General features: G+C 40.8%; 9 protein-coding genes across 27 annotated transcripts; 4 read left to right on the forward strand and 5 right to left on the reverse strand.

Moving 5' to 3' along the window:
* Positions 1-91,663: 91,663 nt before the first annotated feature.
* C1AH12orf75 (chromosome 1A C12orf75 homolog) lies at positions 91,664-108,873 on the reverse strand. The gene is made up of 6 exons (XM_030238544.1): positions 108,726-108,873; positions 101,656-101,680; positions 96,078-96,113; positions 95,061-95,140; positions 94,239-94,274; positions 91,664-92,756 (listed from the first exon to the last, which is right to left on the reverse strand). Exons 1-6 carry the CDS (start codon positions 108,766-108,768, stop codon positions 92,749-92,751), a joined length of 228 nt encoding a protein of 75 aa, XP_030094404.1. The 5' UTR covers positions 108,769-108,873; the 3' UTR covers positions 91,664-92,748.
* A 13,733-nt stretch (positions 108,874-122,606) lies between these two features.
* APPL2 (adaptor protein, phosphotyrosine interacting with PH domain and leucine zipper 2) lies at positions 122,607-157,898 on the forward strand. 4 transcript variants are annotated; one of them, XM_030237860.2, is made up of 21 exons: positions 122,607-122,887; positions 127,630-127,728; positions 138,366-138,425; positions 138,919-138,990; positions 140,819-140,906; positions 143,015-143,056; positions 143,176-143,234; positions 144,187-144,381; positions 146,479-146,561; positions 149,706-149,864; positions 150,905-151,093; positions 151,412-151,454; positions 151,538-151,594; positions 151,709-151,797; positions 152,238-152,390; positions 152,514-152,566; positions 153,365-153,539; positions 154,206-154,242; positions 154,346-154,486; positions 155,175-155,222; positions 156,397-157,898. In XM_030237860.2, the coding sequence occupies exons 1-21, from the start codon at positions 122,834-122,836 to the stop codon at positions 156,523-156,525; spliced, it is 2,025 nt and encodes a 674-aa protein (XP_030093720.1). In that variant the 5' UTR covers positions 122,607-122,833; the 3' UTR covers positions 156,526-157,898. The 4 variants fall into 4 exon arrangements, with proteins under 4 accessions (XP_030093720.1, XP_030093721.1, XP_050842052.1 ...); XM_030237861.2 differs by having other exon boundaries at positions 122,615-122,887; positions 144,187-144,333; XM_050986095.1 differs by lacking the exon at positions 122,607-122,887 and adding an exon at positions 123,570-123,865.
* Positions 157,899-157,934: 36 nt separating this feature from the next.
* WASHC4 (WASH complex subunit 4) lies at positions 157,935-197,163 on the reverse strand. 4 transcript variants are annotated; one of them, XM_050986066.1, is made up of 34 exons: positions 197,018-197,163; positions 192,977-193,116; positions 191,846-191,899; positions 191,666-191,731; positions 191,452-191,497; positions 189,118-189,179; positions 186,745-186,827; positions 185,725-185,767; positions 185,111-185,214; positions 184,193-184,313; positions 182,611-182,734; positions 182,383-182,510; positions 181,582-181,742; positions 179,251-179,377; positions 177,826-177,951; positions 176,431-176,538; positions 174,918-175,064; positions 174,732-174,811; positions 173,734-173,839; positions 172,892-173,008; positions 171,694-171,862; positions 171,413-171,567; positions 169,948-170,022; positions 169,000-169,104; positions 167,460-167,594; positions 166,628-166,736; positions 165,869-165,935; positions 165,070-165,156; positions 164,427-164,574; positions 164,171-164,267; positions 163,502-163,698; positions 162,427-162,526; positions 160,942-161,017; positions 157,935-159,339 (listed from the first exon to the last, which is right to left on the reverse strand). In XM_050986066.1, the coding sequence occupies exons 1-33, from the start codon at positions 197,076-197,078 to the stop codon at positions 160,950-160,952; spliced, it is 3,516 nt and encodes a 1,171-aa protein (XP_050842023.1). In that variant the 5' UTR covers positions 197,079-197,163; the 3' UTR covers positions 157,935-159,339; positions 160,942-160,949. The 4 variants fall into 4 exon arrangements, with proteins under 4 accessions (XP_050842023.1, XP_018765344.1, XP_050842029.1 ...); XM_018909799.3 differs by having other exon boundaries at positions 189,118-189,185; XM_050986072.1 differs by lacking the exon at positions 197,018-197,163 and adding an exon at positions 196,743-196,764 and having other exon boundaries at positions 189,118-189,185.
* Positions 197,164-205,618: 8,455 nt separating this feature from the next.
* ALDH1L2 (aldehyde dehydrogenase 1 family member L2) lies at positions 205,619-237,374 on the forward strand. Its single transcript, XM_009086406.4, has 23 exons — positions 205,619-205,763; positions 211,416-211,557; positions 213,370-213,604; positions 216,584-216,749; positions 217,569-217,670; positions 219,464-219,553; positions 220,314-220,448; positions 220,848-220,973; positions 222,341-222,432; positions 223,247-223,394; positions 223,694-223,813; positions 225,810-225,937; positions 228,323-228,473; positions 229,178-229,248; positions 229,353-229,458; positions 229,823-229,910; positions 230,339-230,432; positions 230,699-230,795; positions 231,331-231,429; positions 232,151-232,316; positions 232,867-232,972; positions 233,945-234,144; positions 235,055-237,374. Exons 1-23 carry the CDS (start codon positions 205,635-205,637, stop codon positions 235,108-235,110), a joined length of 2,847 nt encoding a protein of 948 aa, XP_009084654.3. The 5' UTR covers positions 205,619-205,634; the 3' UTR covers positions 235,111-237,374.
* Positions 236,287-240,802, reverse strand: NOPCHAP1 (NOP protein chaperone 1). Its single transcript, XM_009086405.4, has 4 exons — positions 240,520-240,802; positions 239,783-239,869; positions 238,677-238,813; positions 236,287-237,553 (listed from the first exon to the last, which is right to left on the reverse strand). Exons 1-4 carry the CDS (start codon positions 240,785-240,787, stop codon positions 237,368-237,370), a joined length of 678 nt encoding a protein of 225 aa, XP_009084653.4. The 5' UTR covers positions 240,788-240,802; the 3' UTR covers positions 236,287-237,367.
* Positions 240,803-240,942: 140 nt separating this feature from the next.
* Positions 240,943-284,538, forward strand: SLC41A2 (solute carrier family 41 member 2). 5 transcript variants are annotated; one of them, XM_050986116.1, is made up of 11 exons: positions 240,943-243,754; positions 249,917-250,648; positions 251,864-251,971; positions 256,712-256,783; positions 257,580-257,724; positions 259,969-260,115; positions 264,215-264,362; positions 264,697-264,776; positions 274,621-274,752; positions 275,675-275,823; positions 282,755-284,538. In XM_050986116.1, the coding sequence occupies exons 2-11, from the start codon at positions 250,094-250,096 to the stop codon at positions 282,938-282,940; spliced, it is 1,722 nt and encodes a 573-aa protein (XP_050842073.1). In that variant the 5' UTR covers positions 240,943-243,754; positions 249,917-250,093; the 3' UTR covers positions 282,941-284,538. The 5 variants fall into 5 exon arrangements, 4 of the variants coding, with proteins under 4 accessions (XP_050842073.1, XP_050842092.1, XP_050842079.1 ...); XM_050986135.1 differs by having other exon boundaries at positions 249,917-250,003; XR_007780300.1 differs by lacking the exons at positions 275,675-275,823; positions 282,755-284,538 and adding an exon at positions 265,991-268,414 and having other exon boundaries at positions 274,621-274,753.
* A 9,167-nt stretch (positions 284,539-293,705) lies between these two features.
* Positions 293,706-461,911, reverse strand: CHST11 (carbohydrate sulfotransferase 11). 4 transcript variants are annotated; one of them, XM_050969785.1, is made up of 5 exons: positions 461,673-461,783; positions 453,253-453,450; positions 386,408-386,493; positions 297,729-298,507; positions 293,706-297,320 (listed from the first exon to the last, which is right to left on the reverse strand). In XM_050969785.1, exons 2-5 carry the CDS (start codon positions 453,431-453,433, stop codon positions 297,134-297,136), a joined length of 1,233 nt encoding a protein of 410 aa, XP_050825742.1. In that variant the 5' UTR covers positions 453,434-453,450; positions 461,673-461,783; the 3' UTR covers positions 293,706-297,133. The 4 variants fall into 4 exon arrangements, with proteins under 4 accessions (XP_050825742.1, XP_050825743.1, XP_050825744.1 ...); XM_050969786.1 differs by having other exon boundaries at positions 461,658-461,759; XM_050969787.1 differs by lacking the exon at positions 293,706-297,320 and having other exon boundaries at positions 297,331-298,507.
* A 39,332-nt stretch (positions 461,912-501,243) lies between these two features.
* TXNRD1 (thioredoxin reductase 1) lies at positions 501,244-548,393 on the reverse strand. 4 transcript variants are annotated; one of them, XM_050986410.1, is made up of 15 exons: positions 548,375-548,393; positions 527,199-527,308; positions 524,928-525,053; positions 521,602-521,674; positions 521,366-521,485; positions 520,434-520,576; positions 520,189-520,304; positions 518,618-518,843; positions 516,481-516,573; positions 514,684-514,760; positions 512,901-513,057; positions 510,689-510,796; positions 509,186-509,281; positions 506,989-507,123; positions 501,244-503,151 (listed from the first exon to the last, which is right to left on the reverse strand). In XM_050986410.1, exons 3-15 carry the CDS (start codon positions 525,018-525,020, stop codon positions 503,089-503,091), a joined length of 1,500 nt encoding a protein of 499 aa, XP_050842367.1. In that variant the 5' UTR covers positions 525,021-525,053; positions 527,199-527,308; positions 548,375-548,393; the 3' UTR covers positions 501,244-503,088. The 4 variants fall into 4 exon arrangements, with proteins under 4 accessions (XP_050842367.1, XP_030093819.1, XP_030093820.1 ...); XM_030237959.2 differs by lacking the exon at positions 548,375-548,393 and adding an exon at positions 540,628-540,790; XM_030237960.2 differs by lacking the exon at positions 548,375-548,393 and adding an exon at positions 540,632-540,789.
* A 2,862-nt stretch (positions 548,394-551,255) lies between these two features.
* Positions 551,256-567,566, forward strand: NFYB (nuclear transcription factor Y subunit beta). 3 transcript variants are annotated; one of them, XM_009086401.4, is made up of 7 exons: positions 551,256-551,420; positions 559,465-559,558; positions 560,041-560,171; positions 561,833-562,030; positions 563,791-563,872; positions 566,149-566,228; positions 566,449-567,566. In XM_009086401.4, exons 2-7 carry the CDS (start codon positions 559,465-559,467, stop codon positions 566,479-566,481), a joined length of 618 nt encoding a protein of 205 aa, XP_009084649.3. In that variant the 5' UTR covers positions 551,256-551,420; the 3' UTR covers positions 566,482-567,566. The 3 variants fall into 3 exon arrangements, with proteins under 3 accessions (XP_009084649.3, XP_050841940.1, XP_018765338.1); XM_050985983.1 differs by lacking the exon at positions 551,256-551,420 and adding an exon at positions 552,263-552,402; XM_018909793.3 differs by lacking the exon at positions 551,256-551,420 and adding an exon at positions 552,424-559,086.
* Positions 567,567-573,683: the final 6,117 nt, after the last annotated feature.

Here is a 573,683-nt window from a genome sequence, read left to right on the forward strand (position 1 = left end):
AATTTTCCTGCCCTTATTAAATCAATATCTCAGACAACTTAATGGCTCCCCAAAGTCTAGGTCAAACAGAGAGGCAAGAAGAGGTGGAATGAAAGGCTGTGCCTAATTTTGTGCCATGATCTAACTGTGGGTGAGGAGAGAAGGAATAATTCAGCCTGATTAAATAACGAAATATGCAGTGCCTTGAAAGGAAAATTGGCCTTCACTCACAGAACTATGGAGATAATCCCTGACCAAAAACCATTACCACTGCTGGTTGCAAAGTTGAGACAAATTCTTTTCAGAGAGAGGCCTTTCATTTTTTTCTGCCCTGTACAAAGTGCCTTTTAGGTCCTCTCTGACAGCACCCTGTGAAGGAGAACATCAGGACCATGTTTTAGCCCTAACTGCACCTAAAGAACCCCCCACCTTCATGGGCCAAACAAGACTCTGCTGCCTTTGAGTTTGGCTCAGCCCTTTACAGCAGGTGAGTGAAATTTGGTTGTGGCACATGGAGGAGAGCAGTCACTATAGACTTTTGTTAGGTTCAGGGACACTTGGGAATTTGGAATATCATAGTGTGGAATACCATACATGAGAGGGAAAATTGCTTTGGTAGAGCAAAATCACTATGACTGAGGAGAGTAAAAATGAGGAGGACCAATTTTATCCATAGCAAAGTTTGCAAGGACAGAGCCTGAGTTGCAATTCCACCAACCTTGAGAGAGGTACGCGCCATTTGCATCAGCTGGAGACCTGGCTAAGGAGGTGTATTCCAAGCTACTACTTTTTGAAATGATGGTGTTGAGTCAAGGTAAGAAGTGAACTTATCTGTTGAATATTGTTTTCATCCCTCTTGATTTGATAGGACTTTAGAGCAACAAGTTGCTTAAATTAAACACTTTAGCTTGGTACCTAAAGAGGGGGTGAGATTATTACAACCTAATCCTACTAAATCCTCTCTTCCCATCCCCTCAAGATGGCTTACATTCTTGCTAAGAAAGCACGCCTTCCCCAACTCAAAGATTGGACTCATATGAAAGATTATTTCATAAAAATAAAGTGTAAATATGCAAAATTAACCCCATGCATTTCTGGGAACCCAGATAAGATTTAAATGCTTCTCAGTAACATCTGTATGATATTAAAATGTTTAGAGGTTCCAGGGAGAACAAGAAGTGGGAGTATGCTAAATAATGAACTTTTATCTCAACACTTGCTATTGACTAAAAGCATAGAGGGAAAGCAGAGGCTTTCACTGCTGTAAAATGGCAGAGAACAACACGGAGAGGGGGCAAAAATGTTACCCTTGATTTTGGAGATTAGTCAATAGCTGAGACAGTGCATAGATCAGGGTAGGGCAGGAGGAGAATTAGGACTGCACATGTCTTTGCCTGGATAACATAAGGGATGCTACCACTAGAGACAAGAGAGAACGTTATTTTCATAATGCTCCTCTGCTACAAACAAGTAAAGTCATCTTCAGCTTGAAAATTAATAAAATAAGATGCAAAGTGATCCCTGCAGGGCTTTGAAAGGCTAATTAAATTATTTAGAGTGAAATCCACAAAAAAACAGCATCAGGTTTTCAAAGAAGCCCAGGTATAGAGCTTTTGCTCTTTTGGTGTCTTCACCTACTGGTAACAGAAATTGTAAGAAGTATTAAAAAAGAATACTTTAATTTCAAATTGATCCAAAACAGTACTTCCTTCTCCCTAGCTGCTTCACTTTCACAATGAAAATGGATGTTGAGAAGAGGAATTATGTTATTAGGTTGTCTACAATTGTTTGTTCAGCAGTGGTTTGGACACATAACTTCTTAAATAATTTAAGTGAAAAATTAGCACTGGGAATCAAACTGAAAACCCCAAATACTTCCCTTAGAAAATTGTAACAATACAGTTGTTTGAATGACTAGAAATTGCTTTCATGGATCTATACAGTTATCCATGCAGAGTACTCTGTAATGCAAATCCCAGTTTCTCATTAAGAACATTAAAAAATAGGGAATTTCTTCCATGTTTGAATGAGCAATCACGTTTTTTTCAAAAGGGATTACCAAAATAATTCTTGCTGCTGTTTTCATCTCTGTGCCTCAAGTCTGACTTGCTTGTTCTCTGAAAAGCAGTGTAGCAAATGAATTCGATCATTTTTCAATGCATGGATGAATGTAGTTTGTTCATATTTAATATAACTCTCTGACCTGTAGCACTAGACTTGGTCTGTACACCTCTTGATACTTCACATGTTGATGACATGGACCAAAGCAAGGTAACACAGATTTTAATGAGAAACCATTAAAAGTGTTTGTATTCCACATTTAGCCAAATCAATTAATATTTAAGATCTCATGAGAGAAACTTATTTTCTAATATTTTTGCCTATCACAACTTTAATGCATATGGCATGATGAAAATGATAGTTATGTCAGTGCTTAGGGAGTTTCAGCTGCCAAAATAAAAACCCACACTTGCATAATACTGAGAAAGGGAGGCTACACACCTTGGGGGGATTCATGTCCATGGCAGAGTTTCCTGAATTAGGGCCATTGTTTATTTTATACCCATGGACTGAAAATTCCTGGATTCTTCAGCTTTGCCTTCTGTAAATTGCAGGAGTGGATGAGTCATTTAACCTCATACCTAACATGGCATTTCCCATCATCTATTGAGTACGCAACCACAAGAAGATGAAACAAAACCACAGCTATTTCTTATCTAACAACTGTGTTTATTTTGAGTTAATCAGTCATACTGACATCTGTTTGGCCCTAATCCTGATTTTGTTAATAAGCCATTTGTGTAAATCTGTTCTGTGCAAGACCATGCCTTAGTGCACCCTAAGACCGATGAATGCATTTTGGAAGCCGGTAATACTTTAGGATAAGTCCACATAGAAACTCCACTAATCTTCCAATAAATGTTGTCTGTGAATGAGCTCATGAACCTCCAGAAGACCAACTTTATTTCTGGCGTCAAAATCATAAAATGGGCAAGTTTCCAAATAGGAAAAAAAGCAACCTCCTTACTCCACAAGATCTTCCCCCAGTCTCTGCTGTTGCTAAAAAAAATGGTCCACTCTTTTATAAAATGTGCCCTTGAAAATACTGTGATTATTTAATTATTCTGTTTCTTGTCTCATGGTATTTCTCCTAGATCCTTTCTACAACAATGGTTCATATTTCTGAAGGCCAGAGCCAGCCAGACCAATCATCTGGTCTGGCCTCTTGCACCACAGCATTTCACTCTCTGATCTCCGAATCAAGCCTCGTACCTTGCGTGAATTCCAGGGGATCTTTTTTTTGACTCCAGGCTCTGGAGAATTTGCCACATCTTTGGTTATCCATTCCAGCCATATGTTGCCTTCATGGTTAGGACATTTACAATTTGAATTTTTCTGATTTTCCATCTTTTAAGTCTTCTGTCCCACTGTGGTCAAGGCACAGTGAGGTCTCTTTAGTATCCTTCATGCCATGCAAAGCTTCAGGCTGGGACACAGAAGGCCTCTCCATCTCCTACTCAGATAAACACACTACCTGCAGCTGCTCACATCCTCAGCGGTCAAAGTGGATTTAACACCAAATTCTTTCTGATAACTCTTCTCTGAAATCTTTTCATGTTCTCAGCCTTTGGTCTGAGGGTATTAACCAGTGTAGCAGGCAGTAGAACTGGGCAGGGTGGGACACTTTTACTCTGAGCAGTTCTTCTTGGACACAGCCCAGCCCTGTCCCACTGCACAGGCCCCACTGCCACATCTGGTCACTCTGATCACTCACCTGCCTGGCTGTACCTTGTCACTGCTTCCCAGAACACACTGCTTCCTCACCCAGTCTGCAGTGTTTATTTCTCATCTGCCTAATCTCTCATTCCTACTCTTTCTTAAAAAACATGTTTTTTTCACCACTGGGCTTCCTGGGTAGCACTAGTTATGCCACTCTGACTTTGGCTATGCATTTCCCAGGAAATTACACTTCACCTGGAAACTTAGTATATTCTTGTTAAAAAAGAAAGCTTATAGTAATAAATTCTTATTTCTGTCTACTTCCTTATGTCCTAATTTCTGGTAATTCCTTATCTCCCTTGAGACGCTCTAGCTGGAAAGAGGAGTCCCAAGACAGACTTCTCAAAAAGTTTATATTTATTGGCTCCATAGGCTCCCACTGTCATTGGGAGACAATGTCATTGGGATGTGAGCTTCACAGGCATGTTTCACAGGGGAGGCACAGGGATGGCTGTGCCAAAGCTATAGCACTTCAGCAGGGACTGTATTCACATCCAGACATTTATTTTCTTTTATCCTGCAGTGTCATATAACTGGTATTTGTAGCAGGCTCCTGTGAATGCACAAATAAGCATATCTGTGAAAACTGGGAGCATTAAAGTCTGTTGTTCTGCCATCATGCCTGCCTGTGGACCCACAGTAATTCCACAAAATGTCACAGGGATCCAGCTTGTCTTGCACCCTCTCCTCCAGATGAGGAGCACTGGCAGAGTCTCTTGCTCCACAGTAGATGTCTGCTTTCAGATAATCCCCAGGACCTTAGCAATGCTGAGATCTTCATCCTTCAGCTACTTTGGCTGAAATAAAACAACCACTTCAAAAGTTTCTGAGGGGAGGAGGAATGACACACAGGCAGGCAGACACTCATACAGATGGACAGTCACAGGCTAAAAAGGGAAGGAGATAAATAATTTATCATGTGGGAGTTTGCCATCAGTCACCTTACTAATATTTTGTCCTCTACTTTAAAATGTCTGCTGTGAAGTTTCTGGCTGCTCACCCTTGATGCACCCTGAAAAAAAATGCTACTAGCTTTTTTAACCTTCTGGTAGCCACTTTTCTAGAAAGATTTATTTTCCTTGTAAATTCATATAACAGGAAACACCAAGAAAAGCTACAAAAAGATGACTACTTTGTGTACCCAGGCTCCATCTGTTGTTCTTAACAATTCCCAGGAAAGTACTTAATTTTGACCACTTATAAAAGACCACTGAAATCTGTGAGGGTCCTCTGAAGCAGCTCACACCCTGTGAGTCTGCAAACCCAGAAAGCATTCTGTGGTCTTGTCCACATGGGTCCCAGGATGAGGGAAGAGACGAGAAAGTTGACTCCATGTATCAGAAGCTTGATTTATTATTATATGATAGATAATATATTAAAACTATACTAAAAGAATAGAGGAAAGGATCTCACTACAAGGCTAAGCTAAGAATAGAAAAGGAATGAATAACAAAGGTCTTCTCCCAGACCGAGACCGGCCGGACAGGCGAACTGTGATTGGCTCTTAATTGGAAACAGCCTGATGAGGCCAATCACAGATTCCCCCTGTTGCATTCCACAGCAGCAGATAAGAATTGTTAACAGTTTGTTCCTGAGGCCTCTCAGTTTCTCAGGAGGGGAAAAATCCTAAGGAAAGGATTTTTCATAAAACATGTTGGTGACATCTCACCCTTTTTATTTTAAAGAAATTAAAAAGAAAAATGTTTGCAATTTCATCTGCTGGACCAAGCAGAGGAAAGAACAAGCACCTGAGAGGCTACGTCTTGCCAATCAAAATATCAATCAAATGCTGGTGTGGAACCATCAGGGAAATTCTTCACCTGCAAAACACCAAATTCCCATCACATCACCAAAACAATCTTAAAATAGAAGAAAATGCAAAAACAGTACAAGGGAAGTTCATTGCTTCAAGTCCAAGCAGCTGAGTTTCAGGAAAAAGTCCAAACTGAAGATGTTCCTCTTTGATATTGCTGAAAGTCCCTTTTTGTCCTGAAACAGGCTTGCAAAAATTTTTGAGCTGCTAGCTCTTTCAACTCTTTTTATTTAATTTTTTTTTTTTTTTTTTTTTTGAAAGAGCAGCAGCAGAGAGGGGCCACTGAGGCCCTTGCAGGGGGCCCTGCACCCCGTGGAAGGAACAGGGACCCCAGACCTGGCTCCCAGAACGAAGGCCCCGGTCCTGACGGGGGAAGCAAAGCCCCCAAACCCAGCTGGGGAAGAAAAGCTTTCCCAGGGATCAACACCCCAGATCTGGGGGTGCTTTGTCCCCAGAGCAAGTGAGCGATGCTCACTTTCCACTGTTTCTCCTGCCTCTGCCACGCAAATGCAAAAGGTGTTCCCACTTTTTGCCCCTCGGTACCACCCCCTGTGGGCTGGGGACTGGAGGCAGAAGGCTCAGGAGCCACCTCCCACACGCCGCTGGGGCGCGCAGGGGTAGTCAGGCATTCCAACCCCCAGCGGAAACCCCCAAACCAAACCCGGGTCGGCCCGCGAAAAACACTGAGTTTGAAGGCAAGCAGACGGGCTGAGCCCGCAATCAGCTGTCGAGCCACACCCCCCCACACGGAGGGGCAGGCCGGAATCCCCTTCCCCTGTCCCAGCTCCCCCCACAGGGGCAGCCTCGGGACAGCCCGAAAAGCTCGGGGGGGAATCCAGGCTGATCGCAGGCGCCGCGGTGGCCGCCGCGGGCGGCTCCGATGATGGTTCCGCTTGGTGACTCTCAACCTCAGCCCCCTCCACCGGTGTGGCAGCCGAAGGCGAGACCGCCGCGGGGGTCGGTGGGGGCTGCAAAGCCGGAGGGAGCGCATTCCCCACCGGGCTGAGGACAGCAGCCACGTCTTCTCCGGGTACCGGAAGCTGCAGCGCAGGCGCAGACAGAAAAGCCGGCGGAGCGGACACGGAAGGCGGCGGGACAGCCGCGGGGGGCGGCAGGGGCGCGGTCGCGAGCTCTTGGTGATCGCTGTTGAGTGTGTCGCCTAGCAACTCGGGCGAAGCCGAGGGAGGTGGTGCTTTTGCCACGGGAACGCCGACAAACTCTGCTGGAGGCGATGGGTCCAGTCCGGGCTGAGGCAGGCCCGTGGGAGGGGCTGCGGGGACTGGCACCTCCTGCAGGGCGGGCTGGGGCGGGGCCCGTGGCTCCGGTTCAGGTGACAGAGCCAACTCACCTCGCCCCTGAGAGCAGCTAGGGGGGGGAAGCGGTTCCGTCGGAGCATGCTTCAAAGGCACAGAAAAAAACTTTTCTTCTGCCGCGGGCAGAGCTTCGCCCCCTCGCCCCCATTCGGGGGGGCTGGGAACCTGCAGGCCGCGTATTTGCACAGGTTCCCCTTTTTCCAGCTCCAGCCAGAAGGGAGACATCCCCCGCACATTCGCAATCCACTGATATGCAGATGCTTTCCGTCTCAAAACTGGGAAGAGAGTTCTGAACGACGGATAAATCCGAGGAAATCCAAGTCCCCGGTAAAAAAGATCTCGGATAATTAATTCCATGCATTCCCAAACATATGAATCAAAGGCATACAGCACATCAAAGAAAAAGCCATGGTGCTTTGTCCACCGGAAAAACTCATAGAAATTTGTCGTTAGCATAGGAATTCTGTCCTCATGACCCCATTTTTGCCAGAGACCGATAAGTTTCTCCTCTGAGGGAGAGAATGGAACCTCCGCCTCCGTAGGCACCCTTGTCCACATCCGAATCTGCCTTACATGAAGGGCAGCATTTTCAGGAAGGGAACTGTAAACAGTACCTTGTGACAGTGTCCTCTGGGCTTCAGCAGGCTGCTCTGCGCCGCGAAGACTCCCGGACATCTTGTCTCGGAGACTTTTCAGAAGGTTCTCTCTGTGGCCAGCCTTGGCTGTGAACTCTGTCCAATTTCAGGATCTTCAGTTCTTCAGCTCCTGGCTAGAAGCCACTTCTGTGGTCACTTGTGTAGGTGACCATCAATGCCAAACACTCGGGGTTTACCCAAATGTAGCAATGCTCCTCTGGGCTTACCAAATGAAGAATTCTTCTTCACTCCGGGTCCAATTGTGGTGATTTCTTCACTCGAGGCACCATCTGTCAATTCTGTCCTCAGTGTTCACCTTCTGTGGTGATGTCCCGTTTTTCACTCAGGGTCACCATATGTGGTCTTGTCCACATGGGTCCCAGGATGAGGGAAGAGACGAGAAAGTTGACTCCATGTATCAGAAGCTTGATTTATTATTATTTGATGGATAATATATTAAAACTATACTAAAAGAATAGAGGAAAGGATCTCACTACAAGGCTAAGCTAAGAATAGAAAAGGAATGAATAACAAAGGTCTTCTCCCAGACCGAGACCGGCCGGACAGGCGAACTGTGATTGGCTCTTAATTGGAAACAGCCTGATGAGGCCAATCACAGATTCCCCCTGTTGCATTCCACAGCAGCAGATAAGAATTGTTTACAGTTTGTTCCTGAGGCCTCTCAGTTTCTCAGGAGGGGAAAAATCCTAAGGAAAGGATTTTTCATAAAACATGTCGGTGACAGCATCCCAAGGGCTTTATTTGGGACCATGCTACATTAAGCACAGCGTAATGAGTTGCCGCATCTGAAAGTCAGTACAGAAATCCCCTGGGTGCCACTGAGGGGACTCCACTCAGTGAGAAGGGGACAGCTATGTCAGTTTGGGAAGAAATTAACTTTTACTTGCCTACTCCCAGATGGCTATCTTGACAATGGGTTTTCCAGAGTGTGGATCTGGCCAAACATCTCACAGTCATACCAGTCTGGGCTGGGATCACCCCATCTCTCTTTCTCTCTGAGGCAGAAATGCTCTGGCAACACCAGGGTAGCAAGACCCTGTAGCAGGAGGCAGAGAAACAGCCCCCATCAGGTGCCAGGTTTGCTTTACAGGGACTGTTAGTGCAGTTAAAACACACCAGCAAAAAATAGGCTGCACACCCAGAGTATCACACAAGCCCTCTTCTATCAGCCCAGTGCAAATTTGCTGCTCTCTTTGCAAAAATCAAAGGGCCCAGGGCAGCAGACAGTCTGTTAGCAAGCTACAGAAATAGTGAGTGGCTGATGTCTAGACTCAGGAAAGGAAATTCCTGTCCTTTGCGTGTGTATGTGTGTGTTCAGAAGAGCCACACACATACACACACAAATAAAAAACGGGAAGGCATGTGCTGCCGAAGTCTTTGATAGGGGCCTGAGGGAAACGTTGTTTGGCAGAAGCAGCAAACCAGGCACCTACTTAGACATAACCTGTCAGCCTACTGAGGATGGTGCCCTGACAGACAAATCTTAGAGAAACCTGATCCAGTACAGTAGCACAGAACTGCCTCCACAGCAAATGTAAGGGGCAAGGCCTGGGGAGAAACTCCAGACACATTAAACAGCCCAAGATCTCCTACAGGAGAAGCAGAAGGTTGCAGGTTGTCCCAACAGCTGAGAGAGATAAAAATTTGGAGCTGTTACAGCTTCTATCTTTTGGCCTGGTAGCCCATCTGTGTTCAAATGCATTCATCTCTATCTGAGAAGGGAACTGGGTGATATGTGCACACCCATAAGACTCTAGAAAATTCCTGGCCCAGACATATTTATCGCCTTATAATGACCTGTAGAAGTTCCCAGGTTTTGGTGAGAATTATGTCATGTGGTTCCAACCACAGACTTTCTTTTTTCTGCCATCATGACCACAATCTCTTACACAAATAAAAATAATAATAAAAAAATTAAAAAAAAAAAAAGAAAAAAAAGAAAAAGAGAGAGAGAAGGGTCAATGGTCTGCGAATCCTACTGACCTGGTTCTCTAATTAACAGCAATACAAAGTGGAGTTTTCTTTGCCTTTTTCTTTTCCCTCTAAGATATTTGCTACTAGACAGGAGGGCATCCTGCTCCATTTAGCAAAGATCAGAACAGGTTCACAAAGACTTGCCAGGCCTCACACATTAGGTGATCTGAATGCAATTTCTCCTCCAAGTCAACACACACCCTATTTTTATTACTTTCATAAGAGGCTAGTGGGGATGCAGGGAGGGAGGAAGGAAAGGAAGGAAGAAGGAGGGAGAGGAGGAAATGCTCTTTGACCATGCAGAATGCCAGAGTTCAGAGAATTGTTACTAGCACAATATGCTGAAACTAGAGCTGGGCAGTCTCTTTACTTCACAGCAAAACTTGCCTAAGGACTGGAAAACAAGATTTCTGTTCCACTGGGCTGGCACACAGCATACAAAAGAGGCAGGAAGTGGAGAAGAATTTATCAATGAGAGGTCAGGGGAATGTAAACGAAAGTGGGTTTTTTTTACAAAATAAGAGAGCTGGGACTATAACTTTGCTCTTTCACATCACTTGGTTATTCTGCTGGCCCACACAAGCCCAGTAAACCTTTCTGGTTGCCTGGACCACTATGGCAGGCCCCTCCAACAGACAAGCTCCTTGTAGGAGAGGACAGCTCTGAGCAAAGCGGGTGTCCATTGGGACCCTGGACACACAAAGTATGGCCAGCACTCTCAGAATGCTATCTCAGCAGTGCCCACAGCTCTTGGACAAATTAGGGAGTGTCTGAGTGGATCCCAGAGAAAAATAAATGGCAGGAGATAAAGACTGCAACTCTCATAGCAATTCATAGTCTCCACATCCTTTTTCTCCACTGGCCTCAAATAAAAGAGTATTTGTGAGCAGACCAGAGGCTACTTAGCTTGAATCAGTGAGTTCTGTGCATCAAGCAGCCTTGCTGTAGGAACTTCTCTCGTACCTGGTGTCTCATCCTCTTCCAAGATCCACAGCTAAGCCTCATTGCAAACTTTTGACAGAAGCTGTGAATCAATGTTTGCTCCTTAAATCTTCTTCCTTGACCAAAGCATTACTTATCACAGCTCTCCTTCCTTACCTTGCATGCTGATTACTGCCTTTTTGATCCACATTTGAAAATTCACTAAGGAGCCAGCAGTCTTCCCATCTACACAGAAGAGACTCTGAAGATGTGGATGCACTTCATCTACCTATACACGTTAATGCAAGTTGTACTTAGTTCAGTCTATCCCACCATTTGCTCCCATATAAAAGAGCTTTTTGCTTTTGTTTGAGACAAGTATTTGGTTCAGAGTGTGAATTACTGAGTGAAAACATATAGCCTACACTATACAGGAGAAGAGGCCAATAGATCTATCTAATTCTCTCTTTTCACCTTACATTTGCTAGATCCTGCATATCTGGTTACATCTATGTGGGATAAAGGAGAGAGATTTCATGTAGCTCAGCTAGCAAAAAATCCTCAGTATCTTTTGTCCTGATAAAAACACCATCACATTATATGTTGTCTTCGTTTCGAAAGACAGGTGTCTGCTAAGGAAGGCAGGAGCCTCTCCTGAAATGGAAAAATGTAAACCCTCCTCCCTCCAAATTGCTATGAATTTTAAATTAAGGGGCTCTCAGGCAAAACATATGGGAGCAGGAATAACAGTTCTTTATTAGGGAAGAAAAGAAAAAGATAAAATAAACAATGCAGTAAACCAAAACAACACTGACAGAATCAGAACTCAACCTGACACCCTGTTGGTCGGGGTGTTGGTAGGAGTCCAATTGGAATTGTGGCTGCAGTGCTCCTGGAGTGTCAGGTGTGGTTCTCTTGGAGCAGGGATCCTGTAAAAAGAATGTACTCTTCCTCTGAAGATGCAGTAGAAGAGGCAGCTGTTCCTCTGGGAAATCCAGTTGAGAAGCTGTGCTGGTGTTCCAGAATCTCAAGATTATATCTGGGTAGGAATGCCTGGCTCTTCCCTCTGGGCAGAGCATCTCACAAGGGGATGCTATAGTCCTAATCAGTCATGTAGTGACATTCAGTAGCCTATTATCAGCAGATGTCTCCGCTGAGAGGGGATTGGTTGTGGAAGAGATAAGGAAAACTGCCCACTTAACAGAAGACAACTGCCATACAGATGGCAAATAGAATACATCTTGCCTTGCAATCTGGGACATATGTGCATTACCCTAAAAGGTAATCAGTTGTCTGTAAATGATAGTTGATACAGGACAGTGTTCCCCTCCAGACTTTTTTTCAGTGAGATTCCAATTGAAAAGCTAATGCCATGGTTGCACTCTTCATTGATGAAGAGTTACACAAAAGGGACTTCAAATACCATGAACCATAAACCACCTCCTTGGAACCTATTCCTAGGAGCAGATGGCTTACACTGTTTGCCAAAACTTTTGTCCATTATGGAGAGCATTCAGTGGATGCTATAAATTAATATGTGACCTTTTTTTTTTTCCTGCACTCAAGGAGTTTGCTGTGAATTTCTACACTGAACAGCTTTTCTCTCAGTTGTAAGACAGACGAGGTCACCAGAATTACAGTAAATACTGAGCCCAGGAAAACTGGATTTTGCATTGGTCCATCATGTTTTTTTGCTTGTCAATTCTGCTCATGTAGGTGACAGTGACTATCAAACAATTTCAAGATTGTGCAGTCACAGAATAATTGAAAGCTTATAGAAATCTGGCAGAAGCCTCTTCCTGATGCCTTGGGCCCCTAGCACACCCTATTTATATGCACACTCTTTGGAAGATTCGAAGTCAGCTAGAAAGGATAAAGAGAAAATGCACCTGGATAAAGAACCACATAATCTGTTTATTTTCTTCCTTCTGTCTTTCCATCATATTAATTTTTTAATAGATAAAATTTTTTGCAGTCCTTTAAATTGCACACTCTGTTTCTTAACTTTTTTTAACTAATGTTGCAGCCAGGTGATGAACCAATAACATGTTTCACCTCTGTTGACACAATTAAACACTATGATTTTCAACCACCACGAAAAGTTGGCTGGTTGAGTAAGGGCAGTTTGACATATTTATGAGATATTATTTGGCTGAGATATTTATGTACAGCCAAAATGAGATAGTGCCCTATATTTTAAACAGTTCAAGTCAGAGGAGAAAAATGTAAAATTGGTTCCTAGATAATAACGCCTAATCTTTGTTTTTATGGCACATTGCTGTGCAGTTAAGGTTGGCTCATGAAAGGTGTGCAGTTATTCAGTGATTTGAGCACTCAAATCACTGAATAACCTCATAGATGGCAGGGAGGAAAATAAATACTCTACTGTTTATACTTTCTGAAGTAAAGTCTTCAAGATAAACAATGTGTCAGGCTGACAGGTGTGACTTCTTTAGCCTTTGCCTGATGAATTTTTCATTCACAGCTGAGACTGATAGCCTGAAACTGTTGATGGAAAAACCCCACTGTTCAGATTTTGATGGGAATATGAATATCTGGGTTTTAGAAGGGTCTGACTTCTGTGCAAAGATTTACAGACACTCTGTTGTGCAGGCATGGGGGAGGACAGTGCTGCAGCTATGCAGGACTGGTGTCTCACTCAAGGTATGCAATATAAGAGCATGGAATTGTCTAGTAAGATGATCAGAAGCTTCTTCACTATAATACCTAGAAAGCAGAAAGGTTCTTCAGAGGCTTCTTCTTAATTCTTTATATAAATCCCAAAGAGTCCTACTACCACACCCTTCTTGATTTTGGCAGGGTCTTTACTTGCCAGCATCCAGTTCTTTGTGGACCTGCTGCTAGTAAGCAAATAACAGAAGTGTTAATAGCATCTTCCTGTGGATGGTTGTGCTTGTCCAGGATTTTAGCTTGGGTCAGCCTGGGTCCAAGGAGGACTGAAGCATGGATAGAGAGACATGTAATTGTATTGAACACAATTAGGAGAAAGAGATGAGTAGGGATCATCTGTACAAGCAATTTCATATTGTCAAAGAAAGACTGCAATCTCCAGGCTAACCAAATATGAAAAAAAGATTTGCTGAGCCCATGCCAGTACATGGAAATTCCAAGAACAACAAGCTAATCCAATAAGACATTGAGACTGAGAAGCAGAGAGACAAATTGTGTTCATACTCCATGAAAATACAGAGCAATTGTAAGTCCTATAAACTCTCCAAGATTATTTTTCCTGTCCAAGAAAATCACTTCTGTCTCATATGGCTTGAATTTAAACCAACTAGCTCAAATCCTCGCCCTTAACTCAATCACTGAGAAAATAAAGAGAAAGTAGGATCGAAGTTCAAAGTGAAGTGGAGGGGCAGCACATGGAGCTGGGCACAGGGATGGCATGCCAGGCAGACCCAGACACTGCCCCACTGCCCCCACATGGGGCTGGGGCCAGATGGGGTTTGTTACCTTGAAAAGCTCTAACAGCAGGAACCAAAGGGGCACCCCCTTCCCTGCCTGGGATTTCTGAAGAGCTGTCATCCCTCAGAGGACTTCTAAGTGGCCAGTGGCCCCATGCAGATTCATGACAGCTCCAAGATGTCACTTCTCGATTGACAAGCATCTGCAAATATTTCAGAAGAGGAGGAAGGATATGTGCAACCCTTTGCTGCTTCTCTTACATAAAATATTCTACTGCATCAGCAGTCCTTCCAGCTGCTTCAGGCATAGATAATTTCAAGTTTTTCAGAGTAATTATCTCCACAGTCCCTTTTCCCCCCTTTCAAACAGCTGATTTATAAGGTGATGGCAAGACTGTACTCCATCAGGTCACCTAGAAGTGAAGGAGAGATGAAAACTGACTCTAAAATTTTTATCATGTTTTAGGTAGTAAGTCACAGATATTGCTGAGGAAAGGCAAAAAGATTGGAAAGCTCTGAGCATGCCATAAATGTAAAACAATGGGAAAATCAGGGCTAGGCTATGACTAAATTGCACCGAAGTCTAGACCACACACACACTCAAACGCGTAAGTCAGTTCAGAGCTCAAGACCAAGCATGGGTTTTTTCATCTCCACAGATGATAACTGGGACAATCAATTCTCCCCAAGAAGTTCATTTTCACTTATAAGAGTGACTTGGTAAAAAATCTTCTTTCCCTGAGTATTCAGTACCTACCATGCTTGCTCCAGCAACCATATATGCATTAATTTTTGCTGTTGTTAGCACTGAAAAGCCAATGGAGTCATGACAGTCAATTCCAAAATACAAAAAAAAAAGGGGTTTGCAAACAAGAAAAGACTGTGACTAGTAGATTCCTTGCTGTCTGTGGCGACACTCTGCCAACATGACTGGCAGTGACAGCAGTGAGCATAGGGAATGAAACAGAAATCCTCCACCCTTCTCCATTTACCACATTTAATCCAGGCTTGGCAATGCCCTGTAAACAGAGAACTCCACATTGCTTTTTTTTTTCCAAAAGACCTGCTCTTCTGTTCACAACACAGCGCAGCTGACATATAGCACTTCTAGAAGGGTAAACATTTTCTTTTTTTTATTAAGACTGAGCTCTCTGTTCTTCTTGCTACCTGAACTTTTCCTAAGACTTAAACTGCAGAGTATCTCCTTTGATGTGTTTGCTTATTTTCGTTTTTAAAAAATCAATTAAAAATAACCAGGAGCAAAGAGATGGTGTGAGTATACAAGGCTATTTGTATCAGATAAACTGTATTATAAATGTACACCAGTGGAATAGTCAAATGAAGAGGCTGAAGTTCAGCTTAGAGGCCTGTGCCAAAAGGAAGTGGAATCACGGTGATAGTGTGAGAAAACATTAAGTATAAAGAGATGCAGAGGCAGGAGGAGCAGAGTGACATCCTTGTTTCGCTTTGCAGAGCCAGGGAACACCCAGATGAGCAGGGTGAGGGGAGATGAGCTCCCAGCTGGGCACAAGGCAGAGCAGAGCATGGCTGGTGGCCCTGCAGTTTCCTGCAGCCGGGAGGATGTTCTTAGAACATCTGAAAGGAAAACTTGGCAAATAATATGGGAGCTGGATGAAAAGGGAGAAAGACTGGGGATTAAAAATGATCACTTTCCAAGAATAAAAACAAAACACAGCCACTAATTTCTCCCCTACATAACAGAAGACATGGGGATACCAATATATACCAGAAGTATGATAAACTCACTCACTCACTTCCCCATTCATGTCAGCTTCCACTGGCTTTTTCACTATACATCAGAAGGAAAAGGCAGGAGTTTTGTTTACAGAGTGATATAAATAACAAAGCCTGAACCGAGGAGAATGATACACCCCAGCTCTGCCCCAATGACAAAAGCAACCAGCTGTGAGGCACACTTCCCTATCTGCTGGCAGCACAGCAATCCAACACTGTGCTACCCAAGGCTGCAGCCACCCACTGCTGGTGTAGGCAAAGAACATGACCTTTTCCTCCATAAATAACAGTACTCCATCCAAGTGTCACTATTACATTCTTTCATGTGTGATGCAAGCCATTCCCAGGAATAAACAGTCTGGTGCATGACTATGCAGGGTGGCTTTATTGGGAGACAGTTAAAGAAAACACTGCCCACACCAGATTAGCTGTGGACAAATCAGAGAAAACTATGAAATAACATACACATTTTTTAAATGTTGCATTAAACACACTTCAAAATCCCAACATCTGACTATTTGTATTCTTTTATCTGTTGCTGCATAATCCCCAGCCTTAGGTTCCATCAACTGAAAACACGTAAGACTCAGACAAAATGGTGTCAGCCTCCCCAGAATCCCACCAAGTGCCCAGCTGGAGCTTACGGGATGAACATGTCCAGTCAATACTGACACTAATCTCATTAGGTACAGCCAAGGACTGCTGCCTCATAACACACAAAAGCAGGAGTTTGCCAAAGAAGTGGTTTGCAGTCCAAATCAATACTCAGACAAAAACAATCTCAAAATAGAAACAACGTCCGAATTATATCTCCCCTGAACATTAATAGAATATGACAGTCATTAAAAATAGAATTTTCAAAAAATGAAGGTCTTTCCAAGGGCTTCAGCCACCAGCCTCTCCCTCCCACACATTTGTAGCACTCATTGCCTTTACTCATCTGTTGTCATCCTCAAGCTGTGAGAGATCACACATTGACCCTGCCAAACCAGAAGAGGTACAGGGAGGTCTCCACTCACACACAGGAGGAATGTCAGATTAAATCTCTTATTTGAAGGGGTGGAGGCAGTCTGAGAACTTCCTCAGAAAGAGTCTCAAATCACATTGGGATGGCCACCTACATTTTTCTGCTACATTCCTGTGCTTTAGGGGAATTTAGGCAGCATTGAGCAACTCTGCTGTTCACCATGTAATGCATGGTCCGTATGTCACTCTCTGTTGTCCATACTGGCTTTAGCTGTCTGGGCAGGGAAGGGAGTTCTTTGTTTAAATCAAAAATATTTCAGGGTCCCCTGCATGTTATCCAAATAGTAAAAACAAGTATAAAAATATTTCTGGTTTACCTTCATGAGATGACACTAAGGTAATTCAGTTCTCCTTGCTGCCTGTAATAGCACAAAAGGGAAAGAAGAGTAGTATGAAAGAGTTGCCCCATTATAGGGGATAGTTTTCCTTTTACTTTGAGTCCTCTCACTTCCTTTGACACCTTCATTGAACCCACAAGTCTCTTATGTGAGTGAAGGAAAGAGAAGAACACTGAATAACTGCTACTGCCACCACGACAGTGCATTACTGGAAAGTGTTTGGATACAGTCACCTATAAAGTGTTCACAGGAGAGAACAGCAAATGGGGGAATCCTCCTCACGATCCTCACTATAGAGGAATTATCCAAATGATATCTGAAGTAGTGTCAGTATCTTGACTGAGAAGGAAGCCTGATAAAAGAAGGAGTAATGTTATACCTGAAGGGACAGCTGGGGGTAAGAGCATACGGAATTCAGAGGCTTCAGACAGACATTCAGAAATCTGCTGCATGGTCTCTCTAGCTCATTGGTTCATGAACTATAATGGCCCAGGGGATATTTTACAGCACTCCTGCCCTCTCCCTGATGTGGCTCGAAAGCAGTACAATATTTTGATCTCTAAGTTGTGCCAGCACAAACATCTGCTGAAGAAAAATTAAGGAAAGACCAGCTGTGTGAAGGATAAACAACACAAACTTTATCATGTCTGTTTTTTCTTCCACTAATATTTTGTTTATTCACAGAACTATTTTATTTTTTTGGAAGTTCTGGTGTTCAGCTGGTCTCAGTCTATACAGAGAGGCTTCTCCCAATGGCATGATGCCAATCTGTGTAAGCTATGGATTGAGCCCTACATGTAGGAGACATACTGTATTTCCTGTTTTCTGGCCCTTGATCTCTGGGTTATTGTCCATCCTAGGTTTGCCAGAGGAGTCTGCTTGCTGCATAACAGCTTCAAAGGCAGGCTGGACAACTGCCTGATGGAGGATGCTCAACATATATGTTCCTGGCCCTTGTATTGGCTTTTGTGTGTGCCTTTTACCCTCTCAGCCCATCATCACTGTGACCATAAATCTTACCTGGGACATGCCATGAAAAGTCCACAGAGGCATCTGAACTCATTCATGCAGCAGCACAGTCCTGAGAGGGCACTGGCTGACAAACAAGAAGCACTTCTCCCCTCAGGTGGCCTGCTCTTCCTTGTCAGTCACACTGGGGGGAGAAGTAGCTGAAAACCAGCTGTCCTGCCAAAAAGGACAGAGGAGTTTCTTGTGGGTAATGTGACTGCTTTATTTATTTATTTTACTTATTTAACACACTCTAATCACAAGCTTGATTTCCCTTAATCTTACATATCGCCTGCCAACGACACAGAGCATCTGGGCTTCTTCAGCAAATTGTTTGCCATGTGTCTGCTGTCTAAAAAGACATGCTGCCCCCAAGTTACAGTCCTGAAAAGGATTCTGTCAACACGTTTTATCAACTAATAATAATAAAAAACTCCTGTGTTTCTTGCAGCTATTTATAAAATGTCTCCAGAAGCCAGACTTTGAATCAGCCTCCTTATCCAACTTTTGTTTCTACCCATGAAAATGCTCTTGGGTTTGTTATTAGAGGGCTGTTCAAAAACAGCTGGGCTGCTGGCATTCAAGCTATTCCTTTATTTAAAGGGTTTTGTTCTGAGTACAAAGGCCCAGATTCAGAGATCATTCATGGACTTAAAGTCAAGCATATTTATTACTTCACTGCACTGAGGCCTAAAGCATTTGCATTGAAGCAAAACTACACACAAGCAGCTTTCCAAACAAGCACACACAAGCATCTGTGACAGGCCGGATGCTGGCAGGCCTGGTGCTGTGGTAGCTGAAAAGGGGCTGTAAATTCCCCTCACCCTGGTAAGCTGGTAAGTGAGTCAAAGTAGCCAAATAAATTGGGACAAAGACTGTGTATGCACAGCTTTCACTTGGAAAGTGGCTGTGGCAGAATGTGGAGGGAAACCCGTGCTCAGAGATTTTCCACAGGAGCTGGCTGCACAGCTCACATTCAGGCAGAGAGCATGGGGAAGGAATTTTAGCCTGTGGTTTTCCACCGTGCATGCTGCTCCTGGTGCTAAAAAGCCAGGAGCAAACCACCACAATCACCACAGTCATCACCACCTGTCCTCTCACCCAGCAGGGCTGCATTGGCCTGGGATGATAGGAACTCACTCACAAGTGAAGGTCCCCATTGCATTTATCAGGACCATTGCAGAGAACTGCTCATGGGTTTGCTATGAGCTAACTGGGTGTACTGGAGTGTAACAAGAACTGTTGCTAATTCTCCTTAAATGCTGTACGAGGATCTGACTCAACCCACACTGAAATCAAGGCAAAGACTCCCACAGGTTTAAGTAGGTACTAGGTCTCAGACTTGTAAAATCTTCAGGGCAGGGACCACAGCTTTGTTATAATCTCTGGTGCACACTTAATGTGCTCTTTAAATAGTAAGAATTTGGAGGTAATTTGATGGGCACTTGGGAAGAAGTTTCCAAAACCTTCCAAAGAGCCTTGTTATCCCAGCATACTAATGTATCCTACCAGAGCTGTGTTAATATTTTAAAATATGTTTGTACAAAGACTGCAAAATCCTAGTTGGTTATGTGGGTTGCAACTGTTCTGCAAAAGCTATTCGTATCAGATCAATAGCTCAACTTGGAAAAAAAAAGTAAAAGTAAAAGCCTATCCATCTGTTTTTAATTCCTTTGCATGTAATTAATGGTTTGCTGTTTATCTCCCCTGCACAATATCTTTGAAATCTTTTCTGCTCCTCTTTGCATGCTTTTCTTTCAACATGAGATGCAACTCAAAAAGTTACTTTCAAGTTCAGAAGTCAACAAGCTATCCATCTCTTCCAGGGTTTTGCAGAGAAAAGCAAACAAATGCAGGAATGAAGGTCAATGGAATCTCAAAAATATACCATTTCCTTTGACTAACCAATGGATAGTACGGTTCACACTCGAGCAGGATTGTAAAAGCTTTTGACAGTTAAATGATGTGATAGATGAGTAATGTGAAGATTGACTCTCACAATTAATAGACAAATATCATATATTTGGGTTAAGAAAAGTTTTATAGGTTTATGGTTATGTTTTACCCCCTCGCATAGCTATCAAGAGATAGCCAGGGTTGGGACATTTGGGAGGGCCAGCTTGTCACTATAGTGACGTCTGACCTCCAATCAGGATTTGAGGAAGAGATCGCCACCACTGGACAGCAAAGAAGGGGTCGATGGACAGAACTTTGGGAGGGGTTAAAGGGTTAAAAAGGGGGAAAGCCTCCATTGTGAATGGACTGAGCACATGGTGGGGAAAATCTTTTCCTCTTGGTGTTGTAACTTTTTTTATTCAGTCTTTTGTTGTATTTTTTAAAAGGTTTAATAAACCTTCCTAAGCTATGAAAAGTGACTAGCAATTTCTCACAATGAGGTGGGGTGGGGATTTTTTACATAAAGATACTAATTTAGGACTGTTTCTTCCCAGTGAGTGAGGTGTTAGCTCTGCCAGCTTTGAGTGAGATAGACTGGTGCCTTCAGTCTCACCTGGGAAATGCACAGGTCTGACTGCTTTGTGTTAATGGCAGACTTCTCCTTTCCATCTCTGCAAGACCCTCAAATCGCAATTTACTAGCTAAATCACCCACAAGCACAAAACCTAGAATTCACCCTGAACTCTTATGTGGCAGTTGGGGAAACTAATGGGCAAACCCTCGGCCTGCCATACATCCATGGCTTGACATCAAGGTGGGGATACGTTTTACTGGAACTGCTTATCCCAAGACCTCTGCCGGGATACCACATCTCATAAGTGCTTCCTCTGAGATACACTACAGCTTGCCAAGAAGGCTCTCTGAGCGCTCTCATCAGTTGTTGGTACAGATAACTGAAAATTACAAGTAAGGCATAGCACAACAGTTTATCAGTTGAGTGGGAGATGCTGGTCTCACTGATGGTCAAAAGAAGTCTGCAGTAACTCAGCTGGTCTCTACCTATTTGCCCTCCACAAACATCTGTTGGATTTGCAAGGTGCTCCCAACGTCTGGGAAGAATGATGCACAGAACTCCATGATATCAGAAGGCTAATTATTTTATTTTACTATATTATACTTACTACAAAGAATCCTGAAGAATACTAAAAGATACTAAAGAAAACTCGTGACTGTCTGCCAACAGTCCCGACACCGTTTGGACCTGATTGGCTAATTAACATAAACAATTCCACCGGAATCCAATCAAGCGATCACCTTGGGTAAACAATCTCCAGAACACATTCCACATGAGCACAACAGGAGTAGCAAATGAGGTAAGAATTATTTTGATCTTTATTTTCTCTGCTTCTCTTACAGCTTCTCTCTGTTCAGAGGCCATGTGAATACCACATCTCCCCCGTTTACTATAACAAGAAAAGGAGTTGCAGTTGCAATTCTTCTGCTGGGCCCTTGCAGAAGAGAGAACAAACACATCTCGAAAGGTTTATCTGTTGCCAATAAAAACCTCAATAAAGTGCTAATGTAGAATGATCAAGGAGATTCTTTACTGTAGAACATCTATCAAATCACTAAAACGAGGTTTACAATATCAGAAACCCAAACAACAATGCAAAGAATGCTCATTGTTTCAAGACCAAACAGCTGAGTTTCAGGAGAAGGTCCACTGGTTGGAGATGTTGATCTTTGACATCCCTGAAGGTCCTTCTTGATCCTGGAACAGAGAACGTGCTAAAGAAAGTCACTAATAACTATCAGAAATCCATCAAATGTGCCATCATATGTTATCAAGCACTACTGAGAAAATTCCTGGAATGCCCTGGCCACAGCCTTTAATTCAACCACTTGGGCCGAGGTTGGCTCGTAGCTCTCCTGTGCTTTGAGTTGGTTTTGCAGTGAAAACTCAACCTTTTCCACCTTTTTTTTTTTTTTTTTTAAATTTTGTAAAATAGGCCAGAAGCAACACCGAGACCCTGGGGAGGTAAGTGGGGCGGATGCCCTCGCCCCCGGTGGGCGGGCCAAAGCACCCAGACCTAACTGCGGGACGGGGGCCAGGCCCCAATTGGCAGGCCAGGAGGCCCAGACCCGGCCCGCGGGGCAGGGTCGTTTTTCTCACAGCCCGCCCCCACCATGCTGCCAACGTCCCAGCAACTCCTCCGGCATCATCCCCTCCCCTGCCAGAATGAGAGGAGAGGTCTTCCTGAGAATATGAATTTTCACCCTGAATTTGGGGGTTCGTGACACCACTCATGCTTGCCCAAGACAAGCAGGTGATCCTTGCTGTCTCATTTGCCTCCCTCCCGCACGATACAAGCGATTGTCGCCCAGCTCTCCGATTCGCGGCGCCACCCCCTTTCCCCCCCAGGCATGAGACCAGCGGCAGCATTCTCGGAAACCGCCTCTCCCGCCCCGCAGATGGGAGCGGGGGGGGGGGGGGGGGGGGCGAAGCACCCCAAGCCCCAGCGGACACCCCACCGAGCGAGGGAATGCCCCAGCCAAGCAAGAGTCGGCCTAAGAATAATGCTGCTCCCCAGAGAACCACTGAGTTTCAGAATTCTCAGCCTGGAGACGCCGGCTATGAGCAATCGAGCTGCGCCTCCTCCGCTGGGGGACAGGCTGACGTCTCCTGTCGCCGTCCCAGCCGCCGCCTCAGGAGAGCACGACTCGGGACAGTCTGACGAACTCAGAAGGGGTGCTGAGTTGGTCACTGGCTCCGACACGGACGCTGATGCGGAGGACAGACCCTCTGAAGGCGACATTACTGCCTCCGAGGGTGCGGGGGTAGCAGCGGGGGCATCCTCCGCCGGCGCTGCAGGCACCGATGTTGTGAATTCAATTGCTGGCTGCGCGGGACTGGATGCACTCTCCAGCGTGGGGCCTGCCAGCAACCGCCGCGGTGATGATGGGTGGCGCAGGAGGCGGGGCCGCCGCTGCTGGAGCGGTGGGCGCTTCTCCTGGTTCCGGGAAGGACGGAGGAGGCGGTGGTCCCTCCTTTTCTGGTTCACACGCCTCATGGGGGGAAGGATGGGGGGAAGGATGGGGGGAAAGATGGGGGGGGGGGTGGCCCCTTCTGCGCATGCCCCAGAAAAAAAAAAGAAAGGGAAAAAAATATACAAGAGCAGCTTCTGAGCCGTGGGCAAAACCATTCCCCGCGGTGGTTTTTGGTGCGGAGCGGGAGGGAGCCAGCAGTTTTCTGTTCTCGGACGGAATTTTCGCCTGCCGGCTGTGGGGGGCGGTTGATGGGCGCCTACGCGGGGGGAGACTCCCCTCCACGTCCAAGCCGGAGGTGCCGACCGAGTAGAAAACAATTTTTAAAGGGACATCCTTCACCCTCACAAATCTGAAAAGCACCACCCAGGTCGGTAGTTGCCGATGGTTTTTCCCAGTTTGTTCGAACTCCCCTAAAAGAATAACACCCAGGGCGTCCCAGGCCCCTGCGTCCCACGAAGAACCCACGCCCATGGGAAAGCCGTGACCTCTTGCCCTTGTCGTTCTCCCCAAGAAAATCGAGTGCTCAAATCGACAGACATCTCTTCCCAAAGTCAAGCCCACCCCAAGCTGGGGCAGTGCTACTGTCAGAAGAGCTTTCCCCACCCCAGCGTATAAGGCTACGGGGCCAAAACGCGGCCAGAAAAGACCGGCTCTCCTCTCTACGGAGACATGGGAAAGGCCAGCTGTACCTTTCTGGGGAAAGCAGGCGGCAGCGTCCAATGCAAGCGGGCTGCTCGGGGCTCCGTGAAGTCCTAGAGAGGGTCCTAGCGGCATCTCCTATCCCATGACTCCACGAAGGGTCTCCGGATGTGCCTTCTGAGAGGATTCAGCAGATCCTCTCGTATTTAGCCTTGGCTGCGAACTCTGCAGGATCCTGGTTCTTCAGCATAGGGTACAGCGTAGGGTAAGCGGGGGTCACCGCTTACCGGATTTGCAAGGTGCTCCTGTTTTGCGGAGAAAATTAAAAACTCCACAACTTTGTAAAAGTTGTAAAGCCGGTGTGTTTATTGCAGCGCTGGACGCATGCGGGGATTACTCCCCTTAAAAGGCATGCGTACTTCGGGGATCTTCAGGTCTTTTTTTTATCTTTCTCCCCAAATACATATGTATACAATTTCACAATAGGTTCATACATATTCATTTTACAGACTTCGAGTGACATTTAGCACTAGTTCTTTGTTATCAGAAAGAATTCTTAGGCCAAGTTGACTTGTCTCTCCCCGCTTTATTTCCGCCTTTTACTGGAGCAATTTTTTTCTATGAGCTCAGACAAAACAGCTAAGATTTTAAAGCTTAAAAGATGTCAAAATGGATTTCTACTCTGGAACTTGGAAAATTTCTACTTTGTCTCATTCCTCCCTTTCCTAGAAAATAAGTAAATTCTTTTACTTAATGCAGACCCCTACGACAATAGGTGTTTCTTAATGCTTTGCCATGTACATTTGATAGGGATGTTAACATAGCTACTATTTGATAGGGATGTTAACATAGCTACTCACTGTAGTATTCTCTAATTCTAAATTAGCAAGATCAGTTATAAATATATACAAAACAATTCTGCAAGTGAAAGTATGAACTACTCTCAACTGCAATATACTCATTTTTGCCCGTGTAAGCTTTAGTCTCAGTTCATTGCCTCCTGATGTCACTCTCTAAGGGGGGGCTTCTGGGGCCTTCTTCACTCGAGAGTGATGGATTTAGGCATTCTGCTCTTTGATCTTGATTGCAGTGAAGGTGGTGAGAAGCACCTGGCACGGTCGGTCTCTCCCACAGTGGTTCTAAAGTTTTCTCTGTAAGAGACTTACCATATACATAATTTCTAGGCTGTATGTTATGTATTGGCCTATCTAGCTCTCTGCTCTGAGCTCCAGCCACATGTTTGCACTATTTTGGAAATGAAATGTGATTCTCTATCTGAGGATATTGTGGCTGGAACTCAGAAGCGTGGTATTATTTCTTGTAATAACACTCAGGTCACCTCTCGAGTTTTGATAGTTCTGGTGGGGAATGCTTCTGGCCACCTTGAAAATGTATCTGTCAATACTAATAAATACCAAAACCCCCCTTTCCTTGGGAGTTCTGAAAAGTCAATTTGCCACTGCTGTCCAGGCCCATGGCCTCTCCCAATCTGACCGAGTTTCGGCTTGGGAGCATTTTTGGGGGTAGTTTGGAGGCAAAGATCACACTGTCAGGTCACCTGAGTAATAGTGGCGTATAAATTCTTAGCAACTACTGTTTTAATCAAGTAAGTGTATAGAGCATCTATTCTCCAGTGTGCTTTCTGGTTCTCTTCCCTTACTAGTGACCACAATAAATGGGAAGGGATTACCAGCTTCTTTTAAATGGTAGCTCACCCTTCTTGGTTATATGTCTCTTTTTGATCTTCAATTAATTTTCTATCTCTCTTATTATATTCTGGCTTACCTTCAAGGGAAATTTCTCTATCTGGAATTAGGGGTCCGTCAATAGTTACCTCATCTTTTGCTGCTTCCTTTGCCTCTCTATCCTCCAGCTAATTTCTTTCTTTCAGTTCTGAGCTCACTCTTTGGTGTGCCTTGATATGCATAACTACCACCTTTTCAGGCAGCTGAACTGTTTTCAACAGCTGGATTATCTCTTGTGCATGTTTGATGTTCTTTCCCTGTGAGGTCAGAAGTCCCCTCTCTTTCCAGATGGCTCCATGTGCATGCACGACTCTAAATGCACATCTCGAGTCTGTGTAGATGTTCATCTTCTTTCCTTTTGCCATTTCTAAGGCACGGGTCAGGGCAATTATCTCGGCCTTCTGGGCAGAGGTGCCTGTTGGTAAGGGTCCGGATTCTATTACCTCTCTGCAGGTGGTCACTGCATACTCAGCATGTCGCTTTCTATTGGCAATGTAGCTACTTCCGTCAGTGAACCAGGTCTCTGCATCGTCTAAAGGAGTGTCCTTTAAGTCTGGGCGGCTGAAGTAGGTAGCTTCAATGGTCTCCAGGCAATCGTGGTGCACTGCTTCTTCTTGATTTCCACTGTGAAAGGAAGCTGGGTTGACAATATTAGTCACCACTATTTCTACATCGTCTTGCTCTACCATGATGGCCTGGTATTTCAGGAACCTCTGTGGTGAAAGCTAATGGCCACTCTTTACTTCTAGTACTGGGTACACTGTATGGGACACTAGCACAGTCATTTTTTGTCCAAGGGTAAACTTGCACACTTCTTGAATATTCAGCACAACTGCTGCTACAGCTTTGAGGCAACCTGGCCATCTTTTGGCTGTTGCATCTAGTTGCTTGGAGAAGTAAGCAACTGCCCTCCGGTATGGACTCAAGTCTTGGGCCAGTATTCTTAAGGCAATTCTTTGTTTTTCATGGGAAAAGAGAGCTGGTGAAAGGCCTGTGTGGCTTCTTTCGTCCACTGGAGATCTCTGTTTCTATTGTCAATAAGAGCATAGAAAGGTTTGATGAGCAGTCCATAATTATAAACCCACAGCCAGCACTACCCTGCCATGCCCAAGAAGGTTTGGAGTTCTTTTATTGTCTGGGGTTTTGGGGTTTGGCATATGGCTTCTTTGCGAGCTTGCCCTAGAGTCCGTTGCCCAGCACTCACCCCATACCCCAGGTAGATTACTTTCTGTTTCACTACCTGTGCCTTTTTCTTTGATCTTCTGTATCCTTGGAGTCTTAGGAAATTCAAAAGGCTTACTGCGCTTCCTTCGTCTGAGTGGCTACTAGAGGGTCATCCACGTACTGCAACAGCCTTCCTTCTTCCTGTGGAGCTTCTCAGGACTCCAGATCTTTTGCAAGTTGCTCCCAAACAGAGTGGGGGAATTTTGAAGTCTTGAGGCACATGGACTATGTGAGCTGGGTTTTGCACTGTTTTCAGGGCTTTCTCATTTGAATGCAAAAATTTTCTGGCTGGCTTTGTGGATAGGGAGGCAAAAGAAGGAATCTTTCAGGTCTAAAACAGTAAACCAGGTTAGCTCAGGTATTAAACAAGTTAGTAAAGTATATGGATTTGCTAATACAGGGTATAAATTCCTTGTTATCTTATTGACAGCCCTCAATCCAGTACCATTGATTATTGGGCTGATTTCTTCCCTGTCTTCTTTTCAGGGGATACTGCTTAATTCTCACTGGTTGTGTTCCTTTCTTAAACCTTTTTACTATGAAGGGGTGCATTCTTCACCCTCCCTGGTACAGCAGAAGCCTATACTTCTGAAAATACTTGTTCTAATATCTCTTTACTAATTTCTTTCTTAATTTCAATGGCTCTTAATGTTAAGCCTAACATCTTTATATCGTTTGTCTCCAGAGTAACCCCCCCCCCCCATTTGAGAATGTTTAGAGAATTGGGCATATACAAAAGCTTCTAAGTACACATACTTTAAAGATTTGCAAAAGTATGCCTTCTCAGACTGGTCAGTTGTTCCCCACACTATAACACAATGGTTTTCCACAGGTACTAAAGCTTTATTTAAAACTGAATATACAGCTCCTGTATCAACTAAAATTTCACCCTTTTCTTTTTTTCTGGTCTCATTGCCTCTCGAAGAGGGATTTGTTACTTCCTAGTTCTGGATGAACTGCCAGGAGGGGGATGGGTGCCAATGGGTTTACCTTTGGAGCTTGAGTCCTCTTCCCTTTTGGGGAAGTCCTCTTTATCCTCTTTTACTCTAGGAGGAGTCTTTAATAAATTATAAGTACTTATTTTGCGAGCTGTAATCACTTTGCATTTCAGCATGATAAACTTTCCCTGACTTCATACATTGCTATCTTATGCTGCATGCTGAACAACATGTTTCATTTGCTTTCTCTTTGCTTTGTTTTCTTTTTCAAGGGCTAACACCAATAGGTCAGAGGGAGCTCTGAACCCACAGTGGGTGAAGTCTTAAAATAAAATTACATCAACATATGGGACTTCATTTCATTTCTTTTCTTATTTTAAAACATCATTAACTATAATAAGGTATTATAAATCCTTTTTTCTTGAGCCGCCTCTACTGGCAGCTTTCTCTCAGTGAGCCCCTCCCAAAGGGGCTAGTTCAGGAACCTCTTTGATCTGGTTAGTTCTCATTTTCTCTTTCTCTTTATACTATCTTTTTTCTACCCAAGCCTCACAGTGTCGTCTTTTCTCAGTTTTTCCCACTCACAGATCTTCAGGTGGCAGGCATTAGATGTGATCCTCCACACATAAGCTTTAAGATCTCAAGTTCTGAATTGGCTTGATCAGGAACCTTAAATTTACAGTTAAGGCACAGAAACTCTGCATTGCACACAAGGTGCCAGCTTCTCAATGCTCCAAAAGCTCTCAGGAATTGCTTGCAGGCTATTCCATTTATCACTTCGGCGTTTATCACATAACCTCTACATCAGGCTGTTTTCAGTTCAAACTTACTATATTACCAATTGAAGTCTCATAAACTCATTCATCTCTTCCATCTAAACTCTGTTTTACAAAATCTCAGTTTTTTCTAGTTCTCTTCTCTCACAATCTAATTCAAGCTTTTTCACTGACACTTTACTGCCTTGCAATAGGCTGCGCTTGTTACAGCAAAAACTTTGATATGCCCACACACAGACACACACCGCTCTCCCCCCTTATCTCAAATTCACAAGTCAGGGCTGGAATTGCTGTGGGGGGTGGAATTCTTGGAATTCCTTTAATTTGTTTTACCACAGTTAAACATAAATCACTATACCCTAGTTCTTCTGTGTAAAATGCTACATTTGTTGCAAACAAAATCCTAAAATCTCTACAAACACTACTATACAAGTCGAGCATCAAATTACCATAATGTGGGGGGGAAGAACCACACAAACTCACCGGGATAGGGCATATCTCTCAAAGTGCCCACTTTTCTCAACACAACACAGCATACAATACAGTTCAGCATTTACCCACTCGAGATTCCTCTGGTCTTCACACACTCTGGACACAATCAAAATAACAGCACACAGCAAAATTCCAGAGATAAAGTAGCGGAACTACTGTAGTGGAAGTACCAGGGTAGCGGAACTCCCTGAGCTCATGCTCACAGTTAAAATGTGCCCGATCTACGCAAATCACTACCTTTAAACACAATACACATCTTGACCAATGTTTCTCCACTAGTTCCACTTCACCGCAGGGCACTCCCTGTCCCACAGCCTGCCCCGGCTGGTGCCTCAGGCCTCACTCGGCCCCTTCAGTCGCGGGTAGAAACTCTCCCGCACTGTAGATATGCTCTTTTTGTAAAACATGCACTCACACAATTACAAACACACACAATGCATGAACTACACAGCAATACAGTGTCCGGACACCATACACACGTAGGAGTTCACTCAAACTCACCCCCAGGGTTGCTAGCGGCCACTCTATCAGACAGTGAACTCTCGCCTCTCAGTCACTCTATCGACTGGTCTGCCTGCAGGCACAGGCTGAGCACTCAGACGTCTCTGAGTGACTTATTCAGCTTTCCTACCCCTCGGGGGCCCTCTTAATACATACCGAATCCTCTGCATGCCAGCAGGTCCTTGTCTGTCTCCACAGAAGGCAAAACGGACCGCGGAGCTCTTCTGGGAAGATCCCGGGGCGCGCCTAGGAGGTCCCTCTATCCCTTCTGCCCTGCGGGGACAGAGACGGAATCTCCTGGCTGGCTCGCCAAAATGTTTTGCAGAGAAAATTAAAAACTCCACAACTTTGTAAAAGTTGTAAAGCCGGTGTGTTTATTGCAGCGCTGGACGCATGCGGGGATTACTCCCCTTAAAAGGCATGCGTACTTCGGGGATCTTCAGGTCTTTTTTTTATCTTTCTCCCCAAATACATATGTATACAATTTCACAATAGGTTCATACATATTCATTTTACAGACTTCGAGTGACATTTAGCACTAGTTCTTTGTTATCAGAAAGAATTCTTAGGCCAAGTTGACTTGTCTCTCCCCGCTTTATTTCCGCCTTTTACTGGAGCAATTTTTTTCTGAGCTCAGACTAAACAGCTAAGATTTTAAAGCTTAACTAAAAGATGTCAAAATGGATTTCTACTCTGGAACTTGGAAAATTTCTACTTTGTCTCACTCCCAGTATCTGGGAAGAATGATGCGCAGAACTCCATGATACCAGAAAGCTAACTAATTACTTTATTATACTATATCATACTTCCTACAAAGAATCCTGAAGAATACTAAAAGATACTAAAGAAAACTCGTGACTGTCTGCCAGCAGTCCTGACACTGCTTGGACCTGATTGGCTAATTAACATAAACAATTCCACCAGAATCCAATCAAGCGATCACCTTAGGTAAACAATCTCCAGAACACATTCCACATGGGCACAAACACAGGAGTAGCAAATGAGATAAGAATTATTTTGATCTTTATTTTCTCTGCTTCTCTTACAGCTTCTCTCTGTTCAGAGGGCATGTGAATACCACAGACATCAGCGAGTTCAGGCACTATCCCGGGAATGGGCAGGGTGCTCATTTTTGCAGCTTTGTAAGCCCATCTGTGCACTGGTAGTTTTGAGCAAAAGTAGTCACAAGTCATTTTCTCTCTCAGCAGGCCTCTGAGAACCTTGCAGGATTAGAGGACAGGCTGCTATTTATAAGCTGTTCTGCTGGAGGAGGCACACAGCCATGCTCAGAGGGATGAGAGCAGTGCAAATCGGCTTAAAACATCAAAAATTAGGAAGACAGAATAATCTTTACTGAGGTCTCATATATGAGAGGTCCCTATCATAAGATTCGAGTGAGTATAATCCTGTCAAGGTTTCAGTGCTTTTCAGATGCTTTGTCACAAGGAAAATTTTGCTCAATTGCCTAGTTGTTTTTCACTGGAGCAGTTGCTGTCATAAACTCATCTGAAGCTGAAACAAGGAGGTGTGTGCCCTCCAAATGCCCTCATTGAAGTTCTGCACTTGTCACTTCACCAGAGGCAACGAAAACTTGTTGTTTTCAGTCCCTATTTCTCCATTTAGTTATTCTGAAAATAAAGACCTTTTGCTGAAATGGAAGGTTTTTAAGAATGTACTGAAAAGCTGCAATCTGACCTCCACTGTAAAACTTAAGAAATTCCACAGGTCACTTCTGCAGCCATCCCACCTCTAGAGCAGCCTCCCAGCCAGCAAAGCTGCACTGAGGATGAAGCCCTGTCTGAGGGAGTGTTAGAAGTGTTCCACACACTAATTGCAAGGCTCGCTTATGTTGCCAGAAATTCCATAAATTCAGAGTTTAAAGATATCTTAATAAACACCAGAACGTGGAACAAAATTGGACAACTCAGTCATGAAAGATCCACCTGAATCTCTCACAAGAATGAAGCACAGTCAACCTCCAGTATCACATGAGATGTTCTGCTGGAATTAATTTTAAATAATTCCTCTCCTCATTTTTCATTATGGGCATTATTCTTGATCCAGTCTAATTCTTCCTTGATTCATTAGTATTTTCCAATATTTTTACCAAGTTTTTACTAGTAAGCCAGTGACTTTGACCATCAAAGTCTCTAAGGGTAGAAGAGATTTTCATTATGGGCATTATTCTTGATCCAGTCTAATTCTTCCTTGATTCATTAGTATTTTCCAATATTTTTACCAAGTTTTTACTAGTAAGCCAGTGACTTTGACCATCAAAGTCTCTAAGGGTAGAAGAGATTTTTGTATGAGAAGAGATATCATCACACAGATGATTTCTCCTATCTCCATTCTTGCTCAAGACAGCACATTACATCCTCACTGTCTCAGCAGTTCCTTACCCTGAACCATGCCAGATGTACTGATAGAGCTGTCCTGATCACTGTACCAGAATAAGTTTCAGCTGATGGCTGCATCACCTCATTTTAAATTGTAACATTCTCCTAACCCTAATGAGAATTCTCTTAAATCACTGCTCCATTGACTAACCTTCTGCCTCTCTGTCACCTGTTCAGACTGCTGTCTGCTTCTATCAGTGTCTCAGTTAGAGTTATCGTTTCATGTTTTAATCCCTGTAACATCCCTATTAAGGTCGTCCCTGAGTAGCAGACTGTAGCAACAATAGCAGAATCTTCCACCCTCCTCTCTAAGCAGGGCTGCATAATTGTCCTCAGTGCAACAGAAGACTGTTCTCCTTAAGGAATTCCATGATTCGAGGTTAGTTTGAAGGAGGCCTGTGTGAAGTTAGCTGCAAATATCCCCCTTGTGATACTTTCAAGTAGGGTAGGAATCAAAACTTCTTCTCCATAAAATTAAGGACATACAAATGAGAATAGAACATGTTCTTTCTTCTGTCACACTGAGACCTTGAGTGGATGAGGCACTGGAGGTATTTGTGTAGATGTGGTGCTTAGGTTTAGCAGTGGACTTGGCCATCTTAAATTTATCATTGGATTCAATGATCTTAAAGGCCTTTTCCAACTTCAGTGATTCTAGGACGCTGTGAGTGTCTGCAGTCACCAGATGAGGAGGTGGAAGGAGCTTGCAGCACAACCACCTGCCTGTGCCTCCAGTCACATCCTCCTCTTTACCTAAAAACTGTTTTTAGAAGGATGAATGGTGTCAGTTTTATTCTCACAAGAGGTACAGGGGCCATTTGTGTTAAACAGGAGACAGAGCCCAGGAAAGTCCAAGCCAAGAGGGAGGTGGATTGAGAAGGGTTGTGCTGAGGTGAAGTGACTTGTTTATTGCCCCATAGCAAGTTTGTGCCAGGATGCAGCACAGAATCTCCTCACCTGAACCCCAGTCCTCACCCTCAATTTCAGTCTATTGCTAGTCACTCTGATATCTGGGGTATTTTCACAATGTGTGTAGTTAGACTGAGCTGATTTTCCAGAGAAAAAAACTTGCACTAGCAGATCTGAGCTTGACTTTTTTCCACATCTAGAGAAGTTTTTTGCTGTTCATCATTCAGCTGGTTGTGAGCATGTTTCCTTAAAAAAAATAAATACAAATAGTAACTGTCAGAGAGGGAAAGATTTGCCCACTTTGGACAGCTATAAATAACCCTTCCCAAAATGTAAAAGCAGTGTGATGCTGAAGCGTTTGGACATGCTAAACAAAAGGTTAAGTGCATGACTTTGGAATAAAGAACCTGTCTTTCCAAAGGTATAATGATGGGCCTGGGGGGACAATGGTAAGAGCTGACTCTCAAGTACAATACAGCACTCAGTGATTTATGAGCTTCCCAAAAGACTTCAAATATCCAGTGTTTGTCATGAGGTCCAGTGAGACACAGAAATCACTTAATATACTGTCACGAGCATACGTTCACGAAAGCGAGTATTGTAATTACCATGTGCATCTCTTAATGGCACCTTAGTGAATGCGGTGTTTCCTGGTCACCAGTTTGTCTGCGTCTCTCTGGTTTTGGTCCATTTAATATCTGTGTTTAAGAGTGAACTAAAAAGATAATTTGCAATCAGTCTTCCAGAACCAAGGACAGTTATTACATCTTGAAATACCCTGCAGTTTCAATCACATAGTCTGTTGTGTGTGCACAAGTTTGACAGAATAATTGCAATTTTTTTTCCCCATACATCGCTGGAACATTTTTCTTCTTAGAGGTTGCAACACAAGTACCTGCCCGTGACAAAGCTGTCTAAGCTTGCTAGCAACTGTTGTTGGCAGTCCTTGTTCAGAAAGAGCACTACAAGTACAGTCTTGCAGAGCTCGGTGGGAAATCCCCTATTGAAAAAGGAGCCTGTGTGTAGTAATGCAGGGTGACCCCAACATCTGGGAGTGATTGGCATCTGACTTCAAGGCTTCAGAATGCTGAAGACTTGCTTTATAAAAACTATATTATATTACATTATAACTATACTACAAAGAATACTAAAGAATACTCACTACTAACTAACTATAAACCTGTGACTCTCTCCCCAAGAGTTCCAACACACACATGTGGATCCAATTGGTCAATGAATCCAAACAACCATCACTAGAATCCAATCAAGCAATCACCTTGGGTAAACAATCTCCAGAACGCATTCCACATAGGCACAAACACTGGAGTAGCCAATGAGATAAGAATTGTTTTGATCATTCTTTTCTCTACTTCTTGTGGGAATTCAGCACATCACTCCGGATGTCCAGAGTTACCGAGAGAACGCTTGGGGGGCTCGGAGGTCTTGGAATGTTGCCAAAAGTGCCCAGTGGCTTGACTTTGATCCTTCTAGGGATGTGCCACCTGTGTATGAAGACATGGGAGTCGCTCGGGTTTGAATGGTGCAGGAATGATAAATTGACAAGGTGAAATATAACTTTTAGGGTTTTGGTACAGGGGGGTTATGGAGACAAGATGGAGGATTTAGGGCCTGTCTCGTGGTTCTTCTTTCTTCTTCTTGTCATTCATCTTCTGTGGTGATGTTGGCACTTGTGGACTGGTTCATGGTGAAGGTGCACTTGCTAACACGGGTAAAAGGTATTGGGAATGAAAGGTAAATATGTTATACGTAGTTTTTACTATAAAAAGATGCGGCCGCCCCGTGGGCAGTCAGAGTGCCTTTGGCTGCCTTGCTGGTCAGATCCCAGCTGGGCAGAGAGAAAACTCTGTAGATAAGAAATAATAAACAATTCTGAGGACTGAAAAACTAAAGAGTCCAGATTCGTCCTTTGAAGCACGGGCTGCAAAGAACCATCCTACGTGTGTGTGGGCAGAGACAGACAGCCAACCCAACACTTCTCTCACAGCTTCTCTCTGTTTTCAGAGGGCATATGAATGCCACACCCCTGTTTCCATGTGGGACTGTTTACGCCCTGATATAAGAGACATGATACACACAAACAGCCTGGTAGATGGAAGTGCACTTCTTTATTCTGTTTATTAATATATTTTTGTGTACCCTTTTGTACCATGTAAATGGAGCAGATTTTAAAGCATTTGTGTTTTGGAAGATGGCTTGAGTTTCTGCCCATGGCCCTGGATTTGCAATCAAGAATTTTTTAACAATACACAAAAACCAAAGAAAAAACCAACCAACACCCCTATGATCTGGTAGGTACACACCGCATCAGAATGGCTCGCCAAGGTCTCCACTCAGGATGCTGATTGGTAATAACTGACTCTTGAAAGAGCACAGCTCAGCAAATACAGCATTCCTCAAGTGGATATTTAGTGTGCATATAACAGAGCTTTTAAAACATTATCTGAGAAAACAGGCATACTAATGAATTCCAGCCAGAACATGAGAGGGATGGTTCAGATAATCTCTCAGGCCTATTACATTTGGAGGTGGAATCACTGTGACCTTTAAGTGAGTCATCAGCAGGGGAGTAGCCAGGCTCCTTGTGCTGCCCCTTGCAGTGAAGAGCAGAGATCTGCAGGGGTACTTTTCCTTAGGTGAATAATCTTGCAACAGAGAACAAGGCCCCACAGATGCTGACTTTCCTGCTTCTGGTCCATCTAAGTTTGATCTCTAATCTGTTCTTTCTCCGTCTCACCTCCTGTCCCCATATTGCCTCCACCTCCCTCCTTGCAATATCCCAGTCCCTAACACCAGTCACACCTTCCCTTCTCTCCCTTTACCTGTCTAACTGATTTGCCTTTGCCTTCTCTTCCTACTCCTACTTCCTCTCCAAAGGTGAGTCCTTTACCCTCTCTGCAACTGTGTAAATTACTTCCTTCCTTGATTTAGGCTCCATGAGGCTTTGACAGGGGTGAGACATTGCTGTTGTATCACACCTGTGTAGCCAGCAGCAACTGAGAAGGATGGCCACTGATCCCAAACTGTGCACTTCTCACCAGCTCCCAAAACCACAGGACAGACTTCTGCATATTCATCCCTGCCCCATGCCTCTCACCTTCCCTCTTCAAGCATAAAAATCAATCTCGGTATGCAACTGACAGTAGGGACTGCAGGAGAATGACTACTTGGTCTCTTCTATCATAAGATTCATCTGAATATGATCCTTGCAAGGTTTTAGTGGTTTTCAGACATTTTGTCACACAGGCACAACAGTGTAAGGCAGCCACTAGCATTATTAAGCACTCTCCTTTCTCTCACCAGAGGGAACAGAGGCTTCAGACTGGGTCAAACACTGTTGCAGATGCAAAGATAGAGCCCTGCAAGCTCTCATCTTCATTTTTAAAGTCTAATGTAAACAGCCTATGGCACCTGGAGGCTGGTGGGATGACCCAGGAGTCAAGAGGAATTTAGGTCAGTTTACAGCTCTTATTTTCTGTTTGTCTTCAAGCTACTGCTTTCAACTTAAATGACCACTGTTTTGGGTCAAACAATAACATGTAAAAGATGCAGCAAACCCAACATTTGATTATGCCTGGAGAGTTGAATGTAAGCAAGTTGCTAAGACTCTCCCCTCCAATCATCACTTCTGTCAGACTGAAGGATCCCAAACTTGACTAATTCAGATAATTAGAAGTGGTGAGGAAAGAGGAGCAAAACCACCAGTTATTGCAAATTTCAGTCTTCCTTAAACTTTCAGTCTTCTTCAACTTCACAAAGAGACAGCACAAGAGTGCAAACCCAACTTTAAAATATCCTCTGAAGATTCTGCCACATGTGTGCAGGCTAAAGAAAATTATGAAGGAGATGGCAAAGGAAACTACAAATCTGAGGAAATGATAGCATGCCTTTTGCAGATAGCACTCTTGCCTCCATGTCATCATTAATTTAACATCTTGGTAGGAGCTGCCTGGACTGTGTGTTAATGACGTCTGTCCCTGTCAAGACTACATGAAAAAATGACCATGGTCTGACCTCTGGAGGTCACCAATAATCCTGCAGTTCTTCCCAAAATGATACCTTGTTAAACCCTGTGTCATGGGCAAATTGGCTTTATCTACCAAAATTTAAAATATCAAACAGCAGCCAGTCTTTTAACAAGTTTGTCTCTCCCAGACCTTGATGGGCAGGGCCACTGTTAACAAGAGATCAATTAGCCTGCTTAAAAGCACTGATAATATTTTTGTGTTAGGGTGAGGGCTGACTGCTAGTATCTAATCTCCCTCTTTCTCACACAGTAATTTCTGAAAACTAAACAGCTCGAAGGCTGTATGAAACAGTGTTAAGACCTCTTGCTGGGTTTCTGTTCAAGCTGCCCTTGGAGAAATTAAATTGAATTTTAAGACAAGTAAGACTGAGGAGTGGGATCAGACCCCCTTGGTGCTGCTGGCCTTGTTCAGGAACCAAGTCCTTCCCACCTGTGACACACATTCCCCTCAGGACTCTGCTGACCACCAACCTTAGTGAGGTTTGGGTTCAGAAAACACAAATGGAAATTAACATTTGATGCAAAAGACTGAATGAATGGCTAATACTGCTCTGGCAGCTGGGTGTGGTTTGCAGATCCCAGCCTTGCTGTGATTAGATTATTTAATCTTCCCATTGCTGATCTTCCTGCTCCTATCAGACACTTCCTTTGCTATAAGTCCCAGGGCTTCAGTCAACACAGCTTGTGGGTTCACTTTCCTTTATGTCATCTTCATCTTGGCCCTCATTTCAGTCTTCTTAAGGCAGAGAACTGAAGCCAAATTTTGTCCTGAGGCAGGTATCCACTCCCTGCCCAGAGCCTGGTCTGGAGCCATTGGGACACTTGTGAGCTCACAGAAACCCCACTTTTAACAGAAGTTCTTCACTGAAATCAACAAAACAGAATGATGAGTTTGTTTTACTTTCTACTTTATGCCTCCCTTATGCCCTGGAGAAGGGCTGTATGAAACTCAATACATATAGTCTCCCTCTCAGGATGTCAGCCACAGAAACATAATATTTTCTAATAAAATACAGTTAACCAGGCTAGTTCAGGTAGATACTTACCTGGGGGGGGAGAGGCCTGAATCCATGATGTTGTTGCCAGCTAGAGTACTGGATGGTGCCTTAATGCATCAAAAAATCATTTTTAAGAGTGTTTTTTTGCAGTTCAGCTGCATCTGGTCTCCACATTTCCACTAATTTCTGCCATTTCTGAGTAATTTAAAATAGCTCCTGTTACCTCACTTTCTCCCCTCCTGCCCATTGCATTTTTTTAGTCACTGATGTCACCACAACTCTTTTCTTCAGTCACAGCAGAAACAGTCTCTCACTCCCACTTTGGCTTCTCAGTTTCCAGTCTTGTCACCTCATTCTTTCTCTGTTTCTGAAAATTTACACTAGTTTGGGCTAAGCAAGTTTCTTTTGCTCCTACAAAACCACTTCTGGTTTTGTAGGTCTGGACTCTTGTCATTGTTTGAGCCTGGCGCAATGCCAGTGCCCCTATGAGAATATTTTTTTCTCTGGTATCTACTTTGAAATGTGATCAGAGACAGAGCAAAGCAGGCTCTAACTTAAGATTGAAAGAAAAAAAGAACTTTATTAACTTAAAACTACAAGGAAACACACACAGAACACAGGATGAAAACGTTCCAAATTTCCTCCTCCTCCCCCCACTAAATTTCTAATTCCGTTACCAACCTTTAGATAATCAATTCTCAGTTCTTTGAGAAGAGAGGAGTCCGTCTTGCACTACAGACTTCTCCAGGAAACAGTCGAAACTTCTCATGTTTCCGTGTCACGTGTGGCACCGCCTGGAGAACATTTTGCTATCGTGACTTCTTCTTTCTATGTCCAGTGCTCTCACTACTGCACATGGACCAGGGCTGCTTCTAGGGTTTTTTTTCTTTAAGGATGCTTTGTCTAATTCCAAAAAAAAAGAGCACAGCCCCTCTCCTTTTAGGACACCTGTTTCCCCCAGATTTCACCCCCTGGGGCTGAAGGGTCTCTTGAACAGAGATAATTTTCTTTTTCTTCTTCGAAGACGGAGGGCACTACTACTACTCTCCTCACCCGTCGTCTCTTTTCACACACTTTCACATCACCGCACTCTCCTGGCTTTGAGCCATTGCCTCCCCCTAGAAGGCAGTCTCTGTGTCACAGGAACTCAAGAGTTCTGTCATGGCTATTTAAGAAAAATCCAGCCAAAGGCCACTCCATCATCTCCTCCTACCTAAGATTTTTTTCAACTTCGCTCAATCTCATCAACTTCAAGAAGAATCTGTATTTGCAAAGTTTCCATCATCCCAAGAAGGGTTAAAAGTCCCAAGCTCTGCCGGTTTGGTTCATGAACTCTCACGGCTGGCTGCCCTGCTGGGCACACCCCCCCTTCTCTTTCACGCCCGCCAGCCGAACTATCACAGGTACAGGCTGCTTTCTCTCTCTCTCTCTCTCCCTCCGGGGGGAGAAATAGAAGATGGCTGCCGAAGCCCTTGCAATGCTCTCTTCCACCCTTCGGCCCAAGCCTGGCCTAATGTCGTGGTTTGAGAGGAAATGAAGTTTTTTGTGATGGTGTGGTCAAGCCAATTGGTGTTCAGATTGGCTCAAACGATGACACCTACCTCCCTCTGGCCACATGGCTGCCCTCCCCTCACCTAGCTCAGAGCCGGGCAAGAGAAGGTCCGAGAAGGTCCGCTCCCTTCCAAGACCAGAACCCAAAAGAAATTTCCCTAGGAATTCACAGCTTTTAACCCCCTGTGTTCTCAAAAGCATATCCATGCCTTCAGTAGACAAACCAAATGCCAATATTAAAATCTGAACACCAATTGGCGTGACCACACCATCACAAAAAACTTCATTTCTTCTCAAACCAGGACAACTCTACACTGTCCACCTCTCCTTGTCCTTCTCGGTGTGCCTCTGAGGAGGTGCTGTTGTCTTTCTCAAGGCATGGTTATTTATTCTTCAATTTTTATACAAGATGATATAATGATTCATTCTCAAATATTACCTATTTTGTACTTCAGGAATGTTATTGTGTTATTGAATGCAAAATCCGCTCCTGAACTGTTGGCAAGATTATTTAAGTAATGTTCAGAAATACATCTAATAGACATTTCCTACCCTGTGTAAATGCTGCCTTTGCCCTTACCTTGAAAGAAAATAAGTGTAAAGTTACAGATGTGTAAGAGACAATCAGGCCTTGAACCACACAGCTCCAACTTCTGTCTTTTGTCAACTAAAGCTATACCAGTGGGTGTTCATGGTCCCACTTTCCAGCCACCAAACAAAGGGCTGATGCTGGAGGCCATTTCCTTTCCAGCCAGCTCTGACTTGGGGGTGGAATTCACACCAGCCTGTGCCCAGGGAGAAGTCAGAGACTCCTCTTCCATGAGATGGGATGAGTCCAGCTTCCGACTGAAGGCCATGGTTTGCCATAGAGCTAATCAGCAGGAGCATCACTTCTCTGAGGCCTCAGCAAGACAGCTTGAAGGTGGACATAAGAGCCATCAGGTTGGAATTAGGGTACTGTGAAAGCAGGCCTTTCCCATGGACAGCACATATAACTGCCAAACACAACATGAGTTCTGCCTTGATGATCTCATTGCTGAATTATTCAGGGAATCCTTTCAGTTAACATCAGAAGGCTTGAGGAATCTTCAAGGAGGGCACTGTCTCACCACAACCCTGTAATAGTTATCACAGGTGTGAGGGCTCAGGGAGCATGGGGAAGACTAAGCTGACAATTCTTTCATGTGGAAACATTAGAAATTGATCTGCAGGTCCAAGGTCACCCAGTCATCTCTTTTGAGACCTTCCTCAGAATTGCTCTCCACACTCCATCAGAAAGCACTACAGACAGTTAAGCTGCAGTCCCTCTGATAAATCATACAAGAAGTTAGAAAACAAATGTTGGCTTCTCCTTTTGAAATTATTTTTCTCCATTTTGTTTAAATCTTACAAGTTACTTGTTTGTTTCTTTTAGTTTCCTTTTTGGCAGCCCTTGACAGTCATACAAACAGCTGCACAGAAATTGCAAAATAAAACCTTCCCCTTCTCTTTTATTTTCTGGTAAGTTATGCTGGGAAAATAAATATGAATGGCACAGATGTTCCATTTTTCTCTCTTTATAAAATAGTTTATGACATCTTGCAAATGCTGGAAAAATATTTCTTTTAAGAAAGAGATTTCTCTTTCTCAAGCACACTGTGTTTCAGAGAAGTTTTAAGGACAGTTACAGAGCAAAGTCTGTTTTTTGGATGTCTTTTCCATGTTTATTAATAACATCAGAAAAATAAACTGAATGTCTTCAAAATAATTTTACTGGTACTTGTTTGGATTAGAAAAACTATTAAAGTTTTCAATGTCATTGATCAGCTGCTACAAATTTGGACATTTCTCTAGCCCCCAACTAATGGCCTCAAGGAACAGAGTTTAAAAGTGAATGATACATCAGCTGCATTGGAAGATGTTTAGCATGGGAAGTAAAACATCACCCCCAAACTTACAGAAAAAATAAATTAGATGAATTTTTGTTTCAAATTATGTAAATCAAAGAGAACTATGGTGACTGAATAAAGCACTACAATAAAACGTATAATCACACTGTACCAAAATGCCTCGGAGCAGAGAAAGCAGTAAGGGAATACGCTAAGGTGCCATTCATCCTGCATTTCCTCTGCTGTCAACTCACTGTTGCTCTCATCATAAGTAATTGGATCTTTCTCTCAATCACAACCACATGGGCTGGAAAGGACCTTGAGAGGTCAACTAGCCCATCCCTCTGCCCCAAGGCAGCATCAGCTACACTTACTGTCACCCCTGACAGAGGCTTATCTAATAGCTCACAAATCCTCCAGACAGGATTCCACAACACCCCCAAGCAACCTATTCCCCTGTCATGGTCTCTTGGCCTTTGGAGAGTTTTGTCTGGTGTCTAATCTGAGTCATGCCTGTTGTGATTAAAATTCTTGGCTGCAAGGGCACAGAGGAGAGATGATTCCTGCTCTCTTTCCATCACTCACCAAAAAGTGCTCTTCCATATAAACTGTGTCCCCAACCCACAAGTTTGCTTGGAAATTCTCTTTCCCCAGAATATTTCCCATCTTCTGCAATCAGAAGCAGAATTTTGGCACAGTGAAAGTCAAATCCTGATGTCCACTGTTCTTTCCATAAGGTTATAAATTAAAAAAAGAAAATGAGAAAGCAAATGGATGATCAATTTATCTCAGGGAAGTTCCTCATTAACAGTAATTTCAGAGTGGCCCCATTCCTTTTAAACCCTCCTTTGCCCCACAGCTGTGGTGCAGCCAATATGCTCATTTTGCTTTTCAGACACCCAGTAAACAAGAACTTACCCTCAGGTCACAGAAAGACTGTAAGGATTCCCGTAGACTAACTCCATGTTGTAACCAGCTTACAGTTTTCCATAAAAAAACATTTTGTGGAGGAAAAGACTCACTCCAGCTAAGTTGTTGAGAAATGTTCCACACTGACCATTTTTTTTCTCTTTGAATAAGTTCATAGGTTTTATAAAGTAAATAGACAGCCCCCCTTTTACCAAAGAAAACCACAGGATTTTGACAGGAAGAATATGAAGTAGCCTGTACTGCTCATAGGAAGCATTTGTAGTGTGAGTTTGTGCCCGTGTACTTCCATTTTGGTAGTGAGCATTGTTTCTTGTTTAGATCCAATCTGAATCAACTCTGATGCCATCCTGGTACCCACAGGTTATGAAAAAAATATTTCTCACCTGGTAATTATAAATCAGAGTAGTTGTCATCAGTACTGCTGAATCCATCAGACTGGAAGTTAAAATAGAGTTCACTGTTGCTACACCAATAGCTGAGGAAAAAAGAGACAAATCCTTAAAGGTGATTGTTAAGTGAATTATGATTTTAAGGTGAATTGGGCAATTCAGTATTAGAATGATCATGGGGGGGGGAATCCAAACAACCATCAAACAAAACTTTTTTAAAAAAACAACCCACTCCCAACTTCTAAAACCAGCTTTTACTTTTAGCCAAGCTCAAATTGTAAAACTAGTAGATCCTGATACTCTACACAGAAGTTCCTTATTTTTCAGTTCAAACTCTGTAAAAAGATATCATGAGGTTGAAAAGAAAGGTTCACTAGATCAAGACTTCCATGAGATTTAAATGTTACCATCTGCATTATGAATTGGGGTCACCCACTATCATGATTCACTGGCAAGGAAAGAAGAAAAGGAAAATGTAATCAAGCTACCATAGCACAGGCCATGAATCAGGTCTCATTATTTGGCTCTGTCAAAGGCTTCCTGTGGGAGCATATTCCTACCCCCAGCTTCTTCCATCTTCACAACAGGAGCAATACCTTGTGCTATGAGTCTTAGACATTTGTGAAGCAGTAAGGCTCCCCAGTGCAGCACTGTAAATGACCATTTACTAATTGTCAGTCCTATTCTAAAATAGAAATAATTCAACTTCTGCTGACATTTGTTCCACCTCCAGATAGATCTTGCTCAATCACAAGCTATATATCCAGAATAATTCTTGCGTTTTGAAAAATAAGCTTCTTTGTGACCTCTGGTATGTAGTACTGTAATCTGTAAGGAACCAAAGGCCTCTGATGGAGCCCCATAAAATGAGCACAATAGGAGCAGCTAACCCGAATTCTGAGTCATCCACAAGATGATTCTGTTTCTCAGCCTGATTGCACAACTCACAAACTCACTTATGACTCTTGCAGAACCATTGCTTTTCAAAATACTTGTATCAGAAGACGAGATCAGATGAAATTAAACAAGTGAGTTGTTTTGTTCAAGTCTAGTGCTCAAACTGAAACCTAGATCAAAACAGATGAAAAGAAAAGGTTTTCATCAACTCTGAGCAAATAAACCACCAAAGCAATCAGAGCATGAAGTAATTACAAACCTGTGTGAAAAAATCACCAACTTTTAGGTACACTGAAAAGAATTTTTATTCCATTTATTTACTTTGACATAAATTTTTTATTACAACTCAATTGGCATTTACACATAGCAACAAAGGAGGACTTAGGCATGTAAAATGCATCCCTAATACCACAGATCAATCACTGCCTACCAGGAAGGTGGCTAAACTTTAACAGACCCACAGACTCTGAGCTAAGACTTTCCCAGGAGTTCATACATGCACTTTAGCATCACAACCTTGACAAGACTGAGTTCTACTCCATCTGCTGCACACCTAAAGATCCTGTTGTGTTCTTCTGTTTATTGAAAAGATAAGCTTGAGCTGTTTTGAAATTCCTAACATAAGCAAGATGTCTGAACTCCTCACAAAATGCAATAACAATTTTTTTTTTAAACAACCAGTGCAGTATTCCATCTCATGTGTAAAATTCAATAAAAGCTACAATGTTCCTGAATAGAGGGTTACTTCATCAACATATCCTGCGAACATTATGATGATATATGTTCCTGCCATCCTTCTTTCCCAAATTACCTGCACTAATCACCATCTGTGAAAGTATGGGCATTCAATTAAGAGACAGAAGAGAAGGGGAAAAGTAAAGAGAAGAGACAAAGATGTGAATCACACATTGCCATGAACAGAAGAATAGTATATACCACAAATTCCAACCCCCAATACAAATTTTCCGTAGGGCAATGGTTCTGCTCTTGAGGCTAAAATGGTCTAATGTAGAAATAACTGAACTTCGTATCAAACATTTTTATTGAAAATTCCACTTATGGTTTAACTTTCTAAGCGATATTACACAGGAAATGCCGGTAGCTGCATGGATCTTTGAAAGAGGGGGTAGATGAAACAGGTGAGAGCATACATTTCAACAGACCAGACTTAAAAAAACATGTATTATGACTTTTATGAAAAGCATGATAATACGTACTTATTCTGCACTGATTTTTTTCCCCTTTCATACCTGGGGCATGTAGCTTTGTCCTACTCTCTTTTTTCCCATCCCTCACTTGATGTTCCCAGGCTGGGTCCCATACTACTCATTACAAGGAGTGAACAGAATGTCCTTTACCTTTTGGGGTGAATTAAACAACATTTATGAAATTATTTCTTATTTGTGTGAGGTTTAGTTTAAAATTCATTGGCTCCCATGTCTCCAAAATCACTGAGTAATTTGAAATTATAAAACTTCAAGTTATTTTTCATGAGTTAGAACTGACAGGGTACTGGCAACAGGCAATTTGCAGCATGAGTTGCCAATGCCTGTGTGCATATTTCTAAGAATAACTCAGTATCCAAGAATTTGGCCTGTTATATCACAAGCCAGGACTAGCTGACAGCTGTTTTAAATTACAGTGGACTGAATGATATTAGCTTTATTGTAGTTGGCCTGATGCTTTGCTTTCTCTTAATCATCCTAATGCTCTGATTTGTCCTTTAGCCAGCAGTTGCACAGCATTTATTTATAACACTCAAGGTTTAAGTCACAAATGACAGATTGGTTGGATTGTCTTGTACACATGGAGCATGATCAAAGTAAAGGACTACACAGTCAGGGAAATTTAAGCTTCTTTGCAAGGGACAGCCTATAGATCCAAGGCTAGGATTTTCCTTGCAAAGCAGAAAAGACTGGCTCTCAAACAGATCTATTCTAATTTTCCTAGAAGGAAGGCATTTATTCCAAGTCCTGCATGCTTTTGAGAGCTATATATTCACATCCCACTTCAATTTCTTCTTGGGAAATAAGACAAAAGGTTAGACATGAGCCTGAAAACTGCTTTGCACTTCAATTAATTACAGAGTTTGGAACTTATTTTATCAAGTACTAATGTCTACTCGGGGCCAAACCTGGTTCACATCATAGACAATAGTTAATTTTCAAAAGACTTCTCTGGGAACAGAGTATGGCTATTAAATTTTCTTGCATGTGAACCCTTAACAGTTCATTAGAAGTTTCCTACTCTTTCAGGATAAAATAAATGGACACAGATTTTGTTTTGTTCAGTTGAAAAAATAACAAAAGAAATCATTTACAACAACAAAGCAACACCAAAAAGCTGAATATTTTGATTCAAGATGCAGGATAGAAATTGTCTACTGTGCTTGGCACTGGGAAGCCTGAGAAGGGTTCCTATGTCCAGTTTTAGGCACCACACTTGAAAATGCAGATAAATTTTGGAGTCCACAGGAAGGCCACAAAAGTCATTAGTCCAAATATAATTCATTAAAAAAAATAAGAACTGTGGGAAGGGAACAGCAGAATAGAATACTTCATAGAAGCCTTCAAGAATGTGAAAGGCTATGGTATGACAGGAAGGATAAGCCCATTCTCTATTTCCAACAATACTAAACCAAGATGCAGCAGGCTTAAACTGCAGCAACAAAATCAGATCAGACTCTTGGCATCTCTCATAGAAAGGTAGCAGAGCATTGAACTGCCTGCCAGAAAAAGTGGGGAGTATTTTTCTGCACAGGTTTTTGAGAAGGGCATGGTCATGCCACAGGTGGAGAGATGAGTAAAGAGACCCCCCAAGGGCACTCTGCTGAAGCAATGCCATATCAATGGCAAGACCTCACTGACATGCAAAAAAAATTTATAAGTAGAAAAAACAAAATACTACACTTACAAACTGATCCCAGAGAACTCCAGTAACAGGAAGTCATGTCAGAACTTTCTACGTTTGAAGGCTAAGACCTTTGTTTTGTTTTACTTTGTGTTTCAGCCCACAAAAGAAAAATTAAAGGAAGCAAAAGACAGAAACCAATGTCTTAAAATGACAATATCTGTCCCTTTATTTTAAGGATATTGCATTGGTCAAGCATTGGTACAGTGAAGGTAGACTTGAGTCTTGCATCTAGACTAGGGTCTACCCATCTTGTTATATATAGAGAAGCCCATGTGAAGACACTACTTAATTATACATTCTCAATTTCATTTAGGAAGGTGAACTCTCAGCTAATGGTGGAACAGCTAATCTTTTCTCCTATCCAGTAAACTTGTGAAAGAAGAAGAGAAACGCTTTTTAAAAAAGAATCTGTGTCTGTTTAAGACTTTCTGGATCCTTCATGGTCTTTGTGATAAATGTGCATGAGAGAAATAAAATTTCCATGTTCATACGGTAAAGTTTCCCGAGCATTGGTGGCTCTGTGGTCTCTTGCATTACAAACCTAACACTGCACAGAACATAACTTATTTTGTAAAGGGTCAAGACATAGTTAGTAGAGCCTGCTAATTTTGTAAAACTAGTAATAAATAATGAAAATAAGCAAAGCTGTCATATGCTCCAGTGATAAATGGTAGTGATAGCATCAGTGCTGCAGCTGTGGCCTCCTTCAAAACCACTCTATCCACAGGTAAAACAGAACAGAAACTCTTTCACCAGTGTTCCTTCTTTCACACCCACCACACACACACACACAGACACACACACACACACACACAACCTTTTTTAAAATTTACTTTTGTAAAAATAATTCTCACTATCTGCTTTATTCTTTTGGCTGAACTCCCATGTCCACACACTTAAGTCATTAATGTATTTATTTCTTTGTTCCACTGTCTCATGGGGATCCCCTCTAATTCAGTATGTAGGGATTGCAAGGAATTAACAGAACAGAGTAAAACATCCAAATCTCTCATTATTCCAGAAGTGGATAATTTCTCTTTATCTTCCCAGCTATTCCTCACAGAGTTATTCATTAAAATAACCACACTAAACCATTCTTCCTTCTGAAGGTTGGTAAGCTTTTGGAATGGGATTCATTTTTAATCAGTGCTAAACAATCTCTTATGGTCTATGGAACATGCTCAGTATGAAAGGGATAAATCTTCAGACTAAAGCATAAAAATCTGCTGACCATTACATGGATTATGAGGGTGTACCTCCAGCTTGCTACTTTGAACACTTGCCTCTTTGCCTGTCTTGAACTGGCTAAAGAATTTCCAGATCTGACGTACCATTAGAAAGAAAGTACTGGATTGCACACTAATGGTACTGTTTGAAATTTAAACGTACTGGGCTTTCTCAACATGAAAAAGGAAATATTTCCAAGGAATGCTTGTAATGTATTCAGCCAGAAAATATATTTAATTATATTGAAACTGAATCCTAACCTTATTATAGATGACTACCCTTGCTGATAGCTAAGGACAAACAAGGATTTAAGGAAGGAATTGCAAAAATATGGTCTAGTGTCATAAGCACTAAACAAGGTTAAGGGACAAAGGTGCTAAACTTAACATACTTAAGCCACATTAATCTTTCCATTAGTACATTAAAAAAAATCACAACTTTCCATCTCAAGTCATTATGTTGATGGGGTATCTTTGATCTGAAAAAGCAGGAATGATCCCAGTGGGAACCAAGAAGTGTTTTTGATTTTTATCTGTAAAGTCTAAAATTCCTTAGGTGAAATTCAGTATGAAATGCATCCATGCAATGATGAAGGTGAGTGAATATGTCAACATCTGTGCTTTATTAAAGCTGGACTATTTTTACTAAGCACTGAACCAGAGAGACCAAATACCCTGATAAAACCAGAAACTCCAAGAAGGGTTCTTTGAAGGTATTTCTTGCTGTCATGTAGCTGAAAAATACATCTTAATGTTGTTTTCCTACATGTTTAATATAACCAGTTTGGCCCACTACACATGGTGATCCAAAACTGTCATCTTCTAAAAATGTACAGGGAATGAGACAGATTTCTCTTGCTCACCCATGGGTATCAAATGCATCATGAAAATGTGTTTTCTGGTTCCCTGAGTAATGGCAGTTCTAATAAAATACAGCTAAGTGTGGCTAGGTCCGGAAACCTAAAATAAATAATCAGAAGCATATGTCATTAGGACTAATTACTAGGATCTTGGGCTTCCAGAGATGCAATTTTTCTGATGAATGAATACTGTAAAGTGAATATTTTTAAGTTCAAAATGCAAAGGAACTGTACTGATCCTGTTACTTGAGTTTCTGTTTAGCTCAATTGTCTGCCTAGTTAACCAGTGCTGGAGTTAAGCTGACCCAGCAGAAAGGCATTCAGTGCTGCTCTGGAGACACCAACGATGGTGATTTTGAAAAGAGAAACTCCAGCATAAGAGTAGGAGGGAAATGGAAAGTAGAGGGTGTGGAGATTGCTGGTTTAAACTCTGTGTTAGTGATGGAATCGTTCCTTAATGTAGCTGAGCTTCAAATTAGGTCATACTCTCACTGCAGATGCTCCATTTCAAGAAAGAATGATTCTAAATGCATCTCTGTGCACAGACAGTAACCAGAGCTTTTCTTCATGGCTGGGGAACCATGAATAAATGTTAATTTGTGTATTTTTACCTCAGTTCAATTTCTATATCTTCATGTATGGAAAAATTCAACTTCCATTAAGTTGGCAAGAGGCCAAAAAATGAGGTGCCATATGAAATATAAAACATGATAAAACCTGCTGGAGACATCCTCTCTAAGCTACGCAAAGGAGTTCCATTGCAAAAAAAAAAAATCATCTGTCTGGCTGATGTTAATACAATTACTCTTCAGGGTCTGTGTATTTACACAGAATTTCTCATGTCTCTTTGAAACTTGCTTATTAGCTATGCCTAGAGAACTATGGCAGACTTGCAAATTCTGTGAGACAGAAAATAAATTAAAACAAAGGCATTAGAAACCCAAAAGTACATTAAAAACGAATTACAGAAGAACTTTAACACTACCCCAGTGTGGCGGCCGAGCCCTCAGGAGCTGTCAAGGGATGGAGCACTTGGCTCAGTTCAGGACAGCAGAGTATTCAGCACTCATGAGGATTTACTCACATGCTTAAAGCCAAGCACGTTTAAGTGTCCTGTTGGCCTAGGGCCCACTTGTTTAGCACCTTGCAGAACCAACTCAAAAATGGTGGAGTGGGCAGAGCATCATTAGCTCATGTTATTACTCCCAGTGCCTGGAAATAACCGCAGTGCTGTAGCCTTAAACCATCTCCTCTTGTTGTTGCTGCTGTTCTTCTTTTTCTTTTCCTTCTTCTTTTCTTTTTCTTCTTCTTTTCTTCCCCTGGTAGCTCTCCAAACTGATTTGGGAAAAGTCCTTTTAGGACCAAACCCTGTATCTTGCAGGCTTGTGCAAAGATCTTGTTGACTTCCTTAGTGCTGAGTTTGGTCGTTGGTCTTGAGGATCCATCCAGCAAGGAATATCTATCCTGTGACAAAGGAAAGGCTTTGGTGGCTCCAACTCTCTGTCAGCAGCTCATCAAACATCCCTTCAATGCAGTGGCAGATTGTCAGCTGCCCTGTGTCCTCTGAAATGCTGTGCTCTGCCACAGCTGGCTCCTGCAGGCTGCAGGGAGCAGCTGAACACAGAGCACTGCCCATGCATCTGCACCCAGGTGCTGCAGCCAGGCAGAGCCCTGGGCCATCGTCCTCATCCCTCCCTGCCTCCCCCAGGCAGTGCCACCCCACCCCACCCTCTCCTCCCGAGGGCTTAGACTCGGGTGTGCTGCAGCAGATACCCTTGCTTGTTCAGCTTAGCAAGGAAAGGGGATTCTTCTGCACTGTTCCCTGCAGAATTTAGAAAGACTGGAGAAAGAAGAGTTTATCTATTTTGAATTGTACAAATCTAATGGCAAAAAATGTATAGAATAATAAAGTTTTACTCTAGTTTAGCAGCAGGAAGCAATTTCCCCTTCTCAGCTGTTTCTTCTCTAAATGATTCTAATCCTCCAACATCCATAGGAGGTGTGTGCACAGATCTGCAGAGAAGGGGAAATCCTTCCACAAAGAAAGGGATTGACTTGCTCAACCAGAAATGCCCTTGGTGTGAGGGGAGGAACTGGAGCTCAAGAAATCTTGGCTGCCAACCTCTGCATTGTGAGTGCTAGGCAAAACGTCTTATTATTCCTTCACTTGCACAACAGGATTGAAAACCCCACAAGAGACCAATAAAATGAGCTGATGAATAGTGGAACTCAGACATCCCCTCCCTGGGCGACCAGTGTTGAGCTGAGGATGGCAGCAGCAGGCACCCCTTTCTGACAGCTCTCTTACTGCTGTTCAGCATAAAGATTTAGGGGGATCACAGACCACTTTGAACTCACAACACTGAAGGGATGTCAGATAGAATAAGATGCTTATTAATCCAGGACTATCAAGTAATGCCACACTATCACTTGATGCAGTACTCTGAGAGTACTTCTATCCAATCTCATCAATCACAGCAGCTTTCCAAATCAAGGAGATGTAGCAGGACTATCTTGTTTCCAGAAGCTGGAACACCAGAACTAGGAGCAATACTACAAATCCGATTTCACCAAAGCTCTTAATGAATGAAACCATATCTGTAAGTAGATTGAACGGACTGAAAGTATGCAAAGCTCAAACAAACAGCATTTCAGTGGAAGTAAATGAGGTGGCTACTCTGCTGGAAAGATTTCTCTCAGCAAAAGAAGAGTTTTCAAAGTCTAATTGATTTTTTGCACACTGCTATTTCAGGTACCCAAAACTGGAGGAGTGAAGACTTGGAGAGGGTGGCATCTTTTGTACAATGAGAAGCTGCCCGTTTCTTATCTTCACTGATCCCCTTGACTGTTCAAGGCATTGTATTTTCTAAACACCTGGAGCATAAGGTAACCCATTATTTTTACCCAGGCAGAAGAGAGAGCTTTCCAAAACCCACAGGGATTGCAGCTTCAGCTCAGTGTGTACTGGGTAAAGCAGGGCACGGCTCACACCAGGAGTGCTGCCCAGGACCCAGCCACGGTAACTTTCCCTCTTCCAAGGGATGCCTGGCCCCTGCTGTTCCCTATGCCCAGCAGACCCTGCCCAGGAAAGAGCAAACAAAGGGCAGCCACGAATCTTCCCTGCAAAGCATGGGACTTGCTCCATGCACACAACCCATTTACAGCCCATCTCCCCTAAATTCTCAAGTGGGCCGGAATTCTACATCCCTTCACTGCACAGGCAGCCTGGGCACCAGGAGGCTGTGAGAAAACTGCTGGGGGAATCACAGGAGCATCCCCTCGGCTCCAGTTGCCCTGGGCTACTCTGGTCAGTGCTAATGTGCATTGCAGCAGCCTCTCCTGGCCCTGGAGATGACTTTATCCTCCTTTCCTTCAGGATGGAGCCTTACATAAACATGGGCAAGAGAAGAGGACCTCAAAGAGTGAGGGAGGTAAAAACCACCTCAGCATGCCTTGTTTCCTCCTCAACATTCTGATTTTGCTTCAAACACTGTGCAATGAGTCCCAGGCTCATTGCCTGGGACTTGAGTGCTGGCAAGGGGACAGAGTGACAGCCCTGATACTGTGGCAAGAGACACTGCCTGTTTCTGGGAAAGGAAGAGGGGATATCCCTAGAATTTGAACACATGTGAATTTTTACTACACACTAGTGCATGTCCATGGAATGTCCATGGAATCAACTTCCCTCATTTCTGCTGTAACTTCTTGAGCTGCTCCCAGTTTCCCAGTCCCCACTGGCAAGATAAAGGAGAGTGTTCTCTAAAGACCTGCTATATCAACTTTCTGAGGCCCCTCATTATTACTGTTGTATAAACAGCTGAAAATAGCAATTAATCTCTTTATAGCTACTCACAGTCACTCAGATTTTGACAGAAATGGGAAATCACAGCTAGAAAATTGAAATCCTGCCTTTCTTCCCTAAACTTGGAACTACAGATTAATTTGACAGATGTTTGAGCCTCATTATTATTGCTATTGTCTTTCTCTAAATAATGAGCCTGATGATCACTGTGCTCCTTTGGGACAGGCAGGCTTTAATAGTACCCTCATTACTATGAAAATATGAAGACCACAGTAAATGTGGGCTTTTTCACACAATCATGAAAAATGCATTTGAAAGGGAATTTTGCAGTTTTTCCAAATCTGTTAAAATACTGTAGAAAAAAAGGGGAAATACTTAAAATCTGTTGCAAAGAGATTGACATAACTGGGAATGTTTTCAGCTTATTTTACAGGCTCTGTTCATGGCAAAACTCGTTCAACTAGCCAAGGACCCAGTGGCACTGTGCCTATGTCAGCGTGGCTGTAGCAGGAGGAATTCCTGGGTGAATGGGGCCACAGCCAGTGCTCTTCCATCTTCTGGTGGTTTTCAGGTTCCTACAATGGCTTTGCAAAATCAAAACCATCAGAACCGTCAGAACCTGGATCCAGTAGCTCTTTAATCTCCTTTGCACTACTGACACCAGACTATTTCTGCTTTAAAATCTCACAACTGGGGGAGCTCAGAAAATAATTACAAAGTGGAAGTCTATCTTGAAGATCAGTTCAGGAATTTACTGAGGGAAATGAGACATGGCTGGGAGAGAAATAGGAGAATTAATGCAAGATCTGTTCAGGGAGTCTGTTTTGGTTTGGGAATAAGGCCAGTTCAATTAGCCCACTTGAAGTTCCCAGAAGATCTCAGGAGGACAAAGAAAAGATGGCTGATGTAAGATTTTCAGGGGTTTCTGATGTCAAGACCACAAGGCACAGCTCCTGCTTTCCCTGCACTCCCTTCTCTACTTTTGAGTAAGGGGACGACAATCATTTCAGGAACTGAATGAGCAAATCAGGGGGGGAAAAAAACCCCATCTCACAGACCCAGTTAAATAGATTTGTCTAATTTTTCATTCCAATCTAATCCCATGGGAATTACTAGGCTAAGATTGCCACTTTTACCACCCAAGTTACTGATTCCTGTTCCCTTTCCCAGATTTGCCAGAATTCTTCCTCTGATGAAGTTTTCTCCATTTCTGTCCTGAAGAGGATTCCATTAATATCTCCTGTCTTTTTGCTGGCAGCCTGTTCCAAAATTCACAATCCTGATTTCCTCAGCAGGGGTAGAATATCTTCTCTTATTAAAAATACCAAAACACAAGCCTAGCCAGAGGTGTGTTTTATTTGATGTGAAGAGATGCAGTAAAAATGCTTCCCTGGGACAGCTTGTGTTTCAGCCATTCTGCAAGGATTTGGCAAAGGTTTCCAATGTTCTGCTGGACTGTCGGCCTGAGACTTTGTTAACCCCTTTCAAAAATGGCAGTTTCCACTCTTTCCAAGTGCAGATGGATGGAAATTTCCAAGTCTTTTGTCTGGAGCTGTGGCAAGGAAAAAGAAAGCCTGAGTTTCCTCTGATTAATCACAGGGGAATGGAGTGGAGTGGAGAAGGATGATTAAAAGCTTTGTTTCTAAAATTGGCTCCATCTGTGTTTTACAAACATGAAGTGAATTTTGCCTCCGAAGGCAATGACCACCAAAGTGTTTCTTCCCATCATCAGCCTGTAATGCTGCAGAGTCTCATTGTGAAGGGGCAGGAAAGACCTGGATCCCCACCTGTGTAAGGTCAAGGGAATAAGACAGGAGCAGGGAAGGCACAAATGTTCGGTGGAGTGTTGTGGGCTTCCCTGACCCTCTGGGCTCATCAAGCACAACGTCATGTGCATGAGGGAGAGAGGAGAAAGCAGATCTCCCACACAGTGTGTGTGATAGATTAGATCTCTGCACCATGGTATGGCTATCCCAAAGAAGACATGTTAGTGACATACCTGAGAAGTCTGTCCAAAAGCCAAGGTTTTTTGCTGAGATCCCCTAGCCATATTTAAGTACTTCAGCCTCCTCCTGTTTCTCAGTGACAACCTTGTCAGTCTTTCCACTGACTTGAATGGAAACTGGGATGAACTGCTAGGCTCTTTCTCTCACTGCTAATTTAGATGTCTCTTTGATGTAGTTCAGCTGGTGTTGAACTTTCTTCTGAGCAATTTTCCAAGCTAAGAATTTCTGCAAGTGTTGGTCAAAGTGGAGAAATCTTGCTATGATTGCCTATAGTTTGTACAACACAATCTCTGTTTTGCCACACAGAATCCCCCATCAGAATGGGGGTTTAACCTCCTACCCAAAGGCATAACCCCCCCCAACCCTCAACCATGGCACCTGACTCCTGACCCCAAGCCTGAGTTTTGATTCTGACCAGTGACCCATGACCCCTGGTACCAACACCTGAGGTCAGGACCTCTGATGCTGACCCCTGGCCCCTGACGCTGATTGGTGACTGCTGGCCCCAAGCCCTGACCCTTAAATCCCAGTCTGACACCTGACCCCAAACTGTTACCACTGTCCCCAACCAGCTAGCTTTGCACCTGCCCCCACCTTTGCCACTGACCTATGACCTTAGGCACCAAACCACAATTACTGCCACAGATCCATAATCCTTGGTCCCTGACCTTTAACTCCTGACCAGTGAGCAGTGACCCCTCACCCTAACACCAGACCTTTGACCTGACATGTGATTTTGACCTCAATGCAGAGAATTTGTCCCCATAGCACCTGAACCCTGATTTAACCCTGGCCCTGACCTGAGACCAATCCTGAGATCTCACCCTGACCTCTGCCAGCCCTCAGAAGAGAACACACTCTTGCTATTGATCAGATAGAAGACAGAAATGGTCTGGGAAGACAGAAATGGTACTTAAGTGAGAACACCATGAACAGGTCTTTTTTCACACCACTGCACCCGCCTGAGCTGTTTGCACATGGCTTTCTTGAATTATTTTGTTAGTAAACCCACATTTATGCATTGAAGACACAAGTTATTTAAAAAGCTTTATAATCAAACCAACTATTTGTCATAACACATCTCACCTAGGATTCTGCTTTTAGGTGATCAGAGACTTGATCCTGCTTGTGCTGGAAGCCAATAGGAGACAAAGGCTCCGAGGAGGAGTGAACAAAGCCCTCGAGGCAGGCAAGGAGGGTTGCAGCGGTTTTTCTCCTGTGTGTGTAGACGTAAGAGAGGCAAACCAGGAGCACAGTGGAGCTTGTGAAAGGGTGGTGACTCGTTCTACATGGTGAAATCTGATTTTGTTCTCTTCCTGCAGAGGCTGGAAGAGGATTGTCCGTGTCCGTGCGTTTGTATGAGTGCTGTGCCCGGTGCCGCTCAGACACAAGCGTTCCTTTCCATGGTAAGGACACCGAGGGCTCATCGCAGCCCAGGCATGCCGTTCTTTCCCCGAAAGCGCAGCAGGCGCAGCGCCGCTGCCCAGCCCCGGCTCCCCAGCAGAGAGCAGCGTTGCTCCACAGCGAGCGGTGCCGGCGCCATCCCGGCTGCTGGAAGCGGCTCCCGCAGCGACGCGCAGGGCTTGGACCCAGGGCCGGCTGCTTGGCAATGGCCACACGGAGGGCGCAGCGATTTTCCCCTTGAGGCCCGGGAGGACAAGGGGCTGCAAAATCACTGTATTGAGAGTATTTAATGGGGAAAAAACCAAACTTGAATGAAAAGCTTTTGGTCTGTGGAGGTCAGAGCTTCTTTTATTCTAGGGTGCTCCTAAGCATGAGAAAATTCGAGTTCTTTTAGATCAGATGCTTTCCATGAGAAGTTTTAAAACTTCTGGTCCTGCAAGCTGTGAGAGGTGCCAGGGTCAGTGCCATCAGAGGTGAAGGTCACCTACAAATGGAACTGAGCCCACCTTGGGTCTGGCCCACAGACGCTGGCATCGTCTGCTGTCTCCAGCTTGGTCTCTGCCAGCCTTTGGAAGCTTCTGAGACCATGTGGTTTGTCAGGAATGAGTCTGAGCTGGACCTGCTTGAAGCTAGCTGCTGATCCCACAGGCTGAGAGCTGGCAAAATTCCTTTTCCCAAGGGCTGAGTGAGGTATGTCCAGTGTACACTCAGTGTTTCCTCAGAGCCCATGATTCCCTCTCCTGCAGGGACTGAACTGTCTGGCAGAGTTTTGGTTTTGCTGTGAAGAGCAAAGCAAGAGCTGTGTGCTGCGGCAGGGCTGGTCCTTTGGAGCAGCCCCCCAGCATCAGGGGGGGTCAGCCCCAAGGCCATGTGTGTACTTCGTTCTGGTGGGGCCTCTCTACCCTTAGCTACCTTGCAGTGCCAGTTCGTTTACCATGGACAATCACTTCAGGCTTATTCTTCATTTGGGCTGGGTTTGAAATGGCATCTGGAAGCAAAGAAACCAAATGTCCTTGTCCCTCTGCCCCACTGAGCTCTCCTTGGTGGGCCCAGAAATGTTCCTCCTTCTGACGCTTCCCATCTCCTCTGACTTCTGACTTCTTTAAGAAGCTGTACTGTTTCAGTCAGTTTTTCATACATATTTAGTTATGTTAGGAAAAATACCTTTGCCAGCAGGAGGATTCAACTGTCCAACACAGAAAAGACATGAATGTAATTACTTGGGCTGATATTTTCATAGTAATAAAAAAAGAATTCCAGAGAAGGATTATTTCCACATCAGCACAGACTAAATGCAGAGTATGTCATTTGTCTTGGTGTATTTTACAGCTGTGGAGGGCTGTGGATGATCAGGCTTACAGAGATTCTCTGGGCCTGTTTCAGTGCAGGGAGAGCTGCGTCACAGCAAAGCCTTCCCCAGCACTTCAGAGTCTTTTCTGGATCCTGTGCTGGCAGTCCTAGGCTCTATTCCAGTTTCTCTTTGGACTGATTTGTGCATAGTGAATACAAGACATCCCAGGCACTTTAGGCACTTGTCATTACTTACTCACATTACTCCATCTGTCCTCATGTTGTGCCGGGCTTGACTTTAAGGGCTTTTTCAATGCACCAAGAAACCCAGAAGTACAACACAAACAGCCCTGCTAGAGGAAAATGCCATGGCCTCGGTTCTCCTGCAGGGCTGAGACAGAGAGAGAAGAACAGGCTTTAGCTGTGCTGCCCAGTGGTGCATTACAGGATGTGTAGATACCTTTGATTTTTTTGTATCTGTGTAGGATGAATAAAATCAGGGAGATGAATAAACATGCCCTTGTTCTGAAGAAGAGTGTTTGAAATGTGGTAACCCATGTCCAAGGCCAAGCCTGAGAGGAAAATGAAATTTTCCCATGTGTGGAAATGTGGACACTGCAGAACTTGTTCCACACTCATGCAGAGCTACTGAGCAGGCTGGGAACACAGTGAGAGGTGAATTGGTCCTGCATTTGCTGTGCACACAAGTGGCTGATTTCTCTGGGGACAGAGCACTGCAGGGAATGCCCAGTGTGCTCTGAGCTTCTGCCATTGTTTCCTGTCTAACCAGATGTAAAACCTGCTTGGATGTTTTCCCAGTCATTGGTAATGGCTGTATCTCATGGAGAAGTCTACATTCTAATGGAGGAAGGGCTTCTGCTATATCTTAATAGGGACAACAGGGAAGGAGGATTAAGAAGATCTTTCCCTCTCAGCTGACATAGGCATGATATGATCCCCAATGACTCTTAGCCTTAAAAGCCACTTTCAGGGTTTTTTTCCTCAGTTGTCATGTGTAAATGTAATTTGTTTTTTTCTACAGTAGCCTTGAGGGAAACAACAAAGACTGTGTGTGTAGCAACTGAGCCTGTACCATGTAAGCTACTGCACTCTTTAAAATCTCATTAGATTTTAGAGCTAATAGCTCTAGTGCCATGTCAGTGATACTTTCTCTGTTGACAAGCTGAACAATCCAGCACTAGCTCAGCTGTAATTCCTGGAATTAGGAATTCCTGCTGAGATCCAATGGCTGTACCCCAGGCTGTGTCCCTACATCTTCCTGCCATTTGGATGATGTGCTGTCCTCCTCCTGCCAATGCTCTGACTGTAAGAATGGAGCACTGTTACTCCTGAAATAGCTGAGGCCTGTTGCACAGCCCAGTAAAGTTGCTGAAGCATTTATTTTGGATTTCAATAGGCTTGGCTCTAGGCATCAGCAGCATTGCTCTTGCTCAACATGAAACTGGAAGAACCCTTTGGTAAATCAGCCAAACTAGGTAATCATAGGTGCTCAGAAACAAGATTAGGTGTGAAACAGAAAGTGTGTAAAAGATTACCTACCATTATTTTTAAAAGCTTTATCTAAAATTATCCAAGCTACCTCAGCCTTGTTTTAACTTGGTAAAATAGATGTCTTTCTATGTGTATATGGGCTTTACACTAAAATTCAGGAACCATCAAATTTCAGCTTTCATCTTGTGGCATCTTAGCTTGACGCACAGGCAAGGTAGCTGACAAGAGCAGAAGTTGCCTTAGGCCTTCCTTTGCTAATTTCAAACTCCTGGAGAGCTGAGCCTGGTGCTCAGGAGGAGATGGAAGTGACTGTAGGGTAGCACTGCTTACCTAAGACACAAAGATCTTACATAGCAGCAGATCCTGCCCTTGCTCCTTCTTTCCATGCTGCTGTTCCTTTGCTCCTTGCTGTGTTCCTTGTTCCCTGTGTGCCACCTGCCTGGCCCCATCCTTGAGCTGCTGGATTCTGTTGCTTCCTACTCTTCTGAAAGGTCCAGAGCTGCTGCACCTGGGCCTAGGCTCAGCTTTGATGGCTTCATAGTTCTGCCTGGCTGTGCTCTTCTCAGAGGTCACTGACACACAGACATCTAAATTAGCTTGAAACTTGGGCTGAATGTCCTTAAAATAAAGCAAAGCCACTAGAAGCTGTATGGCATTACCTGAAAGCAGCTGGTCCTTGTTTCCTTCAGAGAAAGGCTGCTGAAGCAGAACTGAGACTTTGCATGGTCATTCATGCATTGGTGTTGTTCTGAAAAATAATGTGAGCACATTAGAGTGGAGCTAACCTGCCAAAATCCTTGTAAAGAGGGACCACCCTGCATTTTAGTCATAACTTGGAATAAAATCTTGGCTTTCTAAAGGTTTCTTGACTGCTGTCTAATGTTGTGCTGTTCTTTCAGTAAAAAAAGTGCTCCTACTGTCTTTCACTATCACCTTTATGTGATATTTTGTGCCAAGAGTTCTTTAAAAACCTGCAGTATGCTAAATAGAAGAGTTTGACAATCAGGAAAGGGTATGTAGCATAAAACCTCGGGAAAATAATTAATTAGTATGCAAGTGAATGATGTAATTTTGCTGCTATTAAATTAATTATCATAAGGCCCAGAAGTTTTCTGAATCATTGCAATGTGATTTAGTTTAGGGATTTTTTTTTGGAGGGTAGTGATGGAATAATTCTTGTGTTTGTGGAGGTCAGTCATGTTTGTAGCAGTTACTGCCTGTTTTCCAAATTGGATTGGCTGTCTCCACGACTTTTGTAAATTAAACTACTGCAGTATTGTACAGCCTCAGATCCAGTCCTCATCAAATAAACTGATCCTTTGCAGAAGGCAGCAAAGTTGTGCTGAGTGTGATGTCGCTTCTCTGTCCATAGAGCAAATTGTATTGGAGCCTGCTGTGCTGCTGGGCCAGAGAAATGTAGGAGAAACACATGTACTAGATCTGGATTAGTGGATCAGTAGGAGGTCTGCCACAGGAGACAGAGCTCTTGCATTTAACTTTTAAAGGGTAAAACATTCTGAAATGTAATAAAGAAAAATCTGATCATGCTCCCTCTCCTTGTGCTTGCAAGAAATTGAACTCAGGGAAGCAGCTTTAAGAGAGGTGGGAGAAGGAGGGAGAGACGGATGAGATATGAAAGACTGGCACCAATGTGGTCTAACTGGATGTAGCTTAAGGGGGAAATGTCTTTATTAGAAATTACTTTCTTTCTCCAGGACTTGATAAGACATCGGTATGTATTCTGTGTGTAAAAGAGCACTTGCTTGTCAGAACCATTCCACTTCTTGGGACCAAGATGTTCCATGAAGCAAGGGGTGGAGAATCTCTCTCTATGTCCATTAAATTAGAGTGCACATGAAGTCGCTGAGCAAACTCTCTAAAAGGCTGAACCTGGAGTAAAAATTTGTTCTTAAGGAACCTGCTCCATAGTGCATGGAAGACAATCGTAATGGTGTCACTGACTTCTCTGACCTTTGGCTCTTACTGCAAGTTCTGTGCTAAAGCTGGTGTACTTTTTCTTTTATTTGCTTGTGGTTTTGTTGTATTGGTTCTGTTGAAAGCAACAGTTAGATTTCTGAAAAAGACCACCTGAGCAATTAGAACGGGTGAACCTTTGCTGGGAATAAATTGCCAGTAGAAACAGTGCTTAAGGCACCCAGGAAATGTGGATTAGTAGGCAGCAATTAGTGGGCCTAATTTGGTGCCACAAAGGGAACATCACAGCTCTTTGTGCTCTGACACAAGCTGAATGTTAATGAGTCCCCAGAGCTGTTAACATTTGGGTTCCAATTACTGTAACCACATGCATGGCTCAGCCATGTGCATTTACCCAAGCAATGCCCAGGGTCTGTGAATCCTCCTGCCTTTCCCTGTCTTTGCAATGGTCTGTTGGCAATTCTTCAGTCCTGTTGGCAGGACCGTCTAAACTCCCTGAACGTCTCTCCATTCAAGCAGTGTGTTCCCCAAACTGATATGATAGAGTGACTCCCACAATCTGGCTCAACTTGAAGGAACCCAGCTGTGCAGTGAAAACAAAGCACCCAAAATCTGGTACGTGGCATGGGTCTGTCCAAGCCATGAGAAATGGACACCTCCTTGGTTCCTCTGTGGACATCAGGTATGTGAGATCTCAGACAAGAGCATGTGGTGTGAAGTTTGGCATTGCAGATAGTCCAGTGGCAGCCAGATTTTTCTGCTGTAGTGTGATGTTTCCAGAGGTGGAGCTAAGGGGAAGGAAGAGAGAGCTGGAATAAAAACAAACCTTAAAACCTTCTCTAAACTTTTGTTTGCAGGCACATAACTCAGCAATTGCCTCTTTCCTCCTTATAGATCCTCTTTACTTTGAGAGTGGCTGATCTGCTAATTCTTATTGGTACCTCTGCTGATCCTCTCTTGGTTTTGGAAAGGCAAATTTGAGCCAAGGGGTACCTCAAAATGAAGGGAAGGAGCACTGATGAGGCTCTGTTTTTCATCTGTGTTGTTCAGTGTTCACAGGTTTGGGAATAGGCATAAACCTGAGTGATAGGCCCCAACTTCAGTGGGGGCCAAGATTAGGAAGGCTTAAATATTTTTATATTTCCTTGAGATGTAGCTCAGTTAATCAGCCACAGTCATATTTGACTCTTTCCCTGTCTGAGTATTAGAAATAACATAGCCACAATAAAGTCATACCTTTTCTTTCAAATTCTCTTCACATTTTCCAGGCAAGCATGTAAGGGTTTTCAAGCAGTAGTTTTTTGCTGCACCTAGAATGTAACTACTGTAGAACTTGTTTCTTCACCCCATTTTTGGATTCATGTACGTTCCCTTACTGGCAAGGCTTGCGAGGTAAAACAGCTCACAAAAAAAAAAAAAAAAAAAAAAAAAAAAAAAAAAAAAGAGCGCTTTCAAAATAATTGACCTGTTGGTTGCACCAGGGGCTCTGTTTCAAAGCCCTTAATTCCCATCTATGTCTTCCCTTTGTTTTTTTGTTTTGAAATGGAGCCCCTCAAGTTGCCAGACTAGAAGGCTGCCCAAAAGGCTGTTGACATATATGGAATTGATCTTTTAACTTTCAGTGCATGTAGCTTTGGAGTCTTGTGCATGATGACTGTATCTTTCCTGAAGCTGGACATTGGACAAGAAAATAGGGTACAGTACTGTTTTGGTGTGTGTTCAGTTCCCAATTGAGTTATCTTCCCTGTTTTGTATTGTTTTGTGATGCTTCCCCCCAGTTACACCCCTATACCCAGTTCGATGGTTCAGTCCTGGTTCCCCCTTTCCCTCGAATGGTATCCTCCCTGTCTGGGCTCGCTGCCAAGCCCTTGTCTCCACCCCCGTTCCCCTGGCGACTGCCCCTTTCCCCTCCTCCAGAGCCCCGTTCATCTCCTGAAACCCCCCCATCCTTCCAGAAACTTCTCCCTTCCACAGGGGGTGATTGGGCAGGTGCCCTGAACCCCTCCTTCGTTCGTGTACCACTTGTTGCCACCCCTGTCAGTCATGTTGAATTCCCCTCCTCAGTTTCTCCCAATTGGTTCTTGTACACCCCTTTATATACTGCTTCTCCCCCTTTTGTCTCGTCTTTTCCCGCCTGGACGCAGTGGCGTCTTTTCCTGCCTGGACGCAGTGGCATCTTTTCCCGCTTGGACACGGTGGAGAAATGATACATTAAAACCACTGAGCTACACCGGGCGTGTCAAGACCCTCTTTTCTCTCGGCTTCTCCGCCTTGCCGCATCTTTTCGATACTGTTGCTGCTGTCCTGCCGAGGAAGGCGCAGCCCGGACGTCCCTGACGGATCTGGGTAGTTCCCCCTTAGCTGCTAGCTGCTGCTGTGCTCCGAGCTAGCCCCGGCCGCCTTCCCCCCCCTGCTCGGACGGGAGGGAAATGCTTTCGACACAGCAGCCGCGGCAGTTTGTCGCCCACCGTGCGGCGAGAGAAGACCCCCTCGCCCCGCGGCAGGAGTCAGCAGCCTCGAGAGGAGTTTCGCCTCTTCTTCGTCGTCTGCCGCTTGCTCCGTGGTCGTTAAACTCCCCTGCCTCGGGAGCAGACCCCGTTTTAGGGGTAGGGCTCCGGACAGGGATCGGATCGACACCTCCCCGCACCCAGGAGCCGATCCGGGATCGAAGCCGCGGACTTCGGAGTTTTTCCCCGCTTTCCCGCTAGTAAGGGGTGAGTAACTCCAGCTTCCCAACTTCGAGAGTTGCCCCCCGCCTTATCTCCGGTTTTATCCGGTCGAGTCGAGGTTTTGCCCTGGGCTCGGTGAGGTTGGGGCTAGCGGTTGGGGTTTTTTGTTAGCGTTTTTTTTTTCGTTTCACTCCGAAGTTTCGTTTTTGCGGGTCAGAGATGGGTTGCAAACTCTCTGTCCCCCAGAAAAGAGTTTATTACCAAGTTGTGGGTACCCTTGTAGAGAGAAATGTTAAAATTGTTAAGCGGGAGTTAAAAGATTTAATCATATGGTTGTTCAATCAATTTCCAGAGATCTCCCCAGATTTAGTTAATGAAATAAAATTCTGGAATTCAGTTGGAGACAAATTAGCACAATTGGAATCTAAAGGGAGATCAAAAAACAAAAATTTAGTTTATTGGACCTTCCAAATCATTACAGCTCTTAGAGAAAAACAGAAACTGAAGGAACAACCACCCCCCCATTCATGTTCTCCCTACCCCCGTGTTCCAGACCCTTGTCCCACCCCTTCTCTCCCTGAGAATAGCAGAACCCTTAGGAGAGCAGCCCGCGAGAGTACCGCGCCGGCTTCCTACCACCCGCCGGGCTCTCCTCAGGGTTCCCTGACCCCCCGCCTCCAAAGTCCTGGCCAGACTTGGGAGAGCTCTCTCCAATCCCCCGATTCCTTTTCCCCCGAGTCCCCAGTTGTGCATCCCAAAGTTAGATTTGCAGTTTCAGAGGGCAGCAGCCCCCAGACCACTTCACAAAATGGCTCCCATGGAGCCCAAAATGGCGGCGACCGCATGGCTTTTCCCGCCATCAGTTTTTCTTCTCCCCATAATCCTTTCCTTTCTCCCGCCAACCCTTTCTCCGCCCCTTCCCATTCCTATAACCCCGCCCCTAATTATGTTACTTCTTCTCCCAATCCCCTGCCTTCCTACACACCCCTTTCCCCTCCTCCTTCCCAAGCCCCGCCTTTTGAACAAGCCCCTCAGGCGGAGCCAACTCCATCAGCTCCACCTCCTAGCTCCGCCCTGGTTCCCACACCTGGCCCCTCCCCTTGGCTTCCGGGTTCCCACGCCCCGCCTCCCAGTGCCAAAATTCATCAGGGGCCAGGGGAACCTTTCATTGTTTTTGCTGAGCATCTCCGCAGGGCAATCAACCATCAAGTCCAAGCGGAGAGCGCTCGACTCAGGATTCTAACAGAATTGGCTAATGCCAATACTAACGCTGTCTGCAAAGCAGTCATCCTCAGCCTTCCCGTCGATCCTCCTCCAACCATCCAATCAATTATCGAAGCTTGCCAGAAAAAGGCACCATCCCTCGCCAAGGAGGATCCAAAAACTCCACCTCCAAGCCGTCGCGTGTCATTTGCAGAATCAACAAATTTCGACAGCGATGTGATGGCCGCCCAGCAGCAGCCGACGTCACCCAAAAGCAAGAAGCCAAGCCAAGGACACTGCCACCTGTGTGGCGACCCAGAACACTGGATGCCTGACTGCCCCTTGCGGAAACAGTTTTTCCAGTTCCGCAAGGAGCAGGCAGCATCCAAAGACAACCAACAAAAAAACTGAATTCCGAGCGCAGTTCCCCCATGCGCAAGGATAAAAATGAGGCGGGAAGTTTTAACATCAGCCCCAAAAATCCAGGGAGGGGGCCCCATTCCCACACCCTTACCCATTCCAACCCACCCAATAAGTTATCATCACCGGACACGACAACTTCACCAAATGAGACTTTGCCAATGATAACATCTGCTTTGTGTGCCTTCCCTTTCAAGTTGCACCTCACAGACACCCTCACCATCTCCGACCCTGAAACCTGGAAACTTGAGGGGCCATTTGACCTGGTAACATGGGGTCGTGGATACGCACGCGTGTCCACCCCCGCCGGGCTCAAATGGGTCCCCTCAAAGTGGGTAAAACCCTTTCTCCCAGGGAAGGCACACAAACGGAGGGTCACCCCTCAGGTGACCCAGTCCGCCCTGAGGAGAAAACGCAAAGTCCATGTCGTGTCCAGTGTCCCCCAGGCTGAACCATCCACCCCAGAGCACTCAGTTTTAACTTATTTTCTTCATTTGTTTCAGTTAGAACCCGATTCGCCAGTTTAAGTTTTGTTGCTCTGTTATTCTTATCATTTTTAACTTTTTGTGTGTCATTTTGAGTTTCTCAATGTATGAACTGCTCCTCCGTCTTCTGTCCACCGCCGCACCACAAGTGAACCACGTCTCCCTCCTTCCTGCTACGAGCTCTAACCAAGAGACTTTCTATTATGAGGAGATGCAACCTCTTTCAATCTCACCCATTCCTCAATGGTTTGCAGTCTCCAGACCTACCAACGATGCCGGCGAACAAGCATCGACGAGCTCCGAAATCAGCTTTTAAAGACTCAATTTTAATTTTGTTTTTTCTAAAACAAAAAGAGTGAGATGTTGTGGTGTGTGTTCAGTTCCCAATTGAGTTATCTTCCCTGTTTTGTATTGTTTTGTGATGCTTCCCCCAGTTACACCCCTATACCCAGTTCGATGGTTCAGTCCTGGTTCCCCCTTTCCCTCGAATGGTGTTCTCCCTGTCTGGGCTCGCTGCCAAGCCCTTGTCTCCACCCCCGTTCCCCTGGCAACTGCCCCTTTCCCCTCCTCCAGAGCCCCGTTCATCTCCTGAAACCCCCCCATCCTTCCAGAAACTTCTCCCTTCCACAGGGGGTGATTGGGCAGGTGCCCTGAGCCCCTCCTTTGTTCGTGTACCACTTGTTGCCACCCCTGTCAGTCATGTTGAATTTCCCTCCTCAGTTTCTCCCAATTGGTTCTTGTACACCCCTTTATATACTGCTTCTCCCCCTTTTGTCTCGTCTTTTCCCGCCTGGACGCAGTGGCGTCTTTTCCTGCCTGGACGCAGTGGCATCTTTTCCCGCTTGGACACGGTGGAGAAATGATACATTAAAACCACTGAGCTACACCGGGCGTGTCAAGACCCTCTTTTCTCTCGGCTTCTCCGCCTTGCCGCATCTTTTCGATACTGTTGCTGCTGTCCTGCCGAGGAAGGCGCAGCCCGGACCCTGACGGATCTGGGTAGTGCCCCCTTAGCTGCTAGCTGCTGCTGTGCTCCGAGCTAGCCCCGGCCGCCTTCCCCCCCCCGCTCGGACGGGAGGGAAGTGCTTTCGACACAGCAGCCGCGGCACAGTACACTCAATTTGTTCAGATCTCTAGACTGGTCTTTTTGCAGAGAGGAGTTACTGTAGGCAGGAGTTACTGTGATGTTGGTCATCTGCAAGCACAACTGGAATGAAAGAAGATCTGAAGCTCTTTCAAAGGCACCATTGACATAGGAAGTGTTTGTTATTCATATGATTTTAATATACACCTTCAGCATTAAAATAAAGCTTACTAGCATACAGATTTTTGAAAATACCAACCTGCAGAACCTTTAATTTAAGAACTGCTTGCATTTATTTTTACTTTTCAGTTAGATGTAGTGAAAACTGTGCCCTGGTTGGAGCAGGAGAAAGGTAATTTGTGCACATCAGTGTGTATACATGTTTCTGAGATTGCATAACTTAAAACCCAAACCCAACATGGGACACAAGCAGAGTCTTTTGAGTAAGGTGGTGACATTGTCATCACTGGAGATACTCATCTGTTGGGTCTGGTCTGAGTTTGACATGGATAAACTTGCTTGTCCTGCAAGGAGCACCTGGGCACAGAGCACTGCCCGTGCATCTGCGCCCTGGTGCTGCAGCCAGGCAGAGCCCTGGGCCATCTTCCTCATCCCTCCCTGCTTCCCCCAGGCAGTGCCACCCCACCCCTCCTCAGGCAGATGTGGCAGGTCTTGGATTCGGGTGTGCTGCGGCAGATCTCTTATGTGGAAGCTAAGAACATTAAAACCCTCTCCAAAGACAGCCACTTACGTCTTTGGTCCTGTGACCTTGTGAATCTGAAGCCAAAACTTCACCCTTCCTCTTCAGGTGGAGCAGGTGAGCTGCAGTGGGATTGTTGTTCTTGTTCTTTCAGTCTAGTGGGAGTTTACTTGCTTTGGTATGATACAAGTGCTCTCTGCCCTGCAGTGTGTTCTCCCTGGCAGGAATGCAAATGATGGAACTGAGGCTTTGACACCTTCTTTCTTCACTGTGGGCACACTGAATTACTGCTAAAAGGACAGCCTTTGTTCATATATTAGTGAGTTTTTGTCAGCTGTAGCCAACCACAACCTGTTTTCTGAGACATTTCCCTTTGGAAATACTCTATCTTCTGGACACACTTTCACATAGCATTTGTGTAACCCTGCAAAGAGCTGATAATCCAAGGAGGAACTGACTCCTACTTGCCAGAGGTGTCTTTAGAATGCCATTTGCTGATGTCAGTTTTAATGTTATTTTCCCATTTTCCCAGAATTTTAAATAGAAAAAATTGTGTTCTAGCACTGACAAGCCCAAATTTGCTATTTATGATCACTGGGATTTGAGAGACAGAACCTGTTTCAGCTGGTTTCTCCTCTGAGTTAAGAGAACTCTCTGGCTTCTCATTCTCTGGGTGTTTGCACTGCACATAAGCACTTGGTAAATGTTTTGATCCCACAGCATTTGAGAACAATTTTTATCCTTGAGTTGATTTGCATGGGAAAGAAAACTGTGCTCTTGCTACAGAAGCCAAAAATAACCTATCTTTAATCATATTATCTAATTATTAAATCTGCTGACTCAAAGTCCTCTGATGTGCTCTGAAGGTTGCATGTAAACATCAGTGCGGTGTTATGTAGCTCATGGCTAGCCCAACCACTCAGAAATGAGCAGCAAAGGGACCAGTGTGGTGATGGATGAGTCCTGGGATCATTGTTCCTCACCCTTAGTGAAGACATCCCATTACCTCTACCAGCTGCTGTTTGTGTTTGTTTTATAACCCTCATGGTAAAAAACTTCTTCCCTGTTTCTAAACCTACCTTCATTTAGTTCAAAACCATTCTGCCTTGTTCGTGCCAGGACCTGCAAAAAAGTCCATGCCCATCTTTTTTATTGGCTCTCTTCAAGGACTGAAATGCCAAAAAATGCTACAAAAAATGCCCAAATCCTATATGGGCTGACCAATCCCAAATACCTCAGCCCCTCCTCATTGGAAAGGGGCTCCAGACATTGGATCATCTTTATGGCCTTCTCCTGAACAGCTCCAGCAGGTCAATTTCCTTCCAATGCATGGCAATGGGAAGGAAAGTATTCATTGGTGGCCACTGTCTTAGGTCACTTCATGTTTGTAAAACACAGATGGAGCCAATTTTAGAAACAAAGCTTTTAATCATCCTTCTCCACTCCACTCCATTCCCCTGTGATTAATCAGAGGAAACTCAGGCTTTCTTTTTCCTTGCCACAGCTCCAGACAAAAGACTTGGAAATTTCCATCCATCTGCACTCGGAAAGAGTGGAAACTGCCATTTTTGAAAGGGGTTAACAAAGTCTCAAGCCGACAGTCCAGCAGAACATTGGAAACCTTTGCCAAATCCTTGCAGAATGGCTGAAACACAAGCTGTCCCAGGGAAGCATTTTTACTGCATCTCTTCACATCAAATAAAACACACCTCTGGCTAGGCTTGTGTTTTGGTATTTTTAATAAGAGAAGATATTCTACCCCTGCTGAGGAAATCAGGATTGTGAATTTTGGAACAGGCTGCCAGCAAAAAGACAGGAGATATTAATGGAATCCTCTTCAGGACAGAAATGGAGAAAACTTCATCAGAGGAAGAATTCTGGCAAATCTGGGAAAGGGAACAGGAATCAGTAACTTGGGTGGTAAAAGTGGCAATCTTAGCCTAGTAATTCCCATGGGATTAGATTGGAATGAAAAATTAGACAAATCTATTTAACTGGGTCTGTGAGATGGGGTTTTTTTCCCCCCCTGATTTGCTCATTCAGTTCCTGAAATGATTGTCGTCCCCTTACTCAAAAGTAGAGAAGGGAGTGCAGGGAAAGCAGGAGCTGTGCCTTGTGGTCTTGACATCAGAAACCCCTGAAAATCTTACATCAGCCATCTTTTCTTTGTCCTCCTGAGATCTTCTGGGAACTTCAAGTGGGCTAATTGAACTGGCCTTATTCCCAAACCAAAACAGACTCCCTGAACAGATCTTGCATTAATTCTCCTATTTCTCTCCCAGCCATGTCTCATTTCCCTCAGTAAATTCCTGAACTGATCTTCAAGATAGACTTCCACTTTGTAATTATTTTCTGAGCTCCCCCAGTTGTGAGATTTTAAAGCAGAAATAGTCTGGTGTCAGTAGTGCAAAGGAGATTAAAGAGCTACTGGATCCAGGTTCTGACGGTTCTGATGGTTTTGATTTTGCAAAGCCATTGTAGGAACCTGAAAACCACCAGAAGATGGAAGAGCACTGGCTGTGGCCCCATTCCCCCAGGAATTCCTCCTGCTACAGCCACGCTGACATAGGCACAGTGCCACTGGGTCCTTGGCTAGTTGAACGAGTTTTGCCATGAACAGAGCCTGTAAAATAAGCTGAAAACATTCCCAGTTATGTCAATCTCTTTGCAACAGATTTTAAGTATTTCCCCTTTTTTTCTACAGTATTTTAACAGATTTGGAAAAACTGCAAAATTCCCTTTCAAATGCATTTTTCATGATTGTGTGAAAAAGCCCACATTTACTGTGGTCTTCATATTTTCATAGTAATGAGGGTACTATTAAAGCCTGCCTGTCCCAAAGGAGCACAGTGATCATCAGGCTCATTATTTAGAGAAAGACAATAGCAATAATAATGAGGCTCAAACATCTGTCAAATTAATCTGTAGTTCCAAGTTTAGGGAAGAAAGGCAGGATTTCAATTTTCTAGCTGTGATTTCCCATTTCTGTCAAAATCTGAGTGACTGTGAGTAGCTATAAAGAGATTAATTGCTATTTTCAGCTGTTTATACAACAGTAATAATGAGGGGCCTCAGAAAGTTGATATAGCAGGTCTTTAGAGAACACTCTCCTTTATCTTGCCAGTGGGGACTGGGAAACTGGGAGCAGCTCAAGAAGTTACAGCAGAAATGAGGGAAGTTGATTCCATGGACATTCCATGGACATGCACTAGTGTGTAGTAAAAATTCACATGTGTTCAAATTCTAGGGATATCCCCTCTTCCTTTCCCAGAAACAGGCAGTGTCTCTTGCCACAGTATCAGGGCTGTCACTCTGTCCCCTTGCCAGCACTCAAGTCCCAGGCAATGAGCCTGGGACTCATTGCACAGTGTTTGAAGCAAAATCAGAATGTTGAGGAGGAAACAAGGCATGCTGAGGTGGTTTTTACCTCCCTCACTCTTTGAGGTCCTCTTCTCTTGCCCATGTTTATGTAAGGCTCCATCCTGAAGGAAAGGAGGATAAAGTCATCTCCAGGGCCAGGAGAGGCTGCTGCAATGCACATTAGCACTGACCAGAGTAGCCCAGGGCAACTGGAGCCGAGGGGATGCTCCTGTGATCCCCCAGCAGTTTTCTCACAGCCTCCTGGTGCCCAGGCTGCCTGTGCAGTGAAGGGATGTAGAATCCCGGCCCACTTGAGAATTTAGGGGAGATGGGCTGTAAATGGGTTGTGTGCATGGAGCAAGTCCCATGCTTTGCAGGGAAGATTCGTGGCTGCCCTTTGTTTGCTCTTTCCTGGGCAGGGTCTGCTGGGCATAGGGAACAGCAGGGGCCAGGCATCCCTTGGAAGAGGGAAAGTTACTGTGGCTGGGTCCTGGGCAGCACTCCTGGTGTGAGCCGTGCCCTGCTTTACCCAGTACACACTGAGCTGAAGCTGCAATCCCTGTGGGTTTTGGAAAGCTCTCTCTTCTGCCTGGGTAAAAATAATGGGTTACCTTATGCTCCAGGTGTTTAGAAAATACAATGCCTTGAACAGTCAAGGGGATCAGTGAAGATAAGAAACGGGCAGCTTCTCATTGTACAAAAGATGCCACCCTCTCCAAGTCTTCACTTCTCCAGTTTTGGGTACCTGAAATAGCAGTGTGCAAAAAATCAATTAGACTTTGAAAACTCTTCTTTTGCTGAGAGAAATCTTTCCAGCAGAGTAGCCACCTCATTTACTTCCACTGAAATGCTGTTTGTTTGAGCTTTGCATACTTTCAGTCCGTTCAATCTACTTACAGATATGGTTTCATTCATTAAGAGCTTTGGTGAAATCGGATCTGTAGTATTGCTCCTAGTTCTGGTGTTCCAGCTTCTGGAAACAAGATAGTCCTGCTACATCTCCTTGATTTGGAAAGCTGCTGTGATTGATGAGATTGGATAGAAGTACTCTCAGAGTACTGCATCAAGTGATAGTGTGGCATTACTTGATAGTCCTGGATTAATAAGCATCTTATTCTATCTGACATCCCTTCAGTGTTGTGAGTTCAAAGTGGTCTGTGATCCCCCTAAATCTTTATGCTGAACAGCAGTAAGAGAGCTGTCAGAAAGGGGTGCCTGCTGCTGCCATCCTCAGCTCAACACTGGTCGCCCAGGGAGGGGATGTCTGAGTTCCACTATTCATCAGCTCATTTTATTGGTCTCTTGTGGGGTTTTCAATCCTGTTGTGCAAGTGAAGGAATAATAAGACGTTTTGCCTAGCACTCACAATGCAGAGGTTGGCAGCCAAGATTTCTTGAGCTCCAGTTCCTCCCCTCACACCAAGGGCATTTCTGGTTGAGCAAGTCAATCCCTTTCTTTGTGGAAGGATTTCCCCTTCTCTGCAGATCTGTGCACACGCCTCCTATGGATGTTGGAGGATTAGAATCATTTAGAGAAGAAACAGCTGAGAAGGGGAAATTGCTTCCTGCTGCTAAACTAGAGTAAAACTTTATTATTCTATACATTTTTTGCCATTAGATTTGTACAATTAAAAATAGATAAACTCTTCTTTCTCCAGTCTTTCTAAATTCTGCAGGGAACAGTGCAGAAGAATCCCCTTTCCTTGCTAAGCTGAACAAGCAAGGGTATCTGCTGCAGCACACCCGAGTCTAAGCCCTCGGGAGGAGAGGGTGGGGTGGGGTGGCACTGCCTGGGGGAGGCAGGGAGGGATGAGGAGGATGGCCCAGGGCTCTGCCTGGCTGCAGCACCTGGGTGCAGATGCATGGGCAGTGCTCTGTGTTCAGCTGCTCCCTGCAGCCTGCAGGAGCCAGCTGTGGCAGAGCACAGCATTTCAGAGGACACAGGGCAGCTGACAATCTGCCACTGCATTGAAGGGATGTTTGATGAGCTGCTGACAGAGAGTTGGAGCCACCAAAGCCTTTCCTTTGTCACAGGATAGATACTCCTTGCTGGATGGATCCTCAAGACCAACGACCAAACTCAGCACTAAGGAAGTCAACAAGATCTTTGCACAAGCCTGCAAGATACAGGGTTTGGTCCTAAAAGGACTTTTCCCAAATCAGTTTGGAGAGCTACCAGGGGAAGAAAAGAAGAAGAAAAAGAAAAGAAGAAGGAAAAGAAAAAGAAGAACAGCAGCAACAACAAGAGGAGATGGTTTAAGGCTACAGCACTGCGGTTATTTCCAGGCACTGGGAGTAATAACATGAGCTAATGATGCTCTGCCCACTCCACCATTTTTGAGTTGGTTCTGCAAGGTGCTAAACAAGTGGGCCCTAGGCCAACAGGACACTTAAACGTGCTTGGCTTTAAGCATGTGAGTAAATCCTCATGAGTGCTGAATACTCTGCTGTCCTGAACTGAGCCAAGTGCTCCATCCCTTGACAGCTCCTGAGGTTAGGTCTAACAGGCCTCCCCTGGAAACACTGAATACAGCCGTACATGCAAGTATGCAAATACTTGCACCAAGTAAATATATATTATCTTGTTTGCCGACATTGACATGAATTGATTAGTTGAGGAGTTTGTGTTTCAAGCTCCCTCTCCTTTATGCCTAAATGTCATGACTTGGATCCAAGCCCTTTGTTTCACAGAGAAGAAAGGCATTAAAAATGAGCAGCCTGGAGGATTCTTACCCCTGGTAATAGCATTAACCCCTGTAGCTGTAGCATATTAGCTTTTCCATGATCCCCACTGTGTTCCCTAACTGGCATTTTCTCTGGAATGTTTTATTTTTCAGCCCTCCACGAAGTTTCTCATCCAGCTGGAATAGCTTCTCTCATCCAACTGGAAGAGATGCCAAAGTGACTTAGAAAACACATTTCAGATCCCATGAAACAAAGCAAACCACAGGAATGGTCTACTAGCATTCAAATTACAGAATCCTTAAGACACAGAAAGATAAACATGCCACCCATATGAGTGGAGCCAGCCTAGCACTGTTCCATCCTTGGGAGAGCCCAGGTTCATTCCCTACACAGAAACCTTGGGGTATGCACACCACCCAGTCTATCACACGGTTATTTATTCAGTGCAGTTCCCCTCTCTCAATTCACTTCTCTTGTAGCTTCAAGGATGCACAGCACATTTCAAGGAGAAAAAGCCATCGAAACCTCTAGTCCCAGGCTACAAGAGAAGACCCAATATGTCTCTGCTGCCATCTACCAGAACAGGAGAGCATTTCATTCATCATCCAGGCTGGCACCACTGTGATTTCACCAATTTACCAGCCCTGTATTTTCTTTTAGAGGATGTTCATTTCTAAGTAGAGCAACTTTTATAAAGACATTTCATTCCTTGAGACCAAAACCATAATTCCATCTTTTTGTTGGTTTCAAAGAGTGTCCAAAGGGAATTGACAACAGTCCAGCTGCTGATACTTTCAAGTGCCTTTTATACATCCCAGTGCCATGTTCATGTGCTGAAGATCTGATGAACCCTACCCATTCCCTTTGTGTCCTCAAACTGGTGATGTGCCCATAGGTATAAAACCAGCTTGAGGGATCTATCTCAACAGTATTTCTGTTCACAGGAATAAGATGTACTGCCCTAATGCAACCTTTTTTTCTTCATCTCAGTGCATACCTAATGACTGAGGAAAACATGGCACACAAGATTGAAGGGAAATACCTGTTTTTTCTCAAAGTGGATAGCTTTTCAAACCAAGAAGTTACATCTTACTCTTTTTAATAATAACATTTGAAAATCTGAATAATAATAATTCCATTTTAATAACTCTCTTCATTTTAAGGATGATTATTCAGAACATCTTCCTAGATGTTTAAGTCCTTTTTCTGCACACAGCATTAGTCCAAGTTTTACCAGAGCCAAAGGATTTGCACTTTATTTGACATCTGAGGAGACTGATGTGGGTCAGGCACCACAGAGTGCTACCTTCTTTTATTGGTGAATGTTTATGAGTACAGAGTTTGATCTCCTGACAGGAGAGACAGCCAGTTAGTCGATGTCAAATCAACTATGGTTTAAGGAACTTCTTTTTCAGAAGACCAGATCTTACAGATGAGTATCTCCAATGATGGCAATGTCACCACCTTACTCAACAGAATCTACTCATGTCCAGTGTGGGGTTATGCAATCACAGAAATGTGTGCACAAAAGACAAAATTACTTCTCTCCTGCTACAGCAGGGCACAACTTTCACATCTTACTAAAATGTAAAAATAAATGCAGGCAATTCTTAAATTCAAGCTCCTTAAGGACAGTGTTTTCAAAAATCTGTATGCGAGTAAGATTTATTTTAATGCTGGAGGTGTATATTAAAATCATATGAGTAACAAACACTCTACCTATGTCACTGGCTCCTCTGAAAGGGCAGCAGGCGTTCAGACAGGGCCACATAACTTCCAGGTTCCCCAGTCCTAGAAGATGAATTCAGTGAAGAGGAAAACACTGCTTAGAAGACCACCTACATTCACAATATTTGCACTAGGCATAATAGAAGAAAGCTGAGTATGCAAAGGCATCAGTGGCAATGGAGCCACTTTTTAGCACCTGTCAAATTCCAAAAGCAAATCCAGCCTTCTCCTTTGGAAGCTGGATCCTTTGAAAGTTTGCAAAGCCCCCATGAAGAGCAACCTTCAATGCTGGCTGGCCAAGCTACTCCACACCTCTGCGCTCCTGAAGTGACACATGCAGGACCTGTGTGTGTAGGGAGCTACCAGAAAAGAGAGGGAAGCTTTTTTCATCACTTTTTTTCAGTGTACATTGCCTCACTTTCAGCCCTCAGCTCTGTGCTTAGCAAACTGGTGGCCACGTACCCTTAAGTAAGACAGGTTGCTCTGAGAGACTGACCCAGCAAAAGAACTGGTCAGGAGCTTAAGTTCTCCCTATCTAGGGACCCCTTTGCCCCCAGCATTTTAAGTTCACAGAGGGATTAGCTTACTTCCTTTATACTTATAAATAGGCATTTTTTGTTTTTTTCTTATTGTCGCAACACAATGCCTCTGGATGCCTCTGTTGCTGTACATGTTGTTCACAATCAACAAGGCATTTTCAGAGGGATGATGGAACTCTTAGTCCTCTGCTGCACTGGCCTCTAACACTAAAATGCTTGCACTGACACTTCAGAGCACCAACACCTTGTCACAACACACAGGCAGGAGGGAAAGGCAAGAGGATTCACAGACCCTGGGCATTGCTTGGGTAGATGCACATGGCTGAGCCATGCATGTGGTTACAGTAATTGGAACCCAAATGTTAACAGCTCTGGGGACTCATTAACATTCAGCTTGTGTCAGAGCACAAAGAGCTGTGATGTTCCCTTTGTGGCACCAAATTAGGCCCACTAATTGCTGCCTACTAATCCACATTTCCTGGGTGCCTTAAGCACTGTTTCTACTGGCAATTTATTCCCAGCAAAGGTTCACCCGTTCTAATTGCTCAGGTGGTCTTTTTCAGAAATCTAACTGTTGCTTTCAACAGAACCAATACAACAAAACCACAAGCAAATAAAAGAAAAAATACACCAGCTTTAGCACAGAACTTGCAGTAAGAGCCAAAGGTCAGAGAAGTCAGTGACACCATTACGATTGTCTTCCATGCACTATGGAGCAGGTTCCTTAAGAACAAATTTTTACTCCAGGTTCAGCCTTTTAGAGAGTTTGCTCAGCGACTTCATGTGCACTCTAATTTAATGGACAGAAAGGCAGATCCATCCAGTTGCAAGAGACTTTCTCAGAGATTAAATTTGGCACTTATATTGAGTTTTACTGTAAAGCACACATACAGAAGATAGCTTGGATAATTTCAGATAAAGCTTTTAAAAATAATGGTTGTTGATTTTTTACACATTTAGTGATGTATAGTTATGTAATTGTAGTTTGTAGATGTCCTCTGTTTTCCCCATAGTTCCCTTCCCCCTTCCGTATTGCTCCCATCAGACAGCTGGGGTTGTCTAGGACAGGTAAAATGAAGGTGTGCACATGTGCCCCTTGTATGGGGCAGCTGGGAATGGAAAAGCTTGCTCCTCTGGGGATGCAGTATGGCAACACCTGATCTCCAATCAAGTTATAAGAAAGCAGTCTCCACCGATAAATGGCAAAGAAGAGCTGACTGACAGACTTTGGGAGGGGCCAGGGCTAGCTGGTGCAACCCCCCAGTGGTATAAAAAACTGAGCATCCATCTTGAAGAAAACCTGGCCACGTGGTATCCATGAGGGCATTCCCTAGTGCTGCAAATTTTTCCTTATATAGTCATTTTGTTGTATTTTTATCAAGGTTTAATAAACCTTTTTAAATTTTCAAAGTGAGCAGTTGTTTCTCACACACACTTGCCATCTCCCATCTTATCCTGTTCTTTAGGCAGTTATGATTAGCTGCAGAATACAAGCTTGGCTTGTTTACTCAAGATTTCTTCCAAATTTCATGTAGAGCCAAGCCTATTGAAATCCATGAAAATAGCTACAACAATTTTACTGGGCTGTACAACATGTCTCAGCTATTTCAGGAGTAATAGTGCTCCATTCTTACAGTCAGAGTGTTGGCTGGAGGAGGGCAACACATCATCCAAATGGCAGGAAGATGTAGGGACACAGCCTGGGGTATAGCCACTGGATCTCAGCAGGAATTCCTAATTCTAGGAGTTACAGCTGAGCTACTGCTGGATTGTTCAGCTTGTCAGCAGAGAAATTATCACTGTCATGGCACTAGAGCTATTATTTCAATGAGAGTTTAAGGAGTGCAGTAGCTTACATGGTACGGGCTCAGTTACTACGTACGCAGTCTTTGTTATTTCTTTCAAGGCTGCTGTGCAAAAAAATTCATTTGATTTCCCCACTGTTTTACTGCAGTGAAAATAAAAAGTGGCTTTTAAGACTAAGAGTCATAGGCAATCATACGTATCTATGTCAGTTGAGAGGGAAAGGTTTTCTTAACCCTCCTTCCCTGCTGTCCCTCTGAAGATGTAAAAAATGAAAGGCCTCTGAAAAGAATTCATCACAACGTTGCAGCCAGCAGTGGTAATGGTTTTTGGTCAGGGCAAGAGGGTCTTTTGTTGGGGCTTCTTCTTCTGCAGAAGGGGTTCTGCTGTGCTGCAAGGGCAGACAGTGCCAGTGTCCAGGCAGAAGCAGACAGGACTGGAGACAGGCCCATCAGTACCCCATGGAGAAACAAGCAGGGGTCTTGGGCTGGCCTGAAATGAGCTCCCAGGCCAAGGTGTGGGTGGGGTGCCCAGGTGATGTCAGGCAGGGCCACTGAGACCCCTCAGTGCCCTCAGGTGTTTCCCATTGCTGTTCCTGTGGAAGTTGTTCCTGGTGCTGTCCCACCACTGGCTATGCTGTGCTGTGCCCCACCAGAACGAAGTACACACATGGCCTTGGGGCTGACCCCCCCTGATGCTGGGGGGCTGCTCCAAAGGACCAGCCCTGCTGCAGCACACAGCTCTTGCTTTGCTCTTCACAGCAAAACCAAAACTCTGCCAGACAGTTCAGTCCCCGCAGGAGAGGGAATCATGGGCTCTGAGGAAACACTGAGTGTACACTGGACATACCTCACTCAGCCCTTGGGAAAAGGAATTTTGCCAGCTCTCAGCCTGTGGGATCAGCAGCTAGCTTCAAGCAGGTCCAGCTCAGACTCATTCCTGACAAACCACATGGTCTCAGAAGCTTCCAAAGGCTGGGAGAGACCAAGCTGGAGACAGCAGACGATGCCAGCGTCTGTGGGCCAGACCCAAGGTGGGCTCAGTTCCATTTGTAGGTGACCTTCACCTCTGATGGCACTGACCCTGGCACCTCTCACAGCTTGCAGGACCAGAAGTTTTAAAACTTCTCATGGAAAGCATCTGATCTAAAAGAACTCGAATTTTTCTCATGCTTAGGAGCACCCTAGAATAAAAGAAGCTCTGACCTCCACAGACCAAAAGCTTTTCATTCAAGTTTGGTTTTTTCCCCATTAAATACTCTCAATACAGTGATTTTGCAGCCCCTTGTCCTCCCGGGCCTCAAGGGGAAAATCGCTGCGCCCTCCGTGTGGCCATTGCCAAGCAGCCGGCCCTGGGTCCAAGCCCTGCGCGTCGCTGCGGGAGCCGCTTCCAGCAGCCGGGATGGCGCCGGCACCGCTCGCTGTGGAGCAACGCTGCTCTCTGCTGGGGAGCCGGGGCTGGGCAGCGGCGCTGCGCCTGCTGCGCTTTCGGGGAAAGAACGGCATGCCTGGGCTGCGATGAGCCCTCGGTGTCCTTACCATGGAAAGGAACGCTTGTGTCTGAGCGGCACCGGGCACAGCACTCATACAAACGCACGGACACGGACAATCCTCTTCCAGCCTCTGCAGGAAGAGAACAAAATCAGATTTCACCATGTAGAACGAGTCACCACCCTTTCACAAGCTCCACTGTGCTCCTGGTTTGCCTCTCTTACGTCTACACACACAGGAGAAAAACGCTGCAACCCTCTGTCGCTACTGAGTAAGAAAGAGGCATCGACTCCAAGAAGGCTGGTTTTCACAACAGTGCTTTAATGCGAGAAACTTTTTATAGATAGGTCTGAAGCATTCCACTTCATTGGCTAATTAACAAAAACACTTCTCTCACAAACAGTTCTTGAGAGGAACAGAAAAACAGAGTAGGAAAACACCACCTGCAGGTTATTTGTAATAACAAGTTATCATCGTTTCTCTACAGCTCCCTAATAAGTCTCACAAGTCCATTCTGAGAAAACTAATCTCATTTTCTTGCTCTCTGACCAGGCTGTCACATCCTCAACCCTCCTTGCCTGCCTTGTGGGCTTTGTTCACTCGTCCTCAGAGTATTTGTCTCCTCTTAGCTCCCAGCACGAGCAGGACCAAGTCTCTGACTTCGTCCCAGCTGGATTTCTCCTCCATTGAGCCCACCTCCTCCAACAGCCCCCACTACCTATTAGGGATTCAATGTTTTAGTAGTTCAGAAGTCCTGAGGCACAGCAGTAGCCCCCAGACCTTTCTCACTGTGCTGATCATCAGCCCTGAGCCTCAGGAGTGCTTTCAGGGGTTCAACCTCACAGGTACAGCTGGGTCTGGTTACTGAACCACATCTTGTTGCCTTTTCAGGCACCTCAGGCCTTTCATAATTTCTATACATAATGGAAAAACTCATTAGTTCCCCCCTAATTGCTGAGTTAAGGAGATACCCCTGGGATTTCAGTGTTTCTCATTGTTCCCAAGCATTCCTTGGATGAGATACCACACAAGCAAAGTCCAGGAGAAGATAAGATTTCCATGTTGTCATGGAAAGAGTCTTGTGAGTCTTGCTCCTACCCTCACCTCTACTGTTGCTGCACAGGCAGCCAGTCCCTGTGCACTGAGGTGCTTTGCAAGCACCAGGCCCCCACTTCCCTGTGTCTGGTTCCCTTTCCCTAGCCAAAAACTTAATTTGCCACTCTATTCTCAGTCAAGATGTCATTCCTTAAATTCCCTGTTCAGTGCACCTGAAATATCTATCCTGCAGAGAAATAGTTCAAGATTTTTCTGGAAGGGCGAGGAAGGGCAGTGAGGAGTTTAACACTTGTGCCTGGAGTCAGAAGAGACTTGTGCTAAGGCACATGAATCACTGGGAAGAGCATCTAATTTGGGGGAAATTACAGCTTCAAGTGAGACAAAACCCAGATGTTTTATTCAGTCAGCTCTTCAGTGGATGAAAAGCTCACTTGGAGTCCTTGTAATGTTTGGATTTTTGCTAAAATTCATACAAATAAACATGCAAGCTGCTTCCAGGGCTTTCTGTACAGGTGCACTGGCAGTTGTTCAGCCCTGAGAGAGCGTACTGTTAGAATTAATGATGTCAAATGAAAAGAAGCACAGACACAGGCATCCCCCTAAGCCAAAAAAGCATTGACTTGCCACCTCAGCATCTCTGCATGTGCAGAGCTTGGCTCACGTGGTTTGCTGTGTCTGCTGCTCCATCTCCAATGGAGCTGCAAACATGATTGAAAATTCACAAAAGGACCCATACTGCTTCCTTTTGACAGGGAATGAAATCAGGGATTATTTGCTTTTCCTACTTAAATTTTTTTGGTTTTTAAATTCTCATTTCCAAGCTGTTCCTGGAATCAGTAGCAGGTTCTGAGATTTTAAAGAGAAAAAAAATGTCAGAACAAAAAACTGTTTTGCTAACATGAGTAATGTTTTTTGGCATTTGTAATGAAGTGAAACTACTGGTTGCTTTTCCATCTAGAAAACAGTAATTTCCACTGAAGAAATGCAGGGACCAGTATTTCAACAATAAGCAACTTACCTATATCATTTACACTCTTTTGCTTTTCTGCTCATCTCCAAACCCCCCTCCTTCACCTTTCTTTAGCACACACATAAGAGATGCTGAACTCTTATTCTCCAGCTGATGTAAAACATACTGAGACTGTGTTTTTCTGGCAGAGAAACTTGTTTGGGGCAGCAGAAAGGAGGGAGAAGCACTGCGAAAATCCACAAACTCTAGAGGTTTACATCCAAAAAGGAGACAGGGGAGTCCTGCAACTTTATTTGAATAAAGGGAGAGAGTCTACCGGGCCACACACCCATGGGTTTCTTTGCTCTCTTGAGGTTTCAGGGGAAGCAGCCTCCTTTTATCCTAAACTCCCGGCCGTGTGTTGCCCTCTTTCTTTCTTCTGGCTGAGGTACAAGGAAGGTACATCCTTCCAGAACCACCTACCGTGGCCTACCCCCTTGAACCTACTATTTTACCCAAAGTTCAGAAACTCAGGCTTGTGCAGACCCTTGTCTCTTCCAGGAGCCAAGCTGTCTGGGCTCTGACACAAACCTGCCCTAAGTCAGTAGGGACATTAAGCCCCATTTCAAAGATGTGAACACCCATCCCTTCACCCATCAAATTTTTTGGAAGACTCTCCCAAGGCTGCCTGCTGGCCCTGTGTGGACTCCTAGCCTCGATGGTGGTCCCAAGAGCCTCACAGAGATCAAGGGTACAAACTCTGCTCAGCTTTCCTTGGAGGAGTGTTGGGAAAGATGAAAGTTTGACAAGAAAGTCTCACAGATATGTATGCTTGGCAGAAAGATTTTTGAATGTGGAGTCTGATGAAGGAATAGAGTTGGAAGCAAGTTTTGATCTTTTGATCTAGAAGAAAAGAATTGCTGAGCCAGTCTTCCTGGATAACCAAGGAGGCAAAGAGTGCGTTAGTTAGAAGGGGGTTTTATGACTTAGAGCAAAGGATATACCCACCCCAAACAAGAAGATGTTTTTACCAAGCAGGAAGATAGCACAGGCAAACAAGCCAGCAAATGTGGCAAAAAAAGGTCTCAGAATTTTTCACTGCCAAGAAAACTGAATAACAAATTCTAGCTTAAACTGTAATGTACTGACTTTTAGTGATTGGAGAATAGTAACGTGAATATGGTAATTAGAGTAGTTATGATAGGCTATAGATAAGAGTTAAGGGATAGATTGGTTCTACTGTATTAAGATACTCAGCAAAGAAAAGTATATAATGCAATGTAACCAAAACCAAAGGGTCTCCAGGCCTGCCTGCAGCTAGAGCTGACAGCTGTAGGCACAGGCTCTGTCACCCACCACCCTGGGCTGCTGCAACATCTTGGATGGAATAAACGGCATTTTGGAGAGCCGCCTGGAGTCCCACATCCCTCATTTAGGCTCTTACAGAGGAGTATTGAGACATTATTCAAACAAAAGTCCTTTGCTTGAGCATTCAAGTTTAAAAACTGGTTTTGAAGAATTTCACCTAAGTGGTTCAGCCAAGACTAACAAGCCTGTGGCATAAGGAAGGCTGGAGTTTCTGATTCCTGGCCCCTCATGTCTATTTTTAGCTCTAAAATCAGATAAACAATAAAAACCAAAACCAACGAGGCAACCAATGCAGAACCTGCTGGGAGATAGGAGTTGTGCACTTTGGGCTTTCTTCTACAGGTAGCTAGCTACTTTTAAGTAATAATAGCAAGAACAGGAAAAATAAAATTCAAGAAATTGAGAAAATAAATGAGTGATTAACTTTTTTTACAGGCTTATCATCTGGGTAGTTAGGACTTTACACTTTCACATCACACTCCCAAAGAGTGACTGTCAACCCAAAGGCAAGTGCTGGACTCTGTTTTCAAATCTCTGTCTTACGTTGCTGTACCTACACTAGTTTTCGTGAAGCAGAAAGCGTACCACCCTTCTTTTTCTCTTGAAGTTTATTTTAACCCATTCAGCAGCATGATGGAAGGTTTTGAGTTCCCAGTAAATTATAGTAATGGCAAAACAAAATAATTTGAGTCACAGCAATCTTAAGATTTGACATTTTCATTCTGCATTCTGACAGTTATTGGGAGATGTTGCCCGCATTAATTACCTATCTTTGGTTAATAAAGAACCAGCTTTCAGTAGTCCAAAAATAAGAAAGGACATAAACAATTGCATTTTTATTATCAAACTTGCACACAGGCAAGGACAGCATAATCCCGGGCAATAAATTGGCCCAAAGCAACGATAAAACAATTATAAAATGAATAAACAAGCATTTGCAAAATTTCAAGAGAAAATATACTTTTCCATAGGTATCTAATTAGGTTAATCTATTGTAGCATGAAAATAATATTGATATTGTCAAAAAAATGTGTCCTAATAGAAATATATCAGGAAGTTTAATTTTGGTATTCTTCAGATTTTCTGAGCATAAGAGTGAATCTTTTGATCTTATTTATATCTTATTTATAGTTTAGTAGTGCCCAAAATGCATTGGGGGGTCAAAAGAACACAGCAGGATACAAACATTTATTTTAAGCTATATTGCTTTCAAGACTTTACAGAGTGCCCAGAAATGGCTGGTTGCCTTTTTTCATTGCAGAATAATAGTAACATCTGTGGAGAGGCTAGAGCAGAGCTCTAATGAATCACCGGACAACAGCAAGAAGTTCTCTATAGAATAAAACCTCAGAGACATATTTTTATAGCTTAGAGGACAATCTGAAGTAGCCCAGATGCATCATTTTTATACACTCTAATCTTTGGGACATAACTTAAAAATCAAATTATTTTAAATAACTTTGCCTCTAAAGGAGCTTTTAGGTTATGTCCACAAACTATAACTTTGTCACAGGTAGTGCCAAAGTGAAAAGTAGTACTGTTAGCATTCTCATTGCTAAATATTTTGTAAAATTTCATAACCCCTCATTTTAAAAACCAGCACTTGAGTCTATCTATTAAAATGAAACCATAAAGTGAAAAATAAATTAAAATAAGCTTTGAAGTGATTGTTTAATTAATTTGGGAAATTTGGGAATTTGGATACATTTGGGAATCAGGATAGTAGACATAAAGCCACTTTTTTCAAAATTTGAAATAAGTGTTTTGAAAAAGGGTAAATTTTTAGCTGCTAAAATTACATGTATAGATATTATGGAAACAAAACTTCAGATATTGTCTGCTTTTAAGGAATGAGTAATTCGATCTCCTGCTGGGTGCAGATTAGCCCCCGAGAAGGCTGCCCGGGCCTGATAGCTCAGTCCTTTATGGGGACAGACTGCCCAAGAACTCAAGCAGTTCTCAGCTGCTGGCAACCTTAGCAAGCTTAAGGGATATCAGCTCTTTAGTGATTTAGTGATTCAGCTCTTTGTGATTCCAGCTCTTATCTTGCAAGGTGCCGCAGGCAGGCCAGCAGACACAAGGTGAGAGAGGAGAAGGCCCTTCTGGTGTTCCGCAGCGATGGCTTTATTGGGTGGTCTGCAAAGTTCCAGCGATGGCTCTTCTACAGAACCAGGCTCAAACAGCCCATTATATAGGGTATAGGGGGATCAGAAATTGTCCAACAGCAGGGGTTAAGGAGAAGTGACCTATGGAGTTACAGAGAGATAAGCTGGGGTCCGAAAGGCAGAAGAGAGGGGCTTCTAGCTATTCACCATGACTTGGCATTTTCCTGTCTTAGGCCTCTGCTCTCCACAGGGCCCTAGCAGGCCCATGGCCTGCTACAAATGAGCAATTGAATGTTACAGAAATGAGAATGCCAGAGGTATATCAAGGTTCATTACAAAGGATTCCTTACACATTTTTAGTTTGGTGGGGGGTTTTTTGGGTTTTTTTTGTTTGTTTGTTTGTTTTTGTTGTTTGTTTGTTTGTTTGTTTGTTTTTAAATCGTAAATCCTCTGCTTTTGGATTCTCTCTCATCAGAACACCTTTTCTATAAAGTACTGGCAGAGGATCCAAGCTTCAGGGAGCTGTCATTGCCATTCACATCTGTAAAGCTCTTTCCCATTTGAAAGAAAAGTATCACTTTTGAAGAAGATTCTTAAGAAAAATAGTGAGCAATTTGCTGTACTTGATCAAAGCTGTTTCTCAAGGCCAGGCATGGTTTGCTGACCTACTTTGGTCAAGGATTTATTCAGCCTACAGCCTGGGATGAGACTCTGAGACTGCTGGGAGAGCCTGGCAATGTGCAACTGAAGATGAGATGATGATTAATTTGATTGTCACCAGCACAGCTCTGAACATGAGGCTTGTTCAGGAGGCACATAAAAGGAAACTTAGTGCAGTTTCTTGGATTCTCTGCTAAGAGAGCAAGGGGTGCAGAAAAACAAACACCAGCATTGCTTAAGACTTTGGTCAGCCAAAGACCAGCCCAGCCTCTTCAGCACAGCAGTGTTTGTGCTGGCCTGCTGTCCTGGGTGGGGACAGCAGCCAGCCTGGGGACAATCACCAGCACGTGGTTGCTCCCTTTGTTGATGTGAAGCTGCCATACCTCTCTGAGAGCAACTAAGAGACAGTGGGGTCAACAGACTGAGGATGTCAAGGATGTGTCCTTCTGTCTCAGCAGTCAACCAGCTCTTTCTCCAGGCCACTGTGACTATTCACATGGGCAGACAGCATGGAGGTGCACTACAGAGCTGCATGACAAAACTGGCAGGCAGCAGAGTGGGGGTTCCAGATTATGAAGAGCTGCACCCTGTGTACCTCAGTCAGATCCCATGACCTAGCAAGAAAACTGATCAGCCACTCTGAGGAATTAATTTTTTAGGGTAAAACTCTACAGGGAGTAATTTACTTTACAATCTAGAGGGGCATGCAGGTGAAATTTTCACAGAACAGAACACCAGATACTGCTGATTAAACATTTGTAATGCTTAATACAGGTATTTGTGATACTGATTCCTTATGTTGCTCCTTTTGTCATCATTTCAAGCCACTCCAAAGAGAGTGAAGTGTGGCCACTCCAAAGAGAGTGAAGAGTAAGCATTACTCTATCCAACCAATTTACCAGTAATGCTTACTCTTGTTCTGCATATCACTGCACAAACTGAAATGTGATGGAGACACTTTCCCACCATTTTGTGCCATCCAACTTTGTAATACAAAATTTGAAGGAGCTTGCTGCTGTTGGCTGGGTTGAGAGTTTATTTTCTTCAGAGTAGCTCAAATGTGGCTGTGTTTCTGTGGATTTTTTGCTGGAAACAGTGTTAGTAGTTCAGGGATATTTTCATTATTGCTGAGTGGGACTTACGCAGAATCAAGGCCATCTCTGCCTCTCACTACCCCACCAGCAAGTGGACTGAGGGCTCACAAGAAGCTGGGTGGGGACGCAGCCAGGACAGCTGACCCTGAGTGATCCAAGGGACATTCCATACCAGCATATAAAGCTGGGGGAAGAAGAATGAAGGGGAGGACTTTCAGTGATGGTGTTTGTGGGAATCCACAAAATTAGAGGGTTTTGGGAAAGCTGCAAAAGGCAGGCCTCAGAGACAGCAGAACTGTGATTAGAGCTAAGCAATAGCCATGAGATAAGTCAGCAGAAAAATTACTTAAAAAGTAGAAAAGGACGAATAGAACAATGGTCCGTGTATTAACGCTTGTCTAGGATAACTTCCTAAGCTGCAGAAAAGTTTATATAGCAAGATATTAGGAAGTTTGAAGCTTAATAATGGAGCTCTGTGCATTGTGTCGTAAGGCTTACAAGCAGGCATTGTATTCGAAATAAGCAAGCATTGTTTTAACTAAAGGTACGTGTGCTTATAGTGGTTGGATGGAACTACTGTCAATATGCTTTTGCTTTGTGTGATTGGTCAAAAAAGTTATAAAGTAAGTTGTAACATTAAGTCCTTTGTCTGCTGGTTGGGATGTGAGCTGCTCGCATCTTCCCATTGTCATAGCCATGTAATGAGACTGATGCTGAAAAATAAAAAGCTCAAGGCAAGTTCCACAGCAGTTCCGTCCCCTTCGTGATTTGTACATAGCCCCCGGCTGGCGGCAGTGTTTGTCTTCCCAAGTTAGTGTAAGGTGTGCCAGAGCCCTGCTTTCCTCAAGATTGCTGAACACCTGCCTGCCCATGGGAAGTGGCAAATTAATTCCTTATTTGCTTTGGTTGTGTGTGAAGCTTTTGCTTTATCTCAACCCATGAGTTATCTCACTTTTCCAATTTTCTCTCCTATCCCACCTGGGAGGAGTGAAAGAGTGGCTGTGTGGGTCTTAGTTGCTGACTGGGGCTAAACCATGTCAAGTAGGTGTCATGCAGGAGCCAAGATGAGGTTTCAATACCCTCATGGATGATGAAGACTCCTCAAAGTGTGCCAGTACAAATCTCAAGATGACACGGTCATACATGCAGTAAATGCTCTTCCTGCAGAACAATCAGGCAACATTGTCCCTGTTTCAAATGAAGTTGAGAAAGACAGCCGAATAGTGAAGCATTCAGGATAAAATCTCCAGCACCTACTTGGAATGCTCAGCTGAGCACAGGCGTTAGCATAGCCCTTTGGGAAAACGTGGTCTGCGGCAGAGGTTTTTTATGCCAGAAGTTGAACTCTAGATAAAATGATAAATAGTGCAAGGAGTGCTGCAAATTATAAAGAATTACACATTCTTGCAACAAACATGGAAGAAATAATTTTGCTGGGGATTATTTCAACCAACAAGAAAAAAAAAAGTATCATGTTTTAATAATAATACTTGAAAGGAAGAGCATGAAATCTAGTCTAATCTACACCAATTTGTTAAAAATTTGGATTAATTTCAAGTGCATGAACACATATGTTACTACTATCAGTTATGTTTTTTCTTGTACCTCTGAATGAGAATTATCTGTGATTGTTTGCAGGCAAGGAGAGGAAGGCTGTTTACTCAGTGTCTCTAATTAGAATTTAAATTCTTCTTGAAATTCAAGGAGAAAAATATAATGCTGCTCTTGAGAAAGTAGTGGAAGTCCTTCCAAGGCTTTGTCACAGCAATATCCTTTAGGGAATGCAAACCTAGCTGTAGGTAAGGTAAATATTCACAGCTCAAGGTTACAGTTAGACTCCAGTAATACATACCCATAAACATGATATTAGGTATAAGCTTGAAAGTGTGTGTTACCTCCATGATTTTGTTTATTTATGTGTGTGGTTTTATATTTGCATACTGCCAAGTCAAGTTTGATAGTGACATGGTGTGGACACTCCAAAGTTTGAGTACCTCCCTAACTGCAATGAAGTCTTGCATTTTCTAGCAGTCTGGTATCCCCTACAATACTGCTATCAAATATGTCTTGCTTCTAGTTAACTGTCATTCTGAATCACAACTTCAGCTTTTATGGAGATGAAGCTATCCTGCAGACAACACTGAGGTTCAGACAACACAAGAATTGGACAACAAAGGTGAAGTGTGGAATTTAGTATTTCACATTACTGCCATCTCCTGTGACATAGGAATCAAAGAACAGAAACAAAATTCTGTGAGTGGACAGATAATTCTAGTGTACCAATAAGGTGCTGTGACCCAAATGAATCACTTGCACAGTGATTCATTAGTTATATCAGAAATCTAAAATACATGGCATAACTAAACCAAAGCTTAGGTTCTATCTCTACACTGTTTTTCAGATTAAACATTGGCTTCCTTTTTGCATGTTCTGTAATCTATTCTTATATTAATCCTGTTAATTGTTTTTACCTCTTGGGTATTTTTACAATCTGCATAGAGACATAACTAAGCAAACACCAAAAGAAATTTTGAAAGAGACAGCAGGATATTTATATATCCTGGTAACACCCAAAAGGACCTTTAAGGTGCATGGGCTCATTACACTGGACTTTAGGCAACTAAAAATGAGACAAGTTATTTCCTTAAAGGTTTGCAGTCTCAGATATGAGGGTTGGAATGACCTGATAAGCCAACTCACATTTCTCTTCAGTCTTAAAACAATTTGCCAGCTTTCTACTTCTTGCTCTGTTTTCTAGAGATTAGAATCACAGAGAAATGCAGCGAATACTTAATTAAGGTCTTTCCTTTTTTACATAATTTTCTGTTCCTAACCTCTTTCTACATCTGTCTTCACTGAATAATAATAACCATTCTCCTGTCCTCCTATGTGTTTTCTCCTTTCTGGCACACAAAGCCCACTTTTACCCAGGCTTCATCCTGTGGTACTTTTCTCAGTACAGTTATGCTAATGAGAGTTTCACTACACTTCACAGAATGTTCTGCTTCATGAGCAGAGTCCTATCTTCAGCTGTGAGTATTTTGATAATGACTAGATAGTGACCAGTACACAGAAGATCCCACAGCAGGGGTGACAGCTTTCTGCTGTCTGGAAAATTCTTCTGTGTTTGAAAACCCCCTGAGTTTCAGCAAACATTGTCAGATCAGGTAAAATGAAATAGCTCCTATTATGATAAACCTAAGTTCTGTGCTTGATTGTGTTTAAACAAGGGTTGAATCATTTAGCCCAGCCTCAAAAGATTTCCTGCAATACTGGAACACCATTGCTCTATGGAAAGTTTACAGAGTTGTTATTTTCTTCGTCTTGTTCTAAATACATTGCAAAACAAAAATACTCCCCAAATCCCCCTCCTTCAACCTGTTCTCCACAAAGCCAATTCACCTGAAGCATTTAAATTGCTGTCAGTAGGAAGCAATGATGATGCACTGCAAAACACCCAGGGACTATAATCCGGTTAAGAGCTTCTTTTAGTGGGCACACACAACTGAGAAACTGTAGTAGCAGCCCGTAATAACTGTCGCTTCTGATCACCATGGGAACCAAAGAGAGGTCTATTTTGCAGAAAACAGATCAGCAGTGACTCACCAGCTGCTTGGGAAGCATGATTATTGAGAATTGCTAGACTTGTATGGGTGACAGGGAATAGTGATGCCATTTCAACCATAGTCCCATACAGCAGAGTCTCCTCTTCCAGACATGCATGATGAAAACAAGTAAATTAGTACTTTGTGTTCATTAGAGACAAATTTCACCTCTATGATTTTCTGCAGCTTCAGCTTTGTGTGGACTCTTTCCTAGGAAAACATTTCATTTCTAGTGAATTAAGTTCTAACTGAGCTTACGCTGGCTTTTACCAGGTCTTCTGCAACTCTCGTAGTGACAAGATTTAACCCTTGAGCAACACAGAGGCTTAGAGTTGTCATGTCATCTGAACTACACTAGGATGTGTATGGCACATAAAAGACAGGCAGTATTTCTGTCTGGACTACCCAGAAACTGAGAAACAAAGCTCCTGCATTAAGTAGAAAGCAAAATAAATGCACTGTCTCATTAGCATAATTCAAAAGAGAAGCTTTGAGGTGATATGGTTTATACAAGACCAAAATTTGCAATATAAGATATTTTGTGTTGTTTCAATCTTATGTTTTCCTACTCCAGAATTTTTCAAGATTCATGAATTCAAGCATAATATTTCTGGCCTTCCAAAGAATTTCAGATCAGAGATTCTGAGATTATAAAGCCCAAATTAATTCTTTGCTGAATTACTTCCACTGGCTCCTCAGTTCTGGCTGGAGAAACAGTAACCACTGTAAGGAAAAGGGTATTACAGCCCCAATATTTAAATGTTTATTTTTCACAAATGATAATTTAGGATGATATGACAAAACCAAAGTATATTCCTTAATAATAACTCTGTTATTCAATGGCTCCTTGTGCTCTGTTCTCAGTTCTCCCATTGAACCATCTTTTGAGTGCCTAAATATTCTCCAAGGATGCTGTCACATGCACAGCTGGCAGCTGGCATATAGGGTTTATTTTCTGTTCCTCCTCCTAACAGAAATATCCATAGATTGTACATTTTGAAAGAGCAGATACACTCATTTCTCCATGAAATGACATGTGCTTTTATTAACAAAGGCTGCTCACCCTAGAGGACTTTTCATGAGCAGAAAATCAGTTCCCTAAGTGGAATTTGGCCAGGACAGAATACAGCGTCCCGTAACACAGTTTCTAGATTCATGGATCTTTGGGAAAACAAAATTCAAGAATCTGTAAATTGAAGACAAGGGCATGGCCCTAGCTCTTTAGTTTGATGCCACAGGCCTGCATAGCACAAATGAATGTATATCTATTTTAGAGGTTCCAGTCTGTGATGTGACATTTGTCAGTTGGTCAGTAAACTTTTGAGATTAAATGATGCAGAGGAACAAAAATATTAAGAAACCACTGTACCTCCCACACATTCAGAAGATGAAACATTAAAAGACCAATTCTGCAAAGTGCTCCAAGCTTCTCTGTAGCTCTGCACATGAAAAACAAGCAATGACATGAACCAAGGAAAGTACCCCTTGCAACTATCCCACCACCAGCTGCGAGGAGCTGTTCATCAGCAATCACCTCTTTCCTCCCTCTGCCCACACATGAGGCTTCAGATGTCAGTAGCAGAACAAGTGATGTTCGAGTTTAGCCCTGTCCACCTCTTTGATGATCCTTCACAACAACTGAAGGATAGAAGTGAATAAACAACTGGGTTGATTACTGGCATCTGCTGTTGGCTTTTTGGGCACAGGCTGAATACTGATGTATCCTAGGATGACAGGTGCTTTTTCTGCTTTGGGAAAGATAATTGTGATCAGGTCAGGCATTGCTCTGTACTAAATAAACTTATGCAAACCATTTTGGCCATTTGTGGAACATGTGAAGTGGAAACTATACCCTCATATTATGGTAAGCAGGTAGGAGAAAAGCCTGCATGTTTATCACCCAGGGCTGCTTGAATCCTCACCAATCTGGCTTGCAAGAACAAGACACTGCAGATATAATCTACAAACTATCATTCATACTGAGAGATATTTTTAAGCCACATCTTAATCTTTAAGTTTATTTCATCTCAGTTTGAGGTCAATGGTCAAGAATGAGATACATGTTTTTTGTCAGGAACTGGAAGCCTGAAATCATTGATAACACAAGCAGCAGATTTCTGGAGAATAGCAATAAATAATGTCACAAATAATTAAAAGAGGACAAGCAAGGAATACTTTTAAATATCTCTTTTTGCATGCCTCACATCAAACTACCACTAAAAAAAAGTGAAAGCTGCAAGTTACTGGAAATCATAGTCAATGGTAGTTCATTGGTAGTAATGGGTATGAGTGAAAAGGGCAGTAATTTCATGGTTCACAGCAGCTTCATGTCCAAATTTTATGGTTTGCTGTTTTCTTTTAATTTTAAAAATGGCCATGAATGTACAGTAATATATTAACATGGTGCAGATTGGATGGGGTTTTTTTGTTTGATTATTTAAAGTGTATGGTGTATCAAGTCCCATTAAAAAGAGTTTGACTAAAGAATAATGCAAAAGGCTTTAATAGTTTAAATACTTATTCAGCCATCTGTAAATGTACAATCTGTTTTATGTTCTATGTGAAACTTACAATTGCTATTAACTTAAAGAATTTTAAAACCTGAACAATTTGCTAAAGTAGTAATAATTCTCATTCTGTTTCAATTTGCCATACTGGAGATGCTTTCCAATGAGACAGGGATACAAAACTCTAATAGTGATCAAAAGTCCTCTACAGGTCAGGAAGGATGCAGCACTGGAGTTCAGTCCCACTATCTCTGAAAATACTATCACTTCATCCTTAGGAAAGGACATGTTATTATTATTATTACGTGGAAGGGAATATAGAATAGTTTATTTTGTTAGTATTTTTTTTACATGTAATGCTTTATAAAAGAGATATAGCATATAAACAGACATGTAAATAATACAATGAAGTATATCGTTCTTATTTGAATCAATTTCCTTGAGCAACATCTTTTTACAAGGTGAAAATTAAACACTAAGAATTTGTCTCATGGTATAAAAGGAACAGTAATAATTATAAAGAACCTTAAGGTCTTTAACTTGTTTCATTCTATTCTTAATATTTCACAGCAAAAATATTAAAATTTGCAATATTCTCAAAAAGATGCAAACTTGTCAAATATATTAATCTGAAGTAAAATAGCAATTAATATAAGGAACCTATCATAGAAACTATTGAGTGGACAGTAGTGATGGTTTTCTATATAAAATCTATCAAACTTGTTTGAGGAAATATATGAAGCGTAGCTGATAGCTGATGGAATCTGCAATATGGCCACAGAGAAATAAGTTGCAGATCATCAAAGTTAGCTCTTGTGCATAAACATCCACCATGAGTTCACTAATTTCATCTTTCACTGGAAAACAGCAGGAGGTTTCCATAATGCAACTATCATTGGAAACGGATTCAACACTGTACTCTAAGCTTTATCCGTAGTTGGAACTTGCAACAGTTTGGATTTTTTGGTGCTCTGATCTCTCTTGCTCTCCGGAAGGCTGTGTAAATATCAAAATCTTCAGCACAAACACAGCTCTCTCCAAAGCACCGGCAACTGTTCTTAAAAGACTGTTAAAAAAAAAAAAAAAAAAAAAGGGGAGAACAGATTTAAGTAGAATGGTAAAGCAATAGTGGAAAAGCAATACAGGAATGTTCTATACATAAACCAGAGAACTAGGTCATCACTAGAAGCTGAGAGATTTGTAGTCTGTGAACTGCAGACACAAACACACATAAACTTGTGGAGCTCAGAGGAACCTTTGCAGATTTGAAGCTGCTCTTCTGTGTAAGACTTGAGTCAGCAGCTAAGCCCTGATCTTGCATGAATGAAGGCAAAGCACATTTTCAGCTATTTTAAATAGCAAATTTTCAGCTATTTTAAATAGCAAAAAAATGTCAAGTGATTGATTCTATCCAGCCTGAGGCATTCAACTAAAGCACCTAGACAAGGACCTAAGCAACTCAGACTCTGTTCATAAACCACAGATGGAAAGCTGCAATCTCAAGATGGTGCTTGAGCTTTGACCTGGTCATGGTTCTAGCTTAGACATCTTAGCCAGGTTACCGAAATTAGCTGTGAAGACCACCTCAAGTTCTTCCTGTTTAGGACTGCTCCTACAAAAGTTCTGGGGCTTTAACCACTCATATAATAAAGGCACTTATTAGATGTGTTCTGCTCTACAAGGCCTGCATCCAGTACCTGTATCCAGCACAGTCAAAACTGTTTCTGGCTCTTCACCTAAATTAGGAAACAGCTCTGCTTCTTATGGAAGTTGTTGGCAGCTTAATAATTTTCAGCTCCCCACTGTCTAGACATAAAAACAGTTCCCTATCAAAATTTGTCAATGTTTATTTAGTTCAAATACTGAATGGAAACTTGTTTTTTTTTGTTTTGTTTTTTGTTGGGTTTTTTTTGTTGTTTGTTTTGTTTTGTTTTGTTTTTGTTTTTGTTTTTTTTTTTGTTTGTTTGTTTGTTTTTTCTGCAGACATGAACTTATAAAGCATTTTTTATTAAGCTTAGTTAGTCAAAACTCTTCACTCAGGAATAGAGCCTATAAATCTTTAATGTCCTAGTATAGCTGGTGGAAAATGAAGCCCCCACAGATACTCTCATAGCAAAGGAAAAGCTCCAATACATAACTTAGTGGGTGACACACTATGGTCTTCAAGATCCTTCCAAAAAAGGAGATGTTTTTTAACTGCAAAATCCTCATTCCTGGAAAAATCTTTGTCTCTGCAGATGTTGATCTGATGTACCTCACCTCTCATGGGAGGTCTGAGTACCACTAAGGACATTTCATTTTTATTTGCTCCCAAATTAAGTTTCCTTGCTTCTCAATTTTCACCAAGAAGATGACTTTACTACTGTCTAGTTTATATCTGCACCCACTGAGAACTGGTCCCTCGTCCAGCCTTTAGAAGTTATTATGCAGCTGGAAATGTAACTTCATGGTTCCCAGACCAACTTAGAGCATCACAGGGAGCATTGCTGCCTTGTTCTGTTCAACAAATGCATGCCAAGCATATAATGTCAATCAAAACATACTGTACCTCGGGCTGTTTGCATCTTGATGTCTTTATTTCCTTCTAATCTTAATTAGAAAATGAAAGACAAAGATGGTTAAAATCTTAATTAAAAAAAACAACACGTGTTTTGTTTAGTTAGTACTGTTCCAAAACTGGCTACTTTTATTTTGGTTAAAAGTGTTACTGCTTTTCATTTTCTTGTTTTGCAGCAAATTGTGAAAGCACCAGTCAGTGACTAGACTCTGTGCTGTACATATGCGACAACAGCATTTTTTTTTTGTGTTAAATCAAAACAATATTACATTATTTAATAATTACATGTTTATGACTTGTCAAATAGCTATAAATCTAATGCTTTTTCCCACTGCTCAAAAATATAACATGGAAAAGAAACAGTTTCTGCTGGGTTTCATTTAAGAACAGAAATAAACCTGAAAGCAAGCACTTACTAACTGTTATTACTGGAATTCACCACAATGCAAGTAAATACCTTCGAAACTAAAAATAGTGCTGGGGCTCTTCAAGTGCATCTATCACAGCCTGTTAGTCCTAATGGGGTTTTGTTTTCTTTCAGTTTACAGAGCAGTCAGAAAGTGGAGAAGATGTTCAGAAGACCATGTACCTGCACTGTCAGCATCTGCTCTAGGATCCTTCTGCAAAAGTGTGTTAAATTTTAAATAAAAGGGAACAATCCCTTTGACAAGTATAAATAGCCCTACAGCCTTAAGAGGCTTTAAGGCTAGTCAGTCTGTCTGAAATAATAATTGATTTTTAAAGGACATACATCCTTCTAGATAAAATGATCCCCGGAAAGCAAGAGAAAATAAATCCACAACCTGCCAGTACCTTTGGGTGCAGCTTTTGTCTGACTGGGAGCCATGGCAGCTGCATCTGACGGCAGGCCCACGTACACCCCGCCATAGTTCCTGGTGGAGAAACAATTACAGGCACATCAGAGCTCAGCTGGGATGCTTCTTCCTTTGAAAGGAGCTACTTTTTTACTCAAATTCCTGGTGTTTATCATGAGATCCCAGCTGTCTTGTGACAATAATAAACCCCACCTGCCCAGATTCTTCTGAGTATATCCAGATGAGGACAGAGCTGATGTTTGACACTGGGGCCACCAAAGTGCCACACTTCAAACAATGCACACTAGTTAAATAGCACTTTGACCTCATTAATAAATCCAACCTGCCTACCCCTGCTTAGGGTCACACTTGGAGAAAACAATTAGTATAAAGGATCACAAGTGTCTTAGGTACTTTCATGGCCCAACCCTCTCCCTTTCACGGACTTGCAGAGGATACTTTCTGGCTCCAAAAAGCCTGTATGAATAGGAGGGACAGATGAATGGGGGTAAAAATCTGGGTCTTTAAAGCCTCTACTGTGCCTGGAGTTACCTGCAGAGACTCCTTTTACACTGTTCTGCCCTGTTAGGTGCTGAATTAATCACACCTCCTCCAGCTCCCTGGGGGTCTGAGCCAATTTCTAATTTGCTTGATGACAGACTCATACTTCCTTCAATTTCCAGCCCAGCAGAGATCTCCCACAAGCGCTAATGTCACCTTCTGTGGTGGTGCTGATGTGAAGGCAGAGGCCACCCTTATTGAGCACACCACCTACAGCTGCTAGATAATGTGCTCTTTTTGCCACCAAGTTCCCACCTCCCCAGCTCAATAACAGGCTGGGTGGACTCATCAATAGCCAACTCTGTGTGAGATTTCCTCTTCTCTTTTTGTTTCTCCTCTGCTTTGTTGGTGTTGCTGGGAGTTAGGAGGGGGGAAGGAAGGATGCAGAACCAGTGGCAGAACTTGCTGCAGCCTATTGCAAATAAAGCTAACCCTGGTTGAGCAGAGCACCTACCTCCTTTTGTCATCATCTGATATGGATTCTTCTGCTCTGCAACATCAAAAGATACAAAGCATGTTAGCAGATTGTATCTTTCAGGTGCTCCATGTCCATCTAGGTAAATTCAGAAGCAAGGGAAGAACTATTACTGACTCCCGTTTAAGTTAGGGCATCCACCATTCAACAAAGTACTCACACAGGTATTAAAAAGGGACAATTTTCCAATATAAGGCACAGAAGAAATAAAGGATTAAGAAAAGATACAGCTTACTTTTTATGACCCCCACCAGTGAGATCTGAAAACAGATTTGGGAGCAGAAACATGTGAATTAACACTATTCCTGAGTGAGTCCCCACACTACTCCCCACATAAAAGGAACATTAGGGCTCTGCATGGACTGGACTGCTATTCCCCTAAAGGAGGAAAGAAAGGGACTGGGTGTCTGTGCTGGCATGTGAGTGAGGATGAGGAGAGAGAACCTTTCACAGCAGTTATTACCGAATCCAGAAGCTGTTAACAGAGACTCTCTATAAAATGAGGCACTGCAATTCCTATTGTTTGCAGACCAAATGCTGTTATTAATCCCATATAAATGGGCAATTACTTTAACTTTAAGGCAAAATCACAGGTCAATCTGTAGATCAATAGAGTCACTGAGGTTTGAGTCCTCCCAGTTATGTACTGTTCAATGTAGCTGAATGGGAGCAGGGGTTAAAGTAACCAGCACTGATGTGAAGGCAAAGGTAATACAAAAAATATAAAGAATTTATTCTTATTCCTTCAGTGTGCAATGCCTGTGCTGCAGTCCCAGTCTGTGTCCCAACATCAGTCATCACACAAATCACTCATCCACCTTTGATTAAATATTTGGATTCTGAGCTCTACTTCCATGACTGGGTATGGATGGGGCAGCAGCCGCATTTTAGCTGGGTCTCTGACCAATTTATTTACTCTAAAAGGTTGATGGGCCTGCTGTTTAATTGCTGGGGCTCTATGCCCTTACAGGGCCCTGAAGTCAATGGGATTTTGGCCTGAAGAGCAGAGGGCTCATAGCAAGATGCAGTCTTAAGTGCAAGAAAATGCCATTAAACCTGCTGGGAGGGGAGCAAGTGCCTTAAAATACTGCTACAGCTTGGAAATTTTCTGACATCTACCTTCTTCCTAAGGGCCAGAACATTACCAACTATCCTTTCTTACAGTGAGTAAGGCTACACAGGTCCTTTTAATAGTTGAGGCTTGGAGAAAATCTTATTATTTTGGTAAATTATATTTATGCAGGACATAGCACTCCTCGTCTGCCGTCTTTGTCTATGTCTTACCACTCAAGAAAGACTGGTCAATAAACTCCTCATTCCCTGGTCCTCCTGCCATCCCTTCCTGGAGGAGCCAGAGACATTTCAGAAGGCATTTCCCATCTCCTGTGACCCCGTGTAGTCACATAAGTCATCTTTAGTCTTCACACACACTGACAGAGAATGCGGAGACATTTTTTCTTGAGGACTGTGAAGCTGGTCTGTAGGAGTGTGGGCCAGTTTTTCCTGAAGAAAATGGAAAGCCTGTGTATATCGGTGGGTGGAAATGAGGATGTATTTTTAGGGGGAAAAAAATTTGACTTAAGGAAAGGGATTCTGGGTCCCAAAAGATCACAAACAGTTTTTTCTGTTGAACCAACCGAATGTGTCACAGGATTGATTTTCTCATACAATTTGGAACATTTTCTATAATCCAGATTAACCATTGTCTAGAGAAAAGAGTTCTTTAAAAGCACCAACAACTTCAGGCACAGCTTGAAGCCTCTGGAATGGAGTTGTAAGAATAATCATCAATATTGTTCAACAGGAAATTAATGTCAATTTAAAAAAAAAAAATCCTGGTAGGAAACAGGGCCATTTTCTTCTGTTCCAGAAATATTTTGTAATATGGCATCACAGACCATTCCTGTAATTCTCTCACCAAAACAAATTATCCACGTCTATGATTAGGCAGGCAAGAGGGTTTTTAAACATTTTGCTTTCTTCCTTTCCTCTTACTAGCTATAAATCAAAGTAGCAATTTAGCAATACCTTTTTCTTCAAATGCATGACAGCAAAAATAATCTGGGATTGTACAGACAACAGCTCTTGGGCTGGGCGATGACTGGGGGCAAACTGTTGTAGCCCTGCCAGAAAAGAAGGAATGAGCAGAGATAGGAGTAACATGGGAGTGTGAGAGGGAAAAGAAAGAAAAATTTGGACCATGGCACTTAAGGAATGAGCCATTTAACACACCTTTCTGGGGGCTCAGGAAGGAATGGTGCCCCAGTTTATTTACTACACATATTCACACACCTCTTGCCTTCACACACGATGCAAGGTGCCCACTAATTTTGCATGTTTAGTGTCTGCTGAGCCACTGAGACAGGTGCTGCTTCTGTGCCCAGGCTGAGTGAAGATGGGTGGCTCTACAAAGTAAAGCCACAACAGCAGGGCTCAACCACGTGGGAGCAAGTCTGGAGAGAAGCTCCTTTGGTTTCGGCAGTGTTCCCATTGCCACATCTCCTGGGCTCACATGGACACAGGAGTCTAGCAGTCCTCCAGGGACAGCAAGCTAGGATAAGCTTTTCTGCACCAGGAATAGACAGCAAAAAGAACTTAACAGTTCAAGGAGCTTCGTGTTGACTGGCTGCTGTGGCTGCCTCAGATGCTGTTGACATCAGCAGAGGAACTGGGACCATGGTTGTCAGCAGGTAGCATGGGCAGAGTCCTGGAGCCAATGGGCAGATTTAAGAGCAAATCCACAAAATGGCATTCTATTTACAGCTGAATAAGTGTTTCTTTTCGTAAGGTTTTGTCTGTCCCAAGAGTCTTCCTGTCACCCAAAGTCTGAAAAACACACTTAGTTCATCTGTCAGCTTTTACATCCATCATTCCTATGTCCATTTGATGGTAAAAGAAGCTACAATTTGTCACATATTTTAAATGTCAGATGACAGGCATTCACACAAATTCTTTTCATCCACATTTTTCTTACCTTAGTTTTTATGGCTCTGTTTCTGCTGAGCATTATAGAGACTCTTTCTAGCTATGTTCAGTAGTCCCACCAGAAATAATTCACTGAATTTTGAACAAGTGACAGACAACTACTCCTCAGATTCTTGGTGTTTCTTGGGAACAAGGGCCTTTCATTTGTATTTGATGCATTTCCTCTCAATATTTTGAAACAGGATTGAACTGCTGTATCCTTTCCTTCCTACTGTAACTAATCCCCAGACTAGGCTACACACTGAGTACCACAGGCATTGCATTACTTTCTAGCATATCCTTTACTTCTCTTACAGCTAGGCTTTCCCAATTAGCATTGATGAATGTTTCTTTATTAGTGGGGCAGGAGTATGGACTGAAGCTGGTTGGCAGATTCTGGGGGGGCACACAGAGGTAAGACATGTTCTCAGAGCATGTGTCCTTGTCACCACACAGCCCTCAGAGAGGAAGACCCCTTTCAGAGGAAGATCACATCATCACCCCTATCTAATTGGTGGAGAAACTCCAGGTCCAGAGGGCAAACCAGCTTCTCCACAGTCATCCAGGAGGGCTCTGAGCAGGATCCAGCCCTCTCCACTTCCATCTGGCTGTGCACTCCAGGAGACATGGTGCTATGGCAATGAGTCACCATCAAGAAATGAGAAACCTCATGTTAGAATAACCAGATTTGGTATCAAAAAGCATGTAAGGATGGACACACCTTTTTCTGGATCAAAACTGATATGACTGAAATTTGACAGCAAAAGAAAAAGAAAAGGGTTATTTAAAGAGAAGCTTTAGCTTATGAAAGTGAAAAGGTGTAAAAAAGGTTATGTGGAACTGTAATATTAGTTAATATAAGTCTGATTTTTTTTCATTTCTATGAAATGAAAATAATTTTTCTGATAGTTTACTTCCTTCATAAAAAAATCTTCTGTTAAGTATTAGAATGCCTGATTAGGGTTTTTGGGTCATCACTGCCATTCCTCTTTAGTAGGTGTGTGTTTCTAACATCTGATGAGAAGGTTCAACCATGCTATTACTCTTATGGGTTGTTTGGTTGGCTCCACTAATCTTTATCTGAATGAGTAATAGCTCCAGGATCGACCCTTTCACTTTGTTGAAGACTGCATTAGTAATTGATTTTTTCCTAAGTTATCTTGATACTATTTTGAAACATGACAGATGAACTCACACTAATAAGTAGGATGTTCCCATTTTAACTCCTGCAGCCAGGCTCTAAAAATGTTTACACACAGTTAAACACAGTTCTGTTTATACACACAGTTCTACACATTCCCATAGCTTTAAACACAGGAACATGCCTACAACATTCATAATTCAGCAGTGCATGAGATTTTGAAATTTAAAACTACTGATGAGCAAAAAGAAGGATGCAGTTCTAAGTCAGTCCTTAAATCATCTAAATTGAGCAATAAATAAGGCCCTTCTGTAAATTAAACCAGTGGGTTTGTAAATACAGGAGTACTGACGGCAGTGATGCTGCAGCCTGCATCAAAAAGAGGTTCCTTATAAGATTGCCTTCTATAATTTATTGTCTGGCACTGCAAGTCCAGAAAACAGACTACAGAGGTAAGACAGATCTCAAGAGTATCTGTGGCAACAGTGTTGATCAGGCAAGTGATACCTGTTGTTAGTTCTCGACCTCGCTCTGTAATAGCAAGGACAAGCCTGTTGTTAAGCTCTTCCCTCCACTTGTTTAGCTAACTTGACTGCCCTCATTTCTACTCCAGGATTCCTCCATCTAATTAGAGGAGTTATTCTAAGCGAAGTAAATAAAAACAAAGGATATTCCTATTGTATAATATAACAATCTTTCCCAGGTCCCTCAGTAACAAACTCTAGTGGCAAATACCAGTTCCATGAAATAGGAGAAGGCAAGACCTCGGGAGGAGTTCTTTATGGTTTTCTTTGGTAGAAAAATACACTTATGGCTGAATAAAGCTGTTCCTATGCATTCCTGTATCAGCAAGTAAGTATAGCTGTAAAAAAGACCTTGCACATTTAGAGAAAAACAGGATGGGTAGGGCTGCCCTCTGCTACCCTGTGTCAAACAAATAGATACTATCTTTAATGCAGAGAATACCTAGAGAAGGTGGGTACTTTGAATAGGAAGTTGGACGGGGTAGCGGGTCTCATGCAAAGAAGGGGAATTTGTCTTAGTGGCTTTCTAAATCGCTCATTAGGCCTGGTGGAAATTTACGTGCTGGCTTCATACAGTTACATGGCCTTTGGAAAAAGGTGCACTGGCACATGATGGGGAAAAGCAGTTTGAAGTAACATAACCAGCTCTGCTATAAAACTGTCTCAACAGAAGCAGAGAAAAGAAATTTCTGTTAGAGAAATAACAAGCAAAGAAATCTGTAGAAAAGTAAACAAGACAAGGAGTTGTTTTGTGGCTATGAAAGCTGTCACTAAAGACAGTAAACATCTGATTGTGTTGATTATATGTTAGAAGTCAGATGAATCATATATGACTAAATCTAATATAAGGCTAATATGACTGAATGGTTATATGGCTAATATGTCCAGGGTTATATATTTAAAAGAGTAGAGAAGAGTAAGTACTTACACATCTTTAGTAGTCCCTGTAGCACCTAGGACAAAAAAAAAACCAAAAAAACAAAATATGTTTACCAGGTAATGGCATAATCCTCTAAACCAACCAACACTGCAGTAACTGTTTTTCTGTCTTTCTGTCCTAAACAACACAGAAATAGCAACAAAAATTTGCTACTGTAAGAGAACACATTTCTCGCAATTGTTCAGTTTATCCTTAATGACCATCCACACAATCCCTCAAATCTATCACATCTGGGCCAGACTCAGTGTGTGAAAATGATGCTGCTGTGGACCAGTGCCCAGGTGCAGTCACTCAAGATGGAAGCAACATAAGAAAAAAACAATCTTTCTGAATTTTTTATGCTTCCATTTGCTCAGAACTCTGGTGGTTTTGTCTGCCACAAAGATGGCACAACTAACCAGACAATTACCGCCAAACACCCGATTATTCTGCCATTTGATGCAGTTGTAGAGCTGGCACCATGTGTGTAAAATGCTGCCTCTTTCTTCCTGCCAGATAAACAAAGTTTTATAAAATGACTAGCAAAACTAATATAAACACTGGGACGCAACCCATCCAAAGCCCCAGACACCTAACGAGATCAACAACCCCTTAATTCATCTTGCTATTTAACAAAAAAACAAAGAGACAAAAGCTGCCACCTGGCTGCCTGGTGTAAGTGATTGACTTTTTTGTTTTGGTGACTCAGATATTTCTTGCTGGGAGATAAAAATTTACATAAGTACAAACTCTTTCTTGCTCCTCCCAAGTTACTAATGTTATGTTGTTCTTGCTAGTATATAATTCAGCTGAGTAACCAGTAAATTACCCCTTCTATTAATTACAGAAGTTAGGCCAGACATTAGAAAAACCTTTCACTTCTGCTTTCCTCTTAGTACGTAGCTGGAAAAGGTGATCTGAGCTCACTTTGAAATAATGGAAGTAGCCAATCCCAGAGATTTTTTGAGTTTGGAGGTAGTTTGTGGTTTTTTCCCCCATGGTACCTCATTTTTTGGAAAACTTTTATTTCTTCTGCTGGGGAAAAATATATATAAATAGCAAATACCTTTCATCTCTGATGTGTAAGGATATGCCTTATGCATTCTTATTTTAAACAAGAGGAAGTAATAGACCTGCAAGGTTTTCTGGCTCTGTCTGCCTGAATAGATTGCCTGAAAGGCAGAAAACACCCTTTACAGCTAATTCCTGAACACAATGTCATTCCCATTTCCTATGATGTGACTATCCCTCCTTTTCCCAGCAACAACACAGACTAGACTCGTAGGAGACTGTACACATTTTTTCTGTTAGTCTTGCTTCCAGAGTCAGCAAAATCTCAAAATCAGTATGGCTACATGTATCAGCAGAAAGCAAAGTTGGAGGGAGTAGCTCTAGTCACAATAAGCTCAGGCTCTTGCTTTAAAACTTTACTTCACCAGACAGCCCTCTGAGACTTTTTGGCTTTGCACATCTATGAAGCACTACATGTAAACCTCTCAAATTAATTATGTCCAGGTGGAAGGCTGGCATTGCTGTGCGAGCTCAATCTCTGTCAATGTAGGGAGACATTTTCTGCTACCAAGGCTAGTTCATCTAGTCAGCTCAGCAATGAGCCTTCAGGGCACCGCCTTGTACCCCTAGACAGAGCCCAGGCATCGGCAACACTTCAGACAACATGTGTTTTGAAAAGCCTAGCTGGAGCTAGCAAGATTTTTAATTTTTTCCAGAAGAAACTATTCCTTTGCTGTGCCTGTTCTGGACGAGGCCTGTAATTTTCTTATTTTTTAGTCTAAACTAAAAAATCAAACTAAACTCTGTGATCCAAATCAGTTTCTCTAAAAAAGTTCATGGTCCTTTCAGAGGCCTTTCCCAAGACTCTTCTGAGTCTCAGCACCTTGGATGCCCATCTGAAAAATGTGTCTTTCCTACAGGAAGTACAAAAAGTACAGTGTTTAATACACAAACTGATACCTCAAGCCAGGGGAGAAGAATTGTGTGCTAAAAGCATTGCTACACTCCCCAGAGGCGATAATCAAGTTCCAGTCAATCACTGGGTGCACTTCAGTGCCATGTCCATGTTCAGTGCCATGCCTGTCTTCAATGCATTACGGTACAAATACATCCTCACTCTGGAGATGGGAGATGTCACTCAAACCCACCAGCCTGGGCTTTGTGTAGAGCTATAAAAATCCATGTTTGGAAATATGCCACTAATGTTCACACATGGCAGCACTTGTTTTCTTGGAATATTAGCAAGGGTACACTGCTGAAAAATCACTTCAGTGTTTTGAAATTCATTTCGCACAAAAAATTTGAGAACTGAGTATGATAAAAACAAATTCACTTTTTAAGAGATCAGTTTTACTTTTACAGTAAATTTAAAAATACATATAAAAGGAAATACATTGTTTTCTATTTTTTATAAGCACAGCAAACCAGTTTATCCTCACTTTCATTGATGGGATTCCATTAATTTCAGTGGGGTTATTTCTCATTTTCACTAGCAAAAGTGAAAGAAGTGTTTGGTTCAAATTCACTAATTTGGTTCAAGAATCACTAAGGTACCTGACAATAGATCTGGGAGTGTTTCCAGTTAACAAAGGAGTTTTCTTCCTGCAAGAGTTCTGAGCTAGCAAATGAACATAATTTTAGCTAGGTATACTATAAAAAAATCTCTGTGTAAAAACTTCTACGTTTTTGTTCATTAGGGAGCCTGAACATTCCTTACACATAGATATTATTTCTCAAGGAACCAAAAACATCTCAGTTCATACAGACATGTTTATTTATTATAATCATTCACCCTTACCCTGTTACTTCACTGACATATTTGTCTAACTCCAGCATGTTTAGTGAGCAACACAATTTTATTGCTGCTCAAGCTCCTTCTGCCGGAAGTTCAGCCAAAGAATCTTGTTTACTACCAATCCACAAACACTCTAAAGCTTGCTCCTTAGCAGCAAGGCCTACTGCTCTCACAGATATGATGGTTTCCATAAATTACTTGAGAAAAGGCTCACATATATAAAACTTGTCCTTTTTTTTCCACTGTAAGAGCCTGGACTAAAAAAAGGCAGCACTTGACCCTACAAAGCCTTGTCTTGATAGGCTCTTGCTTGCTTGGTTTTTCTAACTGAAATTCAGCTAGACATTGAAGAGTAACTACAAAGCCACATCCATAAAAAATAGGCAATACTGAATTGTCCTGAATGATCTCTCTGCTCACACCATTCACACAGTAGGATCATGGCTGCATTTTGGTATTTTAGAGCTGCAGAAGGAGAAGAAAGAGTACAGTCTGCAAATAAATGGGCTCATTGCTCTGAGCCCCAGTGACTACAGAAGAAAAATATTCTGTCTAGAAGAGTGGAGCTGTGATCCCTCAGAAAAACCCCACAGCATTGAAACAGTGACAAGTCAAAAAGAAGACGAATTTATCCCAAAGCATCTTCCAGTAGGTGAGAGGGAGTTTTGCTCTTTCACAACAACAGCAGCTTCTCTTGGTGACACTGCAAGCTTTCAGTAAATGCAGGCCTAATACAAAAGATGGTTGAGAGACATGTACAGCCACTGAGGATACTCTTCTGTGCTGAGAAATGCATCATGAGTGAAGGTGAGAGGCAAAAGCTTCAGAAAAATATAAAAAGCACTCACACGAATAAAAATGGATATAAAAAATGCCAGGACCTGACTTTTGAGCAGATTATGAAACATTTTCCTAATATCTTTTAATGAATGATGCCCTATGACATTTTCTTGCACATCAGATTGCTACAAAAAGCAAATAAAACCCCTCCAAATTACACACACATACATGCAATTGTTAAGAATGAGTTTTCTACTGCAGGCTCCTTTCTGATGTGTTCCAACAGTCAGCAGTAAGGAAGCGCATTCTAACATCCATTAATTTATTCTATTTATACCCCCCTTGTAACTGAGGACAGAATATCATGAATTTGTTTCACATTGATTATTTCTTCAGTTCATCAGGTGGGAGTTTGGTACACAGATTAGACCAAATCAATAGAATGGCACAATGACTTCCTGGGCATTGCACCAAACTTGAAGTTAATAAATCTATTAAAACTTGGTGTGAAAGTTCTCCTTCATCATAACTTGACTGTACTTGAAGCTTTCCACAAGCTAAGAGCTTCTCTATATATTTAAATTAAGGCTAGACTGACAGCCTCCAAAGAGTACTATAATTTAAGGTGCTGTCAATGCTACCATAATAGATATGGAAAGGAGGAGGCAGTTAAAAAGTTTTACTGAAGAATCATTAGAATGAAGGGAAATGCCTTAACTCAGAAAAAAAAAAAGGAAATTGTATGTATAAGAGCATATTTTTAAAAGACACACACACACAAAAAAGAAGAGCTATTATTGAGCTTCTAAAACTCTAGAAAATAACATGAAAGAAGGATATGTAAAATGAGACAACAAAACAGAAGGAAAACAGCAAGTTAAGAAATAAATAACTATAATCCAGAGTTAATACATAAAATAGCTAGGTAATTTAAGAAGGATGTAAATACATCAGTTTACTTGGATAACTGAAGTTGCCATAACTCAACTGAAGAGCTTTTTGCCACTGTCTGATACTCTGGAAAGAACATTTGAATGCTGTGAGTTATATTGGTGTTCTGAAGTACTGCACCACAGACTGAATATTATTCTACATCATGTCTATTAGTTTAGATCTAACAGACCATTGAGCTGAAAGCTCTGATGTCATTCTAGCCATGCAACAGAAGATAATATCATTAGCTAAACTATCACCATATATACATCTGCTTAGGAAAAATCAAATTAGGCTACAATTGGAATTTTACCAGAGTAAGAAAATGGGGATTGGTGTAACACATTTAACGTGTTCTGTGAAGTATGCTACAATATTATACTTAGTCATATGATATGACAGAGAGTGTTACGGGTTAATTACATGTTATGTACCTCTAGTTTTGACATTACTGACTACAGAATAGTCATAACTTTAGTATTAAAAATGTAGTCATGCTGTGCATGCCACAAAATTTATTTCTATTAACACAGTATTCATATCTTTTGGTGAAATTATATGAGTTGCATTTTCCTGAAAAGCTTGGGGATTCCAAACAAAAATGGTAAGTCTTCTCCTTCCCCTTTATAAAATAATTTTATTTTTATTAGACACACTTTGTAAGGAATGTTAAATGAAGTAAATAAATAGTAGACATCCGACATCTTGCTTTTATTACCAGCAGTTTGTTATTTTGAGACCATAGACTGCACAGAGTAATTCCTGACTGACAGTGGTGAAAGTGAGAAGTGAACTGGACCTTTCAGAGCTGCATTGGATTAGGACAGGTCTGTCAGTAAAACAGTAATAATTCCATTTTACTAATGATGGGGTTTATGTGGCATTGTTGGTTTTTACCTGCACTAAGCCCTTACAGATCTGTGGAATATTTCTAAAGAGCATGCAAAAGTTTAGCAAAAAATGCAAGTTCAAATATTTTATGTATAACATATAAGTAAGTTTAACTATCAAAGGGGTCAGACCATCATGAAAATACTTAATATATCTACAAGCCAAAACCTGTTCAAGACAACTACCTCTGGTGCAAAGGGACACATTTAAACAAACTTTGAGTTCAAAAAAATATTGCTGTCAGAGTTAGTCTATTTGACATTTACCCATTTGTACCCTGGTACAAGTTCCACAGGGCAGTCAAATCAACATCAACTTAGAAACTACCACAAATGGACTAATAATTGGTTCAACATTCTTGTCTGAACTTCTCTGGTGCTTTTATTCAGGAAACAGAAATGGGATGTGAACAAGCATCACCTCAGTGATATGAAGCTAGACTGGTCATATACAGAAGGAACTTCCAGTCACAGCAGTGTGGGAATAACTGAAAGGAGAGAATTAATGTGTGCAAATGAGACAGCTCTAACAACAGCACTGAATGTTCAAGCTAATTCATACAGTGTGTTCTTTATGGGTGAGAAAGGCCTCTGATGCATAGACATACCACCTAAAACCTAAGTTAAAATCATTTACCAGAAAAAAAGTAAGGAATGGCAGAATCTAATTCTCCTCCGAGTGTGGAGTTTAGAGTTGAGCAGCATTGCACCCCACAAGCATACACACATATGTACACCCTAGAGAAAGCAGCATCACTCACACTCACAGGCAGGACCAAGTCATGACTAGCACCAACCAAAGCACCACTGAAACTCTGGTTAAATCAAATCAAAACAGTAAGAGACGGGGGCCCAGTAATTCTAAGTTGTCCAACCATTATTTTGCATATTTTCAAGAGCTGAAAGCTCACAAATGCACCTGAAAGACTTGATAAAGTTACTGGAACAGGTGGCAATGCTTGCCAAGTGCAGCTAGGATGAAAAATTATTGAGAAATGCTCATATTATAATTACAGGGTGAAGGTCCACTTATCAGTTTCCATGTACTTTCCTATTCTGCGGGGGCAGGGGGGAGGAAGAGCACAACAGCACCATCTTCCCAGATCTTATCTCTTTTGAAAATAGCAATGAACAAATAAGGGAGCCAGCTGGACTCACCAGCCAGCAGTACACATTAACATGCATGAAACCTCAGTCATGGAATATCCTCCAACTTCTCCAACAAGCAAAAGGCGAAGATGTGGCACAAATTCATTTCAGAAGTGGCATTCGTGGCCTTATAGGGAAGAGAAGAGGATGGAGCTGACACCCCCGGCAGGATCGTTACGTCCAGCTCCCGGCCTGGGCTCGCCGCGCCTTGGGCAGCATCTGTCGGAGGTGGTGATTCTAGCGACAAGCGGGCACCGGGAAGCCGCCTGTGCCCGCGGCAGGGGCCACATCACCCTCTCTGCCCTGAGCAAGAGGATCAGCCTCGGGAAGGAAAGATGCTCTTGCAAGAGGGCGGGCAGCGATTCCCGCGGCTTGGACGGGCATCCCCCGCGCCGGGGGCTGTATCCCCGCCGACTGAGGGTGCGTGCCCGCCGCCGCCCCCCGCAGTCCCGCAGGGCTGCCCAGTACGGTGTGGGTCCCGCCGTTCGCCCAGCCCAGTCCGGCCCGCCCCGCCGCCCTACCTCGCCTGCCCGCGCCACCGGCCGTGGAGTTGCCGCAGCCCATGGACGCTGCCCTGGCCGGCGCTGCGCCCGCCGGTGCGGTGCGGTCACGGGAGACAGCCGGCGGCGGGTGGAGCCGGGTGGGAGATAAAGCCGCGGGGACCCCTCCTCCTCCTCCTCTTCCTCCTCCTCCTCCTTTTTTCCCCACCCATCGCCCGGGAAAACGTCGGCCCCGAGCGCCGCCGCCCAGCCCCAGCCCCGGCCCCTCACGGCACCCCCTCTTCGTCCCCAAGGAGAGCCACACCCCCGGCTGCCCCCTCGCCCGGGCGGGCTGGAGCTGCTGAGCCGGGGATGTGGCTCAGTCCAGGCTCAAGCCTGCGAGACTACGAACGACCCCCATTAGCAGGCGACAAGCCCAGAGCCTCCCCGGGCAGTGGAGATGCTCCTTGGCTCACGCGTTTCACGGGAGCTTTGGGACAGCCCTCATCCGCCAAGGGGAGCATCGGCGTAACCACAGGACCAGGCTGCAAACTCTGCATCTGCTATCAATAACATCCTGTTCACTATTTTAAGCAAATCTCTATGATTTATTTGGTATTTCTCTACTTACAAGAAACATAATGGTGAAACTTAAGACCCATTCAGTTGAGTAGAGCTACAGATTCACTTTTCCCAAGTAATATCAGCAGCACTGAGAAATATTAAAGATAAGTTTACAAATTCTTCAAGCAATCATTTTCATTCAACATTTGTGTCATTTACCAAAAAGAAATTGACTTTCTGTTAACCCAAACCTGTCTTCCACACAAAGGAGTAAAATACTCTTAAAATCTTGATGGCTTGGTTTCTCCCCCTCCATCCTCAAATAAGCAGAAAGCTGAAATCCAATGGATACATCTAGATACAACTGCAAATACTCTAGATAGATAGATAGCTACTACTCCTACAAGAAATTTGTTTAAGGGCTCAGAAAGATGTTATAGGGGTGTCACAGAAACACCAGTATGAGCATCACATATGCATCTGACTGATAATTAAGATTATCTACAAAAGGACCAGATATAAAGTGCTGCTGCCTGATCTTGCAGTGTGTTCTAAAAAGGGGGCAGGAGGGAAGAAATCACAATTCTCTTAATGTGTACTTCTTTCCCAAGAAGTACACATTAAAACAAAGCAGCTCCATAAGCAGCAGAGGCAATAACATACAGTCTCCTATCAATTCTTGCCCTAGAGAGGAACACCTGCATGGGCTCACTGATGTCCACCTCAGGACAGGGTGTAAGATCTCTCTCCTCTGACTGGCCACTTATTTTCATGTCAATTGCAGAAAGTCACTATTTTCAGGTATTGTCTATACTTTCCCAACAAATTGCCTGAACTGAACAATCAGCTTAAAATATAATAGGACAGGGCTGATGGGCACATAGGTTTGACCGCACAATTCCTTCACCCTCGCTGGCCCTACAGCAGACAGACAGTGCAAATGTGTGCGTTTTTCTTCAGAAAAAAAAAAAAAACCACCAAAAAAAACCTCACAAAGGTTCAAAACCACCTTTTTTTGATGCCCAGTTTTCTGAAATTCACACATTGAAAAATGAACCCTCAGGCCAAGCTTTCAGCACCAAGCATCAATCCAAAGCAAATTTTTTGTGGCAGAGTTAAGAAGGAAGAAAGGGTGCTCTGAAACAGTGCTGAAAGACATGCTCTGTAAGGCCCCATGGTTTTCTAATGTAAAAACAAACAAATGAATAAAAATACTCCCAGCAACCCATAGGCTTGGCACATTTTGAAGTATCTATGATAGTATTTTTAATATGCAGTTTACCTTGGAGGAAGCAGTAGTGATGAGCACAGAAACTGAGTCATGTCATCACATATTAGAAAAGGCAGCTGGGAGGCAAAATTCCCCTGGAGATGCCTTGACACCAAGCCACTGCCCTGGCCACAAAGAGAAGACATGAGGCTGGTTCAGAAACCAGCAGTGGTATTTAGGATAAGAGAAAGGTGATGTAACTTCTAAATGCTCTCACTCCTCCTACAAGTTCAGTGTATCACACACAAGCCTAGCACCCTGTGTGCACAATCTAAGGGCTGTACTAATATCAATATTAGTGCAAACCCATCCAAAGCTGGAGTTAGTAGCACTTTCAGGGGACTTATGACAGGAAATGTGATGTATTCCTCTATACAGTGTCTGGGATTGTAATGAGTCAGCCCCTCTCTTGGCAGCTCTATTGTACTTGCCTCCTACTACAAATGAGAAGACTCACTTTACTTTCAACTTTACTTGTGTTTTACACTAACAGAGCATTTCACTTTATTACTGAAAATAAATGGTAGCAAAATACAGTCACCTAAGCAAGTTAATTAAATGAACACTTGACATTAAAGGAAAGGAGCGATGTGTTACCTGCATCAGCAAACTCCTGCCATCACACACCCTGTGTACATCATCTCCTCTGAGAAAGACTGAGAGATGTATGGATGTAAACTTCTATAAGTATTTCAGAAGATGTAGTGAAAAAGGATTTTGTTATTCTTTCCCTAAATTAACAGAAAATTTGCCCAGATGAGAAAACAGGTTGATCAATGGGATTTATCTAAATCTGAAATTCCAGTGATTTTCCCCTTTTGGACATTTTTGCTGGATGGTTTTGCTGGAGTGCTTAAAATCCAAACAATCTGTCTGTCAAGCTGGTATGCAAGTCAATGGAAAGGATCTGTAAAACCCATTACTTCTGGGTCTTAGGGAACATCCCTTATGTGCACAATAATATATATACTTCTCAAAATCCTTTTTTTATGTAAGTATACACACAGAAACATTATGAATCCATTATTTCTTTCTAAAAAAAACATTTGCTTACACAAGGTTAGATCTCAGTTTTTGCAAGTATAAGAGCTAGACTTTGGTGATCCTTGTGGGTTCCTTCCAACTTAGGATATTCTATGATTTTTTTAGAAAGATATATATTGCTAATTAGCATCTTCTGAGAATTTTCTTTTGAACAGCGTCTCTTAAACATGGATGTTCTCAAAATTGCAAATGTCCTGAAAAAATTGTCAGTTCTTCATCAGTAGTTAGCACCATGGGATAAATTTTTTCCTAATCAAATCTACAACAGGAATTCAATTCAGACCAAACTTGCCCTGTTTAAGAGGGACAAGTTGCACTGCAAATATGCAGTCAGAGTTTGCCAATGCAACCACCTTGTTTATGGTTGATTCTCAATTCCATTGTTTTCAAGTTCTACTTCCCATGTTTTCAGGCTACCTTGTATTATGTTTCTCCCTGTCCAGCTTTACAGTCTTGCTAGAGCACTATTGTTTTAAAGTTGGCAACCTGGGCTTGTAGGTTTCACTGACTTCCTAAGATATTATGATACAGCATAGATGGTGCTTGTGAACACTTAGCCAGTAAATGACAGAAAGTTACGACCCCATTTCCCAGTAAGCTTGCAAGGATGATTCATCTTGAAAAATTCAGTAGTCCAAGCCTCAGTCTAACCAAAAAAAAAAAAGAAAAAAAGCACTCCTTTCCTGTGTTGTGTCCTTGTGTCAGCTGGGGATTGACAATTGGTTTGTTTTACACATGAATAAAGAAAAATCAATACATCAAGATATTAAATTATTTACATTTAGAAAGAGGGGGGGAAATCAAGAACTTCTTAGTAAAAGGTATCATGATTCCACAGCCCTTGAAGTTGCTCACTACGTGGCAAAGGGAGACATTGAGAAGATTTCTACATTGCTAGGAACATTTCATTCTTAACAAAAAGGGTTAATTTAATTTAAGGGTTAACTAATTTGATTTGGGTTACAGAAGCCAAATGACAGTCATAACAAAACCCAGAGGGCAACAAAAAGAAAAAACTACTATGTTTCTATACTATTTCTTAATAATGGTTATATTGTGAAAGCACTTGGTCACACCAAGTGACCCCAACAGTGCAATGTACTGTTTGGACACAACAAGATTGTTCATCTTTGCTGGCAGTCAGAAAGACGAGAAACAGCTGATGGATAAGATAGTCGGGGAGCCAAAGTAGGAAGCAGTGAGATAGCATTACTATTTATAAAATGGATGTGCCTAACACACACACAAAAAAAAAAAAAAAAAACAAAAACCAAACCAAAACAAAACAAACTATATCAGGTCAAAGGAAAGATCCACCTTATTCAGGATTCTGTCTCTAACAGCACTGAAAAGAACATAGGATACTCATATGGTAAAAGCCCCTCAAAGTCTCCCATCATCCAGCATTTGCAGGTCACAGTCTGCCTGAGACACATGTATTCAGCAACCCTTAACATATTCTCTTCTGTAAGCTTGTTCCACCAACTCTTGAACACATGTAAGACCCTGGCACTCACAGCATCCTCTGTTTCACCTCCCAGCCACATTAAATTGAATTGAAGAACCTACTTTTGTGTGCTTTGAGCCTGGTCCCTGCCCACTTCGGCTGTTGGTGGTTTGTTCCTCGTATTAGGATAAGCATTGAAGAATCAATTCCCCACCTCACACATTTCTGATTTTTTGTTCTTCATAATAGAATAAACACCAAAGAATCAATATGCCATGTCCCCTACCCTCGCCTTTAGTTAGCAGCAGTGATAGCAAGTTGTCATTTTCTGGCAGTTGATCCATAGGTAGTTAAAACATTTTGAAAGAGATTTTCTGTGAAAGGGTTTAGAAACCCCATTCTAGAGACTAGGTTCTCCTACTAATACCAGGTTTATATGACTTGTGCAGGGACCCTGCATGGAAGGAGTAACCACATTTCTTTGCCCCTCACAGATTTACTGTAATCCACACAGTGTGTCCCCCCTTGCATTCCTTGTCTTCAACGAGAAGATATGGTAGATGGCTTTCTACCTGCCCCTCTGTCCCTATTCTGGCTGCCTGGCAGCCCCACACTCACCATGGGAGTTTTTCAGCATGAGCCCTACACTCCTCTGAGTTCTGAGCTGGTCTTGCCTCACCTTGAGCTCACACCACAGTGAGTAGCTCACAGATGGGCCAGCTACCATATAACCTTAAATGATTCACATGGCATTATTTATCATGGCAGCACAGTGAGGAACAGAATCAAACTGCAAGAATGTAACAGGAAAAGCAATTCGTCTTTCTCCTTGCAGTGACTGTGGAAGATTTTACTTGAATATTTCTTTTAAATTAAAATGATGACTCCTTCTATTAAAAAACCCCCATAAAATGGTAGAACATGTAGGTTTATAAGGGTCTGTGGAAGCAGAATTAAAAAATATTATTTAAATACCTAAATTTAAAGCAAAAAAAAAAAAAAAAAAGAGTATTTGCCAAGACCAAGAATTTTCTTCCATCCTAAGTCAAGATTTTAATTTATCTATCTGTTCCTGCTCTCATGAAAGTCACTAATAAAATTCTCACAATTGGGCCAAATCAGATATGAATTGAGACAGAATCAATGATTTCTCCTAAAACATCTAGTAAGCAATGAACAAGGAACTCATCGGCCAGTCACTAAGCGACAAAGAAATGTGAAAATTCTGTTAGTGGATATGCCAGCTTCACAGAAATTTCTGCACCCCCCTCCTCCTCAGCCTCTGGAAGAATAAATAGCAATTAATTTTGCAATAATTCTTTCTGAATGTGATTATTGTCCATAGTCATGAAACCTTCTTTGTTTTTAAAAGATTATGGGCATATGATTCTTAGCTGATTCACAAGGTAGAAATGGAGTTCAAGACTAAAACATTCAAAGGTAAGTTCATGGGGAAGAAATAAGTTGTAATTCAATGCTACTCTGTTCACATCAGTGTTATATCTGTTCCTAAAAAGTCTGGATTTTAGCACACAGACCTGAAGAACTGAGCTCAGCTATAACCCCCTCTCTGCAAATATTTCTCTTTCAGAGTTATTGTCAGGTGCCCTTGAAAATAAAAAATGGCCAAATGCTTAAATCGGACACTAAGAAACAGTTTGGAATCCTTTCTGTGCCCAAAAGGTTGATATATATGATGAATCAGACTCTTCTATTAGAGGTTTCAGAAAAATACAGGAGATAAGTAAAGGTGCTTCTTACCTCTGAGATCCCTCAAGCTTCATTTTACTATCTCTACAAAAAGCCTCCCAAAACTCTATTCCAGAGGAGAAAAGCATCTTACTCTCTTATTTTAATAAGAGACAGATTAATCTCTTTCCCTGTCCCTCACTTCATAAATTAATTTTCAAGATGCAGCTAAATCAGCTTTTCCAACAACAGCATCACAAAATGAAAAGATGAAAAACTGGCAAAATGCTAGTTTATACTGCACTGTCTTGAAGATGATCCATTTGAAAAGCCTAAATTAGTATTCAAGTACTGCAAGACAACTGCATTTAGATCCATGAGAGGAAACTAACTCTGCCTCAGAACTGTGTATGAGAAAGGCACATCTCTTGTTTGGAGTCCTACATTTTTATTTCAAGAGGCCCCTCTGCACATACAGCTCTTATTTGTGCAGTTCTGTGGGAAGATGATATCCCTGCTTTATTATGTTTTATTTTTATGCACTTTTTCAGATGCCAATTCTTCCTCTGTTGTTGATATAAATTTCCACTGCAGTTTCCCACACATAATAATTGCTTTTGCCCTATATTGGTAATGATGCCAACCAGCCCAGTCACTGCCTTGTTTTTGTATGCAGTGTGCCTGAAGACCATAGAAGCAGCAGACACATCCTCACGACAAAAAATGTCTTCATCAAAGCTGTATATTTATCCGTCTCTGCTTAATTAATACCTTAGCTTTTGAAAACCAAGGGAAGCTAAAATTTGCCAGTCTTTTTACAGTAGCTATATATAATTCACATAGACTGTGACTTTCATAACTTGTATGTGCCTGCCCTAGAAGGCTGAGACACGGTGAAACCACAGGTGCTGACAGCACCAGTCCAGATGTACAACAGCAAAACCAAGAAGAGATCTGGACTCAAGCCTAACAATGACCAGAGCACTTATTTGAAACAAAGCCACTCTTTTTTGATTTAGTTTTCAAAGTACTGAACATTTCAAAGTACATTGCTCCATTTGGCAATGCCACAGCGCAATGTAAATCAAATCTAACAAAACCTCTGCAATTCTGTATGCACAAGCAGTTCTGTTCAGGGGAGGGATGAAAAACTTTGGCAACTTCTCTTCTGTCACAGCTTTTAAGTTAGTTTAAACACTGATAAGAACATTTTCCATTGCATTATTATTCATATTCTCCCAGTAACAGATATGATACTGCTCTTTTTTGGGGGGCTTTTTTCTGAACACAAGTTTCTAAGTTTGTATGACTGGAGCTGGGCTGTCAAGTACACAGGTAACATATGGCATTGCTGCAGGGTTACAAACCACTTGCCTACATGGCAGAAGGGTGGGGCAGCTTCTCAGCTGTAAGGCAAATTCTGCACAAGTTCAGGTGCTTGTGCAATCACAAATGGGTGGGCAGTTTAAAGCTCAAAAATGCCGCCCAAAGCCTGGTAAGATTCACCTTGCTTGTACCTTGCTCACAGTGACCTTTATCCTAGGAAAATACTGAGAGAGCTTTGCCAACTGGAAAAATTATTTTGCTAACAGCAGCAGTCGGGCTCTGCTGAAAGCCTGCTAGGGGCTGTGCTCTGTCACCCATGCTGTAAGGGCAGCACACCTCTGAAAAGACACTCCAAGAGCTACAAAGCTATGAAAGGCAATGACAGTGTGTGGCTTGCAACCTCTCCTGTAATGATTCAACTCTTCTTCCCTCACACTCCTCATTGGCCCCTACTAAAGCAAGTCACCACCTCGCCACCACCCTGCCTCTAGCAGCAATGCTGGATTGGAGTGCTCAGTGCACATGCTGCAGAATTCCAGCCGTCTGGCAAGCCCCTCATTTGCAGCAGTATGTCCAGTCATATGACAGGAAAGGGTTCCCAGTATTTGGCTTTCTCCAGATAGCAGAAGAACTTCTAAGCAGCCACCACAGGAAGAAAAATTGGAAACATCTGATCTTGTGACAGTGGAAGCATCTGAGCACTATGGAGGAACACAGAGCTCTGGGGTAAGAGGGTTCCTGCTGAGCTGCACTGGGGGTGCACAGACCTTCTGCCTGGGCAGCAATGCAGCGCTGCATGTTGCTTGTACGACTGCACTTGCTTGTGTACTTGTGCTCCTGACATTGTCTCAGCAGCCTGCTGGGAGGAGTCACTGCACAGCAGCTAACAAACAGATTGTGGTATCTGTGCTATTTGGGTGCTGCCTAGAGTTTCCTTAATGCTTTCTGTATCATCCTCTGGGCTTTTTTGCTGTTTCTCTAAAAATACAAAATGACATCCTATTGCATCACCACATCCTGCTCTGCCATTGCCCTGGGCAGTGCAGACAGGCTCTGCTTGAGGGGGAGGGGGAAGCAGGCAGGAGAGCTATTTGGGGCTTCTGTGGTCTGCAGCAGCCTCAGTTATGTACCAGACCCCTTTGTGCTACATGCTGTATGGAGAACAAAAAGAGTCCAAACAGAAAACAAGAAGACCAAAAAGCTTTTATAATCAAACTTTTGTGGACTTCTAATAGGCCTTAAGGTGTATTCTGCTATATATAAATGTTAAGACATTATCATTCAGCTTTTTTTAGCCTAACCAGCCATAGAAAGATGAACAAAAGTGAATCAAAGGGAGTGATCAGAATTAAGACCACATGAATTTTTTAGTTGTGTTCAGAAAGAAACACAAAAATACAGGGCCTGATTGGTTTATGTGATTTCATGATAAAAAAATTAGACCAATAGCTGGCTTTAGACTCAGTAACATTAAGTGCATTTGCTTCTCATAATTGTATTGATGTTGCAAAGACCAAAAAAAGCAGGTTCCCTCTGACACTAAACTGACGGTCTTTTCTGCAGATCCAGCCTGCACTTGAATATGGTTTTCTGACTTTTGGTAACCTTTATGTCTAACACATTATTTATTGGCACTTCATAATCATATGTCAGGCATTAGAGGTCTCTTATGTACAGCATCATACCAGATATGCATTTCTTTGATGAAGTACCTGTATTATTCTTTCTGTCACTTCTTGTATTTTACCCAAAGATTTTTCACCATTCCTCAGACCATGCTGAACTCTATTGGACCATCACCTGAAGCAGGTTAGGGAGTAACATAAATCCCAAAAAGCACAGCTAGAAGGAGGAAGGAGCCTGTGTATTGGCATATGCACTGCAAAAACTTAAAATTTTAGCTTAAAATATTCCAGTATTCTCCATGAGACACCTGCTGTCTCATGCTCCTGTTTCTTGCAAAGCAAATGCAAACTATTAAATCAGATGCCCTCCCTCAGACAGGCCCCCAAACAAAAAGGCATGGCAACACTATCCGAGCTCACACAGTGCAGGGCAGAGGCAGGTGTGGAGGAAGAGGTGGCAACACCTCTGGCTTGTATTGCCATCAATGACTCCAGCATTTGAAACCATATTTTTATTCTGGATCTGGGTGGAGACTGCTGCTGTGCTTGGTTACAGGAGGGGGCTTAATTGTCCTTAAATTACATGAAATTAAAGATGGCAGTTATACCCTTCACCTTCAATGAGGTTTTAATTAGATTAATCCCACCAGCCAGTCCATCTGTACATGTCCGTTTTGCCATATTACTAACGTGTTTAATGGAAATAAACAAAGCCATGTATTTATGTTAAAACAAAGAACACAACAACTTGGTCACATAGCAATTCATAATTTTACTTCAGCCTGGTACTATGTTATGGGTCATGCACAAAATCACAAGATACTCGGTTTTTTTGTGTCCAAGACATGTCCAGTTCATCAGATGTCCCAGTATTATTTTAACTAGTAATTTATTCAGATACTATTAAAAAAATTGTTTTGGGATGCTTCTGGTAGTGAAAGTACTAAGAGTCCTTTTCACATCTTTTACTTGTATTCATTTGAAGCAATTTATTGCTACTATCATATAACATATCCTCTATATTTATATATGTATTTATGCAAAGCTGCACAACTTATGGTAAATTATTACATGTCTAAAAGTCATCTGTAGTTCAAAGATTTGTTACTGGACACAAAGAAGAATATGAGACACTTTGTTAAAAGCATAAATATACTCAGCTGACTTAGCAAATATGTGACACCACTGCTCAGAAATTTCTTGTAAAGTATAAGGTATGAAGCCAAAAAGGAAGCATTTAAAGTTATAATGGAACATATGAGAAAGAGAGCACAATGCAGTATGACTTACTCTGTGACTAGTCTAACCGGAAAAAAATAATTACAGTCAGCTGTTCATTAATACTGGGTGGATTATCAAATTTGGAAATAAATTAGGCTAGGGATGCACAACAGCTGCCTTGCTTCCAAACAGTCCAATTAAAGCTGGCAGGGGTTATTAACTCGGGCACAGCACCATCCAGGCTCGGCATTGCTGCCTCCAGCCCTGAGCTGGTGCTGGGCAGTTAGGGGGGAAAGCACTGGGTCAAATCTGGAAGCATAGCACTGACACCTTCAGTCCTGCAGAAGACACAGTCTCAGCTGCCACCTCACACTGTGGTCATTCCTGTCCTGTCATATGGCCAGACTTGACTGGCTGATTACCAAGGGATGTTCCTGGCCATCCTCAAACAGGAACAAGACTGTCCTGTGCAAAACCCCAGTTTCAGGTTTGAAGATGCACCAGTTTCTGTGGACCTACAGTAATACTGGAAGATTTTATTTCATTTTGTGAAGAGATTTGTTTAGAAGACAATCTTGAAATTCCAGATGAATTCAAACTTTCTTCCTCTTTCCTTTAAAATTGATCATTCTCCCAACTATGAGATTTTTTGGCTACTGTCAGGCTTTTTCTGGAAGGAAGCATCATCTTTTCTTTGAAGCAGGACAATTAGTTTATGTAATAAATTACTTCATAATCAACACTCAATTATTTATTGATTTTACTTGATACTATGATCTCTTGCTAGTTTTATAAGCAGTATGGATCAGTTTAATTGTAGTCTTTCTGAGTTTTTTTCCCTAAAGTTTTCACACTCTAGGAGCCATTTTCCTTAACACAATTGAGTCATCTGTAGGTTATGGAATACACACATACAAATTAATTGGGCTGCTTCCTGGAAGTGATCTCCAGCTCATTTCACATTTCCATGGCAGGTCTTTTGAGCAGTCAGGTGACTGATTCTCAGTACTGTGCCTACTGTTTCCCTGTTCTCTTTCCTTATGTTCAGTGTTCCTAGAATGGATGTAAGAGTGCTTTTCAGTCAGCATGACTTTTTGAGTAGGTGAGTATATTGCATTTAGTACCTGGATATGGAACATGGAAACTCAGAAAACCCAGAAAGTGTGTTTTCTTGTGTCAAAGAATGAGACAACTCTACCCAAAGGACTGCCCATGGACAAGGTACCTAACTTTTTATAATACTGCTAATGCTGCCTAAATAAATTGTTGAAATGTTTGGTGGTAGTACTGTGGGTTATTTTAATTCTTTTAGAAACATTATTTGTAGTTACCAAAACTGAAGAATAATTCCTGAGACCAAATAAAACCAAGTGACTGGGAAATTAATTTCAATTACTAATAGGCAACTTTTTGAAATTCAAAACCACCTGGACTGAATTGGTGAAGTTCAACACAAACATTTTGTTCACTATAAATAAGCAATCTGCCAATTTTTTTTTGAAATTCAAAACCACCTGGACTGAATTGGTAAAGTTCAATACAAACATTTTGTTCACTATAAATAAGCAATCTGCCAAGTTTATAGCTGTGTAGGAAATGATACAACAAAGAATGACTAGTAAAAAGCATCACCCTTCAGTAAGTTAATGAAGCGCTTTTTGTTTTATTTAAATAAAACCAGTAGAACCTGTTCCTCAATGCTTTCTTGGTGAAGGAAATACTTCAACTCAATGGGTAAGAGCTGTTGCTGAACTATTTCAAGACAAGAGGGGGAAAGAAAGAGGCAAGAGTTGTAATTAGAACTAAGAATTTGGGAAATATTTAAAAAATGCCCTGAAGCTACTTTAACAGATACAGAAAATCTGATGCAGCATAGTTTTCTTATTCTCCATTAGAGTAAACTAATGCTTTCAAAATCTCTGATGAAAGAAAAATGAGACTTAACACAGACTGACAAAAATGGTTCAAATGTGATCATGGATTCTTAAGCATAATGCCTAACTGGTGCCCTATTTCATATTCTGTAGAAAAAAAAAATTTCTGGCCTCTTTTCACCATTCTAAAATTCTCTGAAACATTATTATGAAAAATCTATATCTATTTTTATTTTCTCTTTGTGTAAATACATACCATCAAGCATGGTATTTTTGGTATTTGCTAGAGATTTTTATTATGGTTCAGTGTCTTTATTCAGGCAGGAAAAAGAACTGAATGCAAGACCTCTGTTCTTACTCAAAGGCCTGGAACAGGGAGTCCAGCTTCAGGACTGGCGGAGCAGTACCACTCTTATGGCTTGGCACATTGGGTTAAAGGTCCCATCACAAGCTTCAGAAGCAATACCAATCAACGTCAGACACACAAAAATACCTTAGCCAAAATTACAGGGTTCAGTGGTCTTTCTCATACATAATTAGGCAAACAATCATCCAGCCAATCTGCAAAATGTGTTTTAATTAGAAAAAAAAACCCTCAATCTTTATTAGCAATTACTTTGTCATATAAAATGTTTGCTATTGCTTAAGAATGACAGAAATGGAAAAATTCACTGGGACTTAGATGCAAAAAGCTGGCCAATATTAATGTTTGGAGTTCTTCTACAACACAAGCTGCATTTTTTAGAATTATTTTTCTTCTTTTAGATGAGGCCAGCAATATGAGTTATCTGTAGATTGTGAAAGTTCTCAAAGATGGTGTCATCTTACAGCCAGTATGGTTGTTTGCATATTCTATTTAATTGGCAGGATTCTTCTTAAAGTCTTCAGAAGTGGGTTTTGGTTGTTTGGGTTTTGTTTTGATGTTGTTGTTATTATTTTGGGGTTTTTGTAGTTTGTTTGTTTGGTGGTTTTGGGGTTTGGGTTTTGGTTTTTTTTTGTTTTGGTTTTGTGGTTTTGTTGTTTTGTTTTGTTTTTCTTCTTAAATGAGATTCTAGACTTGAATATCTCCATTTTTATCTAAAGGCATAAAAGGCATACTGGAGCAACAAAAGCTACAGCTGACAAGAATGGAGCAACTTCTCTGAGAAATCCGTAACCCTGGACCTTTGGAGAAGCTAAGGCACCTAAAAGCAATAGACACCCTTCAAAGGCATGTACATAACCAAACATGTATCAAGCTGTGCTTACTTTGCAAATATTTTGTTCAACTAAGCATCCAAATTAATGTCCGTATGCTGAAGTTATCCAACACAATTAAGACAGCATCAAGACTCATAAAAACACAGCTCGGTACATGAAGGACTAGTAACTCAAAAAGCATCCCCTGTAACCCCCCAAGTGTTATGGGGTTTGGTGTCTGGGCTATGGCTGGGATTTGCCTGTCTCGAGCACAAGGGGCCAGAGTTTCACTTGCAGAGCTGTCCATGGACAAGAATAAACGCGGACGCCACAAAGGAGGGTCACTGAGAAGCAAGCGGCTGTGCTGATGCCAGAAGTGGCCGGGCCGCGCAACTGAGGAGAGCACAGCAAAGCGCTTGCCCACAGCTGGAGGTCCCCAAGCCCCGCGAGCTCAGGCTGGAGGTGCTGGGTTTTTATCGCACCCACGCACCCTCACAGCCTCTCTCAGCTGAGGGGACATCCAGAGTCGCTGCTGCATCCTCCTCTCACCACCCTCCTCTCCAGAAGCGGAGCTGTGGGAGGCCGGCACGAGCCGTCCTACACCACGCGGCTCGTCCAGCTTATGGCGGCAGGAACCTCCCCCCACCGGCCCTCCCCGTGACTCGTTTCCTCCGCCGGACGGGAACTAGGCGGAGTGAGCGAGGCTGGCCCCGCCAGCGGAGTCGTGCAGCCGTGCCCCGGGCTTGCAGAGTGCTGTCGCCACCCCCGCGAGGACGGACGAAGAGAGAGAGGGAGGGAGGGAGGGAGGGAGAGAGGGAGGGACGCACGCACGCAGTCGAGCCCCACCGCCGGGGCGTCCCTCCGCTACGCACTCGGCTCCTGCCAGGGCTCCGCCGCGCCGCAGCACCAACATGCCCGCCGTCGACAAGCTCCTCCTGGAAGAGGCTCTGCAGGACAGCCCGCAGGTAGCGGCCGCTGCCGGGACAGCCCGTCCGTCCGTCCGTCCGTCGGTGTGACGCACCTGAGTGCTCGGTGCTGGCGGGCGGCCCGCGGGTCTGGCCAGGCCGGGGCGGGCTGAGAGAGGGCGAGGGCCAGGGAGCAGCGTCCCGTGGCGGGGAGAGGGGTGCCGGGGGCGGTGCGGGGGGACCGCAGGGCGGGCGAGGAAGTGGTCGGGGCGAGCTGAAGTGGTCGGGGCGAGGTCGGCGGTCTTAGCCGTCGGGGAGCGGGGATGCGCTTGAGGCGGGCGGACGGCAGCCGAGCGGCCGCGGGGTAGGTCTGGTGTCCCGCGGGGCGTTCGTCGGGGGAAAAGCAGGCAGAGTCTGCTCCTCCAGCGCGGGGACACTGCGCCCGTTCTCCTCACCGCCCTTAGTGAAACTGCTGTGGGTTTTTCCTCTTACCGTCCCGCCTGGGTGTGCGCTCGGTGGCTATAGGGGTTGCCTTGAACAGCCGAGGTGTGTCGGGGAAGGACGGTGGGCAGGGCTCGGTGCGCTGGCGTCCCCCGAAGGGAAAGGGGTACCTGTGCGCGGTGAGTCACCTGGCCACGGTGACAAAATAGGCTGGAAGAGTGTCACCGCCAGCGTGCTTGCTCTCAAGGGCCGCAGTTCCCATACAGCAGCTTCCATGAGAGTAAGTGAGGTGGATACCACCGAAGATGACCTCCTTTAAGGGGTGTGAGGAACGAGGAGAGGCGGTTGCTGCCCTTCGCTTCTTGAGTGCGGGCATGGGGGGGATGTTCCTCCTTTCGCCCCAGTGCAGCGTCCCGTTCCCCGCCGCCGGGACCCGATTTGCCGCAGCTGCTCTGCGGGGCTCTGGGGGGCCCCGGCACTGTGGAAGCCCCACAGAGAAGAACATGCCATGTCTTGATGTGTTCAGGGGCTGGTTGAGTGGAAGAGAGAAGTAACAGGAAGGAGAAAGAATGGAAATTCCACTGAGGGATGCGGAAGGTGCGTTTGCGGACAAAGCATGGTGCTGAGCGAGGTACAAAAGTAGTTGGTGAAGCAGGGAAAAAACAAATGAGGGCAGTGTGCATCAGACTGGGTGCAGCTCCCAGGTAACCCTGTGTTGTAATCCTAACGCGTGTGCTGATGGATAAGGAGGAGGAATGAATAGGTAAGCTGTAGAGCAGATTGCTGCAAGGTGTTACAGAGTCTGTAATGAGACATTTTGAAGGTAAGATTGGAAATGCACTTGTCAGGAGTTAATGAGCTATGGGTCTTATCTTAATTGCCTCATTTTATCCTGTTTTTTTGTAATTCCATGAAATCTCATTCTAGTAAGAAGGATTTCCATCATCTGTTTGATGTGGCATATTTGTAATCATCCCTATGAATTTTAAACTCTGGGCTGGAAGAAGTGTTGAGTAATGTGATGTTGCACCAAAGTCAGCCCTGCTTGCAGCAGAGGTTTGGACAAGGTGACCTGCAGAGTTCCTTACCAGCCTGAGCTTTTCCATGTTCCACAGTTTACCAGAATGTACCAGATTCATTATAGGTAGTTAGTAACATTTTTAGTGTTAAACTACCCACTGCATTTTAAGGCTGAAGAAATTGACACGTAGGAGAAGTGAACTAATTTACCTATTCGGTCAACACTTCCCACAATGATTAAAAATGTGACACTGACCGAAAGCAGCTGAACAATGCACTGAACTGAATTTTTAGGTCATCGTCTTTCCTGTGTCCTGAAATGAAGGCTGTCAATGTCTCCTTTGCAATCACTGGAATACCAGGCAATGCATAAGCCTGAGTATTGCCAGGATGTTTTACCCTGATTTGGTCATTGGTTTTTCTTCAAGCTCTACAGCTTTCAGAAGGAGTGATGTTGTTTAATTTTTATAATGGCCCAGTGTTGCTAAAATATGTTATTTTTATGCAAGGAAGCAGGAGTGAGTTTTTTCAGTCTTTTATATTTTTATTACTTTTTTCACTGGGGAGAGCTTTAGATTCACAAAATCAAGGCAAATGTTCGTCTCTGTTCCACAGAAATAAGCACCATAGCATCTTATAGGATCAGTTACTTCTGCAAGAAAGAGCCTGATTCTCTCCTGCTCTGTGCAGTCACAGGAGTGCAAAGGGATGGTGAAATGAGGATATAACCTCACTTAGCGTAATCTGTGGGAAGAATGTGATTTACTTGCAAAACCAAGGAGAATTAGCCAAAGTTATTTCTTCATCAGGTTTCAGGAACTTGATTTATCTCTCCCCATCAGTACAGTACTTTTGTCTTGATTCATCTCCAGACACAGGCTGAAAGAGGCTATAAGACGTCTTAATTTTGACGTGTTTGGCTACAACATAGAGAAAAATTTATGTCAGCAGTCCTGCTAAAATCAAGGGAAGTACTTACATGAAACTAGAAAATTTTTTCCTATCCTTCCAGAAGTTGAGCCAATGTTGTGAATAATGGGGCCTCCTAAATGTTAGCTTAATATATGGAATACTGGTTTATTTCAGCAGAATTAGCTGCTATTCCAAAATTTTTCAAAACAGCAAGAAAGAAAATACATACATGCTGGTATTTTGTTACAGTGATTTCATAACGTATTCTTAAATGGAAAAGTTTCCAATAATAACTTCCATACTGTCTGAATAATTTTTTGTTTTTATTATTTTTGAACAATGTGCTAATAACAGAGGCCAAGACTTTCAGAAGTTGGTTCCCAGAGCTGTTCTACCTCAAACCATATTTAGACAAATGAAAAATTTGAGTCTGCAAAAATTCAGTAAAATTTACAAATGGAGCTGACATTGCTGTATTTGGGAACCTTTTCCAGCTGGCAGAAGTGTGTGGTTTGTAGCCTACTTCAGGCAATCTCTGTATAATCTTTGAATTTTGGCTTGAGATTTGGCTTGATAAACATTGTGTCAAGTTTTATAATTTTTGCTTTTCCCAGATTTATTTTTTAACCATCTTTGTACCCTGTACTTTTCATGTGCCACTGTAACACAAACCAGGTGCCAGCCATTGTAACACAAATTGAGCACTGCATAGATAATAAATAGTTTGTTGACATTATTTTGCTTTACATTGAAGATAAAACATTTGAAACCAGATATTTTTGAAAATCAATATGGTTGCAGTTACTGAAATAATATGTTAATGGGGAAAACTCAAAATCATGCCACCGTTCTTATGGGAAAGTTTTGTACAAAGGTGCTTTAAACATTTGGGTACCTGATATCAATTTCATTGACTTGGACTTCTCTCCATTCTATGGTTTTTATGTTCACTTTATTTGAGAAAAGTACTTCGTAATGCATATTCCCTTGCATGCTAGGATCTCAAACTAGCTTCCCAAACTGCCAGCTTCTCTCAGGTAGGAGATGTTGTAGCAGCTCAGCACATTAGCCAAGTGTTGAGAGCTTTTAAAGCTACTCAGAGGAAGAAGGTTCTGAAAAAAACCCGAAGACTGACCCAAAGATGGTCATGTATTTTAACCACTGAACAGCACTAGTTTCTGGCTTGGATACTTCTCAGGAGAGATTAAATGAGAGTTAATAATAGGCCAGGATTATTGAAGGATGCTGGTGTTGAGTTTTCCAGGATGAAGAAAGTCTGGGCAAAGAGTTTTGCAGAGAAGAAAAAATGCCTTGGAAAATGCATGTGCCTTCTGTTAAAATAGTGGAGTATCTTAAAACTTTGAAAATAAATTTCTCAAATTCAAACCTGGATACTTCAGGTACATTAGAGATTCCTGTAAGAGGGGGATAAATAAAGGCCTTGCTCTTTTACAGGACTAATATGTCTATGAAAGTACTGGAGTTTGTGTATGCCCCTCATGTAAGCAGATGAAGCTCATTAATGTCATAAGGGTTAGCTGTACAGATGGAGAGACATTACCAGTTAGCCTCAAATAGATTGGATTTATCAAAGCTAAAACTAATTATGGATCATGAGTTTGTTAAAGGGACAATCTTTCCTCTTTAATTATTGTAAAAATCTAGCAAATTCTGGAGCCCAGCATTATTCTGAAATATCTTTTTTATCCCATCTCGGGAGCTGTGTCAACAACATAATTCTTTATTCCTGACAATTCCGCCTGAACAAACCAAGGGAATTTGTATATTTTAAGATAACACAAGTTCTTCCTTCCCCTTCCTGCTTGCTGGCTAGGATGAGCTAGCAGAGTGAAGAAAGTACAGGGTATCTCTGAGTGGGCGTTATCCTTGTGTGCCTCTTGGACATGAACACTCAGTTGTTTAGTCCAGTGACATCAGCTTGCTTTGGCCAGGGCCCCTTAAGAGCTGCTCAAGACAGTGGGGAGTGAATAACAGAAGGTAAATTATCTCAGTGGAAAGGGGTGCTTTCAATGCAGTCTGACACTGGAGAAGTGAGCAAGCTGTGGTGTTTGACCCCCAGTCCTTAACATGGTGTGAATTACTGTCCTGAGCAGGAATATATTCAGGATTTTTTACATTCCTAATTATGTTGGAAGGACTGTCTATTAGTAGGAGCAAGAGCCTGGGAGTTGGGATGTGGCTGTAGCATTTTATTAGTTTGCATCCTTGTGCCTCAGTTTACCATCCATAATAAAAGAATCTATTTCCACATGTTTATAGAGATTCTGAATAAACAGAATCATGCAAGTCAAGGGCATATTATTTCTGATTGCTTTTTACTTTTTACTACCATCTCTTTGTAGTTGTTTGATTCTTTTTAATATTTCCACTTAGGACTGAAAACTTTGCTTTTTTCTCTTTTATTGAAGATTCGTTCTTTGCTCAGTGTCTTTGAAGAAGATGCAGGAACCCTTACAGAATACACAAACCAGTTGCTTCAGGCAATGCAACGAGTCTATGGTGCCCAGGTAATTTTTCATTTGTATTTCTTTTGTTCAATCTGGAGTAGAAGATAAATTGCTATTATGATACTGTTATTTACATTAGAGTTGCTAAGTACATGTTCCTTCTGTGGTTTAAGAGGAGTTGTGGTTGTTTTTCATCTGATAGCTCAACCTCTTCCTGCCTTGATGCTCAGAAAAGGAGTATTCATTTAAAAAAAAAGTTCTTTACTTTGTCTGCAAACAATTAATCAGAGTAAAACTGTGCTGTGTCCTTACCTTATGGTATATTAGGGGGCCAGCCTTGACAAAATTGCTTGCCAAAATGCAGACGTGATTCCCAGGTCTGCACACTGACTTTAGGCACCTAACTTTAATGCTGTGACTCACCTCATGGAGAGAACTGTCCATGTCTGTTGATTACAGAGCAGATGTGCACTTTGGGTCATACAAAAGTCAAGTGCTTTGAGTAGTTGTGGAAAAAACGAGCAGGAGCAGAAAAATAACATTTTCTAGAGTGTTAACATGACCTAGATGACTAAATCCTTTTGAAAGTAAAACCTGTAAGAGAAATTATATCCAGTGCTTTGGAAAATGTAAATCTGAGTGATTTTCAGGGAAGCTGATTCCCATGTGCATAAAATTAGGTGTTTCAAAATTCCATATCTGGGTCTTTAAAGACATACATGGTGTCTCATGGAAGTTTTGCAAGTTTTTATATAGGTTAAATTCCTGAGTTCACTAGAAACAACTTTTCTATTCTTAAACCAGTAAATCGGAGCCCACAGAGAGATTAAGAGCTCAGGGGTATTTTGAATTTCCCTGAAGAGTGCCTGATCCCTACATTATTAGTAATCAGCTCAGCTGTAAGTCTTTCTATAAGCAAGTGTATGTCCATTTGGTGGGATTACTCTTTCAATGACTGATAGTTTGACATGGAAGAACCATTTGCCCAGGATCTGGCTGCCTACACCTGGAAGATCCAGCTTTGGAGAGCTCCAAAGTCTCCACATTTTGGATGTTGTACAAATGCAGAGTAGCCAGGGATTTGCAGCATAGCTTAGGTACATAGGAAATTATGCAGGGCATGGCCAAGGGCTCGAGAGGTGTCATGAAATCAGCACTGAAAGTCAGGGATAGGCATTTTGGTAGAGTCACTATGCCTTAAGAGTAACAAAGAGTGTGGGCACATTGTGTGATAGGAATCTGACAGCAAAGACTGGGTACGATTGAAATGGATGAAGAAGGGAATCGGGAGATAAATGTGATTTTTAATGCCCAGCTTGAAGGCTGCATGTCCCTTTCCACTGCTGATGACATTTTTAGGATGGCATTTTAGGAAGTGGTTGCGCTATGTGATTCAAGAAAAAAAAAGGGACTTCTGCTTTTCTTTGCCTCTTCATCTTGGTTTTTAGCCTTCTCCATTTCTGTTTCACCCCAATTACATTTCCTTTTTCTTCTCATTGTCTTAGTACATTTATCCATCACTATTTTGCAGTACTACTGAGTCTACTTCATTTTTCCAGCACTTTTTCACCACTTTTTTCCCAAGCTCTACTTTAGTTTGATGTAAGTATTCAGTCGCTTGTGAATATTTGATATAAAATTTGATTCTTTAAAATAGGTCTTTGGAGTTTGATGAAGTTTTGAGATGTAGAAATAGAAGGATAATGCTGAATTGCGTACTAAACATAAAGTTAGTTATGGACTGTTAAGAAAAATGTATGTGGTATTTCTTGGCTGCCTAATCACAACTTGAGAGAAAAAGCACTTTTGTTGATATGTTATCTGGTCCTCAATAGCAGCATATTAGGAGGTGTTACCAACCCTGTAAAAGCTGAGAGTATTGAGAAGCCATTTTCTGAATTTGCCTTTTTATTTTCAGGACTTAAATTTTGACTCTGCAAAGTCAATTTTTCTCTTTGCAAAGTCATTGTCATCTCCTGCTCTGATTTCTGTGTCTGTTAGATAGGAATTACAGTTACTGACTTACTTGAAAGCAATGGCCCTAAAATGACTGGGATCACAGTCAAGGCAGTCAGACAAAGCATCAGTGGGTTGTACTAGTCTCCACTACTGAAAATTCAGGGTTTATGCCCCCTCAAAACACTTATGACAGTTTAAAAAAATGTTAATTTTGTTTTCTTTCATAGTTTTTTCTGAACTTTAACATTTCCCAGATGTCTTAAGCATGTTTTCATTATTTTTTGGAGCTAGCTTGTCCTGGTTCAGGGCAAATTTGGGAGAGAACCCCCAAAGGGCTCCTCTAGGAAATCGGAATCTACTGCCTCTCCCCCAACCGGTCCGTGAGAAAATACCTCCTTGGAGGAAAGTGGAAAAAACCTGTTTATTAAACAAGAAAACCTAAGCAATATTAAACAATAAAAACCCTTGCTGCTCCAAAAGAGATGACAAACCCTGAAAGTCCCCTCCTCCCCAGATTCCAGTTCAGCTCACTCAGTCCGTTACCAGTCCCTCCGGCGCTGGAAATGCCGTGGCCCAAGCCCGGCCTGGTGGCCACCGTGCGATCTGCTGGTGCTCTTATGGTTGTTCAGTCCAGAGCAGGTGTGAACAGGTCTAAAGAAAGGGGAAAAAAAGAAAAAAAAGCACAGTCCAGGGAACTTCTTTGCCTCAGCTAGCTAAACTAACTAAAAGCAAAAAAAAAAAAAAAGAGAACCCTGTCCTGCTGTCTGTTCATCCGCAGACAACGCAGTCCAGGAGCAGGAATGTGTAGGAGAGAGTTCAGTGTCTGAAAACAAACTGCGCGCCTCCTCTCCCCCCCTCAATCCTTGGAGCAAGTCTTAAAGGTGCAAAACTTACTATTCAGCATAAACGGAACAAGAAGATTGGGGATAAAAGCATCATATAGTCAACCTAGGACAAGCTTACTAGAAATTCGGTGTTTCTTGTGATGAAAATTCAGATTTTTATGTAATTCAAATCACTGTAGCTTGTGATCAAGTAACAATGGTTAATGGTTTTGAAGAGATTCAGTGCAGAGTCTCAGGGGAGTAGCAATTAGTACCAACTGCATGCTGTTAATTAACTATGTGGATATATGCATATAGCTGTCTATAGCTGTGTCAAAATACTGCTCAAATTCAGTGTGGAGAGCCATACTGAATTTGTAAAGTGACAGCGCAAACTGCTTTAAGGACTTGGATCCATTTGAAAGGAGTGTGAAAAAGAAATACTTGCCCACCTTTAAATAAAAAAAAACATTTAGGAAATAGGAATCCTTTTAAACATCTTTTCAGACTTACATGTGTTTGAGCAGGACTTTAAAAAGCGTGTAAGGAAGGATGTGCAGCATCCTGTGCAGCAGTAGCTCTTCTGCCTGGGCTGCATCTGGGTGATGCATGGGTAGCAGATTGCCTTGGCTGCAAGGCCCTCAGTGCTTTACAAGCCTCTGGTTGCCCTGCAGGATGAGGACAGTGCTCTCACCTCCCTGGGCACCCATACTACATGGGATCCGGTGGTAACTCTTTAGTGCAAAAGAGGCTGTGGTGCTACAAGGTAGATGCAGTGTGTGATGTCCTGATTAATGAGAAGTCACAGGATCCAAAATTGACATTAGAGGAGTGAGGTTTCCCTGATGCCCTGATTAAGGAGAAGTCACAGAATCCTAAGGCAGCACTGGAGGAGTGAGGCTTCGTTGATCTGGCAAACCAATGTGATTAAATACAGTGAAGCCTTTTTATATTCATCAAATAAACCACACCCATGTGAGTACATACTTCCTGCTGGAGATCTCCCAGCTGTGCTGTAGTACCCTGGAATAGTTACCACAGCAGTGGTCTTATGCAGGGTATCTTCCTTATAGGGTTTATTCTTGTAGTGCTTACTTTTTGTGTGCAAGCCCTGATGTTGCATCTGACATTACTTCTGATTTCTGTGAATGTTGTGTTTGTCAGTGTGGATGTTTTATTACTTAAGCAATATTACAATGCAGCAGCAAGCAAGGACTGTTAGAAGATTTAATTTGCTTAATTTAATATGCTGAGGTTCTTGCAATAGTGTATGAAAAAAGTGTGCCCAGGTTACCTTCCTGACCACCATCATAGTAAATTGTTTTCAGAGCTTTGCTATCATTTCCAGTTCTCCATCATTCTCTAGAAATGGCTGAGCCAGGAATCTTCACTTGAAGCAAAATGCCTTTAGGAAGGAGACTTTGGAGACTCTTGTGTCTCTGCTGACTGTTAGAAGAGATAAACAGTTGAGCAGGTGAGAGGAGAGTAAGATGCTGTATTTTGTCATTGTAAAGATATTTCATCTCATGAGTTCTGACAAACCTGTCTAGATACAGGGGCAGTGATGTCAGAAGAGGAGTAGAAAGAAACATGTTTTCTTTATCAATAAATCTGGAGAGGGAACAGCATGGGAATTGTGAAGCATGATCTTGTTCAGCATCTCTGTCTCTGTGATTCCAGAGGCACACAGGCAAAGCAGCAGCAACTGCTGTGGCTCACTGCCTTTTTACATCCAGACTCTTAAAGAAACTTTTGACAGTTATGGAATAGTCTTGGTTTATAGGTACCGCATTACATGGGTGTCAGGACAGCTTGAATCTGTCAAGCTATTTTTTAAGTAGTGCTTTATAAGTGTTACTTCTCTGTGCAAATTCATTATTCCTCATGTCTGCATTTTTCAACAGTGCTGCTTGTTTGATTTTCCTGTGTATTGCCTTCAGGAGGATGTAATTCAGTAGCTGGGTGTTAGGCTCTTTAGGCTATGCATGGACTTTCATACTGATTATGTTGCATAGCTAACCCCAAGTGATGAGAGTTCTTGCTAATTTAGCAAGTAAGCACTGATACAGCTTTTCTTTTAATTGTTTTCTTTTCATGTCTAAGGGAACAATTGTGTTCGCTTTTGAAATTATAAGACCTTTTTTTTCCTGAAACGTTTTGATGGAATAAATATTGTTAGCATTTTATAAACTTCTAATTTAACATAAAGAAGCTTCAGCAGTGTTAGAATGGGACAAACATTTGCAATAAACTACAGTTGTCATCACTGACTTCTGTGAAATATTGTATGATTATTCCATACTTGTAAGTTTGCATCATAGCTCTTAACTTCCTGAGGCTTATTCACCATATATTGCTGACAGAGATAAGCAGAAGATTACTACATGAGAACTAATGTATTTACAAAGGCATGGGAGTTGGGTTTAGTGCTGCCTATAAAGTCAGAGTTGTCATCTTGCCTGGAAGCAGGTTAACATTGTGCTAAGGAGAATCTGAGGATCTGAGGCAGCATGAATGTATAGATACCCTGCTGATAGTAATTGTTTTGACAGAAGAGGTTCTTTCTGTACTGAGCTAACCATCCTGTAGCTGCTTTTGGTGTTTTTCAGCAAAGCTTTAACTGGTGGCTTCTATTCCTTGGAGCTATTGGATGATCCTTTGCTGAACTGTTCCCATTTGTTAGGATGGGATGCAATGCTGTGAATCAGCACCAGGGCAAGCCTGATCTTGTTAAGTGCTGTGCAGCCTGAGCACCCTGGTGAGGCTTAGATTCTGCAGCCCTGGGTTCATGTTTCCAAGCCATTTAATATGCAATCCTAAGCCTGTAGGACTGTGCCATTGCTAGATTGCTGGATAATTCTGTTTTGTATGAAGATAAGCATACGTAAAGGGAGTTGCATAAAGCTGTTGTATCAAGACCCAGTTCTTTCTGTGCTGTGCCTGATTTTGAAGGTAAATGTGTTGCCTGGTTCTCAAAGGGTGGACAGGCTGGAACTACCTCCTGGGTCTTCCACTTCAACCACATACCGGGGTCTTTTTTCTCTTTGATGAGGCATTAAGTTTTCCCAGATGTAAGCCAAAATTTATTATGTGTCATCCTGGGCATACAGAGTGCATGGATAAATACCTTTATCAGTGTCTTGATCCTTTATATAAAGCAGCCTTTGGGAGTTCTGTGTTACAGTTACTTGTGGTTTTAGAAATGCCGACTGTAGCTGGAGTAGGAAAGTTGCTTTGCAGAAAGCTTCATTATACTGGGATTGGAACTGGGTGTGCTGGAATAGTTCTGTGTCTTTAGAAGTTAATTTATAGCTCGACTTAATCCTTTACATGCCCTCAAATCTGTAGTCTGTTAGACAACTGTCTACAGAAATATCTTTGGATTTCAGCATAGTCCTCAGAGTTTATTTTGGAAAAATACAGAGATCCTAAAAATGGATGGACTGCCTCACTGGGAAATTGTAAATGGCATGGGTATTTTATTACAGAGGTTAGAGAAAAATCAGTCTCTTCTGATTATATGAACAGCTTAGTGAATACAAGTGATAATGAAGAAGGTGGAATCAACCACGTCTTTACTCTGGGCCCTAGCTTAGAAAGTAAGACGGACCTTTTTTTTTTCCACTGACTTATTTGAAGGCTGGGTCAGGTGTTGAAGTAACTTGAAAATTAAAGAATATTTTTTAAACTAGCTGTTTTTTGTTTCTGGTAGATTAATGCTAGAATCAAGACTTGCTTCCATTGCCTTATCTATTTGAACTGGACTTACAGAAATTTATTCCTAGGCTATCATGCAAGCCAGGGTTAGAGAAAAGGGGGGGGAAATGTCAGCACGTCTGTAATCACTACTGATTTAATTATAATTATTTACATATGTTTTCTTCTTCCTTCTGCTACACTTTTTTTACATTAATGCTGCAGAGATGTCTTAAGCAAGACCATCTAGTGTAAATGAATTTATTTGCAAGGCCCAGTACTGGTTAAGTTTTCCTTCATTTAGAAGGCTTCAATTTCTGTTCAAGATTTTATTTTGAGTTTTTGTGTGAGATATCATCTCATTGATAGCTGTCCTACTCCATAAATGAGGAATGAATTCTGAAATGTCAAGATAATATGGAAGAGATGTGGAATCATGAATGTATTGTAGTTTTTCTTTTGCAGTGGTGGTACTGCATTGCAGTCACTTCAGGACAACGAAATCAGTGTTGCTGAATCCATGGGAAAATGCCTTGGAAAGAGATTAAAACCTGTTAAAATAATTTGCCTGGATATAGTGGATCTGTCAGCTGAAGCCATGCAAATAACTTCGAAGTCTTGGAACTGAATGGAGCAGGATAGGGGGAGGGGAAAAGGCTGATTAGGAAGAAATGGGAGGAGGATTAAACCAAACTTTTCTAGATTAGTGTGCATAGCAATGCAATATTACCACTAGGTCAGCAGAGCATTTTGCTTACTTCCTGTTCCTTATGCAATGGAGTGTGTTTCAGCTTGCTAGCTTAATTTGATTTGTTCACAGTTTTTGGATGTGTGCCTGTTTTGTTTTGATTTTTTTTGGGTGGGGGGGGGTTCCCCCCAAATGGTACAATGAATGATTTGGAACCTCTAATGGGAACTAAGTCTGGCAGGTGTTAGGAGGGAGGATGAAGAACCCAGGAATAATTTTTCCACATGTGTAGGGATTGAGTAGCGAGTTTGTGGTGTTCTGACACAAAGAACTGAGCCAATAAATTAAAAATGTGACCAGTTGGCAGCAGTGGGTTGTGAGTAATACATGAAACTGCTGTCCTCAAATCAGTTTAAAATCCCAAAGTAAGTTTTTTGTCAGGCACACCTCTCAATTTGTTCTGTATCTGGAGTAGTAGGCTACGAATGTCTGCTTGGGGTCTGTAAATAACTGTTGTCACCCTGTTGCATACTTGGTAAGGTGTTGTTCATTTACACCCCTTTGAAGTCCTCAGGGTTTCTGTGTACTGCCATTATCCTGTCACATACTGGAGACCACTCCTGGGGAGTGGTGATCCCTGGAAGATGCTTATTCCACACACCTCCTTACACTGCCCATCTTCAAACTGCCCCGCACAGATGAGTAGTGATGCCCTTTGAATATTAAGTGAGGGAATTGAGGATTGAGTCTAAAAACCAAGCTGGTAGAAGCGTTCTGGATCTTGAACACGAAGGAACAGGGTGTCTTTGGCCAGGGTTTTTTGGGGTTCGGGATTTTGTTTGTTTGTTTGTATCGGGCCATTATTCTGAAGCTTCTTTAAGTGTTAGCAAATGTAGGCCAGAAGCATGTCTTTTCCAGATTTGGAGCAGATCGCGAAACTGCAGACTTTGCAGGAATAAGTAAATTGAAACAAATGGTGAAAAGAGGTGTGTTTCTGATACTTGATTTATTTCAAAATATTTCTCTCACCCTGATCCAGATGTACAACTTATAGGCATCACAGTTTGCTGTGTGAGGACTTAGAGCTGGGTAGGAACTGCAAGAAGACTGTCTTTGAGATTGTGTTTATGAAAAAGATGCCATGTGTGCATTCTGCTTTTTTTTGTAATCTGAATTTCCTCCCACATGCACACAAACAAACCCTTTTGATGTCTTCTGTATACTTGCAGGGAATCCTCTCCTCCCTGTCATACATTCATTGCTTGCTAGCTCCCACTTTGAAGGTGGCAAAGTCTCTCTGGTATTACTGCTGTGGACAGATAGTTAAGGCTCATTCCTATCCATGTCTGAGCCTTTAAGTGGGTTTGTTTTTTGTCATAAGGCAGAACATCCTTTTCCATCCTCTAGCTTGGGAAATACTTAAATACTAAATGTTTGTGTAAAGCTTTTTCATTGTAAAAACTATGTAATCTGTAAAAACTCCTGCAAATCTTACAGGAACCATTGGCATTATTGTTATGTTAAAATGTGCTTATTACTAATTGGGCTGAGACAAGAAATAAGACTAATCCATCACTGTGAAGTGAGAATAGTCATGGGGTGTGCATGATCTGAGCATGGGCCCACATTATCTCAGCTTCAAATTCCTGTTGGTACCTTGGAAGTCTCTGCTGTGCCTTCTCCTCCTGCCTGGGAGTGTTATCACCGTGCTGTTTTAAGATGGTCAAAATTACCTCATTCAGCTTTTCCTGTCCTGTGTTCACATGCAGCTGCTGGTACCTAGGCTGTGGCTGGTTTGGCTTTGCTTTTTTCAATTTACCCCTGAGCACTTGAGCATGCATTAATACAGACTGAATGTTGGGCCCTGCTGCTCTATGAACTCCCGTTCCTGGTGTGCCAAAGTGGAGCAGAAGCACCAGGCTTTAATGCAGTCTGTCACAGTTGGCAGCAGGCAAAGCAAAGGGTGTTTCAGGGTCTCTAGCCTAGATAGTTCAGTGTGCTGGGTTCTGCTTGCTCAGCATGCCAAGGGACAAGAAGAGAGCACATAAGCTCTGTACCAGTTTTAATGGTTTCCTGTATCAGCCCTAGTAAAAAGGGCTCTATTAAAGCAGTCAGAGATCTTCTCCTAGTTTTACAGACACTCTATGGCCTTTAATATTTGGAGACAGAAATAGTTTGTTAAGGTTTAAAATTAAATTTAAAGTTACTAGTTCTCTGCTTTACTGAGGACGAGAAGGATCTGATAGGGGTTAAGACAGATGTCAGTTACCCCCTTCCCTTTTTTTTTTATTCTTGTTGTCAGTCCTTGTTAATAAATCAGGGACAGAGCAGTTGATATGCTAGTGTTAGGAGTTCATTGATTAATGATTGACATATCCAAGTGCTTGTCTGGTTTTTCCAGCTGTCCAGTAAAATTATACAACTTCCCTACAAATCTTACTTGGTGTAAGCACATCTTAAGTGTGTGTATATTTTCAGGAAAAGAGAGATATGCTGGTTTGTGCTCTTGTAGCCACTTAAAGTGCTGTAATTACATTGGTACGTTCCCTGAGCGTGAATGCAGCTTGAGGCACATCTTCAGTTTCACTTTATTGATGTAGGTTTTGGGGAGAGATGATTAACCAGTATGAAACATTCTTATGCTGGTATGGCAGCCTATGTCTTTGAGGTTGTTCTAGTTTTGTTACATTCTTGTGATGGGGGGAAACCTAAGACTGCAACCAAACCCCCAAATCTTAGCTCTGTTCAAAGTAGTTAAACTGTAGAGCTGAAGTATGTACCTCTAACTGCTGCTTCTCTGTTGTCATGGTTTAAGCCCAGCTGGAAATTCTTCCAGCCCCATTTGTGGGGCTTGCTCAACCCCATTTCTGTTCCCCTCACCCCAGTGGAATGGAGAGGAGAAAGAATCAAAGTAAAACTTGTATTTTGAGATAAAGGAAGTTTAATAATTGAAAATAAAGTAAAATACAATAATAATGGTAAATTATAATAATAATAATAAAAAGGAAAAAAAAAGTGATGCACATTGCAGCTGTTCACCACCCACTAACTGATGCCAGAGATCCCTTCCTGAACTCAGACTGGCCTCCCTTTAGGGTACTTGCCCCAGATCATTTACTGGGCATGACATTCCATGGTGTGGAATATCCCTTTGGTCCTTTTGGGTTGTCTGTCCCAGCTGTGCTTCCTCCCAGTTTCTTTTGCATGCCCTCTCACTGGCTGAGTGTGGGACAAGGAAAAAAAAGTTCTTTACTTAGGATAAACACGACTTCACAAAAATCCAAAACATAAGTGTGTTTTCAGCATTATTCTTACTCTGAATCCAGAACACAGCAATGTAACAGCTGCTGAGAAGAAATTAACTCCATCCTAACTAAAAGCAGGACATCTGTGCAGGTATATTTGGGACTACAGCTGAATGTTTGTGTAAGTAGTTTCAGATTCAGTCAAGAAGCTGCTAACAAAGTAGTGGTAACAGCAGCACTGGGAACCTTTCATTATTTCTATTAACATGTCATTTTTGTTTGTAGAATGAAATGTGTCTTGCCACACAACAGCTTTCAAAGCAGCTCCTTGCCTATGAAAAGCAGGTATGTTCAGCACATGACTTTGATTTCTTTTCTGCCTCAGCGCTTGTGAAGAAGTCTGTAAACTGTGTTTTCTGGAAGTGCTCAGGGCATTTGTTTTACGTGGTGTTATGTGAAGGCAGTTGTGAATTTCCCCAGGATGTTCAAGAAAGTTGGATCATTTCCAAGAATCTTAAAAAAAGAAAAGAACCAGATTAGAAAAAACCCAAAAAGGTACAAAATCTGAGTTAATAAATTTATGAAGATACAAGTCAGTTTGTTCCACTTCTATGACTTTAAAATTAGTATAATAAGAATTAAGCGTTGTCCAAAATCCATTCATTTAACACAGGAAGAGCAGGGTAAAATAATGTCTATTAATGAGCTTCTCTTTTTACATTTATTTTTAGCATTTGTTGCATTTTGTAGAAATATTCATTAGATTTGTAGTAAATTGTGTTGTATTTTATATTCATCTTTATTAATTTATGGACCAAATGTGTGTTTCTATTTCCAGCATTTTGCCTTAGGTAGAGGAGATGAAGAAGTGATATCCACCCTCCATTATTTTTCAAAAGTTGTGGATGAGGTAATTTGAATTGCTAATACTCTCTTTTTACAATACAGAATATTAGTGTTTTTTCTTTGGGTCTCTCCTTTTGATTCAGAGCCTTCCCACTGAAGGCTAGATTGTGCCTGAGTTTTAGAGTAGTTTAATTTTGAATAAAGACATTTGATACCACCCTTCCATAATGGTTAGAGCTGTTTCTGTGGCTTCATCCCATATTCTATCCTCAGAGCAAGGCTGAATTTCCTAGGGGAACTAAAAGAGAGACTAAAACAGGATGTGCCATCTAGGCTAGGGCAATCTTTTATATAATTCCATATCAAAATGACACATTTCTAAGCTTTAAACACTGCAGTTTGAGACAAAACTTGCTAAGTATGGATGCAGGGCAGCTGTGAATTCGTAAAGTTGCAGTTTAGTTGCTGTGAGATCATGCAGAATCTAGAGATGTCTGGGGAAGGCTGCAGTACTGTGAGGTGAAGACAGTGAATCTGTGTGCAGTGAATACCCCCATGCCCTTGAGGTTTCTGCAAAGTACTGGAAGCGTTTATAAATGCTTCTCTTAGACCTTGCCATATAACATTTCAATATGGCCTTGGTATCTAGGTCCTTCTTGCTTAGTTTTTGTCAAATCACTCTTTCTGCTGTGAACAGTGCTGTGCCATCAGAAAAGTCTGTTCTTGTTGGTCTACTTCCAACTTTGATTAAGAAGGCAAAAGGCTGTACGGAGGTCTGCTGTTTGGGAGAGGAGAGAGGGTTGTGGGGAAAAACTAAGTTAAAAATTTTAGAGCCAATGGATAACTCTGAGGATGTAGTGATAGGAATCCCAAATGTTTACTTTTTTTTAGGCTTTTCCTGTTGCATGTGTGTTCTCAGGATGCTTGAAAAGAGCATTTGTTCCACAAGTCTTGCAATTGCTTATGTGCCTCTAAATAGATCAAAACAAGCTTCCCAGCTTCAAGAGTATGGTGCCATTTGGGGGCAGAAAGCTGAAAGTTGCTGCTCAGTTCTGTCAGTCACATTTTCCCTCATGAGAACTTGCTCCATTCCTTGGCCTCCTTTTCTGTATGTTAGCTTCCCCTTGTGCCTGTTTTAGTTGTCTGTTCTATCAGCATTGAATTGTATTGTCTCATGGGAGATCCTCAGTTCATCCTTACCTGCCTCAGGCTGCCTGGAGGTATCCAGGTCCCTGAGCAAACAGGCAGGATGTCACCTCAACGTGCGCCACCTTCCTGGTCCTTCAGCAGTGTGATTGATAGCTGTCCTACCTACACCCATCTCGTATTCTTAGCAGGCCACTGTTGACATGAGAGCCTTGCCTGCCTTCATCCTAAATGGTGCCACATGGGTGCTTTAAAACAGCTGTGTGCTGAAGTTTAGAAACATAAAAAACAGCAATGGGGAACTGCTGTGAAGGTAAAATATTTGAATGGGACCTTTCATTGCAGTTGCCCCATTGTGATTGTGTCCTGGTTAGTCCTTGTTCATGGAAAGACACTGTAGTTGTGGTGGGACTGTAACTCCATGGCATTGAGACTTAACTAAAACACATTAATAAAAGATAATTACAGTTTAAATCCTGTTGGGTTAAGCATTAGAATTAATGGTCAAGTGAATTGCCCTAATCCATTATGTGGGAACTGAGAAGTTCTTGGATCCTTGGGAAATACCAGATAGGAATGAAGCATTTAGGGAGACATGCCCATCTGTCTCAGATACCATGAGAAGTGTATTTCAAGTATTGAAGTACATTATATCCACTGGACACAAATGGCTGGTGTGTTTTGATGTTCTCTGTGGTTTCGGTTTTTTAATGTACATTGTGCCTTAGAACAATTCTCTGTTTCAGCTCAATAATCTTCATTCTGACCTGGCAAAACAGCTTGCAGATACAATGGTTCTCCCAATAATACAATTTCGAGAAAAAGATCTCACAGGTAAATTTTATTCTAAGTTTCAGTTTTCCTTATATGCTCCTTCTTGTTTATTTTGTCACAAACTGAGTCATAATGCCATGTATTCATTTGTTCTTTGATGATTCACAGAAGAGTTTGTGGAGTTTTTTTTCCTGCTACAGAATTTCATTGACAGGTGCATGCTTTTACTCAGACAAAACCAGTTCAAGTTCACCACTTAACATTTTATGCACCATATGGTGCAAGTTTAAAAAGACACAGCTTTGTTTTTTGTTGGGTCACTGTGTTTTTATACTAGTGTAATTTCACTGAAGTCATTGATGTTGTAATTGCCAGAAGGGAAATTTATCAGTGAATTGGGCTTGCACACAGTATTTATTCCACTTCAGAAGTTTGGGGCTGTTTGACAAGCACAAGCAAGAATGTTGTTTTAACTTCAGAGAATAGTATATTCCCTCCTTTTTAAGGAATCAGTCCTCTTTAAATCCTTGCCATGCAAGGGTAGTTCCATGCAAGTTACCTGTATTCACAAATTTGGGATTCCATTACTTAAACAGCAAGGCAGTAACACAAACATTTTATGTAATTACAAAAGAAAAAAGTTCATATTCAAGGTCAAGGACAGCCTTACTTACTTATGCAACAGAAATGTGAGTTTTTGCAGCAGCATTTCTTTCTTTCTTTTTTTTTTTTTTTTTTTTAAAGCCCACTGCTCATTTCACTTTTTGCAGTCCTGCTTCTGTTCTTCTTGTAGACATAATTTTGGAGTGAGACAAAATGACTACAGCAAAACAGTGACTGGTTTAAGTTCCTTATAGGACCTGATTGGAAATTGTGAGGACATCCAGGTGTCTATGTTAACAATATGTTGTTCATCACATACTGTCAAATATAAAGCAGAATTTGGATGGTAAGATGTTGATGGGATAAACACTTCCTCACCTCTTTCATGTGGCCTCAGAGATAGTAATTATTTTTCCATATTTATGGATTCTTCCCTCTTGTTCATTAAAAAGATATTAAAACGCATATGAAGCCTGCAACCACAGCTTCAGCTGCTGCATGACAAAAACTAAAAGTTTCTTCAACTTCCTTGGATGTCAATTTTTTTTTTTAATTCTATCCACTTTTTCTGATGCAGTCTGTAGAACAACATTTTTAGTAGAGACCTGGCCACACTGGAATTTCATAGAGGGATTGAACAAGAAAGCAAGGAAGAATAACTGTGTTACTGTTTTTACTTTTTATCCTGTTACATCTATACATTGAATATTGTAGAAACCTCTAAGTACAAGTTAGTTACAAGTGGAAAAATCTTCTGTCTTTTCTTAATCTGAGTCATAATGAAGCATTCTGGGGGAAAAAAAAGGTGGAGTGAAACTGATTAATGAGTAGGATGTTAAAAATAATCAGAGACCAAGATGACATCCTACAATTTCCCCTTAGTATTTTCACAGTTGCATAATGTCTGTTCTTGTAAATGTGCTTTCTTTGTAGCTTTTTGAGAGAGTTTTTGCCATATGTTGGTGGGGATACTAAGAGTAGCTTGTGCCCAACACTTGTAAAGGTACTTTGCCTGTTCAGTCTGTCTTCTCTCTACCTGTATCAGAATCTCATGGCCAGTGTTTATAATGCAAGCATCGTACCCAGCAGTCAGGTGTGTTGGATACAGATTTATTTTCACAGAGCAGCTTAGCAGAAATGTTCCACACTGAGGGAGATTCTTGTACTGGAAAAAGGCTTTAGTTCTTACATCCGTGGGTCTTAAATTTCTCAGTATCACATAAGCATTGTCAGGTTGTTCAGAACTGCTGATCTTGCATGATAGTGGTGGGCCTTTTGTCAGAATAAAGATACTGAAATGGTGCTTCTTTGGAGAAATGACACTGGCAGATAAGGCATCTTTCTTGGAGTGACAACTTGCTCAATAAAATAAACTCACTCCACCCTTAATTATTAATTTCTCTAGCAGCTGATCTGGTTTAGCATTTTCAAGACAGGCACAATGTATACATCTCTGCTGGGGAAGGGCTGGACTGACTTGGGCAGTTAATATGCCATAAATGGTCTCAGTTGAACAAAGTGTTCACAGCTGGTTTTACTTTGAATATTTGATTTCTCTTTTCCAGAAGTAAGCACATTGAAGGATCTCTTTGGCCTTGCTAGCAATGGTATGTGTCCCTGTTTTGTTTCTATTCATATGCAGCTGCTAGAGCAAAGAAGACGTGTTGAATCTGTGCACATACATATCGCATTTCTAAAAAAAAAAAATAATATTCCTTGTCTACAGAACATGACGTGTCCATGGCAAAATATAGCAGGTTACCGAAAAGGAAAGAAAATGAAAAGGTAACAAATGTGAAAGGGAAAAAGAATGTTTTTTTCAGCCATTTGTCTGCATCCTTTTTCATTGTGAACTTTGGAGACTTCATTGCTTAAATTCACAGTAGTTCAAGAATACTTGTGATTTTGTTTCCAAGCAGACACAAAGCTTTTAATCATCAACTCAGCACTTTTACCTGTTTTCTCCAAGTTAGGCAAGTGATGAACTATTGTGCTCAACTAGAGCCCTTCAGATCCGTGGGAGCTTTTCAGATGAGGCAATCCAAGTGACTATAAATAGCTTTGTATAGGCCTAGAGTTGTACAGCTGAGGTGGTGATGCAGTATCACTGAGCACAGTTCATTGTGAACTGCCATGAAGCCTTGTGTCTGCTGTTCCTAAAGCAGTGCATTTCTTTGCACGTTCCTTCCTGTTCAATTACTCTGTATGGCCTGTCATTCCATTTAACAGTGCACATAACTCTCTTGGTGGGATTGTTCTACATTCCTCCTTCTTTGCCTACTGGACTTCTATTCTAAAATACATCCCTTTGTCAAAAGCGTATGGCTGGCCCTGTCCTGAGAGTGAATGTGTTCTACAGGATGGTTCTTGAAAGGAATGCCTTACAGAGCTCAATGATGTAGCATACTGTGAATTACTCACCTCTGAATTCTGCACTTGCAGACTTGTGTTGTGATCTCAGCTGCAAATAAATTTCTTGCACCTCTATTGAGGTCTGATCCAGATTTTTAGTGGTGGTAGTTACATAGTTTGTAGTCACAGAGGCTCCCCAAATACTTTAGTTTCAAGACAGATAAGGGCTTGAAGTACTTGCTTTGGGTTTTTTATTTGCTTTCCTTCATTTTAACCTGGAGAAGTTCTGTAAAGACAGTAACTTAAAAATAACTTGAAGATGATCAGTAAATACATTCGTGTACACGGTAACACTTTGTCAACCTCTTTATCCTTTTTTGTTCAGCTTAAGGCAGAAGTGGCAAAAGAAGTGGCAAATGCCAGAAGAAAGCAGCACCTTTCATCCTTGCAATATTACTGTGCCCTGAATGCTCTGCAGTACAGGAAGAGAGTGGCTATGATTGAACCTATGCTAGGATATACACGGGGACAGGTATTGACAGTAAAGTGTCTGCATCACTTAGACATGTTCCTGGGAAAGGTAAAACATTGTACTTCTCGATTTATTTTGAGACCTGACAAATTACAGTGAGGGTGGTGGGGAAACAATTTGCATTCAGCTTGCCTAGATTCTAACAACAGATTCTGTTTGTGGCAGATAGTTGAATGTTTAGATATTCAGGAAAGACACTAAAGAAAAGAAAATCCAATACACTTCTATGCAAAATCAGCCTAGGGTTAGTTTTTTCACAGCTAAGTGCAGTAGCATTTACTTCCACTGTTTACTCAGTCTGCACAAACTCTCCTATGTAGCAGTTCCCTTCCCAACACATAATGTTCAGCATACTAATGAGGAGTGTTCATGATGAGGAACAAATCATGCTCTGGAGAGCTGGAAGGACAGAACAGTAGAGAGGATTGAGCATAAGGCTGGAAAATCCTTTTTCTAATTTTTATTCTAACAGGAATTTGATAGAGCATTTCTCAAGTCTGACAGTCTGACTCTCCAGAATATCAGGGAGATCAACAAACCAGTATTATCACAGCACTTGATTCTCAATGTCACCTATATTAAGGGTCTTTGATTCTGATGAAAGAAAGTGTTTGGAAAATGAGAACTGGGCTATGAAAAGAGGAAAAATTCATGTGGTGCTCTGAGATTGTAGTGTGGCTCATCATCATCTACGTCATCCTGTCTTTTGCAGCCCATGTGCCTCATTTAAAATAGGTAATAAATGAGGATTCAGTTACTTTCCCCACCATGGGAGTTCACACTGCTTCTCTGCTGTTATTATCCTAAGTGAAAGAACTGCACTGATTTCCTTTACTGGAAACCAAACAGAACTTTCTTTCCCCTGGCAAACTTCATCTGGCAAAACTGCTTTATCTCAGTGCTTCATACAGGGAAGTCTCAGGTTGTCATGGGAATGACTGAATAACCAGAAGCCAGTTGATGCTTAAATATTGTGAACTGCCTATCAGTACAAATATGTATTTTCTTAATTAATTACTCTAACATGTGTCTCCAGTTATACATTTCCAACAAATGAGTAAGTAATATGGAAATTTTGGGAGAAGCAGTGGCTAATAGAGGGTTCATTTGACTGAAAACTGGCCTCAGCATTTATCATCAGTGGAATTTAGAGCTCTTTCCTCTTGAAGCAGGCTTCAGAAATAGAATAGGTGAATCATTCTTTAGGAGCCCATTTTTTCTCTCCTTCGTAAAGGGAGGCTGTGGTCTATAACGTGGTTGCAGAAATCTGAATCTTGGGAATCCTAGGTCCCAAGGTTAGAGAAAGAGAGTGAAATCACAAGTAAAAGTGGATGAAATAGCTAATAAATTGCTTAACATCCAAGAATCTGCTTTTACATATCTTCCCAGAGTAGATCACTGATTTTTATGTGTTTATCCTAATTAATTGCACAAACATTCTATCTGTATTCATGTTTCATGCAGTTGCCAGTAGGTTCTAATGATGACTGTGCCCTGCAGCAGATAATACAAGGTCAAGTCTACACCAAGTGCTTTGCTTTATTGTGTGCCTGCTGAACCATACCAGCTAAGAGAATTAATCTTCTGCCACATAATGTGCACTTTGGCCCTAGTAGCAGTTTTTTTAGCTCCTTCAGTAGAACAAAACCCATGGTAAAACAGTAGTTGATACAACCAATTGCCCTGGAGATCTCTGCAAGCACAGCTACACTTTCCTGACTGACTTTGCTACAGCACTTTGAAAATATTCATCATGGAGTTGATAGTACAGGTTGGACTGCTAAATCTAATGGATGATTTGTGTCCCATTCCCTTTGTTAGGGTGGCGTTGCACACAGCAGTTCCTAACACCACAAGCCCCGGCCCTGCCCAGTGCTAGTGTGGGAGAAGCTACCTGTCCCTTATTTGAGTCATTTAGCAAGTTCTTTGGAAATATACCTGTCAGCAGCCATCAGCTTATCTGTGTGTGAAAGGGTTGCAAAGAAGGGAAGTTGCAAGAAAGGCAACGCAGCTGTCTTGCCGGTGTGTTTGATCTCCTGCCAAAAGTTCAGTCATAATGGAAGCACTGTTAACACTCCCACAATCTGCTACTTGTCTGCCAAAGCCAAGAGAACCTTCAGTGCCCTTTTTCTTGGTATTTTTCAGATCAACTTCTTTAAGAAAGGAGCAGAGATGTTTTCCAAAAGGATGGACAGCTTTTTGTCATCTGTTTCAGACATGGTTCAGAGGTAACCTAGTGCTTTTGTTTGCTTTTGTCATTCTATTGGAGTCCGAGCTGTAGTGCTCTAACCTTCAATACATAGGAGAGAGTGCCTCTTTTTCTTTCTAATGGGATTCCTTTCATGCTTACATGGCATTGTTGGGCATATTTTGTTGAAGTAACAGGTAGAAAGGAAATGTTTGTACATGGAAAAGAGAATGTTGTCTGTACACTGAAGAGATTATTTTTACAGTATAGTCAGAAACTATACTATATTACTATAGTATATAGTATATACTATTACTATTATGCTATATACTATATCCTGTAAAGGGTTCACATGCTTTCTTACAACCCTGTGTCTCTTCATGAACAGAAAAGCATGGAATTTGGGCTAGAAACAGGTTAACAGTATTAACATCATAGACTTCAGGTGCTCTCTGAATTATAAGTATTTATATTTACTGGGTGTTCTTTAATAATGCAGCAAAAACAAACCATTAACCTCTCAAATTCAGGGCCTAAAGTGTTTGATGGTGTAGCTACACAAGGCAAACAAAACTTCTCAACCTAGGGAACATATTCATTGCATCCAGTGTAAGCTGTATTAGTCCAGTGAGTTCAACCTACTTTGACTAAGTTTTAAATTTCAGTAAACTGCTTTTGTACTCCTAATTTTGTGATTATTTTTCTTACACTTCTCTCCACATCTTCTACTTGTAGTGAAGAGTTTGTTTATAATTAAGTTCCTGTAAATGTAAACTTTACACTTGAAATGTAATCATAATAGAGAGAATATTATTCATAGAATGGAAGTTGCAAGAAAGGCAACTTGTTTATAATTAAGTTCCTGTAAATGTAAACTTTACACTTGAAATGTAATCATAATAGAGAGAATATTATTCATAGAATGATAAAGTGTTAAGGGGTTGGAATGGACCATAAAGATAATATAGTCCCAACTTAGTCCTTGACTTTAATCCTTCATTCCTTTCATACCAAACTGTAGCCAAATCATGACTTATTCTCACTCTGGTGGCACTTTAAATAATGCATACTTGTTAATTTGAGAACCATGCTACAAACAAGTGCTCTGTACAGTAGATTATTTCACTAAATGATTCTTTACTTTTTGTACTTTTATAATTATATATCTTTGCACACTCACTTGTGAAATAAATCTGTCTACACAGCATTTGTTCAGAGTGGAGGACAGATTTTAAATACCACTGAAATTGTGACTTTTGTTTAAAAAATCTAGAGCATCTTGTGTCTTACAGGCACAGGGAGGATCCTGCCTTTGGATCCTCACCATAGAATATGCCCTTGTTTTCCACAGTCAGATGAATTTGAGTTCCGGACAGTAGTAAATGGAAACAAAAATAGGCTGCTCAGGTAATTTCGCCAAGTCTGGTTTTTGTGTTTAAAGTCCATCACACAGTACAGCTTGAAAGTACAACTCAAATGTAACTAGTAAAGGAGTGTGATGTCTGTGGAAAAACCAAAAGAGAAGCTTGTAAAATTCTGAATGGCACTGTGCAGCACAGAATTACTGACACAGGACAGGGTTTCATGACTTCAGTTTGCACAGCCACGGAAAACTCTGCTGCCCACTCCTCTCCTTCCTTAGTGCAGGGGAATCACAAGGCCTCAGTGAGTCAGATCTGCTTGCTAGTCAAGCTAAAAGCTTTTCACTTGTCATATTTGTTCTTTTGGGACAACAAACTGATGTGACCCATTGTGCAGCTACAGAATTTCAGTGGTACTTAAAAGGATTTTCATTTATCCAGTGAATATTGCTAATGGTGTAAAAACACAGGACATATCTACACTAACACTTAACACATTCTCAGTGACCACTTGGCCTAATTGCCACAAATGCATATAACTTCAGAATTGTCAGCACTTTTCTTCCTGCCTTGGAGATGGGAGAAGCACATCTTTGAAAGAAGAATATAGCCTCAGAAACCATGAGGGTGGCAGGGACATTTTGTCCAAAGCATTTTGTGGTGCAACAAAAATGACAGATCAAAAGATTGATTGAAATAACACTGAGGTAAAAACTGACAGCATAGTTCCATTGTATTTAAAAATGGAATTTAAATCTTATTCTGACATACAGTGATGGAGTGAAAAGGCATTAGCTTGCAAAATATGGTTTAATTTAATACAGATCTGATGTTTTCTTCATCACACCAAAGCAGAACACAGTATTATAAATAAAGAATTAAAGCGAAAGTGAGACTTGAACTATAGGTTTTGTTACTGTATTGTTCTGAATTCATGAAAATCCATGACCAGTTAATAGGTAGTGTCAAGGCAGGAATTCCTGTGTGTTACAACCTTGGAGGCATTAGACAGAGTAATAGTAGCCTCTTTGAGCCAGGTCTCATAAGTTCTTGGAGATCTGTTACTCACTTAAGATAGCTCAGCTACTTTTGGACGCATAAAATTAGCAGGATGGCTTCTGTTGCAGTATTGGAAACAAAAAGGTTTATTAAAAGGCAAAATAACAAACAGGGAAAAACCGAGCCAAGTGCAAGAGGTTCTTGCTCTTGGTAAAACACCTTACAAAAGCAATTGGTTTCTTTGCTCTCTTCTTTTTCTAGTAAATTGCCCAAGCAGGACTTTTTGGCTTCTGTCCAGTTAGCTACCCTTAGGTTTGAGGTGAAGTCCCCTAAGCCTATGAGATGCCTTTTCACCTAATCAAAGAGAGAAACTTCTGGGTTCTTTCCTTTTTTAGGAGACAAAGGATAGTTTTGTCACTCCATCAACAGAGGGCACATTCCTATAAGACGGTTCTGAGAAGGCCAAGAGATCCTCTAGTACAGCCTGCTTCGAACTATGCCATTAAAGTAGGGCAGTGTCTATATGTGTTCAGCAGTGTAATTTCATACAAGCATTACTTTTAGAAGCTGTCTCTCAAAAAATAAACCTAACTCTTTTTTCTCAATACATCTCAACATTTTTCATGTGATCATTTCAGTATCACAATACAGTATTTCCTATAAAGTCTATTTGAAAAATAAATTTCATCTTTGCACTACCCTCCAAGGTAATCTCAAATGGTATTTGTGCTCATTTTGGCTTACAGATGTTACCTGTTTCCTGGTATAAATGGCTAATGATGACTTGGGTTTCTTTTTGTGTTGTGTGGGTTGTTTTTTTCCAGCATACAAGGAGAGCTGGATGCCGAAGCTGAAAAAATGAGAATATCCCAGCAGGACTTAATTGCAGTTAATGAATCTGTTTACACCCCAGATTCTGATGTAATTTCACCTGCCATCAATAGAAATCTCATCCAGAAGGCTGGCTACCTTAATCTTAGAAAGTAAGAAGATTGTTATCTGCTGATTTGTTTAGTGGCTACATTTTTTGCGGGAGGGTCATAAGGACTCCTCAGGTATTGATGTTTGAGGGTCCTAAATCAGTTTGGTAGCTCTACTTTTCATCTTTTGAGTACCTCTGTACTCAAAATGTATTGGAAATGTATTTTTGAAGCTTTAACCAAATTAGAGGCATTTGAGACTATTTTTCTGAAAACAGAGTTTTGCTTCTGATTGAATGTACCTACAGGAAGAAATACCTGCATTCAAGTGGCTAAAAATTAGAAATTTATGAGACTGGGTTCAGATTGTTCCCAGATCTTAGAGACATGGTGTTTACAAAAGCAGCTATATTTTAGTTAACATGTAGTTTCACAAATGACCTCTTTACTTAGTAGTTAACATGTGTTTTCACAAATGACCTCTTTACTTTATAAATAAAAGCTGTGTGGACAATGCAAGTTTGTAACTTTGAATGTGTATCATATGTAGAATTACCTCTGCAGATTTTACATATAAAATTTTCCATAAACTTCAACAGAAATTAGGTATACTGGTGGCATATAATAACCCTATTTATGTGATTGATTAAATATCAGTTTATTATTTTGTTTATCTAGTAATTTTTTTCTTTGTGAGTGTACATCTAGTAATTTCTCTTAGTATTCCAGAAGATGGATTACACTATAATAGGACTATGCAAGAGATGGACTCTGAGATAGTACTGCAGTAGATACTTTTTTATATTATGATTCTTTGTGCTGAAACTGCTCATAGTATTTCATGTCAGTTACTCAGTACTCTTTAATTCCTTAGCTAGAAGATAAAATTTTTAACTTGGATGTTTGGAATTTATTTAATTTTTCAGCTTTCATTATGGATTAGTTTCTGCTAGGAACAGGTGCTGCTTTTTCTTCTTAAAAGAGACCATTTAAAAAAATGCCAGGGTGAAATGAAGTTCTGATTAGCATCAGGATATGTTTGCAGTTTCATACCTGTTACTGCTAAACAGTAATGAGTCTTTATCACTGCATCTTCTCATCAGTAAAACAGGTCTGGTGACTACAACTTGGGAAAGACTCTATTTCTTCACTCAAGGTGGCAACTTGATGTGTCAGCCAAGGGGAGCAGTAGCTGGAGGATTGATTCAGGACCTGGATAATTGCTCTGTTATGGCTGTGGACTGTGAAGACAGAAGATACTGCTTTCAGATCACTACTCCTACAGGCAAAGCGTATGAGACAGGTTTTGTTTGAGGACAGCCAGTCACACCTACCCCTTCAGATGCTCTTTCGTGTAAAACTTGCTTGGTGTAGTAGTAAGCTTTTCTGGGTTTCCAGAAGGGTGTTTCCAAATTAAAAGCATATTCCTTCCAATCCTCCCCCACAAGTGCCTGAATGGAACATGTGGTGTCTTTTAGCTGTAGCTTATTCATGATTCTTGTTCCTTGGGTAGTTAATAGATGTAAAGCTTGGTGATATTACTATAAGCACTGCAGTCAAACAGTTCTGGTGTCCACTGTTAGTACTTATACACTGTGTTTATATTTTAGGGGTATAACCCTTCAAGCAGAAAGCAAGAAAGAATACGAGGAGGTAAAAATATTTTCTTAATGTTATTATTCTTGCATACAAGTGAGCTTGAAGACTTCAATTTCATTTTTTCCTTCCTTCCCCAGTGGATATGTGCCATCAACAACATCTCCAGACAGATCTATCTCACTGACAATCCAGAGGTGGGAGCTTGTTTTGATCTTTCAGTCCGTTCCTTCAGCTTGCTCTCCCGTTATTATTCAACATGGTGAGGTAAGCTGCATGTCTAAAAGAGCTTTTCTGTCTTGTTTTCATAGGCAGCTGCAATCAAATTAAATCAGACAGCCCTGCAAGCAGTCACTCCCATTACCAGCTTGGGGAAAAAACATGAAGTTCAGCTCCCCAGGTAATGTTCTGCCTTGCGTGGAGAAGGGACCATGTGCAGTTGTATTGAGCCTGGGGCTGAGGAGTCTTAATAAGATGTTGGGGTTGTCACTGAGAAGTGTAGACACAAGTGCAGGTCTCCACTGGTGATGCAGCTGTGAATATGGACAGGGCAGGGAGACAAATGGCCACCTATGGCCGAATGCCAGCCCATGCTCAGAGTTGATCTGTATTCTGGTTTAATATACCAATGTTTATTTTTGTCCTAAGTAATGCTAGATTAAAAAAAGGTTAATAATTTATGAGAGTCCTCAGTAACAGGTAAATAGAAGAATACCTTACGTGTCTGCATAGTGGTTCAGTCCTGCTTTGGATTTTTGAATAATCTTGTCTGTCTTCCAGAGCAAAGGTAGGATGTCACTGATGGATAGAAACATGATTTTTTTTACATTTGCACTTCAGCCAGACTGTAAAGAATATGGAAAATGCCAAAATAGTTCCCAGTGGATCAGCTGGCATTCAAGACTCCACACAACTCATTGCTCCTGGAACACCGATTCAATTTGATATCGTACTGCCTGCTATGGAATTTCTGGACCAGAACAGAGGTGGCAGGTATGGCCAGAGACAGTGATCCATCACTGTAACAGTGTGATTTCAGGCAAGATGAAGTATTGCAGCATCTGTTAGTGGTGATGACCAGAATCTGTAATTCAAGTTTTAATTCTTATTTCACAGGCGTGCAAACCCATTTGGGGAATCTGAAGACAGAAGCAAAGATGAGGAGGAAGGTCAGTGCTTCTTTCATCCAGATAAAATCAGTCATTATTTTAGCTACCCAGTCTCTTAAAAAAAGCACCTGACACTGTGTTACAGAAGTAACAGATCCACAGTAAAGTGACCTTCCTGTACTAGCTCATGTAGGATTTGGCCCTGGCTGTTCTCCTCTTCCCCTGTGCCTGGAACCCACGGCCCTGTCAGAAAACTGCTCTCAGAACCAAAGTATTACCTACTGCTCTGAACATTCACCTTGCTTTCCCTTGCTCACCACTAGCCATAAAGGGAGCCTGATCAAGTGATGGCTTTGCTGCATAATGGCTGCTTAGTTGTCATTAAATCTTCTAGTGACAGTCAAGGAGCAAGGAAGGATTTGGTGAAAACCTCACTGAGCCCAGCTGCATGGAAGATGAGAAAGACATTGAAGAAAGGGAAGAATGTACAAGGCGTAATGGAAGCCAAGGCTTATGCCCAGTCATAAATTCATTACAGTTTATGTGCACCCAATAGCAGTATAGGCAAGGGAATTTTACTAGCTGATCAAATGAAGCAAAAGGACCAGTCACACTTTTAAAACTTTCAGGCAACTGCAGTAACTTCCTTCCCCATCTCCACACTGCTGCCTGTTCACACAGTTTGAAACTGGGTTAGGGCACTGTGTGACTCATGGCAGAAAGCCACCACTCATGACAGCCACCAACCACAGGCTTACTGCTGAATTTCCAAAGTGAATAAAGTAATTCTATTGATACTTTGAACTACTGGAAGATTGAAACAGCACAGTGAAGGAAGTCGTGGCTTTTCTCTTGCAGATTCTCTGCTACAGCAGATGTTCGTGGTTCGGTTTTTAGGGTCCATGGCTGTTCAGTCCGATGAGACATGTGAGGTGATTTATGAAGCCATGAGACAAGTTCTGGCTGCTCGGGCCATTCACAACATCTTCCGTATGACTGAATCCCACCTCATGGTCACCAGCAAGAACCTGAGGTACTGTAAAAGCCTTAACTTGTCAATGTTTTGTTCTCTTCATACAATTTGTGATTTATTATGTATTGTTGGTTTCGTTTTTCTAAGACACACAACCTTTGAGGAAGCAAGATCCCAAGAGTAACTTTACCTAGAAAGAAATGCCTCTTTTCTTATTCTGTGGTATCTAGAAATGATCCTCCAGAACAAGTTGTAAGAATGTCCTATCAAAATCTAAGGGACAATCTTATAGTGGGGCTGTAAGATGCAAAATGATACAAAAAAATACAAAAGATACAAAAAAAAAATGCAAAACTATGATTGTTCTGATGCAAAATCTCTTTCCTAACAATGTCCTTTGACAGTAGTGTCACTGTAGAATATGCTGATGTCAGACATTCCCTTTAGGTGGGGTATGTTTATGTTCCTCTGCATTTTGTGTTAGTTCAGGCACTCAGGATCCTTTCCCAGTGACTCAGAAAGGTGCTCTGACCTGTACTTGTCAGGCAGCTGAGAGTCAAGATTCGAACCTTGCCAGTCAAAGCTAAAAAGGATCTGATTCTGTGCATATGTTTCCTCATCTGTAAAACTGCTGGAGTTACTGCTTTTCTATTATAAAGGCCCTTGAAATTACCAGGAATCACTCTAAAATAATTTTCTTCTTTTTTTCCCTACATGTAATTGCAGGTTAATAGATCCTCAAACCCAAGTTACACGAGCAAGCGTAAGTAACTTGCTATCACAGCAGTGACTAGTTAGCTACATGAACCTGGGCTAACCTGCTAACTTGAGCTGGTTAAAACAAATAAATTATTTTACTGTTCCAGTTTGAACTCACCACTGTGACACAGTTTGCTGCCCATCAGGAGAACAGGAGACTGATTGGCTTTGTGATCCACCTCAGTGAGAGTCTGGGAGAAGAATCCATGAGTGCATATGTTTTTGAGAGCAACACAGAAGGGGAAAAGGTTTGTGTAACATTTAATAAAATTCTTTATTTAGAAAATAGGTCTGTGGCTTCTTGACTTACACATCGGGGAAACAATGCTATAGAAACAAGAGCAGCTCAATTTCTGGCCAAGAAAACATGCGTTAACATGCAAGCCTTTACTGGCTTATGTCTAAAAGGGACCAGATGGACAGATAATGCAGCAGCATGTATAAGGAGGAAAGGATGGGATTGCTAATCCCAGCATTAAGAGAGATGGGAAAATGCTGTCCAGCAGCAGCACTAACAAAAGGAATGTCAGCTGTGTTGAGACATGTACAGCTGTGAAGCTTTCACAGACAAGGCAGCTGTATGTGCTTACACTATTGACTGTTTGCTGCTTGCTGTAACAGAAATAAGGAGTGGGATGGAGAACTTTTGTCCCTACAAACGCTTACGTGCACTCCCCCAAGTGTGGAAATAAAGTCTGGTAACTAAAACTAACCAAGCTGAGTACAAAGATTTACCAGCCCCTGCGAGCTTTGAAGCTGAACCCGACAGTTTTCTTTACCAGCAGTTGTTAGCATAGCAAATTGGTATTCCACCTCTGCTTTTAGGCCTGGTTCTCAGACTAGGTCTGCACTGACAGTTGTGTGGTTTACCTTAATCAAGGAACAAAAAGCCAAACCAGAACTGAATGGAACTTTACATGTATTTCTTTTTTGTAGATTTGCTATGCCATTAGCTTGGGAAAAGAAATTATTGATGCACAGAAGGTAAGTTTGTTTCATTCCCCACATCTCTGATACATCATGTACATCATGTTCTGGTTTGCATCTGCATTGTCCAGGTACCTCTGGTGTGCATAAGAAAAATTAACTGCTACTCCTCCTAAGGACAAACTTCTGCAGGCATTATTTAACACAGCAAAAATAAATTGATTTCTCAGTAATGTAATTTGAGAGAAAATGTGCCACCCCAATCCAAATTCAAAATTACACAAATCCAAATCTTCATGTCTGAAAGAAAGCTGTGAGCAAAGTTTTCAAAAAACCAAACACACTCTTTGGGATGATGTGTAAATCACACACACTGCTGTTTCACTTTTAAAAACTCAGATTCTTTCCTCACCTAGGCATGAAAATCAGTGTTTTTTCACTTAAAATGAATGGCAGAATTACCCTGTCCCTTGTAGATATATTTTATCTATATAGATGTGACATTATTATTTGCTGTATATTTTTGCTGCTAATGTTTCAGAACCAGTTGGGCAATGAGCTTTTAGTCACAACCACTAAGCACGTTTATAATAAATTCTTAAGATCTACTTTTCTCCTTGCTTTTCAGTAACTAAAGAACAGCAAAATAAAGGCTCAAAATTAATTACTTTTTTTTCTTATTAAATACTCAAGCTGTGCTTGAGTCTTTACTTACCCAAAATGTATTATTTATGTTTCAAATCATTATTCTAAAGCTTGTTAAAAAAAGCCAAAGTTGCAAAAGCTTAGCAAGAAGTACTGGGAAATGTGTGTTCCTCAAAGGCTGCTGCAGCTTGCGGACCTGTTACTGCCAGGTAGAGGGGAGCACACACCGACAGGATGTAGAATTCCTAAAAGCTCCGTTTATTGTTTACAAAGCTCGTATTCTTATAATGTTTTCCTCTTCCGTACACGCGATCACGCAAAATATAATTGGAGGGTTTGCTTTGTGCACGAGGCATGCACGCGTCCTTATCAATTTCTAATTGCCTAGTTACATCTGCACAGCTTAAGCATTTTGTTTTTGCCTTGCGGTTTTCAGCATCCTGTTTTACATCTCTTGCTTGCCAGCTTCTTGCTTATCACCTCCTCATACTTAGGTTCAAGGAGAGGATGTTCCTACAGCTTACTGTAAACCTGTCCCACTGCCCAAGATTGTCCCCCAACACTGACCTCTATTCTTTTTCTTCAGGATCCAGAAGCATTAGCTCAGCTAATGAAGTCTGTGCCATTAACAAATGATGGGAAGTTCATGCTTCTGAATGACTTGTCAGAAGAGGATGGAACCATGCTTGAAGGAGGGGAGGAATCAGAAGCATAAGCAGCTCCTGTCACTTCCTGCAGCCTCTGTGGGAGTAGAAAAGCAGGGAGTCTTTTTGCAAGACTCTCTGGTTTTCAGTCACCTGCGCACACCTGAGGCCAGCTGCCCTTTCCTGCTGGAGAGCAGTGGTTTCTCTGCAGCGGAGTCCCTCTGGATTTACAGCAGGACTCAGGGCATTTAGCATTTGTGAATGTGTAGGGTGGAACTGTGTCTGGGGAGCTGACAGTCCTGAGTAGGAGGACAGTGCTGCTGGTGGACAGGAGAGCACAGCTGTCAGCAACTGAGGGGTAATAGCCTTTCTTACATTTACAGGGCCAGCAGTATCTCATTCCACTGAAATTTGTGTGAGCTGCCAGCTCCTCTGACAAATATCAGGCCTCAAATTTCCTACCATAGTCAATTTTCATAGTTTGCATGATTATGTGCATCTGAATGAAGGTTAAAAATGCACTATCTACTTTATTTCAGATGAAGTTATTTTTAGTATAGTTTATGTGTAACAAGACTTACCTTTTGTGTTAGCCTATTTACAAAACAATTTGTTAAACACTAAATTTTTCCTATTAATATAATCTATTTTTATAATGCATCTAGAAAAAAGCTTACAAAACAAATTTAAGTGCCTACTCTTACCTTCTAGGGGACTGCACTGTCATTAATGGACAAATTGTTCCTCCTTGATTTATTATTCTAAATACCACTGACATGCAAACCTCAGAAGTAGGCAACAAATGTGGAATGTTAGCTGTGTGCAGCTTTTCTATGGTCAGATTTCTTGCCAGAGATGGTAATAGTAGGACAAATAAGTACTTTCATAGTAAGAATTCTTTGTATTTTTAACACTGTGGTGACATGCAACAGCTGAGTCTATCAGCAACCTTTGGTTTTAAGAAACTGAGCAATAAAATGTTAGATTACAAGTCTACAAGGTATTGACAAGTCTTATAGTACATTTCGGAGATTAGACACTAGAGAGATTTGGCTAATAAGTTTACATTTTTTCCATCCTGAAAACATCAGCAACATCACTTTTGAAGAACAAACAAAATAGACAAAATAAAGAGCTCTTAGTGGGGGGAGGGGTGTAATCTGTAGTATAGTTTATATTAATCAAGATAAGGTACCTAGAAAAAATGGCTGAAATTCCTCAAACTTAATTTAACTTTTCTCAGTCACCAAGAAACTAGATTTTCCATAAGCAGAATCTGCGCATCAGTATCTGAAAGATCCCAGATTGGAAGTGTTTGAAATGGAATAACTCTAACTTAACTGGTTATTGAATGTTTAAAAGTACTGTGAAAGAAAACTGTTAGTAACTGACACAAAAACTTCTTCCAAAATAAAAACTGAAGCTGTCTTGTTAAAAAAATTAACACCTACTGAACTGGTGTTACTGAAAACACTGGGAATGAGGTTTTCAAAATTGCATTTATTAACAGAGTTTTATATACATAATGTTCTCTACTCACAAACCGAAGAGACTGGAGTAACAAAATACCCTTTTGTACAATGAGTTAGGAAACATTAAGTATTACATTTGGTCCTTTGTACCTGAGAAGCTGAAAACAGCTGTTGATGGACTTCTGATGCAACTCAAATGTTTTTCTGGTTCCAGGCTGCATTAGGACCTGCAGAATGTGCCCTTCAGCACCAGGAGTTTGCAGCTGCTGGGGCCATGCAAACCCTTGGTGGCACGGCTGACAGGGACCTAGGTGTCCACAACCCCTCAGAGAGCAGCTGCTGCACTTCTATCAGCCTTGGCACAAGGCTGAACACCTGAGGGCAGTGGTGACAGCTGCCATCTGCTGGGGTGAGAGTCTGGCCTTTAGCCTGTTCCAACCCTGCCCTAAAGGAAAAAACCCTAGACATGTTTTATGTCCCTGCAAAAAAGACATCATCATTTCTATCACCCCTGGGAATTTCTGAGTGAGCATGTTTGGTTTAGTTTAGGGGATTTTTTTTTTTTTTTTTTTTTTTGTAGCTCCATTGTCTCCTCTCCAGACAACCAGTTAGGGTCCATTTGGTTCCTGTAATTGGAACAGGAGGCCAAAAGCAAAAGAAAGAGTAGCACCACAGCATGAATTTCACCCCTCTTCCATATCCTTGTGGGGAGAAAAAAAGGACTTAATGCAACTCAGTCACGTGACATCCAAACCCAGGACCCACCTTGGATTTCAGATGGGAAAAAAATCTTTCTGCATGTCTATGCTGCTACATGACAAAGAGAAAGAAGGATATACAAACTGCAGTCCTGTATTAGCTCTATTATCGCTGTACAAGTTGGTGTATGTGTACATTTTTGCCATATAGAGTATACATTCAGTTCTCCCAGATTAAACAGGTATCTATAAAAATAGGCTATGTCTTTCCTCTAGAATTTCCATCACCAGAACCACATGAATTTGTTAACCACTATACATGAAGGCAGTGCTCAGTTCACATTATGTTCAACTGCAAAGTCTTACCTTAGCAAGATAATGTCTTTCCAAAAGAAAATGGAGAAAGGAAAATACAAGAACAGACTAGAGTGTGGGCTATGTCTTGACTTCACACAGCTCCCTAGCAAGGCCATCCTGGGGAAAGGGACACTATCTGTGGGTGATTCTGCCATTGCTGTGGAAGAAGGAAATGCAGCACTTGACCACTCCACGAACTTAGGTGACTTCAGCAGAGATGGGATTGTGGAAGGATGTACACAGCAACTGCAGCAGGATGGGAAGCAGCAGCAAGAATGCTGATCTCAGCAATGCTACTGAGCGTTCAGTGCAGGCGCAGTTTGGTCAAAAAAAGTGCACACAAATTTAAAAAAAAAACCTGTATCAAAGTAAAAAAGCAAAAATATAAATCAAGTAATGTAGCATTCCTTAGGGCAGTTATAATGATCTAAGAGTAAAAACTTTAATGAGCCCAGCTGATTTTAACAGTCCATAAAGCTTGTGTGTCATGTTCTCAGAACCAACAAATGGAACGTTCGTATCAGTCTGGTCTTTCCAGTTGCGACAAAACATTCATCCTTGCTGTCTGAATGTTGGAATGACTGGCAGGAAAGGGTGAATCAGAAGAACGTCAGGAGTTGTTTGAACCAATGACCCAAAAGTGGGTGGAACAATTTGAACCATTAAAACAAACATTAAAGAAAGTTTGGTCTAAAAATACAGTTTAAGAGTGCCAAAAAAACCGCCATCAAGGGTAGTTGTCTCAGCTGGACTGACTGGAGTAGTTTATTCTGGTTGGTAAGAACTAGAAGGGTGTTAATGTTCTGGGAGATTAAAGCACACTGTATATTTTAATAAAGGTAGTGTTTTAAGTTAAGTGTAGTGTAGCTACTTAAGTTAGCAATCCGAGTAATTGTACAATCTAGAACCTCTATTTGCAGGCATGGACAGATACTAAATAAAAGTTCTCACAGTGTTCAGCAGCTTTTGAGCCTGCAGTGCAATTATTGGTAATAATCAGGCACATAAAACTATATGAACAACACATGGTTCAACAGATCTACAAAGCCTAGGAAATACAGAATTGAGGCTGAAACTTGCAATTAGGCACAACATGTTCATGAACTGTAAGATCACGTAATAGTTACAGACACTCATCACAGTGTCTGGTCATGAAAGAGCTGATTGTGGTTCTGTCTTGGCTCTGGATTTCCTTACTTCTGTGGATGCAAATCAGACCTTCAGTATGAAATGAGAAGTAATTTGTTACGTCCACTTTTCTTGTTTTCCCATTCTTTGACAAGGGGGCAAAAACAGGGGGAAATAAATGTTTGATGGGATCCCAAGTTCCCACAGTACAAATACTGTTTATAGTAACAACAAGGGGGTTTGTAATCAAACAGAAATAAGCACTTCCATTTTGTGTAACAGATTAAACATACATTCACAACATACACTGTTACACCCACAGTGTAATCTGTGACTGCATAAAATGCAACAGGGCTGCACAATTACATGTCTCAATTATTTTTTGGACAACAGTACAGCCAATATCTGGATTAATTTTTTTTTTTTTTCTGGTTAAAGAGATGCCAGTTCAAACCTTGGACCAACAGCCTATGAGTTTGGGTTTTTTAAAATGCTATGATAGAGATGCAAGAATGCATCTAGAAATTAATATGGATTTTTTTTATTTGCACATCTGTACTTTAAAATAACTACCTCCAAGGTCAGCATTTTATTAAATTATTTTCAAGCTAAAGAAAGTGCTGTAAATAATGCAAACTCCTGAAAAATAGGAGTTTCTACAGGAAATACAGACAAACACAGACCTAGCCCCAGTGGATACTAGTATGCTACTGTACATTTTCTCTTGGATTTAACAGAGCAAGTAAGTAAAATCTAGAACTTTAACCCCTACACAGTGTTACTGATGAAGACAAGGACATGAGTTATTTGAGTAAGTAATCATCACCCGTACCAGCCATGTCATTTCACAACAGGCTCTGCAGGCACAGAGTTGGAAAGATCTCCATTGCTTGCTTTACCAGATTCTTCTACAAAGACAAAAAAAAAAAAAAAAAAGCATGGATCATGTTTAACACTCTATTTGAAACAAAACCCCTCAAATTCTAGCATATATATTATATACATGATGCTGTCACAGGAACACCTCATGCAGTATTTCATGGTCAGCATATGCAACCTGACCTTGCAGCACAAGGCCCTGTGAAGAAATTTATACTTGGGGTGAAAGGTTCTTCAATCAGCAGTACTTGTCTAAAAATTACATATACAATGCTCACACATTTTTCAGAGTCCAAGTCCAAAGATCATGGTAGAGGACATAGATATTACCGTGTACAAAACTTTCCACTCTGGTATGCATTTCCAGCTTTTCTCCCTGCAAAACACATTGCCTGGGGAACCGAACAGGTACCACAACAGAGAATATTTAACCTAAAATATAATTAGCTGATGTTCTCCAGAATGGTCTTCTACAAACTCCAGAGCAGCATGTCTATTCTTCCCACAATGCTTGGAGTTCTTTGAATTTGTTTGGGTTTTTTTCTTGCACTGAATATTTATCTGAGCAACTTCACTGAATATGATCAAATATAAATTAATGCTAGAAGAATTTTTCTTTACAAATTGTTTTTCTAGTGCAGAAGAAAACTAATCTTTTTCTCCAGTGACTGTAATCTCACAGGGCACTTGTGCCTTTGTCAGAAGTACAGTGGAGAATTATTTACCAATTCAGTTTTTAATATACTTCTGTTTCCTGAGTTTCTAAGTAACTTGTGACCGAACTGCATTTCTGTATCTTAATCCTTAGGAGCATTCTCATTTCTTTGGAAAGAATTTTCCCAAGAGAATCTTTCAGAATTCATGAGGGAGAATAAACAACCAGGAATAGAAATGCAAAATACCAGTGTTACCTAGTCAAGAGACTACACCACAAATTAAGACCTTACCCTTTGAATATAGAATTCAATGGGAGAACAAGCATATCAAACATTTGAGTATCTACAGTAACTGCATCATCTGCTATGTAAGTTGAAAGCCACTTCAACTTACAACAGGTGAAAACCACTTTATTTAACACCACCTAAGGCTGTCATTGTCAACACTGGTAACCAAAGAGGTAAGTATGAGGCTGAAGTTACTGAATTTAATATTTCTGCAAGTATGCAATTCTCCCTGTCCCAGGCTTTTTTTGTCGGTTGGGTCTTCTGTGGTGTTGCTTTTTTTTCCTCCACACCTCAGAAGCTCAGCTTGAAATTCACCTATTCCAAAGAAGGACTTCTTAAGCTGTTCTTGCTGAGTCTAAATCACCCATGACCACATAAACCTCTCTCTGGAATACTCAATCAACCTATGAGCAAGAAAGCAGCTATAAAAAAACCCCTTTATTAAGGCACACAATCTCATTAGCCAAAATATTCTACATATAGGATTCACTCACCTTCTTTTTCTTTCTTTTCCTGGCTTTCTTCTGCTGCAGTTTTATCTGCTCTGAAAAAAATTCTTGCACTACTCAGCGAGAAATATAGGAGTTCAAATTCCTAAGGGAAAAGAAAGAGTAGCATCAGTGTGTCACAAATATGTAGACAAATATCAATGAGATTTTTCATAAGCATCTTAGACTCCTAGATTTCAGTATCTAAATCACTTAAATGCTCTTGAAAATCTTTCTTTTTTCATTCCTTATTCACACACATTTTACAAAGCAAATGTCGCATTACAGGGCAACCTAAGCAAAGCAGCATCACTGCAATAAATCTGCCTTGATCTGAGGCTGAAAATGAGGATTGTAGCAGCAGTGAGATCAGAGCAATTTGCCCATGGAAAGTCATGCAGCCAATAGTTTAAACAACCACAAGCCTGATCAGTGTCTGAACAAGGTTCAGCGATGTGTCTTTTTAACAGAGGACCAAACAGTGCACACTCCTTGGAACCATGAGGGCATACAGGGCCTTATCTATTCCAACAAGACTTTACAGAATGTAATCACGGGCTGCAAAAATAGCCATTGACACATTTGTCTCACAGGCTTCTCCAATCAAGAGAGAGAAAGCACCACACCACAGATGAAACTTGAGCTGTCGTGCTCCAAAATTCAAATGCGCCTTTCCTCTATTTGATAGCTAATGCATCAATCAATTTAGCAGCTCAGAATTAACACACAGGCAACTCTGAGAGTTCACAGTGTTAAGTGCAATACTTGTTATAAGAAGTTTAACCAAAAGATATTCTCTCCTATTTAGGCACTTATGGTTTAGTTGCATTAGATTTCAAATTCCATGGGACAAAGAATTCCAATGAAACAGGTCTTCAAATATCACAAAAACCAATTATGTTCCCTTCAGGTCATACACCAAGTCTTTATGCTCCTTTTGCGCTGTTGCTGTAGTCAGTGCTCAGGATTTTGCTCTCAATGTGCTCCATCAGAACAGTTACATGACTTGTGATAAGTAAGTGCTGAACCCAATACAGAACAGAAATTGTTACCAGAACACATAACCAGGCCTGTGCTGTACCTGTAAACAAACTTCCAGTCGCTTGTGGGTAAGGTTCATAGTCTGTAGTAGTTTTTCATCTTGATTAGTGGACTGCACATTCTGTTGCTTAGCTACTGCTCTTATTTCCTTCACGTACTTCTCTCTAACAGACTGGAACCAGTGCAGAGAATCAAACTCCTGGTACTGATCCAAAAGCTTCAGAATGTAAGCCACACCTAGTCATTAACAAACCATGAACTGAAGTCAACATGCAATTAGCAAAACATTTTGTGAGTGTCTTCAATGGATGAGCCTAAGTTAATAAGTCAAAACAAATATAATTTAAATTGTTATCAACTTACAATTAATCTGTTAGGAAAAACCACAATAAAGAACAAGCTTAAATTTTTTAAAACATCACTTCTCTAAATACTTGCATTCCTTCTCATCTGGATGAGAACAACAAGCTTGGAAAGAAATTTGAAAGCACCAATATATGTTAAAACTGTCTGCTCCCGTACACACCTATTCCATGTTTAGGAAATTCTGAACACAACCATAACCCTCAAATCCATTGTGCTGAAGCACAGATAAATCCAAAGAAATGATGGGATTTTTAATTATGAGAACAAAGTATAAACAAAACTTTTCTTGAAAATGTCCATTATGTTGGCTTACCCAAAGGTTAGTGAGAGTGCTGAAACTTACCCATGGCAAACCCATCATCAGTGAAAGCTGCTCCACTTTTGTTCTTCTTATTCAACTTCTCCTTGCAACTGATTGAATGCTCCACAAAATTGAGGGTCTGAAAGAATGAAAGGCGGTCTTGGAATCACAAAGAAACTCACAAATGTCACAAAGCACTGTCATACATGCTACTACAGTCTAATACAAAACACTTATACACAGCCCTGATCTGACAAGACCTTTTTGAAGCAAGCCCCAGTGCAATGCAGACACTCACCAGGGGTGGAACAATGATGTAGAAGTTCCGCAAGTGCATGTTTTTCATGCTGCGGAACTCGGGGGCAAACACATCCACCAGCATTTTGAAGTACTCTGTTCCCTCTGCAAAGTTCCGGGTCAGGTCACTGAGGACAGAGTCCAGCTGCCTGCAAGGGATGAGCAATGAGTTACCTGGTTCTGCTGAAAATCCCTTTGCTTACCCTCTTGGGATAACAACCTTCTTTGGCCCTTTGCCAACGTCCACAATCCAAGATCTGGGAGAGCACCCTCCCTCTAGAGCCCATTTGAATAGTGGGTTTTGATTTCATTGTCTCAAAAAAAGGCCTATGAATAGAACACTTGCATCTAAGACCCTGAAAATTTTAAAAGCAGAGCTCAGGCACACAGAGAGGAAAGCTTGTTAGCTTTTGAACAAGGATTTCTTCATGAAATCAGATTCTAGGTCTATTACTATCAATGCTGCTTCATATTTTCAAAACAACTGCTTCTATTTGCTTTGCTTTGAAACAAGTATTTTTGCATAAAGGCAGCAGAACTTTTAATATATACACACATAAATAACTAATAGCTGCATTTAGAAACATAAAATAACAATTTTCTCATCCCACCCCTGCTCCAGACTCCAAATGGAGTTAGTGTACCTTGCTGCTTTTTGTGTTTCTTCAGAGAGTCCTTCTTCTTTCACCAGCTCTTCAAAGTTAACAATATCTTCCAGATCAGGAACAAACCTGAAAATTTACTGTTTGTTAGGATTATGCTCAACTGTCTGCATTTATTGAAGTACTTACCCTAATTTATTTAATTTAATCTTCTGGGCTTGAACTACTTAGTTCAAGTTATGTCATATCTGTCACACATTCTCATCCAAGCATTATAAACCTCATTTCTAAATACAGACATATCATTAGTTGTACTTCTGTTTTTACTGGGCTATCATCTTCTCTCTCTAGCACTGGATACACTTGGTAACTCCATATTTGCTACTATTTGCAAGAAAATCAACTATTCCTTATTATGTAAAAGTTACTATGTTTTAATGTTGCATAAACATAAACAAAATCTGTACAGAAAAAGGTATAAAGTGAATGTGTTTTCCAAGTTCCTCAAGGTCTGTATTATTTTTCCTTAATGGATCCTTGAAATTATTTAACATCAAAAATTGCTGGCTTATGGACTAATGTCTTACTAATCTTTACATTCTATTAACTCTTCTGCCATGTTTTTGCATAGAAATTGTTTTATTTTTTAGTGATTTATGTCCATGACTGTGCAGTGCTGAATCCCAGCACTGTCTTCAATAATTACACTTAAATCAAGGCATATAAATGGAGCTTTTCAAAATTGATGGGGAATAGGTAGGGGCATAGGGAATATCAGAAAGAACAGAGAGCAAGGGGGAGAGAAGGAGCTAAGAGTAAAATTAAAAACTTGTAGATATACCTAATGGCACTACTGCAGCAGTGAAGTCCACCAGATCTTATCATTCGTACATAACCCAAAGCGTTGCCTTAAGAACAAGAAAATACAAGGAAGCAATTTATAATTACTTAAACACACACAAACTCTGCATAGCTCCTATAGGCTCTGAAATGTAAATTAAAGTTGCCATGTAGTTCTGGCACAGAACTTGGCTTTCAAAGCTAAGTTATAGAAGTTAAACTGCACCCTGCTATCAAAAGTCTATGTAGAGAAATAAAACAAAAATGCACCACCAAGCAAGGTTTTGTTCACTTTGGTACAAACTCTTTCCACTGGGCACATTAAACACTTGTAAATTCAGATCAGTTCTGCGCATTTACAGCATCAGTGGCTGAAAATTTTATTGTCACATTGTGAATTACTCAAGGATACTTCAGCTGGATATATGGCCCATTTTAAAAATACATGAACTAAGCACTTACAGGTTTTTACTAGGAAATACACTCAATATGGATAGAAGTCAGTTCCATAACAAAGAAAAGAACTGAAAAGGGAACAGGAATCTATGCAAGCTATAACTGTATTTTAGATTAAAGGCCATTAAAGGCCATTTCTGTGTAATTAGGTGAGAGCATGTACTTAGCATGGGCTACAAGTGAACTACTTTCCATCTGACTGGAAATAAATCTAGCTTTAGCCTCAGCTAAAAGGTCAGTTACTAGGTGATGAAGATGTCTTCCATTTGATAACATTTATAACACGTTAGATAGCATTTCATACCAATTTGACTTATGAGTTGTCTGAATTGGTCTAGATAGCTCTGGCCATCTGGAGTTATTCCAAGTTTTCTGATGCCACGGTTGAATTTATCTGCTCTTTCAAAGGGATACTAGAAAAAAAAATTAAATTATTTGTTATAACTATCTACCCTTAGGAAAAAAAAAACTTTTCATTACATCAACAAAATTCTATTTGAAATGTAGCTCTATGTCACATTTACAGCTTTGTTTTTTATAAATTATAGACCTGCTTGTCTGTATTAGTTCCCAAGAGTCATTTTACTAAGCCACTTCTGCAAGTTGAGAAGTTAAATAGTTTTACTGTGAAAAAGAAAGTATTCCTAAAACAAATAAGCACTTGACATGTAAAGAAGCTAGCAGTCTATTTTACTAAATACATTGTCTCTCCTATTTTAAAGACAATTTTCTAGGATGGAAAACCAGACCCTTATTCCCAAATCCTGACATACTGGAATGAGTGCTACATGACCACATAATTTTGGATTCCATTCAAGTAAGCTTATTATTCAAAACTGAAAACTGTTATGCATGAGTTGAACAAGTAGTTTAGAACCTCCAACAGACTACAACTCCATCAAATCATCCTTAAGTCACTGAGAGAATGATTTTAGCCAAATCTGTATTTGCATAGCAGACAGAACGAAACAAAGCCCTCCTGAATACAGACATTGGTAACACTGCATTTTGCCAGGAGAAAAGCTGTCCCTTTGTCTGGGAAAACACATTTACATAATAGCAGTGCTACGATTTGGTCACATAAAAGTAGCGTTTCTTTTGGAAAATTACTCTCGAGCCTTCAAAAATTACTATACCTTGTGATCATTTTGATCCTTGACTTCCCTGAAGAATCTGATGTCTTTGATAAGTCTGGATTTGATATGTTCATCATACATGAACTGGCTAAAAATGTAAAACTTTTTCCTCAAGAACTGGTAAGTGAAATTTACCTAGAAGGCAAAAAGGAAAAAAACCAGTCAAATGGAGAAAGTTAACAAAGTAACAAAGACATCTAACACCCTGTTTTCACCACATGCCTGAGTAACTTCTAACGAAAGCTCTCAACTCACTTTAATTTCACTGTTTTAAAAGAATAAGGAAAAATGAATAAACATTCTCCTGGAAGGCCTACTCTCTTTCAGGAAAGGACCAAGGAACAAGATCAGTATTTCAATTGATCACCTGCCCTACACAGCCATTAGTTTATCTGGAATATCCCATAACTGTCCTTTTGAAACAATACAAAGATCAAGTGGAAATAGGCAGACATTATCAACTTCCTCAGTCTGTAGAATCTGCATAACCTCCTGACACAACTTTTTTACTTCCTCAAAAAGTTTTCTAAAGTATTTTCTCATCTCAATACTTCTCATGTCTGCAGAAACAACTCAACTCACCATCAAAAGTGAGTAAATCACTAAAAAATAATGTGTGTAGCAGCATTTTTTGAGACAGTCCCCACTGTCCCACTCTCAGAAGAAAAGTGAAAGAAATCATCAAAACTTTTAGTAATTTCCACTTCTGAAATAATGACTTGAGAGTGGGTTCAATATTTCAGCAAATTCCTTTTCTTTCTTTTTTTTTTTTTTTCCTTTTCTGATAGAGCCAGAAGAATAGAAAAAAGGAAACAGCAACAAGGAAGGTAGAACTTAAGCAGCAGACTGGAAAGCACTGACCTGAAAACACCTTTGTCACTGTATCCAAACTTGAGAATCCCAATGATAAATTCCTGCTGTAGCAGACACAATGCACCTCTTTGCACTAACCTTGCAAAGATGCAAATACCATTGGCTGGTTAAAATGGCCACCTACACCTCAGACATCATTACAAGCTTTGTAATAGGAACTCATTTTTCCAACAAGTGATCAGAGGTCTGTAGCTTTATTTTGCAAATTGAAAAGCTGGTATTTCTTAAGCATAACAATTACAAGAAGAACTTAAAAAAAATCAACATTGCATTTTTTCAAGATTTGCTTTAACTGCAGCAAAGCAGTTAAAGCAAATCTTTAACTGCTTTGCTGCAGTTAAAGTATCTCTCTATTAAGTGTCAATAAGAAGAAAACCAGGGCATACTGTCCAGAACAGTCCAACCAGAACATTTATTTCTCCTTTGATGTGGTTTTAGATCTCTTTCTGAACATTTAGGTAACTGGAAGTGATAACACTCTCAAAAAATTGTGATATTGATTTGTGCCACATCCAAGAACTCATTTTTTTTATTAATTCATGCAGAACATTATCACTGCATTAATAAAACTGCATAACCAAATAAACTATTAGGAGATGCAAGGAGGAGGTTTTTTGTACAAATCACAAACAAATAACCCAACAGCAGCAGTGCAAAAGATACTCACTGTTGTGTTCATGATTCCCGTTCCATGAGTTCGAATTGAGTTAGCAATGTGTCGGATATTGATGGTGTTCAAGTGTTTGTTATTACTTGTTCTTTCAATGAAGATCTGGGAGGCAGGGAGGGAAAATGAAGTTAAGTACCCAAAATTGGTACTGTGATAAATTATTGACCTAAATAGCCCATATCCTGCGAGCAGCTGATAACTGGTGATTAGGGAAAGAACCAAGAAAAGCCAGCACGGATACAATGAACTTCATCTAGTGAATTCTTCAAATTTCTGCACAGCAGTGATTCAACAATTCTAAGGCAGATGTTGCACTAAAGACACCCATATTTGAGACTATATCCCATATTAAGTAGTCTAAACTCTTTTGGAACCTGTTTGCACTTTTAACCCCACATATACCACAGGAATGAGTTCTACTACTGAATTATAAGCTATGAAAAAAAGTACTTCTTTTCTTTCAGGAAACCGCTCATTTTTGTAATGGGCACCTCATTCTCACATTGTGAGAAACCCCAAAGGTTTGTTCCCTGTTGATGTTCTCCATGTCATTCAAAGGTTTGTTCCCTGTTGATGTTCTCCATGTCATTCACCACTTCATCTCTCCAATAACCCATTTTCAGATACACATTTTTCAAGCTCAAAAATCACAACATACTAAGTATGTTCTTATAGAGCAGCCAATTATCCTTGCTGCCTTCTAGCTTCCCTGGAAAATTGACATGCAGTGATCCTACTGGCAAAACATTTCTAAAATATGCTACAACATTCTCCAAGGCCAAGCCACAGCATCCCCCAAGAAGTTTTTCTAGAGCACCAATACTATTTTATAGCCTCTCACTATGCATGTTCAGCCTGGGCTTTCCTTACATGTACTCCACTCTGCATTTCTCAGTCCCTTCAAATTGGAGCCAAAGGGCAGGAAAAGTGTGGGATATACCTTACCTGATTATTCAGATTGTAGAGGTAGCGGGATACAAAAACATGAATATTTCTCATGATTTCCAAAACATCCAGACCCTGAAACAATATTATTTATTGAGAGTTACTATGATAAGACTTCTCAAGAACTCCTGACACACCTAACCACTAAAGGTGCAGAAATACTAATTATGCAGTTATTTGAAAGTATTAAAAAAAAACAGGCAGGACATTTTCAGTCCTGCCTGGTTTTTTCCAGCTTTCCCTGAAAGTAAGGAATTCTCCAGCCTATTCCACAAGGCATAATTAAACAATAAAAAAATAGAAAATCGAGATCCATCTGTTTTCACATTCTAAAATATGGAATCTTGCCTTAGAGATTCCTACAGACATATAGATGAAATGCAGAGAAATAAGCAACCAGCTAATTTTCAATACTGTTGACCCAACCTGTATAAAAGACTAGGTTTGCTATTTACAGTATAAATTTTAAAACTGTCAACACTATTTCCCCTAAGGAGTCCCTTAATTATCATTGTGCCTAGAGATGATACTATTTAATTTATATACCCTATTTCCAGTTGTGCCAGGCATTTCATGAGGCTTTTGAGGCTGGGGAGTTATGAAGTGTCAGGTGTCTTTGTGAAATTGTTTAATTCTTTGTAACAATGTGCTGATCAAATATGGGCAAGAGAAAAACAAAGCTGGAAACAGAAACTGATCTACAGCACTTCTGTGCCAAAAAACCAGCTGAAGTTCTTAGTTCTATGCACTCTTTCAACTTAGGAAGACACAGCCATCATGAATATTAGAAAAAAAGGGGCTGTATTTCTAAGAGCCTTCACCAATGTGTTAACCCAAATGAGGAAACACAGCAAACTGCCAATAATACCCAAGATATTAAAACTCCTGAAGAAAAGTCTACAGAACTAGGCAATCTGTAGACCTGTAACAGTGAATATCTTCACCATTAACTTGATGACTCTACAACTTTATTTCGAATGTCACCATGTTTAGCAGCTTTTAGGAGGCTCTAAGTCACTCTCCTAAAATCCAATTCACAGGTGTCCCAAAGTCCTCCATCTCCAGCCTGTGAAATAGTTTATCTTGATGATCACTAAGCAGAATCCGCTGAAAAGCTAGCAATAAACCAGGGAGAAAGACCCACCACTCAAAGGACATTCCAGACTTGTAACAGTTGTCTTAACAGCTTGCCAAACTGCTGTCACTGAATTTTCAAGAAAACAGTCTCTGGCTTTGTATACTCAATTCATTTCATTACGTTAACAAAATGAACAATTCAAGCACAACACAACATAAACGAATATCAATGTGATCTCCAAAGGCAGATAAAGATCCTGCCACACAATTCAACCAGAAATTAAACTTTCCCAAACAGTTCTCTGCTCTTGGATCCTTTCATTTCAGTGACTCAGTCCTATGACAGGGGAATGGTTTAAATTCTATTCCTGCTCTGTGGGCACTGTACCTGCTCCAGAGTCTGGCTGGGAAGGTGAGCCTCAGTCATACGTAAACCATAGCGCTGGGTTGCCAAGTTTCTCATCTCGCTGTAGGTGGCCCAGTCATGAAGGGCTACGGTTGTTAAGTTGTAGAAGGTCTTGTCCAAATAATGAGTTACATAAGCTGCGAACACAGAAGATGAACTAAAATAATGCTACCTATTTAGTTAGGAAAGTGTGGAAAAAAAAATACAAAGCCAAAGTATAAGAGATAAAAATAACAGAACCAAGCAAATGTATAACTCCTCACCTTTTATGTCAATGAACCGATTGAAAAAACGTATTGGGTTCAGAAAGAAGAAGTGAGCCAGGTCCTTCAGGCCAACTCTGAAGGGGTTTCTGTCATCTAGCTTCAGGTGAGTGTGAACTGATAAGCGCAGGTCCTTTTCTATCTCTTTACACAATTTGTCCAGCAAGTGCTACTCAAAAAAGTAAAAAAAAAAAAAAAAAAACAAAACAACCAAAACCCACCAAAACACCAAACAAACACACAAACAAACCACATACACAAAAAAGTCATGTTCGGTGTCCACTTACAATGCTCTGTTAGAAGATTCAACATTTCTCTCCACAGATAAGTGTAAGACTGATTAAACTAGTGAAGAAAGCTTTGCTTTGGTATGGCCACACAAGCCAAAGCAAATAAATACTTGGGAACCAGAAAGATATTGATTTCCTGTGTTCTTGTTCTAGTACAAATAGCAAGAAAAAGCTACATGGCTCAGAAAACATAAAGGTTTACCTACCGAAAGCCATTTTTTACATGATTAAAACTTCCACATGCGAGTTTAACACAACTTAAGATGAGAAGTGAGAATACTTAAGGGGAACTAAGGTTAGGACTCTCTATTTAAATAGTAAGAACAAATTCAGTGAGAAAGAGTCTCGCAATAAGAAATTTGGTCTGATTTTCTATAATAATAATATGTAATGTTTTGTCTTGATCTAGTCAAATATAAGTCTATTTCAAAGGTTAAAAACTAAGACTTGGGAAATCCAAATTTGCATTTTCTTTGTCAAACCTCCTTCATAATTCTAGATAATAATTCTAGATAATAATTTGCAGACCCTTCAATACTAAAAGCCATGCATGGAAACTAAGAACAGTAGCATTTATTTTAGGCATTCATCCAAACAGAAACTAATCTGCCAAAAAGCATTCCTCTGTCTGCGCAGTCAAATCTATAAGTGAGGTTTTTGTTAATTTACATAATTTGGAGTGAAGTATTTTCATGTTCCCAGCCAACACAGATACTATTAAACATGATTCTTAAATAACCAAAATCATCAGTCAAACCAAACACTATTCTATTTATTAAAACACTTCACACCGAAGTTCTCTGTGCTATTTTTACAGATCATATCAGATTTGCTACAATAGATGCTAATCTGAGCTAAAGATATTTCAAGCACAGTGGTGTGTTTAATTCCCAGCCATAACAAATTACCTCACTGAGCACTTCCATGATTTCTTTGTCATAGCATTCCAGAAGCACCTCATAAGATTCCAAGTGTCTTGCATGCATCATAGCAGGTACACAGTCCCGTAGTGCACTAAACATATACTTATTAAAAAACACATATTAACAGACAGATATGTCACCAGCACCTCAAACAGTGTTCAAAGCTACCAAAAGTCAGAATCACTAGTCTTCCCGTTTTCATTAAAAACTGACATTGTAAACCCTACCGAAATGTCCTGTACTTAATTTGAGGTATTATTTGCTACTGACTGGAATTTCCTAATTATTAGCCATTTTATCAGAAATTATTTGCACTTTATTCATTTCAGTACTGTACAAACCCTAGAACAGACACTTGATTTTTATCAGGATTATCATGCCAAAGCCTGACTCGCATCTGCAGCAAGCACACATTACTTCAACAAGGGAAGAAGAGATGAGGGGTGGAAAAAACTAAAGGACAACTATCTAACACATAACCACTGAACACAGTGATATCTGCTTTAGAAATATGTAACCACAAAGAGGAACAAAGACTTTTAATGTTCAGGTCTAGCAGGTGCTCATTTCAAATTAGAATGAAGAGAGAAACAAAGAGACAGACACAGAGTTAACAATAGCAACTCAAGATTTTTTAAAGAAATCTAATAGATAGATTTAGAACAAATATTGCTTTTATATCCTCCAGAATGAGAAGAAATGTCTCACTCTGTAGTAGTCAGGGATTTGCTTTCTGAGCTTTTCCTTTAAGAGCTTCAGTCTGAGGTTTATCATCTCTTCATCTGAATCTGTCACAACAGTCATTAAGTTGTAACATTATAACTTACATGTAGTCTAGCAGAATCCACTGCATTTTCATAGACATCATCTAAATAGATTGGAAAGACAGCTCGATGCCAGTATAAGAAACAACAGTCGCATTGTGCTCGAACTCTGGAATAAAAGTTTAATTGTTAGACACAGATTTGGAAGAACCCATTCTTCTAACACAGTGAGTGTGTTTAAACTAAAGACAAGTGCACTTCAAGCCTAAGTTTTACACCATTACTTTAATGTTCCAGATGCACTGACCATCAAAAGAAAATTCTTTATTAAAGAACTCTTTTTTCGCCCCTAAGCCATTTATAAATAAAAGGTACTTGCTTTTGAGAAAAAGCTAACTCAGTCTCTGAAAGACTTAAATCTTACATTACAGCAAATTCCTAAATAACTTTATTTAGGAATTATTTTCTTATTACATGCAATTAATAGCGTAGAGATCAAACATATATTCCAAATTTCTCCTGTAAGTCAAAGGAGAAACAGGCCTCTCCTGATAAATTCCTGGGATAAATGCAGACAGGTTGTATCTCAGGAGTCAACCACTAAAGGTGTTTGTCTCTCTCCTGAAAACTGCATGGAATCCAGATATTCACCTGGCTTACAAATGGCAGACATGATGTGACTTGAGTGTGCACAAAAACTACAGCACCAGTAAAACATAGTTCACATGTAAACTAGCAGCCTAATCTCCCAAACAGACTGGTACTAACTCAGAAATTTTAGGGTTGAGTTAGGGGGAACACTTCAGATTATCATAAAACCAAGTCATCCAAGAAAGTCACAGAATTTCTAAACAATCAACAGTCAGGTGAAATACGACTTATGCAAAGACAAATGAGATTCTGGCTTAACTCTGGAATTCTTTCTGTCCATTCCTGGTCTAAAAAACATGCAAAAATAATCACCACCAGCATGCAGAGACCAGATTTTGCCATTCACACAGTGAGGATCCAGCTCCTCCAAGACACTATGTTACCTTCTACATACTGCTGTAACAGCTTACCTCTCTGTAAGTTCACTGATCAAGTCCAGTTTTTTCAGAACTAACTGAAGGGGAATAAGTTCTTCATCTTTAAATGTTTTCTGTAGAAATGAAGAAAAAAAAAAAAAATATGAGATCACAAGCTGATACTTTTTCATAAGACATTCCACCAAACAAATGAAGGGCTGGAACAATGATGGCACTTACCATCTGCGTTCCCACACTCAGTGCAAGGGAAACAATCAGTCGCCTCTGTTTTGTGCTTGGCCCATTGAGGGTGTTCTCAGCCAACACCAAAGCAGAGAGGACATCCAGGCACTGCTCACTGTACTTTTTATCAGAAATCACCCTTTTCTTAATGACAAAAAGACATAGAAATTCAGAGAAAAGTTCCTAAGCCCAAAGGCAATAGCTTACTACTTCTTCCCAAAGCTTGTGGACTTGTCATAAATTGAGTATTTCTGCAAATACGTTTTGTGAACAGAGTTAACTGAATCCAAATTCACTTATGCTGCCAATTCAGTGATATTACCAGTCTATACTCTTGGAATATGTGCAGCGTTAAGTTATACTAATGGATCCTTCTATTTACCAACATTTGCCTTTTAACATATTTTCTGATAAGTAGTCAAAATATCAAGAACTGTTCATACCAGTGTTCCTTTCAATATCCTTCAAAGCAAAAGTTTTAACATATTCTTATTCTTCTATTAATTTAAAAATAATTGTAATGTAATTACAGATATAATTTGAAAAGTTTACAAAATATATATATATATATATATATAGATAGATAGATAGATAGATAGATAGATAGATAGATAGATATAAAATATATAAAGTGTTTGAAGATACACAATTTTGCTTAGTGACTTTGAAGTTTGGAAACTCTTCAATTCATGTTGCTCCTGATACATACATATATATATATATATATATATATATATATTTAAATTTTTATAGATACAACTATTTTTTTGCTTACCCTAGAAAATATAGAGATGCCAGATACATAAATTAGAGATTACAGTTATAAACTGTAAATTCATAAATTCATTACATAAATTGAGATTACAGTCAAATAAAAAGGAAATTTCATAGCAGCACCAGTAACAATAGCATACATCCTTTGTAACTCTGCTACTGAATGTGATGAAAGAATAAAACCAATCAATAATACATCAGAACAGGCATACTAAAGTCTCATTTTTCCCTTTGACCTGAATTCTGAAATTCAAGGTTTGACAAGCAAAAGAAACTATTTTATCCCACAGTGAAACAGAGAATTTATGCCCACAGTAGGCTCCAGTAAGCCATCATGTACTGGCTATTTTGCCAAAAAGACAAAGATTTAAATAACAGCCTGTTTGCTTAGACCTCCAACAGATTGCTTTATCAATGTGCACCAAAAAAGATGTAAACAAAGGTCAGTTTGTGAAAATTCACTAGAAATAAAATCTAAAAAGAACACAAGAAGAAGATAACAAGAGATGCAGCAGCTTAGAGGAAGAGCGGATGCATTCTTAGTCAAAAACCAGGTAACCATCTATGCTGTACAGTTTTCTAAGAAAAAGCTTGGAATGACTGGAAAGCTTATATATCTCTGGATTATGATTACACTACACATGTAGAAAAAATACAAAAACCACTTCAATTTAAACTTAATATTCTTAAAAATACTTAGACAGGGAGATTAATTATTAGAACTTTGATTACATACCTTGGCCACAGAGATAGAGTGAAGAGCCTGATACTGCAGATGCTGAGTGATGTGTGTCACAGAGTCTGCCACAACCATGCTTCTTCGGTAAAACATATGTTCTATTGCCTGAAGTCAATCCCAAAACACATTAGCTCATGTAGTTACCAAAACTGCTGCCTTAGGAATCTGGCTTTATGCTGTGTGACTCATCCACACTGCAAATACAGACTCTTTTAATTTTCTAATGTGCTGTTACTAGCAGTTACAATTAACCCTTATAAACCAAGAAAATAAAACTATTCAGGAGCATAAATATTCAGGACTGATTTGAGCTTTGTTTTTTGGTTTGGGATTTTTTTTCAGTTCTGTTCACCACTGCTTTCTGAAGTTATCCTGAAAAAGAGTATCTTCCTTTTGGAAAAACTACCAGGAGAAATGTGAAGTGCCATATCTGGGGAGGAACAATCTCCCAGACACAAGTATATACCAGGAATCACCCAACTGGAAAGCAGCTTGGAAGGAAAGGACCTGGGAGTCCTGGTGAACAGCAGGATGAGTGCAGGGCAGCAATGTGCCCTTGTCTCAAAGAAGGCCAATGGTAGCTTTGTCTCCACTGAATAACACTTTGCTGGCAGCTCGAGGGAGGTGACCCTTTCCCCTGTTCAGAACCGGTCAGGCCATCTGGAATCCTGGGTCCAGTTCTGGGCTCCTCAATACAAAAGAGACATGGACACACTGAAGAGAGTCGAGCCAAGAGCCATGACGGTAATTCATAGACTGGGGGACCTCAAATGTGAGGAAAGGCTGGGAGAGCTGGGACTGTTCAGCCAGAGAAGAAAAGACTTGGAGGGGGATCTTGTCATTGTACATAAATACCTGGAGGGAGCATGCAAAGAAGATGGAGCCAGGCTCTTGTCAGATGTGCCCAGTGACAGAACAAGGGGCAAGGAGCACAAACTGGAACACAGGAGTTTCCCTCTGAATATCAGGAAACACTTTCTTATTATGAGGGTAACAAAGCACTGTAGCAGCCTGTTTGCCCAGAAAGGTTGTGGAGTCTCCACCTTTGCAGATATTCAAAAGTCATCTGGACACAGTTCTGGACAACTGGCTCTAGGTGTCTCTGCTTGAGCAGGGATAGGCTGGACCAGTGATCTCCAGCAATCCCCTCCAACCTCAAATATTCTGTGACATCAACTAAGGAAGCCAGTTAGAAGCTATGAAAAAAAACCCCAAACAAATCAACCCAGTCCTAGCCTCCCTAATCTATTCTCTAAGCAAACCACTCTCAAACAAGAGGCCATGCATGCAAAAACACTTCCCATCACAGCTCCTTTTTTTTAATATGGGATGCTTGGTCAATGTTCTCTGTAATTCCTACATGAAATAAATAATTTTCATGCAGTAACCTACCTTCAGAAGCTCCATAAGTCTGCACAAGGCTTTTACTGAGGTTTTGGTCATAGGTTTTTGCATTGACATGTAAAGATTCATTGTTGTTTTAACAGTGGTGCTAAGACTGTATGCATAAAGAAAACCCTAAAAATAAAATGAATACAAGGCGAAGAAAAATTAAAAATCAGTATTTCCACATGTCAATAAAGTAAGCGCTCTCTGTTCTGTTCCATTGTTCCATACATGACAGACAGCTAATCTTTGCCCTTGCACAGTAGAGAGCCTACCACTCCACTAATCAAGCCTGGGATCCCAAAGCTGAATGAGACCCTTTTATTGGCAAACACCATGAAACTGCCTATGACTCATCAGATCATCTGATTAACCTCTTCTAAAGCCATGCCAAATAAACATCGTTTAGTGAGTCAAATAATCACAGAGCCTCAAAGGTCTAATAAGTCTATTGTAAACCAACCTATCAAACAATTTCCATCTCCCTAAGAAATATCCCATCACAAAAACAATCTAAACCTTCCAGATTCTCTGGAACAAATACACTGGAAGAATTTAGACAGTTTTACACTTCCCAAATAGAGATGTCCATTCCACAATAAAGATACCAATTTCTACATCAGTATATGCTAAGGTTTAAAACACAATGTTGATTATAAACAACATAACAAACAATTATTAAACTTACTTCAAAGAAAAAGTAGTAAAAATAAAAAAAGACTAGGAAAATACAGTGGTGTAGAAAACTCAATTCAGTATGGAGCAAATTTTTAAGTCCACTGTAACTAGTTCAAATGTAAAAAACACAGATCCTGGTACATGCCTGTCTTTAGCTAAAGGAGACTCAGAAACATGCTTCTTTCACACACCTATTGTCATCAAATTTCTGTCAGATAGATAGATACTTATAAAACCTAGCAAAATAAGATGCATCTTATATTAAGATTACATGCTATTTGTAGGCAAAAAAACCCCAGTTGTCTCTGAAGGTAATAAGATTCTTAACAAAGTATCATCACTAGGCAAAGCACAATGAAATAACACAAAACCTTTACGAGGAGTACATACTGTCCTAGAGAAAAGAAAATAGACACTGGTTCAGTCCACTCTAAGTACCTCATGACTCAAAAGGAAAGAAACCCAAAACTTTTACTGGAGAGAAGATTAAGCTTTCTTGATTTCCTGTGTCAAGAGAAAAATCCAAAATTCTAGCCACTGAATATTTAGTCAGATTCCCTCTCCCCACATTCTTTATCAAAAGCCTTCTACAGATTTTCTTGGAAGAGTACTGGGCATTAAAAGCTTTATAAGAACTCCAAAACTGTGAAGTTACACACCAATGATCACAGAACTCCAGTGATTGCTTTTTATGTTCAATAACTTGCACTAAAACATCAGTTTGCTGCATTACCACATTAAAAGATTGCCCACCTGGATGAAGACATTGCAGCGGTTAGAAAGTTCTTCAGAAAACTTTGTTGTGCGCTGCTCCTTGGACAAGACAGATTCCATTTTTGTCATCCACGAGCTCACAAAAACATAATATGACTGCATATCTCTGGGGAAGGAAACAGAGAATGTTGCTCGCTTCAAGTAAGAAGATTATGAAGATTTTCTTATTTCTTTCCAAATCTTTCCCTTGCAAGGGAAATATTTTAAACCTTCAGTCCCCAAAATAACTCACCTTCCCAAAAGTATCAGAACCCTATACTCATTCACATTTAAATTCTCTACAGGTAAGGATTAGTTAGTCTGCCAATTATATCTATACAATGAGTCAAAAATCATCTACTTTTCAAGAGAACATATGGCCCTCTTAGCAGTGCATATACCACACTTCCTTAAATTAAAAGGTTACATATAACTGTTAGAAAATGCTATTAAACACTGGACAGAAAAGCCCAACACTGGTGCTACTTTTTTTCACCCCAGTTCAAATTTTTGTTGCTTACAAACACACAAACACACACAAATATAACTTGTCATTACATCAAAGCCAGACTAGACTGTTCTTAAGTAATATAATTCTACAGAAGTTCATCAGAATGAATTACACTAGTTTTAATAAATGGTTAAGTAGAATTAAATGGAGAATTGTGACACTGTAATACAACTTCTTCCAGCAGTTGTAGCAGGAAAGTATTTAGGTCATTGATGCTGTTACCAAAAATTACACTTTTAAAAAGAGTACTCATATTTAGGGAACACTCCAATTATCAAAGGCAGTGCAAAGATTTGTAAACAAGCAAGAAAAACTTATTTGCACAATTCAAATCAGCAGATGCAAAACCTGGACTTTATTAAAATATCCTCAAAATTGTGTGTACAAAATAGGGCAACAAAACCGGGGAAGGAGCATAAGGCCTGCAAGGGAGCTGAGGGTGTTCAGCCTGGAGAAAAGGAGACCCAGGGAGATCTCACTGCTCTCTACAACTCCCTGAAAGCAGATTTTTGTGAGGTGGGGTCTGGTCTCTTCTCCCAGGTAACAAGTGACACGCCAAAAGAAAACTGCACAAGAGGAGGTTTAGATTGAAGATTAGGAAAATTTCTTCAGCAAACGGGCTATCAAGCACTGGAACAGGCTGTCCAGGGAAGGGGTTGGGTCACCATTCCTCGAGGTATTTAAAAGATATGCGGATGTGGGCCCTGGGGACATGGTTTAGTGGTGAACTTGGCACTGCTGAGTTATAAGCGGTGCTCCTTCAGGCCTTCTCCAAGTTAAATGATTCTATGTCTCTATGAAATGTATATGAATACCAAGATGTTTTTCGGAACTTTTTCTTAATCTTGAGACTTGTACCACTGCCCAAGATGAGAAGCAAAGCAGCAGTACAATTATGCCCTACCTAGGAATTAAAGCCCAGGAAAGAATCAGGGCTAGGAAAAAGTGGATTGAAAAAGAAAACAGGCCAGAATTGAAAATAATCTATCAGAGAATCAGGCACAGACCTGCTTTTTCCCCCTTCCCTCCTCCCCTCCAACTCAGTTCTACCAGCTTGCTTATCAGGTTGGAAGACGACAGCAAGCAAAACCTAAGTTTTTATTGCCATTCCACAGACCGCAATTTCCACTTTCTTGTTTTGTTCTGAAACATACAAACCTTAGCCCTGTTATCTTCCTATGCAGGACACTTGTTCTTAAGACTAACAGCTAAAAATATTCCATCTCATCTTTAAGCATATTTTAGAAGACAAAGAAGTGAGCTGCACACTACAGGCAGAACCAAAAACAAGGAAGGCTTTCTTCAAAAACAGGTTATTTCAAAGACCATTAAAGCAAGCAATAAAAAAGTCACAAAGAAAACCGTTCAAAGAAAGTATCATCACCAAGTAGAAGAAAGCTCCAGTATCAGCCTACCAGCAACTTACCTCCATACACACATAGAAAGCAGAGAGTACTATTAGAAAACAAAGCAGCCTAGGTTACTAGACACTACTTTAAAAAACAAAAGGGAATTTGAAAATATGGAAACAGAAGTAACTGACACAATGTTCCCTGCAGTTCACATTTAGAACTGCCAGGAACATTGCTATTTTGGTGTAATTATACATATTTTTTCTGAAAGCATGACATGAAAAACAGCTTAGTTTTGACCAAAATTTTTGCAGCAACACTAACACACACACTGCTGCAGTGAAGTGGAACAAGTGACTAACAACACTCAGAGACACCACAGAACATGCTACTACACTAAAAGAAAAAAGCCATGTGCTTAAAAACTATTTGCCAAATAGCATCATGACGCAGTATTAGGATGCATACTTGGTAAGTGACTGTGCCCTCTGCTGTAGAAAGTTCTCCCTTTGCGTTTTAACTGTATGAATACTTTTTTTGTCCAGTAGTTTGGCAGCAGCTGGAATCTTCTGAATCAGAAAATTGTCAGCAAACCAGATAATGTTAGCTGTTAATGTAATGGCTGGTACCTGGGAAGATAAAAAAAAAAAAAAAAAAAAAAAAAAAGGAGGGAGAAATTCTACCAAGTAGCAATAAGCACAATTAACACAGTTCAGTTTATTTCTGTGTAACTGTTTTCTACAGATATTGCATTGATGTTAAAAAAGTTACCCTAGATGTTCACTAAGGACACCATGGGCAAAATTCTCAGTGATTCTAAACAATATTAGAGAATTTAATAATTTCTTCATGCCATCCAATATGAAAACATCCGACTCAACTTTGCATTTGTTCTAAAACAAATGTTTCTAGTCACAGTCAAAACCCACAGCATTTATTCAGCACCAGAGTTTTCATAACTCAAAGAGATTTTTGTCTTCAGCATCATATTAATCTTGAGAAGAAAGATTTTAATAGAAGTGGTAAGTTTATTTTACCATGCTGCTATGTGAGTGCACCAATTTTAGACCATCTTTAAAAGATAATTGCAGGGGGGAGTCATAAAAAGTAGAAAATCTGAAGTATTAAGATGCATACTTGGTAAGCGACTGTGCCCTCTGCTGTTTTCAGACTTTTTTGCGTTCTTTCTTTTCCCAAGTCTGTGCTATACTATGTAACTCAGGAAATTATCTACTTCATTACTGAAAGACAAAAGAATAAAGCACTTACCTTCTTACAGACATCCAACAATGACTTATAAAATTTCTTGTCTACAGTCCGAAAAATCTGAAAATGCAGTACAAATAGCCCACAAATGCCCACATATTTATCTCTCTGGTCAATTTCTGAAGGTTCACCTGAAAAAATACACTCTTGTGAATTTTACTCCCACACAAACACAATATAAACAATTTGAGAAACAGTGAAGCTGGCAGGAAAAGCATGAGCTTGCCTTACCAAGTTTGGCTTCGACGTTTGCGAAATATGCGCGAAGAGTATGAGCAAATTCTTCAGCAAATGTGCTGTTCTTTGACACAGACACTCCACCATTTAAACAATCAAATTGTTGTTCTATACAGGCCTGAAAAAAAGGGGGGAGAAAATATCAATAAATCAAGATAATGCCATGAGTTTTAGACCGCAAAAGAGTACTGGTTTTCAAGAGAATACTGGAAGAGCACACTGATTTAAGACTAATCTAAAGTAGGCCTTAACCTTTTATGACATACATATTCTAAACTTTGCTTACATTGTTAAGTATAAAACCAGAAAATATTAAAACACTCTTACACTTGACATTCCAACTCCCATTTTATTTATTTTCCCATTTCCTTTAAGGAGCATTTTTAAAGAAGCCATTTGATGAGCTTGTGCTAAGAAACTAGATGCACATTTGTACTATCACATTACAATGTGTTACTAACTGTCCTTTAATCAATATTATCACAAAAGTCGCTTGTGGGATGTGTCTCATGACCTTGCAGCATAAAACCATACACTACTGCTGGCAGTTTAAAAAAGCTCCCAAAATCCCATGACAGCTAAAAAATATAAACACATCACATAATTTACAAAGGGATTAGAAAAATCTTTATTAGAACTGCATCTAATATTTTTAATGAATGTTTGTTAGGAAGAGGCATTTGCAGGACAAGAGGGGAAACTTCCTGAATAAATCCCAGTCCAATCCTATTGATGTCTCAAACCTATTATGAAGTCTTTGTACTTAAACAGCATTAGGGAAATACAACATGAAAAATGGATAGCTGGTAGCAATGTCATTTGAAATAATAAGCCAAACTGTGATTAATTATTTACCTACAGTTTCCTTCTGAAGGCTTTTACAGAACAAGCCCTTTTTCCCTAATGCCATTTAAGATGTAATGGCATGACCTGAGCAACTGACTCTCCTTTGAACAGGTTCAACATTATCATCTGCCCACTATGCCACAACATTCCATTTCAATGTCTGTAATATACACTTTTCTAAAGAAATGGCTTCTTGTTAATTAAATTTAATTAAACTGTATAGAAAATGTAACGAAATCTTTCTCATCCACCTGTGTCCCTGAATGATTCAGGGCTCTGTCCCACCACAGTGGTCTCTAATGACAGTAACCTATCTTGTACACAAGGAATGACAAATCACACTCAACATATTTAAAAGATTATTGAGGAAACTAATTAATTTGCAGCTAAAATAAAGACATATGCTATGTAAACCTGCTTACTATTATGTGGACAAAAGCAGAATTCTGATAATACACAGTCCTAATGCCAAACTGTCTGTGTTTCTCTAGTTCAGCAAGTCAGCATTTACTGCTACTATTCAAAGCTTGGCACAGTTGAAGCACATGAGAAGAGCAAGAAAGGATCTTACAACAGAGCCTTTTTTCTCCCAGGCACAGATGCTAGAGCCAAATTCACACATCACTGTAACAGGAACAAAGACAAAATACAAACAAACCAACCATTCTGAAAAGAGTCTTGGTTTCTTGTAAGCTTCCTCTATCATACTGGGGAATATTAAGTTCTTTACCTGAAATATCATTCCATCAAATAACTGGCATTCCAGTTTTAACAGCAGTTTTTCAAATGGCTTTAGTTTATCTTCTTGAATCCCGAACTTGGAAGGGTTGTGATGGACAGATTTTAGTAGCCTGTAAGGGGCAGGTGTGGAACACACACATACACCACACTTAAAACATAGTCACAGTTTTATCATATCTTGCACTATTTTGATAAGATGTTTTGACTCCCCACTCCTGCCCTTAGCAGCAATGCCAAAATTAAAAAAGAAAACCAAAGAACAACCCCCAAAAAAACCCCACACAAAAACCAAACCAAGAAACAAAAAACCCAATTAATCAACCAACCAACCCACAAAAACAAACAAACAAACAAAAAAAAAACTACAGAAAAAAAAAAAACAACCCCAAAAATACACTCAGTCTGTATAAACAATTTGCATTTGAGTAACTTCTATCTATTTGGGTTTTCAAGGACCCAAATAGATAGAAGTTAGCATCTCAAATAGAGTTAATATTCCACTAATTCAGCTGCCTTTATAACTGTTGACTCTTCAGCTTTTACTTAAGGTACCATCCCTTCTTAAAGCTGTATGCCCATTCCCATGATCAATATGGACAGGGATAGTCTTAGCTCAGTTTTTTACACAACTAAATTTCTTACTGAATATTCTTTAAATCCCACAATGTAATCATTGTTTGCCAAGACGCTCACCCTCCACTGAAAATGCAACATTCATACTCAAACACACAAAATATTTACTGGTGCCCTTAGAAGGACATTGTGGGAGCTTAGCCCTGCTCTTCACCGAAATTTTTGGAGAGACTACAAAAATCCATGCTCCCACACTGACTTTCTTGGAACACAGACAGATGCATATGCTTTTATGCCTTAGTTCGTGGGAGTATTTTTCACATTAGAGACACACCTCTTGTACATGGTCCAGTGATCTTTCAGTGTGGCATGATTGTCAATTATTTCATCCAGAGTGATCAAGATTGTGAGCAACTCTCCTAGATGCTCATACATTGCCTGTTTGTGAAGGGGAAAAAAAAAAGAAAGAAAAGGACTGTAACTATTAGAAAGTTTACTGCAGTCTTTTAAGGCACATAAAATTTCAGTTTCTTTCAATACATTTTCAGCCAACAAGATATCAACTAGAGAGTTAAAGAGGAGAATTTGTGGTTTAGCAGCTTAAAGATTTGACTTGTAGTGACACAAGAAATATTAAAGGGATTCCCACACACAAACTAAATTCCTTGATCTACCTTGACACTGAAGACACAATTTTTCAAATAGTCTATATGCCGAGGCACACATTGCAATAAGGGAGCATGCAAACACTTTGTTGCTAAGAAATCTAGAATATGACAGACATGGAGACACCAGGTCTACCCATATAAAGGTCAGAAAAAGCTGATCAATAAAATAAAACCTTTAAATTGAAAGCTGTTCTCTAAAGTCACTCTCATGCTGTCTTTCTCAGGATCAATCATCATAATATATATTCACATAAGCAAAGGAGCTCCAAATCATTCCCACCTGAAAATGAACTCCAGATGTCTCTATAATTTTAGGTGCATTCCTGTAAATAAAATCAATATTTTAATGCCTTTTTAATCCTTAGAACAGATCATATTTATCAGTTCTGTATCATGGTGTGTTCTCTGTTTTCTGGGTACATTTTTCTTCATTGACATAGTAACTTCAGGAAACAAAAGGAAATCAAAGCCCTGATGAAAAGTATATACTGTTTGAAATTTGTATGCTCTGATCAAAACTAAAACTGTATTTTTAAAGATACAGCATGTGACTGGTTGAAACCACCAAGTGTATTCAGTGCACAGGTGTGTCAGCAATTCCCACTTTAGCTATGCAAATGGCCTTGAAACACACCCAGAGAATAAAACCACTTTGTATTTACTCAAGCCAGGTCCAAGTTACACATCCAGCACCACACAGGAAGTGTGCCTTGTGCTGTGGTAAAAAATAAAAGCAAAAACAAAACTGAGAAGAATGATGCTATCCTATTGGGGGATGGGGAAGCAATTGAGAGTACTGCAGAGGTACTCAAAGCTAGCTCCAACAATCCTGTTCAGAACTAAACCTTCATCACAGTTTTCAAAGGATCTAAACCAAACAGCCCTTACCAAGCCAAACTTCAGATGTTAAAACCATGGCTGTTCTGTGAAGAATATATGCCAAGATTTACATTTTTAAATTAGACAGTAGAAGTGATTTGATTTTTAAGCTATGTATCAAGAAACAGGAGGAGCATCTCAAATAGAGCAAGGATGAAAAAATCAGCAATATTTCTCAAACATAAAGACTAAAACTGACAAACACTAACATCCTTGCATCTCACTATATACAAGCACTGTTTTTTCTGAAAACAAAATAAAACCATTTCTATAACCGTTTATGAAGCCCAAACTTGCACAGGAAAGCACTCTATCTCTAGACAACATTATTCTAAAAATGACTATGCCTTAAATAGAACATTCATGTTTTACACATTTTAACTTTACATAGTAACAATACAGCATTTTAGGGAATAATTACTTGTTGCTGGTATACAGAACAGCCAGCTGATGCACTACATTCACCACCACTTCATAACATCGGGTAACAAAGCAAGACAGCTCCTGAAATACAAGAAAACAAAATGCATATAAATGTGTAGATCTTCTTCATATACAAGTTGTCATTACACAAAAAAAAACTGAACATAAACTACAGAATATGCAGCCAAAGCTCCAACTACATCCCTAACCCAAGTCAGAGGACAGATTTATAGCAGGATGGAAAATATCCTACTAACAGCTCTGAAAAAGGATCTGGGACTAAGCTAAGAAACTACCAAACACAAGCTTCCAGTACAACTCTGACCATTTATAGTATTGGTCAAGTTATCAAAGACAGCAAGAAGTGACTTGACAACAGAGCCAAAGTACTTTCAGGGACAAAATCCAGCAGAGGCGGTGCTTTTTTCCCCACTAGATTCAAGAGTCACACTCTGGATGCTGGTAATAGCCAAATTCAAATTAGAAATTACCACAGGAGCTCTTACACCCCTAAGCTTCTGTGGCTTATCACTCCTGTAAGAGTGATAAGCCACAGAATACTGCCTCAAAATTAAAAAAGTCAATGTCTTTGAAATGTTTGCCTGACAAAGGCAGAACTTAGGCTTGGTTATTTAACAAAATGAGTAAGAACATGTCAACTCTGACATGTCAACTCTATGTAAAGAAGTATCTTAATTTCTATAATGGATTCTAACACAGCATTCCTTGAACAACAGGATAAAATAATCTGAGTTTCCCTTAACTGAAGTAGTATCTGCTCATTAATTTACCTTACAAATCTCATCAGGGAAATGTCAGTGTGTGATGCATCTAGCTAGTCTGCACAGAGATGGCTTTATAGCAGACAGCCCACACTGGCTGAACAGTCAGTCAGCCAGGAGACTGGCTAACAGCTGAATTCTGTCTTCCTCTCCATCAAAAATAGATCTTATTTCGGCTTCTGCCTTCTATTAGTCACCAGTTTTCACAAAACATTACTTCTTAAAATTCTACTGCTCTAACAAATGCAGCTGAAATAAGCCAACAGAATACAGAAGAATGGATTAATAGACAGATGAGATCATGTTTCCTGGGGAGGCAGCACCAGCTGCCATTTTAAAATTTCTGGAAAGAAGTCCAATACAGCACATGCATATTAGCAGCTACATAATACAGACAAGATTGTAATTTTAAACTAATATTTCAGAGCATTCTTTTGATAATGCTTTAAAAAAAACTTTTTGACCTAGCAAATTTGAGGATACTGCATCTAGCTAATCCAGAAAGCCCAGAAGAGCCAAGAAAACAATACATGAATACATGGTCATTAGCTCTATGAAAGCAACTTTTCACCTTTTTATCAACTTCATATTTTCACACGACCCCTGGGGATATGCTTATAACACTGACCAGAACAGCATTTCCTAATCTAGGCATGTAGAACACTGAATGGATTTAGGACAATCCAACTGCTGAAAAAGAACAAACTTCATAAGCAAAACAGAGAATGAAGGATGAAACTTAGAAAGCTGATAAGACAAAGATGTTGAAAAATGAGAAAGAAAACACGAGTGATCCTAACAATTCACTGTACTTCAGCATGGTAAAGGAAGTTAAGTAATTACTTCCTACACAGCATTTGTCTTGTCATGACAATGATTAGTGTCATGCTGCAGAATCAGAACATAAATTTTAACCCCTGTTCAACCAGAATATGTTTAAACATCCTGGAAGCTTCCTCTATATTCTCTACTTCACCACAGCTACTCCTTACTAGCAATATTGCATAAAAATAGAAACATTTTTGGGAATAGGACAGTTGCTTAAGTTATATTAAGGACAAAAAACTCCACAATAGACTGAAACCCAAGAGCACAGGAAATCCTCAGAATAAAAACATATCTTGTTTTCCTTGAAAGGAGTGCTCTTACAAAAATGTTTGAAGGAAACATAAGCAATTTTGTTCAGGTACATACTTTGATTCTGTTTTCTTCTACCAGCCAAAAATACCCCAAACATATAAAACAATTAACCCATTTCCAATGTTCAATGAACAGCAGAACTTGTTAATCAAACTCATAAAACAGCTATCTTTAACTACAGATGAAAGAAACCTCAATTTATTTTCTCCTACTGAAATATTTTAAAATAATTTCTAATTCCTTCTCTCATTAGACTTCTAGAGAGAAGTATAAAAAATCCCCAAACAACGTGTGATACATCAGCTGGTCTGCAGGCAAAATGTAGTAACATATCAGATGACTGCTATGCCTTTCAGCAAAAAGCAAACAGGATATGGCAGACTATTAAATCCATTTTGCAAGGAAAATTAAGATTATAATTGCTGTCAAATAATTACAACATACTCTACCTGCAAGAAAGAAACAAATCTTCCCATCTGTATTTGGCAATCTCCCTCCACCGTGCTGGAATCTGTGGCTTAAAAGAGAAACATTTTTCAACAGTTTCTAAAGCCTGTGTTGTACCTGTTAAACTAACAATGAAACTTGCTCCAAGCCATTTATTTGTCATACTAGTAGAGTACACTGTTATAAGCGTATTGCTGGAGCCTCAAAACCTGCTAATTTTGCTTTCCTAAAGTGGACTTATTTTTGGAGTTTCTTTTTCATTAGAAATTACAGAGTTTATAAATTAGATACAAAGCTGGGAAAAGTCTCCTTCATCAGAAAGAAAAAGAATAAACCCCATAATTCTTTAAGGGCATATGTATTATGTAACTTCATATAAATGTTTCTATTTTTAAGAAATTTGCATGAAAATACTAGGTATCTATCTTGCAAGCAACATCCAGATATTTTTTTTTATGGAGAGAATATGCTACATGATTAACCAGAAAGAATCAATTTTCTTTTTCCTACATATCCTTCTGCACAAAACCACAGGCTTACCACCATAGCTTCACAGCATTATCTGTATGACATAGAACACAGAAATACAATAATTACATCAGCCATGCCAAAGTGTTTCAGTCATCTGGAGTGGTTTCAACATCACCTGACAAAATACTGTCTTTTTAATGTGACAACAGATAGATGCTCTAGACTTCAGATTTTTCTTCTGGGTCACTCTGAGCAAGAAAATCTCACTTAAAATTACAAGTTTACCTGCCTAAGAAATGCAGGTCTTCTTGCTATATAAAATACATTCTTTTTACAGCTGTCAGAGTTTAAAGGAGTCTCCATTTTTCTCTAACATGGAGCTCTGGGACAGGATACTAAACTTCGCTTTGCTTCCCATTTCCACACTTTATGCAACCTTTAATCTCTTCAGTCTATGTCCCAAAAAACCCTACCCAACTACCTGAAGTTCCTAGACTAGTCCTAGCCACTGCAAAGACAAGATGGGGAAAAAAGTTTTCTTTACATAGATGGAAAAAGCCAGCATAGTATTTGTTTAAATTTCAATCATCCTTGAGCCAGTAACTTTGCCAGTTGTTTAAAGTAAGCAAGCTTGCTGTTATCAAAGAAAATGCTCCAAGGAGAGATATGGAAATAAAGAACATAATTTCTGCATTCCTCCCTAACCCTCAGAAGGCTGACCTCTCGGTTCCTGCCATTTCCAAGCATTCTCTGCACAACACCCATCAGGAACAAATTGCTGCTGTAATACAATAATCTGCTATACTCTGGCTTTTTTCACACTAGAGACATGGAAAATTCTGAAGGATCTCCTAGTATGATTTTGGCAGCATATGACTTCAAAATATTTAAAACCATTTCTGATAAGACAAGTAAGTCTGCTAAGAAAAAAAGGAAAAAAACCCAAACACACACACATCCCAAAAAACCTCCCACATAACAAGCTAACAAATCCCCGATTTTTCCATGCTCCTTAAGCACAACAGTTATCTTATATAGCACTTAAAAGAATGATAAACAGTCCTGAGCTCAAAGATTTCACATTCCCTGATATTTCTGTCACACTTGTCGATGTCTCTTATGACAAAGATCTGTACTTATTCCCACACCGGTATCCTTTAAGGTAAAAGCTTAAGGCCAGTCATTCAGGAGTTTAACTCCAAGGCAAAAAGCTGTTATCTAAAGCAGTGTCTCACCATTTGTGAACTGACTTACGATGACTTAGACCCTTCTTATGCCATGGTCTAAATATATAGTGTGAGTTACCTGCACTGAAAGGGGAAGTGACATCAACACACTCCAACTTGTCTTGGAATACCAGCTGCATACCTGAAGAGGCCAGTACTTGGGCCAAGTTATTTATTAATGGTTTCATTGTCTTACTACAGTTAAATCACAGATTTACTGTTAAACTACAACCGATGTCAAATGTAGTTCCAAAAGGAAATAAGTTGGTTTAGGATGTGTTTACATGTGAAAAATATGTTTTCAGTGCCATACCTTGCAAAATAGCTACTACAATAGACAAGCTGTATGTAGGGACCTCACACTCCCTACTTCCCATGTAAAAAAGGCTGCAACAAAATTTCCTGTTCATGTAACAATACTTACTGCAGGGCTTTACAGATAAACCTTATTATCTTAAGCTAACTCAAGACAGCTACAAGACACTAACATATAAACCTATAAGCTCTAAGTTCTCTACTTGGGTGCTTCACAGAGAAAGCATGTATCCATATAATAAAATTACAGTTATTGTAGCATTTACTGTAACCTGAAGCAATAATATAAAACTACATACTTTTACAGTAAAATAAATTACTTACCTCCTTCTCCATAAAACAACAGGCCGTTATAAAATTTAGTTTCTGCCTAACAAAGAAAATAGAAATTTGTTTTTTAATAAATAGGATATATGTAATCAAGCTACAAAATTATTTAGACATGTCTTGTTTCTTTATTGATGAAAATAAATGTACATATCCGCATGCCAAACTGCAAACCTTTTCATCTAAAATAATAAAAGCCAGCTGAATTTACCTCATATTTTAACTTCTTGATTTCACAGCAAAGAGCAGCATACACTGTTATAACTTTGTTTAGAACCTAGACCCAAAGTGAGGAAAAAAATCACACAGATTACAAAATAAGTTCACATTTAGAGGGCTTGGATTGAGGTATAATAACTTTTTTTTTTTCCTTTAAGCATAATGTGCTTACCTTGTTTTCTGTCTTTATGAGCTCCAGTAGGGAGGACTGTTCATATGGCAAAAGCTAAAATTAAAATAAAAAGCAAACAAAAACCCACAAAACAACCAAACAGAAACAACAAATCAGCAACATTAGAAAACATTAGTCAAAATACATTCATCCAACTAGGCAAATATTCCCCCCAGTTTAATCTCAAATAGGGTCAGTAATAAGAGAGCCACAATTGCACATCACTGGCAGCCTGCACTGCAGGAACCCTTCACTCTTCACGTTCACATGGAAATACCTTTCCTTTCACTTTAGGCAGACAGGCAAATAACCAGGTATAATACATACCACTAACAACAATTTACTTACAAAACTTGTAAAGCAAAAGTAGGATCATTATGGCACATGTAGGAGAAACACAGCTCAGGAAAAATAAATTATTTAATAATTCCAAATGCTGGAAACAGGAAGCAGAAAATACATCTGTATGCAGGCATTGACAATTTGTACTTAAGTCAGCCTGATTTTGACTAGTCCATAGATATGCAGTACTGTGGTAGCCCTACACATAATTTATTCAAATTATTTAGACAGATGATTGCTTGAGAGTGCATCTTCAGCACAGACAAGTTTCATATGGCAACAAAAGTGCTTTAAAATTATGTCTGCAAATTCAGTGAAGAGGAAAAGCTAATGCTCCACAAAGGACAGAGAATTTGTGACCAAGATAACAGCCAATACTGTACCAAGACCATTAGGTCAAAATACAAACTATAAATACACACACAGGTCACTGTGCAGTTTTAAAACTATTAGTGAGCTCTACCGTAACCCCAACCCCCAGATAAAAACACTAACAGTCACAAGGAAGAAGTCTGCTGCAACCAGCCTTCTCAACACATGAAATTAGAAATTCATTTAACTTCAGCTAGTAACTGTAAGACTAGAAGATAATAATGTGAACACTTCTTCTCATATGATATGCACCAATTTATTAATTACTTGATAATTAAAATAGTATTGGATAGTTTTCTCAAAGACATAAGTCAAAATTTTAAGAGCACAAATGCATCAAGCTTTTACTTTGGCGGTTCTGAAGGAAGGACAAACTAGGAAAGTAACAGATGCATTGTATATTAAATATATGAAGACCTTTAAAGCAATGGGATCAAGACTGAAGTCCCAAACATCTCCAACAGAGTCATCCAAAGCATCTTCAATTCTCTTCAGCTGAGATGTGTATTCCTCAAGAAATTTTCCATAGTTCTTCAACTGCACTTCAGCATGAATTTCTGAGAATTGATAACATTCATACAGTTTTACAGACAATTCAATAAACTACAATATCAAAAAATGTTATTGAAAACACTTCATATCTTGTTATTTAGCTTCAGTCCTGTATTCCTCATTTTGCTGTGGCTTTTTTTTTTAATAAAATGCAGATTTAAAACAAAGTTCTTTAATGTTAAAAAACAATCCTATAACTTAGTGTTTGTTTAAAAGAAATTTAAAAACTACTTGAAGAGTATCAAACATCTAAGGAGTATGCAGAAAAATTTTTTTTTCAAGGTACGTGTATTGTTAAAAACCTTAACAATCACATAAGGTGCTGAGCAAATAAATTATTGTGGAAATTGTAGCATAGCAGGAGACCCTACCCATCAGCTGAACCAGTACAAATGCATTTATATAAAAACTTTGAGGCAATGGGTCTAATAATTTCAGCCTGAGTGGCAGTTGAACTTCCAGCAATCCACTTTCCACTTCTCCCTGGTATCTCTCAGTGAGTTATTTGAGCATTACATGGAAAGCTTATGGCTTTTAGTCATTTCCTCCCACTTTCAAATTCACCCTTTTCAGGCAGAATTTTTCTTCTTCTGGGCATTGAAATGTACAGCTGTCCTGTTAGTGTCAGGGGCAAGAAGGTTCAAAGGGACAAGCAGGGTCAAAGGCTAACATTCAGCTGGTCAAACACAAGCAACAGTGGTCTTAAGTAGCAAAGTAATTCTAAAGTCAATTGGTGCAAAACAGTTTCATGCTCTCTATCCCGATCTTTTTTACTTCCCATTTTAAGATGCTCCCCACTCCTCCCCAATTTGTACACAACTACTGACTTAGCTGCACAATCTGAACCACAGAGTAAATGATTACAGTTCAAGGCTCCTACACTCAGGAAGTACAATCCTTTTTCACGTGAAGACTAAAGTGTCTTTCCCATAATTAGATAACAAATCTAACAGCTTGTGATCTTCTGCTATTTGTTGAAAAGAGGATTATCTAAAATAAGTTAGAGAATGAAGGTCAGCTGGACAACTGAACTTTTCTTACACAAGAATTCAGCTGTCACATAGCTTTATATATGCCCTTTTCACATTTCAGCAAGTAGACTGGTCTAGAAAGTTAAAAATAATATATTCTTTTATTCTGCATATAGTCATTGTCATTGCAAACTGAGCCAAATGGTGGACGGCTACTTCAGTGGGAGAGCACTGCTGAATCAATCACTGAAACATTTTTTTGCAGAAAGAAAATATCTGACTGAGAAACTGCACCAGGCAGAAAAGGTAGAATGAATAAAGACAAATTGATAAGGAAAGATGAAAAGGACAATGTGCAGGGAGGTTGAGACTGAGAAGGAGAAATGACTGCAGTGAAGACCTGAATTAATTTTAAGATAGTACTTTGAAAGTAGCAGCAATGCCAACCATAAAGGCATGCAGACTGCAAAGCCTACCCAAGGAGCACAGCACACTCTCCCACAATAATGGCATTAGTGCCACTGAGTTCTAACAATACCTGCAGCCTAGAGAGTTCACAGGCATTGTCAAGATCAGGAGATTGAATTTCACATAGGAGAAGTGAGTAAAACATTCTCCATCAGCAGCACTCCAAGCACTGATGTGTAGCCCTTAAGTTGTATCATTGCACTATTCTATTCCACCAAGTCCATCTCATCCTTCAGGTTCCTTCCAGTGCATCTTCTGCAAGCTCTGCTGCAGCAAACCAGTAAAACACTGGTAGATGTACAGCCCTGCTGAACGGACTTTAACCAGCCTCCATGTCAGCTTTAGTGCCTTACTGCTACAAAATCCAGAGTAGGGGCGACATTAAAGAGGTATGCTCTGGTACTTCCCCAAGTACATCTCCTTCCTTCAAACAAAAGACAAACTAAGAACAGAAAACCTGACAGACACTGGGGCTTTACCGGAAGAACAGAAAAAACTTCAATGTCATACAAGAGTAGAAAATTGACATTGCTGTTCAAATCAGTTTGTATGAAACAAAAACACTGAGCATTTCTCAAACAAAACCTCACAACAGCACTCTGCTAGAGATTCACAGACTGTCACCAGAAAGGTGACAGTAGACAAATGATGCATTTGAGCAACACTACAGCTCATTAAATACTTCCAAATACTTAATTATTGACAGCCATCAATTTGCTACCTTGTAGTGATCATCCATAAAATAAGAGACAGGAATAATTTCTCACTTTCTTAGTGAGACAAGAGAATGGAAGCTCTTGGCTAGCCAGAGACAGGCAGAGTTGCACAGATAAAAAATTACTTGGGAGATGAGAGAAGCTTTCTAAGATGCAGAATCTTTTTCTTAAAAAAATTGACTCAGAGAAAGAAAATGAAATCATAGAAAGCAAATATCATCCTTTTCTTCAGAGCAGCATACATACTTGATAAGGTATTATGTGTTTACAAGAAAGTTTGATTTATTTTCTCCTCAGGTGATAAAACTAAAGCATTATAGTTGGAACAGTGCAAGAGATCAACTCAGCAGCACAGATCCCTCAACTTAATCTTAACTTCCATAAAATCAGCAATATCAATATTGAATGAAGTCACTGGCAGTAAGATTTGCAAAGCCCCATAGCCATACATATCTAGGACAGAGATGTACTAGACTTACAAACTAGACTTATGTCCTCAGTTGAGAAAGTTGTAATTGCTAAATGTTAGCGATACAAAGTGAAAGTAGACAACAAGAACAAAAAATGCCTTTCAAGTCACACGACTATTCTTTGGTTTTTCTCTAGAATACTGTGTGCTGTTGTGGATTGAAGATCAGCCTGTTTCTTCACCCTTGAGATGGTGATAACAGGGCATATTAAGGCACGCAAATTTTTTGGAGTTTCATTTCATATCCTGGTCAAACTAGCAGAGAGTTGGCATTTTGAGCAAAAGCTATATTTTCCTTTCCACAGCTAGAGAATTGATAAAAAGATGTGCTCAGGACAGCCTCAGTTTCCACTGAAACCCAGACTAAAGGAACATGACATAAACAGTATCATTCCCTGGGATAACATTATATGTGAAACAGTTGGTCCATGAGTGACATATTTCCACAGCAACACCTGGGATAATTAATTTGGCACAGTTCAATTTACAGCGTGTATTACAGCGTGACAACCATATAAGTTCCCTGTTTAGAAACTAGGTCACCTCCACAGGCTGAGTAAAACGTGTATTTTGACGGGCATACGAACCCACCGTGAAAGACTTCAGCATCGCTGAAGATCTTATTCTATTTTAAAGGTGAAACCGCAAGTGACCGCCTGCCTACCGTGACAGAGAGCCTTTACCAATGAAGGGGGAACTGCTCGCAACATACCTTGATGTGACTTCTCTGGATAACCAAGGAAGCCACTGCAAAAATTTGTGAGCCACGAGAAATGACCGGGAAGGAAAGAAACACCGTTCCCACAAAAAGCCCGGTTAGTGCGAGAAAAGACAGGGTGGAACAAGCAGCCTAGCCCTCCCCGCCGCACGGGGGGCACCGCAGGCGACGCCTCCGAGGGAGCAAAAGATGAAGGGCGGGAAAAGCCACTCCCCCAACCCCAAAACAACCTCGACAGCTACGGAGAGGGTGGGGAGAGCAAAGAAGGTCACGGCAGCCGCCCACCCACCCCCCATCCCGCAGGCCTGGCCGCAGGGGGACCAGCGCTGGGCTGGCGGCGGGGGCGCGGTCAGGGTCCGCGGGGAGGGCGACCCCGCTCAGTTCCCGAGACTGCTTCCTCTTCCCTTCCTCCCTTTCGTTCCCGGCGGGGATGCAGCGGGGCGGTCCGAAGGGAGCAGGGTCTGCTCAGCCCGCGCCTCCCCCCGCTCCGAGGTGGCTCCGAGGCGGCTCCCGCCGCACCCCGCTGGCTCGGCCCCGCCCGGCCCGCCCTCCGCGGGCGCTCACTCTGCGAGCCGTCGTCGAGGCGGTCGAATTCCCGGTCCGGGGACAGGGTCTCCAACGCCATCGCCGCCGATCCCGGCAGCGGCCGCCCGACCGCCCCTGACTCAGGCGCACGGGACTTCCTGCCCCGCGCCCGCGCCGCACGCCGGGAAATGGAGGCGGAGGGGAGCCTATGCTCCGCGGAAGGAGGCGGGACAGCGCTGGCGCCGCTCCGCCGCCGCTCCCTGCTTCCCTCCGTTCGCCCGCCGCGCCCCTCGGGCAACGCTGCCGCGGCTGAGAAAGAGAGCGCTACCCCGATGCCCGCGGTGGGCCGGGGAGTTCGCTCCCCCCTTTCTTCCGACCCCCGGCAGCTTGAGCCGGTCGTGCTGGGTGAGGCAGGGCTGGCCTCGGAGGCAGCGGGGCTTTGGGAGCTTTCCTGCTTTTCGGCTGAGGCTCGGCCCCCTAGCCCAGTCCCTGTGACACCGACTTCGCAGCGCTGCCAGGCTGCTGGCACGAGGGAAAGCTCTGCAGCCTAAAGCGTGACAGACCCGCAGCCGCCCCAGCGCTTCCCCTTTCTGGTGCTGGAGGAAGGAATCGGTGCGAGGAATTTTCCCTGCTCTGGGACGGTCTGGAGCTCAGGGAGAGTTGCAAAGTTCCCGCTAATCATCCCCCTGTCGTTTGTGTCACACGGCCTCACAAGGGCCGTGAGGTACTTATCCACGTGCCACGTTTTTTCTTTTTTCCCAGTACTCTAGGGGGTGTAAAATCCGAATAAAAATATAAATACTTGGGAAAGGAAGAGAAGTAACTGTTCAGGGCCATTAGCAGCGACCACAGCAATTTCATTAGCTCAGCGGAATCTGTAGCATCAGCAGAAAAGGAAATGGCTTTCAAAAGCAATATCACCAGTGTCAGTGGGGAAGGAGCAACAAAAATAGCCACCCGGATGAGAGATGTATCAGTAAGTGCAGGACCATCCATAAAAGCTAACTTTTTAGTGCAACAATTCTGAAAATAGCGCCTACTTTCTGGTTGCTCCAAAGGAAGCCATCCTTTGGAATCTATTGATTTTTAGAGTTTCTAGGGATTAAAGATCTGGTAGGTTGACTGATCATGTTTATTGATGAGTGTTTCTTACTTAAAGTGCATTCTAAAAGGCCACCCTGGGAAAGAAGAAGTCAAATTCAGCTTTGTGTGAAATGAAATAAACAATGTTTGGAATACGTTGTTTTGTTGGGTTCTTTTTACTGGAGAGAACTCTGATTTGGAGCATGTTGTCAAATAATCATGATGTAATATGTCAATACATCTTCTCCACTCATTGGCTCTTATGCAAAATGAAGATGTTGTGAAATACAAAGCTGTGTTTCGTGTCAGGTGCATACAGGCAACGTGTGTATTTGTGATTGTGATATGTGTGGAAACAAGCAATGGGACAGTTATAAAGACATCTTCTAATAATAATTGAGGAAAGTAAAGCATGGAAGAAGGCCTTTGAACCTATCCTGTGTTCGCAATTAACCTTTATAAGTCTTAAGTTGATTTAGGAGCATTTGAATTAAATCTTTAAGGATGTTGCTGTTTGACAGGAACTTTCTTCTTGCAGTTAAGCCTTAAAGAGTTTTGCAATAATAACCTTTTGAAGTATAATTTTAGAATATTGCTTGTAGTAAGGATCTTTGAAACTATAGCAGTAGAATATATAAAAAGGAAACATGCTTATCTCACGCCTTAACAAAACAGTGAAAAGCAGCTTGAGAAAGAAAGATGAACATCAACTCAATGATTAATAGTTTTGACCAATGGAAGCTGGACATCACTGTTATGAGATTTATAGTCCTTGCAATTAAAAATTGGACCCACATCTGGAGATTGGACCTCACCATCTGGGAGACTTCTTCCTTCTTTCAGAAACCGAACCACCACCACCTGGGATACTCCTTTTCTGGGATACATCCTGAGAAAAACTAAATCACAATAGTGTATAGAATTGTGACATAAAAATTGGGAATAGAAACTGCTGAGAAAGCTTAGGGGTTCCCCTATAAATACCTGTAAGCCCCAACTATTGGCGTGCAGTTGGAGGGAAACTTCCCCCACTGTACCCAGCGCTGTATTGCTCATACTTTACCATATTAATTAATAAATTGATTGTTGCTTGAATATTGGCCTCATCAAGCTTCTCATTTATAACACCTTTTTCTGGGACAGAGAGCAAAAGGCCTGATAAAGGTGTGCTTCAATTCTGCAGGATGGTACAAGGGAAAAACCTGCAGAACTGGCACTTGGTAGGGCCCTCACTTCCCACACCTAAACTGAATTTTTGAAGTAAATATTGCAGGGTTGCTTATTGCAAAGTTGTGAGATCGTCAAAACTGGATGCAAGCTAATCCAGCTGGGTGGTCTGTGCAGTGGCCATGGACCACCCAGAACCAAAGGGCACACTGTGATCCTCACAGCCTAAGTGGTGTAGCCCTTATTTTAAATATGGAAAAAGAAAACTATTTCAAAAGAAAATGCAATTAAATAAAATGGATTTTTAAAAAAAACTGAGCAGGAGTCTCTGTAACTGAAAAAAAAAATCACAATTATACTCAGTTAAGTACACCAGTTAAATTTATGCTGCCATTCATGGTTGGTTTATTTAAATGACCGATAATTGTCTTTTCCTTTGGCTCCCTAGGTGACAGTGTTTTGTTGCTCACACTGAAATTATTTAGGTAATTTGGAAATTCTGCTAGAATTTCTGTTTTATCTGAAAATCTGATTTAGACTTTGTCTTGAAGCTCACTGGCAGTGAGACTGGCTTGGATTTGATTGATAAGTTTTCTGGGCTGTCTTATCAGTGAATGGCTTTATGCTGTTCACTCACGTGAAATTACTGACATTTTATAAACAGAATTCTGAAAGCTGAGTGACACAGCTTCCATTGTACCAGGAGGCTATGATGTGGTACAAACTCAAAGGAATTCCTAAGATTGCTCTAATATCTGTTAGAATCTTTAGGAAATAGAGTAGTAAGAAAATTTTTTAGACTTTGTTTGATAGACAGTAGTTTCTAAGCTGACCATTACTGAACACAGTCATAATCAATAAAACAATCATTTCTTTTGGTCAGGCCAAAATGGTCATGAAATGAAATTTTATAATGAACTTTCACAGGGACTGAGAAAAATGTGACCACAAATATCTTCCAGCTGAAATTACTTGTTACACTTGAGTACCAGAAAAAGTGGATGAGAGAATAAAGTCCAAAATATAGTAGAATTAATATGGTACTATGACTGTTTCATTTATGAAGTGGTTAGGTTACTATGGATTCATATATCAACAGAAGCCTGATTCCATGAGGTATTAAAAACCCTTTTTCCTTTAAATAATCCCAGTTGGAAATATCATATTAAAATGGACAATTCAGTTGCCTGGTATTTTAAACATCATTTTTCTGATATTTGAAACCATCCATCAGATATTTTAACCATCCAAACAGAAACCTTTTTTTTAAAAAAAAAAAAAAAAAAAAAAAAAAGTGGGGGCGGCAGGAAAGCACCCAGAGCAGATATTGCTTCTCATGTATACAGGCAAAGCGCCACCAAGACTGACAGTCATTAACAGTCACTAATTACTAGAATTGTAATTACTTACAGGAGAAAGAATTTGACTTGCTGTATCTCCAGAAACCAAACTATTCTCTATGTTCTTTGTCTGTGGAATATTTGATGTTTAGCTCTGAACATTTTATATAAAAGAAAGATCTTGCTCTAAGTTTTTGTGGCAGAATTCCCAGAATGGATTCGCTGTCTGAGACCTCTCTTTGCAGCTCCACTCCAGTAAGATAGCAAAAACTTTTGCAGCTGTAGTTCCTAATCTATTGTATGCAATCTGAGAGACTTACATTTATCCATGTGAGTAAGGCATCTGCACATGATAGTTCTTGCCACTTGTTGCATTGTTGAAATAATCTCCTTGTCTCATCAAATATATACCTCCTTTTGGTTAGTCTGGAACAATCAGATGTCAAGTGTAAGGTTTTAAATGGTTAATGTCTAATTAGGACCCTCTGGGGAAAAAAAATACAAGTTTTAAATATAAATGTTGCAGAGATAACAGACAAGGTAATTTTCCCATAAAATTTTGCTTCAGCAAGTGGAAAACCATGAAATGTTTTTTATTGTGTAAAATTTTGTTTGAAACTTGTAATGCAATTAACATACTTAGCCATTAATCAACAATCAACAACCATACAAAGCCTTATTTTATTTTTTTTTTAATCACTCAGTCTTTAAAACTGGGTAAACTCTAAAGTGCTCCTGAGGAATTTGAGTCTGAACTATGACCAAATCTTTAATCATCATGAAAATCTCCATCAGGGCAGATTTCCAACAACAAAAAGCGTATACAGAACTAATTTATTTGATTACTGAGTCCCAGGGCATGATTTTCAAAACAAAGCAAATCCTGGAAGATTCCAAGCAGTTTCCCAAGCACTTCAGTATGTGCACGCTGTGTGCAACAGTCTTTCCTAATGATCTTGCCAAGTCTTGATGATGTCTTCAAAGACACTGAGTAGCTTCTGCTTCACAGAAATCAACAAGGATTTAAAATATTCAGCTACATTAGGTCTTATATTTGTTCTGTACATTTCTGCACATGCAAACATATTTTGCACATTTTTGGTATTGTACAAGCACGTTTAACTCCTGAGTAGCCTTGATGAACATACCCGCCCTATCAGTTTTTGCTGTTTGCTGACATACACCTCCTGAAAATTTGCTGACACAAAGGAAAAATCCCATGCTGAAAAGCTTACTATGGGTAATTGCAGGTTTTTTTCCCAAAGCTAAACATTGGCTTTATGAAAAGAGATCAGAACTGAAAGGCAAAAAAATCAGAAAATGAAGCTTAATGTATAAAATGTGCTCCAAACAAAGTAAGCACTGGTGCTAGGATACTTTTCCCCAAATGAACAAGAAATTAATAATTTGCAAGGTACTTCTCTGACTGGGGTACAAAAATTAATGGGTAATGCTTTGTGTCACTGTTTCCAACAACATAAAGCCCAGAGGAACGCACCGTGTTGCAAAATTTAACACTGATGTTGGCATTTCCTAGATCATACTAGACCTATCTCAAAGAGGTCAGCCTAATAATTTTATGGATACCAAAAATCTTGATTGTAAGTATTTGCACTTGAAATTCTACACCGGCAATTAATTAAGTGGTTATTAAAACTCATTTTTATGAATTCATGGTAATAATGTGAAGCTGATTTATGAAGATACCATCTTTGTCTGTGTTATAGCACACCTTCACGACCATTCATGTCCCTGCCTTTCTTATTGCTATGAAATCTAAACTAAATCCCACCTCTTCCCTCCCAGCTCTTCTTTATACAGCTCTTCTTATATGGTGACAACAGTCACCTCCTCTTGTGATTTTTCCCTTTCATTACATAACATTTCAGTTGTCTGTGAAGTAAATGGAGGTCTATTATTTTGTCACTAGGTTAAGAATTGTGTTTGGAGATGAAGGTGTGCCAGCTAAGTAAACTTTGGTGCTTTGCACTTGCATTGTTGAACTGTCTATGTTGTGTGTGTACAGGGAATAGAGCTACAGGTTATTACAAATTGCTTACCCAGGAAAACCAGACATTTTGCCATAAGCTTGTATGTCAGTGGTTAAATACCAAGTGTACTGTTCAAGTTGGAGAGGATTTTGGATCATGAACCAAGATGTGAAGTTCCATGAACTCCAACAATGCTTTAATCTAGTTCCAAATTTTGCATTATAGGACCATTTTGATGCCAGCTGTTACAATAGGAGTTGATAGCACCCTATTTATTGTATGGAATTTGTGCAGCTTCCATCAAGTCATGGGAATACTACCCACACATTCATTTCTCCTACTGTGAGAGGTAGTGTTATCATTCCTTTAGCGAGGACTGTCAATACTTCTTGTTTGTGGGTTTGCTCAGCTGAAACTGAGCTGCACATAAACCTGTAAAATCCTTGTGTTGCTACATGACCTATCAAACTGGGCAGTTAATCTTTCTGAAAGAAACTGCCAATTCAAAAAAGAAAACAAGATATTAACAACAGACATTTCAGAACAACAGCTCCTGCAGTAGTTAAATGATGCATTTTAGTCCAACAAAATTATGAGGTTTAATTGTTTTATTGTACAATTCAAAGAAGGAATATTTTAAAGAAATGTAGCAATGAAATTTTGTAGATTTTCTGTGAGATCATTGGAAGATATGTAGCTGCATACCCATGAAAGTAGGCAATAACAATATTTTAAGAATAAGCCGCAAAGCAAAATCTTTTAGCTTTCTTAATGAAATCTGGAATTACTGTACATCATTCTTTTTAAACCCACAGTACCACAGATACTAGAGAAGGAACTTCTTGTATAAACATATTGTCCCACTTTGTTAATAGAACTTTTTGATGAATTTTACTTGTTTAGCTTTTAATACTTCAGAGCAAAAAAAGTCACTAACTCCCTTGGCTGATTATTCCATGATCTAATAAATCAACACACACTCCACATGATACCATCATGAGAAGAATTTTTACTGAAGCAGACAAGTACTCCTGTAGCTTTTTCACCCCACAGAAAAGAAATTATAGGAACTGACTAGTGATTTTTCTTTGTGGAACTTTCTTTGCAAAACAGAAGTGTGGTGGTTTATATTAATGTAAAGGTTTTTATTTTCATTTCAGTTTATTCCACTCAGTGCCACCTACACTTATGGGACCACCAAGAGCCTTGAATAAAGGACAGGATATAATTGTGCTACACAGGACTAAATCAGGGAATGAATAATGGTATGAGGGTCATAATGCAAGCCCTTGTGTAACTTTACTCTGTGGGGGGATTGTGTTGTGCCAATCCAAATTCCTTGGGGACTGGCACTATTTACCTCTTGCAGCACCTCTCCTTCCTGTGCCCCCTGAACAGGGATGGAACAGCAGGACTGCAGCAGTTCTTGTCCTTAAAGTACTTTGCAGCTTTTGAAATATCCTGAGGAAGATGTTGGGAGCCTGGGAGTAAAAGCCTACTGATAGCTGCTGCAGTTCTTTTGTAGGAAAGCGTAAAAAAGAGATATGATATCTCACTGAGATGTGGACATTTGCATGTCTACTCTATTTTTAACTGTCTGCAAGGTGACTGCAGGCCATTACTTTTCTTAATCATTGCCTATGACCTCTCTGACATAGTCATAACTTGGCTATAAGAAATATTTTTCCATTTTTTTCTTCCTTGTTCTCCTGACAGGAACATCATGTATTATTACACACCAATGTTCTTTGTGTTGCTGGGGTTTAAACCTGACCTAATTTGCAATGATGAATTATTGCCATGCTGTCTTCTCTTGCTTTTGCTATTCCTGTCGTTTTTGTGGTAATTTTCACTTCCTTTCTGGTCTTTTTAGCACCTTGAATTTTTGTTTTCAAGGTCTTCTCCATACCTCTGACCAGCAGATTTGTTGTAGCTTCCAAATAATATTGAAATTGAAACATTTTTAGTAATAGAAGAGCAAGATTTTTAAGAAATGGCTAAGTAGAGTGAGCTGCTTTAATAATACTTGGCAAAGGGGGTGAAATGGATTTCCAATAAGTCATTAATGTTTTTTAACCCCATTACTAGCATGAAATAAACTAAAACTTAATGCTAGTTATCCACATGATCTTTTACTGCCACAGCAGAGTCAAAGGGAATGCCTTGCCAACAGCCTTGGTAGAGAGGGCAAAGGTGAAGGTGAGGGGTTCTGTCCCCTCAAGCTGTAAATGGCTGGAGCACTGCTGAGGACACTGCAAGCATCTCAGATCCAAAAATGGCTCCTGGGTGGCCTTGGTGGCCATGACTACACGAAAGACAAGGAGTGACTGGAGAGGGTGCACTGGAGAGCCACAAAGATGATGAAGGGTCTGGAGCAAGAGCTGTGGGAGCTGGGTCTGTTTCAATCTAGAGAAGAGTGAGAGGGGATCTCATTAAAGCCTACGAATACCTCAAAGAGGGCGCTTATAGGGTGGTGCCGGACTCTTTTCAGTGGTGCCTAGCAACGAGGAGCCATGGCCATAAACTAAAACACGAGAAGTTTCACCTCAACGTGAGGAAGAACTGTACATTGAGGGTGGCAGAGCACTCGAACAGGCTGCCCAGAGAGTCTCTCCCCATTGACATATTCAAAGCTCATCTGGACGCGTTCCTGTGTGACCTGCTCTAGGTGACCCTGCCTTGGCAGGGGGGCTGGACTGGATGATCTCCAGAGGACCCTTCCAAACCTAACGATTCTGTGACGCCACCCCACAGGTCCCTGCCCTGCTGCCCGAAGGCATCAGGGGGAGGGCTCGGCCGCCACACTGGGATCGGGGAGCAGCGGCGCTCCCCTCCCCTCCCCTCCCCTCCCCTCCCCTCCCCTCCCCTCCCCTCCCCCCTCCCCTCCCCTCCCCTCCCCTCCCCTCCCCCTCCCCTCCCCTCCCCTCCCCCTCCCCTCCCCTCCCCTCCCCTCTGAGGTCCCATCTCTCTACCCCCGCCCCTCCCCGGCGCCGAGGGGGCGGCGGGCGCGGCAGGTGCGGGGCGGCTCCGCTCCCCCCGGTGGCCGCGGGCCCGGGCGGGGTTGCGCCGCCGCGGATGCAGGCGCTGGCCCGGCGCCAGCGGCATCGGCGCGGGTTGCATCAGACGGCTCCGTGTTGGCCGAACGGACGCAAGATGCTGCGGACAGCACCCCGGCTGCTGCGGACCATCTGCACCACGGCTGCGGTGAGTAGCGCGGGGCAGGCCGCCGCAAACCTGGATCCTGCCATGCTGTGCCGTGCCGAACCCGCGAGCGAACCGGCTGGGGGGCAACCGCAAGGAGGGGGATAGCAGGAGCGGGTGTTTTCCAGGATGTGATGCCTATCGTCTCTGCCGAGGATTTAGCAAAGCGCGTAGAGGCACGTAGGGTAAGGTCTCGGTGTGGGTGCAAAGGCTGCATCTTGCCCTGTTCGGCGAGCGGGATCGCAGCCATCATCTGGGCGCTGCATCTTGCAGGAATGTGCCTGGAAGCTGCGGGGAACAGGCACCAGCGATGCTGTGATAGTGCCCCGTAATCGTCTGTCAAGAACAATGTGATCCTCCCTCAGGCTGGATTTGCCCTGCGAGAATCTGAGGCTGTCTTCTCATTTAAAAGGGACAATGCTCGTTCCCAGCGGCAAAGTGAAGCCCGCGGCTCTGGCCTGTTTCGTTTGCCTGTTCATAACTCTGGCATAGTGGGCTGCTCAGGGTTGCAGTTGGTGGCCTAAATTCCTCTGCATCTGGTTTAGTCTTTTACAGCTCTGAGCATTTGTTTCAAGCCGTTTTCTTTATGTCTGGTTACACATATAGACTGCAGGACTCCTGCAAGGAACATCTGCCTGAAAGCCATGTCCAGTCCAAATTGTCCAGATGTGTATGTCTGGCAAGTTGAATGAGGCTTGGGGGAGTTCTTTCTTCCCTAGAGATTGTTCATTGTTTTGTGTTTGGTTGCTCAGTTTTGTTTGAGGATAGCAATCCTCCAAAGGTATCTGCATGGAAGGCGTTAGAATTAGGAGATTTAACACAAGCCTTTTAGAAATGCAACCGGCAGTGCCAAAAAAAAGAGAATGAATAAACGGTGGGAACACATTGCCCTGGATGTGTATGTAGATGGGGTGGGGTTCTACTATAGGCTTCTATTTGCAGGCACTGGAATTCAGCACATGTAGGGGGATCTCAGTAGAAATAAAGTTGCAGTACTGCTTTTCAAAAGAAGCATCTCTCTGTAATAATTTTTAAAAGATGTAACATTCAGGGTTTTTTTAGCTTTACTGAATTCTTATAATTCTTATGCAAACTAAGTAAAATATTGTAATCTTTTTGATTATAAGGTTTGTACCCAGAGTAGCAGTTAGTAAATCTTAATTTTCAGGAAATTTAATTAGAAGGGATAACCAATTGAAGTTTAGATGCACATACAAAAGAGGCAATAACAGAAAATTATTTTTATTTAAAAAAAAATTCTCCTCTGAAGAGATTTTGTAAGTTTAGACTCTTCTTAGAGAAGAAAATGTAGATGTTGGATTTATCTCCTATTTCTAGGAACTAGAACTTGGCAAGATAGTTACCAGTATTTGTCAGGCTGTCATCTATGCAGTACTTAATTCTATTTGTTAGTTTTATTTCTGTTTAAGTGTTTTGGAAGAAAAAGAGAACCAGGATGGAATCAAATATTAAAATACTGTATAACTTTTAATGAACTATTTTAAAATATATTCCAGTATGGTATCAAGAGATCATATGGACAGAATTTTTAAATACAGATGTCAAATTTAAATCTGTGCTTTTGTATTGAGGTGGTGAAGCAGATGTGAACTTTGAGACACGTTGAGCATTCAAGATAAGACTGCTTGTAGAAACACTTCTCCGATTTTATGCTTCTACCTTCATGTTACTGTCTTCATTCAAATCATGAGTACTTGAGTCAAGGAAACATAATCACTTTTAATCTGTGTTATGCTATAAACAAAAAATAAAGTTAAAGAAGAAATTGAAAGTTCAGACAGTGAAAACAGCAGAATTACAGTAGAGTGAAAACCGATTTCCTAAAATCTTGTATTCTGGCAGCACTGTCATAATGACTATATTATTCCATGATTAGTCATAAAAGAAGGGCCAGATCTCCCTAAGCCACCTGAACTGCATTATTTACTATAACTAGGAATTGGGTAAACTTACAAAAGTGCAGCAAAAGATCCACTCTGATGCTACATGACCACTAACTTTCACAGGCATGGTTCATGCACACTACATGCTCATAGTCAGCCAGCCAACTGCAAAAGGAGTCTAGTATAATCTCTTAAGATCACTCTGAAATATAATAAAAAGTTCAATCTCTGTGTATGTTAGTGATAATGATGAAGTATCTATCTAGCACATTATTCAAAACCAAGATTGTTTTGGTGTTCTTCAACAGAATTTCTAAAGTTTCATGATGAATGCTAGCAATGGCACTCTGGCCAAAATGTGCCATTTCTGTAAGACAGAAAACACCAAACTCTTTTTCTTCTCTGTGTTGTCTTATAGAACTTTCTGTTTTAATTGAGTGTTATGTCCACATTAAATTCTTCTACAAAATTTTCCCACTTCCACATGTCTTACTCATCTTAGGTAAAAATGCTTAAGGAGAGTTTGCAAAGGAAGATATGAATGGCTATAACATCTCATGCAGTTGTTCCACTGTAATTTTTCAAATAAAACAAAAAACAAAGGACTGAACATGTGGTCTGAGCATGCAAGCCCTTCCACACAGATATTTTTCTTTTTTTTTTTTTTTAACTTGGTAGAAATCCTGTTCATGGCTGATTTGTGGATACCATTCAGTGGAGAGACAACTCAAGAATCACTGGGCACAGTTACCAGATCCATCTTGAAACCAGTCAATTTGAGTTACCTTCAGCAAGTGTGAGGCATCAAGGCTGATTTACTGCTAGAATAATGTTTTTGTGCACTACAGAATTTCCCACACTGCAATTTTCTCAGTCTTGTCAGTTTCAGTTTGCATTTGGTGGGTTTTTTTAATTTGTTATTCATTTGGGGACTACATTCTCTCTTTGCTTCTCACCATTTGTTGATTCAATTCCACATCTAACACAAATTAAATGTGTAGCTTTACTGAAAGTATGTTGATTTACAGCAACTCATGATTTGGTACCGGAACTGCTATGCCATTCCATGTAATATGAGAATCAGATTTATTCACAGGGCAACATGAAGAGAAAGTGTTGGAATAGAGGGTCCATATGTTATTAGCGCTTTGTGAATAAACTCTTTGTGAAAAAGTAACTCTTTAAGTGGTGATAAATTTGGACTAAAAATTACAAGAAGATTGTCAAAGTATCAGAAAAGCTGCAGAGTACAGAAGTGAATACTTTAAGAGTGCTTTGGAAAGGATTTAGGGTAGATTTACAGAAACAATTATATGACATGATTTTTTGTGATGGGAGAAGAGAAGATTCATTAGCTAAGAAGATCCCTTCCAGTCCTGTTCTTACTGAGAAATGTTGACAAAGGGGCAGAAGTAGAATTAGTAATTCTTATCTGACTATTTTTAACATTTATTCAATATACTAGTTGGGCACTAGTTAGCACAATACAGAAATCAAAGGATTTCATACCATGCTGAACATGTTCAGTGATCCAGCAGGTTAATCTTTCTCCAATTTGCCTGGCTATAGTTAAAATACTTGGAAAATCTAATTTTTTTTTTTTTTTTAGTGCGTGCAGCAACATTTCTGCTGTAAAGGCATCCATCATAAAGCATTGATAATGAGCACCACCTGCATCAGTTTGGCCTTGCTGGATAAGGATTGCAAGGATAAATTGTAATTCTGAAAAAGTTCTTATCTTCGTTAAGAATGAAATAGTGGACTATTTGAGGTATAGCTGCCAGCAGTGTTGGTTAGTAATATTATTATCAGCAATGTCACAGACATTTTTTTGCCAGCCAGTTATAACAGTCTGATTTTGCAAGGGCCTGAGTTATGTCCATCTCTGCATCTTACTGCTTGTTTCTGCTGCAGTGGCACAAGTGCTGAGTAATGCTGCAATACAGGACAGTTTTACTATGCAGTTTCATTCTCAGGGAAAATATTGTCTCCAGTACAAATAATTATTTCCTATTTTTTTATATTAAAAAAACCCCAAAATTCAATATTCCTGCAATGGAACCTACCAATTCATAACTCCCTTTTCTAAAGCCAGCTGCACAAGAGAAATACCTGAAACCAGTAAAATACATCCACGATGTGTCAGCTGTGAAATGAATTTCAGTGGATTGTGATTTTGAGTAACCTATTTTTCAGGACATTTCTCTTTGTCATATGATCTGATGGGCAGCAGACCGTTTGTTATCTAATCAATAACCCACTCAGTCAAAGTATCCTCATGTCCCAGCACCCTAAGAAAGGGAAGAAGAGGGAGGAGATAAACATACAGGTGCCAACTTACAAGGAAAACAAATGTCAGTGGTTAAGACATTCATAGAGTGCTTTGATTCCTCTGAATGGTCATAAGGAAGAAATGAAAGTCAAAGTCCAGTTGTGAAAAATGAAGTTAAGAACAAAGGTGGGGAGTGTGTGGATTTATTTCCTACCTTTCGTTCAGGCCTCCTAACAGGAGGGATCTGTATGGTTTGAGTCTAGGAACAGTTTGTTCCAGATTCAGCTTTGAGGAAGGTAAGTTTTCTGTTTATTCTGTATGGACCTTTCCGATTTAACCAGGTGTGATAGTTCATTTGTTTTTCAGAGGTTTCCAGTTTTCATTTTCCAAAAGCTGACTAAAAATGCAAAGACATGCATATAGAGACACTTCCACCCTTCTTCCATGTTTCCATGCTCATTCCTGCTCCCCTGCCCTATGTTAGGACTCATGGCCATGCTATAAATTAGACAAGTGAAGAGATCCAATTACAAATAAGCTGTGTTTTTCATGTTGGTGCCTGCTCACTTCAGTACCCTAATGCAGCTACAGCAGTACCAGTTCTGGGATAAAGGAGGTGTTGTTGGAGGTGAGGGACTGGAGGTAGGGTGGGAGAGGAGCACAACTGCCACATAAATCTAAAAGGACTCAGAAAGAAAAATCAGTTTTCTGAGGAAGCAATCACTTGAAAAACATAGACATATCTGATATTCTGATATCATCATAGTGTTGTGATTCTATCATAACTTCCATAAATTATCATAAATATAACTATCATAAATTAAAAAAAAAAAAAAGTGGAGGTGGTTACTTGCACCTTCTCTGTCTGAAGAAGCTTAAATCACATGTCCAGTGTACTGGGATCCAAATGCAGCAGGCAGTGGAAGTCCAGCCAGGGAACCTCACCTTTAGCACCTTTTTTTGCTTGTAGGAGTATCAAATGGATGATCATCACCTTTAACTTGGCAGGAACAGTGCAAGTTTGTCTTCTTTAGCCTATACATGTTAACCGCAAATAATATACCTCTAATTACAGGGATTTATAGAGCATGTTCCAGCCACATAAATTATGCCTACTAAAAGCGTTTTATGTATGTTTCAAAAAATGTATTTTCATTTCTTACTATGGATAAGGTCATGGAGCCTCTCATAAGAAGCAGTAGGTGGTCTGTCTAATGAAAATTGTAAAAAAGCCATATAAACGTCAGTGACAGTACCAGATGATACTTTCACATGAAGTATGCTCTTTCTAAATTGTATGCTACCTGTCATTAATCTCAAAAAATTAATTATTATTCTTTCAAAGGTGATTAGGTTAGAAAAACTATTCCATTTTAAATCAAACTGAAAATTGACAAAGAAAGAACAAGACAGAAATGTAAGCAACAATGTATTTTCTTTGCATCCTACAACATGTTTTGTTTTAATTCTTTTTACCAGGCTTATCAACATAAGCTAAAGCTAGCTCTCATAGGTCAAAGTGTTTTTGGACAAGAAGTTTACAACAAGTTGAGAAAAGAGGGACATAAGGTTGTGGGTGTATTCACTGTGCCTGACAAGAATGGACAAGCTGATCCTTTGGGTAAGTGTAACCTGAATCCAAATGTAAAAATTACAGGTGTACATAACAAATTTTCTTTCCTTTCTTTAGAAGGTTATATCTATATAGGAATGACTTGCATATATTGCCTTTGATCCACTAAATCCAGTACAAGACCTATCCTTTAACAAACACCAGTCCCAGAACCAGTTTAACCTTGTCCATTTGTCAGTACTTTAGACAAGCAACTTTCAAAGTAGTTTCTAAACATGGAGGGCTCTATATTAAAGTATTGGAAAACCGAAATTAATCTGGATATCTTATTTAAATGTACACCCTAGAGGTAATCATTCTGAATTAGATCTGTATCTTACAGCAAATAGCTGCTGAGCCTATATTCAAGAGCAAATGTCTGTCATCTGCTTCTCTGTGCTGGCTGGGACACTCAAGGCACTGAGCCAAGATTGTTTACTCCTGGCTTTCTGCCCTTTTTGACAAGCTTGTGTGTGGCAGTGTACCTGCAAAGCCTATTTCTCTTCCATCTGGACTATGGAAAACACATTCAAAAGGTTGGAGGAGGCTTTGCTCTCCCTTTTTCCATTGTCGAGGTGTATCAGGATTTTCTGGGCTTAATAAAGAAAGAAGTTTTGCTTACTCAGAATTGTACTTAGAACCAGCATGGCAAAGAAGCTAATTTGGAACCATCTGAATTGTTGCTTTTCTTTGGTTTTTGTTTCTGTGACACAAGTTCAAAGATAGCAAGTAAATATGATTAGCAGATAAAAGTGCCAGAATGGAATGTGCCTTTATCTGAAATCAAAACTGCATTCCATGAGCTGTTTTAATTCTCTCTTGGTTTTGGTTGGGGGCTTTTTTGGTAGTTTTGTTTTGTTTTGTGTTGTGCTGGTTTTTGTTTTGGGTGGGTTTTTTTAGTATGGTCCTGACATGTTTTTACAGAACTCTCATGAGGGAAGAATCAAACATAAATTTTGCTTACTGGTGCTGTGGTGTCCGCAAACTAGCATGTAATTCTCAACTCTACCTCATTAAAAAATTTAATCACACTTTGGAAGAATTAGAGAAGGCAACTATTAACTTAGAAAATGAAAAATTGACTATCTGTGTCTGGTTGGATTACATAATATAAAAAGTTTATGTACAATATAGCATAACTTGTTTACATTATATAAATTATTCTTGTACAGTTGATACACTAACAAATGCAACTAAGTAAATCTTCCAGTCTTTCAATCATGTCTTTATTTTTAACTAAAACCACAGTATAATTTAGTCCAATCTTTCCTGGCTGGGGGAAGAAAATCAAATTAAATTGCTAGATGACTTAACTTCTTTTTTTTTCCAGATGACTCAAAAGCTTAAGTCTCAAGTTCTCAAGTGTTTCCTGAAGCTTTCTGTGCCCTCAGACAGCTACAGTCTTTGTTTTCTAAAAGAATCTTCAGTACACACTAACTTGCATGGAATAATATTTAAATAAGAATTTACCTAAGATTTAAATCAACAGGCTAAAGATGCTTCAGGTCAAGCTCAAGATCCAATTTCACAAACAAAAAAGAGAAAGTAAAGTACAAATACCTGTCTTTTCTTGCTTTCATTGGTACTTCCCAGCCAAGTCATAAGAGTGAACAGAAAGTTGAGATTGACATAAGATGTAGGAAAGATAATCAAAGACAGAATTAATAAAATACATCCAAGAACAAAGGTTTTTAAACAACATACAGAAGAGCACTCTGTGGTCACATACTTGATGACTTGCTTCAGTTGTCATGTAATATGTCTCTGACTTGAATTTTTAAGACAAAATGAAAAAAAAATAAAACTCTTCTTGCCCCTCAGCACTGGCAGCGGAGAAGGATGGCACACCTGTTTTTAAGTTCCCCAAATGGAGAGCTAAAGGCAAGCCTATCCAGGAAGTAGTTGCGGCCTACAAATCAGTTGGAGCAGAGTTAAATGTCCTTCCATTCTGTACACAGTTTATCCCCATGGATGTTATTGACTGCCCAAAACATGGCTCTATTATTTACCATCCATCCATCCTACCACGCCACCGAGGAGCTTCTGCAATAAACTGGTGAGTTCTGTGCATCAAAACCACGTGTTTGTCACATTAGGGTGCTGGTCTACACCTGTTACTCTTGTAAATGCTGCAGTTCTCCTGACTTGCAAATGCTCTGAAGGACCTTCTTTGGAACAGCTGACTATTTGGTACATGACCTGCCCTTCATACCTGGGATTCATTATTATTTCCAATGTGAGCTCAGTTGCTACTCTGGGAGGATCAGTGGTGTGAGCTGTACATTCATATATTTTACTCACATGCATGAATCAACAATCTGGAGTTTCCATAAGTAGGACACTGCCCTAGTGGCTCATCCCCACAAACACTCAATAACTGTCACAGGAATGTCTGATACCAATCCTAAGATTTCACAGAGTGGAAGGGAGAAGAGAGAACCCACAAGAAAAAAACCTTATCTCACAAGGTAGGCTCAAATCATCACCCTAAAAGAGCTACACTGCAAAACTGGCCTCAATGGACTCAAATCTGGTACTCTTGTGACGACAGAAATGGCATTATCACAGTGTCTAAATTCAGTAAGAAATTATTTAAATATGGGGAAACAATTTTAAAATAATCTTACAGTCAGCATGGTGATTATCTGAATCCACAGTGTTGTGGATTCAAAGCAAAAGTATACTTAGTTTTGTTTAATTTTAATCCTTTCTGGAAAAAGTACAACGCTGAAATACTTAGAGGTGTTGAGGAGACTATTAGAGAGGTAAAGACTTCAAAAAATGTCAGTTGTGTCCAAGTGTGTAAAGTAAAATAGCATAAATTCAGCAGAAAATGAGAGTGAGACAATCCAAAAAAGAACTAAAGAGCCAGCTTTTTAAGGCACAAAATATAATACCAACAATTCCTCCAAATATGTTAAAGCTGGGAGGTATATAAGTGATAGAGGTGTGGTATTTAACAAAGGTATTTTATTAAAGAGAATACCACAGTAGGAAATCTGTATTGGTATTCAGGATGGAGCAGCTTAACCTACAGTCCTTCTTTGTGTGGAATAACACAAAGACAAATTATCAAAACAATTATCAAAACAATTATCTTGAGCTGAACTGAAAGCTGAAGACATTTTCATGAACTGATGAAGGAATAAGAAACTCTTTGTCAGTACCACAGGACTTCAGCAAACGCAGATTTGAGATGACCTGCAACATTTCTGTTTCTTAAGGCTATGTTGATGCAGGTGACTTGGAAATAGCAAAAGCTATTCCCTTTTTAAAACTAATACCAGTTTTAAAAAGGCTGAGAGTGAAAGCCAGGAAACTTTAGATCAATGACTCTGATTTAAATCTGTAATAAGGAATACTCTTTCTATGCAAATGAGTAAATGTGATAGCAAATGGGAGAGTAAGAAAATGAGAGCTCAAATTCAAGGTTAAGAAACATTACACAATGCACACAAGGGGGAAACCTACCTGACTATTTATAAGCAGTGTTAAAGTTAATTGTTGTTACTCAGAAAAGGATTGTTGTTACTCACCATGGAAGGATCCATTAATTCAAGAGTTGGACTCAGTGGTCCTTGTGGGCCCCTTCCAACTCAAAATATTCTGTGATTCTGTCATCTTAAACACTGCCTGCATCTCAGCTGGAACATGAACTAGCTAAATTCAGAAAAGGCTAAGAAAGACGTCAAGGGTATAGGACAGCTTTCACATGACTGGAGACAAATGATGGAGTCTTCAGACTGGAAAAGAGGTCATTGGGAAGGACATATACTAGCTGAGTCATGGAAGACTCTTCCAGCTTCTGCCACTCTGTTATGAGCAGCCCTTTGTGGCAGGAGCTGGTGGACAGACGGGGCACATGGTTGTTCTTACCTTGTCACCTATCCAGCATCAGAGACATTTACTTATAAAACCTTCTTTTCCATGCTGAGGACATAAATTTCTCACTAGTGCTCTTTTGGAATTTTTACATAATAAAAACCATAAGAAATGCAGCTAAATATGTGAAAGATCTGATAAGGACTGGCCAAACTTCCATAAGCTTTCACTTCTGTATACCTGCCAACTTCCCCCGTTGTCTTTGGAGTTCGTCCCTTGTTCATCCGATATTACTTCAGTGTACTTCACTCATTTTATTAATGCAGCTTTCAGTGCTTATAATTAATAATGAGTTTTCTTGTGTATAAGCCAGATCTCAGACAATCCTGTTACAACATGGGCTGCTGAGGGAATACTTACATGAGATATGTATTACTTAAAATAGCATTGAAGTTTGCATGCATACAAATGGCTGAAAACATGCAGGAAATATTTTTCTCACCATTTCTGACTGCTCCCTTACACACACTTTAGGGAGTTCCATCATTCTGAGGCACTTGCCAAAGGAGAGCTGCAAAATTTTAGGTGGCTGAAACGCCCTTTGTATGCAGATGTAGATTCTGAGCTGAGGTAAATCAGTACAAGTCTAATGTAGGCATTACTATGTTCATGCACAGCAGCTGAGAATCTGGCTGGAAAGCCTTAATTCCACTAATAACTTTTCCTTAAACAGTTGAATATTTATAATTTTCTACTCTGAGTTTAATTCCGTTTCAGCTGTGTGGTATGTACTTTCCTTGTTGACCTACAGATGAGCCATGAGGCTTAGCTAATTACAATCATAAATTATTAAGACAATATTTTGTTAGATGCTTCCATCTTTCAAATTCTGTCATAGCTGTTGCACACCTTTTGCTCTGAGTGTCTTACCATTAATAATACTTTAAAAATAATTATCACAGTGAACTATGTGGGACAGCCTGGGTTCACTTGCAGCATTTCCTATGTTACTTTGTGGAAATCACACGTCAACAGTGTCAAATCTTTGGGTTCCTGGCTCTGAAGTGAGCAGTGAAAATATAGCAAAGACTGTTAGGATTTTCTTTTCTATCTTCCTAAAGAAAATGAATGTAAACATGAATGTAACATGTGAGTTGATATTCCTAACTACTTTATTTTTCTGTATTTACTGTAAGTATTTTTTTATACCCAGGACTTTAATTCAAGGAGATAAGAAAGCAGGATTTACTATTTTTTGGGCTGATGATGGTTTGGACACTGGACCAATACTTCTACAGCGAGAATGTGATGTTGGCCAAAATGATACTGTGGATGACCTGTATAACCGTTTTCTCTTCCCAGAAGGAGTAAAGGCTATGGTATGTTTACCTGTACTAATACCAGCTTTTTAAGAGGAAAGGGGGTTGAAAGTAAAGGAAATACAGACAAGATGTATGCATTTGGAAAGACAGAGGTTGTGATTCTCAGCCAAATCCTAGACTTCACTGGAGCTGTGTGGCTGCCCAACAGCTGAGGATGTTACCTCAGAATATTTGTTGCTGACAGCAGGCAGAGCATATTCTGTTTCCACAGATGGCATGAAGTTGAATTTGTTTGGAATGTGGCTCTTCCCATACAAGACAAAATCTTTTAAAGGCTCAGCAGCAACAAAAAAATTAGGTGTGAGATTTTTAAGAAAAAAATGGCAGTATGGTGTTTGAGGCTCAGAGTTCTGCTGGATTGGCTTTGGGTTTTCTATGCTTGTCATTTTTTGTATTTTTTTTTTTAATGAAGAAAAGAAAAAGCACAAAAAATATTCAGCATTGCTCCTTAGAGATTGTTTTTTCTCCCTTCATTTAAATGCAGAAAAATAACTTTTTGCAGAGAGAAAAAGGAAAAAGTTTGATGCAGTCATACTGAGCCACATTTTTGTTCTGGAGAATTTAGACAGCTGCTCTAAGTTTGGTGACTGGATACTCCCATGAAATTCTGGAGGCTATTTCTTTTGTCAAAGAGACTCAAGGAAACACACGTGTTTGTTCAGGGCAGCACTGGTCCCTTAGAGTTTGGAAATACTAGGTTTAAAAAACCCAAACCAATTCACCTTGTGGCAGAAAGTCTTTTGCTGTCATTCTGAAGTATGACTGAAGAAGAAAGGTGAACCAAACTAACATTAAATCTTCTATTTTTTCATGTAGGTGGAAGCTGTACATCTAATTGCTGATGGTAAGGCCCCTCGTATACCTCAGCCTAAAGAAGGGGCAACATATGAAGGGATCCAGAAAAAGGAAAATGCAGAGGTAGTGTGAAGTAACACTGGTTTTTTTATGCATAGTGCTAGAAAAGTTATTAATTCAGATTACAGTAGCAGCAATATGAAGTTAATGTGAATTTTAACTGAGTTGTTTCCTCACCTCTTTTTCCTGGAATACCTCTTAGGATGCATGTAACGGAGCCCTAGGTTAAGTTCCATTTTCCTTTCAGCAGTTTCATGTATTTAGAAACTTGGTGTCCTATTCAGTATCATGTACAGGCAGCTAAGAGGCAGCTGCAATTTCAGTGGATTCTTAGTAAGCCACCATCCTTTTGAATACAACATAGAATCAAGATCACTCTCTGTCGTGGTTTGAGAGGAAATGAAGTTTTTGTGATGGTGTGGTCAAGCCAATCGGTGTTCAGATTTTAATATTGGTACCTCGTTTGTCCACTGAGGGCATGGATACGCCTCTGAGAACACAGGGGGTTAAAAGCTGTGAACTCCCAGGGGAGCTTTCTCTTTGAGTTCCGCTTTGGGACTGAGCAGACCCCCCTGCCCAGCAATGAGCTGGGCGGGGGGGAGGGGAGCCATGTGGCCGGAGAGAGGTAGGCCAGGCCTGGGCCCACGGGTGGAGGGGAACATTGCAAGGCTTCGGGCAGCTATTCCCCATTTCCCCCCCCCTGGAGAGTGGGAGAGAGAGAGAGCCGGCACCTGTGATAGCGTGGCCGGTGTGAAGGAGAAGGGGGGGGTGCCCGGCAGGGCAGCCAGGCATGGGAGTTCATGGAGCAAACTGGCAGAGCCTGAGACTTTTAACCCTTCTGAGGAAGATGGGAACCTTGCAAATGCTGATTCCTCGTGAAGTTGATCAGACTGAGAGATGTTGAGAAGAATCCTAGGTGGGAGGAGATGATGGAGTGGCCTTTGGCTGGACTTTTCTTGTGTAGCCACAGCAGAACCACTGGTGTTCCTGTGACACAGAGACTGCCTTCTAGGGGGAGGCGATGGCTCAGAGCCAGGAGAGTGCGGTGATGTGAAAGTGTGTGAACAGAGACGATGGGTGAGGAGGGTGGTGGTGGTGCCCTCCGTCTTCGAAGAAGAGGAAGAAGAAGATGATCTCTGTTCAAGAGACCCCTCGGCCCCAGGGGGTGAAATTTGGGGGGGACAAGTGTCCCAAAAGGAGAGGGACTGTGCTCTCTTTGGAACTGGACAAAGTATCCTTAAAGGGAAAAACCCTAGAAGCAGCTCTGATCCATGTGCAGTGGTGAGAGCACTGGACATGGAAGGAATGTGGTGCAAGAGGGACTCCTCTCTTCTTGAGGAACTGAGAATTGGTTATCTAAAGGGTGGTGATGGAATTGGAAATTTGGTGGGGGGAGGAGGAAGAATTTGGAAGGTTTTCATCTTGTGTTCTATGTGTTTTGTGTGTTTTCCCTTGTAGCTTTAGGTTAATAAAGTCTTTTTCCCTTTCAACCTCAAGTTGGAGCCTGCTTTGCTCTGTCTCTGATCGCATCTCGCAGTGGATGCCAGGGAAGGAGGTATTCTCGTGGGGGCGCTGGCATTGCGCCAAGCTCAAACGAACGATGACACTCTCTTTGTTTGCCAACAGGCCATATAAAATTCTCTGCCAGAAATACATTTGATTTTAGGAAAAAAATGTTTTGGCACCGTTACTTTTAGTGCCAAAAATATAACGTATACCATATAAACAACAGATAAAAATATTAATTGAATTCCCGTATGAGAATTATTATATCTAAGCACCCCTACTGCATTAGATGATCTTCTTTGTGGTTGGGAAGGTGTGGTGGGGTATCCTGGCATGTCTGCATTTCCTAGATCTCCTGGGACCAACCTGCAGCAGCTTTGCACAATTGGATTCGAGGGCATGATAAAGTGCCTGGAGCATGGACAACAATAAATGGACAGGTATGCTCTGAAAACCAGAAGAACATTCTTATCTATACTCTCTTTTAGACTCTTATTTATTATAAAATTAAAGATATCTGCATACAGGTGAATACAAATGACTGTTACATTGGAGTAGCTCTAGTCTGATGACTTTATGTTTTGTGTTTATCTAGAACAGGGGCCTAAAGAAATACACAGAACACAGTAGTTTAAAGTTTTTTAATAGCACAATTCATTTAATTTGAAGAAAGATAAGTACAATATCTGAAAAAAGAAAAGAGACATGGTACAAAGGTATGAAGAGTAGAACCAAACTGTGCCAGTCATTTTGGGAAGCAGGTATGCATTACAGTATAATACAGCCCATTTATAGTGGCCAACATCACAGTATGGACAGCAAAATGAATCACTGTGGGCTGCTGAAATAACAGAGGATTTAATATTAAGGGGATTTGGGCCTAGATAGTTTGTAGAAATAAATCTGTAAACTTTTATAGAGTGGTCCCTCATTCTGGGCATGCACTGTCAAAAGCTGCTCCCTTTCCTGCACTGGTTGCAGCATGCACATTTTTACAGCTCAGCTACTTTGCAGGTTTAGGCAATTTGAAAAGTTTTACATGTTCTGAGTAAAGATCTAGAATTGTTGTAACATGTTTTCCATGTGTAGGTAATTATATTTTATTTCTATTATATTAAAACTTCAAAACAGTATAATAAAATTGTTAAAACTTCACAGCACACTTAGAATCTGTGCACTTTTAATTACGCTTCTTTTTAGGTGGTTACTTTTTATGGCTCATCATTACTTGATGCTTCAGTGCCTGCTGGACAAGAGCTGACAATAAAAGGTGCTTCAAGACCAGGACTTGTGACAAAGAATGGTCTAGTAGTTTTTGGAAATGATGGGAAGATGGTAAGTGCTCAGTCTGGCAAGCATAAGCATGGATGGAATGGTTTTATCAAGAAGGGCAAGTAGTGTGGAACTGTAAAGCTAGATAAATCCAGGTGCTAACGACTGACAGCTGATTCACTTGGATTTTATCAATCCTCTACCATCCTATAGAGAAGATGTTCATGTTCTGCTTTTCACTCAATCTTTAGTCATTTCCTATATGGAGTAAAATCTGTTCTTACTAGAAGAGAATTTAAAAGACAGATAGGAGTGGCCTGTGCTAAATTGCCTGCATCATATCAGCTTTCCTGCAAGCAATTTATTTCACTATTTCAATCACCCTATTAATGCCTAAAAATTCTTCATCCAAGGATGTGCTACCTCCCAAACAATTTAAAATCATATCCTCTCATTTTTCAGGTACTAGTGAGAAATCTGCAGTTTGAGGATGGAAAAATGATTCTTGCATCTAAATACTTCTCTGCTGATGAAACAACTGCCCTGGAATTTACAGAAGAGGAGAAAAAGATTGCAGAAGATATCAGAGTAATTCAGTAACCGGCTTCAGTGGGATATTATTCAGACAAAAGCTTTACATATTTATTATTGGCAAGGCATATCTTTTGTTTAGTCATGCAAGTAATTTTTTGATAAAATGTACTCAAAATGTATTGGGGTGAAGGTTTAGTTATTGATATTAATTCAGGTGGGGATTCACTGGTGTATTTGTCTCACTTTACAAAGTTTTCTTTCAGAAACAGGTAATACAAAAACAGTGAGTGCAGGTAATGGTAAATATCTACAAGTGATGAAGGCGGGGTGAGGAAAAACAGACTGAGCTTCACCTTGTAGAAGTGAGGTTTTCAACATTGGCAGACTCGGACAGTTCTTGGAATCCTTTTTTCACTGTGGTGTTCATCACTAGGATGTGCTCAGAATGGGCCTGTTGGACATGCTCCAGGGAGTCTCAAAACAGCCTTCTAAAAGCAAAAGGCAGCAGTTTTCTCACTGTACATGTGTGCATTTCTTCTGCCACAACCACAGACAAGGGGCTGGCTGCCAGAGGGATTTGGAACAGCTAGAGCAGAAAACTCAGAGACGAAGTTTTCTCCCCTCTCCTGAGATCTATCCCTCTGTAGTGTCAGGTGCTTAGCTGAAAGCCGCATTTATCATTGAAGTTTTGTGCCAAATGAATCACAGATGTCTTCCGTTGTGCTGACTCTGCTGCAGGGTTATTAATTTTTGGCACAGGTCAGGAAGCTTAATGTACTAATATTTTAAGCTGCTGATTCAAGATTTCCTTGAACCTGCTTGCCAGTAACCTAAATGCTGCCTGGAGCTATTGAATGAGAAAATTATGAAAAGAAGTATAAACGGATCAGTTGATGACACTGCCTGCTAACTGTGCAACTCAGTTATAATTAATTGAAATATTACATTACCAGTTATTGAACTGTTTATTTCTCCATCTCATGCATGCAGCTTAAACTGCTTCTCAGCCTTGGCCAGGTACCTGAAATACCATGAATCCATTCATAAAGTGCCCCAGTCCTTGCCTATACTGATGACACATTCTGTAATGCAAAAGGAATTTATTATTTGGAGGATAAAACATCTTTTAAAGATGGGCCTGAAAAGTTTTAGCATTAAACCATTCAGGTTTCTTGCCTGTTGCGTAAAATGACCGTACACAAAATACTATATTTTGATCATATAATTATACTGAAAAATTTCTTGTCTGACATCATGCCTTTAGACTGTTTTAGACCCTCTTAAAATAACTTAATGTTTTAGAAACCTGTGAAATAATATATGTTGTAGGTAAAAATACTACAGAAAATACAGTTTGATAAATACTTTTTGCTATTAGATGATTATTCATTATTGCCTCTGTTGTTGTTCTGCATTATTAGGCTATTTGGAAGGGAATTTTAAGCAATGTTTCTGCAATTGAGGATTCCACAGACTTCTTCAAATCTGGAGCATCGTCTATGCATGTTGTCAGGTAGGAATATTCAAAATAAGAAAATTGTAAAGCCAAAGTTAATGAAAAAAGTTGTCTTGGTGCATTTCAATCAGTGGTGTTAAAAAAACTAATCCCTCTATGTTTTCCAGTACTCTTAACATTCCCTTTCTTACCTTGGAAACATGAGCAGTTCTTCTCCCAAAGTTATGAGATATTGCTGTAATCCTGATCTTTCTACTGAGGGAAAATTCCCCACAGCTTCAGGAACATGGTGCCCAGGGGAGCATGGTGATGCTCAAACCTGTCTATGTGCAGCCACAGGTATCTCCAGACCAGGGGACTGACTGGGAACCTGAGCAAACACCTCCCCAGAGGGAAAGAGAAGCCTTTCACAGAAAGAATTGAGCCCATGCTTAAAGATGCACTGAGTTTGTCATGGCTCGGGTTACCTCGTTTTCCTTCTTTTTGCAGCACAGACCATAATATAAAACCAGCATTTTTAAACAAACTGATTATTGTGCTGGTTACCTACCAAGCTCAAAGTCCTCCATATATTGGTTGGAGTAGTCCCAAATACTATTTTCCAATGGCATATCAATATCTTCTAGTAATTGATTTTCAAAAGTTTTATTGAGAGTATTCCAGAAGTGACATTTTCATAGCATCCACAATTAAACCAACAGATTTCAGTAAAGTGCATAATTTCTGTGCCCTTGTCAGAGAAACACACACACAAATTCACATGCATACAAACTGAGGCCCAGTTTTGATCCCTTTTGCCCTTCTAATGATTCAGTTATCTGGAGAATTCTTTAATTTTTAATTAAAGTTACTCCTTCTTCAAAATCTTTAGAATGCTAGAAGAGATCAAACAGAAACATTATGGACTGCAGCTACAGAATGAAGATGTGTATATGGCCACTAAGTTTGCAGACTTTATTCAGATGGCTGTCAGAAAACTCAGAGGAGAAGACAAAGAAGAAGAGTTAGTCATTGATTATGTAAGGCCTTTAATTTTGCATTGTTGCTTAGTCTTTCCTGAGTTTTAGGGGAGACATTTAGACAATGCATTTAGACAATGCATTTTATAAGACTGCTTGATGCAGTAGGAAAGCAAACTACTTGGTTATACAAACTTTTATATATTTGTATCTGGTTTCCATTACATTTTACTTCTAACAGCCACATATATAGGCTAAAATGTGTCTGGATATTGGCTGCAGATTTCAAATGCCTGTTAAACTACATTAAAATATTAATTATTATAATTTTAAAATAATTTAGTTTTTATTTCACCCAGGTTTCAAAAAATATGAACAACATGACTGTGAATATGCCATACCAATGTTTCATAAATGGGAAATTTATAGATGCTGATGATGGAAAAACATATGACACTATAAATCCAGCAGATGGATCAGTAAGTAATTTCTAAATATGATTGACACCAGTTTATTTCATTGGTATTGCCTATTAAAAAATATGAAACATCACCTAAATATTGCTAATTTCAAAACTTAAATTTTAAAACTTTAATTTTAAAATATAATAAATTAAACAAAGTCTAGAAATAATTTCAAATTTAAATTTACTTTACATTTTGCATATACTACAATTTTTTCCATTTGAGTCAAGCTGCAAAGCAAGAATAACCTACTTTTATTTCAATTATTACATCAATTTTTACACCCAGCTGAACATTTTACCTTGATTTCATTCTTGTTTAGCTTTGCAAACAGGAATTACTGGAGTTTATTTGCTAAAGAAGTGTTCCTTTTAGGATGTTTGGTATATTTCCTGTCAGTAATCAGCTTATTTCTTTTTTTGCTTTTTTAATAAATCTGATACCTTAGGGTAATTTTGACGCCAGAATGTCCCTTTAAATTCCTAGTAAGAAAAATAACTTTTCAATAGGAAAATATATACTGTTGCACTTTAGTCCTGAATTACCCAATATTAGTTGAGCAAACCATAACTGTGAATTATAAATAAGAGAAGTGATTCTGATGTCCATGTAGTTGCCATTTAATTCTGAAGTAAATGATGGCTCCTGAAATCAATGACAAAAATTTCACTGTCATTAGAAGTCAGACTCTGATACTTTTCCTAAAACTCATTATAGAATGGAATGAAAGTCAAAACCATTCTGTGTTAGGATTTACAATGTGTGTATTTAGAACACAGTCATCATAAAATACTGTGTGTTGTTGTTGGTTTATGATAACAGAAGCTCCATTCCTTAGAAATGAAACACGTGGGAGCTCTTTTAGCATGTTGAGATGTTAGATTGTGATACCACACAAAAAGACTTCCAGCTTTTGTTGGAAGTGTAAAACCAATACCTCATTGGTTTTATATATGGAAAGAAAGGGTGAGATCCAGTGGGACAGTATAGTATAAGCTGGGCAACTGCAACAAAGGGAAGAAAGTATGAGGAGGACACCATTGATATCAGAAGGCTAATGAATTATTATATTATGTTATGTTATGTTATGTTATGTTATGTTATGTTATGTTATGTTATGTTATGTTATGTTATGTTATATTATGTTATATTATGTTACGTTACATTACGTTACATTACGTTACACTACGTTACGTTACACTACGTTACGTTATAGTTAGTATATATTAGAGTATATATATTAGTATATATGAGTATTATAGTTAGTATATGATATTATATGTATATTATATTATATTATATTATAGTATATAGATATATTAGAGTATAGTATATTATATTATATTATATTATTCTAGTATCTATATTATTCTATACTATATTATTCTATACTATATTATTCTATACTATATATTCTATACTATATTATTCTATACTATATTATTCTATACTATATTACATCTAAACTGAATCTGCACCAGCACTCAACTCAACCAAACAGAGTTTGGTTGAGTCACTTGTCACTGTCTGCTGACCAACAGTCTGGACATGCACTTGGGCCTGATAGGCCAAGGAAACAAAACATCATCACTTTGGGTAAACAATCTCCATATTGCATTCTGCTTTTGCACAAACACAGGTGCAGCAAATGAGATAAGAATTGTTTCTTCTTTCTCTGAGGTTCCTCGCTGCGATTCCCAGAAAATATCCTTGGGAAGTTGTGCCTTGCTTTTCTCTGTGAAGAGAAATGCGACCACAGGACAATGCACTTTACTTTGAAGAAAAAGAAAGATTAAGGAATCTCTTAATCTCTTGACTCCCTGCAGTGTCCTCCAAATTCTGCCACCTCAATTGTGTCTAAACTTTTTGCAGCCTGGCTCACCCATGACAACTGCCGCAGATGAGGATATTAAGTATTTGCTTATACCCAGTCTAGAAGTTTGGGAGGAAGGAGTAACACGCTGTATCCCAGTGTTTCTTTTTGAGTTAACACAATGCTACCTTTGCACAGGTAATAGCCAGTGTATCTTCTGCCTCAGTGGCTGATGTTGACAAGGCAGTGGCAGCAGCAAAGAAAGCTTTTGAAAATGGTGAATGGGGAAGGATGAATGCAAGGGAAAGAGGGCGACTCATGTACAGGTATGTATAAGACAGCTTGCATTCATTTCATTTCCTCAAATCTTGTTTTGTTTCTCTGAAGAATTTTTGTATACATTTTCTGAAGATGATGGATGTTCATAATCCCACTGTCAGAGGATCCAGACTAGCCATCTTTTCACCCCCTGATTGATTTCAGTGTACCAGCCTCAGCTCTTAGCCTGCCAACCTTTCTTGTATCAGAGAAGAACTTGTGGTCTCTCACTGCTTCCAACCTTTAATTATTATTTATGAATGGAAGCAAAGAATCTGAGCAAAATATATTTTAAATACTTGATGTCTTCATTTAATCTATATGAGTTTCATTGTGAAAATCGAGAATTCCCTTGTAAATCCTCATCCTTTCATATAAGTGAGGCTAAGCTTTAAAAATCGTCTACCTGACTTCTGTAGGCAGAGATTTGACCTTGCTAAGCCTGCCTGCATGTGCACTCCATACAGTAAATACACACCTTCATTGCCACTAATTTTGAAGTAGACTGTAACTGATCCTAGATTTTCCAGCATCTGGCTATAGACCCACTGTAGGAGATGTGTTATGGTCTGCAGAGAAAGAGAAATTCCTGTCCTGTGCAGGAATTTGCTAAGCTGATTCAAACATTTACGTGAGATACTTTTATCTCTTTTTTGTATCTGTGTCACGTTTTTTGTATGTGTGTCTAGTTAAGGCCTAGTTCTTATTTTTCAGTGTGTTGCTGTTGGTTCAGAAGATAGACAGAGGTTTTGTTGAATTAATGCTATTTTAATGGTGAGCTTTGATTCTTGAAGGGGTAGAGGTGAACTTAGAAAGATGGCAATGCTGACTAGGTACTGTGAGCGTGACACAGGAGGCCGTTAAAACCCCAAGTATTATAGATTCTCTTCCCTATATAGACAACCCCTTTTGTGGGCTATATGAAAAACTTTCAATGCTTTTTCAGGCCTAAACATAAAAATAAATGAGCAGTCATAAGTAAAGGAGCTACTTTTTCAGGTTGCTTCTCCTGAAAAAATGCCACACATTTTACAAGACACTGCAGGAATCATAGCAAAAAAAAATGAAAGCAAAGTGAAATATTCTGCTCATCTTATTAAGTGTGTGACCAGGCCATGGGAAAAGGCCTGCAGGAGTCTTGCACAGTTAGTAGTCATCACAAGAGAAAATGGGCAAGTCAGAACTGAACATTAAATGATTATGTTTTTCAGAAATGTGCACATATTCAAGGCATGCATAAACCTGTGTTTAATTTGTATCAGGAATGTAGAGTACTTGAGAGATGAAGTTAACTCTGACCTAAAGAGAAAATTTTAAGGTGTGAAAACTCCTGCTCTGTTTTAGACTTGGAAGATTTGCAAGAGTAGCTATATTAGGTATATGGAAAATAGAGCTCCCTTACATTGTGCCTGTTATCCCTGGATTAAAAGCTTTGCTCAGGGAGATCATTCTTTAGGAAAAAACGCCAGAGTATTTATGTTATAAATGATTCCCAGTGGATAAAAGCTCTCTCTGGACCACCTTAATTGAAATAAGGCCCTTTGTTCTCTGGCTTCTGTTCGAACTGGAGATTTTGAGTGCTGAACCAAAGAGAATATGTGTGCCATTAAAGCTCCTAGCTCTGCTGCTTTGTCTTAAGGAATCATTAATAGAAAACATTAAGCACACTTTAAATGGAACCTTCTGCTTTGTTCCTCACATGCCCAAATCCATTATCTTACACACCACTGCCAGTGCCCTGACCTGTAGCTAGGTCTCCAAGATACACTTAAAACAGGTACTAAAGAGCATTTTACCACATCTATGCAAATACTTTAAATGGCCAGAATTTACATAATGGAAAAATTTCACAAGTTTCACACCCAGTTTTGAATACTCTTTGCAGGATCAAAAATGCTTTTCTTAAGCTCTTAAAATCACATGGGAGCACTGATTATATATCTGAGTACCAAATCACAGAGGGAAGCTGAAGAAAAACATTAATGCATGTGAGACAATGTGAAGGACTGAATGCAGAAATTCATTGATGCAAACAGACCTGAACAGGGGATCACTAAAGTAACAGTAGTGCTTCATAAATACAGGTATCAATCTGTGCAGATGTATTTTCGAGACACTTATAGTTATTATCAATTTAGTAATACTTACTATGATCTTACTTACACCTTAAGTGAGTTTGCACATTTCATGTCTTCATTCAGTCTCTACTGCAGCCAGTGTGAAGACATTTGCAGAGTAACGGGCAATTGTTCAATCCTTCGCTGATATTAAGGAGCAGTGCCTCCACCTCCAAATTTAGTGGGAATGCTATTTTGATTATGCTTCTTTGCCACACCTAATATAATTTTAGATGCCATTTCCTTTAATGTGGATTTTTAACATTTCTATTAAAGACTTGCAGACCTGATGGAAGAACATCAAGAGGAGTTAGCGACAATAGAGTCTATTGACTCAGGAGCTGTCTACACTTTAGCTCTGAAGACTCATATTGGAATGTCTGTGCAAACATTCAGATACTTTGCTGGATGGTGTGACAAAATTCAGGCAAGTGAATATGTAAAGGAAATGATCAATGGCAGTGCTTCTCTACACTTCTTTTTTGTTGTTATGCTTCTGAAAGAGTGCCAAAAAGTAGTAAAAGGAAAAAGTTACTTAGGGATCAAAAACTAAAGCAAAATTAGAATTTTACCTAGAATTGGTCTCCCTGTCAATACAAAAGGACAGTCCACCTCCAGCTGGAGAATATGGATTTAGAATGTGGCTCTAAATAGGGAAGAAATTAGCTGAGGTGTCACAGTGGATATGCTTGCTCGGTCAGCTCTTGGTTATTCATCAGGCAGAATGCCACTGTGCTCATTAAGCAGAGACTTGTGGTTTGCTGAAGTCTGACCAAGGCTGGTGAGTTTGCTTGATGGCAGAACGTGTGGCACACGTTCAAGAGTATTTCTTCCAGTATCTTTAAGACCAATCAAGAATAGCATCCAGCTTTTTTTTTTGTTCATCAGACCCTTGATTTATGTTCTCCCATACTTTTTTCAATCTGTGCTGTTATTTCACCCAGCTGACAATCAGGACTTGATTACAGTATCCACAGTAGGAAATCATACAGTAGAAGCATCTGTGCCCCTTTCCCTCATGCAAAAATGCTTGTGGTTTTGAAGCCTACCCTGTAGATTTCTGAAACATACTTACATGGCAAATATATTCGTAATAAAAATTAGAAATTGATATGAAGATCTGTCTCTTAGGGTGCTACAATTCCAATTAACCAGGCCCGGCCAAACCATAATCTAACATTCACCAAGAAAGAGCCAATCGGGTGAGTATCACTTTTTCTTCTTAGTGACAGATTTGACATGGAGAAAAGCCATTGAAAAGCTGCCATCAAATATGTAATCTTTCCCTGTTTTTCCCTTCCTGAAGTGTCTGTGCAATTATTATCCCCTGGAATTACCCACTGATGATGCTTGCATGGAAGAGCGCAGCGTGCTTGGCTGCAGGCAATACCCTTGTACTCAAACCAGCTCAGGTAAGAGCAAAAAGTAATATACAGATGGCCCAGATGTCCCTGTTTGGGGAGAATGATTTAGGCAATATAGGAGATTTCACCCATAGGTTGATCTGTCATATGTTGACTGTGTCATATATTTGAAAGTGCATTTGTAATAATACAAACTGCCATGGTGATAAAAAGTATCGATTGATTCCAATTCTGCTCCAGTGCTAATCTCATTTTCAAGAATGAAATTATTTTCTGTAAGAAGCCATTACTTCTAATAGGCCAATACTGTAAGAAGGTGAGTATTGTATCAAAACTAAGATGTTTTGAATGTAAAAGTTATCATCATGCATTTGATTAGAACAGAAGACCTAATCTAAATATTTCTACTTAGGTCACACCTCTGACTTCCTTGAAGTTTGCAGAACTCTCAGCTAAAGCTGGATTTCCTAAGGGTGTTATAAATATTCTGCCTGGTTCAGGTAAAACTTGAACTCATCATTTTTCTGGGAGAGGTCATGCTAAAACTGGTGAAGTCCTTCACCTTTTTGAAGATCTATTACATAGGTCTGTTCACAGGTACTAGGCTTGCCTCTTTTCATGCAGTGATTTCACATGTTTCCAGAAGAGAATTTGAAAAATCTGGCTTTAGTTAGTGGTAGGAGCTGTCAGCCTACACCCTTTACAAGTTCACACAGTTGACACAAACACTCTGGAAAAGAACGTATTACATGTTCACTTAATTGTGAAGCTTATTCATAGTCATAGGAATAAAGCTGTAAATATAAATAGGGATGTGATACTATATTTGATTTGTGATGTAAGCGCCTTCTGTGTTACAGTGCTGCTGCTGGAATAGTAAAAATTGTCCATGTATCATCCAGTTACACTGCTTTCCTCACTCTGATAGGTGGCTTAGTGGGACAGCACCTCTCTGAACATCCAGATGTTCGCAAAGTTGGATTCACTGGTTCAACACCAACTGGTAAACAGATCATGAAGAGGTACTCTCAGCAAAAGAATCATAAATAAACCCTGCTTAGTCTGGTTCTGAAGTACCTTACTAGATACTTTGTGCATGGAGCAGTATTGAAAAAGCATAACTATATATGGTTGTTTACCCCTCTATAAAGTCTATTAAGTCACTACCGGACAGTAGAGGTTTATACATTTTCACTAGTTATGATTCAAAGGAAATAATGGAAAATATATTAAAAAATGGGTTTATATGACTGTTTTGTATTTATATGACTATTTTTATTTTTTACAGTGCAGCTGCTAACCTGAAGAAAGTTTCTCTGGAACTTGGTGGCAAATCACCATTGATCATATTCAGTGACTGTGACCTTGACAGAGCCGTAAAAATGGTAGTGTTACTTTGAAGTAAAATTTATTCAAAGCCTTTGTGGTACATCCTCACAGTATTGCAATATTCTTCTTGACTTCCCAAAAAAAAAAAAACAACAAACCAGGGATCCTTTACATGAAAAACCTTGAGATCTGTTAGAAAACATATTTCTTTATGCCAGCACAGTTTAACTGTTCATGCTGCTCCAAAAAGGCAGTACTACAAGAAATATACATTAGAAATTACAACAAAACAAAGAATTGAGCTCCCTATTGCCATATAGTTTTTTGTTCATCAGTCGATCAATCAATCAGTCAATCAATCAATCAATCAATCAATCAATCATCAATTATCAATCATAATAATTTACCTTCCCTACCAGCCATATTGTGTTCAAAGTTCATAAATAAGATGTTGTGTTGGTGATATCCTTTAACATAAAGCATTAAACTTCTGGGGTCACAAACACTGCATACAACCTTAAGGGACCAGAATGGAGACTGGAGAATGGAGACAAAATGCATATAAATAATTATGGTTTTTTTCTTGATCAGGGTATGGGAGCCGTGTATTTCAACAAAGGAGAAAACTGCATTGCAGCTGGCAGGCTGTTTGTGGAAGAATCAATTCATGATGAGTTTGTTAGAAAAGTGGTAAGATATTTAAGGACTAAAGTTTAAGCATATGTTTTACTGTGGCAGAAGGACCCACTAGTTTTATAGACACTTGGGTTTTTTATTTTCAATTGCCTGTTTTCTCATTATTGCTTATGATAGTGCTTCTCAGAAACCTCTTACATGGTTAAAAGGAAGCATTGAAGGGAGATATTTGTACTAGTAACTAACAGATAACTGGCAGTTAAATAGATATTGTACCTTCAGTGATAGCTCATATTTGACTAGGAAAATAAATTTACAAATAATTACTGAGCTCAGGTCAATGTGATTGAAGAAGGCTTCTGTAAAGTCAAAAAAAAGGAATATGGGAAGCACAGCTAGAATAACACAAAGGTCGCTATTAAAATGCAATAGTTGCCATGCTGTGTCACTGGATAATTCATTCATTTTGTTTAAGAACAGGAAATCTCTGTCTTAAGTCATTTACCACTGGTAAAAGTTAACCTTTTACATGCCTATCTTAATAGCAGAAGAGAAGACACACAAGAACAAAGCATCAGAAACATTCGGAAGTAATTAGAGATTATGAAACAAAAGACAAAGCCTACTTTTAAAAAGGGAGAAGCTTATATCTAAGAATCCAGTATTTTCTTAGATTCAATCTTCATAGCACAAAAAAATACAGCATTCCAAATTTCTGATCACTTTAACAATATTCCTGTGTTAAGTAACTTCATTTTAATTGGGTAACCCATAGGTTGAAGAAATAAAAAAGATGAAAATTGGTGACCCACTTGACAGATCTACAGATCATGGTCCGCAAAATCACAAGGCACATTTGGAAAAGTTGCTGCAATACTGTGAAACTGGAGTAAAAGAAGGAGCTACTCTAGTGTATGGAGGAAGACAAGTACATAGACCAGGTAAAAGGCTTTCCAGAGATATTTACAACTTTTACAATTTATGCAAGAGCTGTCATGATTGTCTCAGCTGTATTTTGTGGAGTTGCAGTATCATGGGAACAATACCAGGTAAGCCCATGATACCACAGAGCTTTCAAATTTCATATTACGAGAAGCTGTGCAAATTAAGTATGAGATCTTTATTTAGATCTTACAATCTGTCTTCTTGTTGGGTAGCAAGAAAAACTCAGAGTGGCCTCTGTGACTTGCTGTTTCCTTGTCTTCCTGCTGTCAGAGTACAGGGTCTTCCCCCAAGGAGTCAGCTGGGCTGTGGCATGCAGACCTCCCAGCCTGGCAGGGAACAGCAAATGTTGTAACTGATGTACAGGCTATTCTTATACCCTTTTGTCTGCCATTTCTCTTGAAGTGCATGCATTTCCATTCATACTTCATTCTTACCTATTTTCTGTTTCAAGTTGCAAATTATTTATGACCTCGAAGCATGGGACAGAAATGGCCTGGACAACAGCAAACCCTTAAGCACTTTTACCATGCTCAATCCTCTCTTTAGGTTTCTTCATGGAACCCACTGTATTCACAGATGTTGAAGACCATATGTATATCGCCCAGGAAGAATCCTTTGGTCCTGTGATGGTCATCTCTAAATTTAAAAATGGGTATGTTCTTGTCTGGTTACTGTACCATTTTCACCCAAAGTGAAGAAGTAACAGCATACACGATATTTTGTTAAATCTTGTTAGACCAATCTGAATACCTAGTATTTAGTGAAACATTTTAATGAAGTTTGTGTGGTAATTACAACAGCTTGATCAAATTACAAAATGTGTATTTTACCCAGTGGAATTACTTATTTTTCCTTTTATAGAAGACTGCAGTGTTGCGTATTGTGTAACACTGGCACATTACTGTTGCAAATTAAAATTCCTCTATATATTTTGTAAACTGTCATTTCTAATATCTTTCATTCTGGATCATAAGAATTATTTGGCATACAGATGAGATTAACACCCTACATAGAAACTTCACATAAATATTTCCATCAGGTTTCATCTTCTGTAGTTTGATAATAAAGTTAAGAACCAGCCATGTAGATAACCCTTCACAGCCATAAATTCTGTAGTCTTAAGGAACTGCATTGAATTTTTTAAAGTTTTAAACTACTAGTGATTTTTGAAGCTGTATGGAGATGAGATGCAGATAGAAAATAGCTCTCTGGAAATAGTCTGAAAAGTTGTGTCTTGGATAGCAGTTTAAATTCCTTCTTTTATTCTGCATTAACTTGTAAAGTTGGAAAAATTTTAGCAAACTGATTCATCATCTGTTTTACAGGCATTTTTGCATTGCTCTAATTCCCAAGTTCTGCAGTAGCAACATTTCCCATGGCATTTCTCAGTGTAGATATTAACCTTTGAAAAGTGAAGTTACAAGCTTCTTGAGCTTGAAGCAAGGGTGTGAATTGCCATGGATCTCTCAGTTTGACACACAGATTTGTCCTTAATAAGTCATCTTTAAAAAAGCTCACTGGAGACAAAAGGCCATGGGAAACGTTGCTTCAATGCCACTGAAGGTAGACGGTTGCTAAAATTTGTTTATTTTACCTAGTTGCAATTAAATAATTTCCCCCATAGGGATGTCGATGGAGTATTGCAACGGGCAAATGCCACAGAATATGGCTTAGCTTCAGGAGTTTTCACAAAAGACATAAACAAAGCTCTCTACATCAGTGAAAAGCTAGAAGCCGGGACAGTTTTTATTAACACTTACAACAAAACTGATGTGGCAGCGCCATTTGGAGGATTTAAGCTGTCTGGCTTTGGGAAAGATTTAGGTAAGTTGTCTCCTTCCCTCATTTATTGTCTCAGAGTGCTAATCACAATGAAAGAATTACAATCCTTAACCCAATTCATCTCCCTCCCTAAATATTCCCACTTCAATACCTCCCATTCAGCATTTCCTGTACATTTGCTAAATAACACAGAATATTCCTCTCCAACTGCTCTGAGAGCAGACAAATAAATTACAGCTTTTAGAGCTCTGTACAGGCTACAAAAGGCTGTCAAGTAACAATGGTATTGGCCAAAATATTCTTTCCCTCAGACAATGCTAATTTAGGTTTCTGCTCTAAGTAAGAGCGTGGGAAACTTTTTTATACCTTAAAATGTCACCAAAATTTGTCAACAGACACAGAAAAAGATGCATTAAAAATATTCTCTTTTCAAAACAACTTTTTAGAAAAGTGAAGTTCACTCTGTCAAATAAGCCTTCCTTACTTGCTCTGGACAGAGCAAGCTTCATGGCAGAGAAAAAAGGAAAATCAAATTTCATTCACACAACAGATTTTTGCTTTCAGAATCTCTAAAGACATTTCCTGAAACCAAAATGAGTGATAATGTCAGGGAAAAAAAGATTACTGATTTTCACACAGCTTCTCTACCTCTGACCTTTAATAGAGAATCAAAGTTCATAACTACAACTATGAGCCCCTAATGGCCATCTAAAGGCTGCTACTGCTTGGGGCGCTGCTTGTTAAATCCAGTTCCTTTTTCTTCCACATCTTTTGGGTCTGGCTCCTTGTCAAACCAGGTCTGTAAATCACAGTGGGAAGGTAATTAGTTTCCATTGTTCCTTAAGGACTCAAATATTTGCTACAGTGTTTCAGATTTTTTCTTAATAATAGTTATGGTCTGACAAAATTCATTTAGCTGCTGTACTAACGGGTGAATATTGTGCTTGTGCAGGTGAAGAAGCTCTTCATGAATATCTTAGAACCAAAGCCATCACTGTAGAATATTAAAGTAACAGCTTCACTTTGGAAGCAGACTTTCAGCTGAGTTTGAATCCTGATTACTACACGAAGCGCTTGATACCACATCTATGATACGCTGTCTGCAGTGCTACAACCAAAAAACAAAGTAAAATACTCATTCCATGGATAAGTTTCTATAAATTAGGTCCAGATTTTAATCTGACAGACAATGGCTTTTTGAAATCACCCTGAAGTTATTTAAATTATGTAGCAGCAACAGTTGGTAGCTCAATTTCTCCCGTCAAACCCCCACCAAAACCCCCCAAAGAATATGGTTCAGTTTATGTTTTTTAAATAGAACTTATTCTAAGTTCTCACACACCTACTTAATATTTCTGTGACATAATGTTTACATGGTCATATTAAATCCCTAGTCATTAGGTTTTCAAAGTTGAACTAGAATATACTGATTATGCCATTTTTGCTATAAACTAGTTCAGGTTTTATGGTAGCAATTAAACACTCTGCTCTGGTGACTTTTCAGCAGTACAGAAAACCTTTGTGCCATAGGAAATAAATCAATGCAAGGAAGTGCACTTACTATGATCTCTGTATAGTACATACAGAGTTCAATATTGGTGTTAAACTATGCATATCAAGCTAAAGTTACTGAAAATATTTTCTACGTTTTTGTTGATAGAGAATGTGTGATCTGCCTACAGTTTGAAAGGTGGTTACATTAATGGATTAAAATCACATTTTGTGTCTGTGCACATGGACTGTAATCACTGTTTTCATACTGTATGATTATTACTTTGTATTTCACACTTTTGGGTTCTTTTTAATCTCTGGGAAAATGCTTTGTTAAATGACCAAGGTCAGATGTTGGCTTTCAAACTTTTTTCAGTTTGGAAGAAATTTTTTATGGATTGAGACCTTATTTAACTAAGCCGTTTAAGACTCCTTGCTCTTAGAATGCAAAAACACCCAAAGCTTCATTTATCTGTGGGCTGCTATTATAGGTAGCAGTCTGATTCTTTGATCCCTTCCCCTTCACTAAAATACTCCATGGTTTAATCAGTAAATCATGTTTCCATCTTATATTTGAGCCACATTGTAAAAGAAAGACTAAAATCCCTGTTATTTCTTACCACAAATACTACAGAAACAGGTATTAAAACTAGAACTTTAAGTACAGGATTCAAAATAAATGCTGTAAATAACTGTAGGTTTCAAGTAATGACATTAAGTTTATTATTTGAGCAAATACAGTATAGAAAATTTTACTTTAATGGTGAAGAAAATACGAAGTTCCTTTAAGAAACAATGACATCCAGGAGCATGACAGATACTTCTGAAATCCAGACTGATCTATAAAGTAAATGTAATAGCCCAAACCATTGTATTTGATCAATCCAAGGTAAATAGAAATGGGACACATTTTCACTGATTCTGGTTTCACAATTGTGTCAAGCCAACTTAAGTACAGGCCAGCTGAAAATTCATCTTTTCATCCTTCTGTCAGTGACAGTTAACAAAATGGAGATTGGAAACGTGGCACGGAAATTGGGGGATGAGAAATGTAGCTTAAAGCCATCTTAACACCCCAAAGGCAGCCCTGATCCTTTGAGTATGGAGGGTGTTTGCACGACAGCCAAAATGTTTTCCCAGAGGAGCCTGTAAGCTCCCCGTGCTGGTGTGGAGCTCAGTGCAGGCACACAGGGTAAGTAAAAGTAACCCTTTGCTGAACTCTCTGCTCATGGCTGTCCTTACCCAGGCTGGCTCACCTGGAAATGAGCTCAGCCACGGCTCCAGTGTTGAGCAGTTAATGCAATGCCATTAACGCAATGTAGACATACCTCTAGGGTACTTAAAGATAATGTTTAAAAGTAAAGAGAGTATACATAGAAGTACATGGAAAGCTTTTTTCATAGTTGATTCTTTCTTGCCCTTGAAGCAAAAACTTCTATCTTCCTGTAGAAAAAAGTCTTTCTTCAACAAAGCAACAGAACAAGAATTTTCAACTTTAAAGTGCCCCTTTACTCTAGATGTTTTTCTTGGTGTAATCTACTATGAAGTGCATTTCCCTGTTATTTGATGAATAAAATTGCACTTAATTCTTCAGAAACCCAGCTTTCCCCAGCCATGAGTGGATCCTGAACTCTCCACCATGTAAACTATAGCATTTCACAGGAACCTGAGAGATGCTACACTGGGAAACAAAGTAGTTTTAAGGGACAACTCTTTGAAGTGAGAAAACATGATTTGGTTGGTTTGGGATTTTTTAAAGTAAAATAAAATGGATTTACTCATTTCCTTTGCTGTCCAAAATTTCTATTTTGCCCTTTTCTCCCTTTTGTTTAGGAAACTTAATGTTGTCTACTGTCACTTCATCAATTACTGAGTCATCTTCATCAGATTCTGAGTCATCTTCTGAAGTCAGCAACTCTTCATCTATATCAGAATCACTCAGTTCAACTACAGCCACATTCTGGAAAAAAAAAAGATCTTGGTTTACACATTATATATACTACACACACACACACACAAACACACACACACACACACACACACACACACACACACACTACAGCACTTCTCTCACTGGAGTAAAACAAAGTAAACACACTAAACAGCCTGCTACCATAAGAAAATCGCAACCACAATAATAAAGACTTTTGTGTTTTCCTAAGGTTTTAGAAATATCATGAAGAGATTAATAAAAACTACTGGCCTATAGGAAATCTAAGGACATATTTATATCACTATCAAAGAAACAACTGAGTCAATAGCTGAACTCAGATTGTCTAAATCAGGTATTTAAACTGACAAGCAGCAGGCATCAAAACTAATTTTCAGTAAAAAATTCAAATTAAAATATTTAGTGTGTGAGGGGTCATAACAAAATTACAAACTCTTGTAATATATATATTAATATAGTTTATATCTTACAATGTAGTAGTATTCAGGGCACTACAACTACACTAAAATAACAAGCAGTTTAAACCACCAGAATATTTTTTAAAGAGATCTCATATATCCGTATTCAGAGCCATAATTTTTGATATCAGCTTAGCCAGAAGGCATTTAGCTGGGTGATGCACACATATCACCTTCAAAATTAAGTCTTCTTATATAAGCATGTGGCGGCAGCACTTCAGTTAAAACAGAAATAAAATATTTATGTGACTGCAAATAAATAGACAAATAGCAGCAAAAAAGGATCACAACAACACTAACAACTTTTCTAAACCCAAGATCTAGTCATTCCTAAAAATACCAACAGAGAAGAGCTGAAAGCCAGTTATTATTCTTACACTAAAGCCTTCTGTTATGCCTTACTAGGCCTTATATTGTCCAGTTTCTAAACATGGTCACCTAGATGACATTTAAAATACAATTTGTAACTTTTGGTTCAAAATTGTAGATTCAAAAGCATGTCTTATTCCAGTCTTAAACTGCTTTATTCCCTGTGATTAAATTCCGCAAGTATGATGGTAAAGACATCACAGAAAATGGTAATGACTTCACTTTATCTATCATATTATTCATTCTAAGATCAGAGTTATTTTAATCCCATCTAGATTGATGTTAAAATAAAAAAATATATTTACCATTTCTATAACTTTTTCTGTTTCACTGTCTAGATGTTCAATATCAAACTGATGAGCGGGTGCTGTTACCATTTTTCTTTTCAGTTCATCATTTGCCTGGGCCAACTGTGGTAAAAAGCTCTGTACTTGGTCCAAAACTGAAAAGAAACAATTATCATATATATATATATATATATATATATATAGTCAAAGAGATGCTCGTTAGTATTCACATTTATACCTCAGATATTATCCTTTCTAACAGATTCCATTTCAACTGTAATTTCCAGTTGTCTACAATAATTAAGTCTAGACTGAAGGTCTCAAAGATGGAAAAATTAGCTGTAGCAGATGCCATGACAGACTAGGTCAACATAATTAACAAAAGAAACTCTGAAATTAAGATAGGGGAAGAGAGATGGAAGCTCCAGGTTGAAGTATAAAGCACTTATCCTCTCCAGCTCCAGTGGGACACCACAAGAATTTTAATGTAATTACTAGAATTAGGAGAACCACACTCATAACCCTTCCTTGGAGGAAGACAATATTTTCACCTCCAGAATTTCTTCAAATAAACTGCTCTACACATGCAGATGAGCCAAACACTAGTTTTCTTTCTTAAAAAAGAGTTACTACTTCAGGTGAGCTCCACAAAGATCTAACAGGTATAATCTATCTTTGAAACACTGTCATCTTTGTAGAGACTTTTATCCAACAATGAATTTGATGTAACAATCTTTGAATTTCAGCTCAATCACAAAACATAAAATAATTTGACAGGAGTCCTTTTTAAATTAAATGCTTTATTACAACAAATACATCATACTGAGAAATTACTTCTAAAAAAGAGAAAGGAGACCAAGCAACAGCTCCGTACTAGGAAAGAACAATCTGTCCTTAAAACTTAGAGCTGTAATACCTAGCATTGCAAAGTCTAATTTTGCAGCAGCAGCAGTTATGTGACTCACCAGTGGGACATGGAACCGTAATGACAGGAGGACCTACCACCTCTAGAAAGTGAACACAAAAGCTTCTCCCTTTTCAAGGAAAGCACCGCTGCAAAAGTTGCATCACAAATGTTACCTACTACTTCACACAATACCAGGGACAAACTCCTCCATACTTACCATTGCTCCTTGGCACCTTAACCGTCTGTAAAGTTGTGGCCTTCTTGCCGCTACATTTTGAATTAATCAGCAAAATGTCTTTCAGCCCTACAAACAAACAAATGAGTATTGAAGTGCTTAAGCTGACAAGTTCTCCATAACTGCCATCTGCTTTTGCTGCTCTTGGAAGAAATATTAGGCTACACAGGCCAGGGGTCTCAGCCTGCAGGTCACCTTTCACACACTCCCTGAGTTTAAGCTAAAGTTCCTTAAGAAGTTTTTGAGACAAATTTTGATTAAACTAGAGTTATAACGCATAGAAAAACAACCTCCAATTCCCCTCTGCAAGGCACGGTGAGGTGGGATCTGAGGAGTGCCGGTCGCACTGATATAAATCCCGATGCCAATGACTATGGGCAACAACCCAAATGTATGCCAGGGAATTCGGCATTAATTATCCTTATTATCCTTATGACCACCAACGGAGCCATCCTCCCGGTATCATTGATTAAAGCGCAGCGTTCGGTCTTTTTAACTTTTTTCTTTGTTCTCAAAAAAACGTCGTCACGACTTCCCATAGCTTAACGTGGATTTCCCCGCTTATTTACTCAGCATTACCCCTCCCCGGGAGGGCAGCTCTTCAATACACGCGGGATGCAATCACCAATGGGTCACCGGCGGCCCAACGACCCCTCCCTCGGGTTACCTGGCCGAGCCGAGCCGAGGCCCGGCTGGCTGCAGGCCAGTGCCGGACTCACCTGACCGGGGCCGCACGTCCAGTAGCTCCCGGGCCGCTGCCGGCCCCACCGCGCCGCCGGGCCCCGCCATGCGCCCGCCCACACGGAAGTGGAGCGGCCCCCGTGCTCGGCGACGGCTCGCCCCCTGCCGGGCGGGAGGAACAGCGGCGCTGCCGCCCTTGCGCGACAGCGGGGACAAGCGACGCGGGGAGGTCGTCGTGACACGGACTGGACCTCCTGAAACACAACAAGGGCAAAGGCAGGGGGGCAGCGGTGTCCTGGCGTGCATTTGGAAGGGGATGCCAGCAGGTTGAGCTTGGTGGTCCTGCTCCTTTGCTTAGCCCTGATGAGGCACATCTGGAGGGCTGTGTTCAGTTCTACGCTCCTCAGGACAAGAGGGATATGCAGCTCCTGGAGCGGGTCCAGCGGAGGCAACAACAGTGATTAAGGAACTGAAGAATCTCTTTAAGAGGAAGGGCTGAGGCAGCTGGAGGCCTGTTTAGCTTTGAGAAGAGATGACTGAGAGGAGATTTCATCAGTGGCAAGAGTGACAAGAGGATGGAACTGGGCTCTTCTTGGTGGTACCAAGACACAGGACAAGAGGCAGAAACTGATGCCCAGGAAGTTCCACCTGAACATGAGGAAGACCTTCTTTGCTGTGCAGTTGACCACACACTAGAACTGTTGCCCAGACACATTGTGGAGTATCCCATACTGGAGATATTCAAGAACTGTTTGGATACAATTCTGTGCAAATCCTGCTTAAGCAAGGAGGTTGGGCCAGATGATCCACTATGGTCCCTTCCAACCTGATTGATTCTGTGATTTGGGACAAAAAGTCCATCCCATTACCACGAAGAGCCTGTGGAACCAATCTGCCAGCAGGTAACATCACTTGAATGCCTGCCAGTAGCTGCTTGTCTCTCAAAACGCTCCCATTTTCATTTTCAGAATTTTTGATAAATAAACCTAAAATTAAATATCAGAGCCTAAGGGAGTTTTAATCATCCTTAGGAAAAGAAACTTGCACAACCACCAAGTTCAGCTGACATTAACAGCCTGTTATTCAGGATTTCTTCTGCAATCTCTGTCCTTATCTATCCTTATCTGTTCTGCAGTTTCTGTCCTTTCACATCTAGACAATATGAAAACTGCAAAAAGAAAACTGATTGGTTCATAAGAAACAAGATAGGAAGTCCAAGATGACAATGAGAATAAATAGTAATCAGGTAAGTGGTGTTTATAGGCCTTCAATGCAAAGGACAGAGGAAAATGACAAAGGAAAAAACCCAACCACACAACCACCCAGATCCCAGTATCTTGGAATTAACATGAGAAAAAGAAGCGAACCTCTGCAAGGCCTCAAGCAAGAGACCATCCTGCTGTTTTCCTGACAGACTGTCCCAAACAAGTGTCCTCTGCCACTTCCCCAGCCCACCCAAAGTGCCAGGTGTATTCCACTGAATTTGCTACCTGCACCTTTTCTCCCCAGCTGCACTCCAGAATTTCCATTTCCCAGAAAAATCCCATTGCTAGCTTTAATGACTGAAAAAATCTTAAGGGCTGAGGTTTTTGCCTTGGGCCTCAAAAGTGAGTCTTTCTGAATTTGTACACAACCCAAAATAATAGTGTGTGAACCTCAAACAATATATTTCATCCATGGGTATGATGTGATTTCCATGGAGGGTGGGGCATAATGCTGTCAAGGAACCTGTAGTAGCAAGTGATGAAGTGATTGCTGAAGATAACTAGACATTGCCAAAGATAACCAGACAAGCAATTAGAAAAGCCAGAAACAGCACCCCTAGGTGCTATTGCCAAACCTCAGGTTTACAGTCTTACCTGTTGGCAACAACAGCAGATGTGATCTTTATCTGATTAGTAGGGTAACCCATCTAAGTATCCAAGCTGTCTAAAACCTGAGCTCACACAGGCCATGGATATATAGGTTGGTACTACGGTAGGGAAGCTATGGTATCTGGAGCCCAAATCCCCAATACAGGCTTGAGCCAGCTGAATTATTAGCTCTGAAGTTTGGGCTTCATTCATTTAAGTGGTATTGATGTGAACGTTCAAGCCGATCCTGTATGTTTCACTCTCATAGTGCAGAATAATTTGGCCCCAGTCCTGCAAATACATTTTGCCACCGCAACTAGCTCCAGTTTACAGCAGACATTTGGTGACTTGCCAGTGCTGTCTTTTTTTCTCTCTGTAGAAAGGAAAAGGGATGCTGTGGGCTTGGCTGTTATCACCATCATTAAATCTCTTTTCATCCTCTTTTTCTTTCTTCCCTTTCACCTTCCAGTTAAGGCATCCTCACCACTTCAAAGTGTTGAGCAATAATTGAGGAATAATACTAGTACTGATAATAAATGCACAAATTTAGCTGGCTTGACGGTTTCAATGTATTAATGTAAAGTGTCAATATTAAGTATTTTGCAAAACAGGAGTCCAGCAAGGCCTTGGCTCCATACTTAGTTAAACACAGGCAGTTGATGTCAAGGGATGAACTCGCAGACTGACATGCTGTTTGCAGGGTGTACAGTCCAGTTGGGCAAGAACAAGGATATTCCAACTGACCCAAACACTTTACAAAATTGGATTCCTGGGGAAGCTGCTTTTTGCCATCTGGCAGGAAAGAGCGACAGTGTCCTGGTAGCTGGCAGCCAGTAGTCAGTACAAAAACGGCGTTTACCTGTGCTACGGCCAAGAAAGCTTCTGCGAGTGGAAGCAAAGGCACTACCACCGCCGGCGCTGCCTGGGGAGCGCTCTGGCGCTCCACTTCCTAGAGCTTTGTTTTCCCGGCTGCGGAGCACCAGCCGGGCCCTTGCGGAGGCAGCGCGGCAGGGGTGCAGATTCGTCCCCCGCCACCGCCGAGGGGCCCGTAGGACGCAGTGACAACGGGACGCCGGAGGATCTCGCAGCGGGGGCAGCGGGTGTCGGGCAGCGGGGGTTCGCCCCGGAGGCCAGGCTGAGAGTGACCACGGCCACGACGCCCCATCCCGTCTCGTTCCACGAGCGACGCGGAGCAGCGGCCGTTCAGCTCCTCCCTCCCCCGCCCAGCGACGACTCGGAGCGGCCGGCGGCGGCGGCTCTGCGCATCACGGGCCACATCATCGCGGGGGCCGCTCGGTTCCGCGCCTGCTCAGTGGCGGCGGCGCTCACCTAGCGGAGTTGTCACCGCCGCCTGCTGCTCCTGCCCCGCCGCAGCGATGGAGCGCAACTCCGCCACGCTGCCGGCACCGCTGTCGCCCAGGTGAGGGGAGGGCGCGGCCCGAGGGGGCAGCGCGGGGAGCGAGGGCAGCGGGGCTAGGCGGGCCGGTGACCTGCCGCCCCGGGCCGGGGGAGGTGGCGGGGCCGCGAGTGACAAAAGTTTCCTGGCCAGTGACGGAGCCCCCCGAGCGCCACGCCGGCCCGCCCCGATGCCAGGGCACCCAGGGCTGGGGGCCACTCGGTGCCGCCCGCCTCCCGCCCCGGCCGGTGTTCCCGGGTGCCGCGGGGTTCTCTCTCCCCGTGCTGTGGGCCCTGATGCTCCCGCCCGCCCTTCTCCCGCCCCCGCAGCTGCCCCCCGGCGCCGGGCGGGCCGGTGTCCTTCGTCCGGAGCGCAGATGCTGCTGCGCGTTTGGCCGCCCGCGCCCCGGTACCCTGCACTCCTCAGAGCTCCGCAGCGCGTTTCATCATGTGCCCGTAATTATTCGCTGCTCCAGGTAGCCGGGACAATGAGCCTTTTCTTCGGTTTCTCTGTGCTTGCACAAGACCTGCCCAGCATTCCCAGTAGCCCCTATTCCTTCGCACTCTTTACATCCGTATGTGCAGACAGTTCTGTTCCCACGGTTGTACCCATAAAAATGTGCCAGATGGTCACCGCAGATGCATCGCTAGAACCTCTACCTGAACAGCACATGTATAGACTTCAACGACCATCTATTTTTTGTTTACAAACGTTAATTAATGTGTAATTAGGCATAATTAACATGTGATGGCACATTTAGTCTCTTTCCATATTTTCTGACAAAACATAGAAGATTTTGTGATTTATTCTACTTCACTTTCTACTCTCTCGTTAATTCTCAGTTAACTTCAGGTTGTAGCTGTCTATTTCTGTAGTTTCACTGAATGCTATAATTTCTGCTTCCCCTGGCCCACTGTCCAGGATATAGTTGTGTGTCTTCTTCAATCACATTTGAATCTAAGTTATACACCACACTACAGTATGTGGATCTTATAAAATAAAATAATTGTTTAGTCTTTAGGAAGAGTCCTAGCAATGTATAGAATACATGCCTAGTTATCCTCACTTTACCAGTTTAGTAATGTGGGTAAAAAGATGAGAGCAGATAGGATGATCTGTTTTGGCAGCAGTCCCTACATCTACTGCCCTAAATAACAGTGTATAATTTTATTTTCAAATATCTGTACTATACTATCCAGAAAAGCAATAGGAAGTCTGTATCCTAGTGCCTGAGTTAATAAGTAATTAATCTCTCCTTGATGATGGCAGTAGAGACCTGTAATCAGGATCCCAAAGTGTAGTTAGGATTCATCCTGGTAAGTACTTTTTGTTACTTAGAGGACTGCATTAGCTCTCACATTTCATACTTACCCACCTGCTTTTGATGGGCTGAAGGATGTGATTTGCCAGGTGTTTTTCATGCTGGTATTCCATTTGGGTCATTTTACAATCAACCACATTTCACAGCCTTGCTGCTGTGTTTTGACTCTGTTATGATCTTTTCTAGATGACTTGCCTTAAAAGTGCAGAGTCAAACCAAGTCTTTTTCTCTCAGTTGCTTTTCTCTTCCTCAGGGCCAAAATTGAAAGCTGCCTTGTTCAGGAAGTGGAATGCAGCAGTCTCAAACTTGTCTGAAAACTGAGCCTGAGGGTGGCAGGTCATTCAGTGCCTTACTGTCAAGAAGGCATCTGGAGGTTCTTTAGTCTGTTTTTTTCCTCTTATTTGTTTCTTTTGCTGTTAATTTAACCAGCAACTGCCATACAATAAACACAGTGTTAACCAGTTTACTGCATAGTACTTAAAAATGGTATGCAATGGTCTTATATCTGCCTTGCATGCAACATTCATTGATTTTCAGCATGTTTTGCAGCCTTTTGCACACTACCCTCAATATCTGGCATAAGTAACCTTAGCTCAGTGTACCACTGAAACTGTTGGTTTCCAGATTGTGTGGAATGGTTGATGATAATGATGATAAGCCTGTTTACTCTCTGTAATGCTGAGGTGATATGATGTAGCATTCCCTTTCTACTGGTATGCCCACTACACTAATATAAATGATTAGCCATGGCTGTGATAAGGGTGTCAGTGTGATAGTGACACTTGTATTTATACACAACTCAATAGTGGAGAAGAGTCATGCAGATCCCTGTATCACCTGTTTTCTGAACTTAAAGAATGCCCCCAAAACCTCACATTTCCAGCTTTACAGAATCTCAGAATCGCTGAGGTCAGAAGGAATCTCAGCAAATTTTCTATTCAGCCACGTCTGCTCAGTGTAGGGTCAAGAAGAATAGGTTTCTTGGGGCCATGTCCACTTTGGTTTCAACTATCACCAAGGATGGAGTCTCCAGAACTTTTTTGAACCTGTGTTCAGCCACTGTCATGGTAAAAACCCCCAGCTTTTACTTATATTCAAGTGCATTTTCCAGTGTTTCAGTTTGTGCCTGCTATCTCTCATCCTTTCAGTGAGAAGAGTCTGGTTTCACCTCTAAAGACACAAAAAGAGTCTTTCATGCCAAGGAATAATCCAGCTTCATTTTTGCTTATTATGGCAAAATATTCAAGTTCAGTGTTTCATTAGCATTTCATATTACTTTTCTAAATCCCTTTCCAAGGCTTGTTCTTGTCCTGAGAGGCACTTCTCAGACAGGCATGTTTACAGAATTGTATTTTATTGTGGGCTGCCTAGAAGTGCAGTGTAGAGATTATTAATGCTGTAAAAAAATGTTGGCAACTTTTAGGAAAAACAAGTTTCAACTGTGGTGTGATTAGCTTCCCATGAAAGCCCTCAGAATTATTTAGATAGAAGTTATCTTTTGGTTTTGTTAGCCAAGCTCTGAAAGAAATCCTAAATTTCCCTAGACCTAAACTTTGGTAAGTATTTGTTTTAGCCTGTCATAATGTTTACTCTACAGAAATTTCATGCTTGATTCTTCCTCCTTCCCCTTTTTTTTTGAAGGTTCTTAAAAGGTCACAATGATTTATTGTGTTCATGCTTTAAATGAATTGTTGGCAGTCTAATATCTATCTGATCAAATTTAGCTGTAGAATCTGGTCCCTTAATCCTGCTAATGCTAGATGTTCTTTAAACCAAGAGGAAGTAAAGAAGAAGCATTTTCTTTCCCATGCTCTTGAGAACAGCATTATAGGTGTGTCTGGAACAATTCTTTGGGAAAAGAAAATTCTTTGGGCAATAGTGAAGAGAGTTCTTTGAGCTTCTTCCTGAACAGTTGAATTTTTTTGGTCATTTGGTCTTTCTCAGATGAAGCAAGCCAATCAAAGGTGAAGGATGGAAAAGTGTCATAATGATCAGGTGTTCAGTTTAATAGCTGAAGTACCTGAGATCTTTCTAAAGCAGCTTTGCATTTCCAAAAGTCAGCATCTCTCCCATTTTGTGGTCCTGTTTTCTACAGCATTTATTTCTTCCTGTCCATCACATACACTGTCTCCATGTGTATTTTTTAAATAGCTGCATGCATTGTATTAACTCTTATAGGTAAAATTTGCTTGCTGTCTTTCGGATTGCCAAGTGTTTCATTTTTCAGGAATGCATCTTCAGTGAATAGCAGCGTATGGCTGTATTTGTTATTTGTTTATGTTTACAGAACTATTTGTTTTTGTTTGTGTATGCATGCAGGACTGAGAGAAAGAGGTGGGTAGTACACAGGAATTGTTATGTGCTATGAAATATATGAAGGAAAAGAAGAAACTATTGAAAGTACATACTTAGGAAACAATATGGAAGAGGGAATAATTATTTTCATAGTTTGGGCATAACTCATCATTTTGCCTGTAGGGACAAAGACAAGGTGTCCTTTCATTTCTTATGTAATATGCCAGCTATGATAAATCTGAGGCTGCTTCCTGACTTCTCAAAGGATCATTGTCTCTCTTCTCTTTTTTTTTTTTCAGTACTTCATCTTTTTCTGTAACCTCCAGATTATATGTCAAGAAACCAGAACCACTTTTCTCCTCTTTTTACAAAGACGGGGAAAGAGATTTTTGAGATTTTAACTGCCTTTTCTTCATATGAATTACTCAAGCAGAGCTTGCTTTTTTAGCTCTCCTATCTTTTCTAGAGAGCACAACAACATAGGCATTTTTCTTGTTAATGATAAAGCTTCTCAGGAAGCTCTTGTTCTTCCTTAGAGCAACACAAACAACAAGGTTTCCTGCATCTTGTATTTTCAGGGGTACAAAATACCCCTGAAAATACAGCAGTTATTAGCACCTTGTAACTTAGGATGAAAATATTGCACCAGATGATATTTAGAAAATAATTTTTGTTGGAACACATGTTTAGAAATGAGTTACATTTAGTTACATTTAGAAGGGTTTGTAGTTATCTTCTCTCTGTATGCTCTGAAGGAACAATTATTCTTTACTGTATATTATACTATACAATACTTTTCCAACCTAAACAATTTTATGGTTCTATGGTTTTCAATTTATCTTCTTAAATTCTCATTTTCCAGCATTTATCACTACATTCACATTTTGTCATTCTAAGTCTTTGTGGAAGGAAAAACATAAAAGCCTGTCTTCCAAACTGCTTTGTACTATTCAATTGCTATCCATCAATGCTAGCCCTTCTTCCATTTGGAACTTGACCAAATAATTTTTCTGTTCCTTTTTTTTCCTTTTAAGTATGATTTCTATTTCTTAATACTTTCTTATATTAAATGAAACCACAGTCTTATCAAAGGATTCGTTTCTTAAAAAAACCCCAATAAAATATAAAAATTTTAAACGAGAGCAATCTGTATGTTAAAAAAGATATGGATAATTAACCCAAATATTTTTGGCCAGAGTTCCAGAGCAGTGAATAATTTCCATGAGTCACTGGTCTAGCACTCTGGTGATGCGACTGGAGGACATATGGGAGAAACTGCAATGAGCCAGACTAAAGCTAAAGCTTTCAGAAAATTTTTCCAATGCATTTTCCTGGGACTGAAGTGAAATCCTTCAATTTCTTCTTCTTGTTCTGGCTTTCTGTAGCACTTAACAGAGCACCATTTTGACCTCTTGGTAGAACTGCTCTGGGATAGCAGCAAAAGTTGTTTTGTTATTCATAATTAAAGGGTATGGAAACCAGAATTGAGGCCTAGGAGTTTGTTATGCACTGAAATGGAAAGAGTCAACAAAGAACAATCTGCTAGAGTGGCAAAAGATTGCAGGAATCTTGGTTACTTAAATTCCTCTCTTGGTCTTGTGGAAAAAAGATTGCTGTTTCTTGCCAAACTTGGCTTCTTTCTAGATCAAGTCATACATTGTCATTTTTAAAATATTTGTTTTTTGGTCAATGCTCCCTAGGATAAAGCAAATGGTAGAGGGAAAATCGTCATGTTGCTTCTGAGTCTTTTCACTCAAAAAACCCAAATCTAGTAGTTCTGTGAGCAGCAGAAATTTTGAAGTGGACTTGCTCTGGCCATATTGGAGTCAGTTATCCCAGCTAATGTTTGAAGATGCTTGGCAGCAAAGGCACAAACTTGGATCTCTTACAAGGCTATTAGTTGTTAAAAGCTTTGGCATCTCCACTTCCTGTAAAGTCTGTCTGAAATTGCTCTAAAAATACTGGATGACTTAAAATCTTTGAAACAGAGGGAAAGGAAGTATAGGAATCATAACATAAAAGATATGATCATAGGAAGCTGAGTTTCTTAGGAAATGCAGATTAAAAGTCCTCCGGTTCTAAAATATTTTCATTTCCTGCAGTCTGTAAAATGTTTTCACAGCTTTGCATAGATACAAAGCTGTGTGGAATTGTGTTAACCTACGTCATACTGGTGCAGTCTCGCTGACTATTGTTTCTCTGTTTATGCCAATCATTTACTTGTATTTATGGAATTTAGTAATAAATACCAAAGTCAGCAAAGCTTTGAGTCAAATTAGAACTGTTCTTTTAGTAAATTGCTACAATTATTACCACAACATGAAGATTGAAGAAAAGGAAGGTAAAGTGGCTTCTGATGGAGGGAATGTGAAATGACTTGAGACTGTCGGTATATCATTGTTTATTTTCTTACCATGATGGAAATGTCAAAGTAGAAGCAACATCACCTTAAATCATGGTAAACAGAAAACAGAAAAGATTGTGATCTGAAAAACTAAACCAATGTCTCATGTATTCTGTAGAGTTAAAATATTTTAGAAGTAAATAGATACTTTCTACTTTTTTTGCAGATCCAGTCTTGCTTATGGAAATGTTGAAGATTTGAGAGCAATGAAAAAACACTTTTGCTTGCAGAAAATGAATATTTTGGTCCACGTGTAAGTGTCGCATTTGGTGACTCACCTGCAAAATTTCTTGGCTGACATCTGAAGAACAAAGTGCTTTTCAACCTGTACTTCTGTAGCACTATGACTAACTGTAAAGGCAGATCTACCATCTCCAAAACAAATAGCAAAGTCCATGACAGAGAAGGCTTTGTAAACTGGACCATAAATCTTAATACAATTCAGTCTGATAAATTTTTGAGGCTGCTTTTAAGTATGGTTCCTGTTCTTTACCAAATAAACCAAGAGGAAAGACACAAAAAGGTGAATGGTGTCTGGCAAGATGGATTGCAACCAGCAGGACACAATTTCAGTGTCAGGTCTGAGCAACATACAGCGTACCATCACTTCTCAGAAGCAAGCTTTCATGGTAGCAGTGAACACAGCCCATCCAGTTGTAGCCCTAAATATGATGGTTTTGCCAGTTACAATTACTGTGATGGAATGGACACTTCAGAAACAGATGCCATGTTGCAGGATGACACTCTCTCTAGTGACAGTAATGAGGATATCATTGTGGAAGGAAGTAGAAAACAACCCAAAGAATCGAGTAGTATTATGGCACTGCAGATACTTGTACCTTTTTTGCTGGCAGGGTTTGGAACTGTTTCTGCTGGCATGGTTTTGGATATTGTACAGGTTGGTATTTGCTTTGTAAGACTTTTTTAACAGGTAGTCTGTTAGGTCTGTAGTTCTAACGAGACATTTTAGATGTCTGCAATATTGAGATGTAATTAGGTCTGTGTGTGGTTCTGCTACTATGAACTTACTAAAAACGTTTGAAATACGCACAATATTTAAACAGAAATACTATACAGAAATTAATCTGTGTGGATTTCCCCACATTTTGGTTGTGCCTCGTTCAGATGTAGGAATTTCTTTATCTACACTTAAAGAGTTTACAACATTAATTAAAATAGGAGGAAGAGGTGACAGTCTTTGTCACTCAAAATCTTGAGAAAGTAAAAGAAGCTTGGACTTCAATTAGTTGCAATGGAAAGAGACTTTGTTACCTCAAAAAAAAAGGTAAATAAAATTTCACTTACAAATTTTACTGCTTCCTTGTGCTGTTTGACACCAGTCTGGTGCTTTGTTCATGTACATCTTACAAATTTATTCTTTGTACAGGTGTTTTAATTGAATCCTTTTATTTTCATTAAAATAATAACTTAAATTATTGCAAATCCCTGAATAAAAAGACAATTCACAGTTTTGTTAGTTTAGTTAGAGTTGGTAAGTGATGACAAATTAAATACATGTGTAGACAAGACATACCAAGTAGCATAGCACTTCAGTGCTGAGAACTTGTTGCACAAAAAATGAAAATAATTTTCTTTAAAAAAATCTATGTTTTGGAAAGCTGTGCTATTTTAAATGTACCACTTAGAGGTAAAAGAATACAGACAAGCTTTTTTTACTTACAGGCTCTCTTCATATGACAATTATTTCATTGCTGGTTTTATGTGAGGTTTCTGCACAGCTTGAAGGAAAAAGATGAAAATATTGAAAATTAAGAGCAGAATTCAAGAGCAGTCATAGTCTCTGGGACTATTTTAAATAATGAAAAACAAGTACTTCAAATTGTTGACATATTTTTTTTAACTACATTTGTTTTAAGGCCGAGTTTTGTATCTCTTGCTTATAGTCTTCTCATCTTTGAAGTAGTAGTATGCAGTCATAAATCTGTTTTATCTAAATAGGTAACAGTTATGACTTCAGACTTTTAGGTCTAACACAAAAATATGAAATTCTTTTAGAGGGTTAAGTTATGATTTACAGATTTTTTTTAATAGTTTGTGGATGGTCTAAAGATAATCTTTCCATTAAATGTTTCCCACTGTATCCTTTGTATAGCACTGGGATGTGTTCAAGAATGTTACTGAAGTCTTTATCTTGGTTCCTGCGCTTCTTGGTCTCAAAGGAAATTTGGAAATGACTTTGGCATCCCGGCTGTCAACTGCTGTAAGTAACTTTCTCTTCCTCTTCACATACATGTTTAAAACATTTCGAAAATGAAACAAATCTTTGAGACATGAGTGTTTTATGTTTATGAATTCATCTGGCTGTTTTGGGGCAGTTTAAATCTGTTATTAAGTTGGCAAATTTAAAAAGGTGACCCTTGTTTCCACACATCAAAACTTCACTTCTAAAGTCTCTTCCAACTTATCATTCAGAACAGATAAAATAGATTTTTGAGACTTATACGTGTATTGAGAGATCTCTTTGACCTTGAGAGATTTCAAATAGGCTAAAAAAAGTTTGTGTTTTAAGCACATTTTTTAAAGACCATTAGTCAAAATAAAGCATAGGTAACATTGCTATTCCAGACCTCTGTTGATCAAACTGCAAGAATTTTTTATTTTTTAAAGCTTTCTGGCTAAAAAAATTTATTTATGTTTGTTGTGGCGAGGTTGTTTTGGGTTTTTTTGTGTCTGCTTATTTTTTGTGTGTGTTGGCACACACAAAAAACCTAGCATAATTAGGTTTTTTTTTTTTCCTGTGTGTTCTTTCTCAGGTATTTTTTATAGCTGTTTTTTTACATTTCAGGGGCTGTTATATCTCTTCATTTTTCTAGTCTAAGTAAGCCAGATTGCCTTCCTGTATATCTTTTGTGTGTGTGTGAATAACTAGTGATTAGATCAGTCTAATAATGTGGCTAGGCTATTTTTGATAGCTGCACTGAGTATCTCTCTATGACTGCCTAATGCAGTGCTTCTGTTCTCCAGCAAGGCCCCACTTTCTGCCTCTTCCTACTTGAATGAATTTTTCTAGTACATGTCTGGCCAAAGATGTACATAACTCTTGATTATATTTTAGTATGTATTTGTAGAATATTCCTCTTGAAACTTTCTAGGGTGTTATGTGCTTTCTTGCCTAGAAGGGTTAGGTTTAAATCTCTCAGTCACTTTATGGTCAATGGCTATGCCCTATTATTTAAACTTTTGTTCATTTCTAGCTGTCATTCCCATCTTCTGGCAGAAATATTAGTCCACAAGTGCATGACCTTGCATTTCTACTTTTGAATTTTGTCAGCAGTTTTTGCTACTTTAACCCTCAAGGACACTCCGTTTTTGTGTTGTATTACAATGCTTTGTATTGACAAGGTCTCCTGGTGTTCTGTCATTAATAATTTCCATTGCCACATTCTATTGAGTTGTTGCCTGAATGCTCACTGTGATGGACATAGCCTTGGCAGTCCTGTGAGGGTTTGCTTGTTCATGCCCATTACCGAAATTGATTACTTTCATACTTAAGGATTGACATGTTCTATTGTATCTTTATCAACATCACTCTTAGTCATTCAATCTTGTTTTCTGTTTGATTTTATTGTTCTTGTTTTTTGATAATTCTTACTATTTCTTAACACTATTATTACTACCTTTACTGTCAGGCATGAATGCTTTTGCCTATTACTTTACCTTTTGGTTTTTGTTGACCTGTTGCTTAATTTGTTTCTGACTGGTACAGTTTGTGGCCTGAGGATTAAAAATGCTTGTATTGCATAGTGAAAAATACGCCAAGTCCAAAATATACCAGTGCCTTACTGAAGGCTTAAAATAAAGAAGGTCAGAATACACTTCACCACTTCTGCTTAGGTTAATGTAATCTTTGATTCTTTGTGTCAGTTGAGCTTATGACTTCTGCCAGATCACAAATCCAGAAGTTCTCTGGTTCTATCAGTGACTGAATTCCCCATCCTCACCAGTGCCATCTCATATGTGAACATCACAGCTCTCAGGGGACATTTGGAAAAGGGTCACAAAGACCCTTTCTCTGCACTGTGACTCCTGACCTAGGTCCCTATTATCCACCAGCTGTTACCAAGACAGGAGCTGATCCCCCTCTCACATACAGATGAAGAGTACTGGAGTTTCCGTAACACAGGCTGCATGTGCAGTGGATAAACTAAGAGAACAGTCCTGTACAAGATAAGAACAGTGTACATCATTCATTATCATGGGTATGCTAACAAGATTATATTTAAGTTTTTATGTTAAAAAAAAAAAAGCCTAAAAAAACCAAACAAATAAATAAAACCCCAAACCAAAGCTGTGGAAACCTGTTACAGGTGATGGCTTACTGCTAGACCTGCAATTTACATGCGAGTTCCCTCAGAAAAAGGTCATTCTGACTTTTGCATTCTTCCCATTGATTTCATTGACCCCTACTCTCTTTAGCTACTTGACCTTTAGTCCTGTCATCCTCATCCTAGAAGAACAGGAGGAGAACATTAATTCAGAGTGGATCTAAACAGTTATTTGGAATCCACTTGTCTGATTAATCTTCCCCTCTCTGGCCTACATTTGCCCTTTCTGGCTCCCCAGCAGACACCTGTCTTTCAGTGAAAGATTGATTGTGCCCCTGTGACCAGCTTTATCTTTTGAAGAGGAAATTTCTGATGAGTTCAACATTGGAGTTAATTCATGTCCTGCTTGCTCACTTAGCTTATTATTGCATCTGAATTTGCAGACATGTCTGTGCTCTTGGGGCTGTAAACTAATTATATTTACTTCATTGGTAATTATGTGGTTAGCAAAAAAGTAGTGTCTTCTTAGCAAATGTCTTTTCCTTAGTACATCAGTTTCAAGCATTGTCTGGTCACTTTCCCTCATCTTATTGCCCAATTTCTTCTTTAGCTGTGTCTTACTGATCACTCACAATTTCCCATCTACTTTAGAGTCAGTTATTTCACTAAATCTGTCTCGAGACTGTTTTTCATCTGTCTCAGGGCATAGCTTGCACTTCCCTTTGGTGTTAGTTAGTGTAAACATTCCATATGTTGGCAATCTTACAGCCTACTGTTTTTAAAACATTTTTATCTCAGAAGTTACTTCATATGTAGAATAGAGACAGCAAAGAACAAAAAGTTGCTTCTGGAGTTCTCTCTCTGTAAGCCCTTCTGCCTCTGCCCATTGCTGTGCTGGCATGACTGTGGGATGTGCACTTGGGTCAACTGCCCATTCAAGCACAATATTTATATTGCGTTTTGTGTCCTTCAGTTCTTCACCTTTGTTCTGTTCTTTGGGTCATTCTCATTGTCTCAATTCACATTGCTGTCTCTTCTCTCTATTCTTTTTTCATTTTTAAAGAGCAACAATAGCAAAAAAAAAAAAACCAAACCAAAAACCCAAAGAAAGGACACACCACCAACACCAAAACACTGCTTATTCAGTCATTCTTGTAAATTTGTGCAGACTCTTATTCAGACTGTGTGTTCTCATTGTTAAGCATTAGCAATATGACTTAACAAACCTTTTGTTTAGGTCCATCTATTTCACAGTATCACACTAAACTTGATCTCAGTTTAGAAATTTGAAATAGAAATTTGGAGTTGCAAGGAGTGGTCCTGCTCTTTCTCCCTTCCAAACCCTGAGAACACTTGTGCAAGGTTACATGAGGGGATGTAATGGATAGGACACAACCCCTTTTCACTCCCTGAAAAAAATGTTTTCCATCAAATCAGCAGATTTTTGGTGCCATAAACTCACTCATGGAACTGGTTCAAGAAAGAAAATGTGAATGTGTAGGTGACAGTAGGATAAAGAAGAGCTGTGGCATTTGGCAGGAGCTCACCTTTAGGATTAAGCATTTGCAAGATTACTTTTTTAAACAGGGATTTTTGGGATATTTTTCCAAAACTTTTTCAAAAGAGAGAAGAAGCTAAACTCTCCACAGCCTGCCATTTTGTTCATTTTGCATATATATATATAAAAAGGATGCAATGGAGATTCTTATCAGCAGTTCCTGAAACAACAGCTGTACTATCTAAACTTACTAGATGTATTTGCAGCGCTTTCACTGTAGTTTGAACATTATAAAATATTTATAGTGTGATTGAGATAAAGTGCCTCATTGTATTTCTCATTTTAAATTAGCATTTCTTTTAATACTTTGTTCCTTTCACTACTATCACAAAATGGAAAAGAAATTGAATTGAAATCTACTGAAAAGGAATTAGCAAAAGATGAAAAATATATGAATGAAGTCTTTCTATTTTTTGAGAAGTATGTTATCTTACAAATTGGTACTGTATAGGAAAAGCCACTAAAATTTATGCTCAACATGTAAAAAATGTTCTGTTATCTCAAAAATGAAGTTATTTTAAACACAGTCATACTGCAGTGGTTTTTTATTGTTCATCAGATCTTGTCTAACTCAAAAAAAAGCAAAAGTAGGAAATACATTATATAAGAGTGAGTATGTACTTTTAAATTTCTTGGAATAATTTATTTGCTATCTTTCAGCTACTACATTAAGACTGGACTTACATCATTTTTAGAATCAGAAATCTCTAGCTGTACTGTATAAATGAAAAGTTAGAATGTTAAACAGTATTACATTCTAGCATTTCTTATTTTCAGAATTTAAGTACCATAGAAACAAGCTTAGCCTAAAGGGATCTTCCAGCCACTGATCTAATCACTGGTGGTGCTTGGACATTCCAGGAATGTAAGGTGGCTCCGATATCTTGCGGAGCAAGCTAATGGTAAATAAGTTACTATGTAAAACTCCATCAAATTTAGCTGCTTTTGGAAGGATAATGTAAGTATGATGTAAAATCAAAAGCAATGTTTAACTTTTTAAAGATATATCTTGCTTTTAATCAAAGTGTCTTATTTTATTAGCTGAATTATTCCTGGGTATTTTCAAATAATACCATTTTAACCCTAAATGTCTGAATTTGTCTTCTGATTTTGGTAGGTAAATACTGGAAAAATGGATTCTCCCATTGAGAAATGGAACCTAATAATTGGCAATTTGGCCTTAAAACAGGTAAATATAATGGGTTTATTGGATTAATTCTTGGAAGTGAGTGAAGTTATTGAAAAAGTAAAATCACAAACACTGTTAAGTATGGAGATGAACAGTGTTAATGGGAGAGTAGCTCTACTAGACTGGCTCTTCTCTAAAACAATCTGAGCTTATATTTATTAGAAATAGAACTAAAATAATATCTGTGACTGTACCAAGGGTATTTCCTTTATAATTTTTCCTGAGAAAGAATATGAGGGTGATTGGAGAAAAATTTCACATTTGTCAAAGCCTTTTAAATGTTGACCTTTCAAATGTTTCTAGTACCGTATTTGCATTGGATTCAATGTTTAAAGAAGTGTGGGATAGAACTTTTGGATAATAAACAATATTTTTGATAGCTGGGTTATTTGAGGGAAGGCGTGCATTCTCTCCAGAGCAGATGTTTCTTGAGAGCTATTTCCTATTCATAAGTTATAATATAACATTCCTAAAACACAGGTGAAATATTTATGTTGTGGCTTCCCTACTTTAAGTGGTTTAGAAGCTTCTTTAGGCATTGGCTTCTTGTAAGTTCTGAGCTCCTCTTCCTAATTTTGCTTTTGCTATTCTGGAGTCTTTAAAATGCTGGTAAAAACTTTTCTGCTGGCCTAAGATTTTTCTTCATCATCCAAGTTTGTCATCCTCTCTACAGAATAGATGAGCATGCTCCTGTTATACCTGACATGTTAATGTAGGTAGGAGGAAAGGCTAGCAGGAAATGATTCTGTGGTCCTCCTGTCTGTCAATTATTTTATGAATTCACTTTCTTTTCCAGGTTCAGGCAACAGTAGTTGGTTTTCTGGCAGCAGTGGCAGCAGTAATATTGGGCTGGATTCCAGAGGGCAAATACCGCTTTGATCATTCAGTCCTTTTGTGTTCTAGCAGTGTAGCAACTGCCTTCATAGCTTCTCTTTTGCAAGGTAAAGGGAGTGCATGTATTACTTTGTGGGATTTATTTCTGTGGATGCAGAATGTGTCTTATGTTGTATTCATTTAAAATTTCAATCCAGTAAGGTACAATACATCTGAAAGCCACCTGAGGATAAGATGCCCATTTGCAATTTCCATATAGGTGGGCATGTTGTATTCCTCTCCTGTCGCAGTCTTTGAAAAGTTTTTGATTTTCATGACCTCCTGAGCATAACTAAACAAAAGAGTAAGGTCTTGAGGCTTTACCTACTATGATGCACAACTTCCTCCCCCTGCCTTTATATTCATTAATATACAAAATATAGTCTTACTACTAAGAAGGTAAAACTTGTTTATAAGTACACTGAAGTGATCCTGGATGTTAGCTTAACTGAATTCAGAGTTCCAGGTTGCCCGTGCTGATTGTGTGTTAGTTTGTGCTCTGCTTTGTGGCTGAAGTGAACAATTTGGCTCATTATTTGAAGGGTTTGGACCAAGTTCAAGTCCAGCTCTACAAACAGTGCCAGGGTCTGTCTGGAGCAATATGGCATGATGAATTTAATTCTCTTCCTAATTGTCAGGAAACATTTAACCATAAAACATTGTACTTAATGGACCTGAAGGGGAGGAGGAAAGTACCTTTACTTGTGACATGTTCTTAACGAAAATACGTGGTCAATAGTCTTAAGAATAGTAAGTCAAGTAAAATGGGTAACTTCCTTGTTTTACTGCTTTGCTATGCTTACATATGTGAAAATTACAAAATAGTTAAAGTTTTGCACAGAATTAAGAGCACACGTGTTTTTTTAGAGACTAGAAAGCCACTGAGTTTGATCAATTGCAGAATTAAGGGCAGCAAGAGAACTGTGGAACATGAGTGCATATTTTACACTTCTCATGTATGATTTGGACATGAAGAGAAACTTAGTTTTTTGTCCTGGTGATGGGTCAGTACAGGAAATTACTTTCTAAGCTTTGTCCTCCTACATATGAAATAGGTGCTTTTGAAATATTGTCATACAGGATCATGCCAGTTTTATCTTTAGAGAATTTCCTGGTGTCTGTAACTCCTTAGGCTACAATTCCTTATGGCTCCTTAAACTCTTTAGTTTCTCTGAAAGTGAACTCCTAATGTAGCATACCATGCATAATATAACATAAATGATAGCATATACGGTTGAAATTCTTATGTATAATATATGATGAGAGGGAAGTCCTAGGGTCCCAGGACGAGGGAAGAGAATCTTGACTCCATGTTTTAGAAGGCTAATTTATTATTTTATGATATATATTTTATTAAAAGAAAATGATATCTTAAAACTATACTAAAGAATAGAAGAAAGGATTTCATCAGAAGGCTAGCAAAGGAAGGAATGGAATGGAATGGTAATAAAATCTTGTGACTGACCACACAGTCTGAGACAGCTGAGATTGGCCAGTAATTGAAAACAACCACACTGAACCAATCCAAGATGCACCTGTTGCATTCCACAGCAGCAGATAATTATTGTTTACATTTCATTTCTGAGGCCTCTTAGCTTCTCGAGAGAAAAGATCCTAGCAAAAGGATTTTTCATAAAATATGTCTGTGACAGGAAATTACTCAGGTTGTGCCAAAGACTTGTTTGTAACCATGCACATTTAATTTTTTTGTAGCCAATTACATTTTGTAAGGAGATTACTCTTCAGAAGTTAGTGTTGATGTTTATAGAAAAAAAAATACAAATTAACACCTCTAATTAATTTTTTCAAGTGTGCAGCAAATAATATTTTTTATATGTTGTCTTGGGTTTAATTTATTATGTAGCTTCTTGGTGTTTGATGCTAACTCCATTATAGCCTTGTGCAATATTAGATGTCAAAGTATTTAATCTTATGTTGTTTTCAGCCTCGGTTGATTAAAATATTAGTCAGGTGAAGTTACCAGGGTTGGAAAAGGACACACTTTATATTTTTTTCTTCAGGAGATAGTTGCCTACAATAGTGCTAATTCTAGTCATAAGCAAAATAGTTTATTGTACAGATGGTTCTTGGGTTTTTTTGTGTGGGCTTACTGTGTTTTTTTAAAATGTATACATCCATTTTTTAAAATGGCTAAAACTTAAAGACACAGTCTTCAATCAGGTGGGAAGACCAATAATCCTGGGAAAAAAAGCGCTGACTTCTTATTTAGTAAGTTTGAAATTGTCATAATCTTGGGATTTTCTGTGGAACAGTGGATGCAGTTACTGAACTGTCTTCTTTGTTGAATTTAGGAGTAATAATGGTTGGAGTTATTGTTGGATCCAAGAAGACTGGTATTAATCCTGACAATGTTGCAACTCCTATTGCAGCAAGTTTTGGAGATCTCATCACCCTTGCCATATTAGCATGGATAAGTCAGGGTCTGTACACTTGCCTTGGTAAGTGTGCTCTTAAATGTGTATGACTCCCTAGGAACCTTTTTTGGGTTAAGAGGGTGGGGAGAAGGCTGGGAGGGGAAAGGTTCAGCAAACCTTTTAATCTGACTTACTTTTTTGTCAACATTTATACCATTAAATATTGTGTTGTCTATAACTTATCAGAGATGCTGATATCATCACATACAGTCTTTACAGCTCATTGTCCGAACTTTTTCATACTCACAACAATTTTCTGTATTACAACATCAGCCAGAAAAAGTATCAATTAAGACACAAGCTACCATGGTGTGAATTGCAGGTATTTTTTCAGTGTTTGGTTTTTCATGTTTACAAAGTGTTGTCATGATGTCAACTTAAATGTATCAGTGAGCAAAAGAAGTATTTTTAAATATTTTCTGTATTTTTGTTAAAACTTAAATAGTATTTTTTGTTTCATGAAAAAATCCTCCGTCCTATATTCTAAAAACTGTATTTCTCAAATACTTCTTTTAAATGCCTCTTTTAAGGATGTTTGTAAATTCACAGTAAAAATTGATGAAGATATTTTTTTAGCATCTCTTCTTTCTTTTCTTCTGATGAGAAAAAGTCCAATAATGTGCTATTCCTGTTAATCTATCAAGCTAAACAAAAAGCACTCAGCCCCCCCAAAAGAGATGGATAAAGAAACTTGGACTTTTTTCTTCCTTTGAAGAAGCACGCATTTCCAGAAATTTACATTTCTAGATACAGGTGTTTGAATGTATCTCAGAGGAATAAAAAAAGAAGTGGGTACAGTTTGAACTGATCCTTTGCTGCTTTAATAGCTGTCATGACCACTTATTTTGCTCTCCCACTGCAGCTGGAAAGCAGATCCTACACGTTAGGGGTAAGAATCAGTATGCTTCCAAGAGTTACTCCCAATTTTCTGTCTATAATGTCTTCTGGAAATACTTCTCTTTTGGTGAAGTATGTAATTAACTAGTTACAACTAACACGACTCATTCTGCTCTTTGTATTTTTTTTTTTTCAATGTCTTTGTATTCTATGGTTTTGTAAACAAGAAAGTCTTTCTAAAGAAAGGACATGCCATGAAGCCCTTGGAAATAGGTGGTCTCCAAGATGCATGTGTCTGAACTATGAAACAGTAACAAGGAATAAAAGTATTAGATCACCCTCAGCTCAGGGGAGGTAGATCAAGTTGTGAATGACAGGCAAGAGGCAGTCAGAGAATAATTAGACAACAGGTTAAAAAAAGTTAAAGAAATTTTTTTACTCAATACATGAGTGGGATGTGAAACTTACTGATGTGATCTATCAAGGGGACCAGAGTGATTTTAGAAAACTTCGGATAAACCAGTCAGAGAGGAATCCTTTGAGGAGCATTGACCAGACAGATGTAGAGACTTGAGAGATGGAATCCCTGATGCAAACTACAGCAGAAGCTGGCAGAGCATGCTGAAAGAACCATCACTCTAAACATGTCATTTTTATTTTCTTCTCCCCATAATTGAACTGTTGACAAAGGATACTAGACTACATGAGAACTGTGCCTCATGCAGCACAGTTATTCTTATGTTCTTTCTATTGTTTCTGTGCTTTCTCAACGCTAAAATAAGAAGCACAATGGGAATGTTTAAAAGAAATCTTCAGTTTATAGGGTAGTAATGAAACTGGTGGAATTCACTTCTGGACTGTGTTCAGAATTAAACATTTTTCCCTGTGGTTTATTAGCCTAATGAAATGGTCTGAAACAAAATAAGTTTCTGGCTGCTTTCTGCAAGGCATGAGTTGTTTTCAGACAACAAGACTGGAAGGATGTACAAGCTTTATGTTTGTCTGTAACAGAGGTGTACAGCTTTTGGGTTGATACCATACTTTCTGGCATACCCTGAAGAGACAGGAGAAAACATTTTTACCGAGGCCAGGGCCAAATGAAACACCCTGTTTGGCCACCATCATATATAATTTTTTAAAGGTTCATCTAAGTGCTTTATAAATAATGACAAAATTATCAAGCATGGGGATTTAAATAGTGAAAAGTTAGCAATTCTTAACAGCTCCCAAAAAAGAGCTGTAAATCCTTGTCAAATAGCTGGGGGAAAGTACTAGAGGACTCCCCAGGACTGTCGCTAGGACCTGGCACGTTCCCTCCAACAGAGCACAAGAAGTGCTCTGGAATAGGAACACTCAGTAAATTAAATGTAGAGCTCTGTGTTGCCTATTATTTGTCAGCAATGATTTGGAAACTTCTTTAAAGCTTTCCACTTTTCTCACAGAATATGCATTTAGCTCTTGTATGTATTTGATCCAGGTTGAGAAGACAAATTGTGTGATTCACATTATTGTTTTCAGGTCCTTTTTAGTTGCTTTGAAGCAGTACATTTCCAGTTTACCTCTAAATTTTTAATAGAGGCTGCATTATTTGAGCAAGATGTCTTTTTTCATGTATGCTGCCTGCTATAAATCTAAGAAAAATAGGGTGCAATGAGCTCTAAAAGAGAATTGATTTATTTTCTCTTCCCATTCTTCCACTATTGTAAAATGCATTTGGTTCATCTGTGAATTAAATATGAAGAGGAAGATGTCTATCCTTTTCTTTAAAGCTGCATCTCAAGGTTAATATTTTTTTATTTTTGTAGGAAGATGTTCTACCAGTAGAGTCTGCCATAGATTTGAAAAGAGAAAAAGTCCCTCACTGTTCCCAAGAGTTAGACTGGAGCTGAGTGTTCTCATGGTCCACCTCTTAGGTTACAAAAAGAGGTTAAAGGAGGAAAAAAAGGCCCACCAAAGGAAGAAGGAGATAATACACTGTAGAATAACTAGATAAGGACAGGAAAAAGTTACTTCTCTGTTGGGCTTTGTCTTGTTCTCACTCTAATAGCTTTCTACTTTTAGTTTACCCAGGGAAACATAACTTACTATGTTATGTAAATTACCTTACAACCTCTGGCTCTGCTGCAGAGGTTGTTCATGCAGAAGGGTAGCAACTTCTAAAAATTCTACAGCAGTTCTTTCAGGAGATCTACTAAGGTAACATCAAAGTAGTAATTTCTTGGATTTGCAGCTATTGTAATAATGCATGGGTGAGGATGTGTTTTATATTCCAGCTATTCCTCTTTGGTAGTGTTTGTGTGATCTATATTAATTATTTCAACCTGTTAATTTAAAATATATTTTGCTCTAAGACTTGTCTAAAATTTGAAGGTTTTGTCAAAATCTGTTTTAGCATTAGGTACATGACACACTTCTCATAAAGCAAATATTCAAAAATGGAATATTTGTACAGTTTATACATATATATTTGCCATTAGGATAAATTTTCCATTATTTACCTCACTGTTGAATTCGGAAGTCTTGGATCACTGTAGTAGCTTCTGTGAGGGTGGGATTATAAAACCAAGTAATCAGAAAAAAGTAGTGTTCTTTCTGTGGAAGCAGCTGTTCACTTTACAGTCTCAGCTTTATGATGGTACTCACCAGTGTTTGCAGTTGTATTCCTATGAAATAGGATGGAATTGTCCTATTTCATAGGACAATTGTCCTGCCCTGTGGGTAGGGGCAGGCAGCAGAATTGCCTGTTAATTCTCAGACTCAGACTGGCTATTAAACAACTGAGCTATTGATATAAATGTCTCAATTTTGCACATTGTACTTGAATCTTTTTAGATATGCTATTTGTGGAAATTTACCTGCTTTGGGAAGAAGGGAGTCTACAGCTGCTAAGAATTTGGATATAAACAAAATGCATTTTCCTTATGTTCAGTTTCTTTTAAAAATTTTTCTTCAGTTACAAAATAACGTTTTGTATTCTACATCCTTACTGTATTTTTTATCATAAAGCATCATACAAAAATCCTTTTCAAAATTCCTTCTTTGTACTGATGGTTCTGTCCTTGAGAAGATGAGACACAATGATCACAGATGGCAGATATTAACCATTTTGCTTAGTGAGGTTGTTGAAACTTCAGGTGTAATGGTAATGAAGACTGTATGGCAATGAAGACTGTATGCACAATTGTATGGCACAGCTCATAATTTATTTTAGAATTATAAATTAAGAAAAACATGTAGGAATATTTGGAGAGTAAAAGAGGGCTTTTTTTCTTTATTATTATTTTAGAGACATATTACTATGTATCTCCTTTGGTTGGTGCTTTTTTTTTGGCTCTGACTCCAATGGGGATTGTCATAGCTGCCAAACACCCAGCTACCAGAACTGTCCTCCACTCAGGATGGGAGCCTGTTGTAACTGCCATGATTATAAGCAGGTAGGTTTCTTTGTCTTGCTGCATGGAAGCATCTTGATAGTCCTCCTCTATCTCTGTCTATCTTACTTGATTGTACTTGAGAGACACAATTAAGAGCCTCTAGAATTTGGGCTTTGAAATGTTAGCACTGATCTGAGAGATTATTTAATCCAGTGAAAGTTATGAATCTTAAAAGTAGAGGAATTGGCTAATACTCTGTGGTCTTTGTTATACAAGAGCCAATTTTAATAAGTGAATAGCTATAATGATGTTACTCTGTAGCTCACAATGAGCTAATAATCTTATATTTAATGGTCTTGCTTGCCTTATTGTAAATATTGTACTTTCTTTTCAGTATTGGTGGCCTTATTCTGGACACAACAGTATCTGATCCTAACTTGGTTGGAATTGTTGTTTATACCCCAGTAATTAATGGTAAGACTCTGACAGGATTAATTGCTACTATATGTCAATTGATATACCTTGTTTTGAGAATTGTCTGTTACAGTAAATTTCTCTTATGCTAAATAATATCTGGAATATTAATTTCAAGTTTTGATTTTGATGTCAACAGCTGTTTATTTGAACACCTGAGAAGTGCTTCCTGTTTTCACTACAACCACTGAAACATAATAGAGAATGTGAGAAGTAGAAACCTCAAGTATGCATTAACAAACTGAAAGTATAAATATTGAAGTAGTATATTAAAATATTAAATTATCAAATATTATATTGAAGCAGTTATGGCTGGGAAAATGTAGATAATTTTTAATTTCAAAGGGTTTTTTTTCTGAACATCCAAGGACAAATTTTCAAACAATAATTTACTATAGGCCTTAAGAACTAAAAAGCAAACTACAGGCAAGTAAATACATTTCTCAAGGTAAATGTGTGCTGTTTCTGATGATTGGTATGCACTTTTCAGATATGTAAAGAATGAATTTGTGAAAATTTCATCGTTAAGTGTTCTACATCCTAAGGATAAGAGCAAGCCAAATTTCAGAAAAATAGTTGATATCTTGTTAGGCTGGTGCAGTTTGAAAATGATTTTCTTTCCTAGTACAGTATCACAGGGTTGATACCTCTTTAGTTTGCAACAACTATAATCACCAGAGCTCTGTTCCCACTGTATTGCTGTCTAGCTGTTCTTTCTCCTTTTTGTATTTTTCCATTTGATTTCTTACACTAATTTGCACTTTTATGTATTGTTATTAAAACCATTTCTCTAGTTAACAAGATGATTCTGTTTTAACTTAAGTTTGCCCTTGCAAGTTTCATATGAATATGTTCTACTCTGTTTCCTAAGCTATAAATTAAATTAATTATGGCCACTTCTTTTCCATCTTGATAATAAGATGTTGATACGGTCACTGGATTTTAGTTTTGAACCACATTGCCTTGATATAATTAATTTTCCAGACATTGTTTATGGAAATGTAACACAGGACAGCACCTAAACATTTTATAAGCTTTACTGTGGTTGAGAGTTAGTAGATCTATTGCTACAAACATTAAACAAGTTGTTCAGTTAGAGGCTTTGACAGAAGCATGTTCTTGGCAAATTCATGTTAGCCCTTGTTTTACAGCTTTCATGTCTTCTGGATGCTTATAAATTGTATTTTTAATAATTCGCTCTAATTCTTATGCAGGAATATAAATTTCACTGATATACAGATTCTCTGCATCATCCTTTTCGACCCACTTTAAAGATACATTTTCTGTTTTCTCCACTACAGCCCTCAGGTATTCTCTAACCTCCAAAATAATCAGTTTGCAAAAATGATCACTAATACTTCATGGATTGTTAACTTAGCTCTCTAGATGCAGTAAATTTAACTTAACTCTCAGGCTCTAGTATTTATTTACTTGTGATCAGGTATCACCATTTTTATGAAGGCAGTAGACAAAAGAAACTGACTATTTAAATCTTCAGTAGAGCATGTTGCTTGCTCTTCTTTCTCATTAAGACCCTCTATTTCATTTCTTCTTACTTTTAATGGGAAAGATTTCTGGGTTGCAACTTGAGTTCCTTGCTAACAATAAATTAAATTTTACACTACAGCCGTTATGTTTCCTTATCTGTTCCTTGCCTTTCTATCAATTCGAAATTGGAAATACTTGCATCTAACTTTTGTGTGTTTCCATTTTGATTTCCAGATACCTAAAAGGCAAGACAGACGTGTTGATCTCCAGCTTTTTTTCTGCTTTACACCTGTAACTTTTCTTATAGTAGTCCTTTTTTGGTTAACTCCTTGGATTTGCTTCCTAAGAGAAGAGGATTAGTCTTTTTTGGTTTTAGGCAGGTGTACCCAAACCAGTATTAAGGCAATGCCCATACATTATTTTGAACTGTCTTTATGGGAAAAGAACTAGCCAAAAGATAGAGCCCTGGAGGTTTAGCTGACAGGTCAAAACGTCTTTGAAGAGTTAGGCAGGTGTAAGAGAGGGAAAGCTGAGGCTGCTTGAGCAGGTAGGGAGGGAAAGAGTCTTTCCAGGAGGCTGGGATAGCAAGAGGCATTATTGACTCAGAATCCTAAAGGCCGAGGCATTTCTATTGGAAAATACAGAGAAAATATGGTCTGTGTAGAGTATGCAGGGGTTTATGGTACACCTCCTGGAAAAGGAAACTGTAGGAAAGGTAATTTTTTTTGCGGTTGTTCTTAGATCAGCCTCTCCGGGGTTTCATAATTCTACTGACACATTTTGATATTGCTGGTCAGAACAGTGTAGTAAACTGGGGGTAAGGAAGTTCTTCAGTTAAAAAAGCACATCTGTTGACACTCATTTACTGACATGAAAGGTGTGTTAGGTCACTTAATAGATGGCTTTTAAAATATTACTGTTGCAGAAAGTTTTCTCTACTTTTCTTGGCCTTGAAATTCTCATTGTAAGCCTAAGTAGCAAAAGAAACTGAGGGTTTCCTCCTTCTATTTTCTTTCACCTTAAAATTTGTTGCTCCTATGGCACAGAAAACCTGGGGGGAAAAAAAACCATCAGGGAAACCTGAAAGAAATATTCTTTCCTATTGGGAATTTGTCCAGCCAAAATTTGAGGACATTGTAAATTTGTTCAGCCAAAATTTGGGGATGTAAATTTGTCCAGAATTTCAAGCTGTGACACTATTTTTTAGGGCCATTTGCTGTATCTTGAACACCTGAACAGTATTGACTGCAAAATAGTCAGGTGTTAGGTTTCCTGTGCACCATTAAGTAGGTTTTATTCAAGTCCTGCCTAGATAGTTTGCTTATTCTTAGATGTGAGACAAGTGACTTTAATCATGTCTTACACTGTGGAGCCATAAATATTTTAGAAGATTGAAGAAATACTGGTCTGGAATTTGAGCAACATCAAAGTTTCCTACCCCTATTAACAATAACTACAAATATTTGCCCAAAATATTAAAATAGTTTTTAAGCAGAAAGGCATTTATAGTCAGGTTTACAGCTGGTGGCCAGACATATTTCACAGCTGTTTTTCTATTTTCTCACTGTTAAACACATGTTTAATTCTGAGGTTGGCTGGGTTAAATTGCATCACTGCTTTTTGAAAATAAACAAATGATTTTGTTGTTTCAGACAACTTGCAGACTATTTGAGATTTAGATGTCTCTTTGCGGTACTGAAGTTCTGAATAGAATAACTAAGCCCAAGCAGGGCTATGCTTTGTTCTAGAATTGATTTGAGTTGTGTTTTCTCATGAATTAAAATTTCCCAATCCTCTTACAGCATTACAGCATGTTGCAATTTGCAAGTAACTGAGCTCCTTTTGTGTAGAAAAAAAAGATATTATTACATGCTTCTGAAAATGCAGCAGAAATGAGCTAAAGTGCGGGTACCAGATAAAGCCACTTTCCTCTCCATTTTTGTGTGTTTATACAAAATATTGTGAGATATCCTCTAAGTATTTGCGTTTCAGAAGTTACTGAGTAATAACCAACATGTCAGTAGACATTTTTATGCACCTTAAAGGACGACAGTTCTGCAAATTAATTCTTAAAACACCTGAAATTTGGAAATACTTTGTATCAAAAAAACTTTCCTTTGCAGGTGGTTTGAAGCAGTACTCTTTAAAAGGTAACACAAACCTGTTCTAATATTTCTTACTCTTTGTCTGTCCATACTTTAAAATTATTTGCTACCTGGAGGGAATACATAGCTATCAAGGAATATGAGAAACACATATGGTAAAATTTAATACAAAACTTAGTGAATGCCAGTTGTCTGGGAGATGAAAATTAAGCTTATACAATACATTCCCCAAAACATCCCTTTTTTATCTGTTAGTAGGGTAAATTGAATTACAGACTTTCAGGTTTTTCAGAGAGCTTTTACTGTAAAATATTTTAGAGAATATGGAAAAAAAAAAATCCAAGAAACAATTCTTCCTCCTCAAAAAAACGCCAGCTTTTAATAGCTATTTATTTATATTTCTTTTAATATATTTGTATTTTGATTTTTCTCACAACTGACTGGTGCTTTGATTAGAATATAACCATTGTCTCAGAGAGTTGAACATCTGAAGTTTGCCTCTGTAAATCACAAGGGAAAACATTAGTATACCTGGATGGGAGTAGAGCAATTTGGCTGGGTAGCAAATGAATTTTTCTGCATCCTGAGTTGAAAGAATGTGTTAGTCTCAGAAGGCACCTCTACTGTATGAGAGCTGTATCATTCAATCTTTATTTTAGCATGAATAAGGAGGAGGGTTTTTATTTTTATTATTTTCTTTGATGCATTATTGGGTGATAGATTTACTACCTTTTAGTTGCTAACTTGTACATGTAAATCTGCATATATACTTTCAGTGGGTGATCTTTCTTTTAAGTCTTACTTGTAAATTTTTTAGATTTCAATAATCATTGTGTTGTTTTCACAACACAATTATATCCAGATCATTTTCATTTTTTGACATTTTTTATTAGTCATATGAAAGAAATTATTTATGAGTCAAATCAAACATTTAATATAATAGTTGCATATATAATAAAGCTTTCTCTTAAAAAACATCCATCTAGGGAAAGCTAATATTTTCCATCTGTTTTCCCCCAAACGTTTGAAAGTATTAAATTCTTCCAAAATAAAATGGAAGATGAATGAAAAAAAAAGCCATATAAAGAGGTAGCTAGTTAGGTTTCTAATCTAAGTATTTCACTTGCATAAAACAGGATTTTTTAAAGTTAATGAGGTCAGGGTAAAAATTCATCTTGCATTTTCTGAAAGATAAAATTATAATTCCAAAATTTAAAGTTTTCAGTCACCATTGCAACTGAGATTCTTTTTCATCCTTTTAATTTCATTTTTGTGATGCAAATGTTGAACTTCAAAAAAGCCTCTTTGGCAAAACTGACTATTTTGAACTACGAATTGTGCTCAGGAGTGTGCAAAAGAAGGAATCTTTTAGCCTTCCCTCTCTTAGATTGATGCACAAGAAAGGTCAATTTGGGAATTATGTTTGCCTAATTATCCCCTTATGTAGATATTAATTGATTTTAGGCCCATTGCACAACCTGTATTATAGCTGCTTGGGAACAGCACATTATTCTGTGGCTCACTCTCCATAGAACTGGATTTCTAAAGTCTTTAAACTCAGGTTTGCTTTGCCTGTTCTTACACAATTTTTTGTGTGCCTCATCATGCAACTATTTACATTTTCATGAACAGTCATAGCAGTGGTCATTAAAGCTGAGTATGTTCACTTTCTCTGGTGTTCTCAGTACTTTAATTAGAGGCAGTTTCCTACAGGAACAATTCTTCAATTATATGTATTTAAGGAAATGAACAAAAAAAGAAGAATGAAATGGGAACCAATAGGGTTCATATATACAGGTATACATATATACAGGTTGAATACTGCTCTGAACATTTTATGTTGCCTGTTGTACAGTTGTCCCCTTGTACTAAACAAGTACTTAAATCACTATTTTTTACTCGTTAATAAAAACATTGTGTATGCGGTTATTCCTACTCAATTGGAGGACTTTGCACTTCCTTCTGTTGAATTTCAGGAGATTTCTCTTGACCCAGCTCTCCAGCCTATCCAGTTCCCTCTCAATGGCAGCACAACCCTCTGGTTTATCAACTGCTCCTCCCAGTATTCCCTGAGAAACCTTACTCTATTTATCAAAAAGTGCAGTGTAAGATCCGAGGGAAAAACCAGCCCAGTGCATTACCCAGAGGAGGGGATGATCTCAGACTGAGATCAGCAAGATCCAGCTTCCCTTAACTTCTCGGTTTTTTACCTGCACTGAGTTATAAGACACAGATTTGCTTTGCAGTATTAAGAGTCATTGATGTAAAGTGCTTTAATGGGGTTTTCTGAATAGCATGATTAGTTCTGTTGTTAGAAAAATTTCCTTTTACCAGATGATGATTAATAGAATTGTGCCCATAGGCCTGTTTGCAAATACATGATATGGTTTTGGCTCTATTTTCAATATGGTTTCCTGTGCTTGTTAGGCAAAAGACCTGTGATAACAATCTTTACAAGAAATATTCTTGGTTAGCCCTTAACTGCCTTGATAAAATGATGATGTTTTAAATTTTCTTTTGAAGTTTTAAGTCAGTGTGACATCCTTTGCATTTTAGCAGACAACATGTCTTTGCTTATTGACAGAGCAGCACTCTCATATTGAAGTAAAACACATTTGCTCTTCTGAGAGGAATGAAATAATAATTGCTGGATTTTACTTTAAAAGAAATCGTTTTTCCCTGTGTTGTAGTTCTTGCAAAAATGAAAGGAAACTAAAGAAGTAAGTCTTCACAAATTTAGTATTTGCTACGATGGCTGCAATAGTATTTTCCAGGAGAAAAATTTATGGATTAATCAAATGTTCGTGTAAACAGTCCTCATATACATCCACAGAGCTTTTAATAATATGAGCAGCTACCGAGCATGTGACCATTTTATACATTTAGAAGATGCTGAGAAGTTATCAGTTTTGCATATCGACACCTTGCCAACCTACACAGTTTTATCTGTTTTCTGTTTCTTGCAGAGATCTGATTAATCTGGTGTAGCTGAGATGGTTATTGCACATGCACAGTAGCTGCTGTTACCAAACAAACTGAGTATCTCTGTACATATGAAGTGGTTCATTCAGCCTTATACGTGTCATTTGGTGACCAGCAGAATAGTGGGACCTGACTTTGTTCTCATTTGTATCCTGCGGTTCTTAGACAGTCTTTTCAACCTGTGGTGCTCCCTATTGTCTCATGTTCCTGCTATAACCACTGCGCACAACATCCTCTCCATTTTCCCTCTGCTTTCCACAACATTGCCATTCCTCTTCTGGCTCACTGAGCTGCTGGCTGAGCAAGAGGCATCATGCCTCTCTCCAAGCTGAGTGCTAACATGGCCTGCTTATGCTTATGCCCTGAACAATATAACTCATATTACTGTTTCTGTCTCATTGAGAACATGGCTTTGGATCTTTTCTTTTATTCATCTAGTCGCTGTTTTGGTTTTGGTATATTTTTTAACCATGCCTGGAAGTAGTTAGCATGTCTGTCCTTGTGTCAGATGTGGTTGAAATTGGCCCAAAAGTTCAAAAACAGTTTGAAGATTTGATAGTGAATGGGCAGAGCTAAAATACACTGTCACTGCTGCTGTCACCACCATATATTGTTGGCTGGCTGAGACTGAGAATGATGTATGGATTTTCAAAGCATTTACACTTCACTATGCCTGGCTATCTTCTGTGAGTTCAAATTATATCACTAATATTAGGTTATTGAGGCTCAGATAAATAAAATTTAAAAGAATTTAACTAAACATACAAATATTTCATTTTCATTTGGCTAAAATAGATTGTTCAACTCAGCTGTTATTAGTTACACCTCTTGAAATCACACTCCACACTGGCTGTTCGGCTTAGCTTGTCAGCTTCCTTTTCCTGTGTTCCATGGCTGGCCAGTTTGTTTTAGAATAATTTTTGATATGTGTCAGTAATTTCTTGCTATCTACATGAGCAATAGGGCTTGGGGAATACTTTCTCTAAATGATGGTTATCAAAGTTAAAAGGTTTGTCATTAATAGCTTTCCATCAAAGGATTGACAACCAATCTTACACCTTCTTTCATAGACTTGTCAATGTCTGTTGTCCAGACAGATTTTTTAATCACCATTTCAAGTGAATTTATTTCTATCTTCCTTAATTCTTTTATCTCATTCAGTTCCCTGTATTATTAACTAGGGGAAAAAAGTCCAGATCATCTGTCATATTTCTGTGTCTGAATTTGTTGGAGCAAATAATTACCAGTCACAAAAGAAAACTTCATACATCCTAGGAAATATTTAAAATCTAGAGAGTTGTGCCAAAGTGGTTTGTAGTTGCATTGTCAAAAAACTAAAACCAGCCCTATGTACTTTTGTCTTTTATTTCTTTTTGTAGTGCTATAAGAAAAGCAGATAGTGGCAGAATATTTTACTTTTTTTTCTCTTAATACTGTTGTGAATAAATCAGTTATTGCAGTTGTTAGCCTGATTGTAATTACCCAGATTGCCTTTATGGCCTCATTTTTAGCAGAAACTTTCATATTTTCCAGTCATATGACACTATCCCTGCTGTGTAGCTCTATTAAGAAGAGGTTTTACATAACAGCTTTTTCATAATTCAGTCATTGAAATTATCTGATCCCCTTCCAGATGTAGTACATTGATCCTTAATTTTACTTCTGCTTTGCTTTCTGTATGTTATTCTCCTTAGTCAGAAATCTCTAATTTATTATTCTCAATGGAAGGACAGATTTAGAGTCCTATTTAGATTGGTTTTAATAATTTTAAACCTCTCCTAGTTTAGATAAATCCCGTACTTTTCTTGTAATTCATCTGAAGAAAGATCTACTGCTATTTTAATTTTCTTTGCAAACTCTCACTCAGCCTTTTGGTAGTTCATCTTTTATCCCTGTTTCTCCTGACTGGGAACATACATTTCCTGATTTGTTTCTGATGTTTTTGCTTAAAAGACCTTTCATGTTAGCTTCAGCCATTTACTGTCTTTAACTAGCAGTGAGGCAGGACATCTTTCAGATCTCAGTATTAGATCTCTGTGCTAACCACTCCATAATCACCAAAAGAATTTGGCAAACATTGTCTTCTGGTCACCACAAATACTTGTTCTGCAACCAGGCAAAGCCCTAAGCATCAGATAAACAAATTAATTCAACTACAATAAACAAGGCCTTTCTCCTTCTGATGTAGGGACAAGATCTGCATTACTTCTGAGTCTTCTCAGACCAACCCATTGCTATGTAAAGCATCTGAAGCGGGGAAAGAAAAAGCATGGGCTTGATATGCAAGCAGACAGCTCAAGTACAATAATAGGGTTTCATGTTACTGCATTCTGCAGTGTGGATATAACAAATCGTTTTAGTTTTGTGTTCATTGAAGTAAAAATTCACAGAATGTGAAACAGCCTAGAGTGGAAGGAACCTTGAAATATCTGGCTCAACCTTATGTGAGAAAGGCAGCCTGGATGAGATTTTCTAGCACCTGCGCTGGTCAAATCTAGAAAACCTCCAGTGAAGTGGACTCCACTACATCCCTGGGGAAGTTGTTCCACTGAATGATTTTTCTCACTCTAACAAATTTCTTTCTTATATTGAGATGCATGCTCTGCCAGTACAACTTGTACTCATTGCCCCTTTTCAGAAAGAAACTAGAATCTCTATCCCTACCATTCTTTTAACAATCAGCTTCAGACACTCATCTTGCTCTTTAAGCCTGAGTTGAGTGCTGAGTGGCAGAAGGCTCTAGTTACTCATGCTTTGTGTAGGAGGGGAATGAATATATTAACTCTTGAAGCCTTTGGCCCTGTGGTTCTGTGTGTGAAATCTGCATTTATGTTTGTGGTAGTGAGTTTTCATTACTTACCCTGGCCAGAAATACTCTCCTGGGGAGGTAATCCAGCAGTGGCACAACTATGTCATACTTCTGGTGATCCAAGAGGGGTTTCTAAAGAAGAGGCAGTGATAAAAAAGAGTTTCTCCTTTGAGAAAGCATAAGATTGAACCTTTTGGACATTTTGCACTTGCCATGATTCAAAATTGATCTCCAAATACCCAGTAATACATTAAACAGTAGCCCACATTTTTTGGGCTGATTTTAATGATTTGCAGCCTGTCTACAACTAATATACATTCTAAAGATATTTTTCATTTTGGCTTTTGTTTGCAAGGTACTGTGATAAACATAGAGGAAGTTGGTAAATGTGCAGAAATATTGCCTACTAGAGTAAAAAAAGTAGTTGAACATTTTTCATTGGTTTCCCTTTGCATTTCAGGTATTGGTGGCAATCTAGTAGCTATTCAAGCTAGCAGAATTTCTACCTACCTCCATTTACATAGCATTCCTGGAGAGCTGCCAGAGGAGGCCAAGGGTTTCTATTACCCATGCAGAACATACTGTGGTACAGGTGCGTCTGAGTTAAAAATCCTATCTCACTTCTCTTTATCCCTGTGTGCCAAACTGTACCACCAGTGAGAAATGGCAATGAACTGAACTTGCTGTGTGCAGTTCAAAGGTTGGGTTTATCTGCAGGTGTTTTTGCCTGTGAGAATCACAAGAAACTCCCTGAGGAGTGGATTAGCAGTTAAGAGCACAGAGAAGGGTGAAGCCCTGGAAAGGGCTGGTGAGGCAGGACACCGGGATAACCACTCAAAAAGGTTTCAGCCTTCAACTTTCCTTAGCTTCTCTACCTGCTCCCAACTTTTGTCTGCCTTTAGAACTTCAAACCAATTTCCTGTTAGGGCCAAACATTGTGTCAGACATAATTACTAAGCCAAATCCCTGCTTTCTGTTTCCAGTTTACCATTTTCTCTCTAGGTTATTTCTTCACAGGTTATTCCTCCCCTGTGTTTCCCACTTTCCTAATGATGTAGTAACTGTGGTGAAATGTGATGTGTCACCACCATGTATTACACTTCCATATTTATTAAATGAATTTAAGCAAATGTGAAAGTGGTAAATATAGAAATATAAGGTAAATTTTAGAAATATAAGGTATTTTCAAGGATGTCTTGAATATGGAGTCCAAAAGATCCTCTTTACTAGTAAGACTTTAGGATGTCCAAAAATGTAGATGTTATTAAATGAGCACAAAATGAAGGCAGTTTGCACCCTTTTCCAGAGGGGTTTTCTGCTTACCTTTTCTGGAAGACAGTGAAATTCCTCAAGGAGTCTTTTATTGGAAAATAATGCCTGCTGTTCCACAGTAGCCAATGCTGTGGAATTCCAAAAATGGAGTTTTTATATTGAAATGAATAAAAATCTAATATAGGAATTGAAGAGCTTAACCAAATTTTGGATTTTACTTTTTTTTTTTTTTTTAATTGTAGGAGTAAATAACAAATCAGCCCAAGTTCTGCTTCTCTTGGTGATTCCTGGACACCTGATTTTCTTGTACACTATCCACTTAATGAAAAGCGGACATACTTCCTTAACCCCCATCTTTATAGCAGTCTATTTATTTGCAGCTCTGCTGCAGGTAAGAATAAATACAACTGGCAAATGCTTGTATAAAATCAAGTTCTTGAAGAAAATAATTTTTTTTTCTGGTATCTGAAATCTCATGAAGGGTACAAGAAGGTGGGGTTTAATAGAGAATTTCAGCCCAGCTCTGGAGTAGCTGATTATCTCCACAAATACACAGCTTATGCAGGTGTACTGTTGTTGTGAGTGCTTTGCAGAACACACTTGACCGCATTATCTCCTTGCCATGCATTTTTCACCTGCTTTTGGAACCATAGCATCTAAACCCCCATCATTTTAATCAACTAGAGGGAAAATGAAAAGAAAGGAAGGGATATGGAAAGAAGGAAAGGTAGCATTTATGTATAATGAAAATCAAGCAAAAGAAGAAATTTCTGTTAAAGAAATCTCCTAAAGTGGTTCACATTACCATTTCGGTTAACATGGTCCAGTAGATGAAAATATTGCAGCTTTCTTGGTGTGTTCTTAACAAATATTAGTTCTTAATATTTGTCATTTATTTAAATTAATATGACAGCAAACACTGTACAAGAAACTGCAATTGCATTAATTGTCAAACTTTGTTACTTTATTTGGCTGTTTTACCTAATGGTCTGTTCATACCCAGCAAGTGCAGTTCTTGGAAGATGCCTTTTGAAATAGCTATGTCTTAAAGTGAAATGATTTCATTTTGAGAAATCACTAATACAAAATTAAATATTTTATTAAAGTCACACCTAATTTTTAGGTATAACCTGCCTGAATTAACTATAATGACTCATTAAAACTAAAAAGTGACTGGTTTTGTTACACAGTAGAAGTGTAATTGAAATATCCATAATTTAAATATACGTACTGCTTTTCTGTGTTTATGAATGGCAGCAACAGAGGAAAAAGTAATGAAAAACACTGTGGAGATTGTATACCCTGTAAGTATGCAGGTTGCTTCACACAATGCACTGCACAGTATCAGGGCAAGGCAATGTGCCTAATCAAAGCCAGTATAATATTTTAAAGTGCCTTTTGGATTTGGTAAGTGTTTAAGAAGAATATTCTTTCCTTGAAAATCTTACAAGAACAAGCCACAAACATGCACCAGCACACTGCATGCAGTTATAATAGGGTATTTGACTGACAAAGGTGCTATTAACTGTGAAACAGTTCTCCTCTTATTCCTCACAAAGGCACAAGTATTTTTTTTTCTGTATGAGGCTGTGCACCAAGCCCCTGTCTTGTCAGGCTGCAGCAGAAGGAGAGCAGCACTGGAATTGCCAAGCTGTCAGTCCTGGTGCATGGCTCGGGGTGCTCAAAGGCAGCCTCTATTCTGTATGTTCTCACTGAGCCAGTAAAACACCTTGTGAGGAATTTTCACACCTACTGACCAAATTTGAACACACAGTTATGTTAAAGTCTTGGGGAATAAACAAACAATAGGAGATTCCCAGAGCTATTACCAAGCAAAGAAGTAATTCCAAAATTATTCTTACCCAGTGAAGGTCAGATGTGCACAGCTGTGAAGTCACTTTTGCAGTGCTTCAGGGCTGTTTGGGGCAGTAGAAAACCAAGAATTCAGCAGGGCTCGTAACAACTTCCTGCTCACATCAAAAATCCTCACCAGTGTGAGGATTCTAATGATGGTATGGGCCTTTAATGTGGAAACATAACTCGTGGGATATATTGTACATTACAGAGAAAAAAGGAAGGTTGCATTTATAGACAAAATATTGATGCATTGCAGATATTACTTTTTTTATCAGGGAAGGTTATTTCCAAAAGATGAAGTGTATAACTACTAAAGAGACTGTATTTCGAGGAAATATGGAAAGCCAAGCCCAAATCTGGACAGTTCTCTATGTTCAGTGCTTTCTCCTTGCAGCATGACAAGCAGACTTGCCAAACTCATTGGGGTCTGACCATGGGTACCAACAGCTCCTTCCTTTCCAGCCATGTTGCTGTCTGGTGTAGAAGCCCAGATCCTACCAAGTCATAGCAGGGATTTATCATTTTTGCTTCCAGAAGGCTGGGTTCAAAATACTTGTGTATGAGCATACCAGAGCACTTACTGGTCTGGGTTACACATCCTAGCAGATAGCTGAGAAACAGCCTGAAATTAGGACTGTTTTGGTGAAACCAGGGAGTCTGGCAAAGCTACAAAGAAATCAAGATTACAATCTGAAAAACTTGGTTCAAACTGAAATCCAAAAAAAAATAAAAAAGTTCCTTCCTTCCCACAAAATTTGGTCAATATAATGAAATTGACTCAGAAACAACTGCAGTTAAAGTTAAAGAGGTATTCTTTTTTTTACTTCAAAGAAGTCTTAGGCTGACATCAGTGTATGCTGTGCTGTCTGGGTACTTGGATACCTTAGAGGAGCTGATGCCACTTAGCTACAACACAAACAACAGCAGCAAGAAAAAAATTGCTGTTCAGTGGTTTCTTTGCAGCCAGGCATTAAAGGAAATCTCTCCGTGTTTGGAGGAAACAGTGACTTGTCCCCTCTGGATATGATACATGCCAGATATGCTGCCAGAGAAAACTGTGCAGAAAAATGTCTTTTGAAAAATGTGTGTAGTCCCTACTCTTAAGACTGCAGACTTCTGGCTGTAGACAATGGATACTCAGCAAGTTCAGTGTAGATCTACTACAAGCACTTAACAGTTACTACTTCATCAAAAGCCATTTAAAATTGGAGACATGTCATGCATAATTTGAAAATTACCTTAATGAAATGTCAAAGCCACTGGAAGACCTAAATCATAACTCTGGTGAGAACGACAGTCAGAACACAGTAGTCTTTAGAGATTCTTAAATGGGATTTTTTTAGTCATAATTAAAAAAACAAATAAATACACTTACATTTGAATTTCATAGATTTGTAAGCGTTCTTATCCAGTAATTGCTGGATCTTTTCATAGTGAAGTTATGGGTAAATTTTGAGTCGATATAATTTTGAAAGTAAAGGAGACTTAAAGCACATTTGGAAAATATTATCTCAATTTATTTACATCTGTGTTTCCTGTCTAAAGTAATAGAATGCAACTATTTTGTAATGCATCTTCAGAGAAAAAAAATTAAGGTGGAATCATCAGTAATAGCAACAGGCAGTTTAACAGTTTAATTTTCCAGCTTGGTGTTGCAATTCACTTAGCAAATAATGTATAAATTAATATAAAAGTGAACAATTCTACATTGCTTTGCAAATATTCTTCATTTTAATATTACACTTTTATCACTGTGAATTTGACAAGCATCCGCATGCATCCAGTTTGACATGTTGACATGACATATGGGCATTCCAGATTAAAGAAACAATAAAAATATTATAGCATCCTGCAACTTATTAATTAGGCTATAGGAAGCCTAGACAGTATTAAGAATGTTTGGAAGGAGTTATGTATTTTTATTTTAAATAATAGAGTTTTGATCTTTTCCCATTTTAGGAATTATAAGAAATTATTTCCATGAGAAAATACAGATGCACTACATGCAAAAGATCAAAAATAACTTTTCTTCACCTAACTTTTCCTTTTATTTGTATCTAAAGACCTTGAAAGAATGAAAGTAAATTTCATGCACAATAACAAAGGGAAAAACCCTGCTTTGTAGTGTGTTATGTTCCCATTTCTAGTCTTGCAGTCATAAGATTTGAACTTTAAAATAGTAAAGCTCACCCATATTTAAGTATTCATGTTCAGTTTCACTTCCAATCTGAAATTCATAATTTGAGTCAGAAAGTTAAGTATCAAGAATTACTCTCAATTTCCATCATTTGTTGTATCAAATAATGTGAGTACTTACATTCCTTATTTTTAGATTCTTCATCATCATGGTTTTTCAAGATTTCCCCCTCTCTCCTTCTCTTATTTCTGTATTCTGCTGCTTCTGAGGACTTTTTTTGACTGTAAAACCAAAGGGTGATTTTTAGAAATGCAGTCTAAGTCTGATCATGCCTTTAGTTTCATTTTCCTGTCTTTCAATTACGATTTTTTTCACTGTAATAATGATAATAATGTAGCATGATTTCCCTTTTAAATTATTGAAACATCTGGAATTTTACTAGTATTTTTGCAATCCCATCTCTGGGGCCTTTTTTTTTCTTGATCAGTGGCTATTGAGTATCTTTTCTTTTCTTAGCCAGATCTTTTTATACAGATAGATATTTGGTTATTTTTTCCCTTTCTTAAAGCCTGCAGTTATTTCATCCTCCAGAATGGAAAAATTCCTAGAGCTTTGTTTCATAATTCTACTACTACTCATCTCCTTTTTTGCTGAAAACTCTCTATATTAAATAATTTCTATACTAAATAATTTCAGCTCACATCTTGAACAATGCTGCATGTATTTACAAGCTTTTCCTATTTTTCTACAGCATTTTATTATAAACACCTAATTTTTGTACTGTATTATTAGGATTTCTGTGATGTTCATCCCTTTAATTATTTTTTCCCTCAAAACCAGCTGGTTTTCCATTGGGAGAAGTAGGGCTTTCTTTTTTATGGCATGAGTACAGGGCAGAAATGCACAGTGTACTGCTGTCCCATCTGCATCAATTTACTGACAGAAGTATCTGTCACTGATAAATAAATAAATCTCACAAAATGTGAAGTGTCACTTGTAATGTTTCTTTTACAACTTTTTTATCCGTCAGATCTTTGTGAGTCACTTATCACTTTGAATTCAAGACTCTTTCAAAAATTCAGCAAACTCATAGTAAGACGCTTATTTTCTTTTTTTCCCCTTTTCTTTATTTTCTTTTTTTTTCTCCCCAAAATAATCATTTGATTGATGACTTTGATTGCCTCCTCTTAACAGTGATGAGAAGCAAAATCTTCTTGAAGTCTTAGTCACATCGATTCTGTCTTGCTTTAAATACTGATGTGAGCAAAGATTGAGCCAAATAATTCTTAAATGTATGTGAGTTTCTAGCCACGCAAATGCATGATGGATGATAGCATCATTCATTCACCAAAATAAGTGAAGGCTGGAATTGCAGTCTCATAACAATCTGTTAGCACTAAGTCCTGATTGCCATATGAGCACCAGTTAATATAATCTGCTATAAATTTTTCTTATGACTTACAAAATGCAGACTTGTTATCATTTGTATTATTTTTTGTGCACCTGTACATTATTACAGCAAAAAAGATATTATTTGGGAAGGTTCACAAAAGCTTAGTTTCCAAACTGCCCACTTAACACTAAAGTCTAATTTCAGGATGGAAAACATAACCAACTTAAAGGTTTTCATGTTGTGATTTTAAAGAGTCAAAAGTGAATACTGTCATCTAAAATGGAGTGTGTATGTTATGTCTAATTGGTTATGTTATAAAAATGCAGTGTATATTTTTCCTGGAATGAATGCTCCCATCTTTCAATGGAACATGCATAACCATTGTAGATGTGGGTTGCTGCAGTGTCCTCTGAGCGCATCCTGCAGGAGATGGGGATGTGAGGATCTTTTATAAACAGGCCTCTTTTTGTCTCTGTAAGAAGAAGGAGCTGACTCAAGGAATCTGATCGTCTTCCAAAGAAAACATCTGTTTTAAATATATTTGTTTGGATTCCAGTCAGCGCACTAGGACTTGCATAATTAGCTTAGACTACAAAGTTCCCTTTTCAAAAGATACATTTGTATGAATAAACCATGCATTTTTCATTAAGCAAATACTCCTCCTTTCTCACTTTTTTTCTTTTTTTTTTTAATTATAAATTCAGGGTTGTATTTTAACAAACACTTTTGCAAAGCAAGGCTTAATTGAGAAACTTTTTCAACACAATTATTTGTATGACATTCATTTTGCTTTACTTATAGTGGAGAAGTGTTGTTCAACCATATGATCAATATTTCAGTGAATGAGTATATACATTTATAAGCATGCTTTTGATGCTGATAATTGATTATTTAGTAAATAAAATATTGTTGTACTTTTTACTACTTTTGATACTGCATTATTTTGATACCTACATTATTTTAAATGTAGATAGTAGAGTTTTGAAAAATTAATTATGGTAGTACATGTCTTAAGTTTACCCTTCTTAAATATCTGATTAACTAAAAATACCTAAAATAAGAATTTATTTTAACTTAAGCAGCTCCTTAAAGGCTTCTTCTAAGAAGAAAAATTCAGTGGTCCTTTCTCCATTCATCTTTTGCCATTCTGCGCCACATGATTACACTGACCCAGAATCCCTTATCGTACAGCTGTGCAACATTAAAAGGATTCTTTTCTAAAATTGAGTTGATAATTATGCATACCTCTGGTATGAAGATCAAGCCTCTCAAATGTTCAGACATTTACTTTGGGAAAAATTCAGCCTGGAGTGACAATTTCATAATATATATGGCACGTGTGCCTTATTACTGAAGGGCTGAAGGTGGTATTTCAGTCATAAGAGTAGGCCATTTTTTGCAGTTCATACAATCCAGGTGAAGCTGTTGTTAATTTGACCTGTTATTTTTTATATCACATCTGATTTCCGGTCAATGATAGACCTGTCCAAACAGGAATTATGCCTGAGTTGACTGTATTCATGTGGGGCAACATGATTTGGTTCTGAATTATCTCAAAGCCCTACTTATGTTCTCTCGGTACAGATTTATGTGTTATGGGAGAAGTGCAGTTGCGTGTTTGGTGGAACTTTTTTGGCTTTTCCTGCTATTTTCAGAAGTCCTCAAGCATAGTCTGGGTAAAAAATGCTTTCAGTAATTCTGTATGTTCCATCCAGCAATGCATGTGATTGAGAGAAATTGTCTAAGTGTCCTTCTCTCTGGCTGTGCAGCGCTTTGATTGTCTGGAATTCATTCATATTAAGTATTTGTATTTTTCAAAAGCAATGGTATACAACACTTTGGTCTAGTATGGAGACAATACTGATGGCTGTTGACTTCCTTTTGATGTAACTTACATGATAATAATACAGATTTTGTTTGCTTGATGTTGTGTAGGTGTTTACTCTGTTGTGGATTGCTGACTGGATGGTGCACCACTTCTGGAAAAAAGGAAAAGACCCTGACAGTTTTTCTATCCCTTATCTTACTGCACTGGGAGATCTGCTTGGAACTGCCTTATTAGCTATAGGTTTTCATTTTCTGTGGCTCATAGGTGACAGAGATGGTGATGTTGGTGACTAATTATTCCAACGGATGCAATGACTTTTCATGGAATATTGACAAGACTGCTCACTCCACTTGAGGGTCCTCTAAGTGTTTCTTCCCTTGGGTCTAAGTAAATCCAGTTGATGCAGACATAAAACAGCCTTAATAATTATAGTTTGGTTTGCTTTTAAAAACTTGAATGAACTGCAATACCTGAGAGCTTTATTCTGAAACCAGGGTGGATTGGAGGTAGCTGAAGATAATCTGAGTAGACACAATAAAGGGCAGACGAATCCTTTATCAAGTTTTAAATTGCCTAAAGAGTTGATGATATATTCTTAACTTGCAGTTTCAGTGCTGCAGCTCTCTGACCATTGCAGACTTGACACCAATAATGGTTGTTATGGTCCACGGATTTTGACACAGGCTTTATTTTCTGTAGAAGAATGTGACCATCAGCATTTATAAAATTAGACATTTGAAAAGTGTCTGCAGGACTCAGCCCGTTTTCTTTGTGCTAAAATGAACAACGTAATTATTTTGCTGTTGGGATTTATTAGGGAAAAAATATAAAAGGCAGATGATAATGTGACACTGATCTGGTCATTAATAATGGGTGAATGATTAAAACTCCTTGTGTTGAAAAGTGTATGTTCATTTAGTAACTGAAAAGATATTTAACTAACTGATATTAATGGTATTGTGATGGCAAGTATCCTGATTTTAATGAAGTATTTAGAGGTGTTGATTTAACTATATATACTGATCTCTGCTTAAACTTGCAGTATAAAAGATGAAGTTTCTTTTATAGGCCCTTAGGAAGTTACATAAACTTCTCAAATTCCAGACCTATGTCATCAATTTCTAAGTAGAAATCTCTGCTTTCAAGCCGTGCAAATAATATGGTCAATACGGAAAAATAGGGCTTCTCAATGATTTCTCTTATTTGTAGACCTGAATATTTCAAATAATACATTGATCATGAGGACTCTGGTTGCCATTTTGGAAAAAAGGTACTAATTGCTCTATTTTAAAATCTACTGAGAGTTCCTCACAGCATACGTTTTAGAAGACTGTTGCATACATCCAAAATGCATACTGAAATAGACAAATTGTATTTTAACTGTTGCAATTGAAAGTTTTAAATTTTGAGATTTAAATAAGACAACTGAATCCATATATCAGCATATAGTTTAATCCTGTAAACATTAGTCATGTGCTTTATGTATACAAATGCTTTTTAATTTGATGGACCTACTCAGATGATTACATTACGCGGATAAGTGCTAATGGAACTTCTATATGTGTTGGACACCATCAACTCTTTGGAAGTTCAAAGTGTTTGCAACCTTGAAAATTAAACCCGCTATTCAGTGCCTACACGTGGCTTTAGATGCCTGAATATTAGCTCCCTCATTTAAACCTTTTTATTTCAGCATTTACTTACTGTTATTATAATATAGTTGTTTGAATTAATCATATGTATTATGTCTTTTATTATGTGAGAGAAAGATGAAATCTTTCTAACTTCGGATTCTCTGACTTTTTTTTAGTTTGTATTAATGTTATTTAAAATACTTTCTTGTATGTAGCATTGCAGGAAATATTATTAAAATGTTTAAAATGGAAAAGAATTTTTCCCAATAATGGTTATTTAATTTTGATACAGCTGTAGAGCAAATTTTTTATTTGTTAGAACTGCCATCTGATTCAACTGACATTTCATGCACCTTTTATAGTTACTGGACTTTAAGGTAATTTTTAAATGAATTGTAGGATTCTTAAAAATTAAAATTTCATGAGATACATGTGATCTGTGCTTATCCAATGCATGAGGGAGTTGTAGTATGGCAGTATCCTTAGTGATTAGAAGCCTAAATATTTCCCCAGTAAATAAGCAACTGTTTGTACAGTGTGACTGTTTAGATCGCCAAAGTGGGGAAGAAATGTTACATGAGTAAAATTTGAAAAAGGGAAATATATTGCCAGACTGAAATTATCTGGGCTTGGAAACAATAAGTGATGGGAAAGTGTAATGGGAAAAATTGGTAGTTCAAAAAGGGGACAGTCCATTCCATGGCCGAGAGAGCAAAGCCCATTTTGTGGGAAAGAAAAAGGTGCAAACTTTCACAAAGCATTCATTATCAGAGGCAAGAGCAAACAGAAGGAAGTTATTTGGAGAAAAGAATCAAAAGGCACAGCCAAACTTGTTTCTCAGGAAGTGAAGAAAAACATAACTTGTGCTGAAAGGATCTGGGGAAGAAGTATAAAAAGAGATACTTTTAGGAGGGGTGGAAGTGAGGGAGAATAAAAAGAATGCTGTTAGATGTGATTAAAGAGGAACTTCAGTGAGGAAAGAAATGCGACACTGATAAAAGAGGGAAAACCTTGACATCTGAAAAACCAATAATCTGTGATGTCAAAGGGTTGGATTCCTATATGAAAGGAGCATTTTAGGGACTTACAGGCTTTACAAAGTCTGCTACCTCATGTTAAGAAGGCAAAAAGCTCTTGCCACCTTTCATGTATTCCAGCTGTGAGGATAATATGGGAGGTGGCACAAAAGAGTGCTTGGATACCAGAGAATTTCTTCAAGTACTCAAAAGCTGGACTCCCTAAACCAATTTTAATTTTAGGCAAGTCAATCTCTTCACAGTGTCCCACCTACTTGATTTTTTAAAAAAGCCTTGCAATCATGAATTACTTCACTTCATGTGTGCGTAAGAAATGTTAGCAGAAATTCTGTCAGAGACCAATTGTGTGCTTTTTGTACTGCTTAAAACATAAAATTGAAAGGGACATTCTGAGATGTTATTGTCTCTTGTTATCAAAGCAGCCATATTTTATAATCTTGCAGATAAAATGATGACTCTTGGTATTAAAATTCATTAAGTCCTTTCCTCCTCTCAGGCTGCCAGAAGATTCTTTCAAACCTTCCTTTATTAACTGCCCAGTTATAGGGCCATGGCTGATTCACATCTCTTTGCTTTTGAGTCAGCATGGAGCACTTCCTTTGATTCTTGCTTTTATCAGCTCATTCACCTCTTTTAAGTTGTGGGTCATCCTAAAGCTCCTCCTGGAACTTCTTGTTCCATTTTCATTCTGCTGATGAGCTAGACCAGCCAGAAGATGCAGGTGGTTTGCCTTACAAGTTACTGTCTGTAACCTGGTGCTGAGCAGCTCTTGGGGTGCTCTTGTTTGGCCTTTCTTATTGTCTGCTTTTTTTTCCCCTCTACTTCAGAAATATCTCTAAAGTCAGTAGAACTACAGGCAGGTTATTTGAAATGTATGTAATTTTCCACTCTGAAGGACATCTCAATGGCTCTGTGAGTGTGCATGAAAAGGGATAATCTTATTTGTAAAGTACAGCCAGGTGCAGCTTTAAAATGTGGAGTCAGTAGTGTTTCATACCATCAGTGTTTTATTTTCCTGTGTAATGCTTTGAAAATTATCATTCTAGTGTGTTACTGAATGACTCCAGCTCATTTTTGGAGTAATTATATAGCAAGGATTGTTCCTCTGCTTTATTATGCTGTTTGACGTAGGGGAGGATTCTTCTTTTAACATATGTAGATCAATATTTTGATTTTTATAGCATTACTGTACATCTTGTCTTAATCTGTAATGTTTAAATTGGCAAAATTATCTCCTGGGATTTTTAGAATGTTGATGAGAAACTGGTGAGCAGCAAATTAATCTCACTCCTTTTTACAATTTGCAAACAAAATTAGACTTTTCTCATACATAGATTAGAACAGCATGAGAATTAAGGCTTTACAAATGCAGTACAGTTTGCAGAATCAGGATTCAAAATGAGACCTATCATATTTTTAATGTATTTGCTATTTCACTTCAGTTGTAAGCATCACAAAAAGCTCTCTTAAGTACAAGAACAGCTTGGAATACATGTCAGGAAACAGTAGTATAAGTGCTCTGTGAAATGAAGCGTTCTAAATTCCTTATTATTATTGTAATGGTAAAATTACTATTGCAAATGAGATAGTCTCTTTAGAGGTGCAGAAAATGGCAACAGAATATGATAATTGAATTATAATCTTCTTTGGAAAAAGTAAGGTAATGTTCACAAACAGTACTAAAAGGACTGGAAGTGCTGTTAAGTCTCTTAGTAGGTTTTTCTTTTCTTTCTGACTAGATTTTTTGTGATACCATACACTGTTTTAATTGTGTTCTCTAATCCATTCCTAATTGGATTCAGTCCATTCCTTAATCCATTCAGTCTGTTGTTTAGTAATCTTTTGGATTATCATTTTCCCATACATATTTGAAGTTTAAAAAACGGTGGTTTTTATATATAGGTTGGTAAAGAACTAGGAAAAAAGTGTGTTTTGTCATTAAATCCTCATTCTGTTAGTCGTAAAGGAAAGTCTTTCTGTTAAATTTAATGAAAATTTCATCATACTGCATGCTGTGCATGAATACTGTGGGGAATCCAATATTAGCAAGACATTAATAATTGACAGTTAAAGCTAAGAACCAGTATGTTTACTAAATATACAAGATTGCCATATTCTGGGTGGGTTCCCTAGAGCAGGAGTCATTCAGCATTGGCTGGGCTGGATGGGCTTTACCTTCTCTGCGGCTAAAAAATGTTTTGGTTTCAAGTCCTGCTAGTTGTTTATTTAATATGCAGGCTAGTTCATCATATCCTCTGTTTATGCTTTTATTTCTCAGTTGTCGTGGTTTGAGAGGAAATGAAGGTTTTTTTGGGATGGTGTGGTCAAACCAACAGGTGTTCAGATTTTAATATTGGCACCTGGTTTGTCCACTGAGGGCATGGATACGCCTCTGAGAACACAGGGGGTTAAAAGCTGTGAACACCTGGGGGAATTTCCTTTTGGGTTCCGCTTAGTGAAGACAGCAGACCTCCCCTGCCCAGCTCCAAGCTGGGCAGGGGAGGGGAGGCCATGCGTTTGGAGGAGGTAGGCCAGGACTGGGAAAGAAGGGAGGAGGCCCCTGCGAGATAGAAGGGTGGAGGAACACTGCGAGGCTTGGGGCAGCCATCCCCCCACCCCCGGACGGAGAGAGAGGGAGAGAGCCTGTGCCCGTGATAGTGGCTGGCGTGAAGGAGAAGGGGGGCGTGCCTGGCAGGGCAGCCAGCCGTGGGAGTTCATGGACAGGCAGAGCCTGAGACTTTTAACCCTTCTTGTGGATGATGGGAACCTTGCAAATGCTGATTCCTCCTGGAGTTGATGAGATAGAGTTTGGGATAGCAGGAAACGGGCAAGTGTGATGTGAGTTGGTGCAAGTGAAAGATGTTGAGAGAAGCAGAGAAGAATCCTAGGTGGGAGGAGATGATGGAGTGGCCTTTGGCTGGACTTTTCGTGTATAGCCATGGGCAGAACCACTTGTGTTCCTGTGACACATTGCCTCCCCCTAGGGGGAGGCAATGGCTCAGAACCAGGAGAGTGCGGTGATGTGAAAGTGTGTGAACAGAGACAACGGGTGAGGAGGGTGGTGGTGGTGCCGTCTGTCTTCGAAGAAGAAGAAGAGGATCTCTGTTCAGGAGACCCCTCGGCCCCAGGGGGTGAAATCCTGGGGGGACAGGTGTCCCAAAAGGAGAGGGACTGTGCTCTTTTTGGAACTGGACAAAGCATCCTTAAAAGGGAAAAAACCCTAGAAGCAGCTCTGGTCCACGTGCAGTGGTGAGAGCACTGGACATGGAAGGAAGAGGTCATGATGGCAAAATGTTCTCCGGGCGGTGCCACACGTGACACAGAAACACGAGAGGTTTAGACTGTTTCCTGGGGAAGTCTGTGGTGCAGGAGGGACTCCTATCTTCTTGAGGAATTGAGAATTGATTATCTGAAGGGTGGTGATGGACTGAGAGTGGGTGATCTAACGGGTGGTAACTGAATTGAAAATCCAAGGTTTTGTTTTACTGTGATGTGTTGGGAATCTGGTGGGGGGAGGAGGAGGAAATTTGGAAGGTTTTCATCCTGTGTACTGTGTGTTTCTCTTATAGTCCTAGGTTAATAAAGTTTTTTTTTCCTTTCATTCTTAAGCTGGAGCCTGCCCTGCTCTGTCTGATCACATCTCACAGTAGATACCAGGGAAGAAGTATTTTCATGGGGGCACTGGCATTGCGCCAGGGTCAAACCATGACATCAGTCCAAACTATACTTGAAATATTCTTCTTCTTTACTTAGCATTCTCCAATTTGCTCCTTTGGGATATTGTTTTCTTCTTAAGAATTGCTTAAAGTCTTAAAAGGTAAAGGAAGTGCTTTCCTTGAATAATTCTAATTCTAAATTCATTTTTTGCAAGTGAAATGGGGTGCAAGTGAAATCCTGAATTAATTATATGGTAGACACCTACTTACTTCTGAACAGATCCTTGGAATTTAATAATGCTAAGTTCTCAGATTAACATTCAAAGTTTTACTATGAATGGGATCTTTCAAAAGATTTTGTCTGTTTAACAACTTTTTTCAGTCACCTCCTGGTTCAGATTAATGAAACTGTTGCCCTTTTCCATGTACAGTAGAATAGTATTTTAATAAATCTGACTTCTAAATGGTACTTCAAAAGTTATGAACTTGTTTTATACTTGAGAGGCAATCATCCACTACTTTCCTATGAATCCTCATACTATGGTTAACTTTAGATCACCCAAAGCCCTTTTTTCCCTTTTTTGTTTCTGTTCTCTCAGTGCTGACATAACTAATTATTTTACTACCTTATATCATCCAGAGTTCTGGAGTAATATCAGAACATACTTTATGTCAATTGTTTTGAATAATGAACCAATTTTTACTCGCTAAAAAGGAAAACAGACATGTCTGATGAATTCTGGTTCTAAGGAGATGAAGGGTAGCTTTCACTTAAAAGAGATGAGTGCCTCTGGAGTTTGGAGGATCTCCAGAATCCAAGTGAGCTTGCTAAGCTTGACCACATTTAGGTAACTGGGATCAGCTCAGGTACCAATTTGTGGACAAAAGTTTGGATGGTTTGGAGACAAAAGCAAGCTCTGTATTTGTCTGATACATGAAGATTGGCTAATCAGATCTATCTCTTTCATTCATTTCATCTTCATGCTTTGCTATTGCAGCTTCTTTAGTCCCAGTCCAGTAAGGCTACTAAGTACTATGGTAGCGTGTAAATCCCCAGAGGAGTATGGGGACTGTGGTCCCCCCTGTAAGAGCAGACAGTGATGCCTTTGAAAAAAAGAAACTTTCAAAAAACCTGCATGTGATTTGTCCAAAATGAAAGATCTAAGGTCTTTGTGAATTCAGATCCAAAAAGACATACTTATTCCCTGGTTTCAATTCTAGCTGGCCTTTGCTCTATCCCCACATTAGAATGCTGCCTCATAAAAAAAAAACCAAAAAAAACAAAAAAAACCCCACCAAAAACAAAACAACTTTTTGGAAGCACTGTAAAGTGCTTACTGAGCCAAAGTTCAGGAATTGCAGCTCTGTTAGACCCCATGTGTTACGTGGGTTATGTGCCCTGTACATGAGACTGACATAAGCTGCAACAGCGTTCACCTCTCAGGGAGAAATAAACCCCCTGCTTTGAGCCTGACTGTAGAGCCTCGGCATTAAAGCACTGGTGAATGCACACATACCTCTGGAATTTGCGTAGCTTTTAGGCTGGCACTAAGAGAAAGAAACATTTTTAGCACATGTTGTAAGCAGGAGGACGATGTCCTGTTACCATAGGAACGCTCACACAATGACTTGAGACAAAACTAATGAGTGTTCACCTTTCTGCTTGTTGATTCTCATTCAGCTCTAACTACATTGCATACAGTTTTCTGGCATATTATGGAATTGGAGTGTTGTTCAGCAAAAGCTCATTTTTAGTTATCTTGTCTTTTTCTGGTCATGGTCAAGTCTCCTGCTAGATAAGGATATCTATTTGCAATCCATTTTTTCCTGTCCATACCTATAAAGAAAGCTCCTGCCTCACATCAAGGGAGATTTCCCCCCCCTATTCTCCTGCTTCTAGGAAGGTATGGCTTACAGCTTTGTGGACTAGGCAAGACCCATGCACCATTCTGTATGCTCTGAAGGCAGCTGTCTCCTGTTTGCTGGAAGCCTCTGAAAGCCACAGAATAATCTAGAATCTCTTTTCCAACACAGGACCAGGAATAGGAGGGCTATTTCCACTTTTCCGCAGCTATACAGCCTTAACTTCTCACCTGAATTGCACTCACCTGTGCTTTTTTCCTAATCTTTGCACCATTGACTTCAGTAACTTTTTTCATTAAAAAATTGTGGATTTAGTTTTTGAATTTTTTCTTAGGGAAAAAGGGAGGCTTTGAAAGCATCCGCTTTGGGAATTCTACATCTAGCATGTAAAATCATATTGCACATAGAGCAGGAACATTTCTACGATAAACTAGAAAAGCATTGTAAAATTAATTCAAGCTAGTGAAGTTGTTATGTCCTTCCATATAACTGAAGGCAAATGTCTTAATAAATCATGAATAGCTGTAATTTCTGAAAGGAATATATTTTGTTTTTCTTGAATGGAGGTCTCAGCATTTGCCTGGATGCAGTGGTTGTCTCTCCGCAGCATGGCTGCTTGCTCTGATTTGACCTTTCTTTCTAAATTAATTTCCTTGAAGTTTAAAAAATAGTAAAAAATGCAGTGATTGATTTCATTCATAGAGCAATCACTTTAAAAAAAAACCTCTCTACTTCAGACATTAAACTGAATCAGTTTTAGGTAGAATAGTTATCTGCTAAAGGAAGTTTGAATAAATTGAGCCTAAGAAAGGCTTATATAAAGGTTAAACCCTGACTTTGCACAAGCTTTTATGGGAAATTGGAGTTGCTGTGGGTTCCAGATTTTGATTTGATGCAGGGCTGACAGCAGAGAGACCTCTTTCTGCTAAAAAGTCATGAATTTTCACAGTAAAATTTTAGTTTTTAGAACAAGCCAAAGCCTAATGGGTAAACTGTTATAATTCAGCTGTATGTTACCCTGACAGCTTTATGTATTAATGAAAAAAAGAGAAACCAGGGCATATACTTTGGACTGATTTTTTTCTCTGACTGAGGAAAACAACTTTGCTGGTTGTTTGTTTTTAAATTAAAAACTCTGATTGAAATGAGATTTACAAACGCACATAATTTTACTGCAAGTGCTATGTCTCATTTTCCAAAATGATCTGTGTCCATTTGTTGCATAGTGCTAGGATGTGTGCTTCTAAAGGAATGTTAGCTCAGGTTGCTTTTACTCAAAAAATAGGGACAGTCAATGTCAAAGTCAGTAATGTTAATAAAATATTGGCAAAATATATTTTAAATAATGTATAAAAGAATAATAATATTTTCTATATTTTTTCCTCCATGAATAAATCACTACTCTAGGTCCTTAATGCCTCTGACTTAGCCAGCAGAAGATTTTTATTGACAGTGAGTTGAATCTCAGAGTCCAGAGGCTCTAGCACATCAGTAGAGTGACATTTCAATTAATAAGACAAACAGGTGGCTTCTTGTCATGCCAATAGAGAAGGTGAAGTTGATTTTACTCTTTTAACATAGATTTCTTTAGAAAACTGATTAGCATGCAATCTGGGGAGGTGGCATTTGGATATGTCTTTTAGTGCACTGAGGAATAAACCAGACTCTAATATTTCAAAAATTTCAATCTTTGGCAAAGTTGTAAGTGCAACTGGAAAAGCAAGATATTTTTGTGTGGCATCAGGAGTCTAGTACGTGATGATGTGTAATACAGCTAGTGAGAAAAGCACAGTGCTGCTGGTTGGCAAGCATATGCCCTGATCGCTGCTCTGCTGCTGGCTGCACGTGCTTAATTTTTTTCTCTTTTTCTTCCCATTCTCCACACTTTAAATTCTTTTGTAATTATGACGGAATTTAATGATATGTGTTTTCATCCAAACAAAGGTTTGGAAGTGTTGGAGTTCATGCCTGCACAGGGAGCAGGTTACGACCATAGGAACAGCCTTCAAACTTTGCATCATCTCTACTGGACTTCATCTCTCATTTGGGCTGGAGGACAATTTAGTTGTGCTGTATCCTGTCACTTTGTCACAACTTGCAGTGCTCCACATCCATCTTCCAGTGCCAGGGTGCTGCCCACAGCCCTGCTGCTGCCAGCTCTCCTGTCCTACAGCAGCCTCCTGAGGCCAGTACCACAGGACAGCTGCTGGGTATAAATAGGAAGGGATTTTGTAAATTTGCAGTTATTTAATGGAAAAATTGAGGCTTGCCAAAAGCACAAATCCTCAAGATTCCTTCCACTGGTGCAAATCCAGTTTTTTTCAGTCTGTGTGGCAGTATCAGAGACTGGTCTTTTCTTTCCACTATCTTACAAGCAATGAAGAAAACCACCCAAAAGCTGTGCATCCAAGGCTGTGCAGAGAGGCCATTTCTTACTCCATTACACCAAAAACTGAAGTTTCTGGGTTTGTGTGCAAGTGATTTCAATTTTGTAAAGCCCCCAGCTCCCTCCCTCCCTCCATGGTTGAGTTCTGCAGCCATTGGTTCCCCCTTGCCAGAGCTTGGTTCCCTGGCTGCTCTGCCCACTGAACCCCACCAAGGGATTTCTCCTGCTCCACAGGAGTAGATAATTTTGAGTTTTTATTGTGTCCTGCCTATAATATACAATTAATATACAAATAATATACAATAAGGCAGGTGAGAAAGCAAAGCTGTGCAGACAAAAATCCCACCCTGAAAAATACGCCCTGAAAGCATGAGCCATAAATAAAGCACACAGAGAGGAATTTTCTTTCTTCAATTTAATTGAAGTTACTTAGAAAAATAATCAGGCTTGAATGGCTTTTTTAAGGAAAGACTCATGAGCAGTTCACACTTGTATTGGCAATGTATAATTTATCTTTTTTGCTTTATTAACAGTGTATTTAAGTATGAGGAGATACTTTTCTACAACAAGCCTTCTACTGCATACAAATAGGTTAAAAAAAAATCCAACCTCACATTGATGTTAAATTATTCGTACACATTGTATTGTGCATGCATGTAAGAAAATAGCACTCTCTGTAACAAGAGTAATAGTAAGGACAGTCCCTTTTTCTACCTGAAAAGTGCAGCAGACTACAGTGAAACCCTAAAACATCTGGGGTCAACTGATTTCTAAAAGCACTTCTGCTTGTGGATTATTTATTTCACTTGTCTTACACAGCGCATGGTTCAGGCAGTTTGCATGTTTCTGTCATAATGGACATGGTTTATGAAGAGGCTGAAGCATGGACTGAGCCGGGTTTGGGGGAAACATCCCACCACCCAGAAGTCTCCACCATGTTCATATGGGCCAAATTCAGCCTGCACTCCAGGTTAAGGTGCTTGATGCCATTTGGGGGGAATGACCCCTCAGCTGTGGGTATCGTGCCAAGTAGAGAGCCACCAGCACTGCTGGGCTCAGCGCTGGCCCTGCCAAATGACAGGGAGGCAACAGCTGCTCAGAGATGAGGATCACTACTCCAGCAGCTTTGAGGAGGCTGGGGACAGAGGTGGAGAGCAGGAATTCCCCCACTGTGTTCCCTCTGTACTCATCACTACTAGACATAATTAATGCAGGCCCTTCTAGAACAGCAGCTTCCCGAGTGGCCCTTGCAGCCCCATGAGCATGTCTGTATTTTACATTTTGCTGTGGCTCCCTGCTGCCCATTTGTCTCCAAGGATCAGCTGTGGCCATGGCAGAAATGGAGCTGGGAGAGAGGCAGAACTCAGGAGCAGACCAGCCCCTCTTCCCTCCAGCTGGGAAACCCAGGAAAGAGTTAGAGGGTAAAACCAACCCAGTTCCCTGGCTGCCGCTCACTGCAGGTGGTGGCTGCCAGCTCACTGACATGAGCATTAACAACCCTGAATGTCCTCCTGTGTAGCTGCAGTGGAAAGACAGATTTTTTTTGGCTCAGTCAAAACAGCATGCCAAACAGGCCAAAAGAAATGGCTGTTCCTTAACATTTGTCATCCTGCTCTGACCTGGTGAGGGCTTGCTGCTCACTGTACAGGACACAACCATATCCAGCATGTCAGCTGTTCATTTTAAACACAGATCTACAGCCCATTCACAGGACCTCAAAATAGATATAATGCACTAAATAGCCAGGTTGTAGTAGTTTGGGATCAAGGTTTTTCAAAAGCAAGTGACTTCATGCACCCACTGAAGTCCACATAAAAGCCTTCTCAGTGCTGAGCATCCACCCGTAGAGTTGCCCTCTGTGGGGAACCAGAATTTAGGTAATCCAACCCAAAGCTGTTGCTAAAAATCCTGGCTGGAGCAACGGTCACCCCTCAGATCTCCTGAACACATTTTTCACTTAAAGCTTTTCTATCACAGCTACCATATAGAGGTTTGATGTCTCCAAAGCTGTGAAACTACAGAGAATATTTCAGAATGCATAAAAACGTGGTGATGGTGCCAGAGAAAAGTACAAAAAGAAAGGGGGAAGCACACCCTGTTCTTTAAATATTTACTTTCTGAAGCAACTTTTGTCTTAAGTGAAAAAAACCACATCACATTCTGCTGGATGGATTTAGAGCTGACTGAGAAGAAAACTGGACCAAAGTATGAGCACTGTGGGACGCAAAGACCAAACTAACACACAAATAGCTTGTAGGAAGTATTCTGAGGGGGAAAAGGGGAACCTGCCTCTGACAGTTGTTTTTTTAACAAACATACAACCACTGAACTAGGAACATAAGAGAGTCAGGGCACTGTGAGAGGTACAGCTCCACACACTCTAAATGAGACTAAACTGCTTTAAAGTAAAACAACAACCAGTAATTAGCAATGGATCAGGAATTCAGAGGGGTCAGCCAGCCAGCCAGCCCCTTTTCAGTCACTGGCCCAGTGCTCCAATTTATAAATAGGGGCTGGGTTATGAAAACCGTGGCTGTTCCACAATGGATAAGAGATTTATTTCTATGGTATGATGACAGAAAAAATAATGACCTGCCTAAGACCAAATCCAACTGCGAAAGGACTTCAGTTGCTGTTTGGATGTTAATTTGTTTTTCAATGAGATTTATTTAGCAACTTATTTTTATCAAATGAAATGCAAATTATTTTTCTTCTTTAATCACATCTGTGTCCTGGAAACGAATACAATTCAGTGGATATTACTGGCTACTGTACAATTTGAAATTTTTCAGGATCTGGCTCTGATACTGTTGAAACAGCTCTGCCGTTAGCTGAGTTTATTTAAATCATCATTCATTTTGAAAGGGTTTGTTTTGATCGAAAGATTGACATGCAGGCCAAGTTAAACCCCCCATTTTTGACCATCTATCAACTTTAAAACAGATTTTATAGTTTTAAAAGTGTCTCAGTTTAGCCTCTGCTCCTTTCACCCATCAGCTGCCTGTGGATGCTGAGGTGGCTACAGAGCATTCCCTACTCACCTGCATCCAACTGAAGCAAACATCTGGAGAAGCCTGAATTGCTCCCACTAGCTGGCTAACAGATCCACATTGAAATACCATTTTTCATTGTTAATTTGCTGTGTATAGATTACTATTTGCTTACCCAAAGCAATCTGCCATCCCAAATCGCAGTTAAACACAAAACAGCTGCTACTGAGACATTCCCCTTAAAAAAAAAGGTCATGGTCTTACACTAGAGATGACTTAGATGAATTTCTAACACATCAGAACTTAGAAAAATTCCTATCAATGACATTTAGGCATCAGCTAAAAAAGAAGGCTTCTTCTTCTCCCTAAGAAAAACACATGAAACCAGCATGTAGGAAGAAGATGAGACCTTTCTTATTGCCTTGCATGCTTAGAGAATCAACATGAAGATGACTTTTTGAATTTTCAAATGACATGCCCACATTGTTTACAGCAACGTATCATAACCAGTGTGTCTCAAGTCAGTTTTGTTTGCCCATTTTAGAATCAATTAGGGAGGCATGACTTGAAGAGGATGGATGTCCCCACAGCTCCATCCTGGATATGAATTAAGTCAATGCCAATTGCTTTGGGCATTCAAAAAATCTCTTACAGTCACTTTTCTAATGCTGATTCTTTTCTGATGGACCATCCCCAATTCATTTGGGCTGGGAGGCTTCAAATTAAGAGCCAGTAGGAGCAGTCATATTCTCCAAAAACTCATTAAGACTTATAAAAGGTTCATGGTTTTTCTTCCTAAGGAATACATTCACGTTTCTTTAAGTCACGGGTATTAGATACTCACGAATCTACCCAAATCTGGGTTACTTTTCCTTTTCAGGCCTAGAAAGATAGATTTTGTATTAGTATGGAGCGTAACATCACTTTCTAAAAAACTTATTTTCACCAATCTTCTCAAAGCATGTGGTTTCAGAACCGTTCCCATATTTACCTGCATCATTGTCTAATGGAAGAATATTTTTACCCAGCAAGCTGGAAATCGAGGAAAGCACAAAACCAGACTCCTTTTGTCCACATGTTATCCTATCTCTGCTGCTGAAGTGAAACCTATCAAGAGACAATGTTTTAAATAAGTATAAATAACATTAATAAGAACTGGAGGAATGCAAGATCAATGAAATTCACCAGAACACAATTAACATTAGTTTAAACAGTGTAGCAGTATTATTCATTTTTACAGCTAGATCGTCACAATCCCTTACCCTGCAAAGAGAGCTGTCCTTTCTTACAGTTGATTTAAATAATTTTGACTGTGCTGCTCGCAGCATCATTCAAAAAAAAGAAAATATTAATTTACAAAATAACCCATTCTCCATATTTATTATGACAAATAGAAATCTTAAATAAAACAGGCTTTCTCTCCCCTCTTTCCCCTAGACCATCCCTCATTCCAATTTCAGGTAGCTTGGCACTGAGTAATTAAACATTAAAAAATCAAGTTTGTAGACTTCATACAGCTGCGTTTGGTGCAAGGAGCTGATGTTCTGGAAGAACTCTGTGGTCATTTCATCAGTAGTTCTCGTAGACTTTGCATAGGTGGGGAATTTCAGGTAGTTGCCTACTCCTGCCAGCTGGAGAACATAATTCGAATCCTCTTCAAGCGTTTCGTACTTTCCTATGAGGTCGTAGTGGATGTGGCAAGGGTGGCAGAGGGAGTACACAGTCTGCCAGTGCTCGTTGAAGGGCTCTTCTCTTTGGGTGTGTGGGTCGATGAGATATGCCACGAACTCTTCAAATTTCACATCATCACCTTTCTGCAGAGCCTCCTGGGTTGCATTTTTCCTCTGGCGCCTCACGATTTTGGTGCCGTATCGCTTGTGGAAGGAAGTGTTGTACTTCTGGGTGAACTTGTTCCTGTAGGCTGACACCAGTCTTTCAAAAGGCTCACGAACAAAGAGGAACTTCATGTAGTTTTTCAAGCGGTGGTTGATCTCTGGGATACTGTACTGGTTGAGGGTCTTCAGGTTTGAAGAAATGTGGGCTTCATTGGCCGGGATTTCCATCGGATCACTGTACTTCCCTCTTCCCGTAAGAACCATCATGACTCTCTTCCAGTTTGTGCAGGCCACTTTGGGAACATAGCAATAGATCATTTCATGATCCTCATCCACGACCAGGTGCTTGAGATCGTTGGGTGTCAGCACACGGCGCTTCCTGCTGGACATGCTGTTTGCTCGGCACGTGTCTGTCACTTGGTCTCGTCTGATCTGATGAAGAATTGCTGTGTTGGACAACTGCAAAGGAAGCACAGGCACCAGCAGGTTGAGGGCTGGGAAACTCTCAATGCCTTTTTTGCTTATTATACAAATTCATAGAAAAGCAGATCTTTCCCTGCATTGAATAATTCATTATGTGGCTAAGACATAATAAGAACTGACACTATTCTAGAAGATGAACTGTTTTTGTCTCAAAACTTCCTGATACACACTGATTAAATGCTGTTCAGAGAGCACCCAGAGCGTTGCTTTGAAGACAATATTAAGGAGCACTAGTGCTCACACAGCATGGTGGCAAGTGTATTTACAGAACTCTCATCCTGAGATGTGGTCACTGCTTCTCTTAGGCCTGGAAAACAAATTTTGCCTCCACTCTGCAGTTAAACCCACAGCTACAGCAATGTTGGACCTTTTGCTGCCGAGATGGGGTAGGAGGATACTAGAAAATTTGACAAAATGAAAATACTGTGTGTTCATGTTACTGGTGTCTTTTTGGTCAGAAAATTTAATAGTCATGGCTTGTTTCTTGGCTATGACCTTGAATATGGCTTATATGGCTACGGCCATAATAAATGAAGTCCATGGATATTCCTGCAACTCCCCAAGAGGAAGATTTATTCAGACCATGCCAGTGCAGGGCTCCTGTGTTTGGTTATTCAGAGGTGTCTCTGCATGGCACAGGGTTTTTCTGTACAGCCCTATCCTGCTATAATACCTTATTCTTATTGAGAAAAAACTGCATCAAAGCAAGAGTGGGAAGATGTTGGTAATGTTATTTACATTTATTTAACACTATTTACCTGTGAATTCTGAAGAACCTTATGCTCAATAACTTATTTAGCCTCAAAGACAAGAATTAAGGCAAGTATTGACCTTCCTATTTGATAGGCAAGGAGGTCTGAGATTCCTTCTTTTATGCTAGTCTTTCAAAAGTATTTATCTTGTACCTTGGTGAATTAACATGAATCACAGGACACTGAAAAGAAGTATTTGAGGCAGTGCAGACTCTATGTACCTGCTATGTGTGTTCCTTTGGTTATAGGGGTCTTTCTCCCTGCCAGTATACCAGAAAAAAAAAATATACATGCCAGGCAAAACCCTCTGTCCTTAGCGCAAATGGTTTTGCACCAGCTTGGGAGTTCTGAACCTCCAGTTCCTGCAGTCATGGGACAAATCTCTGCTTTCAATAGCAGTACTTAGCCATGATTCATATTTAAAAAACCCATCAAAACTCAAAGAATAGAATACAAATGAACTTCAGAGTTGAAACCTAAATGAAACTCCAAAATGGGACCAAGACAGTTGCAGGACTTCTGAGCTTTGCAGAGAAAGGAAGCAGAAATTGCTTTGTTACAGACTAGTGCTAAGAGCCCAAGTTTCACCCACCCAAAGGGCAGCAAACGCTTTTGCAGTGTGAGATCAACAGAGACTCTCCCTCTGCCTGGGCTGTGGTGGGTTGCAGAGAAATGTCTCCGTGGTATGAGCAACACCAAGGGGCTGGTGCAGGTCAACTCTGCATGACTTTTTCTTCAAGAGAGTGTATATGTGCCAAGCCTGGGACCTCTGTATTTTGCACAGTGCCGCCCAGCACTTCTCCTCTGAATTCCCTCATACTTTCCTCATCTCTTTTGCTCCTCTGTTCAGTAAAATGCTGGCTAGTGGTTAAAATGTGCACTAGCTCAGTGCAGTTCTTTTAGACAGCTTGGCTTGTTTTTTATATGTGTGTGGTATCCCCCTGGATATCTCTCAGGTGCACTTCAAGGGCAGTTTTATGTAACAGTCAAAGAGATGAGAAGCCAGATGTGAAATGTGCTTTCTGCTTCCTAGGAAAACTGACTGGCAGGGAGTTTCCAAATTAGATGTTAGAAAGCAGTTGTCATGGACCACACAGATTTTTCGAGAAAATTACTTTTTCTGTTAAAAAAAAAAAAAAGCCTCTTTCAATTTATGATGTCCTCAGAGAAAAACAGAAGTAATGGATCTCGATCAGCTCTATACTCATTAGTTAACAGTCAACAGTTTTCAAAGAACTGAACAAAACCCTATGCAAACACACAGACATACAAATTCTCTTTTGCAAATAAAAAGCTGAAATCTCTCCTCCTGCAGATTTTCATCCAAAATCATATAGCACAGGAGTGCTGTTTGCCCGAGATTTTAGAAAGAAAGAAAGAAAGAAAGAAAGAAAGAAAGAAAGAAAGAAAGAAAGAAAGAAAGAAAGAAAGAAAGAAAGAAGAAAGAAAGAAAGAAAGAAAGAAGAAAGAAAGAAAGAAAGAAGAAGAGAAAGAAAGAGAAAGAATTGCTACATTATAATATGTTAATGCACTGTATCTGATTTTCTGGTGCTATTCTTAGGATAAATACAGAATTAAGTGGATGAGATTCTATGGTCCGTATTAGATAAAAGGTCAGATTTGATAATCTAATGGTTGCTCCAGACCCTAATCTGCAGATGAATCTTTGTAGAGCTGTGCTTTGCTCCTGATTGCATTCCTCCATCAATAGGCTAAGCACTTCCCCATACATTAACATTAATGAGATTTTCAGACATTTAGAGTAAGGGGAAAAATGCAGTGTTACTATTTGCAATTACCAATGAGCTTGTACTATATTAAATTCATTTAGAAGATTACACTTGTGCATTTTTAAGTGGTACTTTCTTCTTGTTCTTTTTAACATGGAAAAAAATGAAGAAATGGCATAAAAGCCACATTTACTAAGTACACAGCAACACCCCAGGGTGAGCTGTGCATGTACTCTGACCTGCCTGGGGGCACAGAGAATGCATATTAAATAGCAATTCAACAGTAAAAGGGGATTGTCTAGTTCTCATCAATGACAGCACCCTTTGGATGAAAGGCCACGTAGGAAATAGAAAGCTTGACTTCCTTTTTATTCTATCCTACTGACTTCAGTTTACTAAAACAAACAAACAAACAAACAAAGATAAAAGGCCAATCTAGTGACTGTCTTAGAACAATGCCAAGTGTATAAAGCCCATTTCTTCTGAAGCTAACACACCTGATGCACCCTAAAAAAGCTGACCTACCTGCTTCCCCTAGAGACACAGAGTCCTGCTGGCTCTCCTCGAGGTTTGATGGCAACATCCATCAACCCCTTGACCCTGCTCAAGTGAACAACCCTCATTGACCCTGCTCAAGTGAAAGGCCAGGTAAGGCACCTGAGAGCCTTTAATGGAATCCTGAAAGAACCACCAAACTCTCCTTTGCACAAAGGACATGCTCAAGCACCATGGAAGGCAATCATAAGAGCATTTTCAATTTTGTATTTTGAAACCATACAGTAACAGTGAGTTATCTGATGGTAATATGGTTCCTCTTCTTTTAAAGCTACAGGCAAGGCTTTTAAGCCACATAACAATTTCACTCCTGAAGCTGGTAAGGGGACCTGGAGAAACACTAAGTTTAAATGAGGCTGGAAACACATTTGTTTAAACTAGACACCTACTTGTCCAGGGAAAAAGTGCAAATGTGCTCACAGCTAATGAGGAAAATATACCCCACAAATTTAAGCAGCCAGAGAGAAGATCCAAGGAACAGATATCTTTAAACCCATGGATGGTGAAGGACAAGACAAACAAATGGGGTCACGGACTTTTCTTCCTCCAAAGCTGTAACAGATGTGGCTACAGCAGAGTCATGAGTGTGCAGCTGCTGCCTGGACACTGATGGCTGTGCCTGTGCTCATTACCAGAGGTCCTTGCTGACCCTTCAGTTCTAGAAACCACAATAATTAATAGTCTAAATCCACTTTGGGAGAGGACACTTTTAAGCCTGTGCGCAGATTACCCTGAGAGCAGTGTGGGGATGGTGATAAAGTTTGTGCTCGAGTGTGTCCTCTGACAGCTCAACTTGGACTTCATCAGGCCATTAAAGGTTTTGGGAAGACATCTGATAAAAGCAGCTGTTCTCCCCTGAAAGGATTGACACCAGAGATGCACTTAATATTTTTGTTTTCCTGCAGAAGTTGAAAAGGGGGACAGAGAAGAAGGGCATGTCAAGATCAAAGTTTTCCTTCCTTTTCTGATGCAGCAACGAAGTTGAACAATGAAGTGACATGAGCAGTGGGAGACTTCTAAGCTCAGTGGCGTTAAAAGAAGGAAAAAGAAAAAAAGTAGTCTGGGGACACTCTGATCCCAGAAGCTTCTCATCTCCATCAGTCCCAAAGTAGCAACAAGGGAGCGAAGTCCAGCACACTCTACCCATGTGGATGTCTTCTGTTCAGTGGAAGGTGGGTGGGTGTGTGCAGGGGGGCAGGAGGGTGTTTTGTGGAGAGCACTAGAGAATATTCTGACCAGAAATGCATATGCTAACCAACTGGCAGTCATCAACTCATTACAGGAAAAGGTTATTCAAGGTAAACCAGAGTAATGAGATGGGAGGTATTTCCTTCTGGTTACCTAGGCACAGCAGGATAAAGTAATCTTTGAAGACCTTTCCAAGCTTGACGGCCAAGCAGCAAGTACAGATTTAAACAACAGGTAATTTTTTATTTTTTTCTGAATGTAATAGTCTACTGAAAACTAGGTGCAGAGATCAAGTCAATTCACATGTACCTGTACTGAAATCAGTTTTTAATAGAAGAAATACTGAATTGTCACTCAAAATGCCCACTAATTAAATTCTGTCTCACTATGAAAACTATGATGGAAACCCTCCATATTTACCAGGCAGGGTTTCATTTAATTCTGTTGCATTGCCTGCAGCTAGTTCTGTATTACTGTAACCAGCCTCACAACCAGCCAATGCTGGGGCTGCTAACATGACACTTGATCTTGGCAGACTGAAGGGCAAAATTATCAAAATTAGTTTAGCATGCAATAAAGAGGATAAATATCGTGAATGCCGCTTGCAGGCCCATTCCTTGCTAAATTGATTTTTCTCTTCAATTTTGCCTTAACGAAGATTTTGCATCTGCCTTTAATTCTTCAGTTACCTTTGTAACTTTGTTTGGAGGTTTGGTTTGTGTCCTATGTTAGAACTGTACTAATTGCTGCAGAGCTCCCCCCATCTGTGGTCCATTAACTAAAAACCAGCTGACATCCAGCTGGGTCTATCCAGCACTGATAAAACCAAAGCTCATCTCCACCAAATTCTTCTTAATAGTATTTGTTCAGAAGGGGTGTGTATAGCAGCCTCAGAATCCAGAGAAAGAAAGGTCTTCAAGGGAGAACTGTCAAACAGACTAACTATAGGAGGCACTAATGGTCCTGGTGTGACATCAAGAGAGTCAGTTGTCTGAAGTCTCAGTTATTATCAGCTCTCCTTCCCCCAGCCTATCTATTACACCATCTGAGTTCTAGGAGTTGTTTGTTATTCAATATACAAAATGTTTTTTAGTGTTACTTTTGTTTTCCCAGATGCTAAAAGGGGGGGATTTTTGAGCATGAGGTTACATGCAAGCATGTTTTCAATCCTGTTTTCACATGAAAGGTGTGAATAAGATTCTTGAAACCTTGATGGAGAGCCTTAAAATTACAAACATGGTTTAGACTATTTTAAGACTTGGCTTTTACAATTTGCATCCATAATTACCCTACTTAGTGTATACATGTGCTGTACACCAAGTTCTAGATTGTATTCTTCAAAATGTTCAGCATTAGACAATAATGGGGAACCAGCAATTTTTCATACTTGACAGTCCAAGCATTTCTCAAATCATCACAAATAATTATTACTCTGTGCAGATTCCTACAAATGACAGTCAGACAATTGTAGCTGTGCAAATCAAAACACTGTTATAAAAGAACAATTGCATTTTCAATAAAGGGATTTTCTTGAACTGACCTGAACTGCAACATTTTTTTAAAGTAATAGCTTTGCAACTTTTCATACTTTGATTTAATTCACATTTCACAGCATATTAATTTTGACTTAACTTTTTCAAAACCTTTGAGCACTCAAGTGAGGAGCATACCAAAAATTAATATTCATTCAGAGAAAGTATATTGTGTGTCCTGAAGATAGAAATGCTTAACATCTTCCCTGAAAACCTGTGGACAGGCAAACTGGAATATGAATTTGCTATGAAATTGTCTCTACAGAATGACTGGATAATAGAACACAAAATGAATATTAGGAGCATTTTTATCAAGTGAGAACTTTTTAGAAGCAAATTATATCCTCTGAAGGAAACTCTTGAAATATTACAAAGCTTTATTGCTTTCTCTATTTCATGCATTGAACCTAGCGTCCTATGGAGAAGATAAGGCTGAATACACTTTTTTTTTTCAATTCTTTTTATTGCAAACCAAGATAGCCACACAAATTTCAGTTCCCATTGCAGAGAATGCACCAGCATTATGAAAAGAAGGATCAAAGCTCTTGAAAGTAAAGCAGTCATACACAGTAGCTGCTAGCACTGTATTGCCAAAAATCCCGAATTGCTTCATACATTCCCTCCTTCCTTTTCCTATGCACGTCCCCAACTTTGTGCCTGTGTGTCTGTGTGCACTCGGAGGAGGGCACAGCAGAGAAGGGTGAGATAATTCAGCATTACTGTGGGGACTACAATGATTTAATTAAACCCCAAACCCACATCAACTTTGCCCTTCACTCTTCTTTGACCAGGTACTAGACAAATACTACTTGGGTGCTAGAAAAATAACCAACGCTGAACAGGCAAAACCTGGCAACAGACACACATGCAGCCACAGATGCTGACAGTATCCTGGGAAAACTTCACAACTCGGTCATTAAGTATTGACCTTTTCATCTTGGAGAAAAAGTAAAGTATCACAGAGAGGCTAAATGATGCGAAATCTTGAAAAATCAGAGACTGACAACAAATGGCATAGCTGCATAGAAAACCAGCTTTTTAATCAGGCTAAAACTATCACACAAGATACTGATTCAGGAAAAAAAGAACCAGCTCCCTTCCAATGCCACCTTCTCCTGCATAATCCCTAACATCTTAGGAAGCCTGTCCATTCCCATTCTCCCTAATAGGAACAATTTGGTATCAGGACTCATACCATACATAGAGTTTGGGGCTAATAAGATAAAGTATACATCTTGTAAAGTGTCTCCTCTGAATAAGGAGAGGGAAAAGTTGCAAGTCCCAAGGAAGATCATGCAGAAAGACCTATGGCCTGGCCATATAGAGGGTGAAGGATGTGTTGACATGTATATTGCTGTTCTAAAGCTCTGGAGAAATATTACAGACACAGGGCAGGATAAAACTGAAGTGACTGATTTTAAGTGCAATACATGCAAGAGGTAGGAAATCTTCACGGAGGGCCAGAGAAGTCTTGAGCTGGGAACACTTAAAGCAAGCAATCTTCATGCTGGTGGGCTTACTGGGATTTAATTTATAGAAGATGAGTTTGGAGCTTCATGTTTCTTGTACAAAGAGCACTTTGCACTGTCTTTCCATCAGCCAAACAAAAGGAGGGGGAGAAGGGGAATAGATGATCAATCCTTTTTTTTTTTTTCCTCTCACAAAAAGAAGAAACAGATGAAACCCCAGTCTGGGACCTCAGCAGCCATGGTGTGGTGAGGGTGATGGATCTGTGCTGCTTTCCCATCTCACAGGTTCTGTGGTGGGACCTGACCTCTCTGCACCACAGCCACAGCCGCTGGCTGCTGCTCTGGCATGAAAGGATGGCGTGTGATGAATCTGTTTGCTCCTGGCTCATTCTGTAAGTGCAGCGAAAAATCACTTTTTGCATGAAAAAGCTGAAAGGTCTGGCTATTGTATGAATTTCATTTTAAAATTAAAACTCTCTGTCCTTTCCCCTCCAGCACACGCACATGGACAGACAGTTCTGCACACTTCTGATGGCTGGGGCTGAGCTCATGCTCTCCAGACCTGTGGGTGGAACCTGTAACACACAGGGACACAACCACTGTCCTTCTAACCCTCCTTTCCCAAGGATACACTGCTGTTGTGCAAAGGTGCTTGGAAAAGGGCCAGGCTTGCAGAACTTCCTCCAAGCCAGCAGGGACAGCAGACTGGGTCAAAAAGGCTTCCACTTGTATCTCACAACTGCCAGGTTACTGTTGGGGCATAGATAAAACATTAACTGGCACAACCCAAACTCAGGGGAAAGCACATGGGTTGGGAAGCTCGAAGCCAAGTGAGTGACCTGTAGCTGCTGCACTCTGCTATTATATCTTTACTATGGGAGCTGTAGATATGATTTTCAAGGAAAAGCTTGAGAATTGGTTAGGAAAAGGCACGTCATGGACATCAGAGTGATGCACAAGGAGGAGCACTAGGCATACATGGAGTCAGCCAGGGTGGAGCAGGGAGTAGCCCTTAAAAAACAGAGTAAGAAGCAACATTTTAACATAGCTGGCATCTAGGAGACAACGGAAAAACTGACATCTGTTTCTGTGTTGCAAGGAGTTGTGGTTACAGGGGTGAGATAAACTGGGTGGAGTGAGGAAACAGGATAGAGTAGATATGTAAATACAAAAATACATAAGAAATTCCACGAAGAGGAAAGGAATAATTTGGACTCAGTCTGGTTAGGACAAGTAGTAACAGAGCTAAACAAGAGAGACTCAGATACAGGATAGATCCTAACAGAAAGGTAAGATACATCTGTGCTGAAACAGAATGAGGAATGTCCAGCATTGGGAACATCCATCTGCCCAAAAAGGTAAAAGGACTCAAATTATCCCAACACATAGGCTGGTGTTGTCTTGCAGGTCCTTCAAGCTTTGCAAACATGGGAGGTGGCTTCTGTAAGCTAAGCTCACTATCATAAATCTCAGTATTTCACACACTCCAGGAGCAAGGCTTTTGCAGAGCCATACAGGCAGGGGGCAGTCAGTGCTGTGAATGAAACCTCCCTGAGGAAAAGGCAACACCATCCAGCTCCAGGATGGGCAGAGACCAGACAGGAGCTCAGACAGAAACCACATGAAACCCTGCACAGGAGATGGGGAGGAGATGCAAGAGGTCTGAATGCCTGGAATTGCCTGGGACATATGTGCCTTGCTCCCCTCAGCAGGTCTGACCTGGCAGCCAACATGTATGGATTTCTCAGAAACACAAATCCTCCTCCTGTACCTCTGGGTTGCAGTTTATGTATCACACAGTCAAGTAGAAATACTTTTTTTTTTTTTTCTCAGCAGGGTATCTGCTATTTTAAGTGAATACAATTTACTCAGTCCCATGCTAAATCCAGGTAATATGTTTCCAATTTTTAACTCAGTGTGCAGCACACCCAAAGCTTTTGAAACCCAAATAGGAGAAACAGGAGAGAGCTGCTGCGTAGCTGGTTTCCTTACATATAATTCATGGGCTTTAGCAACCCCCTCAAGGAGAGGGGAACTCTGCAATTACGTGTTTAGTGTGTTTAGTTGTTCCCCAATCCAAGCAGGCATGGTGAATGCTACTCCTGTGGGTCAGGGATGCAGTGTTGTTATTTTTAAGGTAAGAGGCTGGAAGTAGAAGTGCTGATGCTTGCCATGTAACTCTGCTGTAAGGTCTGCCCTGTGAGCCTTTCTTCAGTCTAACTGGATGATGCCAAGGTCCAGAGAAGACAGGGAAGAGAGAGCTAATCTCACCCTCCCAGAAGGTCAGTGTCAGAAACAAGAACAGATTGCATCTCCTATCTCAGCATGGCTCTCTTTTCTTCTAATGATCTGGATTAATTCATCCTGGCACAGACTGGCAAAATACCTAAACCCTTTGGGTAATGATTTTCTTCTCTTTGACTAAACTATCACAAATTAACTTTAGGTTTATTTTACTTCGTCTTGGTAAGGTTATATTGTGCTTAGACTAAACTTTGCTAAGGTAACTTTTTCTGGCATATTTGACTGTGCTGCTCAGTAATGCTCACAGAAGGTGACTACCCAGGGTTGCTCATTCTCCATGGTCTTAATTACAGTTAACTCAAAACATCTCACCTTTCTGCTACTGTTCAAGAAGAATTAGATGACCTCCTGCTTGAAAAAACAAAATACTTATACTATAATGCTAGCATTCATTTATAATCTTAATTACCACAGGCTTCCCAGGAAACTTTCCTGCTGCAGAATGTAGCACAGAAATTACGGGTTAGCACAAAAAGCCTGCTTCATCAATAGCTTCCTAGGTCTGATTTATTCTTTACTGAGATAAACATTAGTGACTCCAACCCTGAGGGATGCTCAGTCCCAAACAAGCCAGCCAGCAGTCCTTCAGCCCAACTATAATTCTGTCAGGGTTGGGCCCAAAGAGGATCAAGACAAAAGTCAGAAGATGAACCATGACACAGGAAAGGAAATAATTTGCTTTTTCAATGTTTTCTGTTACTGCTGAAACCCTTAGCTGTTTCAGTCTTTGTACACTAAAATAAACCCACTCCCATAGCCAATCACAAGGGATTCTACCACAGGTTGGCTGGGAGGCAAAGCACACATCCATAAGTCTACTTTCCCTGCTGGCCACTGACACCTCTTCACAAACGCCAACGAGCTCCACCCACTGTGCCTGCTCCACACAGACAACATCCAACATTCTCTGGATCCAACCACCAGGCCCTTGTTGAAAACTTGCAGTCTTCCTGGGTTCCTCAGCACAGAAATAAAAGAACAGAAAATGTACCTAGGTAATCTTCCTTAAACCCTGACAAGCCTAGGGTGACTTAGCTGCATTTTTAAGCATCTGACTTGCTACATTAATTCTTCTTATGTTAGAGCATGAGAATAATGTTAAAAGTCCCTTTTGTCAGCCATTCAAGAAAACTGGAAAGTACGAATATTAGTATGATGCCTTATACATTTTCCTCACCTCTACAGCTGTGTTTACTGTGATTTCTAAGGGTTCTCTGTCTCATCTAATAACAGATCTATTTAGGGACTGTGTGCTAAATGTTGCTTTACAATAAAAGAACAAATTCTTAGTGTTTCTTTAAATGGCAGCTATTTTTTCCAAACTGTTACCTCAACTACAGCCTGAAAGAAATTGCACATCATCTTCTTTTCCTTTTTTTTTAAATGCTCATACTTTTTTAAACTTCTCAAAGAAAATGAGCAGAAAAGGCCCCTTTGAGCTCAGGCTTCTGGGATCCTTCTCTTGCTGCAGCCAAATACTGTCTCCTTGCCCTCTGCTCCTTTCACAGATGCTGAAGGCATGCCAGCCTCTCATCAGTTCCCTCTCAATCTGCTGAAAGGGCTGGCTCCCTCTTCCTTACTCTAATACCCTTGTCATCTGCCTTATCCCACCTGCAGCTAAAGCATGCCAGCAAAGATGGGAAGAAAACAGAGCTCCAGGACTGAGTTTTCAGCCAGCTCTCGCTCTGCATGCAAAGCCCCCTGGAGCAGGTCCCTGCTGTCCCTGAGCTAACAAGCCTGCAGCACCAGGCAGGGGCCTTGGTGAGTGCAGAGGGCATGGAAAGATCGGGAGGCTCTCCACCGTCCCTGAGCAGCGAGGCAAGGCAGACAGCTGCCAACCCGCAGTCTGAAGAGACGTGGTCTGACAGCCAGCAGTGAGTCAAGGCATTCAGCTGCAGGGCGAGCAGAACCAAGAGTGTGTGCTCCATGAGGCTCCGTGGCAAAGCGCCTGTGTGCTCCATGGAACCGTGCCTGCTGCTGCCGTGGGGAACAGGGCGGCTCTGTCACACACACAGCCTGGCCTGTTCTGCCTCTGCAGGCTCCTCGGTGGCACAGGGTGAACTTGGCCTGGAGCTGCTCACAGCAGGGCCAACTCCTCCTCAGCTCAGGTAGGACACAGACTGGCACTTCATTCACTGTGCAGTTTGTTGTTATTGTCAGCTACCCCTGACTTCTGCTTGCCCACCCTTACCAGTCTGTTATGGTTTCCAGGACTTTTGTTTTCATAAGCTGCTTATTTTCTCTTTGATGAACAATAATGCCAAGAAGTTAGGCAGGAATGCACACATCTCCCTCAGTACATACCTATGGATACTTGTATATGCATCCCTACCCATATCCAAGCAGTAAGCACCCAGATGGCACAAGCAGTTATGTGGGTCACAGACCAGGGCTAATGGGTGCTCCCAGGCTGTCCTGAAGCACTGAAACACATTTTGATGTGTAAGTAGGTAGGATTGAAAAAAATTCAGTGGCAAAGTGGAGGGGAAAAACCACATTTGTTGCTGATTTTTCTTAGTAGGGTGGGTGTGAGAAGCATGCATCGTGCCTACTCAGTCAGTACCTGGAACTGCTGCCACCTCCCTGATGATTTCAGTCAAGACAGCAGAGATGTCTGAGGGCTCCTGAGAAATATTGGCAGTAGATGATGTTCTGGTGTACTGAATAGAGGTTGTCCTTCTCCAGAGCTGCCAGGTAACATGGACATATAATTCATGGGAGCAAGGAAAAGTGAAAAGTTCACATAATGTGACAAGTTCACATAACTGATATTCCTGACAGAATTACAGTTTCTTGATAAGAGAGCTGTCATTTTAGACACTCTGCAGGAGCTTCCACCCACTGGATCCATGAATGAAGAGCTCAAGGTTTCTCCTCCAACCTGCAGCATTGCCTGCTGCAGGACCTGTCTTGCCAAGACAGGGAGAGCTGCCAATGCACCGTGCCCTTCAGATGGGGGTGCCTCCACAGCACAAATGTCTCCACAAACATACTGATAATGAACAGTGGATTTTGCTCTTTGAACACATCCTGTCTTTTTTGAGATATATCAGCACAGCTGACCTAGGATTAACAATGACATCTAAACTGATTTCAACCGTCTTAGCTTCGCATTTCAAATATAAAACTGATTTCATGAGTCTTTTTATCCTGTTGTTTCTAAATTCCTACTGATGGTTGATCCTAGCAGGAGCAGGTCACTGCACAAAGGCCCATTTGTAAGGACCATGCTTAAATACTTTTGATCTGGTGTTTGCAACTCTATGTCCAATCCTGCAATCTATCCCATGGGTATCTTCCACCGATGTGTATCCCAGCCAGCACGAGCAGGGAAGTCTCACAAAACCTCTTCCCAACTTCTCCTGTTTTTAGAGATATTCACTTCCTGCTTCATGACCTAACTTTATCTCTGGCTTTGTTTGTTTAAAAATAAACTTTGTTCACAGGGGAAAGTAGTACAAGGGATTCACTACTTCCAGGAACAAACTGTAATTTCATTCCATTTATTCTGCTTTCCCAGGCACTCTCTTACTCCAGCTCTCCCATCATCTCTCTTTATGCACCTGCAAGTCCAAGCCCACAACTTCAGTCCCTCTTCCCAGTGCTCTTCAGAAGCGGTTATGGCCCGTTAACTCATCTTATTAACACCACCCTGTTCACTCAGCCCCAGGTTAATGCAATAGAGGGTCTAAGGTAATCCCAGTAATTTTAAGGTTAGCATTAACTCTTCCTTCCACTTGAGCTTCTTTTCCACTTCTGCCTCTCACTGCTCTTCCCTCTCTCTGACTGTTCTCCATTTAACAACCCCTTTTGCAAGCTGCCCTCAACATAACTGGAGCTCAAGTTAAACTTTCAAACCCATGGGAGGGCTGGGAGAAGAGTGGGGGAGATGCAAACATTTTCAAAGGAAGACACGAATGTTAAACAGGATGAGTAGAAGACTGCCCCAAAACACAGGTATTCTTAGGAGATTGAGATAAAGCAGCTACCATACACTGCTACTTTAAACCTGATGCAGAACATTTGCTCCTGTTTTGCTTTTCATGATTCGTGTCCTTTTGTCTGCAGCTCTGGAGAGAGAAGGACCACCTGACCAGAGACAGACTGCTGGTTCGCTCGACTGTTTCCAGGAGGAGAAAACAAGATGAACTGAAAAAACCTGAACTGCCCAACAGACAGCTAAGCTATGAAGAGCCTGCACATCATTGTAACAATATTTTTTGTTCCATCTTCACCCATTGCAGACAGGATTGTGTCCCTCCCATCCTCTGGACTCTGCTTAGTTTTTGCAGATCAACTGAGCTCAGTAAATCTCGGGGCCACAACTGCAGCCTCAAAGTGCAGCTTGTTAAAAGTACTATGAGATCTCTCAGCTCCCTGTGGTGAGTCGTGGAGCGGACATGAGTCCACAAAAACATGGGCATATTTTAGCTATGACCAGCCTATTTAGGGACTGAAGGCAACAGATGTATGTTCAGTGGGAATAAATGCTTATTCCCAAATAAAGCTCAGATAAACTGCAGAGGTATCTATCTGCAGGTGCTGGCAGGATGTTTAACTTTTCCTGAGGCTGCACCTGGAGCCACTATTGTAGATCAAGGTCTGGGATAAAAATAACACTCAGTACTTACCTGGTATTTTTTCAATCTACAAACTTTAAAGCATCATCCCCACTTTCTAGATGTGAGAAGCTAGCCACAAAGAACCAGTTCAGTGTTGCTGCATTCTTTTACCATCTTCACAAGCTGAACCTTGTCCTCTTCCAACACCTCTTCTCTGTCCAAGTGCAACTGACAGGCTCAAGACTCAGCAACCTAAGGCTATCAGCACTTTCAGTTTTCTGTCATCTTGCCTTTTTCTTAAGAGGGGAAATGGGATTTATTTTTCAGCACTGGTTCTTGGTACTGCTCTGGGAGAATGTCAGAACAAGATATACCTCCAAATATTTGTCCACCCTGAGTTTTCTAGTCCTTTCTGCTACAGACAGACTAGTTAAATGGATTAAACTGGAGACTCAAGATCCACATTGAGAAACTGTGGCAGTAAAGAATGCCGGAATCAGTAGATTACAGATACTCAAAGCATTCAGTTTAGGCTTACACCTTTCCCTCCTTGTCATTTCTTCTCTGAACAACACTGGGGAGATTCACCTTTGCATGTAACTTCTATAGCAACTTGGTGCTTATGAGAAATCAGTAATAGACATTTGGCACTGCCCGTTGCAAAATATTTAGCAAATTCTGCAGTAATGCATACAGCTTTCTGTTTATCAAAACAACTGTCTTAAATGCCACTGAGATCTCACAGAAAGTCATCAGAGTTAAGTACAGTCAGAGTACTCGAAGATGTACCAGGATTTTAAAAAAATCACTTGAAGTATAAAATAGAAGTTTCATGTGTTGGTCTGGTTTTTGATTTAATAGTATGAGTTTGTTACAGCCCCGAAAATCAACCTATTTGTTACTCAAAAGAAAAACCAAACCATAAAGTTCCCTGATCTGTAAAGCTCATAGCAAAAAATAAAAGTTAGATTTTTTTTTTCCAATACTGGTTCAGTGCAGACAAGAGAAAGGTGAGAAACAGTTTATCTGGAATAGGTGTACAATATTAAGCCAACCAGTCCAATTTGGAGAAGTAGCATCAAGAAGCTGGTTAGGGGTACAGCTTAAATGAAGTACTACAAATCTGCCTACTTGTTTCAGCCTACCACAACTTACTCATTGGCACTAAAAATAACTAGAAACACAGCAGAGAAGGTGAAGGAAAATGTGAAGAAAAGCAAACTGTCAGAGCAATTCCATTAAAAAACTTCCAAACAGTAACAAAACCACAGCCTGCCTGGGAACATCCCTCTGGGATTGAATGGCATCTGCTAAAGCAGCCTGGTACCTCCACATCAGTGCAAAGACAAATGAATGGTCTAAAATGTCTGTCCATGGATGACAAGAGAAAACACAACATTGGCAAAGTTGTTCCCTCCAAGGAAGCAAGTGAAATCAGAGCCTGGCAGTGGTGTTAGACTGTGAAGGGGAAGGAATACGGAGAAGGACACAAAAATGATACTTAGCAAAAATACTGCTCCTACATCTCTGGGCGGAAGAGCTTCCTTGGAGAAGGAAGAAAACTTGCTTTTGATGGCAGAGGATATCATCTCTCTGGGACAAGAGAGGAAAGGAAAACAGAAAAGTCTGTGATAGATTAAAACTACTAAACAAACAAGACTGCTTGGGAAATTAATATTTATGAAATGCAAAAAAGATTGTAGTAAAATAAGAGATAACACAAATCTAGTAAAAACAGAGTTGTTCTGAATTTTAAAAAGCCACAGATGCAGAGCCTGCAATCTGGTGCTGTACTATCAAAAAACTAATTCACCCCCCTCTTAGGCAATGTCAAAACAAAAATCTCCACATATAGGCCTGGTTCAAAAGCTATTATTGAAGTTAATAAAAATTTCCTCTTGATTTCCAAATGCTTTGAAAATCTGACTCCTTGGGAATTTCTGATGTTATTAAGAGACGTATGCTAACACTATCACTGCTGAAAGAAACCCCACAGCTCACACCATGTTACACAGAGATTCTATAGGACAGAAGGGTTACTGCCAGAAGTCACCCAGCTTCTCTGCTCAATAGAGGATGATGGCTCATCCCAAATCCTGGTGTGGAGCATTAGGGAGGGTTACAGACAGTGTTATGGAGATGATTATTGTTAAAACTACATATGGGAGTTACTGCACCAGTGGCTTCTTAAAACCTTTGAAAATTTTCCCCCATCAGAGCTATGAGCTAGAAAAGATGTTTTCACTTCCTGCTGAGGACTATCATAGTGTATCATATTCAATGCATCATCTAGTCTTGTTTTTGAAGGACATTTGCTTTAGGGGAGGAAAGTATTCTATAATCCTCATGCACTTCTCTGTTGAGAAACATTTCTTTTGATATTCTGCTGAAGTTAGTTTCCTTTCCCAATCCATCCCCCCTTAAATATATCCATAAGATCATGAATGTGGAAATGTGTCAGTTAGAAAAGTCTGAATGAAAACCAGTGTGACAACCTAAATTCTGAGTTTGTTGCTCTGTATGTGCGTTTCTGGGATGGGGCTTTCATTTTCGGTAGGGTTGTTTTTCATTTCCAGGCCATGGTTTGTTCTGGTTTATGCCCAAGAACTTTTTCTATTAGCAGCAATCAGGTGTTAGAGTGCAGGGAAGAGGCATAAAACACTGCATTAAACTATGACAGTTTGCTCTACCTCAGAACATAAAGTTTATTCCAAAAGATCCCAAAAGAGTGAAAAATGGATTTGGCACTCAGCAATAAAGTCTATAATTACTTTTTTTTATAGAAAATCCACGGACTGTGTCCAGCTCCTGGCAATTTTTTGGTGTTGACTTGTGAATGCTCTTGTCCAGTGCCACCATCCATGGGAGCAAGACATACAGCTGGAGAAGGGTCCTGAGCTATTCCTTGCCAGGAGCTAAGGCAGACAAAAAGCCCAAAGAGGATTCCAGCTCTCCCTGTCATGCCATTAGAAAGGAGTAGTGATGGGTCTCGTCACCTGCCCAAGGTCACCCAGTTACCTGGAGAGCAGGGCAGTGACCCATCCACTGAGCTCAGCCATGCTGGAAGAGCCAAACTGATGGATGTGTCTCTGGGAAACCTGGTGTTTGGTGACTCATGGACCCTTGCGCATTTCTAACCACCTGGTTTCCCAGAACTGGCCAATATGATAGGTTTGCTGCCAAACTGACAAAGTTAACAGAATGTGTGGATATGTGAAATCATGAGGATGCAGCTAGGGATGTAACATATCACTCCGTGGAGATGTAAAAAGCTCTGCCTCTCTGAATCAGACAGGTTGAGCAGAAGCGGGATGACTAAAAAGGTTCTCTAGCACCACAAGAAAACACTTTTGGATGTTACACAACAAAATTTTACATTCAAGGTTGCCTTAGTAATTTGATAGGTAGCTCACAGCTATACAGCTACTGTGAAGAATAACAATTACAATTTTGGATGAGAAATTTTAGATCCATTTTTAAAATGCAGATGCTGACACCCTTGTTTTACTTTTTCTAATGGCCCTGCCTTCTGTGCATTCATGACCTTCCTGAACCTTGTGTGAAGTTTACAAGGACTTGTAAATCAGTGCCTCTTCTAGACATTTAAATGTTTTAAGTGATTAAAACTAAATGTTTTAATCACTTAAATGTTTTAAGTGATTAAAACTAAAAAAGAAACTGCTCGACTAGCTCTGGTTGTGGTCATCAGGTATTGCTCCCTCTGCAGCTCGACAAAACAGAGAAAATACAGATTATTCCTAGGCTCAGCTGCTGTAAGTCTGAGTCTAGACTTACTAATTGTACTAAAGTACAATTACTCACAACAACGACCTGTCTTTTATATTTAACTTAGCAAGACCTGCAGATAGAGAAAACACAGGCTTTACTTACAAGATTAAGGAAGAGCACTCAGCAGATCTCTCACTGCTGCACACTGAAGAGGTGAACACCAATAAAAACATGACTAGCCCAAGCCCATCTGTCTTGCAGTCATAAAGCAGCAGCCTTTCACTAGGGACACTTGTGAACAAGCAGACAGCCTGTCTATGTAGGAGCATGGGCAGTCCCCAGAATTACAAACTCTCAGGCCCACTGTGAAGCATGCAAACATTATCACTGCCCAATAAATGGGAAACTTGGTCATGCTGACATGGTGAGTCTGTGGCAGAGCCAAGCCACAGATGCTCAACAGTGTCCTTGTCTCCTGTCATCAACGTCAGCCTCTGCAAGCAGTAAATATACCAAAATAACAAGACATTCAAAGTAAAGCTTTCCCAGTTTCTTGTCTAAAGCTTCCCTTTCTGTATCACACTTTTCAATTTTCTAATTGAGCTCAGTGCTCAGTGAAAAATGTGCCATCGACAAGGCTGGAATTAAGCACAGCATAAATTTCTACCATGTCCACATTTCACTGCAAGAAGACTGTGGACTGGATCATGTGCCTTATGAAAATATTGTCAAGCTTGTCAGTGACTTCAAGGAATTAATAATTTCCTCCACTGTGCTTGTGCTATGTCCAGAACCATGAAGGGCTGTTTGCTACCTGAGCCCAGTAAGTGCTGTTCCAATAAATGGTAAAAAAAATGGAGAAACTAAGCAAAAATTAAAAGCCAAAGAAAATGAGAAACAGTGGGAACATAGACAAATAACATTAACTTACTTTGCCGCTTTATGGTAATGTTCTTGTCATTACAAAGCCAGTTGTAAGAGGTTTTCTTTCAAATGCCTTAGGGTAGAGCATCAACAGCAGTTCCAGAAGAAAGCACCACTTTGTATAATGAGGGAATGCAGAAAAGTTTTTTGTAAAAAAACCCCCACAAAGCAGAAAATCTACAAGTGTTTCCAGACTCTATGCCTCTGCAGGGTTGCTCTGTTTCATCAGCTTCAAATGATGGAAACTGTCCAGCAGTGATGAAAATATCTACCTGAGAAAGTTATGAGAATTCTTGCAGGATGCAATGCATGCTGCTGAGGGCTCAGCGAATGTCCCACTGACACAAGGGAAATTTATTTTATGAGGACAGCTGCCCATGGGTTTTACTATTAAGCTTCACAGCCAAGTTTTCACACAGAAGGAACTGAAAAAAAAAAGACAAAAGGTATTTTGATATCCTAAGCATGAGTCCAGTCCCCAAAGTTTACACAATGATGTCACTGAGAACTGCAAACAGATGAGAAGAATCTGATGTCTAGATCAACACACTGACAGTACTCTGCAGGTGTCTTCTCTGGTGCTGGAGTTTGTTTTAAGATCTCTTGCTTTGAAGAACATAATAGAGACATCGAGGGTTGGTAAGTTCTGACCTGAAGACATTTTCCCAACCTTACAGGTCATTTTTTCCTGCCTCTGCAGACACGAGGAGCCAATGGGACGTTCATGCCAAGGCAATTATTTCATGCTCTGAGTACCATTCCAATATCTGTTACCAGATTTTTGGAACAGCAAGTTCTTATTTTGGGCAAATCCCATGTGAAGGGCATGCTTCAGTAGACAGATGGATACCCTCAGCTTATTGATATTGCATAACTATTATTAGATGCACAAACAGCTACTGCCTTGTGCTTCATATGTTAAAAACTAGTAATGCAGAATCCTGTTAATGCAATAGAGCAATACAAATATTGCAAGTGAAAGAGGAATGCTCTTATCTCAATATTCTAATTTTGATAAAAAAGATTAGCTGCTTTACACTTCATGGTTCAGATGAACTGCATTGTGTCTGTAAGTGGCTGGGGAGACTTTATCATAGGTAAGAGGAACAGGTGCCTCCATCGGAAATTTCTGTATTACACAATCACACCAATTTCCATATTGTACATAATGGGTACACGACAGAATATTGTCTGGGGGTGCATACAAAGATGTGGGAATGCCCAGCCACGAGCTTATGGGCTAGTCTATGGAGAGCCAGAACAAAAACCTTCCTGTTTCTACCTGTGATTTATACAGGGCTGCAACAGGCTGACATTTTTTTTTGTATGCATAGACTCTGGCACTCTGAGCATAAAATTTCTGCTTTCAGATCCATAATGCCCAGAGGACTGGGTAATGTCAATGAAATTCCCTACTGGGGACCAAATAAAACAGGAGAAAGATGGTTAGAAAGACCTGAGAGAATTCTTGCCCTGCAGTTGGAAAGCCCGATTTCTGGATGGTGCTCAGGAAAATGCCCGGCTCATGCCACTGTCAGTCACTGCACAGCAGAGGCACTGGGTTTCCACTACCTTGGACTCTTATCCAGCCATATCTATGAAGAGGATCAGATTAAAACTTCCAGCCTTTCAGGCAGGCAGCCTACCACACAACTGAGACTTGCACCAGAGACAGGGTTATGCCCTGTGTTCAAGCTCCATCTGGGTGTGACATTGAGCAGTCAGGAAAAGGTGTCCCTGCTCATGGCAGGGAGATGGAACTAGGTGATCTGCAAGGTCTCTTCTAATCCAAACAATTCTGTGATTCTATGATTCTATGCATTACAGCAGGACATATGGACATATTCCATGTTCATCTCTCAGACATGATGTGTTTGTTTGTCAGGCCCACCAGATGGGGAATCATGTAACAAAATTATTCTGCAATGTGATAGCAGCATTTCCCTTCCTGTCGAGAACCACAGAATATACAGGGGAAACAGCAGGATCTGGATGATGCAAAACAAGGAATAAGGTTCCCTGACCCCTGGGCATCTACACCTTGACCCTGGATTGACTATGCATCAGCAGGAGAAGAGCCGATAGTTGCTACCTCGTCATCATCTACATCACCAGACCCAGCTGGGCAGGTTGATCATGAATTTTAAACCCCTTTAGGGGTGGTAACTCCACCTCGTTTCCAAGCTGACTGTTCCAAAACTTGACAACCCTTTCAGTAAAGACATTTTTCCTAATATCCTATCTAAAACTCAATTGACATAACTTGAGGCCATTTCCTCTTGTCCTGTGACTGGGAGAAGAGACTCACCCCCCACCTGGCTACAACCTCCTGTCAGGTGCTTGTGGAGAACAAGGTTTCCTGTCTGCCTCCTTTTCTCCAAGCTAAATAACCCCAGCTCCCACAGATGCTTCTCACAGGACTTGTGCTCTAAAAAGTACACATATTGCCCCAAATACATATGTTATGGACTTGGTTCTGTTAGTTTTGGGAAAAGAGGGTGTTTATGGTGGATGGGTTTGATGTGGATGGTCCAGGATTTGGTGGGGGCTAACAGGCAAACCAGGGCAAAGGGTGATTGGACAAAGACACCAACCAATCATTCAATGCCCTGAGGAAACGATTGGCCCAGAATGAACCCTGTTAAGGGCCAATCGGGGCCCCGAAATTCCACCAATGAGGGCAAGGATCCAAATCCCACCAATCCTGGGCCAAGGTGTGCTATAAAGGGAGGGATTTTCAGTTGGGCAGGGTTCTTTTCTGTTCCGCGAGTAAAGAGAGATGCTCGTGAGGGAAAGAACCCAGCGTGTTCTGTACACGTTGTCATTTTGAGCTGTTGTGAGGGGGTCCAAGCCTATCCTGGACCCTCCGTTCTTTCTGGTTTATTTTTTTTTAATAAACGAGAGCCTTTTTCATCCTTTTTTGAAATCTGGCCTCGTTCGTTCCTAACACATAACCAAAAGCAACAAAATTCACCAGGCTTTTTTCTTAAGCAAAATTCACTTTATGAAACTTCTATGAGTGATTTCAGTTGAAAATAACAGGCCTAGTCCAAAGCCCCTTTAAGATTTTACCCTGTTGCAACTCCCACAGCCTTGACATACTGTCGAGCTGTGCAAATGTTACCACACATCACTGCTCTGTGGCTTAAGAGTGCTGAGTGTTGGCCTTGGCCAAAGTCATGCCAATGAGATTAACTCCCCACTTCAGTGGGGAATTAATTATTATAATGGTGAGTGCTGGTTGAAAATCTCACTTCTTTTGCACTGTAGGCAAAATAATTTTTTTCCTTAATTATTATATTTCAGCTGAAAACGGCAATGTTGGTAGAATTATAGAAAGAATAACAAAGAAATATTGGAGTCATCCCGCAATACCTGAGTAACTGGCAAGGCTCATCTGACCATTTACTTCCCATCTAAATGGGGTCTGTAAATAAGCACTGAACAATTATATAACCCATGTGCTGAATTTAATTTTTGCTATAATAATAAAAGCCATGGAGAGAGATTCAGGATAACATGACTCCTCACTTGACTGCACACAAACAGCATCCATTACATTCTGATGATGCATTTAGCCCTCAGAATACAAAGAGAGTTTTACCTTTTTTTCCTTTTTTTTCTGTATCAATTTGCATGAGAAGTACAGAGCATTAAGTCTTTGAATTAATCCAAATATCTCTGCCTTCACTGAATAAATATATTTGAATACATGAATAAATAATATATTGAGTAAAATAATGAAACTAATTTAAAATGAAGCTGAGAATGAGGTCATAGTTTTTTTTAAATGTGACATTTTCCACGGTGTTTACACTGCAAGAGATAATGGCCTATATATTTTAAAGTGAGTAACAAACCATCAAAAATCAACTTTAGATAAATTAAAATAGCTAAATTTTCAGCTGGCTCTGGGCTTTCAACCAGAAAATCAGGTTAAGATGATTCAAGATGAAACTTGAGCTTATGTGTCTAGGATGAAAATCGTCATTTAAAATAAAAGGAACCACTTAATTGCCAGGCAGTCCTAAGGACTGAAAGACCGACTGAAAGGTCATTCTGGCTAAAGCTGTCAGGCACCTACTCTCAGATAAAAATGTTTCATCTAGTACTTGCATTTCAGCAACAGACATACCATAAGTACAATATACTGATTATAAAGAAAAATGTTAAACTTGTACAAAATCCTGTTCCTGGAAGTGAGCAGAGAGCAAACAGGAACTGAACTTGTAAAGCTCTCATGAAAACCCATCAAGCCACATACAAAATCAACAGCTGACATATAGACAAGTCTATTTTACTTGGCTGCTTAAAGCCACTGCTTGCCCAAAAAAGTCAGCAAACAAAAATGTGAATGAAGCAGGTATAGGAAATGAGCTCAATTAATTTGGAAATAGAAGAGGAAGAAAGGAAGAAGACAAGAGACACCTTAAAAAGTGAAATTCATGGAACAGGCCCTATAACTGCCATTACCTCACTCACATCCCAGTAGCCTGCAGTGAGGAAGGGCTGGACACAACCAATGCATGTTTTCATTTGCTGCAGTCTGCTCAGGGTTCATGTCAATTAGTATTAGCTAATCAGTATTTCATTAAAAACATAATGAAAACCCTAACTCTAACACAGATTTATACAATTGCCTATTACCACCATATTTGAGTGCTGTAATTAAAACAGACCTTCATTATGCTTCACCTCTTGTACCTGTGACCCCAGAAGCTTTGTAATATTTAGCAGCTACGTCAAACACCCCTTCATGATCTCTTTGTTATCACCTCCATGCTCTCAGATTGCTGACAGGATGGAGTTTCTCAGATCAAAAAGATCCAACAGCATAGCAATATTTGGGGTAATTGGAAAGGTTTGCCCTGCCCTGCTCTTTCTTCCAAGGTAGTGGGGGAAAGGTTACTTGACCACTCATATGGCATATACTGTGTAGTCACAGTAAAATGGATTAAATACTGAGACCACTTAACGAAGGTACCTGACTAAGGGGATTAATACGCCAGCCTTTTTCAGCTGAAAGTGTTCCAAGTCCAAAACTACTCTATATACTGACCAGGCTGGCTCCCTGTACCTGAGCACTGGTCTGCCATGTCCATCCCTGTGGCCAGTGCCATCCAGTCCTCTCCTAAACAGTCCCTGGGCATGGTTCAAGGGTGTGCCCACCCTGGACCATCTGGATGGTCTGGACACAGCAGTCCTGGTCAGGAGGTGAGGCAGCTGAGCTGCAGGAAAGCAATCTGTGCCCTGGCAGCTCATCTCTGGGCCAGAGAGCAGAGACTAGCTCTCTTTGCCTGCTGTTAAATCTCAAGCTTTTTGTTCTCTCTTCTCTAAAAAGCAAAATGTTTTGATTTATACTCTGATATGCTTTTGAGTTTAAAAGCCTTTTTGGTCTTTTGGTTTGCACTAAGTAGAATACTTGATGTTGCCCATCAATTTAACCTTTTCATTGAAACCTTTATAAATCTAATGCATCTCAATGCACTCGATTTTCCAGTATGGTGAAGTTATTTGGCTAAAGCAACACTTACAAAGCACAATGCAAGCAGTGATCTTGGGAAGTCATTAGGATTAGCAATGGAACAATCTGCAGTGTGGCTGGCCCACTGAATGTGCGGAGAAAGAGCTCAAAGTCTTTATCTGGCTATACATAAATCTTCCTCATCAACAAGAAATTATTCATTTAGTCCCACAATAACTCAAGTTGAAGGCTGCCTTTAGGCTGTGGTAACCCCTCTCCACCAAGAAGTCCTGAGGCCCAGCAAGCCCTTCCTTCCCAGCAGTCCTGAGAGGAGCTTCCAGTGGTAGGAATGCACAAGTGCTTTCCACGGCTGTGCTCAGGTATTTCAGCAGCTGAGGAAGTGGGTGGAAGAGGAGTTTGGGAGACATTCTTGGCAAACTGGTAAGGCACTGAAGACAGAAACAGCATGATTTATGGACCCATGTGAGCAATCCAGGTTGCAAGTCAGTGCAAATCACACTGCTATGAATGGTGACAAAGGAGTCACAGAAGCAGGACAGAAGTACTTTCTCAGTTCCAGCCAGTGAACCCTGGCACACCACAGATGGCAAATCCTGATGGTTTATCCAAGTCATTTTATTAAAACCCTACCTTTAAGAATAATTAGGTAAATGAGGTGAATGAAGTACAACCTCCAAAGGAAAAATCAATGTTTTCTGGACACATTTCACATAGCTGGCATTAGATAAAATAGCATTGTTTTAGGGCATCCCTCCACCCCAATCCTTCCTCTTCAGTCTGAAAAATTAGTACCTATATCCCCTTTAATTAATTCTTGTTTAGCCAATAATGCCACTTACTGCCATGTCATATCTCTTGTTTATGCAATTAGAATGATGATTTATGCTTGATACAAGCACAGAAGTCCAAAAATACATGTGCAAAACCCTTCCAACAAGTATCCCTGCTCAGAGGGGACTAGGTAACTGAGACCCCAATGATGTCATTAGTATTATTAAATAAAGTCCAGTTTGCTAAATGCCATCCTCTGTTACCTGGCATCCCCCTCGGATGCTCTGAGCACAAAGTGTTCACCACCCCCTTTTAGTCTCACAAGGAAGCATCCTCCTTCCAGGAGTGCTTCTGACAAGAATGCAAATTCAGTACTGAATTTTTGTGAGGCTGAGGTTGGGATTGGACACTTTTAGACAGTTAGACCCCAGAGATGCTGGGATTAGGTTTGAGAGTCAGTGTTAAGCCCTCTGCACTGACATGGTGAGCTTCAGAAATGCTCATGAAGCTTCTTGACAGGGGTCCTCAGGCAACACTGCCTGGAATGCAGGTCTGTCCCTAAGGCTGAAGGTGCCTGGAGCATGTGATTCAGGGCGAAGTTGAACAAATGAAATTAAATTTGTTGTTTTGGGGTGGGTTTTTTGGTTTTTTTTTGGTTTTTTTTCCCTCCCCACTGGTTTCTGGAAAAGCTGGACAATGAAGATCTTCCAGGGTTTGTCAGCAGATGGTGCACTGGGTGGCAGAAGCCACCATAATATAGACAGTTAAAAGCAAATACATGAAACTAAAGCAATGGAAACTGTGCAAGTACAAAGATAAAAAAATGAGCAGAAATGACAACCTAGAGGCACAATCCCTGCTTACAACCAGGCACCAAGATGGAGTGCACCCCAGGGGTGTTGGCAGAAAAGGAAAGTTTCCCATCCTGGCTGCCTTCTACCAAGGTCAGAATGGGCAGATGCTAAGTACATTTCATGAGAAAACCAGGATTTTAATTTTTTTTAAAAAAGAGTACCTGAGAATAATGCCTCTTATGATCAAGAGCTTTTGCAGCTCTGGGTAAGGAACATTAATCCTCAGTCCCAGTTTTCTTCTCCTACAACATGTTGGCAATTCCTGCTGCTACATCGCACAGAGAATAGTATGCAGTGTAGGTAAGCCTTCATGGTAGCTGTAGTCCTACATTTACTCACTTGGATGACATTGTAATATTGCGTTTAGATGCTAAACCTTTACAAAGAACCCTTTTCCACACTGTGGTAACAGCCTGAGGTAATGATACCTTACCTGAACTAGACTTCTCATACAACTTGCTTCACCCCCCTCACACACATCCAGATGGGACATGAACCATCTTTGTCACACAACCTCTTTCCATTCCCTGGGGGTGGATCACTCATCCTTCCACTGAAGAGCATCATGGGATTTGGAGAGTGTGGAACCCTGGATCCCATGAAGAGCCATCCTACTGAGCACTGCCAAGAAACCTCCACTTCTAACCACAAGGCTGCCAGGCTGCTACAGCCAATCCTGCTGGCTACAGTGCCAGCAGCCTCTGTCAGCACCATGGGTGGCTGGTGAAAATGTGGGGAGTGCAAGCAGTTCCTTCTGCCAGGCTCTGGAGCAGCTCAGTTATGGCCACTGAACCCAGCAGCATTCCTCCACCCCTTCAAAGCCTCCTGCCAGGAGACTCAAGGAGCTGAGCTCTGTATGAGATGGTGCAAACTTCCTATGCCTCCATCTGAGCTTTCCTGGCCCATCATTGCGTTATGCCTGCACAGTGGGCCACTTCTTCCCTACAGAGACAGGAGCAGAATTTTCTCTGCAGTAAAGCAGCTCTTCAGCTTCAGGGAAATTCTTCTCACTTTAGATATCAAGAGAATTAGAAATCCATTAGGTAAAGCTTAAAAAGAAAAATGTATGTAACCATAATCAGTCTGGTATGGTAGTGTGTGTATAAAGTTCCAGATCAAACTGGACTTCTGGCAACAAACACTATCACAGAAACAACAACAAATCCTGCAAAATTTTGCTACTAAAATACTAACCATCCATTTTATCCATTACACTGAGTCCTTGGTTATTTTGGGCTTCATTTTCAATTGCACTCAGAAAGCACAACAGCATATTTTCATTTGGTCTTTTTCATAAAGGTAAATTCTTTTCATAACAATTGATTGAGAAGCAAATCAGAAACACAGCCAGTAATACAGACCCATTTCAGACATTCAACACTTCTACTGGCATCACTCTCTAAGTTGGAACAAGCTTTGCCTTTCATTCAGGAAAGAGAAGGGAACTGTTTGCATGGATGGACATTACGGGCACTGTAATGCTTCAGAGTACACATGCCTGAAGTGGCACCCAGCTGATTTACTTAGTGGCCTGCAGAAATCACGTATTACAGATCTTCTAATTTACACATATTTTGGAGAAAACATCAGACTCCAACTTAGCTCATCATCTTGACAGAGCTGTGCATTTAAGTGTGCGTTTAGCATTAAGCCTGTGCTTAGTTGTTGAGAAAATCAAGCAGCTGTTTTGTCACTTTGAAGAACTGTGCCTTCTGCTTTTTTAAGAAATACCTATGAAAAGTAACAAAAAAAGTTACTCCATCCCCCGTTACGTGCTAAGAATCTTGGAGACCCTTACAAAATCATCACCATCATTACCTCTTTCCATGACTGCTATGGTTTCTCAACACACGAGAGTGCAATTATCTTCACATTTTGAGGGCAAATGTGTGATTCCAGAGAATCTTGCCACGTGGTATGTGCCACTTGATTTCCCACAGAAAGTATTAGCTGCCAGACAAACATCGTCCTCTAATGCTACTCCCTTTAAAAGGTTAAGAAGTATGTGAGGAAGGCTTTGTGATTCAAAGTGTTGCTACAAAACCGGAGATGGAAACCAAGAAATAGTGCTGCACTTGATACAAATTTGTAATTCCCACCTTCCCAAACTAGGCTGTGGGAATGGAGAACTACATATCTTTGAAGCATGTGCCTTCCTTGAGGAAGTTTTCTTGAAACTGGTTGCTCGTGTGTTTGAGAAGGACTTGCTTGAGGTGATAAAGTCAACAAAACTGATAAGTCAATCAAAGATCAGGACAATAAATATGCTAGATCAGTACAATACATATTCTAGATCAGGACAACAAATGTTGTAATTTGGTCAAGCTGATTGAGGATTCAGCTCCAGACTCTGGTTCAGGGGATCAGATTTTCCTACACTGATGTGTAAAACCACATTTGCTCACAGAAGCAAGCAGAGAACAGCATCCCCTGCAGCAATAACATACTTGGGGAGTAGTCCATGTATTCTACTGAATATTTTTTGACATTTTATGAGATAAAGGAGAGTCCAATTCTTCTTCTGTGTCAAACGTCCTTGCTAGCCATGGACACTGCCTGTCCCCTGCAGTGGATCTGCTGTGAGGTACAGCTGAGAGCAGCCACACTGCTTACATCTTCCCCACACTAGGACCATTCCACACCAGAGTGGCATGACAGCAAAACCACGTGCTCACCAAGCATCTCCATTCCTAACACACAAGCACTAGAATCCAACAAAAGGACATTTCAGAGGGACATAAAGCTAGACAGCTCGCCTCCTTGAACTTCTGCAAAGAAAAACCTGTTTCTAGGCCCTGAAAAATAATGCTAGGGATGGGTAAATGCAGAGTTGTCCTTCAGTTACTGGGACTGTAAGCAACAGCTCTCCCAAATGTTAGGTCTGCACTGTGATTTAATTACAGGCCATATTGCTTACATGGCAGACAGAAAAGAAATTATAATGTCATATGCTGCTTTCTGTAGTTCACAGAACCATGGAATCATTTGCCTGGAAAAGACCTTTAAGACCATCGGGTCCAACCCTCAATTTGCTTTCTAATGTCTGTGAAAGTGCACCCAGAGAGAAAACCTCCTCTAACAAGCTGCTGGGAACACTATCAGCAAGGTCTTAAATGGTTCTGCGCATAGTACAGTAGCCAAAGGCCTCACATTTCTTGTGCAAACAAAGGATGTTGGGTGCCCAGGGAAGAAAAGCTGAAGCACATGCCAACACTGGCTCCTGTCCTGAGCCATGCATTAGTTTGGCTCAAATTAGAAAGGCCCATGGGCCACATAACCCTACATAATCAAAGTCTGTTCTATAACACCCAGAGGGACTGTGTTAAGGTTACCAGGCGTATCTAATCCTGCTCTTTCCTAAGTTCTCAGAGACTTGCTTTTTTTTTCTTGCATTCTTGCATGCAGCCCTGTTTAACCTGAAGTTAGTGACGACCATGACTTTTAACAGCAATGGAACAAAGATGAGTCAAGGGAATATTTGTGTTATGGCAACAGGAGGGGCTCCAAAGAGGAAACAGACATCCTCAGATATGCTAAGAAAAATGTTCTAAATTATACTATTTGTGAAAAAATTCTCAAAGTCTCAATATAGGGAAGATTACAAAGATTAAGGGGAATTATTTCCTGTTGCCAACTATCCATGATAAATGTTCTTTTGCTAATCCCTTTAAGCACTCTACAACACGAATGCATACAAATATACTAAATTCTTACAGAATACAAAGAGGTCTTCTCCCTGCAAGAACAACAATGTAGGTCCAAAAATGCATGATCCTCAGGATGCTGACTATTTTGGTCAATTACTGGAATGGAAACAGCAGGTCATGAGCGACAACAGAGCTCTTATTCTTCAAATTAAATACAGTTATTTCCAAAGCTGAACACACAAAACTGACTCACAGACCTGTCAGACAAATCACAATCAACTTGTTCCCAGATATAGCTGAACTGTAGGAAATAAGAACAAGTTACTGCTCACAGGACTCTTTTCAGATGCAGTTCAACCCTGGCAGACCACTGTATCTCCTGGAACTTCAGGGAGGGACATAAAGCCAGCTGAAGACAAAGAGCACCTTGAGAGATCAGGGTTTTCTCACTGTCAGTTCTGTACAGTCATCAGGTATTTAACCATCCTGCTTCTTCTCTAGGGCTCTGATCTGTGGATCTGTGGGCTTTGAAACCTCAAGACAAGGTCAGCTTTACTGAGCTAGAATAACAAAAAACCAAAACAAACCAAGACCAAACAAATAAAAAAGGCTTTGGGCAAAGCTGTTTTTTCACTTGTGAAATAGACAGTCTCAAGGCTGAAGGCAGTGATAGTGGGATGGCACCAAATTCAGAGCTAAAACCTAATCCAAGATAGCAGATGTCCTGATGGTGCAATCAACTAGAAAAAGACATATATACACCAAAGAAGTATCAGAGCAAAACTGTTCTGTGTCGTCCATGAGGATAAGTGCTCGTAGCCTTATGGAATTGTCACAAACTCAGTCACAGTATAACATTTACAGAGATATACACTGAATTACAAAGCCACAGCTGAAAACCTGAGCAATAGCTCTATTCCTATGAAGTGTTTTTATTAAGCAAAAGTCACATTCAAGACAACAGAACGGTTTGTGATGACTTTGATTACTACAAATAAGCCTCTGTTGCTAAGTTACCTCAGGTCACTGGCTGCCTTGCTCAGCTGAGACTGAATTTGAGTGGAAATCCTGCAAAACTTTACTAGAGCTAGTACATCTTCATGTGTACATCACACAGAGCACCAGACACAGCAATGCCTTGTTGGGGAAAATCACCCAGTGCCCTGGGCTTCCACAGGTAGCTCTTTGGCAGTCAACAGAGAGAGGTCCTGTTCGTATTTCTGGACACACTGAATAGCAAAAGATCCTGAAGCAAAATGAGAAGAATATCCTTGCTTGAGAGCAGGATGGTACTTGCAGGACCCTTATTGCAGAGAGGGCCAGTCAGCATCTGGAAGCAAAGGTGTACCTGAATATATTTCCAGGAGAGCCCGCTGCCCCAGCTCCTCTTTGCCACTACACCCAGAAGGGCAGGTTTTGTGTGTGGCCAAGGACTGAAGAATCATTTGAACTGATGCTGCAGAGAAGATAAAATCTCAGCCTACAGGCCATGGAAGTTCTCTGTTACACTACTTCAATTGCTGAAACACAAGACAAATGGATGATATTTCACACACCTGGGGCTTATCTAGTGCAGCGGCCAGGAGCTGTTAAAAGATCAGTAATTAACATATCCACATCTCACTCTGGAAGAGGTTGCTGTTTTTCAGAACAAGGCTGAGATCACTCCCAAGGACATCTGTTTACTCATTCCTCAATCTCCACTAACCACAGTGTAAGCACTGCACATCGTGTGAATATACGGCAGACCAGTGCTTTCATGGTCGCTGTTTTATTAGAGCCTCCAGCAACTTTAAGATAACCTCTACTAAATGACGTTGTAATGTATGAAAGGGTTCCTCTTACCTTCTGAGTTCTCACCATAACACAACAGATTAGTTTAATCCCAGTGGATATAAAATGCAATGATTCTGCCACAGCAGAATTTATGCACTGGATATTACAAACCCTTAACATCAGCCACAGTAATTACTGCAGGAAGTGAATCAGAAACACAGGGCTTGGGAGGGTCTTTCAAGGAGAGAAGCACATCAGCCTCAGGGTGATGGGGGGCTAGGTCATGACTCAGTGCCCCTCACTTGCCCTCAGCCTGCCATTACTTGAAATAGCTAAAGAGAGTGGATGATAATGGAGATGCACAAATGGAGGTAGGCATGTGTGCTAAAGCTGAGAGCCATTGTTTAAGGCAGCCCACTCTCACCCACTTTGCTTCTATTACCCTGTCCACACCAGGGCTGCCCCATGCACATGTGCTGCTCAAAAGTGGGTGGAAGAGCTCAGGGTGCCTCTCAAGCCAGCCTGGGATGTGTTTTGGTGGAGCCTGTACTTACACAACTTACTGCAGGCAATGGGGTCTTTGATGTCTATTCTAAAAACACTGGGACTTCAGGGTAAGCACACAGCTCTGCATCAAACACATCTTATACATATTTGAAGGTACTTCTCTACAGGCTGCTACCTCTACAGAAGAGGGAAAAACTCTCAAAAGACGCAAAATTAGCAAAAAAGTTTTCTCTGGGTCTTGAGGACTAGATTATGGATTAGCCTTCCACAGAGAAATGATTTTCACAGGCCATTTCCTATTCTTCTCATCAAGTATCTGATCCTGGTTTTAGCCTCAATTGCTATTTAGAAAAATACTCCTCCTCCTGGTATTCCTGTGAAAGCCCAGAGTTAACTCTTTGGTGGTTTGGATTCACAGAGGGTCTTTGTTGCCTGTTTCCTGGAGGCAATCACAGATCATGCCCTCTGAGTTACTTTTACTTCACACATATTCATCCTGTCCTTGGATGAAGTTTTAAAGCTTCAAGCTAACACCACAGTACCTTTTACTAATTTTTGAACAAATGTTTAGTTTTAAAGCTCAGAAAGGAGAACTAAGAGGCCATCATAGGGCAATCATTTGCTAAGCAAACTCACTTTTCATCAAAGGAGAAGAGAAAGGAATTATATACTTTCATAAAAGTCAGCGAGTCATTAAGGAAAGTAGGAGAAATATGTAGATGGTGTTTAACATACTTCAAAGGATCCCCAAGGGATCTAACACTACACAGCATGTATTCACACCAACTGCTCTGCCACAGGTAAAATAAGCAGATCCTAGACAACTATTCTTCATTTAGCCTGCGCTTTTTCCAGAACAGAGATGCCAGATACTTTGTGGAATCTCTTTGTCTTTTCACACAGATGCAAAGTGTTCAGCAGCTGTAACCCATATGAAGATGATTCCAGGAGATGACAACGGTGGCCTCTGTGTAAAACAACAGATCATCTTATACTACTAAAGACAGACCCTGCAAAATGAGAAGGATTGGTTAACCACCACCTAAGGCCCGTCCAGGAATCTTACTTTACCAGCATGTAAATGTTACCTCCCACCAGCAAGAACTCTAACAGGAGCTAAGCTTCCAGTTAAGAAAAACATTTCCACAGTGACCTTCCTTTTGATGTACAGTCAGCAAACTTGCAATTTCATAATCTGTCCTGTTTGGACATGGAGGACATAGTTTGGTCCCCCATGGCAGACACCTATGTATGTTTGTATAAGTATTCAGCTCTTCAAGAATTACCATCACTTTGAAATGCTGTTTTTCAGTTCTAAAAGCTATTGATCCAATTCCATTTCAGAATTACAAAGAGGGCTGTAATGTAAGCAGGTGTAGCACAAGAGAAGGGGGGATGTGCTTCCCCCCTTGCCAAACCAGGGGCTCCACAGACCAGCAGGACCTGGGAGAAGCTGCCTCCCAAAGAGGGAGCTCCACAGACCAGCAGGAGACACCAGGCAGCTGCCCACCAGTATCCTACCTCTGGGCAAGGCTCCCACTGAATTTCAGACCCTTTTGGACAGGACACCACGACTCCCACCTTCTGAAATTCATATTGGTGGCTGTGCCCAATTCTGCTGTTCCCTGGCATACCTGTTCCCTCTGTGTATTTGCAGGCAGCAAAACAGCTCTGCATTAAATGACATTCAGAAGTGCAAATTCTGCTCTCCATGTCAGAGCTATCAGCTAGAGCAATCTATGTTAGAGCATTAGGATGTATGAGGGAGGTCTCATGTCTGAGCTCCCTGCCTTGTAACCCCAAACTGAAGCTTGATGAAGTCAGAGAAAGTCTTTCATTATTTTGAGCGAGTGTGGATCAGCATCACTTTAAACCTGAATCACAATACCTTCTAAACACAGCCTTTCATATCTGAACTCTGTGCGAAGCTGAACAAAAGGAATTTGCTATATATAAACATGTGGAGGAAAGTATTGTGAAATTCATTATGTTTCTATAATGCTCTGCCTGAATTGAATCTTTTCACTCAGTGCCACGTCGCAATAAGAGCCCATTATTATCTTCCCACATGCAGTATGAAAAACTAAACGCAGCCTCATTTTCCTGTATATTCTTATTTTTCCTCACCACTGGAATACCAGCTTCAAAGGAGAGCACCAAACCTTCCAGCTAGCAAAGCCAGAGTTTGAGTCACTGTTTAAAAAGATTATGTAACATTACAAAGTCTCAGATGTCTCCATCTCCTCTGAATTCAATGCAATTTTGCCCAATAATTATACTGAAGCAAAAGCAGAGAAAGACAGTTAATAAAACCCTCCTCCTTTGCCATCTAATGCTCCATCCTCCCACGCTGCCAGTCAATCACTCTTAAAATTACCCTTCATAAAATTCAATTCCTAGCTTCAGAGGGCTACAAATCCCCTAAAAGTCTAATTATATAATTTCTTGAGCCCATAAGACTGACACTGTATCTTCTTTAGGTAAGGCCAGGTGCCACATAGAAGCAATTGTCTGCGTACTGATGGCTCTAGCCCAAAATCAACATGGAGAAAGTCAGAGATTCTATATGCAGCTAGAAATTAAACTTAATTTTAAGAACACATGGATATATTTTTCTTTCACATTCATACAACATTGTCTATACTGTAACTGGCATACTCCAGGCTCTTCAAGGAAGGCAGGAAGTACCACACAGTACCTGCAGTGTAATTTAATATTGCTTCATTTCTCTAAGGAAAGCCTCACAAATTACAGACAGCATTTGATGGGGATATTAAAACATCATCTACATTGTAACTGGTCTGCTGCCAGTTGTATGGATTGCATATGAGATGCAGCTGCTGTATAAACAGAGCCATTTACCAGCTTCACCTAAGGCAGACAAGTAGGCAGTTAAGTAGGTTTCAGCTGCCACACATAAGATTGTGAAACTCTACTTGCCTGCAAATACAGTCTCTGCAGAGCCACAAATGTTTTGAAGTCATGTTGCATTTCAAATCCCCCAAACTGGGCCTGAATGGGCTGAGTATATCAAAAGGGTATTACCCAGCTCTTCTGTTGTTGGTAAGAATGCTAAAAGAAACACTGTTGCCAAACTATGTTTTCTTAAAAGAAATTTGAAGTAGGAGTTTCAACTTTCTCATCCCTCATAATCCTCACAAAGCAGGATAGCACGTACCCTGAGAGGTGTTTAACTTGAAACTTGTTGAAACAAAAGGCTCCGGATTTCATCAGTATTATGTCTTTTACTTGCTGTGGGCTGGGAAAAAAAAAATCCATGAACAGTCCCATCAAGCTGTTACCTTTGGATCTCATTCTGGCTGCTGTCTCCCTGCTCTTGGAGCAAGCTGTTCTGACAAAAGAAAGAGCACGAGTTGCAACTGAGATAATACATACATAGATCACACTGAGCTGACCAGTAAATTTTATTTCAATGCCTTCCCCTGATGGCGTTTCATTTGTCTGTGGGACATGCACTACAACAGGGAAGCATTCAGACAAGGAAAAAAATTGAAATATAACAGAAAATTTGTCTGTGATTTTAATATTAGCAGTTGATTCATGCCATGGGAGGGTGGGGGAGCAGTTCTGTTGCAGTCTAAGTAAAAACGATCATTTTTTTCTAACATCACCGTAGCAACACTGTAGTTAATGTCAATGAAGCACTTTCATTCTAAGGTGCTATTTTCAGATAATTTTACCTTTCCAGAAGAATTACCCTCTGGGCTGCAATTTATCATGTTTGTTTCTTGGTCCATGGGTGAATTTTAGCAGGACCTTTATTTTATTATTAAAGCAAAACCAACCAGCTCTCTTTTTTTCTCTGCAGACATGTATGCACTCAGCTCAAAGTGTCTCTGTTACAGTTCAGACCTGGCAAGTATCAATGAGGGCTGAGCTTCTGGAGGAACTAAAAACAAAATACCAGCCTCCCTCCCCCTGAAACCACTGCTAAAGACAAGAGGCAGAACAAATACATTTTCAGCACATGAAAAAATGGGGCTGAGGATGAGAAAGAGGGAGAAATGAGAACAGCTGGAGGGAGGCTGAAGACCCAGCCTTCCCCAAGGCTGGAGCTAATGGTTGCAGCAGCCTCCTTAGCCTGGGCCTTATCCTTCTCCTAGCAGCTTCCCAAATCTCAGCCTTCTCCCCATCATTCCATGCCCTGCAGCAGTATCCCAGGATGCTCCTGCTTAGGTGTCCCATCAGCACAACCACAGGACAACCAGCCTGTCCCAGTGGCTACCCTGTGCCACTGTGGATGGAGAGGAACATTGGGAAAGTCTTGTGTGGATCAAGTGCCATTGAGTGTCCCCAACATGCCACATTCTACATTTGCAGAGGTTAAACATATATTTGTGCAGTGCATACACAGGACTGAGATTGCTGCACATGCCAACAGAGCTTTGTGGACACAAAGTCCACAGTCCTTTCAGAAGGACTAAATTGGCATAGTAATGCCTTGAGATCTTGCCTAATCAGGCAGCCTGCAAGCAGAGGCTGATTACACACCTCCAGTTACAAGACCCAAGTGAGCTCTCTGTTCCTGCTGCTGTTAAGTTAAATCGATCCTGCACCAACAGTGTGTACATGAGATGATGAACTGATACAACTATTTCAGTATAAACCTATGTTCCCACACAAAATGCAGATAAAATTTCCACATTACACAAATTCTCAGGTTTCTGATGGGTTGAGGAATTAGGTTTAGGAGGCTTGTGATCATACAGCCAGGGTGACAGCCTCAAAGCAATGCCACAAGACAAGCAAATAGAGGTATCCAGGCACACAAGACACACCTGCTCACATGCAGCCAGGGCTGCTGAGGAAAATGTCTGTGTGACTCTGGGCCAGGCACATCACTGCGCTTAGCAGTGCTAAAATCGCTGAGAAGGCATGGTGCAAACCCCACACAACAGTGACAGGCTGCTGGCGGCACCCTGAGGGTGTTTTTTCATATCCAAACAACATTTTATCCTCAGAACCACAACATCTCTGCAGCACTGCAGTGTTGTCAGGAAATGAAGCCAGAAGCACACAGGTTGGGTATCAAATGTGCACACTATGTGCAGTGATGGCATGGATCTGTAGAAAAGCAGGAACAATTTCCTATTCACACTGCTGAATGTTATTGTTCAAAACCATGGTCTGCTTTTGGGGTCTGAAAACAGTTTCAAAGTCCCATGGTTTCCTTAATTCTCTCTCCTGTTCTCTCTCTCCTCTGAAATGTGTTGAGCATAATCCCTTGGCACAAATTACATGCTTGTGCATCCTCCATCCTGGAAGCCATCCTCCATCCTCCAGCCCCACAGCTCTCATCAAACCCTTGTAATCATGTCATCCTTTGCTCAGAGCTGTGGTCTCAAGACACCAGACACCTAACTCATAGAAATGGGAGTTTGGAAAAGACTAGTTTGACTCTCAAATTTAAACCACCAGTAAAAAGTCCACCTAACACCTTGGCACAGGTTTTGTACGGAACTGTGTAAGGGTCGTTGTTCTAAAATAACTCTAGTCACAAGTCAAGGAGAAGAACTTAAACAGATTACAGAGCACTATTAAGAAATCAAGGAATAAAGTATCTGCTTTCTGTGGCTTCCTGTGCAGTGACAGTATTTCTATGAAGTGTATGCTATATGATGTCACATATTCTTCAAACCTAAACTGTGTTTATTGACTAAGAGGCTCATGAAATAACAAAAGCCTCTGACACATAACAAAAGACCTAATTGGACCAGTGCTGGAAACAGGACAGCACTTCTCACTAAAATTCTGCCTTCCCCTTCTGTTAGACATTTTATACTCCAGAGGAAGAAAAGGAACCTTAATTTTTTCAAATTTCACCCTTAATTATGTCTAGGCAAGCTGTAGTAAAGCAAGAAATTAGAATAATGTCACTGCTCCCAAACAGTTCTCTCACCTGCCACACTTTCATACAAAGAGCACCTCTTGTTAAGTTTTGTTTTCATAATCAATTGAATGTCCTTATTCTGCTCTCATGTTGTGGAAGCAGTAATGCTGTCAAACAAATGTAATGTGTGGAACAAATAATCATTACTGGAAATTATCTTTTCTGAAAGCGGCTATTATGTACCTGCACATACTGCCGCCTTCTTCATTTGTAGCCTGCACCTACAAGAACAACTCCTTGAAGCACCATCTTATCAACCGTTTGTAGTGATTATGGGGATGTGCTGCAATGCTGAAGTTTTTAATCTAAATAAAGGAGTGCCTAAAGTATTGCAGCCTCATCATAAGAGAGCACAGGCTGGAAATCTCAGCAGTCCTAAGTTGATCTGAGCAAAACTTGGCCTGATTTTATAAATGGTGGGTCCAGAAGCCAGTGCCAGTGCCCAGCCAGGCCAGCAATATACATGAGTATATAAGTACCCAAAGAAAGCAACACACCAAATCCTTCTGCTCACTGCGTAAAACTATTAATTACTGCATTAAAAAAGACTTGAATAGCACCATCTTCTCCCTAAAGAAAACAAAGTGAAGTGGAAATATGTAACTAGTATCCAGGGAAGCAGAAAGGACCGTAGAAGTGCTAGTTAGTAGAGCAAATTTCCTTTGGAACAATTCTTTTTCCTTCAAAACACACCTCAGGCCAAACAAAACTGGCCACAAATTCCATAAACTATTTCAATCAAAAAGGGCATATTTGTGGTGGGCAAGAATTTGAAATGTTTATTCAATAAAAACATTTTAAAGTCACTGGCAGGAGAAAGAAACCTAGCCTGCAAGAAAATATTTTTCTATACTACAAAAAATCATTCAGCTTGGGCTGAGAACAAAACACATAATTTATAATCTCTTAAATTTTAACTGGGAAATCCCTTTCTTTTGTTCACCTCAGATACATTTTCTGTTATTTTGTTAGATAGTCAACCAGCTGAAGAAATCAAGTATTCAGCTCAACCAAGCCCGTTATAATTCTAATTTAAGATCCCTGTATGGCAATTGCTTGGTGCTGACTTGTGCTGGGTTTCGCAATAGCACAACCTACATCTTCTGCACACTTGCCAATATTTCACAAACTATGAATGGAAATCTTCAGAGATGAAAAAAGTAAGGACATACCTAAGGAAATACACTAGTCATTTAAAATTTTATTTAAAAAGTCAAAGAGGAATTTAAGTCAAAACTTCCTAAAAATCATAACCTGTGCCCACCAATTATAAGGGTTGCTAATTACTTGCCTGGAGGCAGAACCTTACCCTAATTTTTATGTACATCTACTGCACGGTTCTGACTCCATTTGGAGCAGAAAACTTTCTAAGTTTCTTTTTATAAACTGGCAGCAGGCATATCTACCTTTGGGATCTCTTCTTGCTCTATTTGGATGACAATGCACTAAGCCACAGAGTGAGCTGGCTGCCCTCATGACAACAGCTCAGCTGAAATCAGTATTACTATTTACATGCCTAAACCCAAGGTTAAATGCAGTGTACTGGGTTTCAGTCTATTTCATCTACTGGTCCATCCTCCCGCCCTCACTGTGTTCTTTCTTCTTTTAGCATACAATTATGATTAATTAAAGAAATTCTTTAAAGCTACTTCATTTGGAAGTCACATGCTAGTTCAAACACTTCATCATTAGGCTTAAAAATTTTCAAAAGAGTGCAAGAAAACACTCTTGGTGATCCAGTGGCCAGCTTGGCAAGCATCGAAATAACAACCTCCTAAGCAGTTTCTCCTGGTACTTCTTCCTTGGTCCTCACATCTTTTCTCTTAACTACTACAGTAGCTCATGGATGTTACCATTCATGTTTGGTATTCTGCTGTGGTCACCATGCTTTTGGCTTCTACTCTTCCAGATCTGAGGTGCTTTGTGCAACCTCCTGTGCACTAGCAGAAACTCTCATGGGAAACCAGGCAGACCCTAAAGGTTCAAGATTCCCAGTGCAGGAAGATACAATTGAGGTTATCCAAATCCAGTTTTAGAAAGACCATATCCCAATAGCATTCCTCAATTTCCACGATCTCTAGAGATATTATAGTCACTATATAATCCAGCTCAGCACCATGCAGAGATGCCTGTGCTGGCACCCTAGATATGAAAAAAAAATGAGACCCATGCAAAAAGCTCATCCCAAATATGTTGCACATCTCAACATGACTATTAGACTCCATTCATATATTTCAGAGCCAGCCTGGGTGTCTCAAGATCCCTGTACCCTGCAAAAATCTTGAGAGAAACTAGGCCACATGGTTTGGCTATTTGCTACTGTGCAGGACAGAAAGAAGTCAATGGTAGGGATGGGCTTAGGGTTCTCACTTTCCTGCATGTCACTCAGTTCAGTCTCCTGTCATGCAATTCCCAATGGAGGGGAAATTTTAGGTTAAAGGATAAGTCCCAACCCTAAAATCTGGGAAACACAGAAACCAACTGTTACAATAAGGTCTATGTAAACATTTTAATTAAAGGTAATTAATCACATGTACTTTTGTTGTACATCACTCTGGAAAGTCTACAGCTTCCCTTTGCAAGTCAGAAATAATTAATGTATTTAAAAAAAAAGAAAAAGCTTTTTAGGTACTTGTTTTTTTCCCTGCATTTACAGGAGAGGGCACATCCAGACAGAAAGGCTATGTCCTGCAAATCTTCAGCCTTCCCATGGCCATTGCTTGTTCTTCTTGAAGTTTAGCTACAGCATCCAGTGCTGGAGTCAGCAGGTAGTGTCACCCTGAGCCATGCTGGGTAGCTGGGAATTGCTCCCATCTCTGTGCCACACCTCCCAGAGGCTGCTCTGACTCTGAGCAGCCTCTGGCAGACAGTTCAGGGGAAAGGTGGCGCCTTACGCTGAAGGTGTCCCGTGTATGCCCTCACCTTCCATTGACCATACTAATACACAAACTAAACAGTCATATCAGCAGTATCATTGCTATGGTTTTCATGTTAACATTTAAAGCTGTCTTTTAAGCTTTAAAAATCATTACAGCCCTGTGTCCTGGGCTGCTGTGCATTGCCATAGATCACGCAGATCTGTGTGCAGATGGTGGGTTTACCTCTTCTCCATAATGCAATAGCATTGTTATGTATCATTTTAGAGTGCTGCCTTGGGCTGGAAATATCCACTTAACTATTGTTTGTTACAAGTCTGCCTGTTTCTGCGTCATAAAACTTAAAAAAGTTTTATATTTAATTTCTAATGGAAACACTACATTACCTGTGAAAGTCTTATCAAATACTGCAGTTCTTTGTGTTCTTTCACTGCTGACAGGCACAGCAATATTCTGCCTTTTCCAGCATGAACTCCCTTTTCATGCAACAGGCTTAAGTTGGAGTATTTAAAATGAAATGTTCTTCCCAAGGTCTTGCACCCCTTGGCCCCTTTACAGGCATCTATCACTTGATCAATTGAATAACTCTTTGTTTCCTACTGTCTCTGGATGTTGGTTGTTTTCTTTTTTTCCCTAAAACAGTTCTGTATGTTTTCTGGTCTGCTTTCTGTAACCACTATATTGACTCTTTCAGCTAAGGACTGAAAGAGTCAATATAGTGGTTACAGAAAGCAGATATAGTCAATAGAAAGCAGAAGAGTCAATATAGTGGTTACAGAAACAAACTAACAGAGTTAGTTTGTTTAACCTAACTCTGTTTGAAATAAAAGCTGTATTTGTTGTCTGTTGTTTCATTTACTTTTTAATGGTGGCTAATAAAGACTAAAACACATACATGCTATATATTTAAAAAAAAACCAAACAAAAAAACAAGAAATCAACAGAGAGGCGTAGTTTTCAATCATTGCTCTGGAGGGGCACAGGCAGGAATAGGGCTATTGTCAGGAAAGCCTGGGGTGCTTTGGTGGGGTGAAGGAAATGCCTTGGCACTTGCCAGCATTGCTTCAGGCTGTTCTCAGTCCTGCTGAGTACTGGCTTTTCATAAGCACTGAAATACCTTCCTCTTTTCAAATACATGAATAAACAAACAAAAATAAAAGCAGCACTGCCTAAAATCTTGCAGGAGCAGGAAGGGGTAATCTCAATGTGTCATTTGTTTTAATCCAAATGATCAGCCAAATGCTGCTCTGAGGAGTTTGGCTCTGAGCCCTGTTGCAGAACAGTCATGCTCTAATATCCCACCGCAAAAGTTTCCAGTCTGCTAAGGGGCTGACAGAGCTACCCAGCCTGTGCAGTCTGCACATCCTAAATCTGTGGAGGTTTCTGTTTGCACTGCTAAAATTGTATGATGGAGGGCTGGACGAGTAAACCTATGGTAGACTTTCTCGCACACTGGGCATAATTTGTGCTGCTTGATGTCAATTTAATTGATGTCTGCAGATCCATTCATCCATTCCAAACTGGTCGCTCTTTCCTGAAGCTAATCCAGACAAAAATAAGAACAGAAGAAAAAAAACCCTAACTAGCCTTTAAGAATGTACTGGTTTGTAAAATTAGACTGTGCATGAGAGACACACCGGTTATCATTCAGCTGCTGAATGATAACCAAGAATTCCATTTACAAAGGACTGACTGTTCTGTCAGACTCTCAAAGTTCTGGAAGTTTTGTTTTGAATTAATTTTGGTTTTCCTAATACAGACTGCATTTTGAAGATCCGGAATCTGAGAGTGTCTTGCTGTCAGCTGCTTTGATTATAAAGCAAGTCTCAAAATCCCAGCATGTTCTGGGAGAAGGGATGAGGCAACTTAGATGACATTCTGATCTAGATGACCTTACTGAGACCCACCAGGTGGGAGAAAGCAGGACAATTCCTTGATGCTTACAGTCACACAGACAGGTGTGAAGCCATAAAAACTTAAGAGGAAATAAAAGCAAACACATCTTTAGAAGTTTTGTTTTAAAAATATGCAACTCATAATTTTTTTTTTTATTATTTGGGAGCCAATGATGGTTGGGAAATGTGGCCCTTGGGGACTGCAGTAAAAGTTCAAGAGAGCGATTGCCAATCCGTGTATTTTCAGCAAGTGCCAGAGAGCCTCAGCAAAATCACTCTCCTGTTACCACCCTTTGAAATTTTGTACCCAGCACACAAGATATGACAGTGGATAAAGTGAAAATCCATCCTACCCTTCACCATACTAGCACCTGAGGATGGGGATGGACTGAGGATAAATCTGGGGGTAGAAAATCCTTCCCTGCTGCCATGCCTCTGGATGGCAGTAGAGACAGAAGCCCCATCTGCCAACAGTTTGCTCTGGAAAAACAGGAGATGATCTTGACCTTCAGATTCCATCAATGGAGAAGAGAGATGTCCCAGCACATATGAGCAAAACAACCCTGTGCAGCAGCTGGCAGCAAAAACACAGCAGTAGCAAGGGTTTGCCATGACCCAGGTCTCCAGGGTGGAGCTGCTTGGGTGTTTGGATAAATGGGGGCAGACCTGACAATATGGAAGAAGAATGAGGTTAATGTGTGTCACCACTAAATGGTTAACTACAGAAATGACAAAAATTAAAATCTGCCTGAAAGAACAGAAGCTGCTTTTCTGTAGGGGCAGAGAGGTAATTCCTTGGAAAAAAGCACTGATTGAAGGTGCTGCTCCCCTGTTAAGAGCTATCTAGGTGCAAGTGACTCACAAAGATAGTAACACAGTGTTTTCTGTTTGTAATATACTGAAAGCTATAGGGCTTGATTCATAAACACTGACAAATCAATGTGACTCCATGTAATTCATTCACATGGGCTTTAGACCAGATCAACAGCAGGTTTTATTTTATAGAGTGTCTCAGAAAACCATGAATTTATTACTCTGATATAAGAGCACCAACTTCCTGCAGTGGGTATTAAAAAGAAAGAAGAGTTTTCTGGTAAGGGGCAAAGCTTCATTTTTGCAACAGCCAGCCGCCTCACACTCAACCAGGAACTTAATTCCTGCTTGTTTTTGGTTTTTTTGAGAGCTGCTAGGGTAAGGAGACAGGGACAGAAGCATGGCAATGTGCCTTTATGCTGTCTCTCACCACAACCAGGAGAGACTAACCTCAGCAAGCTCTGTCCTGGCCAAGCTGGCAAATGAGTCAGCTAGCACCTAACATGGCTGTGATAACTGGCACCCAAACTCACTTCATGAAATATCATTATATCTCTGCTAGTGACAGCTCCAGAGAATTGGTCAGTCCAATCAACACAATCCTTGGTAAACATCCCACCACCAAGCGAAGCTGGAAGAGCCCTAGGATGACCATTCCTGGATCTGCTTACTTTGGTACTTTGAGGAATTACCCACAGTTTCCACACCTCATGGAACATAGACCATACTGACCAGACTCAGCTGAAGTTTTTTGAGGTCCAAGCACCAGCCCAACAAGCCTGGGATGCACGGGGACATCTCACCCTATTCCCATCCAGGCACACAGTGGGTCTTGACCATGAGGATCTCAGCCCTCCATTTCTGATGCAGACAGCACAAGTCATTGCTTGGTCGCTCTGGCCTTGACACTGGCTCATGCTGAGTGCCTCTTTGCCCATCTTACCCCTGCAGAGCCTGATACTGATGCTTTGAGTTGGTATTATATAGTTCTCCCCCAAGAGCAGCCTGTACCTTAAAGCCATGGTGCCCTCAGCTGCTGCACACCTTCTCTTTAATTCAGGGGAGAGAAGATTTTTCCTTTTGTGACAATTCTCCTTTCCAAAGAGGAAAAAGAATAGAAAGAAATGCCATACACCTCCACCCTTCAGAGGCAGTGTCTGCCTAGCACAAGCCATCAGTGTTTTTATTCTGTATTTTTACACGTCCTGAACTTTAGCAACCACATGTTCAACTGTGGCAAACAAACCCATTAATCTACACAGTCCTGTGTTTGTCCTTGTCACATCCCAAAAGTGAGGTTAGCCTGCATGCCAGAGCAAATGCATTAAAGCAAATAAACTCAGAAATTGGTTTACACTGCATTTAACTATCTGCAAATAAACATTAAAAACATATTTTCTTACCTTATCTAACAGTTTGATATTCCAAAAGTATGCAGTCAAGTTTTTCAGACTTCTATTAATCCAAACCAGAAGCATCTCTTTCTGAGATCAAGTGTTTGTCATGTAAAAATAACCTCAAAGTCAAAAAGACTGTACTTGAATAACTAAAACGAGGGAAGAAGGGATTCATAAACAAATAAACACAACTCCTCAAATCAAACAAAAAAAGCTAAAATTACCCGGTTAATTTTACAGATTACACAGAGAACTTTTCTAACATAAAAACAAGCTCCTGATTGTTGAGGCTTAATACCAAGCCCATTAAGAAATGGAAAATGCCCTAGAGGCACAGGAATTTTCAGCACAGCTGATGTAATGTGAAAAAAAAGTATGTAACTGTGGTGATTAACAAAAATTTGCCTTGAAGAGTTGCTCATTTATCTAAAGCTCAACTCTTAGCAAGGACTGACTACCTAATGATTTTCATTTTCCCAAGACTGTCATACCACAAAGTTGCTAAGATTATGGCCTCTTAAGCAATGGCTTCAGGGCTGGATTTCTCCCTGTGATACAAAAAAAGTGGACTTCTTGATCATCTCTCCTACTTCTCTGCTCCCTTCAAGGACTGTCTGCACCTTCGAAAGAGCAGTGACAGAAAGAAGAGTGGCACTGAAATTTTAAGTAAGTAGGACAGCATAAACTTCAGTTAAACTTCAGATGAAGTTCCATCTTCACCTTCAGTGAAAGCTGCTGTGTAGAAAACCAGAAGGGAATCTCTACTGATTTGTTATGGGAGACCACCAGAGAGAGTCCAATCCCTTGGGGAGCAGGCACCTGGGATACGGTCTGCAAGAGAAGGACAGGACCAAGGGAAATGTTTAATGGCAAGTGTCTCCTCCCACAGAGGACGGTAAAGCCCACTGCACTTCCAAGTGGCAGTGACATTAATGGAAAGCCTGCAGTACCTGTCAATCACACCGCACGCAAGAGCAAGTGCGGTTGCCAACAGCAAATTACTGGGGCTTTTAATTTGTTGCTTTTTCGGTATCAAACTCTTTTTCATTGCCAAAGTGCTTATAAACACAGAAGAAACTTGTTTTCATCTAACTCATTGCATGTTACTGTGCACCTCACTTCATTTCCAAGGCATGTACAGATGACCTGCTTCCTATGGATTTCCTACAGCAGCATCCTGAGTGGGAGGAGGGCTCACACATTAACCCTTTTAATTACTTTTATATTTAGCAACCAAAATCAGAGTTTAAACCAGAAGACTATGTTAGCCCACACAATTAACATAGGGACAAAATGAATTACTCTTCCCACCCCCCCCGCCCCAGGCTGAGTTTCAGCAGAATGCCTGCCAAGGAAAATGATGGTCAGAGATACGCCTTTCATGAGACATCCACACCAAGGCCAGTGGGAGGGAAATCATTCTCTTAAGATTAAGAAAATGAGAAATCCAAACCTGAGCAAGTGCTCTTCTCCCATCTCCCGCAGAGTCACAGGATTTGAGAAGATTATCAGGAGCATCGAGCCCGAGATACTGCATCGGCTGGAGTGCAGAATTTCACAGACAGGCTCCAAACTGAGTAACTTGTCTATGTGAATTTTTAATGACTTTTTGATTATGAACATATGCCATGGCTGGGCTTGCTCCTGCTCCCAGATGAAGTAAGCTGGCACCTGTCAGGGTGCAGCTCTGTGTAACGCTTTGTTCGGTTCAGTGGGGGACTCCAGCCAAAGCAGGTAGTCCTGGTTTCCTTGTCCTGTTCAGCATTTCATGAGTCAGATCTGCTCCTAGATCAGACACTGGGGAGAGTCTGTGTTCAGTTACCCGCAAGGCTCCACAAAACACTGCCACAAATGCAAAGTTACCAGGGCTTCCTTTCTGCTGTGCATGGGCTTGACCCTGCAGGAGCATCCCTTACCCACCTCAGGAGCTATTGCCTACCTAAGTTTGCTACCTAAGTGGGAAGAATATCAGTAGCTTCAAAAGTAAGGAATTGAGAAATGAGCCAAGGGCAACAATCAGTGCTTGTTGTTCAGCTTTTGCACTGTTTGACCATTCAATTTCCAACACAGGCATCCTGCACTTATCATAGTGCTTTTCCTCCTAAAGAACCAGGTTTTAAAAACATTTTAAGACATCACGGAAAAAAAGCAACCTGAGCTGACTTAACACAAGAAGCATTATCAGCAGAAGCATTTTGTTAAAGCAAATGTCTTCTGCATTCACCCAGGAATGGACCCATTACTTCTTACTCTGATAAGTGTAAACTGTTTGGACTTTTGGGTCAAAATACAAACAGTATAAAAATACAGTTTCTGTCTTTTCTGTATTTTCTGTATACCTAGCCAGGCACCTGAGCTTCCCAAATTTTCTGTTATTCTGTAAGAATAAGAACCAATAGCAAGAGAAGCAGTGAGGAAGCTTTCAAGCCTGAAACAGAAACCCTTGCTTGCTATTTCAAAGGAGCTTAAGAGGGAAAAATAACAACTCCCATTGAAATGTCACAGAAATTAGGTGTCTAAATGCTTTAGGTGCCTGTGAAAACCCTGCCTACTACCTTTCTTTTTCTTATTCTCTTTTGTGGTTATGATATTCCAGAAATAAACACCCTGAAACATTGAAATGGAAAGACAGATTGAAAGAGAACACACCACAATTCTGATGAGCAAGAAAATCCCCCACTCTTATTGTTTTTATGTTTTTTAGTCTCTTCACAGTAAACAGTTGATATTTGTGAAAGCTTTGGCTGCAGCTTGTAGCAGCTGTGTAGTATGCATCACATAAAATACACTGGTGGGACCTGCACAGTCATTCTGGCACCACTTCTATTTCATACAATGCCTTCAGTTTTTCTGCATAACCTCAGTCATTTATGAATCATTCACCAATGCCAATAAATCAAAGGGCCTGGGGACCCTTAAACATAAAAATAAGGAGCCGTAAAAAAATATTACTACAGCCATTAAAGCCTCAAATAGTAATAAACTCTACTTGCATTACATTTTAGAAAGCCCCACTGAAATTAAACAAACATCCAATATTAACAATATGAAAGGGGCTTTTTCTTCTAGTTTATAATAGCTATGGGTTTATGCAGAGGAGAGGAAAATTAGGGTTATTTCTATAGATCATGGAGACTATAATGTAAAAAATGGGGGAGGGGAAACAAAGCAGAGAAAAGCAAAATAAATTAGTGAATTTTCTTCCAGAAGACTAGAAGAACATGTACGAGAATTTACAAATTAAAAGTGAATCGTTATTCACAAAGTGTAATCTTCGGTTTGGATCAAAACTGTATGGTTAACAAATTTATTTTGAGTCAACCTCACAGCTGGCTCTTTTAAAGTAAGTTTTCTATTTTAATACATAAACTTCTTTCTTGTTGTTTTCCTTAAAAGGCTTTTTTATTTTCCAGAAAAGCCTTTTTTTTTACTGCCTCCCAAGATGAGGGAAAAAAGATTTGCATCATTAAAGAAAAGAAAATTACAAATATAAGCCAGATGGGTGAAAACACAATCATGAACCGACCTAGAGAATGCCTTAATTAAGATTGCTGTTCAAATCCCAGATGAGAAAAGGGCATTCCTTTTCAGAAGGGGTGATGTGCTCTAATTGCTGGGACAATCTAGCACTGCATTTACTGTAAGAACCTGACCATTAATTTCCACTAAAAGCCACACATCAACACCGTGTGTCCCACAGAGAGACGAGGCTTGGGTTTCACCCATGCCAAAATCCTGAGGTTTTTTCAAATTGTTCCCATCTCCCCTCTCAGGGGGATGGGAGCCTGTGACTACATACAGTTTTTCCAGCAGGAAGCTTTTGGAATTGTGCCATGAATTGGGCCTGGCTCATGTGCTGGGGCAGGGCTTTCCATGGGCTTCTGTGTTCCACTCATTAGGTGAGGGCAAACACTTGTTGTGAATAGTAGCTTTTTATGACAGTAAAAATTATGCAGAGGGTATAAGTCCTTGGATTAATGTCTTTATTAAAAATTACCAGTGCTGTTGGTTTGGGTTGGGTTTTGTTACTTGCCCACCACAGCTACTGCCAACCCAAAAGGGCTAATGCATCGAACCAACCAATAAATGCTTTGACACTTTTTTCTTTTCCCTGCTCTTTTTTGCTGGAGCTTTTTGATGGGATCAGGTGTGACATCCCGCCTTTAAGGGGGCACACCCTTCCCTGGGTCTCTGCACTAAGGCCACAAGAGTTAGAGAGGGTTGCACCAGCAGCCAGACCTGAGACATGGATAGCCCCATCTGGGAGCCTCTCTAATGGACCCCAGGTCAGGGCTGTCATGGACCCACAGAATGCAGATCATGGGCTGGAAGGGACTTTGAAAGATCATCTAGTTCCAAACCCCCTGCCATGGACACAGATACCTTACAGGAGACCAGATCATTCAAAGCCCCATCCAACCCTGCCTTGAGCACTTTCAGATTTTTCTGGCCCAAAGTAAGGCATTTGCAATGATTTCTTACATTTACCAATCCCCTCCAAACTGTGCTAACTGAAAAAAAAAAATCATAAATATTGATTTCATCTGAAAGAACAGCACTGGAGACTGAAGGAGGTTTGGTCTGGAGGCTGTACCTAGCTGGGTTTCTGGGACCAGTGGAAATTTCCTTCATGCTTTTTTGCAACAGTATTCTCTTTCAGTAGTTTCCTCTCTGCTACAAAGTGTGCTTTTATTAAATCTGTGTGTTGAGCCGGTTCCAATGATGCACCTAAAATAGATGAAACTACCCCAGTGTGCTTTTCTGGGTCCAAACACCAAGCCGGGCTGTCTGCAGCAGTGCTGGCACCAAGACCAAGCATCCAGCAAAGCCATGAACTGTGCCAAGCACAGGTACTGCCAATGTTGCTGCCAAGACAGGACCAATAAATTGAAACACACTGTGCATCTCTTATCCATACTCCTTCTGTGCTCAGAAATTCAGGGGTTTCTTTTCCCAGAGAAGTCACTACCCATCTGCATGCACCTCCCACCTTTCAAAGCCCAGGCAAGCTGCAAATCTACAGCAGGAAGGCTAGGAGACTCAGCACAAAGCTTTAGAGAAGCTGCAAAACAAAAGGAGTCCTTGGAAAATAAGCTGTAGGCTTTGAAGATGGCTGCAAGGAAGCCTGGCAGAAGTGGGCATGATGACCTGCACCCAGCCACTCCAGCTGGAGATCTGGCTGAGGAGGCTGCACAGAGCATGCAGGGGGTCAGCTGCCTGCCAGCTCCTCACATTGAATAAATTAGGACGGATAAGGAAGGTAAGATTGGGCTTGTAGACACAGAATATATACAAAACCTCGATATGAAGGTGCATAAATGGCACTGTTTGAGTCTGACTCATTGTGTCCTTATTACGTTGCTGGTTGCTTGGAGACTGACTGATGCACACAGCAGCAAAGATGCTGGCTTTGGAGCCACCACCCTGCCTTATTTTCTTATCCTCTGTGCACATAATTTTCCTTTAAAGGCTTGCCTTGCCTCTGCAGATGCTTGACTCCCTCTACCACTGTGGAAAACTACAGCAGGGGAGGCAGCCGGGTGTCCGGGAACACTGTTGGTGTTGTTCAACTCTCACCTCCCATCCCTGGCTCCATGCACTGCAAGGGGAAAGAAAGCATGTCTTTATTCCTCTATAGGCTTGCCTGGATGCTAAATTTTACCTTAAGCCAATGCAGTCACAGATTGCTTATTGAGAGACATTCCCACACATTTCCAACAGCTTCCCCTGAAATCCTCAAACTTCCTTAGCCAGGAATAAATACCTACAAATACAAGAAAGCGGTGGAAATGCAATGGGAACCTTGAGCTTGTTCCACTTCTTGACAGGCATGGCACAACTGAGCTCAAATGCTTAATGTGAAAATCTTGCTTGGCTCTTTCCTTACACAAAACTGAGCAGAGTGGAGACAATTATTCGTAATTTAACAAGTACTGAAATTTAATGCCTGTCATATCCTGAGTGCTAACAGTATCACACTTCGAAGTGTGAGCCTGTAAAATATAAACTGGACTTTTAAGACACTGTTAAGTTACATGGGCTAGAGTCTACCTCAGGATAAAAGTAAGGATTGTGTGTCTACCTCCAACAGCTCAGTATCTCATGTATTCTTAATAGCTAGAAACCGAGAAATATGAGGTGGTACAGGGTAATAAATGACTTCTTACTTCTGTTTTAACAGGTCTTTATTCCCCCTATCAATCTCATCTTTCACAACAGGGGAACCAGCTAAAAGCTCTTTAAAAATACATTGGTGTTCTCAGGGCACATCATGCAGATTTTTCTGAAAAGACAATTTCTGTAAATAAATTATTAGAAAGGAAGCGGAAATAAAGAGCCTTTGGTGGGAATTTCAGAAGGGTAAATGTTCCCTCTCTGGAGGCCAGAGGGCAAAGGGAGGCCGGCCAGCCTCCAAGCCTTGGTTTTCTCTGACGTCAGAGCTGCTCTCTCTACACAAAGAGGATGCCAACTGATTTTTGCTGCAAGTAAAAAAAAAGTGACAATGAGTTACTTGGAATTTCAGGAAGGAAAAAAAATTCTAGCAACAGTGAAGGAAGAAGCCTTACAGAGTTTACTTACAGTGCACTTAACGTGAATGAAATGACCTGTACTAAGTCAACCTCAGGACTGCAGGGGCACGTTTTACTTGCATGCAGGACTACATGGGCAGCAAGATGAGGCGTTTTGGGAACACTGGTCTGAGCTTTGGGCCCTGTTCTGAAGGATGGGATCCAGCAGCATGTCACTCTGCCACCTGAGCCACTCTGTGTCTCCAAGGCATTGAGCTGGCACATCTGGGCACCATGGTACACAAATGAGGCATGACAAGTCTGAATTAATCCATTTAGACAAACTGTTCCCTGATTTTCTCTCCTTGCCCTACAGGTGCTCCCAGCAATTCAGCCTGAGAAGGCAGACATATGCTTGGTCAGTAGTCAACTAATCTGAGCACAGCAGGACACAAAGGCTGCTGTAAACCATGCTAGTCCCATGGGTCTGGGGCGGTGGTGCTTTTATGGCAACAGGCAGGATCCTAATGGTACACAAGTGGTGCTGTGCCTAGCAGGATGTGCTCCCCCTCTCTCTGCAGAGACATAACATCTCTATTATGCCAAAACCCATTCCAAAAGTGGTTTTTAACTCACTGTCTTAATTGTCAGCACTGAAAACCAAAGCTTTCTGCAAGATTAAATAGCTGTTAAAAAAAAAAATGGGGGGAAACTCTTAACCAAGACATGGCTTTTCAAAAAAAAAACCTGTATAAAGGAGCAAGTTAGTCACATGCTGTATGACAGAGTGGCCACAGAAAGCTTTTACTGCAAGTAAGGTGGGCTGAAAAGTGAAATGTGCAAAAATCAAGTGAACTTAACACTGATGCTAATCATTCAGGGCTTTTTCTTCTCAAATGATCCAGATATAGTTTAGCTCAGGGACAAGACAAAACAAAGGATGAAGTGGCTCTTTAATACCCACATTTTTCCTCCATATTCACTCACAGTGAAGTTCTCAATCTCTGCTCAGAAGAAAACCATAAAATCAGACCAAAAATGTGTGTAATTGTTCAAAATTTCATCAGAGGTATGCCAAAGAAAAAAAAGGAGTACAGAAGGATAATCTGGGCATGCATCCCTGTTCAGGCTTCTCCCCACAGCTAATGCTGGTTTTGAATAGGTTCTCTCATTGCATTTCTCCATGGCAGTGGAAGCCAGACAGCCAGCTAGTGTATTCTATAATAAATAAACAAACATCCCCCTTAACCCCAAACACATGTAAAAGATGGGTTTTAAATCATCATGGTTTACTTAGCTCTGAAAGGGAGTAATTTTTCACCAGACTGCAGAAAATCCACTGCAATAGAGGGACTAAGGCTGAGATTTTCAGAAGAAATGGAAGGAGTTCTACAGAATTTCAAGGTAATTTGGCCATGGAGCACCCTTGAGCACCTTTTCCTGAGAACCTTGCTTATACTCAAAGTTACATTTTTTGCTAACTTGAAAAAAGCAAATAAGGCTACAAGTTGCTCTTAAAATAGCAGTTTACAGAGGGCTTGCTTTTTCCTTCCCATTACTGTACAATTACAAAAAGGCTAAAGCAGCTCTCTGGATATAAAATGGGATGGGGGGGAAAAAGGGTAAAATTCCTTATTCTACTGCTAGCTTTTTGTGCAAACTTTGGCAGCCAGTTGGAAATTTGTAAGGATTTCCGTGTCCAGCAAGTCATTTTCAAAAGTGCTTAGATTCTCTGGATTTCAAACAAGGACAATGAGATAGTTTTAAACTACCCTAAATTAAAAGTTTGACAGGATTTCCAAACACTCTGTTGATAAGAGCAGGGATTGCTCTTTACAGCTGGAACTTTCCATCCAAAAAATACCAAACCTCTTGATACACAAGAATGATTAAGGATGAGAAGTATACCTGTTACATAGGTTCATTATTGGCTTATAGCTCAAATTTGGAAAAGCATGTAAGCACTCCAGGAGCAGGGTCAAGGTAATATTTCATCAAAGCAAGACTAAGAGGACTCCCAGGACTTCCTCAGGCTTCCTCTGCTCTATCCAAGGGCTGCCCAAAGGGTAGAACCCCTCAGCAGCCTGACTGCTGGCTCATTTTGCCAAATCTCATTCAAGTCCCAGACAAACAGCTCCTTCTGCATTCAGGCAGGGAAGCATGGGTGTTTTCCTCTTGCCCAGCACAGCACTGAAGCCACATGTAAGGTCAGAAAGACTGATCTCACACGCTGTCTCTTGCCTAACTGGACCTTGATGAAATTACCCCTTAGGCCTCAGTAAAAACCTGAGTAGCCAATGTAAATTCAAAGAGGAAAGTGTACAAGTAATTCCATCTTCATGCAAATTTCCTACGTACCTTTCCTGCCTCAAGGCAAACCATCAAATGCAATGAATGGAAATCATGAAAGAAGCTTCAAAGAGCCTTGATTTTCTTAATGCAACTATCTCTATCTTCTCTGTTTCATTATTCCTAATTTCTGACATAAATATCATACAAATGAGGGGGAGAAACAGAGAAAAGACAACACCATCAAGCATCCAGGAGCAGTCAGACTGGACTTAAAACAACCAAATTCACATTTAAGACTCCAGCTCAGAAGAACCTTCACAAAGTATTTAAGGGCAGATGCTCATGCCCTGGGCACGCACATATGCACCATGGAGGACACTAAGATTTCCATGACATTTTACAGAACGGTATTATCTTGTGTAGCCTTGATTCATATATAGGAGGTGCAAGATGCAGCGTGCAAAGCTGCTTTACCACACCTTATGGCAGATTGCAGCTCTGTGAGGCTTCACAGCATGTCCTGGTGGCACCCCCACACTTATAGAGGGTTTCACAGAACTGGAGGGCAAGATCAACAAGGCACCTGCTGGAGAAGGCTCCTGCCAATTTCTAAACTGGCAAGAGCCTTCAACTGACTAAAAAGGCAACTGCTATTTCTTAGAAACAACCTCAGCTTCAACCAACCTTAGCAGTTCCTTCACAGAGCTGTGCTGCACCCTCAGTGAATTGGCCCCTGAGGATTTGATCCTAAATGTAGCACAACCTTTCAATCAAATTCCCCTTATATGCCGAACCAGAAGCTTGCCAAGCAGTAGGAACATCGAAGCATCAAATAAAGAACATTTTCAGCAGTCAAGGGCAAGGTTAAAAGCATAAGGAATGTGAAGAGTTATTCTGGCAGTGAATTTATTGTATAGGCAAAGTAATAAACCATTTGAAGGATCTACAGCATAATTATTTAGATTAGTAGTGCTCCTGTTGATTTATTTTTTAATATATTTTTTTTTAACACAGGGAAACTCACTGTTGTCTTCTACAGGGCTTTGCTCATATTCTTTCAGCCATTGTGGCATTTGGATGAAGGCAGTCATATGCTTGCAGTGGTTGGCCCAAAGCAAGATTTTTTCCCAAATCTCCAGCACTCCTTAGGGAAGGACGTCAGTTGACTGTATTTTTACACTAATATTTCTGAAGCATAAATTCTGTAATAAACTACTATTAAAAAAAAAAAAAGCATTTAATTTTTAGACCAGCCTGAACAAGGCTTCCTTTTTTTTCTGGACACAAGCATACGCAGGCTCAGGTACAATCACTCAGAAGAAGAAGACCCTATATGCAGATGTCTGCATACCTGGGGTTCCACCAGCAACTACTCAGTCTTGCAAATTAAAAACCTGTCTAAAAACCTGACACTATTCATGCACTCAAATGCTTTTAACAACATGGGTTTGATCCAATAGTCCATTAAGGCAAATGGAAAAACAAATTGATTTTTCACTGACTTTATATTAGATGTTAAACTTACAGCCAGGTCTAAAGACCATCTCATTCCCTCAGCATTTAAGCCAAACCTATTCAAAGCCTCAGTTTACAAACCCTGGCATTATAATGGGGCATTCAAATGCTGCTAGCAGATTCTCAAAATTACCTCTTTGGTCTGTAAAATACACATTAAGCATACCTTCCTGCCAATATAAACATCCAGCTGCAGGGATTTCTAAAAAAATCTCACCATAATTGGGCTCAACAAAAATAGGTTACCACTTGTGACTATTAAAGTGTGAGGGAACCAGAGGAATGAATGAGAAGGCAAAGCTGAGTGACCTCACTTAAGTTCCTTTCTATCTGCTGCTTTTTGCTTGCAAAGCCTGCCTGGCAAGGTGACCATGGCTGACAGCTTTCCAGAAGACAAGGCACAAGAAGATGGGAATTTATTGGTTGTTAAGGTATGCAACAGGTGATTAAGAACTTGGCACTCTGAAACCAGGAAAAGATTAAAAGATGCTTTGCAAGGTGACAAATGGTACTGAGAGATATGGAAGTGTATGTATTTAAAATTAGAGCACTTGAGCAGAGCAGCTGCTAAGCTGCTTGTGGCTTACAACGCTGCTGAGTCCCAAAGGCTTTCTCCCATACGAGGACTGCCTTTCAAGCATCACTGTGGCAGTCCCTGTCCAGGCCAGGGGCTGCAACTAGATGGTCTTGAACGTCCCCTCAAAGCCTGGCCATTGTATGATTCTGAGTCTAACCTAAGATGTGTATCTGCTCCCGAAAACAGCAGGGTGAGTTTGAGCCCTCTGCCCATTTGCAATGTTGAGGCATGTACTCTTTGAGACAAAAGCCTCTTCAATGGGATCAACCTGAAAAGTTGTGGAAAGAAAAAGAGTTAGAGCCAAAGAAGAGCCACTAAGTTTTCCTACCTTACAAAACACATAAAGCACACATTAAAATTTACAGTTAATAAACAGCATGAAAACTCTCTACCAAGACTGCTTTGGTAGACCCAAAATTACTCTACTTCTTCCTGTAGCCTGATCTAAATACAAAAAAATCAAAATTTAATGAAAGCCCAAGGCTGCCAAGTTTCCAAACTTGAGCAAACAATATCAAGTCAAGAGAGCTTCAGATCCTAAACACTCCTATTCCTCCTCTCCCTGAGAGGTCCTGTGTAAAAAAAAAAAAAACTCCTCTTTATTTAAGAATGCCAGGGATACCTCTCCTCCATCAGCACACCACTAAGGACTTTCACGAGATACTTCCTTATCAGCTCTTTGATTACCACCAGCCATTGCTGTCCCAAGGAGCCTGAGCCCGGCATGTGCTGGGAGCTGCAGCAAGGAAGTCAGTGCTGGAGCGCTGAATGGAGCCTTTAAAACACTGCTGATTGCAGCAGGAGATGGAGACAGACTCCCTGATTATGGAGTTCATTCCCTGAGAGTGCACAATTCACTGTCTGTGCTGGGAGCTGTGCCTTGCCTCACTGATGTTCGACCCCTCTCAGTAGGAAAAAACAGGAACTCATCTTCAGCTGGTGTTTCATGATACACCTGGATCCTAACTATTTTTCTGCAGTGCATTGTGAAGCAGGTGCTGAAAAAAAATTCCTTTAAAATGTCATTGACATAAGACAGCAAAACAAAGAAGCCAGCATCCCTTATTGCTGGGATTATGGGCCCCAGTAGGCAGAGCTCTGAAGAAGAAAAATTCTGTAACAACATCTTCACTACTGTTTCATATCAAACATTCCCCCCAGCTGATGGTGTTTTTTAATTTACTAATTGAGATGGGGGGGGAAAAAACCTCAGTTCGGAGTAAAACAGAAATCTCAGTCTCTTTTCACTCTCTTGCATCCTCTGTATTCCCTTTGGAACAAATTATACGGAAATATTCAAAAACTTATTGTATTGATACTGGGAAGTGAGAAGATACGTCAAAGATGGCCTTTGCCAGGCAAAAATCCCAAAAGACAGATGACTAGCAAATGCTTACATCCTGCTGACAAACCCCTGTCAGTGTGCTGCTGAATGCGTGATGGGGATACAATACCTTCTATTATGCCCAGCTCTCCCTGTTAACACATCCACACTAGAGCTGCACTTCGTCATGCACTGGGTGACTGAAAACTTCCAAGGACAGTAGGATCTGAATGGACTAATGCTACTAACTTCCACAGCATTCAACAGCTTAACTACAAACTACCCTCACAGTATTTTCCATTTTTTTTTTTAACAGACCCTTTGTCATGTGTCAAAAGGGCAACTATCAAGGGTTTGCATGAGTGATTTGGACACCCAGCAACTCACTTTGGAAGGTGCCTGGCGTACCCTGTTGAAATTTGTTTTGTCAGAATATAGTTTTCTCTTCCCCACATATATTACAGCTGTTCTGAATGATCTCAGTCAAGGTTATAACTACAACACATTCTCTGCTACCAAGCAGAATAAACTGACCAGCTCTGTGACTGACTATTACCATCACTCAAATGTGAAGCTGCTGCACGGATCATGGTGCTGTGCTTTATTTGGTGTTTATATTTTCCCTTCCAGGAAATACAAAAACAGGAAGGCTTACAAACTTACAGCTCTGTCTTTCACTGTCTGACTGCTGTGTTGGGCTGAGGATTTTTAGTTGGCTTTTTGTTTTTAACAAAACCCCAAAAATTACTGATGAAAACTGAAATACTTTTTCAAGAATTTATTTTCAGTCAGAAAGCTATTTTTCCCTGAATGTAGAGTGGCCTGAGTGGTAACAGTATAATAAAAAACCAAGTAGGGATCTAAATGCCAGACCTGCTTCAGTGCATAAATCACCATTAAACTGTGATGGGTCTGGGGAAATTGGTTTTAGCAGCACATTTCAGCACAGACATAATATAAAAGGATATTTTTCCCCTCCTGTTAAGCTGTGCAGGTTGAAGAGGGATTTGGAATTTCATCCAGGAGACTTTGTTTTCTCATTTAGGCTGTAGGATAAACAAGCAGCCACTCGTTTCAGTGCTGTCATGTATGGTGTGGGGTGGTCTTGCAGTCATCATAAAACCCTTAACTTTGACTCTGGTGGGTCTCTGTGTACTTTAGACACAAACAATATATAGAAAACAAGGAGAATCACTTAATGAATCCAAATCTAGGCTTACGACTAAGGTCTGAACTTCCCAGCTGCTTTGTATGCAGTTATTCACCCTGCAGTCACACAAGCCAAACATAGGAGATATGGTTACAGGGCACAGGCTCCAGCTTTGGCTCATTTGCAGACACCCTTGTCTTTTCCCTTTGCCTCCTGAGGTATCCCACAGAGAATGAGACCATGGGAGTTGTTTTTACTGCTTGCAGAGCTCTACTCAGATGTCAAAGTAGGAAGAAAAACAATTAAAATATTTTTTGTGAGATTCACACAAAATTCATTTTTGTTCACTTAAGAGATTCCCCGCTATGACAACCTAGAACAGTCATGGGGGTTTTTAAGGAAGATTTTAACAGTGTAAGCATTGAAAAAGCTGGATTTTTAAAATCCAATTTGTCATTTTTAATGGCAACTTAATGACATGAACAATTGTTGTATGCCTACTGCAGTGTAGTCTCCTAAGATGCAGGAATATATGATCAATAATAAGTTTGTGTAGGTCTGGCAAGGAAAAATCACATCAAAACAATACATCTGTATGTTCATTTCCCAACATTATTTTCTAAAATACAAACAGTCCAGGAAGTTCGGCACTACAAACTAGAGAGACATTTTTGAATACTTTGAGAGCTTTCAGAGAAAATAAAATTTCACCTCCAGACCTTCAGCTTGCATCCATCATTCTCCCAAATAACTGAGGTATTCCCCAAGTGAACCTCCAGCACTTTCACTGTCAGCAGCAGACAATCCATGTGTAGGACTGTCCAGACTGGTTACTTCAAATACATGCACTGTCTTACATCAGGATCTAAAGCCCACCCCTGAAGTTAACAAGAACTATTTCTATTGTCATTAATGACAATAGAAATATGGGAATGGGATTTTAAACCAAGACCATCAGCTGCATATTAACTGTTTAATTCTTTAAGTATCTGATTTTGCAGACTGACAGCAATCTCTAGAGAGGTGTGGGCCTCTCAAGCTCATAGCTTGTCTCTATTCTTTAACAATGGCATCATATAAAAAAGTACGTCTTAAAAGAGAAAACAGATTAATAACCGAACTCACGTGCCTTATCAGTCTCCCAAGCTTTTTTTTATGTTCCAAGAAACATGCAGCTAAACCTGGTGGGCTTAATACTGAAGGCTTTAAACAAGCCCAACTCCCTCTTAAATCCACAGCTAAGTAGCACCCAGCCCACAGTGAACAGATAATGAATTAAAGATTATTCTTCAGGAAAGCAACAGATAAGCCAACTCTCCTAGTAATTTAGGGTGTTCCTTCAGAGAAGGCTGCTGTCATGTATGGAAATGACACTGAATGGGAAAATGGCTTTCAGAGAACTCTCTGGAAATTGCTATTGAAAATCCTCATAGAACTGCACCAAAATCAGCATCTACGTGGAGCTAGTAAAGGGCTCTGCATAGAAATCCAGAAAGACTTTCTCCATATTTCTTTGAGCAGAGCTACAACACAGCTCTGCTGAAAGACAGAAAAGTAAAGGCCAGCCCTGGTGGGTACTGAGCTCAGCCTTGTTACTGTGGTGTAGTCCTTGTGGCCGGATTTACTGGGGACATGGCAAGAGACAGGTTAAAGACAGGCTTGCTCCCACTGACCACACTTCAGTGTGCCCTTCATATCAGCTGGACAGGTCTGTCACTTCCATCACAGCTTCAGCCACCATTAGTAATATGTAAAATATTAAGACAGCTACTGAATCTACCAAAATCGTTATCATGTTATTGTAATCATGTCATTGTTATCATGCCATACAGAGACATCAAAAAGCCATCAGCTAGTCTCTCTCAGCTTTAAAGGGATGATCTTTACAAAATTCAGGATGCCAAATAATGCTGCCAATTAAGAACTGCAGTCAGGTAGTCCCCTCTGGAGGGTTAACAGAAAGAGACTCTATTCAGATACAATTCAGAAGAACAGGTGTTGGTCCAAGTTTTTACCAGTCTCCTTACCAGAAGCTACAGGTTCTATAACAGTTTTTTACTTTTTAATTTATTTATTTTTTTGCCTCAAAAGGGTGAGATAAGCATGGCCCTGGAGACAGACACCACCTACACCTCTGCACAGCAAAGCCACAGGCACACAGCTCCACTTCTGCCTCAACACAGCAACAAGAGGTGCTACATTCTTCTCCAATGCCGGATGTGGCATTTGTTGCCACCGATTCTAATTATGTTTCCAGACACAGAAAACCACTAACAGATTTGTTAAGAAGTTAGTAGGGATAGTCACACTGTAATTTAATAGGAAGATAACTACTGCATTTTCTCACTGCACAGAGTACCCCTTGCCTTTCCACACCACATATCTACTAAGCTACCTTCAAATAAATTTCATTTATTATGCCTTCATACAAATCCCATTATTTGCTCAACAAACAGTTTTGTTTTCCTGTCTGGGCAATCCTCCAAACACAGGCTGCTATGTATGCTTTTGTAATTACTGATACACTGTATAAGAAACTATGGCATGTTTCCGACAGCTTAATTAAAGGCAAAGAACTGCCTTCCCGAGACCTTGATTCAACTGTTATTCTCTCCTTGACTTCCCCTGTGATCTCCACCAAGCCATGTCATCTCTCTGCACTTCATTTCCCATCCTGTAAAACAGGGATAGGAACCTCCCATCTGCCTCACCTACTTATGAAGTGAGATCTTCACACAAGGGGGCACATTTCCAACTGACTCCAGTAATACACCTGTGGTTTAACAAAGACTTGGGCAAGCCCAAGCCTTTGGCATTTAGGTCCCACTTAAGTCCCTAAATGGAATCCCAATGGCTGTCAGGCCCCAGGGGCTGCTGCCCACTCCCCTGCAAGGAGGGTGTCAGCCGCCAGGGATTGAGGGCAAACCTCAGCTTTGGAGGCTCCTAAACAAATATTTAAATGCACAACTGGAAACCTAAGAACAACCGCTTCTTCAAGTCCATATTTGAGACTAAATCAAAAATTTTCTACAGCTCAGCTGTCATCTGTTTTTTTTTTTTGCACAGTAACACTGAGAGGCAATAACTGTTGTCCTCACTGGGAGACCCAGGAGGGAAAAGAGGAGGGATTTTAAAACCTCATTACAGAAATTCCTCTGGGTTTTGCAATATCTTTGTGCAAATTAAAAGGAAACAGCTGTCATTTGAAACCAAACGTCACGTGGACTTGCATTAAATATTTCATGCAAATATAAAGTTTGGAGAAACAGTTTAAGTTAAAATATCAAAACTGCCAACAACACCACTTGTCTTAGTCTACTAGAGTTTTACCACTAATCCATTGCAGCAACACAGCTTTTTTTGACTAAGCACAATTTTTACCCAATTTGCACTTTTTAAGCCCTATTGTACATGCATAATATTAACAATAAGAATAATCATTATAATTGGGTGGACAGACAATGCTCTTCAATTTCAGAACTACAAGAAAGAACTTCTCAGAAACAGCAGGAGATGGGCAAATATTAACAAAAGCAGAGGTCAAATTCTATATCAAGTGTCACTTGGAGAAGCATTCAGTACTGTTATGTATATTTAACTGGCTAAGTATTTGACCTTTTGTTCTTAATACTTCTATCATCCATCTGTTAAGTTCTCCATGTTTGCCTAATATAATTTATTTTACATGGATTGATTGTGCTAAAGGGTTAATGCATACAGGATAAGCTGCGAGGTCTAATTTTCTCTGTTTTCTCTTCAGGTGTAGAGGAGATGAAGATTGCTGTTGATAGAGAGTAGAAATTGAAATAGGATGAGGCAAAATGAGACATTATACAGGCTAAATGCTGTCTAGAGATCTGTATGTTAATCTAAGCTTTATTAAGAGGTAGAATAAGTGAAACCCCACAAAGTGGGATCCTGACTTAAGGATGATTTTTTTCTGAAATAGATTAAGACACCAAAAGAAAAAAATATTTATTTTCCCAACACAATACCAGTGTTTTTTATCATTTTTATAACAATTTCACAAATGTAACCATGTAGTATGCTATTTGGACAGCACAAACACCAAACAAATTAGAGACTACGTGGAGAGCACATTTTGGAGCTTTTGCAGCTCCAAATAAGCCAAAGGGAAAGTACATTCAGTAATGGTGTTTCCAAACAGGATATCCATAACCCTGACAAATGGGAATTGGGAGTCCCCTGGATCAACCCAGCGACCATGGCTGAGGTAGGTAAAGCACTCCAGCCATAATGAGCTGCTACACTGAGCCTTGCCTAAGAAGATGGGTTTTCTTCTGGCTCAAGCTGTCTTTTTTTCTGCTGACACTTCAAGCCTGAACAATACCAACTTACTCTGCCCATCTTCAACCAGGTGCAGCCTCACTGTCTTCAGCTACAGCCTGAATGAGAAGCCTTCAGCTTCAACATCCTCTCCACGCAACCTGCCCACTTCAGAGCTAAGCCTGGGCTAAAAGCTGAAAACACTACCATGTTTCAGATAAATCCAGTCTCAAAAAATATTTCTTTATCCTTTCCTAGCAGGCTTTTTTCCCACAGCAACCTGAACAGAGCAGGAAAATATGGCAGGCTGTAAATTATTCCAAAGGTGAGCATAGAAGGAATGCCTGTACCACCCAAGCCCAGCAGACTGGTCTCCCCTTTTTGCTATTTAAACTGCTGGATTAACAAGGTGAACATGACACAAATACAGTAGCAAGAAATTTACTTTGCAGTCAAAGGTTTCCACCTCCTTAAATATCCAGGCTGCCATGTGCTGATGGCAGATAATACAATATCAAACCTTACAGGTGTCACCAACATGGTCTCTATTTAATGTTCTGTTTCTGGAAAAATTGGCGCCTTTAATACTTGCCTCTGGACAAATCACATTAGTCTAATTTCTACAGAAGCAGAAAACCCAAGAGGTCCAATTCTGCTTTCCCAGAAATGTGTCTACTGACTTTAAGAAGCCCATGCAAAGGAGGACTAGCTCTGTTTCCATTAAAATAAAAAATCAGTGTTCTAAAGAGAAATACTGTGTATGTACAGTGGGAAGAACTATATTCCTCCAGGCACTGTCTGCTTTTGCTGTAAAAATCCACTACCTTTGGAGCTTCTACTACCATGTTATTCCACCTGCATGTTTCTCTTGGTAAAAGATTTGTGTAAAGGTGATGATTTGAAAGGAAGACTCCAGTGAACAAGTACAATTTACATTAAGGTTTGTCATTAAATGTTATCGCTGTTTCCTTCAGAACACTGCACAGGTTACAAAAACCTTTTGCTTCAGCTGTTGCACTTACAAATGAAGGTTCCTTTTACGCAAATAACTGCTTAGGAGGCAGCAAAGCATGATGTGCCGCTTCTGCACTTGTGCCTTCTGCACTGAAACTGCTCCATGAACTGATTCCTACTGGTAGACAAGTTTTGAGACAGAGGGTACCAGCTGAGCCCCTTGGCAAATTTAGCACATACCACTACAAAAGAGATTTTGACCTCAACAGCCCCATTCTTCCACCCCTTTGTATAAAAAACACTGTTGACTCAGAAGCATCAAGTGCTCTGCTGCACTGACAGAGGAAAGAGGGAACAAGTGGCAGAGGAGAAACAGAAGATTCTGTGACACTCTAATTTCTAGGGTGGAAACAGCAGACTTACCTGTAGCTACCACTACAACTTTTTTATATTATGAAAGCTGAGTAGGAAGAAAGTAAAAAAGCTGAAACACGATAGCTGTACAGAAGCATGCTGATAAGAAAATGACTGGCATTTCTGGGGAAGATTACTGACATTTTCACCATGCCTATTTTGTCAATCTTGAAAAGGCCTAGCGTGTATCAGGTATTTAATGAATCATGCAACACATCACCTTGTGAACTGAATGTAATCAAGATCAGTCAAATGGGGATAGACTTCAATGAACATGTCATCAGAAAAAGAACACTGATGAAAGCATGTGTAGGTTCATGCCAGACCAGTATTGAACCTATCCCACTAAAGGGCACTGTGCAAAGGCTGATGAAGAAAATCAAATGTGAGGGAGAAGTGAAAGTCCTCTAAAGATGAAGCTGAAAATCAAACCTTTATACTGCCAAAACTGTTCCTTTAGCTCCTCTCTAAGCAATGATCCTCATTTGCAGATTACATTTTTCAGTGTTTAATACTGTGACCACTTCGAATCCTGCCAACTCCGAGTCTACTCAGTGCTACAGAAACCTACCCACTTAGCTGGAGAGATTTCTAATGGCTTGAGCTTTCTCCTTCTTAGCTGCAAATCCTAAAACTTAGGCACTACCTAATAAGCCTAGAAAGCTTATTGGATAAGACATAACTTCATTAGGAAGGTTGCTAGCATACTGATCAAATCAGGAAACCAGAGATAAATTCAGATGAAGGTTTCCATGAATTTAAGGATACTCAGTTGGCCTAATTTTTTCATTCTCTCTTAAGTAAGACTCCATTTATTTCAGTCTCTTGGATCAAAACCTTTCTTCTCTATGTGCTACAAACACCCCTTGCTTTATTTGTAACACTACATTAATAGTAAACACCCAGAGCTGTTTAAACACATCTGCAGAAATATGCAAATTATTGCCCAGTGCAAATTGTGACATTTTCAACCAAACCAGATATTTTATTTCCCCACCACAGAATTGGAACAATTCTGACCACATGCAAAGAAAATCTAAACAGTCAGAAAAATGAAGTGCCATTTTACCCCAAAGGGCAGTGAGCAGTATGTGGGACAATTGGTGGTAGTGTCTCTCTCACACTCACTGACTGCTCAGCTATCAGGCAATATGCCTGTAGCTTCTTTGGTCTCTGTGGCATAATTTCATACAAATAATCAACATCTATTCAAGAGGATGTTGATTATTTGTATAATAAAAAAATGCCTTAATTCCAAAAGCTAGTGCCCTAGTGCTGGAGAGGGACTTTTGATAAAGGCACTGAGGGATTTGGCAAGGTGAGAAGGGTTTAAACTGAAAGACGGTAGATTTAGACTAAGAATTTTTTTTTTTTACAATGAGGGTGTTAAAACATGGAACAGGTTGTCCAGAGAGGCTGTAGAGTCCTCATCTCTGGAAGTGTTCAAGACCAGGTTGTACTGGGCTCTGAACAACCTGACCTAGTTGAAGATGTCCCTGCCCATGGCTGGGAGGCTGGACTAGATAACTAAAAAAGTCTCTTCCAACTCAAACTACTGTATGATTCAAAGTCACAGACCTGACATTATGTACTTCACGTTGAGAAATATTAGCTACAAACACCAAACTAATAAGTAAGGGAAACCCACCAGTAACTCTCCTTTTTCCAGTATTGTAAATCCAAGGCTGAAAAACAGGTGCGGTTGGTAGATACACCTGTTCTAGTGGAAGGTGTCCCTGCCTGTGGCAGGGGGTTGAAACTAGATGATCTTTAATGTCCCTTACAACCCAAACCAATCTTTGATTCTACAAAGGTTAGATGGCTGCTTTTAGTACATTGGAGTAATGATCTTAAAAAATTAAAGCTCACTGCTCCAAGGGCAGCACAGAGCATACTTGCACACTGGGCAAGACACTGAACCAGGATTAAAAGTGCCCACAGGGGACGCAGTGAGAGGACGCTGATTCATTGATGTTCACACTGTACTAGAGATCCTTCGATTGAAGGCTGTACAGAAGCATAGAGAATTATTAACTACGGAGACACTAACTGTAAATTTATGAATAATGAAGAGAGCAGAGGAAGAACCACCACACAGTTCAGTTTCCCTGATCACTGCCTCTCTAACATTCACCCACACCGTCAGATTGGCAGTTGGCAACTGCAGCTAATATCTTATGTAAAAAGGACAGAGATTTAGTAATACAGCACTCCCCATACAAGCCTCAAGGTGGCAAATAAGTTCACTCTTGAAGCTCACACTTGACTATGAAATCTGCTGAATTAAGGTCTCAGCACCCAGCAGTGCATGAAGCCAGGGCAATAAACAAGGCAGTAGAACCCAGGAATTATGGTGAGGGGTGCAATAATCAATAAAACACTGACTGAGAGCCTCACTCAATACAGCTTGAAGAGCCTCACAGCTGAACAGCACCTTGGTGATGCCCAGCTCTTTGATGCATTCAAGAATATATTCAAATGTGCTCTGTGTTGGTAGAAGGGCTTTCACTGTTGGTTTTCACTTGAGTCTTCTTTCTATCACAATATTTACCTGTTGCATGCACCTAACCAGCTCGTGACATGTCACCAAGGCTCCTAACCTGGGAATGTGAGCACAGGATTTTTAGGCAGCAGTAATGGAGAGGTGACTTACAAGCAGTCAACTCATCGAAAAAGGGTCAAAAGAGAGAGTTCAGGAAGCAGACAGCAGGAACAATACCTGGTAAATATATATCTATCCTATAAAAGACTGAAAATTACTGCACTGAAAATTATTACACAAGTACCAGAGGTTTCTTACCATTTTGTGGGGAGACAGAACTATAAACCTTATTTATGATTGCAGTGGCTATAATAGATTTCTCTTCTTAGTCCCATGTTAACAGGTAGGAATCTCATCTCTGTTCCATTTTGAACTGATTTAGAATACATGACTTACTGCACACTGCTTCAGTGTAGGGGTATTGCTTAGAAGTCATTACTTACAGAAGCAGCTGCCAATGATAAAACAACTATTGTACTGCTGTGACATGGGTTGACAGCATAATGCAATTTTTAGGACTTCCATTTTGGGTTTGCTAAGATGTCTGCAATAACAAGTAAAAACAACCAAGCAAAAGAATTAGTATTCTGCCAGTACTTTTCAAGGCTTTTATCAATAGATACAGAATTATCTATTAAGGACATGTTTTCCATATGAGCTTAGATATTAATTTATATGGCTATCTACAGAGATCACTGCTTATCAGATCACAGTGTCTCAACTGGCAATTAAATATTCCAAATTCAGGGAAATCCTGTGTTGTTCTGGGTTTAACCTTGAACTGGTAGTAAATGTTCAATTTTTTAATGGTGATCACTGTATGTCAACCCAAATAATGAAATCACCATGAGGCTTTTACCGAAGATAAAAATGACAATTTTCTTCCTTTGAAATATGCCATAGTTCTGAAAAGCATTCATGCAAATACAGCACCACTCTACTTCATAAACCTGCTTATTTATACACAATGCCAAAAGATTAAAAATATAGCCCAAGCTCCACCATCTGACTTCCTGCAGGATTTTACTGTTTACAACCCTTCAGAATCAGTCCTGTTAAAAAATGCACGGCTTATACCCCATTTCTCCTTTTTCACAATTAAACAATCCTGTCAAGGGTATTTCAGACTCTGACAATTACTGGTACACCAAAAGCAAGGAATTGAGCCAAGCTATTGCACTCCACCTCTGAGACACTGGGAACAAGGGCAAAAATAGACCAAACCAGAAATTTTAGAGCCTGCACCAAACTCCCTGTGGATTTTATTTGGGCCACTGAACCTTTTTCTTTCTCATTACATTTTTGAGCAGGGGAGGGGGCAGGAGAAAAAGAAGAGATGAAAATTTTTCCAGTTTTTAGATCCAAAATGGTGCTTCAAAATGACAAACTCAAGCAGCCCTTCCCAGCATCAACTGAGAGCACAGCACCCGTGTATGTAACATTTTTCTGCAGCAGCTATTTTATAGAATAGAACTGCACTTTGAAATTCTCCATGCTGCTGGCTGCCTGAAGCATTTACAGCAGTCCTGGAAAGCACGCCTTCACCTCTGTCCTGCACCACAGCTTCAAAAATGAGCACATAGGTGAAGCACAGGCTCCTCTCACCACCTCCACAGTATCCCATCCTAACACCATTGAATTCAGTGGCCCTCTTACATCACCAGTGGCAAGCAAAGGGTGGGCTTGGGTACACAAATATAGTTAGTAACATCAGCACCACCAAAACATGGGGCTGGACAAAGACAAATGCTAGCTTTCAAATGTAAGATGTGCAGATCTTAAATGGGTCTATGATGATAAACTGGTCCATCCCAGACTTAAGATCAAAAATCTAGATTTTACGTAAATCCCTGCAGCACTCTATGTAAGATCTGAAGAAGTACAAATGATACATAGATGAAGTAGGAATGTGATATACAAAGGACCTCATGCAATGCTCCAGTCAAACCTTTAGTTCCCAGTGGCTGCCCAGTGAAGGAAAGGATACAGAAAGTAGATCAAGACCCAATCAGATGATTCAGTCTGGTTGAAGGATCGATAAGCTCAGTAACAAGAAAAACACATTAGCATTTCCTCACAAACCCTGACCCCTCAAAGCCTGCAGAGGTCAGGATCAAACACTATCACCGTGAGCCATGGCAGTGGGCTGCCCACAGTGGGAGCCACTGAGGAACAAAAGCAAAACTAGGAGACATTACTTTCTATAACACAATTAGAAGAATTTAAACACTGCTTGATGGAATGATGCACTGTTCTGTGTAATTGCTTGTTTGATGAAGAGCAGGGAGTTATGGCTCACATTTTTAGCCTTGAATTATTGCCACACTGAGTTATTTTGTGAGGTAGAACTGAATCAGCAGTTCACTTACAAAAACTAACCCCTGGAGAATGTGAAACAGTGAAATATTTCTACTCATTAAAGAAGCTATTGGTGCTGATAGTCAGCATACCGACACAGCCCAGAAAGGTGGTTTATGTGTCCAAATCACTTTTCCTGAGATTCATCTGATATGCAAATTGGCTACTACTTGATAGCATCTCTTAAATTTACCTCCCCTACAGATTTATAGCCATGTCCTAATCACTGCTTTCCACCACAGAGCCACAGTGTTCATACAACAGTAGCTGACTAGGGTTCTCCACATCACCCCTGTGAACCTTACTCTAAAATCAAGCAGTAAAGACAAAGGTTGTTTCTGCACCAGATACAGTGTTAAAATTTAGGAGTCATTTAGTGGTGCATAGAAGCAAACATGGTTAAAGCCCCACTTGCCATGGACACACGTTCTGATCCTCCAGAGACAGCATTACTTCAGTCACAGAAAATTACTGCAAGGAACTGATGGCTGGATACTGTTCTTGCCTGTGTGCCTGTCCCAAGGGAACAGCAATAGACACTGTAACATATCTGATTTGTGGTTAAATCCACATCTGACAGTTCTGCATCCTTCAGAAAATAAAAAATTCATGTCTATACATACAAATAAATTATTTTTGGAACATACAGGATAAAAAAATTTGGGACACTTAACTAAGATAATAGTAGCAAGAGTAATTTACTTCACAAATAAAAATTGTGTGTATTTCCCTCTACAGTGCAAATTCATTCCCCACTGGGTAATATTAGCCTGAGTTGGAACATGCACCAGTTTTAGTTCCAAGACAATTACATGTTTTGGGGCTGATATTTCACAACTCATCAAAAACAAAGACCAAAGCTTTTGATGGGCAGTGTCTCATTCTTCCAAAGAGAATTACAATATCCCTTTCTAACTTTCAGAGATACTGAACCATCAAACTTCACTTTCAATTTTATTCACAGTTGAGAAAAAGCTGTGCAAAGTAATTTGTAAGAGTTTCTAAAAATTATTTTAATTTCTTCCCTGTCTCCTTGGAGACTCTGTGACTACTGGAGAGTAGTTTTAGAGGTGGAACATTACTGATGTAAGTCTAGAATGATGCAAATTTGGGAGTAATCTTAAATCCATGCTTAAATCCAAGCCTTTATATCACACCTCAAGTGTGTACCTCTTTCTCTATCCGTTAAATGCTTGGGATCTTGTATGCCCAACTATGCTATTATTACATTTAGAAATCAGAATACTTGAGTTTAGAACAGACAGTAATGGAAAAAAAAAACAGATAAAAAGAAAAAAGTGTAAAGTGACAGAAGCACATTATCCTAGGGAAAAATTTATGAGCATAAGTAAGATCCAACATATTTATTCTTGTAACTCTTCCATGATGACTGACTGTCAGGACCCCAACTTCATGCAGACCTCAAGTGAACAATGTGTCACAAAAGGGAGTCCTGCCCAGCAGTGACTCAAGCCCAGAGCAGGACCTGCAGGGTCATGGACAGTTCCTTCCTCTCTCCCACCTCTGTCCCCAGCGGTCACAGTCTGGTTGTGCTTCAAAGGTCACAGCTGAACAGGATCACAGGAGCAGATGCATATCCCAGAATGGAACACACTGGATTGGAATAATGCATTTGCTATTGTAGAAATTCCTTTCCAGTGCTATTTTTAATACCCAGTATTAAACATGCTTATAGGTATTTCCATTTCCAGCACAGTTATTCCTATTCAATTACCATTAATGAAAATGGCCAGGGCTGGTTAATGCCAAGCCATGAGATGAAAGTATTTCCTTTCCCATCTGGGTTCCTGTAGTCTTATATAAACAATAAAGACACCATTGAGATCACAGCTGAAATGTTCATCCTGATCCCCTCCAACAACACACAATTTCAGAAGAAATCTCTGTTTTTAGGATAAAGTACATCACAGGCATTATGCTCTCTATCCTACCTAATGTGTAGTGAACAATACTACAGTTAAAAATATTAATGAAAAATGACTAATGGTAATTAAATGGTTCACCTAACTTGGCTCCCTCTGTAATGTATTCTTCACAGGACAGGCATTTATTAGCTCTCACTGATGACTCCACAGACACCCTGCTATACAGAGTGCCTGTCTACACTTTAAAACTTAATGCATAGAGCAAGAATTATTGATGTTAGCTCCATTCTAAAAGGGCATATCAGCAGGACTTTTTTCCCCCCACCATGGCTTTATGTTCCTTACCTACTGAATAATCATGGATTATAAATTTTACTAGATGCTAGTTCTCAAAAAAAAACTATTAATTTCACCAAAATCTTATTTTTCCCCCAACTGTTGGCTTTTTGTGTGACTGGCTTTTTGTTTTGGTTTTTTGGGTTTTTTTTACAGGCATACTAAAATAAGTACACATGTGATGTTTCAAGACTGAAAAAAAACCAGCTTGGGAATCCTGGTGCTTGCATATTGTGTGCTATCTGTATGCCTGGGGAAGCAGCAAGTCTTAATGGACCTTACTTCTCCTTGGGATTTCAGCACTTGCAAGAACAGTCAAAGGCTGATAATTCATGGAGCCAAACACTGCATGAAGTTGAATACTGCCTTTAACATGAACATACACTTGTCTTCACTTAATTGAATGTATTTATAGGCTCGGACTGAGCAGGAGCTGAGTGCTTTGTTTCTGCGCTGATCTGACCAAGTATCTCATGTGCCAGTATAACAACTCGCTGTGTACAGGTCTTCTCCACCCTGAGGGCTGCTGACTGCCCTAAATCCCACGGCTGGGTGCCCACCAAGACTGCTGTTAATGAAAGGTTTAACTGCCTTCTAGATTCTGAGTGAGATTTGCAAGTGCCTACATCCTAGGCACTTGGGAATCTCAGAAAACCCATGGTATCTCAGTCTTTTGGGAAAAACAACACCAAGTGACTATCTCTAATTATCTAACTATTCTAAAACCAATAGATGTTCCCATTCTTCCTGAGCTAAACAGATCTCAGGCATGATACACACTTTTTTAATGGCGCTTGGCCATCACTGAAGGAAATCCTCTGGTCCCCTGGGACTGTTTAACTCTGTCTGGTGCAGCACAGCAGCAGCTCCTGAGTGCTAGCACACACAGGATCAGAACAGAGCTCTGGAGAGCCTGTGTTTGCTGCTGGGGAAGGTGGGTGGTCACCATTTCTCTTCATACTTTAGACAGCTGGACCACATAGCAGCACTTCCTGCAGCTAGACAGATCCTGCCTGGAAGGATGTGGCTAGAATCTGTCCAAAAGCAAACCTCAGTCAAAAACGTCTGGATATTGCTGCTGCCTTGCAAGGACCTAAAAGAAGGCACCCAACTATGGCTGCTTCAGGCCGACCCTCCCCTGCCCTGAACCTGGTGTAAGCCTCATGCTAGTAGAAAGTGGGCAGAGTGGATGCAGAATGATGCTGCCTGGATTTGGCAGACTAAGGCATCTGGGCAGCAGTCCCTCCCTACTCAAGGAACTTCATAAAGCCTCCACAGCCACTGGAAGAAAAAAATAAGCCTCCAAGTCAAGCAGCTGAAGTGCTCCCTCCATTTCTTTTCCTCTGAGTGGAGACAGAAAAGGAAGCACTTTCTAAACTGCTTGAGTGCCTGTTCCCAATACTTAACAACCAGAAACCTGGATGAATCACACACTTTTTTAACTGCAGTAACCAGGCTGGAAACTGCCTTCAACCAAAGACACAAAAGCTTTTACCCTAAGCCTAAATTTAATTTCCATTAACCATCTGTGCCACACTGCCTTAACATAAATGGCAGCTTAGACCAGATTTAGTAAGGGCCTATAATGTTTTAGCTATGTTTCAACAAAAGAGAGGTTAATAGGTTATTTACCATAATCTATTTTCAGGTTTTGTGAAACTACAAGAATAAGAATGAAGTCAAGCTTGGCCTTTATGATCAGGAAAGAATGCCTTTCTGTGCATTTTTCTTTTAAAAATAGCTGAATATGGAAGGAAATTGAATGATATGTTAAATGGATATGTTTTATAAAGGAATACTAATGCATTTTCCAATAATAAAAGTGAGTAATGCTGTTCCAATAGACATTCCTTTTCATTTTTATTGCACAGACAGTGCTTGATTACAGTTTAGGGAAATGAACTGAAAGAATAGATGTACTATTTTTTTGATAAGTAGTCAGAAGGGTATTTTACGGAATCTGAGAAGAGTTGGAAGGCAGATGATTAAAAGGATAATTGAAGAATGATATTTGAACAGGTTACATTTGTGCCCTCAGGCATTAAACAGAAGAGACTTTTTTAATTCTCAACGTGGGAGTTCACATGGCTGAAAAGCAAATGAACACAAGGAATAATTTTTTTTCAGAGACAGGCAGGAACTGCTGGTTAGTAAGAAGGGAATTTTCCACGACACTGGGAAATAGCAACATTTTATCTGAAGTTATTTAGAATATGCCAGATGTTATTCAGGATAATATTCACCAACATTTGTTATGTTATAGTATCATATTTTCAGTAGTTTCAGAGCAGAGATCAAAAATATTTCAGGGTGACACAGGCAATAGCAAGATTATACAGAAACAGCCTCAGGTGCAGGACTCTGACTCTCTGGTGTTGGGACTCAGATGCAGAGGTCCTCTGCAGCCTGTTGTGACACAGATCACAGCTGGGCCTTGCCGCTGTGGGCTGAGGCTGCTGGTGAAAGCACTCAGGCAGGTGGCATGGCCCCCCCCTCCACATTGGATCAGGTCCACAAAAAGCACAAGCACCTCAATCCCCTACTCCTTCTGCAAGCTGGGACTCCCTTGTCAGGGCATAAGGGATACTCAAGGTAGGGAGAGTACTTTATTCAAGTTACAACTTTGGTGTCAATTTTAATATCAGATTCCAGGAAAAAAAAAGTACCTTTCTAAGCGTTTCAGCCCTTTATAATGTGTGCCCTGAACAGTAGGGCAGTCTCTTTAAAACCCCTGCAGGTCTGACACTGCTATATCCTGCTTAACAACAGAGCCCACATTAATACTTTTCAATAAAAACCAGATATATCAATTAGTGAATTTCAGCGGAGCACACACCCTACATTCACATCATTGACATGTTAGTGCATCATGATTAATGTTGTGCATTTCATGCCAATTGAATTACTAATGATTAGCCACTTAATTCTGAGCTGAGACAATTACTCTTTCCATTGAGAAATACTTGTTTCAGCTCAAAGCTCAGCAGGTGGAGTACAGAAAAGCCATCTATAGCCAGTCATGCAAGTATATCTTGTGGAATCTAAACACAGGTTTACTAATGCATATTTTATATGCATAATGAAGCACTGGGCCTACAAAACCATCCTTTTTCAAGGCTGGTACAAAAGCTGTTGGCAGGACTGAGCCCATCCCTAATTCATAGACTTCAGCAGCAGCTGGGGCATGCACACACTCATGCTCATATACTAGTGCATGAGAAAGCAGTTTGCCCTTGGTCCATAAAGGCCTCCACACAAACACTGGCTCTCCCTGAAGTCATTTAGATGAACACTTCCGACTCAGTATATATTGGTGGAAGCTGCAGTGACAAAGACATATGTCAGAAAAATCAAATGGGTACATCTTAGATAATTATAGAAAGGAGCAAATACTTGGCTTGCCTTCAAGTAAGGGAGGCATTTCAGAGGTACATCACATGGCAGCTGTATAGTTTTGGTAGATGCACAATTTACCTTGTAACCAATAATTACGCTTGCCTTTTTTTATGATCAAAACACTATGCAGACAACAATTATACCACCAATGTGCCCCTGAGAAACAGATAAACAGGCAGAACTGCTACAGGCATTACAAGTGTATCAGAGAAACAACGATTTGATGGCAAAAAGCACTAATGGCAGAACTAGTATTAGGATGCATGGTGCACTGATGATGCAAACCTGCTCAGGCAATGGCTGAACATCCTGCAGCACGGCAGGAACAAGAACAATGCCTTGCCAAGCCATTGCTGCAGCGACCCCGATGTGGTGCTGATTACTGTATCATCATTTCGATGGTGATTCAAGGAAAGCTTTAGTGCTGGTGATTTAGAAAGCCTCAAAGACACAGGCTGCAGTACACAGGGCTGAGTATCACTGAACAGACGGGAGTTCTCCAGGAACTCAGTGTAGTATTTATAACACAATCAGAGCTGCTAACAGTGTGAGTGGAGCATTTCCCTAAGTCTCTGAAACTAAGGGAACTGTCCTGCTGACTTCGGTAGCCACTGAATGAGACGCCTCTTATGTGTGATACAAAGAGCTGCTCTGATATCTGGAAAAAGATCTGTGCTGACTTTCAAAATGCATCAGGCCATGTCATCATGCTGACCCACCATACAGTAGAGTACTTAGATTTCTTATTCCATGTGGACTTGCAGCTTTGCAGTGAAACACACTCTAGCACTTCACTGTGTAAGAGATCTGAGGCTGATGTGTATGACAGTGAAGATTCACATGGGAGTGAGTTATTCCAGGAGACCACTGCAGTGTCCAGGAGATTTTACTTGGAGAAAAGCCAAAAGCAACAGTGGCTGACAACTGTAATTGCTATATAACTCCCAATTTCTAAATCAATGCGCTTTCAGTGCCTGCAACTGCAGCTTTAGTTTTATCCTTGTTTGGCCTCTGCAATTACCCTCCATGCCCATTTCTCCAAGACAGAGCCCATGTGAAGAAACCACAGTCCCATATAAGTATGTTTTCTAAAGATATACACACTGGCCAAGCTGAGTTGCATTCAGTCAACATCCTATCCTACTACTTCCTATCCCCTGTTCTTCCTCCTCAGGCCTGATTTGTCAATGTGCTTTTAACAGAGCAAAAGAAATCACAACAGCAACCATCTGGTATGGCCTGGTGAATGACCCAAGTTAGTGACCACCCATAGTTCTGTGAAAAGTCAACTAGAAACATACACCAATATCTACATACCCTGCACAAAGTAAGAATCATTTCAACGTACAGCTTCCAAAGTAGGAGCAGCTTTAGCAGGGAAGGAAGCTTATTTAAGTTATTTTTAGATGCAGATATCATATTGAATACATGGATTTTTACCATGTTGGTACTTACACAAGAACATCTTGTTAGTGACACAACAGATCTTGAACCCACACAACTGCAGGAGAGCCTTTAATAACAGATGACAGTACTTCGCTAGTGGTAGGATAAAGAGTGTCTTAGCAGATGATACCTTCTGTCTTAGTTCTTTAGCCACAGATTTAGTTACACTGATAATGTCATGAGAAGCAAAAATAAATTATTCATTAAACCTGCCTAAGAAATCATTCTTTTATCCCATGTATTTTGTTTCAAGATCATTTACACTTGGGTAAAAAGGCAGCTTTCTTCCGTGTCAATATTTTATATAGTAACTCACTTAACAGCCCAAGTAAAAATTGAAGTGGGTCTCTCAGAGAGGACCAGCACATGATACTGCATGCAAGGCACAAAGTTGATGCTTGAAGATTACACCAATCTTCCTGTAACAGATCAGTGGCTGTGTGATTGAGAGATTGTAAGCAGGATCAGGGAGAGATCTGTTACATCCCCTTTGAAAACAAACCCCTTCAATGCATTTACATCTCAGTGTCCCATAACTTCTTTAGTGGTTGTTGGAGGTGAAACCATAGGTCTTGCACTACTTGTTTTCTAGCTCCTTCCATTTTCATAAACACCTGGCCTGTCATTACTTTGGTGACGCACTTTCATGTTACTTCAACCAGCAAACAGATAAAATTTTTCTTTTACCTGGTTTGCTTTTGCTCTAGTTGCCTAAAATAAACAAATAAACAATAGCACAATTTTCAGAGGGAAAAGTGTCTCCAAGTCATTCTTTTACTGTGTGGCTCCACCACTTTCTGACAAAGCCAAGACCATAAACCAGCACAGTAATTAATTTTAAAAACATACTAATTTTTGTAAGATAAAAAATAGGAATGGGAGAGGGAGATGGAGAAGAGCTGAAGTCTGAGAAGGACTGAAGCTGAGAAGGAGACTTTAGGGCTGGAGGAAATGGCAGAAAGGAATGGAAACAACAGAGAAGTAGGTCTTGGCAAGAAGACAACCTTACCCCCCTGCACACAGCTGCAAATTCGGCAACAGTTTATTACCCCAATTTTACATGATATAAAGAAGATAAAAGCAGCTGCAGAGAAAGCAGCAAGATCATTCCTATCCCTCCAGTAAGGCACCCTGCCCAGAGTAATTGAGCCCCACAAGGCTGTTTGGGAGCTGGACATGCTCACTGTGTGTGCCACGCTCCTTCATCACTGCGTCAGTGCAGAGCTGTCTGTGCTGTGACATTTCCTACCAAATACACACAACCATGCATGTGTACATGCACATTGCATTCATTTTTAGCATTATCCCAGAACTCCTGAGTTCCTGCCAGAGTCCAAGCCCTACTTGAGCTAGAAACTGTGCAGGGACAGAGACAAAAGCATCTCTGCAGACTCCTGACTGTGCATCAGGCAGCAAGCTGAGCAGAGTGCCCATGTTCTTTAGATAAAGACTCAGATTAGCAGAAAATCATGCACAAATGATGAGAGTGTCATAGAACAGGTGAGAAAAGCCTATAGATCCAGGGCTTACTCCCAAAGTGACAGAGTGCTCCTGCCTGGAAAATGCAGTGTGAAAGGATTTGTTTCCAGGCTGTAAATACATGGCATTTAAGAATAAGAAAGTGCATGGATATGCTTTTTTAGGTCCAAAGTTATGGAAATTAAAGAACAAAAAAACCTCTCCTGTGCTCAGAATAGTGACTTTTGGCTATTACTTTATAGAAAGATGTCACTGGCACAACAATCTCTTACAGAGAAGAGAACAGTGCCTAATATTACATATCTCACCTTCCCCAGAGGAGCTTTTATTCAATTTATATTAGGTAAAATGTTACACTTCTGGAGAAGTACCAGTGATTTCAGCTTTTCCTTACTGGTTCAACTAAACATTTCTTTTCTCCTTCAGCCAAGCTTTTTATGAATATTTAATATATCAAAATGAACTTAAAGCTACCACTATGCATCTGCTATCCAGATCTTTCATCCATGTATTGTCAGCCAGGCTCAGTTCACAAAATATGACACTAACTATATTGCTATGTAAATACAACTCCTTCAACCACTATTTCGTAAGTTAAATACATGCAAGGCAAAAGCCAAGTCGGACTTGAACAGATGAAACTGTTCGCTCCTAGCTATAGAGATGTCTTTGTTACTTGGACTCCCCATGTCAGTTCCCCATGCCAGCTTGTAGGTTCATCTTCTGTCCTCTAAGAATTAATATTCACTTCCTCTTACTAATCCCCAGATGCTTGTCTGAAATTATCTAAGACACAGCCCACATTTACCTGGAGAAAAGATTTATATTAAGGCATGAATCTGATAGCTACAGAAGTTGCTAACTTGTTGTGCAGCTTGGTGACCTGACTGTGGGGACGTTGTGATTTTTTACTGTTCTTTTAAAATTTGGATGTAATGTTTGCTTTTAGCCCAGTGCTGAACAACACTCAGAATACTGTTCAGATGTGATTTAAGGTTGAAAAGAAAGGAACACTCCTTCCTGGATTTTCCAGGCACCAGAAATACACATAAATTTCAGTGCACTGTAAATTTTCCAACTCTCTTTGGATTGGCTGTATTTATTATATCACTACCTAGGCGGGAAAAAAAAGGGGAAATCATTTTGGCATAAGACCTTCAGTATTTTCTAGTGCAATAGAATTGGTGGAATGATGAAAAGACAGATTAAAAAATACACACATATATACAAATATAGCTCCTTTCTGATCCCCTGGATGAGATCTTTTCACTCGAAGTTTGGCCTCTTTAGACCTTAGGAGCTTTGCCATCAGTTTTCAATAGATCAAGTGTCACTTTTATCCCAAGGTTATAAACTGATATAAACATCTACACTGATAGCATGCTAGAAAACCTGGAATAAAAACCTATTCCTCCTTCCAAAGCAACTTCACAAAAGAAACACTGTGAAGGAAATAAAATTTTGTTTTCATTCTGCCCCCCACATTTTTACATTGCCTCATGAACATAGGGATGGTTCAAATACAAGATCCCATCCACACTAGAATATACAACTGTAACAAGTAAATAAACCAAGAATGACCTCCTTGAGTGGCCTCAGTGTGATAAGGTACTATCACACTGAGGTTATTTATAGAGGAAAAGGAGACAGACACAACACAAACACTTTTTTTGTTGTGTTCAAATGTTGTATAGGTATTGCCTTGTAAAAATATTCTTTTCTTACTTTTCTTTCCACACCTGCTCCATATGAGTAAGAAGCAAGGTCTGAAAACTAGTGAATAAAAGCAGTTTAAGCGTGGCTGCCCAGACGATGATTACTGAAACAACCAATCTTTCAGTCTAATAATTAAACAAAGAAATGTAAGAACAACTCCAACAACCAGCAGCTAGGTGTATCCCATGCATGGGGCACAAATCCTCTGTTTGCAGAGATTCAGACCCCAGTTCTGTGAGAGCGCCCTGAACACTGGCAGGAATAGCCCAGGACCCTCCAGTTTGTACTCTGGATTCAGTGCATTGTTAATTACTGCTGTCACAGGGGTTTGATGTCACCAAACAAGACTGTCAGGGCAAGGCAGAATTTCCTCCTTGTTTTACTAGATCAACAGACAAGCACGAAAGGTCTTAAATCAGCTGTGGCTGTAATTCTGTTATATCCTCAGATCATCCTGACAGAGGCTTAATGCAGAGCCTACCAGCCTGAAATCGTGCTCATTTCTTCTGTTTAGTTTCAGAACGCATGACAGCATAAACAGGAGAGACTGAAAACACTCTCTGCACTGCGTCACCTGGATACATGACCTGCCCAGTCTGGGATGCACAGTTGCATCATCTCAAATCCATCATTGCCCACACACAGAACCCCCTGTGAGATTAACTCTGAGCCAATCCAAGTGTTCACCACCTACCACAACTGGAAGAATGCAGCTCAAACTCACAACTGCTTTCAGCCACCCACAAACTCTGTATTTTCCAGCTGACCTTTCTGCTCAGCCCTGTCCATAACACCATGGAGAGCAGACTCACTCCAGGAGAAGCCACCTCTTATAGTGCACTAAGTATGGATTGGACTGCAGCACCTGGCTTGACCCACCTCACACTTCCCCACAAACTTCAACTAAATGAAAACTTCCTTAGAAATTGTCCTTAAATAATCTGTTCTTGATTTGATGCTTTACACACTTGCACAAAAACTCTACAGACTGTCTCCCCACAGTACCATGAATTTCCTTAGTGTAGGAATCCAAAAAGGCACACTGGCTCCTGCAGCCACATCTTTCAAAAGGCAGTATGTTATGTTAATCTTGCTATGTCTGTGGCATTCACAGAGAAACATTCCTGAATTTCTCTGCATAAAAAGGTAAAAAGATTATTGTACTTTTACTGAAGAAAGCTTTGGTAAGGTGCAGCTCATTACATTATTGAGATTGATCAATATTGTACAAAGTGAAAAAGTGAATGAAGAGTACAAGTCGACATTACATACACTATCAATGGATATTACAGACCATTTTATACAACTTATCTGAGGTTCCGTATCAGATACAGTAAAGTCTGCAAAAATGTAACTTGTGGAATCTAATCTCTTGAAACTAATTGCAAATTTACCAACTTCTTCTGTCCCACCTTAAAATTAAAGTAAATAAGAATTACAAGTACCAATAGACAGACTGTATGTCTGTATCCTCTGATTTTTGTAGTTACATCTATGCAGGGGAGAGAGAGGTTACAGCTGAGGTCTCAGGACTCTAAAGACATTATCTGTCCCTGTCACAAGTGGACATCAACTCTGCCACAGTTAAGAAACGTCTTCTACTAAAAAAAGAAAAATACCCAACACAGGGAAAAGAAGGCAGATGTTTAAGCAAACACAGCTGCCTTCCTTCACACAGCTGAGAAAGCTGGCCCAAAACTATTAGCACCAGAAACAAGCAAGAGAGGCTACAGTTCACAAGGACTAGTCTGTAAACACTGGGATACAGCAACTTAGCCCATGATGCTGGAGCACTTGGATGGTTTCAGATGCTTGGAGCACAAACAGAAAGGAGACACTGCTCTGCAGGGACCAGGAGCAGAAATCTGTGCTCATTACTGACATCTTCCCACTGCCCTTGGCTTCCTCCGAACTGCCATATCCTGCTGCCTTCTGAAGTAGGATTACCCAGTTTTTCATGCCCAAAACTTAAAACTGGGGAGGAAAAATGAGGAATTTTGTGCAGAGAAAGAGGCAGGCAAGGTGTCCAATCTGAATATTACTGAGTTCAAAGCAAACATTTGACTGAACCAACATGGTTCATATCTTCAGTGGTCTGATTTGGAAACAAACACAAAAAGCCACTGAACGGCACCGTGTCGGAATGCTGTAGTCCAGGTCTTCCCTCCATCCATCTGTCCAAGTGCTTGTCTAACAGAGAGCCCACACATTGCATACAGATAATTTTGAAAAGCTGTGATATCCTCTTTCACCTCCACCACATAAAACCTTTTTGGTTTTGGTCATATCTCTTGTATTATTAAACCTTTCCTCTCATACTTTTATGCCTCCAGAAATCTTTTATAGTAAAACTCACATGCTCTCAAAAAGAATAAAATACAAATTGAGGACTGGAAAAATTAATTTATTTTTTTTTCTATCTGGGAAATCTGAGCTACTATGAGTAACACTATTTTCTTTCATTTCATGCAGTTAACAAGTCTTTTATTAAACATGGGTGCCCAAAAATTTATCCTAATGCACTGCAGGAACTTGAATGAGCACGTCCTGTGGATAATTCTAGCCTTGAGCGCTGGTAGTTAATGTACATACTTTTCTGATTAACTCCTCTTGACTTAAAAAGGTATCCATCATGTCACAGTGAATGATCTATGAAGCACACCATACCTGAAACCTTCCCCTCCCCAAGTCATTTCCTCAGCATCTAAAGCCAGCTCTTATAATTTGTAATCATTAATTAATAACAAAGCATTCTCAGTAGTGCAATTTTTCCGCAAAGGTTAATGTAATATTTCATTCCGGGCCAGCCACTGTTTTGTGACTTCCAAGCACAACAGTAAGTAATGTCTCTGCATAAGAAGTCATCCACAGAGTAAATCAATTATCTCCTCTTTCATCAGCAGGCATTTTGCTGCAGCAAATGAGACTAATTACATATGAAGTTCTTTATCAACAGGAGTAGGTACCTAAAGTTTGGCATTGCACATCAACTGTTCTTCTTTACGTCTCCATGCTGTACCTTTCCCATTAAGGAGTTTTTAACTTATGATCAATCAAATGCTGTGATTATAAGCCGTACTTATCATGCTGTTATCATCAGCACAGATTTGCCTACAAAGATCAACATCAGCCACAAAATGTATGTTTTCAGTACCGGTAGAACTTCTGGGCCACTTCTTGCCCTTGATAAGGATACATACATATTTATAACTCAGTTGCAAAGCATCAATAACTTCTAACATACTTTTCTTTAGATAAATTGCACTATTTCTCATATTTAAAAGTTCACTTCCCAGGACAGCTATATGGCTGTCTCAAGGAAGAAATCTGAAACCCAGAACATATCTACATGAAAAGTGGAGAAAAAATAATGGATAGCACTGGTGCACAGTGCTGGTGTATTTTCTTGTCTTACTGGAATTGGCAAGTAAGTCTAGAGATCTACTTTTTTTTCCTCCCTTTTCTGACTGATATAGTAATTGTCAATCATCACAGGCTTTTCTTGCATGATATAGCTGACAAAAACGCAAGTCTGGCTCAGCATGCTCATGATCCACAGGTTGCGCTCTGCAAGAGTATCATGCGCTTTTTATCTTTCTTGTAGTCTGGTCACTTGCTGCTGAAGAGAGACCACCAGGTGAACTGGACCTCTCATCCTATTCAATGACTTGTTCTTTGGCTGCTGTGTTCCTGAGAATGGAAGCCAGAGCAAACTGAAACAACTGCACAGTGCTCAGAGCCTCAGGCACACCAAGGACAGAAATACCAGGTCCTTAGCACTGGAACCTCTGATACGAAGTGCTATGGATTGATGTGTACACAGAGCTCAGACCACAAAGCTCACCACAAACTTCTGTCCAGAATGGGTACAGCCCCCAGAGTCATCCTAGGGAGTGGAAATCAGTTGAAGATAGCAAACTACAACCCAGGTGGGTGATGTGGGCTGAACTAGGCTGGGATTTGCTGGTGCTATCCAGGCAGTCTAAGCCACAGATAATCACAGGGCAGCTCCCAAAAAGCAGCATTTGTGGCCTGAAGAGACTGAGGATGTATAAACAAGTGTCTGCAAGGCAACAGTTCACTTACTTCCCTTTTCCTGGTGGGAAGGAGAGAAGGGGGAAAAGAAAAATAGAATAAAACAAATGGGTCATTTTGGAATGACCAATTCAATACAATTTCATAATGCAAAGGCAACAAAGAGGTGGTCTACAGTTCTGACTCACCAGTTTTAGCAAATTACTAGACCTGTCTCTAGCTACACCAAAAGCAGACACCTAGAAATACCTCTCCTCGACAAAAAGAAATTGGCAAACAGCGTGACCTTTAGCAAAACAGTCAGGTTGATAAATGAATTAAAGTTAGGCAATGTCAATGTCAAACTAGAAAGCAAAACAAACTCATCCTTGGATTTGGATCCTGATGGATATGGAACTTTATATCTTCTGTGTTCCTCTCAGAAGTCTAGACATATAGACTAAGTGCTACTTGCATTTAATGAGAATTAAATGTTAATCTGGACAACTATAACAAAAAAATCTAACCTTAAATATGCAATTATTTCCCATTCCTCTAACATTTCTGTTTTGGTTTGAAACTTTTTGTAATTCAGTAGCACACCCTCTGTATCAAACAGATCAATGTTAACCACAAAAGTGTGAGCAGTGTTACCCAGTTCTGAACTTCTGGTGACTCCAGCTCATGGAGTGACCCAGAATCTTCTGTTATTCTTGGAGCAGTAGGGCTGTACAAAACCATGTCAATTACAAGACACAGTTGTATATGTTGTCTTCTAAGAGTATGCCATGCAAGTATTTGTTTCCCCACATTATTAAATTCCTGGGGTTTTATATGCAATAAAAACCCTGCAAAATCTACCCAAGATAAAATGCAAGCTTGTGTCACATTCCTTCAGGGCCCTTCATCTGTGTTCAGTTACACCTAGATTCTCTCTTTTGCCATTTGTTGTGTGATTGAATCTTCTTTCTCTTTCCATTTATAATTATGTGGCTTTTTAATAAACTCATTAAATAAACAATCCATTTCAGCCCTCAAAATTTGCCACTGGTATCTCTGCAGCTTAATAATAATCCTCCACCTAAAAAGGAAAGGCAAAACAACAGATAGTAAGGTCGCAGATGTGCTACACATCGCCTGCTGTGGATGAGGAGACCACAGCCTGGAAATCCACTTACTCAGTGTAAATCCCATTTGGTTATATTGACTTTTCTTTCCCTCATGGTGTATTAGTGCTCATGAAAAATCCTGCAGTGAAAGCCCTAGAGAAGGAATCTTTTGTCCACAGAAAAACATACTACCCATTTTCTGCTTTATTACCACAAGCAAAAGAGCAAATGTGTTATTCTTACTTTTACAATAATCACAAGGTCAGACACCCAGCTAAGGCATAAATCCCACATGGGCTTTGTCATGGACACTCTCAAGTCCTAATTCAAGTGCTATCTCTACCCATTTGACCTATCTTTCTCCAGTCAACACAGGAACAATTATGATTAACCCTCTAAAAATCCGACTAAATCCTAACATTCAGCTCCTACTAACCACCAAATGACCCATTCAGTCACCTTCAGATCATTGCTACATTTAAATTTCCTGAAGACCAATCTTTCCTCCTGCCTTTTTTTTACTGTTATTTTTTTTATTTTTTCCCTCTCTTCTTTTCCCCTTTCCTTTCTCTTTCCTTTTCACAATCATTCACAAGGCCGAAAAAAGATTTAAGATACAAATGATGGAATCTGCAAACAACTCAAGTAACTCCATAGAAGGAAACAACAGGCCAGGATCAGAGAGGCTACTGTATGTCAACATATTAAATAACCACAGTCGAACTCTCAGGTGGTGGAAATCAACCTGCCTCCATCTGGTTTTATGAGGCCAGTGCAACTTGATATTAAACATGAGTAGAAAAAACTGACTCTCATTAAACTGTAGTGTGACAATGTTCGCAGGGGTCTTAGGATGAGGAAAGAGACGAGAATCTTGACTCCATGTTTCAGAAAGCTTAATTTATTATTTTATGATATATAATATATTAAAAACTATACTAAAAGAATAGAAGAAAGAATTTCAGCAGAAGGCTTAGCTGAGAATAGAAAAGGAATGAATAACAAAGGCTTGTCTCTGACCAAGACAGTCTGGACAGCTGGACTGTGATTGGCCATTAATTACAAACAATCAAATGAGACCAATCACAGATCCACTTGTTGCATTCCACAGCAGCGGATAACAATTGTTTACACTTTGTTCCCAAGGCCTCTCAGCTTCTCAGGAGGAAAAAGTCCTAAGGAAAGGATTTTTCATAAAACATGTCGGTGACACTATAGGAACTGAAATCCCAGAGAGTATTGAGCCTATCTGACACCTATTTCAATCAATGACCAAACTCTCATCTCCCAGACAGGGAACAGCCATGAGCACACAGAACACAAGGCAGAATGGGCCCTTAATACATTCCAAATTTAAAGTTTCCTACCCTTTAAAAAATCACAGCTACACCTAGCTTGTAGTCATCCAAAACCATAACTTCAAGGCATCTTTCAGTCGCCTAAGTTTGGTGTTTAAATTACACATATTACTTTGAACTACAAATATCTGCTCAATCAGCTCTGCTACTGCTCTGAGGCAGCTAAGCTGAGTGCCTGAGAGTTTCTGTGATGGCATACACAGCCATTGTCATCCAGGAGAGAAATATGGATTCACAACATTAGGAGTCCAAAAGGTTCTGATAGTCAGACGTTAAAGATCTGTTTTCATCACTTAGATTAGTAAGAGAGATTTTGGCCAAAAATGTCTTTGTAGAATCAAAGATTTGTTTGGGCTGGAAGCAGCCTCAAAGATCATCTTGTTCCAACTGCCGTGAACAGGGACACCTTCCACTAGAGCTTCCATCCAGCCTAGCCTTGTCTTCTTGCATTTTTATTATATATTTTACTTCTGAGCTGACTTTACAAAAGGCTGATTACAACTGCTTCAGCAAGAAAACACGAGAGATCTGACCTCCATCCCCCCCATCCTTGCAAGAACAGGTGAACTCTTGAGGAACAAGCACCCTCCTGCCAAAATATACAAGAGTCTGTAATCTGCCACCTTGAGAAGTCTCCTTGGGCACAAATGGAAAAAAAAAATGAACCATATATTTGATGAAGCATTCTAGGTGTCGTCTCCAACTTGTTGTTTCCTCTGGCAGCCTCTGCTCACTGCCTTTTCTTGTTACAGTTTTCCCAGATCACATACGCTCATTTGTCTGTCCCTCTGGTACTGAGGGCAGCATGCAAAGCCCCTTCCAAAAAAATCAAGCACCAACTAAAAACAAAGAAAAAAACAAAAATTAAAAGCTTCATAAAAATGGGTATCAGCAAGCTGATGGAAATACTTCTGCATAAAAAACTTCAATAACAGCAATAACAATAAACATCTTTAGTTCAACATCAGCTGCCAGAACTGCTGCACTCCCTCAAACATTGACATTGGCTGCCTCATAGGTGAGCCCAGAAAGGGATGCTAATGGTTCATTTGGTCAGGGTACTCAGAAAGGAAGGAGCTGCCAACTATGTCCCCTGCTTCAGGAAGCTCAGGAAATCCTTTCAGTTGTCCAAGTTTGCAAGGGCTCTGGGATTATGGCCCTTCAATGGATGGGGATGTTTCTTTCCTACAGCTTGGCCTTTAATAATGTTAAAGGGCAAAAGGTCTTGACTGATACACAGCGGACCCCAGAGAGACTAATTACTCAGTCTGTCTCTTCTCCCTTACCTTACCTGCTCCTCTTGAGCATCTGCAAAGATTCTTTAAATCTGACCTGCAAATACTAGTATTTTTCCTTTGCTTCACTGGATTGTTCCTCTTCAGGGCTTCTACATGTGCTTCCCATTTATGCAATGCTGACTCCCATAATGGTCAATAAGGGATGGTATAACAGTATGACAAACTTATGTTCCCAGCCATGCCCAGAATTCGAATTGAATTAGAAAGTCCACCTGTGTTCATAAAAACATTAACAAGCAAATGGAGCTTTACTGCACTTCATAACCGATATCACATATCTTTGGGTTGCTGTCAATTCTTTATGTAAATACTTTAAATCCCTCAGACTTTGTTTTGCACACTATATAGTGAGTCTCTTCATAATCAAATAGTATTTAAAACATTTATTGCCTTGTTAAATCTAACAAGTTAGATTTACTAGGAGAGTCACTCTCCTTAAGAGCCAATTTAATAAAACTCAATCTATTCATTGATGGATAAATATATAATAGGCAGTTGTTAAACTTTAATAAATATGTTTAATAGTCAGCTGGCATTTTCTCTCAATGGCAGCACTTCCTCTCAGCTGCCAACAGGAAATGCTTCCCCTGAATATGCCAATTCAGTCCACATGTAGGGAATCAACTGATCTAGAGGAGCTAACAGGAGCATGAATTTCAGGTAGTTTTCTTATGCTACTTGTCACAAGAAGAGCAATAACTGAGGTTATTGCTCTGGGGTCCTGAGCTCTCATCAAGACAGTCAGGTACTGAATAGCACACAGTGTAAGCAAGAACATGAGCTACACTGTTTGTCTAGACTCCATACAAGCCATGGACCAGGACAAGAAAGGCAGCTGGCTATCTTAAAGTCATATAAATGATATTCATGTATTATTATGGCAATTTACAGTCTTACTGCACTCCTTGTCTCATGTAGATCATGCCACATTCTCTCACCCCACCCTGCCAGCCCATGTCAACACATTGCCTCAGCTTCTATCTAGGTATCCTTTTAAGGCTTTTAGGTACCTAAGAAAAGATTTTGGAGTAGTCTGCTTCATTGAAACTAAAAGCCTTTAAAGATCAGGCTTTTAACTCAAACTGTAGAATGTTATAGTAAACCCTGCATGTCCCAGGATCAGTTCTCCCAAATGAAGGCAGCTGTTGCATGTAAATAGGAAAACACCAAAATATCTTCAAAAGAGTCTGCATTTGTAAACTGGATTGGGAAGCTTAATTATAGCCACAAGACACTCACCTGGGTGGGATTATACAGTTCCTGAAGTGGGCTCCTGGATCCTTTCCGACAGCAAATGTCCATCCCGAATGGATTTCTACGCATTACTGCAAGAGGAAATTGAAATTAGTACAGGTTAGCAACACTGGCTAACAGAAAGCAATTGCAATACTTACAGCAAGAAAAGATTTTTTGACAGATCATAGGATTCTAGATAGCATTGTCACCTAACTCCTGATTTTCCTTTCCCTAGAAATTGTCTAAGAGCTAAATCCCTTATCTATTGTGGAAGTTACTGAAAATAAAAGCTCCCTTATAAAAGTTGTTTTGCAACAACTCTCAGTTTGGGTGCACAAGAATTCAAGCATGGGGACCAAAGCAACACAATTTTCAGCAGTGCCGGACACCTGCTTGTCTGATCATCAGGAAGGAGTCAGATGGATTCCTACAATCAGCACCTCTGAGAGGCAATGTCTGAGCATCTCTCTGCCTAAACACAGATGTATACAGGAACCTCATATTAAACTGCATGATTTTAAAGCTTTTGGCCTAACTCTTATGTTTCTCCTAGAACAGATACTAATCAGTACACAACACACATACAATCAAACACCGCTGCCCTTCTTGCCACAATTTTGCTTTACATATTACAACTGGAAATTTAACTGATCCACAGAACAATGTGCACTGTGTTATACCATTAAAGACCAGCTGGCTTTCAAACCAAAGGCTTTGTCAAAGGTCTGATGAAGGAACATTTTGGATGACAAATTTTTCAGGAGAGCTGTTGGCCTGAGCCCCAGCAGGGATGCAGACTATCAGCTTCAAGTTAGACCTCTGTGGCCATAAAACTCTGTAAGAAGACATTCAGCTCCACCTTCTATAGTCAGGAGGAAAACAAGAGCTTGCTGTGCTTCTTATCTCACATGGCCCACATCATTCTCTGCTCACACTCTCCTGCCCCCAGCTCTCCCTGGGAAACACAGAAGAAGCATCAGGCTGTCAGACACCCACATCCAGCATCGCAGCAAGAGATTTGTCTCATCAATATTTGATTAAGACATAATCAAAAACAAAAAAAAGGGAAAAAGAGATGTTCCTGCTGGGAACATCATGTTAAGCCAAGTCAGGCATGCTTTTATCATTTCTTGCCACATTTTGTAACCAGAAACTATTGAAGTGTCCTAGAACAATGAGCTGCACCACTTGCTGACATGCTATCATGGGCTTCAAGCCAAGTTGGAGAATACAGTCCAGTAAAGTTTTAATACAGAGGCCTAATATAATCGATACATCAAGTAATATAAACCACAGAAAACTGTATACAGTCCAATCTGGAAACATAATTGATTCCTTCACTCACTCAATATATATTTTTCAATAAGAGTAATTATCTAATAACATGCTGGGTTGCTTTTTTCCAAAGCAAACTGATTCCATGGGTCTTGTGGCAGGAGGCAGACATACTCAGTAAACAAAGTGGCTTCAATCTTCTTCACAATTAGGACAGTAATGTTAGTAGAGGCAATAATTTTATTTTACACATTTAAACAACTGATTAAATTCTGAGCATTTTTAGTTATGCAGACAAGTATTGGAATTCCTCCATTGCTGTGCTAATGTGTCTTTTTGAAAGATAACTTACAATGTGTTTTAAAAAAATAAAACTTCAAAAATGTTTCACAGAACATCAGTTTCCAAAGCCTGGAAGCGGTTTTAGGAAAAAAATTTTGAAATGAGGATGTGAGACATCCAACAGCAATTCTAACTACAGAGCTCCTGTCCACCTAATCCCCCCTCCATGCTCTTGTACCAGAACTGTGTCCAGAGAAGCTTTCAAGACAATTTTTTTGACCCTTCCTCAATAAAGAAGCCTTTCCAAAATGAAGCCTTCTACTCAAGGGCAAAGCACAGTAAAACACCACAGCAGGGGGAAAGGGAGAAGGGAACATTTTAGTGTATCCAGCTCATTAAACTGTGATTACCTAAGGTCCTGCAACACTGATGCTTTGTTCTAAAATGAAGAATAACAACAATTCTAGTGTGGTGTTCCCTAACTTGTTATTTCACTTTTAATTTCCACTAAATACAGTAAATAGTACAGTGCATAAGTGGATCCATCCCTTCCTGCTTCACTTAGCCAGCAAGTATCAACACGTTATATGCAGTAGTGACAGCAATAAAGATTAAATTATTTACACAACATGAAAGATTTGTTTCCAGATGTAAATAGGCAGTAGAAAAAGCTATCTCCCCAGCAAAAGCTAAATGCTAATGTAGAGCTTTAATCATAGATGCAATTCAACCTATTTTATAATTTCCAGTATTACTTAATTTGTTTCGTTTTTTCAAAAAAGATTTTAGAATCAGACTGTGCGGTTAGCACAGCAACACTGCACTTGTTTTCCTATTTATTGATGCCAGGAACAGCACTTCCTGGTATAACTGTACACAACACATCTGTGCACACCTGGAAAGTACTTGTGCCTGAAATTTTACTGCAGTATCAAAATAAAGGTGAATACTCCCCTTTCTTCAGCAGAAATCCCACCTGCACTGTTTGTACAACTGTCCTCAAGTGACTAACTATCAGGAATGTTTTTATATAGTTCAAAACACTTTCTGGCATGTCTGTGGGCACACTTACAACTCAGGGCTCCTAAAATGTGTTTTCTACTGTTTCAGCTTCTCTGAGGCAGTGCTTCATTATGCCACTGAACAACCTTTTGGGCCTGAACCTCACCTATAGCAATCTGCAGTAAGAATACCTTTAGTATGGAGGGCAACTGCAGCTCTACTAATTTCAACAACACTTTTGCCTGGGATATGCCACACCATTGTGGAAGTGAAACTTAAAAAAAATCAAGCCCTTTATTCTCATCAAATCTTATTAGCATAGTAAATATCTAAATCTACATTTTATGGCTTGGGCTGATCTCTGTACATAATTATGGTTAATTATAATCTAATGATAAGTATGGCATATGCATGGCTCCAAGAACCGTTCAAAAGATCACATTCACACACACCAACAGCATGAAGCAGCTGACAAAGAAATTTAGTATTGTCTAGGTTGTAAAAGACCTGTAAGATCAATAGCATTCAGGGCCTTTAATGATTCAAGAGTAGTGCTAATACTGCAAATGCAGCAAGAACATGAATCCCCTGAATTTAGCCAGGAGTGTGAGCAACTGGATGTATCGTGAGTTTGTTACTTAAATACAGGAGCTCTAAAAACAAGACCTTTGTTCCATCCCAGTAATGATTTGTCAAAAACGCAGCCTTGGCCCATCTTGCTAAAATATGTGTGGAATCACTAGTTATGAATCTACTAAGTAGGTTTGTAGAGGATGCTATCTAGGCACCAAATTTCAATTTCTCAAAAGAGGAAGATAAACAGCCCTGCTTCTCAACACAACAATCAGCTGTGTATGCATACATACAGAGGAGAGTGTAGGCCTTAAATCATCTCAGAACAGGAGCATCTGTGCCCAGCTCCAGCTTCCAGAAAACTCCATTTAGATCCACCAGTACCAACAGCAGGAATTTGACCTGTGAGTTACAGTGCACTTAGAACAAAAACACTGAAGATCATTCACATGGAAACATGTGAGCCAGGCTTAATCTGTCACCTCTCCTTGGCAAGAAGGCATTTCTAATGCACTTGCTAACCCTTCAAAGACCCTATCCTAGAATTGGAGACCTCTGGAGAAAATAGTGAATATAAGAAGCGGCATAAATACAATTTCTGCCTCTCCCTACAAAAACCTGAGACAAGGGGACATGGTAGCACTTCTACTAGGAGATTACTAGCCTAAAATGAATGTGAATACTGTGATTACTTAGACAAAGTAAAAGGGGTCAGGCAGAAATCATGGGAATCAAGATTTTTGAAGACTGAAAGCCATAAAAGGTCACCTTCTCACAAAGTGTCAGAAGGGCAAATCAAACAATTTCTCACAAGTCTGTGTGGGATTAAGTCCCAGAGGAAACTTTGCTGAAAGAGACGCATAAAATAATTGCCACGTCTTTCGTCAACACTGAGAGAGACAAAGAAGTGGCATTTCAAGGATGGGTGCCTGCATTCAGCAGCCATCTCTATCACTATCAATCTACTATAAATGTCTGAGGCTCCAGTTTCCAAGGCTTCTGTATATTAAAAGGTACACGGCTGCTATCTAGTAACTGCCTCCCTACTTTGCAACATTTAATTTATATTGCTTGGACTACTCTAATTACTGGTATGATAACAAAAGCCAAATGTAAAAATTTTACCTCTGTTCACTGCCTCTTAAATTCTCATATTACAAATATTTGAGAAAAGTTCTGAGAACATATTAGTATTTAACTTTTCATTACACTGGTCTAAAGCACAAAGAACAAAATTCCCTAACACAGCATTGCTTAAAGCTGACCTACATAATTCATTCCTCCTATTGGGATACAAGTTTTCTCACTGAGGAGGAAACAGTATGCCCTGGCAGCAGAATGGTGAGACTCCAGTTGAGGATCAGATCCTGTTCTTTTTTAAATGAAGCAAGCCCAATATATTCCTCTTTTTGGTCTGATTGCTCTTCATTTTTGGTCTGATTTCTGCATGAGAGGCTGAAAATGGTTGCTTCTTTTGGCTGAAATACACTGCTCTTCAGCTAATCTATTGCTCTCCTCCGGCCCAACTACCCCTAATTTCAGGCCAGAGTCAGTGCTTTCCACAGCATCTTCTTGAAAGCAAAGAGCAGGTACGTTACATAGTAGATTTTGCTTGAGCTGTAACCCACTGGGTTAGGGCCAACCTTTCACCTAAACATTCCCTACCCAACCTAGACAGAAAAATCAGTGTCACTTGGTCAAGGCAAGATAGAGCACCAAAATGGTTACTTACACCTTTGCCATCTCTTGCCATGTTTACACAAGCTACTGCCTTTAAACTTCCTGAATTTTTAAGTCAAAGCAAAAACATATAATTATACCCATACAGAAAGTTCAGAGAGATGCTCTTCAGCTAAAGACCTGGACATGGTTTTTCTTGCATAGACTTCTGCTATGACCCCAAAGAAGCACAGAAAATTACTTCTACTTGGTATATAGGATGAATCACTGGAATACATATTTCAGTACTACACCAAATACCTTAACCACAGTGAGACATCCATAGCCCAATTGTAATCATTCTTCTGTAAATGGTATTATGAAACAATGCTCTGTCTGTACTGGCAAGAATTATGCTCAAGGCAAGCTGATCATATCCGAATACAAATCAAGCAAGGTTCAATCCAATTTTGCATAGCCAATGTTCTTGAAGCATGATAACACTCAGGGCAGAGTTGAAGTAAGTGACCCAAAGAAGCAGTCCTTTCCCAGAGTTCCTCAGAGGTTTGGGACTGATTTTGGTATTTTATTGTTCAATTTGGAACTTCCTGTCCACATACCTTTCTGACAGCTAAAATCATGGTGAACAAGCTTGTGATTAGTAAACAGCTCGTTCTGCTTCAGGAAAACGAGTCTTCCATAGTGATTTACAACAGTTTGCTCTGCCAAGTTTAAACCACAGGCAAAACAGGAAACTCAGCAACAAGAAGTCTAACTCTTTTCAAATGTCATTAAAATTCCTGTGCTCCCTTCTACAGAGTAATCAGGCTAAGGATACAGAACGATATGAAAGGGTTAATTTTAAATCAGCAACCAGGAACATGAGGTGTGAATGCAAAAGCTTGAGTGTGGAGACTGAGATAGCTCTCCAGGCAATGATTTATGAACACTAATCCTTCAGCAGAGATTCAGAAAGATCAATGGAATGATAGCAACATCTCGTGACATCTGGGGCCTTGTGCTTTGCTGCATTCAGCTCAGGATTTTAAACTAAATTATTGGTCCTTCATCTGAAGACCACAGGTACAAGGATTTATGACTAAACTCTTGTCTGGGCTCCTTTGATTTCTTAAGGCAACACTGCAGCTTTCTTCCTGGAGCTTGAGAGATCTATTTTTAGAAAGTCAAAATCAGATTACGCATTGTATATAAGTATGCCGAAGTCTTAAACCCAGAGAACGTGACAATTCTTCTGTTTATCAATGGAGAACAGATTTTACCTTACACCAGACAGTAACTACAGAAACAAGGGTTTACTTAGCTTGAGAAACAAACAAAAATGGGCACAACAAGAGCAAAGGATAAAAAATAGAGATCGCACCTTAGTGAAGTGATTATAGCCAAGAAGAGCAGGAAAGCTGCCAGATATGGAGCCAGGGACCAGCTGCTACATTCTAAATTCATATTAGGAAGTGAGATTTCTATAAGCTACTCATTGAAGCTCCTACAATTAACAGAGAGCCACACCTGCAGAGGTGGGCCACCCCAAGGGGTGCTGGAGGTGGCTCCTCTCCTTTCCACTGACCAGCAATCCTAAATGGTTGAGGTTACATGAAATAAATCCTGGCACAGTAAGAAAATTCATCTCAACATTTGTTCTTGACTCTAATCACTAATTACAAAAGTTGTAAATGCCCTCCCAAGACTTGAGAGATATTTAATTCCTTTTTGCTTTAGACAGTTTTCCAGAAACAATTTGTATTTTATCCTGTTTGTTCTCAGATTTGCATGGGGATGAATTTAATTGGGCACAGTGGGGAAGTTAATATCCTTGGGTGAAATTATGCAGACTTAGATCCTCAGTCACCCTACGGACACTGCATGTGGCATAAATTAGCACAACATCTTCCCTGTTAATGAACAATGAGAAACTTTTTTCCAGTAATTAAAAAAAAAAATGTTAGTATATCCAGCATTTCTTTAGAAGTCTCAAGAACTTATCCACAAACCTAAATCAAGAGACTTTTCCATAGGCTTTACTACTCCCATGAGGAGAGCTCTATTTTGTTTATCTCAAACACACAGGCTTTTTTAAACACTGCAAGTTTCTGTGGGTGCAAACTACAAACTATATTAGACTTAGTCAAATACAACCTTGTTTTCTCTGGCAGGAAATGCAGATCTGGGGGCATCACAGTATTTCACAGGTCCATTCTGGATGTATCACAGACCATCTCAGCTGTCTGCTCACCTCTGAGAATGCTGTAATTTATGTCATCAATTAGCAAAGCCGGATGTCACAAAATATTGATCAAAATACCGTATTTCTTTTCTCGCTGAAGTACTTCTACATGTTCACAAATAAATTTTAAAAATTTTAGCATTGACATCAACTTAAGAATTTCTTTATTTCCTTTTTTTTTTCCATCTCAAATGCAACTTTCTACAAATGAAGTTAGAAGCTTAGGAATTATGACTCAAAATATATGTATTTCACAAACATTATGAATTTGCATGAAGGGACACTGTGGATCCAGTACATCAAATGCAAAGAAAAACTCTAACTCTTTCTGGACATTACACTTTTTCTACTTTTCCATTACAAGTCAGGCATGTGTTTTTCTAAATGAGACTGCAATAATCTGGAAAGGTAGGAAGATTCTAATGAAGCTTACAGGTTTCTAAATATGCCTTCTTCCAGTTTCTAGATATTCACTGTAAGAACATCAGCAGGTACATCTGCTGCTGGGTTGTCTTCATAGCAAAAAGCTAAATTTTTCTACTCTGGTCTTCCTGTCAGCCTAGTTTTAAAGCTTGTAGATAGTTGGTTATATCCCGTCTCTCTGATGTAAGTTCAAAAGAAAACTGTGTAAATGTAGGTCCAAGGAAAAATAAGGAGATTGTCCTTAAAAAGTAAGAAGCTGGATTTCTTTTTCTAAATTTCCCACTACTTCCATCACACTGTTAGTACCAGTCTACTTAACAAAAATGATTTATGAGTTCACAAAAAAAGAGGGAGAAAAAAACCTTTAAAGGAAGAAGGTTCCTTTAGAAAGCTGTAATTTTAAAAGCATTTATCTTGAATCACAGTCAAAATGAAAACGACAGCTGCTGCAGCTGCAATCTATTTGAGCTACTGTTTCTTTGCTATTCTTCAACAGATGTACACAGAAGATGAAACACAAAATCATATTTGCAATGGATATACTGAAATGCACAGCAAGTCTTCTCACAAGCCAAGCAGAATAGAAAATAGAGTCTGCAAAATAAAGACTGCAGCAGTCTTTTTAACCTGGAGCAACGAAAAGCTCAAACTTGTGGTATCTGAACTTGAGGCAGAAGCAGTGCTCACATACATATGCACTCCTGACCTGACAAACAGAAGCCAAGGGACTCAGGTCATTCCTGTCCTAGCAACATGTCCAGATAGACCAAGATTTACCACCTCTGAAGCAGTGTGTCCAGTATTTTAGTGCAGTCACAGCCCCCTAATACTTTACTGTGATTTATAAGCAACAATTTTCTTTACAAAAAAGAAGCACTAAAGAATTCAATAAGCAGAAGAGACAGTTTGAAATCCTGCAGTAATAGCTTCCAGAGCAGTCATTCATTATGGCAAAGAGGATTAGGACTGCAGTTTGCTGGATAAGCAGATGACCTCTCACAAATTAAGGATGCATCTTCCTTGGCTGATATTAAAAGGAAGAAAGTATCACAGACAGCAAAGGCCTGATTCTGTGACTTGAAAGTTGTCCAAACTAATAATTAATACACAGCTGGGCTTACCGCCTTATTCCAAGAGTTTATTCTGTTTAATACTTCTAAACTCCAAGTAATCCCAAGGCACAGAGATGCAATGGGCTTCTTTGCAAGATCTTTTACTTTGCAAGCAGCTGTTTATTGCCTCAGCTGACCGGGATCAGCAAAGCTCCAGGTTTGCAGAGCAATGCTGGCCCCACTGGACCACAGACGTTCTCCACCACTCCTTCTTCCACTAGGATCCACACATCTGTACAGGGAGGCTGGGAAGCTGCTTTCACACACTCCTCTCTCCATTAGCAATGAGTGTACACAGATAATACTGCTTTCAGATGTACGAATCCTCTCATGTGACACTTTTAAAATACCCCAAACCACAGATCCTTCACAACATTTTTCATATGAATAGGACATTGTCAGCTCCCTCAGACCCAGACTGCACTTCACCACAAAAAAGAGTAAAATACACATTAGCACAATAAAACTTCATCTTAATTAGCATAATCTGTATTTCCATTATAGAGCCCAGCCAACTCTGGGTGAGGCACTGAGCAGTCTGGATCTGTCTTTCCCTGAGGAGAAATTCTCAAAACACAAGAAAACCATTCAGCATGGCAAATGCATGAGGTCTCAGTGCCTGCTTATCTTTATGTGGTCCTACTCCCTTCATCTGTCTCCTTCCACTGCCCCCATAATTTCAATTACTTTAATTAAAACCTTTTGATTGACTTTTGTCTACAGTGAGGAAATGCAGCTGTGCCTCACACATAAACAAGTGGATGAGCCAAGCATACCAACTGGACCTCCTGAAGGCACACCCTAGAGGAAAAAGGAGTGAACAAGGAATGATTTTTCTTTGATTTTACATCCAATGAGAGCATTCAAAGGTGAACCAGAACAGGCAGCAGTTGTAAAAAATGCATATTCTGGTATCACTAACAAATAGGATAGACTAAACATTTTAAATTGACTGGGACTCTTCCTCCAAATAATATGGACATGCTATGTGCATATAAAAGCAATATGCACAAATAGCATAAAGCCACTATGCAAGTAGTTTTCCTCTCCATTAGATGGGAATGAAGGAATCACACAGCACTTCAACATGTAGTTTCTAAGGCGCCAGAATACTGGATACCTATGTGACCTCTACTGGTAATAACACTATTTAATAATTAGCATGCAAAATACTAAGCTTTGCTTTCAGTAAAACAGCCTGCCAACTGCACTGAGAAACTCTGTTAGTGTTGCAGTTGGTGACCACTAAGTTGCTAAAATCCAGGATCTCTCTGACAATATCTTCTGAAGGAGACAAGCAACAAAACTGCTTGACAAAGCCATAGACTCAAAAAGTTATTCTGTAGGGAACAAATGCTATTCTTGCCATTGTGATGTCTCACACAGAGAAAGATAGAAAGAGCAGGAGAGGAAACAAAGGAAAGCACCCTTTTCAGAAGATTTTCCTGAAATAATTCCCAACTAAGCAATAGTTCACCCTCCAGAAAGAAAATCCATCTTGTTTCTAATTTTGCCAGGAACAGAAAATACACCTTGAGAAACTGATTTGATGTCAAATTTTTCTCCCCAACCATACCCTTTTGCTAAGCTGATGTGATCTGTCTGCACCTCCCAGCTACTTGATCTTGTGGTACATGTCTCCTCACCTCTATGCATGTAATTTATGATCAAGGCACCTTCTAACTTCCCTTTATTCTGTGACAAGTTTTCTAGGCACCTCATCACTCTGTGACAAGTTTTCTAGGCACCTCATCACTCCTTCCTTTCTTCTGAACACACTTAAAGCTAACACTGCAGATTGCACCAGGGTGCCCCACATCACACAGCACAAGCTGTGGCAGGACTCACAGGATGAGCAAGTGCCACGCCCCCTCGCTGGCCCTGTCCTCCACCGCTCCCCTGTGTGCCAGGCAGCAGGCAGGCCAGCAGGTGAACCATCACCCTCAAGCCCTTCCCAGACCTTAATTCCAAAAAAGGTCCTCTACTAAGTAAGCATCACTTAAATTTTATTCCTTTATACATTCAGTGCTTCAAGAAGACTAAAACAAGGCTGCCACCCAAGTCACTGGGTATTCACAATGCTGCATTACTAATTTGCAGTTCTCTTCCTCTCCATACCAGTGCCCTAACTTTTGCATCCTCTGTAAATTTGAACAATAAATGAGTATGTTCTGTTCTGGATGATAAATTAGAATATTTAACAAGGATCAGCCCAAAATCCGGTCCCCCAGGGATCCCATGGGAAATGTATCTTCTTAGTGATGATTTCCCAGTTACAGCTATTTTTTAAAACGGTTCAAAGTTTTTAAAATCACTAATATGTGTGCCAAATTGACATGCATTCACTTGCCAATTTAACTTTTGGGTTGTTCGTTCCCATATCACCTGTATAGGAGTAAATCTGATATTCAAATATTGTATCATTAAAACAAAGACGGTCATCAGCTTGGACAATTAATTTTAAAACAGTCATTTCTGAATATACACTTAGTCTCATTGCCTGTCTTTAACCTTCCAAGTCTGCAGAGAAGGCTTCTGTGATGTATTCCAGGCTTGCTTTGCTCTCAACTATGTACAGGTTAATTTTATCACAGGTTCTTGAAAGCTGAAACATCAAAACTGCATTTTAATTGAAATTACTTTATACTTTCAGCTTAAAAACATAGAGAAGAATAAAAATTACAGTCTAAGCGATGCTTTCTCCAGCCACAGAGCTGATTGGCAGATTGTTCCCTCCTGAATTGTTATCTCAGATGGCTGCTGCTTCAGGGGCAATTCTTACACTTCATTTTGAAAACTCCCTTTGTCTTCATTAAATACTATTCAGCCTTAAACAAGGAGTATATGTAAAGGCTGTGTTAAATAACAGAACACAACACATGAAAAAAAAAAAAGCTGATTTGAGTTCAAATTTACAATAACGGGTTGTCATGTATTATCTCTTTCCAACATATTATCTCTTTCCAAGCCGAGATAATTCATCTCAGCTCCAGGAATTGCACCTGAACTGTGAAAGGTGAAAGGAAGATTTAGTGAGATTGACTGCTTGAGTCCTCAGCAGGAAAAGCAGTCTAATAATTTTATTCAGCTGAGAAGGACACCATTTTTGTGCTTACGTGGAGCTACTCATGCTACTCATGCAGGTACGATATGAGTGACGAGATTACACCCATACATGAGTGAGTATATACTTGCATTATTGATGTTGAAACAGCAAACCAGTGTTTAACCCACTGCCAGATGCTGGTTTTTGGTTTGTTTCTTTTTTTATTTTGTAAACAATTTTCAGAAGTTGTAACATGCTACATTATGTTCTACTATCCAAATCCAGCAGTGAAATACCAGTTTATTTTAGTTTCTCCTTTCCATTCTCTGTATTTTGCTTCTCTCTTTTTCATTACAGGACTCCCAGAATGAAAGCTTAAGTAATATTCAGAGAAAATGACAAAGTGAATTTTTCATTTAATAGTAGTCTCTTATTTAATAACCTTTTTTTTTCTAGAACACACAACTTTTCAGCTACTCTATTTAATCATGCTCTTGACATAATATTTTCCTGACAAAACCTATTCTATTTTCCTGGAATCTTTATCCTCTCTTTATTCCTCCCTGACCTTTTCTCCCCTCACGAAATTATTCCCTTTGCTACTCTGCTGTAGCTGCCTCTACCAATCTTTTATGCTGTTTCCCAGCCAACCATTTCTCTTCCCTCATCTTTCCTAGTCTTTCCATCACAATCCAGCTCCCTCTTCCACCTTCTAAAGACACAAGCCAAGAAAAATCCCAACTTACTCCCTAATCTGGCCATCACACCAGGAACTTATATCCTGCTCAACATAGAGCAAGGGGTAGTGAGGACAAGAGGTGCTGAAGGCATGGGAGACAGCCTCAGTTGCTCAAGAGGAAACAGAAATCAGCCCTCTCCCATGTGTCCCCCTAGGTTTTCAGGTTTTACTCCCATCCCTGAGACTGGCAGACTTCTTCCATTATCTCGGTGCACCATTCCCAGCTCAATGCTGTCACTCCACACATTCACCTCCTCTATTCCCAGGAGACCCCATCTACCCAGGAGCCCTGCATTAGCTGAAACCAAAAATAATGATCAAGAGGCTTGAGAGGCAGGCAAATTACAAAGCCAGGAGGTAACAGTGCAGGAAGGTGAGGAGGCATGACTGGTCTTATTTACAGTTTTTACTCAAGGCTTGGTTTTTCCTGCAGTTAACACATTCAAGAAAGATGACGGAGTTCAAGGCAAGGAGCATTATCACAGGCACACAAAGGCATAATCAGCCAAAATGTTTGACGGCAGCATTGCTTTCCCAAGTGCTTTCCCATTTCTCAACAAACAGAAGCCTTTCCTTTCCTTTTTACATATTCACTTTCAGTTCTCAATCCCAACTGTTTAAGTAAGGAGCAGTCATCCCTCAGACCATTAAACGCCGTGAGTATCGAAAGCAGTCCAAGACTTTACATATTACTTTCTGATGGGTGCATGAGAATTCTACTCTTCCCATCAAGGATGTGCTCCTGCTAAAATCAGTGTAGGAAAAAAATTTCAGGTAAATACAAATGGCCTTAGAAATTAAGACTGCCTATTGCCTGTACCTCAGCTCTGAAGGCTTTTTTTGTAATGGCAACCCCAAATAGAAAAGAAAATGAGAATGCCACAAGTTGATAACCCCACTGTCACTAACCTTGCAGAAACTGCATTTGTAGTATTGTGTTTGTGGCTACCCCAAAATCTGTGCTAATTTCAAAGCTGAATATGTGTACTTTAAAAAAATAAAATTTAAACCACTAGCACCAACTCATTTTGCTCAAGAATTTAGCTATCTCTTTTTCTTGTTACTGTTTTACACTGCCCACAGAATAATGAGGGATACAAAGGCTGTAGATGAGGATATGAGTGAAATTGAAAAAATAAGTGCTTTGGATGACCCCAGGATAATTGCAATTTAAGTAAAGAGTGCAGGGTGAAGGTAGGAAGTGATTTAATTTAGATCCTCCCTACATGAACAGGATTAATTCCACGCCCTGCACATGTTCATTTGTGTCCTACTTATCCTATGAGGAAATTAAAACACAGGGTGATTTGCTGTGTAGTCTGTTCATACTCTGCTCACCATGGTAAGACAATTTCACTGTTTCTCTTGCAACTATGCTACTTCCCTTTTCAGAGAGGACAACAGCCCTAAAGCCTGCACCCTCCATCAGCCCAGCCCCAGCATCAAGGACCTCATGCCTCACTGTGGAATGTCCCTTTAAGCAGGAGGCTCTCCCTACCTATGTCATCTTGCCATACCAGTAATTACAGAATCATGGGATGGTTTGGGTTGGAAGTGACCTTAAAGATCATCTAGTTCCAACTCCCCTGCCATGGGAAAGGACATTTTCCACTAGACCAGGTTGGTTAAAGCTCCATTCAACCTGGCCTTGAACACATCATGGATGGGATGTCCAAAGCTTCTCTAGGCAACCTGTTCCAGTTCCTCACTACCCTCACAGTGAAGTATTTCTTCCTTATATTTAATCTGAATCTATTCTCTTTCACTTTAGAGCTATTACCCCGGTCTTGTCACTCCATGCCCTTGTAAACAGTTATGCTAGCAAGCACTGAAATTCAAATAAACTGTTAGACTAAAGTTCAAGGTCTTAGAAATAACATGTGTGTTGTAGTGTGTTTTTATATTTTGTAATACTTTGAAATTGTTTAGTTTTTGTATCCCCATAGTTTTCCCAAATAGCTTACCCCAGATTGTACATCCTTCCCTTTACGTACGTAATCCCTCTCCCTTGATGAGATCATCCCCAAATCCCCACCCTGGCTCTCTGTCAATCACTCAGCATCCCATCCCCTCCATCTAGAAGCTTCAGTCTAAGACGTCGAGTGATTAGCCCAAGGCCAGGGGTCAGCCCCCCGAGACTTGCCCTATACGCTGTCCTAAATATCTATCCCCCAGTACCCATCCCTTAGGGTCATTTATTGGTTGGTAAAATGTCATCTACTTTTGGTTTCCAGCTCCCTTTAAATGTAAATAGGCACATCTCCACGGGCTCTCAGCAGGAGGCCTCCTGAGGTGTAATAGTTCCCCAGAGCTCCTGAATAAAACCTTGGATTAACCCCTGCTAAGAGTCGGCCCTTTATCTTCCACTGATGTCTCCAGTGTCTCTTCTGCTGCAAAGGCAACTGGCCTGGCTGCCCTCAGCACCCTCGGGGTACAAGAAAGTGTCTCCCGCAGTCGGCTGTGTCAGGGTTGCCTCCCCGGTGTCTGCCGACTTAGGGCTGGCCGGAGGTTCCTGAGAAGGCTCCCAGAGGGACAGAAACACACATGCTTTGGGATTTGAAGTGAACTCTTCCATAAGCTTCCACGTGTGGTTTTCTTTAAAACATATGACGGCATCATCCAACTTTCCAAATGTCTACCCCATCACAGTTACAGCTAAACACCAGTTTCCATTAGGACAATGCAACAGCAACCATCTCTTTCCAAACCTGTTTTGCTTCACAAACTCCCTGCTGGAGGCAGTTCTCTGCATCAATGCTTCTTTGCATGGAAAAGGGTGGAAATGCCCCAGTTATATTCCCACCATTTTCCATGCAAAGAAGCTCCAGAGAAGCTTCTTCATGGCCATGTGGGAGCTGAATCTTTAGCACACCCTTTAGATGATGCTCAAGGCTGGTGGCAGGTTGAAGCCCATCCCAACTTGCTCTCCACAAAAAACAGCTGGCAGTCAAGTCACCCCTATCCTTAAGTCAACCCCTAATAAAACTCACAGTGGAGGGGAAGAAAAGAGGAAGTGAAATACAAGCACAGCGAGCCCCAATCAAATATTTAGTGTTTTTCTCCTTCACTTCTCCTTCTCCTTCACAGCCAAAAGGCAAAGTTAAGCTAGGCACATGACTAAGGGTTTCCAGCACAGGAGCTTCCCTATGCTATTTGTCTAATCAAAAAGTCAACAAGCTCCATCCTGAATTTTTATCTGTAGGACAACACTGAAGAAAGAAACCACAAGACTTCATTTCCTTTCTCCCATGTTTTTCAAACAGCATCTGTTTGCTCACCGCAGAGAAAACAAAACACAGGCTAGTTCCCTCCCTATAAATGCAAGATTAAGATACTCAGATAGTCTTTAATACTGAGAAACAAGTGACCAAAACGTTTCTTCCAAACCCAAGCAGCATTCTTCTTCCCCAGCATCCAGACAAAACATAATCACACCAGTCACAGGGCTCTGCAATCTCCTTCCCAGAATCTCCCTCCCAGCAGTGCCATTTATCCTCCTCATAACAAAGCTTAGGTCAGGATTAAAGTGGGGAGGGCATGTCTGAAATAGAGCAGGTCTTTTACTGTCCCCAACAATATGTGAGACGGAAATGATAAAAGTAAAAGGAAGATTTTCAGTGCTACTTCCCAGCAAAAAGTAGCCATTAAAAGCAGTCATCAAGGCTGGGTGCCAAGCTAAACACATACAGGGTGACAGCCAGCCCTACCACTTGTCACTTGGTAAAATCACTGTCTCTGCGCTAATGCAACAACAAGCACTTAGAGACCTCTTGCTCCCCAAAGCACACTGAGAGGAGATGAACTGCAGGCCACCCCCAATGGTCACAGATGATACAATCTATTTCTAACAGATATGACATCACAGTAATCAGCATTATTGACTGACTTGAGAAGTATAGAATACAGCAAAATCAAAAACTTCTTCCTCCCTATATCACCCCTTTCCTCTTCCCATTGTCTTTCTCCTGAAAAAGTGTGAAGAAAGTGATAAAGTGAAAATAAGACTAATAAAAAGCTGTGCCTATTTGTCACAAATAAAAAGAAATTTAAAAAGCTTCCAAAAAACCCCCAATTTTCTTAAAAACCTAACAATATTCTACTATCTTTCTCTTTGCAATGATAGCCATTACAGGAAAGATTTGTACACTTTCTTACCCAATTCTATAATTTGACTGCTGTTACTACACAGGCACCAGTGGTACTGAATTTACGTGGTGTCACAGCCAGAAGGTTATTAAAAACACAAACACACAATCCAGTGCTGAACATGTCACCGACATGTTTTATGAAAAATCCTTTCCTTAGGATTTTTCCCCTCCTGAGAAACTGAGAGGCCTCAGGAACAAACGGTAAACAATTCTTATCTGCTGCTGTGGAATGCAACAGGGGGAATCTGTGATTGGCCTCATCAGGCTGTTTCCAATTAAGAGCCAATCACAGATCGCCTGTCCGGCCGGTCTCGGTCTGAGGGAAGACTTTGTTATTTCATTCCTTTTCTATTCTTAGCTTAGCCTTCTAGTGAAATCCTTTCTTCTATTCTTTTAGTATAGTTTTAATATATTATCTATCATATAATAATAAATCAAGCCTTCTGAAACATGGAGTCAACTTTCTCGTCTCTTCCCTCATCCTGGGACCCTTGTGGAAAATACCACAGCCATATAGAATGAGGCTCTACAAAATAAGAGGAAAGAGGCAATTTAGCTAGAAATTAGGAAGTAGAATTGTAAAAAGCAGAGTAGAGAATCAGTGTAAGCACAGAGTGAGTTCTTGAATTGTTAAGTAACATTATTGGAGGTGGGTAGTCTGGGACCAGGGCTGGCACAGCCTCATTTGAGAGAGATCTGGGCAGATCTCTTTGAAAGAGTCTTGAATAAATGAATGTATGAGCAAGAATGTGTAATAAATTACTGTGTGCAGGGTTTTTTATCGTAGAAGTTTAAGAGAAAAGATCTCTTAATTAAAAGGAGAAAAAATCCCATTTTTTGGTCTGACTGGGTCTTCGTTTTGTCAAAGTGAAATTAAATTTTCTAAAAGAAAGTGTTTGAAGTTAAAGTGCAAGAGAAATGGTCTACTATTGTTTTTCACAGTGACTTCCCTTGTCAAGTATGTAAAGGTTAGGTTGGTTATGGTAATGATGCATTCACTACTGGAGGACCATGGTTGGTGTTAGGACATAATTTTCTCTTTTGTATTCAGCCAAGCACCAGATGTTTAATTGGATATATTCTGTAGAAACATAAATGGGGCCACAGGAAGCTGTGAGACGCTTAGATGGATTAATTATCTTCTATAGCAAATTTTATATTCCTATTCCAAGCTTTGCCCTTGCTATCTATTCTTGTGTAGGTTTTCCTACCCTGAATTATGGTGTGGAGATAATGTGAGACTGCATCTTCCACTTGATTTTTTCCTTCTCAGAAAGGTTTTTTTCAAAGGTCATTTCGATTGTTTTAGCTTTCTCCTTAATTTATCCTTTTTTTGCCTCTGCCCTGCTCTATGCTATCGGGTTTCCCAGACTACTTCTTGCTTTGTACTCTGGCAGCATTGCTCTGCCTGTATCCACTGCCTGTCTTCTTTTCATCAGTGAATCCAGCCTGTGTTTCCTCCAGTGTTTTGTCCCAACATGTCTTGTCATTCGTCTTTATTGACAGCTGCTTTTTTTCATGTTTCTTTTTACTTTTGGTTCCATTCTGTGCTTGTGATCCAGCCAATCTGAGACCACTTGCCTTTTCTTTGACCCCTGTGTGTTCCTAGGAAGTGTCCTTACCTACCTTTGTGTGGGATCTCATGTCATGTCCTTCATTTTGTTCCCTAAAGGCTTCTTTACCAGTTACCACAGTCCTGGCTCCCAGCTGTAGCTGTAGCTTGATGAATCAGCTAGGTGGGTTTCCTCTCTCCTTTTTTTTCCTGCTAACCTTTGACCTTCTTAGATTTGGCAGTGTAAGTCAAAAGAGGGATCTCTTGTGTCTCCTCAGTCTTTATCACAGGCTTCTGTCGTAGTAGTTGGAGTCCAGATTTGCAAACTGCAGTATTTTAAATGTCACAATTGTTGATTTTTTTAAAAATAAAACTACTGTAGCGACTATTTCTCCTTGATGCTTTCTCTTGAGCTACAAGTGGCTACTGGGGATATTTCTCCTCAGAGACACCTTCGGCTCGCAAGCAGTTACTATTAAGCACTCGAGATAGGCCCATGCAAAGCAGAACTCAGTTTACCTCTAGCAGAAAAGTCCAGGCGATAGTGAAGAGGAAGAGAGTGTGTTCTGCCGGAGAGTTAAATCCAGAGTTTATTCCACAGTATTACAGTTCCGAATCTCAGTACTGCTCCGAACAGACCTCGACCGCATGGCTCCAACGCCTTTTAAGCACACAGGAAGCTGGGGGGGGGGGAGGACAGGTGAGCTACCAACCAGGTGGGAGGGGGAGGGTCTCAGGGAACAATGACATCTGGACAGGCCAATGACCGCAAGCCTGAGGGGCATCTTTTGAACTTACTGGGCAGGAGACAGGCAAGGAGGAAGTAGTCACAGCTGAGGGGAAGAACCTAGCTTTACACCACAACACTCCTGTTAATACTTTGCATCTTTTGTGATGCAGTTTTTGACGTTACTTCTATTTCTTATATTCAGTTCATGTCCTAAGGGCAGAGTGCTGTATCTTTCAATTTCACAGCTTCTTGATATTCCAGTGTCAGGTTTTAACAAGGTAAATTAAATTGGAAAATAATCAAGTATTTTAATCCAGGTAGGTTTTTTTGTGTAGGTTTAGAAGATTGGTATGTAATTGTGAAGTTCCATTTTTTTGTGCTGTCATTTATTTTTATTACATAGAGAAAGAAATTACAGTATTTATCTAGTTATGCCCTGAATCAGGAGAGGAGACAGAGCTCCTCTCATTGAATATGTTTTAAATATATCCTAGTTTAAAACTGTAGTCAGTTCCAGTTTAGACCTTCTGCATATCCCAGCTGGGTTGCTTAGGCTACAGGAGAAAATGCTGCTAAAAAAATTAAATTAATAGTTTTCACCTTTTTTTAGCCTAAATTAGGGAGGAATTAGTCCAAGATTCAGATTTGCTTTCGAATTGTAAGGGTGCCTTTAATCGTTTCTGCATAAATATAGTTGTTTGGTATGGCCTCTGTCTAGTTCAGTTTTGACAGTACATGTGGTCAGTGTGGCCTATATTAAATACAACCACAGGGACATCACTCCCTTTTTTTGAGACTTGGATCAAGAGTCTCCATGTGGGAACTAAGCCCAAACCCTGCCCTGCTGTAATGGAGGTGCAGCTACCTTGTGGCTCAGTCTCCAGTTTGATGGCCAGAGCTGGTTGTGACATGGATTGCTGGCTCCGGATCCTTCCCTGTTCACATCAAAAACCCAAGTAAGATTGTTTCTGCAGGAGTTCCAGTGCTGGCAGCTTCCCTGTGCTGTCCAAATGCAGTTCCACCACACTCCACTCCTTGCTCCATGGATTTGCTTGCTCTGGTGTTTTCCTGGAGCAGCTGCAAGGTCTCCCTCAACACAGAGGGTTTTGCATTCACATTCAGCATTTGCTTGTACATGTGCCGCCCTATTGATTTACACTTGCTTGTGGAGCTCTGTCCTTTAAAAACATGATTTATATCACCCACATGTGGCTGAGATAGTTAGGGAAGCTGTAGTTAGACATTTTACAACACATTCCTGTGAGGCTTTTAATTCTGTCAGGTTTTCAGTGCTATTTGGTGGTCTTTGTGCTATTTTCAGTGGCTTTCATTTAGTATGGGCATCCTGTTTTGGAAATAACCAGATGTTTCAGCAGTTTGTGGGATTAAAAAAAAAAGTATTGTCTTTTGTTGTATCGTACGTCTTTCCTGCAATTGTGGTTTTGTAGTCTTTCAAATAAATTATATATGGACTTATATAATTTATATTATTTATACATTATTATTTTATACATTTATTTATACATTTTATTTATACATTATTACTAATAAAAGATAATAATGAGTCAGTGACAATTTTGATGGAATCTCTGTGACTAATATTTAACTTCAAATAGCTCAATATTTTTTGTTTTAAACATTTTGTTCTTATATGATGACTATTGTATTTTTCTGGTTTTGCTTTGTCCAGAAAACTTAGGCGCAATTACTGCTTGCTTCCAGTAATGAAAGGTAACTGTAGGAGTGGAGGCAGCAGGCAGTATTTGCTGTTATTTTAAGCAGCATGTAGTCCTTTCTGTTAGGTTTGAGCACATTTTTGCCTGGGTGAGTAGAAACTGAAGTCAATATTTTCAGTTTTGTTAGCGGTAGTCACTGGGTTTTCAAATGGGAACCAAAATTTAGGGTGTTACAGTTTTATTTGTAATTGTTAAACTGGCTCCAAAATCTCAGCTGCTTTAGATTCATGTAGTGTTGTCAAAGTCAGTGGATTTGCTGAGGTTTGTATCAGATGTACTTGTGCCTCTGTGTCTTTTGATAGCACTGGAAATCATTAAAAGAACAAGGGAATATCTTTGTCCTTTTTTTTTTTTTTTTAATCATAGTCACCATCACTTTTTTTTCCTCAACTGGAAAGAAACCTTTGTTGGCTCTGAGTCCTATTATGTGCACATTGAGTGATCTCAGAGGATTCCTCGCTTCCTCATGCAGAGACTTTAATCATCCTGCCAGGGTGATACTTCCTTGCTCTGTTTAATGAGTTTCTCAGGAGAGACTCAGCAAAGGAACTGGGGGAAGAGTGGAGCACTTGCACGGAATAATGGCTCAAGCTCTGTTCAGTAAGGGTTGATTACATAAACATTTTTTATCCATCAGCTTGCTGATCCCACACTGTCTTTTTCTTCTCAGCTCATGGGACAATGCGTAAGTTGGACTGAAATTCAGTGAGAAGGGCAAAGGAGTGGAAACCCACCAGGACTTAATACTTGTGCTAAGCTTATGTGTTGGTGGGGGCTGGAAAAGACATGAATTAAGTTTAGAGGTAATTTCCATGGTAGGCTTATGCAGTGGATATATGTAACCACCACTACCCTGATAAATACGGCTCATTGTGATAATGCTTTGATATCTGTATTTTATAAGTGTGACATCAATCTCTTTATCTGTATTTCTGATACATGAGTCTGTAGGGAGGACAAGAGGATTAAAAGTCAGTGGATGTTTAATTGAAACTCTTGAAAAGTGTTGTTTTACCCAGGCTTATTGTTTTAAAACTGGTCCTCTGAGAAGTTCTATCCATGTGGCTGAAAAAGAACTTAGTGTTGCTATTCAAGCTTCCTTGATAAAGATATATCCCGTGTCTGCTTATTTCTTATCACACGTATTACTGATGTAATGGGCATGGTCGTAGTGCTCGCACCATTTTGGTGGCTGGGGTTTCAGTGAAGGTAGAAAACAAACACAACTTTCTCTTTAAATCCCTCAGTGGCAGTTGTCATCCCGTGGCAATGCTTTTCACCTTGCCTGTCTCTCTTTCCAGCGAGCCCACTGACCCATGGAGTCATTGTGTAGGTGTTGCTGGCAGTAATTTATCCTGTCATGCACGCAGTGAGGAATTCATCATCAGAAATGCAGACTATTACAGATTTGTGAAGTATCAGTTTGACAGAATTACTCAGAATTACTGACAGCTGGCATCCTTCCAACAGACCAGTAGTTGCTTAGCTGTGAAAAATGGCAGAAGATGGACACATATATTGGAAAAAAAAATCTCTACAACAAAGAATGCTGCTAATGTGATAGAATTCATAACTGGTTGCTGTTGCGAAGGGTCACCTTCAAGCATTTGAATCCATTCTTCTTTCTTCTCTGGGAAGTGATTTACTTTGTGACAGGTAGCTTAGCGAATCAGATTGTTTCTTACTTTGTTTGGTCTTTGTCCCTCTTTTTTTGCCCATATTTTGAGAGCAGGCGGAAGCTGACCAGGCTAAATGCATTTTACAAGTACTTCTCTCAGGTTACAGAAGAGCAGCTATTATACATTAATTTCTAGTGAGGCTGATATGGGATTTTAAATATTTAAAGGAGTAATTTATATAAAGGGAATTCCTACCACTTCCTAAAATGATGATTTCTCATAATTTGGGTTTTGATATCCATAGGCAATTAATCTAAAATTTCTATTGCTTTAATTTTGCTCCCTTTGCATGAGCTCTTTATATAAAAATGTGTTTTCAATACATGCCAGCAGGCCTGTGTTTTAAGCTAATTATGATTGTCATCCTTATCATACTTGATTACTTTTTCCCAAGGACAGAAATTGCTGGGCAAGTGGCATGGGGGTGGAAATTGGAGCCCAGAGCCATCAAATGTAACGTTCACAGAACTGGGACGCATTACCTGATCACTAAAATTACTCAGACCACGTGCAGATGAATTTTTTCCCTTGTTAATTCATGTGAATGTGGCCTGGAGGTTAAAGGAACTGATCCTGAGATCAGGAGGTCTCTTCTTTATTTCCAGCTCTGTCACCAGTTTGTTTTCTGACTTTCAGCAAGTCATGACTGTATCAATATACTTACATTGACTTTCAACTCATATGCATGATGTGAAGTGAGGGCTTCAGTATACTGATGAATTTGGGCTGAAGTGGTACCCCCAAGGTTATACAAGAAGACTGTGAGGGAGCCAAAAGTAAAAGCCAGAAGTAAACTCCAGTGGGAGGTATCAGCTGGGGGACACCTTTGCTTCCTGGGCAAGAATTTTGGCCCAAGACTTGAGTCTTGCCCATGGACTTTGAGAAGTGCATATCTACATTTAAGAACAGGACACAAGGTGTATGATGATGATGTGAAAGAAGATTATGATGAGATTAGGCACTTCTCAAGTTGTATTAGTTAACTCTTGCTAAATAAATAAGAGCTGTTCTTTAGGAATGTTAAATGGAGATAAATAATGATCATAGTTATAGAGTATCCTTGAGTTGGTATGTAAAGATTGGTTACTTTCCAGTAGGGAATCTGAAGTCTGAGTATTTTTTGCTGAATCTGTTCTTGAATTTCAGGCATGGTATGTTTTTTCATCAGCTATATTTTGTTTTTCAATAGCTGCTATTTTGCAGTTTATTAACTTAAAAATCCTTTGGGCCTAGAGAAGAGTCATTGAAGTCACTCATAGTGGAGGGAAGGAACGTGAGAGGCAGCCAGTGCTGAGTGGCGTGAGTAGCTGTTGGTGTATAAATCTGAGAAAGACAACAGATTTGCTGCTCTTGCTGATTCCTTAAAAGAGTTGTAGTTTTATCTTTCCTTCATAGTGGAGTTCGCTGAAAATTAATCCTGTCTACCAATGATTAGTTTGCTTATATCTTCCAAATAGATATAATCCTTAATATCATCTTTTGCCTTAGTGACATTGTTAGCTTCTCCCATGTTCTTTTGGCCCAGCCCCACACTGTTGCAGTAAGGGAAGTATTTTTCTCCCCTTTGCCGATAACAGAGTGGTCAAGCTTGGCTTGTGGCTATGCTATTGCTGCCTTGGACCTCTCCATCATTCTCTGGTTTCCTCTGGAAGGGCTCTGCAGTGTGGGTAGTGGCAGTGGGAGCCAGCTGGGTGTCTATGTGACCTAGTGTCTGCTCCCACTCACCCAGGGCTGTGGTTGGGACCCCTGGCAGGGAGCCACACAGCTTTTCTGTGTGCCTCCCTCCACCTGGGTGCTCCTTCTCACTGCGGAGCACAGGCAGCAGCTCGCATCAAGAGAGGCAGGTGATATGTAACTGGGCTTTTATTTTTATCCAATGTAGCCAAGGCATTGGTTGTGTAACTCCAAAGAACAACCTAATAATAAACCCATGCTTGCATTCAAAATTCAGGCTGAGTGTCCCTGCTTTGCAGTCACTTCTTGCTGCTGCTCTCTTTTGAAGCAGTTTGGATAGACATGGATTGGTCATGCTTTTGGCTCCAGCTGGCAATGTGGTACCAGCTCATATTTTAGGAAATGGCCATAATTCAGGAAAGCTGTTGTGTTCAGTGTGGTATTTTCCACAAGGGTTCCAGGATGAGGGAAGAGACGAGAAAGTTGACTCCATGTTTCAGAAGGCTTGATTTATTATTATATGATAGATAATATATTAAAACTATACTAAAAGAATAGAAGAAAGGATTTCACTAGAAGGCTAAGCTAAGAATAGAAAAGGAATGAAATAACAAAGTCTTCCCTCAGACCGAGACCGGCCGGACAGGTGATCTGTGATTGGCCCTTAATTGGAAACAGCCTGATGAGGCCAATCACAGATTCCCCCTGTTGCATTCCACAGCAGCAGATAAGAATTGTTTACCGTTTGTTCCTGAGGCCTCTCAGTTTCTCAGGAAGGGAAAAATCCTAAGGAAAGGATTTTTCATAAAACATGTCAGTGACATCTCACCCTTTTTATTTTAAAGAAATTAAAAAGAAAAATGTTTGCAATTTCATCTGCTGGGCCAAGCAGAGGAAAGAACAAGCACCTGAGAGGCTTTGTGTTGCCAATCAAAATATCAATCAAATGCTGGTGTGGAACCATCAGGGAATTCTTCACCTGCAAAACACCAAATTCCATCACATCACCAAAACAATCTCAAGATAGAAAAAAATACAAAAACAATGCAAAGAAAGTTCATTGCTTCAAGTCCAAACAGCTGAGTTTCAGGAAAAAGTCCAAACTGAAGATGTTACTTTTTGACATCGCTGAAAGTCCCTTTTTGTCCTGAAACAGGCTTGCAAAAAAAATTTTTTTCTTTTTTTTTCCTGAAAGAGCAGCAGCAGAGAGGAGCCACTGAGGCCCCTGCGGGAGGGGGGGGGCCTTGGCCGTCGTGGAAGGAACAGGGACCCCAGACCTGGCTCACAGAACGGTGGCCCAGGTCCTGACGGGGGAAGCAAAGCCCCCAAACCCAACAGGCACTGGCCGGGCGGAGGCCCTGGCCCAGGGAACCAAGCCAAACGGCCCAGACCCGGCCCGCGGAGCGGGCTCTGTGTCCGCACAACCCAGCTCCCTGCTGCTGATGCCTGGGCAGCACGAGCGACCGAACGCTCCATCCCCTCTGAACCGGTGCAGACCAGCAGCTCGGGAAGAGAAGCTTTCCCAGGGACCATCACCCCAGATATGGGGGTGCTTTGTCCCCAGAGCAAGTGAGCAATGCTCACTTTCCACTGTTTCTCCTGCCTCTGCAATGCAAATGCAAAAGATGTTCCCTCTTTCTGCCCCTTGGTACCACCCCCACCAGGCTGGGGACCAGAGGCAGAAAGCTCAGGAGCCACTTCCACACGCCGCTGGGGCGCGCAGGGGGAGTCAGGCATTCCAACCCCCAGTGGGAGCCCCCGAACCAAACCTGAGTCGGCCCGCGAAAAACACTGAGTTTGAAGGCAGGCAGATGGGCTGAGCCCGCAATCACCTGTCGAGCCACACCCCCCCACAGAAGGGCAGGCCGGAATCCCCTTCCCCTGTTCCAGCTCCCCTGGCAGGGGCAGCCTCGGGACAGCCCGAAAAGCTCGGGGGGGAATCCAGGCTGATCGCAGGGGCCGCGGCAGCCGCCGTGAGAGTCGGCGAGGCCACGGGCGGCTCCGATGATGGCTCCGCTTGGTGGTTCTCAACCTCAGCCTCCTCCACCGGCGTGGCAGGCGAAGGCGAGGCCGCGTGGTGGTCGGTGGGGGCTGCAAAGCCGGAGGGAGCGCATCCCCCACCGGGCTGGGGACAGCAGCCGCGTCTCCTCCGGGTACCGGAAGCTGCAGCGCAGGCGCAGACAGCAAAGCCGGCGGAGCCGACACGGGAGGCGGCGGGACAGCCGCGGGGGGCAGCAGGGGCGCGGGGCCGGTGCCCACCGGTACCGCCGGAACTGTGGTCCCACTGTGCTCCGAGAACGACAGCGCAGTCACGAACTCTTGGTGATTGCTGTCGAGTGTGTTGCCTAGCAACTCGGGTGAAGCCGTGGGAGGCGGTGCTTCTGCCACAGGAACACCGACAAATTCTGCTGGAGGCGATTGTTCCGGTCCAGGCTGAGGCGGTGCCGCAGGAGGGGCCGCGGGGACTGGCACCTCCTGCGGGGCGGGCCGGGGTGGGGCGCGCAGCTCCGGCTCGGGCAGCGGAGCCAACTCACCTCCCCCCTGAGAGCAGCGATGGGGGGGAAGCGGTTCCGTCGGAGCATGCTCCAAAGGTGCAGAAAAAAACTCTTCTGCTGCGGGCAGAGCTTCGCCCCCCCGCCCCCATTCGGGGGGGCTGGGAACCTGCAGGCCGCGTATTTGCACAGGTTCCCCTCTTTCCAGCTCCAGCAAGAAGGGAGACATGCCTCTACAATTCGCAATCCACTGATATGCAGATGCTTTCCGTCTCAAAACTGGGAAGAGAGTTCTGAATGACGGATAATTCCGAGGAAATCCAAGTCCCCGGTAAAAAAGATCTCGGATAATTAATTCCATGCATTCCCAAACATATGAATCAAAGGCATACAGCACATCAGTGAAAAAGCTGTGGTGCTTTGCCCACTGGAAAAACTCATAGAAATGTGTAGTCAGCATAAGAATGCTGTCCTCATGACCCCATTTTTGCCAGAGGCCGATAAGTTTCTCCTCTGAGGGAGAGAATGGAACCTCCGCCTCCGTAGGCACCCTTGTCCACATCCGAATCTGCCTTACACGAAGGGCAGCATTTTCAGGAAGGGAACGGTAAATAGTACCTTGTGACAGTGTCCTCTGGGCTTCTGCAGGCTGCTCTGCGCCCCGGACATCTTGTCTCAGAGACTTTTCAAAAGGTTTTCTCTGTGGCCAGCCTTGGCTGTGAACTCTGTCCAATTTCAGGATCTTCAGTTCTTCAGCTCCTGGCTAGAAGCCACTCCTGTGGTCCCTGGTGTAGGTGACCATCAATGCCAAACACTCGGGGTTTACCCAAATGTAGCAATGCTCCTCTGGGCTTACCAAATGAAGAATTCTTCTTCACTCAGGGTCCAATTGTGGTGACTTCTTCACTCAAGGCACCATCTGTCAATTCTCTTCTCGGTGTTCACCTTCTGTGGTGATGTCCATTTTTTCACTCAGGGTCGCCATATGTGGTACTTTCCACAAGGGTCCCAGGATCAGGGAAGAGACGAGAAAGTTGACTCCATGTTTCAGAAGGCTTGATTTATTATTATATGATAGATAATATATCAAAACTATACTAAAAGAATAGAAGAAAGGATTTCACTAGAAGGCTAAGCTAAGAATAGAAAAGGAATGAAATAACCAAGTCTTCCCTCAGACTGAGACCGGCCGGACAGGTGATCTGTGATTGGCTCTTAATTGGAAACAGCCTGATGAGGCCAATCACAGATTCCCCCTGTTGCATTCCACAGCAGCAGATAAGAATTGTTTACCGTTTGTTCCTGAGGCCTCTCAGTTTCTCAGGAGGGGAAAAATCCTAAGGAAAGGATTTTTCATAAAACATGTCAGTGACATATGGCTACTTATTTTCCAGAACAGCTGCTTTTAAAGGAAGGCTTCAGTTTTGAAAATTCAAGTTAGTAATAGCCTCCAGGTCAGTTTTATGTACCATTACATTAACTTTCTCCGGCTATTCTTTGCAGATGAAAGAAACCCTTGAAGAACCTGAGTATAGCTCAGGCATTGGCACATGGCTGGGGTGCAGCCTTGCTCTGACCAGCTCGAAGAAACCTAATTTTGAAAATACAACAGTATTTTACCAATGAGAAACAACACAATAAGTAAGGAAACAGCTTCATTTTTTCATGCTTGGACACCCACTAAAATGGAAATTGCTTTTCCAGCCTTGATGGCAGAATTACAGTGAAAACTTCTGTTTTCTTTCCCTCAACTGCCAATGATAATAGACAGACTCTTATTAATAATCCTATCTAGCCACACCCAGAATTATGCTACATCAAGACTGTTTCTGATGCAGTTTTCATAAGAAAAGTAGAAAAACAGGTTTTCCAGCCCCACTGGACACAGAGCATTCCCCCTCCCTTATCACACTTGAGAAGCTGAACTGTCTTTCCTTTACAGCTTCCACAGCTGGCACCGTAGTTCAGTTCTTTCTCTCTTTTCATCTTCCTCCAATGAAGCTCTTTTGTACTTCTGACCTTTCCAACGCCAACCTCATCATCTAACATGAACAACACAAGGAAGTGAGGCAAAGGGCTTCTGTATGGAAACCAAAAACCCTCAACTGGTGTGGTTCAGCCCTTCTGCCTTGCCCCATAGTTTTTGGGAACCCTCTTTCCACATACAGGAAGCTTGTCAGCCAAAAGCAGAAAGCACATATCTGGAGGCCTCGCACAGGGGACCTGCACCTATGACAGGACCCATTTTTCCCCCCTGTAGCCTCTGGCCACTCAGTGCAGAGGAGAGGGAACACTGCCAGTCCCTGCCTGGTCTCTGCAATTGGTCACCAGGATGCTTTCATCAGGAGAAAGCAGCATAAACACTGATGGTCAGCTCACCTGCTGGAATTACACCAAGGGACTCTATTAACAGATTAAATCCTGTCCTGAATGCCGCCATGGTTTAGCTTCTCAGTTCCACTTAGATTAATAACTGACATTGTTGTGCTTTTGGATGGAGCTCTTTGAAATACCCATCAAGCATTTCCACACACGGGGAAGAGGAGGGGAGGTGGTATACCTCCTCTGGAAAAATCACCATTTTCAGAATACACAATGCATTCATTTAAAAAATACATGCCTTACAACGATAAATAACAACAAATGAAAACTTCCATCAGGTTTCCTGTGTTTATGTTTTAAAGGACTGTTAACCACATCCCTCCATCTTAAAGAGCTGCTTAAACTGCAGCAAACTGTTAGAAGCCAACCACTTCTACACAATACCAATTCATTACACTGGCTAAAATACAAACACTAATCCCTGACAGCTATCTGCCAAGGATGTAAACTTCATTAACTTCATGTTTTGCTTACATCTTGCATAAAAAGAAATATTGCCTCGCCACTTAATACAATGTAAAGATAGTATGAGTGTATTGGAGAAAAATATAAGTATTTATTACAGAATTAATCAAATGACAAGTAAAGACAGACTAATCACTTTTTAGGTTGTTTTGTATGGATTTGCACTGAGGGCCTGTTAAATGGGAGGATTAACACAGGTGTTAATGTGCACACACTCAACTACTTTCATTTCAAATTTGCTTTGCTCTTAAAATGAGGGATGCTCCAGCGTTGAGGAAATAGTTAACTCCAAGCTATGGATGTGATTTGAAAGTACAGCTGCAGGACACACAGCCACTGTTTGCTCACGGAAAATGAAGTTATTACACAGAAAGGATTTAATTTCTCAAAAAAGATTTTCCCATTGCTTTGTACATGCTTCTGCAATTTAACCTTCGCCATCTGGCTCAAGCAATTTCCCAGGCTCTGTTAACCTTACTTTTGGGGTGAAAGGAAGCAGGAGTCATTATTGTTTACTGTGCTTATTGTGTTTCTGCAGCAGAGATTTTAATTTGGGGGTTTAAGGAAAAGTGTAAGGAAATGAATAGCTGTGTGGTCCATGAAACAGAGTCAATCTTAGCAATCTTTCCCAATGAGACTCTGAGTCTGATTTTATCCTCTGGCCGAAGTATTGAAAAATACTTCATTCCCACACACTTGCCAATTTGCATACAGCACTTGCTGACACAGAAGCATAAAAAGAATATGCTTGTTAATTAGATGAATTATAATGATTTTGAAAACATCACTTAGAAAGAAGGTTGAACATATTTTCACTTGAGGGATTTACTACTTCTCTGCAAAAATCGGCAATTTCCAAACTTTCCAAACACAGTTTTTTGCAGCTGTGAAGTGCTAAAACAGAGGCTTCAGGGATATGAGGACAACACAGATAACTAGAATACTCTCCTTCCTGTGACTTTGATATTTTTTCTACAACATGAGGGCTGGACTACTCAAGTCACTTTTTTCTGGCCTTTTACTGTGGTTTGATACTGGATGAATAAAATTTTAAGAGTCAGTAAGTCCAGATAGTTCAAATAAAAGAAAAATAAGATTTTTCTTCCCCTTAGCTAGATTTTTCTTCCCCTTAGCACTTGTTTGAGGTGAAAGATGAGACATAAAACAAGATATCCTGAAACTATTAGTTAGAAAACACAGAAAAGTCAATGGTTGGTTTTCTATAACTGAAATACTTTGCCTTTATTAATAAACTAGGTACATGTAGTAGGGCTATAGTTTCCATTCACAAAGGTACCTGAGGGTACCTTTTGCCAAAGTGCCTGGTGTCTTTTACTCTTACTGATTGTTTGAGAGAGAGGGTAATTTTTGACAGATCAGAGCGGTTATAAAAAATTCAGTCCATGAATGACAATTGTTGGCGATTTTTTTTTTCCAAAAACTTATAAGGAAGTCACGTGGGCTTTTAAATGTCTTCTATGGACCATGTCAGGAAAAGACTGGTTAACACATTGTGGATGCTACTTCACCCAGAGCAAGAAAGCCTCCTTTGACATCATTTACCACATACAGTGCCTTTCTATGATGTTGAATGATGGCAACTGATGGCATGTTTGCACTGCACAGCTGACGGATACATAATGCTCTTTTCCTCAAATATAAATAAAACATCTCCATCCTCACCAGCTATTGCTGCCCTGGCAAAGCAACCCCTAAATAAGAAAGCTTCCCCGTATGTGCCCACCTGATTGCTTCAGCTCTGTCTCTCAGACAATGGGTGGTGTTGCTCAGGCTTTTATTTAGTCATTCATCTGTCACCCATTTTGTGGTTTGGCAAGTATGACTGGTCTCTCAGGTTCAGAGCCAAAATTTCATAAAATGCAGCACAGGCATATAGCATGTGACAGATAAAGAATTATCTTGCCAAACACAGATCGCAAAAGAGATTGAGATTCCCCCAAAAATTCCTTCACGGTTACCTTGCAGCTTAGCATGAAGTCAGCAAATCTCTATCAACTGGCACACTTCTGCTTTCTCAAGTACAAACTACTTTTTTTCTAGGAAGAAAGGACACTTCTTAAAATTTAAAATTAATCTGTACTCTTGAAAGAAGTTTGTTCTGCTGCTGCCTTTGTCAGGGAGCAAAGTTACCCAGCAGTTGTCTGAAAAGAGGCTTCTTAGAGCTCCTAACTGGGGAACAGAGCAGTTTTTACAGCTGAAAAGGACTGGTAAATCTACAGAGGATGTTTCCATAGGACATCAGAGAACTAGCTATGTAAACCAAAAGATTTGGTTTACGGATTTCTTCAACGCCACAAAAATAAGGAAGCTAATAAACATTCACAAGACCCACTTCAGATAATTAAATGCTTATTCAACATATTCCAGTAGTGTTTGTTGTGCGTTGTCTTGGTTTTCTTCAAAATGTACATGTTTTATGGTTCTAAATATGCCCATATTTTTTTGACAATAGGAGTACTATATAAACAAACACAACATTAAACAAAATTGTGAATAGATTCTTCTCTTTCTTCTTCCAATAATAACAAGTATCTTCATTATCACAGGCATTTTCCTGTGACAAGTCTTTCCGGTTTCTCTGCATTAGTTTCTTCAGAAGTTTTCCATCCGTCTTTCTAGAAATGCAGGAATTATTAAAAAATGTTCACATCACTTTTCTCTGTGCTTTTCTCTCCTGTACTTCTATTAAGAATTGTTTTCAATCTTACACCTGAATTATTCACACCTTCCCTTAGCCACTCCACCCTGCAGTACCCTTGGGTGAAAGGCAGAGTAGCAGTGGATAAATGTCCAATATAAGGGTGACACAGGACACCCTAAGCACTATGGCATTTACAATGTCTTGCTGGAGGGTTCAACAGGAAAAGAAAGGACCATAGGACAGCAATAGGAAGGAAAACCAACTAGTTTGAAGGAAAATGCTTATCTCCCACTAGTCTCTGAGAAAAAAGGAAAGGAAGACTCACATCAGCAAGGAGCCCCAAGCAATTTTGTTCTCAAGATCACGGTGAGTAAACAACCTATAAAAAGATACCCTGAACTGTCACCTACAAGTGATCAGGCACTACAGAAAACTGTAGTTTTTTCCACTAGACTGACGTGAACGATATACACAGAGAGAGATCTCTAGTAGGTATGCCTTCAATCCAATTTATCCTCACTCACTTTCTGAGACCATTCTCTCTTTACAACATCCCAAACAGCTCCTTTGGTTCCACCAGCATCTCACTAGAATGTTTGAAAGAAAAACTGTAATTTCCAGAGAAAGTAGATTAAAGGCAATCAACCCTGCACCTATCTTTGCACTTACAGGGTCCAGCAACACTTGCACTTGTTCACTCCAACAAGCAGCAAAACACACAGCATTAAGCTCTTGAGTGGTTGTCAAAGATGATGCTTTCCTGGCATTTCTAAATTTATGCTGTGGTGTTATACAAGCCCTACAACTACTGAAAGGATTCTATGCTAAGAGGCCCCAATAACATACATGTTCAAAAAAATTCTAAGTTTTAATGCACCTATATCGGCACTCAACGGCATGTCAACACAAAAGTGAGACAAAATGTCAGGTTTTGTAAAAGCAAGTTGAAGGTATTTTAGAGGATTTCACCACCAGAAAAACTTTGTGGATAGTCCTTTCTGAATGGTCTACATCTGGAACAAAAGCACAAATCTGTCTTTAAATGTGACCCATGAGCTGCTCCAACTGGGGCAGAGCAGCTGCAACAAGACAAGCAACACCAGCACTGAGCCAGGCCATGTCCTTCACACCCATGTTTGGCTCAGACTGCATCCCCAGCCATATTCACTGACTTCCACTAGAAGCATTTATTTTCTTCACAGTGGCTATGTTTTGGATTTTATTGAAAACACTTTTAGTAACACTGGGATGTTTTCCTTACTGTTGAGCAGTGCTTACAGAGAGCTAATGACTTTGCTGGCTCTCATCCCACCCTGCCAGTGAGTAGACTGAGCTTCACCAGAAAGGGAGGGGTCACAGCCAGGATAGATGTCCTGTTGGAGCCCGGCTTCATTTGGTGGGCTTTAAATCCAAGATGCTTTGTGGCCACATGACTTTAGCATACAGGGGGTGAAATCCAAAGGAAAAGGTTTTTCACTCAGAGGGTGGTACAGGCTTCCCAGGGAAGTGGTCACACCACCAAGCCTGTTTGAGTTCAAGAGGCATTTTAACAACACTCTCAGGCACATGGTGTGACTTGTGGGGTGGGTGTCCTGCGCAGGTCATTGAACTCAATGATCCTGATGGGTCCCTTCTAACTCAACATATCCCCGATCAAACACTTTTAAGAAGTATAATCTGAACAGGGTACTAGACTATAAAAGAGAACAGGGTTATGAAGTACCGGACTTTCAACACTGATGTAACCTCGATCCTTAAAAACAGTACCTTGGCTTTGTTTTCAAAGAAAAGAAAACTTACAGTAGAAAGAAGAGCAAAACAGTTTTAACTGCAAACATTGCCATTGAACATTGTGGAACATCATCCAGCTCCAGCTCCCACTTGCTGTCTTCCCCATGTGAGCCCTGGCAGGCTGGCAAGAAGGGGCAGCCACAAGGAGGCATGTCCATGGCAAGGCCATTGCCCTCCCTGCCTGCTCCTGCCACACTGCAGCTCCCTACTGCAGATGTGGGATGTGCAGCCCCAGCTCAGACTTGAGCCATGCAGGGGCCTTCCTTCTGCGGTTTTGGCCTCTGTTCTCTGTACATCTGTAATTAGCCAGCAGACAAAGGCACCAGTAGATAGCACTCAAGAATCTGTTACGCAGTTCCTGGGACCTGCAAATCCAACAAAGCCCATGGCAGATTGCACAGGACTCAGTTGGAAAAGCTCTACCTTGCCAGTTAATGGAGAACATATGTATAACTCCATATGCGATCTTTGGAAACTTAATACTCAGAAATCACCCTGTCAAGATAAGGTTGAAGAAAAACAAAATCACAGTTCTTACAATCCAGTTTTCATCTTCGCCAATTTAACTTCCAAGCCTCCTGCTCTCCAGGCAGTATTTTATTATACAGTGCACAAAGGGGAGGAAAAAAAAGGTAAACAAAAAAAACCAAAAAACCCCCCCCCCCAAAAAAAAAAAAAACAAACCAAAAAAACCAAAAAACCAAAACAAAACAAAAAAAAAAAACAACGACCTCTTAGGTTGCAAATTCATTCCACATTTCCCTGACTCTACAAAATGACTGCTCTTTCAACACATCCCTCAGCCAAAATTCTGCACACCCATTGCCCCTAAGAGCTGAAGTGCAATAGGGAAAAGAAAAAGAAAGAAGATTTGTATTCCAGCTGCTGCTGCCAGAAATTGAGCTATGAACCCATCAGGAAAACTAGAGGACACAGAAGAACAGGGTGCAGTATATTACATAGATTCTGCTTTTGGTTCAGCAGCCCAGAAATGCCTCCTGCACACAGCAGCAATCAAACTTGTCTTTCTGGACTGAAATTATTAAATAATGGAACAACAGAGTGCAGGTTTTGGTTAAAACCACAGAAAAACTCTTTGTAGGGTGAACTTGACTTAAAAATTATTCACCCTAAGTTTAGCTACTGCACCAGAATAAATATTCTCAAGGGGACCTTTTCTTCTAAACAGCCCTGCAGTCTCTGTGAACATGGGAGACTGCTGGGCTGTCTCAGCATACAACCATTTAAACAATTAATTTCAAAATTTCAGGCATATATTTTTTGGTTTTGTTTATTTTATAAATAGTATATTCAAAAGGTGAGACCAAAGTACTACTAAATGTCAGGACAGAAATATTATTATCCTGAGGAAGGTTACTTGAAAGTGTTAGCAGTGGAACAGATTTTGCTGCTGTTAAAGTTCGCTCACATTTTTTCTAATAGCTTCCGCTGGAATAAGATAGGGCCATTTTGGTAACTGCTCTGCAACAGCAAAATGGATAGAGCTGTGCACTGAATAAACAGTAAAAGCCTAGGAACAGTTGGGTATTTTTATCCAACTGGGCTATAATTTTGTGTATACACTGATATAATGTATTTACACAGCTAGCAAATTATACCTGTAATGGTTACAAAGCTACAAGGATTAGTCACCAAAAATCAATTCTATCACTACCAATCCAAATAAATATTAATGTCCCACACAAAAATACTGCATCTGACACAGGGAATCAAAATCATTCCAACTTCACAGAACACTTGTTTATTCCTAAAATTTCCATGACTATAACCTTACCCTGTTTATAAGAGGAATTAGTGCAGTTCCATAAAATTGATAGTGTAAATCATCCAAGCTGCATCAAAGGACAGCGTGCTTCCCTCTCTGATTATATAGTGTCCTTGTGTTGATGGGTAGCAAAACATTAGAGTTTAATCTTGCAAAGGCAAATTCTGCACTGATTATGGCAGCGCAGGATACTGATTTCCAGATAATTTTGTATACAGTAACTCCACCCAGAAGCTCCAGCACAGAATCAGGGACCTGCTTTTGCTGCAGAACATCCTCCAGTGAGGCAGGACCTCTCAGGAAAGCACCCCAGCACACACCCTCCGTGTCCTGCAGAGCAGGTCTGCTGCATGTCTCATCTGCCACCCCAGAGAAAGCAGCTGATGTAGGGAAGAGATGAAAGTGGAGCCCTTCCAAGGCAGAGTGGCAGCTGTCACTCACTGATTTTGAGGAATGGGTGCTCAGCTTTGAGGACCTGGGCAACCCAGCTCTCATTAAGGAACACCCAGCAGAACTGCAGTTCCCCTTCACATTGAAGCCACAGTAACAATATCACTTGACCTCCAGCCTTGTGATACAAGCCTCCCAAGACACTTGCTAATTAATACTGAGACTTCTGGAAATGAAGCAGAAATTGAAAAGATGTGGTACAAGTGTATTCTCCACATCTGACTCTGACCACAACCCACTCCACAGATGCTGCAAGTTTTTCCATGTGATGAATAATTTTTAATGAATAATAACCTAGTTGCTCTCAGCTTTACAGTGATCTCATACCTGAAAACATTTCAAACAGGCAATTCAGAGTCTTTCTCCTTTCATGTCAAATATAACAGAAGTAGCGGAAAACCCGCAAGATTTGCAAACCCATAAAATCGCATTTGGCTTTCAGCTATGGAACAAAAATAGAACCAAATCACAGAGGTCTTATATAGTCCCTGGAAGCTTCAATCAAGAAACAAACACAGGCTGCAGCCTTCACCCAGTTTTTGACAGATCTCTGTTTCTGGCAAAAGTAAAATGGGTTGATGGTTATTGGGTTTGATCTTCTGCGTAAAACAAGCCTCCACTTTCACTACAGCTGTCTTTGTTCAACAACTTCTATCTAACATGGATCACACTATATAGAATCCCATCCAATTTAAATAAACACTGCGGGCAACTGAGGATTTATCACATTGATGATAATCAGTCCCACTGCTTCACTGCATTCACGGTTAAAAATATCCTTTTTTTCCCCTCTTGATTGAGTTTTGGTGACTAACATGGAATCATAGGAAGCAAAGAATCCCCCCAGGAATAGAGATATTCCCCTTGTGAAAGCAGTTCTATACCATACAATCCAATGCCTCCTTTTTCATTAAGAAGCCAATATGTTTAGTTTAAGTTCTCATTATAAAAACATGTTTTCCTAAATTCTCTGCAGTTAATTCCCCATACAAAGTCGTCTGAAAATCTTGTTTTTAATTAAACAATGCTTATCTTGTACTTTGCATGCTTTCCTAATTATCTTTTTCCTCTTTTTTTTTTTTTTTTTTTCACAATGAATTGATTTGATATGTGAAGCAAAGCCGATGATAGAACATTTCATATAAGCTCTCCACTGTTCCATGCTTTGAGCATGAATACTGCTACTACTATTGCTACTGCTGCTATCTGGTTTTGAAAATTTTATTCCAGACAAGAAAGAAATTTCTTTAAAAAAAAAAAAAGACAGTGTCAGGATGAAAGTAACATAGTTAATTAATAAATACAAAATTTAACTGGTTAATTAGCTAACTAGTAAAATATGAAAGAGTAGATTACTTTTTTGTGACCAGTTTTCTGATAATGACAGTTACAACGAAGCAATCCTTTCATCACCAACAGTTATTTATTACCTATATGAAGCAACAAAGGAACATACTCTCCTTCAAAGACAGGTTGCTCCCAAAATAGAAGAAGCATAAACTTCAGCTGGCTGCAGCGCTAAGTGGGGACATGCCAGGGTCTTTCTGATGGCAGTGTACATGTCTTGAGAAGCATTGTTAGAAGCTTGCCCAGTTACTGTCAGCTCCTACAAATAAGGCATAACCTGGGACATGGACCACAGTGACCATCTAGCCTGCCTGCCCATACAGCACTGGCCCAACACAGGGATCCTTCCCTGAGTTCATTAACTTGGGGCCAATCTCTGTCAGATGGCAAAACCTCTAAAACCCCCACAAGACAGGAAGTTTCACACACTGTATGCATTTCTTCCCAACTGCCTCCTTCAAAGGATCTTCTAATGGTCTGATATCTTTTGAGGGAAGGCTGCCCATCCGTTAACTCTGTATGACCAGGAGATTCCACAATCTCTACATAATCCACAGAGCAGCAAATGTTCTAAGTGGATTTTTCTCTCTTCATTCATTGAGCACAAGTACTCTTGTCACTTCACATTAAGCTACTTAGTTTCCTTCTGCAGTCCAAGTTAGGACATGTCCATGTCTTTGATCAGTGGCTATGAAATCCTCCTTGGCCAACGAATCTGGCCCACAAAACTTGGAAACAAAACAAACGTTTGCACAGGAACAGAAGTATTTCATCACTACTAAAATTAGTAAAAGAGCCTAAGTGGACAAATGCACAGTTCTCAAGTGTCACTCATAACATTGTAAAACAGTATGGGGATTGGAAGGGACCTTTAAAGGTTATCTAATCCAACTTCTCTACAGTAAAAAAGGACATCTCCAACCAGATCAGGATTCTCAGAGCTCTGCCCAACCTGACTTGAATGTTTCCAGGGATGGGGTATCCAGCATCTCTCTGGGCAACCCTTGCCAATGTTTCATCATCCACATTGCAAAAAAACTCTTCCTTGTATCTAATCTTGACCCAGATTGAAAGGCAAGATGTATTCTATTACCATCTGTATGGCAGTTGTCATGTGTCACGTGGGCAATTCTCCTTATCTCTCTCCCTGAGTGATCATAATCACTCCTTCCTGGGCAGGGGACACCTGCTGATAACAAGCTATTGAATGTCACTGCATGACTGATAAGAACTATAACATCCCATTGTGAGATGCTCCGCCGAGAGGGAGGAGCCTAGCATTGCTGCCCAGATATATTCTGGAGATTCTGACACACCAGCACAGCTTCCCACTGGATTCCCCAGAGGAACAGCAGCTGCTTCTACTTCCATGGATCTGCGGAAGAAAAATACACCCTTTTCTACAGGACCCCCCTGCTCCAACTGAGCCACACCTGACACTTCAGGAGGACTGCAGCCACTTTTCCAACTGGACTGCTGACAACACCCTGACCAACAGGGTGTCAGGTTGAGTTCTGACTCTGTCAGTGTTGTTCTAGTGTTGCATTGTTTTATTTTATCATTTTATTTTTTTTCCCCTCCCTATTAAAGAACTGTTATTTCCTGCTCCCATATTTTTCGCCTGAGAGCCCCTTAATTTGAAATTCATAGCAATTCGGAGGGGTGGGGAGGGTTTGCATTCTCCATTTCAGGGGAGCCTCCTGCCTTCTTTAGCAGGCACCTGTCTTTCCAAACCAAGACAAATCTAAATCAAACTTCTCTGAGTTTAAAACCATAACCTTTGTCCAATCACTACAGACCCTGCTAAAAAATTTGTACCCATCTTTCTTATTAGTCCTTACTCACCCTTTACAGACTCAGGTACATATCCAGTAAAAGCTCATGCAGAAATATGAGCAGTAACTGCAGCAGGAGCAAATCCTCTCCAGCTTTGCTTTGTACGGTGACAGCAACAACAGTAAAAATCATGTGAATGTTTTAAAAACCCGTCAAATCGCTGCAGTGCAATACACAGAAATATCCACTGCACAGTGCAGGACTTCAGTACCAGCTAGCACTTCCAGCATGTATTTTTTTACTTGTAAAGTAAAACCAGAGTAATTTTGAAGACCAATGGGCCCCTGCTGCTGCTACTGATAATGACAGCACTAACTCCCCAGCAGCGATGGGGAGGGAAGCCCTGTCACCAGCACACACTGAACTACTTTGCTAGCAGGTGCCTAACTTAATATGATTTTATGTGGATCTGGGCCTGAACAATATGAAACAACTTTCTGAATTTAAGATAAAAAAAAAAAAAAGGTAAAAATAAAAATAGCAGTGTGGTCGGTTTGTGTTTCAAGAACGGTTTTCATAATGTTCACGGAAACTGAATGAAAAAAAAGACAGTGCAAAACCCTATACAGACTAACCTTTCATCTTTAAACTATCTTTGGAATTTCAATTCTATGTATATCAGACAGGATGGAGCAGAGCTTTTTGGCTTTTTCTTCCTTTTTTTTTAATGCCTGACACTGAAGAGTGTTCAAAAAGGATTTATTGTTCAGGACAAAGACAGGCTCTATCTTGCAGTCCTTGCTGCAAATTCCAATACGGAGAACAGAGGCTAAGAAGACAAGGAGTCAAATCTAACTTCATATTCTTGTTTTCTAGGGCTGCACCCTTTTCTAAGTACCAATTCTGCAAGCACTTAAATTGATGCTTATTTTCAGTCACACCAACCATCTCACTACAAGCAATAGAAAATAAGGCTAACAGGCAAAGAGTTTTATTTGCCTGGGGGTTTCTTGTGACAGTGATGCATTGATGTTTTTAAACTCAATTTCCATGTTTTCATTCTTACCTTTGCTAAGGATTAAGACATACCATTACTAAAATTGAGACAGATATTCTTGTTCCCACACCTGCTCTTTGACAGGCACTTCTAAACCAGTTTCAGTGTTAAGGCAATTGAGACTACTGGAGATTTATACAGGAACTCACAGGGGCAGATTCTGCCCCTAAGCAAAGTGAGCAGTAACCTGAACTCCTGAAGCTTGCTGATGGGTTGAGAATTAATAAACACACAGCTATCAGATTATCTCCTCCTGTTCCCCCACATTTAGTCCACAGGACAATTCTTTTCCTCCTTGGCACCCACATCACCAGGGATAAAAAGAACCTTTTAGTTTCAGTCCTATGACTAAAGTGAAGGTGAGCAATTCATTGAAAAGCCATTTGTTCAAATGTGGCTGGAAGTTTTTTTTAATGATCACAAAAGAAAGTTAAAACTTTTTCTGGCTAAACTGTCAAGACCAGATTTGAGTTGTAAAATATTCCATTTACTAGGAAAAATGCACTTAGAAGCAAGTCCACTTTCAAACAGGATACTCTCCCAAACTGCAGGCACAAGAAAATAATTGCCAGTTTTAGTTTTCACTTCTATTTGTCGATTACCTTAGACCATCTGTACAGCACCTTGCCTGTTCTTGCCAGATTTGTTATTGAAAGCCTGATCACAAATGACATCAGCTCAAATGAACTGAAGTTTCATCCCTATTTCTGGCTCTCTCTCCACATGCCTTGCTCCTAAACAAGAATATACTCAGCTATGGTGTTTTCCAGGGACCTCACCAGTCTCCAGTAAAGACTTCAGGCATGGTAGTGCTATTCTGTCTTAGGGCTGGGTATGTAATCACATGACTTTTCCTTCTCCAAAAACCCAACAAAATTGGCTGTGCAGGGAATTAGAAAATCATAGACAACAGGTTTCAAATGACACATGGTTCTTTCCTCCCTGTGCACACCCAGCCTGGACTCGAAGCCCCAGGTCTTAGAGCCTTTAGACACACAGAGGATAACTCACAAAGAAATCAGCAGCACCAGGGAAAACTACTCACTGCCCCAAGTCTGAGTTGTTGTTTGCATTGACGCAGTCTCAGGTTTTTCCTCTCAAAGATCAAAGTTTCCTATGGGACGGAAATGGGCAGTTCTTACCAACTCTGAAGATAGGCATTGGAATAAAACCCAACTTCTAAGCTATAAGCTTCTTCTGCATAAGACATTATTTTTGTGCAGACATAGCCCTAGCTATGCATGTTTCAATTCCTGTTAACTTTAATGCAACTTTGAAATGAACATGACACGGGAATCTCAAAGTCATCTAGTTCCTGGAACTCTAGGGAACATAAGCAGCAGAGAGAGACTACCAATGTTCCCCACAAGGAAAAGGCCACTTGTCTTAGCCCTCATTATAAAGGTGAAATTCAACATTGCATGGAGTGAATGCTGACAGGCAAGATGAAAGGAGGACATTAAGAGGCAGTGGTCCAAGCACAAAATCCACAGCTGCATCAGCAAGCTTCCCCATGAAACTGCTGGTGTGAGGTGAGTGCATTCTGCTGTTCCAAGAGGTTTTTATTTATCTGAATAGAAGGGACAAAGAACTTATCTCTCCCGTGGTGTACCAGGATTTGACTACAAACATAGTAGTCCTGAGCTAGAAACTGTACCAGTTAAGGTCTTAGACTCCATATGACAGATAATTAAAGTACACACCTGCTTGCACACATGAGCGTAACTGCTATTGAGACCTTTCACTGGATGCAGGTGACTGTAAAAACCTGCCAAAGAACATGTCTAATCTTCAGTGCCTTGCAGGGCTGCTCAGATAACAGATGTCTTGCCAAAACTAGCAGTGATCTCTTTGAAACAGAAAATATCTTCACAGAGATCAGCAGCTTTCCAAGTTCCTCAAAATTATTTCTAAATGTACACAGTACAACAAATTTTTTTTGTTTTTTTTTTTTAATTAAGATATCCATCTGAGCCTTGCAGGAGATCTCAGTGCTGTGTACCAGCAGTACAAAACCAGAAGCATGACAAATAATTGTCATTAAAGTATAAAGGTATGGGCAATCCCAAGCACAAATGTAGGCTGACTGGAGAACGGATCAAGAGCAGCCCTGAGAAGGACGTGGGGGTGTTGATGGATGAGAAGCACAACATGAGCTGCAATGGGCACTTACAGGCAGAAAGCCAAATGTGTCCTGGGGTGCACTAAAAGCAGTGTGTGCCGCAAGGTGAGAGAGGTGACTCTGCCATTCTGCTCTGCTCTGGTGAGACCCCCACCTGCAGTGTAGCATCCAGCTCTGGGGCCCCCAGAATAAGGAGGACATGGACCTGCTGGAACAAGTCCAGAGGGCCACAAAAGTGGTCAGAGGGCTGGATCATCTCTACTATGAGGGCAGGCTGAGAGAGCTGAGGTTGTTCATCCTGGAGAACAGAAGGGTCCAGGGAGAACTTACAGCACTTTCCAGTACCTAAAGAGGACCTGCAAGCAAGCTTGTCCATTTACAATGACATGTAGTGATGGGACAAGGGGCAATGGCTTTAAACTGAAGTAGAGTGATTTTAGGTTAGATTTTAGGAAGAAATTCTGCCCTTTCATTTGTCTTGTCTCCAGCTTCCTCCTGTTACACACTCATGGCTGGGTAAACTAAATACAGTCATTCCCCCTTCCTCTTCCTCCCAGCAATCACAGATTCAGACTGCAACCGCATCAGATAAATCTTGCACTCCCTCATTGGCAGATGACTGGATCCTGCCTGCACCACCAGCTTCCCTCCTCCCTGAGGCAGCTGCTCTCAGTGATAGGCCTGCTGCCACCACCCTGGGGCTGCAGATGAGCTCAAGTAGGTGGCAGGAGCGCCTGCACAGCCCAGCTGCTCCTTATGTCACATCTGCCAGGGAGCCACAGGAGCCAGCCATGCAGAGCCAGAGATTCGGAAAGCAATTCAGGCTTCCCGCCCCATGGACCACGAAAGGTGCCACAAGCCTCACTTCTGCAAAAGAAACAATGCAACATGGTTTGGTCTTAAATGTAACATTTTCCCCCTTCTTCCATCTACACCATAAGCAGGAAAAACGAAAATTAAATTGTGGACCAGCATCCCAAGGCATCTCTGTGAGTTGTCATCATGGGATTGTTTGCACTTGAATAAAGGACACAGAACAGCAGGCACACACTTCGGCCTCCTTTTGGGCTAAGCAGCAACTGAAGAACAAAACCCAGTGTACACACACAAAAAACAGATAACATTCAAATCCTAGATTTAGCCTTAACTAGGATTTAATCTTCTGCTTCTACCCTATGTGTTCATGTGGTCCCTCAAGGGGGACTGAAAAGGTTTGCCTAAAACAAATATGCCAATACTTTCATACTGTGAGGGTCTTCAAGAGATATGCAGTGATTAGAATTTTTTTATTTCAGTACCTGGTGAACATATCCTTTTCCTCAATAGTTAAAACATACACCCATGAACCAGGATGTCTAAGGATCATCCTCAACTTTTTACCACTGATGCTATCTGAAAGGACTGTGCTGCTTCACTACGCTTCAGCTCACCCAGCTCATTGCAACAAGATAGTAAATGCTACTTATAAAGACCACAATATGTTAAAATGTTCTGAAATCCCCTAGGCTCATTTAGAAGAAGGAAAGTGTCAAGAAGCAGAATCTGGGGCAGTTGCTTAAGGAACACAGATTTACAAAAGAACCTCATCCATGAATAACGGACTTCAATGATCTAGTCCCTGTTTAGCTACCAAGATCAAATCTGAACATTTGGAAGAGAGAAGGAAGAGAAAAAGAAGAGTGGGCTCCTTGGGCTGAAATCCTGAAATAAAGAATGAATGCCTAAACCCTTCTTAAAAAATGTTCCCTTCATATGTCACATTTCCGTACTTGCTACATGGGAAAGGTTCCTTAGATGAACTCTTAAGCAAGCTCTGACAATCATTCACTAGAAGAGAGATCAGTGTCATGAATAATGTTTTTGCAAATTGAAGAGAGTCTCTTGTCTCATGTTTCTGAACAACATTTTAAACCAAATTTACAAGAGCCGTCTTAGAAACAAGTAACATCTCACACTAATGTAGGTTTAAAAAATTCAGAGTCAATAAAAAATTCTTTATATAGATTTTGTGGGCTGAAGGCTGTTAGCAACTTTCTAAAAAGTTTTGGGAAAGAAAGGAAGTTTTAATGCAAGAAAATTCAAGACTTAAATCAGCAGATTCTGTGAGGGCTACTCTAATATTTAATAAGCTGTGCACTTAGAAAAGTGTCAATAAGTCAACAACACTGTGTGAACCCCAAATAAATCAGCTATTGATTTCAAGACAATTCCATTTAGGCAAAGCAAAAAAAAAAAAAGCTATTGCAACTGAAAGTAATCTATCTTTACTCTCCAGACACTTGGACTTCTGAAGGTCATGTATGTGTGGAGAACTGCTGTTCAGGTTAAAAAGGAGCTGAAGAGCAGTTTGAGTCAGTTCAGTCTAAATACTGAGGCAGTTCAGTCTAAATACTAAAGCCCTAAAGTAATATAATGCCAGGCCAAGAAAAGTGTCTTGTCAAAATACTGTTACGGTTCAGACAGGCTTTTGTTTCAGTTCCTGATCACATCATCCTTCACAACCTGAATCCAACCCTCTTACAATTCTTCCCAATGGTGGTTTTGATGAAACAGAAAAATCTGGACCTGCTGTATTGACTAGCTAAAGGGAGCCTGGACAGCACCTTTATTATTTTTCCCTGTTTAAAGTACTCTATTTTTCTGTAAAATATTTAGGGTATGTTGTTCTGCCTCATGAAACCCCTCCCCAGACAGATGCAACATGAGGTTTCCCTCACACTCCTTTTGCTCAGATGCGGAACTACCCTGATGAGTGCATGAGTGGCCAAGTAAAACAAGATTCAGCATAAAACAATTGAGTGGAAAAGAGCTGCCCACACCATTACTCCTTCCCTGTGACACCAGTGTCTGAGTGTCAAGCTGGGAACCCAGACATGGCTGCATCTTCCCTGAGCCCCAGCCAGACCCACCCTGCAGCCCTGCCCATTGTAATCTAGTAAGGAACAGTATTGCAGTAGTTTAAAAAGAAGATCAGCAATAGCAATGCCATTCTGGAGTCACAAGGAATAATGTGAATTACAGCAACAGCAAGCAAGCAGAAGCCTGAGAAATTATGTTTACATCCATCATCACACACACAACCCACAAGCCCCAGTGATGCACAGAGTCTGGGGCACAGACCTACCAAGCTGCTATTGACATGCCAGATGCCAGTCAATGTAGCCTTTTCCACATTTAAGTACATAGACCCTTCAAATTTCAGTGGATTAAGTTTCTGTCATTCACTGTTGCCTCAATACAAGTATTAAATAAAAAAATAATTTAGTAAACTGTAAGTGGGAGGGGCTAATATATGCAGACCTGACTGCAGAGTCAGCAGGAATAGCAGATTTTATTTTAGAGCTATCTGAAAGAAACAGATTTATTGTGAAAAAACTGAACACTTAAGCACCTTCCTACAGAATTATTCATCTATTTCAGCTCAAAAGCTCAACTACTCTAATTGGCCGGTGTAATTGTAGTGGCTTCTGTCAGCTGCCTGCTTCCATTCCATCCTCTCAGATCCCTTAGCCAGGCTATGGACTCAGCAGCTGCAATGGGCTCATGAGGCACAGTTTTTCCAGGAGACAGGGTGGCCATCTATGTGTCCACAGTGCACAGGAGCCAGGGAGCTCATGTTAGAGGGAAATGCAAAAGGACTGCAGCAGCTCTTCCAGAGAGAGCCAGCTGTGGTGCTGTTCTGAAAGTTTCCTTTAATAGACAAAAATACACATAAAAATTGAATTTAATATCAGGAGAGAAAACTTCCATCATGATATAGGACAGCATTACTTGGTTTGACACAAAACTGGACTTCATTAACCCTACTAGAGCCTCCTGTGTAAATGTACAGTAAGACACTGGTGTCTTACTGTCATGCACATGTTACATGAAAATGCAACATTTGAGCACAGAAGAGAGGAAGTTGCAGCTGCAAAGTCACACTGAAAAACCAGCAGAGACAGATCTAGATAAATGAAGTAGAGGGCTAACATAGGCGCTCCTATGAGAAAAGTCTTTCCCTTTAACAAAAACAACTAAGTAAACAGAAAAGAACTGACACAGGATGAGGCTCTTCTGACCATCAGAGATACAGAAAGAGAAATCCACTTCTACTGGTATACTGCAAAGGAGAAACAACAAACTTGATTGAAATACCCCAAGAGGTGTGATGGCTGATGGCATACAGGACCAGAGATGAACCAAGGGAGATGTATTCACTCTCTGGCTCTGCACTGAACCCAATACAATCATGAACAATCTACTGAGTTTCTGTGCAAGGGCATCCTTCCCCATGCCAACAGCTGAAACAATACACATTTTGACTCAGCCCTCGCCTCAACCCATATGAGCATGCATTTCCTAGGATACCAAGGCTCCTGTAATGAAAATATTTCTAAATGTGTATCTGATACAAAGTGGTATCTATGGTCTGACTGTCACTTTGCATTCCTATTAGAAACAAAGGAGTTATTTTTCCACTCAGGAAAGAGAAGACAAAGTGAGTCACTAGTAAGGGGATGTGTCAGTCTACTTAGATGCTCTAGCTCTAATTAGATGCTCTAGCTTTGTGATAAATGACAACCCCACTGCAGTCTAGAGTCTCCTCCAGTCACAGAGCCTGCAGCAAAAGGAGGCCAGATCCTGCCACCGCCTCTCACTCCAGCCAGGAGGCCCATAACAGCTCCCATCTTCCAGAGCCCCAAGTGAGATTACAGAGGAATCAAGTTAAACATGAAAAGCAATTGTGACTTTGAAATCTTGATGGAAGAAATCTAAGTTTTTAGTGGAAGGGTCAAAATACTTGCAGTGGAATTGCTAAGTTAGGAAAAGACATCTTGCTAGTTCCCAACAAGAAACAAGCGGGACCTATCACTGCAACCTAACAAAGCCTGACAAAAAAAAAAAAAAAAAAAAAAAACCAACAAAAAAAAAAACACCCCACCCAAACAACAACACAACACAAAACAAACAAACAAAAAAACCTAAAAAACACAACAAAAACCAACCAACCAAAAAAAACCCAGAAAAAGCAATTAGGCTGCCTGTATCTCACACAAAGCACCTCTTTGCCTGGAGTTTTTCAAATTAATTTACTTTGGTATAGTAAAAAGCCTAAATGGTTTCAAAGCCATGCAGTCCCACAACCAAAAGTAACCAGCAGTGCTTTGTTTAAAACACAAGCAATTTGCAGTACCATGCTTAAAAGCACACTTGGTCTAAATAACTAGCCAAAAAATAGAGAAGACCAGCAACTATGGAAAAAAGACAAACCACAAAAAGCTTTATCTAGTATTTGCCATGGTTTCACAAGTCTGACTTTTCCCAAGTTCTATCATTCTAGCCTGGCCTTATTTTGGCACAACAGTGACACTAAGCACTTTTCTGTTACTGCTACATACAGATAGTGTGAACTGCCACCAGTTTTAGAGAACAAGTTTTTGTTCTAGTACATAGTCTGTGATCAGAGACAGCTTCAAGGTCAAGCTAACACAGAGACACACTCAAAAGGTAATTATCTGTTTGTAGAAGTTCCAGCCACCAGGCAGAGAAGCTCTGATTTCAGTAGCCTCAAGGCAGGAAGAAATGGTGGCTGCTGCTCCAAAACACTTTCACAGTAGTAGGATCTATCAAAGAGTAGCTCTTCTTCTAGCTCAGGTCTCTTCAATTAGATTCAACAAAAATACTGGATCAATGGCTTTCTCAGACTTTCCCCACTTCTGAAAAAAGTGGTTAATGTTATAGTTTACTTTGTTCAACTCAACAACCAATTTTAACAGAATAATGCTTTTACACAGCAGCTAATGTCTCATGGGCACATGCTAGTGGGAAAAACAATGCACTGTTATTACAGTGATGGCCCTTGGATCAGGCTGCTGGATAAGTAGAATTGGGATCAACTTTAACTGATCCAGGCCACAAGAAAGAACTCAGCACAGCATTGGAATGCTCAAACTACACCCACACCCAGTAGCTTGAACTGGGTTTAGACACAGATGCAGCCAAATGCTCATTTAACTGATTCATTAGGGAATGAGGGTGGTTTGACATCATAGGAGAGATTCAGAGTGAAAATCTGCTGTCAAAACCTTAACAAGATTTTTTTAATATATTTTCTGCATTTTAAGGATGTGCTTTAGTCTGTGCCCACATTCTCCCTTGCAGTCCATAAGATCCCCAAGAGGATACGTGATTTGGCCCAAGAAAGTAATTAGCAACATCACCATTGACTTGTACCATCATTTTGTCATAATTTAGACTTTCGGAATAAGCAAAATGGGTAAATTCCTCAAAAAAAACCTAAAACCAACTGATAATAAAACATCATCACAGGAAAGACCCAAGAATAGGTGCAGTTATCACTTATTTGTGTATTGTGTACTTTGTGGCATATAGATCTAAATCAGCTTCTGGAGTCTGGAACTGAAGTATCTAATACTGTTTTCTCTTCAAGCACATAGACTGTGTCACAAAACAGTAGAGATCCAAAATTCAGTGCTTTCTTTCAAGTAAAACCCATCTATTTCCTAGGTGGACTAAAGCAATTATGACTGCCACAGGGTCTAGGTGCATTAAGGCATGACTCAGGTTAGTTATTCTAGGGAGTCATGTTCAGGACGGATCATTGCTTCTTACTACTGCAGGTAGCCATATTCTAAGACATTTTTTATGAAGTATTTAAAGGTTTAACACTCATTTATTTTATTTTTCTTCCTTCTCTGCAAAAGCTCTTCTGGTGGCTAATTTATTCATACCCAAAGTATGTATATTTGTCCATCATTTTTAAAACTAATCAGGTCTCCCTCATCTTGTGTAGTTCTTGTCAATACCTCTGCAAGCAGCAGTCTCCCCTCACCAGAGCGAAGCACCTACAGCTAACACTGAAGCAAAGACCCAAGCACTTTATAGCAAGGAGCTCTGTGCATTTCAAACAAGAATATTGTGGAAGCAGCTGTCATCATTCTTGTGATGATCTAAGCTTGGGGGCCCACAGCGGAGTCACACTACAGCTGCTTTACTGAGTGCCTAAGAAAGTTGGTGCAGAAAGTTCCTGTTGCAGCTAGATGCCAAGCTTTGGAAAAACTCCTCCCCTCTAAACTGTGGAAAGTCCAAAAGTTTATGGTGTCAATACACAAGGTGTGGTATTTTGGGACTCCACTTCCACTCCTTCAGTACAAACAATACATGCAGGTTTTGAATAAAGTGAAGAACCCACTTTGTTTGAGCCATAGCTAAGTACTTGACTTCCACAAACAATTCCCTGCCACTAACTGGAAACTGGACACAAAACCAGGTGACCTCCCACCCCTCTCAATACCCTCAGCAACTTACAGAAATGCAACTCAAATTCCTTCTTTGTTTCCCTCCATCCAATGGAAGAGATGAGTTGGGAACTGTTAGGGAAGTCATTAATAATTAACTAAGGGGAGAGGAAAAACCTCACCTCTTTTGTATTGCTTCACTAAATTTTGTTCTTTACTCAAATACTGGCCAATTATTTATAAAAATGAGAATTAAAACCACTTTCACATACTACTATCAGGGTATTGATTCACCTACATATGTGACACCTACTTACCAAGAGGTACACAGAATATCTGTAAGAATGAACAAATATGGGTTTCTCTTAGGCATTCCCTCAAGCACTCATTAATTTTAATGGTGTATGCTTCATATTGAAATTCAGCCTTGAAGATGTTAATTATTACTGGTGCTTCATTGTCCTTCTGGTGTTCTACAGCAAATCCTGATGAAATCTGTCATGTGCTTTATTACACACTGCAAAGCTTACCAGGAGTAGGGTTGGTTTGGGTTTTTTTTAAACCATTCAGTGTTTTTAGGGTGCATACCTGGTTGACACACCTTTGAACTCACCTTGCTCTTCCCTTACAGAACTTTATCTCATCCACGTAATTTGCTCAACTCACACAGCCAAAGATTGTGCTTATCACCACAAGTCTCCAAAGGTTCTGTGGTGAATTAGCTTTTTACCACAGCTTTTCCCTGTGATAGGAGACATTATAGGCTGTAGATCCCACATAGTGTTGATACATTTCCAACAACTGAACTCAGATATTGCCAAATTACACCAAAATTTAAAAAAAAAAAAAACCAAAACTAAAGTCACATAATTACTAAGAAACTTGAGAGACAAAAAGGATGACTTGAAATTTGTTGCTGTGATCACATACCCAGGAACAGAAGTAGAGACAGGACAGAAGAGGAAATTCCCAAATACAAGAGGGACAACATTAATTAAGCTTGCAGCCCATTAGCACTAACCTGTATTGAAATAACCTCCTAAACATCACTGCATGAAGCATGAAATGCAGCAGGAAAAGCACAGCATGTTGGAAAAACATATTTATAAAGGGAACACCCTCATTTGCCAACCAGTGCTTCATACCCATTGTCACAAATTAGTATTAAAGCCCTGCATCCCCTCAGCCAACATAATGCACACGCCAAATGTATTTTAGTGTTGTTCCATTATATTAGATATAGAATTCCCATGCACAATTACTGATAAAATGAACATGGATTACATTCTAGTTCTTCATCTCAAAGACATTTATTACCACTTATTTCACATCCAATTAGAAGACATTTCAAGTTCCTTAGCAACAAACTCAACCAAATATACAGGGTGGCACTGCATAGAAGTGTAAAATATACTGATACAGGCAAGTATCTCCAGCATGAGGACATCATCCAGTAATCCTTGGAATATTCAGCAGTTTAAACCACTGTTTGTACAGCCTCCTGGGCCTACCATCAGACAGTGCTGAGAAGGTTCAGACACCAGGACAAAAGCTACTCTACTAGCTCATGCACAACTTCTGTACCATCTGCAACAGAACAATGCAGGAAGCATCTTAAGTGGTTGTCTTACAGGTGACTTCTGAATTCAGGTTTGCATGCTTTCGTCAGATATTGGATTCAAATTAGGTCTCACTTTGCTCATAGATTTCCCACTGTGTCAAGATCCTAACATAACCACAGACATACCAAGTGGCAGAACTTACAAGCAAAGTACGGAAATAGGTGAAAAGCGCTCAGCATGGACCAGGATGACTCAGGAACTAGATGAATAAACAGGGGTCTCTGGGGAGGAGGGCTGGTTGTCACTTAAGAAGGGTGGATTTTGAATTAAATAAATAATACACATTAGCAGTCTAAGAACTCATTAGTATTTTGTAAATATTTTACATATTAAATTCTCTGAATTCTAATGACACTAAATGGGAAAGCTGAAGGCAGAGCCCAAAACCAAGCTGCCAAGCATTTTAAACTTTCCCATGGAGAACTGGCAATTTCAGATGCTGTAGGTCAGCCAGCTGATAGTGATCCTACAAAACCATGCTATAAAAAGACTGTTGTAGCTCAGTGACAAAATAAGAAATGAGAAACTTTTCTTTTGATTTCTTCTTAAATAGCTTTTCCACAATCTTACACACACATACAAAGAGAGCTTTTAAGTTTTCTCCTCTCTCATTTCGCTGAATTTCTCAAACACGAAGTAGCTATGAAAGCAAGAAACTATTAAACTGTTATTGAGGACAGCAATTAAAGGTGCTGGAAGGAGAGGGCATAACCACCAGGATATGAAGTCCCTTTGGCTGACCCCCTTGGCCAAGTAGAACAGCTTCACAAGGCAGAGGGAACACCAATCCCCACAGCTCAATGCCATGGGGTCCCTTCCGAAAAATGGGGAGTCACAAAGTTTATTTTCCCTGCTTCACTGGGAACCATCTGAGGGACACAATTTCATCTCAACTGGGTAAAGCAGACAGAACTCAAAAGTTTCAACTTCCTTAAGCAAGTAAGCTTTGAAAACAAGCAATTTTGCAGAAGGAGATAGGAAAAAGGAAAGGAAGGAACAGGCCACTGAAAAGTTAAATAAAGACAGAAAAAGGTCAGTTAACATAATCTTTAATGGAATACTAACAAAGGAAGTCAAATGAGAGTACTGCAGTGTTCTACATAGAGAAATAGTCTAGTGATTAAATAAAACAAAACACCAAAGGCAAAGAATTTGACTTACTGTGGAGTCAGGCCTGATCAAAAATGTTTAATTAAGATGCTGGGGCATGTTCAAAGACACTAGAAACAGTTTGAAACAAAATAAAGTTTTCATAGCACCACCAAAAACTATGTTGTTAGAAGCATGTTGAGGTCAGAGAGCTTACACTGAGCTTGGATCAAAAAAGTTGAATAAAAATTAAAGAAAAAAAATCCTTTCTCATCTCATTTGTGTCCACATCACAGAGCATTCCCAGGAAGCCTTCACTTGACAGCAGACCCTGAAGCAGCTTAGACTGACACAAATCCTCTTGGCTTTTAGTGCCCAACGGACATATAGAGGTGACCTAGAACCAGAACATTTTTAGCACCCAATCCACATTCAAAGCTTCATAAGTTCTTAAAAAATGGGAAATCTTGGATTTATATAATTACATAATCTCATCCTTGTTGAGAATGCTTCCAAAACACAGAAGTGATCATAAAATTTGGATCACTAATTAAGAGAAAGTGCTTTCTGAGCTCTTTGGATTCTGCCAAAAAGGACACAGGCGTTATCACCAAATGTTGCATTCTTTGCAATTTTTAAAACAGATGTGCCTCTTTCCTGTACCAGACTGTAACTGGCTCTGTTACAGTCCCTTCCAGATTCACTTATTCGAAAGGGAAAATAGAAGGAAAAAACTTATTAGAGATGACAGTAAATCTGCTTCTTGCTGAAACTCTGATGCTGAAACTCCAGCTCTGATGAAGCCAAGGTAGGGCCACCATGACAGCTTACCTGGTTGTGACTGTGCGTGGTGTTACCTGCCCCAACCTCGCTGCCTGCTTGTACCTGCACCTCCCAAGTTGCTCTCATACCACACTGACCTCCTGGGCCAAGGCATTACACTCCCTAAAAGCTGCCTGAGACACACACAGGAACACACATTCCTCTAAAAAACATGATTCTGATGAACTGCCTGATCAAACAGTCAAGTACGAGAGATGCCAGAGCAGTGGGGCTGGAACAGACAGAGCAAGCCAAAGACAACTGTATGCAGGTGACATAAATCAGGTAACATACAGAAAACTAATATAAGAAATACAGAATGGGTTCAAAAAATGAAAAGACTCCTGTTCCAAATGCACATCCAATTGTTTTACCCTTGATTTTTTTTCACAGCATTTCCATATGCCCTTCACCTGGGACCTCCTGGCACCCCTTTGCTGTTCATCCTCCCCTCCCAGCTGTCAATGTATTAGCTCACATAGGTGAGGAAAGGCAGGAAGATGATTCTATGGGACGACTCTTTTCCTCCACTTCAGCTATGCCAATGACTTGATTTTGAAAGTTGGGCCTGTAAGGGCAATTTAAAGGGGTAACTTACAGCTACAGGCACATCTGTAAGCACACTTCTGAAAACATTCCCTGGATTGGCTTTTCATCACTGTTAGCCATAAGCACATTAGTTCTACACAACAATGCAGCAGCAGCTACAAGTGACTATCCCCCACCAAAGCTGCTGTCCTCTGAAGGCTACCCTCCTTCCCTGAGGGAGGGCAGCACATCCCTACTCATAAATGCTACAACTTCGAACACAGCCAAAGCCACTGCCTTCAAACATTCATCTTTTAACTTCCTAGCAACAACTCTCTTTTGCCAGAATTCTCCATGCCACTTGCACTTTATTTTTACTGAGGTCTCTTCTTATAATGCTTACAAGTACACAGTCTCACCTTCATCTTCAATAAGCCTTTTAAGCCTCAAAGTTTGAAGATTTTCAGTACAATGGTAAATTTTTCAGTTGAAGTTTAAGTATGGAACTAAACCCCACTTTAAAGCAAGACGCCTCAGTCTGACACTCAAGCTTGAAACAAAGTGGCATTTAGGCTTTGATCCTCAATCTCATTTGCAAGTCTGCTTTGGAAACAGATCCAAAGTTATCAAGGATCAGTCTCTGAATCTATTTCAAACATGACCCCAATTGTCAGTCTTGCAATTAAGATCCTCTCTGCAGAGATTAACATTGTATAAATTGACATAAGTTTAAATTCTCCTTCCACAGCCAGATCACAAACTTTCCATTTACAGCTTGGCTTCACCAGAAGTCCAAGCCCAAGACTGAGCTCTTGGATGCCATGAAATCTGTCTTTCAGACTAATGTAAATCAGGAGGGTTTTTTTTTTCAGACAATATATGAAGATAAAACAAACTTCATTTGTTTTTCATGTCAGTGTTGTATCTGCTTTGTCTTCTTGCCTTCCTTCAAGGAGAACTGGCAACGCCCATACTTCCAGCACTGTAGTAGACCCTGGGAAAGCCAAGCAGCACAACTGCTTCTGCCACTGCAGTTCTACAGCAAGCATGGAAAGATCAAAATAAAAATACCAAACAAATCCACTGCCAGTCTTGCTAGAAAAGTCCTAACAAACTCTCCTATGGCTTCTAAGCATTCTTGGCCATCTTGTCAACTAATCACTTGTGCTTACCAGTCAATCCTGTGCACAGGTGGAAATACCTTCCTCCTCCAGAGATATTGCCCATGAATAATGTATTTCAGGAAAAGCAAAAGCAGTCAAGTACAAGACAGAAATCACAGCTAAGAATAACCAGTGGTGAAATACAAATCCTAACAAAATTAATCAATAATGCATCATAAAAATGCAAATCTTAGCAGTAGAAAGTGGCATAAATTGCTGACAATAAAGGATTAATAAATTCCTGTTGTAATGAAATTGAGTGATACATGATTGAGAATTAGGAGAACTTGTCCTTACTGCTAAAGATAAACTGCTCTCACTGTTACCTCCCAATTTAATTTGAAGTATGTGTTAGCACTGATAACCCAGCCCTAAGGTGGTCACTATCAGAATGAGAAGCACAACAACACTGCAAAAGAATATTCATTTGCAAATTAACTAGGATACATGGCAAAATGATAAAAATGTAAATTAATAATTAAAATTTTAGTTATCAATTTATTATTCCAACACAAACTGCAGAATCTGTTGCTAGTTAGGTTGACACTTCTCAGCTGAATCCATGTTTCTTCTGCTCAGTCCTTCAGAAGTACAATGCCCTCCCTCCAGAAGAACCTTCTACAGAGCAAAGAGTAAGAAGCCCCAGTGTGCAGCAGCTCCCTGTTTCCATACTTACAGAAAAGCTTCTCTTGCCTTAACATCAAGCTGCAGGCAATGGCTCAGCACACTTCTTACGTGCCCCCAGAGGTTCCAGTGGTGTTCTTTATTTCATGAAAGCATTTCTTTTAACAATATTAAGTTTAGTAATCTCTTTTTAATTACACTGAAATTCTGACTCAAAAAAAACCCTACCTCGTGCCATATTTCTCCTCAGTACTAATGCTCGCTAATGGGAGTATTTGAAAATACCACATTTTAAAAGCAAGATCTAAAAATTCAATTAGACAGGTGCTTTGATCAGCTTTTGCCTGCTTCACCACCAGCTCCAGCTCAAGAGGTACACCCTGAACTGCAAGGAATGGCCCAAAATATGGAATAGCAGGGTATAGTTTGCATGCCAACACCATCAGAGCAAGACAAAAGGGCCAGCAGGCAGAAGGAAGAGGAAGCAACAAAAGCCATGACCTTCAATGTTCTTGCATGTCACCAGCCAGCTCTGCCAGGGACCACACATTTGGAAAGCCAGTCTCACCCCTCTGTGAACACGTGCCAGGCTATGTGTATTCCATTTAGCAGGAAGTTACTGGCTTTCCTTTGAATAAATATTCCTGATGAAATAGATTCCTCTAGGAGGGATTGCTCCTCCTACATTATGCCTTTGCTTTCTGTCCTGAAAGTATACTCATATTTAGCATCCAAAATTGAGAAAGTCTAAGAGCCAAGGTTAACTGCAACCCACCACACAAAACATGAAACACAACCATGGTGGTGGATCAACTAGCATAGCACATTCTTCTCACTGCCTACTACTTGTCTCTGGGCTCCTCTGCAGCACAAGGCCATCTGTGAGGGCTGTCAGAAGAGCTTCTTCAGAAGTTGGTAAGTTAGTAAATCACAAAAATGAGCTAGCAAGCCTACTGGCAGAACCCTGAGCAAACCAAGAAATCTCAATTGACTTGACCAATCTTCCCAGAGTTGCACCTCTGTCACCAGGACCATCCCTTCCTTCCCACCATGCTTGTCCTTGTTCCACTGACATTGTCCAAAGACATGATCATTCAGTAGTAAGCCTGAAGCTTACTAGGTTAAACTCCCAGCTCCTCCAACCACTTCCTGAAGTTATGAGCATATGCTAGGAAAGAGGTTAGTTTTACTGATTTGGCCAGTTTACTACAACCTGGTCTACCAACATAGCAGATGACCCACACAAGAACATTGCAGGGGCACAGCTCATCCCAACACAGATGTCATGAGAGGCACAATGCTTACAGAGACAGCTCAGCCCAATGCCCTACAAAGCAGGACACTGCCTGTCCCAGGAAAGAGGCCACAGGACCAACTTACAGAGCACAAGCTCACAGTTTTGGTAGAAGGCATTTTAAGATATGCAGGGAAGAACACAAGTTGGAAGCTACAGACAACCTGTGCTTGGCTTACTATGCTGCAGACATGGGTGTACATACTCCAGCAGTAAGGAAAGGATGAGTGTTTTCTCCATTCATACCTTGGAGCTCCCATGTAGCTTGCATCTGACACAAACCCATTTCAAAGAAAAAGCAGAAGTGAGGTAGTAATTGGGGTCATGCACAGGCTCACACTTGAGTTGGAATAAATCTGTCAAAATTATCAGCTTTGATAGCCAGCAATTGTTTTCAGCAGTAATTTGCTTTTCCATTGTGCTGGTGATACCCACTACCTTTGTTGAACTGTACAGGTTCAGAGAAGCTCTGTAACACACATTACTGTTGCCACTCTGTGTCAGGCCAGTCAGACTCCTCTCCTCAACATCTGGTCTGCTTTGTGCCTGCCACAGAACCATGCTTCAGCTGAGCCACAGAGGTGGAGTGCGCCCTGGCACTGCAAAAAGAGCAAGAACAGGAACCAACTCCTCCTTTCTGACAGCCAATTGCTTCGGTTCACTTGAACAGGAACTCATCTTTGCACCCTCTGTTCTGGATCAACGCCCTTCACAACAAGTCCCAGTCACACTTTAGCCATGAGGGCAGACAGATGTGGTTCTCAGATCACATTCATTTACAGCACAACTCCCTTGCAGCTGCCTTGCTTGCATATGAGAAACTGAGATGCATTTGGGGCATAAGTGCTCAGTTTGCAACTGTGACCTGTCAACCTTGAGTTGTACTCAAAGATTATTGGCAGCCTGGGAAGACAAAGCTTCCCTACTTCCTGGGATCAACCTCCTCTCCCCAAGGACCAAATTACAACAGACAAAGAAAGAAGCAATTAAATAAAATCCAAGTTTTATTCCCTGAACTTGATGATATTTTCATGTGTCAGAAAACTGCAAACCCATTTGCTAAAGGGCACAGGAACAGATGGGAACTGAAAGGGCTATTACATAAAGTAAGCATGTAAACACTGGTTGTCTGCTCCTGTAATTTCCACATGTGCAGTACTTGATGTGGCCACAACACCATTCCCACATGGCCTCACCTGAGGAAGACAGGTGCACATTTTTCCAGTTTGCTACATAACTATGTTGTGCTTAAAGCTGCCAGCAGCTAGAAAACATGACAAACACGACAGAACCCTGCTATTTCCAGCAAAGGAGTCAAATGTGAAAAAAAAGACACCACATGTATTTTTAGGCTATAATTGAAATTTAAAAGTGGTCCCTCTCATGAACATTTGAACAGATGTAGTGTGCAAGCAATCTACTACCAGCCACAACTTGTAACAGAGCAACATTTTTCATAATTCAATGCAAAATTAATCTGACAGATGAGCAAGAAGCAAACAAGCACCACAACTTCAGAGAGATATATTTTTTATTATGCTTGTTTGACTGTGAGGGGGACACAGAAACTTAGAGGTCAGCAGGGGAGGTAAAAGGCAGGAAGAAAAGCATTCCCAGATGCCTTGCAGTGATGACAAGAAGTCCATCTCTTCAAAATGCCTCACTGCAGTTCTTAGTCCTGTGTACTTGTGGGAAACAATCCCACATGTTCAGCAAGACAGATGGGAAACGTTTTGTTTCCAAGACTGAAGTAGAAAATACCCTTTCAAACACATAATGTAGCTTCCATTTCCCCACCTTGCACTGCACAAAGAATTACTTCTGATGCCCCAAAACTTCACAGGAACTGAAAAAGATGGTAGATTGAGATCAGATGCCACTTTAAGCAAACACATTCATGAAATGTTGCACCAAGGTTGTTTTTTTCAAGGAATGAACATCAACAATGTCCCATAGGCACCACAGAAATATGGAGGTCTAAAAGAGAAGGATCGGGAGAGCATCAGCCAGCAGCTGCAGCCCCTCACAGAGACGGCTGATGATACCTTCCTCACTTTGACTTTAAAACTGCAATAAGAGAAGAATGACCAAAGTGCAGGGACAATGTACTTTACAGAGAGGCAATATTTTAATTTACAGCTATGTTAAACATTGGTGCATAAACAAAAACCCAGGATGCATCACGCACATCAGCCTTGATCAACATGTAAAAGCTTTGCTGACAGAGCAAGACCATAGAAAGGATACAGTTTCATTGTATGTGCTTTTTTTTGTTTTCTTCCTTATTTTAGTAAACTTAGATTTGCTGGCAAAACCTCCAGCAGACCTGGGCACAGAGGTAAAAGAAAATAAAAAGAGAAGAGGTAGGCCTTTTTTCCACTTATATTGATCCAGTAAAACTTTCAAAAAGTTTTACTTTTATGAAAAGCTGTCCAAGCACAACACTATCTAGATTAAGTCAGGCTTGCTATTCCAGAAAACATACTTCTAGGCACAGGTGTGGCTTCCACCTCAGTCTGGTCTCATGGAGGCAACATTTTGTACAGGAGCTTTCAAAAAGAGCTCCATGTATCTGCACCAGGAGCATATAAAGCCCCATGTATCTGCACCTGGAGCATTTTCCTGTCAGGAGCACTTCAAAGGACACAAAGGTCCACAACCATCATCCTCAAAAGGAGAGCACACTTGAAGGGGGCTGCAGAGGTCTTACTTGGGCTGAGTGCTGGGAATTGGGTTGTGCCTCATATCTAGTTTGCATATGGCCTATTCCAAGCCTACAGGGGATTGCAAACCTCAGATCATATAAGCTCAAGAAATCCACCCTACCCCTCCAGTTTTATTCCTCAACATGCCACTAGCCTGGTGGGAAACCATTAAACAAACCCCAGCACACATACCCTTCCTGACCATGCCTCAGTGTTCTTAGCTATAGAGTGAAAAAGAAAGCATGGACCTACTTTGTGGACTATTTTGAAGCCATCTGATTAAAGTATTAACTGTCCTAGAAGTAGTTTTGGACTCAAATTCTCAAAGATTTCTAGAAACACTGCTCCTAACTTGCTCCCAATGAAAGCTTCAATTGCAACAAACAGCATGAACGCAGAGACTCACCATTAGCCAACGTACAACACACATGGCTTGACATTTAGCAGTGCTTCCAGGCTCCCAAAATGCTGAAAAAGTACATCAAGCATAAACCATTCTGGCAAAGTAGGAGTGGCTGAGGTACAATCTGATGACAAAAGACCCCCTCAGAGCTGGAATGGGAGGCTGAAACTAGCAAAAGGTCTGAAGAGTACAAAAAAACCCCCAAAAAACAAAAAAAACACCCCACAAAAAAACAAAACCAAAAAAAACCACACCCTAAAAGGAAGGGGGGAAAAGCCTCTGTAAAGACTGGCAGTGGCAAAAAAACCCAGCTAGTTTGGACAAACAAGAATTATGGCCTGTTTCCCCTGGTGCCAAGGCACACTGGGGGGAATGAGACACATTTCTAGCTACACAAAGCTCATAGTACCGTGTTATCATGCTGGCTATAGCATTCTGGAGATGGATGAGGCTGTAAGGCACTGACATTATACTGATGTATGGACTTCAGGCATTACTAATCATTTAGACACAATAGCCCCGTACATATTTTTGTTTTGCATCCTCTGCAAATATTCTCCTCTCTCTGCTCTGGAAGCTGTTTCTTTAAAAGTGTTCAGGAACTAGGCACAGAATGGGGAAAGACACACCAGCAATACCGATATGCTCTGGGGAGGAAAGAAAAAAAGGAAACAAAAACAAACCACAAAAATACCATGAGCTGGCTGAAGATAGCCAAATACGAAGACAATTTTAATTAAATCACATCTGTCTTATATCATCTACTTCAGCTAATTCAGCATCTCAAGTTTTATTTCAAAATAGTTAATAGCTCTAGAAGCCCCAAGTTTTTCACCATTTTTTTCTTTAATGAAATTACATTTTTGCTGCTGCACCAGAAATATTAATAGCCTTTTCTGCATGACAGAGAGAAGCTCTACAGCAGGACAAGAAAGCCTCGATCCTATTGATGATCTGCATGCTAATGGTTACATACAGCTTGTCTGTCAATGTAATTTCTACTGAAGCTATTGAAAACAGGCAGCACACCTCTCAATACTTCTCTACAGGAAAAAACCTTCCATTTTCTTGACTGTAGGAAGGACAGATAAGTGGGAAAAGAGAAGCAAAGCTGTTGTTGTTGTTGTTGTTCTGTATACTGGTCTGTAGGAAGACACAAAGGGACAAATTCTGCTCTTCATTACAGTACCTATGATCCAGAATTGATCTAACCTAGTCAATGGAACTGACCCAGATTTACAGGGGAGAAAGAGTCCAGGGTTCCACCCAAGCCTGCAATCCTACATTTCTACATGCAAGGGGAAAGTATGCCCTTTGTGCAATACAAAATCCTCTGCTCTAGCACAGTAGACCTGAACCAGCACTCAGTAAAATCAACTGAAAAGCAACCACAGTCTCCTCCAGCCCATTATGCAGACCTTGTGCCATCCACCCCCAGCAAATTCACACCACGTCAGGGTACACACCTTTCCGGGGGGGATGGGGTGGGTTTCACCAAGACCCAACAAAACAAAAATCACACAAACGACCACCCACTAAACAGAAAGAACAGAACAATAAACGAAGAACAAACAAGACAGTACATCCAAACACATAAACAAAAAGAACAAACACCAGAAACCCAAGTAACACACACCATCACACCCGTCCTCACACGCCCCCCCCCACTACCCCACAGGCACCCACTGCCCTTCACCGTACCCCCGGACAACGCCAAATTCCCCCCCCCCGTCCGCACCCACTGTCCCCACCCACGGACACCCCCCACTGTCCCCCCACCTCCCCCCCCCCCCGCCCCCCAGTGCCCCCAAGGCTTCCCCCCACGTGCACCACCAACGGAACCAAACTGACACAACAGGAACAACCGGACCCAAAGCTTAACAATATTAACCTACGATGAACCCCCTGAACATATCAGGAAACACGTCCGATGCCAAACTCTGCCCCCATCTTCACCCATAGGAAAGCTTCACCCAGTCGTCCCCCCTGACCCCAACTCTGCACCTCTTCTCACCCGCTCTTCCAACCTGCTTCCCCCTCTGCCACACCTCGGACCATCCCGCCCCCCCCTCTGCCCCGCCCGCCTTCCACCCCTCGCCCCCCTCGTCCCCCGCGTCACCCTCGCCGCCCCGCGGCCCCCCTTCGGCCCCCCGCTTCCCCCCTTCCCACCTCGCTGCCTCCCCCGCGTCCGCCCATCTCGCCTTCCCCTCCGGCCATCCCGCCTCGTACCTCCCCGCGTGCCGCCCCCTGCTGCCGCCCCTCCTGCCTCCCCTCTCCGCCCCTCTCCTCCCTCCTCTTCCGCCCCTATTACGCGCCCCGCGGCCGTCCCCTCTCTCCCCGTCTGCCACGCCCCTCTGCCTCCCGCGGCCCGCCCCTCGTCCGCCCCTCTTCCTCCCCGCGTCCCCCTCGGCCGCCCGTCCTCCGGCCCCTCGTCCGCCCCGCGTCCGCCCCGCGTCCGCGCCCCTCTGCCTCCCCGCTGCCTCCCCGCCGGCCGCCCCCCGTTCCGCCCCGACGTGCCCCCTCTCCGCCCCGCGTCCGCCCCGCGGCCGCCCCAGCTTCCTCCGCCCCTGCCTCCCCCCCCCCCGCCGCCCCCCCGGCCTCCTCCCGCGTTCTCCCCGCGGCCGCCCATCGTCCTCCCCGCGCCCCGCCTCTGCGGCCTCCGCGGCCGCCTCGCGCCTCCCCGCGGCCGCCACCTCTTCCTCCCCTGACTTCCGCCCACCTCGCCCTCCCCTCGTCCCTCCCCGCTGTCCTCACCCGCTGCCGCCCTCAGTCCTCCCCTCCTGCCGCCCCGTCGTCCCTCCCCGCGTCCGCCCCCGCTTCCTCCCCTCATGCCGCCCCGCGCCCGACCCCCGGCGGCCGCCCCGCCTTCCGTCCACTCTTCCTACCCGCGGCCGCCCCCCGTCCTCCCCCCTGCCGCCCCTGCCGCCCCCCGTCCTGCCACCCCGTGCCTACCCCCCGGACTCCCCCGTCCTCCCCCCCCGCTCCCCCGGCCGCCCCACGGCCGCCCACCCGGCCGCCCCCCGGCCGCCCCCCGGCCGCCCCCCTGCCTCACCCCCGGCACCCCCCTGCCTCCCCCTGTCCGTCCCACCCGGCCGCCCCCCGGCCTCCCCCCTTTCCGCCCCCCCGTCCGCCCCCCTGCCCGCCCCCGTCGCCGCCCCCTCGGCCGCCCCCGTGCCGCCCCGCGGTGTCCGCCACCCCGCCCTCCCCCGCCTCCCCCCAGGCCGCCCCCTGCCGCCCCCCGGCCCGCCCCCCGGCCGTCCGCCCCGTGCCGCCCCCCGGCATCCCCCCTTCCTCCCCACCGTCCCCCCCCCGGCCGCCCCCCTTCCCGCCCCCCGCCTCCCCCCCGCCGCCCCCACGGCCGCCCCCCAGGCCGCCCCCGGCCGCCCCCCGGTCCTGCCCCCGTGCCGCCCCCCGTCCCCACCCGGCCCCGCCCCCCCCGGTCCCCCCCGGTCCACCCCCGGCCCCCCCCCCGGCCCCCCACCCCCCGGCCCCCCACGGAACACCCCGGCCCCGCACCCCCCACGTCTCCCGCCAACTGCCCCCCCCCCTGAAAAAAATAGGGAACAAAAGGAAAAAAAAGGATCAAAAAAAGGATACAAAAATTGATACAAAAAAGGAAAAAAACAAGGATAAAAAAAAGGAAAATCCTATTTCTTGCCCAAAACAAAAGCCAAGCAGGGAGCCATGTTTATCCTATCTGAGCTTGCCTAACCTTGCCACAAAGGACAAGTAAGACTGATTTGGGAAGAGAAGGGAAGTGGAGAGGCAGAGATAATCTGGCACAGTCCACAGGATTGCCAGTGCCATGGTGGCAGGAACTCTGCATGATGTCCAGCTGACTGATCCTGTAACAATTAATAAATCCAGCAAGTGGGACACAGCAATGCCTGGAAGCGCACATGTCCACAGTCACCCTTGCAGTCCATCACACTCTGGCATATTGCCCCAATGATTAGCAGCTACTTCAACTTCATAGTTATGTGCATACATACACGTGCTTAATTCTAAAGATAAAACGCTTATCACCATCTGGAAACTCAAATGTATTTTAGAAGTTAATCAAGACTAAAATACACAATCAAGACATGCTTTATAGTTTTGTATTTATGACTCCAACTGACACATTTGATTAATCACCAAGGGTTTAAAAAGTGTTAAGGCCCTCCTCCTCAGTTACTATAAATTTTCTGCTACCGCTTCCAACACAGGTTGTAAAAATATAGATTACTAGAAGGACATATGCAGCTCCTGGTACCCACCAGCATGGGTGCAGAATGCGCTATTGCGTGTCAGGTCACTTCGGATAATACAGACATTTTTGTTCTGCCTGCATACCAATCAGCTTTAAAGCACTATAACACAAATAGTCTTTAAAAGGATTTGTAACTACCTAAAGCTCTTGTTTTAAGACAAGGTATTACAGTAAAGATCATCCATGAGATCCAATTACAGTCTCCTTATTAATTATATGCCTACCTTTCCTACCTTTCAAAAACCTCACAAGCTATCCATTTTAAAGTTTTTGATTCCTTTATACAATCATTTATCAGCCAAAAAACCATGAAATACTAGCTACCAATGTCATTATTAGACAAATTCAGAAGGCATTACTCTAAGGGTCCTGAAGCTCACATTTTTATCATCTACAAAATGTATCTTGAGTGTCCTTGTCTTAAAAATTACTAAAAGACACGAAAAAAAAAATCCCACAGGTCTCTGCTTTTTACAGAGTACACTGTGTTCGAGAAGTGGATTGAAACCCAACAAAGCCTTTTATTCCTTGTGGATTATATATGTGCACTCTGCAATTAAAATCTATGTCTCCTACCTCTCAGCCAATAACATAAAAAGAAACAATCTTTTGATATTAAGATGACTAAGGAGGGTATCTTTTAGCCTGAGACAATGCTGACGCAGCAGCAGCAGCAGTTCCCTCTGCAGATTGAGCACAGCTGAGGATGAGATTCTGCTCTTTTACTCCTGGAGAAGCGAAAGAGGGGGCCTGATCCTGCAAAACCACACATTGTCATCACATTCTTGAAACCAAGGCTGCTCCCTGCCAAGGGCAGACAACAGTTACAGGATGTGAGCACCTGTTTTCGCATGGTGCGTCCACTTACCTCTGTGCAGGTCCACTTACCTCATGACATGTTGTGATAGAGCTAACCATATCCCAAACCTCTGAATCACTGCTCTGAGAAATTCTGCTTGATGCTTGTTTGTATTTTCCATTTCCCCCTACACCTTCTTTTATAACAATACGTTTTTTCATAGGATGTTGCCGCTCCTCGACAAGCAGTGTTGATAGTAATGGAGCAACGTCATCCCTCAGTTGTTCTACAGCCTGGCACAAACCAGAAAAGGCCACCCTTGAAGCGGCACGTGACCCTCTTCCCTATCCCCTTGATACCTGCTCCCCTGCCCCTCTAAACCATCCTTTGCTGCTTCTTCTACAGCCTACATAGAATTAATCACATCCTTCCTGCTCTCAGTCGTGGCTCTTTCCACATGGTCTCCGTGGAGCAAGCGTATTCGCCGAACTAAGACACTACACTTACCACTCATTTCACTTAGTACAATCAACCAGGGCCGCTATTGCCAGCCCACCTGGGCACTTCTGGGACTTCTTTTCATCTCCAAGAACTTTCCTACTCCTTACAACAGCCGTTGTTAGGAGAAAAGGTTTGCACTTCAGCCATCAGTGCATTTGGATTCCACCGCGCCACACCTACTACCAGATTTTGTCGAGGGGTGGCAGATGGGGTGCGTGCCTGTGTGCACTTTCACACTAACACATTTGTGTGCGTATAGCCTCTTTTTTTCCAGTCAGCTTTTATAAGTGCTCATATCTCTGTTTTTTTTAATGCACAGATTCAAATTGTCAGGGGAACAAGACATGAAATTACTCAGTTTTCCAAATCTAGCCTCAATGTCAGTGTGTTCTAAAATGAACATTTTCCTTCAAATGTGTTCCCGTGGCAGCCATCAACGCATTTTCTTTCTTTTAAATACCTCCCTTCCTCTTGGATGCTTGTAAACTAAATGTTAATGCCTCATTAATGACTTCTCTCTATGTGTAAATTAATATGAACCAAAGGAAAATCGGTCTCTGCTTTCTTGCCAACCCACTGGGACATTGTACAAAGCAACCCACAATAGCATTACTATTTTAAAATAACTCTGAAAACCCGGATATTAAATGAAATGCATAGAACCGTGATTGTTTTTTTTTACAACAAGAAGCCTTCCTGACACTCCCATGGACACAAGATTTCTTGTTGCAAATTAAAACAAATGCCTGTGCTCGCGTTACTTAGAGCCACATTCGTTATCAAAGTCCGTTAGCATCTCACAGAACTGGGGAGTCCTGGTCCAGCCACTGGGCTCTCTGAGCTTGCTGGCACAGAGCTTTGACAAGGTATTACAGTAAAGATCATCCATGAGATCCAATTACAGTCTCCTTATTAATTATATGCCTACCTTTCCTACCTTTCAAAAACCTCACAAGCTATCCATTTTAAAGTTTTTGATTCCTTTATACAATCATTTATCAGCCAAAAAACCATGAAAATTACTAGCTACAATGTCATTTATTAGACAAATTCAGAAGGCATTACTCTAAGGGTCCTGAAGCTCACATTTTTATCATCTACAAAATGTATCTTGAGTGTCCTTGTCTTAAAAATTACTAAAAGACACGAAAAAAAAAAATCCCACAGGTCTCTGCTTTTTACAGAGTACACTGTGTTCGAGAAGTGGATTGAAACCCAACAAAGCCTTTTATTCCTTGTGGATTATATATGTGCACTCTGCAATTAAAATCTATGTCTCCTACCTCTCAGCCAAATAACATAAAAAGAAACAATCTTTTGATATTAAGATGACTAAGGAGGGTATCTTTTAGCCTGAGACAATGCTCGAAGCAGCAGCAGCAGCAGTTCCTCTGCAGATTGAGCACAGCTGAGGATGAGATCCTGCTCTTTTACCTCCTGGAGAAGAGAAAGAGGGGGCCTGATCCTGCAAAACCACACATTGATCACTCACATTCTTGAAACCAAGGCTGCCTCCCCCTGCCAAAGGGCAGACAACATTTACAGGATGTGAGCACCTGTTTTCGCATGGTGCAGTCCACTTACCTCTGTGCAGTCCACTTACCTCCATGACATGTGTTGGATAGAGCTACCATCTCCCAAACCCTCTGAATCACAGTGCTCTGAGAAATTCTGCTTGATTGCATTGTTTGTATTTTCCATTTCCCCCAACACCTTCTTTTACGTTTTTTCATAGGAGTGTGAAGCCATCGCAGCAGTGATTGATAGTAATGGAGCAAAGTCATCCCTCAGTGTCTACAGCCTGGCACAAACAAGAAAAAGGCCACCTTGAAGAGGCACTCTTACTATTTAAATTGATACCCTGACAAACTATAAAAATCCTTGCTCTTCTACAGCCTACAAAGAATTAATAAAATCATTCCTCTCTCAGTCTGGATATTTCCAAATGTCTAAGTTGAGAAAGAGTAGCAGAAATAAGAAACTACACTTACCACTCATTTCACTTAGTAAAATAACAAGGGCAGCTATGCAGACCACCTGGCACTTCTGGGACTTCTTTTAATATCAAAGAACTTCATACTCCTTACAACAGCCTTGTTAGGAGAAAAAGGTTTGCACTTCAGAAATCAGTGCATTTGGATTACCCGAGCCACCAACTACAGATTTTGTAGAGGGGTGGAAGATGGGTGAGTGCATGTGCACTTTCACACACATTTGTGTGCGTAGGCCTCTTTTTTTTCCAGTCAGCATTTTATAAGTGCTCATACTCTGTTTTTTTAATGCACAGATTCAAATTTGTCAGGGGAAAAGACATGAAATACTCAGTTTCCAAATCTAGCCTCAATGTCAGTGTGTTCTAATGAACATTTTCCTTCAAATGTTCCAGTGGCAGCCATCTAATTTTCTTTCTTTTAAATAGCATCCCCTTCTGATGCTTGTAAACTAAATGTTAATGCCTCATTAAGGACTTCATCTCTAATGTGTAAAATTAATATGACCAAAAGGAAAGCTGTCATCTGCTTTCATTGCCAACACTGGGGACAGTGTAAAAAGCAACCCAAAATAGCATTACTATTTTAAAATAACTCTGAAAACCCTGGATAATTAAATGTTAAATGCATAAGACAGTGATTTTTTTTTTTACACAAGGAAGCCTTCCTTGACTCCCATGGACACAAAGCTTTCTTGGTGCAAATTAACAAATGCCTGTGCTGCGCTTACTTATACCATGCTGTTATCCAAAGTCCTGTTAGCATATCACAGAAATGGGAGTCCTGTCATCCACTGTGGCTCTCTGAGGCTTGCTGGCACAGAGCTTTTCAATCTCTGAGCTCCTAGAGTATTGATGTGCTGCAAGGGCCCCGACGAAGGAGGAATGATGAGGAGGACTCCACTGATATCAGAAGGCTAATAATTACTTTATTATACTATATTATTCTATACATCTAAAACTGAATCTGCCAAGCACTCAACCCTGTACACAACTGCACACACTGCACTCAATCTCGTGACTGTTACCTAACAGTCCTGATACACACACACTCTTGGCCCTGATAGGCCAAGGAAACAAAACACCATGAATTTGGGTAAACAATCTCCATATTGCATTCTACTTTTGCACAAACACAGGCACAGCAAATGATAAGAATTGTTTTTCCTTTCTCTGAGGTTCAGAGAATGTGAATCCCAGAAATATTCTTGGGAAGATTTGTGCCTTGCTTTTATCTTTGAAGAGAAATGTGGGGCTACACTAGACTGGAACCAGTAAGACACACCAGCTCCCACAGGCATGCCTGCAGTTTCCATGTTCTGCCCAAGGAGCTCCCCACCAGCCCATGGAGACTGGACGTCACTGAAAAGGCAGAGCAGAGGATGCACACTGCCACAGGACAGCCCTTATGGATAAGTGCTCCCAATCTGTGTACAGGTTGCCTTCCATTAGGTAATTCCTAGTGATGCTTCAGGTGTTGTGACAGCCCCAGAGGACTCAGGGGAGAGAGCTGAAATCTAACATGGGCCATTCATGAGGAAACTTACAATTTACAGTATCACAGAAGGGAAGGGAGCTACTCCAGACAATTTCCCCAACAGCTAGCTCCTTATGAAGGAGCATATGGGGAGAGCAAGAAAACAAACCATATGCATTGATCAGCAATAAATGAAAAGTGGAGGATGAAAACATTACACAAGAGAAGCAAACCAGAGTCCAAGAGTATATGCAGTAATTGGTTTATCCATGAAACCTTAGTTTCAGGTGCCAAACAATTACATCAAAGGGGGAAACATACTGCACCTACTGCTGATTACAGTCACAAAACTGAAATCCAAGAAAATCCCTGTGGCATTAACCAGAGATAAGGATTAGGAACTGAATTCTTTCACTGGTTCACAGTAGTATCTGGTGGTCTCGCCTTCTAGTTAAGAGCACAAGGCTTGTGCCAGAAACACCACTTTGTCACATGCAAGCATTCTGCCCATAACAAAATGACAATATCTATAACCTGGGTACTGAAACACAAATAATGAGGAATTAACTGAACTCAGTCAGAATTTTGACTGTAAGGACAAATACCTTGCTCACAGATATCCTACATGAATGAGCTACAAGGATCAAGAACATCCAACAAAGCACGAACATGCTTTGAAATGTTATCCTTGTAAGATAGTAGGTGGTTGCTGAATCTAAATAATCCACCACAGACATGTCTTCATCTTTATCCTGGACATGCCAGGCCTACACAAGTACATAGTTCCTGAATTTAATTTCATTCCTTTAATGTGAAGGGGAAAACTATTTTCATTGATTTCAAATAGCCACTTCATCCATGCATCTTATGCTTCATTTTATGTATGTTGACACTTAAGTCACACACAGATCTAAAACCTTTGCTTTGAACAGCACAAACAATCACAAAGAAAAACTATCAGATTCAAATCATTGTGTCCCCCATCCCAGTCCTTAACTCCCTCAGGATCAACTTAGAGTTGATACATAATACATATGCATCAGCCCAAAAAGTCTGAGAGGAAAAAAACTGTGCTAGAATGACATTCACACAAGGACAACTGCAGCAGCTTTGTCAGGCAGGATTTGATACAGTACATCAGCCAAGAAAGTCAAGCAAAATACACTAGTGCTGGCTTTGGAAAAAGTAACATGAATCTAATTTCTTCCAATTGTCTGAACCACTTTTAGAGTTAATCACATGGTACAGTACAAGATAAACTACCTGCCACTTCTGAAACATAATGGAAGCAACTCTAGAATTCAGAAAGATACTCATATTTCTCAATATGAAATAAAAATGAGATACTAGTTGCAACCAACCAATTTTATCAGTTTGTTCATAAAAAGCACTGGGCATTTCTGCTTTACATGCTGTTTTGCTAAGTTCAAGACAAAGTTTCCGTGCACACTGACTATCTCTAAAAAAGTTACTTATGCTAAGTCATGACACTTTACATCTGTGAATACAGCATCAGTGCTCTGAAAGTTAAGACATATTTTCCCAATATTGATATACAGTAATATTAATAAAAAAGCCTGCATAGTAGAAAATGTAACAATGGAGTCATAAATATCCTGTTGCAATAAGATAAGACTCCGACATAATTACCCAGCTAATTTTTGCTTGAACACATTCAGAGACATTTTTATTTCTTCAGTTCGGCAAGCAGTTGTTGCAAAAACCTACACTCATTTGCACTGAAATAGAACAAGCTGCTCTTCCAATAAGATTAATATCCACTAACCAGGAAGATTTTCACAAGATACAAAGAACAGCTTAACTATCAACTCAAAGCAGTTCCAGACTACCAGTCTCTTTGAGCAGAGTGACTAGAGTAGGTTTGCTCACACTGATGACAGTTGCATGGCAATCTATGAAAAGCTTTTATAGGGACACCAACAAACAGACAGAGTACATGGCGGGGTTTCCGGGGGATGGATTTCATTGCATGCAATTAAATGAGGGCCAGTTTCTTGTGACTGTCAAATTATTCTGTATCCCAAACAGAATAATTTAAAATCAGTATACAGGGTCCATCAAAAGAATGCCACACACCCAACTGCCTTGCAGATCTCATTCTCCTTTGTAAGCAAGAGAGAAAGCAAGGATCAATTGCAAGATGGGAGACTGCTGCATTGATTTTCAAACAGAATCTGCCATAAAAACCAATGGTAAGCTTGTCTTCAGACCTAAGGAAAAAAAAATCTCCTGTGGTCTGAGTTGTTCTGATATTTGAGCAAAGGCAGACATCAGCTATCAGCTATACCATGCTGCATATGTAACTGATATGATCATGGAGATGAGGCAAGTCTGACCTGTGAGATCTAACCTTCAACAGCATCCAGAGAAGAGCAGTAACAGTCTAAAACAGGAGATGGAAAATGGAGCAAAAAAATGCAAGTGGAAGGGAACCAGGTTTAGAATAAGTCAGTTTGATAAACCTGTCTGAGGTAAGATAAAAATGGTATTGATTATCCTGCCTCTGTGAGAAATTTTACAACTTGGGGGATCCTAACACACCACCAGTGTGACCCCCAGCCTGGCACAGCAGCTCCTGCCTCCACTGGGTGACTCACAGTCCCCCCCTGCTGCAGCTGGGAAGCGTACAGAACAAAGCAAACACATCTGTGAAAGTGTAGGCAGGCTAAAGACCAGTGAGAAAACTGATTTCATAGGAAATACAGCAGATAAAACTATGATGGGCGGTCACATAAAACCCAAAGACTGACCTATTTCACACAGACAGAAGTTCCAGTAGCATGGAGCAATAATAAACTTGTACTCAGTTATCTAGATAGCACATGGCAGGAGACACAAAGGGGAAAATATTTGAGCAAAAGAGACAGGGAAAATCAGCTATATATTGCTATATCTCCAGCTATAGCAAACACTGCAGCATGGTTTTTTTTCAGTAAAGGCAAAACAGGCAATGGGAAAACACATCAAAGTCCCCACTACCACTTCTTTCCTCAGGAACAAACACAGCTTCAGATAAGCCATAACAGCCAGGATCATCTCCAGCATTTTCTTTATAGTGGTCCTGAGCATTGAAGAGCTGCACAATTCATCTTCCTTTAACAACAATTGGTTGGGGAACCTTACTTGGGAGGGTGGGTTCCCAGCTTTTCGGCAATCTCTGACAAAACTCAGACAACGCAAAGGTGCAATAACCAAACAGCACATTTACAGCTGGCTTCCCAACAAAGAATGGGAACACAGCCAAAAAGAAGAAATAGTAAAACCCACCTGATTTCCTTCCAGCATGAATGTGCTGGTATTTAAGATATGGAACAAGGGATACATGATACTCTTTTGCAAAGATAAGGGTAAGCTCATCTTCCCAGCTTCAGGCATTAGGTGTGTTTGTGTTGTTTGGGTTTTTTGCCTGTCTTTTTTAAAAAAAGGTTTCTGTTAACTATGTAATTTTTTACCCCAAAGAAAAAAAATAAAGCTATCAGCAGAAATTTATGTCTCACTTCTAGCAAGAGTACTATATTCAGATCTCCTAAAATGGAAAATCCCCTCTAACAGATAAAGATTTATCTTAACCCAGAGGGGGTTGGACTCATCATCAGCTGGCCTCCTAGCATCTTTCACCTTCACTTTCTCTCATCTGAAACTGACGAGAAAGCTCTGTAAGTAGCCTCCTGAAATTCACTGAGAGAACTCTGGAACTCAAGAAGGACCTGGCACTTCTCTTTGAGGACTTACCTGAAAACCTTATTTTCTCTCCAAAAGGTTTGGGTGGGAATTTTTCATCTAATTCTGATTGCAAAGTGCCTCTGCCAGAGAGCATGGTAAGCGACCAACAACAGTGACACTGGCAAGCCAGAGAGGAGAGACAGCTCCCTCCTGCAGCCATCCAAAGATATGCTTCAGTGGAGACCAGCTAGAATTTAGAACACCTTTCAACAACAAAAAGGACATTAACCAAAATTTTGAAAGCACTTAATACCTCCAGTCCTGACATACACTCTGCCCAGGATCTAGTTCCAGTGAATTCTGCCACACAATAAAGGTTACGAGCACATGTTACAAAAAAAGTCTTTATTCCAAAAAATGATCCACTACCCAATGTATATCACATTCACAGGTCTACCACCTCCCTCCCTCCTGACCCTTCAGGAACTCTACATTCATCTATCAGTTGCATTACCAGGATGGTAACACATACAATGGCATAACAGATATCTGGGAGAGCAGCTGTCTGAACCTTATAAACTGTGTAACCCACTCTGTGTAGGACTAAAGTAGAACTCCCGAGCTTCCCAGCAGTTTCTGCTATGGAAACAGCCCACCAAAAAAAAAAAAAAAAAATCAGAATAAATTATGATGAAAAAGGCACAATAAAGGTTGTGATCTATTTATTTCCAGATCTATTCCACTCTTACTAACAACCTAAATATATGTCACACAGAAAATGGGTGCACATTATCCTCCCGGTGATTTCACAGCATCACATTCTCTCCTCAGAGCTTATGCTAAATCCTTTGAACTGTACTAAAATATCAGCTTATTTATAGCCTCACAATACAATGAACATAAAGCCCTAATCTCCAGTAGTTAACTATAGAGCATATTGAGAATTCTTAAAAGATGATTTTTCTACATTCAAAAATTCACAGAAGAATATTTAGCCTAATCTCTCATCTACTGTGTGCAAAGTTTGTGTTCCAGCAGTATAATTCATCTGAGACAAGGGGAAATTGGCCAAATTTTCTGAACATGTGTGCGAACTATTTTATCTGTGGAACTCCACCAATTAAAATATCACATTTCTATTAAATTGGTGAAGCCATGTTACAACCCATAATTCTGCATGATGCCTTGAAGACCAGAAATAAAGCCTTCTCCAGGTCTGTGAAGGACTGAGCAATCCTTGTGAAGCCAGTAAGCATGGGGCAGACACAGCAGGAAAGAGAATAAATATGCTCATTCTTCCAAGAAGTTGGGAGGCATTAACACAGAAGGGCACCATACAAAAACATATTCATCAAGCAAATTATACCAACTCTGGAGGAGCAGACAGCTGATAGAAAAAACACCAAACAGGACTTGGCTTCACCACAGAAAAGCAGATCTACTGATTCCTAATTCTCTCAGTGCACCAAGCCTCTACCATTTGATGAAAAATTCTCCAAAAACTTTCAGGAAAAATCAATTCTCACAGCATCATTTAGGTTGGAAAAGACCTCTGAGACTGAGTCCAACCACTAACTCAGCACTGCCAAGTCCACCACTAAACTACATCTCTAAGTGCCGCATACACATATGGCAACTATGGGAGCCACAAACAGGGAAAGAAAAAGCCGATCTAAATAGATCCTTTTTCCTTTTACTAGACTGCAATTCCCTTATCAACTACAGCTATATGCCTGTAGGCAGGACACTTGAGAACAGGCAGTAGACAATAACAGGTACGGCTTGGAAGACTCACCCGCTGAGGAGTGAGGCCAGTCTGCCAGCTACAGCTGCTGGCCCACTACGAGGTATCACTCCCTCTCACGCTCAGCTGTCAGATCCCTCGAGAAAGACATTGAGAGTGCAATTCCCACGTCATTTCTCAAGCAGAAGGGGGGAAGTGAGACGGACAGATCAAAATGATTTTTTTTTGCCATGCTGGACAAATTTCACCAAGCTGCACAAAGCATCCACGAGGGGTCTGTGCACACAGCTGACACCTCATGAAGTTTCCACAGCCCAAGCCCACCTTTGTCTGAATTAGCAGCTGATCGACGTGGGACTTACCTGGGAGCCAGCATCCGCTGCCTCCGGTACAGGTCCGTCCCTAAAATGAGGGAAACCGAAAAGCAGAAGTCGCTTTAGGTACCCGGGAGTGTGGGTCCGAGGTGAGCCCTGCACAGCGCTCCGCAGCCTGCGTCCCTGCGGACACCCGTGCCCAGCCAGCGGCTCCACCCGGAGCCCCTCGGCCGAACAGGGCAAGACCGGGACGGGCAGCCGCCCCCGCCGCTCCAGACAGCTCGGGCGAGCCGGATCGGAGCTGCCACCGGCGGTAGCGGGAGCCCTTGCTCGGCCGCGGTGTCCCTGACGCTTCCAAAAACGAAAAGGGGGAAAGACGAAGGCCCGCGACCCCTGACAGGAGAGGGAAGCTGGGGTCGCGCTCCCGGCGAGGAGGACCGCGGGGACCGGGTAACTCCTGTCGCCCCGCAGCCATGAAGCGCTCCCCAGCCGCTGTCGTCTCCCGTCCCACCTCACCAAACGCGAGATATAAAGCGGAAAATAACAAAATTTTAAACAAACCAACTTTCCTCCCTCCCGCAGAAAGTTTCCTAGGGGGGGGCGAGGCGACCTTCCCGTGGCCGCCGCGGGCGCTGTGCCCGCCGCCGCCGAGCCTCGCGCCTGCCGCAGCGGCGCCGGGAGCCGAAAGCTCGATCCGGGGGCAGCCGGCGAGGGTTCCCGGGGCGGCCGCCACCTGCGCCGGCGGGGAGGGGAGGAGGGCGCTGCCCTCGGCGGGGCCGGCGCGGTTGCGGTGCCCTACCTGGGTGCAACATACTTTGGAAATAGAAGATGGCGAGGATGAAGGAGCCCACGGAAGTGACCAGGACCATCCTGCAGACCCGGTTCATCCTCATTACTTCGAGCACCGCCGGCTTCATAGCGTTGTCTGGCGGCGCAGAGAGGGCGGCGGAGCGCGCAGGAAGCGCGCTGAGAGGACGCTGAGAGGACGCTCCGCGCCCAGGAGCCACAACCGGAGGATGCCTAGGCGCCCGCAACCCGCGCTGGGGGGCGTTAATGCCACGCTGGGCGTGACCACGCGGCGCGCCAGGCGGAGGGGCGCTCTGCGCGCCCGTTGGGGAGGCGGGCTAGGCGGGGAACCGGGGCGGAGCGCGGCCCCCCTCGCCAAGGGCAGAGATGGTCCCGCCCGGCAGCGGCGGCGGGCGGAGACGAGCCAGGCGGTACCGGGGGCCTGCGTGGGCCGCGCCTCGGCCTCTCACGGTCCCCGGGGCGTCCGGCGGCCGTCGTCCAAGGGGCTCCGCTCTCCGTGAACTTGTCACTCTCTGGGTCACTCTCGCCCTCTTCAGGGTGGCGGGGTCCCGGCAGCCGCCGGCGGGCAGGAGCATCCGTTCCCAGCTGGCTCTGCCCGGCGCCCCGTTCGTTGAGAGAAATTCTGGCACTCTCAGTGGTGCCCGTCGCTCCGCTAACCCTAAATGCCTCCTTTCAGGTCTCCCCTCGCACCGCAGGTTACGTTACAGCCGGTCTCTGCCGTCGTGTTTTGCCGGTGCCACGCTGCCCCGGCCGGGAGCTGTTCATTTTATCAGCGGCGCAAACACCAACTTCAGGCGCACGGAATCATCCAGGGGGCAGTCCGTGCCACCTCGCCTGACAGAAATGAAAGGGACTTCTTTTGTTTTCAAACCCGAGACTTCTAAGATTTCTGCATTAACCAACACTGCTCATTTGTCGGTAGAATCAAAATGTCCTTGCCCCGCGGTCGGCCTGCTGAAGGTGGATCTACCTTTCCGTAGTCGAGAGCAGCACCAGGCGATGAGATACGAACCCGTACGTGGGAGGAATGCAGAGGAGCTGCGATCTACCGAACAAAAGGCCTCTGCCGTGCCCAAGCGAGCATCGGGTTTGGGACAGCTGGCGCTGCAGGGGAGCTGGGGACTGTCAGCGAGTGCAGCTCGGCTGAGTCCCGAGCGAGGTTTCCCAACGCGAACCACACGGCACAGCTCTCTAACTGGGACTATCCTCTTGCTTTGAACTACGCAGATGTTGAAAGTACAGTGCTGAATGGAAATGTCTTCTTAGCAATTTACCATTCATCTTTGTGCGGTGGTGACAGTTCTGTTTGTTTCCCTGACGCACCCAAATACCACCTTGCTATTAGTTTTGTTTTTTACTAAACTGAAGATTATTATACTAATGCTGATACCATCTTCTCGTGTAAAGGGATTTTTTTTCCCTTCGCGCTTCTTTTTGCTCTTCCGATGAGTTGGGGGGAGGGGTCTTTAAAATGAAAATAGCCCTGAACAGTCTGAGTCCAAAGCTGGGAAGCAAGTGTAGTAAAGCATACTTTAAGCTAAAAAAGCCCTTCCACTTCCATCCCCTCTCACCCTTGCCCCCTGCCCCCTCAAAAGAGGCAAACCCCACAAACAGACAACCCCAAACAAAATAAACAAGCAAAAAAACCCGGAAGGTATGACTATTCATTCCCAGTTAATTGTGACAGAAACATGCAAAGTCATCAGAGTTATCCATTTACACTTTCTAAAAGCCAGAGGTCTTACCTCAAGGATAAACCAGTAATTGGTTAGGCATTTGCAACGGAGTAGATTATTTAGTATTGGCCTGGAGTTCCTTTTATCAGAAACAAATTCCATTGTTCATTAACGAAGGTTTTATGCAATAGTTTTCTTACTTTCTCTTGATTTTCTCCATTTTTTCTTTTAGCAGTTTTAATGGGCAGTAACCATTTTCTAGTCTTCCTAATGTAAAGGAAGCTTTAAATTTATTTTTCTCTTTTAAGTCCAAACTGCAAACAAGACAAAAAGTCATTCTATGAAAAGCACTAGACAAAGAGAAGCATTTCTTTGTAATGCATCATAGTGGTGGATAGTTAAAGCAGTCAGCAAAAGTCAACCAGAAGCAGAGCCTGGCATTTCAGCATCCCCTGGTAATACATGTGGTGCAGCAACTGCAGAATTTTAACAGAAAGACCTGGACTGTCTCCAGGAACCTGGATAAGATATCGAGGACTGAGGGGAAAAAGCCTAGAACTCAATACTCAGCCAAGTTACAAAAGAAGAGAAATGCTTTATGCTGTTGGAGAAGGCGGATGGTTTTCCGGTGTAGCTTAACAATAGTTACCTTTTTTTTTTTTTTTTTTTTTTTTGTGGTGAGCATCATCCTCTAAAGGAATGATTGAGACTTTTAAAGCATTGAGAAGAAAATAACCAGCTGTGTTGCCATTTACTTTTAAAAGAACATTATAAAGGAATAGCATCATTATGGACATTGGCAATTATAAACTCAACATCCAACCAAATGCTTACAGCATCTCTTAAAATTTCCAACTATGACAACCTTCCTTGTGAGTCAGGATAATGAAATGCAGCAGCCTATTTTTGAGACAGCCAGTTTTTTGTTTTCCTACAAAAAAAGAGCATAACTGAGGTAACATAAGGAAACACAGTTGTCTTTCCAGGTGGGTGCCAAGTTATAGAATAAGTACACAAACAGCTCAGGCACTTCTAAAGCATGCCTCTCTCTGAGTGGAAACTTCAGCAGCTCCAGAGCAGAAGGGAGTCTGGATAGTACTGTGGGTGTGATCACCTACCTTTCCCATGACAATAACCAGCATTCAGTATCTCTGAATAAAAATAGTCCCATCATCCAAGAGATGTCTGGAAAGAAAGACTTAAGAGATTAAGAACTAGATGCCAGTGACATCAAAAGTACAGACAGTGTTTTGTGGATTATTTTGTATAATAAAAGAGCTTCACCAAAAAAACCCAACAAGCTGCCAAACACAACCGCCCACATCACTATTAATTGATGAAACTCAAAAAAATAGCAAAACTTCAACTGAAGAACAGAACAGATGTAAATACCGCATGTAGTAAATTCAGGGTGCAATTTATCAAAAAAATTACAAGCAGGCTAATATTGAAGAGCATGTTGAAAGGTTAAACAGGATGCCATTAGAAAAGAGAGGTATCTGTGAGAGACATATAGGCCTCTCTAAGGAAAGAATCTCAGTTGTTTTGTTTTATACTGATAAGCTTCATCCTTTAAAAACAGAAGGTGAAATTTTTACAGATTGTCTAATGCAGTTGAAAAAATACACAAAAGCCATAGGAACAAAAGCTGCCTTCAGATATGAAACAGAAACTACAAATTTCAGGCTCTGTCTAACCTGAGACCATTGTGACTCCAATCCCATCACACCATAGGATAAAGTCAGGTGGATGAGAAAATCTTCTGGATGTATCTTCTGATTATATTCTGTGGGGATAGTTTTTAACTTCTCTGGTGGAAACAGCAATATCATAAAGGGACTGGGTCTTGGGCTTTATCTCCCAAGGAAAAAGGACATTGCTTTAGTCAGTGGACCTTTCATTTGACAAGCTGTCCTAAAATGTGTTGTCTGAAGGCAGGTAGACAAATAAATAACTATGTTAATAGTCAGACACTCTCTCTACCTCAGCCTGAAATTGCCTGTCAGTAAAAAGTGTTTGGCAATGTTATTCCATTAACATATGGTAACGTCTTTTAAGGTACTGGTTCTGAGCTCATTAAAAAAAGTATGTGAGAATCTCCCTAACCCAGCTGATTCCAGTGGAATTAGGACAAAGCTAATTTCCCTACACAATTATCTCAGTCAGCAACTCACTCTCTGTATGAATGAAAGGCCACCCTTCTCCAGGAAGCCATCTCGATAAAGAACTGAAAGACAGTCTTTCTGGAGCTAAGCATATGTCTTGCCCCCTTCTTCTTCCCTCCAAATAAGATCCTCCATGTACCTGTGAAGCAACCAGGAGAAGCAATATATGATGTATTTCAAGATTAAAATAGGACCTTCAAGCAAAATCTATACTTGATGTAAGAGCACTGTGATATTAATTGTAAAGTTCTTAGTAACAAGACTTGGAGGTTACAGGCATAGAAGCAATTTTTAAGTTTTGCTTTGAAGGATGCAATTTCTAGAGGTGATGGATGTTTATGCCTCTACCCACTGCAATAAACAGCTGTAGGGGATCAAACCCAGTGGTCCAGCACTGTCCAGGACAATGTCATTGGCTTCAGAGGAAACATCAGTTTGCCCTGCAATATTAGCAGTGGTCAAGTCTGCCAAAAAATTGGTGTTTGCTTGTGGCATTTCTTAGGTAGAGCTTGGCTTTTGTCCTGCAATGCAAATGACTTCACTTGGGGAACACTCTCCTGAAAGTCAAATCCAAGAAAAATTTCAATGCATCCTGTCACCACAGTTACAAACAGAGCAGCCAAAACAAATTCCTGGGCAAAACAGATATTAAAATATTTGCCAAGTTCCATTGAAGTTCAGCTTTCTTTTTTTAAAGTGTGTATACTTCCTTTGCAATTTTTCCCATTGCTAGTGTCATGGTTTGAGCCTGGCGCAATGCCAGTGCTTCCATGAGAATACCTCTTTTCCTGGTATCTACTGTGAGATGTGATCAGAGACAGAGCAGAGAAGGCTCCAACTTAAGATTGAAAGAAAAAAACTTTATTAACCTAAAACTACAAGGAAAAACACACAGAACACAGGATGAAAACCTTCCAAATTTCCTCCTCCTCCCCTCACCAAATTTCCTAATTCTGTTACCACCCTTTAGATCACTCGCTCTCAGTCCATCACCACCCTTTATATAATCAATTCTCAATTCCTCGAGAAGAGAGGAGTCCCTCTTGCACCACAGACTTCACCCAGGAAACAGTCGAAACTTCTCGTGTTTCCGTGTCACGTGTGGCACCGCCCGGAGAACATTTTGCCATCGTGACCTCTTCCTTCCATGTCCAGTGCTCTCACCACTGCACATGGACCAGGGCTGCTTCTAGGGTTTTTCCCTTTAAGGATGCTTTGTCCACTTCCAAAAAAGAGCACAGTCCCTCTCCTTTTGGGACACCTGTCCCCCCCAGATTTCACACCCTGGGACTGAGGGGTCTCTTGAACAGAGATCATCTTCCTCTTCTTCGAAGACGGAGGGCACCACCACCACCCTCCTCACCCGTCATCTCTGTTCACACACTTTCACATCACTGCACTCTCCTGGCTCTGAGCCATTGCCTCCCCCTAGAATGCAGTCTCTGTGTCACAGGAACTCAAGGGTTCTGCCATGGTGATTCAGGAAAAAGTCCAGCCAAAGGCCACTCTATCATCTCCTCCCACCTAGGATTCTTCTCAACTTCTCTCCATGTCTTTCACTTGCCCATTTTCTTGCTATCCCACTCTATCTCATCAACTTCAGGAGGAATCAGCATTTGCAAGGTTCCCATCATCCACAAGAAGGGTTAAAAGTCTCAGGCTCTGCCAGTTTGGTTCATGAACTCCCACGGCTGGCTGCCCTACTGGGCACCTGCCCCCCTTCTCCTTCACGCAGCCATGCTATCACAACAGGCACAGGCTTTCGCAATCTCTCCTTCCGGGGGGGGGGGGGGGGGGGGGGAATGGGGGATGGCTGCCCGAAGTCCTTGCAATTCTCTCCTCCACCCTTCAGCCCAGGCCTGGCCTACCTCCCTCCGGCCGCATGGCTCCCCTCCCCCGCCCAGCTCAGAGCCGAAGGTCTGCTCTCTTCCAAGACTGGAACCCAAAAAGAGTTTCCCCTGCGAGTTCACAGCTTTTAACCCCCTGTGTTCTCAGAGGCGTATCCATGCCCTCAGTGGACAAACCAGGTGCCAATATTAAAATCTGAACACCTATTGGCGTGACCACACCATCCCAAAAAAACCTTCATTTCCTCTCAAACCATGACAGCTAGTGAAGGACATTTTTAATGCAGTGAAATATTGGAGTAAAACTTAACAATTGAGAGGTCCAAAGCAGCTGCAAGACAATCAGAATCCCCTTGTTGAGTTTGTTGCCTGTGTTGAAAGAAGATTTTAAATGGACAAGCATTTTCTCCAGCAATGACAATGCACCCTTAAGTTGCACTGAAATTCAGATCTCTTTGTCAGCTGACTTTGGGGCATCATCTTCAGTGTGAGTCAGAGCACAGAGAGGCTGAAATAAGAGGAATTACGAGCTTTTTGGAGGGTTGCTCACACCAATTCTATTCTCAGACACCAGGGATTACTCATGGTCTTCAGAACATATTGCTGGCGTCCTGCTCTGCTGCTCATTAGACGCAAGGGTGTCAGAATGAAGTCTGGAATCTAGGAAGGCAGGATCTAGTGAGCAGAAGCCGCACAGCACCAGAACAGCATAAACTGCATATAGTTTACAAAACACAAGCAGCTCCCTCCATTCACCAGGTAGCACTTTCCCAGCTCAAGTTCAAGCAAGATGCTTTCAGGAGCAAATTGATTTGTTTCCAAGAGTTGGAGTGGCTTATGTGTTGCTTGGGGGTAAAAATCCAGCTGAATAGGAATGAACACACTGACTTAAAAAAAACCAAAAAAACCAAAAACATCTTTGCAGAAGACATGAAGAGGATCGTAGAATAAAGTATTATTGGAGGGATTTGGAACAAGGAAAGCTCTGCCCCACTCAAAAATAAAAAGGAAACTGGAAAATCAGTTACTCATATTGTCAAGATTGTATTTTTTTAAAATAAAAATCAATAATAATCTCCTGTGTTTGGGATTTAAAAAGAATTTTTACATTATTTTTTGGCTCTTCTGAAACAGTCTCTAATTATTTCTGATTATATAAATAAATTGCTGGTATTTTCTGTAAAGTGTTTCCTTCCAAACCATTATTATTTTCTCTCCTAGGGCAGATCCACTGCCTCACTCTCATATTCCATCTATCTGGTGTCCAACTGGTAAAATGTCGATACATAGTTAGTCAACAGAAAACACATTTACATGACAAAATTAATTTGCCCTGTTTTAGACATCCAAAGTGCAATAGAGTGAATCATGCCCTGAAAGTGCCCGTTGACTGAAAAGCTCCTGAATGTCTGGCTCTGCTACAGAAACCTACATTGTACAGCTAGGTGAAACAAATCCCAGCAGAGCCTTCTAAATATTTTGTTTTTGAAGGAAATGCTGCCAAACCTCATGTTTTCTGTGCTCTGATGTTCACCTTGTATCTTGTTATCTTTTCACCTAAATTGCAGTCAAAAATGGGACCCTGATTTTTTGTTGTATTTGACCATGTTAATCTCAGTAGAGGTTGTTTTAGGTCAATAATATGTCATCTCTTTTCCTAGTTTTTTTCTAAAAAAAAAAAAAAACCCAAAAATTAAACTACATACAAATATAAACATTTTTATTTATAAAATGTTTTCCAATAAAGGTATTAAGCAATTTTCTGGCAATTATAAGGAACTGAAGTCTTGTATGAAAGTATGGAATTTTGAGATAGAGTTTTCTCTTTTCTTTTCCCTTTATGCCAAAACTGGAGGCAAGCACATACCCTCTTTTAATACCTGGAAGATGCTCAGAAGACCATTTTAAGTCAACAGATGCTGGAAAATTTCTTTGCTATTTTTCAGTAGTGAAATGAGTTCCATGCAATTTTTCATTCTAGTTTATATGTATAACTACTACATCTTCAAGTTACATATGTATTTGATTTAATTGTGTGCTTAAATGTGTTGAACAATTTACAAAATCAACAGCAAGTCAGTGACATTAAGTGGGAAGTTACATACCTCTTATGTTGTTATGCCTTTCCTGTGTCTGATTTCTTTGACATTTGCACTAGGAGAAAAAATCCACTGAAGCCAGTAGAAGTATGGATGTTAAAAGGAGATCCAAGGTTGAAAACAAGGTGGGTTTTGTGCCCAAAGGACAACTGCATTAATAAAAATAAACATACTGAAGAGGAGAGGTAGAAATTTGTACTTACAAGTAGGATTTTCCTCAGTCTACACTGCAGTGACCTTAGGCTTGGGAAGTGCTATGAGGTGCTTAACTGAAAAGCAGTTTAGGAACATATTTAAAAGAAAAGCATTTTCTAGAGCTAATTAAATGATAGGGTTTTTTTCTCTTTCACCATCCCTTCTCAATTAAAAGGTGTGATTTCAGTGACTCTTTCTATTTAAAGGATGTCTAGGTGATTTTACAGGAGAGGGAACAGAGATAATAAATCACACAGCAGCTGTTGAAATGATATTATCCAACCTGAAAAGACATTTTTCCAAATCACTTCACACATCCATCACTCCATGAGTGTCACATCTGTGTAATGAGTTACTCCTTAACTTTGCCCTCTGGTGTGACTCCCTATTCTTATGAACTGCCCAAGCTGGAGTGACAATTCCAACTGTGCTTTGAAGTGCTTGCAAAGGAGAACATGATTTAGCTCCAGCAAAGAGAATCTATAAACCCTGTTGAGAGGTGACTATGGAAAGCCATAGCTGAAACAGTGAAGTATACCTTGGCCTATGAGAGAGGAAAAGTTTGAGTTTACCACTAGTTTAATTATATTAAGAAAAATTAACCCAATTAGAAAGGCTATCCAGTTCTGGTAATTTGATGCACTTTCCTTCTACAGTCTGAAAGGCAAAAGGAATATTTATGTCACTTTTCTTCAGAACAGAAAGTTAACAATGTCTTCCAGAGCAACAGCAGCAGCTACAGTACATTTTCTCGATCCATTCTGGTATGGTTTCAGATCTGATTTATGAAACATGAGCCATAATTCTATCACAGCTTATCTCTTCCTGGAGGTGAGCTAGGATAACATATCCATAATAACTCTATAACATCTGTTATAGAGGTGATCAGGAACAAATACCATTAAGTTGTCTGCCCAGCCCTGCAAGGGAAGAAGAATGACCATCTCCTACATGTGATTCATCATTTAAAAAAATCCAAAAAACAAACAAAAAAAAAAACCACCACAAAACAGAAGTGTTTTCTGGAGGCTTCATGCTGCCTCATTTTTCTCTTGTTGTCAGTATTTAGGTAAAGCAAATAGAGAATGCATATGCATAGTGCAGCCTGTAGAAGATTATGACTGATGACTTTCAAATCTGCATTAGTTCCCTTTTCACTGGTCTCAAAATCAAATAATGTTGCAAATGCATCCTGAAAGGCACATTGTTTTTCCCCAAATAACATATAGTTAACCCTAAGAAGAAAATTTTCTGTCAATGCAACTGCAAACCCATCTTCTTTCAATGACACAAAAAAGACTTGAAATCACTTTATAAATAAAAACTACTGGTAGAGGTTCTATTTGAATGACAGCGCTTCAAACTCAGGCTATTGAAAAGCAAACTGATTTATTGAGACAGTGCCCTTTATGCAAATGGTGCCATGCAATTAAACTTGGCATTACTAGGGAGAGTGAGATTTTCTTAGAGGACATCAACCTCTGCCAATTCACTTATAGCCCATAAGGAAAAAAAAAATATGCTGAGAAACAAAAACAGAACTAAAAAGCAAAGAAAAAAAAAACCCACAAAACCAACCAAACAAAAACCCAATAAAACCCAACAAAAACCTAACAAAAACCCAAACCCCAATAAAATCCAGAAAAATAACCTCACCTTCACCCCAAATCCCATTCCTCCCAGCTCAACCTCCTGACTCTTCTGCCTCCCTCTCCCCTAGGTAGCACAGGGGGATGGAGGAATTGGATTTGTGGTCAGTCCATATACACAGTTCCTCTCTGCCTGTCCTTTCTCCACACACTGTTCCTCTGCTTCAGCATGGGGTCTTGCACAGTGGATATATGCTCTGATATGATCCTCCATGGGCTGCAGGAGGACAACCTGCCTCAGTACAGCCTTCTCCATGGACTGTAGGGTGACCTCTTCCCCAGTGCTTGGAGCACCTCCTCCCTCTCTTTTTCTCTTTACCTTGGTGCCTGAAGGGCTGTTATTTTGTTGGGGTTTTTTGCCTCATTCCTCTCTCTCACAACTTCTGCACAGCATGTTTTACCCTTTCTTATACACTTTTCCATCAAGGTGCCACCAGCCTCACTGATAGACTCAGCTTTGTAAAGCAGGTCTGTTTTAGAGCCAGCTATATCTGGCAGGGGCCAGCCCCTGATCTCTTCTCACAGCCTTCCTGCTGCCAAGACCTGGACACGTAAGTTCAATACACTGAAGAACTAGATTTTATCTTCCTTTGTGTGTTTGGACTATAAGCCATTCTTTCCCTCCTTTTCCCTTATTACTACCAGTTTGTGAAGTAAAAAATTAAGCAGACCTAGTTCAAACCACAGCATGCTCACCCACCATGTAACTGATGGGATTAAGGGGGAAAAAACCCAAACAACAAAACATCTGTAATTCATTCTAAAGAGAATATAAACCATGATCAGAAAGTACTTTAGAGAAGTGGATTTTAGTAGTGTGTGCACAGCTTGGATACACATTAACACAACTTTTACTGAAATGAGATTTGAGACTTTACAGAACTGAACAGTAGCATTCTGTGCCACTAGCACAAATCCCAGGCTGGAGGCTGGAGAATGACACCATTCCTTCCTGCACAAGTTCTCAACAGTACCAGTAGTGCTTCTGGTGCTCCTCAGGCTGGCTGGTTCCTGCAGAGCTCCTCCCTCTGAAGGCCAGCCCCAGGTTTCTTCCAGCCCTGAAGGCAGAAGAGTCCTCCTTAAGGCATACAAGCCATTATGGTAAAAATGCACTGACAGGTCCTCAAGTGCAGGCAGCCACCACAGTGTTTCTAGGTGCTGCTGATCTCAGAGGCTTTCATCCTCATGCAGGAGGGAATGTCCTGTAGTGCGCTAGAAGATTGCCTTTCCTCTTCGGGCAGCAAGCAAAGGCTTGTGACAACACTTCACTGCGCTTTTGGGGACACAGAGAAGCTCCCTGGTATAAGAGAGTCTCCTCTCCATTCCACAGAAGAGATTCCCCTAAAATACCTGCAACTTTATTGCTTTGATTTGATGTTATGTAACTCAGTGTTTCAGACTGTCCAGAAGGTACAGAGGTAAGGGAAAAAACTGTCCATTTCTTTAATCACTATATTCAATGGCAGGGCCCACCTTTAGCTTTATCTTTGCAGTTGTGCTTTTCATTACTTTATTTATAAATTTATGTTAATTTTTGTGACTATCTCTGTCACAATGCTAGCTGCAGGTACCAAATTAAAGCAAATATCAAGTAGCTTTGCAGTTAGGGCAGGGAAAAATAAATTAAAATGAAATTCTCTCTCAAGGGACCCAATCATCCTGCCAGTTAACACACACCTGATGAAATGATTGTGCCTCACATTAAGCCTTCTAATTTGTGTATAAAAGTAGGTCACAAAGCTTATTTCCTCTTTCCTTCACAGCTCCTATATGTTAGCGCATTACATTACATAGAGAAAAAAATATGCTGAAGGGTAGAGCTTTGTAGATGTCTCTTCAGCATATCTACATTGTGTGTTAAAGTACAGTTTGCAACCAACATGAAAACCAATCAAATCAAAGCAGAGATGCTCTTTGAATCTGTTGCTGTTACACAGGTCACTAACTATGACACTATCAATGTGATAATATTACCTCCTCCTTTTTTTTTTTAATTTCATTTTCCCACTCATGTCACCAGCATCCAAAAAATCTTCAGGGCTATTTTTAAAAATGCTTCTCAGCCCTTTGAGTCTTGCAGGCAGCTTCTAGACTGGAATTTGTAAGCTAACTTAATTGTTGCTGCCACTAGATTGCAAAATGGCCATAACAATATACAGCAGCCACAGAACGTTACTGTTTTCTTTCCCCAGGTTAAAAAAAAAAAAATTAAAAAAATTAAAAGATCTAAAGTAATCTGTATTTATTTAAAAGAATTCTGCTGTAAACTGGGAGATAAAACATTTGTCACGCAGGGCTGACAAAGTCCCACGACCAAAGTCTGTTATCACTCAAACATCCAGACAAACAACTGGTGGTTTTATTTCCTCCAACAGATGTTCCAGCTGTTCAGGTTAGCAGAATACACACTTCCATCAATGCCCAACAGCAGCATACTCCAGCTCTTGAAAGTCACCATCTGACATCAGGAACAAAAGGTCAAACCGTAGTCTAGACATAAGCTGTAAACTGGGATGCTCAAAAGTCACTAGTCTGACAGACTGAAATAAGAGCCAAGCAGGGCCTTTCTCAACAGATTACATGCATAATAGGTATCTTATCAAACATACCTTGCTCAAATTTTGGATCAAACTACAGTCTACATAACTAAATAGTTGTTTATCCATCCTAGCTTATCCATAAAGTAACACAGTTTTCTCTGTTTCAGGAAGGTACTCAATCATCTAATGTTAGAAAAGCAGATGCAAAAGCACAAGTCAAACACACTATACATATATCTTTAAGGAGATGCGATCAATTCAACTGAAGTTATTAGAAGAGTTCCAGAGACTCATTTAGCTCTAGGATGAAATTTACTCTTCTGTATGAAAACATCACATTGAAAAGCCGTGGCAAAACAGAGAACTAAACTATACAACTGTTTAACTTCCCTTCTTTTTCTTTCCCAACCCACAACAATACTGCTAGTGTTATCTCAACATCAAGTAGTACAGTCTCCCCAGTCAGATCCTTGGTATTTTATTTGACTTTTGACTTCCTCAGAGCCCAGATTCCACACCACCTAATTATAGGTGCCTCATAGAATAGTAATCTAGGTGATGAATGAAAAATGCAGCAAAAAATGCAGGATTTACACTCAGCTTGTGCCTCATTATGTTTCCAACTCTCTAAGTTCAGCTGTGGTGTCATGGAGCACAGTTGAACACCTGCATTTTGCTACGCAGCTCTAATATGCATGCAGCTCCTGTGTCTCCTGCCTGCCCTGATTTCCCCTGATTTTGGCAATCAACACCAGGAGATTAACAATTGGCTCCAGGACAAGTTACTCTGGAGGCAATTAGCCTCTTACGGGCACCTCACTAGCTGTGGATTTCATAGAGGTGAGAGGTGCAGGGGCTATTAATGAAATGCATCAGGAAAAAATAACTGAGCTGTCAGTTAGTCTTGGGCCTCATCCATAATTCTGCTCAAGAACAAATGCTGTAATTTCACATCCCATGTGAATTACAGGAGGCTAAAGTGAAGTCACCTTAGACAGACAGCTTTATTTTGCCCTAAACTAGGGATTCATTAGATTCTCCCATTATGGTAACATGCATTTAAAATTTTCCCTATTTTATACAAATTAAGTGGTATTGAAGTGAAATTACAAGGACATGGCTGTGTCAGCTGGAGTCATATAATAGTCTGACTTCTAAAACACTTAGACACATCTCTCTTGCCAGTCTCATGCTGTGTATAAAAACAGATATCTCCACAGATGAGTGCTGTTTGCAATGCTGTGGTCAATTTTTAACCAAATCCAAAAATACATGAGCATTTTCAGAATTCAGAATCAGATGTCTACTTGAGCCATTTAAACAGCAACAAAAAAAAAGTAAGTTTTTTGGCTTTTTTTTTTTTTTTTACTATTTGTAGTATGCTATAAGCTCAGTTCAGCAATCCTTAAGTATGTGAAACCTTATTTATATTGGTAAGAGTTGTGGGAGTTTATATCCTTTGAGAATAAGAAGATGGCTTCCAGGTTTTTACTATTCAAAGAGCATGGAAATACACTTCATTCGGCAAATCCTCATGTTAGAAAAACAGGTAATATACAAGTAACACAATGCTGCCACTGCTGTATAGCAGAAGCTTCTCAGAAGAAAATCTCAGAAGAAAAAGGAATTAGATGTTTTAATTCCACAGAGGAATCTTCTAGTTCTCAGAGATCCTCAAGACTGACAAGGAATAGAGTGCTGAGCCATCCTCAGAGGGTCCTGAAGGAGAGGCTGGCATCTTGCCTCTTGTCTCATTCAGTGACTATTTCATGGCCATGGCCACTGGAGACCCCACAGTGAAGTTGTTGCCTTTTGCAGCCCTCAAAGGGGGGCTCCAGGAGCAGACCAGGTTCCCTTTGTTGAACTTGGAGAACAACTCCCTTGCCTGCATTTCTGTATATCTGTGTTTAGGCTCCTCTCTGTACAGAGTCCTGGACCTGCTGGCTAACAAAGTAGGGGAGAAAGATCACCTTGGACTCAATGAGGAGCAAGATGTGCTAGAGGGATTCCTACAACCAGGACCAAATGGTTGAAAGAATCTAAGCACCTTTACAAAGAGCATTAGCAATTCTGGTTTTTCCTGCTAGCTGCAGCACAAGGGGCAGTAGGATGGGGTCCTTCTGACTGAAGGACCTCCCCCTTGCAGCAAGTAAAATAGGCAGAATTTAAACACATTGAAGAAGAGGGTCCATGGTTAAGGCTGCACTTATTTATCCCATGCGTGAGTCTGTTTCCAGGAGTTCATTGCCTGCAATTTCACTTTCTCTCTCCCATTCTAAAAACATCTCTTAGCTTGTCTAATCCTCTTTCAAAAGATATTTTCCTGTTAACAAATTGAAACTAGTGCTCTGGAGGACAACAAAAATCAGTCTCAGTGCAAGTGGGCTTTTTAAAAGGTGCTGAGCATTTTATTTGAGAATTGGAGAGGGAGAAATAGTCCCATAAAAATTAAATTACACCTATTTGATACCAGTCATCATTTTATTGCACATAAAACCTAGAAAGCAAAACATCTAAACTCTTCTATATTTACAAGCCTAGTAAAATACTATATTTAGCATAAAATATATTCTCAAACAAAATATTAATCTTCCAGTTACCCTAGACAGAAGGAAAATAAGTGTCACATTAATGTCTCCCATTTTCAATTTAAAACCTGCCAGCTACAAAGAGAAGGAGGTCAAGTCAGAATCCCAGAATCCCCATATGCACGTTGGACTGGATCTTCTGCCAAGATCACAAGCAAGGGATGTACCTGAGGCTGGTACCTGACTGGACAGAGAAAAGAAGAGAAATCACAGTGCCAGTGCTCTCAGATAAAACTGGATTGCCTGCACAACAGAGGGAGCACAGCTGCTCTCCACAGCTTGATTTCTCTTCCATGGTATTGCCTGTGAAATGGACATTGGGGAGCACAGTGGAGGGTGGAGTTGCACACAGGTGTAAGAAGAGTGGAGAAGAGGGACAGTGTGGCTGATGCTGAGGTGTTCACCTACATAAATGAGATAGGAATTACCACTGTTCAACAGAATTAATCCCCTTTAGGAAGGTGTTTTGGAGGCCTCCTCCATTTATGACACAGGTATTTCACCTAGGAACATATCCATAACTGGATTGTGGATTCACACTCCTCCATACAGCCTAGAATGTCAGAATTTAAAGGCAAGAAGACATAGAGCTGGAAGCAAGCCTGACAACATGGGGAGCAGCAAACATTCCCCCTGAAAACTACATAGCCTTAAAACTCAGCAGTGTCTGAAGGGAGGATCCATATAGACCTGAGAGAAACTAAGGGCAAAGTCCTCAGAAAACCTGCATTCCTACCAAAACTGATACACGGACCCATTATCTGACAGGAGGTGTAATATACCACACTAATTACAACTGCTCCAAGCTGGCTCCCTCTGGAGAAGACCATCTAGAAGGAGAGGGTTGGACATGTCCTTTTCTAGCATGCAGAGCTCCAAGGCAAGAGTGCTACCAAGGAACAACAGCTACACTTCAATGTGTGCTGGTATTCCAGCACATATGTGACAGACTGCTTCAGAACAGGAGCAGAAAAGCAGTGACAGAGAAACAGAAAAGAAATTAAAAAATCATTTGGATAGTTTCAAAGCTTTTCAATCCAACCAAAAGTGAAAAACTTCTACAGGGTGTCCAGCATGTGAATGGAGCAGGATTCCTTTCATAATAGAAGAATGTAGCTTTGCATTTTTATACCCAGGAATTGGTATAAAGCCTGACTGCCTCACAATAAAAGTCATATCAGAAGCTTAATGGTATGGGGCAGGGAGAAGCCTTTGAATTTGACCCTATTCAGAACAGGATTAAGACTTAAAGGCCACATATATGGCTGAAAAGCACAAAAACTTCTGTGTGCAGCTTTGGTAAAACAAATAGAAGAGCTTTGAAGAGCTATTGCTGCCAGTAGAGATCAACTTCTGTCTTCTGACAAGCATATTAACCTTTTGAAACTCTGGTCCAGGTGCCTCATCAGCTCTGGGATGATTCTCTCTCTCACCATCCACGTTCACATTATGTTTGCACTATTCCACTCGCCAGCCAGGTCACAGGGTGCTGCTACTCCGAGCTCATTTATGGTTTGATTTCACACAACGTTCAACTGTTTTTTTCAGTCTTAGGAAAGCTCAGCTTCTGCACAGAGGCCAGATTTTATTTTTTTTCAAAAGAGCTTAAGCTCCCAGAGTCTCTTCTTGTTCTCAATGGGAGATGAACCCCTTAGAAAATGTCAAATCTTCATTTAGAGTGTGCAGCCCTGTTGGAAATCCAATTCTTGGTGTTTTGGAGAGCATTACATACCAACGCGCTATGGCCATGGCAATTGTTTTGCAGCTGAAAGGAAGTCCAACACTATACAACTGCATTCTTGACAAGTGGTCTGAATCTGGATAGAGCATGCTCCTTTTTATCAGCTAAAAAGAATGCAAGTTAACTACCTCTGAAGAGGGCAATTAACCTTCATATTTAGATAAGAAATCTTAGGTATTTTGTGGTTGTTAGTACAGTAATGCCTGCACAATCTCTTGATTACATTTATCCCCGTGTCACCCCTATGGGATGGTGTTATCACCTCCATTTTGTCAATAAGGAGCTGAGACATGGAGATGGATTAAGTTAAGTCACCCAAGGTGCACTGAAAATCTTCACTGAAACTGTCAGCTAACCCAGAAATCTGCTCAGAGCTTGGTAATGAATGCGCACTCTTTAACACAGAGTAACTACAAAATGTGAAATTTATGAATTTATATTCCAGAATTAAAAAAACCCAATCACAATGACCTCATTTGATTATTTTAAGGAATATAGTAATAGCTAGTACCAAGAATGACTCCTGCATTCTAGAAAGGATCCTGATATCAGACAGAAACCTGGGCAGATGGAGAACTGCAGTATCAGTCTCTGAGAAACCTGCAACAACCTTGAGTTCAATACCACACAGCTGCTGTATACACCATATCAGTAGGAAAATCCATTGTAAAAAAATCTTGTTTTGTAGAATTGCTAAGGGGAGGGGCTTTTTGTTTAATTTTTTTTCCCTGCTGTTATGCCTTTTGGGTGTTAGTACCTATGAACCCTTGGCCCCTTTCTACCCCAACAAGCAAAGCTGCTCACAAGTATTTCTCAAAGAGACTCTTCTTCCATGTAAAGTACTTGCAGAACTGCATTCTTCAAGACTAGAAACCATAAGTTCTGAATTGGGTAATAGTAATGGATTTTTTACCTTTTGTATGAATGAAGCAAGCTAATATTAGAAGGACCTTAATAAACCTTACTATCTTCTCCAGAAACTTTTCAGACCTAACTTATTTAAGTGTTCAGCCCCTTTCAAAACTTTCTACACCTATCTTCACCTTTTCCTTACCTTGCCCCCTGGACCCAGAACCTACCATGCTCTAAAGGCATGGCTGTTATCATTGCTGTTGAGCCCCTGGTCTACCAAAGGTGCAATCCTTCAAGAGTCCTTGTCACTGAGCCCTGACCCTGCAAATGCTGTTGCACAGCTGAAATCATGCAAAAGGACTTGCCCATTCCACTCTCACTACTCTGTTTTGAAGGCCATTTTCTCCCTCCTTCCTCAAGGGCTGGGAACATACCACACACGATTGTGAGTGTAATCCTCCAGGGCTGCAGTTTACTCACAGCAGATGTCTACAAACTGTTTTCTTACTTGGGTCACCTCTTTAAAGGGATTTTCTCCAGCCTGGGTTTGTAATGTTTCTGTAGAACATTTACTGCATTGGTATTCACCAGCATGAAATCCATGGTTCATATAAGTTCATCATCTACAGCACAGCAACTTCCTAGACATCCTGCTAAGCCCAAGGTGAAATTCTTAAATCTAGTTTTCTCCACTTTAAGACTGGTCATCACAGTCTCCATTTGAGACTAATTCAGCAGTTCAGTTTTAGAATCTGTTACTCCCAGCAATTTTAGCAAGACTGGTCTAATAAAGGCAATTTTTCAAAGGTGAAATGGTGCAGTTCTTTGTTTCTCCATCTCACTTACAGGCAAATTAATCAGTACACACTAGGAGGACCTCCAGTTTTGGAACAGCACTATTCTCCATACAGAGTGATATGTTACGATCATGCCGTCCAGGTGCTGTATTTTCTTCCCCAGAGAAGGAAAACAGGCCAGTATTTCTAGTACTGTCACCTGCAGACTTCTATTCTGCTTCTACCTCCACTATGAAGATGCTACGTAAGGCCAGGGCTTCATCTTCTGTGCCTCAGCTCCTTTACCTCCAAAGTACAGATAAAATAGATATTGTCATAAAAGGGCTACTAATGTTTCAGGAAAGAGGGAAAACTTCTGGCCTAACCAAAAGTGGGAGAGCAAGCCAGAATACAGCATTTGAATGTTTCCATCCCAATGATCTTACTTGTGCTATCCGTAGCTATTTCTCCTACAGAAGCAGTCTCCTTTCTCTTTGCATTGTTTGAGTATCACCTACAATCAGTAACAGCTGAAAAGCTCTTTATGGTCTGTCTCACCTACTCTCCAACATGTTTCTTGAATGTGTTCTGCTCTCTCAGCTTTTGCAATGACTATCCATCACTGCTAATTAGCCATGGTGTCATTACAGATCTCTAATCAGTGAAAAAGGCCACCACAGAATCCTGTACTGGACACACCTTGAATGAAAAAGCAGCACCTCTCCCAGTGGGTGTACAGCGTGCAGGAGACCATGAGTGAGTATATGGACGCACAGAGCTCCAGGTAAAAGATGAGGATTAGGTAACAGAGTTCCAGGTAAAGGATGAAGATTAGGTAACTGCCTCTTCCCCCAGCAACTCCGAGCATTGTGTATGACTGGTTAATCCCCTTCCTTCTCCTGAATATCAGCCTCAGATTGATGCATACAACATCCCAGACAGCTTTAGTCCTGGCTTCCTCACAATGGACCATCTCAGCACATTCCTGACACCAACTCAGGCTGCCTAGCCCAGGGCAGGCAGCCACCACAGCTCTCAGAGCAGCAGCTGCTGCAGCCATCACGGTGCCTAAGATTAAAGCACGCTAGGACAGAAGGGACTGTGTAGGGAAAGGGAAAGCTGCAGGGCAGCGGCAATGCCCGCGCAGCCCGAGAGGGTGCTAAGCTAGATCTAGACTAGGTAAGGAGATCTGTGCTGCTCCCTCGTTTAACTCTTTGTTAAACTTCTGTCTTCTGCCCTCAAGTGGATAGATATTTACAAATTGGGTCTGGGAAGTCCTGAGTGCAACTCAGGAAGAAGTCAGTGATGAACATCATTAGCTGCAAAATCTGGCTTACTGAAGAGATGCCCACAGAGGATGGAGAACCTGGTTGTTATGAGTAAAAAAAAAAGGGTTACCCATTTTTTAAAAGTTGCAGATTTACAAGTTGAGCCGGTTGCAGGCAGAGGAGAGTTCTTTGTTAGTTTCATGTTTTAATCACTTGTTAATAGTCGGTCGTTAACTCCATATAGTGGAGAATTCCCCTTTTTGTCAGTACTACCTGCTGCCAGGTAGACGGCCGCCCCTCGGACAGTGAAGGGAGGGACATCAGAGTTGACATGCAAATGAACTTGGAAGTAGCATGCCACGGGAAAGCCCCCCCCCAAACCTAGCAAAAAGACTCCTAAAACAGTGAGCCAACACAGAATTAAAAGATCAAGGTAATGTCTGGACGTGAGGAACAGAATCCAGAGCCTGCAGAGACGCTGAGACCCTTTTTTGCTCGTCACGCTAGCCACAGATGATGTCGGCTGGAGACAGGACCTGGATGGTCAAACTGAAAGAGCCAATAAGCAGTATTCCTAGAACTCTCGTGAGGACGGAACCTCCAGCTCTACCTCCTGGTGGACAAAGCTGAACTTTTCTCCCGGCTCCGGGCCGCCCCTGGGAGCCGCGGCAGCGTGAGCGCTCACTCATCAGTTTTCCCTGAACTGATCACTTTTAATAAAGGCATTAAAAAGGAAAAAGATCTCCTGCCCTATCTATTTCATGGTTTTTCTATAGCCGTAAGGCACTTGGGCTTTTTGTAGGCTCACAGGGCCAGCCCTACATATAATGAAAACCACAAGGAAAAACAGAGCCCCTTAGGTCTCTTAGGAATAGAAAATAAGGACTCAGGCCTGAAAATTAACTTCTTTCCCCCTCTCTTGCCTACACAGAACTTTATCTGCTGGGACTGGAATTCTACTTCATTCTCCCACTAGGGAGGCCCAGGATCCCAGGTAACTGCGTGGCCTTTTGGTTAACACCAATTTCCTCCTCCTTTGTAAGGACGCTGAAACAGATTAAGGCACAGACGAAACTGAATTTTGCTGCCCTGAGAAGTGGGAGGTGAGTCAAATCCAAGTTGCTCCCACTGTCAAGCCCCAGAGGGGGCAGTGGGGTTTCCTCCCCTTGGAGGTGTAGCAGGGCAGAGAGGAGGTGGCCCATGGCCTGCACAAGTATTTAATACTAAGTTTAAGTTTATGACATGTCCTTGTTGTCACTGGTAACAAAGAGAAAGACAACACATCACAAAAAATGCATTGATGCGATGTATACAAAGATGATGTCAGTGAAAATTTGGAGAAAAAATCTTCTGTGCATGCTATTATGATAGAAAAAAGAAGCCAATTAACCATCTTTTCCAAAAATTAAGGGGGTTTTTTGTTATAAAATATATAAACACATATATAAAATATGTGTTATATATTCTTTTTGAATCACTGCATCTGTTCCTAAGATTATGTGGAAGATAAGATTTTCTAGTACCAAAAGAAAGCACGTATGTTCAGGTAAAATGAATAAACTCATAACTCAGAATAAAGGAAAGTTCTTACTGTCTTTTTTGTTTCCCCCAGTACTTTTTCATATAGGAATTAAGAGTTCATTGTTAATTAAAAACTAATAATTTGATGGTGCGTTGTTTTCTCCGGGCTCGGGGAGGGCCCGGGCCGCGCAGCGGTGGCGCCACCTGGCGGCGCGGGAGGGCACGGCCCGGCCTGGCCCCTCAGGGAAATGGGGAATCTCAGCTTTATTGCCCCAAAGCAGCGCCACGGGGCTGCGGAAAGGCCCTGGGGAAGCCGCGCGAGGAGGGGCTAAGGTCGCGTGGATTGTTCAGCATGGAGGAGACTGAGGGTTTGCAACATCCTTATGAGGGGAAGTTCAGGGCAGGCAGCCATCTCTGCTCAGTGGTGACAGGACTTAAGGGAATGGCCTGAGGCTATGCCAGGGGAGGTCTAGATTTGATGTTAGGGAAAGGTTCTTCACCCAGAATCTGGCTGGGCACTGGAACATGCCTAACAAGCCTACCAGAGTTCAAGAAGGGTTTGGAGAATGCTCTCAGGCACATTGTGCAACTCTTGGACCTGTTCTGAGCAGGGCCAGGAGTTGGATCTTGATGATCCTTGTGGATCACTTCCAGCTCAGGATATTCTTTGACACCATCAGATCTCCAAGATCCTGGTGGAGACAACCATGGCTGGACTGCCACTGGCCTCTTGGCATGAGAGGGATTACTTAATGACCAGATGGCTTTGGGTAGGGACACCATACAGCTGCAGGAGAAAGGCCTTCAGGGAATGAAGTGCTGGGCACCTGCTCCTGGTCATTCATCAGTGTGGGATAACCAACCAGCCTGAGAGGGGAGGTTGGCAGTCAAGTGCCACTAGCATCTTGTCCTGCAATCAACTCACATGAGTCTGACCACCAAGAAGTGGAGAAAAGAGCCAGTTCTTCAGTGTCATTCGCCTAAAGACTTCTCCTGAAATCTGAATCGCTGGGCAAAAAGATTGATCTATGGAAAAAGGGAGGGGGGAAAAATAATCCCAGTGTTTTCTTCTCCTTCCTGCCCAAAGTAATGATCCACAACCTAAAGCTTGTTTTAGCGATACAAGAGCTTTGTCTTCTTGTTTTACCAAAGTGGTATTTTGCAGTGGTGAAGATCTAAGAACTTTCTTCCACTTGGACAAAGGCTGAAGCTGCTAAAGCAGTGGGATAACAATGCTGCACTGAATGTATCTGTGTCTGTATAAATAAAGCTTTAGAGTAAAAGTTTCTTTTACCCTGTCTTTTCTTTTTTGTCATTTTATATTGATAAAAAAGAAAAGACAGGGTAAAAGAAACTTTTTTTTGTCATTTTATATTGATAAAAAAGAAAAGACAGGGTAAAAGAAACTTTTTTTTGTCATTTTATATTGATAAAAAAGAAAAGACAGGGTAAAAGAAACTTTTTTTTGTCATTTTATATTGATAAAAAAGAAAAGACAGGGTAAAAGAAACTTTTACTCTAAAGCTTTATTTATACAGACACAGATACATTCAGTGCATACACTCAAATACACTCAGATACATTCAGTGCATACACTTGAAATACACTCAAGACGGTCCTTGCTGTCACACCAGAGCATCTCAAAACCAGTGCAGTACCAATAATCTTAAGCTCACCTAAATTTCAAAACCAAGCATTAGACAAAGTAGACTGCCCACAACACCATGTTTCAGCTGCCTCCCACCAAAGGCACTTACCAAGCTCCTTAACAGGTATTATGACATTGCTTTAGAGGTAAGGACCTTCCTACCACATGTACTGCTTGAAAAAGGAATTACAGAAAAAGGGTATTTTCTGTAATTTCAGAGTAAACCTCCTCTGTTACTACTAATTTTAATATGATTACCCTTGTGGCCTTTTTGGAGGAGTTTTGACAGGTGGTAGGATGAAGGCAGCTGGTTGGAAATTCTTTCTTGCCCCAGACATCACAAATCCTTTGAACACATTTTCTTGTTTGCATTTTTTTCAGAGGATCATTCCAGAGATCTGGAAGAGATGCATAAGATAAGGAATGGCTCTAGTCTGTGCTGGAGCTTTATGCTCTGCTACACTTAACTTGAGCTCAGAGATGAGTGAGGTTTGCCCAGAAGCCACAAATAGAGAGAAGTAGAAGGAAAACAGCCAACTGGAATGTAGGGGCTTCTGGATACAGAAAGGACTGTGGGTGAAGTCCATGACAGAGTATTTTATTCTCCCTGGCAGATACTTCCCTTTGAGAGAAAGTGGTCTTCATAAACAGAATATTCTCCAAACCACGTTGTCATATTGAGAAACAAACTCTTAACAAAATGCCTTTCTTAACCAGTTTGCTGTTTCCACCTTTACCTTTTGGCAGGAAGAAAGGAAGTATTTATACCATAGAGTACTTCTGCTGAGGACTATAGATGAGCCCTTGTCTCAGCAGAAATGGAGAAATGCCATTGAGAGGGAAGTGACAAGTTACAAAGAAGATTATTCCTTCCAAATAGTTCCTTGCCAGAGAATATTTTATATGCAGAGAGGTTACAACACAAATGCTTATATTACAGTGGGCATGCCCATATTGCTCTAGGAAATTTTGTACATAGAATTCACACATGCAGAGCTGGAAAGGATCTGATCCTTGCAGGGTTGAACTTGGTATATGCCACACTTGACTGACAGTTTTCTAGATGTTTCTTAAATACTTTTCCAGTACTGAAAATAATGTTGTCTTCCTGGATAATCTATCACGGTGCCCCACTATCATTCAAGGACAAGTATTTCCAGATGTTTAAGCACAATTCCTGGGACAGAAATAATGTATGAAGTGTGGCCAGTAGTAATGTGTGGTATTTTATCCAGCAAGGCTGAAGATCATCTCAAAACTCCAAACAAATTGTCAAAATTTCGAAATGTCCCTTGCCAAAACCCCTGGGCACAAAAACTGTAGGATGTCAAATGCATGTAAAACCTCTTCCTGCACTTTTCAATTAGCACTTCAGAAAACCATAATGGCAAGTCAAAAAGATTGCCATTTCAGCCATTGTTACATATTTTGAGGAAGAGATGATGCAAACAAGTCTGTGCATTTGCAGGATAGGGTGAGTGCCTGCAGAGTGCAAGCACAGGGGGCTCTTTTTCACTGCACAGCTCAGCTCCCATGCAGAGCACTCCTCCAGGCTGGTGCAGTTTCTGCTACTTGGTCTGAGGCAGTGGGAGGATGTGAGCAAGTAGCAGCTCCTGCTGCCAGCTCCACTGGGTGTCCCTGGCCCCCAGCTTCATGCTCTGCCTTACTGCACCCTGTGTTAGAGCCATAGCACTGACTTGTGCCTGAAGTGCCTTCTCCCTTCAGCACTGCAGCTACTTGGCTTTGCCATCCTGTCACCAAGACATTTTGAGTAGTAGTAGATCCCAAATACACATTGCTTAAAGCCAAGGGATGCCATGTGAAATATCTGCTATGGAAAGATTTCTATCATATTACCAGCAATCTAGGTAGCAGTTTTTATCCTTCCAAGAGCTCTTTGTTTCTTTGTGTTTATACAGAAACCTACTTTTGCTGAAGAAACAGGTGTGGGAGTCCAGTTTTAATGTGTGAAGTTTTCTACAGCTTCTCAGTTGAAACTCTAAAACTGACTATTCTCTGAGGTGACATTCCTAACTGGATCAACAGCCATGCAAGAAAGTGAACTGTTTGACTGGCCAACACTTGCTTGATCGAATAATTATTCAGCCTCAAAGGCAAAATTAGATTTCCAGTAACTCCGTTTCTTCGGGATTGGATTTTGGCGTGGAAAAGGTCAGACCTCTGTCATTGTTATTGAATTTGTAATAAGAAAAATGGGCTTCTATCCAGAGAAAGGTAAGAGTTTCCTTTTTATTTTTAAGGTTCATAGGACAAAATCCTGACATGCTCTCTTAAACATCAAGTAGTTATTTTTGGCTTCATCCTAGTTTAGTTTATAACAGATATTTATCTGCAATAAAAAAGCACCCCTTGCCAAGAGCAAATTTATTCACTCTCTGGAGAGAATATCCAGGCTGGACAGTCAGGACCCTCTGTGTTGCCATTCATCATAGATCTGACCAAGACTGGACTCTTAGCAAGACCTGATTGTGGAGTTTGTACTGCTGCTGAAAGATGGCAGGATCTATCCCAACATGAAAGAGGAATTAATCTTCTTGTGCTATTTAGGATCTGGAGAATGGGTGCAGTGGGAAACAGTGAGCCCAAAAGCACTTGACCCATTCCTACAGAGATGGCAAGCTGTGATGGTGATAGGGCAAGCCCCTGGGCCACAAAATATGCTCACATGACAAGAACCTCTAAATTTCCTTGGGATGCCAATTTCTGATAACAACTTATACAGATGTAGAGTACAAAGCCTGTTAAATGCTGAAGTTAAGCCCAGCTTCAGAGGTCCTTAGCTGCTTTGAAAGCAGAGATGAATGGGAGAAAAACCACAGCATTCAGGGCTTTTCCTTCTGTTCATGTGACACTTCACATGCCTTCCCAGCACAACTTTGACATTAACCTTCAAGTGGCTGAGTCCATTTCTGATGCTTCTATAAAATTTTAATACATTTCTTCCAAAAGGGGAATCTCCCATGATCCCATTACTCCAACAAGTTAAAAAAAATATTTCTTTTGTTCATACTTACTTGATTAAAGTAATACATTGATTAAAAGTATTTATTATTCCTTGCAGCACTTAAAAGCTAAGGAGACAAGACAGACCAAGACAAGGCAAGGAAAGAGGGCAGGATGAGAGGACTCTCCACAGACACTCAGGTCAGTGTGAGAGACTCAGTCTAGTTTGTGTTATTGTAGTCTTCAAAACCTTCAGCCACACAGCAGGACTCCAGAATATTCCTGACAAACACATGCTGGGAACAGGCACTTTGGCCCTCCCTTCTGTTAACTGGTAGGCACAGCCTTGTAGGTTTCTTTCTTTATGACACACATGTCAGTGGTTAAAGAGGGCAAGCTGGGGATGTAAGGAAAATACATTTATCCTACAGCTTAGGAGTGGACCAGCTAAACAGTGGGCCTCTTTACATCAGGTACACAGGGCTTTAGCAGAACTGAATGTAATTCATGAGTTGCCTACTGGTGCTAAGCTCAGCCATCAGCAGAACTTTCAGTCCTCTCCTTTCCTGAGCAAAGAAATCTCTCCAGTTTGTTTGCTTTCTAAACAAAAAACAAAAACTAGGAAGTGTGGTATTTCTAAGATCTCTATTCACTGCCAGTTGTTTACAGATATGCTGCAGGGACAGCAAAGTCTGGTTTAGTGACTGGTTGCACTATGAAATGTCCTAAAGACGAATTTCTGTTTTGCCAAGAATAACCTTTCTGTACCAAATTAATTTCCATAGTGAGTGTACAAGGAGAAGTGGAAATTTTAGAAGTATGCTTGAGAAATAACACATTCGATTACAAGCTCTCCACAGACCCTGGAAACATTTTTTTTGTCCACACATACACCTATGTGTTTTCAAAGCATATAAGGCCACAGCGTAACTGGAGTACTGTTGCCGTCATTTTCAAATTAGGAGAACAGCAAGCATCTTACCAGGAAACACCTCTGAGGTTATATGTAAATGATGCATGCACACCGATCAACAAGATGTTTGTTGGCAGTAAGCTTTCAACTACTGCTTTTCACTCTTCAGAGTTCCAACCGATGTCACTGTCTCTGAAGAATAGGCAGAGTAAAACAAGTGGTTCTGCTTAAGGTACCCAGCTGTAACACAACCACCTTTTTTGCCACAGACTGGAATATTTTCTATTTTTTTCTCCAGGTTACAAGATTCCTCTTGAGCAACCCTGACTCCCTAACTATGTATTTAGGAGTAACCAAGAACCAGGCTGCTAGCTGCGATCTTCTAGTCCCTTTCAAAGTTACAGGGTCGTCTCAGAGAGAATTCATAGCTAGACAAATTTAACTGTGTCTCAGCCACTGAATTACTGAAATGGACTAAACACATCTAAGAACCTGGATGTGTGAAATGGTGATTTTTTTTCTTAAAGCTGATGTAATTCACTTGAAATATACAGAAAAAATCTTGTTTATCTGTTGCTCATAAAAAGTCCAACCTCAAATGCCTGACAGAAAAGTTTACCATTTATAACAAAAAACAGGTCTCAGTCATTGACTACAGCAAACTGGTCCAGGTTCACTCATTTTTTGTCGGCTTAACATAAGGTTTACTTAAGGTATAAATGATAAAATTTGTTTAATCTGAACAATGAGGTGAACAGAGGAAATAGTGCTTCTCTTTCTTTACTGATGAGGAAGTGAAGCATGTAGATAGGTAGGACAATGATAGTCATGAAGAAATAGATCTGTGTTGAGCTAGGAAATCCATGGAGAGCACGTCTTCCTCAGTTGGACAGAGCACCTGGTCCTTCAGGACATACATGTGTGGGCTTTCTGCTGTGGGTGAAGATATCAAACCGCTGCTTATAGTAAATGTGATGCACGGAGAACCCAACACTGTGTTAAATGTTCCCTTCTATTCCCATTCTTAGTGATGTGAGGCTTCATGAGGCTCAAGATACACTTATTGTTTCAGGTCACATCATGGTTGTAACTCACAAAGTTATTTGACTGGGATGGTGAAGTTGGCAAATGCCTTCTGTGAGGGCTGAGAGGGTCAGACAGGAGATTAAACATTCCAGTTGACTGGCATCTCAGAAACTTGTAAGGATGTATTTTCCTGGGTGTCCAGGTCCACTCACATCTGGTGACCAAAGCTTGACAGGCTGGGCATTTCACACCTCAGTTGCCAGTTATTCACACCACTGAGCCTTAAAAGTCGCTTGCACCCAACTCTGGGCTGCTGCATGTGGTGATGGGCATGTTTCTCATAATGTCTGCCATCACTATGGAAATGCCAAGATCACCCACCTGGAAAAGGAACAGCAGAAAGGTTTCTCTTCTCTTCTCCATTGACAAGGCCACAGAGAGCAATCCTTCTTCTGGAAGGAACTACAGAAGCGGAGAAGTCTGCCATGGCAACATGTCAGAGGCAGTGTTTTCCATGGAAGTTTTATGAGTCTCCACAAGAAGGAAATTATAAACTGAATTCTGTGCTCTCTCCCGTTTATAAATGTGTCCATAATATGTACGTTGTGCTGTAGGTTAATGATGCAGTTCTCAAGCAAGATTAACTGCTACTTCAGACAGCCATCAATTTTTTATGATTGCAAGACCATTTCCCTGCTAAAAATGAAAGTTACATTCCCCAAGGGATGGGCAACATCAATCAAGTATGCAGGGAGGGATTATGGGAATAAAATTAAAAAAAAAAAAAAAAGAGAAAGCAAAACACACAAATTAGTTCCCCAGCTCCTACACCAGGTTCGTGACCTTCCTCACTGTGGCTTCTGAGCATCCTGAATAAAGTTAAATATGCAGATGGATGTGCCACTGACCCTCACTGGTGGGGCCAGCTCCTTCTGAAGTGATGCTTGAGGCACCCAGTGCCCAGTAGCAAGCAACAGCAACTTTGTACAAGATCAGGACAAGTGTCATCCTGCCTCAAAAGCCTGGGACATTGTTCATGCCTGAGACAGACAGTCCAAAGATTGCTTATGCTACAGTTGAGTTTTCTATCAAACTTAACCTATATTTGGCTCAGATTCTGAGACGATTCTATAGCTCAGATATTTAGCTCAGATTCTATAGCTGCATCAGCAAAATGAGGGAAGTCATCTCACCAACCACTGCTTTTAAGACATCTATCTAAGAAAGGTGGGAAGAACGGTCCTTTGTAGGTGTGTCTCTCATCCTTTCTCTCTGCAACAACTGCAGAAGAGAGCTTGATGGCTAACTTGGAAGCACATTTTTAGATGCCTGAAGCAAGGGGAGATGAATCCTCATCTGAGGTACAAGTTTTTGTATCAGTAATTCATACTAGGTACATCAGGTACTGGTGTGGCTGAAAGGATCCCAGCTATCTTCATTAAGAATAACCCACATTTTAACCTGATTGATGAAACTATTACCACTCAGTTGGAACTTTTTCAGAAATCTAAGTCAAAAACCACAGCTGTCATCGCAGGTCCCCAGCTGGGTAATAATTTGCATTGACTCCATGATTCCAGAAGGCTGATCAATTGCTTTATTCTGCCATACTATATTATACTATGCTTATTAAGAAACTCATCCCCTTACCAGCAGTCTGATACAGACAGACCCAATTGCTCAATGAATCCAAACACCATCCAGAGTCCAATTAAGAAATCACCCTTTGGTAAACAAATCTCCATAACACATTTCACATGTGCACAACAACGGGTGCAGCAAGTGGAGATAAGAATTGTTTCTCATTCTTTTCTCTGATCTTCTCACAGCCTTTTCCAGGAAAATGCCTGGGAAAGTCTTGCCTACTGCTCTCTATGGAGAGAGCTGTGGCTACACACAGCATCTTTGTAACTATATCCTTTGATTGAGTTTTGGGCAGGCTTGTTCTCACATACCTGCTATTTATTGTATCTGGAGAAATAAATGACTTCTGTGCAAAGACACAAACACACAAGACATGGAACTCAGTCTGTAAAAGACTTTCAAACAAGATAAAAACATTAAACTGCACATGCCACATGAGAGTTGTGGCAATTGTGATGGTAATAATTTTCATGTTTCTTAATATTTCTGCAAGATACTCATTCCACTAGCTATTATACTCAAAAATTATCACAATGCAGAGGAGAGCAGGGAATAGCTTCTATATCTATAATGTGATTGCTGCCAATACATCAGTGATTGAAAATGAATGTATTTTCCCTCAAGTACCAGAGTAAGAGCCTGCATATCAAAACTATTTGACTTAGCCTTGTAAGGCAAAAATACATGTTTAAAGAAATAGCATTTGAAGGCAGAAAAGCAGAATAACTTTATGGTCATTTCAAAAGAAAAGCAGAAGGCTCAGATGAGGATATCTCACACCACAGAGGCTGGTTCTTACACTAGCAAAGAAAGGAGCAGGAGAAATATGTCCTATTTCTCCTTTTCTCTGTTTTTAATTAAATATTTTACCCTGTATTTTTATATAGGTGTCCTAGGTTAAAATATAAAGGTGTATTCTATTCCCGTCCTCAAGAACTGCTGAAACCAGGGGTGGCATCTTTTTTTCCTTATCTCCTGTTAATGGGCCCATCAATGTCTTGCCACATGACTCAGAAATAACTCCCTCCAGGAGCCATTGCTGTTGAATGGGTAATCAAGGACCTACAGCATGACTCAGAACGATATCAGCCCATTGCGAGATGCTCCGCCGAGGGGGGAGGAGCTAAGCATCCCCACCTGGATATAATCTGGGTTTTGGGACGCAACAAGCAGTCTTTCCATTGCATTGCCAGAGGAACGGTCACCCTTGCCCACTTCACTTGAGCAACCAGATGGTTTCTACAGAATCACAACTTCAACAAGACCATTTCATCCAAACTGCTACCACCACCCTAACTAGCAGGGTGTCAGCTTGTATTCTGACTCTGTCAGTGGTTTTTCTTTTGTATTCTTGCATGTATTTTGGTTGGGTTCTTTGTTTGGTTGGTTTTTTTACCTTTTCCTAATAAATTATATTTCTGACTTGGAGTCTTTCACTGGTTTTGCTTTCAAACCAGAACAATAGGCTATAAATATTAAGACATGGCTGCACATTCTTTGCTGGAGGATCCTGGAAAGCTTATTGTGATGTTGCATAAGTTTGTAACTTGAACAGCAGATTCTTTCCTCCCTCAGCTCAAGTTACAGTGAAGGCATACTGAAATTCTGGCCCAAAGTTTGGCCCTTTCAGATGAGCCCCTGCTTTGCTTCTCAGCTTTCTTGGAGCATAAGAGGTTTATCTAAGGAAAGGCATAGAACTATGAGGTTAAAGGAGAAGAGGGAGAAGAGAACAGCTTGATTGACTGATCCTTCAAACACTTTGGCTACTCTGAATTCTCAACATAGCAAGGATTAACGAGGCAAAACTGTAATTCAACATTAAAATTACCCTAAAACTGTTAATCCTCTATCACTAAACACCACACAAGGCACGCTCCTGCACCCACCTTCAGACAGCCATAACTAAACAGTCTCCCTTTCAAATAGATTTGTGACGGAACACATGAGGGACAGACAGGAGGACCACAGAGAGCAGCAAGCCAAGCCAAGAGGGGATGGCAGTACAGAGAAGGAGAGCAAAAGAAAGTTGTATGAGTTACTACCATGGAATTGGTTCTTCCATATCAAGAAGGAAAGGGCATAAGAATGATATTAACCACCTGCTCATAATTTCTCTCTGTCACGTAGGGTATCAACAAGTATGAATCACTTTGAAAGGGATAATGATGCTTCCAATCTAGACAGTTTCTGAAAGGACAAAAAGCCAGGCTGCACAGTGGTAGCTTTCAGGCTGCTCTCATGAGCCTCAACACTCCTGGGTCTGGTTTGGGGCTCTCCTAGCCAAGCAGCAAACAAACAACTTAATTTAAAGTATTTTATAACTGAGGAAAGGTATTTGTGTGTCTGTCTTTAAAACAATCCATGCAATGTATTTGGAAGAGAGAAAAATCCAAAACAAAACCAGGTATTACAATTATAATTTCTGTATAATTACATGTAATAAATTCTTATGAAAGCCAGCCTAATGCATATGTGCACCTAAAGACCATCATCTTAATCTTCTTCCTGATCTGAGGAGCAACTGAAGATCAACCTTGCAAGGGAAGAAGGGTGTGTAATCTTCATGCTTTTTTTCTCCTAAATCTCATCTTGGTTAGTACATTTATTCAAAGTGCTCGTCACTAGGATCCAGTGTGGCAACCTTCAGCATCAGTGAAAATGGTAAATAACTTTCATATTGGTTTCAGTTTTCTGTCAATTGTCTCCTAACCATGGGCAGGTTCATAAGAGACAGGACCATGGGGCAGTTCCAGAGTCACTAAATCCAGGCCTGCACACATGCAGACTAGGAGCTCTATGGAGAAAATACCTGTCCTGATCACCTGCAAGGGACAAAATTCAGTGTCTAAACATGGATGTACATTCTGCAACAGAAGAGTTAAACAGCTATGGTATTTAGACCCAGACCCCGCTGAGTCCAGGGAAAATTTTGGACTAAGAGACAACACGACTCTTTCCAGTTACATCTGCCCAATTCACTTTGAGTTGGATTAGAGAAATTGTAATGTAATTGTTTCCTCATTGAGCATCATGATCCGGACACCAATGACACAAATGAGCAGATTGTCTTTCTTTTATTTTCCAAAGGAAATAAAAGAAAGACAATCTGTAGCAGTATGAATGCTAAAGACTGTCCTCAACATATATGGTGACATTTTAAATGTCTGATTCATTTGGATAATTTTCTTTAGGTTCTAGACCTGTGAAGAGAAGAGAGGCAGAGAAAAGTTGAGGAAGAAAAGAAGCTCTTACCATGGGTGGCTCATGACTTTGATTTCTGAAATCAGCCAGAACTCGCCACCTTTGCAAGCCAGTCAAGGTAGCATTCAGCATCAAAGATGGGTTTTCATGTGTGTCACTATTCTGGATTTATCACTACAGAGGAAATGAAAATAAAATAATGAGCAACCCACCTTGCAGCTGAGAGGTAATTATGCACCTTTCTCCGCAAAATAAGTAGGAAACACATGAGCTTGGAAGATAACCACGGAGCAATTAAACATGCACTTACCAACATGTCACAAATACTGTGTTTTTACAGTTGAAATGAAAACACAAAATGCCATCTGATTGAACTTCAGACTAATTAGCACATCACAGCACACAGCCACGACAAATGCTTGTCAACAGCTATCAGCACAGCAATGACATTTTCCACTGCAAATGATAATGTCATTTTCCACTTTGCAGAAGTAATGCTATTTTTTGTCTTTTCAAAAAGCAACGTTGTTTATAACAGATACAAATATATTCTTCATAAAACAAGATTTCATTCTGCAATGTTAATGTTCAAACAGAATTATTTTGTAACCAAGCTTTAATTCCACGTGCAAAAGTCAATGAACCTCTAATTCCACCTTGTAGCTGGAGGAAGAGGAGGATGCAGCTTGTGGAACACTGTCTTTATTAGCCAATGGCTATTTACTCCCAGAACACTCTCTCTGTAAGCCTAGATTCATAACCAGCAGTGCTCTGGACTTGTACAAAAATGGTGATTTCTTCCAGGAAACACACCAATTTAAAAAAAATATCCCACAGTCAGGTACTGTGGGTGGTTTTCAGAAGTTTGCCAGCAAGCTAATAACATCAGCTTTGATATACTCCAAGAGTAACTAGTTAAGAGAAAGGTAATGAAAATAAAAAAAAGTTTCTGTAATTTTTTATTACTGTTTTAAACTGCTCTACTGCTCTGTTTTCCGTAAACAAGTTGGTTTTTAATAGATGTGATTTAAGATGCAAGTTGAATTGCACAGACTGGCACACTCACCCTTTTTGGGTGGCTGTGTACAATTTTATGCTTGTTGACTATGACTTTAATTAACAAGTCATATGAGCTTAGACTGTTTTATGTCTTTACAGTCCATTAAAAAAATATCATTTCTTACTAGCAAGAACAGACTGAAAAACAATACAAGGACAAGTTTTGAAAGAAAATCTGGAATAAATCAGTATAGTAACAGCCTTGAGTACCCATGGTAGGGCTGAAGGAAGAACTCAGAACTGGAACTCAGAACTCAGAACTTCCTAGAACTGGAAGCACTCAGATCCCTTATCTGATGCAGCTAGAGTGAAATCACTGTGCTGATTTGCTGGATAGAGGGTGCAGTTTTCCAACTTGTAGCATACCAGGCCTTCTTCTTCCACCCTGTCTGTGCTCTGAAAGATCACAGCACAGGGAGGCACCATGTGGAGATAATGGAGCTCGCTTCCAGAGCTTGAGGCTTGGGTGGCAGCATGGAATAGCCATGCTGGCTGAGCATGCTGCCCAGGCTGAGAGTGAGGGAGGTAATTAAGGGGGAGTATTTCTGCATGATGCTCTGTTGTGACACAGTTTTGCCTTACATGAGAGGTAAATCAATTCCTGTAGCTATTCCTAACTTGACTTCTCTGCCCACCAGAATGGCAAGTTTTACTACCAGCGCCATCACAGCAAAAATTGGCGCCATCACAACAAAGATTGGTGCCATCACAACAAAAATTCTCAATTTATATTAATAGGATTAAGTAACTGATCTGTGGAGATGTCTCATCTTCATTCAAAGCACAGAAACCCTCCTCCACAGAAATATGTATCTGTCGTGGTTTAAGAGGAAATGAAGTTTTTTGTGATGGTGTGGGCAAGCCAATCGGTGTTCAGATTTAATATTGGCACCTGGTTTGTCCACTGAGGGCATGGATACGCCTCTGAGAACACAGCGGGTTAAAAGTTGTGATCTCCCAGGGGAACTTCCTCTTTGAGTTCCGGCTTGAGACTGAGCAGACCCCCCTGCCCAGCCAGAGCTGGGTGGGGGGGGGGGAGGGGAGCCATGTGGCCAGAGAGAGAGAGGTAGGCCAGGCCTGGGCCCAAGGGTGGAGGAGAACATTGCAAGGGCTTTGGGCAGCCATCCTCCATTCCCCCCCCACTCCTACGCCGGAGAGAGGGAGAGAGAGACAGAGCCGGTGCCTGTGATAGTGGGCTGGTGTGAAGGAGAAGGGGGGGGTGCCCAGCAGGGCAGCCAAGCGTGGGAGTTGATGAAGTAAACCGACAGAGAGCCTGGGACTTTTAACCCTTCTGAGGAAGATGAGAACCTTGCAAATGCTGATTCCTCCTGAAGTTGATCAGACTGAGAGATGTTGAGAAGAATTCTAAGTGGGAGGAGATGATGGAGTGGCTTTGGGCTGGACTTTTCTTGTATAGCCACAGCAGAACCACTGGTGTTCCCGTGACACAGAGACTGCATTGTAGGGGGAGGCGACGGCTCAGAGCCAGGAGAGTGCGGCGATGTGGAGGTGTGTGAACAGAGACGACAGGTGAGGAGGGTGGTGGTGGTGCCCTCCATCTTCGAAGAAGAGGAAGAAGAAGATGATCTCTGTTCAAGAGACCCCTCGGCCCCAGGGGGTGAAATTTGGGGGGGACAGGTGTCCCAAAAGGAGAGGAACTGTGCTCAGCCTGGAGAGCGCAGTGATGTAGAAGTGTGTGAACAGAGACGACAGGTGAGGAGGGTGGTGGTGGTGCCCTCCATCTTCGAAGAAGAGGAAGAAGAAGATGATCTCTGTTCAAGAGACCCCTCGGCCCCAGGGGGTGAAATCTGGGGGGGACAAGTGTCCCAAAAGGAGAAGGACTGTGCTCCCTTTGGAACTGGACAAAGTATCTTTAAAGGGAAAAAACCCTAGAAGCAGCTCTGATCCATGTGCAGTGGTGAGAGCACTGGACATGGAAGGAATGTGGTGCAAGAGGGACTCGTCTCTTCTCGAGGAACTGAGAATTGGTTATCTAAAGGGTGGCAATGGAATTGGAAATTTGGTGGGGGGGGAGGAGGAAGAATTTGGAAGGTTTTCATCTTGTGTTCTATGTGTTTTTTGTGTCTTCCTTTGTAGTTTTAGGTTAATAAAAGTTTTTTCCCTTTTAACCTTAAGTTGGAGCCTGCTTTGCTCTGTCTCTGATCACATCTCACAGTGGGTGCCAGGGAAGGAGGTGATCTCGTGGGGGCACTGGCATTGCGCCAGGCTCAAACGATGACAGTATCGTTATATCACAGTCCAGACTAGTCAGTTCTTTCAAGGCTTCCTTTCCCTAGAGTGAGATTTGGCTCTTCATGATTTTAGCCTTTAAAAATGCAGTTTTTCATCTTAAGTGGTAGTGATGGCTTCTGATTTTGTTTGTTTTGGTGGGTTAATCCTCTTTCAGGAAAGAAGGGGAGAAGGTCTGAAAAGAAAACCCATCAAAATGAAAAATAGATGAATGCAGGGCTAGCTGGGGAGAGCTCCCTTCTCCAGAGAACTAAGTAAGCAGTGAACTCAGAAGGTAACTGAACTTGCAGTCTCCAGTACAAATCACCCTTCAGAAACAATTATTGTAATTCTTCTGTATCCACAGGGTTTGGTGTCATCAACCAGGGCAGACACATGGGGGAATCCATGGCAGCTGTGCATGAGAGAATTCACATACAGAAGCAGTATTAACAACTCTCTCAGCTGAAGTATCTTAGACAGAATAATGCCATTTTTAGAAATAGAGACATTGATTCAGCTCATGGCACCACGGGAGGAGAACTGAATGTTCTTCAAACAGCAGTATGAACACACCTTGCAACAACTGCACAGTGCTAGAACCACTCCAAAATGGAGACAAAATACCTTCATGTAAACTGCAGGTCTAACCACTTCACTAAAAAATTATTAGTTAAAGATTATATAAGAAAACCCATAATGAATATATTGTGATGTTTTCTGTAGGATTCCTGCCTAAGCTTCCACCACTTGGGGATGTAAGGACATCCTGCACCATAAACTACAGTCAGATTTCACTAACCCCCACTCTGTATGCATACAATTAATCTCTTTTTCAACATAGGTGTATTTTTAGATTATAACATACCATGACAGTGACTTGCACTTAATTATGTGTAATGCAGAAAACTCCAGCCTTCCTTGATGGCTTCAGCCATAGCTCTTCTGTGGTGAGAAATGGTGAATCCTTGCTCTTTGTTTGCCTTTCCCAAAAGTTTTGTGATTTTAGGACTGTTAAAAACATGCTGAGAGAACTCCACAAGGCAAGTCTAAAACAATAAAAAAGTGGTAAAGGAACAAAGGGAGAAGAAAGACAAGCAGATTAAAGCAAAAGTAAATATGTATAAACTCAGAGTGTTAAAGCTCTGCAACATTTAAATAGGAGTTGGTACCATGCCTCTTTTTCAAAGAAAATCAGTAGCACCTCACATTTCCTGAGTGCATTGCTTTTCTTCTGTCTAATTTGTAGGAGGCAGCATGTCTGAGTCAGGTACTACTTTGAGGTGCTTTATGGCAACTTCCTCACTGGTTTTATTTTCAGGCTGCTTTGATTTCCTCCATGACTTCACCTGCAAAGGTACTTCACAGTGTACACAGCTGATGGTTCATGTATATATCCCCAGCCTAGTCAAGAGTCTAACTCTTGCTTTTACTCACATTTTCCATTTTTATCTTCCTAAATTGAAAGGCACACATGTACACAACCCAACATACTTCCCATCAAGTGTCCCAGCCGAACAACTATGCTTTAATTGGCCTCAGGCATTAAAAATAGCCAAAGAGCTCTCTGAGCACTGTGCTGTGGTTCCCATACATTTTCCATTGTTTTCCTTTAACATTGAACCTCAGATAGTAGAGAAATAAACATAGGCTCGGTTCCCATCTGTCAGACTCATTAAAATAACACATTCAAAGGGGTTAGCAGCATCACTGCTTTGCTTTCTCTTCTGAGCCTGCAGTAAGAGCTGCTCAGAGTGTTTATGAGGGGGGGTGATCTGCAGAAATAGCCTTGATATGCTGTCTTCACCTGTTCCAGCCCTGTGACAAGTTCTGCTCATCAAAAATCCTCCAGAATAACCCACAAGTCCATTGTTGAAGCCCTCAGGGAGACTACTCACCTCAGACATGGGCACCTTTCTACCTTCCTTGGATTGTAGCTGACCCTGCTCCAAGAAATCACTGCTCCAAGAAAAAGCAAACACCTCCACAATCAGGATTACCTGCCCAACTTCAAGAAACCTGGAGGACATAAGCTTTAAATGTGCAATAAGCAGCCTTTTTGGCATGCCATGTTGGAGTGACCAGTGCAACTTCAACAGTTTAATGTGAGGGTAAGCCATTAATTTAGTGTGGTTATTTTTAGCAGCTCTAGAGGTAAGGAAGAAATGGTGCTCAGAGAGCCAAGAAAAACATGAATAAGGGTGGTGTGGTCTCTCTATATCTCCTCTTGTACTGGCACCATGGTACTGACCTGCCATGCCCTCTTCTACACACAGCTCCATTGTAGCCCCCCACAGCCCAGAGGAAGTTAAAACAAGTCATGAGCTTTTATTTTCAGATACGCTTGTGATGTTGGGTCTACAAGTCACATCATGCAGTTTTTCTCTCTGCATTGTCCCTCCCTTCCATGATGTAACAACCTCAAAGTGCCACCCAAGAGAAAATATGGCTGCAAAGACCTTGAGTTACCTCATCCCACAGTTCATGTATATATATCTGTATATACATATAGATATATGTAATTCTGCAGAAGCTCCAGAGTGTGAAAAGCTACTCTGGATCAGACCCAAAAGCAAGTCACCACTTTTGCCTGCCTCACATCACACCACATGGCATACGCACACTTTTCATCGTGTGTGGTCAATTTACACTGACATTAAGAGGGAAAGATCTTCAGGCTAAATGTGTTACCATTTATTTTTGAAAGCAAGTGAAAAGGCAGAGCTCAGTTTACACTGAGGACAACTGAGCAATCAGAAAAACCAGTCATCGAAGAGAAAGGGCTTCTGAATAGTCACTCTCTGCAGGGCTGACAGTTACCACAAATATTTATACCCTATTTTGACCTGAAAGGTGTCTATTCAGTCTTGTGTAAAGGACTCAGCCATCTGGTTCCTTCTGTCACAGCCAGAGACAGGATCAGTAACAGGCTTTATGAGTGCAAGGTCATCCCACATGGCACAGCAAGACACCTACCCTGTCATGAAATCTCCAGCATCCACCGCATCTCCAGAAAATCCACCATGTCAGGCATAGGTCCTGACCAGCCTACAGCTCCACAGCAAGGGAGCCTCCTGCACTGGGGCTCTGGGCAGGCAGCAAGGCTCAAAGGAGGGAAGGTGGGATGCAAGTTGGAATACAATACTTACAGAAAAGTTAGGATTGCTCAGACGACTCACACAAAGGGGAGAGGGGTAAAAGGAGAATGAACAGCTGGGGTAGAGGAGTTTAAAAAAAAAAAAAAAGGAAAAAAAGCGAAAAAAAGAAAAAATTCTGGGAGCTGTTAGTGAAACTAGATTAAATTCTCTGTTCAAATCTGTGAAATTTCCTGTCATCATTTGTATCTGTAGTATCTGAAGATGATTTTAACCCTCATGTAAGAGCATCCAAAAACGTTAATTACAAATCAATATGAGCAGAACATAAATACTGATTAGCTTAGTAAATTATCTAGTATGTGTTTCTAAAGCAGGCATTACCGCAAGTATGCTTAATTTGACAAAAAACACTGAATACTTAGCTTTGGCATTTAATAAATCCTTATGTGATAATATATTATATACTTGTATCATCATGCACAGATGACATAAATACACACGTGAAAATGTCTTCCTTATGGAGGATTAATAGAAAAAACTCTTACCAAAAAAAGTCTCACAATTTTAAATTTGAAGTAAAAATAGAATTAATTAAGCCCAACACCTACTGAACTGTAAGCAATTAGTGTAGAAACATGCATCATAAATGATGACATGACCCAAGAATAGATATGTGTAGGTCCAGCCTTGTAAAGCCAAGCTCATACATATCTTTATTCCCTCCAGGAAAAAAAGATCTCCAGAACCTTTCTTAGACACCTGCTTGAAAATGCTGCTATCCATGCGCTTAAATATGAGCAGGGACACTGCCCAGCAGCTCAGGAGCTGGCACTCCTGGGTTTTCAGAAATTACATGAATGGCAGCTGGTGCAAATAGAGTAAGATTTTTTTCCTAATTCTCTTTTATTTTTAGGTATGTCCTTCTGAAATATTAACATGCAAATCAAATGCTCATGAAACAGCCTCAAACCCTGTTTTTAAGAGAAATATCTACCTTCAAAATGCAAGAGACAAAGGCAAATCAACCTGGATTTATCACCGTGCCCTCTCTCTTCTGGCCCTTGAAAAAACAGTCACCTTGCTCTCAACTGGTGTCTGCTTGGAAGAGGCATCGATTTATTTATTAAACTGGCCAGAAAAATACCATCACAGACCCTTCAAGATACCATACAAAACACGTTTAAAAATCCTTCAGTTATGTATGGGTTTATAAAAATAACTTACAACACTATTTTAGAAATCTCAGTAGAAATACAAGAATTTGTTACCAGGTAGGAATTTAGGCATGAGGCATTCTGCCCACAGGGCTGGGGAATTCACCTCCTGTTTACACTGCACTACTGAACTCCCAAGAAGCATTTAATAAAAGTAATCCAAACCTTTCTGCTAAAAGAGAGGGAAATGCAAAAACTGATCAAAAAACCACATTAATCTCCATTACAAAGAGCCACTTTTGCCATTTCTTGACAAGTAAACATGCAGCTTATCCAACACAGGAGGGATATTCAAGAATCTGGTATTTTCAATGAAACCTCTGTTTTAAAAGTATTGTTTTCTTAATTATTATAAAACATAGCAGACATAGAACTAAATAGAACTTTTAGACCCTATCTAGACAACAGATTTTTCACTACTGGTTTTTGGAGTTTGGCTGGAGGGTTTGTTTGATAGTTGTTTGGTGGGGGGGCGTTGTTTGGTTGTGTAATTTTTTTTATTCTAAGGGCTCACTAATCTCCAGGAAATCTCAGTACTTTAGTGTTCAAAGTGGCCAGTTTAGACCTGAAACCGTACAGCTTATGACAGCTCACCTGGAAAGAAATTTACTCAAATTTAATGAAGTTGCACAGAGTTCTTGGAAGGACAATTCATTCAACATTGGAATTCTGTCAGCTCCAAATCAGATTCATTATAATCACATAAGTTTCAGGAAGAGCTAAGATCATCACATCTGCATTATATGCATGATTTCAGAGAAGAAACACAACAACTTTCTGTATCAAAAGGCCTTCATAAATTATTTTCCTTTCTCATTGAGAAAAATGTTTTCCCGAATAAGGCTCTCTAAATAAAAAGTCACAGCAGAGTCAGTTTGGAAGGTAAGAAATATGTTATTTTAGGTGGTACTAAATTTTTTTCCGAGGCTATTTTCTTCCTCATGATCAAACAAGTAGAACTGGCCCTCCATAGGCATGTGAGCTGGTAAAATGCAAGCTTATGAGGAGACCTTGCATTTGTGTGTCATGATCCAGAACTCAGGAGCTATTTTATCTGATAAAACTACCTGAACTTGGGGGGAATTTTCCTGAGTTGGGAAGTTCTTTGTTCTGAAAAGAACTAGAAAGGAACGTTCGGGAAAGAAACTAGAGAGGAATAAAGCCAAACCAAAACAGTTGTTTTCCAGCTGTGCTAGCAGTTCTTCCATCACTGCCCACCAGACAATGCAGGCTTCAGGCTATGACTTCATGAAGGCATTTATTAAATGCCCTGCTAATCAGCAACTCAACAGTCAAGATTCCCATTGCATTGCTAATTGCCGTCCAGGCACCACAAGTGACCAACTCCCACAGAGCTCTTCTCCTTAGGATGATGGAATGTCCAGGTTAAGCTCTACACATTTCTGCAAGTGTCCAAGAGCGACTTCTCCCAAAATCTTCTGAACTGCAGGAGTCAGACGCTGTGATGAAAGTCAGTCTCTGGCAATAGCAAGGATGGGGGAATTTAACCTCAGCATCCACTCACAGCGGTGTTTCTGCCAGAACGCTTAGTCACAGACAGGGTGGTGAATACCTTGAGACAAAGAAGAAAGAAGATTTTCAGTATGGCTAATTTTTTTTTTCCTGGAATATGGGGTTCGGCTGTCCGTCTCTGCTCCCACACACGCTTAGGATGGTTCTTTGCACGCTGGGCCTCAAAAGATGAGTCTGGACTCTAGGTTTTTTCAGTCTTCAGAATTGTTTATTGTTTCTTATTTACAAAGTCCCTTCTCTGCCCGATCTGGATCTGACCAGCACGGCAGCCAAAAGCACTCTGACCACCCCCAAGGCGGTTGCGTCTTTTATAACAAAAACTATGTATATCATATTTACTTTTTATCCCCAATACCTGTCACCCTCGTCACCAAGTGCACCCTCTCACCCCAGACCAATCCACAAGTGCCAACACCACCACAGAAGATGGATGACAAGAAGAAGAAAGAAGAGCCTTGTGACATGCCGGGATTACTCCATCTTATCTCCATAACCCCGCTGTACCAAAACCCCAAAATCTGTGATTTACCCTATAATTATGTCTTCCCTTCACCATTCACACCCGAATGATCCTCACAGGTTTCATTTCCTCATCCACCAGTGGCACATCCCTAGATGGATCAAAATAAAGCCACCAAGTGCTTTTGGCAACATTCCAAGACTCCCGAGCCCCCCCAAGGGTTCTCTCAGTAGCTCTGGACATCAGGAGTGATGTGCTGAGTTCCCACACTGGAAGATTAAATTTGGCATGATGCTCAAAACGGCTTCCACTTCTTAAGTAAGAAAATAATGAAAATCATGCTTTTAAAATCCTTGCCATTAAACAGCAAACACACACATACAAATTACTTTCGTTCTCTTCATTTAGCTTATGTTCTTCCTTTTACAGTGGAAAAGAAAGAATTAAGGAAGTCACATGGCTTTATACCACCTCTCGTCTTAATGCTCCCAAGTTTTTACAGTGGGAACAAGCTGAGCAACAACAGACTTCAGTACACCTAATGAGTAAGTGTCCTTATGGCTCAAAGAAAACTTCTTTGTTGGGGAAAGTGAAGTTAACTCAAGGCCTGGGCATTTGGAGAGAATTTTTCCTTTGTGCATTTGTAGCTATTATAGAAATGTGGAAGTGATTGCTGATGAAGACATTATGTTTAGTATCTGTGTCCTCTTGACAATAGCTATGGGAACACTGAGTAAAACTAGTTTGAAAAATTCCAGTCCTTACTGCTTTCAAGTCACATTAAAGAAAAAAACACACACACACACACACACACACACACACACACACACACACACACACACACACATATATTATTCCAGCATAATTATTGTAAAACTAACAGATTAAAATTTGGGAAGGGAAATTCTACAAAAATTTGCTTAATACTGGTACTTTACTATGCAAATCATTGCATTGTTTTGCATACATACAATATAGAAAGGATAAAATTCTGCCATCTAAATGTTTCAAAGTTGAAATAATTAGTTATCATCAGAGCCATCTCTCAGGAAGAATAAAATTAGCACAGAATAAAGTACATACACGTTTCAGCTATGCAAATAACACTGAAGTATTTAAAGATAATGGGGATCAGAAAGACCTATATTTCTTTAAGTATAAGTTTTGCTGCATTAAGACTGCTAGCAGCTCTTCAGAGGACAGCATCAATAAATGATAAACCTCTTCCACTTTCTATAAGCACATAAAGCATTATACACAAATCAGGAAGACAAATGCATGTCTAATATATATGGCATAAGAACAGTGACTTATCTAAAATAAAGTGCATGTTTTGAGAGAGGGGTTTGTAGACTTTATTTCTGATCCACAGCCTGACAACATATGGGAGTCTTCATTTATTATTTCACTTCAAAAGACCAAGATTAAAAAGACCAAGATTAAAATTTATCTGCTTTTCTCCTGGCCAGACTGCAAGCTCCAGGTATGGAGGGGACCACACTTCTTCCTAGTAAGCCAGCTTGAGTAATTTGGTAATAATTGGAAATAAGTATTTTAGATAGAATTTGTTTGTTACTTAAGAGAAGACAAAACCTTAAATCCAATGGCTGGAAAGCCATCATTAGCTACCTGGATAATCACCCCAGCCTTCAGGAGACAATTTATCTTCATCACAGATGATCAATAGTACCCCCCTGAATTTCAGGAGCACAGCGCAGTTGAGGCTGAGATGTAATTCTCTGTAGGGCTGAGGTCCTACCAGTTCTGTGCTTGCAGTTATTTGCACTCAACCTTGCAAGAAATTCCATTCTGAGCTCCTGTTTTCTGCAGAATAAAATGCTGCTTCAAGAAGAGAAGGAAAATCTGGCTCTAATTTGTAGACAGTGACAATGGGACCCTCTGTCTTAAGGTTTTCGTCAAGTGGAATAAAACCATGTTTCACAAGAGACTTAGCAATTAATTCGTACTTGTGCCAGTGAAGATGTCAGCACTTGACCCTGTACCATTGGCCCTTTCCTGTTCAAATCAGACTTAATTTTCTTTAACTTTTACAGGGAAGTAACAAAGAAAACAGTGACGTTATCCATCATTCTATTCATCCAATATGCTCATTCCTCACAAATCCCAGTTTTCAAGCATTTTTTCAAGCATTTTTCTAATCAAAGAATGCCATCTTTCACTTTGATTTTTGTTTACTGCTCAAGAGATTAAATTAAGTAAAAGTATAAAAAACCCTTTTGAAGACTGTCACTAAAAATTATCAGTGTTCCCTGGAGCTTTTAAATAGTGTATTTCTCCTGAGCCAATTTCTTCCTCCCCCACTCAAACAAATATGCTTATCTGAAATTATCTTCCTGAATTATGCCTAATCATCATTCTATTCAGTTTCAGCTTTAGCAACTCAGATGTCCAGAATAAATTATGACTCTCATCCTCTCTTCACACTGCATATGCTAATACCCCACTTGAGTTCACAGGTTTGAATGCTGCCCTCAGAGATCCCCCTCCACACGCCCCCTGGGAAGATAAACCCTCTTCAAGGGCCTCCAAGAATGCCATTAGATGGTATTACAAAGAACAGAACATATTGTGGATGCTTTGTAGAGGATTCAGATTGCCAGCAGTCCATTAATGGAATCCTTATTGCATTGCTTTTACTAAACCGCCTAGAAAGTAGGAAAGAAGAGAGGTGGATGTCACTTCTGCAAAGGAGCATTCTGTTGCTCCCTTGTACTGCTTTACTTCTAATACAACCAGAGATTCTATATGAAGACTTACACGGGTCATAAAAAAAGCTTTTAGAGATCCTCAGCTAATATAAACTGGTCCTAATGCTACTAAAATCAATCTCTGATTTACATCTGGAAAGAGCTGTTCCACACCTGCTAGAAAAAATTGTGCTCTTCATTAAAGAGGAACAGCAAGATAAAAAGAGGAAATATTTGTGTGGCTTCATGAATTGAAAGCCTACAGGATAAAGAAAATATCTTTAAGAGGAGAGAATTTAATAGAAAAATTGTCATGTAACTGGTCCCATTTACCAGCACTGGTTTGTAAGCCTGTATTGGGTACAGTAATCTAGCTTTGACAACCACTTTAGCAGAAATAGTATTTGAAGCCTTCATAATCTTGAGTGGGATAAAAATTCTCTACTTCACAGTAGAGAGAGAACTGGATTAAGGGAAGGCATAAACCTTTCACAAATGAACACAATTTAATAAAAAGAATTTGAAAAAATCCCAGACTAAGCGTAAGAGTTAGAATTCTAAATATTAAAACCAGATAATTTCCTCTCCTTTCCCCCCCCACCTTCCTGCAAATTTGGATCTCTTTAATAGAGCTCTGTTATTCATATTTCTAACACCTTACCTCAGAATGCCATGAAAGCTGGGTTTTGAGATGACTTTGTATACAAACCTCTGCACAGATAGGATGAATTCCTACGGTGCTGTCCAGCTGTTCTTTTGTCAACCCACATTTAATAGCAGCTGCAAATCCTTGGGTGACTTCTCCAGCATTTGGACCAAGGACATGGAAGCCAATGACTCTCTCCTAAAGGCCAAAGACAATCAAATGCAATCACAATCATGAATTCAGCTCTCTTTAAACAACGTGTAAAGCTTTCTTATTCAGAGTATACAATTTAATCAGCTCACAAAATGTATCACAAATTAATGTAACCACTAAAATGTGAATTATCATTAGCACCAACAGATGTGAGGTGGTGTAATTTTGTTCTCTCTCTCCAAAGATTCAACTAGGAACTCAGGAAATTTTATTCAGGTCAGTTATTCCACTCATGCCAACAGAACACTTTCCTAACTAAAGGTGAGCATCCTGCATTAAGGTTTTCAGTATGAGTGCCTGTGGTAGGTGGCTACAGGGTCTGTATTTGTTGAAGAATTTTCAGTTTGATAGTTGCTCACAGGGAAGGACCACAAGCTGAAGTTGTGGCCAACCAGACGTGGCAAGAAGTCTATTATAACTGAACTGTCAATGATTCTTGTGGCAGTGTTGGCTTTCAGTGGGAGATAATACACTTAGAGACAGGCAAAAAATCCATCCAGTTACAAGGAAGGTACCATTCACACTCCTCTTCTCTATACTCCTGTTCAATTGCAGAACACATACTGCACATACATCCTCAGAAAACACCCAGCAAAACAAGCTGTACTGACTTGACCTGCTTCTCTTAATGAGAGAAACATGAAAATTTAGCACATGTCACCTGCTGTAAGCTTAAGTGGCCTTCAGGGAATTCATCAGTTTTCGGTAAGCATAGATGTAGCTCAGTTGAGTATCAAAAGTTATCTGCTCTTCCTGCTAAATATCACATATATTCGGTATAGTGAATACTATTGGAAGATGATTATTCTTTCAGTAAATCTGAGGACTGAGATTTACCACAGGGTTTATTTAAATAAGAAAAGCTATAATCAGGTAATAAGTAAAATGGAATTATCCTAATTTTCCTTTAAAAATATTGACATATGTCAAAATAAAACCATAGCAATGAAACCAAAGCAATGAGAGTTTTGAATAGTTACTGAACTATTTTTTTCCATGGTAACTTTCAACAGTACCCCTAGATGTTTAAACGTGTTTCAACTTTTCAAGACAAGAAGTGAAAATAAATTAATAAAACACTTTAAATCACCATTAAACCTTTGCATTTTCTTAAGTGGCTCTGGATTAGCGTATAGCTAAAGATTCTAAAATACCTTCCACACTACTACAAATTCCTCCAGAAAGAGGAGATGGATGGGTTTGCAAATTTTTCAAAATGTTGACAAGATGCTTAAAAAGACTGCAGGAAGACAAATATGTATCTAAGAAAGATGAATATAGGTTAAGTAACTTTTGGTTTTTTTCTCATAGGACAGATAGCTGTGCCACCATCTTAACAGGAGTATATTTTAATAGAATGCTACTCTTCATAATAACTTATTAAAATCAACTACATTTTATTGAACAGATGATGATCATTCTGAGATGGCCACACCAATTCTTCAAACCAATTACTAGTTTTGCTTTTGCTACAGCGGGTACTGTACATTTCCATGGCCAGGAAATTTGATCCTAGTCCAAGTATAATCCTAGCATTATCACCCTAAATGGGATTCATGCAGGCGAGATACATTATCCTGGCAGAACAAGCTCAAGAGTTTTATGAACACATGTGAATTTGGAGAGGTTACAAGTTGTGATAGTTTCTGAGAGACCTCAATTTCAGAGAGAAGAGTCTCCCAGAAGAGAATGTCTAAGTCTGGGGTGGAGAGAATAAACCAATAAAATTCCTAACCATTTTTACATGCATTGATTTGCTCACTTCTCAGAGTTAATCAACAGTCTTAAAGATCTCTACTTCTTATTTTACATATATGGAAGAAGTATCAGATACAAATAGCAATGGCAGAATTTTGTATTTTACTGGGAGCTGGTTTGTATACACAGAAATATGCATCACTATAAATATTTATTGCACTTCAAAAGGTAGGCAAATTTAAATTATTTTTAGTTTGTTAAAAACAACCTATTTATAGCTCTTGTGTCATCAACAGTTTTATGATAAACCTTTAGATATTGTTTTCCCGGGAAGGAAAGATGCACTTACGTTATCTTGAATATTGCAAATTATCTTTGCATAGCATTTGTTGTTATCTCTGGATGGCACAGTCCACTCCAGTGGCCAGAAATGACTATGGTACACCTGGAAATAAAACACAGGTTAAAAAAGAGTTGTAAAATTTCCAAGCAGAGAACATGATCTTCCAAAAGCTGCCAGATTATCCTAAATAATGAGCTATGTACACAGCATTTCAACATCTGAAATTATTATGATACTTTTTTCCCTTAATGAATGCCAAAGACAGAAGTCTCTGTAAGCCAAGTACTACTGACATCCAATAATTTAAAAAAGAGAAGCCATAAGAATATTACACTTCCAGGACACAGTTCACCATGCTCTTATTAAATTACAAAATCTTGAGGCTTGCAAAAACAAAAGCCAATAAGGTGACACAATAAAGTGTCAGAATACATTAAATGAGGACTTAGCCAGAGCACCCAGAGCAAATGCTTTTGGGTGCATATTTTAAAAAAATAAAATGCTGTGAAAATCCAAAGCACATTTTCCAGAATAAAGGGTCCAGTGTTTCACGTGTAACACCAAGAATTTCACTCAATAATAAAAATTTGACTGGGCATATACAAACTTTGCAGGGAGAAAAGAATTTAAGCCTTTGCCCTGTGGTCAGGTTAACAGTATTTTTCACACTGCTATTTTGAGTTTTATTTACTTATTTTCCTCCACAGTTCCAATCAGAAAATATCAGCTAAGATGGGGACAAGTTCTCAACTTCATGCATGACCACTTCCCTGCTTATTTCTGTATATAAGGATATTTACAGAATCCTCAGGTGATATTTGCAGGACATAAAAGTTCAGTTTATTGTGAGATTTCCTCCCCTCATGCTTTCTGTAGTGTGGTCAGAACAGCATTTTGGAAGAACAGCCTCAAACACTAAGTGCTTATAATTGCTCATGCGAGTAATCCCTTTTCATTCCCTGGGATTGCTGGTCAGGAGTAAAATTAGACAAATGTCACTCCTCACCAGCGATCCCAGAAAATTAAAAGGGATTACTCACATGACTATAATTAAGCACATACCTCTTTGTACAGTCAAAGGAAACAGAAAAATGAGCTAACATTTGGCTTTATAAAGTAAAAATCACTATGGTAAGAAATTTGTCATGCTGTAGGTACCAAAGCTCCACTTTGTCATTAAAACCTGTGTATTGCATCCAGCATATGCCCAGTTTAAAATTATCCTGAAGCATTTTCAGACACTAAGAAACCCTTTTTCTAATTTTTTTAAACCAAACATTCCACCTTCAAGACCCCCTTTGCCAAAAATAGAACATATCTGCAATTAGAGCTTTTGGAAATGAGGATTATTTTTATAACATGTCTAGGAACAGCCAAAGAAGACAAAAAATGTGCCTAGTCACCTCCTGTCCTTACATCAGAGCACAAAATCCTGTTTTAATTTACTCTTAATACTATTTTAAATTACAAATTGGAAAACTAAAACCCAGATGAAATTAAGGCATTTACCTCAATGTTTTCCTCCCCAAATTTCTCCACTGCGGTCTCTTCAGAGTACCCACAGGCTCCATACTCCAAAGGAGTAAATACAGTAGTTGGAACATTCAAATAGTCACACTGTATGGCATTCAAAACAAAACAAACACCCACACAACATCAGTAATAAAACCAGCATACAGCAGTCTGAAACACAGCAAGAAAAGCTTGATTGTTCACAATTCTGAAAGCTCTTTTGGTTTTTTTAATTGTCTTAAATAAATGTGCAGTTTTTTTGTTTGTTCATTCCAGAGGTGTTAAGTAGAGCAAGAAAAAAAAAAAAAAAACAGTTTAAAGCCACTCAAACATTAGTATGCATTGATTAAATGGAAAAGGAAATTCAGTGCCCCATTTAAAAAATGTACCAGATCACAGGTCAAACTGGAGATAAAAATTGCCTGTTCAACCACTTCTACAAAGCATGCTATTTTCAGTGGGGGATGCTGCAAGGGCACCAGTACCATTCAAAACTCATTTTTCATCAGCTGAGGCCTAGGTGATGCCAAAGAATCAATGACATGTAGTACAACTATCTGGGGGGACAGTGAAAACTTGTCACTTCTCCCAGTTTTGTATCATCTCGAAGCTTTCTGAGGGTGCACTTGTTCTCAGCATCCAGATCCATTAGTTTAGCTGTTAAATAACACTGGAACCAAGCCCAAGCCTGTGGCACACCACCAGTGACTGGCCTTCAGCTTGTTTCTGGAATGCTGGTCACAGCCCTTTAAGCTTGTCTGTTCAGCCAGTTTTCAACCCACCTCACAGCCCACTCACCCAGCCTGCAATTCATCCCTTTGTCCATGACAATGTTATGGAGACAGTGTCAAAAGCCTTCACTAGACTCAAAATAAACAAACATACACTGCTCTTCCCATATACACCAAATGAGTCATTCTGCCATAGCAGACTCGCAGGCTGGTCAGCCCTATTTCACGTCTAGCAATTTTATTTTCTACATATTTCAACTGTAATTTCCTTTGTGACTGGGGATCAACCAAGGTGCTGACTACTGTTCTTGCCCTACCTAACCATAACACCTCATTACATTTCACCTTCTCCAGAATTGTTACAAAGGCAGTATAAGCCATACTCCCATTTCTTTTAAGTAGTTACTTGTTTCTTGGATTCACTGAATAAGAATGCTTCCTTTGGCAGCATAACAACTTTTGTACCTTGACAGACTTATTGGCATAAAATGTATATTAAGACATATCCATAGCATTGCAGCAATAAAAAAATAATTGGCTTCTGCTATGGTTTCTTAAACCTTGCCTGGCTATTTCAACAACATTATGTATACTGATTCAGGGGTCTGTTACTGCAGTACCTGCTAATGTAAAACAAACAACTCAGTCATGCTCTAAATCTGGCTGATAGTTGAATTTGCTATGAATACAGCAGGCTCTTAAAGGGAGAAACCTTCATGGTCACGACGTATGGTTATAAAGGTGAGACAAGCACCCATATCAGTGTAACAGCTCTTTAAAGGCACTCTCCTTTCCTTCAGGTTTAAACATAAAGTGTAAAGAAGTACCCACATTACTCCCATTTGAACAACCATAATCTGGCTGAAACCCAGAACTACACTAGCAAGAAACATGAACACTGAATCCATTAATTCAACTACTCAGGTATGAACATGTGCTGAGTTACTGGTACATCTCATCTTCCTTTGAGTACACATTCAACTACAATTAGGACTGCATATTATGTTGAAAACATACAGATGAGAAATGAAAAAAAAATCATTAAAATAACACTGAAAATTAAGATCACAAACTCCTATTCCACTCTATTTAGGGACTGTAGGTAGGTTCAGCAAACTGCCTTTGAATTGGTGTTAAAGCACTTAACAGGATGGGAAAGATTGATGACTTTTAAGGAAGGCAGTAGAAATAAAAGCAAGTTAAATGACCTCTGTTAACTTCATTATCATTATCCTTTGAGAGAAAATGAAACCCTCTTAATAGGAAAAAAAAGAGACTGCTGTTTAATCCACAAGGTATTCATTTCATCCCACACAATTAGCCAAACACATCTGCAGTAATATCTTTGCTGGGGAAAATTAAAATGATCATCAAAGCTAATCCTTAAAATTCTACTGGGTTTTCCACAAGCAAGCAGACTTGCACTCTGCATTTAGAAGCAAAGCAGCGACAGTGTTTTGTGGCAACTGGTTCCTTACCTTAGTGGTTGCCCCAGCATAAAGCCTCCGAACTAACAGCCTTCCTGCCTGGATTGCCACTGGTGTGAGTTCCAGCTTGTCCTGCAGGATATCTCCAACAGCATAGATATATGGAACATTTGTCTGCTCCTCATCATTGACAGGAATTTTTCCCGTTCTGCAATTGGAATTAGCAAGAAAAAAAGATCTAAGTGCTCTGCTGTGAAGGCTGGAGGTGTAAATAACCTTGCAGGCCCCTTAGCTTTAAGAGAAAGACTTGTATGTGAAGTATGAAGGAAAGAATTTGTATTCATAATCTTACAGTCTCGGGCAGGAATATGAAATAGGGCAAATATGACCAAAACTACAGGAATTCACACACTGAATAAGGAGGTAGCTTCAGAAGCTGCAATTCATCTCCTGAATCACTGAGGTGAAGCATAAATCTCTTCCTGAAACACCTTCTACCACCAGCTGAGCTGCATACTGGCAACTTTCAGGAATGACAGGAAGAGATATTTTCCCACTCCTTTTGTAGGACGAAACAATTTTTCCACTACTGAAATTTCAGTTCAGTGGCTGAAGCTGTTTATAGAAACTTATTCTTCAGGCTTCTACACTGAGACAGGTCAAGCTGTTACACATCCTACCTAAGGGATAGCCAGCAAGCTTTTTAGCTGTAAGTGCACTGAGCTAATGGAAGTTTCTAATTATTAATATTTTCCACTTCATCCATAAACGAGATAGTGCAGTAATCACCCCAGGAAACACATGTAACAGGGAAACCTAATCAGACGGACACAGAAATAGTCACACAGTTACTTGAGAAACCAGTAGCAATTCCCATATTAAAAATCCAACTTCTTCAATTTTGCACTTGCTAAAAATTATACAGTTATGCTAATAACTTTATAATTAATTTTATTAAGCTAGTAATAGATGTCCTGACATCAGAAAGATGTGTACTGTTCTACAAGCCAACATGGATCTTCCAATTTTGAGTGGACCAAAATTTCCACTTTTTTGAAATATCACAATTGATCGCCTTGACAACAACAGTTACTGCATTCATACATAAATGCTCTGCATTGGTCACGGTCATGGTCCCTTGTTTTCTCTTCACAGGGAAGATCTCTGAGGACCCACATGCCTGCAAGATGTTTTAGTTACCAATATTGAAAATGTTACTGATAGTTCCACTCCCTGGTACAACAACCTCACTACATTAAACATCAAATACTCTTCTACAGAAGACACAGATTGTATCCAAGGGTTGCTTAAAGGCAAGAAATAAAACCCTCCAAAACCTAAAACACATCAAGAATTTCACGTGAGAGTTTAAGGAATGCTACTTGAACCTTATCTATCAAAATAATATATAGTAGCTTTTACATTAAAATATGAACAAAACTCACTTCTCTAAAAGCCCGTATGAACAAACAGATTTTTGTTCCAAGAGGTGACAAAAGCAAGAAGATGAGAAAAATAGAGTACAAGGAACAACTGACAGATCCTAGAAAACCCTGTAGCTGGAAGAAGCTAAAATGGACCTGTAAATCAAGAAAGAATGAAACAGACACTTTTTTTCTCCCAGGAATTAGAAATTGACATTTCAGCAACAAAAAAGCAAATGTAGCAGTACCATGGGAGAAAATGCAGTTATCTGCTACATGGTCTCCCGTCCAAGTGTATAGAAACAGGAGACAAATTTGTCCTCAAAGCTTTTGGGTGTCTCTGCACCACTACCATTGTAACAGCACGACACAAGCTCTGCAGTGAGTGATACACAGACATCTGTCTTTACTTTTCATTGATATTCACTCCGACTTTGTCCAAACCAATTTTTCTTGTACATGGATCTCGTCCAATTGCCAGCAACACCTGCAAAACAGCAATGCAGATGACTGATTTTTAAAAACTCAAAAGTGCATTTTCCTTTGGCTATTATCTTCAATACATACTAGAGATTAGTATCTAAGGCTTGGTCACAGTAAGGTGAATACATTTGTTACCTATTGTACATTCATAGAGTTTAAGACAAGCCATGTTACCACCATGACCTAACAATACCAGGTTTTAATGCTAAGATTAAAAACAGGCAAATAGCTTTCCCTAGAGGAATACCCCAAGAATATTCTAAACCAATCAGTTAGGGACAGATTCTTTATTTCCTTCCACTTTGATGCAAAGGTATTATCCCAAATCTGTACAAGAGCAAATGCTCCATACCAAAATGTACCATAAGGGAAGGGCTCCTTAAGAAAGAAACTCAGATTCTTAAGCAAATAAAAATATCATAAAATAGGGTTTTTTTAATCTGAAAATATAATTTACTTATATAGGCTCTCAGACAACCACTGTCAAAAAATATTGTTTTTTGAATATTATTTGTTTGAACGTTTGTCAAGGCCAAAATCCCATCCTATCAAGTCTGCTAACTTAACAAATCGTGTTCCAACTTCTGCTGTCACAAGGAAAATTGTTACATGCTTTGTAGGCTTGGACAACTGCACAGATAACTAATAATGCTTTTCATTTGACAACTAAGAACTGTCCTGAAGGAATCCCAAGATCTCCTTCAAGTCTTACAGATGATCAAACACACCACATCTTTAGAGCTGAAGGTCTTGAAATGCAGCACACACAGCTCATAGCTGCTATGAGGAGTGACAGCATTTCAGTAATGATGTATCAACAAGAAATCATAGGTTTTGTTAATGAAAGGATGGTATTAATTTCCTTGCTAATAAGCTTTCACTGTTATGGACTAGAAAAACCCCAGTATTACAACCCTGTGGAACAGCTCTGCTGTCATTGTTAAACTTTCTCACAGTACTGACTCCCAGATGCACTGAGGTGTGTCCTTTGTAGGGGATGACTGATGCACTGTACAGGTAAACGAGGTCACTGGCACACAGTATTTGCAGTCTGAAGTCCCAGGCTGACAAAAGCCTGTATTTATACATTCTGTGTGGTTCCAAATACTCTATTCACAATTTTTTTTTCTCCTTTCAGCATCAAGGCCTATGAAAATGAGTGGAGTGAGGTGTGATGGAAACAGTCAATCAAACATACAATACCACGCCAGCACCCTGCAATTTTACTGTTTTAAGTGTGTAACAAAGTTTCCTGACTGACTTGCCACAGGGCATTAGCTGTGTTTGCAAAGGTGTATCAAGAGCAGGTCTTCAGATGACATGTCACCCATTTGTTTAACTCCTGCACTAACCATTGTTTTGTGCTAACTACAAAACACTCCATAATTACTATGAAAGCTATAATAAATCATTACTTAAAATTTATTACAAATATCCCACGGGGAAAAAATCCTGCAAATGATTCCACAGGGCCAAGCTCATCTACACCTGTAAGCTAAGAAAGAGGTTTCAAATGCTTTCAAACTGATTTGGCAAGGCAAAACAACCATTGACTTTGGGACTTTTATTTCCAAATTAATTACCTGCTGAGCGTGTGCAATTAGTATATTGTAATGACTAAAATAATTTTTAAAAACCCAAAGTGTGGATAAAACCACCCCACAAAATATCAATATTTAATGGAAGGCTATTTCACATTCTTCATGCATATAGACAGGACTCACAGTATCATATTCCACTTCAATTATTTGATTCCCTGTTGTGGACTTGGCTGTAACTTTCAGTATTCCAGGAGTTCCTTCCTCAACCCGCTCAACCTACAACAATTTGAGGATTGGATGGGGTAAAAAAAAAAAGTTTCAAATAAAAATATAACAATGTATATTTTTCCCACCAAATATCATTGAGAGAGTTTTAACCATGATCTAAAATTAGGCACTTTTAAGATTCTTTACATTTCTACTTGCATATTTTAATGTGTTTTTTTATGTCCCTGCATTTATTCTTATGACCAACAAAACAAATTCTCATTTCTGTTTTTAAAAGTGGACTCATGGTGAAGTCCTTGCCCAAGCCCATCACATGACCTGGGGACATTTGCCCTCATTCCTCTGGGGACAGAGGAAGCAAGTAGGAAGGAAATTCTTACAAGGCCAGGAAACATCATCAGACATTTTCTCTAAGTGCTGCCATCATTTCCTCCACCCATGGGAAGCTACTGTTATAGAAAACCCTCATCAGGACATAAAACAGACATACAACTCTTAACATAATTCTGGGAAATTTTAGTGTTCATGCTACAGATGAAAAGGTACTTTTCAACAACACCCTTGTTCCTACTTCATGTTCAATATTTAGAGGCTGAAAGAGCAAAGTTTCTAATGAGGATTTTATTTCTGTTCTTTTTTTTTTTAATTTAGAAAAGCCAACAGTGACATCCTATCAACCTTAAAGGATCACTGTGCTAAACTGCTTCTATTCAAAGGCAACATTATTTATAATAATTAATCTTCTACCTTCAAAAGTCCCAACAAAGGGTTTTAATAAGGGAAACATGCATAAATTCAAACACAATGTCTGAAAGACATGAGAAAATCTGCTAAAAAAACCTACCAAGCAACTTAAGCTGAAGGATATTCTCAATCAGAAACAGGGCCAAATATTTTATTCCCATTGAAATCAAAGACATACAGTGAAGGGACAGGGAAAAATACACAGAAGTGCATTTTGTGACTGTGGTGATGGACTGCTCATCACAGGATGCAACTGGAGGAGCTTGTTTGCCATTTAGTTGAAATTATCTGCTTCTAAACACTTCCTTGTTTCTCATTCCCCATTAGGGCTTACAAAAGGCCATGTCTGCAACAAAACCCAGATAATCATCCTTACTTTTCATACACCATGGGATTTATGCAACAAAAACCTGCATAAAAACTAAGTTCCTGGAAACATCCATTTTGTCTTCTTACAGCAACTCTCACTCTGTGAGAGATGCTCAGACCTACAGTAGGAACTGCCAAGAGCATTTTTAAAGCTGCTCTTGATACTGCTAAGAATGGAAATGAACATTCTTCAGTGAATTTAACATTTTAAACCCCAAAGTGTTAAACTCAGCAGCACATGGTTTAACACCAAATTGAAATTACTTAATACATGATTTGCTATTTCAAAATAAGTAAGGACTATTGTGAAAAAAACCATAAAGAGAAATACTGTTAGCACCCTCTGAAGTCTTTGATGGGGCAATTTTCCATAAGAAAAGCTCCAGAACTTCTAATTTGGTTTAAATTCAACCTGAATTTACCTATACATGTGCCTATACCTGTGTGTAAGGAGCTGCATAAGTACTCTTACTGAATTCAACAAAAATTGAGCAAGTATTTAAGGAAACTGCCAAGTAAATTATACAGATGATACTTCTAAAGACCATTTACTTTTCTGGATAGTCAGCATAATCCTCAGCATAAAAACAGAATTTGCTGGCTGAAAATTTGAAAATTTGCAATGAGGAATGGAATTGTTTTTGATGCACTGGGCCCTGATCTTAGAGGAAATTGTGCATCTGCTTAATTATGGGCCTGCAAGAAGAACCAGGACAAGCAGGTGTAACATATATTAACCCAACTAATTCTGATAAAAAAAAATTGAACTTCGTAATCTCACAAAATTTTCATATTAAGATTAAATTATACCTTTCAATTAATTAAGTTTCATGGAGTTGGTTTAAAACAAAAATTAACCCATTCTATGTCACAGCAGATACTGTAATGAAAGTTCAGCTTCTGTATTAATTAAAGTAATTTACATCTTAAAACATTGTGATAGGTACATCCCAATCAATTGTAGTCACTTTGAGCCTACCTTGATTGGCACAAATTCCCTAATGAAGTTGACTCCATGTTCTTTCATATATTCACCAATTCTGTTTGCCATGTCCTGGTCAAATCCTCTTAAGAGAATGGATCTCACCATTACAGTGACATCTAATCCAAGGCCTGCAAGAAATCCTGCACACTCCAAGGCAACATAGGAAGCTCCAACCACCAGGGTTCTCCCTGGACAGTAAGGCAGAGAGAAAAGGTCATCACTGCGGGGGGGAAAAAAAAAAAAAAAAAAAAAAAGGGAAATTAGAGGCTGTCAGAAAAATGTTTTGAATGTATTGTGCTTTATATTTATATTTTTTTTTCCTGTAAGAATAGAACTTTATTCCTTTTCTTGTTCACAAAAAAACCCTGCTTAATTTTTGAAAGTTCATATGGAATACAAAATCAGTGTATGACAGATGAAAAAGTTATATTTAGGAGTACACATCCAAAAAAAAAAGGAGTATGAAAATTCTGAATCACCACAAAAATGCAGAGAGTTTTTTTTAAACAGAAATTTAGGACAAATTGTTGAAAAAAGGTAGGTGTTTATTTCCCCTCTGAATCTTGCTTTAAATATTTTGCTGCAAAAGTGGAAGGGGTTCAGCTTTAAGATAAAATACCATCAGCATTTGAAGACTTATCCTTTTACTAAAGCATTATACACAGTGCCAGATATACACACGCAACAAACCACAGTAACAGGTGAAGATAGAAGTATGAAATTATGGAAAATGCTTTGCCTGCTCCTTTGCCTGCTTTTCATTTCTTTCAACTGCTTCATCAAGCTACATCAGTTCTACCACACTTTGGACCTAGGCTATAAAACTAGGGCTTCTCCACAGAGCCAGGACTCATGGAGGCACCTCATTTACACACTTAGAGTCTGACAGTACAGTTCTGTGAATTTTCCACTCTAAAACAAGCGTCCCTTTTCTCAGGATGATGCAATAAAACGTGATTGTGCAATTAAAGGCTGTAGCATAGCTCCTATACCCCAAGGAACTCAGTAAAGATTACACAGATAGCCTCAATCAAATAGTCTAACTCTGGGATTTCTGACTCCTCTATCTTGAAGCTACTTTAAAGCACCACTTTACAGGCTGTATTATCTGTCATCTTTAATTTCATTACCACTTATTAAAAGCATATCACTTGGTGTTTTGGTTTCAGAGGAACTGTGCCAATTATTTATTTCATTGCTATAGGTTTGCCAGCCTGTAATTCCAACCTCTGTTTCTATAGCAAGTAACTTAAAAGTTACTCTGATATGAAAACACATTTTATCTTCATATAACATTTTTGCTTGGCATTAGCAATTAACCAGACACTCAAAACCAGTCTTTTCCAAAATGTAATTACCTTCACTGCGTAGCTGGGAAAAAAGTTGAGCTCAGTTTCAAGACTGCTCCAATGCATGAAGACAGATTCCTACCAACTTCATAACATCAGCAGCTATGCTATTCCCACATATCTAAGTAAAGAGTTTTCTTTCAAGCAGACTTTGCTCCTCTGGATGGGGAAGCATTTACACACAAGGAATGACTTTGTATTCCTCCCTGTTTTTACCTGCTAATGCAGTATTCCTTGTCTCCAGGTATACCCAGGTAGCGTGGTCGTTCACCAGTGGCAATGATAAATTTCTCAGCTGTGTACAGCTTCTCAACTCCCTTTTTGTTTGTTGCCTGCATACAAAGTATTAGTGCAAAGTCAGCATTTTACAGACCCACCACAGGAAAAATTATTTTATTTGAAAAGCATCTCTATTCAAACAGAAATACAGGAAGACACAGCAAAAAATGGCTATGAAGTACCTTAATTGTATGTGGCCCAACAAATTCTCCATATGCATTCTCATACGTGACCTTCTTGTCTCTCAGTGCAACCCGATAGCCCCAGTTCAGTGAACCAATGTAATTCTGAACAGATTCTGTCATGGTCATCCAGTTGTGCTTGACTGTCAGCAACAAAAGAGGAAGGTTCACCTTTTAGTCTGAGTTTTTCTTTTTCCATAGCAAAATTGCAATTCTCAAAGAGATTATTTTCATGACCCTGTCTTCCTGGGTTTTTCTTACTCCTGTTTTATTTCAGGGTAAAGCTACTGAAATTCAAAGAATTACATCAGCACAGATAACATGAGAGGTCACAGTGCAATAGGTATGACTTAAAACATTGAAAATTAAGACTTACTGAATTATTGACAGTTTTATATTGACAGCTGTGAGCAGATGACATTGTTCAACAAATAAAGACAATGCATGTCTGAGAAGTGCCTCTGCATGCTTCCAAATATAGGATTGCAGCCTAAATAAATAATAATCCCATAACCATGCACATCAGAGGTAACAAAAAGTAAAATCTGTTTTCTTACACAGTAGTGATAAACACTTAGGGGAAGGAAATCCTTACTTGTAACTATAAGAAGTTTCTGTCAGTAAACATTATGGTGTATTCCCTTAGATGTTGTGCCACATTCAGAAATGTAGCAGTACCTTATTGCTTAGTTCACACAACAGTCTCATCAATTACTAACATGATCAGGAGCTATTAACAAACAGATAAAACATGGAGGCAATGAGCCCCGTGGCTTTAGACTTGAAAAGCACTTCAATTTATGTGTAAGCTCTCCAAAGTTGCCTCACATTGTCAAAGCCAGCAAATGCTGCAGTGCAACAAGTACCTGATTATGAAGCACCTCAGGATTTTTAGTGTAAATGACAAAACTGGAAAAAGTGTCCTTCTTTACCTTCTTCTGTAAACTGCCACCCAAATTTGCGTGAATCTTGCAAGGCTTGTCCCAGTAAAGCTGCCTGGTGCATCAATTTTTTAGGTATACAGCCCACATTTACACATGTTCCTCCAAGACCTGAGAGAAAGGAACAGAATGTGGTTTTCACATCAGTGTAGCAGATTTCAAACATGAAAATAAGAGTCTCTGAGCAAAGTTCCTTTTTAACAGAATTGCAATGAAAAGAAATTTACCCCACGAGTTTCCCTGAGGTGTAGGTGTGACAAAGTCCAGCACCATCACTTTCTTTTCATATTTGGCAGCCTCCTGGAAAACAAATTAAATAAGACACATATCTAAATATTCGAGGTTAAATTTGGAGCAGACAATAACATCATGCATTGCTGAAAAGCTTTGTGACTTTTAATTAAGTAACAGTGAATGATTTGCAAGAGAGCAGACAGTCATTAATCTTCTGAATTCAGCTGTGCATTCAGTAGGAAAAAGAAGCTGAAAGGCAAAAAAAAGGTATTCATCCTACTACAAAACAGAATGGCACCAGCTGATACACAGGAGACTCTGTCTGTCCAACCTCCTCTTCCCTCCTCCATCCTGTCACTTTGTTCAGACTATTTCCCAACAAAACCATTTACTTTTAACCTACTTAACAAATTCCTCATTAATTCAGTTTTCCCTTTAAAGATAGTTTCTCCGGCATTTATTTAAAAACACATTAGAAAATTACACAACCAGTCACATGGCCAAGCATGACAACCTTAATGACTCTATGATCCTATATTCCACCTAAGAAGTTTCAGAAGTTTCACTAGCAAATCTACAATTAATGCCTGTAAATGATACTAAGAACCATATATTAATTTCATTGCTCCTTTTGTGATTTTTAAGAAAAAGACAAAATCTGACAGCAGTAACTGCTGCTAGGGAAAAGCGCTTAGGTAAGTACTAGGTAGCTGAGAAACAACAATGACAGATTCCTTCCATGAGATGAAGCAAAATAATTTTGCTACTTGGAGTAGCCACAACTATGCTGGCATCATATGATGAACTCTTAGACATGTGAGCAGTAACAACTATATGAACAGGGTATTACTCTAAGGCCTTGGGTTTGTTTTGGGAGGAGCTGGACAGCCTTCAGCATTCTGTTACCAGTAATACTTGTTAATCCAAATACTTGACAATCAGAATTTCAATTTTAAATGTATCTTACTTCATGCAAAATGCAAATCACACTTCAAATAACACGGGCTATAGACACCTTCAGAAAATATTGCTGTACTTGATTGCCACTTCCAGTAAAGGTCTAGTCTGGCCAAGAAGCTAATTCCTATCCATTAGCAGCACCTCTGAGAAAGTTTCTCAGAAAGGCTCTTAGGGACTGAGACGCATCATTAAAGATGCTTTATGATGACGACTCTTAAGCACGGCTCCAAAGAACCTTAACCAGAGTTAGCTAAGCAGAATGCATGGATTCCCAAGCTTCCCTCAGCTACATGCTCACATAACACAGCACAGCATTGCATCACCACCTTGGCAGAGATCATACACAGATATAACCACATCTGAGTGGGCTGAGTGATCTGCCCCCAGCCACAAACCTGCCCAGTAGGCTCTCAAACCTTTCAGGTCTCAGCGCAGTGCTGCAAGAACACAGCAAGGCTGCTCAGGGAGCTGTTCTGTGTGAGCTGAGAGCAGGGGCCTGGCACCATTCTGAGTCTGTAGCTGAGTAATATCAAGTCAGCCTGACAATGTTTGCACTCCCTGTGGAGAATGGCCTCCAAAGGAACAAGCTCTGGGCACAATTTAGAGAGGAAGATGTGCACACAAAGGTGCAGGTTTCAGAGCAAAAAGCACACATCTAAGCAGTCTAGGTAAACTGCTGCAAACCTGAGTGCAGATATCTGGAACTTTGTATGAGAGCTGTATAGCTGGGGTTTTTCCTGATTTTGGTTTGTTTTTTTAAAGCACTGTCAGTGAATTATTTTTTAAAAATTGAACTATCTAAGTAAAAGTCAGAAGTTTATGTGTGTAAAACAGTTTCACTTCAACTCTATTAAACTGATTAGAAATACACACATTACTACTGATAGGGATGTTGACTTTATTGATCTACCGTGTTCTGTTCTACTTAATAATCAGGTGAGAACACTGAGAATCAATATACTTCACATACTGAGTTGAAGGAATTAGGCAGTTTATCTTACTACTGCACACTTTTTCTATTCTACAACTGAAAAATGATGCAATAAACATCACTGTGTCAGTTAGTCTTCTTATAGAAATTTCAACTGCTGGCTTCTTATTACTGCAAACTCCTTTTGCATTACTGCAAACTCTATTTTACTCTTGTTACTCTCTCCTGACCCATAACACCTCCATCCTCCGAAAATCAGGACTTGCTTCTCTTTGTGGTAGATCTTTCATAGATCTTCCCTTCTCTTTGAGGTAGATCTTTCATATATCTTCCCTTCAGTCCCCAATCCTACACCATGCAACAGTGCCCCTATCAATAGGAAAGCAGTAAACCACCAAAATAGATGGATCTACAATCCATCACTCAGCCCTGCACATTTCCATTATAACAGAAGTACTTCTAAGGGACCAGGGTTCACTGTGAATCCAACACTGTTCTAAAATATTTTCTCCTTATTTTCTTTCACTGTGCAATGACCTCCTCCACTTCCCGAGAACAAAAGAAATGCTCCCAAATGGAGGGATAACCCAGCTCCAGGTCTTGAACAACAAAGTCATTTTATTCACAGGAATGCTCAATTCACTTCTAAATAGCTAATCCTACCACACACAGAAGAAACACAACATTCCTGACTACTGGTGTAAAGGAGAGCTACTTACTTATAATAAATTTCTTCAAGTTTAAAATATTTTGGATTATGACAGCTCTAACAGCTGATATATTTTGTACCATTGTGAATCCTTTTATTTAATTCTAGATATGCTTCTAATAGAATATCCTAACAAAACCCCATAATTCATCTATCTACAGGCAGGAACCACCAGACCCTAGAATGGAAGGGTGAGACCATAGCTTAAGTATAGGCAAAATTTCCATTTACGCAACTATGTAAGCTCAAAAATCAGAGTCTCCCCCATTGCCAAGAATTAAAACAAGATACACAACTATGTCTGAAAAGATACTACCTCTATATGAAAGTAGATACCTCCTGATGTTCATTTTTAATAGAACCTTTTCATTGTTGAGTTGAGTTTAAATTCAACTGCTAATAAACACTACTAAGATATCTACCTGCTGTTTTCCAGTAGCATCATCTCCCATAAATGGGGACCAAGTTTCATTCTAGTAAGGAGTATTAGGGAATAGTAAGCAGTATACCATGCTTTCCTTCTTCAGAACATAAGGAAAAGAATATTGAATAATTGGTGCTAACCAAAATGGTGGAAAAGTGAAATAGTGAAAGACATTTCACTGATCAGACAAAAGTGTTATGCCCCTACAGTGTTAAAGATACCAAATCCAAGACACTGGGGACGTCACCCACCTACTTACAAGGAAAGTATAAGTGTGTATTTTCCACCCTCATACCTTGGCAGCTGCCAGACCTCCTGAGCCTCCACCGATGACAATGAGATCATAGTCATAGGAATCTGGCAGAGGCATAAGCCCATTCACTTCCATTGTCTTCTGAGGATTTTCTACTTCCTTATGTGCCTGAACAGAGAAAACAAAAAGTATTACGGAATATTGAAACATTTCCTACAGTATTCATAAATTAGTATTTTCATTTGCAAATATTGTGATAAGAAAACATAATTGCATCTGAATTTTCTGAGCTCTGCTTTTAATTAGCTTTTAAATTCATCTTTCTAATCCATCTATGAATAGCTTTATACCTGTCAGATACTGAACTATAAATTTTCTTGTTCATTAGAGCACTGGGCTTCCTTGCAGGGCTTAGTTTCCCACTACAATGCAACCCTAGAGCCTCCTCATACTGTACTCCAGGATGAGATACATAACTGCTAACACAAGCTTTCCATTAATTTATTTTATTCTTTTCATCTGCCCTGAACTTTCCCAATTAGTGTTTTTCCCCTCCTCCTGCATATGTTTGTAGGAAAATATAACAATCTTATGCAACGCTGTACTAATCCCCAATAATTACCAGCATTACTAACAGAATGAACAGAACTGAATGAAGAAAACCATGTCTGACATCTGCATTTTTGTAATATGCCAGTGTTTATCATCTCTTTGGTTTAGCACAACTTTGGCATTAAATGGATCAAGTGTGACTACTATGGTTTCACAAAAGACTTTTTTTTTTTAATCACAGCTATTAGCACAGAAAAACTTCCCATTAGTCCTAAAATGCATTTTGGCAGTTTATGCCACAAAGAACATGGCACTGTCTTCATATACACTTTCTAAAATGAGCCTTCATAGGTCATTTGTGAAACTCCAATTTATTAGGGCTTCAGACCTTCAAGCCTTTGGAGTTCTGGCAAAATTCTCAATGCCTCTCAAATTGCAGGACAAGATCTGGAGTGAGTAAAAATCAGATTTCTTACCTGATGTAAATCAGTGAGCATCAACTAAAGTAATGAAAAAACTTTTAAGACCCAACCCATCAACTAAGAAACTCATACTTTGCCACTTTACAAATATGTGTTTCTGTCTGCCTAGCTTGGTAGGACTTGATTTGGTACTACTGGAATAGTTGTGGCAAATCAAAGGAAAAAAAAGAGCCCAAAGACGTTTCCCTTGTCTTTTCATCCTAATTTTGTTTTGCATTAAACAGTCCTTTGTACTCAACCCATTCTACTGTTGCCTTCCTCTGAGGTTATTCCCTCTCCATCACCTTCCTCTGAGTTTTGATTAGTCCCTCTCTGTAACTATGTCTATTGACTGCTGCCAGTGCAACCATCCCACTGAAAAAATCCCCTCTTGCTTAGATGAATTACACAGCAATGCCAGGAGAAATTCAGGCTGCGCATCTGTCTGCACAAAGTTGGATTGCAGTAGTATTTTATAACCCCAGGCAGCATGTTAACAGTAGAAACAAAACCTAGAAAACACCTGAGGCCGCTGTGAAGACATCCAAAAATACCTCATTCTCATTCCTCTTCTCCTCCTGCTCAACCACCCCAACACACACCCCTGCCACTGAACCTACTTGGTGCTTGGGTCCCTTTTTTCTATTTTTCTAACACTGCCATTAGCCAGGATCAAACCACAATAAGAGCAGAGGGGCATGTATTGTACTGTGATGCACAATTTTACTTCATTTGTATTTAGAGATATAAAATCAGAGAAAGGGTGACTTTTCAAAGCACACCTTGCTAGCTTAGTGGAAACAGGACAGTGTGAAGCATAAGGAGAGACTAACTCCTCCACAGTCATCAGACCCAGCTACCAAGAATGGTATCTTGATGATGAACAGAAGGAAACCACACCAACTACTCATTTGCTTAGATCACTATTTTTATCATGCTACTTTTTTTCTCTCCTTTTAAAAATGCTTTGTTTTCACATGGATTATGAAACTCCAGTTTTTTTACCTACTGTTTGGTTCATTTCTCATTAATTCTTCATAATAGCTCTTTATGAAAATATATTAAAAGCTTAGATTAGACAAAGTAGATTACAAGCTTCCTCTCTTCCTCCCGAACCCTGCTCTTGACAAGCTCCACATCCCATTTACTGAGGGAACATCTTCATGACCATAATCCCATCTTGAGAACAGATCATCTCTACTCTTCACCCATGAACTACAAATTTGCAATAAATTCTACACTCTGATTGTTTTTCAATGTCAAAACTAAATTACAGACTTTGAAATGTACCTCCCCCTACCTTTAAAGTTCTCTCATGATCTTCTGTTTGCTTCTCCCGTGCAGAAACTACTGGCCAAAAAGTTTCTGCTGCTGCTTTGCGCTGCCCTTCTTGCAGCTTCAGGGCTTCCCCTGTGAAATCAAGGATAAAATAACATAGTGTCTGGAGAGATGTCCTTTATGAGGGCTGTGCTCCTGGAGAGAAAATATCTGGGGGAGTGGCCTGGCAGCTTCATCACTTCCTCATCTGTGGCATGTCTGTCCCAGGGGAGAGTTTCCTAAGGTGACTCGTGACTCATTTGCAACGTTAGGATGACTTGCAATATTTTCCTGCTGAATAAAATCCCATACAAGAGTTGGCTGAGATTTCAGTAGTTTTGGCCAATCTAACAATATGATTGGATCACAGCAAGGAAATCATATTTCCTGTGGCTAAGCTAGACACTTCAGTCTTAAAAGAACAATATGATTTTTATCTTTCTTGCCCAGAAAGTGACACATAGTCTCATACTTTTTAAACTTAATTAAAAGTTTTTAGTTTTCTCCTGCCTGGAAACAATTGCCTGGAAACTTCTTTCAGTTCAATGTATTGATAAAAAGACTGGGAAAGATCAGTGTTCCCACTGGCCATAACTGAGCTTATATATATATATATGTATACCCAATATAAAAATTTAAGCATATAAGTGAAAAGAAAAAAAACATATTTACACTTTATTTGATGTGGCATTAAAAAAGAAAAAAATTGAAAAATCTAATAGTTGATTGGAATTAATTATCAGCTCTGCCTTCCTCCACATAACCCTGAATTACGTTATGCTCAATTTCCAATAAATGGGTTAGTACGCAGTTGTTTGTGCTTAATCACATACATACTTTGCACTGTACAACCAGCATTAATTAGCAAACCCTGACACATGCCCATACTTAGAGAAACAGCAATACTGAATGCTATGTATATATTCCTTGGGCATTGAGCCCACAAACCTGAAAAGCATTCACATACACACAAATGAAAAACGGCAGTCATTGAAAACTGGTCTGTAATCTTGTAATTTCTGACTTCTTCTCTGAAACTTGTTGCTAAAATTCCTTTATCTCACAAAGATATTGGGAAGAGTACTTTGGTGATGTTGGTAAAGGGGTTTAAGGTCAGAACTCTTAACAGTAATATTAGTGATGGATGCTACTTTTCCTGTTCTAGTTGGGGAATACACCCATGTAAAAAAAGAAAAGCAAGAACACAGGTTTTGAACAGCCTTCACAAAGGATAAATTTTTGCTTTACTATATTATATTAAAGCTACATTCCTGTGTGTATCTGAAGCAACAGTATGAATATTTTATTCCTGCAAGTTTAAACAATCTCAGGAATGTTCACCTAAAACTGTGGCTTCAGTGAGATAAAATCTAGGCATTAGCCAATACAGGCACTTATATAAATATCTCTAATTATTTTCAGGTAGATCTGTGCCAGAGGTACCAAGTTTTAGCAATAGCCCCAAAATCCAAAGGCAACCATAGCCCCTGGCAAAGACTTTAAAGAGTTTGTATGTAGGCTGGCTCTGCTTCTGGAGGCCTCTCCCTTGTTGGTTTGGGCAACCTGCCACAGGCAGCATGACAAAGCAGAAAGTGCTCTGTGTGTCACCAGCTTGCTCTCCATAAAATTGCACCCATTAATAGCAGTTGTGATAACCCAAAGTCCTGGTGAATAATCAGTAATTTCCAAAAACGAATCAGCAGAGACATTTTTTCAGAGTGAGGCTGCTAAAGAGAACCTGAACCATAACCTGCCCTGGATAACCCTCCGAGATGTGGTGGTGAGGATGACTCTCTGGTACGTATCAGCATTATTCAGCAAGTCTGTAGCAGGGAAGCCCAGTGAGGCTCTTGCCCTGCATAACCACCAACTTTTGGTTTTGTTAATCCCAGTCTAGGAGGTGGTGGCTGGTGAGGTGGCACCTTCCTTATGACCTGCCAAGTGCTCCTTGATTTGGGAATCAATGTAATCAACCAATACTAAAAAAGGGAACAAGTCTATTCTCTTTCACCACACTGGGTTTTTCCTTCTTTATGTGTTGTGGTGCGCGGTCGGTTTCTAGTTATGTTATCTCCCCTGTTTTGTATTGTTCTCCCCGTTTTGTGATGCTTCCCCCCAGTTACACCCCTATACCTAGTTCGATGGTTCAGTCCTGGTTCCCCCTTTCCCTCGAATGGTGTCCTCCCTGTCTGGGCTCGCTGCCAAGCCCTTGTCTCCACCCCCATTCCCCTAGCAACTGCCCCTTTTTGTTACATTTTCCCCTCCTCCAGAGCCCTGTTCCTTTCCTGAACCCCCCCATCCTTCCAGAAACTTCTCCCTTCCTCAGGGGGTGATTGGGCCGGTGTTCCGAGCCCCTCCCTGACCTTTATATCATTAGTTCTTGTCCATGTCAGTTATATTTAGTTCCCCTCCTCAGTTTCCCCCATTGGTTCTTGTACCTATGCTACACTGCCTTTATATACTGCCGTCGCCCTTTGTTCTGGCCTTTTCCCGCTAGGATTCCCTGGAAGCAATGATACATTAAAGTTCTGGATTGCACCAGGCAAGTTAAGACCCTCTTTTCTCTCCGGCTTCTCCGCCTTTGCCGCTCCTCTCGATACTGTTACTTCTGTCGAAGGCGCTGCCCAGACGTCCCTGACAGATCCGGGTAGTGCCCCTAGCTGCTAGCTGCTGCTGTGCTCCCAGCTAGCCGCTGCCTCCCCCCGCACTCGCGGGAGAGTGAAGTGCATTCGACGCAGCAGCGCGGCATTTATGTCTGCATACTTGGCACCAGTTCTGGCAGACTTCAGACCCGTGCATGAGATGACACAAATTAACTCATTAACCTAGGAGAAAACTAGCCCAGGAGAATAAAAGTTGTGGACAGTTTCCCAACAGTCTAACAAGCTCAGCCAGCTCACAGAACAATGCTGTAATCACCCCATCTGGTACCAGGACAAAGGCATTACCAGACCAGTAGAGAGTCAGAGGAGGCAGCTACACCTCTTGCTGGTAGTGGCAAAACTGCCAGTTTTGCTCAGAACTTGTTAAACCAGAAAAAACTCTACCTGGAGAGATAAAAAAATGCAGTGAAACAACTGTTGTGTTTTCAACCCATATCCTTTCTTACTAGGTGTTGTGGTTTGAGAGGAAGTGAGCTTTTGGGATGCTGTGGTCAAACCAATAGGTGCTCAGATTTGAATATTGGCACCTGGCGTGGCCACTGAGGACATGGATACGCCTCTGAGAACACAAGGGGGTTAAAAGCAGAGAACTCCCAAGAGGAAGCTCTCATGGGTTCCATCCACGTAAGAGGTCAGACCTGCCCTGCCTGGCTCCGGGCTGGGCGGGGGAGGGGAAGCCACGAGGCCTGAGTGAGGTAGGGAGGCCTGGGACAGAGAAGGGAGGTGAAGGCCCCTGCAGGATGGAAGGGTGGAGGAACCCTGAGAGGCATCGGGCAGCTCCCCCAGCCCCGAGAGAGAGAGAGAGAGAGAGAGAGAGAGAGAGAAAGAGAGAGAGAGCTGGTGTCTGTGCCTGTGCCACCTTGAAATTAGATAGCATATCCAGCCCAGAAGGAGAAGGGGGGTGTTCAGTGAGAAGGTGCCCAGCAGGGCCAGCCGTGGGAGTTCTGGACAGGCAGAGCCTGATATTTTAACCCTTTTCTTGGATGATTGAAACCTTACAAATGCTGATTCCTCCTGGAGCTGAATGAGAAGAGAGATAGAGATGAGATAAGAGGAAATGGGCCACGAGAGAAGTTGAGAAGAATCCTAGGTGGGAGGAGATGATGGAGTGGCCTTTGGCTGGACTTTTCTTGTATAGCCATGTACAGAACCATTTTTCCTGTGACACAGAGACTGCATTTAGGGGGAGGCAATGGCTCGGAGCCAAGAGAGTGCAGTGATGTTATGCGAAGGAGTGTGTGAACAGAGACGGCGGGTGAAGAGGGTGGTGGTGGTGCCCTCCGTCTTCAGGGAGGAAGAAGAAGATGATCTCTGTTCTTGAGACCCCTCGGCCTCAGGGGGTGAAATCTGGGGGGGACAGGTGTCCCAAAAGTGAGAGACTGTGCTTTTTTGGAACTGGGCATAGCACCCTTAAAAAGAAAAACCCTAGAAGCAGCTCTGGTCCATGTGCAGTGGTAAGAGCACTGGGCAAGGAAGGAAGATTGTCACGATGGCAAATGATCTCCGGGCGGTGCCACGTGTGATGTGGAAACACAAGAGATTTCAACTGTGTTTCCTGGGGAAGCCTATGGTACAAGAGGGACTCCTCTCTCCTTGATGAACTGAGAATTGATTATCTAAAGGGTGGTGATGGAATGAGAGTTGATGATCTGAGGGGTGGATGTATTGGAAATTTGGTGGGAGGGGGGGAGGAGGAATGTTTTTGGAAGGTTTTCACTCCAAGTTCTGTGTGTTTCTCTTTATATATAGTTGCAGGTTAATAAAGTTTTTTCCCTTTTATTCCTATGCTGGAGCCTCCTTTGCTCTATTTCTGATCACATCTCACAGCAGACACCAGGGAGAAAGTATTTTCAAGGGGACACTGGCATTGCACCAGCGTCAAACCATGACACTAGGAGAGAGCTTCCTTACAAACCAAAGTCCTACCTATCACTGAGGCCTCTGAACTTTTGACTGTTGGGCAACTTCTGGCTAGAATGAAAAAAGGCATGATTGGTTTCAGAAGGCTTTGATCAGGTGGGAACAGCACCAGCCCAACCCAACAGCCTACACGAGCTTTGTAAGCAGAACTGCTCCAGGATAAGAATTGCCTTATCCTGCAAAAGTGATCCAGGGATCCCACCAGCTGCAGAAGCAGGACATGGGCTCCCGTGGAAAACACTTGCCTTTCAACTACTCTCTCTGGAGGTCTAGAAATGGTGCTTCAAGGAAAGTCTCCACTGATTTACCTAGAGTTTCTGTATCACAGAAAAGAACATTACCAACAAAGACAAACTTCACATTTTAGCGAACTATAATTTAAAAAAATAGTTGTCTCTACTCCAGGAGTTTAGAAGACACCTCTAAATTTGAAGTGTTTCTGAGCAAGTACATAAATTGCTTTACAGCCCTTTCTTCAGGCATTTGGGAAGTACAGGCTATTTCACCTTATGTTCAAGTGATCTTTGTAGTTTGAGAAATTGTCATGTTTTCCTTCTTCTAGATATGCTCATTTCTGCAATATCCTCACAGGTCACTACCTCCCCTACTGAGCAAACTCAAACATTTGGTAGTGACAGCAACAGAACCATTACATCATTCAGATTATCAGGGAAAATCCACGAGCCCTTAAAAGATACCCCTCCAGCCTGGATCATATCACAAATGCACACTGAGAGGCTGCCTTGCAGTCAGCTGAACTGACAAAACTGAGAGGAAATGGAAGCCTGCAGCCTTGCTGGCATGGTGTGTCCTAGGGTGACTGTTATCCCCATTCGTGTGTATGTAATTTATGCTGGATATTATGTTCTGTGCCTTTAAGACTGGCAGAGTGAAGGTTTTGTTTTGGGCCTCCTATCAGCTACTCGGCGGGACATACAGATAGCACCAGAGCATGTTGCGGCTTCTCTGCTTTTTGCCCTGCTTTTTGCTCTCGCTCTTGCTTCTGCTTCGCTTCTGCTCTGCTTGCTCTTGCTTCTTTCCCCCCTTCTCATTAGTTACTTTAGCTAAACAGTCCAAATTCCTTTCTGGACTGTTCCCCCCACCCCGTTGGACCTGCTGACTGCTCCGGACTGGGATTCAGAACACCGAGAGAGAGAGGTTACACCTTGTGACTGCAGCAGCTGCCTCAGCGCTGGAGGGACTGATAACAGCCAACCCCCAGAAGAGACTTTTCTGAATTTGTCATCTTTCTCAGAGCAGTGGAAGAGTGGTGTCATCCGGTATTGTTCATTGTGTGTGCTGGGGGGTGCTGTGCTTGTCAAATAAACAGGTTCTTTCCACCTCTCTCCGAGGAATTCTTCCCGAACCGGTTGGGGGAGGGGGCCGTGTGGGTTTGCTTTTGGAGAAGCCCTTGTTGGGGATTCTCTCCCAAATTTGCCCTAAACTGGGACATGGTGTCATTTACTTTACCTACTAAATTCTCTTTGTCCCAGTTATGAGTTTTCTCACCTTCACTCTTCCAATTTTGTCCACATCCCACAAGGGAGGAGCGAGTGGGGCTGAACTGTCAGCTGGTCTCTCAAATCTGAAACCCACCAAGCTTTAAGACTTGACAAGCAAAAGAGTAAAGTGCATTGTCCTAAGAAATGAGAAATTCCCTGAACTATGTTATTGCTTATATTTATCCAGTATGTTGCTACAAAGCCCTTTAATTTTAATTCTATTTTTGTTCATGCCCTTTTCATATCTAAGTGCTTAAAATGCTTTCCATTTAAATAAGGGTCTGGTTGACTTGGATCAACATGAAGGCAATAATGTGGAATAACTGAACTTTGCAACTTGTTGAAGCAAAGGCTCTACTTGGTCAGATTTCTGTTTACAGAGTCCTGACAGTGGTACATAGTACTACTCCAAAACACCCATTTCCTTCATAAAAATATAAATTCTTTGTTTTTACCACATCTATTTGAGTACAAAAAGCATTTAAAGTAAATTCCATAAGCAGGAAAACATTTAGATACTAACTTTCTACAGGGAACTTTCTAACCTAAGTGTTGAGTGTTCTAAGCCAGAAGAGAAAAAAAACCCCATCATTCTCAGCCAAACAAATGCAGTTAACATATGAAAAAGGCAGAAAACAGTAGAAAGACCCAGAGCACAGTATTCTCAAAGGACAGTAAAAATCTACTGATAACTGTTAATTTAACCTCTGCATAGCAAGACAGGAATTACAAAACCAAGACCAACCAAAGAAGAAACACTGACAGAGGAATGATGAACGCCAGATGGAAGAAAAGACAAACTTTCAAGTGACATCAATTGGAGAGCCTGAATCAAAGTTCTCTATACCCAGCAGAAAAGTTCCCACTAAAAAATGGGATTAAGTGACAAAATTCACCCTTTCAGGTTAATTTTCCAATAAACATCTGGGGACTGACTCAACAACACCCTTCAATCAGTTTTCCACTCAAAATAGGTCAGCACTGTATTTGGAGGGCTGCAATCCACCACCTTTCCATCCAAGAACCTAGGGCAAAACACTCAACACTCAAACTTTTTTGACAATCATCCACTCAAATTTATAATCTGTCTCATCCAGTTAGTCTGAAAACAGAGGTTCTAAAACTGGTCTCAGTTTCTAGTTCCTAGCAGAAGAAGTAATTCCTATTTCCCGGCTTTTGTTTTCCTTTTGCTTTTCTGAGTATTCATGCAGCTATCACAAAGCCCAACTGCTTTATGAAAAAGTATATTACTTTAGGGATTTTAACAGGGTCATTATTATACTTCTTGGGTACAAGACATGTTTCTGCCATAATAATTATGAAACTTAAAATCCCACTCCAACAAGACCTAGGCTTTTTTACAGACTTTCCTAATACTGTTCTCACCCACAGAAGTTTCTCAGCAGTATCAGGCAGTGAATACTTACCCCTGAAAGTCTTCAGCCATTCCTCATTCCTTATGTCATTGTTTACAGTAAACCACAGAGGAATTAGCCAGGTTACTCTAATTAGCACTAATAGGGATGTTTTCTGCTAGCATAGCATCACATGCTGACCTCAAGTATTTCCAGAACATCTACAATACAAAGTCTGTTGGCTTTAACAGAACAAGCTGTACAAATGTACCAAAAGTAACTTCCAGATTCTCTCCTCCTCAATAAAAGGCAACCAATCTTACATTAATTATGTATCTTGGACCACTTTTATCTTGAATTTTATTTCATTGTGAACTAAACTAAGTAGGATATGAAAATCTTAATATAAAACTTGTCTGCCTCTGGAGCTGTGGTAAAAGCTACAATATCTCATATAACAATTTATATGACATCTTTATGGAAAATATCACCTTACAATACCAGTAATTTTAGCATAGATTTTTGTCTATTTTATTCAAAATTCACAGTTGCTTTGGGATTTACTCATATTAGTTAATGCTTTATCTAATTCTAAATCAAAACAAAGGAAGCTGGCTTCTGATATAACTACCTGTAAAGTGTATCATGGTCACAGTGTCATTCATACTGGCTCACCGTTTATTTGGGATGACCTGAAAGGACTGAGCTTCCTGACTTTTCTTCTTGAAATTCCTGGAGCCAACACAAACCTGTGGTTCCCACAAACTGTGATTAATATTCCTATGCTACCTTTTCTTAAACTCCTGGTCAGTAAATAAACAACTCTCTGACACGAGGAGGAAGCATAACCAGCCTCACTTGAATAAGTGTGTCACCTGAGGCCAGAGAAGTAAAACAGTACTCAGAAGAGATGGAACAGGATCTCCTGGTGCTAGTGCCATTAATTAGTCCCTACTGCCACTGGCCATGCCTTTATTGTTTCTACCACAGCTAAAGCCATTTATTAATTCATACATTCATTTCTTTGTAATCAAGCTTCCATTTGAGTCATAGAGAACATAAAAAATGGTGGAAAACAACTCACACACAATCATGCTTTTTTGTCTAACAAACCAGTTATTAAAACTGAACACAGTTAAAGGAAAAGAAGCTTTTTGCAGGTAATCTTACGGTAAGGGCATGAAGTTTAAGGTAGGTAGAACACCAGGAAAAGTACCTGAGTACTTGGCTCAGAAACATGTGATTTCCCCCTCCCCACAAGTGGGACTTTTTTAAGAGGTGAGGAAAAAACCCAGATATTTTAATCCAGAGTGATCAAAGTTTTTTGTCTTTGAAAACCAAAAGGACTTGAGTGGAAACATTTAATCCTGTTTGTAGCAGCCTAGCAAACAAGGACACAGAATTTCTGTGAGGAGAGGGAAGCAGCACAGCCTAACAGGTCACTCACTGCCCTCTGAACTCTCCTGCCACCAAAGCAATCTAACAAACCAAGCCTATGCACATGGCCCTGACAAAGGTCTGGCTGGGAATGGTTGTGAAGGAAAACAAGGCTGGAAAACAAGAAATACCGTTTACACGTGAGCCAGAGCTACTGAGAACTGCTTGCTTCATGTCAGGCTGTGCAAACAGCAGAGGTAAGGAAGTTAGGAGTTTCCTTCCCACCATGCTGAGGGTGCAATGCCAGGACACAAGAGAGGTGACCAAATTAAACAGCTCTTTCGTCCTTGAGCATCTGACTCAACAGGTAAAACCGGCAACTTTGCTAAAAGAGAAGATAAAACAACATGGTATCTCTGTTCACTCAGTAAAACCAGTTCATTAGCAGTTTCTTAAGAAAAGCTTGGACTACAGTAGACTACATCACTACTATTTTCTATGGAAATAGAAGTATTTGCATGTTCTACTTACTTCCTCTCTTTGCATTTGTATCTCTTTTATGCAAAAGACAAGTGCTGGGTCAGATAGGGCTGTAACAGCCAAAAATTATGGGGGATCACACAATTCCATGGAGTTTACCATAAAAGAATCCGTTTACATACTCAATACTACATGGCACAAAGAGTATATATAGGAAAGGCAATATGCTATGGAAAGCAACAGCTGTGAACTTGTGAACTTTTTGGAGGAAAAACAGAAGATAAAATTAAACTGAAGATAAGGAAAAAGACAGGGCATCAGATAGAACCAAGCAAGTTAGGGGATGGTTATACAAGGAAGCCCTAAAATGTCACACCACATTCAAAAAAGGAAGTTATTCAAAAGTATGAATGGAGAAAAAAATGAACAAGCAATGGAAAAAAACACAGGAAATACATGAGTTGAGCTATAAACTGGAAGGCAGCTGCATGGCAACAGGCGGTGTAAAAAAACAGATACCAAAAACAAGGGAATCATTGTAGATAAGATATACTCCGGTGATTGCAGTGGTAAAGAAAAAGGAGAATAATTTAGCAATTCAGTATACTAAGTGCACAATTTTATCTGTTATTTGATTTGTTTTCTACAAGCACAATCAAAACAGAAACAAGGCACCCTACCAAAGGGTAACTGAGATGGGCTTAAAGGAGGAACAACCTTCCAACAGGAACAAGAAATGGAGTTCTATCTCCAACATTTTGAAAATAGAGAAACCATAAAAAAGGACTGGAAAAAGGAGACGAATACCATACATTGTTGAAGGCCAAGCACCATTTCTGTTCACAGCAGAAATTAAGGGGATGGCATAATTATTAACAAGGGTAGAGGAAATACATGGGCATCCAATAAACCACATCCAGGATTTGAGTTCACTCTATTTTTTGCGCAAAGAGTGCTATGACACATCTGTTATTGTCACCTGAGCAACTCATGTGTAAATTATATGGTCAACACATTTCCAGGAAATACTGCAAAAGTAAAAATATTTAGGGCCTCATTACTGTGATGCTCACCACATGTAAATGTGGTGTTTAGTTATTGGTGTTAGTATGTGGTGTTAGTATTGGTGTTTGTACTACAGCAAAGAACTAGGACCACCAAAGTGGATCCCCTGTTACCCCATTTCATAGTTATGCTGCATTCAGAGGCTCTCATATTAGCACTAAAAATTAGGAAAAATTATGCTAAAATTACTTTTTAAACTGACTTTGTAGAAGCCAGCCCAAATTTCATTCCCCGTCTACTTTCCAGGCCCACCAGTGAGTGTGTCCTGAGTTCCCAGTCCTAAAAGAAGCTGAGCAGCTTCAGCATAAAACAGTCAAACCAAACTAAAACACAGCCCCTCATAATATTCAATTATGACAGTCTGGGGTGAAAAAAAGCAGCACTTGACATTTAACAAGTTAGAGTTCCACAGAAACAAAGAACAGGTTTTAGAAAGCAAAGCTGCAACCCAGGCTATCTTAATTCTGAGATGTGTAAGTTTAGTCCCTTATTGTACAGTTTTAATTTTTTTCCTTAATCCTTTCTGCAGTAAAGTGCCTGTTTATATTACAGAAAATTAAGTAAGTGTGGAGATAATTTAACAAATGTATCAGAAAAAGCACTGTCTTCTCAGTTACTTCTAATTTTCATACATTTACACTCAGAAAACGTCATAAATACTGCACGTGCAAAATGCAATTGTTGAAGTATACTGAATGGCATTTGAAGATTGAGAATAACCTTTTTGAAACCACAATCTAAGGACAAGGGAATGTATTTAAGACCTTTGTTATGCAAGCTATATATGAGCACCTCGTCTTAACATTTTTACTTTTTCCTGTGCTAGGCACTATTTTTTTGCCAGTTGTGCTCATTGACAGCTTGCTACTGTTTATTTTTTTAAACATTTTAGATCTTTCAGTGAATTAATAACTGAATCTAATATTGACATTGATAAAAGATGGAAAGGTGAGAAAAAATCCAGAGAACAAAGAAGAAATTCTTACAGCTATCAACAACCCAATTTCTTTCTCCTACTACACACGTAAGTTTAAATATACTTTTTCCAAGGGAAGTATATAGATATTAAAACAAGTTTCCTATTTGGTATGACCAACTATAGAAAGGGGTTAATTTTTGACTGTGCTTCAGAATCAATTAAACAATGAGTAATTAGTATATTTGGATTATGTTTCCGGTTTCATGTAAATTATGTATCTCTGTTCAAATTTCTGTAAATTATTTTGCTTTAGTCTTCTGTGTAACCCCTTCAACAGCACACAAAATTCTTCTCATCTCTTGTCCTAAAACTGAAAAACTTTGGACACTAAAAACTTTGATGTGTTCCTTTAGGAAATGGACATTGGGTTTCAGATAATAATTTACTCATAAGCAACTATCCCAGAAGAAAATCTGCCTTGATGCTGAAATATAAACCTTGCCTCACAGTTTAAACCAACCTTCCTGGAGAATTACTTTAGGATGCTGCCAGAGTTGTAGAATAAGCGACAGGAAGTAGTAACATCTTAAATTGAAAAACCAAAGATACAGCAGAGCATATAAACCAAAGCCCAAACAACATGTTCTTTTAAGTCCTTTAGCCTCAATGAGTCAGCTTCACAATACTGAAAATGCTCATTGAGATGCAGGTTTCATTTCTGAGTTTATGCCAGCAGATAGATTGTTAGCCAGAGAAACTAGGTCTGGGTATAACTCCAGAGCAGCTCACTCTGCCCCAGACTCCATGCTACCACACCTGCACAGATTCCAGTATCTGATTTAAAAGTAAATTAGGTACTTCTAAATCATAACATGGTAGTGACAACATTAGGTAAGGGAACTGCTGTCAGGTCACAGCTGTGCCCTGAAAGTACAAGGACAACTGGATTCTCTAGACAGTGCTTTGAGAGGTTTTTTTGTTTGCTTTTTTTTTTTCCTTCCCCATTCCTTCCTCTTAGGATCAAGGAACATCTAGTGCTTCCAATGCTCAGATTGGAGGATATTTTGTTGGTATAATTGAAAGATCTAAGCAATATGGAGCCATAAAAATAAGCTTACTTCAAGAGTTTTAACTGTTACAAATGTCATCTTTGTATTTGCCAGCTTCTGCTGTGCCTTATGCAAATTCCTACTGCGCAGGCATCTTTACTTTTTGTTTGCCAAGGTTCTGACAATTTCCATCCTGCATAATAAGACTTAAAATATCATGTAACACCTTAAAGCTCCTAAGGTGGTTTTGTGTCCATGTCCTCAAGTTATTGCAAGTGTTTAAAAACATGTTTAATACAGTCCCCTCTCCCAGGGAGCTGAAAACACTCCTATGCAGTACCTGCTCATTTAGGCAGAACTGCTGCTCAGTGCCAGATGTAAGCATAGGCTCATTTTCAGGTGTCCATTACTTCGAGCCCATTATTTAGCTTCTTTCATCGGGTTTTATGGATCCGGTGAGAGCACGGTTAATGCTATGCCCATGGAGGATCTCAGCCTGAAGCTCTGACTGATGAGGTACAGAGCAGTGAGCTGAAACACAAATTTCCCCATCCTGTCGTGGGAAGATGCCTCAATCCTGGAAGGCAGAAATCATATCCATGGACCAGAGGGCCATTTAATTCGCATCTAACTCCAAATGGTGTTCCTAACTCCAAATCTCGTTCCTTCCTCAGCACAGACATGTTTCAGGCCACACTGTGGCAGTCCCCGGCGACGGGCTCCCACACCCAGTCTAGCTCTGATCTACGGTGAGCGGGACGATGCGCATAGCCCGCCCGATAAAGTCATTCAGGGGACACGCGGGCGGCAGAGGCCGTGTTTGGGAACAGCTCCCCAACACCCGCGGGGGATCCGCGGTCACCCTGCTGAAGGCACAGCAAAGTTGTTCTGCAGCGCGGTACCCCCGCGGGGCGCCCGGCCGCTAGCAAGGGTGGGGGCCCCAACTCCGCCTTGCCGGATGGTTCACAGGGAAACCGGAGCCGGTCCCTCCGGCAGCCCGCCCGCCCCACTATGCTCGGAGCCCGCCAGGTGCGAAGCGCTGCCGGGCGGGCGCTGTCCGCCAGCAGCCGCCTGCTGCCTACTTGCCGCTCGCCGCCGCTCCGGAGGCGCGCCGCCGGGCGCCTGCAGCACGGCCTGTCTCTTCCGCAGTGTGCTGCCCATGGCGCGGGCCGGATATGAGGGGCAGCGACGGGAGGGGACAGGACGGGACGGGATGGGATGAGGTAGGACGGGATATGATAGGACGGGACGGGACGGGATGAGCCCGGATCTGCGCCTCGTCCGCGGCGGCGCCCCCTGGCGGTCGCGGCCTCTCCCTCAGCCCCAGCGTCCTAGCGCGGCCCGGTCGCGATGGAGACGGATGCTGGCGGGCACAGCCAGGGCCTGGGCCCGTGGCGGGGTCCGGCCGGGCCCAGGCCCTGCGCTCCCGAGCGAACCTCCTTCCTGCGGGCTGTGGGATGCTGGCGAGACAAGGGTGTTCAGGGATGTTCTAGGAGAGGGTTTCCCCTCGCAATTAATTGTTCGTACTGAGAAACGCATAGATAAACGAGACGCTGTAACTGGAAGGTTACCTGCACTAGGCTGGTCACACTGCTCCTGTCTGGGCTTGGGCCATTGTTTGCCACCATTACCTTACAGTGCTGCCAAGGCTGTGGCCCCATCCTGGTGGCTTACACTCAAATATGTGGCAGGAGGAGCATCTGCCAAGGACTGCTGGAATCAGCTGAGAAGCCAAAGCAAGATGAAAGTTGTAACCCAAAACTACTATCAAGCCTGTACACAAATGTCTGCTGTTGTTGTTGGCCAATATAAACTTTCTTCACTCTCCTAGCGGTTTGACCCTGGCTGGATACCAGGCACCCACCAAAGCCCTTCTGTCCCTCTCTTCCAGAAGTGGACAAGGGAGAAAAAAAATACAACGGAAGATTCATGGGTTGAGATAGAGTCTGGGAGAGATCACTCACCAAATACCATCATAGGCAAAACAGACTTGAATTGGGGACATTAACTGAATGTATTACTAACAAATCCAGAGCAGGATAGTGAGAAGTAAAATGAGTCTTGAAAACACCTTCCCAGTTCTATCTCCTCTCTGCCAGCAGTACAAGGAGACAGGGAATGGAGGTTATGATCAGTTCATCCCAGGTTCAGCCAGCAGGTTTCTGCTGCTGCTCAGGCAGAAACATCATTTCCCAACTCCAGCATGGGGTTCCTCCCAAAGGAGACAGTTCTCCATGAACCTGTCCAATGTGAGTTCATCCCATGGGCAGCAGTTCTCCATGAGTTGCTGCAATGTGGGTCACTCTCTCACATGGTGCAGTCCTTCAGGCACAGCCTGCTGCAGCCTGCATCCCTCACAGGGTCACAACTCCTACCTGTTCCAGTATGGAGTCCTCTCTCCACAGATTTGCAGGTCCTGCCGGGAGCCTTCTCCAGCAGGGTTTTTCCAAGTATTCACAGCCCTGTCTGGAGCACCTGCCCCAGCATGGGTCTCCTCCATGGGCTGCAGGTGCATCTTTGCATCCCTCATGTGTTGTATGAGGACAGCCTGTTTCACCATGGGCTGCACCACAGCCTGCAGGGGAATCTCAGCTCCAGCACCTGGAGCACCTTGTCCCCCTCCTCTACTGACCCTGCCATCTCCAGAGCTGCTCCTCTTGCATATTCTTAGTTCTCTTTTCTCTCTCTGCAGAGGAAATTACATCTATACAATAACTTTTTTCCCCTTTTTAGAGGGAAAGCTTCTGGCATCTCACAGAGATCATCCTTGTAACCTCCCACTACCAAAATCCAGCCACAAAAACCCAACAAAACTCTTCATGTGGAAAGAAACCTATGACATTACATCAAACAAGGCAATTTACCTGGTCAGTATTCTTGCTTACAGCAAACATTGCACTTCTTTGAAAGGTTTTAAAATTATGCAAACCTAACCATTGATGGTTTTGCTGGATGAGTCTTCTTTTCAGTTGCACTGGTTGACTGCTGGGGTCTGTGGCTGAGCGAGCATGAAGGATGCTGTGCCACCAACACATGACAATGAAATTAATGTTGTAGACCAAGGAACTCTCAGTCTTAGTGACCACTGGGTTGCTCTGTTGCCCTGCATAGCTCTCAGTTTTCCCCAGTATACAATGTGTCATGTCTACTTCAGTACTCTGCCACAAAAGGAATAATGAGCTGCCACAAAGGATCAAAAGAAAGGGAAGCAAGAGGACAGGATAATAACTTTGAGTCTTGATGTTTAAGAGGCACTGCCTCCCTGTCCCCAGTTTTTTGCTCCGAGAACTTCAGCAATTATATTGTTTCTGTATTACTCTTTTACTCTACAATGATATCTCCAGGGTCAGCTGGGGTTTCAAACACAGAAAAAACCCCTAAACTTAAGACTGTTAACTGGAAAAAAGTCTCTAAACTTATGAGAATGACCACTGTGATTTTAGACGTTATGTCTTCAATATAGCTATCTGTAACAGCAAAAATTATTATAATAATGAGGATAATATTTGTTGCAGGCATTCATGGATTATTATGGCTTCAGAAATACAGTTATTAAACTAATTTGCTGAACAAGCTTAGGGAAGGAACCCTATTCTACCAAACCCATCTCAATATATTCGTTACATCAGGACTACCAGCTGGCAATTCAGCCAATTTGAGAAAAATCAAATTTAAAAAACAACCTTGCAATCCTGTTAATCATTCACAGTGCTTTGTTTTGCTTATTCTTTTGCAATTATCTTTTAATCATATTTCTTTTCATTAAGAAAGCAGTCTTACATTGCTGTGGTGAAGATCCACTGAAGTAATGGAAAAAATTAAGTTCAACTTTTGGGATGTTCCATAAAACTAGTACATACAAAAATCAGAATTACCCAGTGTCACTTATAATCAAGGAGTCTCACTGTAGAACAGTGGTGTGTTCACCACCTCTACAAATTACAAAGATTATGTTAAATTAATACCAATTCCTCTAACTTCTAGAAAACCTGCAGTGTGTAATCTCTTACAGTTGATGACTCAGCACAGTTCACTTATGACTTTGTGCAAATACCTTGATAATCAAATATTTTAAGGACCTTACAAACACAAGGATGTGTCAGTTTTAACATATACAAAGATGTGACCTGTAAAATCTAAGACGGGGGATGTTTCCTTTGATAATTTTGAATTGGTGTGGTAAATGGTAATTTCAAAAGCAGTTGTATACCTCACTAAATACAAAATTACTCCTACAGCTCTGGGGTGCATTACACACTGGTATTTCCCACATGGCACTTTAAAACGTATTCTTTTTAGACATAAAAAGGGGGAATGTATGGTGCTATCTATACCCTAAATTACTTGACACAAGGATTATTAGAAGGGTTATATAAATTTAAAGATATGAGGACTTGAAGATTTTATCTGTTTAGGGTTATATAAATTTAAAGATATGAGGACTTGAAGATTTTATCTGTTTAAGGATAGGGACCACAGACCTGAACTGAGATTGTTTCTCCTGTTTGTTGGTTCTAAAGTTCTAAAGTTGAAATGTTTCCTGTTTGGAGAGTTATGTTGTAAGTTTGTAACTTCCAAGTAATAAGCCTGTGGCATTCCATTTTGAGAACTTGTATCATTGGTAATCCCTCCTGACAGCTCCTAAGAATGAATGTTACAACCATTCATGGAATGCTTCAACCATTTATGGAATGCATCACTGGCTGGGAGAGGCTAGGCATGTTAAATTGGGTGAAATTATTGGTGTCATCATGGTGCCTTGTGAAGCCTGACCTAGAACAGAGTCTAGACAGAGTTAAAGAATAAAGTAGGTATTTATTAGAAGGCCTCAATGGATACACCTTGGGTAGCACAAGAGCCCAGCCAGGGCTACACCCAAGATGAACACAAAATGGTCACAAAATGGATGACCAGTCATGAGGTCTCTCACTTTTATAAGTTCTGGTCCATTACGATATTGGAGGTAATTGTACAATTATAGCTTTTGGTTATGAAGTCCCAGCCTTCTTGGTTTTTTCTCTTCACCATTGTTTATGCTCTTGGGCCTGAAACTTGGATCAGTTGTCCTTGGCCCAAGTTAGGAAAGGAATTTTTTTGTGCAGCTACTCTGTGAAGACAGTTTATCATCCCTTAATTTGAAGCTCAGAACTATACACTAAAGCAGTAAATATAAAAGTAAAAATATAAAACCTAAAGCCTAAGGCATCAATCATGCTGTCTTGTCATCCTGTCTGCAAGGCACCTGCAGAGAGATGACAAAGAACACTTTGCATTTTTTAGAAGAGAAAGGGGAAGTGTAACAGCTATAGCTGGTCTATAGCTGCCCAGATAATTTGGCATAACAGACACCAACTCGACCAGCTTGGCTTATCAGAGAGTAATGAAGTAAACAAGCCCCTGGACACAGTACTGATAGGTCAGATTTAGTTCAAACTGGGGACCTCAAGTGAATGAAATGCATCCATATAATTAGCCAGTGGAAATTTGAAGCCCCTATAAAAGGTGACCAACAATAAAATCTGGCTGTTGCTGCATGATCTCAGTGTGCTCTTGCCACATTCCTATCTCCATCATCAGAGACAAATACTAATGTAATTAAAATACCACAGTCATTTTTGCAAGCTGAGATTCATTTTCATACCTCCAGATCTCACCTCAAAGTTTGGCCTCTTGTGTAAGCTCTGGATCTAAGATCCTTTTGCAGCCAACAGGGAAAGACAGGCATACTCAGGTGTCAACACATCCTTCTGAAGAAAGGCACTTCAAAGAGTGACCCTATACCTAGTTCTTAGTCTGGACAAGTTAAAGAGAAAAGAATTTCAGCTTTTATGTTTAAGTTGACAGAAGTCATCTATGTCTCTGCCTACACTGCAAATGCGATGGTGTCGGTCAGTACATTACTAAGAGTTCAGGGCCATGGCTAAGACACTCCCTGTGTGACCAAGTGTAAGAGAACAGTTTTATTTTCATCATGCTGCTGACAGAATGGTAATGTACACAGGCCTTTGAAAAAGTGCAGTTTAGGGTCCCATATCTACAAGATGGAAACTACAAATACTGACAAATGCTATAGCCTCTGGAAACCTCTGATACCTCTAGGAAAGTCCTGAATTCCTCCATTCATGCTGGGTTTAGCTGAGAACGAGTTAGTTTTTTTCCATAGCAGCTGGCACAGTGTTTGTTTTAGATTTAGTATTAGAATAATGTTGATAATATATTGATGTTTTAGTTGTTACTAAATTGTGTTTTACTCTAAATCAAGGACTTTTTGTCTTCCCAAGCTTTGCCAGTTAGCAGGGGTACAAGAAGCTGGGGGAAGCACATAGCAAGGACAGCTGCCCCGGGTTTGCCAAAGGGATAATCCATACCATAGAATGTCATGTTTAGTAAATGTACTATGGGCAGTTCTCCAGAAGCTGCTGATGACTGCTTGGGGTCAGACTAGGCACTGGTCAGTGGGTGGTAGGCAACTATGTTGTGCATCACTTGTTTCTCTGGAGTTTTATTCTTCTCTCTCCTTTTCTTTACTACTACTACTAGCAGCATAATAGCATTTTATTTTAATCATTAAATTGTTCTGATCTCAATCCATGAGGTTTAATTTATTGTTCAGATACTCCTCCCACTTAAGGTGAGGAAGACTGAGTGAACAACTGTGTGGAATTTGCTGACTGGTGTTAAACCATGGCACATGCTAAGATAACCAAGTGCTCACACCTGTTAAGAGTTGTGCAATTCAACCACATGGACACAATGTGAAAACATGGGCATTATGTGAGTAAATTTTCATGATCCAGAGAAAAACTTAGTTCTGTAGCCCACCAGAGCTCCTGCTCTGTAAATCCACTATATCAATGCTGACAGCCTCAGGGCTTTCATAACTGTAACTTTATCATCAGAATTGGACTGAGCAAAAGTCCACATTCCCTCACTTCCCATCTTCATCTGACATGCCTTCTGTGCTCCCTCTGCAGTACCCAAAACAGAGCTGTAATGGAACCCAGCTTCCCCACCCTGGGAGATGCAGGATTTCACTCCATAGCCATTAAGTAGCTGCTCGTCCTCTTGCAGAGTAGGATTAAATAAGACATCTCTCACCATACTTGTACCACTGAGAAATTTCAATCCCACATGTAGCTGGTAATACGGAGAAAATCCAAAACATAACCATAGAATGCAGATAAATGCTAGTGATATCAAACAAATGCATGTGAATGACCCTTGCAAATGTGTAATAAAATTAGTTACGAAAAATTAAATTGAAGTTTTACCAGAGCTACTTAGGTTTTTCATTTTATACTTTATATTACTTGTCATGAGGTTTGAAAAAGCAAAATTACTTCAACCCTTTGCTATTTAAAATGAGCACTGATTTTTTTCTCTTCTGTGTTTTGAGAAGAGACAAAACCAATGCTAATGGTTTTATCCAAGAGGTTGTAATGGCACAACCTCCTGGATAAAAAAAGCGAGTTGAAAAGCGAGCTCTTCTCAGATTGCATCACAAAATGGTGTTATTCCCTTCTTGAAAACAAAGCAGAGGAGATATTGTTATAGTTTCACCTCCACCTGTTGCTGTATTACTCATGGACAAGCTAGAAACTTCTGCCAAGCTCTCTCCTAGTCCTTCAAGTGGTTCTGTCTTGCATGTGTACTCTGAAGTTCCTATTGCTTGTGTGGAATGTCTATACTTGATGTTTCAGACATGTCTTAACATATAAATTACCTGATTAGAAGTCAGTGGTGTTCCAGCTACCTTTCAAAGGGATTGCTGCCAGCCACATTTAACCCCACTGGGCTGAGTTTAACTAGCAAACCTAAACTTCAAGCTGTATTTTTGCATCTATTTGCTTGACTACCCATTTCACTGGTGAAAACAGTAAGTTGGTTTTTGTTTTCTCTAAAGGAACAAGATTTAGGAATTAGGTACAGCCTATCTGTCTTAGCTCCCCCAATAAATTTTGAAATGCTGATCAGTTTTAATAAAATTTACTTAGCAGAATACATTTCTGTGCATCCTGTGAAGGAAAGGCAGTTGAGCAGTAGTGATGAAAAGGCTCAAAAATGAGTTCAGCTCTCCTTAGGGATTGGCACACAGGAGCTTGGTCTCAAGAAGCCTTCAGAAAATAGTTTTGCTTGTCATTTCATACCTCTGGTACTCCTACCTACCCTGCTTTCCCAGTATCTGAGACATTCACAGTTTAGCTCAAGATAGGAAAATGATACTGCTACTAATTTAGTAGATGGGGAATTGAGGCACAATGTGATTAAAATTCAGACTTTCACAGGCATTTATACATGTCTCAATTGAAATCTGATGGCTCGGATTTACAGTAATTTGCCCAAGGTCATACAAGAAGCATGCAATAGGCCTGGGAAATTGCATCCAAGCTTGCACTTTGCCTTTTGGACCATACTTCCTAAACGGGATGTAGTAATTTCAGAATTGCGCCTTCCCAGCTGCCTCTTTGGTGGATACTAGTCTGCTATGAATAAACACATCCTTTGGTCTCATGGCATAAGCATCAAAGCTAGCTACTCTTCTAGATCTTCCTCTCTCTCAGGTGCACTGGCACAGTGCAGATGCTGTATGTCTCCCCCTTCAGAGCTGAGGGATCACAAAGCTCAAAGGCCACCTGAGCACACAGCTCCTTCCAAGTGTAGCAAAAATTTTACTGTTGAAGGAGGAATACTATCTAAAAGGAAGGCATGTCTAATTAGCTAAAGAATTTTTCAACACAACAGCAAGCTACTGATCATTTGAAAAATTAAAATGTTTTGAAGTTTGTTTAATTCCAACTGGTCTCATTCCACTCTGACTTGGTTAATTACCTGTAGATAATTTCTTCTGGATTCACACATTTCATCTTTTTCCGATAGCAATTGCTTAGCTCTGTAGCTTCAACATGGGATACAAATAAGAATTCTCTGATCTATAAAAACAAAGAAGACAATGAACATTAGAATGATCACTATGAAGAATGAATACCAGTTCCTGATGCCCCATGGAGTTCACAGTTTGATGATAGACCTATTTCCAGTCTATTACACTAAGAATTTCACAGTTTTGAGAACTCTGGAGAAAGCTAGATGAACTCACTCACCCTACATCCAGTGCTATTTTTACAAAAATCAGAATTTCTTATTTCAAGCACTTATTTTTCCAAATGACAGAGTCCACAGCACAAGTAAGGCACATTCTGGAACAAGCTGATATTCTTTTCTGGTATAAAGAAGCATACTTGCTCACCTTAGCTAATACCTACTAAGTAGAACAGAAAATATCTGAAGATTTTGATTTCTTCACTGAAAATTTTAGGCACAGAATGACAATTTCAGGAAGTAGATCACTGCCTCACAAACTATGGAGCTTGAAAATATACTTAGCATAGGAATAAAATAACAAACCGATTGAAGACTGAGTTACAAGTGTGTGATAGAAATTGTTACTAATGGAGGAACACAAAATAAAATATTTGTAAATGGGAATGCTTGGAATCCCTGGTCTTGGATTCCCTGGCTCCAGCTGGCTGACAAATTTAACCACTGAGTGCTGTTCTGTCACCAGTGAACACTTGTTCCCATTATGCGTCCTAAAGAAAAGTGCTGAGTAGAAGAGGATGAGAAGTTTTTCTATCAACACAACACTGACAAATATCAGTACAAAAAACACAGGATAAACAATATTTTCATTTCAAATTTGAAAAAAATGTAGTAGAAAAATTTGAGGGCTGCGTTTTCAAGAAGATTCAAAACTAGCAACTAGCAGCTCAAAAAAAGGGCACTCTCTACTCTGTGCCCTGAAACCTGCACACAAATCAGCATTTGTCTTTCTAATCACTTGTGAAATTCTGGGCTGATATGAAAAAATCCATCCAAAGATCTTAAGAGTGCACAGATTAATAGTGTATTGTCAGAGATTGTACTTAGTGAGCACAAACTATAAAATAGATAAACGGGAAGATGCATTCCCTAAGGTCCCAAACTTGGTGAATACTCTTGCATTATTTAACATCTTCTCGCATTTAAAGAGAAAAATATCACTAATTACTGCTCACAGTACCCATGAGTCAGCATTAAGCTGCATATAGCATTTGCAGCAAAAACCCATGGCCACGCAAAATTCTTCTCGCCTGATGTTTCACTTTAAACTCAAAACAATCCAAACACAAGGACATTTTGAGTGAATCAAAATCTTTATGATATATCAAAGCACATGAAACTAATATTGTTATGTGAAACCATGCGGAAATGAGTTTTGCTTTGTGTAAACCCCAGTACCAGAAGAGAGTTAGGAAAGGTGTATAACATATTTATCAGATATTAGCCAGAAGAGGATGCTAGCAGAAGCTACTGTGAAATGTGAGTTTCATACTAGTTTAGTTAAAATACCTAAGATCTTCAAATAATGAAGGTTATTAAGAATTGCACAAACAAAAAACATTCTTATTACCTCCACTGAGAGACTGCACACACACACACCTTGGTGGCAGATGTGTGGAATGTCTTTGGCTGCTTTTTGGCCCTTTCTGATTCTAATTAATGGAGGGTCTGGCGGATATGAAGTGTTTCATACACATGCTTCACAAGAGAGGTTTATAAATCTCCATGAGAAGTCAGTCCAACTAATATTTTCACTTAGCAGCCTGTATTTCTTCAGAACAAAGCCTAAAAGTGGAAGAAAAATGTTCTCTTTAAGCCCTGTATCACCAGGGGGAAAGGATCCTTTTTGGTTTGCAGTGAAATTTTACTTTTTTCAGGGAAAGTAATACAGACCCACAGATCCCCTCACCCAAGGTTCTATTCCACCAAATGGTTGGTTGGACCTGGGTTCCATGAGCCATCCTCCTCTTTTTCAGGCTGCACAAAATGTAGGAAGTCACTGAGGAGGTAACCTGTTCTTGTCTCAGCTGGTAAATCTTCAGGCAGGTGGAGGACAGATTGGAATAGATCGAAGGAACCTTCACAATAATGGTGCCTGCCTTGCTGACAACAGGCACTAGGCTGGTGAGGCAACAGGGGTGTGAGGCCAGGGACAAGGCCAGCGGCACACAGCTGGCCACTCTCCCCCAGCCCCCACCTTCCAGGACAATGAGGATGACTGGGGGACTGGAGCATCTTTTTTATGAGGAAAGGCTGGAGGGGCTGGGCCTGCTTAGCCTCAAGAAGAGATGAGTGGGAGAGGACCTCATTGATGTCCATCAGTATCTGGAGGGAAGGGGTCACAGGATGAAGCCAGGTAACAAGCAGTAGGACAAGTGACAACGGGCAGAAACTGATGCACCAGAAGTTCCACCTGAACATGAGGAAGACCTTCTTTGCTGTCTGGTGACCACACACTGGAACAGGTAGCCCAGAGAGACTGCAGTCTCCCTCACTGGATGTATTTCAGAACTGCCTGGATGCAATCCTGTGCTTGTACTCCAGGATGACCCTTCTTGAGCAGGGAGGTTGGAGCAGCTGTCACACTGTGGCCCCTTCCAACCTGACCCATTTGTGATTCTGCGAGAAAGAGGCCGCAGGAAGAGCTGCCCCTGGTCAGAGGCCCCTCTACACAATCGCCAGCAGCAGCCCTGCGGGACCGAGCCCTGTGGCAAGGACGGCCCTCAGTGGCAGCCACGGCGGCCGCTGTATCCCGGGCGGGCGGGATCGGCGTCCCCCGGCCCAGATGCTCCGTAAAGGAGGAGGGCAGGGCCGGCCCGGCGGGAGGGGGCGCGTTGAAGGAAGAGCCGACACGAGTGGCAGGGAGGCGGCGCGGAGGGAGGGCAGCCTGGCTGCGGGAAGTGAGGCTCCGCGCTGGGACTGGTTCCTTCGCAGCCATTTTCCGTCCAACCAAACAGCCGATTTGCGGAGGGAGCCAACCAGGGCCGCACTGGAGGTTTGTGCCTGGCTCCGGCCAATGATTGGTAACCGGTTGCACTGCAGGCTCGAATGAAATGTCCGTCTCCCTCACCGGGCCCCGGCGCTGCCGCCGCGCCGTCGCCGCGGGCACCAGGAAGTGCGGGGCTGCCGCCCCCGGCCCCGCACCGGTCGCGCGTCACTTTAAGCGGCCGGAGCCGCGGGGGCCGCGCGGTTGGGGAGCCGAGCGGTGTGGGTGGGAGGGCAGGGAGGGGGGAGTGTCGGCAGGGGCGGCGGGGCGGCTACCCCCGTCGCTGTCCCGCTCTCTCCGTTCCGGCTCCATTTTGCGGCCTAGACAGGGGTGGGGGCAGCAGGCGGAGTTGCCCCGCGGCTGGCCGGCACCCCTCACTGCCGGCTGAGAAGCGGCGAGCACTCGCGGGGCACACGCTTTCCCGCCATCCCTCTGTCTCCACGCCGGCCACACTCGCTGTGCCCCGGGGCCGCAGCTTTGTGGCGGCCGCGCCGGGCGGAGGGGGCTCAGCGTTCTTTTGTGTCTACCCACCGAGCCCCCTCCCCTCGCCGCGGGAGCGAGGGGCCATGACCCCCCCACCACGCCCACGGTCCCTAGCCGGGCTGGGAGCCGGGTAGCGGCGCCACAGCGGCCCCGTCTCTCCTCCCGGTATCCCCTGCGCCGTTGTCGGGACCGAAATTTCCTGGAAGGTTTGGCGGTATTTTGCAGGGATGAGGAGCGTAGGGTGAGGCACCGGGATGTCGTGCCAGTACCCGGTTGGCAGTGCGGGCGGTAATGCGAGGCCTTGGTGGGCTGCACGGGGGCCCGGCAGAGGCTCTCGGCCGCCCCCGGGCAGGTGCGGGCAGCGCGGAAATCACAGCCAGGGTGACCAGCAGTAAAGCTGCTGATCTTAACTGAGGACTCGTCGTCTTGTGCCATTTGTAAACAAGGGGTCACGATACCTCTCGAGCAGATGTGAGCTGGGTGCCAGGAGGACTCAGAGGTTGTTGGTGTAAGTAGGAAGGTGTCCCCCCGTGCCTCAGCGCTAACTGCGTTTGCGTCGTTGAAGGGCATGAAATCAGGAAATGGGATCGATCGGCTCGCAGTGGCACAGAGGCAGCTGGGTGACTGTCCTGTGACACACATGACAGATGGGAGAGAGACGGGACCCTGCCATTATCAATGTCTACACAACTTTTCGGTGTGTGGGAGGTGTTTTTGGGCAGACCTGTGTGTGTTAGCCACTGTGCTGCCTGCAAAAATTATGAGTTGGTGATCCTGAAGAGTACTATCGAGGTTATTGACAGCAATCCTATAGACAATCCTATTGGAAAACCACAAAAATTCATGTGTTCTAGTAATGTTTTTGTGGCTATGGTATATATTCTGCAGTACAGCAGCAGTGCAGTAGAAAATCAGCTGAAGCTTTACCAATTTGTTTGAGGCTTAACCAAAAAGATTTGTTTTGAAAAGAGCTGTCAGGTAAAAGCTACCTAGTGTGCTTGGGTTGCTTTTGGGATGGCAAAATTAATGAAAACAATGATCTGAACATCTTTAGGCAATGAGGAACACAGAAATATGCATTTCAGCCCATTCATCGACTCTGTCACATGTAATAAGCTTTACTTGGCATCTTGGTAAATGGCAGTTATTGTCAATGAAAGAAAAATATTCAGCATTCTCAAAAGAAGCTCTGGCAAAATGGTCAGAAAAAGGAAAATGGCAAGCGCCGCTTTGGGCAGTATTCAGAGTCTGGCTTTAATTGGCTCACAGGAATGGAAAAATGGTGTCTATATATAACCATTAGCATACTGTTCCTAAACAATAAGCTAGTGGTTGCTTTCTTTTTTTCTTTGCTTATGTGGCCTGTGGCATGACAGTTGCAATGTAAAGGCAAGATCCATCTGCAGTTCTCTAGGACACCCAAGATGGCTCAGTCTGAACCTTTCTGAGGCCTGTGTGAGTTGCTTTTGCGTTATGCTTTGAGTAGGTGGTTATACATGGTCTTGGCTGCTGGTATTTACAGCTATGGCATTATACTGGGAGAAGTTAGGAGCACTGGGTGTTACTCTTTAGACTTCAGAATTTGACAGTCACAGCAGTTCAAAGCTTGACTCTTATTTGTGTTAATAATTAGATGAAGGGAGGCAATGTTTAGAAATTGAATGAAAAATAATGTTTAAGATAATGTCAAGATATGAAACATTAAACACTGAAACTTTGAAAGTCTGGTACCTTGTTTTGTCAACATTTAAAAAAGGTTTGCAAGGTTCTTCCTTTAGTGCTTTCAAATATAAATCTAAGCTTGCTCCACCTTTAAAATTTTGCTTAGAAAGAAACTTGACTTAGTACAGAGTTTTGCTATAGTGTTTTGAAGAAACTTAGTATTTGGAAATTGATGTTTTAGTGGCAGGGTGCTTGTAAAAAGAGCAAAATATGACTATATATAAGCATACTAAACAATATGGGTAAATAACATTGGTAGAATAAAAGCAAGTAACAGCAAACTCAACAGCTTTGGCCAAAAATAGTCTGGTTTGAAGCTAGTTCAGTCTGGTCTGAACTAGTTTTGTAAAACCCTTACTTGCCCTGTTGCTTTAGAGGAAAAAAGCTGCTTGGTGTACTTGAATTACTACCCAACAAAGGAAAAATAACCTACTTAAAAATGTTATCAGACTTCTAAAAGGAAAAAGACAGGATTTATGGATGGCTGCTTTAATAAACAGATAAGCTTAGTTTTTACAAAAAATACTTTAAAAGTACCAAAAACTCACTACTGAAAGATAATATGGGGATTTTGGTCAGGTTGCTGAAGGAGGGAGGTGCAGTGTGTTCAGCACTGCTTTCCAGCTTCTGCAAAAGCAATTAAACTGCCTCCATTCCTCTGCTAATCTTGTTTATTTTCTCCTCCAGCTTCTCACTTCTACTGCCAAAAAATAGAAACTCTATTTCTCCTGCTTGCTCTGTATCACTGACTCTCTTCTTCTTGATGTGAAAATGCATGAGGTTTTAGGCAAGCCATATATATTGGAGCTAACAGTGCTTGTGGATATTAGCCAGCCTGGGAAGGAGCCACCAGCTGCTCTAGCAGAGCTGGATCCACGTGAAGGGGGCCTGTGGTCAGTGGCACTGGGGCTTGTAAGAGAAGACATAAAGTTGCTAGACTGTTACGTGGAGTCGGAAGGTGTAAAGGTGGCAATGCCCTCTTTGGATTTCAAAAGAGAAAGCTTCCTCCCCATGGGCCAGGGTAAGGTACAGCCCAGATGGTAATGAGCCTTGGTGACACTGGTCCTCTTAGCATCAGTCTGCTTATCTCAGTGTTATTCTGCTGTGGGGGAAAACACTGAATATGAGGGATTAGAGAGGTCTGAGGTGCAGAGAGAATGCAGCATCTGGTTTTGTTCTAGCTATGAGCGAAGGCATTTAGAATTATATTTTTGTGTGTCTGCTGGAACAATGTCCCGTGAATGCATTCACCAGTTGGTATTTCTTATATACCTGCAGGTGAGAATTCAGTGGGAAATTAGGATCTCCAGAGGTCACTGAAAAATAGAAGGAAATTAAAGGTGTATTTTTAATGGAAATATCTTTCCATTAAAGAAAAGGGTGCAGAAAGCTCAAATAAAACTTTGTGTCTTTGCTGTTATGTATTGATTCACAGCTTTACATCTCTTATGAAAAGATGCGGCAAAATGAATGATGTGGTTACTACCTACAGCTTTAGTTATTGTTTCTGTCCTGCTGCTTTGGCAGACATGACTGCATGGAATGTGTACCGAGTGATTCAGTTCATTGCATATAATTTTCTACTGCCCCTCTCATAGGGTAGCAATTTTGGGAGATAGGGTAAATAAATGCCATGTGAAATACTTAAATCACAAGAGGCCTTTGATTTCCCTTCAAGAGGGCGGTTTGTAAGTCATTGCCTGATAACTTCCTCGTTCTGAAAACAAAAATCATGTGTCTTCAAATTTTTTTTTCTTCTTTATTTTTCCCTTTTATACTGATCTAAGCTTTAGTCCCTTCTTCTCAGTGCTAGCAGGCTTGGGCATGTATTTTTCTTTAGTTATAATTTAGCTGAGCCACTGATATTGACTGTGCTCTTTAGGGAGCTTATAAGATTAAATAGGATGTAAGATTTACTTTAGATACTGATGTTTTATTAGTTTAGTATAGACATATTATAGGAACAGTCTGAGTTGTGGGCAACTTACAGGAGCAAATTTTTTTAAGCATCCCCAAGAATATTTATACCAAATGTCAGTGTAAACCTGTGTGTTCATTCATGTGCATCTTATCACTGAACCTTCTTTGATGCTCTTGAAATGTTTCTCTTATAACATATTTCATTGGTTAATTTCCATGCATCAAGTAGTTTGTATATCCCTGTAATATTATTTTATTATTAGAGAGAGAAAAACCAAACAGAAAACCACTAACAGAAAGCATTGTGCTGCTCTGTATTCAGATTTTTCTTTTGCAGTGTAGTGCTGAATGTTTATGTCCTGTACTTGTTTACTCTCCCTGGTTGTTGATAAAATCAGATAGTGGCATGGTCATTTTAGAGACTGACATGTCACTTCTGATGTGCTTAGCTCTCAGTCTTTATTCAGTTCCATGTGTGTGCATGGAGGAGCTTCAGTGTCTTCCTAGCACTGGAAGCTGAGAATAATGTACAGCCTGTAGTAATTGTTTCCAGCAAGTTATGCACTGCACTTGCTGCTGGAGGACTGAGCTGTTGGAAGCCGTCCCTTGTGCAATTTGGCAGCCACACGGCGGTAGGAGATGCTCTTGTATTAAAAAGCACTGCAATGTTTGCATGCTGAAACTGCTATGCAAATGTGATATATAATGCGCAAATGGCTACTTCTCCTTAAAGCAAGTTGTAACAACCCAGCAGTCTAAAGCTAAATCTGAGAGGAAAGTTCTTGCCCACCTGAACCTTTTAGGATTAAATCTCCCAGGATTTTGCCTATTCTAGCATCTGCTTCCATCTAAAGTAGTAGATCTTCCTACTAAATGGGCCAATATAAGAACTGTTGACTTTTTTAGTCTCCTAGTGACGGCAGTTAGTGTAGGGGAGGTGTTGTTTCTATTCTATATTGGACAGCTGCGTTTTCCAGAGCAACTTCAAGGACACAGAATTTAGTTTGTGTCATGGCTTTGGAGGTGTTTTATTGGTTGTTTGGGGGTTTTGTTTGTTTGTTTGTTTAAAGGAGGGGGATTAATTAGCAACAGTATTGTGAGAAGAGTGTTTTCTCATTCTCTGAACATTGTTGTATGTATAAGAACTTGTGCTGAGCTTGACAATCAGATAATGTGGGGATTGAGTTTTGAACATCTGAAATGAAAACTTAATGTGTGAGCATATAACTGTTTGTTATGAGATGGCTAGGATAGCAGTGTCCGCATTTTCCTGTATAAGGTCATTTTTGTCATCCATTGGGCTCAAAGAAATACTAGTAGGGTGACTTGGATGGCATATTAATTACAGTTGCTATATTCAGATGCCTGGATCTAGATTTGAATTGAATTACAACTCTGGCTGAATTTCTTGCATGAACTTACTTGGATTAAAGTAGTGTGCTGAGATCCCCTCCCTCCCTCACGGTGTGGTCAGCTGGGCTGTGGAGGAGGCTTGTGGGGCAGCTGGGCCAGCTCTGTCTGTGGTGGCCTTCAAGGTGTGGCTGGAGAAAACCCTGAGTGCTCTGCTCTGAGCTTGGAGCTGACCCTGCTTTTGGCAGGGACTGGAATAGAGACCTCATAGGCCCCTTCCAACATGAATTATCCTGTGGGACTGGATCAGAACCTGGTTATGCTGAGCATTATGCAGAAGGGTGTTAGTGTTAGCCCTAATCTTCTGTCCCAAGGTTATCCTGGCAGCTAAAAATCTTTCTTCAACAGAAGTAATTTCAGTTGATGTTAGGCTGTCAGTGCCTCTTTTCTTTATCTGAGTCAGATCTGTCTTTTTCTGTTGCAAGCCTTTTCCTGTCAATTTTGCCAATCACTATTTTAGATTCATAGTGCTGATAAATGTCCACACAAATTCCTGCTAATGGTGAAATAATACATCCTGTAAATAAATCTGGAAATATGCACACAGAAAAGAATAGAAGCAAAGGTATTACCTTGATGATGCATTAGTCTAATATGACCAAAATGTTTGTAGATGCAGCACAGATTTGAAAGAGATTCAAGCAGGAATTGCCTTTTGAAAGCAAGCTGGGCTAATGAAAGCAAGATGATTTCTTAGTGTTTCTAGGTCTTGGTAATAAAGATTCAGACAGAGTAGCCTGCAGGAGAGGTGAGCAGAAACCAGTTAGTTATCACATCTGGGCAGAAATTTGAAGAATATTGCAACCCTGGAGGAAGGAAATAATTTAGAAGAAGTGTTTTAGAGAAGATTGAAAAAAGAGAGGAAAAGAAAGAGCAAGGTATTTAAAATACCTTGTATTGGGGCTGGTAAAGATTGAGATCCTGAATTAAATTCCAGCAGGGATCAGAGAGCCGAAACTGAGAAGACGACTACCAGAAAACTCCAACTTAATTTTGGAGGTAGCTTTTGGGATTTACCAGACTACAATTTTAATTCTTTCAAAGTGCAGAAGGGAGAGAGAGAGAAAGGCACAATTCTCTTAATGATGTGTGATGTCAGTTTTGGTGATCATGACGTGCAGGATTGTGATATCCTTGCATTGTCATTACAGTCAGCTCAGTAAGCAAACTGCAGACCCTTTGGGAGATTGAAAAGCAAAGTTAAATCTCCCAACAAAGAATCTGCAAAATGTGGACAAAGTGAATTTATGTGAAGGTTGGCACATAGAAGGTTAATGCCTAAAATACTGCCCTCGCTTTGGGTGGAGCTACTGTGCAAGAAGTGAAGCTGGTTTACAAAAGCCCAGCAAAAGGGACCTGAAATTCTTTATAGAAGTGTGTGTAATATTCTGTACAATGAAGAAGAGCTGAAATAGTCTTTTTCTCTTGAACAGCTTCTAAGGCTCTGTCCAGTTGTTGTTGGAATGCGAGCAGTGCTCGTGTTATTTGGTGCATCTGTGGCCAAATGTAACACCGAACATTTGCTTGAAGGTTTCAAAGTGAAACTCAGTCCTATGGCACAAGCAAAGTGCTGATTAGCGAGAGGTTAAATGCTCATATTTCTGGGTAGATGTAAAAAACCCTTAACATTGCTTCTCCCTCTCTCTCTCCCTCCCTCCTTCTCTCCCTCTTCATGGGTATGAGTTCTGTGAGTTCTGTGGTCTCACTGACAACAACCGTGTGATCCTTCAAAGACACCAAGATACCCACACAGTGGGTGTGGGGTCAGTGAGTGAAGTCAACTGGCCTCTGCCTCTCCAGGGGCTGTGTGTGTAGCTTGTCAGTAAGAAGGAGGGAAGCACAGGCTCTTTTGGCTTCCCTTTTTCTCCTGGCATTTAAGTTACATATTAAACTGTGACCGCCCCCATCTTTAAACCCTCATGAAAAGTCTTCTTGTTGGCCACCACATCAGAACCTTGAGAGAAGAGCACCAAAGGATGCCCAGAGAGTGAGGCAGGGCAGGACCAGGGAATGCTAAAGTGTGACTTAGAAGGTACATGGGAGTAACAGGTGTCTCAGGGAGGATGAGGATGCAGAGCTGGTCCTATGGTCTGGCTAGAAGTTTCTCAGTGGGCTTGACAAACCAACACGGAGAGTAAAGGTGAGTGAAGGATGCACTCTGTGTAGGAACTAATCGGTAAAGCATTTAATGAACAGGGGGCTGGTGTAGGTTTTGAGGGTTGTTCAGAGATACCTTGCACGTTCCGGTCAAACTTTCGCAGGAGCTATGTGCTACATAAACCAAATGATTCTGTCATGGCCTGTGCCTCTGGCTGAGTTTTTTTAAAAGCCTCACAAAATAGCTGAACTATTTCCATTGTCAGTAAAACTCATTAATGATAGGGGGGATGCTGTTCTCCAATAGCAAAATATTTATGCTTTGTATAAAGTAATCTCATAGTTTGTGCTGGGTTTGAGTGATAGCTGCACTTAGTGATGTAACAATCGCACCTGAAAGGTTTCCTTCTTCTGGTTGTAGATGGATGGTGACAGCTCCACAACAGATGCTTCTCAGTTAGGAATTGCTGGAGATTACATTGGTGGCAGTCACTATGTCATACAGTCTCATGATGGTAAGAAGTGAGAGAGCAAATCCTACTATTTCTCTGCATATGTGTGTATACATAAATTTTCTTCCAGTTCTTGTATCATTCTCTGCTGTCTTCTCTTAGGCTAAGAATTTGCCATTGTTTTTGTAATGCCTCACTGTATAAAGCATTTTCTGCAGTCTGAAGGGGGGAGTTGGATTTTTGATGTTGGTACAGAGACCTTGAGGGGATGACAAAAAAATTGACGTTATAGGAAGCAGTTTGTATTTTGACATGGCATTAATAATGGTTGTTGATCGGAAGCCATGTATACTTCTGTGCATAATGTGATAAAATGCTATCTTTATAAAGGTACCTTGATGTTGCATCTATTTTTAAAATTATTTCTATGATGTTAACGCATTGTGTTTTCAAAGGTCTTCATCCTTCAGTGTAAGATTTGAAACTGAATTATTCCCTGCTGTCTATCAAATATAATTTCTGTTAACTTTTCTTCATTTCATTAGACACAGAAGACAGCATGAATGATCATGAAGATACAAACGGTTCAAAAGAGAGTTTCAGAGAACAAGATATATATCTTCCAATTGCAAATGTGGCAAGGATAATGAAAAATGCCATACCCCAAACAGGAAAGGTAATACTGTTTTCTGGTAAAGAAAGTGTGTTAATGAGTTTTATTCCTTCCTCTCAGTGAACTTGAGCTGATTAGAACAACATATTTTTCCAAATCATTCTGGTTTATTGAAAAAAAGCGTTATAAAAAGAAAGGGGAAAAAAGCCCCAGGAGCAGGAGATGATTGAGACCAAGCAAATTTTTCTTAGATTTCTGAAGGCTTTTAGTAACTGCTGTAATTAGATTGTCCAGAACTGTTCTCCAAAGAGTATTCAAGAGCTTTCTTTTTCTAAGATGTGTTCTCTGAAATTGTCATAAAGGATCAGACTTGATGACCATCACTAAGAATATTTTCTATGCAATTCTCTTGAGAGATTTAGTCTGCTTTCAATGAGGTGCATAAAATTTGGAATAAGTGAATAATGTTGGCTGAAATAGAAATCCAGTGCTCATCCTGAAGGAAAGAGAATGGTTAGTCTTCCATCACCCGAATATTCACATACCCAAATGCCAAAGTGACCTAAGAAGTCTGCTTTATATCATGGGGCAGATAAGGCCAGATATTGAAAGCCTTATTTATTTCTTACTTCTAAGAACAAACTTTTTAATCCATTCTGCTGAGCTGGTGATTGTATAAATACTTCATCATTCTACTGGTTTATCTTAAACCTTTGCAGGGATCCTATGATATGCTGTTTCTCTGTTGTATTCCAGTACAATTCCAGCCACAGTAACATTTCCTCCAGCTAAAACTGATCTCTTTGGAGATCACTCTAAATAGAAGCAAGACATAATTTACTCACATATGCTTGTAATTTCATAGTGTTCAGGGCTTTCTGGAGATCTGGATGTTACATTTATAACTTTGCTGTGAAAAACTGTACGTTAGTCCATATTATAAATTTTTGGTGATCAAGATGAGATTTTTCTTGAGAATTTAGCATATGGGATGTAGAGCTAGCTTGAAAAATCAGGATGGTTTTTGTAAAAAACTGCAAGGGCAGCTGCTGACTGATGACTTCTGAAAATCTTATCCTACATGTCTGAAAATATCAGAGGAGCTAGTGAAGACTGCACACAGTTACTGCTTCAGTTTTTGTCCGTTTGAAAACTGTAATCAAACTTACTTCATTCTTGCCAGGGGCATATGATGCTTCATTTCAATTCTTATTTGGTAAATTTATACCAGAATACTAAAGCGTTTGAAAGGCTTGCTGCTAGGTGTATATTCTAGTCCTTGAAACTAGGCAGGGTAAAAATGCTTGTCAGTGCTGAATTTGTGGGAATGTGATGGACTGGGGTTGGAGCTACCAGGTCTCTTAAAAAGAAGAGGAAGTGGGCTGTGACATTGTAATGAACAGGTTTGAAGAGACATAGGTAAGCAAAGCAAGAAGCATATTGGTGTAAAACTTGTATAGACCTTGGGACTTCAGGGGATCCTGGCAGTTGGCTGTGCTGCTTGAAATAGTAAAACATGGCTAAAATCACATTGCAGCTGGTCTTACGTAGAGGAGTGAGGACATCCAGTGGTGTGCTGTGCAGGTGTTGCCTACATGGATATTATCATTAGGTTTTGGGATGTTTCCTCTATTATCTGGTGTACTCTTTGGGGGGTTAGCAGTGAGTTTTTTTAAAGTCTTGTGTCTTCATTAATGATTTTATGATACTTTTTTCCTTACTAGATTGCTAAGGATGCAAAGGAATGTGTACAAGAGTGTGTAAGTGAATTCATCAGCTTTATAACATCAGAAGCAAGTGAGAGGTGTCACCAAGAGAAAAGAAAAACCATCAATGGAGAGGATATTCTCTTTGCCATGTCTACCTTAGGGTTTGATAGCTATGTTGAACCTTTGAAGTTATACCTCCAAAAATTCAGAGAGGTTGGTATATATGGGTATTTGCTCATTTATTTAAACTCGTTGTCTTTATCGTTAGCTCCCTGTTGTTGTAACTGTATAATGGCTAGCTTGCACAGTATCTCACAGCTCTTGGTCAGGGAGTAATGTAATGTTTGAAAGCATTCCAGAGGATGTCAAGAGAAAAAGGAGGAAGTAAGTATTTTGATTAGACTTGCTGATTCAGAGTAGTTAAAGCTTTCAACTTAATAAATTCTCTAATATATTGGTGGTAGTAAATTGCTCTGCTCTTTAGGGTGCTTACTAAGAATGTTTAATTAGATCTTTGGGTTCAGTCAGTATGTACTGACTGCATCCTCTGAGGAACTGGCCTCATGTCTATTGTTTGTCTGGACTTCAGGTCTGCAAAAGAAAAAAAATATTTTTCTCATGTTAGAATAATGATTCACATGGAAAACTATCTGCTTCAATGGGTTTTTTTAAATTATTATTTTAGCCTGTCCCTCAGTTTACTTTTGATACATAGTACATGCTAGATATGTGATCCAAACAGTTAATTTAATTTATCCCTTCTCTAGCAGAAAGTGACTTTCTTCCTTTCAGCAATTTAGACCTTTTCAAAAAAGGAAATTGCTTCTGCTTGTTTTTTTGTTTTTTTTTTTTTTTTTTTTTTTTTTTTTTTTTTTTTTTCTGGTCTGCCACCCCCTGTCTAAATTGGCAGAACAGTAGATAAGGATGCTTTTCTGAGTTTCTTTGTTTTGTAAACCTAAGATTTTTTTAGTTCAGACTTGCTAACCATATTTGTTTTGCTGACAGCACTTGAAGCTTCCCCTTCCCAGAAGGTCATTTGCTGGATAACTGAGTAACAGGAGGTGTAATATAAAGTTGGAGTAGTGCTGTGTGCTGTCTTTTTTCAGTTCTGTGTAGCAGTTGCACATGCTGTGATAGGGCTGTATGTGCTTTTAAAAAGGCAAGTATTGCCTAACTAGTTCCATTTCTTACCGAATAAGTCTGAAGTGGGTCTGTGATACTTTCATTCTTAATTGACCATTTTGCAGATTATAGATACTGTGGTAGCAGAGTAGTTGGATTGGGTTTTAATTGCATGGATGGGTTAAATAGCTTTGCTCATCAGTTTTAAATCTCCATTCCAGCAAGGGTGTCTTCAGGGTGAAATACTTCAGTTTTGTAACAGAGTATTTTGTCTGCAGCAAGCAGTTGCAGAGAATCTTTTTTTATGCCCACATTATTTTCCTAGACATTCTTATGTAATAGCGTAGAGCATCAAACTTGTAAAACTGCATGCAGATGACTTAGGGCCTTGGCTTTCTATGCTGATATCCTTTCTGGCTGTAGTCCTTGATGTGGGAGAAGAAATTCCACATCTTGGTTTTAAGTGTCAGCTCGTAGTTTGTGGTGATGGTGGTTGTGTGTGGTTGGTGAGCAAATGTTGCACATTCTTGGTAGGTGAGGTTCTGTGATTTCTTGTAAATTCTCCTTCTAGATTACCACAGATGTTGAACTTTCTGCAGAAGGTGAAAAGCTTTTCTTAGAACCACGCAGTCCTAGTTTGCCACGTTTTTGTTTCAGGAGTATGGTTAAGATGAAAAACACTCATGTAATATGCACATTCTCAAATCTCATAGAGCTTTACAGTTCTTAGGATTTCAAGCTCCAGCTATTGCACTGTGACTCTTCTGCAAGTTTCAAACCTTGGCTAGAGCTCCTGGGGCTTTGAAAACTCAAACCTTTTTTTCTGCTTTTTTTGTGTTCTCTCTTCTTAGGCAATGAAAGGAGAAAAGGGAATTGGGGGAACAGTTACAACTGCAGATGGTCTAAGTGAGGAGCTCACAGAAGAAGCATTTAGTGAGTAATACTTTTTAATTTATTATGTTATTACTACAGCTTTTATAAATACAGCACTTCTGTCAGGCATCAGCAAGTACTTGAGGAATATATCCTGACTAATGCTCATGTCAATTGTGGAAAATTTATAAATGCATATATTAGTGCTTGAATACGCTTAAACACAGGTTGTAATGAAAGGTGCAAACCTTTTTTTCCCTTTTTCCCCAGCAGCTACATATTTAGGCCCCATCCATTCTACTTGCAAGACTCTTGGAGGAAAAAAGTAAAACTAACTCCTCTTGGTGACTTGAGGAGCTCATCTTTGAGAAATGAGGCAGAGAAGGAAATCATCTTTGTCTAATTCTAAAGAACTTAATATTTCTTACATTCAAAAGAATGCATAGATTGGCAGCTAGAAGGTGTAGAGTGAGGAGTATCATGTGCATTCAGTATAGTTTTTCTTCCTTTTACCATGGATTAAAGCCTGACAGTTTTTTGGGATTCACACTGATATTGTTGGTGCTGATTCTTGCATGTAGTCTCCACCTTGGCTTTTAAATGTTACAGGCTGGTAATGTTGAACCTGATAGAAGAGGAATTAGGAAGCACAGCTCTAGTCCTACCTACTGACAAGATTTAGTTTTTAAGTAAGTGATAAAATCACTGGTAAACCACCAAACTAGCAAAAATTCAAAGCCTGAGGACTAAAATGACCTATTCAGGATTGGAAATACAATTTGCTCTCAGTTTGACTTTGGCTGCATAAAACAATGCAGTCTTGTTGGGTCTCTTCTAGCCTGGAAGAGGAGCTTATAAAATTGTCTGGAAGTTAAGAATCTAAATATTGCAAGGGTCCCTTCTATTATTTAGAGTTAGATTCTTAATTTCCACACCTAGGAGCCTCAGAGTGCTCTATGAAAAAACTTTAGGTTGCTGTGACTTGAAAAGAGCAACTTTAGAAATGTCCTGGCAGGATTAAGGATGCAGAGGAGATGTTGCAGTATTAAAGGAAAGTAAAAAAAATTATGTTAAATAACTGATCATGTCAAGTGCTGCAGGTTTTTCCCTCCACAGGGGCAGCTTTAGCTCCGGCTGGAATGAATAATGATGTCACAGTCGCAGTGATAGCTGTGCTTCTGTAACATAACCCTCAGCTCTTTGTGGTGGCCTCATGCCAGCGCTGGGTCTGGGACTCTCCATTAAGCTGTGTTGGATGTGGAACATGCACATCAAAGGGCAGTAAATTTTGGACCTGCCAGAGCCACTCTCACTAATCTTAATGCATCTCTTAGCCTTCAACTGAAGCAATTGAAATTTTGTTCAATGAAGGAGGAAGGAAAAAAATAAAAACAACTCCAACCAACCAACCAACCAACCAAAAATCTAATTACAAAACCCTCAAGCATCAGCTTTCAAATGAAAACTGTTAGGATTATGCTGTGTTTTCAGAATTTTGGTTATACATCTTTATATTTAGTAACTACATGAACAAAGCCTCATTATTTGTGTCCTAGGGGAAAATGTGCTACAGTGACAACCTACAGCACAAGAGTTGTGCTGTTTTGCTTTCAAATAAGAGTTGTAAAGCACCTACTCTGAGTGTAAGAGCTCATTGTTCATGTTTGCAAAGGTCTACTTTGGAGCATCACTCCCTGTGTTTTCTCTCAGTATCTCAAAGTACTTTTTACTCCTTTTGTTGGCTTCCTCTTTCCTCTGTGAAATCAGAGCTCTTCTGTGTTCCCTGAAGGATGTGCTGAAGTTGACCAGTACAATGTCAGGCTCTAGCAGTGCCTTTTATTTTTTGTCATTGCCTCTTCCTGTTCCTCTCTTCTGCCTTCCATGGAGCTTCCGTATTATGGAGTCCCTGATAGATCCCAATTTATAAAGCAGCACAATGATTTAATTGAGTTTTTCCCCTGTGGCTATGCTCAAGTGCTAATTTTGAATTTAAACAAAGCCAACTGAATTCTTAAGGCTTGTTGGGATACTGAACACTGGAGGTGGCCTTTTCAGTGGGTCAGGGTGGTGAGCTCCACTCCATTTGCCTGTGTGCAGGTTTGGACATTCTGCTTACTCTCAGAGTAAAATCAAGGTGGATTTTATGTGTTTCTTCTGAATGGGAATAAACTTGTTCACCTGTAACACTTGGTAACAAGTGAATATACCAGTGTAGGATGGTAACTCAGAGTCCTGGAGTGGGCCACAATTATTTAATGGTGACAGATACGTCAAACAAGGCTCTGTTGTATATCAAGCATTCCTGCCTAATATTTTTAAAATGCTCTTTCTTTCAGCCAACCAGTTGCCAGCAGGCTTAATAACCACAGATGGCCAACAGCAGAATGTTATGGTCTACACAACATCCTATCAACAGGTATGATCCTGTATCTTGTCCCCTACTCTCCCTTCTGCTGCTAAAATCCAAACACTCATTCAGCTGCTCTGTTCTGAAAGTTGAGAATTAATTTTATTTAGTCCTTTGGTGGTGGCTGTCATGCCATTCCACACTGAGAATTCATGGCTGCTTGCTGTGAACTGCTCTGCAGCTTCAGAAAATGTGCAGTGGAATGTAAGTTTGCATTTTCTTTCTCTAGATCTCTGGTGTTCAACAAATTCAGTTCTCATGATTTTGAAGAAAATTTTCCATCTGGGAACATGAAACGGAAAACCTGTGCAACTCTAATGAAGAGGCAGTTTTAATGACTGGTGAAGAGATTTATCTCTTTGTATATTAAATAGCTGTAATGTAGCTACCAGAAGCTTGACTAATTGAGGTGTGAGTTCTGACTCAAATCTTTTTCATGATGATTTTAAAGAAATAATTGGATTTTAAAGGTATTAAAGTATTTTTGTTTTGTACAAGAGATTGTTGCTCTGTATAACTCCTGTATGCATTGTATATTGCAATTTATTACTGTCAGAGATTTGTAGACAGTTTCTTATTTTCATATTGAATCATGTTTTTGTAATTCAGGTAAACAGCTGGGTTAATTCATGCTTACCCTTTGAATAAAATTGTAAGGGTAAAGTTCATTTTTGAATGCAAGTTGCCTTTGTTATAAAGATGGAGTTAGTCTTGGTTATGTAACTTGTCTTGCATGACAACCTCAACTAACCTGACATGTCAGCTTATTTATTGAGATTTTTTAAAGGACTTTTTCCTCATGAAACTAGCAGCTCAAAAAAAAAATGCTACAATTGTTTTTTCTAATATAACTTCTGAATTAAAGGTTAATCAAAACCAATGAATGCTCTACTACATTTAGAGGTTTAGCACTTATCAACAGTGTTTATGAAAGTACTGACTGTGCAATGCAGGTTTTCTTTTTTTTTAAATTTTTTCAGTTCCATTAATTCTCCTTCAACTTACTTTGGTACTTTTAAGGTAGTCTTTCTATTGAAATAACTCCTCCTTTTTATGTATGGCTTTAGAATCCCAAACTTAGAAATCCAAGGGTAGGGGGGATTTTATAGTCCTTGTGGTAAAATATCTCATTTAAACTTTTTATTGAAATGTTTTAATGTTTCTTGGGAGCCTGTGGGAACTCAAAAGTGGTAGTGACTTTCTGTGTCTGGGCTGCGTGTTGTGTGGTTGTGTATGTGCATGAGTGGCTGACAGCTGAACAAGTGATACAAATCTGGAAGATAGACTTCAGGTTTGCTGTCTGTTTCCTGCTTTTGCAATAAACTCAACCTAGGTAATGTGGTTCTATATATTTAGTGAGCTGTTCTTGGAAACATTGCTGTTTCTTTAATAATTGGGTGGGTAATTTTGTTGCTATGTCTTGGCGTATTAGGGTAGGTATGGGGGTTTTAGTAATATCTTGTTCAGACTGGATTTTGGGACCTTCTGTATTTTTACTGTTTCCAGTGGACTGAAATGTAATATATTATCTATCTTTTCACATACCTGTTATTAATTTAAGCAAACCACAGCTTGAAACTCTTGCCATATGATTTCTTGCTGGTTTTGTCTTTTCTTAAAAAAAAAAAATAGTTCAATATTGGGAAATTAGCATAACCTAAGATATAGGTTTAGCTCTTTAGCTAAACAAAAACTTCATGTGGAGATTTGAGCAGTGTTTCCTACCAGTCAACATCCTGCTGGCAGAGCCTCTGAAGGCGATCCAGTGTATTCTGGGCAGTCTGCATGGATGTTCTGGGCTTTGTGGCAGCCTGTCATTCTTCAGCAGCTATGAACAAATGGAGTTTCTCATTAAATGTAAAACTGAATAACACAATCCCTGCAAGAACCCCTTCTGTTTCTATTCCATTTATTTCAGGCCAGCATAGCCTGTTCTTACTGTTCCCAGATTTGCAATGGAAAAAAGCTGTGATACCAACTAAGGAGAAGCTAGGGAAGATTTGGCATTTTGATGTATAGAAAGCGGGTTGAGGCGATCCCACACACTTGCTTAAAACAGGCAGCATTTTTGAGGCTCCCCTCTCTGCTGTGAGTTTATGTTGAAGTGTGTTAAGTTTGTGGATTATACTCCATCATGTGAGCAATGAAGACGATACTTAGTTTTTCCTTTTTCTTTCTTCTCCCCTCACCCTCTGAGGGCCCAGGACAAAACTGCATAACTTCTCATTCTGTTCCTGAAACCATAGCAGTAAAAGTAATAGTACAACACTTTGTTCCATGTCTCTCTGAAACCTTTCTCCTAATAAAAGTTTGCAGGGTACTGTAGCCATGGTACACCAAATAAAAAAAAATGTGTTCTGAAGAAATACTTGCCTAATTTTATTAGCAGCAGCACAACCAATGCATTCTTTATATTTGTTCAACAAATCTGTGTTCTCATTTTGTTCTGTTTGGGTGTTTAAAATTTACAAGTAGCTAAGACCTGAACCAAGAATGACCATTCTTGCTACATCTCACCTGCTTCTACAAAACTCCTGTCTTTGGTCCTCTGAATGCTTTTTTGAACTAAGATACCCCCAAACTGAGCTTGACTTCAAGGTAGCTGTGGCAGCATATGTTAAGACTTGAAAAAAGGCTGCTTGAAAAGCAGTGATGTTCAAAGATCTTTTTCCAATAACAGTGACTTTTTAGGTGCCTTTTCACAACACAAGCAAGTTTTACCACAGTAAATTTTTGAAAAATGCATTTTTGTGTAACTTGATTCTTCTGGTATTTCTTTGTAGGTGCTTTTGGTGTCTTTAAAAGTACAGAAATGCTGTTATCTCTAGTCCAAATGCAGTTGTGAGAAGAGCTAATTTAGATGGTTAGATGAGCTAATTTAGATGTTCTTCTACATCCCATTTTCATTACAGGCAAAATGGGAACTGAGGCTCTGCCTTTCCCAGTGTTGTTGATGTACACATGCATGGTTAACTGTTCTATTTATTCCTCCCTTCTGATCTCTACTGAATGCTAAAATATGTGTCTGGATGGTATAGCAAGAACACAGGGAGTTCTGGCATGAGGTGTTATATCCTAAATACCTACTGCCCCATGCTTATGTGCCTGTAGCTAAAAATCAGCCTGAATTATATGGGCTATTCTTTAAAGAGCTGTCTTCCTTGAACTGCACTCTGGATCACTGTGAATGCTGTGGGTTGATTCCTATTGCAGAATTTGAGGATGATGCTCATGACCATGTTGTAGGCATGGAGAGGTGATTTTCCTCTAGCCTTTGGCAGGAGAGAGGAAGCATATGGGCAACTGCACGCACAGAAGAGATTGCTCAGTGCAAAGCAAGGGGCAGTGCCAAGGGCTAAGGTTTTCCCCAGCACCTTGCTGTCATGATAAATAAAGGTTGGCAGCAGCTTTGCTTGTAGCTATAATATTCCTCATTTTGCAGAGCTCTGAATGTGATTAATGGTCCAGGTAAATCACAGAGGCTCACTGCCTCAGTTATATTTACAGCAGTAAGACAACTTGCCTTTAAGTCACTGCATTACCAAATGGTGCAGGTTTGATGCTTTTGGGGTTTGATTTGTACCAAATAGTAGAAAGGAAGTTTTTCACTGAAACTAGATCTGAATTTTCTTGTGTTTTAGATGAAAAAACCTCTAAAGCTGGATGTAGATTCTAAGACAAATAATGCTATAAGGAAACTATATATGCAGTCATATAGAAAAAACTTTGATCTAATAGATCCTCTTATTTTTCCCCTGTTGCTGGTTTGGTGAAAAGAGCAGTGGTGGGACGATGCCTTTTGCACATGGTACACTGGTAAGACATGGGACTAGTTGAAAATACCAACCAATTTTTCCTCTTTGAAAATCAGATATGCTGTTGTAGCAAAATAATTCTCACTTTCACCCTTTCAAAGGCTGAAAAATACATTTAAGCAACCAAATGTTGATCTGTTTACCTACTGATTTGTGAAATAGGCATGGTAATGCACTCCAATGTTACCTCTGACCCTCAGGATGTGAAAGTTTAATGGGAAGCTCTCTGGAAACTGCCAGTTCAGCTTGCAGTGACATTCAAGGCCACGTGCTCTTGGGAGGGAAAGCAGTTTGCTGCTATGCACAACAGTCTTCAAATTGGTGCCAGCTGCACTGAGTTCAACAAGGATGGCTGTGGAGGCAGGGCCAGAGTGATGCACTGCATAGCAGGGCTGAGGGAATCAGCTGCCTTTCTTTAAGAAATCTTCCAGGCAAATTTCCAGGCTCATTTTCTGGAATATGGGCCCATTTATCAGAGCAATGGCACCTGATTTGCTTATATGTGAAAGAAAACTATTGAGGGTTTAAATCTGCTGGGCAGAGGAGTGGCCTTTGGGCTGCTAATTTAATGCATGTGTGCCTGATACTTACCCAGCCTGTACAGCAGCATGAACAGCAAATAAAACCACCTCCAACACCACAACCAAGACTCAGTTCATGTGCAAGGGCTGTGTCACTAGAAATGCAGCTGCAGCTAAAACATTTGCAACAGTATTTACTATTTCTACTCTCTGCACCCTAGAGGAAGACAGTCCAGCACAGCAGAGCCCATATCCCAACACTGTCAAGAGCAGCATGACACAGATAAAGGATGCTGGGATGCACAGTTTTGTTTCTGCACTGTTCAACTCTTCTTTGGCCCTAGCCAGGAAATCCAAACCCACCAGACACCTGAGCTCCCTGTGCAGTGTAACATCCTAGGAAAAGCAAACTGGTGAACAGGCAGATGCCAGGAGCCAGCTGATAGGAAAAGCTAAGCACTGAAGGAGAAGGATCTGAAACCGCATCTCCAGATAGCTGGAGAGCATTTCTGCTACAAGGAAACAGGTTCCAGCACTATGGGATGAGACTGTGGAGCCTGGGGAAGCTGCAGCAGAGGATGAGTCTGCTCTCACTCTATCCAAAACCACAAGCAACAGCCACGTTTTACAAGCCAAGCAGCTGAAACTCATCCAAAAGGTTTCTGGAGTAGATGCAGTGGGATCAAGTTCTGTACACACAAGAAGAAGAAATATTGACAAAAACTGGCCATTTTATGTTGTCTGGCTTGACAGCTCTCATGTTGCTTCAGATGGCTGAAATGTAAGTAGCTGAAACCTCAAGCTATCAGATTTATGGTTACTCTAAAGGCAGTTAAACATTTAAATGAGTGAATAGAAACAAGAAAAAGAAAAGAGGATGCAAATAAACCAACATTTTGGACCTTCTAAAAGGTTTTGAACCTTCTAAAATGGCCTATAGACAGTGTGCCTCTTTTAAGAATTATTTGAAATAACTGTATATTGATAACTTCCATGTGTCGATAACAGAATTTTATAATTTCAACAGACTACGACACACTGAAATGCTGCATCTCTTTTTCTCTTTGACCATAACACATCTAAGCCTAAGTTTTCATTTTAAGGAGCTGCTGTACCAACTTAGCAATTACACCAGATATTAAAAGCAGACACTTGTTAGAGGCAAGAATCTCCTAAAAAAAAAAAAAAAAACCCAACAAAAACAAAAAACAAACCACAAAAAAAAAAGACAGCAAACTAGGCCCAGTCCCAATCTGAGAGATATTTTTGTTTTTCAAAATATCAGGACTGTAAACCCAACAAATATATTAAGTACTTCACTTCAGGCTTTTGAAGGATGTAGGGAAGAGACCCAGTTGAAATTGACCATATTTATAGATGCCAGATTTTCACCACCTAGCATGAGGCACATATAAGGAGGGAGTAAGACCAAGGGGCCCAGTAGCTCACACGGATCTTTTGGGCCTTCCTGCCATCCTAACTCCCAGGGGCGGCAGGTGCTAGACATTCTCTGGCTGAGCCCCACCACCAATCATTCATGCTGGGATCCAGCTGGGTGCCCACCCACCCCCACCTGCCCCACGTCATGGGGATTTCCTCTCTCTGGGGGAAGTGCTGGAGGTGCAGTATCCTAAAGACTCTATGGGTCAAGAGGAATTATTTTAAGCTCATCTTCTTGATACTTTAAGCTGACTTGTTGAAATTCTAATAAAAGGGATCTTCACTTCCAGACTAATGGCAAACACCTCAAAATGAAGATTTCACTACTACTGACAGAAGGAGGAACTCATTGCCCATACAGTGCCAGCAGTCAGTGCTCCACCCCTGTCCTGAGAATCTGTAAATCCTTCAGTGTCAGAACTGGAAGCCACAGAATAAAAGCCCTGATGTTTAGCTCACTAGAAATATTATCCTAGGGACCAGATAATGCTATAAAGAAAAAATAAATAAATCTGAGTTGTTTTTAAGATAAATTCATACAGCAAATTCAAATTTGCCTTCAAGAGAAAACTCCTAAAATCTTATTAACAGAAAGAAAACAGCACAAGAAGATTCTTCACTGATGTTTTAGGCCTTCCCATTTGTTTTCCACTAATGCAAGCACCACAAATAACAAGACAACAACCATTACTACAATAGCTAGGAACACAAAGAAGGAATCAATCTGAAGAAGACGGCTTTTAGCAGTTTCTCATGTGAAGTCTCTTAAGGAGGTCTAGAAACAATCCAGTAGACCTTTCAGTTCACTTGCTCCTCTCTTCCCCCCGCTTCTTGCAACATGTACAGCTTATTCTCACAAGAGTTCCCCGTAGTCAGCTGCCATAAAAGATGGTGTCATTTTGAGCAGAGCTGGACATGAACACAATTAAAATCCTTAGTAAGAGCCTCCTGAGCAGACTGTGCTCACTCATCTTTTTAACAAACTGCAACAAAGCAACACCAAACTCTGTCATTCATTGTCAGCAACAGTAACATGATCCCTGTATAAACAGGAGAAGTAATGTCAAAATTTCAGAGGCCACAGCCTGCAAGGCACAAAGGCATTGTAGGGGACAAAGTAATGGTGAGTGCACAGCAACTGCAGAAGGTGAGGCAGGGATATTGGAGAACCTCAACTAGGGAAAAAGCTCATGAGGTAACCAAGAATTAACTTAGGAGACAATATTTATGGAAGAGTAATAGTATTATAACAGTGCTTATCATTAAACCCTCTTCCCCCGTTTGAGAAATTTACTCATTCTCTGTATCAGAAATTCCAAGTTTGTACACGTACACCTCTGAAAAAACAGAGATTCCAAGTTTGTACACGCACACATCTGAAAAAACAGACACATTTCAGTATTTACAATGCGTTTGATAGGATAACCACTTTATTACAAAGAACAAACAAGGCTTCAAAATAAGACTAATCAACTTGTATTGTACAAAATGTCAGTTTCCTTGTAGAGGTCATTAAGTAACAGGCTGTAAGATTATGTTCACGTTAAATCTGCTATCCTGAAATGATCAGATAACAACAGTAATACTTACTATATCTTCAGAGTTTATAGCATGATCATGTGCTCTACTCCAAACTACATTCAAAAGATATTGCTATAATTACTTTGAAAACACAAAGTGTAGGTTAT

Source organism: Serinus canaria, chromosome 1A (assembly GCF_022539315.1).
Source record: "Serinus canaria isolate serCan28SL12 chromosome 1A, serCan2020, whole genome shotgun sequence".
In the NCBI taxonomy this organism is placed as follows: domain Eukaryota; kingdom Metazoa; phylum Chordata; class Aves; order Passeriformes; family Fringillidae; genus Serinus; species Serinus canaria.

What these genes read in the sequence shown, in the direction of transcription:
- C1AH12orf75 (XM_030238544.1), bottom strand. Translation starts at nt 108,768, where the DNA reads ATGGGCTGCGGCAACTCCACGGCCGGTGGCGCGGGCAGGCGAG. An exon ending in ACAGGGACTACTAAAGATGT is followed by an intron (nt 96,114 to 101,655) that starts GTAAGTACTTAC and finishes TTGATGTTGCAG; the next exon opens with AGCAGAAGAATCCATATCAG. An exon ending in GACAAAAGCTGCACCCAAAG is followed by an intron (nt 94,275 to 95,060) that starts GTACTGGCAGGT and finishes AATTAAGATTAG; the next exon opens with AAGGAAATAAAGACATCAAG.
- APPL2 (XM_030237860.2), top strand. Translation starts at nt 122,834, where the DNA reads ATGCCCGCCGTCGACAAGCTCCTCCTGGAAGAGGCTCTGCAGGACAGC. An exon ending in GACCAGAACAGAGGTGGCAG is followed by an intron (nt 152,391 to 152,513) that starts GTATGGCCAGAG and finishes CTTATTTCACAG; the next exon opens with GCGTGCAAACCCATTTGGGG. An exon ending in GCAACACAGAAGGGGAAAAG is followed by an intron (nt 154,487 to 155,174) that starts GTTTGTGTAACA and finishes TCTTTTTTGTAG; the next exon opens with ATTTGCTATGCCATTAGCTT.
- WASHC4 (XM_018909799.3), bottom strand. Translation starts at nt 197,078, where the DNA reads ATGGCGTTGGAGACCCTGTCCCCGGACCGGGAATTCGACCGCCTCGAC. An exon ending in GAAACACAAAAAGCAGCAAG is followed by an intron (nt 164,575 to 165,069) that starts GTACACTAACTC and finishes CATCCCTTGCAG; the next exon opens with GCAGCTGGACTCTGTCCTCA. An exon ending in TGATGATGGGTTTGCCATGG is followed by an intron (nt 163,699 to 164,170) that starts GTAAGTTTCAGC and finishes GTTAATGACTAG; the next exon opens with GTGTGGCTTACATTCTGAAG.
- ALDH1L2 (XM_009086406.4), top strand. Translation starts at nt 205,635, where the DNA reads ATGCAGGCGCTGGCCCGGCGCCAGCGGCATCGGCGCGGGTTGCATCAG. An exon ending in CAGAAGGAGTAAAGGCTATG is followed by an intron (nt 216,750 to 217,568) that starts GTATGTTTACCT and finishes TTTTTCATGTAG; the next exon opens with GTGGAAGCTGTACATCTAAT. An exon ending in GGTAAACAGATCATGAAGAG is followed by an intron (nt 230,433 to 230,698) that starts GTACTCTCAGCA and finishes TATTTTTTACAG; the next exon opens with TGCAGCTGCTAACCTGAAGA.
- NOPCHAP1 (XM_009086405.4), bottom strand. Translation starts at nt 240,787, where the DNA reads ATGCACGCCAGGACACCGCTGCCCCCCTGCCTTTGCCCTTGTTGTGTT. An exon ending in TAAGGTGCCAAGGAGCAATG is followed by an intron (nt 238,814 to 239,782) that starts GTAAGTATGGAG and finishes GTTTCTTTTCAG; the next exon opens with TTTTGGACCAAGTACAGAGC. An exon ending in CAGAAAAAGTTATAGAAATG is followed by an intron (nt 237,554 to 238,676) that starts GTAAATATATTT and finishes TTTTTTTTCCAG; the next exon opens with AATGTGGCTGTAGTTGAACT.
- SLC41A2 (XM_050986116.1), top strand. Translation starts at nt 250,094, where the DNA reads ATGACTAACTGTAAAGGCAGATCTACCATCTCCAAAACAAATAGCAAA. An exon ending in TGGTTTTGGATATTGTACAG is followed by an intron (nt 250,649 to 251,863) that starts GTTGGTATTTGC and finishes TCCTTTGTATAG; the next exon opens with CACTGGGATGTGTTCAAGAA. An exon ending in GGGTCTGTACACTTGCCTTG is followed by an intron (nt 260,116 to 264,214) that starts GTAAGTGTGCTC and finishes TTATTATTTTAG; the next exon opens with AGACATATTACTATGTATCT.
- CHST11 (XM_050969785.1), bottom strand. Translation starts at nt 453,433, where the DNA reads ATGACTTTGCTCCATTACTATCAATCACTGCTGCGATGGCTTCACACT. An exon ending in ATCCAACACATGTCATGGAG is followed by an intron (nt 386,494 to 453,252) that starts GTAAGTGGACTG and finishes TTCCTCTTGCAG; the next exon opens with TAATGCGTAGAAATCCATTC. An exon ending in TCCTTGCACCAAACGCAGCT is followed by an intron (nt 297,321 to 297,728) that starts GTATGAAGTCTA and finishes GTCTCTTGATAG; the next exon opens with GTTTCACTTCAGCAGCAGAG.
- TXNRD1 (XM_030237959.2), bottom strand. Translation starts at nt 540,706, where the DNA reads ATGGGCAGCACACTGCGGAAGAGACAGGCCGTGCTGCAGGCGCCCGGC. An exon ending in ATGCTGGGGCAACCACTAAG is followed by an intron (nt 510,797 to 512,900) that starts GTAAGGAACCAG and finishes AATGCCATACAG; the next exon opens with TGTGACTATTTGAATGTTCC. An exon ending in TTTGCAATATTCAAGATAAC is followed by an intron (nt 507,124 to 509,185) that starts GTAAGTGCATCT and finishes TTTGGCCTTTAG; the next exon opens with GAGAGAGTCATTGGCTTCCA.
- NFYB (XM_009086401.4), top strand. Translation starts at nt 559,465, where the DNA reads ATGGATGGTGACAGCTCCACAACAGATGCTTCTCAGTTAGGAATTGCT. An exon ending in TGTCATACAGTCTCATGATG is followed by an intron (nt 559,559 to 560,040) that starts GTAAGAAGTGAG and finishes TCATTTCATTAG; the next exon opens with ACACAGAAGACAGCATGAAT. An exon ending in CCATACCCCAAACAGGAAAG is followed by an intron (nt 560,172 to 561,832) that starts GTAATACTGTTT and finishes TTTCCTTACTAG; the next exon opens with ATTGCTAAGGATGCAAAGGA.